General features: G+C 42.1%; 2 protein-coding genes across 8 annotated transcripts; both read right to left on the bottom strand.

Moving 5' to 3' along the window:
* Positions 1-18,807: 18,807 nt before the first annotated feature.
* On the bottom strand, positions 18,808-67,620 carry LOC117362687 (interleukin-1 receptor type 2-like). 3 transcript variants are annotated; one of them, XM_033949489.1, is made up of 10 exons: positions 67,560-67,620; positions 60,227-60,311; positions 57,741-58,002; positions 51,860-52,040; positions 48,144-48,318; positions 42,322-42,387; positions 41,356-41,494; positions 39,847-39,992; positions 36,840-36,970; positions 18,809-19,840 (listed from the first exon to the last, which is right to left on the bottom strand). In XM_033949489.1, the coding sequence occupies exons 1-9, from the start codon at positions 67,575-67,577 to the stop codon at positions 36,843-36,845; spliced, it is 1,200 nt and encodes a 399-aa protein (XP_033805380.1). In that variant the 5' UTR covers positions 67,578-67,620; the 3' UTR covers positions 18,809-19,840; positions 36,840-36,842. The 3 variants fall into 3 exon arrangements, with proteins under 3 accessions (XP_033805382.1, XP_033805380.1, XP_033805381.1); XM_033949490.1 differs by lacking the exon at positions 67,560-67,620 and adding an exon at positions 65,359-65,512; XM_033949491.1 differs by lacking the exons at positions 60,227-60,311; positions 67,560-67,620 and adding an exon at positions 65,359-65,512 and having other exon boundaries at positions 18,808-19,840.
* Positions 67,621-99,405: 31,785 nt separating this feature from the next.
* MAP4K4 (mitogen-activated protein kinase kinase kinase kinase 4) lies at positions 99,406-547,019 on the bottom strand. 5 transcript variants are annotated; one of them, XM_033948217.1, is made up of 33 exons: positions 546,131-547,018; positions 545,824-545,889; positions 396,415-396,471; positions 354,071-354,196; positions 347,901-348,011; positions 337,270-337,360; positions 333,349-333,479; positions 329,449-329,503; positions 328,311-328,389; positions 320,166-320,341; positions 314,495-314,567; positions 309,632-309,842; positions 280,829-280,990; positions 273,969-274,055; positions 266,071-266,337; positions 243,287-243,448; positions 230,089-230,319; positions 220,212-220,318; positions 210,626-210,777; positions 202,984-203,081; positions 188,401-188,409; positions 187,429-187,604; positions 177,367-177,487; positions 176,225-176,413; positions 152,507-152,624; positions 149,203-149,373; positions 143,177-143,320; positions 129,970-130,104; positions 120,702-120,802; positions 118,719-118,868; positions 116,196-116,355; positions 107,532-107,671; positions 99,406-100,102 (listed from the first exon to the last, which is right to left on the bottom strand). In XM_033948217.1, the coding sequence occupies exons 1-33, from the start codon at positions 546,185-546,187 to the stop codon at positions 100,019-100,021; spliced, it is 4,197 nt and encodes a 1,398-aa protein (XP_033804108.1). In that variant the 5' UTR covers positions 546,188-547,018; the 3' UTR covers positions 99,406-100,018. The 5 variants fall into 5 exon arrangements, with proteins under 5 accessions (XP_033804108.1, XP_033804110.1, XP_033804111.1 ...); XM_033948219.1 differs by lacking the exon at positions 273,969-274,055 and having other exon boundaries at positions 546,131-547,019; XM_033948220.1 differs by lacking the exon at positions 176,225-176,413.
* Between the last annotated feature and the right edge of the window lie 29,697 nt (positions 547,020-576,716).

Here is a 576,716-nt window from a genome sequence, read left to right as displayed (position 1 = left end):
AACGAGGTCTATATATCACACCAATGCAAATATATTTACCATTCCCTTTTTCCAAATTGATCCACAGTGCCTCTTCCTTGCCCTGCAGATCCTGCAATTGTGTGACTTTAATATGATCTTTAACATATAATACTACTCCCCCCTCCTTTTTTTTCTACCCTGTATTTCCTGAATATATTATAGCCTGATATAACTACATCCCAGTCATGGTTCTCCGTGAACCATGCCTCCGTGATCGCCACTACATCCAACTCATCTTCTTCCATTACAGTTTCTAGATCCAGAAAGTTTCCCATACTTTGAGCATTAGTATACACTGCTTTCCAGATATTGCCCCCTTTTCCCATCCGTATAGATGTATTCAGTGATTTACTCATCTGAGGGCCAGTGGCGTACCTAGCATATGTGACACCCGGGGCCCATCATTTTTTGGCACCCCCCCCCCATCTGTACGAAAAACATGATTTTTAGTAACAAGCCACACGTCACACATGAGTACCTAGGAAAAGGCAGCAACTTACATATGCAGTGAGCAGTACATCAATACACCCATTGTAAAACTAAACAAGCCAGACTAGTACAGATCAATCCTGCAGTCAATCCTAACAGAAAACCATGTCTTTCAAACACACAGAACACAGAAAACACCTTTGCCTAGTATGGAATATGTCATCACAAACTAACCCCTCCCCCTTTTACAAAACTGTAGTGTGGATTTTAGCCACGGTGGTAACAGCTCTGATGCTCATAGAATTCTGGGCATCAGAGCTGCTACCACCATGGCTGGCGCTAAAAAATGCTCCACAGTTTTGTAAAAAGGGGGATAAAATAGAAACACATAGACAAAGGTTAAATTGAACCAGCAAGAAGCTGGACTCTGCATACAATGCAACACCACAGAAACAGTGACACATGTCTCCTAAAGCATTAAATAAATAGAAATTTTTTTTCTACCTTTGTCTTCTCTGGTTTCTGCTTTCCTCATCTTCTTGTTACTCTCTTCCTTCCATCCACTGTCTGCCATCTCTCTGTCCCTATATGGCATCTTTTCTCCTTCGATGCCCCTTCCAAAAACTATATGCCTCCCCCTTCTATCTCTCCTTTCACCCCCATTGGTCTGGCATCTCTCTCCTCTCCTTCCCTCTCCCACACCGCTCTTCTGCAATCCCTTTCTTCCCTCATTTTCCTTTTCAATTTATTTTCTGCATCCATCTAGATTACGTTCTTACTACCCTCTCATCAATTTCCTTTTTTACTGTCTACCTACAGCTCACCACCTCTTTCCCTCACCCCCTCCAATATTTCCCTTACTCAATCATTTTATTTATCCCCTCCTTCCATCATCTGCCCTCTTCTCTCTCTCCACTTCCATCATCTGCCCCTTCTCTCTCTTTCCCCCCACTTCCATCATCTGCCCTCTTCTTTCTCCTCTCCACTTCCATCATCTGCCCCCTCTCTCTCTTTCCCCCCTCCTTCCATCATCTACCCTCTTCTCTCTCCCCACTTCCATCATCTGCCCCTTCTCCCCACTTCCATCATCTGCCCCTTCTCTCTCTTTCCCCCCACTTCCATCAGCATCTGCCCCCTTTCGCTCCCTACAACCCAATTCTATGCAGTATCATTCCCCCTTATGTCTCTTTCCCTGCAATTCCATCAGCATCTGTCCCTTTATCTCCCTCCATCACGCATCCATACCACCCTGACCCCCTTTCTCACCCTTCACCATGATTCCATATCATCCTGACCCTCCTTTGTCACCCTTCAGCGTGATTCCATATCACCCTAACCCCCCTTTGTTACCCTTCAGCATGATTCCATACCACTCTGACCTCCTTTCTTTCTCCATCCCAAAGGTCCCACGATGACTGCTTCTGCTCGGATGGAAGAGGTAAGTGACGTCGGAGGGGGCTGCGCCGGCAGACGCAGTTAGTTGCAGCAAGATCCTGCGATGACTGCGGCTGCCGATTCCCCCCTCCCCCCGACGTCACTTACCTCTTCCCAGTCATCGTGGGACCTTCTTCACTTCAGCAGCTCTAAGTACGGCAGCCACACTGAAGTGCCGTTTGAAGCAGCGCAGGAGGTTCCAGATCCGCCTGGCTGTGCACCCCCTTGGAGCGTGCACCCGGGCGTACTGCCCCCCCCCCCCCCCTTGGTACGCCACTGGGGAGCACAGAATAACATTGATATAGCACAGATATAATATTTATGTTATTGGCACAGCACAAATGAAACTCGTAATAGACAAAGTATTAGAATGTTCATATAACAGAGATATGGAAACACGATGTCATAACATAAGAATAGCCTTACTGGGTCAGATCAATGCTCCATCTAGCCCAGTATACCCTCTTCATGGTGGTCAATCCAGGTCACAACATTGTATAAATGACATATCCTGTGGCCTAATCTTCTGAAAGTGTGAAATGTGCTCTGAGCATGCCAGCCTGTGTGATTACTCCTCCCTTCCGTTCTCACCACATATTGCACAAAGGGAGCTACACCACCTCCCAAACTGTAAAAAAAAACACAAAAAAACCCCACAAAACCTCACAATGTTACCACTTTAACAGTCTGCAGTTTGGTTTATGACATAACCAGTGGCGTACCTAGCATATGTGACACCTGGGGCCCATCATTTTTTGACACCCCCCATCTATATGAAAAATATGATTTTTAGTAATAATCCACATATCGCACAACAAGAGTGTACCAAGGAAAAGGCAGCATCTTAAACACTGCAGTGAGCACTAGAACACCAACACATACATTGTAAAACTAAACAAACCAGATCCTGCACAGTTAATTGATTCTGTACAGTCGATGCTATCAGAAAGCCATGTCCCTTTCATACACACAGACAGATACACCCTTGCCCAATATGGAATAATCACAAACTAAAAATAGAAATATGTAGACAAAAGTTAAACTGAACTGCCAAGAAACCAGACTCTGCATACAATGCAACACTACAACACCACAAAAACAGTAATATATGTCCTCTAATACTGTGCAAAATATAAAGACAGTAGATGAAAATTTGAAAAAACTGATACATAACAATCACCACTTTACAAATTAACAAATAAAACATATAATGAGAAATAAGAAAATACCATTTTATTGGACTAATCCCCGTAAGCTCGGTCCTCATCCCCACAAACCACCTAATTCCATCCACACAAGCCTTGAATTGTTTTATATTGAACTTATTATATTAAAGTATAAAAAGAAACAATATTCTGTACAATTGTCAATTTATAAATCAGCGTCTTTTCCCCACTCTCTGTTCCCCATTTCCCTTCAGTGTCCTCAGCCCACTCTCTCTCCACTTTCCTTCAGCGCACGCACATAAAAACAAGCAAGTAATTTTATATAATTTTCATTCTATTCATTCATAGAAATTAAAGTCTAAATAATGCTAGTCACATAACAAAACATGATTTTACAAAAATAATTCCCTGCACAGTCAAGCTTGCAAGGATTACTAGATGTCTTTCAGCAGCTCCCCTCCCTCCCCCCCTTACCTTCATGGCCAAGTCAAAATGATCTACCAACAATAACATTTTAAAAACACAAAGCACACTGTATGCAGAGAAAATGTTAATTATCATTTATATTCTGCGGGTTTTCAAAGAGGTCAATGCAATGTCACCTCAGTAAAAACTATACAAAAATAGACAAATATACTCCCTCCCTTTTTACTAAACCGCGATAGCGTTTTTTAGCGCAGGGAGCTGCGCTGAATGCCCCATGCTGCTCTCGACGCTCATAGGCTCCCTGCGCTAAAAACTGCTATTGCAGTTTAGTAAAAGGGGCCCATAGTGCAAAATATAGACAGCATATATAAATTCTCAAAACGGACACATTTTGATCACTAAATTGAAAATAAAATCATTTTTCCTACCTTTGTTTGGTAATTTCATCAGTCTCTGGTTGAACTTTATTCTTCTGACTGTGCATCCAATATTTCTTCCCTTCTTTCAGCCTCCTATATGCTTCCTCTCCTCCAGACCTCATTCTCTCCCCCAACTTTTTCTTTGTTTCATCCTGTCCCCTTCTTTCTTTCTCTCTCCATGCCCCCTTTCTTTCTGTATGTCTGTCTTTCTCTCTCTCTCTCTCTTCGTGCCCCATTTCTTTCTTTCACCCTGCCCCCTTCTTTCTCTCTCCATGCCCCCTTTCTTTCTGTATGTCTGTCTTTCTCTCTCTCTCCCCATGCCCCATTTTTTTTCTTTCTTTCACCCTGCCCCCTTTCTTTCTTTCTGGATTCCTGTTCTCCCCCTTTCTTTCTTTCTGGATCCCTGCCCCCCCTTTCTTTCTTTCTGGCTCCCTGTTTCCCCCCCCTTCTTTCTTTCTCCATGCCTTCCCCCATGCCACCGCCTGCCGCCACCACCACCATGCTGCCATCACCGCCGGGGAAAGGCTGCCACTGGCCATCGGTAACAGGCCGGCACCGAATTCGCCCTGCTTTGTTTCCCGCGGGCCGACCAACTCTGGCTGTCCGACGTCAATTCTAACGTCGAAGAGGATGTTCCGGGCCAGCCAGGCAGCGATTGACTGGCCCAGAACATCCTCTCTGATGTCAGAATTGACATCAGATGGCTATAGTTGGTCGGCCCATGGGAAACGAAGCAGGGCGAATTCGGAGGGAGGGAGAACTGGCGCCGGCTTCTTTCTGATGACGGCAATGGCAGGCCAGCTGTGCTACCCCTTGGGCCTGTGCACCCGGGGTGGACCGCCCCCCCATGCCCCCCCTAGGTACGCCACTGCTGAGGGCTTATATTCACCCTGGGCTTTGATCACCTTGTCGCATCGCTTCTAGTTTAAAGCCCTCTTCGGTAGATTAGCCTGCCTACTGCTGAAGTCACTTAAGAACATAAGAATAGCCTTACTGGGTCAGACCAATGGTCCATTAAGCCCAGTAGCCCATCTTCACAGTAGACAATCCAGGTCATTAGTACTTGGTAAAAATCCAAATAGTAGCAACATTCCATGCTACCAATCCAGGGTAAGCAATGGCTTCCCCCATGTCTGTCTCAATAACAGACTATGGACTTTCCTTCGGGAAATTGTCCAAAATTCTTTAAACCATTCCAGAGCTTAAGTTTTCAATGAGTGAAAAATATTTCCTCTAATTGCTTTTAAAAGTATTTCCCTGTAATTTCATCAAGTATCCCCTAGTCTTTATAATTTTTGACAGAATAAGAAAGATATAGCGGCACTAGTCAAAGAAGAGCAACTAAGATGATAAACGGGCTGAAACTCCTCTCATATGAGGAAAGACTAAAAAGGTTAGGGCTCTTCAGCTTAGAAAAGAGACAGATGAGAGGAGTATGAATGAAGTCTACAAAATCCTGAGTGGAGAAGAACAGGTTGAGCAAGGGTCATTGATGCCATTTGTGAAAGCTTCAGGTTTGAAAATAATTATACATGCAAAATGACACCAGCGCAAGGTTTTAAAAATTATAACCAAGATTTATTGAATTATTGTTTCTATTTTTCCATTATTAGATCAAAAGAACAGCATCATTGCTTACCAATTGCGCTAATGGGAGATCGTTAATAGTGGCCAAAATGCTGGCCTTCTCCTAATGGTCTCGTTTTCATATCTCATTTCATTCTATTATATAACTTTTGGTTTAGTAACATCATCAAGTTTGACGACCAATAACATTTCCCCAAAGAGGTGGTCTTAAAAGTTTAGACAAAGGAAAATAAATCCCTCCATGTTTCCATGTTTAAAGTTTAGAACAGTACATTTGATTTCTGAATTAACATTATAACATATTCAAAAGAATTCTATAATTATTAACAGGGTGCTGAGAAATTCTCAACCTCTCCCTAAATTGACAGTAACTTTAGTCTGGAAGAGGAAAGCTGACAGCTTCATGTTACACACAGTGATAAGCATGGGCTTCCAATGCCCCCCCTTCCTATGCTGGAGACTGACTCTAATTACTTCCAGATGCTGCTGTAGGATTTCTTCCTTAGTGTTCTTTTTATAAACCATTTATATCACCACATATCACATTCAGGGGCCCCAAACATTCATAATTTCATTCATATCTTGGCCATTCATACTTCATACATTTTATATCTTAGTTTAGGACACGTGATCCTTCTTTACCAGTCTAAAGCAAGCACAGCTGGTGTTAATTAACACCATGCTGCTGGGAGCGGGAAAACTCAGAGAGGACAAAGAAGGCAGAAAACTAATCACTGGTAAACACAAAGAACCCAAAATGGATTCCATGTAATCCTGATTTCCACCATGATTTGGCTCAACAGCAAAGTACATACACAGATATTATTATGCTTTCCCTTATATTAATCCTTAGTGTGTTTTTCTCTGGCCTTAGCAACATTATATTTAAATTTTTATTCACCTGTTTTTCCGTACGCTTCTATTTGGGCGTGGTCCTTAACTAACACAGATGTTTGTATCTAACTAGAATTACCCAGAATCATACGAAAAACTGGCCTTTTGTTGAAAAAAACCTCCACAAAAAATACTGCACTTATCATGTCCTAACATCCATTCCCATTTCCGTCCCATAACCAGCGCTGGCCACGAGCCACTACTCAATCCCCTCTTGAATATTACTGAATTTATGAAGTAATATTCAGAATTGAGCTCGTGGTCTTATCTGTGGCGCTGGGGTTTACTCAGGGTACGGTTCTTCTTATGGATCAGTGTGTGTCTGTGCAAGTATATTCTTTTAATGCCAATTAGATAGCAAAAGCCAGAAAAATGTACTACCTAGGCCTGCAACGGCAGGTGCCTAGAAGATCTTACCCAAAGTGTATTTGAATTCTCATAATGAGAATGCAAGCAAATCCCATCCACTATCCTAGATAAAACCCATTTACGTGTACATTTATGTAAGTTGCTGTCTAAACCATACCATACAGGAAACTTACCATTCCAGTGGTAGTTAGACAGTATCTGTTCTAGGTGCAAGTACAGTCCTAGAGCAGAGACTAACCTAGGTACTCAAGGTACAAGTGGTCTATTTTTCACTTCATCAAAAATTACAAAGACTAGGGGACACTCAATGAAGTTACAGGGAAATACTTTTAAAACTAATAGGAAATATTTTTTCATTTAGATAATAGTTAAGCTCTGAAATGCATTGCCAGAAGTTGTGGTAAGAGTGGATTGTGTAGCTGGTTTTAAGGAAGGTTTGGACAATTTCCTGGAGGAAAAGTCCATAGTCTGTTATTGAGAAAGACATGGGGGAAGCCACTTGCATGGAATGTTGCTAATCTTGTTTTTTTTTTTGCCAGGTACTGGTGACCTGGATTGGCCACTGTGTGGACGGGCTACTGGGCTTAATGGACCTTTTTCTTGGATGCTAAACCCCAAGGTGGATCCTAGCCTCTGGTAACTATGATTTGGGTTATTCTTCCCAATGTGCACCATTTTGCATTTGTCCACATTAAATTTTATCTGCCATTTGGACAACCAGTCTTCCAGTTTCCTAAGGTCTACCTGCAATTTTTCTCAATCTGCATGTGTTTAACAACTTTGAATAGTTTAGGGTCATCTGCAAATTTAATCACGTCACTCGTTGTTCCAATTTCCAGATCATCAATAATAATAAAAGGCTAAGCGCGCATGCGCTTTTCAAAGAGCGTGATTCCTGGTGGCGTGAAGTGTGCCTCCATGCCGAATTCGATTTTCGAACACGGAGGCAGGCCAGAACACGGAGACACTCCCCCCTTGCCGTCACTCATCGCCAGAATCTGCCGCTGATTCGGAGGGGGAGGGGGGGCACAGGCGCACCTGCCAGGATCTTCTCATCCTCCTCACCCGCCTGCCGCGGCTCTCAAGTGAAACACGGGCGGGCGCACCCGCAGACAGGAGGCTGCCGAAGCCGGAAATGAAGCTTCCCGGGGGGGGGGGGGGACGGCACGGCAAGCGACGGCGAGGAGGGAGTGGGAGCAGGCCGCAGAGGCTGTCAGTGCCTGCAGGCCGCGGCGGCTTTAGGCAGATGTCGGTGGAGGTAAGGGTTGCTGCTGGACATGGGAAGAGGTGCTGATGGATGGGGGGGCAAAAAAAAGGAAGGGAGGCCTACTGCTGGACAGGGGGAACAGAAAAGAGGTACTGCTGGACAGTGGAAGAGGTGCTGATGGACGGGGGGGGGCATAAAAAGGAAGGGAGGCCTACTGCTGGACAGGGAACAGAAAAGAGGTACTGCTGGACAAGGGAAGAGGTGCTGATGGACGGGGATGTGTGCAAAAAAAAGGAAGGGAGGCCTACTGCTGGACAGGGGGAACAGAAAAGAGGTACTGCTGGACAGGGGAAGAGGTGCTGATGGACGGGGGGGCAAAAAAAGGAAGGGAGGCCTACTTCTGGACAGGGGGAGCAGGAAAGAGGTGCTGCTGGACAGGGGGGGAGTTAAAACAAAGGGAGAAGGGCTGCTGCTGGATAAGGGGACCAGTGAAGGGGTGGTGGTGGACACAGGGGAAGAAAAAGGAAGGGAGAATGGACAGGGGGAGCAGGCAAGGGGTGGTGGTGGACAGCCGAGGAAAAAGAAAGACAGAAAGAAAGAAATACAGAAACAGGCTAAGGAGAGAGAGAGAGAAAGAAAGAAATACACACACACATACACACATATTCTAGCACCTGTTAATGTAACGGGCTTAAAGACTAGTTTATAAATAAATTAAATAGCAACAGTCCCAGTATAGATCCCTGCGGCACTCCACTATTTACCCTCCTACATTGTCTTCTACTCTATTTCCATATACAGTGGAAATTTCTCTTATAGATTTACAGTCATTCTGAGGCTCCTTAATATCTCTCCCTACACCCCTCCCTGGGAACTTCATATCAAGTGAGTCATTTATCTGTAACTTTCTTCTCCACATCCAACTTCAGACTCTGTTCTTTCCATATGGCTGTGGACATTCACAGGAGGCCTTAGAACCTGGATCCCCCACTTTGAGCTCAAGCTACTCCAACCTGCAGCACTCTGTTAAATGGCTGGTGGGGCTACCAAATCCCTGCCTATAAAAGAAACCAAACTGCTCCTCTCCTCCTTGTCCTGCTGCAGTAATGTGGAAGTTGGCACTGTGCCTCAAGCCACCAACCTCAGGCACATGTGCAAGAACTGTGCATTCTCGAAAAGTCCCAGAGTCAGCAGCTGGAGACACACCACAGACTTCCACATTACAGCAGCAGTTTCAAGTTTCTTTATTTTTTTATATACCGTCTATCAAAACAAGTGTCTAAATGGTGTACAATATAAAAATATTGTAGAAAACAATTAAAATAGGAATAGGGGAGTGGCTCAAACAACAACACATTTCTTTGCCCAGCAGGGCTTCGACATTCCCACCAGGAAAAGTATTTTCAATATGTGAGGGGGAGGAGGGAGTTTATTTCTCCTTCAGTTCACCCCTGAGCGCCTCCCCCCTCAAGTTTGGAGGGCTGGCTACACTCCTACCTGGAATAGACTTCCTGAGTTGGTATTGTTCTGCTCCATCTCTGGCCCTATTCCAGGCTAAAAGCCCACCTTTCTAAGAGTGCTTTTAACTATCAACCCCTTAATCACCTGTTCAATACCCATAATGTTTTAATCATTCCCATAATAAAAGTAACCCCTTAATTCCTTGTTTATCTGTCTTGAACAGACTGTAAGCTCTGTTGAGCAGAGACTGTCTCTTATGAGATGGAATTCGTATACTGCCTTTTTATAGTTATACAACAACACTCAAAGTGGTTCACTTATATACAAACACTTTTATTTTGTACCTGGGGCAATGGAGGATTAGGTGATTTTCCCAGGGTGACAAGAAGCAGCCCTGAGATTTGGGTGCAGAGGCAGCAGCTCTACCACTAGGACATTCCTTGTGTTTCTGTACAGTACTGTGTGTGTCTAGTAGTGCTATAGAAACAATTAGTAGCACTGTCCCCTTCTAAGCTGAGCAGGAGTCCTCCATTCACATTGGACCCGATCCTTTTCAACATATTCGTAAGAGACATGACTCAGGGGCTTAAAGGTAAAATAACATTATTCGCCGATGATGCCAAACTATGTAACATTGTGAATAACGGCAATCTGTCCGACAGCATGACGCAAGACCTGCTTTTATTGGAACATTGGTTCTTGACCTGGCAGCTTAGCTTCAACGCTAACAAATGCAAGGTCATGCACCTTGGCAACAATAATCCGTGCAGAACGTACACATTGAATGGTGAAACCTTAGCAAGGACTGCAGCAGAACGGGATTTGGGGGTGATCATCAGTGAAGACATGAAAACGGCCAATCAAGTGGAGAAGACTTCATCCAGGGCTAGGCAAATGCTGGGTTGTATCTGGAGAAGCTTTGTTAGTCAGAAGCCCGACGTCCTAATGCCTTTGTGCAGAACCATGGTGAGGCCTCATCTGGAGTACTGCATACAATTCTGGAGGCCTCAATACCGTAAAGATGTGCTGAGAGTCGAGTCGGTACAGCGAATGGCCACCAGGATGGTCTCGGGGTTCAAAGATCTATCATACGAAGAAAGGCTGAACGAATTGCGGCTATACTCTCTCGAAGAGGGAGAGAGGAGACATGATTGAGACGTTTAAGTATGTCACTGGTCGTATCGAGGTAGAAGATGATATTTTCCATCTTAGAGGACCCTCGGCCACAAGAGGACACCCGCTGAAAATAAAGGGCGGGAAGTTTCATGGAGACACCAGGAAGTACTTCTTCACCGAAAGAGTGGTTGACAGCTAAAATAAGCTCCCAGTACAGGTGATCGAGGCCAGCAGCGTGCCAGATTTTAAGAACAGATGGGATGCTCATGTCGGATCTCTACGAGGAAAAAGGCCATCAGAGAGCGATTAACTAGGGGGGGGTCAAAGGAGTGGGCATACTCGATGGGCCTTGGCCCTTTTCTGCCGTCACTTTCTATGTTTCTATGTTTCTATTGCTGCCAATTGTGTTTTCAAATCACTAGGGACCGCCAGATTCCCTGGAGTCCTGCTGAGCTTGCTTGTCCATCACTATTGAAAATGTGATAGTGAATCAGTACCCCCACCCCCTCCAGTGGCAGGAATGTAGGTAGAGGGAACAGTGAGTATTAATGGTATATGAAGAAGTGTTTTTGTTTTTTTAAAAATTTAGAGCCACCTAGCAAGTAGATCCTGGATAGGCAGCTTGATATCAAGCCAAAATTTATGTTTAGATTGAGAAGTGACCAGAGGTGTTCTGGGGCCAGAGGCATAATTTATGCCAATAGCAGCAATATTCATCTCTGTCTGGATATTTGCCCAGTTAATGGGACCTCATAAACATCTGTCCTTTCTTTAAATGGATAAGCCATCCATACAATGTCACAACTGCATAGTTAGCGATCAGAGAGGGCATTCTGACTACACTATGTAACAAAAAAAAACCCCATGCCACAGTCACACCCTCCCTTCTCCGTACCTCTTTAAATCTTCACCAGCTTCTCTGGCCTGCTACTCACACCGGCATTGTCTTTCCCTCTAACATCATTTCCTGGCCCCATGACACTGAGGTGATTTTAGAGGGAAGCCAGGCCGGCATGAGCAGTAGGCCAAAGAAGCTGCCCACACTGGCGAAGATTTAAAGAGGTATGGGGGTACAGAGCGCAAGCATGGCATGCTACTATTTACAGATAAAACTTTAGTTACTCAGATATTGTGTGAATGTGTGTGTTGAAACTCTGTGAGCTGATGTCGGTATATCAGAAACTTTTTTTTTTGTTTTCCTGATAGGGTACACTTAGAGATTCTTTTTAGTTAAAAATACATGCTCTGAGCCTAAGAAGACACTGGCTTTAGCCTACATTCATCCAGGGAGGTTAGGGGTTTGCTTCATTTTATTTGTTTACAGATAAGATAGTAGCAGTTTTCAGCATTTTTCTCCTGCCTTTCCCCTGTAAGTGCTTTAATTTTTTTTTCTTCCTGTTATCCAGAGGAGGGAAAATGGAAAAACTAGAGGGCATAAATTGAGGTTGTTTGGTGATTTAGGAGTAATGTTAGGAATTTTTGTTTTCATTGAGAGGGAGGTTGATGCCTGGAATGCGCTCCCAAGAGAGATGGTTGAGATGAAAATGATGATGGAATTCAAAAAAGCATGGGATGAACACTGGTGGCCACTTTTACAAAGCCACGCTAGCGGCCTCGAAGCCCAGAGATGTAAAGAGGCCGTGGATCTCTAATTAAAAAATGAATAGTATAAATTGAAGAACTAGGGCTGGTACTGGGCAGACTTGCACGGTCTGCACCCCGTATATGGCAATTCAATTTAGGATGGGCTGGGGAGGGCTTCAACAGGAACTTCAGTAATTTGGAACATGAGGACAGTGCTGAGCAGACTTATGGTCTGTATCCTTCAAATGAGGAGATGGTTTTGATAGGCTGAAGTGAGTTCAATGGCGACTCCTGTAGTTGGAATCTAAAGAAGGTACCAGTTGGACTTCTACGGTCTAAGACTCCATAATATCAAAGATAAAAGATGGTTCAATTTAATCATGAATTTATAATGAGTGTAACTATTAAACAGACTGGATGGATCATTCAGGTCTTTATCTGCCATCATTTACTATGTTACATGCCTCTGTAGCCCATTCACCCACCACTCATTTCATGCACTGGATGATACATATGCAGATTCAGGTCCAGATAATTTAGGCATACATCAGATTACCATATGGCTCCAGAAAAAAAGAAGATGGATTGAGACATTCAGGTTTTACTTCCATTACTTTCAATGGAAGTAAAACCTGGATGTCTCAGTTTATCCTCCTTTTTCTGGAGCCATATTGTAACCCTAGGCATACATTGCCCTCTTATCACACTAAACCCCACCCATGGGTAATGCTGAAGTTGTTTCTGTTTTATCTTGAAAAGATTAGAACCCTATATGATTGGACTTGGGAGAATGAACAAGAAAGGAATGACAATGGGAGGAAAAGAGTATTGACAGAGCTAGAATATGGACACTTGTTGACATAGGAAAGTGCCCAAATGATGGTATTGAAAGTGTGGAAGAGAATGATGAAGGTGACAGATAACAGAAAACAAAGGATGGGCGCTGAATCCCTTACCATGATTCTCACTACATTGTTCTATAATTTGTATGTTCACTTATGAAATTGAAACGTGTTTTCAAAGAACATTTTGTATGAAGGAAACTAAATAGCAACTCTTTCATTATAGACAATACAAATGCTTTAGCGCCATCTTGTGTCATGTAATATCATAATACAGGCACATGGGATCTCATAGAGAGAGAGAGAGAAATAAATAATGGTTACTGTGGATGGGCAGACTGGATGGACCATTTGGCCTTTATCTGCCATCATGTTTCTATGTTTCTATCAACTGGATTTTTACAAAGCGCACATTCTAAAATCCTATGCTTAATATTTAAGGCACTTCCATTTTTCGCAGCCGGTTTACCTAGCATCTGTTATCATACCATGTACTCCTTCCCGTACTTTGAGGTCAATTGATGCCAATAGACTTGTTCTCCCCTCTTCCAAATTGGCTCATTATGAATCCACTCGAAAATCAGCCTACTTTTTTATTTCCCCTTTTTTATGGAATAATTTACCTCCTTTTATTTGAGCAGAACAATCATTTAAAAAAAACCCAAACATATCTTTTTTAAAAGCAAACTTTTTTTAATGGCTTTTAACTGTTCTTTTTAGGAAGACTCATTAGAATTTGATGGCATAATTGGATATATGTGTGATTGGTAACTTGTTTGGTTGTGGACTTTACTTTTATTTTTTGGCGTTCCTTTTCTTTGTATTTATGTATAAATTCTAAGCCGCTTTGAACTTTCGCATTGGCAGGGTATCAAATGAATAATAAACATAAACATATTCACTAAGAACACCATGTACAAAGTCGGGCTTTGGTGCATTTACCATGGCAGCATCTGTGGCTTTGTAAAAGGGGCCCTAATCATTGAATTAAATATCTTTACAAAATTATTTCAATCAAGAAAGAGGGGGAAAAAAAGAGACTAGAGCTAATATCCAAATGGCTTATGCTCCTAACTTTTGAGAGTTAAGCTCCTAAATTAGCCTCTGTGTAGAATTTACTAGGGCTGAGAGCCTAAATTTTAAAATGTGGAGGGGCATTTTCATTAGCGTGTCTAAGTCCAACTTTGGACATTTCCCACAAGATGCCCAAAATTAGGGTGGGAAAACATCCATTTTCAAAACAGCTAAACATCCAAATTTTTTTTTTGACAATAACCTATTTAGAAAACCCCAGCATAAATAGGGTTGCACCTAAGTGCACTGTAGGTACCGCTAGACACAATTCTATAAAGTGTGTCTAACTTTTATAGAATCGCAATTAAGTGCCACACTACTCAGCGCCTTTTACAGAATTAGGCCCTAAGGCCCATATTCTCTAAATGGCGCCTTAACTTCTAGGTGCCCTATCAGCGCCTATGTTAAGTCCAAAATGCCATTTAAAACAGTACTTAAAATTTCAAGGTGCCTACTGGCGCCTAAAAAAAATGTCACTGAATTTTGCCTCCAGAGGCACCTTCTGGCATCTAACTGTAGGCATGACTAACTCTGGAAGTTGCATTAGGCACCTCCAGAGGCACAGTTCACATCAGTTAGGTGACAGAAATGTAGACCTTGAAAACCCTAGCTTATATTTCCGGTGCCTACCTTTGCCACAGGCGCAATTCTCTAAACAGCGCCGTCATATGATTAACATGCGATTGGCGATTGCTTTTAAGGTGGCAGCCGATAACAGCATCGACATGACAGATGAGGTTCAATGTGGATAAGTGTAAGGTGATGCATGTCGGTAACAAAAATCTCATGCACGAATACAGGATGTCTGGGGCGGTACCTGGAGAAACCTCCCAGGAAAGAGACTTAGGAGCTCTGATCAACAAGTCGATGAAGCTGTCCATGCAATGTGCGGCGGCAGCAAAAAGGGCGAACAGAATGCTAGGAATAATAAAGAAGGGGATCATGAACAGATCGGAGAAGGTTATCATGCTGCTGTACCGGGCCTTGGGGCGCCCACCTGGAGTACTGCGTCCAGCACTAGTCGCCGTACATGAAGAAGGACACGGTGCTACTCGAGAAGGTCCAGAGAAGAGCGACTAAGATGGTTAAGGGGCTGGAAGAGTTACCGTATAGCGAAATATTAGAGAAACTGGGCCCTTCCCTTGAGCAGAGGAGATTGAGAGGGGACATGATCGAAACAGTCAAGGTACTGAAGGGAATAGGCTTAGTAGATAAGGACAGGTTGTTCAACCTCTTCAAGGTAGGGAGAACGAGAGAGCACTCTCTAAAGTTAAAAGGGGATAGATTCCGTACAAATGTAAGGAAGTTCTTCACCCAGAGAGTGGTAGAAAACTGGAACGCTCTTCCGGAGATAGTCATAGGGGAAAACACTCTCCAGGGATTCAAGACAAAGTTAGACAAGTTCCTGCTGAACCGGAACATATGCAGATAGGGCTAGTCTCAGGGTGCTGGTCTTTGACCAGAGGGCCGCCGCGTGAGCAGACCTTTGGGCACGATGGACCACTGGTCTGACCCAGCAGCGACAATTCTTATGTTCTTATCTGGGCCTAAGTACTATTCTATAGAGAGAGCACAGCCTGGAAAGCACTATATAGAGTGGTGCCGAGTGCAAATTTTTCCTGGCAACTAACTTCCGGTGCTATTTACTGAATCCAGCTCTATGTGCCATTGCATTTAGATACCAGTTTATACAACAGCGTGTAACCAGAATACTATCATTTATATGCATATGTGTGCACATAAGCACATATCTGCCAGTGTTCTGGTCATGTAAGCACATTCTGGGTGCTAATAAATAGGCCTCCTCTTATAGAATTACCCTCAATCTGAGGGATGATTCTCTAAAGCACATTTAAAACATGCTAAGCACAAATTCTATATTGGCAGTTGCGTGTGCAATTATCATTATAGAATATTAGCATAAGTCTGCCTTTATGTGCCTAACTTTATGTCCAAGCACTTACCCTAGAACGGGGTTATGCATTTCTGGTCCTCAAGAGCCCCAGGCAGTAAATATTGTGTCCAAGTGTGGCCGAACTGGCCGGAGTTAGAGACCTTGCCCGGGTCACACAGACCTCGACCGAGTGGTTGTCAAGGCTAGGTTGGTAGGTTAGGGAAAAACACAGTCAGGTTTTAAATAGTCAACCTGTATTTTATTCCAAAATTCTGCTTTTCCCATTTGTTGCATATATTGTTAAGATACTATAACAAGAACAACAAAAAAAAAGACTGAAAGGGAGAACTAAAGAAAATCATAAAACAAAGATGCCAGAACCCAGTGACCAGTCACGTGAGAAAACTAAATTATACAGTTTGGACATGCCAGTGAAGAAGCTGGACAGCTGCAACAATGATATTGCTGTCACTGAGTAATGATCTTGTCTGTTGTTTTCTCCTAAGAGCTGTACTATATCGATCCAAAAGCTTAATTTTTAATTTCCTGATTTTCAAAATAAAAATCAGAACCACATTGCCTCCTTTTTACTGTTTTTTTTTTAATTTTCTGAATTAATTAGAAACCAAACAAGGAAATCTATAATACATGCCATTATATGCATATAGTACATTCATTAAAACAATTAGGATCAGAAGTTCTTTATATGCAAATCCCAAATATATACCGTACTCTTTATGCAGATAGATAAAAGCTTCTTTGTTGATCCCAAGATCTAACACTGCCTCTATATAATGCTTCTTAACCAGTGGTGATTTTTCTCCAAATCATGCCAGGTTGTCAGCCCAAAGTCTCACTTGGAATCTTTCCTGAATTTCCTTCTTTTTCTCCACTACAGCTGGTATGGAATTTTATATTAGGAGTACAAAACCATTCTTGAAAAACACAGTGAATGTCATACAGACATTCTAGCTAATAATGTTAAGATTACAGTAAAGTCATAGAACATTCTGAACAATATGTTAGAAAGGATGTCCCCAAATCAGAATAGATGTATAAATCTGAAAGGAGAGAACTCAAGTATTCACTTTCACTCTACTCTCCTTAAATTACCACCAATCCTATGCAAAAATAGTAGAATGTAATTATAATAGGGAGAGAATCCTCAGTTATTAGCACGATTACCATATATACACAAATATAGGGCTCCTTTTATCAAGCCGCGCTAGCGGTTTAATGCGCGTAATAGCGCACGTTAAACCGCCAGCTGTGCTAGCCGCTACTGCCTCCTCTTGAGCAGGCGGTAGTTTTTGGCCAGTGCAGGGGTTAGCATGTGATGAAAAGTCGCGCGTGTTAACCCCGCTAGTATGGCTTGATAAAAGGAACCCATAAACAGATTTTGGGGCCAAAATAATGGCCCAAAATTAGGAATCTCAGTTTATATTTGAGTCCTCTCTCCCTAATTTCACTAAATTGAAAATTTCATTAAATTGAAAATAAAATCATTTTTCCTACCTTTGTTTGGTAATTTCATCAGTCTCTGGTTGTACTTTATTCTTCTGACTGTGCATCCAATATTTCTTCCCTTCTTTCAGCCTCTCCTCCAGACCTCATTCCCTTCCCCAACTTTTTCATTCTTTCACCCTGCCCCCTTCTTTCTTTCTCTCTCCATGCCTCCTTTCTTTCTTTCTGTATGTCTGTCTTTCTCTCTCTCTCTCTCTCTCTCTCTCCATGCCCCATTTCTGCATCCCTACCATCCTCCCTCCTGATAGTGCCCTTCCTCTGCTGCCACTGTGAACCTCACCCAAACCGTCAAAGTTCTCCTGCTTTAAGTACCCTCCCCTGAACCAGCATAGTTTTACTGCTGTCAGTCAGTCATCCATTTTTACCATATAGACAGCATGGGCAGGAGCGAGTGGGAATTGCTCCTATGCCAATGCACTGTTAGATCACCAGAGAAGCACAGTTGGCCTTCAGGGGGCCTTCCGGTGGGTCCAGGAGGGGGTTTGTCAGGGAGAGAGGGGGAGCCATGTCTGTTCAGGAGGGAGGGAGGAAGGGAAGAGAACTCTGCCAATTCGACTGGGGGGGTCTGGGAGGCACTGATGGCAGCGTAACTCTGTCAATTTGTGCAGGGAGGGGGTGCTGATGGCAGGAGAACTCTGCCAGTTTTGGGGGAGAGGGCTGATGGTGGTGGTAGCAGCGATGGAGGAGGGAGGTTGGTAGGAATGCAGACAGTGGTGTATTGAGGGAGTTTGGCGCCTAGGGCGGTGATGCCTGGCATCGCCACACCATGCACCCCCTACTCTTTCCTGCCCCCCCCCCACACACACTGCTTGGGTGTCCCTTAACTCTTCCCTGCTACTAGGGTGCCCCCTGACTCTTCCCTGCCACTTGAATGCCCTCCGTGGACCTCTTGAAATGTTTGCTGCTGCAAGCAGCATCTTCCACCCGCTTCTCGTGCCGGTGTCAACTCCCTTCTGACCTCACATCCTGGTCCTGCGATCAGGAAGTGATGTCAGAAGGGAGCCGACGCCAGCACAAGCAGCAAGTACAGTAGATGTGCCAGTGTCAGCACACCCCGCCCCCCGCGAGATGGCACCCAGGGTGGTCTTCCACACCCCCTTTATTACGCTACGGAATGCAGACATCACAGAGGTGGAAGGGAGGGAGGGGAATGCCCAACACTACATGGGACAGAAGAACAGATGGAAGAGGATTGAAATAGTTGCCAAAGAATTACCCTGATGTAGCGGGAGATTTTGTAACCCAGCAAAACGCTGGCAGCGTTGGTCACAGCATGGTAGCGTTCCATAGCACAGCGCATTCCTTCCAAAAACAGCTGATAAAAAATGCTTACGACAGATAAGTAATTTAACTGCTATGAACTTTGAAGTTGCTGGTTTGTGAGTTTATGAATTGACTGCATGATAGAGAACACTTTTTCTGAATTATGTATGTGAACGTGAATTTACAGGAAGTCTGAGCACAACATAACGTAGCAAGAGAAGATAAGAAAATAAGAAGAAAAAAAAAGACAAAAACTGAGATATTTAATTATTTATTTGATTAATAGGAAGGATAGATTTTTTTTGCCTATGATCTGATTGGGAGCGAGTGAATCGATCAGGTTTGAAACCCAGCTGGGTTAATTGTTCCATACTCGGAGGCTTTTTTCACCCCCTTATACTCGTATTCATAATTCATATGAATAGCAGTAATATAATAAAAAGTTATCTCAGCAGTACATAATTCCACAGTGGGTGTTTTTTTGTACTTTATATTATTTCCTCTTGTGGTAGTACTACACAACTTAAGCTAGGAAATCAGAAGCACCATGTTGAATCTAGGCACCAGCAGGACAGAATCATTTGGGATTTGCTCCTTCAATTCCCCCCCCCCACACACACACACACACTAATCACGAGACCTCTGGTAAGAGCTGGGGGGGGGGAGGATGATTATTTGTGCTGGGTAAGGTTAGGAACGTGTGCTGGGGAGATCAGGGGATTGGTGGTCTGTCCTGGGTGGTGTAAGGACCTATAACCACAATGCACGTTGCAATATCACTAACTGCGTATGAAGTTGCCAGCACTTACACATGCAAAACAGCCGCTTCAGAAAATTTTTCCATTTCTTTGGAACAAAGTAGAATTAAATTCACACACACTTACAGCATCAGTATTAAGCTATAGAAATGTCAGCGAATGTTTGAAAACATTCTCATATACAGAAACTTCATTCCTATGCTGTTTGGCATTTTTTTATTTCAGACGGTAGGGAGACTGAAATGGCCTTGATGGTTTTCATCTGTTCCCAGCTTCTCTAGTTCTATGTAAACTTAGAGACACAACATCAGAAAGCAGTCTTTCAAAGGAATTTTAATATTTCTTTCAGCAACATCTCGGAAACTGCAGGTCCTGAAAGCAGAAAGAATAAAAGACAAGGTTTATTTTTCTAAGAAGAAAAATACAAGAATATGACTAAACCCCCCCTTTTATGAAGCCGCATTAGCATATTTTTTTTTTTTAATCACCGGCCATGGCGGTAACAGTTCTGACTCTCATAGGAATTCTATGGGCGTTGGAGCTTTTACTGCTGCAGCCGGCAATAAAAAAACGTTAACGCGGCTTCGTACAAGGGGGGATAAATTAGTTGAACACATTCCATTTCTCATTCTTATTGTTGCAATCTGTGCATGACATTTGACCTTTATTCTGCACTGCACTCTACTCACTACGATCAATTTCCTTCCTCTCATAGCATGGGAAAGATTTCCCTATTACACTCATTCTTCTTTAAATGAGTCTATTTATAAATGTGCAACAGATGTGAACCATAAACAAGAAACAAATGCCAACACAGAAGTTCAGAAGAAGAGATGATGAGAAAACGAGTCAAGGCACAAGGCTCAAGTAATGTCAATCAGTATGAAGAAGCCAAAAGAAGCTATGTGGACTTCATAAATAAACTCCTTATACCATATAACTCTCACAGGTCCCCCGCTGTACCTCCCAAAACTTGCTCTCAATCCCTTCACTAAGACACATTAGTACGATGCGTACAGCCATTTTTTTCAGTTACAGCGCCTTCCCTCCGGAACTCCACACCAAATCATCTACAGGAAGAAACTTCTTTAACCTATTTCAAATCCAAATTAAAAACCTGTTTAAAGATGCTTTAAATCTATAACCGTCCTTTTAAGGATGCTGCTTTTTTATTTCAAAGATTCCACTCTTGCTCCCCTACCTTATGTATTCCCCCTGATATCTTCTTCTATAAATAATGTATATATTTTTTTTACTTTATTTCATTTTTAATGCCAACAAAAAGTGCAATACAATTTATATAATGTATGTCTAACCTCTTCCCTTTTGTTCCAGTGCGTCCATATGTCTAGTTCGTCTTTTAATTGTTTAAAAACCTTATAAGTCTTGAACTAACAGTTATAATGTATTTCCCATTTTTAATATTATTTTATATACGTTGCCTTGAAGTCTGAATATACCATATAACAAATTTTTAATAAACTTGGAAACTTATCTTTCATAGTAATAGGTACTCAGAAACGTGAGCCTTATTTTTTAATAAATTGGTTGCAAAAATAAAAATCAGAAACATTTACGTGTGTTGCTTTAATAGCTGACAATTACATCCTTAAACTTCTTTCTCCTGCACATTTCATGATGGGTTTATGGAGCAAAAGTAGACAAACATGTTAGTTGTCATTTTAGGTTTCCAGCTGGTGTAATGCTCATTGGAAAGTTTATTTTATATGTTTACGATTATTGCTATATTTTACGTTTATGATTATTGCTATATTACTGTGTTGCATTGATTTTATTCTGTTTTGTGCTATTATTATTTTAATTGTTTTTGTAGTGGGTAAACCCCTCTGCTTTAATATATTTGGTGTATCATGGGCTTTAATTCCATTCTGCCATGCTGGCTTGTGATACCATCCGACTACACTCTGCACTGTGTCTGATTTTTGCTCGCTTTGCTTTTGTAAAGGACTCTTGGCCGTGACCCTGACACTGTCAATCAAGAGAGTATATGGCTCAGTCTGGAGGCATGCAGTAACTTTGACTAAGGACATTTGCGTATTCATCCCCAGGCTTGGAGCCTCAGAAATTGGGGGTGGGGATATCCAGATGACGTCAAAGACATATTTGTGGCTTGCCATATCTATAACAATGGAGTTGCAGGACAGTTACCTATTAAGATGATGTCATGATTTGAAGGACACTTCTGATAAGGGGTTGTATAAAAGAAGCACCTACAAAAGGCATAGCAAAGCACTCATCCGGAACACCACGAACTACATCACAATGGCCAAGAACATCAACAGAGGCAACTGCCTATGTGGATGACTCGATATCAACTAACTGAGGTTATGACTATCTCAGCCATATGACTACAATGGGTTCCGTAGATGGGTTTTTCCATAGGGCTAACATCTGCTTATCTTATTATTTTACATATTTATGTCAGGAAGTTTTAAATTTTACCTTTTACTTCTATTGTGCACTTTATCTTTGTAAATAAACTACAGCTGTATATCAATTAAAATTTTTAATCACAATCACATGATTAAAAAGTTTTTAATCGTGATTAATCGCATAAATTAAAATATTTTTAATTATTTCCCACTGCAGTTCCTTGTGACTCTGGGCAAGTCACTTAACCCTCCATTGCCCAATTACAAAATAAGTACCTGTATATAATATATAAACCACTTTGAATATCGCCACAGAATGGTAGTATATCAAATCCCAACCCCTTTCCCTTTCATGAAAGACTGATAATCTATCTCCCTCCCACCCCCAGATCACCACCTTGGCCATAGATTCTACTGGTGACCCCTCCAATTCAGCTCACTCCCTTCTCTTTACCCACAGTTTGGCATCTACCTCCCCACCACCACCACTTTTCTACCTTAAAGATGGTTGTCTGTTGGTTCCCAGCTCTGAAGTTTTCCTTCTGGCCCATTCCGCCTCTTTTGACATCACTTCCTGTCTGTGCATGGGCAGGACCAGTAAGAGAAAAAGCTTCAGACTAAGCTGCAGGCAGCAAATGTGCAATACTGCCACTGCCATAGAGCAACAAAAGATCATCTTTAACATAGATCAGTGCAGGGAGCTGGTGATGTTGATTTGCAGGTGGGGGCAGATGCTGGATAGCACCATGGACAAGGGTTGAGAGTAAAAGAGAGCAGAAGAGATGTTTGGAGGAGACAGGAGATTTTGCTACACAATTCTTAATCACAATTTATTTTTTAAATTATGATTAATGCATTAATCACAGAGTTAACTGCAATTAACTTGCAGCCCTAAAATAACCCTTTTTAAAAAATTTGTTACATGTAGTCTTTGTAGTGGAATTTCTGAATTCTGGGGCCCTGTTTTTAGATGTGTCACCCCTAGATTTAGTCCCACTATTCACAGTAGGCGGTCAGTATCAACTATTACCCTCACATGATTACTATAGTAGCTTTGTGTTTCCCTTTGTCATACTTTGCTTTGAGTTCCTTATGTGAAAATTATGTGAGTAATAAAATGTTTCTAATAAATGCAAAAACATAGCTATGCTTTAGAAAATAGTTACTCTCTTTTTGCCAAGTATATTTTAAAGAACCTACAATATTATATAGACTGAAGTTTTATTTTAGTTCTGGAAATAATAAAATCTTATCCCCAATCTCTGGGATATGAAAAGAAGCAAACAGATATTAATCATTGAACATAAGAAACCAATGTAGATAAGAGCAAAGTTTCCCTATCTATACCAGTTATTCCATTATGATAATACAAGATAAACTTACCCCCTCTTTTACGAAAGTGCAATAGCAGTTTCTAGCACAAAAAGCCACGCTGAATGGCCCGTGCTGCTTCCGATACTCATAGGAACTCTATGAGCGCCGGAAGCAGTGTGGGCCATTCAGCAAGGCTCTCTGCGCTAGAAACTGCTATCGCAGTTTCATAAAAGGAGGCCTTAGGCCCTCCTTTACAAAGCCACGCTAGCATTTATAGCACCGGCCGCGGTGGTAAGAACTACGATTCTCATAGGATTTCATACCACTCATCGGAGTTCATACCACTGCGGCCGGCGCTTAAATCGCTAGCGCAGCTTTGTAAAGGAGGGGGATAAATAGAAAAAACCTAATAAACAGAAGTAATTTGATTTTTATGTGATAGGGTACATGATGCCATTCAAGCATCTTCTTTGTTTCCTCAACTTTAATCTCTGTGCTGTCAAATAAAGCCTTTTAAATTAAGAGCTAGAATGTATAGGTCACAGTGTTTAGCTTAGGTTATATTACACAATGGAAAAAGTTATATACTCAAGAGATGCTTGAGATCTCAGTGTGGGAAAGGAAATTCCAGAAACACAGAAGACACATCAAACTTTGTTTACCCTTGAACTTAAGATATTCAAAATGAAAAAGATTATCTGAGACGGGACATGCCAAACACATTTGTACTCTTGGAAGAAAAACATGAGAACCCAGGGCCTGACTCTAATTACAGTGTTTAAAGTGCACTAAATTGATTAAAGATTAGGTCAAGATATTTCTGATCACATTACAACAGTTTAGAGACAGCTGCCTTTTTACTCCTGAATTGCTATTAATAAAAAAAAGAGATTTTCTTGCACAGCATGGTTTCTCCCATTTTTCACAGGAAATGTTCTCTATAGGAGGCTAAAGCCTCTTCTGAACTGCAAAAAGATTTTGCAAAAATGCACTTTGTATGAAAAATAGTACAAAAAGGGTAATTTGATAAAGGGGTGTCTATTTGTGAGTGCTAAGAGAGTGCCTATTTGGAATCCTAAAGACAAGTAGGCACCTACTTGTTTAACAGAGCATTAATGTAATAGGTCAAAGAGACACCTATAGTTAAGGTACGATTGCTTACACCAGTGGTCTTCATTGCAAGGTCCATGTGCGATGGCTGGCCTGCTGTTGAGGATTTCTGAAACTTATAGGTGCGATGGATAAGGTGTCGCAGAAAATTGAATTTATGAATGAATTAAAATAAGGTGTCTATTAAAAATCTGGGTGAGACATCTAGTGACAAAGTCTGAGGCAATTATAATTAAGGATTGAAAGGCTTAAATTTCTGATTCTACATTTTAGCTAATGCTAAGGAAGTTCAAAAGTTTAAGTCTGACTTGTGACTTTTAAAACATAAGTAAATTTGAAGAGTTCAAGATGGTGACAGAGTGAGATGCGTTTTGAGTGGCTCCTGTGTGTTGCCGGCAAATTATAACTATTTTCAAAGTTACCTGTTATTTTTGAGGATGCCGAAACACAGGAGTAAGCAGAGGAGTGTTCTTGCTGCCTCCTCTTCCACTTCAACAACGCGCCAGACAGCGATAACAGCCTTTCTGGTGTGGGCGTTTCTGTTGACCGAGGAAGGCAGACCTTGGTCATGCTTAGCCCATTGGGGCTTGCAGTTCCCCCATGTACTGGGACGATATCAGGGATGCCTACAGCCTTACAGGAAGCGCCGGAGCTACTATCTCCGTCAACACTGCAGGTTTCACTCCTGACCCCGGAAGGAAACTACAACTTGCCGACTTCTTTGCAGTTGGCTCTAGCAGTGGGAAGATGAGCACTACGGAGTGAGGCAGAGATTGAGGGTCCCATTTTACTGTCAGAGGAGGCGACCTATGTGGTAGAGTCTCTATGTGGTAGAGACCTATGTGGTGATTTCTCTCCCTGCCCCTCTGTCTAGACCAGCAGTAATTGACATGGAAGCTATCGGGAGTGTAGTGGAAAATCTACATAAGGTTTGCTCACAATTTATTTCCTTAGTACAAAATGCTAATGTTAATTTTAAGATTTTTGAAGATAAAATGCAATAACATTCCATTAAAATGGACAAAGTTGAAAAATCAGTGGCGGAAATGAAGATTTCTACTAATTTGTAACTGAAAGACAAAAATGTACTTACTAGAAAAATTGAAAATCTGGAAAATGCGAATAGAAATTTAAATTTGAGATTCTTAAATTTTCCTGTCTTTAGATTTCAGTCTTCGAGGGATTTATTTCATTCATTCTTTTAAGTTTAGTTTTGAAACATTCAGAAAATAATATGCCACCTTCGCAAAAATTGTATTATCTAAATATTCCTAAAAAAGATAAAGAAAAAGTGCACGAAGAACTTGATCTTACTAAAATGTTAGAGTCATCACAGACAGAAAGTATGTCTAGAGCAGGGGTGTCAAAGTCCCTCCTCGAGGGCCACAATCCAGTCGGATTTTCAGGATTTCCCCAATGAATATGCATGAGATCTATTTGCATGCACTGCTTTCATTGTATGCAAATAGATCTCATGCATATTCATTGGGGAAATCCTGAAAACCCGACTGGACTGTGGCCCTCGAGGAGGAACTTTGACACTCCTGGTCTAGAGCCACTTTATTGGTGACTTTTGTCTTTCTTCAAGATAAAGAAACAATTCTTTGCCTGTTCCATAGGACTAATAATGTTAAATTTTATGGACTCAAAATTTCAATTTTTCCTGATATATCGAAATGGACACAAGCCAGGCGTAAGAAATTCCTGGCTTACCGTCAGTCTGTTCTTGATTTAGGAGCAACCTTCCAATTGCGTTTCCCATGTAAATGTTGCATTACATATCAGGCTAGTAGATATATCTTTTATGAACCCGATCAGTTACAATTTTTTCTTGAAGGTAAAGCAGCAATTTCAAAAACTCCAGAGACTACTGTCAAAACTGCTGATCAGGCCACGTAATTGATCCCAACTGTGCTCTATAATTTGATTTGATTTGTTTCCTTTATCCAACTTCCCTTGGATGTGATCGATCTCTTCTCTCTAATGTGGACTATATTCATTGTTATTTTATGTGTTATTTTATGTTTCATTTTTTCTTAAGTAGATTTATTGTATTTCCTTTCAAGTGATGTATTTTCAACTTGTAAAAAGAATATAAATTTAAAAAAAAGACATAAGTGAATTAATATATCACTGTTTAAATAATCATGGAAGTGAAAGATAAAGATTCTAGAGGAAAAAGGAAAACTGTCTTTGTATATAGACTTACACATAATCATGTGAATGCTTTGTGAAAGCCACTGTTTCTTATAGATAACGAACACAAAAGTTAATTAAGAGTACACACAGATGTTAGGAAGTGTCTGGAAAGTCTGTCCTTATAAACCAGGAAGTAGAGCTTTTCTACTGACACGATGTATATTTGACAGGTTACAAATGTTAGTTGTTATATGGAGAAAAGGGGTAACACTGACATCTATTAGATTTGTTAAGTAAATACTGCTCTATCTTTTACATTGGAAATTTATCTTTAGTTCAGGCTATCAAGGGTTAACTTGGACAATTATATGAAAAAATATGTTTTTGTAAATGAGCTAGGCTCCACAGGATATACGTGTTTAGGAAGACTATTGTATGTTAATGTCAGAGAAAAGATAAAATGTATAGCTTTGACTAGATTTTGTTGAAGGAGTTTGAACAGGACAATGTAATGCAAGGGTTTTTTTATTCCTTCCAATTGATATTTACTTTGCATTTATTATAATAAATATCGAAGATTTTGTTTTAAAGTCTTCAGTGTTTTGTGTCCAATTTTACATATCAGGATGGGAAACTCTTCTCTTAAAGCTTAAGAGAGGAATTTTCATCCTGTGGAACTTCTCCTGAACCTGTATCCAGGTAAAATAGCAGCCGCCCGGGATACATAAGAACATAAGAATTGCCGCTGCTGGATCAGACTATCGTGCCCAGCAGTCCGCTCACGCAGTGGCCCTTTGGTCAAAGACCAGTGTCCTGAGACTAGCTTTACCTGCATACGTTCCGGTTCAGCAGGAACTTGTCTAACTTTATCATGAATGCCTGGAGGGTGTTTTCCCCTATAACAGCCTCCGGAAGAGCGTTCCAGTTTTCTACCACTCTCTGGGGTGAAGAAGAACTTCCTTATGTTTGTACGGAATTGATCCCCTTTTAACTTTAGAGAGTGCCCTCTCGTTCTCTCTACCTTGGAGAGGGTGAACAATCTGTCTCTATCTACTAAGTCTATTCCCTTCATTATCTTGAATGTTTCGATCATGTCTCCTCTCAGTCTCTTCTTTTCAAGGGAGAAGAGGCCCAGTTTCAAGGGAGAAGAGGCCCAGGTCTCTCATTAAATGGCAACTCCTCCAGCCTTTTAACCATTTTAGTCGCTCTTCTCTGGACCCTTTCGAGTAGTACCGTGTCCTTCTTCATGTAAGGCAACCAGTGCTAGACGCAGTATTCAAGGTGAGGGCATACCATGGCCCGGTACAGCGGCATGATTACCTTCTCCAATCTGTTCGTGATCCCCTTCTTAATCATTCCCAGCATTCTGTTTGCCCTTTTCGCTGCTGCCATGCATTGCGCGGACACCTTTATTGACTTGTCGACCAGTACTCCCAAGTCTCTTTCCTGGGGGGTATCTCCAAGTACTGCACCTGACATCCTGTATTTGTGAATAAGATTTTTATTTCCGACATGCATCACCTTACACTTATCCACGTTAAACCTCATTTGCCATGTCGCGGCCCATTTCTCGAGCGTGTTTATGTCACTTTGCAGGTCTTCGCAATCCTCCTGCGTCTTCACTACTCTGAATAACTTCGTATCGTCTGCAAATTTAATAATCTCATTTGTCATACCAGTTTCCAGGTCGTTTATAAATATGTTGAAGAGCACGGGTCCAAGCACCGAACCCTGCGGCACTCCACTCTTGACACTTTTCCAGTCCGAGTATTGTCCATTTACCCCCACTCTCTGTTTCCTATCCGCCAACCAGTTTTAATCCACATGAGTATTTCACCCTCGATTTCATGGCTCGCAATTTTTTGAAGTAGTCATTCATGCGGGACCTTGTAGAATGGCTTCTGAAAATCCAGAAATACAATGTCGACCGGCTCACTCTTGTCTATCTGCCTATTTACTCCCTCGAAGAAGTGCAAGTATGTCAAGCAAGATCTCCCCTTGCTGAAGCCATGCTGGCTGGTCCTCATCAGATTGTGTCCGTCAAGGTGATCAATGATGCTGTCTATTATCAGCGCCTCTACCATCTTTCTCAGTACCGAGGTCAGATTCACCGGTCTGTAGTTTCCTGGATCTCCCCTCGAATCTTTCTTAACGATCGGCGTGATATTCGCCACTTCCCAGTCTTCCGGAATCCTTCCTGATTTGATCGACAGATTGGCTATTAGTTGAAGCAGTTCAGCTATAGCCCCTTTCAGTTCCTTGATTACCGTCGGATGGATACCATCTGGTCCCGGGGATTTATTGTTTTTGAGCCTATCAATCTGCCTGCATACCTCTTCTGGACTGACCGGCAACCCTGTCAGTTTCCCATCCTCGTTTCCTGCGTATAGCCTGTCAGCTTCCGGTATGTTGCGTATATCCTCTTTGGTAAATACAGACTCAAAAAATATGTTCAGTTTGTCGGAGATGGCTTTGTCCTCCTTTAGCACTCCCTTTATCCCGTGGTCATCCAACAGCCCTACCGCTTCCTTCGTGGGTCGTTTCCCCTTAATATATCGAAAGGAATGACTTGAAGTTTTTCACCTCTTTTGGCCCTTCTTACCACATTGTGGAACCTGCTTTGATGTTGTTTGTACTTTTTCCAGTTTTCGTCCATTTTTGATATTTTCCATTCCTTAAACAAAGTCTTCTTGTCTCTGATCGCTTCCTTCACCACTACAGTGAGCCACGCCGGTTCCTTGTTCTTTTTCCTCTTAGATCCCTTGGTGAAACACAGTATATATAGATTTTGTGCCTCGGTGACCATGTCCTTAAAAAGGACCATGCTGGCTCTAGCATTATTACAGTGCTTATCCTCTTCTTAATCTTCTTCGCCACTATGAGTCTCATCCCTTCGTAATTCCCTTTTCGGAAGTTCAGTGCCATGGCTGATGTTCTGGATTGATGTTTTGCCCCTGTGTCCAGTTCAAAGCAGATCATATTGTGATTACTGCTTCCCAGTGTCCAGGGTTCCATACCCACCCCCTGCAAGATCCGATAATTGATTCCCCCATCTCCTTCCAGCAGCTGATCTTTCACTCTTTGGGCCACCAGCAGTGACAGTGAACTAAACGCGTTGCCTTCGGTGGCCCAGAAACTTTCCGTCTGTTACTGCTTTCTGTCCTCATAAAGGTGGGAAACAGTAGCAGAAGGAAAACTTCCGTGCTGACGAATGCAGCGTGTTTAGTTCACAGACACTGCCGATGGTCTGAAGAGTGAAAGAGTGGCTGCTGGGAAGGAGAAAGGTAAGCATGTACCAGTTCCTGCAGGGGAGGGGGGTACACAGAGGGAGGATCACGGTGGGAAGGGGGAGGGTTCCTTTTGCATGTTTCTGCTCCAAGAAGCAAGAGCCAGCTCAGTTCAAGCACCAACTTTCCTTATCTTTGTTGCTGGCTCGATGCTTGCTTGGGGGAGGGGAGAGGGGAGAAGGAGGGAGAGATGCTTGCTCGGGGGGGGGAGGGGAGAGAGAGAGGGATGCTTGCTCGGAGAGGTGGATTGGGGAGAGAGAGTGGGATGCTTGCTCAAGGGAGGGGGATGGGGAGAGAGGAATGCTTACTCAGGGGAGGGGGAGGGGGAGAGAGTGATGCTTGATCAGGAGAGGGGGAGGGGGAGAGAGGGATACTTGCTTGGGGAAGGGGGATAGGGGAAGTGGGATGCTTGATCAATGGAGAGGAATAGGGAAGAAAGAGGGATGCTTGATCAGGAAGGAGGTTATAGGGGAGAGAGATGCTTGCTTTGGAGAGGGGGGATAGGGGAGAGAGAGTTTATTGCTCTGGGGGGGTATAGGGAAGAGAGAGAAAGATATGTAAACTTATGAGCACAATATAAAAGACAGACAAAAGCTTTTGGGATTTTGTTTGTTGATTATGTGCTTTGCAGTAAATGAATTGGAGCTGAAATATTTGCAAGTATTGAATTATTTTGTGGTTATTTTTTGTCAGATGTATCGAATGTTGTATGAAGATTTTTATTCTTGTACCATGTTAAGTATTTTTTTCTTCTTCTAATAAAGTTACATTCATACATGCTTTTGGTTTTATTATAAACTGGGGATTTAGAATAAGTGAGTCAGACTAGGAATTTGAGGTAGAGAGATAATGGGGTGGGTACATAATGGGGCAGGTGATAATGGGCAGGTACATAATGGGGAAGGTGTGGTAGAGAGTTGTGGTGGTAAGGCTTGGTATAGGTGTGCTTTTGAGAGAGATTTACTTATTTATTTATAATATTTCTAATCTGCTTAATAAACTAAGCTGCTCACAATGTCACTGACACCTGCTAGTCAGCAGTGTTGCAATCCCGTGTGGGAAAATGCTTGGCAGCTCTTCTTCAGCTCATTTGAATCCAAAGGGTCCCATGTTCAAAAATTAGCAAAGACCACTGGCTTACTCCATAGAGCTGGTGTAAATGCTCACACTTATATCTTTAAAGATTGTACATTCAGAGATCACGTGATGCACTGAGCCAAGGCAGAAGCAGGCTGCCTGAGCTCCCGGGCCCCGAGTCCTGAAGCGCCCTGTTACTAGCCTTTGGAGGTGAGCCGGGAGACAGCGCTTTGCAGCGCTTGCTGTGCACAATATATGGACAGATTTCTGTCCTCTCCTGCGTCGCCGATGTCCACCCGCACTCAAAAAAAGGATCGGGACCACCCGCAGCATGGCGCTGACAAAATGGCGCCAGTCACCTCCACAGCCGCGATTTAGCAAATAGCGCCGGAGGCACTGACGGCCCTTACTCAAGCAGTAACAGTGGCAATGCAGCCCAGCATAGAAAAACTTTCTGAACAGCTCCAAAAGCTTGAAAATCTACTTATGGAGACTACTAGCCGCACCACAGCGCTGGAGACTCGGGCTTCCAGCGTCGAGGATACACAGCAGGCACATGGCACCACGTTACAGGAACTGCAGGCTCTGACTCAAAAACAAGCAGAAAGACTGGATGATCTTGAAAATAGATCCAGAAGATCTAACTTACGTTTTTTGGGGATTCCGGAAACAGTACCCGGTCCTAAGCTCCTGCAGGTGCTGGAGGCCTGGCTGACCAGTTCCTTTCCCTTGAAGGAGGGCCTGGGGCCTATTCGACTGGAGAGAGCACACCGGCTAGGCCGAGAATAAGCAAGAGAGGCGAGGCCTCGCATGGTAATAGCCAAACTTTTAAACTATAACCATAAAGTGGAAATCTTGCGCAAATATAAACAACTTCGGGAGACTTTAGCATTTGAGGAGTCTGAGGTGCGCATTTTCCAGGACTACTCTGTGGCCCTAACGGAGCGCAGGAAGCAATTCTACCCACTTTGCTCCTCTTTGGCTGAAAAAAAAATACACTTTCTCTTTTTATATCCAGCCACTTTGAAAATTTACCATCAGGGACGCTGGCAGGTATTTGAGGCTGCGGCTGAGGCGGCCCTTTATGTGAACACTCAGGTGTTGCCCCAGTCGGACCTTACATGAAAGAGCACATGGTGTGCTTCCTTGTTTGTCACATGCTCCTGTGTGCCTGTGGCATTGTGGATGCACCGGGATCTCCTGGTTTGGGGGAAGCCTGGATCTCAGATAATATGGCTGTTACTTGCTATTCTGGTTTAAGTTTGTTTACAATTTTGTGTTTTTTCCTGTTCTAGTTCAGAAATTGATATACTGTATATTTGAGCTCATCCTAATGTTCATTTGCTCTGCAGACTGCTCTTATGACTATTGTATTTACTGTATGGGAACTCGGGGTCCGGAGTGGCATTGTTTTGTGATCTTTCACACCTTTGGGACCGCCTAGGGCGAACCTGAGGCTGTGACCACAACCATGCAATTGGGGAGAAGGTTGGGAAGGGAGGGAGGGGGGAGTCCTTGACCTACGTGGTTGCTGCTGGTATTCTTTCGATTATTGGGAAGGGTGGGATCAGACCCTGCTGCGAGACTCCTGCACCTGACATTTACCATGGTACTGGTGCTGCTCGGGCAGGTCCTGAGCGTCATGTGGTTACCCTGGGTATGGCTGGGAACCCGGGGTGGATTTTTACGCACTTAGCATTTTATATGTTTGTACTAGCCCCTTTTATACCTGCTGGCTAACACTTTGAGAATAGTATCCTGGAATGTTTCGGGCATTACCTCTCCCATAAAACGAACAAAAATTTTAACACAGCTCAAACGACATAAGGTCGACATAGCCTGTCTGCAAGAAACCCGACTTACAGACTTGGAACATCAGAAATTGAGGAGGTCCTGGGTAGCCGCAGTGCATGCAGCATCTTCAACTCATAAGCGGGCAGGGGTGGCAATACTGATTAGTAAGACATTGCCTTACACTGCGAAAGTAGTAGCCTCGGACCCACAGGGCCGCTACCTCTTGCTGCAGTTGTCAGTAGGCACATATTCCTTTTACTTGATGAATGTATATGCACCTAATACCTATGACCATTCCTTCTTTGAGGGTCTAACTGCCATGCTTCTTGGGCGGGTTACTGATCCGGTATACATTGCAGGGGATTTCAATCAGGTGTTTGACCTGACTTGTGATCGTTCTCAGCCGGGACCTGGTGCGAGTATATCTTATACCAGAGGCCTGCTCTATCTTTGCGCCACTTTAGATCTGGTGGACCTGTGGATAATTCTCCATACCACTGAACGGGATTACACACACCGCTCCAGAGCACATAACACACAATCTAGGATAGATTACATCCTTACCACGTGCAGAGCATTTCTAAATGTGGATGCAGCGGTAATAGGCCCGGTGGTGATTTCAGATCACGCGATGATCTGGCTAGATGTGAATGTGGGCTTCGGTTTACGCAGACCTGAATGTTGGCGCTTCCCTAGTTATCTATTTTCTGATGACCATTTCAAAACATACCTAACGACTAAATGGGGTGAATTCCTAGACTTTAATGGTCAGCATAGCAATGATCCGACACTGTTTTGGAGCACGGCTAAGGTGGTGCTCAGAGGAGATTGTATAGCTTATGTAATAGTGTGTAATCGCCATTTGTCCCGGGGAATACTGCGGTTGGAAAAAGAACTAACAAGCGCTAAGCGTCAGTATACCCTGTTCCTGACCCGCCACGCTAGGGAACACTTAGCTTCTGTGGAAACGATCCTCAACTCCTATATACATGAGCGCACGGTGAAAATGCTCTTGTATCCAAAATTTCGCTACCATCGCTATGGAAATCGGGCAGGGAAGTTATTAGCCCGCTTGACTTCCCAGGTGCGGGGTCACCGTTATGTTTTGGGATTGAGGGATAGTACGGGCCAATTTCAACACACTACTGAACACATTGCACAAATTTTTCAGTCCCACTTCGGGAAGATATATGGGCGCCGGGACTCGGGAGCTGAACCCCTTATTAAGGACTATTTCACGGATTCCGGTTTACAGCCCTTGCTACGGATGTGTCTGTCCAGGGATAGGGGGGGCTATGGTTTATTAAATGTACGTTGGTATGCTATGGCTTGTCAGATGAGACATATTAATGATTGGTTTAGAGGCACATCTGATTTTCTGCTACACCACTGGAGTTATCTTTGCTGGCTCCATTCCATGTGAGCTATTTTCTACATGTGGCGGATCCGAGGATGCGTCCTTTGGTGTCTCGCTACCCCATTTTTACGCCGGCCAGAAGGACATGGAGATGGGTCTGTAAAACAGCCAAATTGTCTTCTAGGGTGACTTTATATTTGCCTATACAGGGCAATGGAGCTTTCCAGCCGGGCATGCAAAATGCCACCTTTCTTAGGTGACAAGCACAAGGTCTACAATATCTTTTTCACCTATTTTCGGAGGAGGGGAGCCTGGTCACATTTGCCAAGCTGCAACGAACTTTTGACCTACAGGCTAATGATCTCTTCGCCTATTACCAGATCCGTCACTATGTTCAGTCCCTCCCAGTGGCTGCCCTTACTGAAGTCTGCAGGGAGGCGCTTTCAGAACTCTTCAGCCTTTCAGCCCAACAGAGGATTCCTCTACGATTTCATATTGTGGTGATCCGGGATTGCCAACCAAGTACGAATCTGGATATATTAGCGACAGCGTGGGCTGAGGACTTGAATTCCAGTTGACTGCTCAACAGTTACAACGGATCCTGAAGAACATTCAGAAGGTGTCACCCAATATTACTCACTGGGAAATGCAATTGAAAATTGTTCTTAGACTTTACATTCCACCGGAACGTGCAGCCCGGATGGGGATTACTGTGTCGCATTCTTGCCCGAAATGCAATCAGGCTCACGCATCTTTAAGTCACATGTTTTGGGCCTGCCCCGCAATCCAACAGTTTTGGAGACATCTTGGCCTATATACCACATCGCTTTGGGGAAGGCAATGGCTTCCGCAACCGAGGGCGTTATTTGGATTTTATCGTCAAATATATTTTATTGAGCACCAAGAAACAACAATCAAAATCAAGAACAAAGAACAACAAAGTAGCTCAAAATTGTATACAAAAACCATCAAACCCACCCTACCAACCCAACCCATCCCCCCACCCTCCCCCTCTCACTGATGCCAAACAAAGTGAGGTAAATAAGAGGATAATTCCAAGACCCTAGCAGTTCAGAAGGTGGCTACGAGCCACTGGAGATAGTTACCATGGCTGCTGGCGCTAAAACCCGCGCAATGCATTAGTAAAGGAGGGGGTTTATGTTCCATTGGAAAAATATGGAACGAAAAAAGTAGAAAATCACTGGACTACGTATATAGTGATTGATGGAGACTACCACAACTTTGTTGGTTGGACTGAGAACTTTTCAGTGGCCCTCGTACTGTATATATGTCAAGATGTTTGGTCCCAAAAAAATCCCAAAAATTGGGGTCTTGGCCTATAATTGAATTTTTAAGAAAATTCTGTGATTCTCGCCTCCTCACATTCTGACTGGCACTTCACTCTTGCTTCATGTTCACTCCTCCCACCACAGTGACCGGTGCTTCTCTCTTGTTCCCCAACCACCACAGTGACTGCTGCTGCTGACGTGGAAATGAAAGTAAGCTGGGCTGGTGTGGAGCCTTGAGCATCTGTTTTACTTTTATTTCTGTGTCAGCAGAGGCAGCATGGGAGTGATAATAATAATAATAATATATAACTTTATTTTCTATACCGCCAACACCCAAAGAGTTCTAGGCAGTTTACAAATAAGAGAACTGGACATTCAGTGATGAGATGCAAATATGTAAAAAGCACAGATCCAGTACATGGTTCTTAGTCAAGTAGAAATTTTTTAAACAAGTAGGTCTTTACTAGTTTCCTAAAAGAACAATATGGAAGCTGGTCACCAAGGGGTGGGGGATGGAACAGGAGAGAATTGCCAGTCATTGTGTGTGGCACCACAGTGGGGGGGATGAGAGAAGTGCCAGTCACTGCAGGGAAAGTGAGTAAGTAAGAAGGAGGTGCCATCCATTCGGGGGGGGGGGGGAAGTAGAAGCGGGAGAGAAGTGGAAGTCAAAGTTAGAAGAATGGTCTAGCGTCTGGCAACTAAAATTCAATGCGAAGAAGTGCAGAGTGATGCATTTGGGGGTAGAAATCCGAGGGAACCGTATATGCTGGGAGGTGAGAGGCTGATAAGCACCCACACTATGCGTTAGTAAAGAGGGAGGGGGAAGCAGAAAATCATTTTGTTGGTTGGGCTAACTTTTTAGTGGCCCCTCATACATCTAAATGTCAGCACGTACATGTTTATGTTAGTATTTCAGAGCATAGATGTGTAAGTTTACCATTTCAGAGCACAGCAGTATATGTTTGCCATTTTTGAAACCTATATGTCTATAGGTCATGTATATACCTGTTAGGTATAGAACCCATAATCATTTTCACAAATGAGTTTGAGGAGGAAAACATTCAGGGGGATTGAGAAGGCCAACCTTCTTTGTAGAGCATGACGATGAGCACTTTTTCAAAAGCTAGAAGTACTTGGGAGCAGTATTGATCTTGAGGCTCATACATGTGTATTCTTCTTCTGATACACGTGTATATTTTGACTCTGCTCTAGTCCTGCCCATATTCACATGTAAATCCTGGTTTTCTAAAATTGGATTTTCTATGTGCAGTAGACACATGCAAATCATTAAAAGATTTACACACATATATTACCACATATTTGCTGAAAAAACTTAATAAAACAGATGTCAAAATGCAGGCTCATCTTTGGTCTCCAAGATACAATTATGTAAAGAAAAGGCAACAAAAACCAACTTGTCACAGATATGGAAATTTTCCAAACTAAACCTGAGTCTACAGCTTAACTGCTGAAGCTTTGAGACTAAAATAAGTTTATATGTTATATTGAGGTACAGATTAGCACATTTCCTTAGTGTGTATTTTTGGCAATAAAACAAGTGATAATAATAAAATAATGAAAATAATAGTGAAAATAATAAAACAAGTTTACCATTTATAACTTGGCTTGAATATAGTCTTTCTGTGCCCTTGATTTTCTACATTTGTATAAACATAAGACACCCACAATAAGACAAATCGATGCTGCTGGGACCACCACTGTATACCAGGAGAAAGCAGATGCTGTAAAAAATCCAGAAAACATTATTACTATTACAAAAGTCATGGAAACACAGTATAGATGATTTGCCATATGTTCATTACCATCTATAGCATTCAAATTACTATCCACCCCACCTCCTTTTACTAAGCCAGGGTAGAGGTTTGTACTGCGGCCCGGGGCACTAAATGTTCCAATGCTGTTCTAACATTCATAGGATTCATAGCACTCATATGTATGAGTGTGCTAAATGCATAAATGCACAGAATAATGGCACATATGCACATAACTGGCAATATTTTGCCTAAGTACTATTCTGTAAATACCCACTTAACATATATAGTAGCCCTTTTACTAAAACTTAGCGCATACTAATGGACATTAGTATGCGCTAAATGCTAAGAAGCCCATTATATACCTATGGGCTTCTTAGAATTTAGCATATGCTATGCTTTACTTTACATAGTAAGTTATTTGCAAGTAGGGTGAACATTGGATGAACCAAAAGTGGGACCACCCTCCCTCCCCCTGCCACATTTAATAGACTGCATTTACAGAAACTATGGCTAGCTTAAATATGGAGCCTACTTGTTGGGTGTGTCTAAACCAGTGGTCTCAAACTCGCGGCCTGGGGGCCACATGCGGCCCACTATTTTGAGGCCCTCGGTATGCTTATCATAATCACAAAAGTAAAATAAAACAGTTTCTTGATCATATGTCCCTTTAGCTATAAATTACAATATTATTATTAAGACTTAGCCAAAAGGAAAGATTTATAAGCTATAAAGAGTTTTACCTCATGCAAAATTGTTATTTCTTTAATAAGACATTAACTATTTTTTTCTGAGGCCCTCCAAGTACCTACAAATCCAAAATATGGCCCTGCAAAGGGTTTGAGTTTGAGACCACTGGTCTAAACTAAGGCCCTCTTTTATCAAACTGTGACAGCAGTTTTTAGTGCGGGGAGCCGCGCTGAATGGCCTGCGCAGCTCCTGACGCTCATTGAGTTCCTGTGAGTGTCAAGAGCAGCGCGGGCCATTCAGCACGCCTCCCCACGCTAAAAACTGCTATCGCAGTTTGATAGAAGAGGGTCTAGGTTACAGCAGTATTTTATAATGGAACATAGACACCTAATATAATATGCATTTATTATTAAATATTAAATTTAACAAAAATTAGAGATTTTACTAGTTTATGCAACAATATAAGATATTTCAAATAAAAATACAATTTTGTGGGTTTTCAACAGAACTTCATCATCAAGATCAAGAATACAACTCAAAGGCTCATACACGAGTAAGTATCACATTATAATTACAAGAACATTTTTACAATATTTTTAAAAACAAATCCTTTGTCCTACTTTAATTAAAAGCTAAATACTTTAAATCTCTTTTCAGTTTTGTTTTCCAGGTTCTCCCACCAAGTAAGTTATTTACGTTCTCTCTGTCTTTCTATATAGAAGTGTTTATTTTGATGCGGCATTTTAAAGATCAACTGAAGGGTGGGATAGCTAGGAGAAAAAAACTAATTATCCCTTTATTTCATGGGATAACTACAGTAGATACACAAATAGAAAGAAAAAGTTATACTGAAAAGGAATCTCACACACATAGGGAGATATAGGCCCGGATTCTATAAATGTTGTCGTTGTCGGTGGCCGCCTTATAAACGGCTGATCGCATGTCAGTCATGCGATGGCGCCATATATAGAATCACAACTTCAAAAAAGGTAGGTTCCAGAAATGTAGGCGAGGGTTTTCAAGGCCTACATTTCTGGCGCCTACCTTTCACGTGAATCACGCCAGTTGTCTTTGTATTAGTTAAGTTCCTTCACATAACTTAAAACAGTTGGCATAAAAAAAATTATATGCACTTAATATTGAATGTATTTCTGACATAGTTTTGCAAGAACACAGTTACATATAGTTAATTGCTATAAACTCTACTAAAATGAATAGCACGTCTTATTATGTATATGTTATTCATTAGAAAGTCATATTGCAATACATGAAAAAAAATCCATAATTTATATATTGCAATATGACTTTATAAGTTTTAATGACTCTGAAGATAGTCAATAGTGATTAAAAATTATGTAAATTTATTTTTATAGTCAAACTGTATATAATATTAAATCATGCAGATATTCTGTATATAGTTATTGAAAAACAGCTATCCCCCAATGCTCATAGGAATTCCTATGAGCATTGGAGTATTTAGCGCCCCCAGGCCATGGTAGAATCCTGTACCGCGGCATAGTAAAAGGGGGAGTATATAACTTGTTTTATTCACGTTTCATCATGTTGTCACAAATATTAAATGAAAACAAACAAACAAAAAAAAAGGCAAGGCCCCTCGGAAGCCTTCACCTTTCACATCAGGGAAAAGGAAGCAAAATCAAAAAGGTTTCAGGTTAACAATCGGGCATAACCTGGCACAGCATCGCTTCTGATTATAATGCAAAATCTTGACATGATCACAAAATATATTTTGTGTTTTGCCAGGATTTTCAAGCATCTATGATGTATGTATGTTTCTGTTTCACAATGTGTACCGATATTGGACACATGGTAATATACCCTCTTGGGTATGGTAGCTAAGGTCTTGACCACTGAAACAACTTTTCAGACGTTTCAAACCTGCATCAATTCAACCCCTTTGTGCATAGTTTCCACACAGATATATCAGTTTTCAGCAGCTCAGTCCAGTGATCATGGATCACAGATTCCAGAAATATAATATGCTTCATTCATTCACTTACTTATTTGCATAGTTTCAAGACCTCATGGCCATCAGACCAGTGTTAAAGTTGGCTTCTTTCACATTATCTATGTCACAAGCCACCTGTGCATATGAAAACCCATCTCCCTTGCATGCAGAGCAAATGCTACTGTACCTGCTTTTCTGAGCTGTGTAGGCAGAACTTGTGATCCATATTCATTTTTGGCTATACACTTGAAATCAGTTTTAAAATCCTCTTCTCTGGTTTCCACAAAAATAAGCTGTACCACAATGTAGTTCCTGCCATTTTCTGTAATTTTCCTAAATGTAAATAATATTTATTTAGATGTTATCGCTCCCGCTGTTCAACAGTAGACAAAGAGGGGTCACCTTTGAGTGGCATCAGCAAGTAGATCAAATAAAATTCCAGCAACACAATTTATATTACAGTAATACATATGTTCTGTGCCACCATGCATAGAGTCAGCAGCATTGAGTATATATTTTGGAGGCAATCCTATAAAGAACGCCAAAAGTTAGGCCCCGTGATGAAAATTCTATAAGTGCTTCTGGGTGCCTAAATTCCATTATAGAATACTAACTTAAGTCAACATTTAGGTGTGCCCACTTAGGCCCAAATTCTTGATAGTGCGCCATAAGTTAGGCAGCAGTAGGCGCTCTATCGCCACTTAACTCAATTGGCGTAATCAGTGTACTAATTGGTTGTACCAATTAAATCACAATTTTTTTAAAAAAAATTGGAGGTGCCTAAGGGTGTCTCCTATAAGGCTGCTTATTTCCTGTCCATGGAGGTGCTTTATGATGCCTAAAGCCACTTCTGGCATTAATTATACGTACAATGGCATTAGGCATTATAAAGCACCTCCGTGGAGGTGATTCATGTGGAAGATAGGCACTGGAAATGTAGGCCTTTAACCCCTGGCCTACATTTCTGGTGTCTTTCTTCCACATAGCTGTGATCCTCTAAACGGCGCCATTGTGTGATTGACACGTGATCAGTGGCTATTTTTAAAGCAGCTGCCAATATTGGCACCATTTACAAAATCCAGGCCTAGTGCCATGTCACTAGCAAGGGTAAGAGGATATACATAAAAATAGCACTTTATGTAATGTGTAACTTACAGTATTCTGTAAGTTACATGCATACATGGTGAAATGGACGTTCATGTACTGGTTGTAAGCAGCATTAACATCGTTTTAGAAAGGTGGATGACTGAAACATCAGCGGAATAATACATGAACATAAACATCTCTGTGACAACATAGACATTTATCTGCTAGAACATATATACACTGCTGTTAGCCATTTTGGAAATACAGTTGTTTATTTCTCCTACAGTTGTCACAGAGCCTTGTAACCCATGGCAGTTTCACATGGATGGGGGGGGGGGGCAGACACCAGCCACTGGTGACCTCCCCTAATCCCTCCAGTGGATCACCTTTGTGAAACCTGAACGTCTCAAGTGGCAGGTCTAAAATTCCATTCCACACCACCAAAATATGTATTATTGTGCAATTTTAGATTAAGTCAAACCTTCAGGGCTTCATTCATTAAGCAATTTTCCCATAGGTTGAGAATAGGTAGTGGGGGGGGGGGGGTGGAGGGGAAGCATCAATGAATTAGTATGTTCACTTTAATGAAGATCACATTTAGAGTACTCACTGAAATTCCCCTTCTGTGACCCGGCTGTCGTGAAAAGAATTTCGGTCTACTAAAGTATTATTTGCCAGCCACCAAACTACAGTGCCAGAATGTCTACCAAATCCAGTAAATACTTTACAGGGTATGATAAGTTTTGAACCTGTTGAGAAAGAAATTTAATAAGAAGATATAATAAAATCTATTTATATCATATCTAATTTTATTCTTAATAAGGAAATTCCACAACACAGATAAAGAATAGAGACGTTGCTCAGTGATTTAAGTGTACTTTATCATAGGTTTCTTTATTTTATTCCCACCTTTTTTTTTGTTCTTTCTCCCAAATCAAATAAAAGCCATAACTAGTCTAATCCTAAACCCTTGTTTAAATCCTAAGTGGTTTATATTAGGGGGGGGGGTTTAGAACTTTCATGGTGCAAAACTCAATTACAGAAGGATTATTGGCTAGTGATACAGGCAGTCCCTGGGTTAAGAATGAGTTCTTAAGTCAAATTTGTATGTAACTCAGAACTTGTAGATTTTAAGATTCTTGCTGTTTACCTCTGCTCCCAGCTAACAAAAGGGGCAACTGTTCCTTCTTTTTTTTATTTATTTATTTATTTTTTATTTATTTATAACTTTTCATTATTACATACCAAGTAAAACACTTACACAGAAAGTGGGTTAGTCTGAATAGAGCTTCATAAAGTGTAAATCATATTACACCTTAACACAGTTTTATAACAAGAAAAAAAAAAACCAAGAAAATAATTTTTTGACTAACTCGCTCAAGTCCTCTTCCTACAATTCCAAGATTACACATAGGCAAGAAAGAAAAAAAAAAAAGGAAATACAATATAGTAAGATAAACTACAGGTAGTGCTGAAGTAGGAGCGGCTTACTATTGAGCACTTGATTTTCCTTCATCTAGTCGGGACAAAGCTGAAAAAGCACTTAATTGTTGAAGTTCAAAGAAAACATATTTACCAAGAACAGCTTCTATTGTCTTGTGATTAGGGTACACTATAACAGGATGGCTTCTCTTCTCTTGATCTGTTCAGAAGAAAATAAATAAGGCTTAAAACCAAAAGCGAGTACCAGGAATAATAAATCTTGTTTTATGCAGCTCTAATGAAAATTCACAAAACATAATTCTGTTATAGTATAAAAAAGATCTATCATGGTCAATCTCAGAACCTATTATATCTTTAATATTGAACTTTGTTAGACAAGCCAATTACAGATATTTTCATGCACATTTTTTGGTGTATTCATCTTTTAAGGGCATTCAATCTAGGTCTATATTTTCTCGTTCTTTGTCATTTATTTGTACTTCCATTTGGAATGAACTACCGCTCAATCTAAGAATGTATACATATTATCAAATCTTTTGCAAATATTTGAAAGCCTTTCTTTTAATAGTGTACTATTGCTTTATATCAGTAATCCTTTTGTGAACCACCTCAAACCAAAACATTGGTTTGGGGATGATGCGGTATAAGACGATGAAAGATTAGATTAGACTCTTTTCAGCACCACACCCACATACCTCCTGAAACACCTCACCCTGCAAGACAAACTCCGCTTCTCACACAGAACACTGCTGTTCGCATTCCCTTCCCCCAAAGGATGCAAATTCAAAAGATTCCTCAACGGAACACTCTTCTTTCAAGCAGGGGTCTGGAACAACACCTTAAGTGACCTAATCCTGAGCTCTCTAATATACCACACTTTCAGAAAATCACTAAAAACCCACCTTTTCGACAAATTCACCCGATCCTCCAAATCTGCATGACACCTACCTCATCTTACACACCTCTTCCTCCTACCCTATATCACATAACTGTCTTTCCATCCCTCCACAATTCTACTACCATTACATCTAATTATTTATTTATTTATTTAAAATAATTTATAACCCACTTATCCACAAATCTAGGTGAGGAACAAAAATACATGAACAATAAAAACAAACACAAATCAGAATTACAAGCAAAATGTACAAAAATAATACAAACATTCCCAAAACTTGCGCCAAAAAACCGCTCATACTGCAAAGTCTTCACCCCTTTTCTAAAATGTAAAGGCACATCAGTGTGGCACAAAAATAACAGAAGAGCATTCCAAAGCATTGGACCTGGACAGAAAGCATTGACTTCCGAAAACTCAAAAGTCGCCCCCACAGCCAATGATGGGACTTCCAAACAAATTTTGTCAGAGGACTGCAACTCACACAAAGGATGATACCACTGTAGCAGATCACGAACACTTAATGGACAATTAGACTGGAGCACTTTAAAGATCAAGCAAAGAACTTTAAACTCCACCCGCATGTCAACTGGCAACCAACAAAGCTCACGAAGTATCGGAGTGATGTGATCATATTTCGAGACATGCACAATAAGACGTGCCGCAGCATTTTGAGCTAGCTGTAACGCTCGCAACACATATTTGGGCACACCCAAATAAATAGAATTACAATAGTCAAGCAGAGGGGTTATCAACAACGTGACAACAGAATTAAAATTCTCCCCAGATAGATAGTCACGTAATCTCCAAACCAAACGCAGCTGTAAAAAATACACCAGAAATGACCTTCTTAATCTGAGCCTTAAAAGGCAATGTGGAATCAAAAACAACTCCCAGATACCTACACTGCCCTCATACTGGAACAATCTCATCTGCAAGAACAATGTCTGCTGGACAAGACGCTACTTTCTTACCGCGACCAATATACTACGTTCAATTACTAGGACCAATTACTAGGTTCAATCTACAGTATAGTGCTATTCAGGGGATAAGATTAAAAGACATGGTCCCTATTTTAAGCCTATTCTATAAAGAATAGTAGGTGTCTATTTTTATCTATAGAATACTAATAGAAGTGACAGAGGATGCAAGTATGTCTAAGCATGACCACTTATACCAAGGGATCTCAAAGTCCCTCCTTGAGGGCCGCAATCCAGTTGGGTTTTCAGGATTTCCTCAATGAATATGCATTGAAAGCAGTGCATGCACACAGTTCTCATGCATATTCATTGTGGAAATCCTGAAAACCTGACTGGATTGCGGCCCTCAAGGAGGGACTTTGAGACCCCTGACTTATACCAACTCTATAACTGCTGTAATTGCCTACTACTACTACTTATCACTTATATAGCACTGAAAGATGTGTGTAGCCCTATACATATTGACATTTAATAGACAGTCCCTGCTCAGAAGAGCTTACAATCTAACTTGGAAAGACAGACATGACATATAGGGTTGGGGATACAGAACCCAAGGTGAGAGGAGTTAGGAATCAAAAGCACCCTCAAAGAGGTGAGCTTTTAAATGGGCCTCGAACACTGCCAGAGACAGAGCCCACCGTAGGGATTTGGGCAGCTTGTTCCAAGCATACAGCGCAGCAAGGTAGAAGGGACAGAGTCTGGAGTTGGCAGCTGAAGACAAAGGCACAGACAGGAGGGACTTACTAGCTAGACATATGTGTCAGGGACGAATGAAGTTAATCCAATGCTGGTATGCATGAATGTGTATACATTATAGTAGTCTATACATGCAAAGATGTGCGTTCCACCCATGCACCCGCCCACTGGCAAAATATACACCATCAAAGTCTGACAAGTATTTTGGCACTGGTCAGTATTCTATAAGAGGTCACTTACATGTTTAAGTACCCCTTTATACATGTAAATGATTATAATGCCACCATTTATGTGCATACTTGCTGTTAAAAGATAGGCAGCTCCTTCAGTATTATGCTTAGAAATTTCCTCTCTTAAACCTACCTGGAGTATATAGGCCAGACTCTGTACAGGCTGCCGAAAGTTAGGTTCCAGTAGACGCCTAACTTAAGTGTTTAAATTGATTTGAAGTAGCGTGATAATTGGTCATGTCATTGAAAATCAATTTAAAACACATTTTTAAAAAATTAGGTGCCTTCTGGGACTGGCGCCTGGGTCCATGGTGCCTAACAGCACCTAGTGATGCCAAAGCCCCAAAGTGGGCAAGTTTAGGGGTAGTGCTAGACTTTGGTGTCAATAGGCACCACTGGCTGTAATTCTACAAGGACCCTAGGTGCCGGAAATGTAGGCCTGTAATAGCCGCAATTCTGTAAGTAACACCTGCCTGTCCATGATTGACAAGGCAGGTGCCAGGTTTTTAGGCACCTGCCTCGTCAGTCACCACTTTTCTAGGCACCTGCTGTATCAGGCGCCACTTACAGAATCAAGCCTTATGTAGGGTTACCAGACATCCGGACGGCTTTTCAAAACCCGGCACTATGTCCAGGCTTTGAAAAGCTGTGTCGGGCAAGGAGGAAGTCCGTCATGCGTGTGATGCCATCGTGTGATGACCGCGCATGTGCCGGACTTCCTCCCTGCCCGACAAGAGCAGGCAGCGGGGGTGGGGCTATGGTGGGCTTGGGGCAGAATTAGGGTGGGGGTGGGCATAACTAGGTGGGCCTGGCGGCTGGGCTAGGGGTCAGGATTTTCCAAATGGAAAATCTGGCATCCCTAAGCCCTATGTGCCTAAATTTCTGCACATGCAACCTGTATACACACATTTATAAAGTCTGTATTGAGGCATTCCCATGGGCAGGACTGGGGCAGAAGCTGGAAATAAATGCATGCTTATAAAATATCTTGCAAATGAACAGAAAATAAACTGGGAGATTTGACCAGTTGTAAATGTGTGTGGGATCACAGCGAGGTATTTTCATAGGGAACGCATTGCATATTTTCAGCATCCAGAAATTTTGCTCCCCGGTACATTTTGTCCCCGGAATTTTTGCCCACAAACATTTCACCCCCGGATGTTTCACCCCCACAATTTACTGCTTTATTAAATTGCAATATCATAATCGTTACTGACCCAGCATTGACCTCTCATTTTGCAAATGTTTGTTCATCCGAACTACTTAAGGCTACTTAAGAAGCTGTGGAACCACGGGGTGGGAGGGGATGTGCACAGATGGATCAAGCACTGGTTGTCGGGAAGACTGCAGAGGGTTGGAGTAAAGGGTCAATATTCTGACTGGCGGGGAGTCACGAGCGGTGTGCCACAGGGATCGGTGCTGGGGCCTTTACTCTTCAACATATTCATCAATGACCTGGAAAAGGAGGCAAAGTGCGAGGTTATAAAATTCGCAGACGATACCAAACTGTGCGGCAGAGTTACGACCAGGGAGGAGTGTGAGGACCTACAAAGGGACCTGGACAAGCTGGAAGACTGGGCAAACAAATGGCAAATGCGCTTCAACGTGGACAAATGCAAGGTCATGCATATAGGGAAAAAGAACCCGTTGTTCAGCTACAAATTAGGGGGGGTATTGTTGGGAGACAGCAGACTCGAGAGAGACTTGGGTGTGCTGGTGGATGCATCACTGAAGTCATCTGCACAGTGCGCAGCAGCCTCGAAAAAAGCCAACAGGATGCTGGGCATCATAAAGAAGGGCATAGCAACCAGAACACGGGAAGTCATCATGCCTTTGTATCGAGCGATGGTACGTCCACATCTGGAGTACTGCGTTCAGTATTGGTCGCCGCACCTCAGGAAGGACATGGCGGTACTTGAGAGAGTCCAAAGGAGAGCAACGAAATTGGTAAGAGGGCTGGAACACTGCTCATATGCCGAGAGGCTGGATAGGCTGGGGCTCTTCTCTCTGGAGAAAAGGAGGCTCAGGGGAGATATGATAGAGACTTTCAAGATCATGAGGGGCATAGAGAAGGTGGATAGGGACAGATTCTTTAGACTGAAGGGGACAGCAAATACGAGGGGACATTCTGAGAAACTGAAGGGAGATAGGTTCAAAACAAATGCAAGGAAGTTTTTTTTCACCCAAAGGGTAGTGGACACTTGGAATGCGCTACCGGAGGAAGTGATCAGACAGAATACGGTACAAGGATTCAAACAGGGATTGGATGGATTCCTGAGGGATAAAAGGATCGTGGGATACTGAGGGAGGAGCTGGGAGGTAACACAAGTATAGGAAGTAAATCAGGTAATGAGTATTAACTAACCTGGTCGTGCATGTGCAAGACCGGAGGGCTAGGACTTCGATAGGAAGGCAGGACTTAAATGGGAAATCAAGGTGGCAAGGGAGCCCCTTCTGATGATTCAGACAGGTCTTGACCTGTTTTGGGCCGCCGCGGGAGCGGACTGCTGGGCGGGATGGACCTGTGGTCTGACCCAGCGGAGGCACTGCTTATGTTCTTATGTTCTTAACACACCATTTTAATCTTTGTTCACTTGACCCAGAATTTTTGACCGATAAGGCCAAAATGAAATTTTATTTTTCAAATCATGGGTGTGTGTGTGTGTGGGGGGGGTCATGGGTGTGTGTGTGGGGTGTCATGATATGAAATTTTAATTTTCATATCATGGGGGAGGCCATTGCCTTTTCCCACATGACTGGGAGGAGTGCACTGGTGGCGAGGGAGGAGATTCAGATTCATCGTGGACAGTTTGTCATGCTGAAACAGCCACGATGAAACTGTCCTAGACCCTAGATTTGAAATGTGCACAATGAAAAAAAAGCTGTGTAGCCATAAAAATTTACTTGAGTAGTATTTTGAAATATTTGTTACTTATGAGCTTGACTCTTATTATTTCAAGTTTTACTTTATGTTTGTCTTTTTTCTTTTTTTTTAATTAATCTTTATTCATTTTCAAACTTACAATAAGTGTGACAATATATTCAAACAAATTAACAATAAATATATCACTTAATAATCATCAATGGTACAAATGATATGCTCTTATCTCCTGTAAATGCATAAACAAGGTTATTTAAAAAACTGCATGTTTACCAATGGTCTGTAGCTGAATGACTCTGGTGATGTTATATCGTTTTCCTCGGTGTGTGAAGCGCAGCTCACAGGTGTAGAACCCTCTGTCTGCTGGAGACACATCATTGATGTTCAGTTTATTTGAACCCACCACATATTCAAATTTCTTACTGAGCTGTGGCAAAGGTACAGATTCCTGGTTGAAAGGAAAAAGTTATATTACAGATTTACTTAAATGGAACTCAGACTTACTATGAAGCTAACTTAAGATAATTGTAATTGACTTAAAAACTGAGGGGGTAATATTCAGCCAGTCAACATTTTTTAAGCTACTGAATTCTGCTTGCAGAATTAACCATAGATATTCCATGCTAGGCCATGTCTGGGCTCCGACGTTGAAAATCCAGGTATGTGTGGTCACCCAGAAGTTAAAAGGGTATCAGCTAATATTCAGACTGCTGCCCAGTTGACTTGGCAGAAGCAGTTAAAATATTGAAAAGGATGTCCTCACTTTTTTTCCACTTACTTAAGCTGCTAGTGGACTGAATATTACCAAAAACAAGTAATGACTCTACCCAAACCTATGTTTTAGATTTCAGCCCCTTATGTTTGAGTTTGACACTACTGGTGTACAGGCAGTCCTCGGGTTAAGAACGAGTTACATTTTTTAAGCTGTTCTTAAGACAGATTTGTATGTAACTCAGAACTTGTAGATTTTAAGATTCTTGCTGCTTACCTCTGCTCCCAGCTGACATAAAAGCCAACTGCCCTGCCAGTGTTCCCTCTAAGGTACAGAATGCACAACCACACTCTGTTCTTAATGTGGTCATGCATCATTCGTGAATCTGCTGCAGGAGAAGTGTAGGAGTTTATGCCACTGGAAATACTGCTCACTGAAATCAAATGAAGCCACAACCGCATCTGTAGGTGCTTTAGACGCCACTTCTGGCGCTAGCCATGCCCACAGTGGTGTTAGGCAGCCTAAAGCACCTATGAAGGCGTAATTCTGGTGCCAATTTCTTAGGTGCTGGTGGGCACCTTGAATCTCAGCTAAAAAGTCATTTAAATGGTGTGGTTTTTTTTTACTGAGCTTGGGCGCCTAATAGCACCTAAATAATTCTGTGCCAGGCCTTTACCTTTATATATTTATAATTATAAGTATGCTGGCAACAACCACTTATGAAACTAGTTCTAAAATTATCCTATTTTTGTTTTATTTCTAGTTTCATCTTCTCATCTTCCAAAGGAATTTGTCACCATTTTTTAGTCTCAAGGATTACAACATTACGGTACTGAAGCATTTATGACTCACCCTATAATTTATAATTCATTCACAAAAATCCCTCACTACAATGTTTTATACTGTATCAGGTTTTACACTTACCAGTTTAAGTAAGTTTGCATGAAAACCTAATCATTTGTGACTGTCTCTGGGAAAACATTTTCTGCTTTTCCTTTGAAAAGGTTACATTTTCTAGAAGCTTTCATCCACCAGCTTCCACCCCCTCCCCCCCGTTTAAAACTGAAAACACTACAGTACAATAAAATACAAAGACAGCATGTTTCCTCTTTATTTATGGATTTACTAGTATTTAAGCCCGTTACATTAACGGGTGCTAGAATAGATGTGTAGACTTTTAGCACAATGGGTCGCTGAGACGTTTCTTTCTTTCTTACTTTATGTTTTTTATCTCTCTCCCTGCCCCCCTTTCTTTTTGTCTCTGTCTCCCTGTGTGTCTCTGTCTCTTCCCTGGCCCCCTGTCTTACTGTCTCTCTCACTGGCTGTCTGTCAGTCTTTCTTTGTTTCTGTATCTTCTCCCTTCGCGAGTGTGGGGCAGTTGTAGGCGCGCATGCGCACTCCTTCCGGCCACGGACATACAGAACATGCAGGTAAGAGTGCGCATGCGCCGCTTAGGGTTTTATTATCTAGTCATTAAGCCTGTTACATAAACGGGTACTAGAATATATGTCTGTCTGTCTCCCTCCCACTGACTCTCTCTCTCTCTCTCCCTGGCCCCCTTTCTCTGTCTGTCTTTCTGTCCCTCTCCCTGCCCCTGTGTCTTTCTTTCTTTCTGTCTCCCTCCCTCCCGCTGTCTGTCTGTCATTTTTCCCCATTTCCCTGTGCAGCAGCATTTCCATCCCACTTCCCTATGCAGCAGCAACAGCATTTCCCTCCTATCCCCCCCTTTCCTGTGCAGAAGCAGCAGTGGTATTTCCCGTCCCCTCCAAGTCCCTGTATAGCAATAGCAGCATTTTCCCCCACCCCCCTTTCCCTTCTCTTACCGCGATCTGGCCTGCTCCGTTCAGCCCCTCCCCTTCTTTTACTGTCGTTGTTCTACTCGATCTGGCCTGCTCCTGACCCTCCCACCACCGACAAACTTCCAGGCTCCAGCCACGTAGGCAGCACGTTAAACACGCTGCTTCGCGGCCTTCTACTGCCGATTTCCTCTCCCGCTCTGTCTCCGATGATGTCATCAGAGACGCGGCAGAGGAAATCGGCAGTAGAAGGGCGCGAAGCAGCATGTTTATAGTGCTGCCTACGCTGCTGGAGCCGGGAGGTTTGTGGAGGGTCAACGGGCGGAGTGGGGCTGCTCTCCACCACTCAGTTGCTGCCACTGTCCCACAGGGCCGCGAGTGTGGGGCAGTTGTAGTCGCGCATGCGCACTTCTTCAGACCACGGACATACGGAACACGCAAGTGGAAGTGCGCATGCGCGGCTTAGGGTTTTATTATAGAGATTCCATTAATATGATAATTTATTCTATCTGATAGGTAAAGCTCGTCACTGTTAATAGAGACTCTCTGACATGCATTTTAGAACACATTTGCTCATGGGAGTAGAAAATTCAGTTCAGTTATTCAAACTCCTCTGCCCAGCTGATGGTAGGGGTAGCCTCAATCAGTTGGAGCTCCGGAGCTGGCAGGGGAATCCCTGAATTGGCTAAGCCAGCAGCCACCACTCTCCTCTCTGCTGGCTCTTAGTTGATCATGGTTCCAGAGCCGACATCACCTCAGTAGAGGAGGAGAACCGCAGTTGAAGCAGGCAGAAGGAGTTGTGCCTAGAAATTGCTCTTCTGAGCAGGTGCCAGGCACAGTTCCTCCTCTCTTTTACAGGGCTGCTCCAAACAAATAGCTTTCATATGATTTGCATGCTATTTGAAAGCCCTGCAAAGAAAATCTCTCCCAACATGATATTTTTTACCATGTTGTTGGAACATTGTGCATCCTGCCCTTATTGACTATTTTTGCTGCTGATATGTTCTCAAAGGACAGAATCTGGACCACCAAGAACTTTTTTTCTGGCCCATGGAAGCTTGGCAATTCTTGTGGCACTTACATTTCTTCTCCACCACAACTCAGCTCTTTAAGCTTGAGCCTTGCAGTGCCAGAAGTTCATATTGGTATTATGGTTTCATGTCTCATAAGACTTGAAACTGCAAGACCAACCCAAACTTCCAGCACTACATGGATTAAGCTTGCAGAGAGCGGTGTCACGCTATAAGCAGCACAAAACTCGCCAAGCTTCTGAGGGCCAGGAAAAAAACTCTTGCTGGTCTGGAGACTCAGTGAAGGCTGGGGAGGGGACAATGCATCGTTATATTTTTTTACTATTTGACAAAACATGACAGTGTGTGTTTTGGCCCTTTAAATGTTATGAAATATAAAATGTGGCTCCCACAAGAAAAAAAGTGGGACAACCCAGTCTTAGGATGAAAAGCATAAATAAGTGTTTTTACCTTATACCACCTGAGATCCAGGTCTCTATCATTTGTAATGAAATCATTCAGGTCAGGGCAATTGATGTAACCACTAGTTAAGGTAAAAATATATTGTCGATATGCAATGTCCTGCAGGGCAACATCATTGCTCTTCACAACTGTTAAAGAAATTGCGACTTCAATACAAAATGATGAATTCCTGAAAGCAAATGCCAGACAACCTGTTCAGTTTAGATATAGGTATATTAATCCCCCTCCCCACCCCACCCCCACCCCCAAAAAAAGAAAAACCATATGCGCACACACTGAGCATATTATATGTGGAAGTTAAACTAAATGTGATGAAACTTTAATTTCATTTCAACACAGCATTCTATCTCAAATAGTTCATTCTAGTAAGAGATTATGTAATGATTGTAAAGATATTTCTTTCATAATAATAGTCACTGTTTGACAATGGGACAGATTGCCACAAACTGCTCTGTGGGTTCATCCTATATCTTCTATTTTACTGGGCAAAATATTTTTGTTCCATATGAAGGTAATCTATAACAAGGCGTCTAAGCTTTGAGGGTACATAGGTTGCACCTGTTTTATAAAGGAACATATGGGCTATGTACCTTAAAGCTACAGCCTCCGCATCCTGAGGTTGTGGGTTCAAACCCACACTGTTCCTTGCAATGCTGGGCAAGTCACTCAATCCCCCCCCCCCCCCAGTTGCCCCAGGTACATTAGATAGATTGTGAGCCTGCTGGGGCAGACAGGGAAAAATGCTCGAGTACCTGAATAAATCCATTTAAATTGTTCTGAGCTCCCCTGGGAGAATGGTATAAGAAAATCCTATATAATAAAGAGCTAACCGCGCATGCGCACTCCTATATGCGTGTTCTGTGCGGTGTAGGTCTGTGGCTGCAGGAGTGCGCATGCGCGAGTCCCCAGCCTTGGCCGCGGCTTGAGGCGTATGCGCCAGTTATCTGCATCGGGCGACAGGAGCGGCTCTGGCAGTGGATGGCAGGAGGAGGGCTCATGGTCCTGCCACCGCTGCCGCTCCTGTTCACAGCGGCCTGCACGTCGCCGACTCACCCCCTCCCGCAACAACCGCTACCGCTCCTGTTCTTCCCCTCCCTCCAGTCACTGCTGCCATTCCTATTTAAAACGGCCTGCTGAGGTTCGCGGCCGGCTGTAGCGAACCTCGCAGGCCGCTCTCCACGTGGTAGCACATTCCCTCTGACGTGATCGCGATCACGTCAGAGGGAACATGCTACTGAGGTGAACAGCGGCCTGCGAGGTTCGCTACAGCCGGCTGCGAACCTCAGCAGGCCGTTTTAAATAGGAATGGCAGCAGTGACTGGAGGGAGGGGAAGAACGGGAGGGGAAGAGGAAAAAGAAGGGCCATGGAGCAGGCAGGAAAGGGGGCTGTTCTGGTGGGAGGGTTGTGCTGAGTGCAGATAGCGGAGAGTTGGGCCAACCTCTCCTTCCTCACCGACGCCAAAGAAGCTGCAGGTCCCGCTCCCTGTCGCACTCTGAGCACTCACGATTGGCTGAAGGGTGTCGTGCCAGTGCTGCAGGTACAGGGGGATGCTTTTGTTGGAGAGGTGTGTTGGGGGGTAGACAGCTTTGCACGGGGGGGGGAGAGGGGGAAGACACAAGGGGGTCAGGGAGAGGGAAAGGGGGCTGCTTTGGGGGAAGGGGTATGCTGGAAGCAGACAGCTTAGCTCTGGGGGGGGGGGGGAATGACACAAGGACACAGGCACAAAGAATGACACACAGGGGGCCATTGAGACAGACAGAAAGGAAGACATTAAGGCAGCGTCCAAGGACAGACAGCCAGTGTCCAAGGAGAGAAAAACAAATAAACATAGACAGACAGACAGCGGCAAAGGGGAGAGAGAGAAAGAAAGACAGACACACACATCTATTCTAGCACCCGTTAATGTAACGGGCTTAAAGACTAGTGAATAAATAAAATAGTAGACGCCCACATTTATATCTGTTCCGAGGCAAGCCCAAACAGACCACTTATGGATGTACAGATATGCACATATCATGGAGCCCTACTCCAGTTCCACCCAGAGGCTGGAACAATATGGTGCCCAGTATGAAAAAGAAGAGAAAGGCAATGACAGACAATGCTTATGAAATGGAAGTGCCCTAATAGAAACATAGAGAAATGAAGGCAAATAAAGACCATATGGCCTATCTAGTCTGCCTATCCATGCCATTTACTATCTTTTCCTCTCCCTTAGAGATCCAATGTACTCATCCTTAAGATGAATGGTTCAAAGTTGGCTCGGTGATTAACTATCATCCATGAGTACTACTTTAAATATATATATATATATATATATATAGTGAAGATAAACTAAAATTTGCTGTGAAATTTAATATTACTATTGGAAGAAAATATAATTAATCCATGTGACCTTTGACGAAGTTTTGCTGTTTGGAAAAATTGGTACAGCAAGTAGCACTGCTGAGGTCTATGATTATAATACTGATTATTTAGAAACCAATACTTGTGGTGAAAATATTGTTACTAGAGGTTTCAAAAAAAAATATAAGCCAGTAGAACTATCATTTTATGATATGGACTTTCATAAGCTGCCACAAAGTCATCCATGTCCTTTGTTTTTCCACAAAAGACACCAAAATATAAGTTGGGCATGCCCTGGGACATTGCAGGAAAGTTAACTCCCTAGACTCCACCAAAAATATATAAACCTCAAATCTAAATTTTTAAGATAAGGAATACCCTCAGTGTGAGTTTGAAAGCTTTAAAGTGCGACTCAAAGAGCAGCTCTGGTGCTTAGAATAGCAAAGCCAGCAAACACTGAGCAGAGATTACCACTCACTGCCAGCCGCACACCATCTGAGGACTGCACTTTAACTTTGGTCTGATCAAAAAAAAAAGCTACTATTTGACTACAGCACCTTTATTCAGCTAAGTAACTGGAGGGACAAGTGACTAATATTTTCATTCTCTGTTCAAGTCAGTGGGTTAAGCATTCGGGGCATTGTAGGACAGTGAACTTTGTGTCTTCCACTTTTATATAGATTTATTTATTGCACACTGTTTGCACTTGACTTGCACTTTAAAGATTTCAAACTCACGCTGATGGTGCTCCTTATCTTAAAAATTTAGATTTGAGATTTATATATTTTTTGTGAAGTCTAGGGAGTTAACTTTCTTGCAGTGTCCTAGGGCATGCCCAACTTATATTTTGGTGTCTTTTAAGGATATTTTGTCTTGGGGGTTTTGCTATAGTAACTTTGTTTTTCCCCAATTCATAGTTTGGACGTTTCAGTTTGTATAATGGATGTTCATACGGGATGTGGCCAACACTTAGGTATCCATTTCTCATGTATTTTAGAATAGGTTGCATGCCAGCAGATCCTGTTCCAGAATTCATGAGAAATGAATGTCCATAAATGAAATATTGACTTGGACATCTTTATTCTGAGTTGGATGTCCTCTCTAAAAGCTGTCTCTACATCTCCAAGAGGTTAGAGACAATTTGGAGGCAGTCCAGAAGACTTATCAAAATGGTGAAGGGTCAGTGCCAAAAGGCATATGAGCTGAGATGGGAAGGGCAATTCTATTATAGTAAAGGGGGAGGCAGGGGGGAAGACCACCCTGGGCACTGTCTTCACAGTGGTGCCTCTCTGCCTCCCCGCATACCTCTTTAAATGTTCACCAGTGCAAGCAGCATCTTCCATTTGCTGTTTGTGCCAGCCTCGATTCCCTTCTGACGTCACTTCCTGGTCACAGGACCAAGACAAGACATCAGAAGGGAGCCAAGACTGGTGTGACTAGCAGGTGGAAGATGCTGCTTGCACTGGCAAACATATCAAGAGATATGTGGGGGACAAGAAGGTGCCCAAGTGGCAGGGAAGAGTGGGGGGTGCACATTGTGGTGATTCCTAGCGCCACTCGCCCCGGGCACCAACTTCCCTCACTATGCCACTGATAACAGGGCACCTATATGTACATATATATGTACACCACTAGCACATATAAATGTATGGGTAGGTATACACATATATAAGTAAATGGCTGCAAAGAGACTAAGCACTATGCCATAAAAGTGCACATAAGTGGCATAGCACATAACTGCAAAGTGTTCACGTGGGCAGAGAATGACCCACCTATGTAATGTACAGACTACAGTAAGATACATGTGCTCATGCCAAATGTAAGACACACCACTGACAGGTTGCACTAGTATTCTATAATGGAATCTGGGCACTGATATGTCATTAAAGCACAGGCTCTCAACCATATAGCATCAAGGTGCTGAAAATGATGCATCCAGTTATGTGATTTCCCCCTGAACTGCCAACCATTCTCAAGAGGAGGGGAAAGACTGGGAGATACAGAGAAATTCAAATATCTCAAAAATTTAAACAAGTCCCAAGAAGTGGCAAAGCAGTGATATTATATATCTGTAAACTACTTTCCTGAGTTAGTGATAAGTGGTATATTAACTTATCAAATCAAACCAAACATTATACTGGACATGAATTTGGGCAGATTGGTCCTTATCTGTTCAAAGTGATAGAAACAGGTTTGGGAATTGTAATGTTTCAGTGGCAGTTCTAAACTAAATGGATTGGGCTGACATGGTGACCACACTGTATTCAGTGTTGCTACCTATATGGATGAAGGCATTGAATATACAGATTACGTTAAATACCATGGATGGAGTTTAACTTGTCAGTCACTATACTGACTAAATGGTGGACCCAATATGAATTGCACCAGTTCTAAATTTAAAGAGAGATCCCTCATCCCTCTGCATTACCCAGGTATCCCTTTAAGTTAAAACCAAAAATAAACCATAGGACTTTCTCTCTCCTTCTTTTTTTGTTACAAATCTTATACATGAGTAGCTGCCATTTTGTTTTAACTAGGCTACAGTAAGATAATTTTTAAAGCTATTTCTGAGGGGTAAAATAGTGTTTTGCCTACCTTATACATGGGAAAATAGGCACTTGCATAATGCCATTTCCCATGTATTTTTGCCTGCTATAGGGGGAAGCATTCCTATGGAGGGATTTTGAACTACACACACGGGGTAAATTCTATATATGGTGCCTAAAAAAATCAGTGCCAATAAAGAAATGCTGACAAGATTCTATAAACCGCACTTAAAGTTAGGTATTGATCTTAGGTGTAAGTACTAGACTATAAACCATGCCTATATTTAGGCACATCCATATGCACCAAATGAAACATGGTGCACGGATGCCCCATATTCTCTGATTATGCATGTAAATTTGAGGAACGCCCCCAAATCCACCCATAACCCTCTCATTTCTGCACCACCTTTTTAGCACTGCATGTAAATTTTAGGCATGGATCCCATACCTAAAGTTACATGCATAAATTTAAATTAAATGCAATTAGCATTAATTGCATGTTAAAAAGCCTGTTGTCAGCACTAATTAGATTGCTATTCAATTAAGTTATGTGCGTAAATTGGGCATGCACCCAAATTTGCATACACAACTCAAAGCGCCATATATAGAATTCAGGGGATAGTTTTGAGTTTTCATAAATATGCACATAATCCACTTGGATGCAGGTGTGAGTGCGTTTGGGTATTTTGGTGGGACCATTTTCAAAGAAAAAGTATGCATGCCATCACTTTGAAAATCCAGCAAATTATGTGGGGGTGAAAAGTTATGTGTGTACCTTTCACCCAGGTGGACATTTATGAAATTAGTTCTTTAAAGCTACATGATGATTAGTAATAGTGCACATCATACTCAGCTTGAATATCAATGCTCCTAAGTTCTCAGCAGGCATCAATTTTCCATTAATTGCAAGTGAGAATGACTGTGGCATTCACAAACTCCTTCGCTTTCTTGGAAGTGTCTGATTTATTGATATGCATACCTTAAAACACAGGCATAGTATCCAGAGTCATCCATTGTTGCTGGAAGAAACCAAAGTAAATCTTCTTGAGCCTGGATCCTAGAATCCACTCCGTTGATTTCATTTTTAGAATCATTTTTGTACCATGTCAGATGGAGACTGAGGTTGGAAGCCATGTTGAAGTTCAAGTGATAGTGCTGGAGGATGGGGCATTTCAGAGCAGCAGGTTCTCCTTGCTGGACAGCATAGTCTTTAAAGTGCATGATACGCTCCCGGCACTGACCTAAATTAACCAGAGAAGTCCTTATGCTAATTTTGTTCCAAATAGATGGCAAACATTATTTATTGAACTGATAATTGCAAAATTCATTCATGTCTATATTCAACTGGAACATGGTACAGGAAATATGGTCTACTCTTTTGGCTCCACTAATGAGCCTAGCAGCCGTATTCTGCACCAGCTGCAGACTAACTTTACTGGATCCAAAATATGAACGTGGCAAAACAAGGGCCATGGACATCATTGTAGTATCCTAGGAATATCCATGTCATAAGGTGAATCTTATCCAAGTAATACCTCACCAAAAAACAATCGTTTATAAGCTAGTGGACTTCAGCGGCTAAATTCAGGTATATAATTCATAACCATGAAGAATCATTTAACCAAACTGTTCATCAGTCCTTATAAATTTTACATATTTAAATATATCATTATATTTTCATAGTTTCCATCTTTAGTTATTTAACCCTCCCCTTTTACTAAACCATGGTAGAGGTTTCTACCATGGCCCAGAGCGCTAAATGCTTCAACGCTCATAGAATGCCTATGAGCGTTAGAGCATTTAGCACCCCAGGTCGCGGTAGAAATCTCTACTGCATCTTAGTAAAAGATGGCCTTAGTTAATTACTCAAAGTACTCATCTTAACTTGTCATCATTTTAACTTGTCAGTTAAAATGGGAAAAATCATTGCCTGATAGCATGTTATAAGATGGGAACATACGGCCATTTGGAGTGGAAGAGTAGACTAATGGTTAGAGCAGCAAATTGAGAACCAGTATAAATCACACAGCAGCTCCTTGTGTTCTTGGCCAAGTCATTTAACCCTCCATTGCTTCAGGTATAAATCGAAACTCTACCCCAGTTCATATCTACCAATCATATCATGGTGCATACTTTTATGCTAGTTGGAATTTTATGAGAGAACATTTATGGCCTGTAAACCAGCCTTTAACCCCTATAATGATGTGGAAAATTACCCCATGGAAGACAGTGAAGGTGACCAAAAGGGCTAGGATACTTTTATTCTTCAGTTAAAAGATTTAACACGAGCATGTTTCGACCCTATGGCTTGCATCAGGAGTCTCAATGCAGATAGTAAAATTGATGTCCCAACAGCTAGTGCTTTTGCTTGACAATACAGTTTTTCAGCCATTCAACAGCCAGAGAAGCATAGGTCCATTTTCTACCATAAGGTAACTGGTTAAGATTTGGTTTGAGAAGTTTTGGAATGGCCACTCATAAAAGTATTCCAGCACTTTTGATCACCTTCACTATCTTCCTTGTCTACACTTGAGAAGGTGTTTTCTCCTGTTTCACTATGGAAAATTACCCTAAATATGTATAAACTCTCCATGAATTTTCAGCAGCAGTAGGTTTATAGGGCCTGATTCTATAAATGGTGCCTACGTTAGGTGCTACTAGGCTCCCTAATCATGGATGACTAGTGATGCTTAACTAAAATTCACATGCAACTTCATTGTTCTTTAATAAGTTAAATGGTGTGGTGTGAGGTAGGTGCCGGTAAATATACCAGCGCCTACTGACTTCTAAGACTACTTAGGCACTGCTAGGCATGATTCTATAAACGGCACTGTGCAGTTGATTGACAACTGCCCGGAGTAGTGTTGTTTATAGAATCAGGCCCATAATAGTGCTCAAATTCTAACAAATTTGCCCCAGAATTATCCAGAAAGTTCCAGGGTAGAGCATGAGCATTCCCCCTAACTCTACTGTGTGGGTGGTTGATGCTGTTCAGACATGATTCAGATAGCTATGTAGTTTAATACAAGACAGTTAAACAGCTGTAGTGGAGGAGCAGCCTAATGGTTTAGTGCAGTGGGTTGAAAACCTGGAAAACTAGGTTTGATTCTCACTGTAGCTTCTTGTAACTTAGGACAAGGCACTTAACTGTCCATTGGCCCAGGTACAAAAACAGACTGTGAGCCCACTAGGGAAAATACTTGCATATAAAATCAAATCCATAACCTTTTGACCCCCCCTTAATTAAACTATAGCTATATGGATAGTAGTAGTGGCCATGGTTGTCTACATACTGTATATTCAGTGACCTGGTTTCTACAGATGATGGCAGTGAATATAAATTAAATAAACATTATTGACAGCCTTTAAAAATGCTAACCATAGGGTTTAAATATTGTCCCGATATTCCTTTCACCGGAAGGGATTTGATTTTTATGAGTCCTGGCTAGCAGACTGGACTTTTACCTGTCGTGTCCAATCGATGAACTGTGACCGCAACCACATCCTGAAGGTATATGCTGACCACAGCAAATAATAAGCATGGTGTTGTCTTCAGTTGAAATAGAAAACAAAGGTGGGAAAAAGCAACAACTATTTAAAGTATAGAGATATGAGAAATGGAAAAACAAACAAAAAAATACCAACCACCCACACAACAAAAATGTCTTAATTATTACCTTGTCTCCAATTTTAAGATTTATTTCCGCTTTACTCTTGATAGTTTAACTATATATGAGAAACCATGCTGAATCAGACCACAGTCCATTTGTCTTATCTAGCATTAATGGATTGTAAATGAATCCACTGTTCTGTTTATCCACTGCCTTCTCTCTATATTCTTGTAATAGATACGGTAGCTACATCGTAATTAGATGATCTCCGCTTAATATGTTGTTTGTTTGTTTTATAACTGCATTGTAACTCTTTTGAATTGTAAGTCGCCTTGAACCTTGTTAGGCATAGAGCAACCCGGAAATTGCAGATTAGATTAAAGCTAGTCATCCTCTCTCTGACAGTGGCCAGTCCTGGTCACAAGTACCCAGTAGTTCTTAAGAAGTCAATCTGTTTCTCATAACTCATTTCCAGGGATGCTCGACAGTTCTCCCAATTTTACCTGACTGATAATTTTTATGGGCTTTTCCTTCAGGACCTTATGCACATTCTTTTTTAAATACAGGTATACATTTACACCACCTCCCAAGTCCATTATAGCCACAATTCCTGCAGGATTTAGATTAGTATTTTATTAGATGCCTATGGAGTTCATAATCGAAATGAAAATGTCCAAAAACCTGCCCAAGTTGGCACTTGGATGACCTAAAAGACAGGTTGTTCAAGTGCCAATAATCTGAAATGGGTTTTTAGACATATTCAGAGACTTTTTAGGCCTCTGAATCCCGCTTTGCGCCCAGAGCTCAGAGAAGTGGTTAGGGCGGGAGGTGAGTGGGATGTGGGCCACCTAGACTTAGTTGTCCTGCAGGGATAATCGAAAGTTTAATGAGACTGCCTAGATGGAACTTGTATTGTATGACTTAGGCGATGTAAAAACAGGTCTAAGTGCCCAGAAGGTATCCAAAGTGACCAGATAACCACTGTAGATACAAAGTACGGACCCCCCACACACTCCCCCAGTGATTACTGACCCCCTCACACCACCATAAAAATCAGAATAAAAGCATACATACTTGTCTTCAGAACATCAGCACCTGGCATAGGAAAGCCTAGTAGCTAGAGCTGCACAGAGGTGGCTTAAGAAGTCTGGGGGGTGAGCTAGTGAACCATAGAGAGGAGGATCCAGGTCCATAAGTCATTCTAACCACATTCATGTGGAAAATGTCAGCCCATCATAAAAAACCACCAAACTCCAATCTAATGCCATATAAGTGCCACCTGCAGCCATAAGGGTTATTGGGGTTGTAGATAGGTGGGTATAGTGGGTTTGGGGGGTATTTTGGGGGTCTCACAATGACCTGCAAGGGAGTTGTGGTAAGATGTTTATGTGGCACCCTTTTTGTGAAGTTCACAACAGTACCCTGAAAGGTACCCTACTACTCTGTTTTCATGTCTGGTTGGCTAGGCCATCACTTTGTTGGCCCCTCCCATGTCCAAAAGGTCTTGTTCTGGGCATTTGGGACTTGGACAATTTTTTTGATGAGAATGTGGTATAAAGATAGACGACTTGGCAGTCTGGACAATCAAATGGCTGGACGTAGAAGTAGACGATTTTCAGAAAAAAAATAATTTTGGACGTATTTTTCGAGAATGGACTTTAGACGTGGCCGACTTTGGGTGACTAGTGCCTTTGACCCAAAACGTACTTAATTTCATTTGATTATGCCCCTCTACATGTCTTTATAAAATAGGCCCAAAATGCACCCTTTTTTAGCCTCTCCACCTCATTGGCCTATTATAAAATTGCTCTCCTGATCTCGTAAGAGTATTCTTCAAGATTTTACAATCTTCTTGTTTTAATGACTTCGAATAATATTGTGTCATTCAGAAATTTGATCAACTCACTGTTCCTTTTTTTTCAGATAATTTGTTGGTTATTTTAGAAGCTATGAGCTTGTTTTCAATGTCTGAAAATTGGCATTTAGATATTGCAGGAACATCCAAATCCCAATTTCACAAAGACAAGATACAGATATCTAACACTGCAGTACATCCATATGACAAGGGCATGACTAGGGAGCCCCCAAAATATGGATGTCAAACTCCAATCAGAAAGGGAAGGAATGTCCATGCCTAAAAATATGGATGTTGTTATTTAGATCTTATCACATCCAGGCCATAGGTTGTTGACAGGCTAACGTGGAAGTAATGAAACTTGGCAGTTTAGGATTGGTCCATCTTGATGAGGATTGCCATGGGAGTTGGTCCTATGATGTAAAGGCCAGCATACACAACCCATTCTCTGATAGGCCCATTAAAGGGGAGTCTCAGCAGACTTTCCCTCTGACCACCTTCATGGGTGTACATAAGTGTCCCAGATCATCATGACTTTAACATAATGATTGTGTTTTGTACATCTAGCCCTGAATCAAGCTCAGACACCTGGGTCTCCATGGGAACCACAGACTGTACAGATAGGCAGGCTCCTCTAAAACTGTCAGATCATGGGTTCCAGCAGGTTCTAGAAGTCTAAGGAAAATTAGGAAAAATCTTTCAAATATAGGCTACACAGTACATACTTATGCAGATGGCATATTTCTACCTTGTCCACTTATGGAAGTGACTATAAATGTTCCTGAATATATCAGTCAAGTTATAGGCAAAGTTGGGCTAGGAAAAACTTTTTAAAATTGATTACAGCTAAGAAAATACTTATTGTTTTTGGAAATTATGAGAGTATCTGTATGAATGAAATAAAGTTAATATCTGTTGAAGTTTTGAGAATAGATAATGCATCTAGAATCTTAGGTGTAATCCTGGATTCTGATTTAGAATTAAATCATCATATGATAATGCTCTCAAAAAGGTTTTATTCTATCTTCAACAACTGAGAGTTATAAGATCTATCTTGTCACAATCCAGTCTTTCAGTACTTTGTCAATTGATATTATTGCCATATTTAGATTACTGCAATTCTATGTACTATGGAGCTCTGAAAAGGTTCTTACTAATATTTTTGGCTAGAAAATTTGAAAGGGCTTCACCTCTTTTGTGCAAATTGCACTGGCTTTTGATTAGATACAGGATTAAGTTTAGGGTATCATATCTAGTACATAAGGTTTTATGTATGCTAATTTTATAACTACATGGAGTAACTGTAGCTGTAAACCAGTTTCCAACTGCTTTTAGAGTAATTAACAAAACGATCACAGAAGTTGACTCTTCCTATCAGGCAGTTCAGATGTGGAACAGTCATCCTTTAGAAATAAGAAGCCTTAAATCATATATTATTTTTCGTAAAGTTTTAAAGACCTACTTTTTTGATAAATGTTATTCTTGATATTTTCTCTTTGTGAAATATAATTTTGAAGTATATGTGCCTCTTTTAATGTAGGGGGGGCAGGGCCGGATTTAGATGAAAAGAGGCCCTAGGCTATTCCACTTATGAGGCCCTTTCACCTCCCATTTTTAAGTTTGTAAATTACAGGAGAGATAATAAAATACATCATTACTGTGATATATATCAGTATGTTAAATGAAACATGTTGTTATTGGTGCTAACCTTTATAAAAAATGTGACACGGATAATAAATAAAAAAAAGTCGAGAACACTTATTTGGACGTTTATTCTCAGCACCATATATAGTACTTGTAACAATAACTAATCAAACATAACACACAACATTGCCCCTTCCTATGTCCATAGTGCCCCCAGTGCATCCTTCCTCACCTCACCCCCCCCCTCCGATGCCCGCCTGCCTCCCATCCCTCTTCCATTGAACACCCCCCATGCCATCCTGCCTGTCTGCCTCCCTTCCCCCTTCCACTGAAACACCCCCCCCCCATGCCAGTCTGGGCCACCCTGTCCTGACGGATCCACGTTTTGCCTCTCTCCCCGCGGGGCTGGACTTTGCCCAGCTGTTTCCGGACTGACGTCTTTCCCTCCCCGATCCTCCTCCCAGGGCGAGAAAAAGAAAGAGAGAAGCCGATTTGGCGCCCCGTTGCGGCCGGAGCCGGTTCCAATCCCGAAGCGTAGAATTTCCCCTTATTTTCGGTTCAGTGTTTTAGTGTTCACTGTTTTTAGAATAGTGTAATTTTAATTTTGCTAACAATTTGAATGTAGGCCGCTCTTGATCTTGAGGCCCTAGGCTGAAGCCTAGTTAGCCTATAGGAAAATCCGGCCCTGAGGGGGGGTCTTCTTGACTCCCACTCTTGTATCCCATTGTCACAGGAGTCTGTAATCAGTCATTGTGCACAGCATACAATATGAAAGGCCGCTGAAAAGTTTTCAGCCCAACCAACAAAGTTGGGGCAATCTCCAAAGGCTATATACATAGTTCAGCGATTTTCCACTTTTTATCATTCTGTATTTTATGGATGGAATGAAAAAGATGGCATATCGCTGGACTAAGGGCTCCATTTACAAAGCCGCACTAGTGGTTTAACGCGCGTAATAGCGCACACTAAACCGCTGGCTGCGCTAGCCGCTACCGCCTTCTCTTGAGCAGGCAGTAGTTTTTCGACCAGCGCGGGGGTTAGCGCGTGTTGAAAAGTCACGTGCGTTAAACCCGTTAGCGTGGCTTTGTAAAAGGAGCCCTAAGTGTATAGCCCAACTTTGGTTGGGCTGAGAACTTTTCAGCGGCCCCTCATATAAGCCTAATACACTTTTCTGATACTATAATTATAGTATTTTCAAAACTTAAGCTCCTTTTACTAAGGTGCTGTAAAAGATTTAGCATGTGCTAAATGCTAAGCAGCCTATTATATTCCCATGGCTTTCATAGCATTTAGCGCACACTAATTGTTAACACACACCAAATCTGTTAGCGCACCTTAGTAAAATGAGCAGTTAATTTCCAATTACATGAAACTCTTAAAGCTGAACACACAGAAAAAAAAGTGTTGCCCTTCCACTATAGCAATCATCATTCAAAAACATAAAACTTGACTCCATGCCAATTCATTACTACAGTATTTCTTCTTACCATGGTTGCTTTGAGATTTTCAAAGTTAAATTGCCTGAGTTGAATCCAGCAGTTTCCTTTGAGATAGCTTCTGAGGAGGAGATATAGTGCTGTTAACCAAATTTAGGTGCTAGTGTCCACTGCTCTGTGTGTTCTGGTTCTCCTAGGGGCAATCTATTCCCTTTCCTTCACTCCTTTAAGAGCTCTGCTCGTTACAGAAAGATATGTGCAGGAAGCTGTATGAGCTTTATTATACTTAGCAACCTGTGCTTAAATATATATGTGTCTCCAGACAAAGCGGAAATGCTTTTGACATTGCCCAATTAGCTTTGTGTCAGAGTTAACGTTTTGGAGACACACTTTCAAGTTCCACAGAGACGCTGCATCCACATTGCCCAAATGGGGAAATAACAAATTTAAAAGAATCTAGCTTCCTCATTAGGACGGTTCTGAATATTTTTTTTCTGACATCCAATATAGGATAGTAATGCTCAGAAACAAATAATTAGAAACAAAAATAGAATTGTATACAAATTTTTTTTCAGTTTTTAGTTATGTGATCCATTTCATTCATTTTCTAGTAATTTAGAATATATAAATTCTATTTTTATTTGTACATTGCTTACCTAAAAGAGTGTACCTTCCTTTGACATTAAATAGGAAATCAACATTTTGTTTAATTTCATTTAAAAAATAAAACAAATTAAAATTCATTTGCTTTTCCTGTTTGCCTAAAAAATTAAAAAGAAAAAAAGCAACAACAACAACAGGTACAGCCAACCCCAGGGCCTCCTCCCCATGATGAAAAACCTTCATGCCACAAAATGTAAGAAGTCCCTTCCCCCACCTTCCTGGCACCGCTTATCCCATCTCTGCCTCAATGTAGTTTGTGAACATGGAAGCAGCTAATCCAAAGACAGTGCCATTCGGAATTTCTGTCATACAGTAAAATGACACTAACCTCATGCCCCCTTCTGCCGTTTTGAAAACTTTTGGAGTCCTTTTACTAAGCTTACTTAGCAAACCCGTATACAGTACTCCCCCCAAATTTGCAGGGGTTCCATTCCGCAAATACGGTTTTTCAGCTGATCAAAGGCAGGAGAGGGCAGCTGGGGTACCGGCGGGTGCTTAAATTGTACTTACAAAGCTGGGCACATTTTCTGACCGCCTCTTCCTGGTACTAAAGTCATAGTTACACCAATCAGGAGCTGCTTTGATATGCCAGATAGCGTGTCAAAGCAGCTCCTGATTGGTGTAACCATGACTTTAGTACCAGGAAGAAGCGGTCGGAAAATACCGTGAATTACTGAGGCCACGATTTGCGAACTGTGAATTCGCGGGGGTTTACTGTATATTATTACTACTACTAATCATTTCTAGAGCGCTACTAAACCTATGCAGCAGGTACTTTCTTGTTCCTAGTGGGCTCATAATTTAAGGTGGTTTTTGTGCCTGGGGCAATGGAGTGTTGAATGACTTGCCTAGGGTCTCAAGAAGCTGCAATGGGAATTGAACCCGGTTCTGCAGGATTTCAGCTCACTGCATTAACCACTGAGCTACTCCTCCACCTGCTAAGCCCATTTCTAGTGGGGCTGCAAGAAAGGCAAATTTTTATATCTTTTTCTGGCCATGCACTAATATTAGCATTCCTTCAGATACACAGTACTAAAAATAGTCTCAAACACCCTTTAAACAGATCTTCAGAAGTGCCTCTCATGAGCGATACTTTTGTGCTTCACAAGAATCAACAAACTGAAGTTGTCATATGATCTGTTTTGGATTTTTTTATAAACTTTAATTTTTTTTCTTTAGACTTAATTCTTATGTATTTATATGTTTATATGTAAACTAGTGTTTAAGCCCGTTAGATTAACGGGTGCTAGATGTCTCCTGCTTTTGAACTTGGGCAGGGGCAGAGGCAGAGCCGGGGCGGGAGGGAGTGACGGTGGGAGAGCAATTTCAAAGCCTCAGCAGCGGCGGCTCCTTGACCAATCCGCGCTTACAACGTCCCCACACTTGCGGTCTGGCTGGCTCCCCCACCAAAGCCCTTCGCAGCGGCAGCCCCTCCCGCATCCGTCCCCACGACCCAAGCCTCTCCGAAGACCGGCTCCCACGAAAATGGTACCCCTCTGTCCAAAGCCGTGGCAGCAGCCTCCCTCAAGACACATTTCAAATCTGACATATTGTAATCACAAAACAGAAAATAAAATTATTTTTCTTACCTTTTGTTGTCTGGTCATTATTCATATCATGTAGGGGTCCCAGGCTATGGTTGGCTTTTGATAACTCGCTTGCCAGGGCCCCTTCTTTCTTCTTCCCTCCCTCCATCCCGGCAGCTGAAGACAGGCACCTCCCCCCAGTGGTCTGAGACAGGAGGGAGCAGTTAGGAGAGGGTCTGAGGGCAAAGAGGGGCTCAACAGCGCACAACTACCTTTCCTTCCTTCCCTCCATCAAGTGCAGTGCAGCTCCACCAATGTTAAAAGGAGCCGCGTCGAAATCGGAGGCCTGCCACTGCCGTAGCACATTCCCCTCTGCCTTGGTCCCGCTCCTTCTCTGACCTATGGGACCGCGGCAGAAGGAATGTGTTACGGTGGAGGCAGGGCTCCAATTTCAAAGCAGCTCCTTTTAACATAGGCGGAGCTGAACTGAAGGGAAGGAACGGTGGGGCCGGGTGAGGAAGGCCGCCTGCTAGGTAGGGGGACAACAATGGCGCTTATGCTCAAGCCCCCGCCGCAGCTCCTCTCTCGATCCTGGTGCGGTTCGAGAGAGGAGTCGTAGCGGCGGCTTGAACATAAGCGCGATTGTTGTCCCCCTACCTAGCCGCGAGGCTGCGGCGGGGTTTCCATGGCAACCCGATCGCGGATCTCAGTGTAGGGCCGGGTCTGGCGGCACTGTGTAGGGCGGAGGCGGGACCTCAGCACTGCACCTGTGGAGGGGATTGACTGGTGACGTACAACCCGCGCATGCGCACTAAAAAAAACGGGACAGCTCAGGGAACACGATTTTTTTAGTGCGCATGCGCGTCTACCATTTTATTATATTAGATTTAAATCATAAATGTAGCCAGCTTGTGCTTATGCTGCTGTAAATTTCAACATTAGATGGGGGACAAATCTTTCCAACGTGTTTCACCTTACGGCTTCTTCAAGGAGGTCCCCTACAAATGGAGAACTTTATTTTATTGATACCATATTCAATCTACAAACTTAAACTAAGAGGCATTGTACTTAATTTACCTTATTCACTTTGCTCAGTGCCGTCCCGATGTATGCTGTCTATATCAAGGATGGTGTTGTCGTCTATTTACTGCAATTTAAATCTCCCTTACCCTTTAGGTCATAGTCTCCATCCAATTGGCAACATTCACTCTATTTCCTGTCAGTGTCACTGTATTTAAGGAAAATATCTATTGCTGCTCTTTGAAGTTTAATTGCCTTTCATAATACTTCTAAAGATCACTTCTGAAGATCTGTTTAAACAGAGTTTGAGACTATTTTTGGTACTGTGTATCTGAAGGATTGTCAAAAAATATAACAGTACAATCTTTGCAGAAAACGGTTGTAGGAATATAACTAATATTAGCATTATCATATAGCCATTTTGAAAACAATTGCTCATCACTTCCTGTTTTGGAGGTGCTAAGGCTCCCACATTATAGATGAGCTAACAAGATAAGGGGGACTTCATCAAGTAGGGTTTAGATTTAACGCACCGTAATGTGTGTTAAGGAAATTAGTCAGTGGCATACCTAGCATATGTGACACCCAGGACACATCATTTTTTGACACCCCACCCAATCTGTATGAAAAACATGATTTTTAGTAACAATCCACATGTCACAAATGAATACCTAGGAAAAGGCAGCATCTTATATACTGCAGTGAGCAGTACTTCAATAAACCCATTGTAAAACTAAACAAGCCAGACTAGTACAGATCAATCCTTCTTTCGCTGATTGTACCAACTTTCGCTGTTTGTCCAGCCCTTATTTATTGTAAACCGCCTCGAACTACTACAGCTTTGGCGGTATATAAGAAATAAATTATTATTATTATTATTATTATTACACAGTCAATCCTAACAGAAAACCATGTCTTTTTGAACACACAGAACACAGAAAACACTTTCACCTAGTATGTAATCACAAACTAAACCCTCCCCCTTTTACAAAACTGTAGTGTGGTTTTTAGCCACAGTGGTAACAGCTCAGAAGCCAATGCTAAAACGCTCTACAGTTTTGTAAATGGGGAGATAGAATAAAAATACGTAGACAAAGGTTAAACTGAAGCACCAAGAAGCTGGACTCTGCTTACAATGCAACATCACAGAAACAGCGATGCATCTCACCTAAAGCAAAAAATAAATAAATAAATATAATTTTTTTCTACCTTGTCTTCTCTAGTTTCTGCTTTCCTCATTTTTTGGTCACTCTCTTCCTTTCATCCACTGTCTACCTCTCTCTGTCCCTTCTATATGGCATCTTCTCTCTTTCTATTCTCGTTCTAGAAACTTTATGCATCCTCCTTTCTTTTCTCACTTTACCTCCATTAGTCTGGCATCCATCTTCTCCCTTCCCTCCTCCAATGGTCTGGCATCTCTCCTTTCTTCTTCCCTTCCTTCTCCCACACCCACATGGTCTGGCATTTCACTCTCTCCTCTCCCTTCCCCCCACTTCCATCAGGCTCTGCCCCCTTTCTCTCCCTCCAACCCAATTCCATGCAGTATCCTTCCCCTTTATGTCTCTTTCCCCACAATTCCATCAGCATCTGCCCCCTTCTCTCCCTCCACCACGCTTCCATACCACCCTGACCCCCTTTCTCACCCTTCACCATGATTCCATATCACCCTTATCCCCTTTCTCACCCTTCACCATGATTCCATACCACCCTGACACCCCTTTCTCACCCTCCACACCCTTCCATACCACCCTGACCCCCTTTCTCACCCTTCACCATGATTCCATACCACCCTGACCCCCCTTTCTCACCATCCACACCCTTCTATACCACCCTGATCCCCTTTCTCACCCTTCACCATGATTCCATACCACCCTGACCCCCTTTCTCACCCTTAACCATGATTCCATACCACCCTGACCCCCCTTTCTCACCCTCCACACCCTTCCATAACACCCTGACTTCCTTTCTCTCCCTTCACCACTCTACTATGCTATGTTTTGGAGCATTGCCATATAAAGCCTTATGTACTAGACGTGAAACCTTAAATTTAATCCTGTATCTTATTGGAAGCCAGTGCAATTTGCGCAAAAGAGGTGAAGCCCTTTCAAATTTTCTAACCAAAAAGATTAGTCTAGTAAGAATCTTTTCAGAGCTCCACAGTAAATACAATTCCAATAATCCAAATATGATCCCTGAAACAGATTGTTGGAGGCAGACCAATCATATTCAGATTAGGAAGTTGTGGGCAGAAGTTTGGCATACTCAGAATATCACTTCCTCAGTATACTCCAAAAGTAAAACAAGGCAGTTGCCTAGGAATTCATGGGCATCAGCCTAAAGACTTGATCTCTGACTTCTCTGGTTCCGAGCCTGTGTTAAAAATACTAAGAGGTATATAATTTTTTAAAAACCATCTAAAAACCCACCTAAATCGGTACATGGACGATCAAAAAGACTGGGCATCCCTCCTGCCGGTGAATTTGCCAGGGGGGGGGGTTAGCAGGAGGGACTGGACATCCTTCCTGCCACAATGCTTGCAGGGGGGTGGGGGGTGTCAGTAAGAGGGACTGGGTATCCCTCCTGCCGCGATGCTTACGGGGGTGGGGGTGTTGGCAGGAGGGACTGGACATCCCTCCTGCTGTGATCGTTGGGTGGGGGAGGGAGGGAGGGAGGGACGGTTCTACGATTCTCTAACTAGCACTTATGACAGACACTGGTTACAGAATTGTGCTTTTAGGCAGAGGACTAGTCCCTCCCACGCCTAAAAGGTCTTGTTTTGGGCATTTGGGACTTGGGAAATTCTTCCCTGAGGGTGCATAGAAGCAAACTTTTCATACCGATTAAGGGTGTTAAACCCAAGGCGAATCCTCCCTGGATAAAGCCAATGAATTTGCACCAGGCACTGGGATTCCTATCTTCTTTGCCTCAAGAAAAGTTTTCAACTGCCCATGGTCAGAAAAATCATATCTATACAACCTGTGAGTCACATAGCATTTACAAGGAAATCTTGTCCCACCTGTTGTAAATCTTGTAAATTTGGTCCCACCTGTTGCCTCATCTGCAAAAAAAGGTTTACCTATGCTCATCTGCTCTTTGTTAAATCAGGAAATATCTACATCAATTGACCCATGGAAAGTGTCTGTCTATGGCAGATTGATTTTTGGTTCTGGTAAGTTTGATCATGTAACTCCATTACTGAGGCAGCTACATTGGTTGACCTTGAAGTTACGTGTTATGTTTAAGGTTTTGAAATTGATCTTCCAGGCAATCAATTGTGGCATATCTTGGAATTTGTCAAAGGTATTATTTATCATCCTCAACCCTCTTTAAGATCAGAATCAGCACTGTGTCTTTCCACAGATAAGACACAATGTGTAAGATATAGTGACTAGAGCAGGGGTTTCACAATCAAGATCTGGTCTCCTGCAGTCTTCGGTAATAACAGTTTATTCAATGTATTTGACGTGGTCTGCTATGACCAATGAGCCAGAAAGCATGTAAATGTGTTCATCTTATTTATAACCACCGCGTTTCCAAGATGTATCAAATATTTCAGACTATCTATGTAATAACGAACAAATACATATTAAGGTATTTAAAGTCATTTTATAACTATCCTGTGTGAGAATGGTGAAAAAAAGGGTTTTGGGGTATTGAAATATTCAGTTTATGAATTTAAAAAAAAAAGTGTGGAGAGGCATAATAAAAAATATGTCTAAGTCCCTTTTTGGCCTAAGGCCTTAAACGTTGAAAGCAGAAGCAGGGAAAATGTCCATAATCAAAAAGAAGTCCTTTCTTTGATAATGGCCTGCCTCTACATTCAGCTGTTTAAACGCCCAGACCACCACTACATCTACACTTATCCCCCCACGACGTCTACACTTATACCACATAATGAACCAAAAAAACGCCTAAGCCCCAAACGTCCAACACAAGGGCTTTTAGGCGAAGGAGGCAGTCCGTCACCTAAAAGCTGGATTCTGTAACCGGTGTCTGTCAAAAACAACATCGGTTACAGAATCCTCCCCACCTTAAAACGATCCGGGCAGGAGGGAGCCCAAGCCCTTCTGGCTCGCGGCACCCCGAACCCTCGACAGCATCGGGGCAAGAGGGAGCCCAAGCCCTCTTGTCCCGCCAATTCCCCGACAGCATCGAGGTAAGAGGGAGCCCAAGCCCTCTTGCCCCGCGGCACCGATGACCCCCCCGACGATATCGGGGCAGGAAGGAGCCCAACACCTCCTGCCCAGGCAGACCCCCTATCCCCCACCCCTCACTACAATACGGGCAGGAGGGATCCCAGGCCCTTCTGCCCTCGACACAACCCCCCTAACGACCGCCCCCCCGAACCCCCGATCACCCCACCCTCTGACCTGCGACCCCACGACCCACCCAATCCCACCTCCCATACCTTTGAAATGTTGGACGAACAGACAGGTGCCAAGCCCGCCTATCCGGCAGGCCAGCCAGCTCCAGAATGGGGGGTCCAGGCGGCTGAAACCCCGCCCACAGGTGGGGCCTAAAGTGCCTGGGCCAATCAGAATAGGCCCGGGAGTCTTAAGCCCCTCCTGTGGGTGGGGCCTTAGGCACATGGGCCAGGTAATCGGGGGTGCCGCAGGGCAAGAGGGCTTGAGCTCCCTCTTGCCCCGATGCTGTTGGGGAGTCGGCGGGGCAAGGGGCTTGGGCTCCCTCTTGCCCCGACGTTGTGTGTGGCGGAGTGATGTATCGCGGCAGGAGAGATGCCTCATCTCCCCTACCGCGATGCCATCACTCCTCTACCCGAACTGCCGTGACCCACGGCAGGAGAGATAGGGCATCTCTCTTGCTGCGGGTTGCGGCAATTCGAGTAGAGCAGTGATGGCATCACGGTAAGGGAGATGAGGCATTTCTCCTGTCGCGATCATTGCTGTAGGGGGTAGGCAGGTTGCTGGGGCCGCTGAGCTGATCGAAGCAGCCACCATCAGCTCAGCGCCCCTTTTTCGGCACTTAGACCTGTTTTGACCGTCTAAGTCAAAAACGTATAAGTGCCGACTAGGCAACCTGCCTAAGGTTTTGGTTATACCTGCTGCACGCCTAGGTGTAGGTCGGCCCACCGCCTGCCCTTTCCCCTCCTCTAAACATGCCTCTTTTCTCTCTGTGCGTTTAGTGGCAGGGGAAAGGCCTAAACTGGTTTTAGATACGTCTAAAACCAGCTTTGGTTATGGGTACTTGGACGATCAGGCTTTTAGGACACTTTATAGACTTTTTTTTATTATGAACCCCTTAGTGTTTTATAGAGTAATTTAACTTTAGTGCCCTGGGACCTTATATTTATTACTGATATATGTTTTTAAAAATTTCAGTTGTTAGGTCTCATCGCTGGTATGATATGGGGCAATTAAAAGGGTATTTTGGTATTCAAGAAATTTTTTAGTTATAGGGGTGATTAATTGTAATTGTATAAGGGGAAGTAATTAATTAGGTTGCCTGGGGGAGGGATATGGCTGCTAGTCTAAATGTATGTCTTCAAGCAATCATATGATAAGGGGGGTAAGGGAATTGGGGGGAAGCAGTGTTTTTAAGGGGTTTAGGATGTGTATTAAAGAAAGGGTGTATTTGTGAGGTGTATGTGGTATTCTATTATGGGTTTTCTTCTTTACAATTTTGCAATGACTTTTAAATTGTTTTTTTAAATGTCAATGGCCTCAATCATCCTGTTAAGAGGAAGAAAACACAGTTTTTTTAAGCAGCAAAATGCAGATATATGTATGATACAGGAAACTCATTTGACTGCTGGGGAATCTATGAAATTAGAAGGAGGGTGGGTCAAGCAGTGTTTCTTTGCGCCGGCTGTGGGAAAGAAAGCCGGGGTGGCTATTTTAGTGCATAAGAAATATTCAGCTGTATTTAATTTTATTCCTGCAGATCCTTCAGGAAGGTGGGTTCAGGTAAATAGGTTCAGGTAAATATCTATGCCCCTAATTCAAATCAAGCAGAATTTTTCAAAACTCTTCAACAGGTACTTCTGCCACTGGCTGCCTCTAATCAAGTGGTAGTTGGGGACCTCAATGCTGTTATGGATCCGTTGTTGGATAAGCAACCCAGTAAGATTTTGAAATCAATTGGATTGGATAATTTAGTTCAATCTTGTGGATTAAAAGATATCTGGCGAATTCTCCATTTTAATGCGCTGGAGTTTTCCTTTTCCTCTCATGTTTATAAATCATTTTCAAGAATAGATTATGTATTTGTATCAGATCAATTAGTTCAACAGGTAACCAAAGCTGGCATAGACTCAATTGTTTTATCAGATCATGCTGGTGTTTGGATTGAATTAAAATTTGAGAAACAAGATTGTAATAGACCTGTGTGGAGGTTCAATAATACATTGCTTGCATATTCTAACTTTATTGAAGAATTTCAATTAAAAATGAATGAATATTTTCAAATTAATGCCTCAGAGGAAATCTCTTTAGAAATACTATGGGATGCTTTCAAAGCTACCATGAGGGGGTAGATTACCTCATATTCGGCGCATGATAGGAAACAACTTAAATTGCAATTCTCTAATTTTGAACAAAACATTAAGGACCTAAGTCACAATTGGCCTTGAAATGCGAACAAAATACTTTGTAGGCCCTCTTAAAAGCTAAATACAAATGCAATGAGATTTCCTCTAAAATGGCTAGGAAAGATGTTTTCTCAACAAGCTCTGTATTATGGAAACTCGAATAAAGCGGGAAGAGTATTAGCTAATTACCTTAAAGCTAAAAAAAGGAAAGTAAAAATTGTGGCTATCACAGATGAGAATGGGGAAACTCATTTTCAAATTGGAAATATCTTAAAACAATTTTTGAAATATTATAAAGCTTTATATTCTTCTGAGCTTTATTCAAATAAAGAACTTGGGGGTTTAGAGTTCTTGAAGTTAATTAAGGGACCTAAAATTCCCGAGCATATAAAAGGAACTCTTGATGTGCCTATATCAATGAAAGAACTACAAGCAGCATTGAAGTCCCTTACAGTTTGATCCACTCCAGGAAGTGATGGGTTCACTGTAGAGTTTTACAAATCATTTCAAATTACCCTATTACCTCATTTATTAAATTTATATCAGGCTCATCCAATTAAAGGTTGTATTACAGGTACTATGGCAGAATCTTTAACTATAGTTTTACCGAAGCCAAATAAAGATCCTACGTTGGTTTCAAATTACAGGCCTATTTGTTTGATTAATGTAGATGGAAAACTTCTGGCTAAGTTATTGGCTTTACGCTTGTCCAAGGCTCTTCCTTATTTTATCAGTATGCACCACATGAGGTTCGTTGCTCAGAGACATTCTTCTAATAACACCAGACTGGCTTTTCACATGTTAAATCTAACAAAAACTATGGATACATCCTTGGATGCAGAGAAGGGCTTTGATCATGTGGAATGGACCTTCATTTATCAAGCAATGGATTGGTTTGGTATTGGTTCTGGATTTATACAAATGATTCAAACCTTGTATAGTTCCCCTTATGCAAGATATACATTAATAATAATTTTTCTGAAAGTTTTTGTCTTAGAAGGGGAGTTATACAAGGGTGTCCGTTATCTCCTTTGCTTTTTGACATTGTATTGGAACCCTTGCTATTGGCTATTCAACAGGCAAGGGGGATTCAGGGTATTCCTTATGCAGGTTGGGAATACAAGGTCTCTGCTTATGCAGATGACATATTGCTTCATTTGAGAAATCCTGAAACCACCATTCCGCATTTACTGGATCTGATAGATAGATTTGGAAAATTCTCTGGTTACAAAATAAACTGGAGCAAATCAGAGGTTCTTTCATTAAATGTATATATATTGTACAAAAGGATTATTTGATACATTCCCTTTTCTTTGGAAGGAAAAAGGTATAAAATATTTAGGTATTTGGATAAAAGGTACACTGGAAGAAACTATCAAAGTAAATGAAAAATCTTTATTGCTGAAGGTCACAGAAATGTGTGAGCATTGGAACCCATTACATCTGTATTGGTGGGGGAGAGTCCAAACAGTTAAGATGATGATTCTGCCTGTGGTTTGTTACCAAATAGGTATGTTATCATTGTTTTATCAGGGGTCCTTTTACAAAAAATTAAATAGTATTCTGACAAAATTGATTTGGCTGGGGAAAGCAGCAAGAATTGCCTTAGTATCTTTACAAAAGCCAATTGTGGAGGGTGGGGTAAATTTTCCAAATTTTTATAGGTACCATCAAGCCTATATAATGGGGCTCATGGAAAATCTTCCAGACTGGTTATGGTTGGAATGGCAACTCATGTCTCTACTGCGATTAGATCACATTCTAAGTATTAAGTTACCTAGATTGTATAAGGACAATATAATTTTATTAGACATGTTGCAAACTTTAAAATTTATCAATAATTTAACACCTATTCCAATCCATAAATCCACGTGTCAGTCCCTCTGGTTGAACTCCAAAATTCAAATTGGCAGGTTTAAGGTCATCTGGAATCACTGGATGAAGGCATGTATATATACTTTGGATGATGTTATATTTGATGGTAAGCTGCTTGACTTTTCACGATTGTAACATAAATTTGGTCTTAAATCACAAAATTATAGATGGTTGCAGTTGAAGCAGGCCATTCAGGGGAGGTGGGGATACTTTATGTTTTCTTATGCTTAAGAAAAATTGTTGGGTATAGGGGGGAAGGGATATTTGATGTGAATTAGACTTTGATGGAATATTAAGTGATGTTAAAGTGTAAAGTGATTGTATCTATTGTTGCACTTATAGAAAGTTTTAAAAATGAATAAAGAATAAAAAAAAGAGACCTTATCCAATAATTTAATAGAAAATGGCTATACAATGTATTACAGATAATATTATACTCCTGAGCAGCTGTTTTCTATATTCGTGTAGGCACTGATCGTTGTTGGTGCAACTGTGGGCAGAAGGGGGATTTCATTCACATCTGGTGGACATGCCCGGGAGTGCGCTTGTATTGGCAGAGGTGGGTTGTGTTTTAGTTAAAATCTTACAGAAACATTGTTGTGTTTTAATGGACTGCTGCTTACTTGATGTGGGAGTGCCTGGTTTTATTCTTCCGGAGCAGAAACTAGCGGCCTGTGTATTTACGGTTGCTCACTTGGCTCTGGCACAGTGTTGGTATTCCCCCAATATTCCTGCTTTACAAACTGTACTCTCATTTGAAAAAAAATGAGCTTCTGATAACCAGCCAGCATGGTTTCTGCAAGGGAAGATTGTGCCAAATGAACTTATTGCATTTCTTCGAAGGGATTAACAGACGGATGGACAAAGGAGACCCCATAGACATCATATATCTAGATTTCCAAAAAGCCTTTGACAAGGTGCCCCATGAACGTCTACTCTGGAAACTGAAGAACCATGGGGTGGAAGGAGACATACATAGATGGATCAGAAACTGGTTGGAGGGTAGAAAACAAAAGGTAGGAGTGAAGGGTCACTACTCCAACTGGAGGAGGGTCACGAGTGGTGTCCCGCAGGGCTCGGTGCTCGGGCCGATGCTATTTAATAACTTTATAAATGATCTAGAAACAGGGACGAAGTGTGAGATAATAAAATTTGCAGATGACACCAAACTATTTAATGGAGCTCGGACTAAAGAGGACTGCGAAGAATTGCAAAGAGACTTGAATAAACTAGAAGAATGGGCGATTAGATGGCAGATGAAGTTCAACGTTGAGAAATGTAAGGTATTACATGTGGGGAGCAGAAACTCGAGATACGACTATACAATGGGAGGGATGTTATTGAATAAGAGTACCCAGGAAAGGGACTTGGGGATAATGGTGGACATGACAATGAAACCGATGACACAGTGTGCAGCGGCCGCTAAGAGAGCAAATAGAATGCTTGGTATAATCAAAAAGGGTATTACAGCCAGAACAAAAGAAGTTATCCTGCCGTTGTATCGGCAATGTTACGCCTGCATTTGGAGTACTGCGTCCAATATTGGTTGCCGTACCTTAAGAAGGATATGGCGTTAGTCGAGAGGGTTCAGAGGAGAGCGACACATCTGATAAAAGGTATAGAAAACCTGTCATATGCTGAAAGATTGGAGAAGCTGGGTCTCTTTTCCCTGGAGAAGAGGAGACATGATAGAGACTTATAAGATCATGAAGGGCATAGAGAGAGTAGAGAGGGACAGATTCTTCAAACTTTCAAAAAATAAAAGAACAAGAGGGCACTCGGAAAAGTTGATAGGGGACAGATTCAAAACAAATACTAGGAAGTTCTTTTTTATCCAACGTGTAGTGGACACCTGGAATGCGCTTCCAGAGGATGTTATAGGGCAGAGTACGGTACTGGGGTTTAAGAAGGGATTGGACAATTTCCTACTGGAAAAGGGGATAGAGGGGTATAGACCTGTTGGGCCACCGCGTGAGCGGACTGCTGGGCACGATGGACCTCGGGTCTGACCCAGCAGAGGCATTTCTTATGTTCTTATGTTATATTCTTATGTCTAAACTGACTGCATTGAGATATAGCACTCTTGTTTCTTACTCTAAAATTTGGGAACCTTATGTACAGTGGAGACAGCACTCTATTTAAATTGGAGGGGGGGAATTATTGGGGGGTTTGTTTTTTGTTGGGGGTAGGATTTAGGTATTTGGAGCAAGGGGGGGAGGTACTGTGGGGATCTTGGATTTGATTTGCTTGTTGGGGGATACTCTGTTTGCTTATTTCTTGGCGTGTGTATTCAGTTTGTATTGGCTATTTTATGAAAAATTAATAAAGAAATTTTTTAAAAAAGAACAGTATTGAAGACAGGAATAAGTGGTCTGTAGATTGGGTGGTGAAAGTAGGTAGGTAAATGGGGCAGGGACCCAGGAACAAAGTCCTACCAGCTCAGGGGTCCCTAGGCTAGACCAGAGGGTGTCTGTCTTTTTAAATCACTTCTCCAATAACCACTAAAGTTAGAAACAGTAGTGGAAAACACAAGTTCTATTTTCAGCTCACTTTCAGATATAAGAAAGTGCTGTTTTAAGCTCTTGATACATTTACAGATTTACTTATTATTACATCAGGCATTAACATTCTAATGCTTGATGATCTATTTATTTGCTTGATATAACACTAAATATGTTAAAATATACTATGTTTCAGTGCACATTTTTACCCACAATTCATTACATCAACATCAGTAATGGAAAAATAATCTTGCAGAATGTACAGAATTGCTTCTTATCTACAACATAATGATTATGCAATATATATTATTACAGAAGAAACCAAAACATCTATAGTGGAAACCACTTTCTGAACAACTGAATGGGATTTCCAGTGCTGTATAATATTTCCTTTGTGCTCATGTCACGTTTTACATCTCCATTATGCAATGACTTTCCCAACTTCCTTAACTGAAGATCTATGAGAAGGCTGCTATGGACTTTCAAAATAACTAGGCAATCAAAACCCAACACGCTGTATTTTGTGAAGAAAGCAGACATGTAAAAGATATTGCACAATCCCCATCTCTCACTCTCGCACACAATAAAATACCCAAACTGTGTGACTTTAGATTCTTCAATAATGATGCACCAAATTAATGCTAAAAGAACTGGGAAAAAAATCAGTTGCAAATGTTCATGGTAATTTGCTCGGTCTTCATGGATTGCAGAAAGCAAGATGCACCATGCTGGATCAGACATACAGTAGGATCCATCAGTTCCTAAAGTGGATAATGTAAGTCATTGGAAAGCACCCAAGAAACCCCAAACAATAGATCCATTCCTTTGTGCTCGCTCAAAGTGATAAGGGACCAAACTTGTCAATAATATGTCCAAATGACTTTTTAACCCAATGATACTAGATGCCTTAATCACATTCCTTTCTACAGTTAGATTGTGTATTGCTTGAAAAGACATTTTTCCAAATCCATTTATTTTAAATGTGTTACCACTTAAGCACTTTTTCTACAACCATTCCCTATTTACCTTTATTCTAAACCAGCCAGTTGGGTTTTCAAGATATCCCTAATGAATATGCATGAGGCATATTTGCATATAATAGAGGTGACAGGCATGCAAATCTGCCTCTGTCCCCAAGAACAGGTTTAAAAACTACTGCTCTAAACCAGTGTTTCTCAACACGCGGTATGCGTACCCTTGGGGGTACGCGGGCCGCCTATTGGGAGCACACGGCTTGGCTGCTGCCAGGGATCCCTCTTTGCCTCCCACTGGGAATCCCTATCTACCCCCCACTGAAGCCACCACCACTGGGATCCCTCCCTGCCTCCATCTGCCCACCTGCTGCACTACTCCGCATCCCACCAACAAAGACGACCCTGCTACCTCACTGGAGCCAACACACTCCATACCCCCCAGCAGCAACTCCATGCAGGGACGGACAACAGCGTGTGCAGCGACCTCACACGCGGCCGACCCACAAACCTTCCCCCCCTCCTGAAGTCAATTCTGATGTCAGAGAGAAGTTTCCAGGCCAGCCAATTGCTGCCTGGCTGGCTCGGAACCTTCTCTCCATCAGATTTGACATCGGGGGGAAGGCTTGTGAGCCAGCCGCATGCGCATTTAAAGCACAAGCACGAAGTACAGCAACAGATTTGTTGTCTCCCATGGAAGGCTTGTTTTGGCTGAAACGCTCCTGACAAAGTGGAGCCTCGGGCGTTGGAATTGGCACACAGCCATTTAGATAAGTGTTGCTGTTTCTTCTGATATACACTAAAAGTTCTTTCCAGTTAGACACAAATAGAGTTCATGTATAAAGGTGGGATGGAGGTTTGACATAAATGATTATATGGTGACTGATATATGCAGGATAAGGACCTGAAATAACATATATGTTATAAGAGGTTCTATATACTGAGCTGTTAAGCCTCTATATCAGGGGTCTCCAAAGTCCCTCCTTGAGGCCGAATCCAGTCAGGTTTTCTGCAATGAATATGCATGCGATCTATGTGCATGCACTGCTTTCAATGCATATTCATTGGGGAAATCCTGAAAACCCGACTGGATTCGGCCCTCAAGGAGACCCCTGCTCTATATGATACTTCAACCTCCTAGTGAATTCATTTTTTTGGAAAGTTTTCTTTAAATCAGGGTATCTGTACTAACGGTTTGAGCAGGATGCCATTTATATTGCATTAATCTGTGCATAAGTTGCTACACTTTTATGTGTAATTAAAAATCTGCAAAATAACAACTTTTTGTGATCCAAAGAAACCCTCCCCCCTTTTTTAATGATATAAGTTAATCGGGGGTTGGATTAGCCTGAAAGTGATCCGTGTTCTTTGTCTGATGACCAATTGAAATCACTGCAGGGCCTATAACTTAGAATAGGGTTGCAGAAATCCAGGACTGAGTTTCCCTCTTGAACTCAGTGACTTGGCTGCTCTCCAGCTGTACACATCAAGCTTCTCCATTCAAATCATGTACTTGCATAATCCCCATACTCACTCACAAACTACTATATTACTGCTATCCTACCCACAGCTAGGCCCTGTGCTTTTCCCTGCTACATGTGAAGAGGTGAAATAACGGTGATGATGGTGGGGGGCCCACAACTATACTTGCCTAGGGCTCAATATAGTATTAATCCAGCCCTGATAATCCTGCCTCCTTAGCTCCTAGTGCTGATCTGCTGTAGGTGGTCAGTGCATGTATTTGTGGGGTGTATGTGGTATTCTATTATGGGTTTTCTTCTTTACAATTTTGCAATGAATTTTAAATTGTTTTCTTTAAAGGTCAATGGCCTCAATCATCGTGTTAAGATGAAGAAAATGCGGGGAGCAGTTACCGGACTGGAGGATATTGTGAGGAGACTCGTGGCTGGTCTCAGACTCCAGCATCAGCGGCTTCTTTTCCTCCCGGTTTGCAACGCCGACAGGCATCCACAGAGACGAACCCCTGACGTCATTGGGTCCGTCTCCAACATCGTAAAATGCAGCCGCTGCTGCAGCAATCTGGGAGCAGTTACCGGACTGGAGGATATTGTGAGGAGACTCGTGGCTGGTCTCAGACTCCAGCATCAGCGGCTTCTTTTCCTCCCGGTTTGCAACGCCGACAGGCATCCACAGAGACGGACCCCTGACGTCATTGGGTCCGTCTCCAACATCGTAAAAGGCAGCCGCTGCTGCGGTTGCGGCCGCAGGGCGTGGCCAAAGGGGCGTGCCCTAAGGGGCACGCAAGGCCCCTTGGGAGCCCCTTAGGAGCCACAAGGAGTCCGGGAATCCAATTGAGGTAACTTTTAATTTGGGAAAATTGACCCGACCCGGATCCTGCTCCCCATAGTTGGATCTAAGATGGTTGTTCCATGCCTATTGCAGTGAGGACGTCGGCGAAGACCTTTCTTCTTCTTCTTTAATTATGCCAAAAAGACGGGGAAGGAACGCCGGAGGAGCCTCCCGACGACCCTTAACCCCAGTGGTAACAATTGATGATTTTCTCAGACGCCTACAACGGAAGCAAGAAGAGTCGGGTGCTATCTCGTTGGGGACACCGCCAGAGAGTGGAACAGTGGGGAGATCCCCTGAGCTTGATGTCACTCTTAGCCCCGACGTTAGGACGCCACCCCTTCAACCGACGCCGCAAGCAGCTAGCTCTCCACGGGACCAGAATGCACCCGAAGAGGTGGTTTCTTCTTCGTTCCCAGAGGCCAGCATGGAGGGCTCGCCGAAAATAACAACGCAGAGTGATATGTTATCTCTGCAAGGACTTGCGACCGGGACAACAGAGGCTGGGGAAATACAAGACGCTACCGAGGTAAAGCTAATTTCAGAACATTTAGATACTACACCATTACAACTTTTTTTACCTACAAAACCACCTAAAGTCACACTCGATGCATTATGGGATTTGGTAGTGAATTTGGGGAATTCTTTAAATCCCCAAATAAAAAGTTTGGATAAAGAATTAAAAGTACAAAAAGAAGAATTAAATGTCCTAAAGCAGGATATGTCACAACTTAAAACAGAGTCACAAAATACAAATAAGGAGCTAATGCTTCTGAAACAAAATCAAGATTTGTTGGTTAAAGATAATATAATACTCAGGAAGAAGTTGGAAGCACAGGAGAATAACGGTCGAATTAATAATTTGAGGTTTATAAATTTTCCAAAGATCCTGTCAATTTCTCCTAGAGAAATGGTGAAAAGATATTTTATGGAAATATTGGAAATTCCTGAAAGTTCCTTACCTCCTCTTACAAGAGTGTATTATCTTCCTGCCAAACCTCAATCTAAAGAAGAAAAAATTGAAGAACCCCAGGAGAGTCACTGGACATTTCCGTAATATTAGAACAATCAGATAGAGAACTGGCCGTTCCAGCCACTCTCTTGTTGTCTGTCGCTTTGGCCCCAGACAAGGATTGGATAATGAAACTTTACTTTAAAAATAGGTCCAAAGACTTCCTGGGACAGCACATTCAGATTTTCCCTGACGTCTCTAGAGAGACTCAAAAAAGAAGGAAAGAATTTCTACTTTTAAAACCTGGAGTGACTCAAATAGGTGGCATTTTCTTCTTGAGATATCCATGTAAATGTGTGGTTAGATATTTATCATTGAAGTATATTTTTACAGAACCATCTCAATTAATTGGTTTTCTCTCAGGGAAACGTCTTGAAAAAGGAATAACAACAGCAGCGCCCATGGAAGGTTAACTCCCTGCACTTTAGTGAGACATGGACTTTTTCTTTTAAATTAATTTGAATTACATTTGTTCTACTCTTTAATCTTGGATCCAATAATTTTGAAGACTAGTGTGAGATCAGCTAGGATATTGTTATTTTATTTATCCATTATTATTTTTCAATTGAACTATGATTGTGGTATATCTTAATTTTGGAATTTCAGTTTAGTATGTTGTTTGACCTCACTTTACTGTACAAGATGTATATGCTTGGTGATATTGTAAAATTCTATAAATAAATAATAAAAAAAAAAAGATGAAGAAAATGCTCAATTTTTTTAAGCAGCAAAATGCGGATATATGTATGATACAGGAAACTCATGTGACTGCTGGGGAATCTATAAAATTAGGAGGGTGGGTCAAGCAGTGTTTCTTTGCGCCGGCTGTGGGAAAGAAAGCTGGGGTGGCTATTTTAGTGCATAAGAAATATTCAGCTGTATTTAATTTTATTTCTGCAGATCCTTCAGGAAGGTGGGTTCAGGTAAATATGACCTTGGGGAAACAAGCTCTGATGCTGTTTAATATCTATGCCCCTAATTCAAATCAAGCAGAATTTTTCAAAACTCTTCAACAGGTACTTCTGCCACTGGCTGCCTCTAATCTAGTGGTAGCTGGGGACTACTTCAATGCTGTTATGGATCCATTGTTGGATAAGCAACCCAGTAAGATTTTGAAATCAATTGGATTAGATAATTTAGTTCAATCCTGTGGATTAAAATATATCTGACAAATTCTCCATTTTAATGCTGTTTTCCTTTTCCTCCCATGTTCATAAATCATTTTCAAGAATAGATTATGTATTTGTATCAGATCAATTAGTTCAACAGGTAACCAAAGCTAGCATAGACTCAATTGTTTTATCAGATCATGCTGGAGTTTAGATTGAATTAAAATTTGAGGAACAAGATTGTGTGGAGGTTCAATAATACATTGCTTGCATATTCTAACTTTATTGAAGAATTTCAATTAAAAATGAATGAATATTTTCAAATCAATGCCTCAGAGGAATTCTCTTTAGAAACACTATGGGATGCTTTCAAAGCTACCATGAGAGGGCAAATTATCTCAGTACTGCTGAATCTTTTAGTAGCTGTGCCATTCCCTGCTCATGAGCTATACCAGCATGGCAGTACCATGTCAACAAAAGCCATGCCTTTCTCTGTGCAGCAGTGCCGCTGATTTGGGTGAGTGCCGACTGCAGTGCCATTGCGTTTACATCTTTTTTGTGGGTACCAGTGTCTGCAGGCTTTTTAACTGGTTTCATTGCTAGTGTTAAGGACATGTTCAGGGATGTTTCAATCAGCTGTGCCATTGGGTTGGCCCAAAGTGACAATGACTTTTGCTTTTTCTACTGTCACTCCTATGTATGACCTGAAGAAGCAATGGGTGACAAGGCAAAGCTTATTTCATTTTGTTGCATGCAGCCTGGAAATCATGTGTCAGCTGCTCTCTGCATTTGCATCTTGTCTGTCGGCACATGACAACTTACTGCTTCAGCTTCAGAAATATCACCAAGTCTGTATTATTCAATGTATTTTTTGAAAGACTCAGCAGTTCTACACCACATAATGCCAGTCTGTGTATAACTCTGAAAGATACATTTTGGAAAGATGGTGGTGACACAGAACTCAAAAGAAAAAAACCAGTATGAAACTAGAGATGTTTCCAAACACAGAAAACTGTACCTTCTTCAGCAAAACATTTTGGTTGCTTTGGTCTCTGTTTAATTTTATCTTGAGTGCATGTTTTTTTCCAAAACAAAGTTAAGAAATTTGAGCACATTGGTTTATTGAAAAATCTCCTGCAAAGTAGTCAGACTCCAGAAGAAGGTACAGTTTTCTGTCCAAAACACCTGCGGCATTGAGTCTTTTTTTACATTTACAGATGAATCTATGCTTTTAATGTTTGTGTTTAAAACCATCTCTAGTTTCCCATTTGTTTTTTCTTTGGTCTACATCATCATGGGAACATCGTGTTTCTTTGTGCGCTTCTAGTGATACAGAACTTCAATTTCTTTACATCAACATAGAAGTCAAAAGAAGTGGAAAATATTATAGGTGACTCTCAGAAAGAGACCAAACTGCAACATTCTTCAGCGCAGTGAGTATATTAACCTTGATTACGGGTATGTATTGTATTACACTAATATTTAACACAAGGGTGTCCAACCTTGGTCCTGAAGGGTCACATCTCCCCCCCCCATAATTCTTGTGTAGAATTATGTAAGGATCTGCCCTCGGGACCATCCTCAGTCTCCCACCCATGCAGAGATTGTGCAGCATGAGGAATAATTTAACACATTGGGTCACTTCCTCCTATTCCCCTGTTGGCTTAGAGAGCTGCATGGGAAAGGGGCAGCAGGAATCCCTCCTAGGTCATTGGGGATCCCATGGGGATGGACATAGTTAGTTTGGGGCTCACAGGGATGTACTACCGTCCTCCGGGTCCAGCAGCACACGCTTTCTTCAGGCCACCAGCAGTGTTCCTTCCTACATGTGGCTGGCGGCTAAACCGGAAGTCTTCCCTCTGATGCATTTTATGTCCGAGGGAGGGCTTCCCTCTAATGCCAGAGGCTACTAACCGCATGTAGGAAGGAATGCTGCCAGCGACCTGAAGAGAGCAAGCAACTGGACCTGGAGGAAGGCAGTACAAGAGCTGTATGGGGAGGGAAAAAGATGCTGCATGACCTGGGGTGGGAAGCATGTGCGTCAGAATTGGGGGGGGGGGCACAGGGGCCATGACTCCCTCTAAAAAACTGGCAGCATTGGTCAGAAGAGTCAGTTATGGTTCTCCCAACTGTCCCACCTACATCCTCCCTGGCTGCTGTAATTTTAAATCTTCGGGCAGCCAGCAGCGGTAACAAGGTGAGCCTGCTGCTGTCGACTGCTCTGGAACCCTTCATTCTGCAGCAACTTGCCTATGCAGGAACAGGAAGTCGCTGAAGAAATGAAGCCGGGGCAGGCAGACAGCTCACCTCATTGCCACTGTTGGCTGCCTGAAGATTTAAAATTACAGCAGCAGGAAAGGAGGTAGGTGGGGGAGTCGGGAGCTAGAGAGGTCATGCTATGGGATCCCACTGAGAGGGGGAGAACATATGCTACATGGGCTGGTATGGGGTTGGGAAAGCCTAATGCTGCATGAGCTGGGGGGGGGGGGAGGCAGGGAAGGACAGATACTGTGTGGGTTAGGGTGGAAGAGTTGAGAAGGGCTAAAAGGCTAAAAAGGACATCCAAGTCCAAGGATGTCTACTTCCATATAACTTTAACATACATGAGGGATACAATCCAGTGCTGAAACAGCAAAGGTAGTTTTCAATTTAAGAATTGTTGGGTTTATTGAATGTAACAAAAAAATTAACATATGGACAACAGTATATAATGAAAGGTAACAATAAGGAAAAATCATATAGATTGAGTCCACCAGGAGAGAGTGTGATTGTAAAACTACAAAAAGGTGGTATACAAGTTGCAATCCCTTTCCCTTTATCTGAAAAATTCAAGGTATCCACACCATGATTAGATGAGCTAGAGCAGTGGTTCCCAACCCTGTCCTGGAGGACCACCAGGTCAGTCGGGTTTTCAGGATAGCCCTCATGAATATGCATGCCTGGCACTTCCATTATATGCAGATCTCTCTCATGCATATTCTTGAGGGCTATCCTGAAAACCAACTGGCCTGGTGATCCTCCAGGACAGGGTTGGGAACCACTGAGCTTGATACCTGATCCTTTTTAGAAAGATCCAGCCTGCATCTAGGGAACAATTTCTACATCTAGTTAAAGCTTGTAAATCGATTTCAACATCCACTTTGAGGACTCAACTAATTCCATAACTACCGATTTTCTAACTTTTCTTGAATCTTTAAATCTGAAAAGAATCATCCATGCGCCAACACATTCCGCCAATCACACCCTGGATATGATTCTTGTTTCCAATACTTTTAACTCACTCAGATCCCTCTATCCTACCCGTACCTTGGTCTGACCACAACTTTATATCACTGAATCTTTATTTTCATAACTCTTCAAAACCTCAACCATCAGAAGAACTCACGAAAATTTCATTCAGGGACTATTCCAAATTAGAATTATCCGACATCTTTCCCTTCTTCAACCTAACCAGTCTAACCACCAGCTCTATTACTCTTGAAGAACAACTTCAATCATGGAATTCCTCTTTACTTTCTCTTTTAGACAGTAAAGTTCAGATAATATCTAAAACGTTATCTACCCGTAAACTTACCAATCCATGGTATACAGAAGAACTATCCTTTCTAAAAAGACAATTACGTACCCTGGAAAGAAAATGGTGTCATAATAAAACTGATAGAAATTTACATCTTTACACAGAACAAGCCTCCTTTTACAAAAAAAAAAAATCAATCTTGCAAAACGTAAGTTCTATTCCAACAAAATCTTGAAAGCCAAAAACCCTTCGATTCTATATTCCATTTTAAAATCCATTACCCCTCTGATTCAAAGAGATAATACTAAATTAAAAAATTCTACCTCCGCCCAAGACATTGCCGACTACTTTTGCAGTAAAATAAGTACCATCTGAAGTACTTTTCCTCTTAACTCCTCAGGAAATCACTCCGATTACGAGAAAACAGAAACCATTCCTTTGGCCAAATGTTCTAATTTCAGAATCCCCTCTTTGAATAATATTGAGTCCCTTTTCCAAGAAATAAACATAAAAGGTTCACGATCTGAAATTATTCTCCCATTCTACCTTAAAAAATTTTTCTCTTGCTTTGGTCCTCACATTCTTTCCCTTGTTCAAAAAAGTCTTACTACCGCCTCAGTTCCCCCTCCCTGGAAACAGCTATCATAACTCCAATTTTAAAAGATTATAAAATCGGTCCTAACGTAGTTTCAAACTTTCGTCCCATAGCAAATATACCTTTTCTTGCAAAACTAACTGAAAGACTGGTGTTCGAGCAGCTTACAGATTTCATTGAATCCACTAACGTCCTTCATCCTAATCAAACCGGATTCCGCAAATTTCACAGCACTGAATACTCTCTAATAGGACTTATAAATAACATTCATTACCACTTAGATCACCATAAATCTGTAATTCTTTTTTCCTTAGATCTATTGGCGGCCTTTGACACCACTGACCATGATCTACTACTAAAACGATTAGCATCCATCGGTATAGATAACCAAGTTCTACAATGGTTTAACTCTTTTCTATCGAACCGCTCTTCATTCGTCAGTTATAATAATGAAAATTCCAAAAGTTTTTCCTTATCTTACGGTATTCCACAAGGGTCCGTTCTATCACCTCTTCTATTTAACATTTTCCTTTCTCCTCTTTTAAGCATTTGTCAATCTATAGGCTTTACATCTTTCACCTATGCAGATGACCTTCAACTTCTCCACCCTCTTGACCCAGATAATTCTGATGACATTTCTATCATCAACAATAAACTAGAAATCATCAATGATTGGCTGGTCACCAACAAACTATCCTTAAATATTCAAAAAACTAAAGCGACGCTATTCTCTTAGAAAAAAGACACTATTTAAAAAACCCCTTTTTTTTCTCAACACCATCCCTATTGAATTAGTCTCCTCTGTAAAAATATTAGGTGTCATCATCGATGACAAACTCTTGTTTCAAGATCACATCAGCAACATAGTTAAAACATGCTTTTATAAGCTACGTCTGATCCGATCTATTTCAAAATTTTTGGAACCCAAATCTAGCAATATCTTAATTCACTCTTGTTCTTTCCAAAATAGATTACTGTAATTCACTCCTACTTAACATTACACAAAAAGAAAAACGAAGATTGCAAATTATACAAAATACAGCAGTTAAATTAATTTATAATGCCAAAAAATATGATCATGTCACTCCATTATTGGCTTCCGGTCAGCCATCGGATCAATTTCAAAATTCTTATGCTAGTATACAAAACCTTATCTTCTAACGAACCACAATTTATTTCCAGAATGCTCATTCCCCATAGTAGCTGCCGACCTCTCCGTTCAATGACACAAAACCTCCTATCTGTTCCCTCCTTGAAAATCATAGGCATCAGAAGGCACAAAATGTTTTCGGTGGTAGCCCCACAACTGTGGAACGCACTGCCACATTACATTAGAATTGAAAAAAAACATTTCTTTATTTAAAAAACTGTTAAAAACATATCTTTTAAAAGATGCGTTTGGCATCTAACACTGAGATTTAACCCAGGAATCTTTTAATTTTTCTTTCTTTCTTTTTTCTTGTTCTCTTCCCGTCCCTTTGTTTTCTTCCTTTTTTGTTTTTCTCTTTCATTTTAATAAATTGTAACTTCTCCCCGCTCTCCTTATATTTCATGTTAGTCTTGTTGAGTCAAAAAATATATGTTCTACCCTGTTAGTCTTCTATTCTTGATTTTATAAAATTGTACATCACTTAGTAAATTTTAAATAAGCGATTTATCAAACAAAATAAAAAACTTGAAACTTGAAAACTTGAATACTCATAGGCTGCAATCCTTTAGAATGACTATGGTCTTTTCTTTTGGAAGTAACTGCAACATAGCAATTTGATGAAATCAAATTTAAATAAAAGAATTGCTTCATGGAACATGGAAAGAAAGTATTCTGCGTTTGTAGAAATACAAAAATACAGGCAGTCTCTGAATTAAGAACGAGTTCTGTTTTTTAAACTGTTCTTAAGTTGAATTTATATGTAACTCAGATCCTGTAGAGCAGTCTATAAAAACATTAAAGAAACAGTCCTCAAAACAAAGTACTATAGTCCCACTGTTCCCTCTCCACCACCACATCCAACATTTCTCCCTCTCATCTCTCTCTTCCTCATGCATCTGTACTAGAGAATGACACGGGGACAAATTTTTCCCTGTCCCCGCAGGAACTCAATTTCCCCGTCCCATCCCCATTTCTGTAAGCTCTGCCTTTAAACGCACAAACCTTGAACACTTATGATTTTAAAATGTTTGAGGCTTATGCAGGTGAGGATGGAGCTTGCAGGAATGGGGCAAAGACAGGAAAATAACTTGCGGGGATGGGGAAATGAGTTCCCACGGGGACAGGGAAAAATTTGTCCCCATGTCATTCTCTAATCTGTACCTCACACCTCTCCCATCACCATGTCCAATATTTATTTCTCCCTTCCTATGCCCAACAATTCACCTTTCTTCATTTCCCATGTGCACTCTCTTTCCCTCTCACTCAGACACCCATGCTCAATAATTCTCCCTTTCTATTCTCTTCCCCACCTCAGCATCTCTTTCCATCACTCCCTCCATTGTTCCATCCTATCCCCCAAGTTCATGCTCCCTTCCCTCCTTTCTTCCTTCCATCGTCCGAAGTTTCTGCTCCTCCCTTCCTTGTGTCCCAACGCGACCCTGCTTCTCCCTTCCTGTGCCAACATAGAAACATGATGGCAGATAAAGACCAAATGCCCCATCTAGTCAGCCCATTCGCAATAACCAGTAACACACCCTTTCTTCCTTCCTTCCTGTCCAAATGCAATCTTCCTCTTCCCTTCCGTATCCCAATGCACTCCTTGTCATCTTAAGAACATAAGAATTGCCGCTGCTGGGTCAGACCAGTGGTCCATTGTGCCCAGCAGTCCGCTCACGCGGCGGCCCTTAGGTCAAAGACCAGTGCCCTGAGACTAGCCTTACCTACGTACATTCTGGTTCAGCAGGAACTTGCCTAATTTTGTCTTGAATCCCTGGAGGGTGTTTTCTCCTATAACCGCCTGGCAGAGCGTTCCAGTTTTCTACCACTCTCTGGGTGAAGAACTTCCTTACGTTTGTATGGAATCTATCCCCTTTTAACTTTAGAGAGTGCCCTCTCATTCCCTGCCTTGGAGAGGGTGAACAACCTGTCTTTATCTACTAAGTCTATTCCCTCCATTATCTTGAATGTTTAGATCATGTCCCTTCTCAGTCTCCTCTTTCGTGCCTCCCAACGGTGTTTACCTCCTCTAGCTGGCTTCCTCCTCCTATTGCTGTTCTCTTTGCAAAGCCATGGCCACGGTTCCTCCCGTGGGCGTTTACCTCTTCTGGCTGGATCTCTCCTTCCAGTGGTACTTCTCTTGGCTCACGGCTGACCCGGAAGCCTTCAAGGCTGGCACAGGCAGTTGGTGGGAATTGTTGCTACTACTATCAAATATAAGTTTGAAGTTGCTCTAGCTGCTTAGTGTGGTCTTTGTCCTTGAGGTTATTTAAGCTACTGTTGCCACAACGCTTTAGGTTCCTGATGCAAGCCGGTGTGGCCGAAACACGTACATGTCGAGTCATTGAGTTACTGAGTGAATAAAAGAGCCGTGAAACATACAAAGCTCACCTGTTTTGATTGGATATCTCCACTGTTTGGTTTCAAACACAGCTAAAACTTTGCATAAAATTGTTTCAATCAATTTTGATGAAGTTTTATTTCATTAACAAAAAGCACAGTGAGCTTAAAAATTTGTGGTGCATTCAATGGCTGTAGTTTCTTCCATTTCCTGAATTCTAAACCTTGGGATGCTTCTAGATTAGAAGACATGACTAGTCAAACATGCACTTGTGTGTTCCACTGTAGGGAACCAAGAACATTATTTTTATCAACATGAATGGGGAGTATAGGATGACAGATTTAGTGAGACAGTGGCTAACTCAAAATGGAAGAAAGGATAGATATTTTCTCTCTGAAATGGCTGACAAACCCGATTGTTTAATTAGGTTGTTTTTCAGACCAACAAAAGGGGCCTTTGCTTGGCTATCTGATAATTGAAAATGACCATATGTTTAAGTTGGATCCAAATCATGCAGAATATGCAGGGAGCTGAAGAGAACAGATTTATCAGTGACATGTCATGCCCAAGATGTTGGGGCAAGATGACCTGGACCGGCAAGATGTTCTAGGAACAGCAGATTGACATGGTCAGGGATGCACCAATCAAATGCTAAGGTGAAGGGGTGTAACAATCTGGCCAGTGGAGTTTGACTGGTATTGTGTATCTGGCCTCCTCCTTAGAGAAGTTGTGCAAAGACGACAAGTGTCCTAAGCCACATTTACATGAATTTTTGGGACTTTCCATCTATTCACATGGCATAAAATTTATGGATAAAAGTCTATACAGAGAGGAAGGAGGACGACTGATTTTGGGCCTGCTCCTGTTTTGGTCCCTTTCCTCTGCAGGGTACGTGAACTGTTTCACAGAGAGAATCAGGATTTGGGGTAATGTATAGTTTTCTTTGATCTAATTTAAAGATTTTAGTTGAAGAGAAACTAGTTTATTTGTATGTTAGGAATACTTAGGGTGAGAGATAGTTACTTTAGAAGGGTTTACACTGTGATCAAACTGTAATTCATTTCTTAGCCTCCAGCAGTACAATAACTTGTTGCACTAATTCAATTTCTCCTTGCAATTATCAATTTAATTCTTTCAATAAATCAATTTGATTATTCAGGATCATTTCTGGTTTCCTTTTGTCATGTTTGGCTTTCAGTTTCCTGACATTAGCTCTGTAAAAGACTCAACCTCTGGATGAAAGGATAGCGAAAAATATAAAAGTTCACATTTGGGTATAAATTACAAAGACAGGTTTTTTTACCCCAATACAACAAACTTTTTTTACCAACCGTTTTGGTGTCTAGTGATCCCACAAAGCATGTCACTGTTCTGAGTGGTATGTTTGGTATTCAGCCTAAAAGGTTGTCCTAGAAATGTGACTTTCACCCTGGCTGACCAACTGTTCTTTCCATAACCTGAATCCAAAGTTAACATCTTTTTAGTATCTTCCATGGATACAAAAAAGTGACCCAAATAAAGGAGCACCTAACTGGATATCATGCCCCAAAACTTTGGATATCTTCATTAGGGTGATGTGTTAAAACCTTGGGGGACAATGATACCGAAAATCCAGCGTGCCCTTGCCCTCTGCGCTTTTGACAGTGTACCCTTCATTAGAGGTCCCAACATATCACCAGAAAAAAAAATTAAATCAATTTCTGATATTTCTTGACTTGGAATGACTCTTAATTAAGCTTGTAACATGTTATTGGAGGCTGTGGGCAAGGCAATAAACAGCAAATTTCAAGCTTAGACAAGTTCCTGGAAGAAAACCACTTATGCGTAAATATTAATTACATTACATTACATTAGAGATTTCTATTCTGCCATTACCTTGCGGTTAAAGGCGGATTACAAAAGATTTAAGGTTGGTCTGTTACAAGAAGAGAACAGTGGTCTGTTACAAGAAGAAAACAGTGGTCATGACTAGTGAAGGTAGAGATTAGGGCGGGTATTCTCAGGTAGTTATGAAGAAGATAGGAGGAATGAGGTAATCGTGATGTTAAGACTTAATCAGGGATTTCTTGAAGAGTATGGTCTTTATTTCTTTTCTGAATAACCTGTAGTCCGTGGTTGTTATCAGCAGATTAGAGATTTGGTTATCCAGTTTTGCTGCTTGGGTGGCTAGGAGGCCGTCGTAAAGTTTTTTTCGTTTAACTTCTTTGATTGGCGGGTGTGTGAATGGGGTGTGAGATTTTCTATGTCTGGTTGAGGTATTATAGATGAATTGGTTGTTCAAGTAGGTTGGGCTGTCTCCGTTTATGGTTTTAAATAGCGTGCAGTAAAATTTGAATAGTATTCTTTCCTGGATTGGGAGCCAGTGTGAGCTCATGAATGCTTCAGTATTGTGGTCGTGTTTCTTTAGGGAGTAGATGAGTCTTAGTGCTGTATTTTTGACTGTTTGCAGTTGTTTGATCATTGTTGCAGGGCAGGGGAGATAGAGTATGTTGCAATAATCCAGTATACCCAGGATAAGGGATTGAACTATGAGCTGGAATTGTGCTCTTTTGAAGAATTTGCGTATTTGTCTTAGGTTCCTCATAACGGCAAAAGATTTCTGAATTGTTATGTTTATTTGCGATTGCATGGTGCAACATCTGTCTATTGTCACGCCTAGTAGTTTTAGGGTGTTTTGAATGGGGTAATTGATCGAGTTGATTTCTATGTTGGTAATAGTTGGGGTTTTGTTATTTTTGAGGAGGATGAATTTTGTTTTGTCTGGGATGAGTTTCAGTTTGTGGTCTTCCATCCAGTTCGCTACTGTTTCCAGAATTCGGTGTAGAGTGTCTGTTATGGTAGTCTTTGGTTGATCAAAAGGTATGAGGATGGTGAAGTTGTCTGCATTACTGTAGGAGGTTAAGGTAAAGTTGGAAAAGCTCCTGTTGATCCCTTGAAAATGAGCTATGAAATATCTAGTTTACATTTTGTACTCTGTCAGGTACTTTATGACCTTATTGGCCACTGTTAGACAGTATGCTGGGATAACAACCCTTTACTTACATTCACAAATGTTAGCCAACAAATCCTTTCCTTCATTAAATTCTTGGACAAACTTTGCTGGACAACTCCTCTTACTGAATTTATGTACTTACCCCCCCCCCCTCTTTTATGAAGCCACGTTAGACTTTATCGTCAGCCATGGCGGTAAAAGCTCTGAAGCTCATAGAATTCCTGTGTGCATCGCTAATACCACCGTGGCCGGTGATGAAAAACAAAACAAAACAACTTAACACCTCTTCATAAAAGGGGACCTAAGTTTGGCTACCTTCACAAATCAAACTTGGGCAAACTTACTCCAGCTACAATCTCATTTTCCTAAGGAGCAGATAACAGCTGGCACTATCAAATTTACATCATATCATCTGGCACCAAGACTGACCACCCTAGAAGTACATATAATCCTGAAGTCTTAAAGTCCTATTTTCTACATTAGGATTTAGCCTTTAAAAATTCTATTTAATTTCAGGTGACTTATGTAGCATCTCAGTTAGCTGAAACAATCCCCTCATCCTGTTACAAGTCATTTATAAATATTATTTCTTAGCCAGCTCAGTATGATTCCTGTAGTCCTTAATACTGGATCTCCATTGTCGTTTGTATTCCTGCTTTCCTCACCCCATTGAAAGTTTATTTTTTTGCTTCACTTAATGGGGGGTCTTAACATTTTAAAAAGGTAATTTTATCCAAAGTAGAGGACATAGCTTTGTAGAAAAGTGAGCAGACTGAAGTAAACCAAAGTTGTCCAAAGAATAATTTATTACACAATTGCTCTAGAGGGGTACTATGCCTGACTCAGCCAAGAATGCTCTTCTTGGCGATATTTGGGTAGTTACTCTTGATACAGAATCACTCTAAACAAATGTACCTCAGGAAAAAAACAATAGAAATTGGGATATATTTTATCCAAGAGGGTGTCACATCTAAGAGCTGCCAACATTAGTTTTGACTGAACTATTTCACATTCCAGAACATATTCTAGCAACAGGTAAAAGGCAGTGCTATGGATGCCATAATGGCACTCTGTGACAAATCTGTACATTGCAGACCAAGAATAAATTCCTTTTAGAACGTCCACAGAAAGATAAAATCTTTTATGGAAATGCTGTTTAGCTGGCATTTTCATGATTATGGCGTGGTTCAGCATTATAATATTGAAAAAACAACCCAAAAATGTGTAAGGGGGGGGGGGGGGGGGGGGAATACGGAAACATAAAAATAATTAAATCACCTACTGCTATAAGGCTTTGGAAGCAATCATACCAGTTTGATATATTTCATGTATTCTTCCAATTTGCTTTGTCCAGTTGCTTTGGATGAGGAAGTGCGTTTTAAACTTCAGCAGACTTATCCGGTATGTGATAAATAAGGCTCTAACTTTTGTGTGGATGTCCTACAACATATCGCATATGCTTTGCATCTTGTAAGGCAAAAAATGTCTCAACCTAGGTAACAGTACTTCTAGAATCTGCAAAGTTTATTCTAAGACACATTAACCTGAACACTGTATGAAGTGCAGCCATCTTTTTCTTTACACAACAACACTGAATCAGATAAACAATGCACATAAAATAGATGTCACTGACTTTATTTAAGGAAAAATGGGGTTGGGCAGTAATAATATAATACACAAAAGACATAAGTTAGATAGCACTGCAAAATAAAATTTTAAAAAAGGCTAAAAATGTTTACTTATCATCAGTCTGCTTTGCAGCTCCACCATTAGTAATTTGAATGCACTTATTTAAACCTTTAGCATTTCTACCATCAACCAAATCAGGGCTATAAAACACAAAATAGTGTAGTACTACTACTGTTGCTGCTATGTAAAACTAAGGAACACAAAAATCACTTTCAAATAAACCATAAATATGTGATGCACATTAGTATAACAATTTTTGTAAACATTTTCTCCAACATAAAATGTGCATAAGATAAAAATAACACTGCAGTCATACAGTTAGGGTTACTTTGACTTAAAATACAGGAAATTATTACTTAAGCTGAACTAAACCTAGGAGTATTTTTACTTACAATAGCACAATTTTCTTTAGTATTTTGTGTATGTAGTGGTTTTTGCAATACTGTTCGTGTGTAGGTTTGCTACCTTGGCAGCCCTTTGTAGACAGAACTGGGTATCTACCTGCTGCGTAAAATAAAGGCAATGCTGCCTTCTTCCCATTAGGAGTAGATGGTCTTTCCATGGCAAATTCCAAAGTATCAGTGTCATTCTTATGTGATAAGCACTGACTTTCACACTGATTTGTGGGAAAGGGTCATAGACCAACTTCACTTAAACCATACATGCCAAATATGTGATTGATTGACCAACGCTAGGACATAGCCAAGGCACAGTGGGCTAGATGCATTATATTTGTTCCTTAAGTTCTGTGTGCTAGAACTAACTTTATAATGAGCACAAGACAAAATCTTAATTAGTTCCATTGCCAGTTACAGCAGAGACAGAAAAATAATTAAATGCCTGTCAGCAATAACTTTCAGTGCTACTGGAAAGTAGTTATTAATAAAAAAAAAAAAAAAAAGATTAAAAAAAATACTTCTCTGCCAACAAAAAGCAGTTTGGCCTACTGCTGAAACTGTCTCTGCTGATCAGAGGAAAGCACCTCAGACAAAGGCCAGTCAGATCAAAAACCAAGAGATTTTAATGAATAATGAAAAATAAAATCTGGTCAGGTGCATCTCCTCTCCATTAAGGGACCAGTCACTCAAGCAATTAGGTGATTTTAAAGCCCTACCTATTGTGCATAAAAGAAAATAGCTGAAAGTTTGTGAGAGGAAAAAAAAAAGCGAAAGAGAAACAAAAGAGAAAGCACAAGAGGAAGAACAAGAGAAAGACTGTTCACACATTGAACAGCTTAAGGCAGCTGTCAACAAAGTACCCTACAAAAAAAGGCTGAATCATGACACTGTTACATCACCAACAGAGTATACACTCAAAGATTCTCAAGTAATGAACATGTAAGCAATTAAACAAATTATTACTGTTAAGACATTTATTGCAAAATGTCAAAACATTTCCATAAAATCAACTATTCCCTATTTTTTTTATTTTTTTATTTTTTTTAAAAAGTCATAACTAGGATCTTACATCTAAACATCAGTATGCTGTTTTATGAATAAGCAGTATTTACTACATTCTCAAAATAGTTTTAGTGCATTGCATTCTTAGAAAAAGAAATACTTCAGCCCCTCTATATTTTCCTACAACATTTAACAGTTTATAGAACTAGCTTAGTAAATGCTTGCCAGTTGCTAAACTCAAATTGATCTTGCTGAAATCTGTTTTTCTTTTTAGGATAACCTGCCACTGATAATAAACCTAGTTAAAAATACAACAATATACCCTATTGCTTCAACCCTTACACACAAATATTTTTTGTTTTGTTTGTCAGTGTATTAGTATTATCAAGGTGACCACCACAGGAACTGGTGTGTCTTCCTGCTGAATCTTGCTACATAATAACAGTCAAAGATTTTATCTGGTTGATTTGGTATTAATTAGGATTAGACATTAAAGTTTTCATCCCTCAAGACATATAAGCTAAACCACCTCTTACTTTATCCACTGGACACAATGAGGTAGGCACAAATTAAAAAAAAAAAAAAGTAAAAAAAAACCCCCCCATGCAATTTGGAATCTGTTTTTCCTCAAGTGCAGCTTTTTTAAAACTATGGTTGCACTTCTAGGTTTAAATAAAAATTAAACCTTTAACTGAGGCAGTGCTAATAATGTGACACATTCTGGCCTAAAACAGAATTATTTGTAGAAAACTGAACACACTTTTACCACATCAGCATAGTTTAGGAAAACCTGCTGGTACAGAAAATGACCCCATGATTTTGAGCAGGTCAACCCGCCCCAAACCCCCCCCCCCCCCAATAAACAAAAAAAAAATAAAGAACCACTTCTCCCCAAAAATTACCTCTAGTCACCACAAATTATTATTATAGTAAATGTCTTTCACATTTTATAAATACGAACTTCCTGACCCTCACCTTCCTTTGTCCACATATTGTCACATCACATAACAAAACACAATTAAATACCTCGATAACGCCACTATGTTGGATCCCACCTTGCTTTGGCAACTTGACTTCCACTACCTCACTTCTACCTTACTTGTACCTTCTCCTGCCTGTCAGAACTGCACATTCATACCCAAGTTTCTTCTACGATTTTTCTTGGTTTCGTAAAAGTCATCTTCACTAAGTCATTCCAAGTCCATGACATCCAGAGCCAAGGGGGAAAAACAAGAAAACCAGTTGCTTGCTAGTAGTGTGACCTCAAATCCAGCACTCAGCACCTGACAGTAATATCAGAACAGCACCGGCTGCATTGCAACCTTTACAATAGAAACAAATTATATAAAAAATACCCTAACAAAGCAAAATTGATGCCAAGACACATCTTTACATGAAGTCTAGCATCAGTATTCAGGTTGCACTCCAGTTGAATTTTTTTTTCAAGTTATGAAGATCCTGAAGACTCTGGATACCAGCAAATTCTGTCACACCTTCTACCAGCTTAGAAGGGAACTCCTGCCTAAGGTCATGAAATAAACCTGGCTGCTTCCTCCAGATCGCACAGAAGCAAAGAAAACCTGGACAAGAGAGAAAGGCGATAGTAAAAGATTGATCGTAAATCAAACTTGTGAGTATATCAAATATTGGCTCACAAATATGGTGGGAAACCTTAAAACTATACGTGTCCAAAATTAAATTTAAGGCATTTACGGATATAGCAAAATTGCTTACCTGAATAATAATAATAATATTAATAACTTTATTCTTCTATACCGCCATAGTCATGAGACTTCTAGGCGGTTCACATTGAAGAGAGTTGGACAATCAGTGAATTACAATATGCAGATTCTTAAAAATACTTAGAATACAATATACAGCGAATTACAATGTACAGTAATTATAACATTATACACAAGTGGTCATATTAGTAGTAATAGAATTGGTTTTGATGTTTAGTGTGGATACTGTTTAGGTGATAAATCTGTCAAATAATACAGTTTTAATGGCTTTCCTAAAAGCGTCATAGGTCAGTCTAGCTCCATTAATGTAGTTGTCTAGCCAAGCTTGCTGTTTGCATGCTTGGTACGTTAAAGTCCTATCCAGAAAGGTTTTGTATTTATAGCCAGTAATGATTGGGTATGCAAATAGGTTGCAGTTTCTGGTTAGTCTTATGGGGCTATATAGTACAAAATGGGGTAGTAGGTATGTGGGAGCTAGTCCCCAAACCAGCTTGAAACATACGCAAGGTAACTTGAATATTATTCGTGCCTCTACTGGCAGCCAGTGCAGTGGTCTGTAGTAGGGGCTAACATGGTCGCTTTTTTTCAGTCCAAATAACAAGCGGACAGCTGTGTTCTCAACACTTCTTAGTTTTCTCACTGTTTTTTAAATTTACCCACATAAATGATATTGCCAGTGACTGCACCAGTAGTCTAAATGATAATGGGTCAAAGTATTTTTTGATGGTCTTTAATTTCCGTAGTGTGATAAAGCACTTTTTACCACTATATTTATGTGTTCAACCATAGTCAAATGCGTGTCTAATCAGGGGTTCTCTGCAGACCAGGTGTGTCCATCCTTGGTCTTTGAAGGCCACAACCCAGTCAAGGTCTCAGGATTTCCCCAATGAATATACAGTACATGAAATCTATTTTCATGCACTGCCTCCATGTATACAAAGATATCTTATGCACATTCATTGTAGAAATCCTGAAAATCTAACTGGCTGATAGCAGAGATTGGACATCCCTGTTGTAGACAGAAAGATGATGCAACCACACTAGAGAGCTTCCGCATGATGGATCTTTCAGTTCAATGCAAGCTGATATTTGATTTGCATAATAATGCTTTGCATATTATGCAGCCCACAGTGATTAATTTGTGTTATGGCAAAATAACACAATTTTGTTGTATAATGTGTGCTATTCCCTTAACTCAGTGGTCCCCAACCCTGTTCTGGAGGACCATCAACCACTCAGGTTTTCAGGATAGCCCTAATGAATATGCATGGGAAAGATTTGCATGCCTATCAACTCCACTATATGCAACTCTTTCTCATGCATATTCATTAGGGCTATCCCGAAAACCCGACTGGCTGGTGGTCCTCCAGGATAGGGTTGGAGACCACTGTCTTAACTCACATAAGCAACCCTTCACCCCACCCTCTTAATTGCTTGTATTTCTCAATGAGTTACGCCCTTGTCTAAATGGACTTAAATTTAAAGCTGTGCCTTAGACATTGGAAAGTAACAAATGTCATCAATAGGAGAAGCAGAATTTGAATCCTGGGTCCTGGCCCATTCCCGCGAGTTCTTTTCCTGTCCCTGCTCCATTCTTGCAAGCTCCATCTTCATCTGCACAAGCCTCAAACACTTTAAAATTATAAGTGTTCGAAGCTTGTGTGGTTAAGGCACAGCTTACAGGATTGGGGCAGGGACAGTAACAAAACTCATGGGTATGGAACAGGGAAACTGAATTCCAACGGAGACAGGGAATAATTTGACCCTGTGCCATTCTCTACTTGAAGGATTTGAGAGAACAGTAAACTTCTCACACCATAAGTATTTGATAGTCTGAGAACCACAAACAGGCCGGGTTTTCTAAATATTTCTAATAGATATGAATGAGAACTATAAGAGATGGTCAAAAGACTTGATATATGATAGATGGAATGCGATAGATGGATGAGACAGATGGATGAGCGACAGATGACTATAATAGATGGATGAGCGACAGATGACTATAATAGATGGATGAGCGACAGATGACTATAATAGATGGATGAGCGACAGATGACTATAATAGATGGATGAGAGACAGATGACTATAATAGATGGATGAGAGACAGATGACTATAATAGATGGATGAGCGACAGATGACTATAATAGATGGATGAGCGACAGATGACTATAATAGATGGATGAGAGACAGATGACTATAATAGATGGATGAGAGACAGATGACTATAATAGATGGATGAGAGACAGATGACTATAATAGATGGATAAGACAGATGACTATAATAGATGGATGAGAGACAGATGACTATAATAGATGGATAAGACAGATGACTATAATAGATGGATGAGAGACAGATGACTATAATGGATGAGAGACAGATGACTATAATGGATGAGAGACAGATGACTATAATAGATGGATGAGATAGATGAGATGATGAATGACAGATAGACGACTATGATAGATGAATGAGATGATGGATGAGATAGATAGCTAGATGACTATAATAGATGGATGAGATAGATGACTATAATAGATGGATGAGATGATGAATGAGAGATAGATGACTATAATAGATGGATGAGATGATGAATGAGAGATAGATGACTATAATAGATGGATGAGATGATGAATGAGAGATAGATGACTATAATAGATGGATGAGATGATGAATGAGAGATAGATGACTATAATAGATGGATGAGATGATGAATGAGAGATAGATGACTATAATAGATGGATGAGATGATGAATGAGAGATAGATGACTATAATAGATGGATGAGATGATGAATGAGAGATAGATGACTATAATAGATGGATGAGATGATGAATGAGAGATAGATGACTATAATAGATGGATGAGATGATGAATGAGAGATAGATGACTATAATAGATGGATGAGATAGATGAATGAGAGATAGATGACTATAATAGATGGATGAGATAGATGAGATGATGAATGAGAGATAGATGACTATAATAGATGGATGAGAGATGAGATGATGAATGAGAGATAGATGACTATAATAGATGGATGAGATAGATGAGATGATGAATGAGAGATAGATGACTATAATAGATGGATGAGATAGATGAGATGATGAATGAGAGACAGATGACTATAATAGATGGATGAGATAGATGAGATGATGAATGAGAGACAGATGACTATAATAGATGGATGAGATAGATGAGATGATGAATGAGAGACAGATGACTATAATAGATGGATGAGATAGATGAGATGATGAATGAGAGACAGATGATTATAATAGATAAATGAGATAGATGAGATGATGAATGAGTGACAGATGACTATAATAGATGGATGAGATGATGAATGAGAGACAGATGACTATAATAGATGGATGAGATAGATGAGATGAATGAGAGACAGATAACTATAATAGATGGATGAGATAGATGAGATGATGAATGAGAGATAGATGACTATAATAGATGGATGAGATAGATGAGATGATGAATGAGAGATAGATGACTATAATAGATGGATGAGATAGATGAGATGATGAATGAGAGATAGATGACTATAATAGATGGATGAGATGATGAATGAGAGATAGAAGACTATAATAGATGGATGAGATGATGAATGACAGATAGAAGACTATAATAGATGGATGAGATGATGAATGACAGATAGAAGACTATAATAGATTGATGAGATAGATGAGATGATGGATGAGATAGATGAGATGATGGATGAGATAGATAGATGAGTATAATAGATGTATGAGATAGATGAAATGATGGATGAGATGACTATAATAGATGTATGAGATAGATGAGATGATGGATGAGATGACTATAATAGATGTTTGAGATAGATGAGATGACTATAATAGATGTATGAGATGATGGATGAGATAGATAGATGACTATAATAGATGTATGAGATAGATGAGATGATGGATGAGATGACTATAATAGATGTATGAGATAGATGAGATGACTATAATAGATGTATGAGATGATGGATGAGATAGATAGATGACTATAATAGATGTATGAGATAGATGAGATGATGGATGAGATGACTATAATAGATGTATGAGATAGATGAGATGACTATAATAGATGTATGAGATGATGGATGAGATAGATAGATGACTATAATAGATGTATGAGATAGATGAGATGATGGATGAGATGACTATAATAGATGGATGAGATGATGGATGAGATAGATGAGATGATGGATGAGATGACTATTATAGATATATGAGATAGATGAGATGACTATAATAGATGTATGAGATGATGGATGAGATGACTATTATAGATGTATGAGATGATGGATGAGATAGATAGATGACTATAATAGATGTATGAGATAGATGAGATGATGGATGAGAGATAGACGACTATGATAGATGGATGAGATGATGGATGAGATAGATAGCTAGATGACTACCGAACCTACCCAGAGATAGATAGATAGATGACAATGATAGATGGATGAGATAGATGAGATGATGGATGAGATAGCTAGATGACTATAATAGATGTATGAGATAGATAGATAGATGACCATGATAGATGGATGAGATAGATAAGATGATGGATGAGATAGATAGATGACTATGATAGATGGATGAGATGATAGATGAACTATGATAGATGAAACTTATATGAGAATGAGAACTTACATGAGAATGAGAACTATTATGAGAATTATGATAGATTGTCAAAAGACTTACATGAGATTTTATTTGGGAATCCCTGAAAAGAGGAAGGACTGTATCTGATATCATGCCCTGGGAATTCCAATATAAATTTTTGCTGTGTCTTTATGTTTTGCCTCATCGAAAATTTAAAACAACTTTTATATCCCAGAACCACTGCCCTAGAACCTACTGACTCAAGTATTAGAATTTGTATATCAACATTGGAAGCATAAAATCAAGACATTGCCCACAGTGTTTGGATGTTATAAAATATCCCACCCAATTTCTTGTTGCTTAACAGGATTTTTGGATAGTCATTTTAATGGCAAAAAAAAAAAAAAATCAATGCTACTTTTGTGGATTAATGGTGAGTCTCCAACAATGTCACTGTTAAGAGTACAAATGATATACTTATGTATTATAGACAAATATGGAGTTTGGAATATCATTTCAGTGAAAGGAGAGTGCTTTCAACAAATATGGAAACCTTTATGGGCCACACTTACACATACAGCTTGGAGAAGGATTCTGAATCCTTCTTAGGGCCTCTTTTACGAAGCCGTTTAGCGTGGGCCGCTGTGGTAATGGCCCCGAAGCCCATAGAGATTTAAAGGGCTTCGGGGTTGTTGCTGCGCAGCTGCCGCTAGTGCGGCTTTGTAAAAGAGGGTTTTTTAAAATCATTTTGGATACTACTGAGTAAGTTGAAATAATAGCTTAATATGTGAACCACAGGAATGGGAGAGGGATGGAAGGAGAAGGAAAGAAGGGGGGGGGGGGGGTATTAGAGCTATTAGACTTCTTAATAAGAAGTTTAATTGTGGACTATGTTTCTGGCTTGATTATACAAGTGTGAATGATTTCACCATTTTGTATTGTTTAGACATTTATTTGTCTGAATTTTAATAAAAATGATTGAAACATAAATATGAATGAAATAGGTTTGCATACAATTATGAGCTGGCCTGAAAACCTGATCAATGAATTGGAATTGAATATCGGACTTACCACCCTAAAGATGTAAACTGTAGCATAGACATGTAAGAGAACTACTACTGTTCATAACAACTTGTTAATACCTGTGCAAGAGAATTCTCCCTTTTTATCAGCTAATGAAAAGATTTAGGTATTATGAGTAAATGCCCTTTCTTTATAGGTTAAGTTGTGCCCAAACCCCCTCCAAAAATTTACATCTCATACCTCATAAATTTCCTGAATTTATTTTTCAAGAGGTTTGCCACCAGTTTTTGTTTTCTGTTACCAACTATGTGAAAGTAAGGGCTCCTTTTACAAAGTCGTGCTAGCGGTTTTAGCGCATGCTAGCCGAAAATCTACCGCCTGCTCAAAAGGAGGCGGTAGCGGCTAGCGTGCGCTATTCCACGCGTTAAGGCCCTAGCGTGGCTTCGTAAAGGGAACCCTAAATAAGGGAACTTTATTGATCTTTATTATATACATTTTGGGGTGCTCAGCTATCCCATACAGAAAATGAATGACACTGAATATACTTCAAAAGAAAAAAACCCCCAAAGGTTTTCTACCATCACACCCCTAGTATTCTTTAACAATTTCCCTCCCCTCCCTGCCAAGTCCAATTTCTTTTTCCTCTCATTTTCGTCTTCAGTTCTGGTCTATAAAGAAATCATCATTGGATGTCTTCATCTATATCTATATATATAAAATCGGAGGTATGTATGTGTGTATGTATGTATGTGTGTGTGTATGTGCCGCGATCACGCAAAAACGGCTTGACCGATTTGAACGAAACTTGGTATGCAGATCCCTCACTACCTGGGGTGATATGTTCTGGGGGTCTCGCGGCCCACCTGCACACGTGGGCGGAGCTACAAACAGAAAATCAGATTTCACCCATTCATGTCAATGGAAAAAATGTAAAAAGCTGCCATTCTCACAGTAATTCAAAAACGGCTTGACCGATTTGAACGAAACTTGGTATGCAGATCCCTCACTACCTGGGGTGATATGTTCTGGGGGTCTTGCGGCCCACCTGCACACGTGGGCGGAGCTACAAACAGAAAATCAGATTTCACCCATTCATGTCAATGGAAAAAATGTAAAAAGCTGCCATTCTCACAGTAATTCAAAAACGGCTTGACCGATTTGAACGAAACTTGGTATGCAGATCCCTCACTACCTGGGGTGATATGTTCTGGGGGTCTCGCGGCCCACAACTCTATGTTGCTTGCTTAAGGGTGGGTTCACCCAAGAATTTATATGTTCTTGCTCCTGGAGGTGAAACTAAAAAAGTTGTTTATAATCACGTTTTGCGTTAGTTGTATTGTATTCATTTTGTCAAATATTTCACATTATAATTTGAATATTGTACTTTTTATTAAGCTGTAAAAAAATAATTTCATTCACCACTATAAAGTATCTTCATTTGAATCCATTTACAGTGTTATTGCTATAATTAAATACCCGTGCAACGCCGGGGCATCAGCTAGTATATGATAAAAATGTTGAATGAAATATCTTTAAAAACATGTTATGTGCTAAGATGTAAGAATACTGTATTTTATTTGGGTACTTTCTTCAATATTAAAATTAATTTAAAAATACCTTGTCATTCCGTTCACATAAAAATTTAAGTCTTTGTGCCCTTTTGTGCATAAATACACCATCCAGGTGCCCAGTTTCTACTGATCGGATTTCAATCGCCTTTTCTCCCCAGCCCATAATTTGATTAGATCGAATATATGCTGGAAATAAAAAAAAAAAAAAATTAAGATGGCTGCATATATTTAACACTACAAAGCAAATTCAAAGTTCATTGTACAGGCATCAGTATATCTTAACAACCATAGGTAAATAGGTGTTATGTGTGCAATATATTTTGCGATGAGTTTTTTCAAGTGATTTTTTACAATGCTGTTGCCCTTTTTGTAAAGCAGAATATAAATCCGTTAGAATAGATACAATGAAAGTACATTTCTATTACTGCAAAATTGTCATGGATTGCAATTTCAAAATAATAATAACCACCTTCCCTTGAACATCACTACAGGTGCAATCTAGTTTATAAGTTAACATTTCTAATGTATATTTATTAGATTGCTAGAGTTTTAATACAACACTCCATGTTAATGAGGGAATGAATTGCAAAATAGCTCATTACCAATTAATACACAGAAAAGTTACAGGTAGTAAAAGGAGGCAAATGTGAAAATACTCGTTAATGGAAAAAAAAAAATCATTCATAACTTTACCTTACAGATTGAGAGCTTCTATACCGCTACTAATGACTGGGGGAGTCAATTCTGAGCAGTCTACATAAGCCTCTGCAAAGGCGCTACAATACATGAGCTTCTGTAAAGGTGTTATGATACATTAGCTTCTGTAGAGATGTTACCATAAGGAGTTGCGAGGTGTTACAATACATGGGCTCTATACTGAAGTACATGGAGCTCTGTGGTGGTGTTACAGAGTTATTAATACCGGCATGAAGTTGCCATAATCCATCATCCTACTTATATGCACATGTTTATACCAAATCCATTGTCCTTTGTAAATACACATGTAATACTAGAATATAAGAATAGCCTTACTGGGTCAGACCAATGGCCATCAAGCCCAGTAGCATGTTCTCACGGTGGCCAATCCAGGTCACTAGGTACCTGGCCAAAACCCAAGGAGTAGCAATATTCCATGCTACCAATCCACTTTTTTTAAAATTTTCTTTTATGCACTTCTTAAGGAGGTTAGCCATTTCAACTAAATATAATCTATTTACATGCATCTTCAAAAGTTCTGTTTCCTCTCTCTGTCAACTTTATAATTTCAGTTGAAGTAGTTTGAGAAAAGGATAGTCTTTATCCCTTTCTTGAATTTTGCAGTGCTCTTTTCTAGCTTTAATTCCTTCGGTAGGGAATTTCACCGCGTCGGGGCAATTACAGAGAACATTCTTGCCCTGGTGCTTTTGTATTTGATGTCTTTGAAGGAAGATATTTCTAGTAAGGACTCTTGGCTCGAGCACAGAGCATGCCAGGGCATATGGTTATTTAGTCTGGCCTCTAGATATTGCGGTTCCAAGAGGTGAACAGTTCTGTGCGTTAGCAATAGGATTTTGAATTTCACCCTGTTCTCAATCGGGAGCCAGTGTAACTCTTTTAGTAGTGGGGTGGTATTCGTCTGTCTCGATTTACTTAGTAGAAACCTAGCTGCAGCTTTTAAAAAATTCTGTTTGGATCTGTCTGATCGTGTATTTTGGTAAACCTAGGAGGGTTGATTTGCAGATGCTTATTTAGGACTAGTCTTTAAGCCCGTTACATTAACGGGTGCTAGAGTAGATGTCTGTCTGTCTGGGTATTTTTTTTTCTTTCTGCACGCTGCCTGTCTATCATTTATTCTGTCTGTGTCTCTCCCTATGTCCTTTGTGCCCTCAGTGCCCCCTTCCTATGCCCTCATTGCCCCCTTCCTATGTCCATAGTGCCCCTTCCTATGTCCATAATGCCCCTTCCTATGTCCATAGTGCCCCCAGTGCCTCCTTCCTATGTCCCCATCATTATCTTCCAGACTTTGTCTCACCCCCACCCCTGATGCCAGCCTGCCTCCCATCCCCCTGAGCAGCATGTTTCCATTGAAACCCCCCTCCGATGCCTATCTGCCTGCCTCCCATCCCCCTGAGCAGCATGTTTCCATGGAAACCACCCCCCCCGATGCCAGCTTGCCTGCCTTCCATTGAAACCCCCCACCCCCCTCCGATGCCAGCCTGCCTGCCTGCCACCCTTTCCCCTTCCATTGAATGCCCCCCTGATGCCAGCCTGCCTGCCTTCCATTGAAACCCCTCCCCCGATGCCAGGCTACCTGCCTCCCTTCCCCCTTCCATTGAACCCCCCTCCGATGCCAGTCTGCCTGCCTGCCTCCCAGCCAGGCCCAATGCTGGATAAGGTGGGTGATGGCCAAGGCCTTGGGGAAGTCTCTTCTAGTGATCCAGCCAGTCCTTCTGCTCAGGCATGTGATTCTCCAGGCTGTCTTGTCTCCCCCAGCCTATACTCTTTCATATACTCTCTCCCAAGCAATCTTAACTCTCAGCTATTCTGTTTTGTTTCCAGCATCGTGTGGCTCCAGCAGCGTCCCAGGCACAGTAAACACACTGCTTCGCGGTCTTCTACTGGCCTAATTTCCTCTGCTGCGTCCCTGATGACATCATCAGGGACGCGGCAGAGGAAATCAAGCCAGTAGAAGACCGCGAAGCAGCGTGTTTACTGTGCCTGGGACGCTGCTGGAGTCGGAAGGTTTGTGTTTGTCGCGCAGTGGTAGGTGCGGCTGGGAGGGCCAACGGGGGTTTCGGGTGTGCTGGGTAGGTTCGGCGCCGGGGGAGGGGGGAGTCGCGGCATGTTACCTGCTGTGAGTCAGGCCGGAGCTGGTAAGCTCTCCTCCTGGCATCCTCTGCTCCACACCGCCTTTGCCTTAGCGCACATGCGCACTCTGCCGGCCACATCCCGACAGATCAGGACTCAGGGAACACGCGGTGAGAGTGCGCATGCGCGCTTAGCATTTTATTATTATAGTTAACATGTAGAGAATGACACAGTGGTTGTTAGCCGCGGGTAACCCGCCGAAACGGGGAAAAAAAAATAGTGGCCTCTGCAGGGACAAGGCCATTCATCGCCCCGTGGAGCGGTGAATGGACTTGTCTCTGCAGTGAGGCAATCAAGGATCGCGCGGTCCCTACCCGCCTGATCGCAGCATTCCGCCATCTCCCTCACTCCACCTCACCTTAGATGTAGAGCACTGTTCTTCAACCGCCGATCCGCAAGAAATTTCTGCCGGTCCGTGCAGGGCCGGCAAGATTAAGGGACAGGCGCAAAAAAAAAAAGCCTCCCTTCTTTTCCCTTGCTCTTATCGCCCTGCTGCAGTTGCTAAAGCCGACAGGAAGTCTTTCTGACATCAATTCTGACGTCGGAGAGGACGTTCTGGGCCAGCCAATCGTTGCCTGGCTTACCCAGAACTTCCTCTCCGACTTCAGAATTGACGTCGGAAAGACTTCCTGTCGGCTTTAGCAGCTGCAGCATGGTGGTAAGAGCAGGGGAAAGGAAGGAGGGAGGCTTTTTTTTTTTGAGCAGCAGGGAGGCAGCAGGCTGGCTATGGCTAGGGAGGGAGGGAGAGAGGTAGGCAGGCAGGCAGGCTTCGGGGGTGGGGGTGGGACAAAGTGTGGAAGGCAGTGAGAGGGACATAGGAAGGAGGCACTAAGGGCACTAAAGACATGGGAAGGAGGCACTAGGGGCACTAAAGACATGAGAAGGAGGCACTGGGGCACTAAAGACATGAGAAGGAGGCACTGGGGCACTAAAGACATGAGAAGGAGGCACTGGGCACTAAAGACATGAGAAGGAGGCACTGGGGGCACTAAAGACAGGAAGGGACACTAAGGACATGGGAAGGAGGCACTGGGGGCACTTAAGACATGGGAAGGATGCACTGGGGGCACTAAAGATAGGAAGGGGCACTAAGGATATTGGAAGGAGGCACTGGGGGCACTAAAGACATGGGAAGGAGGCACTGGGGGCACTAAAGACAGGAAGCGGCACTAAGGATATGCGAAGGAGGCACTGGGGGCACTATGGACATGGGAAGGAGGCACCGGGGGCACTAAGGACATAGGAAGGAAAGAGGAAGGGAATAGAAAGGGACAATTCTTGGGCCTGAGTGCAGAAAGAAAGAAATGAAAGAAAGGTTACACAGACAGAAGGAAATGCAACCAGAGACTCATGAAATCAGTCACCAGACAGCAAAGGTAGGAAAAATGATTTTATTTTCAATTTAGTGATCAAAACGTGTCAGTTTTGAGAATTTATATCTGCTGTCTATATTTTGCACTATATTTGTCTATTTTTTTACAGTTACTGAGGTGACCGAGCTCCCGGAGATGGGGTGGAAACGGGGTTTTAAAATTTTAGTCCTAGTAGTTTGCCGGTCCACAAAATAATTCTTTTATTTCTGCCAGTCCATGGGTGTAAAAAGGTTGAAAAACACTGATGTAGAGTATGACGGCTTTCTTTTTCGCCCAGCCGCACGCGTGGCTGCTCGAGTTGATCAATCTTCTCCTCTCCTGCAACTTCCTGTTTCCAGTTGCGTCAGAGGAGAATATTGAACAAATGAGTAGCCGCGCGTGCGGCTGGGCGAAAAAGAAAGCCGGCATACTCTACATCTAAGGTGAGGTGGAGGGAGGGAGATGGCTGAACGCTGCAATTGGTCGGGTGTCTGCTGTTTTTGTATCACTGCCTGCCTGCGCTCACGTTCCAGATCCTTGTTCCAGCTCATTGTACTGCAGCATCTGCATGATTATGTGCTCAGGTGGGCATTTTTATTGTGCACAATTGACCTGATTCGAGCTATAGGTGAACATGGGGGACACGTCATTGCAAGGGAGGACAAGTCAATTGATTTATTTTATGTTCTGTTTTTACTACAGGGCAGAGGCACTGAAACAGATTCTCAGTGCAGTAGTAGTAGTGGCAGGACTCTTTTCTGTCTTCATGGTGTTTCGCAGTACTGAGGCTTATATGAATGCTGCGGGGCGGTGACGGGGCGGTGAATGGGATGGCAGTGATTGTGATGGGGCGGTGAAGGGGATGGCGAATACGGAGGGAGGGAGAAGTGTACCAACAAAATGGATTTAACACATTTCTTTAGCAATTTAGAATGAAATTTATATATCTTTGTTATCTACATGGAAAAATTTAATAAATGGGAAATCTATTGGTTCAACTTGTTGATTTCATTATTATGTATTTAACTGGGCTTACTAATTTAGACAATATGTAATTTAGTTGCTACAAAGAAAACAAAGCCATTTAGCCAATTTGATTGAACACTCCAGGTGGCACCACTATATTATTTAAAATCAAATTCACACAATACAACAGAGTCAAGAGTAGAAAAATACAAAGTTAGCCACCTACTAGGTAACATCTGCTGATCAAGAGATGATATAATTAGTGCCATGTGGTTTAACTCAGAATAAGGGATGACAGAAATAGATTATAAAGTATCAATACAACATTTTGTATTGTCAGGAATGGAAAAATGACTCCTGAGCTTTGACGGAGACTCCCGTATCTGTAACCTATGCACAGTACTGGGCAGACCTTTGGGTTTCTGACCCAAAAATGTCTAAGAAAAATAATTTAAATGAAATCATTAAATTATAGAGAGTGTGTGTTTGGGCAGACTGGATGAACCATTTGGGTCTTTATCTGCCGTTATTTACTTTGTTACTATGAAGGGTCCCCATCAGGAAAGATGCAACATGATATCTTGATTCTAAAGAAAGGCATAATCCCAGTGAGTTCACAGAGTAGCACATGCTAGTGCAGACAGTACAAGGCTCCAAAGGAGAGATTATTGGGGCTCCTAGGAGAAAAGAGCATGGTGATGCTGGTGGAAGACGCCCCCTCTGCAGGTTTTCCAGAGGATCACATGTAGTTATGATGTGATGTTAGCCATGCTCGGCTACCAGATATAAAAATTATATTAGTAGAAATGTAGAGGCATCTAAAAAAAACAGTATTAAAAAGCAAATCCCCTGCCCCTCCCAAAAAAATGATTTGAAAAACAGAAAAATCATATAGAAAGAAAAAGCAATACTACGTAAATTATAATATATTTACCGTATTTTCACGTGTAAAACGTGCGTGTAAAACGCGCACACGGGTATAGCGCGCGGAAAACACAAATTTATGTACAGAAATTTTTATATACCGCGCACACCCGTATACCGCGCATGCTGCCCGACTCTCCTTTCGCCCGCCCCGACTCTCCTCTGGCCACCCCGACTCTCCTTTCGCCCGCCCCGACTCTCCTCTCCCCCTTGAAGTCCTGTCTCCCACCCTGAAAGCCTGATGCCCCCCCCGACGTCCGATTCACACCCCCACCCGCAGGACCGCTCGCACCCCCACCGCGAAGGACAGCTCGCACCCCCACAGCCTCCTGACCCCCCCCCATCATGTAGAAGCTCCTACCGGTGTCCTGCTGCTTCCTCTTGATGGTCCCGCCCTTTCTCTGACGTCAAGCCCTCTTGCCCTGCCGACTCCCTGACACGATTGGGGCAAGAGGGAGCTCAAGCCCTCTTGCCCCAGCCAACTGCGGCACCCCTGACACGATCGGGGCAAGAGGGAGCTCAAGCCCTCTTGCCCCAGCCAACCGCGGCACCCCCGACACGATCGGGGCAAGAGGGAGCTCAAGCCCTCTTGACCCCCGACACGATCGGGGCAAAAGGGAGCCCAAGCCCTCTTGCCCCGCCGACTCCCCAACTCCCCGACAATATCGGGCCAGGAGGGAGCCCAAGCCCTCCTGGCTCTGGTGACCCCCCCGCTAGTTGTCCGGGCCAGGAGGGAGCCCAAGTCCTCCTGGCCCTGGCGACACCCCCCCGCTAGTTGTTCAGGCCAGGAGGGAGCCAAAACCCTCCTGGCCACGGCGACCCCCTACCCCCACCCCGCACTACATTACGGGCAGGAGGGATCCCAGGCCCTCCTGCCCTCAACGCAAACCCCCCTCCCCCCAACGACCGCCCCCCTCCCAAGAACCTCCGACCGCCCCCACAGCCGACCCGCGACCCCCCTGGCCAACCCCCACGACACCCCCACCCCCCTTCCCCATACCTTTGTGTAGTTGGCCGGACAGACGAGAGCCAAACCCGCCTGTCTGGCAGGCAGCCAACGACGGAATGAGGCCGGTTTGGCCCATCCGTCCCAAAGCTCCGCCTACTGGTGGGGCCTAAGGCACCTGGGCCAATCAGAATAGGCCCGAGAGCCTTAGGTCCCTCCTGGGGGGCGGGGCCTTGGGCACATGGTTGGGTTGGGCCCATGTGCCTCAGGCCCCGCCCCCAGGAGGGACCTAAGGCACCCCGGGCCTATTCTGATTGGCCCAGGCGCCTTAGGCCCCACAAGTAGGCGGAGCTTTGGGACGGATGGGCCAATCCGGCCTCATTCCGTTGTTGGCTGCCTGCCGGACAGGCGGGTTTAGCTCCAATCTGTCCGGCCAACTACACAAAGGTACGGGAAAGGGGGGTGGGGGTGTCGTGGGGGTCGGCCAGGGGGGGTCGCGTGTCGGCTGGGGAGGGCGGTCGTTGGGGGGAGGGGGGTTTGCGTCGAGGGCAGGAGGGCCTGGGATCCCTCCTGCCCGTAATGTAGTGCGGGGTGGGGGTAGGGTGTCACCGTGGCCAGGAGGGTTTGGGCTCCCTCCTGGCCCGAACAACTAGCGGGGTGTGGGTTGCCTGGGCCAGAGGGCTTGGGCTCCCTCCTGGCCCAATATTGTCGGGGAGTTGGGGAGTCGGCGGGGCAAGAAGGCTTGGGCTCCCTTTTGCCCCGATCGTGTCGGGGAGTCGGGGGGCAAGAGGGCTTGAGCTCCCTCTTGCCCCGATCATGTCGGGGGTGCCGCAGTTGGCTGGGGCAAGAGGGCTTGAGCTCCCTCTTGCCCCGATCGTGTCGGGGAGTCGGCGGGGCAAGAGGGCTTGACGTCAGAGAAAGGGCGGGACCGCCGGAAGAGGAAGCAGCGCAGGCGCAGGGCTCACAGAAGGGCCGGGACCGCCAAGAGGAAGCAGCAGGACACCGGTAGGAACTTCTACATGATGGGGGGGGGGTCCGGAGGCTGTGGGGGTGCGAGCGGTCCTTCAGGCTGGGGGTGCGGGTGGGAGTGCGTGCGAGCGGTCCTTCGGGGTGCGGGTGCGTGCGAGCGATCCTTCGGGGTGGGGGTGCGAGCGGTCCTGCGGGAGGGTGAATCAGACATCGGGGGGGGGAACTATGTAAAAAAAATTTTGTACATCGCGCTCACGCGTATAACGCGCAAGGTTATGCGCTGTTTGTAAAAGTCGTGTATAACGCACGCGTTATATGCGTGAAAATACGGTATATATGTTTTCCTCTCTCAATGCTTTAGGTTAGTTCTTAATTTTTCTAAATATTTTCCGAGTATTGTATTTATGCTGTTGATTATAATCAATCTAGAAATGTACAAATTTATATGTTTTTCATTTATAATCATGCATTTTGCTACAATGCACAGAAAGATGAATTCTATAAAACAAGTCAATGAGTGTCCAATTCTAAACTGTAAAATTTGAGTGTGGGGAAAGAATAAGTCACAAGTTAAGTACTTTATCATTTGAATCTTTTTGCAGGAGCACAGAACATTCAAATGCATAACCTCAGCCATTCTTGTTCAGCAGTGAAGAAAGCCTCCATCATACAAAACTTTGGTGCTCATTTTGGTTCTAGTACATACCAACTGATGTCGGCATCTCGCCCCACTGTAGAACCACATCTTTGGTGATCCTCCCATATGTATTCACATATACCCCTTCATCCTCATAACAAACCAGTAATTCCATGCCATCTGTGTTTGGGAGAATAATGATTGCATGTGGCTGGATACTGCTCTGGATCTAGAGAAGAAAGCATAACAGTACACTCAGTTTACTATGGACTGTGCTAGACACAGCATGTCTGGGCATCTGCACTGTAGCACAGTGTACAAAGTACCATATTTTTCGCTCCATAAGACACACTTTTTTCCACCCAAAAGTGGGTGGAAATGTTGATGCGTCATATGCAGCAAAGATACAAATTTTTACACCCCCCACATCAGCAACTCTCTCCCTTCTCCTCCTACCATCAAACCGGTACCTGAGCTCGCCCACCACCAAATCCCGCAGCCTTCCTTCTTCGGTCCCCCGACCACATCTGACACAACTTCTCTCCCTTGCAAGTGTCCCACACATTTGCCGGAAACAGGAAGCTGGATTAGAAGAGGGCAGGACTTGTAGCGGGCGATCTCCAATGGGAAACCAGAGCTAGGGGATGGGAGCAGTTCCTACGGCACTCATGTACGAGCCTCTCTGTGAGCGCCTATGTACCCAGGGTCTGCCAGTCTGCCTCCTATGCTTCCCCCTCCCTATTCGCAGTTTCAGCGTTCGCAGTTTCAAGTATTTGTGATTTTTTCCAGCCCCCCCCCAGAAAATTACTTGGAAGCAGCCTTCATCGACCAGAACCGGCCCTGGGGTTGCGAATGGAGGAGGAGGAGGCGATCGGTGGAGGAGCAGGTGATCAGAGAAGGAGGGGGCGATCAGAGGAGAGCAGCCGCCCCTGGAGCACGGACCTTACCTGGTGGTCTAGCGGTGATGCGGGGCAGAAGCGATCTTACAACACTCCTGCCCCATGCAGAGCCATGCTTTGAGTTCCCGTGGTCTCACGAGACTATAATGGGAACTCCCGTTGTAGTCTCATGAGACCACAGGAACTCGCAGCATGGATGCACAGCATGGCTCTGCAAAGGGCAGGAATGTAGGAATATTGCTCTTGCCCTGCGTCACTGCTAGACCACCAGGTAAGGCCAGGGGGTGGGTCAGAGTCGGACCAAAAGTTATTCACAAATTTTCCTTATTCGCGGGCCAGATCTGCCCCTAATTCCTGCGAATACAGAGGGGGGACTATATTCCCTTCATTAAAAAATTCAGCACAGCCACTCTTGCTGTCTGCCTGGGCTGATGCAGCTAATGCCCTTGCTGACAAGTGCACGATACGGCAGCATCAAATTCAGGGGATACCTGATCCATGTGTATGGCAACCTGCACCTGCAGTATGTGGAGGTCATCAGTAGATTGGAAAAGAAGCATGATTATTGAACAGACAGGGGTATACAGTCACTTACCAAAACTTATATCTCCTACCAACCTAAACCTTACAGGAGATAGCAGCAGTAGCCAACATCACTCATTCTAGTGTTTTCTTGCCTCAGAGAGTATACACATGTCTTCATCCTTCAAGTAAACCTCTGCTCTTTAGTTCATCATTAAAATCATTTGATGCACCCATGGGGACATAAGGCATCAACAGTTTCTATCACAACACTTGTGCACCTAAATCTCAGACCTGCTCAACACATTCTCACCTCTCAGTGGTCTCGGGTATCAATTCTACTCTCCAGGCATTTCAAGATCACCTGTCCACTTTCTTCATCTCTCCAGTGATGGTCTTAGCCCACTAACCTATCCACAGGCCTCTTACTCTTTTTTCTCCACTTCAGAAGAGGGATTTAAAAAGGTATGACGGGGGTAAAAAATTGTTAGTCGGCTGGGATGGATTCCTCCTGTCCCGGCCTACCACTAGGGGGGGTCAGGGTACAGAGCTTGGCAAGGAGTGTGGGGTTGGGTGCAGAGCCTGGCAGGTAGTGAGGGGGTGGGTGCATAGCCTGGTATATATTAGTACAATTTGGTTCAGAATGTTTTTCTTGCTTTCCTCCTAAATCTAGGATGTGTCTTATGGTCAGGTGCATCTTATGGAGTGAAAAATACAGTAAAGGGTTTTGTAATTTAAAGGGAGGAAGTGGGTTGAAAAAGAAAAAAAATTATATATACAGGTTTATGTATGTATATGCCCCATTTACTTAAAATTGTATTTATCTTATTTCTCCCCTCCTTCTTCTCATCCTCTTTTGCCCCATCTCCCATTCCTACAGACTATGTCAGTTACCAAAATTATTTGCTCTGTGGTATCTTTCTCTGAAGCAAGGCAGTTCAATTACTCATTTGTACATTATATTAAGAATTCAATAATCATATGCTTAATTTACCAGTTGATTTCCATTAAGATATTGATCTTAATCAACCTCCCCCCATTATGTCCTGAAACACAGAAAGTGATCTCACAAGTCTCCTCTCTCTTTAGAAAATAAAGACAAAATTGGTAAATACCATGATAGTAAAAGCAATCAAACAAAACCAAAGATGAAATACAGTTTGACCCTTACATGTGTTGGTAGATAAATATCATATACTGTTCCTGAGTCCACATCAACCGCATGGAATCCAGCACAAGAACCATAGATCACTTTTAACCTCTGGCCCTCTTCCACGGTGAGATCCACCAGCAAAGGCCTGTGTATCAATTCTCCAAAGGACTGAAAAGATAGCAACCCAGACAGTGATTATGGTGTGTACAGTTATCTGCTATTCAAATATCAATGTTTCCAATTAGAACCTTCAAAACAAGCAACGTAGCCAGTTACAAGATTCTTAAAAAAAAAAAAAAACCCAAAAAAGAAAACACCGTGAATGGATACATTTCCCAAACAATAAACATATTTCAAAATGCACAGTAACACAGACAGCAGAAAACCAATACATTATCTTTGAAAAATATATTTCAAAAAAGTTGTTTGTTACTTATCTTATGTGCTGCATTTAATACCTAAACTGTCAGCCGCTTCTGCTTACACTATAAGGAGAAGCAGCTGACAGTTTGCGTATTAAATGCAGCCTATAAGATAAGTAAACAACTTTTTTGAAATATATTTTTTGCTGCTACACAGTGGACAGTGTTTCTCGACTATCGAATGCTACCAATTTGGTTATTACTGAAACTTATTGATTTGGGTATTATTGAATTGGGTGATTACAAAAAAAAAAAAAAAAAAAACTATAAAAAGAAAAAAAGGAAAAAGAAAAGAAGGAGGGAAAAATAAATTAAAAGGTGGTTGGTGGTTTTTTTTGCCTGTGATTATAGTGGGAGCAATATGAATACTTGTGTTTCATGGCTTCAGGAGTTTTTAAATGTCTGCACTAGCACTTTTGCACACAAGTCTGCCTGTTTTGTGACCAGCACCATTCCAGCCACAGCAAGCAGATAAGTGTTTTGATATTTTGCTTTATTTATATGATTCTGTGACTATGGCGGTAAAGATATCGTTAATGCTATGATGATCTAATGGCAGCCTATGCTTGGTTCACTTCACTTGAACATTAATAGGCTGTGGGTCTGAGCATTATTTAATATATAATACTTCATTAAGTGAAATGTGATTTATATTTATTCATTTAAGTGATTATCACAGATTATTATATAATTACTGCCTTAGTATATATGGTTATATCATATACTGACACCAGATAGTGCTATAGTCTGGGTATGAGACTGTTTTTCCACCATTACCATACCTTGTTATGTGAGTTTAAGGATTTTGGTATCATTCGATTTTTTGGATAATGGTTTATTTAAGTTTCAAGTTTATTAAAAATTTGATATACTACTTTTATCATTTATTTCAAGGTGGTTATTGATTGTTCTTTAGATTTTCTAATATTTATACCACTATGTCTGAAACATAAAATATTTGTTGCGTTTTTGCACTATGTAGAACTATGTCAAAAGCTTCACCAAGGCCATACCCAGACTTTCATCATCATTATCCAGATTATGTCGCTAAAAATCTTCTGACTGTCCCAGCACTATCCAAGTGCGGTGTTGAATATTGGGGGAAGAGGGTTAAGATAGTAAATAGGGCAGTACCACCAAAATGGTGCAGGGTCTATAGCTTAAGCTCTGCAAAAAAAAATAAAAAAATAAAAAAAGGCTCATAAAAATAGCTTTTTCATGTAAAACTTGTTTTAGATGCAGAAACAGGTTTTTATAAAGCTGAGCAACCATATACATGCACAGAAAGTATGCACATGTAAAATTTGTTCCTACTTTGTCATCTACATGCAGAGGTTCCCAGAGATAGTATGGATGGTGTGGAAGTGGAGTTGTGATGTGCACATGTATTTAAAAGAAAAAAAAATTATATGTTTGAATGTTCATCAAAATATATAAAAATAATTATTTTGTCATAACGGTTATTTCCTATATGCCATTAATTTTAAATTTTAATTAGCAACCAACCATATTTAATTGTTGCTTTAAAACACCAACTGAAAACAAATATTTGTCAAAATATTGTTAACTGCTCTCTTACCTTGAAGGCCATAAATTTGTGGTATGGCTTTGGTGCCCATGCATAGACTTCCACAGAACACTTTAATGCAATTACCAAGAATTTGATTCGTTCATATTTTACTGAAATTAAAGAAGAAAAGAAACAATCTTATAAGTTTAAAACTTTTGTCGACCACTTATAGACATAATTTAAAAAACCCAAAACATTCCTGTGCTTATTTATAGGATTCATGCAATTACCAGGGTAAGTTTTTGCATTTATCATGCATTAGGTGCAAAAACTAATGCACAGTGAGATCCATACAGAAACCTTTGTGATAGATACTGTACTGCAAAATTACAGGAAACAAAGTACTGTGATATGCAATATTCAGTGATCATGAAAATTACTGCCACATTAATGGTAGTAATCTAAAGCTCACTGGCAGGAAGGTTGAAACTGGGGTGGGGAGGGGGATGGAGGGGGAAGAAACCCATTGCCATGACCTGGACATCAGCAGAGCCCCTGTCTAGTAACCGGCCTCCCTCTCTCTCCCCAACCCCATGTCCCCCAAGTGGAAAAAAATAAAATACTTCTCTGCTGACTGATTGGGTTTTCCACCCCTCTCATCTGTCCCCCCATTATTTATTTATTCATTTATTTAGCCCGTCCTCCCAAAGGAGCCCAGAACCCAAGAGTACATTCATAGTACGGTTAGGACATACTTAGGTGAGAAATACAATTTCTACAGCATTTACAGTATAAAATCAGATGATAATATTAAACTAAGGCCAGTACTGGACAGACTTACACGGTCTGTGTCTGTTTATGACTGTTTGGGGGAGGATGGGCTGGAGAGGGCTTCAATGGCTGGGAGGGTTTAGATGGGCTGGAATAGGTTTTAACGGAGATTTTGGCAGTTGGAACCCAAGCACAGTACCGGGTAGAGCTTTGGATCCTTGCCCAGAAATAGTTAAGAAGAAAAAATATATATATATTTAAATTGAATCAGGTTGGGCAGACTGGATGGACCATTCGGGTCTTTATCTGCCGTCATCTACTATGTTTGATTACAGTATAGATATAACATGCAGACATAAAATACTGACTTAGTGGGCATAAGGTGGATTTAATTTCAGCACATTCAGTGTAGATATCACTTGGAGGTAAGATAGCTTTCTTAGTAAGTGGGTGCATGTTTGTTTTCGGAGAATGTAGTAGTAATTCAGGTTATATTTGCGGTGGCATGCAAGTATTTGTGAGATTCCGTTTGTAGTTTTAGGTCATGTCTTTGAGATCCATCCGTTAGGATGTAGACATGTGTCTTCAAGGTGCTGGGTTTGTAAAGAGGAAGGTTTTCACAGCTTTTCTGAAATTCCAAAGACTGTCTAGTGATCTAATGGATGGGGGGATGATGTGCCACATTCTGGGTATGTAGTGAGAATATGAGCGTCTTCGGGATGTCTCAGACGCAGGGCAGGATTAACCAATAGGTCTAGTAAGCACGTGCCTAGGGCCCGAAATGGTCAGGGGGGCCCAATGAAGGAGGGCATCAACATTTTTTTTCCCAAATGGCGATGGGCCTCTCCAGCATCGATCGGCAATGCGGGCCCCCCCCCCTTCCCCATCGACAGAAAGTAAGACAAGCAAGCAACGCGGGTAAGAAAGGCAACAGGAACTGTAATTTTGCAAGTGGTGTTGCTTACCCAAAGCTTCTCTCTGACGCAGCTTCCTGTTTCCGCCTGGGCGCATGGTGGGGTGGGGCAGGGCAGGGGGCTCAGTGTACTTGTGTATCTAGGGGCCCTCAACAAATTAATCCTGCCCTGCTCAGATGGGAGTGAGCAGCCATGTGGCAGGACCAGCCGTTTTTCTGTTTAGGATCTCAGTGATTGGTTGGGGACATAAACACAAATGCCCTGGTCCAGTGGGTTTCCTCCCTTCTTTCCGGACCCACCATCCCCAATTTTTAAAATGTCCCTGGTGTTTAGTGGCACCCCCTAACCCTTTCCCAAGGCCTCCCACAACCAATACCTTAAAATAGGCATGAGCACCACCTTCTTCTCCCTTATGAAGAGGTCTGACCCTACTTAGCAAAAACATGGGGTTTATTTCTCTTTCCTCTCCAACCACAGGAACTTCACTTCTAAAACACAGAAACTCTCTATACCCTGTGACTAAGGCTGCCCTCCACATCTCATTGGCTACCAACAGTCTTTATAAATAGACAGGGAAGTTTAAGGGGAGGGGCAGTTTGATGGTTTGGCAGGATAAAAAAAAAATTTCACCTTCTGAACTGCCTTGCCTGTTTTCTACATTTCACTCCATGTTTCTATTGTACCGGAACTGGAATTCCTTATCTCAAGAAATGCACTGGGCCATATGGGGGGGAAGTGGGGGCCTTATTTTTCAATAATCCCCAGTTTGATTTGGCCCATTTTCAAAATCATTGCATCTTTTCACCATATGATTCATGCCACGTTTCATCCCATTCTGTTAAAGTTTTGGAGAATTATTTTGGCCCCAGATGGACAGGCATTTGTCCGCTTTTGTATTATTCTTTGTAGTTTCTGCTAGATTGGAAGGAATAAAAATTTTGCCTATTTTTTGGGATGAGAAGGAAATAATCAAGAGAATACTGAAAAAAGGCATTAATGTTTCATAACAGAACTCTCATGATATATTTTAAAGTGTGCACAAACTATTGCTTTGGATCTCCTGCTATAAGTATCAGGGCTGGAGTTAGATAGGTGCAGAAAGAGCATTTGATCTAGGCCACCATAACTGGAGCCTCAAGTCTGCTCAAACGATTTTAAGGTCCCCTTGCAAACTTCTACACTGGGCCCCAGGAGTGGGGGAGTGGCCTAGTGATGAAAGCTGCTGCCTCAGCACCCTGAGGTTGCAGGTTCAATCCTTGTGACCCTAGGCAAGTCACTTAACCTGTCATTGCCCCAGGTACCCCTGGGACAGATAAGGAAAACACAAGAGTATCTGACCACCATATAATGTAAACCACTTAGGGCTAGATTCACTAAACAAACCGATCGTGTACCGATTGGTTTGCGACCCCTTTGTGACCTGATTTCTCTCCAACCTGATTTACTAACCTCTGTCCCGATCATCCTCCGATCTGCGAATGCAAATGAGGGGGAATGGCATTCAAATGCAGGCAGGCAGGTAGGCAGTGATTCACTAAACAAAATGAGGGACACCAACTGGGCTGACCGATCCAAAAATAAGCGACTGCTGAGGACCAGTCGCTCGGGTCCTTTCCAACTGCCCTGCCTTCTGTTGCCCTGCTCTCTGCCCCGATCTCCTGCTCTCAGCCCCCGACTTTCCAGCTCTGTCTGCCCCAATCTCCGCCCAGCTTCTGCCCTGACTCTCCTGCTCTCTCCCCCGGACTTTCCAGCATTCTGCCCCAATTTCCTTCCCCGCAGTGCGAGCCCATGGTTTTAACCCGCGGATTTAAAACCACGGGCTCACGAAACAGTAAAAAAAAAGTTTAAAAAAGTAAAATTTAGCTCTGCCGGGCACGGAGGGCCAGTGCATGTGCAGACCATCTACAGATGGTCTGCGCATGCGTCAGGATCGCTACACAGCGATCCGTGTGGCCAGATGGGGGCATGCCTCCGATCGCCCCTATTTGAATATTCTCCCTTTGTGAATTGGTTGGTCTGCTGCGGATCAGCCATGGAGAGGCAGGTTAGTGAATCTAGCCCTTAGAATTCCCATGAGGGCATAAAAGTAGTATATAAATACTGGCCCCAATGAGCATGAATTGGGTGGGGGTGGAGGCAGGGGCACTAGTGATCTGTGCTCCACTGAGTTGGAGAATTCTGTCTCTGCATCCTCATGTGCAACTTCTTAGGAACTCAATTTGAAAGTAAGAAAGAAAGCCTGGGGTACTTAGTTTTCTAGAGAAAACTAAACTATTTTTATTTGGCCCAATATAAAAAAAAAAAAAGTTGAGCTCGTAAATTTGTGCTCTGTTTACAACCAAACTTAACAGCCTATGTTTTCAGCTGAAAATTCATCATAAATTAGGAGCTTACAATTTAGGTTTACAAATATAGGACCACCGCTCATTTGTCTATTTTTATAAGCCTAACATAAATTTAATGCTGAAAAACACTGCTAATTTTTTTTCTGCTCACTCTAAATTCACCCCATTGCTATCTCACATTTTTTACTCCTAAATTTAAGCACTCAGCTCTATTACATTTTCAAAGAGACCAATATAGGGACATAACTCTCAAAGGGCTCCTTGCCGAGAGAGCTGTAGGATTATGTGGAAGACCTCGAGAACAGATTTGAGGCTTTGCAATGTCTTCATTTAAGGTGATTCCAGATGGATGCATTCAAAGACTGTAATGCAGTGGTGAAAGACATGTTCTTCATTGCCGTCACTTGCAGCTCTGATGCCAACACGATTCCCTAAATCGCGAATTCCAATCATCTGAGTCTTCAAACCCTGGAATCAGGTTTGTATGATTTGTTTTGTGACTTCCTCATGATCAGAAAGTAGATTTGGATGTTTCTTTCTTCTCTGAGTCAGAAGTAGAGAGTTGCGCGGGGACAGAAATCCCACCCGTCCCCGCCAAAGTCTCACCCGTCCCCGTGAGGAATCCCACCCGTCCCCGCGAGGAATCCCACTCGTCCCCGCCCGTCCCCTTGAGGAATCCCCTCCGTCCCCGCCCGTCCCTATAAACTTCAGAAATTGTTATTTCATTTAATTATGCTACTGAATTAAAGGCTCTGGTAGAAACCCATTTACAAATAAGCAAAAAAGACTTTATTAATTTGGAAATATTAATTGGGAAGAAAACATACTTTGTAAACGGGTTTCTACCAGAGCCTCTTTTGTTTATAAATTTTTATCAACACAACTAATATACTATTTTATCCTGAAGCAAAAAAAAAAAAAAAAGTTATAGAATTCTTTTCCTACCTTTGTTGCCTGGTTTCTGCTTTCCTCATGTTCTCATTCAGTTCCTTTCATCCACTGTCTCTCTTCCTTCTGCGTCTTCCATTTGCTCTGTTACTGTGCCTCTCCCTTTCTCCCCCCTTCCAAATTGGTCTGGCACCCATCTTCTTCCCTCTGCTCCCCCCATAGTCTGGCATCTCTGTCTTCTTCCCTGCCAGCGTCTTCTCCCCACTCTCTCTTCCCCATTTCCTTTCAGCGTCCTTCTTCCCCCCCATCTTCCCCATGTCCTGTCAGCGTCCTTCTCCCCCCTCTGTCTTCCCCATGTCCTTTCAGTGTCCTTCTCCCCCTCTGTCTTCCCCATGTCCTTTCAGTGTCCTTCTCCCCCCTCTGTCTTCCCCATGTTCTTTCAGCGTCCTTCTCCCCCCTCTGTCTTCCCCATGTGCTTTCAGCGTCCTTCTCCCCCCCGTCTTCCCCATGTCCTGTCAGCGTCCTTCTCCCCCTTCTGTCTTCCACAAATGCTTTCAGTATCCTTCCCCCCGTCTTCCCCATGGCCTTTCAGCATCCTTCTCCACCCCTTTGTCTTCCCCAATGTTTTCAGCATCCTTCCCCCCCCCCTCCTTCTCTCCTGCCCCGGGTGCAGCACAGCCGGCCAGGTCCCCTTACTTTTATGGCGCTTCCGCGACCGACCGACCGACAACAGCCCCGGTCTGACAAACCTCCCTGCCCTTAACCGCAAATCTAAATATCCTTCTTACAGCTGCTGTAAGAAGGTAATTTAGATTCGCAGTTAAGGGCAGGGAGGTTTGTCGGACCAGGGCTGTTGTCGGTCGGTCGGGGAAGCGCCACAAAAGTAAGGGGACCTGGCCGGCTGTGCTGCACCCGGGGCGGGGCAGACCGCCCCCTTCCCTTGGTAGCCACTCGAGCCGCGAGGCTACTCCTCCTTACCTACCCTACCTGCAGCACAGAGCCGAACAGAAGTCTTCCCGACGTCAGCGCTGACGTCGAGAAGACTTCCGTTCGGCTCTGTGCTGCAAGCAGAGCAGGTAGGGAGAAAAGCCACGCGACTTAGTACATCCAGCCCCGCAGGAACCCCGCTACCCTCGTAGGCGTCCCCACGGGATCCCCGCGACCCTAGGGGGCGTCCCCATGGGATTCCCGCGACCCTAGGGGGCGTCCCCACGGGATCCCCGTAACCCGAAGGGGGAACCCGCGGGATGCCCGTGGGTCCCACGGGATTCCCGTCATCCCCGTTCCCGTGCAGCTCTCTAGTCAGAAGGCTGCGGCGCTATCTTTCTCCTATCCGATATTCAACCCCCCAAATCAGCCCTCTGTTATCACCAGATTCAGGTATAACAATAAGATTGCAGCACAAACCAGCAGACCAGTCTAAATGGAGGAAAAGCCTCAGACAGGGACCCGCCCACCTCCACAATGGTGGAATAGCGGTGTTCGAGCGATCACTTCACTGGCTAAAAACCTCCTAATGCAGATGGTCCAGGCAATGTGCTGCTAATGATTGCTCTGAAAAGTTGTATGAAAAATAGAAGAAAAACAACTTATCTTCCTTTCTTCGGGATTGGTACACCGACGGTGGCCAGCGTTTCACTATTGAGCTGCCTCTGGGTGTAACATGTCTGATCGCACTTTAGTACGGACGCCAACCGCATCTCAAAGATCCTAAGAACCATTTATTTATACCATTTATTTTCCATTTTGTGAAAGTGTGTTGTTAACTACTAGTGGTTTTCACAATATCCGAGTTTTTGTGGTTTAGATCATCAGATTCAGACCCATACCAAAACTTTTCCAAGTTCTTTGTCATAGACATAATCTAGATCGTTTCTAGGACCTCAAGTTTGGATTTTAGCATAAGTGGAAAGCAAAACACTTGCAAAAATGTGTTAGCCCAGCAGGAGCTATCAAATTAAACTTCTATCCCCAAGTGTGAAGTCACTTCCTCCCATTCCTAAAGTGCAATCATATTGGACTGATATACTGTAGACAGCACAAGTTACTGGGATAAAATATTTATTTAGTATTTATATACCACTTATAGCCTAAGTGGTTTACATTCAGATACTCGAGCATTTTTCTCTGTCCCAGTGGCCCCCACTATCTAATGTACCTGAACATTGTCTATTGCACTTCAGATGCTTTAATACAAAGCCTGTTTTACTGAAAATGGCACTCAACTTAATCACAGTGGCTAAATTAGCGCTAGTTGATGCTTGGAAATAAACCATCCACTTCTCCATTGATTATGTTTATTTGGTGTCAAAGTTGACCATATTACAGAATGGACAGTTAGTCGTATTTCATAAAGTGTGGGATAGCTATCAGAATTATTGAAGTCGAAATACCAGCACTGTGGGAATTGCATCACCTTGGCTGAACTTTACTTACAAGCTGCCAAAGGTGACCAGAAGGGCACATGTCTACTGGATGTCACCACATATTAGGGCAGAATGGGAGACACGTGCTATACAGTAACCATGCTATATTGAAATAGTTTTATACAGATTACTATTTTCCATTTACAAATATTACAATAATAAGCAAATAAATAAAGGGTTTGAAAACTTCTAGCTTAGTAGTAAAAAGGGAAACAGTTGATAAGAGGCCCTACTCAAGGAAGCCTGAAACCTCTTATAAACATTTCCTATTTCCCCATCTAAAAAAAGAAATTGATTATCGGGTTTTGTTACAAAGAAACTGTTTTGGTTTCATGCTGATGCCAAGAACCTGTGCCTTTTGTATTGTGTCTGCTACGCCTACCAGCTGCAATAAACCACAGGCTCCTAATGTGGCCGAGTCTTGTTTTCCCTGCAGCCAAGTGCAGTCTACTTTAGTTAACCGCCTGATAACAATGCAGTTCCTTGTATCTGGTCTCTATATCAGAGTTTAGGAGCAATGACACTGTATTGATCTGTGCTATTTAGAGTATTCTTTCACTGAACAAAAGAATCTGGACTAACCTACACCAACCAGCAGATTCATTAACAGACAGTTCATGGCAAGAACTCACATGGAGACAGACTTGGATTAATTCTATCAAAAAACATCTCCTCTTTCTAGGTCCAAATTTATTTAGCACACTCTGATGATCTTTCATGTTTGAAAATTTGATCTGCCCAAAGGACAAGAGTATCAACTCATCTTAAAAGTATCTGCCCAAAGGACAAGATTATTTAGTCATCTTAAAATAAATTAGAAAAACAAAAGCCTTAAAATGTTTGGGGGTTTTTATGGGGAAGACTTTACATCAGTGGTCTCAAACTCAAACACTTTGCAGGGCCACATTTTGGATTTGTAGGTACTTGAAGGGCCTCAGAAAAAATAGTTAATGACAATTTTGCATGAGGTAAAACTCTTTATAGTTTATAAATCTAGTCTTAATAATAATATTGTCATTTATAGCTAAAGAGACATATGATCAAGAAACTGTTTTATTTTACTTTTATGATTATAATAAAACATACCGAGGGCCTCAAAATAGTACCTGGTGGGCCGCATGTGGCCCCTAGGCCACGAGTTTGAGACCACTGCTTTAAATCATATCACAGTTATATGAACATAAATCCCAGATGGATTTTTGCCATTGCCTTGTAAATTTTTTGCCTCATCATAGTACTCCGTGCCATCTGGTCCTACAGATAGATTTGCTGCAAAATTATTGCTAGAATTCAAGAAAGTGGGATCTCTTAAGGAAAGGAGGAGAAAGTGGATACTGCAGATGGGTAAACTGGATAGTTCATTTGGTCTTTATCTGCTGTCAAGTTTCCATGAAAGCAGCATCAGATGAACCAAGATTTTTTTTTTCTTTCTATTGAAATACACTGCCACCTTGTGGGCAGATCTCTAATCAGTCTGTCAGCTTCAGTGCAGATTTCCCTAAACTACTGAAAGTAATAGCATTCTTGTCATGTCAGCCCATTTGGAAACCAAAACAAAGCAGAGTAAAAAGATGACTCTCTACCCACTTGGATACACAAGGTCAACAATTAAAATGAAAAGGTATCACCCTAAAAATACCTTCACATATTTGTATATAGATGAAGGACGCATAGCCCTTTAAATCATAAAGGTATGAAATTGGTCCAGCACAAAAATATCACACAAAATCCCAACAAAGATAGCAACCAATCTCAGCTTATTCAGGTATCCAAGCTCTAAATATTAGATAGCATAAGGTGCATGGAAACACAACTTAATGGAACAACAACTCTCAAGCTGTAAAGAAAAGTTTATATCACATTCCTTCCAGTATAAAGTTGATTCTTCATTTTTTACTCAGAAACAAGTTCAAGAGTATTCTGATGTATCAACATAAATCATATGTACATCTCTCTCTGAAGATGACCATAAGAAAACCAAACAGACACTTACCAACTTTATAGTGCACACAACCTTCCAAGTCTCCTACGGTGGTCCAGCCTTGCTTTTTTTCCACTTCTGGATCATTGTGCAGAATTTTATTTCTTAACCATGACAAGTAATAAACCCGTAACTTGTTCTTCTTCCCTACAGTAACAGAACAGGAAGTTTCCTTTCAAGAGGAGCACAAAAACTTTATACAGAACTCTCAGAGCCACTTGGATGAAGAGTTCAGAATTCGCAGTTACTGTTTACACTAACAGAATATTTGCTTAAGTCTTCATTCAAAGTATAAATGTTGAAAGTTGAGCGTAATATGCACATGAGCTTTTACTGTTGTCTCAGGTACTGCCAAATAGCAAAAGTAGATTTATTAACCACCTTTAATGAAAAGATTAATTGAAGGTGTTGTAAAATATAGATAGAGCTCAACAAAAACATTTTAATAACAGCATAGCAACAGTAAAATACCCAAATGCCAATATAATAGAACAGATCAGTAAAGCAAACAAGCAAATTAAATCATATTAACAGCAATAATATAATATGCATAATATATAAATTAAAACATAGTAGAACAACCACAACACAAATATGATCAAAGGTCAGCAGATTACAAATGATACATCATAATAGGCAGCATTGTAGAACATTCATTTATGATGCTCATGATATCAGCCCAATAAAATGAAAAACATTTAAAATAGGGAGCAGAGGAGAAATGCAGTTGAGACATATGCATAGATAGACAAGACATTAGCATAAATCATAGTTGGTTGCTAGATTGTGGGTAAATTATATATATAGCTGAATAAAGTATGTGGAACTGGTCTCAATTATAGGATGTGGGGCAAGATAATTCAAATGCCGAATGAGTAGATAACCAAATCATCGTAGTCAAAAGCTTAAGAGAAAAGCCAGGTTTCATCTGCTTCCTGAAAAAAGATTCAGTCTTGTGTTAGGCCTACTGCCTCTGGGAGTAAGTCACAGTTTATGGGTGCCTCATCACATGGTTTCCTTTTGCTGAAAATAATTATGGGGATACTGGCTGTAAAATTCTAGTGAACCTTAAATTGATTAAGTCAAATGTGTGTAGTCCTGGCATGCTTCCAATGTGGCTAGGATTTAAGATTAGGTAACTAGTCATAACAAATTGGAAATATTGAGAATCAACAAGTCTCAATTTGGAGTCTGAACATTTTAAAACCCTACAGTACTACACTGATTATTGATTCAAAATGTATCGTCAGGATGTTCTTTAAAATTCCTGTAGAAAATGTCCTGTCACCAAGAACCCTCTCCTTTTTAAAAAGAAAAGCAGTGAAGAGCGAGATCCAAGATGGCCACGGTAGCCAGTGCATGAGAGAGACGCCGTGAACTTTTCCTGTTTTCTCACTAATCTCAATTTAATAATGCCGAAGAGAAGGGGTAAAGGAGTCGGTGGAACCTCCCGACGCCCAGAGATCCCCTCAAGTGGCTCTATCGACGAGATTTTGTGGCACCTCGTTGGAAGTATGGATTTGTCTGGGAATCGCCCGCTGTCGATGTCGGCGAAGAGTGACGCCATTCCGGGTGACTTGAGGCTAGATGCCACTCTGAGCCCAGACTATAGAGTTCCTCCTCCACGGCCACAGCAAGCAAGCTCTCCACAGGAAGTGAGCACGTCCAAAGAGGCAGTGCTCCTACTGCGAGAGGCTGGTTTAACTAAGAGCTTGCCTCTGGAGTCAGCGGGGGAACTTGTGTCCCTGGAGCTACCTGTGGCTGGAAGATCAATTGAGGAGCCAGTACAAGGGATAAAAGTCAAGAATCCGGCAAAGGGTAAGACTGAATTAGCACTACAAGACTTTTCTTCATTAGTAAAACCTCCTGAAGTTACTTTGGAGAATATATGGGACTTAGTTGTAAATCTGGGGAAAACTTTTTCCCCAAAGGTTGAAGAGATAGAAGGAAAATTAAAAGTACATCAAGAAAAAATTTTACAAATGAAACAAGAGATTAATCAAAGTAAAAGTGAGGTTCAAAAAATGACTATAGAATTGAAAACAATAAAAAAATTTCCAAGAGACACAAGTTAAAGATAGTAATAATATACGAAGAAAACTAGAAACTCTTGAAAATTATAATCACTTTAACAATTTGAGAATATTAAATTTTCCTAAAGATCCTTTGATAAATTCTCGAGATATGTTAAAGAGATATTTTCTGGATGTTCTGAATGTTCCAGAACAATCATTTTCTCCCTTTGTTAGGGTATATTACCTTCCGGAAAAGAAAATCCAGGAACAACCAGATCCAGAACAAAATGGTCAAGATAAATCTCTCAATGTCTCTGAATTATTGGAAACTTCTGAGGAGAAAATTGTGAAATCATCAATACTGTTGGTAACAGTTGCCTTACCTCCTGACAGAGAATGGAAATTGAGATTATTCTTTAAAAATAAATCAAAAAAATTTTTGGAACACAAAATATTAATGTTTCCTGATGTCTCTAAAGATACCCAGAGAAGAAGATGAGAGTTCCTGTTGATGAGACCAGCAGTTACAGCTATAGGAGGAGTTTTCTTCTTACGATATCCATGCAAGTGCATAATCAGATACAAATCTTTCAAATATTTTTTTTATGATCCATCCCAGTTGACTGGATTTCTGTCTCTTAAATGCCTTGACAAAGAATAGATGACATCATTCTAATGAAGATAACCTCCCACCATCGCAGGCTATTGTTTTACCGTTAAATTTTTCTTTGTGATTTAAGTACTTCTATATTGTAATTTTCACTCATTGAATTTTGGATCTCTAAAATAGAGGATTTGAGAATGATAGGAATTGTTGTTATTTTTTTGTTTTATTTAGGTTTCTTCTTTAATTCATACTATTTGTATGTATGTTTTTATTTCTGCCATTCTTTCTGTTCAAGATGTTTATGCTTGGAAATGTAATTGAAAATCAAATAAAGAATTAATAATAAAAAGAAAAGCAGTTTACAAGGGGAAGATCTTGGAGAAGAAACATAAAGGCTCCCATACTGAGTCAGATAAACGTTCATCTAACCTACAGTAGTTTTTTGTCCTAAAAACTCACATAAGCCCTTTTTAAAACATATGCTATGGGGCTCATAATCGAAAGAAAAATGTCCAAAAACCAGCCTAAGTCGGCACTTGGATGAACATTTCTCAAAAACATCCAAGTGCCGATAATAAAACCAGGTTTTGGATGTATTTCTAAACGACTTAGGCCTTCATAGTGCCGCTGAACGACCAAAGCTAAACGGGGCATTTCGGGAGGCATGTTGAGGGCAGAAGTTTGGTGGGACGTGGGCTGGCTTAGACTTAGTCATACAGCATGTATAATCGAAAGTTTTACAACAGAGCCTAGACAGAACTTGGACATTGTGACTTAGACCATGTAAAACATGGTCTAAGTCATAAAAACCCACCTAAAGTCACCAAATAAGCACTGAAAACACATAAAACAGACCCCCACACACTACCCCAGTGATCAACGACCCCCCCCAACCCCATAAAAATTTCAATCACAACTTTAAAATTCAGCCTCCAGACCATCATCACCTGGCCGCCTGGCATAGGGAAGCCTCGTCATCCAGCACAGAGGCAGCTTAAAATCGACTTGGGGGTGGGTTAGAGACTCATGGAAAGGAGGACCCATGCCCATAAGCCCCTGTAATCACTGCATTAATACTTAAACAAGTGCACTGCCCTATACACCTCCCAAACCCTTTTTTACTGGCATATAAGTGGCTCCTGCAGCCATAAGGGCTATTGGGGTGGTAGATAAGTGGGTCTAGGGGATTCTGGAGGTGGTTTGGGGGGCTCACCATAACCTATAAGGGAGCTGTAGGGAGGAGAAGACATGACACTCTTTTTGTGAAGTTCACAGCAGTGCCCTGTAAGGTACCCCACTATTTAGATGCCATGCTTGGGTGTTCAGTTCATCACTTTTCAGACCCCTCCCACGTCCAACAGGGCTTGTTCTAGGCGTTTTGGACTTGGCTGGAAAGTTGGACGGAAATGTGGCATAAAGATGGACAATTTAGCGGCTTGGACGATCAGATCGGCAGGATGTATAATTAGACGATTTTCGAAATGAAAAAAAAGTTGGACGTATCTTTCGAAAATGTGTCTTAAGCTGTTTTTTTACTTTGGATGACTTGTGAGATGGACGCAAACGGACTTAGATGTCCCTTTCGATTATGCCCCTCTATGTTTCTATGTTTATCTATTTTATCACCTTTAACTAGATCTACCTTGATTTTTGCTGGAGACTTTAATGCTTTCATTACTTCTGAATTGGATACAAATAAATGCAGGGTATTCCTAGGTGCCAACATGGTCTGATAGTGGACTATAGGCATAGTTTAAATTTTGTTGACCCTTGAGGCTCCTTCATTTTCCAGAGAAAGACTTTGCTTATATGTCCAAAATTCATGACATGTCAAGGATTGATTATTCTGTTTTCAAGGAATGGTTTCCAAAAGTAATAAATGCAGCTATCGGATCCTCAGTTATTTCAGACATATTCTGATTTCATTAAAGGTTGATTTCATTAGAGGCCTCTAATGGGCCAGAAGTAGGATGGGACGCTTGGAAGAAAATTTTCAGCTTATTTGTATGAAGATCATTATTTTCTCACTTAGCTTACTCAAAAATAGCATGTTTATTGTACTTTTTGGGAACATGCAACAGATTTACTTTTATTTTTGGGAAACAACTAAGGTAGTTATCAGGGCTGATATTATTGTCTATGTTAACAAAAGGAAGAAACAGGTAGCTAGTTCGATTCTTGCCTTTTTTGAAGTGCAGACAACCCTAAACAATTTGACTCATAAGAAAACTACATGGCATTATTATAAGCCTAAGCTAAGCAAATTTGGGAATAAACCTGGTAAAGTTTTAGTCAACCTCATTATGTTGTGGGGTAAACCTACTATTGTCTCGCACTTAAACAAAATTGGAGCAGGTTTTATCTGGAATTTTACAGGCACCTTTACACTTCAGAGGTTAGTTGTACAGAGGAAGTAATGAATCAACGGTTAGGTCAGTCTTACTGCCACATGTTCAGGGAAGAATTTTTCCAAATGTAGGTTATAGGCACAATGGAAGCATACTATACTAGGACTATTAATGTAGGAAAATTGCCAGACTGGTCCATAAAAAGGGCCCCAAAAGGGGTGTGTGTCTCTGTTATATATTCAGGTCAGCACCCACCCACCCCCCTTCCTGGGCCTGCCGTAAGACCTGGTGGTCCAGGACAGGAGTGATCTCTCCTGCCTTCTGTCCTAGCTGACTAACAACTCTGACCTCCCTCCTGACGTTTATAGGAATTCTATGAGCTTCGGAGCAATGCTGAAGCATTTAGTACCTCTACAGCGGCTTAGTAAAAGGGGGGTGGGGGTAAATCAGGCAATCTCTTTTTGTATTTTATTGGTTTTAGAAAATTATATTGTCTTTTGGTCTGTTAATAAATACATCAAAAATAGGCTTAAAGCTTCTTTTTCTAAGGTAAATATACAGACAACTATATTTCTTCCAGAATACCTTAGATAAATCTTCTTATAGTAACATATAACAGCTCATAGACCACAGCAGTGCTACTGCGTGAAAATCAAGTTTCAACACACACAGTCTTTATATACCAAAATCATCATCGGTCACAAAATTTTTTGAACAGTGCTTGTAGTGCAATCTTTCTCTCTATATAAATATGTCTTAAAGGTATAAATACTCATCTTAATGTGCAAAAATGCAGCTTGGGGGGACATATTCCGACATAGGACAATGTTTCGCCAAACGGCTGTATCAAGGAATCCCCCTTTCAGTTGGCCGGAGCAATGTCTCCCGCGTTTTCAAAGTTCATGCAGTCCCGCGAGAACCTATGGCAGCCATTCGGAAAGCAGCGCGGGACCAAGCAGGAGAGCGTAAAGCTTGCTCCTGATGTCCGCGCTGCTGATCTCTGCGCCGCAGGCTAGGAAAAAAGCGAAATAAATGCTAGACCATCAGGTTAAAAAGGGGGGACAATGACGACGGATTGGTGGGGTGTTTTAAAAAAAAAGGTGGTGTGGTGGCAGCGGCATTGGGCAGGGGTGTCTGTTTTAAAAAAAGGTGGTGCTGTGGCGGCGGGTGGGTGAGTCTAAAATGGTGGTGTGGAGGGGTACTAAAATTTGTACCTTCGCTTCATAAGACGCACCGAGATTTCCACCCACTTTTTGGGTGAAAAAAAAAGTGCGTCTTAAGGAGCGAAAAATACGGTAGTTCAATACCTTTCTAATTTCACCTTTTAAAAAAAAAATACTAAATGCAGTCAAGCTGTTGTCTATATTCTATTTTCATCTTAACCATCTTGCTTCCACACAATATGATAAAATAGAAAACCTTCATATTATCCCTTTATGCCCATGTCTCACAGATACTTTCAAATAACCAACACTTTTATGGGACTGAAATGAAACCCCAAGTTTGTAGATTGATTTTGAAAAAAAAAAAAAAACAACAAGGTCACAGAGTATACTTGAAAACTGCAGTGAATGTTTTAGAAGAATTCACACAGACAAATATTTTTATAATTTGTAAAAGGTGATCAACTTTAAAACTTTTTAGGCAATGCATGGTTTCTGAAAACTATGTAGTATGTAAGTTTTAATAACTTGGCATTATTTTGCAAAGATTTTTGAGCTAGTCCCCCACTTTTACAGGTTTGTCAAGTATATTCTTGATTTTTTTGTGCTGGAATTGGAGCACTTTTCTTTGCTAGTTTAGTAGAGTCTCGGTTAACCAGGTCTTAGTTAACCAGGACTCTCACACAACCGGCAAAAAAATTGCCGGTGGAAAAAAAATGTGCACCGAAGCACCGGTGACAGTGTTCTGAGCCACAAATCCTCCCTCCTTCAAGCCCACAAGCAGTTATGAACCACCCTCCTTCCTGCCCTGAAGCAGTGTGGCAGCGGTCCTAAGCCACAAAGCCATCCTCCCTCCCTTCCTTGAGCCCTGAAGTGGCAGAAACAGATGGCGGTCCTGAGCCACAAACTCCCTTCTTCTCTCCCTTCCTTACCTAAGCACAGCCGGTCAGCAAGAGGCAGACTTAAAACAGAGGAAAGGCCCTGAGAGGGCTGGCCTCGAGCAGCCTTTGAGGCTGCCCTCTCTCTCTCTCTCCCCTTTCCATCCAGCATCTGCCCCCTCTTTCCCTCCTTTCCATCCAGCGCCTGCCCCCTCTCTTCCCTTTCCAATCAATGTTTTCCCTTTCTCTGCTCCCTCCTATTCAGTGTCTGGCCCCTCTCTTTCTCCATTTCCATCTAGAGTCTATCCTCTTTCACTCTGCCTCCCTCCCATCCAGCATCTTGCCCTATTCTCTCCCCACTTTCATCCACAGTCTGATTCCCCCCATGTCATCCAGCATCTGCCTCCCTCTTCATCCTTCCTATCTAGTGTTTGTTCCCTCTCCCACCTCCATCTGGTATTTGTCCCCTCTCCTCACCCTTATCCAGCATTTATTTGCCTTCTCTCTCCCTCCAAGTCACCCAATGTCTGCTCCCTCTTTTGCCTTTCTATCCAGCATTTCTCCCTTCCTCCCTCTTTCTATCCAGTGTCATCCCTTCTGTCCCCCTTATCCAGTGCCTGCCCCTTCCTCCCTCTTTCTATCCAGTGTCATCCCTTCTGCCCCCCTTATCCAGTGCCTGCCCCTTCCTCCCTCTTTCTATCCAGTGTCATCCCTTCTGTCCCCCTTATCCAGTACCTGCCTCCTCCTCCTCCTTTCTATCCACCATTTGTTTCCTTTTTCCCCTCCATCCAGTGTCTACCCCCCTCTCATCCAGCATCTTTCCTTCTCACCCCTCCATCCAATGTTTACCCCTCCTCATCTCATCTCTCCTTCTCCCCCTCCATCCGGTGTCTACCCTCTCTATCTCTCTCATCCAGCATCTCCTTCTCCCCCCTCCATCCAGTGTCTACCCCCTCTCTCATCCAGCATCTCTCCTTCTCCCCCCCCTCATCTGGTGTCTACCCCTCTCTCTCTCTCATCCAGCATTTCTCCTTCTGCCCCTCCATCCAGTGTCTACCCCATCTCTCTCATATTCAAAATCTCTCCTTCTCCCCACTCCATCCGGTGTCTATCCCCCACCCTCTCTCTCATCAGCATTTCTCCTTCTCCCCCCTCAATCCAGTGTCTACTCTCCCTCTCTCTCATCCAGCATCTCTCCCTTCTCCATCCGGTGTCTACTCCCCTCTCTCATCCAGGATCTCTCCTTCTCCCCCCTCCATCTGGTGTCTACCCTCTCTCTCTCATCCAGCATCTCTCCTTTCCCCCCCTCCATCTGGTGTCTACTCTCTCTCTCTCTCTCATCCAGCATCTCTCCTTTTCCCCCTTCCATCTGGTGTCTACCCCTCTCCCAACACCCCCACCCTCACAGCTGCTACTGTGCAGCAGCAAAAACAAAGACAACGACTTTGCCGGGCCACACTGTTCATGCTCATGGCTGCCAGCCCTGCCCCTTTGACATCATTTCCTATTCCAGAGCAAGGCAAGCAGCCCTGAACTTGAACAGTGCGAACCCCACCCCCCCAAGTCTTTTTCTTTGTTTTTATAACTGACACCAGTAGCAGTAGCATGCTGGGAGTGCAAAGATATTGGTGGTCTCCTCCCCTCCAGATTTTTGGGTGTGCCAAGGAACTCATGGTTCCCCCCATTCCAAAACATATGGTTACACAGAAAAATAATATTTATGTAACTCACTGAAAAAAATGCATTTGTTGACTTAAGAGATTCTACCCCTTTATCCCTTTGTATTTCCCTACACGAGCAGCTTATATTGATTCATCATTTTGTCCACTGTGTCTGTCAATTAGATTGTAAGCTCTTTCAAACAGGGACCATCTCTTGTGTGTTTAATGTACAGTGCTGCATGTGTCTGGTAGTGCTATAGAAATAATAAATAGTAGTAGTAATAGTAATTATCATCCACTGTGGTTCACTGTAAAAATGTCAGCATGTCAGGACCATGCTGGGTGGTGGTGGGAACTATAAAATTGGGAAAACACCATTTTATTCAATCTGGCTGCTGATCTGTTTTAGAACTTTATCATTCAGATCTCTTCAGAATCAAGGAATCAGCTTTTCTGGACTGTGTGGAGAGATGTTTGGTGATAGAATCTCATCTGCAGATATCAAGATTTATCTGGATTCTAACAGTGAATCAAACTGTGAGAAGAATGCAAAGGGCCTTTTCTTGTAGAATTCTTATGTTGTACATTCACTGTGTGACAAAACAAATTGTGTTTTTTATTTCTGGCTTTCTTTTGGTTTTTAGTTTGTCCCTGGGGCGCGATGGAACTCAGGAGGGAGAGAGAGGGGCATGTTGGATCTTGGGAGGGAGGGAGAGGGGTGCGTTGGGACTCAGGAGGGAGGGAGGGAGGGAGAGGGGCACGTTGGGACTCAGGAGGGAGGGAGAGGGGCACGTTGGGACTCAGGAGTGAGGTATAAAAGTATAAAAAGAAACAATATTCTATACAACTGTCATTATAAATCACAAATACAGAGAAAGAATCAACAAAATCCGTCTCCCCTCACAATATCCCCACCACTATCAGGAAAACTGAATGCTACAAAGAAAATTCATGCTAACAAAATACCTCGGTCACACATACAGAACACAAATGCCAAATATATAATAAACCAAAATCCAAAGAAGCCATGTCTTCCATGTAGTATAACATCAAAGAAAGATCCGTTACCCTGCAAAATATAAACATCACACATGCCGGGGATGGTGTTAAGCGAAGCAGTACAATTAGGGCAACTGCCCCCTGGCTAGAGAAAGCCTTAAGCCTGCTTGATGCTAAAGCATAGACTAGTAGTGAGCTTTGGGGACCCCTTCCAAATTTCTGCCCTGGGTCCTACCCATGTCTAACACCAGCACTGGCAGGATAAACATTTCAATTCTCATATTTTTATCACAAAATAGAAAATTATTTTTCTACCTTTTATTGTCTGGTCGTTTTATTTTTCAAATCATGTTGGTCCCAGGCTCTCGTTTGTTTCTGTTTCCTTCTGTCTTCTCTTAACTCACTCGTCCATCTTTCATCTTTGTGCACCTATCTTTCCCTTCTCTATGCTCCCTATATTTCCCTGTCCAGCATCTCCCTTGTGTCCAAGTCTATGTATTTATCATCACTACTCTATGTCCTGCATTACTCATCTCCCTTCTGTGATCCTATTCTCTCCCATATCTAGCACTTTCCCTCTGTGTCCATATACCCCCATCCCATGTCTGGAATTGCCCCTCCGTCCATGTGCTATTCCCATGCAGCATCTTGCTTTGTGGTCCCTGTCCCTATTCTCCTCTCCATGCCCATTATTTTTCCCTCTGTTTCTGATATCTCCCTGTGTCTCTCCCTCTTTTGGCTGTGTTCAGTATTTTATTCCCTCTTCCTTCACCCGCATAGTATGGCATCTATTTCCTTCTCTTCTCTTCTGCCCTTCCCCCAACAGCTCCAGCACCTCTCTATATTCCCTCCAGCAGGCCCTCTTCCACAGATGCAGCAACTCTCCCCCTTCCCTCCAACTCCCCCTCCTGCAGGTCTGGTAGCTCTTTTCCTTTCCTTCAGTTCCAGGCCTCCGCTCCATGGGTCAAGCACATCTTTTCCTGTGGAATTCTTATATTGTACATCCACTGTGTGACAAAACAAATTGTGTTTTTTATTTCTTTTAGTTTTTAGTTTGTCCCTGGGGTGCATTGGGACTTGGGAGGGAGAGGGCGCATTGGGACTCGGGAGGGAGAGGTATGTGTTGGGATGCACCAGGGAGGAGCCTGAGGCTCTGATTGGCCCAGGTTGTTTATGGCCTGGATGCCTAAGGCCCTACCCATAGAAGGGGCCTTAAACAACCTGGGCCTACAACTGGCACCCTCTGCCCCTTACTTTGATTTTGATGGCTGATTGGAGGGATGCCTACTCCCTCTGGCCAGCTGGCCCGCCTCTTCAAAATGGGCCTTCCCCTCCCTGGTACATCCTGGGATGCACCAGAGAGGAGTCTGAGGCTCTGATTGGCCCAGGTTGTTTATGGCCCGGATGCCTAAGGCCCTTCCCATGAGGGGCCATAAACAATCTGGGCCTATCAGAGCCTTAGGCTCTTCATCGATGCATCTGGGGAGGGACCTAAGGCTGTGATTGCCCCAGACACATAAGGCCCTTCCCATAGGAGGGGCCTTAAACAACCTGGGTCAATCAGAGCCTCAGGCCCCTTTCCAGTACATCTGCATAAGCCGTTTTGATAATCTGCTGCTAAAATGCATGCAGGCTAAACCATCGGAAGCCAGTTTAGCGATTGCATTAAAGTTTAGAGAATTTGGCCCTAAGTGTTATATTCCTGGAAGTTTCAATCAATGGCTTCTTTTTTATCTGGATTGATGTGTGTGATTTTGCAATTTTTTGACTTATAGAACAATACTTTTTTTAAAATGTGCAAAAATTGGAATGATTTGAGACTTTGGTCCATTTTTTCATAATGTTACAATAAGTTTATCTGCAAGGTTTTTCTAATTTGACACTTAGAGAGTTTTGTTGGGCCTTGAGTCTTTAAAATTTGTGGAAGAGATTTGGACCAATTTTAAAACAGCGATTGATTCACTATCAAGTTTGCATAAGACTGATTTACACAGAGGTGCAAATCATTTGCATGCAAACACACCGACTCAATCGCTGCTGTCAGGGTTTCTGCTTTTTTTTTTTTTTTTTAATGGGACAGATTTTCTGCATGACTTAAAAGTGCACCATCTGTCCCATTAAAAAAGCTGACGATCGCTACCTCCTTCCCGCTCGCTCTCCCCAAAAAACTGGCAGAAGGGATGCCCACTCCTCTCCTGCCACGACTTCCGATGGCCTACCCGCTTTCCGAAAAACCAGCAGGGTTGCCCACTCCCTCCTGCCCGCAAATACCTCCCCCCCAAAAAAAACAACAAAACAGCAGGAGGGATGCCCACTCCTTCCTGCCATTGGGTTTAGCAACGATCACCGACTTTAGTGAATCGGGGCCTTGGTGATGTCGAGGATAGCTCTTAGAGCTTATTTTATAATGGCACGTAAAAACAGCCATAATGAGTTAGACCAATGGTCCATCTAGCCCAGTATCCAGTTTTCATAGTGGCCAATTCAGGTCACAAGTACCTGGCAAAAACCCAAATAGTAGCAACTACGTTGCCTTTATAAAGCACTTTTTAAAAAAAATGATTATGTGCTCTGCTATGAATTTATCATAATGGACAGCTTTGGAGCTTCCAGACTAGTCAAGATGGACTAGATACCAAACAAAAAAACAGGTTTTACACTAAGGCAGCAAGGCGTGACTGAGAAGAATTAATGGACGTGGTTATAGGTTGAACTTAGTAAAGTAGCAGGCAATAAAGCCTATTAGGAAATTACATAACAGCCAGTGGATAATACAAGATGATTAATAGATGTAGATTAATTTAAGATGGGGTCCAATTCATTTACATTGTCTAATTGGTAACATGAAAATTTAAATCTTTTCCCCCCAAAACCAAACTATGTCAAAAAAAAGTAGAGAAAAGGGTGGGTGGGAAGTGGAAAGAACAAATAGGCCAGAAATTCTTCACAAAACTATTTTTTAAAAAACTTTTCTTTTTTTATGGATCATCATATTCGGCCATTCAATTTGGAAATTTGCTTATTTATCTAAGCATACATAGGACAAAAGGAATTTGTTTCTTGCTGTACATCAGGATGCCTGGAATCTCTGTACTTCTTTTCTTTAGATATTCTCAATGTCTGGTTCAGTATATTGGTTTAAATTACATTTTCCATGTCCCTGAACAGTTGAGCTATTTTTTAAGACTCCAAAAAGTATTCTGGCTCTACTGCAACTAATCATGTGAATTAACTGTTCTATTTATTTATATAAGGATGAGCACATTCATGTTTGTCTTTTCTTTTTTCCTTTCCTCAACTCTCTAATGTAATTCTTTGGCAAGGTATTTGTTTTTTCCCCATATTTTTGGTTTATGGTTGGATTGTTATCTGCAAATACCAGCTATCACTTTTTTCTGGAAGGAGTTGTCACTTGTTATATCATTATCAGAATTTAAAAAAAACCCAAGATAACCTTCTGTGCCTTTTCTTTATATGCAAAAGGGGTCCCAATTAAGGAAGAAACACATTAATATAAAGACTATAGAAGGCTGAAGATAGAACTTTACCTGATATTGTCACCAATACATTTAGGCCTTCCAGTACATCCATCTGTTGGAACCGCCTGCGATTGATTAGTGGATACACCTTTCCCTGGCCACTTCTATCCAGCAGCATCAAACCACTTTCAGTGCCTACCAGTAAATTTACTCCTGGAAAAAAATGAGAAATAGAAATATATATGTTATATAATGTTATTTAGATAATCATGCCACTTAAGATTTAGAAGTAATGCGTTAGAAAATTTTTCTCGAAACAACAATCTCAGATTGATTAATTTTCCTGGAGTTGAGGCAGTAACCCCCAGAAAAATGTTCAAATGTTACATGACGGAAGTCTTAGAAATCTCTGAGGAATTACTATTGACTTTTACTCAGGTATATTACCTACCTATTAAAAGAGAAGAACAAGCAAAAGGAAAAGAAAGTGATCAACAGCAGCTTAATATCTCAAGGATGTTGGAACTTTCGGATAGGGAAATAGCAATACCAGCAACATTACTTCTTACAGTAGCTTTGGCACCAGACAAAAATTGGTTACTAAGTCTTTTTTTCAAAAATAAACAAAAATAATTCATTGGGTATAAAATTCTAATGTTTCCAGATCTGGCACGAGACACACAAAAACGGAGATGTGAATTTTTGATTTTAAAGCCAGGTGTTATTGCTTTTGGGGCAACTTTCTTTCTTCATCACCCATGTAAATGTGTGATACAGTATCAAATGAAAAAATATGTTTTCTTTGACCCTAGCTAGCTGATGGCCTTCCTGTCAGCGGCTCCCCTGAAAGGACGGGAGATATGAATTCTCTTTTGAAGTATATGATATCTTTTCTCAGCCAATTGTATTTGTCCTTTCTTATTTAGTTTTTCTTATAAATATTCTCGTTGATTCCACTTCTTGGATCCCATTTTGAGGACTTGAGTTTGAAGTTATGCTAACAATTTCTAATAATTGTAGATTATATCTTTTTAATTTGTATTGTATTTCATTTCTAGCTTAACTTTATCTTTCTGTACAAGTGGATACTTGATTATATATTGAAAAATTTGATAAATAAAATAAAAAAAAAAAAAGTAATTATAAAAAATTTTAAAAAAAGGAAAACCAAGAGCAATGAAATTTCAGAGCTAAATACCGCTAACACAGATAGCTATATTCATATAGGGCCTCTTATCAAGCCAAATAGTGTTGGCTGGCATGGTAAATGCACCAAAATCCATAGGCTTCGGTGCATTTACCATGCAGCACTCGCTACTGAAGCTTGATAAAGAGGGCCATAATCTTACAGATATTCTTAATTAGAAGGTACTCAGCAGACTTACCTCCCCCCACCCCCCTTTTTACGAAGCCGTGCTAGGCTTTTTTATTACCGGCCATGGTGGTATTAGCTCCAAAGCTCATAGAATTCTTATGAGCATCGGAGCTAATACTGCTGCGGCTGGTGATAAAAAAACAAACAAAACAAAACAAAAAACTAAAACAGCTTTGTGGGTTAGATTAAATACGCTGGATTTAGCTTTTTTTAGAGCAGGAATTACAAATCAGATTATGTCAGTCTCCTAGAGGACAATCAATAAGTTGGTCTGACCATGTGTTGATTAATTTTCTATTATGTAATTATGATGCTAACTTGCAGACTGAAGAAGCTCAGAAGTAAAGATTCAAATCTACATATCCTCTATCGACACTCTGTGCAAGTTGTGTGTCCCTCAATTGCCTCAGGTACAAACCTAGTGCTATATTTATAACATGCATTAATGAATACTTAGCTGTGCATTAAATTTAGTTTAGCAAATATTTAGTAAACAGGCCACACTGAGAATGACAGGGCTTGCGTTATTTAATGTGTATTAAATCATATTAATGTAGATTAGTTAAAACAGCCCTATTTGGCAAGGAAATACTGTACTAGTATACCTGTATGTAACTTGCCCTGAGCTCAGATTTTGAAAAGTGAGGAATCACATCTAAAATCCAAATTCATGACACCTTCTTTGCCTGCTTGATGTCAAGTGTTAATTTGTGTGTGATATTCCAAGTTCTTCCAACTAGGTTTGTCTGTGGCATTTATTTTCCAAATTCTAATTGAGCAAGATATTGTTATTTGGGTAAAAATTATTGCTCATTTTAAGCTAGACAGCTGGATTAATCAAGCATACCAACGGGTGATGACAGATTAACCAGAGTTCAGAAACACCATAAAGGTGTGATATGTATTACCGGCCCAGGTAAGGGAGGAAAAAATCCTTGGTAAGTTTAAAGGGAAATGAAAAAGTCACCTATTTAGGGACGCCTTTGAATAATTCACCTTCGTATTAGTAGGACACCGACCCTTACCCTATGTTTTATTTTTCTCTTTTTCATTCTTTCCGAAACCGATTGTACTTCTTCACTGTACCACCCTCTACATTTTTACTGTATACTTTGGAGGAGAGACGGGAGATATGATAGAGATGTTTAAATACCTACGTAATATAAATGTGCATGAGTCGAGTCTCTTTCATTTCAAAGGAAACTGCAATGAGAGGGCATACGATGAAGTTAAGAGGTGATAGGCTCCAGAGTAATCTGAAGAAATACTTTTTTTTACAGAAAAGGTGGTAAATGCGTGGAACAGTCTCCCGGAAGAGGTGGTGGAAACAGAGACTGTGTCTGAATTCACGAAGGCCTGGGATAGGCAGGTGGGATCTCTCAGAGAGAGAAAGAGATAATGGTTACTGTGGATGGGCAGACTAGATGGGCCATTTGGCCTTTATCTGCCATCATGTTTCTATGTCTGGGGGGAGAACAGACGAGTCTCAAGATCTTAGAAATTCGAGCTGCTTTGAATGCTTTGGTAGATGCAGATATTAAATTTAATATAGAGCGTCTGCGACAAAAGATTCTTTGAATCTGGCAACAGGGCAGGGAAACTTCTGGCCCACAGGCTGAAAATTCATTCTCACCAATCTAATATTATGTCGATTAGGTATAAGGCTGGTAAGCTGCTATCTACTGATGAGGGTGTAAAGACTAAAGCGCGCGGGACAACCACACACTGACTAAGCTGCTTGGACAAATGCATGCAGGATGTCAGCGCGCTAGATTAAAAGTTAACTTTAAAGCACTCTGAGGGAGGGTTTTGGGGGGAACCCCTTCACTTTACTTAGAAGTGTTGCCGCTGCCGTTGGAGGGGGAGTTGGGGGAACCCCCCCATTACAGAGGAAAGTGTAATTTTCCCCTCTTTTTTAGGGAAAAATTACAGTTTCCTCTCTTTGGGGGGGGGGTTCCCCCCTCACTCCCACTGGCAACACTTCTATGTGCTTTAAAGTTAACTTTTAATCCGGCACACTGATGTCCTGCGCGCATTCTTGAGCGGCTTTGTTGGCATGCGATTGTCCCATGCACTTTTGACTCATCACCACTGATAAGCAACTCCAATAGAGGTTTTGCGAGTTTTTCCAGGAGTTGTACATCCCAAAATATTTGGGATCCAATAGCACTTTTAATAGCTTTTTTGCTGATCTTCATTTGCCGGGTTAGCTGGAGTCGGTGCAGACTCTTTTAGACCAGGATATCACGATAGTTGAGGTTCAGCAGATTATTAAGAGCGTTCGGCCTGGAAAGTCTCCTGGACTCGATGGGTTTACTGGACTTTTTTTTAAAATAAAAAATTGAGTTCTCTAGTTGCTTCCCTCTTGTTTGTTTCTTTAATTCATTGTTTGGGGGGGGGGGGGGGAGAACAACTGCCTTATTTTATGAGGTTGGCTTGTATTACTATACTTCTGAAACCATGGAAGGATACCACCCAGTGTGGTAGTTATTACCCTCTCTCTCTCTCTTGGGGATAGATACCAAGATTTTGGCCCTAGTGTTAGCTAATTGTCTCATGACCTATATGCCCTCATTGATTCATCAGATCAGGTGGACTTTATCGATGGGAGAAAGGTGGTGGATGGAATTCAGCGGGTCCTCAATTTGGTCTGGAGGCTATGTCAACGGGCTCTCCATGGGTGGCGATTGGCGATTGCTCAGTATTGGAGAAGTTCTGTACCTTCTACCCTTAATTTGATGAGAGAGTGTTTAGGCCTCGTGTGCGAGCGTTTTCGCTTAACTGCACTTCTGACACATAATTGGTCTCAATATATGATTATATGGGGCACATACTTGGCTATGGAGAAATCTTGGGGTCCTTCCATGTGAGGGCATATTTGGGTTGTCCGATAGGTCCCACCCGACATTCATTGATTCATGCTGAAAGCATATTAAATTACTGCCGAAGTTAAGTACAAAGTTTTAACAAATTATATAGATATTTGAATTATTATAAAGTTTTGGAAGATGTTTTTACAAGATGAATTACACAGAGCACTTTATAAGAAAAATAGTATTTAAGTCTGATAAAGAGATACAAGCCAAAAAAACAAGCCTAAGAATAGTTTGGTTGGTAGATGGCAAGTTCTGAGGACTTATATAAACAAAAAATATAAATACAAGAAAAATTTTATATAAAAAATATTATTATGCTGTTCTTTGGTTTAGTGGGTGTTAAAAGTCTACCAGGAGAGCCACATTTCTTGCTTAAGCTCTGAATAAATCATATAAACATCTGCCAAATAGGTCCTGCACAAATCTAAAAGATGGAATATTGAGCACCCCCTGCTATTGACTACACATTTACAAATTCCTAACATAGTTAAGCCCCAAGAAGTTACTTTAGATGCCCTGTGGGACCTGGTGGCAAATATGGCGAAAACAATTAATGTCCAACAAGTGCAAGTGGAGGGGAAAATGAAAGACCAAGAAAAAGAAATTACCTTAATAAAGCAAGATATTGCTGACTCCAATATATCTTTAGACACTATCAAAAATGAATTAAAATCTTCCAAACAGCTTCAAGAGACTTTAATTAAGGACAATGTAAATTTAAGAAGGAAGATTGAAACATTTGAAAATTTTTCAAGAGGCAACAATATCAGATTGATTAATTTTCCACGAATTACAACAATTACTCCGCGAGAGATGTTAAAACGATACCTGACGGAAATATTAGAAGTTCCTGAGGGTTCATTACCTCCATTTACACAGGTGTACTATCTCCCTAAGAAAAATCAAATTCAGCAACAGGAAAATAGCCAAGGACCAATAGATGTATCGGCATTATTGGAATTATCAGATAAAGAAATGGCTACTCCTGCAATACTAGTGGCAACTTTAGCTCTAACAATGGACAAGAATTGGATTTTGAGACTTTTCTTTAAAAATAGAGCGAAAGAATTTATGGGACTCAAAATACAAATGTTCCCAGATTTAGCCAGGGACACACAAAGGCGAAGAAAAGAGTTTCTTATGTTAAAACCAGGAATAATAGCTCTTGGAGCAACTTTTTTCCTGCGTTATCCTTGTAAATGTGTTATACAATATAATTCCCAAAAATATGTTTTCTTTGAGCCTTACCAGCTGACAACTTTCCTATCTCTTTCTCGGCTTGAGAAGGAAAAGAATGGAGGAGTATAGAATAATTAAGATGTCCTTATCAGCTGTCTTGCATTATTTTCCTTAATAATATTTCTTTGTTTTTTTTCCGTTTATAATTACATTTTGGATCTTTTTTGGACTTGACCTGATTTAAGTTAATTGATATCTTGAATTTATAATATTGCTGTGATTTTTTTTTCCTGACTTAAAGCTTTCTGTACAAGTGTAATCTTGAATTGTAATTTTGAAAATTGAATAAATAAATTAAAAAAAAAAAGAAATAGATTCATGAACTGAAAAATAAAATTAATCATCATCGGTATAAAGCTGATATCGCATACCCAAACAACTCAATATTTTACAGAGTAATGCAATATATATGTTAAATGATAGAGCAGAAAATGATGAACCTTGTGGCACTTCTGAACAAATTTTAACCCATGATTAACTAAGAGGTCCCAATTTGACCTGAAAATAATGATCTTGTAAGAATTGAAACAGTCATGAATGGTGTTAGGTAGATCATGGGTACAGACAGTATTTAAATGAGTTAGGACAGTAAAAGTAGCACATACCCCACAATGCAGCACATAATATCTCAGAATTGAATCTCTTCTTGTATTTGCGAATCTCAGGGGTATCACTCTGAGGTCGTGTATTTGTGGGATTCACATTAACCACCGATCCTTTCCTAGTAGGATCTTGCCTTATAGAGTCTGGTCTCAGTGCTTCACTGGAAAATCCCACTGAAAGATAAATAGTATTTATAAAGTTAGCATCCATTGTGTTAATAAATGTGGCCAACAATTATTTGTCATTATCTTTCTCTTCTATATGTTATTTTTATTTTGTTGTAAATCACAGATTAATTATATAGAGGGGATTAATATAAAAACAAATTAAATTAATATCAAGCTTTCTACAATGCTGAGACCCTGGAATAAATATATCTTGAGTATCTTGAGTTCCCCCCTCCATTTCATTTGGATTTTTTTAACCACTTTTCATTACATCACAGTTTGAAAAAGAAATGAGGGCTTTTGGCTGCTAATGAAAACCACAAGGCTGAAGACACAGCATTATATCACTGGACTGTTGTATACTAATGTATAATGTTTATTATATTCCCCACCTAGAATTTTATGTTCAAAATTATTTATAGCTCAGCTACAAAAAACAAACAAAATGGCACTACTACTCAATCCCACCAAGCCTGACCTAATTCAGTAACTTAGCAATATATCAAAATGCTTTCTACATGTATCTATGGACTCAAAGCAAATGAAAGCAACCCAATTCATGTCTGGAAGTAACCATGCCCCCACTACCCCCTCCCCCCCACACACACTTGATCTCCGTTTTGTTGGTACAAAAAATTATTATAGGCCAAATGGAATCTCAGAGACTAATTTCATAAATGCATGACAAAATTGCTTTTATAGACCAAAAAGGGAGGAAAAAGATGCATTTACAAATCTATATAGACAACTCTTACATAACAATAGGTCTTAACATGATAAAAAACAAGTTTAATCATAACACATCTCTGTTCTAAGCAACACACTTTATGCATCTGTGAAGCAGATGAAAAGTCACATCCAAGAAAAAGGTTTTTAAAATATAATACTGGCATACTACCTAGACAATTCCTTCATGCAAACATTAACAGCAGCTGACATGCTCAAATTGTCTTGGAATAGTAAGAGGAGCACAGTTGGATTTCCAAAGAGTAACTCATAACAATGCCTACTGTTGGTTGGAATCAATCTGATCATTCCTGAATCTCTGGGCCCCCAACCTCCAGGCATTCACAAAGGCCATATTTTGCCAAGATGGCTTCTTCAGGAAAATCCAGGCATCATGACATGCTCATTGTAACTCTGGTGTATCTACCTCCATACACGAAGATTGTCATATCAGACAGCAGCGCTATGTTGCATGTAAAGGGCTAAGACTCTGAAACAGAAGCGCAGACAGCCCTTCAACTTTGGGGACACCCAGGGATATATGGGGGGATCAACACATTTCTTCCCCCCTCCCACCACCACCTCCACCATCGGTGCATGCGCTAAATGTACCTTGGCTGTGGGGATGCCAAAGCCTCACCAGCCAGTTCCTGAGCTGTTTCCCTCCTCCTGATACTTCCCTCCGAAATGCATACTGAGCATGGGAGTATGGAATAAGTTGACTGGACCACTAAGAGCTCTTGTAGATTTTCAGAAGTTTAAGAAACTTCTGAAGACTACATTATTTGTAGAAGCATTTCAATAAATGTCTTTTCTGGGCTATGAATGTTTTTGTGTTGATACGTTGTCAAGTGCCATAAAATATGGATGATATGAAGGAACTGCTGTTATTGTTTGTTTAATATGTACTGTATGTTTCTTATTTTTACATGATTGTTTTGTTTGTAAAACTGCCTAGTTATAGGCAGACTAGTCTTTAAGCCTGTTACATTAACGGGTGCTAGAATAGAGTGTCTGTCTGTGTTTCTTTATCTCTCTCTCTCCTTGGCTGCTGTCTGTGTCCTTCTGTCTCCCCCCACCGAGCAAAGCTGTCTGCCCCCAGCACACACCTCCCACCCAAAGCAGCCCCCTTTCCCTCCCTATCTCTCCATGGCCCCTTCTGTCTCCCCCCAGCACACCCCTCCCCAAAGCAGCTCCTTTTCCCTCTCCCTATCTCTCCATGGCCCCTTCTGTCTCCCCCTAGCACGCCCCTCCCCCAAAGCAGTCCCCTTTCCTTCTCCCTGTCTCTCCATGGGCCCTTCTGTCTTCCCCCCAGAGTAAAACTGTCTGTCCCCAGCACACCTCCCCCCCAAAGCAGCCCTCTTTCCCTCTCCCTATCTCTCCATGGCCCCTTTCCCTCTCCCTCTAGCCCCCTGAATTAATCCCCCTGCTTACCTGGCCTGCTCCTCTTCAAAGCAAGCCGCAATCGTGGTGGCCGGCCCCAGCGAACTTCGCAGGCCGCTCCCCAACCCGGAAGCACGCTCCCCCCGACGCGATCCCGTGCGTCAGAGGGAACGTGCCATCGAGGCCGGAAAGCGGCCCGCCAAAGCCGGCCACGATCGCAGGCTGGCCCGAAGAGGAGGATCAGCGGCAGCGACAGCAGTGGTGAGCGAGGGCGGGAGGTATGGTTCCAGCTTGGTGAGGGCGGGAGGTCTGCTGAGCTTCCTTCGGGTTAGTGAGGGCAGGAGGAGGGGCGTGGCCAGAGTGATCATTGGCCGGGTTCTAAAATGGAACACGGCCACGGATCACACACCACGGCCGCAGTAATCACGCTTTTTTAAAAGCGCATGCGCCACTAACCTTTTATTATATAGGCAGATAAGAAATCTCTTAAATAAATAAGCCCAAAATACTAAGTCCACCAACCTCTACATTCAAGAGTTGGTGCAAGGAGAAGGGAACTGGCTGGCGGTGCTTCAGCAACCCTGCCAGTTGTTTAAAGGTATGTTGCAGTTCCAGAATGGCCCCAAGCCCAAGTGGGAGGCCTAGGGCCCTGTGGCTCTCCAACACCCCATAGCTATGTCACTGGTTTAGGCAAGATCAAACTATATGAAGGAATTGACTTGGTATTATATAGTATAGAATAAAATCTTTTTCTGTGATGTGTAAAGTATTTTACTTGGGTTGTCCTTGAAACAAACAAAAAAAATCTGTTATGATTAAACTCTTAATCCTTCCATGTAAGACTATCTTCCATTTATGATTCTACACAAGTTCATTAAATCATCTTGTTTGGCCTATTAAAGCAAATTTCTACCTGCCATAAATAAATATTTTGTTAAAATGTAGGATGCCACTGGATATATACATTTTTTCATCCTTGATATTTAACATTACCCCTTTTTAAAAAAAAATTAGCATAAAAGAAACTTACCCACTGAGGTTACTGTTGTTCCACTAGATGGAGAGATTTGCAGCAATCTGGGGTCTATAAAAGGAGTAAACGATGAGGAAGATTTGTGTTTCTGGAGTGTGTTACTAGCGGATTGAGTCTGAAATATAAATTTTAAATTATGTCAATACAATATCAGATGAAAAGGAAAAAAAACCCTTTAAGATTATTAAAATTCAAACTGTTACAAAAAACAATCGTCATTGTAAAGCAAAATTGTGTTCTACAATCCTTAATTATCCATAGGATAGCCACAACAGTATTAAAGACATATGCGCTTCAAGTAAAATTATAGCAGCAAGGCAGAGCTTTCGGCACAGCTATCAGCACTGTCAATGAACTTAAGAAGAATATGCAAAGGAGCAAAGCACTTTTGTGCCATCTTTTGCTTTCAGCAAATTACCCACCCACTGAAATTATTTTCTGCCAAAGATCAGAGAGCATTCAAATAAAAAGAGATTATGTACTTATCCTGGTAAGATCTTTTCCATTAGGTGAGACATTCTAGACAATAGGGCTATTTCCCTATACTCACATGCTCTGCAGGAATCCACTGCGGATTTTTAATTCTGCCTCTGTAGTACTTCACTGATCAGTTTAGCACCCTCTACAGTCAGTATACAAGCACCGAGAGGCACACACACATGTGAAGTAGAGGCACCTGTAATAACAGGCTAAACAAAGTGTTCTGCTGAAAGGAATGAAACAGTACCATTAACCACCAACACAGGCTCCAAAGGAGGGAAACATATATACAAATTCTTTCCAGCTCTCAAGGACTGAGTGGCCTCCAAGAAACAGCATGGAGAAGCATAAACAGACAACTGTAAACAGGCGCAGAAAGGACAGGGTGGGGAGTCTAGAATGTCTCACCTATATACTAGAAGAGAGCTTACCAGGGTAAGTACATAATCTTTTTCCAGTGCAATAGGTGAGACATTCTAGACTACAGATGTCAAAGTCGGTCCTCAAGGGCCGCAATCCAATCAGGTTTTTAGGATTTCCCCAATGAATATGCATGAGATCTATTAGCATACAATGAAAGCAGTGCATGCAAATAGATCTCATGCATATTCATTGGGGAAATCCTGAAAACCCGACTGGATTGCAGCCCTAGAGGACCGACTTTGACACCCCTGTTCTAGACAACAGAGATGTACAAAAGCCGTCCCCCCAAATAGCTAGGGTGGGCTTGCTATGCCGGCCCTTAAGACCAAGGACCTGAAGGCCGAGTCCTGCCTTGCAGCAACATCTACTCTGTAAATCTCCTCAGGAGGGACATATTTAGCTTTGGACCACAAAGAAGCCACACTCCTGGTAAAAAGCACCTTGACAGAAACAGGGAACTTCCCCAGAAAGAATGTAGGCTGATGAAATGGCCCTTCGGATCCATCTGGATATTGTGACCTTAGAAGCGGGAGCACCCCACTTAATCGGATGAGTCAGCACAAACAGATGGTCAGAGAGGCGAAACTCATTAGTGGCCTCCAAATAACACAGAAGAACCCTGCGTACGACCAGTTTCTTCAACAGGCGGTCCTGAGTCGAGGAACCTGTCGACAGAAAGATAGGCAAACACACTGCCCAATGAACCTGAGAAGCCAAAACAGCGGTCTAGAGCAGGGGTCTCAAAGTCCCTCCTTGAGGGCCGCAATCAAGTCGGGTTTTCAGGATTTCTTCAATGAATATGCATGAGATCTATGTGCATGCACTGCTTTAAATGCTTATTCATTGGGGAAATCCTGAAAACCCGACTGGATTGCGGGCCTCGAGGAGGGACTTTGAGATCCCTGGTCTAGAGCATCAAAACCAATAGAGAAGCATCTGAAAGAAGGCCAAAGGGAGCCTAGATAAAGCTAGACAGCACCAGGCTAAGGTCCGAGGCAGGGATAGGATGGACAACCAGCCGTCTGACACGACGGACCCCCTGCAAGAATGGAGCGACATCAGGATGAGCTGCCACAGAGGAGCAACTGTCCTGGGCTCTAAGTAAGAGAGCTCAGCTACCGGGACCAGCAGAGAAGCCACCATAAGGCCAGAATCTTTCCAGCGGGAAGGAAGGCATGAATCAGTGAGATCAGAGCTTAATACGGATCCACATGAACTTGGACACACCAATATTCGAAGGCTTTCCATGCCGTAGGGTATGCCGACCCCCTGGGCGACTTCTTAGACTGTAGAAGAGCCTCAACACAAAGAGCAGAATATCTCATATGCTCAAAGGTCACATACTCAAGAGCCATGCCATAAGAGCCAAAGGAACCAGAACTGGCATGGCAACTGGACCCTGCTTGCAAGGGTCCAAAGAAGCTCTCAGCCCAAAGGCTGTGACCCACATGCCCGTGTGATCAAGTTGAAGCCACCAGCATAATGCAGCCAGGATGAACCAGGAACCCCTGAAGGACATGGTCAACCAACAGCCCAGGAGTAAAAACAGACAGGAGAAAGCTCCTGCTGCCAGCACTGCATCGAGCCCTCCGCTTCCGGGATCGGATCTTCAATGGAAGAAGAGAAGCACCTTCTGGAATCATGAAGTGGCCATGAGATTGACGTGGAGACTCCCCCTGTGCTCCACAATCATCTGAAATGCCTGTGGGAACATGATCACTCACCTGGATCCAGAGACCGTCCGCTGAGGTTTGTTTGCACATTGTCCACTTGTGCCACATGCCCTGCTGTCAGTGCCATGAGAAGGTGGACTTCGAGAGCCAGAGGAGTGCTCTTGGACCTTCCCTGGCGATTGATATAAGCTACTGCCATCATATTGTTGAAGACGACCCTGACCGCTTGGCCCTCCAAGGTCTTCAGCAATCACAAGACCAGACAAATGGCCGGAAGCTCCAGTCAGTTGATGGACCACTTTCTCTGTGTCTGAAACTCATTTGAGCCAAACAAATGGCCCTGAGCTCCACCGGGCAGATGGACCATTTTCTCTGTGAGAGTGTCCAACCTCTGAACATGACAACGATTGCAATGATCTCCCCAGGCCCGAAGGCTGGCATCTGACCTCACCACGATCCAGGAGACAATGAGGAGAGGAACACCCCTGCAGTCCATGCTTGCTCGAGTCTGTAGAGGCCACGGCAGACAAATCTGCAAGATATCTCGGTGTGGCACTCAGCGAGAGAGTAAGGCAGGCTGAAGAGGATGCATGTGTGCTCTCGCCCAAGAAACTACATCCAGTGTGGCAACCACAAAGCCTAGAACTTGAAGATAATCCCATGACGAAGGAGCTGGACCCTCCAAAAGCACAGAAATCTGTACAAACAGCAGCTGTCTGCGAGTCCTGGGCAAGTAGACATAGCCCACAGCCATACCAATGAGGACTCCCAAGTATGCCAATGACTGCGTGGGCTGCAGAGGACTCATTCTGAGGATGACAATCCAACCCAAGTCCTCCAGCACCTGAAGCACCTGCTTCATTGTGCGACGTCCCTCTGCCAGTGATGGAGCTCTGATCCACCAGTCGTCTAGATTAGTGTTTCTCAACTCAGTCCTAGAGTACCCCCTTGCCAGTCAGGTTTTCAGGATATCCACATTGAATTTGCATAAACTTGATTTGCATACACTGCCTCCATTATATGCAAATTTCTTTCATGCATATTCATTGTGGATATCTTGAAAACCTGTCTGTCAAGGGGGTACTCCAGGACCAAGTTGAGAAACACTGGTCTAGATAAGGGTGAACTTGCACACCCATCTTTGATGAAGGTCCAAAGCTCTGTCGCCAGCCCAAAGGGCCAAGAACTGGTAAAGCTGCTCCAGAACATGAAACCACAGAAACTTGTGGTGGGCCAGAAATATGGAAATGTGTAAGCATGCCTCCATAAGATCCAGAGAGGCCAGAAAGTACCCCGGAGCCACTGCTGCAATGACCGACCGCACGGTCTCCATTCGGAAGTGGGGAAGTCTGAGAGCTGCATTCACCTGCTGAAAATCCAGAATAGGCCTCCAAACATCAGAGTGGTTCTTTGGCATGCTAAAGTATACAGAGTATTTGCCTGAGCCCGAGAGGTCGTGTGACACTGACTCTATAACTTGAATATCCAGCAAGCAGTGAACGGTAGCCTGGACTCTGAGCACATTGTCCGGTCGTCCAGACGGAGAAACCATGAACTAATCTGACAGAGGCTGGGCAAATTCCAGCTTGTATCCTGATCGAATAATGTCCAATACACATTGGTCTGCTGTAATGTGCATCCAGGCAGGCAAAGCTCTGAGAGCCAGCCCCCTATCCTCAGAAGGGCATTCAGCGTCCTGGTGCCATTGTATCTTTCTGGTAGGTTGTGCAGGACTGGCAGCGGAAGGTTGGGAACGCCTGTAGCTTGCATACCAACATTGGGAGCTCTGGGAAAATCTCTGCGACATGGAATGTGCATACTGTCTGGAGCCACAAAAAATAGAACATCCAGAACCCCTGGAGGGTCTGGGTCTATTATCAGGCAGAGACTTTGGGCAATGGTCTATTACCGAATCCATGAGGACCTCCAGGCCTATGCCAAACAACTGCCCCTTAAAAGACACCCTCGCTAAAGTTACCATAGAAGTGGAAAAACCAGCCTACTGCCTGATCCAGCACTATCAAAAAGTCATATAAGACATCTGCTATATAAAGTGTACTAGCCAGCAGCAGTTGAGGAGGCTCCACCGCCTCAGTCTCTAGCATGCGCAGCCGAGAAACATGTGTGTGCGACAAAAGATGCCGCCACAGCAGCTCTGATGTCCAAATTGGCTATTTCAAAAAGTTTCCTGAGAACCACAGCCACACGGCGGTCCCGCATAGCTGTCAAAATAGCACCTCCTGCACTGGGAAGAGAGGTGTGCTTAATCACTTGTACTATCAAGGCATCAATCTTGGGCTACCCCAAAAACTGCTGACACTCCTGCACCAGGGGATACAAGTGGGACATAGCTATAGCACTCTTCAAAGTACCTTCTGGAGAGTCAAACTGCTCAGAGATCATAAAACTCATATCTAGATGCCAAGAAAAGATTGCAGAATGCAAGCGTCCACTACAAAGCCTGGACAGAGCCGGCCAAGTGGGTAAGCTCAATTCCTGCAAAGATGCAGTAGTAAAAACAGGCAAGTTCAAGTTCAAGTTTATTTGATAAATCGCCTATATAAAATATTCTAAGCGATGCACAGTTTAAAAACAGCTTATAGGGGAACAGACAATCTTAAAACAAATTTTAAAAACATTAGTTCAGAAAACAAACAATATTAAAACACATAAGGTTTCTTGGTGTATGTAGTTTAGTGACGAACAGGATACACAAGGAGAAAAGGGGGAAAAGTTACAATTATCTCAGTCTGGAAAAAACATAAAAAGGGTAAAAACACAAAGGGGGGGGAAAGAAAAAAATATTGTTTATAAAAATGAGCACAGGCTTGAATGATTAGTTAGTAAAAGCATCATTATATAAAAATGTTTTTAAAAGTTTTTTAAAAGAGATGAGATCTTTTTCTTTTCTGATAAGAGTGGCAGAGCGTTCCAAGTTTGAGGAGCTAAAACAGAAAACATTTCATTTCTCCGTGTACCCACTATTTTTAAAGACGGGACTGATAGTAGATCTTGAGATGACGATCGGAGAGATCGAGGAGAATGATGTGGAATAATCATTCTAGATATGAACTGTGGTTCGTTAAATAACAGTACTTTGAAAACTAAAAATGCTATTTTAAAAGTAATTCGATGATTAATAGGCAGCCAATGGGATTTGATCAATAGTGGTGTTACGTGGTCATATTTTTTTGCTTTATGAATTTTATTGCAGTGTTTTGGATTATTTGAAGTCTCTTCTTTTCTTTTTGCGGTACATTGAACATCAGAGAATTGCAGTAATCTAGTTTAGAAATGATCATAGAATGGATAAGTATGTTAATAGATTTTGGTTCTAGAAATGATGAGATGGATCGTATTACGCGGAGTTTGTAGAAACAGGATTTAACAATTTGGCTAATGTGATTATGAAAAGTTAGATTGGTGTCAATGATTATGCCTAAGATTTTTAAGGTAGATACTAATTCTATTGGAGTGTTGTCGAGTACAAATGAAGAAATTGGGGTGATGTCTTTTCTCCAAGTAAAAAACATAGTTTGAGTTTTCTGTATATTTAATGACAGTCTATTAAGGCTGAGCCAGTTTTTTACTGTGTCCAGTTTGCTATTAATTGTTTTAATTTCTTCATCTTTTTCGGGATCAAACGGGTGAAGAAGTTGAATATCATCAGCATAAGAAAATGAAGTAAAGCCCAACGATTGAAAAATAGTGAGTAGAGGAGAAAGGAAAATGTTAAAAAGAAGAGGTGACAGAATAGAACCTTGGGGTATTCCGAAAGATGAAGAGTAAGAAGTAGAGTGATCGTCTTTAACTGTAACAATGGAGGAACGATTAGAGAGAAAAGAAGTAAACCAGTTTAGAACCTGTCCACTGATGCCAAAGGATTCCAAACGATTAAGTAAAAGAGCGTGGTCGATAGTGTCAAAAGCCGCAGAAAGATCTAAGGAAAAAAGGGCAACCGATTTATGATGATCTAGGTCAGGGGTCTGTAACCTTTAAGACATAAAGAGCCACTTGGACCCGTTTTCGAAAAGAAAAAAAAACTTGGAGCCGCAAAACCATTATAAAACAAATCTAACACTGCATATATTGTTTCTTATCTTAATGTTTAGATGCTGATTGGTCCGGAGGCACGGCGGGGCGGGGCCGCCGGACCAATCAGCAAGCAAGGCTTTCATCTGTGTACGTGCTGAGCTCACTGCTCAGCATGGCTATTTCCCGCCGCGACGCCGGACTTGTAAGCTGCATGCCTGCATCGCCAGAATTTAGGTAGGCTGTTTTCATCCCCGTGGGAGTCCCGTGGGCCAGGGGGGGAACCCGCGGGATTCCCGCGATCCCCGTTCCCGTGCAGACCTCTATCACACGTCATCCTCCGCGCCTCCCATTCTTCAGGAGCGCGCCGCAGCCACTGAAAGACTCCGGCCCGCGTGACACACTACCGGAGCCGCGGCAAAGGTGAAAAAGAGCCGCATGCGGCTCTGGAGCCGCGGGTTACCGACCCCCGATCTAGGTAATAATGGATGTTGATTATGAGGCCTAACATTGAGTATTCAGTATTGCAGAGCCGCAAACTTTATTAAGTGCAGGACAGCAGGATTACCACCAGGATCTGGAGCCCAAAATGAATCCACAGATCCAGCATACAAGCCCGGATCCCCCAATCCGAGAAGGGCTGCACTGTCAAACTAGGAATCAGAGAGGGTCAGGATCAGCAGCCGGATCCCCAAAATCATGAGCAGGCAGATCAACAGCCGGATCAGGCAGCGGCGAGGACATGCCCGAAGGCACCACACCACCCAAAAACGCCCTGAGAGGGAAAGGAGATTGCTCAGAACACTGTATCTTTTTTTTTTTTTTAACTCCGAGAATAAAACCTCATGATTTTAGAGAAGGTATCCAGCTGCCTGGGACGCTGCTGCTCCTGCCGGGTTTGTCAGCCCTGTAGCGGTGGGAGGGTCAACGGGGGTTTCAGTTGTGCGGGGTAGGGTCGGCGGGGGGGGGGAGGAGTCGGGTGGGGGGAGTCAGGCAGGCATCGGAGGGGGGAGGTTCAGTGAAAGGGGAATGGGAGGGAGGCAGGCTGGCATTGGAGGAGGGGTGGGGGGGTTCAATGGAAGGCAGACAGGAAGGATGGCATGGGGGGGTTCCATGAAAACATGCTGCTCAGGGGGATGGGAGGCAAGCAAGCAGGCAGGCATGGGGGTGGGGGGTTCAGTGGAAGGGGAATGGGAGGCAGGCAGGCTGGCATCGGAAGGGGGGTGGGGGGTTCAATGGAAGGCAGACAGCCAGGATGGTATCGGGGGGGGGGGGGTTCCATGGAAACATGCTTCTCAGGGGGATGGGAGGCAGGCAGGCAGACTGGCATGGGGGGGTTTCGCTGGAAGGGGGATGGGAGGCAGGCAGGCTGGCATTGGAGGGTGGGGTGGGGAGGTTCAATGGAAGGCAGGCACGCAGGATGGCATCGGGGGGGGTGTTCCATGGAAATATGCTGCTCAGGGGGATGGGAGGCAGGCAGGCTGGCATGGGGGTGTTTCAATGGAAGGGGGATGGGAGGCAACGGAGGGGGTGGGGGGTTTTCAATGGAAGGCAGGCTGGCATCGGAGGGGGGAGAGGAAGGAGGCACTGGGGGCACTAAGGACATAGAAAGGGGCACTATGGACATAGGAAGGGGCACTAAGGACATAGGAAGGAGGCACAGGGACATTCAGACAGAAAAAATGACAGACAGGCAGCATGCAAGGAGAGAGAGACAAATAAAAAAAATACCCAGACAGACAGACATGAAGGGAAGGGGGGCCGACAAAGAAGAGGACTCGAGCCGCAAGGAAGAAGCTGGGCCTGCCTGCCTGTGGGGAATGCTATAAGGGAAGGGGGGGGGCATGGAGCAGGCTAGACCACGGGAAGGGAAGGGAGAGGAGCCGAACGGAGCAGCCAGATCGCAGCAGACCACAACGCGGGGGAGGGGCCAAACAGAGCAGGCCAGATCGTGGTAAGAGAAGGGAAGGGGTGGGGGAAAAGCTGCAACTGCTGCACAGGGACCTGGAGGAGAAGCCAAATACCACTGCTGCTGCACAGGGAAGTAGGGAGGGGGGGAGGGAAATGCTGTTGCTGCTCCACAGGGAAGTGGGATGGAAATGCTGCTGCACAGGGAAATGGAGGCAAAGAATGACTGACAGACAGCAGGAGAGAGGGAGACAGACAGAAAGGAAGAAAGACACAGGGGCAGGGAGAGGGACAGAAAGACAGACAGAAAAAGGGAGCCAAGGAGAGAGAGAGACAGCGGGAGAGAGAGAGAGATACAGAAAGAAAGAAAGACAGACAGACATATATTCTAGCATCCGTTAATGTAATGGGCTTAAAGACTAGTGGAGTAATAATAACCTTATTCTTATATACCGCCGACACCAGTAGTTCTAGGCGGTTTAAATGAAAGAGAAATGGACAATCAGTGAAAAAATACAATTGAGTAAAAAGTACATAGATACAGCATAATAGCCAGGCTGATCAAAAAACTAAAAAGTATAGTAGGTGGTAGGGGGATTGAATTATCGAATATTATAGAGATAGGAGGTCAAAAATGACTGAACTATTAATGCTATAAAGAACTCCAAAATAAACAAAAAAATAAATTTTTAAATAAGTAGTATAAGAAGATTCTATGCTTTATCACATACACTCAGAAAAGTGTGATTCAGCCAGAAGCGGTGGGATGACGTCATCACACTTTATTTTAAACCTAAGTTGGCGTTCTATAGCCATTACATGAGAATAGAAGTCGAGGAGTCGCTGTGGATCAAGTATATATGGCAAGTACCCTCTACCTATGCAGCCTTTATAATGGTTTCTACTTAGTTATTTGTCTACACCATTAAGAAGATGTGATATTTAAGGTTTTTTTTCTTTATTCAACAGAACAAGTGAAAATTGCACTATCACTGATCCTTTTGGCATTTGAACTGTTAAGGCTTTTTTTTTTTCAGGTTCCTTGAAACAGAACTGCGAAACATGGTCCATGTCAGGACCTGCTAAGAACTTTCAAAAGATACCGGATGCGCACCAGTTAGGGCAGAAGAGCATGCAAGTATGAGGAAATAACCCTATTGTCTAGAATGTCTCACCTATTGCACTGGAAATCCCTTTTCCAGGTTTCAGAATTTATGTTGATCATCTGTGAAGAACAAGCGTGCTTGTAATCTCCACCAATGCCATGCACAACCTATTGTTAACATCCGATTTCTGTTCCCTTTGATGACAGCAAAGGGGTAAATAAGGTTCCATGCATGAAAAGCAAGAAAGAAAGCTACTTCTTTTTCCATCAGCAAACTACAAGTTGATTTTCCAGCAGTTAGAATTAATATACTTTGACTAATAAAACAGACTTCAAATATACTTCTGTAGCAAAATCTTGTTTTATAAGAAAATGAAAGTAAAAATGACTCTAAGTCCACACTGTGGACTAGAAATCAGATAAGACTCATTAAATCAGTGGTTCTTAACCTTGTTGGAGGTACTGAACCCCACCAGTTTCATATGCGTGTTCACCGAACCCTTCTTTATTGGAAAAATAAAATATGATTTTTACAAATTCAAAACATAGGTATACAGTGAGGGAAAAAATAATCAATTTTGAAAACAAAAAAGTTCTCCTATATTGCGAATAATAATAACATAATAATGAAATTTACTGTAAATCAGTGTGACTTCTGCTGTTGCCTCTCAGAGACCAGTTCAGAAATGCGCGGCTTTACCTTGGCAAGTGCCACTCTCATGTCATTTTTGCAATAAAGTCTGTTCCTTTTCTTCGTTTTTATGTCCAGCATCCTCGAAAAGGATTGCTCGCAAAGATATGTTGTAACAAACGGTATGAAAATTTCCAGAGCTTTCTTAGCAATAACAGGGTACATTACCAATTGTTGACACCAAAACGTTGAGAGCGTTGTTGTTCTGAAGAGTTGCTGTTGAACCTGGCTCTGCTGAATTTCAATGATTTCATCGAGGTATTCATCATTGACATCTGTTGTCTCAACACTAAACGTGAACGGCTGTCTCACCCATGCTGGATATGACTCTCTTGTAGGGAAGTATCCGTCGAGAGACTTTGCAAGCTCATTTAAGTGTGTGGCAATAGTTTGCTTCAGTTCCGCAGGTACAGAAATGTCTCCGATTCCAGATACATCTTCGATCTTACTTACACGGTTGTCTAGCAGGGGAAAGTTTGCGAAGTTATCGTTTTCTGTTCGTCGTTTCCATAATGGTAGCTTTTTTTGAAAAGCTTTCAGGTTTTCTTCCGCTTCGATAATGTTGACTCCACCACCCTGCATCTGCTTATTGAGATGATTGAGAGCTGCAAAGATATCAGCCATGTACGCTAAAATGAGATATGAACTCAGAATTTTTGAAGCAATCTGCATGACAATGTTGCTGCTCTTGCAAAAACAGAGCTAATTCCACACGCATGGCAAAAACACGATTCAGCACCTGTCCCCGGGATAACCACCGAATATTAGAATGGTACAGAAGTACCTCGAATTCAGATCCCATTTCTTTACACAGCTCCTTGAAGATGCGGTGCTTCAGAGCATTATTTCGCACATAGTTCACGCAATCCACAACAATTTTTAAAACTTCTGCCAGTTTTGGAGGCAAGGTTTTTGTTGCCAACGCATGCCTGTGCAGAATGCAATGCGTAACATCGGCATTCACTAGCGCACCAAAACCGGACTTTCTTCCGAGCATGGCTGGAGCTCCGTCTGAACAAACTGCAGAAACCATATCCCATGAAAGATTGTTGTCTTTGAAGAAGTCATCCACAAGTTTCTTCACATCAGTTGCCTTAGTTGTTTTGTAAGAGGCTTACAAAATAAAAAATCTTCCTTTATCACATCGTCTTTCACATAGCGCACGAATACTGCAAGCTGGCTTAGATTGGAAACGTCTGTGGTCTCGTCGAGTTGAAGGCTGAATTTTGACGGGCTTGAAATCAGATCTGCAACTACTTGAGCCAAGATGTCTTTGCTCATGTCCTCTATTCTGTTGCTGATGATGTCATTTGAAAGAGGAATTTCAGATAACTGAACTTCAGCCGCTTTTCCCAGCATGATATTCGCCATCTTCAACACAGCTGGTTTTATGAGTGTTTCACCAATGGTGTGTGGTTTGCCCTGCTTTGCGATCAGGTAAGCAACTTCGTACGATGCTGTGAGGATCGGTTTGTTGATGGGTACAAAGCCGAGAAAAGGCAGAGTAGCCTTTTCATCGAATCTTGCTCTCTTCACCTTGAATTCAGCGAGCATTGTGTTCTTGTATTTTCCATCTCCATGCAGCTTAAGGAAGTGTTCCCTTAGTTTTGCCGGAGCTAGACTAGAATTACTCAACTTGGCATTGCAAATCATGCAATTAGGACACTGACTCCCATCACGTTCCGTTATACATGTGAATCCATATTGTACATATTCGTCCGACCACTTTTGTATTTTGCTCGACATAGTTAGTAAGGGATTAAAATATTAAGATAGGTATCACAAGACGTACCATCACAACAGTTACAATTTGACTACTGTGCGCATCAAATCCCCTGCAGCACAGATAGGCCAAGCGATGTTGCGTGATCACCTGCAGCCAATTATGGACAAGCGGGGCGTATCATCACGAATCATAAGTGCTTTGGTCACGTTCAATCATCTATCAGTTAAATCACAAATTTTGATCAGGAATTGATTGATGTATATAAGGCGTTAGTTACAGATTGATAGATCAAGAAACCGAGTACACGATCAGTCTTGATCAAAATCACTGAATAACTGATAGATGATTGAACGTGACCGAAGTGCTATATGAGTCGGAGCTGTGTTTTGACCTCCACTGAACCCGCGAGACTGACTCACCGAACCCCTGGGGTTCGGTCGAACCCAGGTTAAGAACCACTGCATTAAATCATCCTACCAGAGCACAAAAATGGAGAAAAGACCTCAGTGTCTGCAAGGGTCTCAAACATTAAATAGTACCCTCCAGACAAACTTGTCTCAATTAAGTTCAATTCAATATTGAAGCAAGGTGACACATCCTCGGTCAAAAAAAGACCCTCATGGGCACTGAAGTCTTTTCTCCATTTTTGTGCTCCAATAGGATGATTTAATGAGTCTTATCCGATTTCTAGTCTGCAGCGTGGTGAATTATGTTTTGAATGTTTGTTATAGAACAGTAATTTTTTCTACATTCAAGTTTGTGTTTCATAGATTGTTGTCTAGGTTTTACATAACCTAAGAGAGGAGAAACAATTTCCTATTAGCATTTATTTTTGAAAAGGACTGAATGGTGATTAGATATATTCCAATGCAGTTTCTGCAGTAGCTACTTTCTTTAGCACAATTCTCTCCACCATACACAAGAATATCAACCTTGGCCGAAAAGAAAGTGGTCTAAAAAAACACAACCATAAAATCTTGAGTGCACTAAAAGTAAGACTTTTCACTGAAACTGCCCACTTTCCATATATAACAATTCTTGCAAGTTGTAGCTTCTCCTGTTTGGTGTCTGTAAGCCAAAAATAACAAAACAAAAAAAACTCCAACCCCCCCCACCCCCTCCAAATAAACCTGGTACCCTAATAAGCCTAGGGTGAAGAGAAGAGGTTTGATTATACTACCTTCCTGTGGTTACAATCAAAGCGGTTTATGTATTATATACAGGTAATAATTGTTATAAAGTACAGGGCATCTCATGCATGTATCCTGTAGTTCATGTTCAATTGGAAGAGAGTCCTCATTGAAAAGCTGTTCAGTTGGGATTCCTATAACCAAGCATTATTTTTGGGGGGTTTGGGAGGAAGATAGATTAGGGCTTCTACTAAGCATAAACTCAGGAATTAGCACACGCTGTTAGTGCATATCCTAATGCTATGCTAATTCCCACATCTACAGCATTATATGGCATTAACTACATTGCAGATAACTTAGGAGATAGTTCTGTTATCCAGTTACATATCTATTATGCTTGGAATTCCACCTATGAGCTATTCTGTAAATATCCTTTCAACTTAACATAGTGCATATTTGCAAAGAGAGAGTATTCATAGGACGCACATGAGCAGGACTCCCATGTTCACACATAACTTCTGGAATAGTGCAAGTTATATGCACATCTTTGACATTTAGGCGTCAACACTTAAACCGTCTCTATGGACAGTAAGAGCTCTCATTTTAATTCTAGGCATATATTTCACCTCTTAGGCTACTATTCCATAAAGGAACATAGGTATCTTTATTCCTTTATAGACATACTCCTGCCAGGTCTCCTGGAATAAAAATTGTCCCGCACATGCGTACCAAATGTTTTTCTGCATCAAAAACCTGGACATATATGGGAACATGTCCAACAGGTAACGCAGAAGTTTTGTGGTTACTGCATCATAAATTATGGCAAGTACTGAACAGTAACCGCAAAACTTTACTGCACTATAGTAAAAGTGCCCCTTAGTCACTAGAGAATCTATGAACTTCTATGACAAACATTAAGCCTTGGTGAGAAGCTTCTCACTAGCATGCTGTAGGACCTTCCTCCATGATTTCAGATGAGCAAATACAAAATCAATGCCAAAGGTGAATGCAATGGAAAAGGCATGCATGTTAAAAATAGCATATGATTAGTGATGAATTGCCAAACGTAAGATGATGTGTGAAAAAAATCAAATTGTTAAATATGGGAAATGATATACAAATATAACTGTCAGATTAGTGAATTATTACCTGACCTCCAACTTAAAAACTCTATATGTATAAAATGTAGAAGGCGGAAAGGGGAGAGAGAAAGGCCTATTACCTCCAAAACCATATAGGTTCACTCACAGCAAACTAAAGACTGTCTAAGGAAATTTAAGCAATTCAAAAGAGGCAAGAGACATTTGCAGGCGATCAGGGAGATTTTCATAAGAGCTAATAGCCTTATGTATAAGGTGATTTGCTGTGGTTAATTGTTTAGGTTTAGCAGTAAAGTAGCTGTGAGCTAGAGAAGATAGATCTAGTGGTGATGGTTTATTTTGTGAGAATTTGCTCTCCTGCTGTTAACACATCTATTTCACATTTTTAATTTTTTTCTTTTCTCCTTTTGTCTTCAATAAGCAAAAAACAATCTGCAAATAAGAAGAAAAAAAATGGCTCTGGAGTCTGTTAAAAACCTCTTCAGAACTGACTGACCAAACCTACTGTCATGTCAGCAATCTCCATCCAGACATCATGATATTGCCTTGCAGATCTTTTTTTTTAATAGAGGTTGATTTCAAGAGGGACACCAATGTTGCCATGTCTCAGGTTATGAGCTTTGGCATGCCCTTCCAGAATCAAGTCTGTATGGGCATAAGAGGAGATGAAATCTGCTATCCATCTGTACATGTAGATCAACTAATGGAATTATATATTGAGTGGCCACTGCTAAATGTTCAAGTTCCCTTATCATAGATTTCACATAGCATTATCTGGATAGTGCCATGAAAAGCCCTCTAACTACCTTGGCACTATCTGGATGGTGCTGGGGTAAAGTTATGGCAGAACAACCAATAGATATCCATACATCTAAGCAACAAAGCAGTCCTAAATTAAATAGCTTAGCTATTTGAACCAATAACTACAAGACTCCCAAACAAAAAAGCAATCACTAAACCAAAAATGCAATATATTCTAACAATAACAAACATACTCCAAAAAATGTTAAAAAAAGAGGTTTCTTATGTGTTCACCTACCATCAAAACAGCCATTTTAAAAAATAGCTGTTAAATATACTATGCCAGTTGTAATCACTAAAATCTCTATTAAAAAATGTGCAGTTACTGCTAAAACGTGTCAGTGCCTTCACACTACAGTGCAATGATTATATATAAAAAAGACATACAGTCTTAGTAGAACAAAATACCAAGTCACCTGTCTTGAGCAGCTGTCTGACACACTTCTTAAAACAAAACCGTAGAGCACATTTATTATTTGGGTTTTGGCAGCAGATCAGAAATGGTTGTTAAGATTTTATCTCTGTAATCACCAGAAATTACTCTGCAATTTAAAAATTTGGGCAAATCAGTGTTTCCAAAGGCAGCAGAAACAATTTTTGCTAATGCAACCAGATATATTCCAATTAGAAGGATTGTTTTGCTTAAAATTTCATTGTATGTGTGATCGAATAGTCTCAGAAATATGCCTTCTATATCTGTATTTCTGTCATTTAGAATACCTGCTGTGGATTCTTCAAGTTAGAGCTGTTGAAAATGTCACATAAATCTCTATTTCTGAACTTTCTTGCAAGAAATCTTGTAGGAAGAATTACTCGAACAACTGGACATCAATAGTCTACCTTCAGTCCTGACACTCAGGGATGGCTACAGCCTTGACTTTATCTCCTACTCATCCAGAGTATTAAACTTCCCACTAGTAGACCATATAATAAGGTCATACCACCATATTTCAAATTACTACCTGAACTGCCTAAAACATCTGTACACAAAGCCAATAAGACAACGGGTGATGAAGTGAGGCAAGATTCCAGCAGAGACTTTCTGGGAGAAAACTATGGTCCATCTCTCCCAAGTGAATAATAGCATGGATGAAGCCCTTGACTCCTGGCACCGCACAGTCACGACAACCTTAAACAAGATAGCTCCTCTAAAGATTATGGTCCCCAAGCGGAAAAAGTGGTTCTCAGACGGACCAATTACCATAAGAACTGAAGCCAGGTGACTAGAAAGGGCCTGGAAGAACCAGACGCAGGACTGACAAATCCAATGGAGAAGAAAAATAAAATACCAACAGGCCACATCTGAGGCTAAAAAGGCATTCTATGAGAACCTCATAAGTCAATCAGAAAACTCCACTAAAAAAGCTCTTGACAGCAACTCAGGCCATCTGTGGCGGCTCAGCCTCAAATCAACCGGATGCAATGCAGTTGGCACACTACTTCCAGAAGAAAACTGGGACAGTGAGGGAATCCATGACACACTCCTTAGAAAAAAGTGTCAGAAAGGACCAGACATGCCACACGGCTGAAGGCAGCGTTCCTGCTGACAGATGCTGGTTAAACTTCTCTCCAACACCAGACAAACAGGATAGCAATTGTCACATATAAATGATTTTATTGTAATAACAAATGGATGATGCTATAATATAGCAAACAACAGACTCGACATGATTCGTTTTTCAGCCCCTAAGGCTTGCATCAGGAGTCTATGAAAACATAAAAGCAATAAATCAATAATCTTAAAAACTAATAAAATTAAGAGAATAATCTGGACAACATAAAATATATGTAAAATGGTTTGTAAATACAAACTAAAAAATGTGTACAAAAATTATATATGTCAAACATGGATAAAATTGAGATCATAAACAATGTATACAGAAATAAATGGCAGATTATGGTATGAAATAAATTTGTATATATACAGCAAATAAGCGAATAAAAAGTAAATGAATAAAAAGGAAAGAGAAGCATGTACCCAATTGCTATGCTGGTTTCACAAACCTTTATTGTTCAGACCAAAAAATCAAATCTCTCTGAAATATAAAATGAGATTGCAGCTATGAGTTATAAACAAATATATAAGGATATAAGTGAAAATGTAAATATTGTCCCATCAATAAATAGTACGGTACTCCACTGGGAAAAAAATAAAAATGAAAATATTAATAAAATTGAAAAGTAATGAAAAATAAAAAAATAAATTAAGAATAAGGATAAAAAAATACAGACAAATGGAATCATGAAAATGAAATGAATAAAAAAAAGCAGTGAAATAAAGCTAAACAACTAAAGAAATAAATACAGTGTCTGGAAACGTGAACAAAATGTTGAAATGTGATAAATCTAGACATGGAATTAAATAAGAATTAAACATGAATAAATGAATGATGAACTTTAAAGTGTGGTAACGTGTCCACAACATGTAAAAAAAAGAGCTTTGAAAATACCATCTGAAAGCAAAAAAAAAGGGGGGGGGGGGGAGAAAAGAGAAAGAAAAAATGAAGAAAAGATTAAAGACATCTCTTCGCAGCACTTTTCATCCCACAGACTGCCGTCTTTAAACTAACCTAGCAATATTAACGCGCTTAGCAACAGCATTATATCATAAATGTAACTTATCTTGCTGTAAGCCGCAATGATTCCCTGTTGAAAATTGCGGAATATAGGAAGTATTGTATACTTTTGCTCTTACAATTCCTCAGTTGTCTTTCTACAAGCGAAGACAGTAGAGCTTATCTTTTCTGCTTGTGTATTTTTGTTTAAATTCAGTATTTTTCTGCTCTTTTACAAGGCTTCTTAATCGTGCTGCAGATGATCCTCTTGAGGGACAGTTCTAGCTGCGGGAGAGTGGAGACTGAGGCAGAGGGTCTGCTTCCAGGGGTTAAGCTGTTTTTCAGTGAACCCACTTGGACAGCCTACATTTACAGTTCAGGAGCATAGCGCACCCCAGGTTTGTCCGCTAGTAGGTTTGAGCGCAGACTGTGTGGCTCCGTGGTGGCTTTCCTCCAGGACTGGGACTGACTGCATCCCTCCCTCCATTAAGTGTGTGCTGGTTTCGGAGGAGGTCGACGATTCTGGCTGGTGCGTTGGGCCTGAGAGGCAATCAGAAGAAACAAGCAGTCCAAATTCAAGGCTTCCATTCTGTAACTCCAAGCACACAGCATGACACTGTGAGTAGCAGGCTGATAGCCTAGAAGATCGATTTGGGGGGGGGGTCCTTAAAATCAATTTTTGGTAGTTTCTGCACTTAGTGCTAGTTCCCCACCTCAAAATCCCAAAATCACTATTAATATTTAGGTTCCATTTATTCGAACAGCACTTCCAGTTCAGAGCTTTTCCTTTTGGGCTGGCTACACCACCTCAAATCTTCACCAAGGTCATGGTGGTGGTCGCGGCCCACCTGTTCAGAATGGGCATTCAAATCCATCTGTATCTGGATGATTGGCTCATCAGAGTCCAGTCCAAATCTGAGAGACACTAAGCGGTTCACCAAGTTGTCCAGTTGCTGCAGAATCTCAGCTGGATGATAAGCTTTCAGAAGAGTCACCTAGTTTCAACATAAGATTTGGAATAATTGTGGGCCCGTTTCGCCACAGGAGCAAACAAAATATTCCTACTGGAAAACAAAAGAAGAAACTTCTCCAATAGATCCGAGACTTTCAGAGCATTTCTGCTCCGACAGCCTGGCAATACCTTGCAGGTGCTGGGATCAATGGTTGTGACCATGGATGTCATACCCTGGACAAGAGCCCACTTACACCCACTCCAAGAAGTGTCCCTTTCCCATTGGTGCCTGCAGAGGGATCCATTGGATCAGCATCTCTCTTGAACATCAGAAGCTTATCACAGTCAAGTGTGGTGGTTAAATCATCTCTTTTTCCAGAGGAATTCCCCTCCTTAGCTCAGCATGGGTGATCCTGATGATGGATGCCAGCCTTTTCGGCTGGGGAGCGCATTGCTGGTCCCCTTCCCAAAGGAAGTGGTCAATCAATTGCTTACAACTGCTGGCAATTTCAGGCATAATGCCCTCTCATTCCAGAGCTTCCTTTCAAATGAAAGACTCAACTCATGTACATTTATGCCTGAAATTCAAGAGTGCCCTAAAAGAAACAATATTGTTAGAGTCTTCTCGGACAGTGCTATAGCAGTAGCCTAAGTCAATCACCAAGGGAGCACAAAGAGTATGCCCCTACGCCTAGAAGCCCAATTGTTCTCTTGAAGGGTGAAAACTCATCTTCTAGTGCTCTCCGCAGTGCATGAAGGAGTGGACAATGTACAAAGCAGACTTTCTTAGCTGGCACACCCCGGATCCCGGGGAATGGTTGCTATCCTAAAAAGCCTTCACTTGTATAATGAAGAGATAGGGCTGTCCAACGTTCAGCATCATGGTGGTGGCCTCCAACAAGAAGGCTTCTCGGTTCTTCAGCTGAAAGCGTGAACTAGAAGTGAAGGCTTAGATGCCAAGGTAAAGCCATGGCCAATGATGGGTCTTCTCTATGCCTTCCCTCTGTGGCTCATGATAACTCATTTGCTGCCCAGAATCATGGCACACAGAGGGCAGGTGATTCTAGTGGCACCAGATTGGCTGAGACATCTGTGGTATGCAGATCTAGGTTACAGCAGGATCAAGTTCTCAAACTTCCCTATCATTCCTGACTCCTCACACAGGGCCCAGTAGCCCTGCAGGATCCAAAATGCTTTGGTCTTACGGCATGGCTTTTGAGCACACAGATGGTGTAGTTGCTACCATTTTATGGAGTAAAAAGAAGTCGACCTTTGCAGCATACATGAAGGCCTGGAAGTGTTTCCAATCCTGGTGTGCTCAGAGGAGTGAAGACCCGAGATCTACATCAGTCTCGGTGGTACTCGCTTTTTTCCAGGAGGGCTTTAAAAAGGCCCTAGCAGTCGGCTCTCTGAGAGTTCAGATAGCCTGGCCTTCTTGCTTTGGCCCCAAGCCCCATGGGGGATCTATTATGGCTCATCCAGATGTGGTTAGATTTTTAAAGGCTGCATTAAAGCTCTGCCCACATAATTGGAGTTCTACTTTGTATGTGTCAGCGTCTAAAGAATGAGGTGTGGTTGTGCAACCTTTTGATGTGGTCCATAACTTTGGTATTATTAAAGCCATATCAAGGACATAAAGCAGGAGTAGGGAACTACGGTCCTCGAGAGCCATAATCCAGTCGGGTTTTCAGGATTTCCCCAATGAATGCACTGCTTTCAATGCATATTCATTGGGGAAATCCTGAAAACCCAACTGGATTACGGCTTTCGAGGACCGGAGTTCCCTACCCCTGACATAGAGGGTTGATTCTGTCCAGACTCATGATGCAGGCTGCTTTGGCTGAAACACATAGGTGTCAAGTCTCTATTTGAATGAATAAATAATTACAGCACCCTGTGGTCGCCTTCGCTGTTTTTTGTCTTTCTGGTGTATTGTGATCTCTCCTACATTACATAGAAACATGATGGAAGATAAAGGCCAAATGGCCCATCTAGTCTGTCCATCTACAGTAACCATTATCTCTTCCTCTGTCTAAGAGATCCCACGTGCCTATACCATGCCTTCTTGAATTCAGACACAGTCTCTGTCTCCACCACTTTTTCCGGAAGAAACGCATCTACTACCATTTCTGTAAACGATTTCCTTAGATTGCTACTGAGCCTATCACCTCTTAACTTCATCCTATGCCCTCTCATTCTAGAGCTAACCCATGTGCATTTATGCCATGCAGGTATTTCAATGTCTCTCAAGAACAAATATGCAGTAACAATACAACTCCAAAATTTATTTTAAAAGGTGTTACTCACCAGCAATGGGCTTCTCCCCTAAAGATCCACATTAAACAACAAAAAAGGGGGTGGGGGGCTGTGAGAAAATGCCTCAAAGCAAATATTTCACGCAGCAATCATAATTGATTTTAAGCTGTCAATAATCTTCTCATTGGCAAAAAAACTCCAACCCTCAAAAATGTGATCTACCAGGGATAATCACCCAGCACTTGTACACAAACTAGTAAATTTTAAGGGGAAATTTTCACTTAGTTCAGACGCATAGCAGAGTAATATTCCATCTGTACTGCTTTCACTGTTATCTCTCTTATCGGTGCATAATAACTGTAACCGCAGCAGGCATTACATTCAAGAAAAACTTTCGCCTGGTTTTCTTGAATGTAATGTCTGCTGCAATTACAGCTATTATACACCAGAAGACATAATTTGAGGTTGAGGGGTGGTAGATTCAAAAGCAATGTAAGGAAATTCTACTTTACGGAGAGGGTGGTGGATGCCTGGATGCTCTCCTGAGAGAGGTGGTGGAGAGGAAAATGGTGACAGAATTCAAAGAAGCGTGGGATCTAGAATCAGAAAATAATAGTAAATATTGAAGAACTAAGGCCAGTACTGGGGAGGGCTTCAATGGGCTGGGAGGGTGTAGATGGGCTGGAGTGAGCTTTGACGGAGACTTCAGTAGCTGGAACTCAAGCACAGTACCGGGTAGAGCTTTGGATTTTTGCCCAGAAATAGCTAAGAAGAAAAAAAAAAATAAAAAGAAATTGAATCAGGTTGGGCAGACTGGATGGACCATTCAGGTCTTTATCTGCTGTCATCTACTATCTTACACAGATAAGAGAGATGATGGTGAAATCAGTGCAGATGGAACATTACTCTGCCATGCGTCTGAGCTAAGTGAAAATTTTCCCTAAAAGTTACTAGAGTGTGTGCACAGTGCTGGGTGATAATCCCTGGTATATCTATACATTTGGGGGGGTGGAGTTTGTTTTTGCCGATGAGAAGATTCTGACAGCTTAAAATCAATTGTGATTGATGCGTGAAATATTTACCCTGAGGCTTTTTCTCCCCCCCTTTTTTGTTAAATGTGGATCTTTAGGGGACAAGCTGGTGAATAATATTGTTTTGGATAAATTTTGGAATTTCAATGTCTCTATCATATCTCCCCTTTCCCGCCTTTCCTCTAAAGTATACATATTGAGATCTTTATGTCTGTCCCCATATGCTTTATGATGAAGACCACGCATCATTTTAGTAGTCTTCCTCTGGACAGACTCCCATCCTTTTTATATCAATTTGGTTGTAGTGTGGCCTCCAGGTACTGCCACAGTTCTCAGGATTGTTTGAACCCACATTTGCACAGATGTTGATGCAGCAACATTTGCCCGATGATGTTACTTACCTCCTGATATCTTGTATATCCTTGCCATCTTTTTTGCAAGCTACATAGCTAGGGAAATTGTGTTTAAGCCCAGACAACAGGCATAATCCTCAGGTGCTCATGTCTGACAGTTACCAAAACCACTGTGTTTCTTCTGCTTATGGGATATTGGAAGCAAAAGAGCTTAAGAGGCTGCTAAGCAAAAATTAAGAAAACAGACAGAAAATTTAACTAAGGGATTTCTAGAAGGCAGGAAAATGTACTGATTTGGTCCCAGTGCAACAACACAATTTCACCAATTCATTGAGTCCCAAGGATGAAAATCCATGCCAGTTTCCACTAAAAATAAGGTGAAACTGTATTGTTACTTAGGGCCTCCTTAATGTGGCAACTCCTGCGTATCTCAACAGAGCATTCTTGAAAGCTCTGATGCTTTAATTCCAATACTCTGGCCTGAGCTCTTTCAGAATGACATCTCCCTATTTGTGAGGACTACCATCCTGCTTGTCCTCTCAATATAGTTAAAAATACATGTGGTAGAACAATGCACAAAATTTTCAACCACATCAAGAAAATTAATTTCTAGATAATGCAGATGAAATGCTTTTTTTGTAAGATCTAAATTTAATATACTTTGCACATATCAAGAACATGTCAGCACTCAACAGCTTCTCTGTGATCCTCAGTCAAATTTCATAGCCACTACTGCACTGGCATTTAATAAATTACTCATCAGAAATAAAACCAAGTACCACCATTTGAATGATTAAGAAAGCAAGCCTGCGGAAACAAATGCTCTAATGACTAGGTCACAAGTTACTAATACTAGCTTGAAAACTGTTTTCCTCTTATTTGCCTACCAGTTCAAAGTACAGCTTGTCCCTCTAAATTTTAGGCACCTTCTGATCTGCAAACTAATACTAAAAAAAAGACCATTATTGCTTTCTCAGGCTAACATGAGTCCAGTAAGTCAATGAGTTCTCAGGAGGTACTTGAAGACAGACTTCAAAATCAACATACTAAGCCTTTTACTCCCATGGTCAAGTCTTTTAATGAATTTTAAGGAAGGGAGAATTAAAAAGAAAGATTCTTGGCCTTCATGTCACAGATTATCATATATTCCTTCTTTAAAAATATATAATAAAATCATGTTAAAATTTTAAAAAAGAAAACATCCAAAAAACAAAAAAAAACCAACTTACTGATCTAAGCATAAGCAGTTTGATGGGAACAGGGAAGGATAAGCCATGCAGTTAAGAATGACTAGGGTGAGGTGATTGGGGGGAAGCTTACATTGGTAACACTGAAGTAATTACTAGTCTACAGAGTTAACTATTAGAGATTAGAAAAGTGTTATTTGGTTGGAGAGAAGTTGGAACAAAGTGTGGGAATATGGCAAGAGATTCACTGCTAAGCTATTAGGCATTACTTGTATAATCCTATAAAGCAGCCAGCTGTGATCTGAGACATACCTCATTAGTAGTTAGCTTGTCCTGGGGTGTCTGTGGGGACATGGTGGGTGTCGGCTGGCTGGAGGATGGGGAGGAAGTGGTGGTTGTGGAGGAGGAATGGCTTTGCTGTAAGAGATCTGGCAAGAGGTGAATACGACTGGCAAAGCCATTGCTCTCATGATGGCTGGCACGCTTTTTGTCAACTGTACTCTGTAGAAAAAACAGGTACACTTGTCTTGCTCAAGTGCTGTTTAAAAACCTACATCCCTAATACAACTTAAATTCCGTGATTTTATTTTACAACCCGTTACAAGAAAGCAACGGGAAACATAGACAAAACTTCATGTCTGGATGCCCTAGTCAAGAGGACAACAGAGCTGTGTCTTCATTGCTCATGAAACACTATTTTGGATTTTTTTTTATTTTTTTAGAAAGCAACTTGGCTCATCCAAGCACAAGTTTAGCTATTGTATTAATGTATATGTGTACTGGTAAAACTTAAAGGGCATTTTCTGTCATCTTTACTTTTGTTGGGTTGCCCTGCATCTATTCACAATGGCAACTAAAACATCTAAAAAAAAAAAAAATGTTCATGGCCTACCTATTTGAACATCAGGCATGAAGTGTTTACATGTTAATTTTGCAAGCACTATTGTTTGCTAGTCAAGAAGTTAATCTAAATTTTGAACATGGACAAAATCCGATTATTGAAAACAAGTCTGCCACTCAAGCAGTACTCATTGCAGGGGTTAGTTTCAATACAATTTCAGACATCCAAAATATTGCAGATTTCTCTCCCTAAGAAAACATAAAATGAAGTCTGAAAACCAATTCCAATTGCACTAAAGGGGAAAATAATTGCAAGACAATTTGATTGAGACTGCTTGCATTACAGTTTACCTGGTTGTTTTAACCTGTTTGAAGGATCTAGAGGTAGCAGTGTGAGCATCAGAGCCAAGCATGCCAAGCACAGTAAGCAAGAGGCAGAGATGTCAAACGTTTGAACATGCAAACAAATGCCTGCTCATCAAAATCTGCCACTATTATTTCTCTACTGCAAATAAAGACAGCATGCATAATGAAGTCAACTAACAGAACTGAATGACTTATTTAATGGTAAAAGACTAATGGTAAAGTTATTCACGCGGAAGAAATTGGGGTACCTGTCTGACAATTAAAGTGCCCTCCTTGGAAGGAGTCATTGCTGGTTCACTCTCTACGTCATCATGGACAATCATAGTCTTCACAGACTCTGTCTCTCCATTGCTTAGATTCAGAGATGACCTATTTAACAAACAAATCCAAAACAAAAACATTACAACCCCACTCCTAAGTTAGCTCTTCATAGGGGCTCCTTTTACGAAGGTGCGATAGCGGTTTTAGCACACACACTGTTATTAGCACACGTTATAGCGTGCGCTAGCCGAAAATCTAATGCCTGCTCAAAAGAAGGCGGTAGCGGCTAGCGCAAGCTATTCCGCGCCAAAAGGCCCTAGAGCATCTTCATAAAAGGAGCCCTATATTGCTACACATCAAAGTGAAATGAAATTTTCCTTAAAAGAAATAGATTAAGGTTGTTTCTGGATTTCATTGCTTTAAAAAGTTGCAAACAAACTGTGATACTGATTCGAGTAAGAGTTAACTAGGGTGTGCTAGGAAGAGAGAGTTAACTGAGAGGATCACTTCAGCAGACTAAATATAGTGTTAATCGGGGAGATTGTTAGAATCTCTTTCCTCTAGAACAGTGGTTCTCATCCTTCCTAATACTGCGAACCTTTAATACAGTGAACCTTTAATACAGTTCCTCATGTTGTGGTGACCCCCAACCATAAAATTATTTTCATTGCTACTTCATAACTGTAATTTTGCTACTGTTATGAATCGTAATGTAAATATCTGAAATGCAGGATGTATTTTCATTGTTACAAATTGAACATAATTAAAGCATAGTGATTAATCACAAAAACAATATGTAATTATATATTGTGAAACATTTATTTCTAATTACAAATAAATGTATGTGGGCGTATCTGTATGTGGGCGGACCCGCCTGGAGACGGAGAGAGGAGCAGTGTCTCGGTTCCTAAGACCAGTGTTCTTTAACCTTTTGACACCTATGGACCGGCAGAAATAAGATAATTATTTTGTGGACCGGCACCGGTCCGCAGACCGGCAATTGAAGAACACTTGGCTAAGTTGTGCCCATCTCCACTCAATATCCGCACCAGACCCACCCCCATAATAGTACTAATTGTAACACCATTTTTTCCATTCATTTTTCATATATACACACAATATAATTGTATTAACACATAATGGTTAACCACAAAATTAAAATACACAAAGCACACTGTAGGCTTTTTAACATTCACTCCTACTAGAAAACACAAATAACCTCAAGCAAATGCAGGACCAAAAACTAAAAGTACTAATATTTACAAACAAACCCTAAGATGCAAGACTCTGCAAGCAGTACAACCCCAGAGGAAAAGAAACAAATGCATTTATTCCTGAACAGACAAATTAATCACTCAATAAAAAAAAACCCAGACAAATCAATCACTAAATAAGAAAAAATAAAAGCATTTCCCCTACCATTGTTGTCTCTCTCCCTCCATGTGCCTTGCCTTCTGGCCTGCCCCCCGGTGTTATCTTTGGGCTGGTCCACTTTGCGATCAATGCAGCGTCTTTGGGCCGGCTCACTGAGTGCTGCATTGCACAAAGCAGTGGGCAGAGGCTCCTCGTGTGTGTCCCACGCCTCATCTGGAAGCCTTCCCTCTGACGTTGCGACATCAGAGAGAAGGCTTCCGGTTCAAGCGCAGGTCACGCATAGGAGCCTTTTCCCACGGCTTTGTGCACTGCAGCACTCAGGGAGCCGGCCCGAAGACGCCACATTGATCGCACTGTGGACTGGCAGCTGAAGAACGCTGTCTTGGGCCCGATGGACGTGACGGCCCTGTGGACCCGCAGAAAATTTCTGCAGACCGGCGTTTAAAGAAAACTACCTAAGACCATCGGAAATATGTTTTCCGATGGTCTTAGGCAACCCCCCCCCCCAGGTTGAGAACCGCTGTACTAGAAGTACAGATACTTAGCAAAGCAAAATCTCAACCTTGCAGGAGTGCTGAGGATAGAAGCTGCCTGTACTGGTGAGTGAACAGTATTTAATGGCAAGGGAGGTGTCTTTTCAACCAGTAGTGAAGTCTTTATTGAACAAGTAATAGTCTCAACAAGGATTCCTGTTTCGGCGTGTAAAAACACATTCTTCAGGGGACACTATTAAAAGATATGCCACACATATAAAAACATTATAAAGAATAAGACATATACATTGATAAACCAGCATAGAATTAATATAACAATCTATATAAAGAAGCATAATTATGCAAACTATATTAAAATGTAGTGTAATAAAACATAAGGGGCTGATCTAATAAGGCTGTAAAAAAACATTAAAAAGTATGTAACACATATAAATAAAATTTAAAATCATGGAGCATGGAACATATACATTAATGAACCAGCATAAAAATACAACAATGTACCAACATAAAAATCGTGAAGCAATCTAAATAAAAATACATAACCATTATTGCATTTTTATGCTGGTTCATTAATGTATATGTTCCATGCTCCATGATTTTAAATTTTATTTATATGTGTTACATACTTTCTAATGTTTTTTACAGCCTTATGACATCAGCCCCTTATGTTTTATTACACTACATTTTAATATAGTTTGCATAATTATGCTTGTTTATTTAAATTGTTATATGATTTCTATGCTGGTTTATCAATGTATATGTCATCCTTTATAATGTTTTTTATATGTGTTGCATATCTTTTAATAGTGTCCCCTGAAGAAGGCGTTTTTACACGCCAAAACAAGGATCCTTGTTGGGACTATTGTTCAATAAAGATATCACTACTGGTTGAAAAGACACCTCCCTTGCCTTTTTTGTTTGACTGTCTTTATTTGAAGGCAGGGTGCTCTTTTGCTTGCTTGCTTGAACAGTATTTAATGCCAGTGCATTATATGGCATTAACTACATTGCAGATAACTAAGGAGATACACATTCAAACTGCACATAGCAAGACCTTGCTAAGTAGAAGAAACAGAGGAATACCTTGCTTTTACCAATTTTTGTAGGAAGAAAATACTGGAAGATATTTATACCATTTTGAACAGATGCCATGAAAGATCACCAGTATTTTGTGGAAAACAGTGCATAAACAAAGTTTTCTATCCCTTGGTTGGGAGATGGGAGGGGAGACCTAGCTCCAAGTGGGAGGAATCATGAGAGCACTGGCCAACTTTTAAAGTTCTTTGGAAGCAGCAGTCTCCATATTAAAAGAGCGCTGACATTAAAGCTGAATAGCACAGTTACCGTAACAGGTATTATCCAGGGACAGCTGGTAGATATTCTTACATGTGGGTGACATCATCCATGGAGCCCCAGTACAGACAGTTTTAAAAGTGTATAGCCACCAAGATTTTAAGGAGGTTCATGAACTGCCCACATCTTGCATGTGCGAGTGACTTCCTGGCAGCTCATGGCTCTCAGTTCTGATAGCAAGCTAAGAAGCCAACCAGTGGAGGAGGGAGGGTTGTGAGAATATCTGCCTGCTGTCCCTGGATAACACCTGTTACAGTAAGTAACAGTGCTTTATACCAGGACAAGCAGGCAACATATTCTCACATGTGGGAACTCCCTAGCTTACTAAAAAGGAATGGAGGGAAGGCTGACCATTAGGAAAAAAGATTTTGCAAAATTGTTTGGCCGAAGTGACCATCCAGACAGTAGTGAGATGTGAATGTATGAACTGAAGACCAAGTAGCAGCTTTACAGGTTTCATCAATAGGAGTGGAACATAGAAAAGCAACAGAAGCTACCATAGCTCTAACCCTGTGGGCTGTGATACGACTTCCCAGGTGCAGCCCAGCCTGAGCATAACAGAATGTGATATATGCCGCCAACCATGCAGATCTCTTGCATACTGGTGAACTCAACTTGTTAGGATCAAAGGAGACGAAAAGTTGAGATGTTGTTCTATGTGGCTGTGTTCTCTGTAAGTAGTAAGCCAAAGCTCTTTTACAGTCCAGGGTATGAAGGGCCGTTTCACCAGAATGAGGCTTAAGGAAGAATACTGGAAGTACAATAGATTGATTAAGGTGGAATTCAGTAATGACCTTTGGAAGAAACTTGGGATGGGTGTGAAGCACCACTTTGTCATGGTGGAATACTGTGAAAGAGGGATCCGCCGCCAGCGCTTGAAGCTGACTCATTCAGCCGAAGTATGGGAGATGAGAAAAACCACTTTTCATGTAAAGTACTTAAAATGAGTCATAGATATTGGTTTGAAAGGAGGCTTCATCAGTTTAGTAAGGACCACACTGATATCCCAAACCACAGGAGGTGGTTTGACAATGAAAAGTCCCTTCATTAATCGTTATACAAGAGGATGAGAAGTGAGAGGTTTACCATCTACTGGCCTATGAAAAGCATTGATAGCACTAAGATGAACTCTAATAGAAGTGGTTTTGAGGCCTGAGTTGGACAACTAAAGAAGGTACTCCAAAACTGAAGATATGGAATTGGAAGTAGCATCATACTGATGGAGAGTACACCACATCAAAAACCGTGTCCATTTTTGTTGGTACCACTGCTGGATGCTTCTAATATATGCCTGATAGGGTACAAAAGATTCATGTCAGCTGATGTTTATGCTGAGAGATACCAAGCTGTCAGGTGTAAAGACTGAAGGTTAGGATGCAACAGAGATCCATGATTCTGTGTTAGCAGAGATGGAAAAACTTGAAGAGGCATGGGTTTCCTTGCTGCTGAGTTGAAGGAGACGGGGGAACCAAGGTTGCCTTGGCCACCATGGTGCTATCAAAATCATGGTGGCTATCTCCTATTTGAGTTTGACAAGTGTTTTGATAATTAGAGGGACTGGTGGAAGCTCATATAGGAATTTGAGAGACCAGTCCAGGAGAAATGCATCTGCTTCCAGACAATGAGGAGTGAACTGCCTGGAACAAAACTAAGGCAGTTTGTGGTTGAGAGAGAATGCAAATAGATCTACTTGAGGTGTTCCCCAAAGAGAGAAGATTTGACAAAGTACTGCAGAGTGGAGTGCCCACTCGTGTGGTTGAAGAAATCTGCTGGGTTTGTCTGCTAGAGAATTTTTCTCTCTCTGAATGTAAATCAATTTGAGAAATACATTCCGAGTAATTGTCCAGTTCCTGGGCCTCCTGACAAAGAAGGAGGGAGCCTGTTCCTCCTTTCTCGTTTATATAGTACATTGCCAGTTGATTGTCGGTATGGACTAGAAGGACATGGTTGGTTACAATGTGCTGAAGCTTATTGAGAGCATTGTAGATGGCTCTGAACTCCAAAAGATTGATATGAAACTTCTGCTCTCAGGCAGACCAATGACCTTGTGTACAAAGTCCGTTGAGATGAGCCTTCCAAAGCGTAAGTGGACAAGTCTGTGGTTAGAATTTTTTGATGTTGAGGTGTGTGAAGCAAGAGCCCTCTGGAAAGATTGGAAGAGCTCATCCACCACAGCAGAGAGTGACAAAGCGATGAAGTTACTGTAATCTGCTGAGACAATGGATCAAGAGCTTGAGCCCACTAAGATGCAAGCATTCATTGCGACGTCCTGAGGTCAAGTCTCGCAAAAGGAGTCCCATGTACCTTGGAAGCCATGTGACCTAGTAGAACCATCATATGTCTGGCCAAGATTAATGGGAGGTGATAAATTTCACTACCTAATTGGATCAAACTGTCCTGCCTTTGTAGAGGAAGAAATGCTCTGAGTTGAGTGGTATCGAACAAAGCTCCAATAAACTGCAATGTCTGAGATGGTTGCAGTTGGTATTTGGAAAAGTTGATTTTGAAGCTCAACTGTTGCAAGAAAAGGATTGTCATTTGAGTTGCACGTAGAACTCCCTGTGACGACACATCCTTGATTAACCAATCATCCAGATACAGGAAAACATGCAGTCCTTGAGCCCATAGTGTCGCTGCCACTACCACTAGACACTTGGTGAAAACTCTGGGAGAGGATGCCAGGCCGAATGGTAGGACTTTGTACTGGAAATGGTGATTTTGTACTTGAAATCTGAGGAATTTTCTGGAAGCTGGATGAATTGGGATGCGAGCGTAAGCTTCCTTCAGATTTAGAGAACATAGCCATTCATCGTGATCTATGAGGGGATATAAGGTTGCTAAAGATAGCATGCAAAATATTTATTTTTCTAAGAATTTGTTCAGGTCTCTGAGGTCTAAAATTGGACGTAGACCTCCCATCTTCTTCCGAATGAGAAAATAACGAGAGTAAACCTCCCGATTCTTCTGAGCAGATGGAACTTTTTCTATTGCATTAAGAAGGAAAACACTCTATTTCTCGGAGAAGAAGGGATGTCTGTTGAGAGCTGAAAGTATTCTCTCTTGGACGATGATCTGGAAGTATCTGTATGAAATGAAGAGAGTATCCCTCTCAAATGATTTTTAGAACCCAGAGGTCTGAGGTGGTCAGTTCCCAGTGTAGAAAAAAAACAGTTGGAGGTGATCTCCAATTGGTTAGAGGAAAGACTGAGGAAGGTAAACAGTGGCTATGCTCTCTAGAAGCACGTCAAAAAGACTGGGTAGATTTCTGAGGAGCTGCTGTATGAGGCTTTTGTGGATGCTGTGATTTAGCAGATTTTGAAATTAACGCCTTTGATATGATGAAAAAGACTTGAAGGATTGAGAAGTTGAAGGTTTAGATTTTGATTTAACCAAAGTGTTCCAATGTTTCTCATGGTCAGTAAGCTTCTGAGTGGCATTCTTGATAGAGTCACCAAAGAGCTCATCCCCTAAGCATGGAATATTTGCTAATCGATCCTGAAGATAAATGTCTATATCAGAGACTCTTACCAGGCAAGATGTCTCTTTGCTAATGACATAGCTGAGGCTCTGGAAGATAACTCGAATATGTCGTACACAGATCTTACCAAATACCTTTTGGCTAAGGCAAGGGTACAAGATATATGTTGAAAATCTTGCAGGTGTGGAGGAATGTACTTGTCAAAAGAAGGTAACTTCCGAACTGTTTCAGATAGCAAGAGAAGTAAAAATTATAGTTAAGAACTGTCAACATGGAATTTTGGTAAAGGCACCGACCAAACTTGTCCATAGTGCGCCCTTCATGCCCCAGAGGGACGGAAGCATATACTCTTGATGGAGTAGATTTCTTTAAGGTGGATTCAACCATGAGGGATTGATGCTGAAGTTGTTGCTTATAAAACCCTGGGGATGAAATTATTTTATATAGAGAATCCAATTTCCTGGGAGCCACAGTAATGGTTAAAGGGGTCCCCCAATTTTTATGTAAAGTTTCCTTGAGAATACCATGCAAAAGCAACATAAGAAGTTCCTTGGGAGGCTTATCATAATCTAATGCCTCCAAATATTCAGCACTATAGACAGAGTTAGCCTCCAGCTTTACTGGGAGATCTTTGCCTAATTGTCTAATAAATTTGGTGAAAGAATCACTCTCTAGGAGACTTAGCCTTTAGAGGAGATGTTCGAGGAGACTTTTCCTATGGTATCATACGGCTCCATAGCAGATTCAGAAGATTCGTGAAATTCAGACTGCAAGTCCGAGCCATATAGAAGCTTCGATGATGGCATGCATCGAGAGGATCAATGCTTATGTCGACTTCGGGACCGATCTGAAGATGGGTATGATGGGAAGTTTTCTTCCTCTTTGAAGCATTTGATCGATGTGTAGACTTTGATCGACGAGAAGAAGAGCGATGCTTTCTCGATTAAAAGCTGTCAAGATGTCGATGTCAAGATGTCGAGGGGAGCGATGACCATGGTGATTCTGTACCAGAGCGCCAGTAAGTACCACAGGATCTGGTGGTCGGGTGCTCAGTCTGGGCTGGTACCATGAAAGTCTGTGTCGGGGTTAGAAGCTGAAAAGCATTACCCAACTCTTGCTGAAAAAGCGCATTGAGCTTTTCTCGAAAAGAAAATGCCAATACAGGTTGTTTAATTACTGGTACCGGAGGTGCTCTGGCTCTCCAAAGATGAGGCACCTCTTGATGTAGGGGAGGTGAGATGTAAGCAAGGTCTCGCTTAGATGGCACTGGCACCAGTACCTCTGGTTTATCTGCTAGTACCCATTGGTGCCACGGCTCGCCTCAGTGAGGGTGACCTGGATGAGGATGAACACCTCAATGTAGGTGAGGTGAGCCAGAAGGGAGACCTTGACTTGGTCGACATCGAGGGACTCGATGTATGAGTGACCTGAGATGCCTGTTGGGAAGCTGACTGCTTCTTTGCTGGCTTACCGGACGGAGTGATGTCACTCAACGCTGATGTCTCTGATGTCGAAGGTTGAGAAGTGTTCTCGGTGTCCATTCTGGTCCCAAACAACTTTTCCTGCTGAAGTTTTCAGCTTTTAACAGAACGTTTCTGCAGGGTAGAACACTGAGCGCAAGACTCTACCCGGTGCTCTGGGCCAAGGCAATGCAAGCACCAACTGTGAGGGTCGGTGAGAGAAATTGGCCTTTGGCACCTGCAGCACATCTTGAAGCTGGATAACAGCCGTGACAATGATGGAAAAACCGCCTCAGCCAAATTAAACTCAATGACTAATGAAAATAACAGTAAAAAAAGCAAAAACCTGAATGGGAAGGCAAACACGAAAAAATACTCCAGGTGTGGGCGCACCATTGCACGATACAGTGGCAGGATGACTTCCTTCGTCTTGGTCGTGATACCCTTCTTAATGATACCCAACATTTTGTTTGCTTTCCTTGAGGCTGTGGCACACTGCGCCGACGCCTTCAATGTTGTGTCTACCATTACTCCCAGGTCTCTTTCTAGGTTGCTCGCCCCTAGCGGTGATCCCCCCATTTTGTAAGTGAACATCGGGTTCTTTTTCTCTACATGCATGACCTTGCATTTCCCTATGTTGAAGCTCATTTGCCACTTTTTGGCCCACTCTTCCAGCGTTGTCAGATCTTTTTGGAGATCTTCGCAGTCCTCCATGTTTTTGACCCTGCTGTATAGTTTGGTGTCATCTGCAAATTTAATAACCTCACATTTTGTTCCTGCCTCCAGGTCGTTAATAAATATATTGAACAGGAGCGGTCCCAGCACCGACCCCTGTGGAACTCCGCTCGTGACCCATTGCCAGTCTGAGTAATGGCCCTTTACTTCAACCCTCTGTTTCCTGTCCGCCAGCCAGTTTTTGATCCATCGGTGGACCTCCCTTTGCACCCCATGGTTCCATAGCTTCCTTAGCAGTCTTTCATGTGGTACCTTGTTGAAGGCTTTTTGGAAGTCAAGGTAAATGATTCTATGGATTCCCCTTTATCCACCTGGCTGTTTACCCCCTCAAAGAAGTATAATAAGTTTGTGAGGCATGACCTGCCCTTGCAGAAGCCATGCTGGCTCGACTTTAGCTACCCATTCAAGAACTCCACTTCTTAGCTACGTGGAAAACTAAGAACCAAGGAGCTGCGAGCTGGCATCGGGCAGGAAGGCACTCAAACATATGCAGTGTGGGTAGTTCGCAAACTTTATTAAAATCTTAAAGTGGCTATACATTTTCATACATCTTTTGTTCTCTGCTTAGGACTGTATGGAGACAGATAGCTTACAAATTATAGTTGAGTAAATTTGGGTTCTTCTTCAGTGCTAAACCTCAGAGCCCCAAGTACCAAAGTTTAGTGCGCCAATGTTCTGCATTGTGAAAATGCTTCAGCACCTAGCCTGTGTAAATAGCTTGGCAAACTGCATTGATCAACCTGAAATACTTTGCACTGTGAGATTCTCCTGGCTCCAAGATATGGTACTGAGCTCTCAACATCATGCCACCCCCAACTCCTACTTTGTGCTGGATGGACTTTTACAACCTAGCAGAGACCTAACTATGGATCACGTTGTAAATTTACAGTGAACTTGGAATACTGTTTCCAGAAAACTTTACATAATCTTAAACTCTTTTTGCCAAGACATTATAACACTGCTCATACCAATTTCACTGCTGTCTTGCAACCTAAAATTTAAGTTTAAGTTAAAAATTCATGTTCTTTAAATCTAAAACATACACGTGGCTATTTACTTTTTATACTTCAGACTTTGAATTTTGTAAAAGAATACATTATTTTAAGAAAAACATATGCTTAATCAAAAATCTTTAAACTAGAGAAGCCTACATACACTGCTCTGGCATCTTCCGGTCCTGAGGTTGATTCATCTACTCCTTCTTGCTCCATGTCATCATCTTCTTCATCTGTTGTCCCAGATTCTTCACTGGATGACGAGTAATCTGTCACTTTGTGAAGAGGCCGCACATCATCAACAGCTCGCAGTTCCTTGGCTAGTGCAGTTAAATCCTAGAAAAGAAAGAAACAGTCATATCATCATCATTGTATCTGAGACAGGTGGTGACGAGTCAAAACCGCGCGTGGACAATGCCAGGCAGACAATTAAAACAGCATTTTAAAGTGCTCCGAGGGTGTGTGTGGAGGGAACCCCCCACTTTACTATGAACTGTTGGCGCTCCCATTGAGGGTGGGGGAAACCTAAAAATAGGGAAAAAAGCGCTGTTTCCTCTATAATAGGGGGTTCCCACCAACACTCCCCCAACGGGAGCGCCAACAGTTCTAAGTAAAGTGAGGAGGTTCCCCACCCACAAACACCCCTCAGAGCACTTTAAAATACTGCTTTAACCCAGCGCACTGACGTCCTGCCCGTGATTGTCTGCCTGGCATTGACTGCACATTTAGTCTATGAACTGAGACAGGTACAGGGGTACACATGAATAAAAACAATGCATTGATCCTATCACTGCCAGATGACTTATGTATTAAGGGGTCAAACATACAGTTCAATGTTCAGATTTTTTTCTTTTTGAACACTGACCACAACCAGATACAACATATTGCTGGGTTGATGGATACAACTCACAGGTTCTGGACTGGTCTGGTGAGAATGCTAAGGAGTGGGTATTTTCTTCCAATGGCATGAATTAGAACAAATGCTGAGGAATAATACTAAATGAGCTATCAAGTTTCACATATATCCCCACATTGTATCTTCACACTTTGATATTTCATAATGAGAAATTTACTGTATCAAAGCCCTTTAATAATTTTTTTCAAAAATGTGTATACATACAGTATTACTTACCACATCTCCCTGCAGTATTCAGTATTGTAATTATTTGATTACATGGTGATACCAAGCCATGATTGGTCCAAGACATGAAGGATGGAATATATGAAAAAAAAATGAAGAAACTAGTACTTTATTTAAAAAAAAAAAAAAAAGGTTACTATTTTAAGTTAAAAAATATAAATATCTATGATGGTGAAGCAGAATAGTCAAACAGAAATAAATCTCAAGTTCCCTACAAGAAAAATTTCTTCCACAACTATTTATTTAAAATCTAACGTTCAGAAAAATTTTTCTTGTATAATGGAATCCAAATATTCTTGTTAAGACAGAAAATATAACTTTTTTTAATGTTTTCATAGCAGGTTTTATAAGTTAAGAAATTTTATCTACCTCGGTCATAACTAGAAATTCAAGAGAGTATGATCTTATAATCATTATGTAGAGAACCTATGCATTCCTAAAGTATTTCTCTGCCAGGGACACACAAAGAATACAAAATGAAAACAAGGAAATGGAAGATTAGGTTATTATCTGGTAATCATATTTCTATTAATACACATAAGTCTGTACTCTAGATGAATACCCTCTGGTCATGAACTGTTGCAGAAGAATGTCCATTACATCTTTCAGCTCCTCCTCCTTCACCAGTGGAGTTTAATGTCCTCTTCAATTTGAACCAAAGCAATCGATACCCACTATAATAGAAGAAAGTAGGAAGGGCTTAGGGAACTTCCCCCAAACAATAGTATATTTCTGTTTAACTCAAGAAAAAGAATAACTTATTTGTTTAATAGAAGGAAATACAGTACTTACTTTTTATGCTACTTTTACATTCACATGTTTTATTTCATGTTCTCACCATGCCATTTTACTTGGATATGTCTCTTTACCATGGTATATGGTTGCTATGCCTAGCTCTTCATCCAACATATGGATTTATTTAGCTTGTATGTTTGTTTAATAGAAAGAAACATTTAATTTTAATGTATGTTTTACATGATTTGTATCATGTGTTCACTATGCCCATTTTGTTTTATGAGCAGTTATATTCTTTTGCACCTTTACCAACATCTCATTCTTACTATGGTCCACACATTTATATTCACTGTAATATAGTTAATAATTTTCACAATTTTTCCCTTTATTCATGTTATTTCAACAGAACATATTACTATTTCAACAGAGCATCTTCACACATACATTTTTATTGCACTGTCTGTTTACAGTATACATCATCAACTATAATGTTCTCTTTTACACATTACAAATACAGGCAAGTAATTGAGTTAACAAGTTAACGTTTTTCAAGCTTTTCTTGTCGGATTTGTATGTAACTCAGACTTGTAGATTTTAAGATTCTTGCTGCTGTTGGGGTGTGTGGAAGTATAGAACTTTGGTTTTAATTGTGTTTAATTTTAGTTTGTTGGTTGTTGCCTAGATTTGGATTCTTTCAATATTATGTGAGACTTTGTTGGTGATGTCCAAGTGGTTGTTGGTTATGGGAATAAGGAGAAAGATATCATCTGTGTAGGATGCTTTCATCTTCAAATTTGATGTTACCAAGAGAGCTCATGAAGAGGCTGAATAGGATGGGGGAAGAGTGGGGAGCCAGGTGGAAATTGCAAGTTACCCTGAAGAGGTAAGTATTTAGTAGCTCTTGGATTGCCTCCCCAAGCCCTAAGCAGTGTAGACCAAGTCAATCGCAAGGAATGAAAAAGCAGGCTACCTTTTAACAACTGGGGAGTTAAGGCTATTGGTGCCTGTACCAGGGACAGAACATTCTAGGATGCAAAAAAAGCCACTTCCACATCTTTTGGGGTAAAGTCTTGATGGTCCGAATACCAGTCTCTCAAAAATCTCAAACAAGCCATGTTATAGAGGTGAATATTAGGGAGCCCCAGACCTCCTTGACTCCACACACCCTGCATATATTTGAGAACTAACTTAGGTTTCTTCCCTTTCCAACAATATTTAGATACTAAAGAATATAATTTACCAATGTCTCACTTTAATAACCAAAAGGGCAAAAGCTGCAATATATAAAGCCATTTGGGAAAGAGTACCATGCCAAAAAGCTGCACCCTACTATGTATGGAAATGGGTAGATGGGACCACCAAGCCAAAAACTCCTCCATATGTCTAATCAGGGGATCTACAATACAATACAATATAAAGTAAGAATAATACCTAAATAGTGAAAGGATGAATTTGCCCATTGCAAGGAGAAGGGCCCCTGCCAGGAATCACGAACCTGCAGAGCAGTTGGCAAGCCTAGGGACTTATCTAAGTTAAGTTTGAAGCCAGAGAAATTACCATATTTCCAGAAATTCTCCATCAAATGTCATAATGGATCTGATGAGATCCAAGAGATGCACTAACAGATCATCGACAAAGGCAGAAATTTTAAACTCAGAGGCACCAAGTCGAACACCCTGAACATCGATGTTAAGAAGAATGTCACTAATCAATGGGTCGAGTGTTAACACAAAAAGAAGAGGGGAAAGTGGGCAGCCCTGTCTTATTCCCTGACTGATCTGAAAGTTATGGGAACTTACCCCATTGGCCCATACAAGAGCCTGAGAGGAGCGATAGAGCACCTGTACTGCTACTCAAAAACAAAACAAAACACAGTATACCATACTGATCCAACACAGAAAACAAAAATTACCAGGATAGCTTATCAAACACTTTTTCAGCATCAAAACTAGCTAAAAAGGAAGGGAACTGCTGGGCGGAAGTACATCCCCAAACAAATCCCACCTGAGGTTGAGCAATCAAGAATGGCAAACAGTGATCCAGCCAATTGGCCAAGATTTTCACGAACAGTTTAGCCTCAACATTTATAAGCGAAATAGAACGATGATGATAATGACTAAGTAGCTTCTTTGTTAGGCTTTAACAACACTATAATTTGAGCAATGTTTAGGGATTCCGAAGACACCCATTTTCTACAAAGGTATTGAAGGTCCAAGCCAAAAAGAGGAGAAACTTCGGTCTGTAGCAACTTGTAAAATTCCATCTAAAAGCCATCAGGTCCAAGGGCTTTAAGCAAAGCTCCTGTTTGAATAGTGGATAACACTTCATCTGCAGTGATGGGTGCATTCAACATAAGTCGGGACTATTCAGACAGCTGTGGCAGAGAGAGATTATTAAGATATACCTCCCCATCCCATCAAATCTGCCTGTTTGGTATAAAAGGTTTTCTAGTATTCATAAAAAACATTATTAATCTCTTAATCTCTGCGAACCATTCCCCCCTTAGCATGTAACTGAAGGATTTTTTTCAGGTCCCCTAGACTGCTTAACAACCCAAGCCAAAAGCCTGTCCCTGTGGTTACCAAGAAGATATAATTTATATTTATAATACATGAGGAATTTCTTGGCACGAGCATGGAGCAGCTCCTGAAGGGATTGTTGAGAGGCCATCAACTGGGACTTTAGTGACTGGGAGGGATAGGTTTCATATTGTTGTCGAATCATACGTAAATGGCGTTCCAAACACAAAATCTCTTGGTCCCTAGGCCAGAATTCCCCCCCTCCCTCGGTAGTACTGCCTTAGCTGCCTCCCAGAAAAGGAAAGGATCAGAAAGGTGTTCAGCATTGTGTGTTTGGTATTCAACCCACTTCTTATTAAGGAACTCATGGAATCCCCATACAGGTGCAATGGAAATCTCCAATGAAACGATTTGATACCAACAGAGCTGAACTGTATAGTAAACAAAACCATGTCATGATCATAGACATCTAAAGAACCAATTCTCTGCATCACTTGGTCTGGCTTATCCAAGCAAAATGTTTGTTCTCTAGCTTTGTAATTTTAGCGCTTTTCCCTAGACATGAGAGCCATATAACTTAAGACTAATTGCTTATAATTAGTTTATAGCAGTGGCTCCCAACCCTGTCCTGGAGGACCACCAGGCCAGTCAGGTTTTTGGGATAGCTCTAATGAATATGCATGAGAGATTTTTGCATATAATGGAGGTGACAGGTACGCAAATCTGCCCCATTTATATTCATTAGGGCTATTCCAAAAACCCGACTGGCCTGGTGGTTCTCCAGGACAAGGTTGGGAACCACTGGCTTATAGCACTAATTACTACTCCTACAAGGTGGTTTCCAAATTTTTAAATGTATCCCAAGACATTAGGATTAAGATGTCTGGCAGTTATCAGCGCTTTATTAGTTTTGGTTTTCTTTTCATCAGTATTTCAATTTGTGCATGGCTTTATGTTTTAAGTACTAGTGCTGTTTATATGGATCACACTCTTAAATTTATATTTTTCTCCTTCTAATGTTTTAGATTTTACTGACTTTCAAAGCAACTTACCATGTCGGTGATTAAGTTCATAAAAATTTCTCATTAGAAGTACTCCCTTATTCCTCCAGTGCTCTTGACCCTCCTCCCTCCACTCACAGCACATTGAGGATGTGGTGGTTATGTTGGGGGGGGGGGTAATGTTAGGGGGGAGAGGTCAGGGAAGGGGTGTAGGGCTCCAGCTGATCGTGACAGAGAAATCTCTATCAGCTGAGCTAGTTTCGGGGATTCATGATAGCTCACCTGAAGCTACCAGGATCAGCTGGAGCTTTACACCCCTTTCCTGACCCCCCCACATCCCTCCCCCCATCACAGGATACCACCCGACTTCAAGCCACATGCCCACATCAGCGATCACCACCTGACTTCAAACAGCGAACCTCACATAACCCGACATCCCCGTACTTTGCGCTGCAAAATCAGAAGGGAAGCCTACACCCTCCTGCCTACAGGGCCGCGTGCTGCGAATGACGGGCCCCCTCCCAATGCATCTTTGGATGTAGTGGGAGGGGCCTAAGGTCCTGATTGGCTCAAAATCACCCAAAAATAATAAAACCGAACAGAGCAGATCAGTTCACTGGTCAAAGCAGGAGGATAGTACAGACTTGAGTACAGACTCCTATGTTTATGTAACAGATTATGCTCAATGTCTTCTTTTAACTTGGTCCTAGAGACATAGGAAAAATGTGACTTGCCCAAGATTATTCAGCCAGTGCCAGATGAAGTCTCTGTCATACACAGTTCAAACACAAGACCATTTCTCCTTCCTTAAAGCTCATATTCAGAATATTTGGGATAGTAAATTAGTATAATTGCTTAGAAAACAAGTTGTGCATCACTACTAAATTACATATGAATATTTTAATTTATTTTAAACAGAAAACTTATGTACCCTCTCAACCATGAGCTCTGTATGGTTTGCAAACAACAAAGACCATCAATTCAGTGAGAAAAACACAATTACAATTAAAAACTCCTAACAATTGATCAACTATGATATTTCTTAAATTGACATTACTAGAAGCTTTTCAAAACCCGGACAAAGTGCCAGGTTTTGAAAAGCCGTCCGGACATGTCCTCAAAAAGTAGGACATGTCCGGGGAAATCCGGATGTCTGGTAACCCAACATTTGCATAAATATAATAGGAATGAAAGGTTGCTACTATTTGGGTTTTTGCCAGGTACTTTTGACCTAGATTGGCCACCGTGAAAATGGAATACTGGGCTAGATGGACCACTGGTCTGACCCAGTAAGACTATTCTTATGTAAACCTAAATTTTGAAGACCACCATCCAGAGAACTAAAAAAAACAACAAAATCCCATTAAAAAGAGGACCCTACAATTAACCAACCAAGAGCTTACACGACTTTTCAACAACCCCCAAAATTAAAACAAAACTGGGCTAGTCAATCCAATATAATTTTAACAAATGCAAAAAAAATAAAAAATAAAAAATCAAAAGTGCATAAAAAAATAAATAAATCAGAAAACTCTTAACAGACAATCTAAGCTCAGATAAAAAAATAAGCAAACAAGTTTCCTTGCTGTGCATTTTTCTAAACTCTGATTGCCTAGCATCTAGCAAATTAAACCTGTTCATATATTCTCATAGCTATTCAGCTACCAAAGTTTCAGCAACTTTATCCAAAAAAAGAATGCTAGGTAGGGAGAACGAGAGGGCACTGATAAAAGACTGCATCGATGAGCACCTAGAAAGAAATAAACTGATGAAAAAAAGCCAACATGGCTTCTGCAAGGGAAGATCGTGCCTAACGAACTTATTGGACTTCTTCGAAGGAATTAACAACGAATGGACAAAGGGGACCTCATAGACATCGTATACTTAGATTTCCAAAAACCCTTTGACAAGGTACCCCATGAACGCCTACTACGGAAACTGAAGAACCATAGGGTGGAAGGAGTTGTACACAGATGGATCAAAAATTGGTTGGCGGGTAGAAAGCAAAGGGTAGGAGTGAAGGGCCACTACTCTGACTGGAGGAGGGTCACGAGCAGTGTTCCCTCTAAGCTGCGCTGGCATGCGCTGGCGCACAAAATATTACAACGCAGCGCACAAGTTCCTCGTCACAGCGCACACAGTGTAGAGCACAGTTCTTCAACCGCCGGTCCGCAGAAAATTCCTGCCGGTCCGCGCAGGGCCGGCAAGATGGACGTTGTTAAATTTCCTGCCCTGGTGGTTTTCGCGGAAATCTTCTGTTCCTCCCAGCCTCGGGCGATCAAGACAGGCTGCCGACGTCGGGCATTCCCTCTGAGTCTCGCCTATGCGGAAACAGTAAGTTGAAACAAAATAGGCGGGACTCAGAGAGGAAAGATCCCGACGTCTGCAGCCTGTCTTGATCGCTGCCCCTGCCGAGTCGCCGAAGAGGGCTGCGGGGAAGCTGCAAGTAGAAGGGAGATGGTCAGCGTGCGCGGTGGGGGGCAGCGTGTGGATTGGGGCCATCAGCAGCGTCTGTGCTGAAAGCCTGCCCACGTGCAGAATGCGGCGGATAGGGGCCTCCGGCTCGTCTTGGGCGGCAGGGCCTGCAGTGCAAAGCTGTTTTTGCCGGCTTGGGGGGGGGGGTGTCACGAATGTGCAGGGAGCCTTCAACAGTGGCTGTCTCCTCTCCTAGCAGCTCTATACTTACCAGGGCAGTGATTCACTTTGGCAACTTCCCCTTTCCTCAGAGGCGGCAACGGACCCAAGGCTGCCTAAGGAAATCACTTCTGCAGGCAAGTACTGAGAGCTGCTGGAAGGACAGGAAGCCACTGTTGGAGGCTGGAAAGCTGATGGATAAAGGGAGAGCTGCTACTGCACCTGGAGGGAGGTAGAAAGAGAGATGCTGCTGGGAGGGGAAGAGGGAAAGGGATGGGAAGAGAGCTACTGTTGGATAGGGGGGAGGAGGGAAGGGAGAAGGAAGAAAGGAAGGAAACAGCTGGCAGGGAGATTAGAGGAGGGAAAGGGGAGAGACAGGAATGAGAAAGTAGAGAGAGATTGATGCTGGAAAGGGGGTCAGCAGAGAAATGAGAGAGGGATAAAGATGCTAGATCTGGTGTAGGAGAGATAAAAATGAAGAAAGCAGTGAAGCTGGAATGAATGATGTAAAAAGGAGAGAGGAAGCACAGGCTGGATGGAAAGGGGAGAGGGGCATAGAAAGAAGTCAGATACATATGGAAGGGGGAGAGGCCAGACAGTGGATGGAACGGGCAGACGCTGGAAGGAAGAGTGGAAAGAAGATGAAAGCAGAGACCACAAAAGGTAGAAAAAAATCATTTTATTTCTATTTTGTCATTACAATATGTCAGATTTGAAATATATATCCTGCTAGAGACATAACTGGGGACTGCAAAGCCTAATACTATTCCTGTCATGTGTTGACTGCAGTATTCTGTTAGCATGATATTTCTGTGTAGCATTCTGTAATAATTTGGCTTGTTCAGTTTTCTTGATAGTAGAGGGGATATATGTGAAGGGGAGGGGAGACAGGGGTTTTGTTGGTCCTTGCTCTGAATATTTATATTTATAAAATGACAATTGTACAGAATATTGTTTCTTTTTATACTTTAATAAAATACGTTCAATATAAAATCATAACTGAGGCTTGTGCAGATGGGATCAGATGGTTTGTGGGGACCGAGCTTGCGGAGACTGGGTGAAAATGTGTTTTTATTTCGGTCTTAGTAGTTTGCCGGTCCACAAAATAATTATTTTATTTATGCCGGTCCACGGGTGTAAAAAGGTTGAAGAACACTGGACTAGAGTATGTCCCCATGAACCTACAAATCTTAAATTCAGTTCCATAACTGGCCTGGAACTTAAGCTGGCCTGATGCCTTGACAACATATTTATTTGGCTCATAACTTGCTGGCGCCCGATATTTTTAGCTCACAGTGAAAAAAGTTTGCTCACAACACCCGCCCGCTTAGAGGGAACACTGGCACGAGTGGTGTTCCTCAGGGGTCGGTACTCGGGCCGCTGCTGTTCAATGTATTTATAAATGATCTAGAAACAGGGATGAAGTGTGAAGTAATAAAATTCACAGACGACACCAAACTATTTAGTGGAGATGGGACTAAAGAGGACTGTGAGGATTTACAAAGGGACCTGAACAAACTAGAAGAGTGGGCGACGAGATGGTAAATGAAGTTTAATGTAGAGAAATGTAAAGTCTTGCATGTAGAAAACAGAAACCTGAAGTACAGCTATACGATGGGAGGGCTGGTAATGGGTGAAAGTACCCTAGAAAAGGACTTGGGGGGTAATAGTGGAAAAGACAATGAAGCCGTCGGCACAGTGCGCAGCGGCCTCTAAACTAAACCAAACCTTAGGTTTGTATACCGCGCAATCTCCACAAGCGTAGAGCTCGGCACGGTTTACAGGGTTAGGTTGAAAAGGAGCTACAATGAAGGGTTATAGGAAAGGAGCTAGGAAGATAAAGAGGGACAGGGAACCAAAAAGCGGGAAGTGTTAGATTTTTGAAAAGAGCCAAGTTTTCAGGTGTTTGCGGAAGGATTGGAGGGAACTTGAAACTCTGAGCGGGGATGTGAGGTTATTCCAGAGTTCTGTGGTTCTAAAGGGGAGGGATGTTCCTAGTTTTCCTACGCGGATATACCTTTTGTAGAGGGGAATGATAGTTTCAGTTTTTGGGAGGATCTAGTGGAATTAGGGTTAGAGGAATTCCAGAAGAGTGGGATAACGGGAGGGAGGATGCCATGTAGGATCTTGAAGGCTAAACAGGCACATTTAAAGAGGACTCTGGTGTGAACTGGGAGCCAGTGAAGTTTGGACAGGAGTGGGGAGACATTGTCGAACTTGCCTTTTGCGAAAATAAGCTTGGCCGCAGCGTTCTGGATTAGCTGAAGTCTATGGAGTTTTTTTTTAGTTAGGCTTAAATAGATGGAGTTGCAATAATCCAGTCTAGAGAGGATGGTGGATTTAACAAGGACGATGAAGTGAGAATGATGAAAGTATGATCTCACTTTCCTCAGCATATGAAGACTAAAGAAGCATTTTTTCACCAAGAAGTTGAGGTGATCATTGAAGGAGAGAGAGGAGTCTATGATGATGCCAAGGACTTTGCTTGAAAACTCAAACTGATGAGTGGAGCCGGAATATAATGGAATGTAGGTGGGTAAATGATCTAATATTGGACCGAGCCAAAGTAATTTTGTTTTGGACTCATTCAATTTCATTTGTACAGAATGTGCCCAGGAATGGAGGTTCATTATACATGCGGATATGTTCTCAGCGAGATTAGTGAGGTTCGAGTCAGTCTCAAGGAGGATGAGGATATCGTCGGCATAGGTGTAGAGAGTTTCCAGGGGGGATAGGTGAAGAAGTTTCAGAGAGGACATGTAAATATTGAAAAGGATAGGAGAGAGGGGTGAGCCTTGCGGGACTCCACATATCGGCTTTCAGGGAGGGGATGAGGTACCGTTTATGTTAACGGTGTAGGAGCGTAAGCGTAGGAATTTCGAGAACCAGTCTAGGACTGTGGAACTTATGCCTATTTCAGAGAGTTGGAAGATTAAGATATCATGATGGACTATGTCGAAAGCTGCGGAGAGATCGAATTGTAGAAGTACAGCGAATTTGTTGCGAGAATGAAGTTGTTGTACCTTAGAGATTAGTGAGGCTAATAGGGATTCGGTGCTGAAGTTGGGTCTGAAGCCGAATTGGTAGGGTAGGAGAATAGAGAATCTTTCTAGGTAGGATGAGAGTTGAGTGGATATGATGGATTCTAACATCTTGGTTAGGAAAGGGATGTTTGCTATTGGACGGTAATTGGAGGGAATAGAGAGATCAAGGTCGGTCTTTTTCAGTAGAGGGGTTAATGCAATATGTCCCATTTCGGAGGAGAAAAGGCCCGATGTTAGAGCAGCGTTTATAAGTTTGGTGAAGGAAGCGATGGCCTGTGCAGAGATATTCTCGAATAGGTAGGAGGGGAAAGGGTCCAAGGTACACTTGCAAGATTTTAGTTTGAGGCAGAGTTTGGAGACTTGCAATTTGGAAACAAGCTCAAAAACGGTTCAGGATCTGTTGGCTGGAATGGGATTAGAGACAGATAGGGAAGGGTTGAGGTCAGTAGAGATTAGGGAGTTGTAGGAGACTGTAGGCGGGAAGGAGCATCTTAGGGTGGTAACCTTTTCATTGAATAATTTTGCAAGGGCATCTGCTGATAGTGACGAGGGGAGCAAGGATGGGTTATTTTTTGTAGTTAAGGAGCGCCAAATGTTAAACAACGCACTGATCTGGTTGTTGGATCTGGAGATTTTATCTTCAAAGAAGGCGAATAGAATGCTAGGTATTATCAAGAAAGGTATTACGACCAGAACGAAAGAAGTAATCTTGCCATTGTATCGGTCGATGGTGCGCCCGTATCTGGAGTACTGCGTCCAATAATGGTTGCCGTACCTTAAGAAGGATATGGCGATACTCGAGAGAGTACAGAAAAGAGCGACGCGATTGATAAAGGGTATGGAAAACCTTTCATATGCTGAAAGATTAGAGAAACTGGGGCTCTTTTCCCTGGAAAAGCGGAGGCTTAGAGGGGACATGATAGAGACTTACAAGATCATGAAGGGAGGGCATAGAGAAAGTGGAGAGGGACAGGTTCTTCAAACTTTCGAAAACTACAAGAACAAGAGGGCATTCGGAAAAATTAAGAGGTGACAGATTCAGAACCAATGCTAGGAAGTTCTTCTTCACCCAAAGGGTGGTGGACACCTGGAATGCGCTTCCAGAGGGTGTGATAGGACAGAGTACGGTATCGGGGTTCAAGAGGGGATTAGATGATTTCCTGAAGGAAAAAGGAATAGAAGGGTATAGATAGAGGATTACTATACAGGTCCTGGACCTGATGGGCGCCACGTGAGCGGACTGCTGGGCACGATGGACCTCTGGTCTGACCCAGCAGAGGCACTGCTTATGTTCTTATGTTCTCTCTCTAAAATTGAAAGGGGATAGATTCCATACTAACGTAAGGAAGTTCTTCACCCAGAGAGTGGAAGAAAACTGGAATGCTCTTCCAGAGTCTGACATAGGGGAAAACATCCTCCAGGGATTCAAGACAAAGTTAGACAAGTTCCTGATGAACCAGAATGTACTCAGGTAGGGCTAGTCTCAGTTATGGCGCTGGTCTTTGACCAGAGGGCCGCCGTGTGAGCAGACTGCTGGCATGATGGACCACTGGTCTGACCCAGAAGAGGTAATTCTTATGTTCTTACAGTTTGAGCAGTCATTTGGCGATTTAGAAACACTTTTTAATAAAGAAGTAAAAATAATGGATCTGATTTCCTGAGGAAGGGCAGGGGAAGTCCTGTCTCAAACATACAAATGAAAAATGACTGAAGTCCTTCCAAAGGCAAGATCATAAATGTGGGGCAAGAATCCAAGACACAAGTACTCCAAATTTCCTTACTAGACTTAAGATGTTCCATTTTAAAAGGAGCAAATGCATTCCAAGTACAGTCCACTACAGCAGCCTCATTAGCCAAGGATGATGGTAAAAACTCTAAATGGTCACAATCTTCTGATGAAAAATAAGTGGCCAAATCTATGGCTGAAGGACAGTTGGGGGTTAAACAATGACTGAATATGAACTAGTTCCTATCACCAGAACTGATTATCTTTCAAAAATAGGATTTTATAGCTTTCAAAAGCTTAAGCTTATAGTTTTTAATCATATTTCTGTATGATAGATCAACATCCAACTTTGGCTGAACCTATAACTTCTCAAGTTTTCTAGAAGCAGCCTTTAATGTCTGAAGCTCCAGGGTAAATCAAGGTGAACATATAAATTTTGCTTTAACATACTAATTTCATATTAGCAGTAATAAATATGCTGCTAAAAACAATCTAGTCAAAAAATATTGCTTAATGAGTATTTGGGGACCGGCCTGTTTGCTTAGTAGCAGCACTATGGACCACCATATGAAAGGACCAGGGTTTCATTTATAACTCAGATCTTTCAGTCCTTGAGGGCCGGATATTCTAAAACCATCGTTAAAATCCTGTGGAGCGCTGTGTTACCGGTAAATTGTCCAATTTGAAAATGGCAATTGATATTAAAACAATTTTTCATGCAAATGAGTTTTGTGAAGGCCTGGCATAACCCCATCCGAACAGCTATTGGAGAAAGCAACTGACACATGTGCAGAGCCAAAAGAGGAAGTCCAAACAGCTGAGCAGTAGGGGAAGCCCAGAAGCAGTCTCCTGCCGCTCTGCTTTTTGGGGCAAGGACAGTAGGTTTATTTATTTATTTATTTTTTAATGGGCACAGATATGCACGTGTTACACAAGCACAATATCTGTGCCCAATTAAAAAAAAAAAAAAAAAAGAAAGTCTTGCTGGGATCCCCCCAATGGTCCATTCCTTCACCCAAATTTAAAAAAAAAATAAAAATCAGCATCCCTCTTGTCGATCTTAATGGGGGAGGGGGGAGCATTGGAAATCTGAGCGTCCGAGCCAGTAGGGAGTAGGTATCCCTCCTGCTCTGTCAATTATTCTTATTATTTTTTTTAAAGTTCAGGTTTGAGGGAGGGGGCCATCGTGGGGGGGGGTTGGCACAACTTTATAAACATTTTTAAGAGAGACAGATATTGTACATGTGTAATACATGGACATCTGTGCCCATTAAAAAGATAAAATAATAAGCTGCGCTTTTTTTTTTTTTTTTAACATTATTGGCACCACCAGACCTATCGGAGATTTCAGAGCATTAAAATTTAGCGCTTCATTTTGTGCATCACCTGGAAATTGATCGGAGTGCTCATTTTAATACTGATGAGCTTGTTGTAATCCATTTACATAAGATTATCAGAGGCTGCTACAAACCACAGAAAAGAAAGCGGCAAAAGTTTGGGCATCAATAGCTGAAATATTTCAATGCTAAATCAGTTAAAACTGGTTTAGCGTTGATTGTTAAAGGCATGGTGAGTTTTGAGCATATGGACCTGAGTTGGCCTTGGCTGGAAATCTTGTGGAGGCAGCATTCATAGCCGCTGGTGGGGGGCTGAGAAGAGGAGGGAAGACAGGAGTAGGCATGCACTCATTGTGTAATTAATAGTCAGGCTCAGATGCACTAAAGTCAGTGATCATCTAACGATCGTTGCTAAACCCATGTAAAGTAACAGTGACTGATGCTTTAACATGGCTTCCTGATGCACAAAAAAATGTGATCGCTTTTAGTGATCTGAAAAAAAGTGACTGGTCAAGACCAGTCGCCTACCTATTCTGCTAGTTCAGCCCTGAAATTAATATATTTATAACATACCATACCTTTTTTTTAATGGGGACAGATTTTGTACATAACATGCACAACATCTGTGTTCATTAAAAGGGGAAAAAAAAAGTTTTCTTGCCCCGAACAGCTAACTGTCAGGAGGCTGCTTCACAGCTCCCCCCTGCCAGCTCTGCACATGTGTATGTGTCGCTCTCACAGCGATTCATCAGTGGAATTGGATAGGGATTATGATGAACCTCTGCTGAAATCATTTGCATGCAAACTTGTTTGAGCATCAGTTGCTCTTTTGGAATCTGCCAAAAATCAGACTGCAGTGGACCCACGTGGTCTTACTGACCCTGTTTAGTACATCTAGGCATCAGTAAACTGGGAAGGGATTTAAAACATGGGAAAATTCCTCAGTTAGTTGCAAATTAACAGTTGAGTAGTGTAATTATTAGAAGAGTAGACTGAGAACCAAGGAAATCAGTTTCAAAATCAACCAATTCTCCCTGTAACCTTGGACAAGTCACTATCCTCCATTGCATGAGTTTCAATCTTAGGGCCAGCCATTAGCACATGTGAATAGTACATGGGTCTTGCTTCACAGAACTGCAGTAAACAATGCATTTATGTATGCTAACTTGATAGAGGTTTTTAATAAATCTAGCCTTTAGATTGTAACCCCTCCAGGGCCAAGAAAAACACTTACGGTTCCTAAATGTAATTCACCTTACTGAAAAGTTGTGAGCTGAACACAAAATAAATTTAAAAAATAAGTACTGGCACCAGAATCCAGCTCTGGTTTTGAGTCAATCAGAAGCCTATAAAGTGCAGGAGAAATAAAAATTGACATTATTCACTATGCTGACCAAATAAAAATTATCACCCTCTACTAGTCTCACAACAGCAGCAAATTAAGACAAACTACTAAAAAAAAAAAAAAAATATCTTGGCAGCAGTATTAACTATGAATAAAACACTTTCTGGCCAATATTCTCAAATACATGCATATTAAACTTGTCAGTACAAAGTCAAGGAATTAAATGACCTTACAGCAGGTTTGTTGGGTCTGAAGATTTCTTTCTTCTCTTCTGTTTTTTTGGCTACATTTTCTGGACGCTGAGATTGTGAACCTTCTGACTTAGATGAAGCTATATCCCGCCAAAGCCCCACAGAGAAAAATAGAGGGGAAAAAAAGATTAAATGTGTCAAAATATGACTTTTTTTTTCTCAAGACAGGACCACTGGGCATATAAGTACATATATGGTAATAAGCACTATACTTATATTGGTACACATACTGTCCCTCTTATCCTATAAGCTTGGGCACCCAACTTTACATTTAGCGTGTAAAGTTCGGCACCCATTAAAAAAAAAAAAAAGGTCAGCTCTATGCAAGTTAATTTAATAATTGGCTAAGTTTTGTGTTAATCAACATTTATTAAACAAACAGACCTTAGTTGCTATTCTAGAAATTACATGCTCATTTTCTGCCTTGCAGCTTCTATGGGGTAGGGGAGATGCATACCATAGAGCACTACCAACTGCTAGGTATAAGCAGGTGTATTTTATGTCCATGCATAAAGACGTGAAGCTGCAAATGTACACTAGCCCTTCTACACTCTTAATGACAGTTCTGTGAGGAACTATCTATAGAATTCTTGCTTAGTATGCTTCATCCTGGCACCAACATTTCAATACAATACAAAACAAAACTGAGAGAAAAATAATTCAAAAAAAGGATTCAATAATAACTTATATAATCAAAATAAAGAATCCCCTAAGAGAAAAGTATTCTTATAAATATCAAGTCAAAAATAGTGTAATGCAGTAAGATAATCAAATTGATAAATAACTTATACACTTTATTAATTATTACTTTCATTCATATCATCAAAATTGCATCAAAACACATATATATACAAAACCTAGTCAAACAATAAGCTAAAAATCAGTAAGCTAAAACACATACATAAATGCAAAACCAAGACAGCCAAGGGGATTAGCTCTGTTCATAAAGAGAATGTTCAACAAATCACTTAGCTTGAAAATCCAGTAAAGCCAAAGCCACAAATGGGCACCCCAGCCATCTTGGGATCAGGTGAAACAAGTCCAAATCAATTCCAATCCAAATCTAAAATAGAGCAAAGTGTTGGAGTGCAGATGCAAATGCGGTGAAGAAGCAACCGTGTATCAATGAGATGCAAAGGCAGGCTCAAAAAACATTCCACAGTGTTACCAAACACAGAAAAAAAGCCAGAAAGGCTGCCAGTCTTCTCACCCTTCCTCGACACAGGCCGTGTTTCGATACTGTCTTTGTCAAGAGGAAGAACTGGGCGGGCAGAGAATCAAAGCCGGAAATCTCAGAAGCAAAGCTTGACTTGAAACGCCATACATACGTTGCACTTCAGCACTCTGCTTTATTTTGATTTGGATTGGAATTGATTTGGACTTGTTTCACCTGATCCCAAGATGGCCAGGATGCCCATTTGTGGCCTTGGCTTTACTGGATTTTCAAGCTAAGTGATTTGTTGAACATTCTCTTTATGAACAGAGCTAATCCCCTTGGCTGTCTTGGTTTTACATTTATATATGTGTTTTAGCTTACTGATTTTTAGCTTATTGTTCATCTAGGTTTTGTATATATGTGTGTTTTGATGCAATTTTGATGATATGAATGAAAGTAATAATTAATAAAGTGTATAACTTATTTATCAATTTGATTATCTTACTGCATTACACTATTTTTGACTTGATATTTATAGAAATACTTTTCTCTCAGGGGATTCTTTATTTTGACCAACATTTCAATGCCATTTATACAGTATAATCTACCTTTGTATCTCTATTCTTCATAGTTTTTAGGATACTCATTAATCAAACACATACACACATCAGTTATACACTGAACGGGTACACTTCTATCACACAGTTATACACTTTAGTAAAACACTTGTTTTGTATCTCATATGCACACTGATGTGTATTTCATATGCACACTGATTTCACAGTTCTTAAGGGAACACATTAGTCGCACACATCTAGAGCCATAGCTTTCTCACTGATGCAGTTTTTTAATGGTATTCCATTTGCTTTGGGTACCACCAATCATACAGAACTTTCATTTATACTTTTTTCAAACTATCCTCTATAATAAAACCCTAAGCGTGCATGCGCACTTAGGGTTTCGTGTTCTCTGCCGCCCTGATCTCTGGTCAGTGGCCGTATTCTATTTTAGATATTTTAGAACATGGCGGCAGGGAACACTCCGGCGACTCCCCCCTCCTGCCCTCACTCACCAACCGCTGCCGCTCCTCTTCAAAGCAGCCAGCTGAGGATCGCCGACCGGCTGTAGTGAACCTCGCAGGTCGCTCTCCACCTGGTAGCATGTTCCCTCTGATGCGATCGCTCAGCAGGTTGCTCAGCAGGCTGCTTTGAAGAGGAGCAGCGGCGGCGGCAGTGGTTCATGCCGGTGGGAGGATAAGAACAGACATGGCACAACAGAGGGCAGGGGGAGAGGGGGCTGCTTTGGGGGAGGGGTGTGCACAGCAATCATGCTTTGTTCTGGGAGGGGGGGACAGAAGGGGGCCACGGAGCACGCAGGCATGGCACAACAGGGGGCAGGGGGAGAGGGAAAGGGGGCTGCTTTGGGGGGAGGGGTGTGCTGTGGGGGCAGACATCATGCTTTGTTCAACAGAAGGGAGCCACGGAGCAAGTAGGCATGGCACAACAAGGAGCAGGGGAAGAGGGAAAGGGGGCTGCTTTGGGGGGAGGGGTGTGCTGGGGGCAGACATCATGCTTTGTTCTGGGAGGGGGAACAGAAGGGGGCCACGTAGCAGGCATGCATGGCACAACAGGGGAAGAGGGAAAGGGGCTGTTTTGGGGGAGGGGTGTGCTGGGGGGCAGACAGCAATCATGCTTTGCTCTGGGGGGAACAGAAGGGGGCCATGGAGCAGGCAGACATGGCACAACAGGGGGCCAAGGGGAGAGGGAAAGGGGGCTGCTTTGAGGGAGGGGTGTGCTGGGGTCAGACAGTAATCATGCTTTGTTCTGGGAGGGGGGGAACAGAAGGGAGCCATGGAGAGACAGACAGGTATGGCGCAACAGAGAAATATAGGCAGGCAGGGGGCCAGGGAGACAGAAAGAAAGACAGACAGACAGGGAGCCGGGGAGAGACACAGACAGAAAAAATGACACAGACAGACAGCGTCCAAGGAGAGAGAGACAAAGAAAAAAACAAACAGGCAGACAGACATCTACTCTAGCATCCGTTAATATAACAGGCTTAAACACTAGTGATTCATATTGGTTTCAACCTTTTTTAAGATATGGTTCCTTCTAATAATAATAATTTTATTCTTATATACTGCCAGACCATGCCAGTTATAGGCGGTTTACAACAAGAGAAACGGAAACAGTCAGCGAATTATACAGAATCATAGTAAGATACATAACAAACAAATGAACAAAATAGTAAAAAAACCTAGGTTACAAATCTATCAAATAATTGCGTTTTTACTAGTTTTCTAAAATAGTAAGATGAAATACATGGAATAATTTTACCAAGTCAATCGTTCATTTTGGCTGCCTGAAAAGCAAGAGTTCTATCAAGAAATCTCTTGAAACAAGATTTTATAGTAGGATATATAAATAGATGTATTCATGTAGGCTTGTTGGAAAGATCCAGGAAGAAATGGGAAATGAGGTAAGCTGGAGACATACCAAAAATTGATTTAACAAAGATACAGGCAAATTTGAACAGGACTCTTACCTCCATTGGTAACCCGTGTAATTTTTGGTAACAGGGACTAATGTGCTCCCATTTAAAAAAACAAAAAAATCAACCATTTACCTTTCTCATTAGATCTTTGGGGCTTTTTCATTTTTCTGATCCATTTTTGCCTCTTCTTTTATGTCCATGTAGTTCATTTGTCATTACATTTTAGGTGCTCTTTCAGTTTGCTTTTCTACATATCTGTATTTATTTAAAATACTTGTATCCTGCATATCCAAAATTCTATGTGGGTTACAAAACACTCATAACCCGTTTATACATAGCTTTTTTGGTATAATATTTAGAATACATCGTTTAACATTAAGGATCTTTAACCACTTTGTTATCTTCACAGAAATTGGCAGTTGCCTTGAAAAAGCATCTTTTGGCGAAACGGGAACCATCGGTTCTTTAGTCGTTTCTTTCATCGTGTTTAACAGTGCAGAGTGCATTCATTCAACTGTGCACACAACATAAGAACATAAGAATAGCCTTACTGGATCAGACCAATGGTCCATCAAGCCCAGTAGCCCATTCTCATGGTGGCCAATCCAGGTCACTAGCACCTGGCCAAAACCTAAAGAGTAGTAACATTCCATGCTACCAATCCAGGGAAAGCAGTGGCTTCCCCCATGTCTTTCTCAATAACAGACTATGCGTTGAAAGTTACACATTGTATTTTTCATGCTATGGTTATTTGAAGTTCTTTATAATAGATTGATATCCAAAATAAGGAATTTGTTGCATGTTAAGATCAGTAATAGTTAATATATATTTGTTTTATGGAGTGCCGAACAACATAAAGAGTTTGTTGAATTCTGCCATACAAAGTAAAAAAAAAAAAAAAATATATATATATATATACAAATATTTAAACTATTAAGAGAACAATATCTTTAAATGATTTTTTGAAGGTTTTTCCAGGATCGATGAAAGAAAATTCAATCCAAACATAACCAATAGACATCAATGGATTTCTGAGATCCTTTTCCTTCATCTGTGGTTGTAGTGGCATGCATGTATAACGAATAGACCTTCTGCTGTTTGACATTTTGTATTTTTGGTTTATTCCTATTTTTTGCTTCGATATATTGGATGTAAAAAAGAGGCCCCTTACTCTAAGTGAGCAGAGATGGAAAGATTTGCAAAGTAATTGGATCCCTAGGGGCTCATAATCAAAACTTAAACATGTCTAAAAATCCACCCAAGTTGGCACTTAGACATCCTAAAAGACAGGTCATCCAAGTGCCGATAATAAAACCAACATTTTAGATGTGTCGCAGAAGTTTTTATGCCTCTGAATACCGCGGTACGTCCATTGCTGAAAGGGGCATATCTCGAGGAGTGGTTAGGGCAGTATATGGGTGAGATGGGGGGGGGCCAACCTAGACTGTCGTCCTGCAGGGATAATCGAATGTTTTACTAGACATACTGGATGAAACTTAAACATTGTGACTTAGACAATGTAAAAACAGGTATAAGTACCAAAAAGTTATCCAACGTGATCAGATAACCAGTGCAGAGACAAAGTTAAGATCCCCACATGCTCCTCCAGTGTTCACTGACCCCCTCACACCTTTGTAAAAAAGTTCTTACCTGTCTCCAGAACATTAGCATCTGGTATAGGAAAGCCTAGTAGAGCTGCACATAGGTGTCCTAAATAGCCTGGGGGGTGGACTAGTGAACCATAGAGAGGAGGACCCAGGCCCATAAGCCACTCTTAACCACTACATTTATGGTGGAACATGTGCGCCCACTAAAACCCCCCCAAACCCTACTCTAAGATTCCCCACTGCTCTGTTGCCATGTCTGGGTGGCCAGTCCATTACAAGATTGGCCCCTCCCATGTCCAAATCGTCTTGTTCTGGAAGTTTAGGACTTGGACAAAATTATGGTTGAAAATGTGGTCTAAACATTGATGTCTTGGCGGTCTGGATGAACAATAAGCTTGGACATCTAGATGGACAATTTTCGGAAAAAAAAATAAATTTCCAGACGTATTTTTCTAAAGTGGCCATTTTCCCACTGCTGACTTTAGGTGTCTAGCACCATACACCCAAATCGGACTTAGACATGTGTTTTGATTATGCCCCTCCTAGAACTCGGCTGAAGTAGAAGGGAGAACCAAGGTTGTCTGGGCCACCGAGGATCATGGTAGCTGACTCATGTTCGAGTCTGACCAACATCTTGAGAATGAGAGGGATTGGTGGAAATTCATAGAGGAACATGTCTGTCCAACCCAGGCATCTGCTTCCAGGCGTTGAGGAGAATACTGTCTGGAGAAGAACTGACGCAATTTGTGATTGTGGAGAAATGCAAACAGGTCTAGCTGAGGAGTCCCCCGTAGTGGATAATGTGGCGTAATACTTTGGAGTTGAGTGTTCACTCATGTGCTCTGTTGGAGAGCAGCATTGTAACTCGTTTAGCTAGATCATCATTCAACACCTCTGAATTTTTTTTTTGTTTTAAAACTTTGGCCAACAACCAACCCCTCGCAGTTTAGACCAAACAGAGGTACAGAAGAGAAACACAAGATGTAGAGAAGCAAATTAGCAGGTAACTTATCCTTCCATAACATCCCTCCAGACTGGCGCTGATGGGCAATACCAAAGTAGTGTCCATCAAGGATGGGGCCCCCGCAAACCTGCCTCTAAAACCCAGGCCCCAAAGAAAGCATCCTAACAGGCATAAACATCCAAAGTCTAGCATATGCACGTCTCTTTGAGCCCCCCTTTCCCTCCCTCCGTGTACTTCTAAAACCAGGGTCCCCCATCCCCTGAAAGTCTGTCCCCCCCCCGAAGCCCTGCATCCCACCCCTGAAGGCCTTTACTCCCCCTCCCCCCCGGAAAGTCTGCGTGTTCCCTCTGGCCTTCCGCACACCATTTACCTAATATCAGCAGTATGCAGAGAAAATCACTGGTTCTAGTGATCTCTGCAAGCTGCTATAGGTCTTCGGAGCTGTTTCCTCTGCCGCAGTTCCACCTCTCCTCTGATATCAGAGACAGGACCGCAGCAGAGGAAACAGCTCTGAAGGCCTATAGCAGCTTGCAGAGATCGCTAGCACAAGCGATCTTCTCTGCAGGCTGCTGATATTAGGTAAATGGAAGCGCAGGAAACCAGGGGGGAAGTCGGACACCAACGGGAGGCAAGGGGGGAAGCTGGACACCATCACTTCCCGACTGACCCTCCCCCCTTGCCCTCTAATGCAGGTGCGGCAGCGGTCGGCCAGCAAGAGGCAACGCTGCTGCTCCTGCTTTAGGGGGCGAAGGGGGAGGGTCAGTTACCGATTCGGAGGCCGATTTTTTTGTTTTAAATCGATTCGAATCGATTCACCCGAAGTGAATCGGTGAACCAATTAGAATCGTGAATCGAGCAGCACTAATGTGTACCTCTTAACATACACAATGTTAACCCTTCTTGTTTTAACATATGCTGTTTTTGCATGTACGAGATAGGTACTCTTGATCACATTTTATTCTATTATGATAAAGAGCCATTTTGGTATTATGTGAGACAGTACTAGACAGATTCTGGCTGTACAAATACTTCTTTGATATTTTTTTACATGACAGAAAATGAATTTTTTTCTTTCTATTGCTTGCCAAAGTGTTTTTGAGTTGTCAAAAAAATATAGAACACATATTTTGGTAGAACATTAACCGATGCATAAATAAAAAAGGTCATAGCTGGTGATAAAACTTATCATACAATGGAACTCTCTAAAATATAGAATCCTCTACAGGGATATATTGATACTTCATAATGTTCTCTGATGATTTTCTTTTGTTTCATTCAGATTACTGCTCTTAATTAAGGGGTGTAAATATTCCAAGTATTGTTCTTTGTTCCAATAGTAGACAACAAAAACTGTCTGGGAAAAAAAAAGATTTAAGACAAAGAAAACAGAAGAAAGACTCTTACATCTCATTCGGAAGCGTTCCCCAGAACCACTCTGCGAACCTGGGTGGGAGCCAGGCTGCGACCCCGAATTACTGGAACCTGAGGAGCTGCCACTGCCTGGTCTTGGCACAAGCTTCTCTACTCTCTCCCAAAGCAACCGTGGCTCTATGTTGCTAGATTAAAGAGAAGGCAAAAGGTGAAAAGACGACTCATGGTTTGTAAGGTTTAAAATTTCTCTTGCAAACATTTTATGACTGATCTGAAGGGTATAGATATTGCTAAACTCCACTGATTATTCACACTTAGCTTAAAGTGCTTAAGCAAACTATTTGACTAAGAACAGCTCTTTTATATACAAGTGAAATACAGCTTTAAGAGTTAATCCACTATTCATATTCTCCTTTTCACTAGACCTCTCTATCTCTGGGGTCCATCTTGACCATATTGTAAATTGCTTGGCCGCATTTTCAAAACGAATAGCAGTATATCAAGTTTATTTATTTTAACAAGCCACAGAACTGTATTTTCATCTTAAAAATTCAGAACATCTAGCTTTTCAATTATTTCAGCTGTTGAATACCCCTGTGTACCCTTGATGGCCTTATGATTCTTCCCACTACAACATATCCTTTCATCAGCTCAAGCCCATCCCCCCTCTGCCACATGCAGCCATTAAATAGCTTAAGGTAGTATGGGACCCTTTTATTAAAGGGTGTTAAAGCCTTCACTCAACAGTTAGCATCATGCTCTGTGATGGCTGTGGGTGCCTAAGCACCCCCAATATTTTGGGACCTCAGATGACCAGGGACAGTGTACAGTCTGGGCATCTCTTCCCCATTTGTCCATCTCCCTCCCTCCCTTCTTCTCACCTTTCCAGTCTCCTTTCCAAAAGAAACCTTCTTTTTCAGGGGCCCCAGCACGGCAGCCATTCTCAGAGGCTGCTGGCGCTGCCTCAAATCTTTCCTTCTGCCGCAATCCGCCTCCCTCTGACAACTTCCTGTTTCTGCCTGGGCAGCCTGTGAGAATGAATGACTGCTGGGGCCAGTACTGCAGAAGGGAGCTATATCTCAAATTTATGACTGCTTAAACGCTAGACGGGAGGCTCATCTGCCCTATATGTTAGCTTTGGAGGTAGACACTGGGAGGCCTCTCTCTTTGCAGGCGTGGAGGGGGGAGGTCTGGCGTCACACTGCTTCATTGGACATGGCTATCCCCTTGGTGGAAAATGGCTATAATGTTCTTTTCAGCTGGTATCTCACGCCAAAACGATTGGTTAAAATGAAGAGGGGGCTCGGGGGGATTGTTGGAGGGATTGTGCTGGTGAAGGTACTTACTTTCACATGTGGTGGAGTTGTGCACTGCTTCTCCACTATTGGACTTCCACCTTTCAACTTCTGTCTGATATATTGCTCAGGCCTGTCTCTCCCTTTGCTGAAATGGCCCTTCTTCATGTGTATGCTGCTGATTGGGGGGAGGGTGAAATTGCTTTTGCCAAACTGCTATTGACTGCAGCTCGCTTGAGTGTGGCCCAATTTTGGAATTTGCTTACTGGGCCTGAGGGGGCACAGGTGCTTGGTAAGCTGAATGAATGGCTTAGCCTGTCCAAACTTCTGGCGTGGAGGCTTTATAAATGGGGCAAGTTTCATAGAGTTTGGCGTTCTTATGAAAGCTGGAAAGATGTGCATACTTGATTGTTTACTCTTATATTTCTCTTTTTCTATTGCCTGAGCCAGAGTGGGGTGGGTAGGGTTGATTGACTTTGTATAATTTGCTGTTCTTTGGGGTGGGGATTTTTCTAAATTTCTGTCCTAGTGGAAGAGAATTATGTTTTATTATGTTTTTGCTTTGCATTTTGATGGCTATTGCTTGTTGAGCTGTGGCTCTAACTTTGACTGCTTGGTAATGTACTTTATTCTGCTGAGCCTTGTTTTTATGGCTCTAGTTGTGGGCTAGTATATGCTCTTAATAAAAGCATTAATTTAAAAAGAAAATCACCAGACAACAAAAATATGATTTTATTTTCAATTTAGTGATTGAAATATGTCAGTTTTGACACTTTATATCTGATGTCTATATTTTGCACTGTTCAGGAAGAAATTCTTTTCTTTCTATTTCTTTGGTTTTGTTTGTGGTCCTGTATTTGCATAGGGGCTGCCTGTGCTCTGCATGTGTGACCAAGGCCAGGTGTTCTGGTAGGAATGAATTTTGAGAAGAATGCAGTATAGTTTAATTTTGTAGTTAACTATAATGTATTGTTAATAAGAATATAAAGAGAGTGTGTGTGAGTGTGGCATTATAATTAGTACAATTATGGGGCGGGGTTTAGGCAGACCAGGGGACTCAACAAGGTCCGTGTTTCGGTGAACACGCCTTCTTCAGAGGTCCTAATTAAATAAGAAATAAAAATAACCAAAGGGCTGAGACACATAAATAACTAACAAACTTAAATAAACGTAAGGAAGTTCTTCTTCACCCAGAGAGTGGTGGAGAGCTGGAATGCTCTTCCAGAGGCTGTTATAGGGGAAAACACCCTCCAGGGATTCAAGACAAGGTTGGACAAGTTCTTGCTGAACCAGAACGAACGCAGGTAGGGTTGGTCTCGGTTAGGGCACAGGTCTTTGACCTGGGGGCCGCCGCGTGAGCGGACTGCTGGGCGCGATGGACCGCTGGTCTGACCCAGCAGCGGCAATTCTTATGTTCTTAAATAATAGTGATAACAAAAACATAAATTTGTTTTAATAAACTTAGCCTGCATCTTGTACTCGTCTGCAGTTTTTCTTTGTTTGTCTTTGTTCATTTTGTCCACTTTCACTATTATTTATTTATTTATGTTTGTTATTTATATGTCTCAGCCCTTTGGATATTTTTATTTCTTATTCAATTAGGACCCCTGAAGAAGAGTCCCCTGGTTTGTTAAAAGGTGATGTACTCTTTGTCTGCAGTTTTTGTTTGTCTGTATCACATCTACCCCTCTCGCCTTTCCTCCAGTGCCTTATGATGAAGACAACAATTTTAGTAGCCTTCCTCTGGACTGACTCCATCCTGTTATATCTTTTTGCAGGTGCAGTTTCCAGAATAGTACACACCAGAGTCTTATACAGGGTGAGGAAGGGGAGGAGAAGTCCTGTAAGCTCAGGTAAAGACCCCTGAGAATTTCCCTGTCATAGCAGGAGCAGGCCAAAGCAAGGCCAATATAGCTAAGACCTAAAATGGTTGCTGGAAAAAGCAAAATGTGCTCTCTGACTAGAAACTGTCAACTCTGAAAGACACTTTGTGCTCTCTGACCAGAACCCACTTCTGCTTTCTTTGAAGCAGAGGCAACCAGAAGGAACAGTTAAGAGAGAAAAACAATTCTGGTGAAAAATATAAGTAGCATAACTTTATGGAAGTTTCACAAGAAGAAAGACGAACCACGAATACGAGTGTACAAGAAGGCTAACCACAGAACTGAAAAGCTGTTAGGCCAGGTGCTCGAGGAGGTTCTTGATATATTAAAAGGACACTTATGGGGAAATGAGGGTAGAATTAGATGGAAAAAGGCGTGACGCAGTATCACTCAATTATGTTAACCAATCCATAGATTAATAAATGAGATAAAGAATATGATTAACTAATGAAAGTGTGAAATGTAACATGCACCAACGTGGGCCAGAGCTGTCAGAATCATTTAAAAGAAAACTCTTTGAACCAAGGATTCAGAACTCTTTGGAAGTTCTCCATCAGCCTGGCCAGCCTGGTGTATGCTCTATTACTCTGTAAGCTGTGTGATTTGTTCCTGTAAGCTATTGCTATTGATTATTAAACTCATATTATTTGTATCAGCATAAAGAGAGTCGAGTGGTCTATCAGTGGAGGCCATAATAGCCGGCTCTTCAAAGGGTATAAATACCTCCTTTTTCCTACTGGCCATACATCTCTCTATGCACCCTAGCATCCTTTTAGCTTTTGCTGTTGAGTTTTCAACCTGTTTGGCCACCTTAAGATCACAACATATCACTGCCAAGTCCCACTCCTTAAACTATAACCGCTCCCTCTGGTTTTTGAAGCCCAAATGTATGACCTTGCATTTCTTAGTATTATATCTTAGCTGCTAAATTTCAGACCGTTCTTCAAGCTTTGCTAATGTTGTTCACATTATCAGGGGTGTATACTCTATTGCAGATTTTGGAATCATCTGCAAAGAGGCAGATCTTACCCGACAACCCTTCAGGTGGAGAACAGGCATGGAAGTGCTAAATAACTAGCGATAGAGAATAACACAGGGACAAATTTGTCTCCATCCCTGCAGGAACTCAATTTCCCCATCCCCGCAAGTTTTGTCGCTGTCCTTGTCTCTACCTTAACCACACAAGCCTCGAACACTTATGATTTTAAAGTGTTTGAGGCTTGTGCAGATGAGGATGGAGTTAGCAGGAATGGGACAGGGACAAGAAAAGAACTCGCGGGGATTGGATGGGAAAATGAGTTCCCGCGGAGACGGGGAAACATTTGTCCTCTAGCTAGAGAGTTAAACTTCATGTGGCTAACATGGAGTTAATGCAGGAATATTGTGGGGGAAATTCTATAAATGTCACTGAAATTTAGGCACCAGTAGGAGCCCTACCAGCACCTAAGTAAATTCAGAAACACCATTTAAAAAGGCAAAAAAAATGGTAAGAATAAAGCACCTACTGGCACCTAAATAAAAGGCACCGGAAATGCGCTTACATAGGTGCTTTAGGCCGCTGAATGCCAAAGTAAGTGTGATCAATGCCAGAAGTGGTGTTAGGCAGCTTAAAGCGCCTTCATAGGCGCGATTCATGCAAAGATAGGCATTGAAAATGGAAAACCATGGCCTACATTTCTGGCACCTATCTTTGCTGAGGGATCGCAAAAATAATGCACAACTTACCAGTTCAGCTAATCTCGGCAATCAGATGAGCCAGCAGGACTCGCTGAAGTGGCAGTTTCGGGGAGTCCCGCCGGCTCAGCTGATCGGGGTTTCCCCTGCTTCGATTAGCTGATGGCAGACTTTGGTGCCAGTTAGAGAATCCGGAGGTTAGTGTTAAGCAGCAAGTACTCCCACATTACTCTATTCGGGACCAAGCAATAACCACAACATTTGCACACTACCTGCAACAAAATATATTTTAAAATATCCCTCAAAAGTGCTGCATTAACTCTGGGCTTAGCACACAGTAAAATCCTGCATTACCATATGTTCAGCCCAGATTCTAGGGCATTTTATTACAAAGTTCCCTACATCAAGTTTATCTAAATGCATTGATTTCATGCCTGTGAAGCACTCTATATATGCACATCCCAACCTGCAGTAATAGAGGACGTTTGCCCTAGTATTCTAGTCACTTGAACAAGAACCAGTATGCAGTAGTGCTGCCCGATTTACGATTCAAATCGATTCAGTTCACTACGAATTGATTTGTATTTACAAAAAAAATCAGCCTCAACGATTCAGGGGCCAACCCTCCTCCCCGCGCCTTCAGTCTCCTAAAGCAGGAGTGGCAGCAACGCCTCTTGCTGGTCATCCATTGACACTGCCGCTCCTGCTTTAGGGGACGAGGGGGAGGATCAGTCAGGAAGTGCTGCAGTGTCTTCCTGTTTCCCCCCTGGCCTCTCGGTCTTACCTTTACTTAATTTCAGCAGCGGAGCAGCCTGCAGAGAGGATCACTGGTGCTGTAGCGATCCTTGCAGGCTGCCATTGTACTCAGGAGCATGTTCAATCTGCCGCATTCCTGCCCATGATGTCAGAAAAGAGACGGGACTGCAGCAGAGGGAACGTGCTCCTGAGGACGACGGCAGCCTGCAAAGATCGCTACAGCACCGGTGATCCTCTTTGCAGGCTGCTACGCTGCTGTAATTAAGTAAAGGTAAGACCAGGAGGCCAGGGGGGAACATGCAGGCCTTTGGGGGGGGGGGGGTGCAGTCCTTCAGGGGGGCCTTGGTGTAGAAGTACAAGGAGGGAGGGAGAGAAGGGGTGGTTCAAAAAGACATGCATATGCCAGACTGGGGGAGGGGGAAGAAATAATGGGTCTAAAAACAGAGGAGAGGGAGAGAGATGGTGGACAATGGGATTTAGGGAGGGAAGAACAGAAAGGGAGAGAAGTTGGACACAAGGGATGGTGTAGAGAGGGGAGGATAGAGATACTGGATAAGAGGGTAGTTGGGAAGAGAATGGGAGAGATGGTGAACCTTGGGGTGGTGGGGAAGGAGGGAGAAATGCTGGATGAAAAGGTAGTTGAGAAAAGGAGAGATGGTGAATCTGGGGATAGGGGGGTCCATCAGTGCAGCTGCGGGAATGGAGACAAAAAAAAAGAAAGATGCCAGACCTCCAGGGGAGAGAAGGGAAATGGAAGGGGAGGACAGAGATGGAAAATGGACGGTTAGCACAGAGAAAGAAGAAAACGACAAATGGGCAGGAGATCCTGCAAGCAAGTTATCAGAAGACAACCAGAGCCTGGGACCAACATGATTTGAATAATGACCAGATAACAAAAGGTCGAAAAAATAATTTTATTTTCTGTTTTGTGATTACAATATGTCAGATTTGAAATGTCCTGCCAGAGCTGCTGTTAGATAGCAAGAGTGAACTAGGACTTAAAAGAGAGAGGAAAAGTCTTTTTTGTTTATTTTGTTTACACCACAGACCAGTGTGGGGTAGGAGAGGGCAAAGGGGGTGAAGAAGCTATAAAAGGGGTGAAGAGGCTATAAAATAAGCCCACCAGGATATTTGAAAAAAAACACCCAATTGGGCAGGAAATCGAATCGAAACATCGATTCAATAGGCTGAATCAAATCAAAAATTTTTCCTGAATCGGGTAGCACTAGTTGTAGAAATATTTATTTGGGAGTCAATCCTGAATTAAGAATGAATACAAAGAAAGACTGTGAAGAAATAGATTTAAAAAAAACAAAAAACCTAGTTCGAGGGATAACTAACGTGACAGTTTATTTTTTTCCTAAAAACGGGAAATCTACTAATTTTTAGGTAATAGCAGGCTGCTTTGAAGAGGTGACCGGGAAGCCGGGATGGAGGGAGAGAAGGAACGCGGGCCAAATCTCGGGCCAAAGTAAGGGTCAAATTTAATTCCCCTTTGGGCCAAATTTGACACCCCTGCCCTAGAATAACTCCCACGTATTCCAACTGTTTCTCTCATCTTGCCTAGAAGTAATTTCTCAAGACTTCCCTCGCCTGAAGCTTCAGATCCCCCTGCTCTCCCCCCCAAACAAGAACTTCCAGTGATCCCCAGCAGAAACCTCTCTGCGCAAGTCCTCCATCATGTCCCCCAACCATAACACCACTTGTTCCTCTTACCTTCCCCCATTAGTTAATGCCAAAAGCTTCCCCAACCTTCCTAACCTCCCAACCCCCAGCCCTTACCAGTGCTCTCACCACCGGTGTGTTGCGACTTTCAGCTATTGATGGATGCTGCGCAGCGGACAAGCGTGGCTGATTTGCCCTGAAGCCGGTTCATGATCTCACGGGATGCAGCTGCGTCTTGGGCCCCGCCGGCTCTTCCTTTACGCACCTGGGCTTCCTTCTAACTCTGAGCCCGGCGAGAAGCAGGCACTGCCAGGCCAGCTACTATCGCTGGCTCCATCAGGGGAGTAGGGGGCCCTCCATGCGGCCTGGTCTCCCTCACCTAAGCAAAGTCTGGGACCATGGCTCCTGCTCTACCAACCGCCAAACAACGCCAGACTGAGCTGATGGCCCCACTCGAGTGTGCTCCCACAGCCACGTTGCTACCCCTGTCCCCCCAGCGCAGCCAATCATGAGCTCTGCAAAGGAAAGGTGGCAGAGGCATTGGCCAATTGCAGAACCGCCTATAGGTGAGGAAGGAGGAAAACCTTGGTTACCATCTTTGTGCATTGTTGTTTGATTGGGACAGAAGTTGCCTGTGCCTGTAGATCTGCGGCTGTCATCTCGCAATGTCATGCAAGATGACAGCCGGGCGCTCACCTAAATTTGCCTGGCACTCTGCCTGGCTAAGAGATGCTAGGGAGAACACAGCAGTAGGTTGCTCTCTTTCTGAAAACGGGACATTTCAGCGTCCCGAAGCTGTGCTTGGGGACAACGAGACAGGCTACCTAAAAACGGGATGGTCCCGTTCAAAATGGGACATATGGTCATGTTAGGGATAACCCAACTCAGACATCCAGAAACTAACTTCCAATTGTTTGTAGTTTCAAGTTTCAAGTTTAATATATTTCTTGATTGATCGCTTAGTCAGATTTCAAAGCGATTAACAATTTAAAATACATTCATTAGCAATTACATTCATTAGCAATATAAACAATACAATACAAACTTTGAATAGTGACATTAAGTTAAAAACTAAAACATCATTTAAGAAACATAGGGAAGAAAGGGATAGCAAAATACAACTAGGAATAGTAAAGCAATACAAAGAAAAGTATAAAAGGAAGATAAATTAAAACATAATTTAATAATGGCCTAGGGGCTACTAAAAGCATCTTTAAAAAGGAAGGTTTTAAAATTACTTTTAAATTTACCGAGGTCCTGCTCCATACGTAAGTAAATTGGGAGAGAATTCCATGTCTTGGACTGATACAAAAATCAGGATGGCATGAACTCTGAGGACTTTCTTAAGAGATGAGATTCCACATGTGACCCTAAGAGGAGGAATGCTGGCCTAGTGCCTAACCCTCAGTAAGCCTGGTTCTAAGAGAGAGGTTCTAGAGGATCTGCATTAAAGACAGTTTTCACTTTGGTAGGATTTTTCTGCCCTTTCTTATTTTTCTTCCAGGTGTTAAGTACTTCTGCACCACTGTATGGCCAGGAAACATCGTATTGCCAAAGCTTCTACTGCGTTTTTAGCGCACGCTAAATTGCCACGTGCGCTAGACGCTAATGCCAGCATTGAGCTGGCATTAGTTCTAGCTGCGTAGCGTGAATTTAGCGCGTGTTAAAAACGCTATCGCAGCTTAGTAAAAGGAGCCCTTTGTGTGATTTGCACCCTATATTTTTCTTCCAACAGAAATTCTATGTATTCCTTTCCTTATTAAATTTCCTAATTGCTAAAATAAAAAAAAAACCCACAGAAACCCAGAACACTTTAAATATAATGGCTACACACAAGCATAGATATTCTCTCCTTTTATATGATTTCACTAATTATCTTCTTGCATACCTTCAGCTCATTTCACACTGAAGTAATTTCACAAATAGTCCCCAGGGTAGTGAGGACCCACATGTGAAGATCCACAAGCAATTAACCGGACCCCCCTTCCCTCTCTTTCCCAAAGCACTTCAAGAGATACTTGAGTGGGAAAGTTATACCACTGAGTATAATTCTTGCAAACCCAGGCCAACAATATGCTAGCCCAATAAAGATATAGCACATGCAACTTAGGGCTCCTTTTATCAAGGTGCGGTAGGCGGTTAACGCGCGGAATACCGCGCGTTCAACCGCCTGCCACACTAGTTGCTAACGCCTCCATTGACGAGGCGTTAGTTTTTTGGCGTGCTGCGGGGGGTTAGCGTGTGATGAAATGTCCGACGCGCTAACCCCTGTAGCGCACCTAGATAAAAGGAGCCCATAATCTCCTTCATTTCCTGCCCAAAGAAAAATATTTATGAGAGACAAACCTTGTAGAGTTCCTTTGCCCTGCCTGATTGCTTTGCTGTCCGCTACCCTGTAGAGGAGAATCCCGACGAGACAAAACAGGAGACCTGGACGTTGTCCTCACGGGAACCTGAAGTAAAAATTGCATAACTACATTATTAAACACATGAATACACAGCCCTGCTTTGTTGCTCTTTGATAGAATACACAAGAAAATTTAGAAGGCTATTCTAAACGAAATATTGGGAATACAATTTATTTATAAAGCTGCAAAAATGTGGCTACAAAATCTGGTAGCATTCCTGTTTCACAAGCAATGAATCTACATGACCTCCATATGAACTCACACATCCATGCCATTTGAAAAAAAAAAAAAAAAAAAGAACTTGTACTTTAAATTGGGTGGGTAAGAGATAAAACAGTTTACTGAGATTACATGAAAATTAGGAAACCAAGTTAAAAAACAAAACAAAAAGCTCATGAGCACAAGCAAGAGATGAAGACTGAGAAGGAAGCAAAACACTGAATAAATTTAAAATTATGCAAAGAAAAAAAAAGCAAGCATTGTTAAATGCACACTAATAAAAGTGCACATATCATAATGCTTTTTTTACATGTACATTAACACATCACATATGGGAGATAGCTGTGACAGAAACCACCCAGTTTTAGGCTGCAGGAAGGTAGATAAATGTGCATAAATCAATTATAGAATACCTGTTAGCAGAAAAAAATGCATTATGACAGGGATGGTCAATATCAATTCTCAAGGTCCACAACTCAGTCAGATTTCCCCAATGAATATATGCATGAGATATATTTGCACACACTGCCTTCATTGTATGCCAATGGATCTCATACATATTCACTGGGGAAATCCTGAAAACCCAGCTCGGTTGCGGACTTTTGAGGATTAATATTGAGCACCCCTGGACTATGATTTGATGGTGCATACTCTACAAGTGGGAATGCACATGAGCAGAGTTTTGGCGCAGCACTGGTAAAGTAATACATATGTAAAATTATAGTATTCTATGTTATAACACTCAGAAGCAGGTATTGCACCAGCTGTAGGGCTAGTGGAAGTGTTATGCCTTAAAATGCAAGTACTGTATATTTTCTGCTACTTGTTCTAGCACTGTATAAATATTTAAGTGCCCAAATTTAGCCCATGCTCAATCCCAATGACAAAGTACAAGCTATCAAATCATGGAGCATACCTTTCTGCTGGTCACCATAGATAATGCTCTATAATTTCAGGATTTATTTCATTTACAGTTTTAGGATTTGTCACAACTTTTCACCATTAAAAAAACAAGGCCTTCTTGAATTGTATATAAAATTCAAGGGAAATTCTTCTGAGCAGAAACAACAGATTTGGGTAACAACTTATACTATACATCAGTGTCCCACAAACTTTTTCAAGCTGCAGCACACTAAACTTGGGGCTGCGGCTGGAGGGCCTCCGGGCATGTGTGGATGGTGACATGATGACATCACGTGCATGTGTAACATCATCACACTGACGTCTGTGCATGCGCGGAGGCCCTCCAGATGGAGCCCTGAGGTTGCTAACCCTGAAATTAGTACACTAGTGGGGGGGAGAGGGCGGAGAGGAGGAGAGGTGCTGGTGAGGTGTTGGCACCAGCTGACTGCCTACAGGATGTGCATCCTGCCATGAAAGGCACGTCTTATAGGTAGTCAGCCGGCACTGGCGCCTCTCCTCCTCGCTAGCATCTCAAGGCACACCCAGAATCTCACTGTGGCACACTATGCAGTTTGCACTACACTGCTATAAATTAACATATTTTATTGAAGCATGAGCTCTTTAGAACATGAGTCTATGTTGTCAGATGTTCTTTTGAGAATCGTCTCATTGATGGCTCATGACTCAACAAAGCCATTGGTATAGAAGGTGCCTCTAGACTCTTGCTATATTTCCAGATCTGTTACTGTTCTTCTGACATTCAACCCAGGTCTGCCTATCATGCTGTCTCCTTCTCACTAAATGCAAGTATTTTAAAGAGTTTATTTGCGGTTTCAATACAAAAATGCTAACTTTTACAAAAAAAAAACGTGAATAACATTTAAAAAAGTTATTTGCGGTTTTTTTCATATTTGCGCCTTATGCCAGAATGTATCCACCGTGAATACGGAGGGAAAAGTATACTTTTTACAGAAAGAGTGGTAGATGTGTTGAATGTCTACACCATTTCTACCAGGAGACTAAAGATTGTCTGAAATTCAAGAAAGCATGGGATAGGCACGTAGCATCTCTTAGGGACAGGAGAAGATAGTGGACACTGTGGTTGGGCAGACTGGATAGTCCATTTGGATTTTATCTTACATCATATGTTTCTATGTATCTATAAAATTCAACATGTTTCTGGGAGTTGACACTGTTCACCTACTCAACTGAATGAGAAAGAGAAATAGAGCGAGAGCTACCTTTGAGAAAGTCCTAAATGTACTGTTCTAGCTGTCAGTACAAGAGAGATGCATGCATAGGCCTTAGGAGCTTGGCAGTGGCACTAATCACATGCGTGTTGAAAAAAATCCTGGCAGGGGTTATGTTCTTGCATAACTTTGCTCATGTTATTTGCAAAATGACCAAAATTATATATTTCAAAAAGAACACAAACTGAGGCAGGGTAAGGGCATGTGAAAGTTATATTTTCAGTGACAAAATCCAGCTGCTGAACGTGTAATAAACATCCAAGTGATGATGGATAAAACAGCAGGTCTAATTTCAACATTACAATGCGTTTAAAGATCAGATGTGGGTTTCCAATGCCAGCAGTTGTATGGATAGAACTGCTGCAAATATAACCAACTTTAAATGTATAATTTAAAATAAGTTAAATTGTAGCCACACCACCAAGTATTGACTTTTACGAGTTTATTACCGCCCTGAACCAGAAAGCACAGTTACTTACCGTAACAGGTGTTATCCAGGGACAGCAGGCATATATTCTCACATGTGGGTGACGTCATCTACGGAGCCCCGGCGCGGACAGCTTTTCAAGCAAACTTGATTGAAGTTTCAAGTTTGCACACTGCACCACGCATGTGCGTGCCTTCTCGCCCACTAGAGGGCGCATCCCACCTCGTGGTCCTCAGTTCCATAACTAGCAAGGAAGCCATCCCCGGGGAGGCGGGCGGGTTGTGAGAATATATGCCTGCTGTCCCTGGATAACACCTGTTACGGTAAGTAACTGTGCTTTATCCCAGGACAAGCAGGCATGATATTCTCACATGTGGGTGACCTCCAAGCTAACCAAAAAAGGGCAGGTGGGAGGATGGCAATTTAGGAAAACAGATTTTGCAAAACTGACTGGCCAAACCGGCCGTCACTCCTGGATAAAGTGTCCAGACAGTAATGAGAGGTGAATGTATGAACCGAAGACCAAGTGGCAGCCTTACATATGTCCTCCATCGGAGTGGATCGGAGGAAAGCTATCGAAGCTGCCATCGCTCGGGACCTTGTGCCCCGTGACTCGACCCGGGGGAGGAAGGCCAGCCTGAGCGTAGCAAAAGGAAATGCAAGCGGCCAACCAGTTAGACAGAGTGCGCTTGGAAACTGGATGCCCTAATCGATTGGGATCGAAGGACAAAAACAATTGAGGAACCTTCCGATGAGGCCTGGTGCGTTGAAGATAAAATGCCAACGCCCTCTTACAGTCAAGCGTGTGAAGCGCCGTCTCGCCAGGATGGGAGTGGGGCTTCGTGAAGTACACAGGAAGGACAATGGACTGATTGAGGTGGAAGTCAGAAACAACTTTAGGTAAAAACTTAGGATGGGTGCGGAGAACCACCTTGTCGTGATGAAAGACAGTGAAAGGGGGGTCCGCAACCAAGGCTTGCAACTCCCCGATCCGCCTGGCGGAGGTGAGGGCAATTAGAAACACCGCCTTCCAAGTCAGAAATTTCAAGAGGGACTTGTTGAGTGGCTCAAACGGGGGTTTCATCAGTTGAGCCAGAACCACATTCAAATTCCACACGACAGACGGAGGTTTAAGAGGGGGACAAACCCTGAGTAACCCTTTCATGAAGCGTGTCACCAAGGGATGGAGTGACAGAGGGCGTCCCTCCAGAGGTTGGTGGAAAGCAGAAATCGCACTGAGATGAACCCGCACCGAAGCGGTTTTCAAGCCGGAGCGCGACAAATGAAACAAATATTCTAAAACCGAGGATACCGGAACTGATACCGGATCCAGGTGAAAAGACGAGCACCAGGTGGAAAACCTGGTCCATTTCTGCGCATAGCAAAGCCTCGTCGAGATCTTGCGGGAGGCTTCCAACACCTCCTTCACCGATTGAGACAGGTCCGGAGGAGTCAGGGAACAAGAAACCAGACTGTCAGGTGCAATGACTGCAGATTGGGATGTAACATGGATCCTTGACTCTGAGACAGCAGAGAAGGAGAGACAGGCAGGGGAAGAGGCTCTCTGGCACTGAGCTGGAGCAGCAGGGAGAACCAGTGCTGACGCGGCCACCGAGGTGCTATGAGAATCATCGTGGCCGTGGACGATTTTAGGTGTACCAACGTTCGCATGATCAGAGGGAACGGAGGGAATGCATACAGGAACCTCCCTTCCCAGTCGAGTAGGAAGGCATCCGCTTCCAGACGGTCCTGCGAGTACATCCGAGAACAATATAGTGGTAGTTTGTGTGTCTCCGGAGAGGCAAACAGATCCACCTGTGGCGTTCCCCAGCGAGCGAAGACCTCGCGTAGAACTGCTGAGTGTAGAGTCCACTCGTGCGGTTGCAGAAGTCGACTCAGTTTGTCCGCCAGGCAATTCCGTTCTCCTTGGATGTAGACTGCCCGGAGGAAGATGTTCCGGGAGGCCGCCCACTCCCAGAGGCGAAGAGCTTCGGAGCAGAGGGGCCATGACCCTGTTCCTCCCTGCTTGTTCACATAATACATTGCCACCTGATTGTCCGTGCGGACGAGGACCACCTGGTCCTGCAATATGTGAACGAAGGCTCGGAGTGCTAGGAAGATGGCTCGCAGCTCTAGCACGTTGATATGACACTGACGGTCTTCTGACGACCACAGGCCCTGCGTGCGAAGACCGTCGAGATGGGCTCCCCACGCGTACTCCGAGGAGTCCGTGGTCAGGACCTTGCGAAAAGGCGGAGTGCGAAACAATAGCCCCATGGACAGATTTGAAGAGTCTGTCCACCAACGCAGCGATTTCCGCAAGGGCGGAGTTACCGAAATGAGGCGAGACACTGGGTCGCACTCCTGGCGCCACTGGGACGCGAGGGTCCACTGAGGGATCCTCAGGTGTAGCCTCGCAAACGGCGTGACATGTACCGTCGAGGCCATATGGCCCAGCAGCATCATCATGCGCTTGGCCGACACCCTCGATAGTTGGGAGACCTGGCGGCTCATCCGTACCAAGGTTTCCACCCGCTGGGTCGGCAGGTAGGAGCGTAGGCGCACCGTGTCCAGCACCGCACCTATGAATTGAAGAGACTGCGACGGTCTCAACTGAGACTTTGGAAAGTTTATCTCGAACCCGAGAGTTTGCAGGAAGGCAATAGACTGTCGGGTCGCTGAGATAACCCCCTCCCTGGTCGGGGCTTTGATGAGCCAATCGTCCAGGTAAGGGAACACATGGAGTCCACGTGCCCTGAGGGCTGCTGCCACCACCACCATGCACTTCGTGAATACTCGTGGGGACGCGGCCAGGCCGAAGGGCAGTACCCTGTACTGGAGGTGGAGGTCCCCCACCTGGAATCGTAAGAATCTTCGACAGGCGGGGTGCACCGGAACATGGGTGTATGCTTCCTTCAGGTCGAGGGAGCACATCCAGTCCCCTTCCCCCAAGAGGGGGTACAAAACTGGGAGAGATAGCATTCGAAACTTCTCCCGGGCCAGGAATTTGTTGAGCTTCCTGAGGTCCAGTATGGGGCGCAGGTCCCCGGTCTTTTTTGGGACCAAAAAGTAGCGGGAGTAAAACCCCGTACCCCACTGGTCCTTGGGGACCGGCTCGACCGCCCGAAGCTTCAAGAGGGCTTTGGCTTCGGTTATAAGGGTCGGTAGCTGCGAACGGTTGCAGGGGACTAAACTTGGGGGACTGTCCGGCGGCGAGGACACAAAGTTGAGCGAGTAGCCCTCGGAGACGATCCGGAGCACCCAAGCGTCTGAGGTAATCCCGGTCCATGCCTCCCGGAAGAACCGAAGACGGCCCCCGATAGGAAGGGGTTCCTGAGAAAGTGCGGAGGGGAACCCGCCCCGTCCGCTCATCCCGTCAAAAGGAAGGCGCTGGCTTAGAAGGGCCCTGCGCCGGGGCTTGGGGTTGTCCCCCTCTGCCTCGCTGAGACGGACGTCTCGGAGGCGGTCTCGAGAAAGCCGGGGTCGACTTCTGAGGGTATCGGCGCGGCGGAGGTCGAAAGGGTTTCTGCGGCGGGGGTCTAGGTTTGGGGCGGACCAGGGATGCTAGAGAGCGCTCCTGTTCCGACAAGCGCTTGGTCGCCGCATCCAATGACTCGTCGAATAACTCGGACCCCACACAAGGCAAGTCTGCCAGGCGTTCCTGCAGGTTTGGGTCCATGTCGAGGGTGCGAAGCCAGGCCAAGCGGCGCATGGCCACCGCGAGGGCCGACACCCTCGAAACCAGCTCAAAGGCGTCGTACACTGCATGGAATAGGTACAACCGCAATTGAGACAGGTTGGACATAAACTTGTCGAATCCTGCTCTTTGGGAGTCCGGTAACGAGTTTCGATATTGAGGAAGGTCCTTCACCATACCACGCAAAAAGGAGGAAAAGGTGAAGGCGTAGTTTAGAACCCTGGTGGCCATCAGGGAATTTGAATAGAGGCGGCGGCCAAACTTGTCCAGGGTCCGCCCCTCCCTGCCTGGTGGAACCGCCGCAGAAACCCGTGAGGGCTGTGATTTTTTAAGAGCAGACTCCACCAGAAGAGACTGGTGTGAGAGCTGCGCCTTATCGAACCCTTTAGGGGGAATCATCCTATACTTCGATTCCATCTTTGAAGGCACAGACGTGACTGTAAGAGGGTTTGACAAGTTCTTCAGCCAGGTTTGCAGAAGGACACTGTTGAGAGGGAGTCTAGGCACCTCCCTAGGAAGAATGGGGAGGTCCTGTTCCTCCAAAAATTCTTTGGAATACCGAGAGCCTACCATCAGGTCAATCCCCAGGGCTTGGGCCATGTCCTGAACGAAGGATGATAATGAGGACGGCCTAGCCTGGGGAGAGGGGGTTCTCGACCGCCCCACCGAGGAGAGGGGGGAGGCCTCATGGGAATAATGAGGATCCCTAACCGATCCCGAATCCCAGGATCCCCTCTCGAGGGCCCTCGAGGGGGAAGGGGAAGTTGTCCTCCTCGCAGAACCCTTGGGTGAGGACCCCGGGGTTCGTGGGACACTCTCCCGTTTCCTCGGCGAGGCGGCCCGGGAAGACTTCCCATGGGGTGAGCGGAGGAGCCTCGGGTTGTCGAGGCGTAACTCCGACACCTGCAACGCCTCGCCCCTGAACGACAAGGAACGGTCGCGCCGAGGCGAGCCTCGGGGCCGCTTAGACTTCCTCGATCGACGCCCCGTCCGAGGTCGCGTCGAGGGCGAGGCGTGTCTGGAAGACCCGGAGGAAGAGGAGGAAAGACGGCGCACTCTGCGCAACTTTTCTTTGGGCCTTACACTCCGCTCAGGGGGTTCCCCCGAGGTCGAGGTCCGGGGCGGGGCCGAGACCGAGGTGAACGGGGTCCCAGTACCCGAGACCGAGGTCGCCGAGGCCGGGGCTCCCGAGGGAGCCGAGGCCGGGGCCTCCGAGACCGAAGGCGTCCAGGCCGAGGTCGAGGCCGCCGGAACCGCAGCACGCTGCAACACTTCCAGGGCTCCCGACAGCTCCGATGAGATCAGAGCTCGGAGGAGATCCTGGAAGGCCGGAATCCCCACGAAGGTGGGGAGTTCCGAGTCCGGGGCACACTCCCTGGAGGGCGACCTTGGTCTCGAGTATTCCCTCAGGGTGTGCGGAGTCGAGGTCCGATGCGGGGCCGGGGTCGACCCACCCGCCTTGGCCTGACTCGAGGATGGCTTCTTTGCTGAAGGGGATGGAACAGAGGACTTACCCGAAGCTTGCTTCACTGACGACGTCTTCGAGGAAGAGGGCCGAGGCGAGGCCGAGGCCCCCGAGGACGCCGAGGCCGAGGTCAAGGCCGGGGCCGAAGCCGAGGCCGACGTCGAGGCCTTAGGCGGCGCGTCGACGGCGAACAATTCGGCCATTCTTGCCTTACGGCGACGGAGGGCCCTGTTTTGGAAGGTAGCACAGCGATCACACGAGTCTGTCGGATGTTCGGGCCCAAGACAGACAATGCACCACCGGTGAGGGTCAGTGATGGAAAGCAACCTCTCACACCGGCTGCACTTTTTGAATCCCGTAACAGGACGGGACATCCACGAAGAAAAAGAAGAAAGGCCGGGAACGTACCGACGTCCCGCGGCCACGGCTTCCGGGAGCCCCCGGAACCCGACGAAAAACGAAAGACTTTTTTTTTTTTTTTTTTTTTTTTTAAAAGAAACGAAAGGAAAAGAGTACCGCGAACTAATTCGAAGGGAAAAACAAACTAAACGCGGCAGCTAGAAGGCAAAAACACTGGAGCTCAGATCCACAGGGCTTTCTTGCTCCGCGGAAAAAATTTGAACTGAGGACCACGAGGTGGGATGCGCCCTCTAGTGGGCGAGAAGGCACGCACATGCGTGGTGCAGTGTGCAAACTTGAAACTTCAATCAAGTTTGCTTGAAAAGCTGTCCGCGCCGGGGCTCCGTAGATGACGTCACCCACATGTGAGAATATCATGCCTGCTTGTCCTGGGATAAATTGTATTTCATGTGCTAGGAAGACACCTGAAATTTAACCTTTAAAATATTAGACATTAACATGCTATCTAAATGTTAAGCATATGCAGAAGAGGGTGGCGTAGTGGTTAGAGCTAAAGCCTCAGCACCCTGAGGTTATGGATTCAAAACCTGTGCTGCTCTTTGTGACCCTGGGCAATTCACTTTTGTTTCTCCACTGCCTCAAGCACATGATAGATTGTGAGCCCACTGGGATAGACAGGGAAAATGCTTGAAGTACCTTCATGTAAACTGCTTTGAGTGTGGTTATAAAACTACAAAAAGGCAGTATACAAATCCCAATCCCTTTCACTTAATGCACCCACGTATGCTAAACACTACAGCACTGGTTTTGCCCCAGGTTGGTGATCTTATATATCTATCCTCAATCCCTACCCATCCTTTCATTTATATTTTTTTAACAGTTTTGTCAACGCAGATGCTGCACATGAAACTTTAGCAGGAGAATGAGAGGGTGTAAGATGAATATGAAGGGGGAAAGACTCAAAAGTAATCTAAGGAAATACTTCTTCATGGAAAAGATGGAATGACTCTCAGAGGAGGTAGTTGAGACAAAAATTGTTTCTGAATTCAAGAAAGTATGAGATAGGCATGTGAGACCTCTTAGGAGGAAGAGATAGCAGATGATGTGGATGCCTGACTGGATGAACCATGTGATCTTTATCTGCTATCATTTTCTGTGTTTCTATACAGCCAACTTGTTTATTCATGCAATCTCATCTTTAGCTTATTTTGCACCGATGTGATAAAAGCAGAATAACTCAGTCACTAAAGTATTTAGCATAAGAAATCTTTCCTGTTGTGTAGGTTTCCTGGGAAAGTATACCATTTTTGTACATAAACATTTAGTACAGTAACAAGTGGACACACTTGTTCCTCATGTCACTCTCTTAAAAAAGGAAATTGGTTTAAAAAAAAAAGGGCCCTACCATCTTATGGGCTTATTTGTCTAATGTTTCTAAGCAACAGGCTACATAATCCTTTCAAAGTGCAGACCTGCTGTCCTGCTACTCCTTACCCTTGGAGGCACCTCGTCACTGTCTGATCTAGCCCAAGCCTTTTGAGTTGGGTCAGGTACCTCCGACTTAGAGTCAGAACTCTGACTTAGCACTTCACTGCGTGAAGGTGGATGTGGGTCCTGAGAACGAAGATGGTGATGTGCAAATTTGGGAGAAGGGTCACTGAAGGAATGGGATCGCGAGACAGGGGAAACATTGTTCTTGAGAGATGCCAGGTGGGACCACTGTACCTTCCAAGAAAATAGAACACAAAACATTCAATGCCATTCTTTATTGATGCTTTTCTATTTTGCAGAAAATCTAAATGCATGGAACAACAAAATGGAAGCTTAGGACTGGAAGAAGGCAAGCGTGTGATGGCACAAATATAAAATAAGGAAAAGGAAGAAGGGCAGGAGGTAATCGTAGACAAGCATACATAACATTAATTTAAAACAAATCCTTAAGTACACACACTGACCATGTAGTAAAATGATATATTCCAAAACCCAAAATAAACATCTATGATTGAAACAAGTCATTTGAAATTTACAGAAATAAACACATGTAAGAATTGAATCAAACACACAAATCTGATACATCTGGCTTGTAAATATACTGGCAAAACATTTCAAAATATGACTTATATGAATCATCTGAAAACAAGAGAAGTGACCCAATGATCTCCACAGACAAATCCATGAAGAAACAAAAACCAATGTGTAGAAATGATGTTCATGAGATGATTTTTATTAATATTAAAGTAATATTAAAACTTGGCAAACCACATAAAAACCTCTAAGATGCAGTCCGCTGAAAAGCTTTGGATCCTGGACCCAACACGGTCCATGTTTCAACAGATTGTCTTCTTCAGGGGTCCCTATGAAGTCCTGTGGTAAAGATACGTGGATAAAAATGCCAGTCGAAAATAAACTGATCCGTAAAAGCTGTGTGCAAGACATAAGCTCAAAAAGCTTTTACGGATCAGTTTATTTTCGACTGACATTTTTATCCACATATCTTTACCACAGGACTTCATAGGGACCCCTTAAGAAGACATTCTGTCGAAACACGGACCGTGTTGGGTCCAGGGTCCAAAGCTTTTCAGCGGACTGCGTCCTAGAGGTTTTTATGTGGTTTGCCAAGTTTTAATATTATTTTAATATTAATAAAGTCCATCTCAGGAACATCATTTCTCCACATTGTTTTTTGTTTCTTATATGAATCATCTACAAGTAAAGTGACTTATTAGGAACAGGGGGGGAAGAGCAATGCTGCCAGATACAGTTATACACCACAGCTTCACTTGTTTATCTCCCAGACTGACCACAAGTTGATACAAAAGTTTTCTTAAATCAGATTTGTACTGCCCTCCAAATCCCCACATCCCTCCTATAACAAAAAGATCTGAAACTGGAATAAAACAGACAAGCTAGCTTTTAGTTAATATTTGTGTAAGCAGGCATTTCTAACTTATATAGGTAGCTTCTTCCCCCCTCTCCCCCACGCCAGGTATACCAAAATTCTGAACATATATGTAATATCACAAATATACATAACAGATCCAATACATTTTACAGATTTTCTCTTCCTTTTCTATATGATAATCTTTCTAGTTAAGTAGGTAAATCATTCTGGAATACTTGGGTTGTGTATCTCTGGTCATGAGTTCCTGTGTAGAGAGCCTCATTTACATTTTTCTGCTCTGCCTCCCATTCCTCTGGGCTGGGCTGTAACACCTCAATTCGTATCAAAGCAGATTATCAGCTCTAGAGAACATAAAACAGGGATCTCCCCAAGAAACAAGTCTGTTATGTTCATATCATAGCATAACACATGAAATAATCATGAAACATCTAAATATTTAATCATATAACGTGATATAACGAACAGGCCACCTGAGCGCAACCTGCACTAATAGTCTTGGGAGTTCTGAAAGATACTCCATAGTCTTCACAATAGTAGTAGTTCTCCCTATCCTTGACTCTACTGGACCCTACTCTTACATCAGAAGACAATGCTCACTTAACGGCACCTATCACAACTGATGACATCTCCTATGCATTGAAAGAGATGGCTAAGAGAAAAACGCCAGGGTCAGATGGCCTCACATCCGAATTCTACTCTACATTCCAAGATCTTTTGTGTTAAGAACATAAGAACATAAGAGTTGCCTCCACTGGGTCAGACCAGAGGGCCATCAGGCCCAGCAGTCCGCACCCGTGGTGGCCCATCAGGTCCACGACCTGTTAAGTGGTTCCTGCCTTTTCCTATAACCTATCTCTAAATCTATCTGTACCCTTTAATTCTATCTGTACCCCTCAATCCCCTTATCCTTCAGGAATTTATCTAAACCTTCCTTGAACCCCCGTAGCGTGCCCTGCCCTATCACAATCTCCGGGAGCGCATTCCATGTGTCCACCACCCTCTGGTTTGTTCTAAACCTGTCCCCTTTCAATTTCTCTGAGTGCCCCCTTGTACTTGCGGTTCTGAAGAATCTGTCCCTGTCTACCTTCTCTATGCCTTTCAGGATTTTGAAGGTTTCTATCATGTCTCCTCTAAGTCTCCGCTTCTCCAGGGAGAAGAGCCCCAGCTTTTCTAACCTGTCAGCATATGACAGGTTTTCCATACCTTTTATCAATTTAGTTGCCCTTCTCTGAACTCCCTCAAGTATTGCCATGTCCTTCCTGAGGTACGGTGACCAGTACTGGACACAGTACTCCAGATGCGGGCGCACCATTGCCCGATACAGCGGCATGATGACTTCCTTTGTCCTGGTCGTGATACCCTTTTTGATGATACCCAAAATTCTGTTTGCTTTCTTGGAAGCTGCTGCACATTGTGCCGATGCTTTCATTGTTGTATCCACCAACACACCTAGGTCTCTTTCAAGGTTACTTACCCCTAGCAGTGATCCCCCCATTTTGTAGCTGAACATCAGGTTCTTTTTCCCTACATGCATGACCTTGCATTTCTCTACATTGAAGCTCATTTGCCACTTTTTTGCCCATTCTTCCAGTCTCGCTAGGTCCCTTTGCAGGTCTTCACAGTCTTCCGTGGTTCTAACCCTACTGCAGAGTTTGGTGTCGTCTGCAAATTTAATAACCTCACATTTCGTCCCCCGTCTCCAGGTCGTTTATGAAGATATTGAACAGGAGCGGTCCCAGTACAGACCCCTGCGGAACTCCGCTCGTGACCCATCGCCAGTCTGAGTATTGGCCCTTCACTTCAACCCTCTGTTTCCTGCCCTCCAACCAGTGTTTAATCCATCGATAGACATCCCCTTTCACCCCGTGGTTCCCCAGCTTTTTGAGCAGCCGTTCATGGGGTACCTTGTCGAAGGCCTTTTGGAAGTCAAGGTAAATGATGTCAATGGATTCCCCTTTGTCCACCTAGTTATTAATCCCTTCAAAGAAGTGCAGTAAGTTTGTGAGGCACGACCTTCCCTTGCAGAAGCCGTGCTGGCTCGCCCTCAGCTGTCCATTGTTTTTTATGTGTTCGCAGATGCTGTCCTTAACCAGTGCTTCCATCATCCTTCCCGGAACCGAGGTCAAGCTCACCGGCCTGTAGTTTCCTGGGACACCCCTCGATCCCTTCTTGAAGATAGGCGTGACATTTGCTATTTTCCAGTCCTCCGGGATCTTGCCAGTTTTTAAGGATAGGATATATATTTGCTGGAGTGTTTCCGCTATTTCGTTTCTCAGTTCTTTTAGTACCCTTGGGTGGATTCCGTTCGGGCCTGGTGATTTGTCGCTCTTCAATCTGTCTATCTGTTGGAGGACATCCTCTTGGCTTACCTCTATTTGCTCCAGTTTTTCATCTTGATCCCCACTTATGATCTCCTCGGGCTCCGGAACATTGGATGTGTCCTCGCTCGTGAAAACCGACGAGAAGAACTTGTTTAACCTGTTGGCTACCTCTTTTTCCTCCTTTACCACTCCCTTTCTGTCTCCATCATCCAACGGTCCCACTTCCTCCCTTGCCGGTTGCTTTCCCTTTACGTACCTGAAGAACGGTTTGAAGTTTCTCGCTTCCCTCGCCAGCCTCTCTTCATATTCTCTTTTTGCTTCCCTAACCACTCGGTGACATTCTCTTTGGTGTTTTTTATGTTCCTTCTGGTTGTCTTCAGTCTGGTCATAAGAACATAAGAACATAAGCAATGCCTCTGCTGGGTCAGACCTGAGGTCCATCCTGCCCAGCAGTCCGCTCACGCGGCGGCCCAACAGGTCCAGGACCTGAGCAGTAATCCTCTATTTATACCCTTCTATTCCCTTTTCCAGCAGAAAAATGTCCAATCCTCTCTTAAATCCCAGTACTGTATTCTGCCCTATAACGTCCTCTGGAAGCGCATGCCAAGTGTCCACCACACGTTGGGTAAAGAAGAACTTCATGGCATTTGTACTGAATCTGTCCCCTTTCAACTTTTCCGAATGGCCTCTTGTTCTTTTATTTTTTGAAAGTTTGAAGAATCTGTCCCTCTCTACTCTCTCTATGCCCCTCATGATCTTATAAGTCTCTATCATATCCCCTCTAAGTCTCCTCCAGGGAAAAGAGACCCAGTTTCTCCAGTCTCTTAGCGTATGAAAGGTTTTCCATTCCTTTTATCAGATGTGTCGCTCTTCTCTGAACTCTCTCGAGTAACGCCATATCCTTCTTAAGGTATGGCGACCAAAACTGGACATAGTATTCCAGGTGTGGGCGCACCATCGCCCGATACAGCGGCAGGATAACTTCTTTCGTCCTGGCTGTAATACCCTTCTTGATTATACCTAGCATTCTATTCGCTCTCTTAGCGGCCGCTGCGCACTGTGCAGTCGGCTTCATTGACCTGTTCATCATTACCCCCAAGTCCCTCTCTTGGGTACTCTCATTCAATGACATTCCTCCCATCGTATAGTTGTACCTCGGGTTTCTGCTTCCCACATGCAATACTTTACATTTCTCAACGTTGAACTTCATTTGCCATTTTGTCGCCCATTCTCCTAGTTTGTTCAAGTCCCTTTGCAATTCCTCACAGTCCTCTTTAGTCCGAGCTTCCCTAAATAGTTGGTGTCATCTGCAAATTTTATTATCTCACACTTCGTCCCTGTTTCTAGATCATTTATGAATATATTAAATAACAGCGGCCCGAGCACCGAGCCCTGCGGAACACCACTCGTGACCCTCCTCCAGTCAGAGTAGTGTCCCTTCAACCCTACCCTTTGTTTCCTACCTGCCAACCAGTTTCTGATCCATCTATGTACGTCTCCGTCCACCCCATGGTTCTTCAGTTTCCGGAGTAATCGTTCATGGGGCACCTTGTCAAAGGCTTTTTGAAAATCAAGGTATATGATGTCTATGGGGTCACCTCTGTCCATCTGTTTGTTAATTCCTTCGAAGAAGTGTAGTAAGTTGGTTAGGCACGATCTCCCCCTGCAGAAACCATGTTGGCTGGTTATAAGAAGTTTGTTTCTTTCCAAGTGATCATCGATGCTTTCTTTTATCAGTGCTTCCGCCATTTTTCCGGGAACCGAGGTCAGACTCACTGGTCTGTAGTTTCCCGGGTCACCTCTTGATCCCTTTTTAAAGATGGGCGTGATGTTGGCCGTCTACCAAATCCTACGGGATCACGCCTGTTTTCAGGGATAGATTGCATATTTGCTGCAGTAGTTCTGCTATCTCCTCCTTTAGTTCCTTCAGAACCCTTGGATGGATTCCGTCCGGACCTGGAGATTTGTCTATTTTTAGTTTATCTATCTGCCTGCACACATCTTCAAGGCTCACTTCCATGAATGTTAATTTTTCTGCTTGATTTCCATTGAAGAATTGCTCAGGTTCCGGTATGTTGGTTGTGTCTTCGTTTGTAAATACAGACGAAAAGAACATGTTCAGTCTTTCCGCGACTTCTTTCTCCTCCTTCACTACTCCCTTCCTGACTCCATCATTCAGCGGTCCCACCTCCTCCCTAGCTGGCTGTTTCCCTTTAACATATCTGAAGAACAGTTTGAAATTACGAATCTCCCTGGCTAACTTCTCTTCATACTCTCTTTTAGCTTTTCGAACCACACGGTGACATTCTTTTTGATACTTCCTGTGCTCTATCCAGTTTCCTTCAGTTTTGTCCTTTTTCCATCTCCTGAATTAATTTTTCTTATTACTTATCGCTTCCTTCACTATTTTAGTCATCCATATCGGGTCCTTTATTCGACTCTTTTTGCTCCCCTTTCTGAATCTGGGGATGTAAAGATTTTGCGCCTCGCTCACCATGTCCTTGAAAAAAGACCAGGCCTGTTCTACCATCCTACATTTCTTGGAAGTGTTCCTAAGTTTATTCCTTACCATTTTCCTCATTGCTTCATAGTTTCCTTTTCTGAAGTTGAAAGTTGTCACCATGGTTCTCTTTCCTTTTGGTATTCCTGCTTCAACCTTGAATTTGATCATGTTATGGTCACTGTTTCCCAACGGTCCCACTACTTCCTTGCTGGTCCCATTAACCCATTTAGGATTAGATCCAAAGTGGCATTTCCTCTCGTCGGTTCTCTAACAAGCTGCTCCATGAAGCAATCTTGTGTAGCCTCCAGGAATTCTGTTTCCCTAGCGCATTTTGAGTTTCCAAGACTCCAGTCTATCCCGGGGTAGTTGAAATCTCCCATAATAACTGTGCAACCGTTTTTGCATTCTTGTTTCATCTCGGCTTCCATTTCCTTATCGATATCTCCGGTTTGCCCGGGTGGGCGATAGTATAGGCCCATTTTTATTTCATGTCCCTTTCTTCCTGGTATTTTAACCCATAGCGATTCCAGCTTGTTGGTCGTCTCCGCTGTGTCTATTCTTGTTGATTATATGGTTTCTTTTATGTATAGGGCTATTCCACCTCCTTTCTGTCCTGACCTGTCCTGGCGATAGAGCTTAAATCCCTAAAAACTGGAGAGATCCCGGAGGACTGGAAAATAGCTAATGTCACGCCCATCTTCAAGAAGGGTTCAAGGGGCAACCCGGGAAACTATAGGCCGGTGAGCCTCACATCGGTCCCGGGAAAGATGATGGAGGCGCTGATTAAGGACAGCATCTGTGATCATATCAAAAAAAATGGACAGCTAAGGTCGAGCCAGCATGGGTTCTGCAAGGGCAGGTCGTGCCTCACAAACTTGTTGTACTTCTTTGAGGTGGTAAATAGCCAGGTGGACAAAGGTGAACCCATAGACATAATTTACCTAGACTTCCAGAAAGCCTTCGATAAGGTACCACATGAGCGGTTACTCAGGAAGCTATGGAATCACGGGGTGCGAGGGGAGGTCCACCGATGGATCAAAAACTGGCTGGCAGACAGGAAGCAGAGGGTTGGTGTAAAGGGCCACTACTCGGACTGGCAAGGGGTCACGAGCGGGGTTCCTCAAGGGTCAGTGCTGGGACCGCTCCTGTTTAACATATTCATTGACGACCTGGAGGCGGGAACAAAATGTGAGGTCATCAAATTCGCAGATGACACCAAACTATTCAGCAAGGTTTAAACCACGGAAGATTGCGAGGATCTCCAAAGGGATCTTACGACACTGGAAGAATGGGCGAAAAAGTGGCAAATGAGCTTCAACGTAGGGAAATGCAAGGTCATGCATATAGGGAGAAGGAACCCGATGTTCACTTACAAAATGGGGGGATCAATGCTAGGGGTCAGTAAGCTGGAAAGAGACCTGGGAGTGATGGTAGACACGACATTGAAGGCGTCGGCACAGTGCGCCACAGCCTCAAGGAAAGCAAACCAAATGTTAGGTATCATTAAGAAGGGTATCTTGACCAGAACGAAGGAAGTCATCCTGCCACTGTACCAGGCTATGGTGCGCCCGCATCTGGAATACTGTGTACAGTACTGGTCACTGTACCTCAAAAAGGACATGGCAATGCTTGAGGGAGTCCAGAGAAGAGCAACTAAATTGATTAAGGGTATGGAAAACCTTACATACACTGACAGACTGAAGAAGCTGGGGCTGTTCTCCCTGGAAAAGCGGAGACTCAGAGGAGATATGATAGAGACCTTCAAGATCCTGAGGGGCATCGAAAAGGTTGACAAGGACAGATTTTTCAATTTGAAAGAAACCACAAGAACAAGGGGACACTCGATGAAATTGAAGGGGGACAGGTTTAGAACAAACGCAAGGAAATTCTTTTTCACACAGAGGGTGGTGGACACATGGAACACCCTTCCGGAGGCCGTGATAGGAAATAGCACAGTACAGGGTTTCAAGGAAGACCTGGATAGGTTCCTAGAGGACAAAGGGATTGAGGGGTACAGATAAGAGCAGTGGAAGGTTTAGAGATAAGTGTAGAGGTAGGTATAAAATTAGTCAGGGATCGCTGCTCAGGCAATATGCCTAATGGGCCGCCGCGTGAGCGGACCGCTGGGCGGGATGGACCACTGGTCTGCCCCGGCGGAGGCGACTACTTATGTTCTTATGTTCTTATCTCTCCTGTAGAGCTTGCTCTTGCCCCAGAACGTTGTCCAGTTCCTCACGAAGTGGAATCCTTCTTCCTCACACCATTTCCTCATCCACGCATTTATTGATTGTAGTTCCTCCTGCCTTTTCACATCTGCCCTCGGTACCGGTAGGATCTCTGAGAACGCTATCTTCTGGGTCCTCATCTTCAGCTTCATTCCCAGGATCTTGAACTGTTCTATCAGCGTGCTCCTTCTGTAGTCTCTCCTGCTGACATCATTCGTCCCGATGTGGATCATCACTGCGGTCTCTTCCGTCTCCGCTCCTTCCAGGATCTTCCCAATTTTGTCCACGATGTCCTTGGTTCTTGCTCCTGGGAGGCAGGTCACCAGTCGATCCTCTCTCCCTCCTGCTATGTGGCTGTCCACATGCCTTAGGATCGAATCTCCCACTAGGATTGCTGACTTTCCCTTCTTCAATTTTCGCTTCGGTCTCAGGTCAATGTCCCCGGTGTGCTTCACTCTTTCTTCTTCTGGGCATCGATTAGCCAATTTCTCTCCCTCTTGTGGTGTTCCTCTGTGGGTGTCTTCTTTGGGGTCATCTGCTTCTTGTTCTCCCTTCCGTGTTGGTGTTGGTATATCTTCATCTTTCATCTGAAGTTTATGCTCTTCCACCCTCCTCCTGAATGCCTCCTCAATGAAATTCTCGAGTTCTCTGACTTCCTCTTCGATGTGTCTCTCACTCATGAAGTCTTCAGCTGTCTTGACTGGGTCCTCCATGGTGTAGAGTTCTTCTAGCTCTTGTATCTTGTCCTCTAGTCGCTTGACTTCCTTCTTCAAGCTTTTCAGCTCCTGGCACCGACCGCATACATATGACTGTCTCCCCGAGGGGAGGTAGTCATACATATGACAGTCCGTGCAGAACACTGGAAAGCTCATCTTCTGGTTCCCCTCTGCTTCCATTGTCGTTCCTGCTTAAAGATAACAGTTAAGATTACGTGTTTCTTCTATGCCTGCTTCCTGCCTTCTTCCTGTGTGTGCAGCCTTTGCTATATCTTACCTTACTTATGCTTATGTGTTTGTTCCTCCTGTGCCTGCTTCCCTCAGTACTTGCTTCCTGTCTTCTTCTTGTGTGTGCTGCCTTCTTCCTGTGTGTTCTGCCTTTACTCTACCTTCTTCTTGTGTGTGCTACCTGTGTTCTACCTTTGTCTTGTGTGCTGCCTTTGCTCTAGCTTTCTTACTGTTGCTTGTTTGTGTTTGTTCCTTCCGCGCCCGCTTCTTCCTTACCTTTCAGTCCTTTCTTGATGTTCTTGGTATAGTAACTTGGCCCTTCTTGAGGCCCTTCGCAAAGGCGCTCTCGCTAAGGCGAGCGCCTTTGCTGCGCGCCTTCACCGGGCACCGAACGGCTGGGCGCCGTTGGCTCCTCCCCTTTCAAGGGGGAGTCCGGCGCAGCCTCTGACGCGGTGGGGGTGGGCGGAGCGAACTCTCGCCGCTTCCCCGAGCTTTCTGGTTTCTGTCTCGCCGCTTCCCCTGCTGTGTTCGGCCCGATGCTGCTCCTCTCTTCGGCCGGAACACAGAGAACCCTGGCGCTGGTCTTCTCTCCTCTGCCGCGTGTGCCATGCTGACTCCTCCCCTTTCAAGGGGGAGTCCGGCGCAGCCTCTGATGCGGTGGGGGTGGGCGGAGCGAACTCTCGCCGCTTCCCCGAGCCTTCTGGTTTCTGTCTCGCCGCTTCCCCTGCTGTGTTCGGCCCGACACTGCTCCTCTCTTCGGCCGGAACACAGAGAACCCTGGCGCTGATCTTCTCCTCTCCTCTGCTCTCCTCTGCCGCGTGTGCCACGCTGACTCCTCCCCTTTCAAGGGGGAGTCCGGCGCAGCCTCTGACGCGGTGGGGGTGGGCGGAGCGAACTCTCGCCGCTTCCCCGAGCCTTCTGGTTTCTGTCTCGCCGCTTCCCCTGCTGGTCCTTCTTCCATTTTCTGAACGATATTTTCTTGTCCCCCTATCGCCTTTTTCACTGCATCTGTTATCCACACCGGGTTTTTTGTTCGATTCTTTTTGCACCCTTTCCTAAACCTGGGGACGTACAGGTTTTGTGCCTTGTGAACCATGTCCTTGAATATGGACCAGGCCTTCTCAATGGTCTCCAGCTTCCCTGAACCACTTCTGAGTTTCTTTCCCACCATTTTCCTCATAGCGTCGCAGTTCCCTTTTCTGAAATTGAGAGCTGTCGTCGTGGTTCTCTTTACCTTTGATGTTCTTACTTCTAATTTGCACTGGATCATGTTCTGATCACTGTTTCCCAGTGGTGTTATTACTATCACCTCCTTTGCGGGTCCCCCTAGTCCATTGAGGATTAGGTCGAGAGTGGCATCCCCTCGCGTCGGTTCCGTGACCATCTGTTCCATGAAACAGTCCCTCACAGCCTCCAGGAATTTTGTTTCCCTCGCGCAGTTGGAGAGTCCAATGCTCCAGTCTATCCCAGTTGAAATCTCCCATCACCACCACACTTCCGCTTTTGCATTGCTGCCTCAATTCAGCCTCCAGGTCCTGGTCTTTGGCTTCCGGTTGTCCTGGTGGGCGATAGTACAGTCCCAGTTTTATGTCAGCCCCATTTCTTCCTGGTAACTTAACCCATAGTGATTCCAAACCGTCTGCTGTTTCCATCCTGGTCGAGTGAATGGAGTCCCTTATGTATAGCGCTATTCTTCTACCCTTCTTGTACGTCCTGTCTCTCCTGTAGAGTTTGTACCCTGGTAGGACCACATCCCATTTGTTGTCCTCAGACCACCATGTTTCTGTGACTCCAATTATGTCTAGGTCCTCTTTGTTGGCTATGACTTCTAACTCTCCCATTTTGGTTCTTAGACTCCTTGCATTTGTGTATAAGCAATTCAGGTCCCTGTTGTTTGCTTTCCCTGCTGGTTTTTCTCGTGGTTTGGTGTTCCCTCCGACCCCCTTATGGGCTGTCGGCTCCTGAGGTTCACTTTGTTCTTCCTCCTTCTGCAGCATGCTTTCCCCATCCTCAGCCTGCTTCCCAATTTCACATGTCCCTCTATCTCCTGCTGTTCGTTCTTCTTTTTGCTCTCTAGTTTCACTTGTTCCTTGTACCCCTGTATTTCATCCTTGGTCCTTTTTCACATTTTTCCTGCTCATCCTTAAGTCTCTCTCTACTTTTTCCCCGCTCAGTATCTTCATTTGATACTCTTGTCCGAAGCGTCGTTGTTAGATCGTCTGTCGGCTTTCCCCTTCTCCTCAGTTTAAAGCCTACTAGCTCTCTTCACTTACCTAATAAACTCTTAACAAGTCTCTGGTACATTCACAGAAGCCACCATTATCGTGCTTTCCAAAGCAGGGAAAGATCCAATGCTTATCCCGAATTATAGACCACTCTCTCCAATAAACATTGATGCAAAGATATATGCTAAAATTTTTGCATATCATCTTCAGCTGTTACCTCAACTTATTGGAGCGGAGCAGAATGGATTTATGCCTGGCCACCTGGCGAGTGACAATTGCAGAATGTTCACAAATGTATCCATCATGCAAATCACTCTGATCCTCCAATTCTGCACTCACACTGGATGTAGAAAAGGCATTCAATTGGGTCAAATGGCCGTACCTCTTCTCCACCCTGGCCTGGTTTAGTTTTGATACAACTAGCAATTTATTAAGGTCAAAACGTCCAAATAATTAATAAATATGTGAAAAATACGTGTTTGTAAAATCCAGTTATTAGCAGGGAAACATCCAGGCCATGTATACCAAAAACAAAGCTGATACAGCCATTATAGTCATGATCAGAATTTTATACACGGAACCTACCACCACCGTCCAGATAAACGGATCACTGTCAATCTTTTCATCATTTCATCCAACCAAAGGAACGAGACAGGGCTGTCCTCTGTCACCACTACTCTTCAATCTAGCCCTAGAACCATTGCTGCTCTCCATACGGAACAATCCCAAAAGCAAAGGAGTACAACGTGAGCACTGATGACGTTCTCATTTACACCACTCCTGATTCTCTACCACATCTCATGTCTACCATCTCTGACTACTCCAAATTCTCAGGCTATAAACTTTACCAAAACTTAACTAATGCCCTTGAATAGTTTTGTTCATAGATCTGATGTCGATACTTATAATTTCCAATGGTCTGCTACTGAGCTCAAATGCTTAGGTATGCACTTTGGTAATACAATCGATTAGACTATGGAATACACAACCAACCATGTTTTCAAATCCATTAATGAATAAATTAGTCAGTGGTCTCCACTCAAACTCTGAAAAAAACAAAAGGAATTGACCCTAAAATATCCACAAAGAAGAAAATCCACAGAAAACCAAAAAAAACTCTGTGGAGTGACAATGTTCCTAAATGGACTTTATTTCAAAGTGTGGGAAGGCAAGGAACTGCATTAACAAGCATATTTGCATTAAAACAAAAAGCCAATTTAATATACAAAATTATATTAACCGTCTCATTTAAATTTAATAACAATCGCATTATTGAAAAATGCTTTTGTTAATACAAGAACTACCATCTATGGAGGTGTACTTAAAGATTTTGCATGCAAGTAATCAACTTTTATACACAGTGCCATATTCTCAAGGACATAAAGCTTTTGGTAAATACTACAATTGTGCTTTGTTAACACATTTTATTAAACACTCTCAAATGTATAATTTCCACTGGAACTTTCAAAACATTAACCTTGATTTAAATGCATGATAACACAATGGATACAATTTATCTTGCATCTTTGCTACAAATGTCCCTCAATTTCCATCTCAAAATATTATTTGTACCTGTGGTTCCATAGGCCTATGTAGTGCAGGCTGAGCAGGCTCCGAGTTTCCATTTGAAAGAGACTCCAATCTTGAAGGCACTGGTGGTTCCAATGATTTGCCTGTCTGTTTGGACTGTGCTTCAGGGGAACCCTGGTTGTTTTTTCTAAACCTATCTTCTCCCTTTATCAGGAATCAAAGTTAGAAATATGTGATTTGATTTATAACACTGAAACCAAGTATTAATATCCAAAGAGAGTGATAGTATGGATACAGATTTATCATACTACCTAGAAATAGTATGGAATCAAAGTTAAAAAAAAAATAAAAAAAAATCACTCTGCATATTGAGCAGAATTATTTAACATGGTGTTACAAAATCTTGAACATAAAGATATATATACCTTGGTTTACGAGCATAATCCGTTCCAGGATCATGCTCTTAATCCAAAACGCTCGTTTATCAAAGCAAAGTTCCCCATAGGCCTTAATGCAAACTCAGAAGATTCGTTCCACAACCAAAGGTTGCAGTGGTGGCCCAGGGGCGAGTACCTGCCTGCGAGTGCTGCAGCGCTTCCAAAGTGGTGGCTTCCTTCCCTTGGGGTCCCCGTGCGGCTGCCCTCCCGCTTCGCCAGATGCCTCTGCCGTCCATCAGCGCCTCCCGATCCAAGCCGGCCGCCATCCTGAACGAGCATGCGCGCGGCCTCACCTCTCCTCTCCTCTTCTAAGTCAGCCGCTGCCCCAACAACACGCTCACCACATACAAGCATGCAGGTACTCACCCCTGGGCCACCATTGCAAACAGAGCTCGTTTATCGGGGCAGTTCTCGGTTTGCGAGACTTTTGTTTGCTGAGTATTTTGCTTGTCTTGCAAAGCACTCGCAAACCAGTGCACTCGTAAACTGAGGTACCACTATATATATATATATATATAAATCAAATTCCAATACTTGAATATCAGATATTCTCACATGTGGGTGACGTCATCCACAGAGCCCAGTATGGACAGTGCTAAAAGTGTACTTCGAAACTGTCCACACCACGCACACGCGAGTGCCTTCCTGCCCGTCAGCTCACAATTCCTCTGTTTTGTAAACAAACTAACAAGCCAAACATGGGAGGTGGGAGGGATGTGAGAATATCTGCCTGCTGTCCCCAGATAACACCTGTTATGGTAAGTAACTGTGTTTCATCCTAGGACAAGCAGGTAGCATATTCTTATATGTGGGATTCCCTAGCTTATTGAACGGGAAGGTGGGAGAGTTGGCCATTAGAAAGAAAATAAATTCTGTAAAACAGCTTGGCCGAAATGATCATCTCATCTGGAATAGAATTCTAGACAGTAGTGAGATATGAATGTGTGAATAAGGACCAAGTAGCTGCGTTGTAAATATCTTCAACGGGAGTGGAACACAAAAAAGCCACTGATGCTGCCATAGCTTGGACTTTGTGTGCTGTAACACATCCATTGAGCTGCAACCCAGCCTGAACATAGCAGAAGGAAATGCAGGCCATTAACCATGTGGAAATAGTTTGCTTGGATATAGGCAGGCCCAACCTATTAAGTCAAAAGAGATGAAGAGTTGAGGTGAAGACTTGTATGGCTTAGTTCTTTGTAAATAATAAGCCAAGGCACGCATACAGTCCAGTGTATGAAGAACAGTTCTCCAGAGTGAGAATGAGGTTTAGGAAAGAAGACAGGAAGCACAATGGATTGATTCAGATGAAATTCTGCGACTATCTTTGGAAGAAATTTAGGATGAGTTCAGAGAGGCACCTTGTCATGATGAAACACTGTAAAAGTTGGATCGTAAACAAGTGCTTGAAGTTCACTCACTTGACGAGCAGAAGTGATGGAGATCAAAAAAACCACTTTCCAAGTGAGAAAGTTAAGATGAGAAGATGCTAGTGGTTCAAATGGTGGCTTCATCAAACTGGTGAGAACTATATTGAGATCCCAGGTAACTGGAGGTGGTTTTAGTGGAGGTTTCGAGTTCAGCAATCCTTTCATAAACCAGGAAACTAGCAGATGAGTAAGAACAAAGAGCAACAACTGTTATATCTTTCTAAACTGGTACTGTGCTATACACCTAGGAATTTATTAAGATCTTTACTACTCCAGGGAGGGGGGGAGGGAGGGGGTAATATACTGTGTATCATTATTTGTTTGAATGTAAGTACTGTTTAATGCATTAATTGATTGTATATTCTTTGCACTTTGTATGTGATTTGAAAATTAATAAAGAACTAAAAAGAAAAGAAAAGATCTTTACTACTACTATTTATTATTTCTAAAGCGCTGAAAGGCGTACGCAGTGCTGTGCATTTTAACATACAATGGACGGTTCCTGCTCAGAAGAACTTACAATCTAATTTAGACAGGACATTTTGGGGTTGGGGAGATTATGGTAGAGGAAATTATACAGTAGGTATAGGTATCTTTGAATGATAACAGAATAGCTGTCCCTCACATTTCAAAGGCTCACCTTGCCTCAAATAGACAGGACATTTTGGGGTTGGGGAGATTATGGTAGCGGAAATGATACAGTAGGTATAGGTATCTTTGAATGATAACAGTAGCTGTCCCTCACATTTCAAAGGCTCACCTTGCCTCGAATAGAAATGGTGCATTTCTCAACTTTAAAATACATCTAAAGGCATTTTATTTTTCAAATGGCTTTTTTAAATGGATAAAATGAATTTTGGGACTGCAGTCAGCATTTATATTTAATTTGTATTAATAATTTTTAATTTTATTTGTTAATTTGAATGCTATAGAATATGATGCATTAGAAATTTTGTTCTTTTACTTTTTTGTCTTTCTTTTCTATTTTAAATGGAGTTCTTTTCATTTGATTAAGTTTGATCCTTTTTTGGCTATATGTGCGGTATAGAAAGATTTTAATAAACATAAACATAAGAATAGTCTTATTGGTTCAGACCAATGGTCCATGAAGCCCAGTAGCCCGTTTTCACTGTGGCCAATCCAGGTCACTAGTACCTGGCCAAAACCCAAGAGTAGCCAGAGGTTTATTGTTGAAAGGAGCATGGTAAGCAGTAATAGCACTGAGGTGATCTCTGACCGAAGTGGTCTTAAGTCCAGAGTTGGAAAAATGAAGAAGGTAGTCCAATACTGAAGGAACAGAAGATGTGGAAGGATCCAGGTGATGGGGATTACACCACGAAGTGAACTCCATTTGAGTTGATAGCAGTGCTGAGTAGAAGGCTTTCTGGGAGCAGCTATAATGGCTTGTACTGGGTTAGAAAGATTGAAATCTGCTGAAGTCAGGTTGAAGAGGTACCAAGCTGTTAGGTGCAGAGATTGATGATTGGGATGTAAAAGAGATCCTTGACTCTGAGTTAGTAGAGATGGAAAAATCTGTAATGGAATTGGATCTTTGACAGTCAGCGGAAGTAAAAGGGAGAACCAAGGTTGTCTGGGCCACTAAGGAGCTATCAGGATCATGGTAGCTGTCTGTTTGAGCTTGACTAAGGGAAAATGGGACCAAAGAGATTGGCAGAAACACATATGAACTTGTGACCAATCCAGAAAAAAATGTATTCACCTCCAGACAATGAGGGGAGTACTGTCTGGAGCAGAATTGAGGCAACTTGTGGTTGTGGAGAGATGCAAACAGGTCTATCTGAGGAGTCCCCCATAGTGAGAAGATGTGGCATAAGACTTTGGAGTTGAGAGTCCATTCATGTGGCTAAAGAAATTTGATGAGCTTGCCAGCCAGAGCATTCTGCTTCCTTTGTACATATATAGCTTTGAGAAATATGTTTTGAGGTATTGCTCAGTTTTAAATGTGCTCAGCTTCTTGACACAGAGGAAGAAAGCTGATTGCCCCTGATTGTTGATGTAGCACATGGCTACTTGATTGTCTGTGTGAATAAGGGGTACCTGATTTGAGAGACAACTCTGAAACGTTTTCAGAGCATTGAGAATTGCCTGCAACTCTGGCAGGTTGAGGTGGAATGTCTTCTCTTGAGCAGAGCACATACCCTGAGTCCTGAGACTGTCTGGGTGAGCTCCCCAAGCATACATAGACACGTTCATCATGAGTATTTTGTGATGTGGAGGGATGTGAAATAGCAATCCTCTGGAGAGATCTGTCAGTTTCAACCATCACTGGAGAGATTGATGAAGAGGTAAGGTGACTTTGATCCGTTGAGATGAGGAATCCATGGCCTGAGACCACTGAGCTGATCTGAGATGAATTCGAGTGAAGGGAGTTACATTAACTGTGGATGCCATGAAACATCATTTGTCTTGCTGAGATGTATTGCAGAGTAGGCACATGATTGCAAAGCTGAAGCAAAGTGTTCTGTCTTTGTTAGGATAGGAAAGTCCGTAGAAGAGTTGTGTTGAGCATGACTCCTATGAACTCCAACACTTGAGAGGGTTGAAGGTAAGACTTTGGAAAGTTGACTTTCCATGAGGAAAAACCTGGAAAGTGGGGTACTACTTCTATGGCATTTAGTTGAAGTAGAGCTTCGATTTCCTGATGAAGAAGGGATGTTTGTTGAGATGTAAAAAAGGACTCTCTTGGAGGGTTGTTTGGAGGAATGGTGATAAAGAGTAACCCTCCTGAATGACTTTGAATACCCAGGTGTCTGTGATAATTAGAATCCAGCATTGATGAAATAAAAGAAGTCAGCCTCTGATGGATTGAGCAGGTGGCTGAGATAGGGGTATTGCGGCTACGGTCTCTAGAAGCACTGCTTTTTACCGTATTTATCAATGATCTAGAGATGGGAATAACTAGTGAGATAATTAAATCTGCTGATGACACGTTGTTTTAAGTTGTTAAATCACAAGAGGATTGTGAAAAATTGCAAGAGGACGTGAGACTGGAAGACTGAGTGTCAAAATAATAACAATAATAATAACTTTATTTTTTCTATACCGCCATAATCTTGCGACTTCTAGGCGGTTCACAAAGAAGAAGAGCTGTACAATCAGCGAATTACAGTAGATGAATACAAGGTGGTTGAAAGGAAAATTATACATAGGTTGAATTATAAGAAATTAACTATTTTACATTCTACATTGAAAATAGTTGGACACCAGCGAATATCAGGATACAATTATGAAGAGGGAATTTTAGCAGACAGGGAATGTGGATACCTAGTGTGAGGAAGAAATTCAGGGTAAGGTGTGGAAGTTATGTTCGCGGGAGAGTGTCTGACTAGGACAGATGATGTTTAATATGAGCAACTGCAAAGTGATGCATGTGGGAAAGAGGCACCCAAACTATAGCTATGTGATGCTGGTTTCTGTGTTAGGAGTCACTGCCCAAGAAAAGGATCTAGGTGTCATTGTTGAGGATGCATTGAAACCCTCAGCTCAATGTGCGGTGGCTGCTAAGAAAGCAAAGAGAATGTTAGGAATTAACAGGATGAAAATGTTATAATGCCCTTGTATGGCCATACCTCGAATACTGTGTGCAGTTCTGGTTGCCGTATCTCAAAAAAGATATAGTGGAATTAGAAAAGGTACAGAGGAGAGCGACAAAAATGATAAAAGGGCTAAAATGCCTATGGCTCTTCAGCTTAGAGAAGAGATGGCTTGGTGGTGATATGATAGAGGTTTATAAAATAATGAGTGGAGTGGAAAGGGTAGATGTGAATAGCTTGTTCATTCATTCCAAAAATACTAGGACTAGGGGACATGCGATGAAGCTACTAAGCAGTAAATTTAAACACATGTAATTAAACTCTGAAGTTCATTGCCTAAGAATGTGGTGAAATCAGTTAGTTTAGCGGGGTTTTAAATAGATTTGGATAATTTCCTAAAAGAGAAGTCCATAGGCCATTATTGAGATGGCTTGGGGAAATCCACTGTTTATTCCTAGGATAAGCAGAATAGAATCTGTTTTGCTATCTGGGATCTAGCTAGGTACTTGGGACCTGGGTTGGTCACTGTTGGAAACAGGACACTGGGCTTGATGGACCTTCAGTCTGTCCCAGTATGGCAATTCTTATGTTATGTTCTTATACTGAGGAGTAGAAGTCTGAGGCTTCTGTGATTTCTGCCTCTTCTGTGGTGGTGGTTTGAAAGAGGATGAGGTGATTGGATAGCGCCTCTTATATGGAGAGGAAGCAGGTCTCTGGTAAGATTTAGATGGCTGAGTCTTAGTTTTGGATCCCATTAAGGTGATCCAGTTTTGTTCATGCTGGGTAAGTCTTTGGGTGGCATCCTCCACTTTGTTCTCAAAGAGCTCTTCACCATGACAGGGAATGTTTGCTAAACGATCCTGAACGTTAATGTCCATATCAGACACTTTCAACCATGCCAGCCATCTCATAGCAACATCCATAGCCGATACTGTGGATGTTGCATCAAATGCATCAAAAGCTGATCTGGCAATAAACTTTCTGGATTGGAGGAGGCTATGAGTAGTCTCCTGTAATTCTGAAAGTCTTTCAGATGGAATATATTGCTCGAAATCAGCCAACTTCTTTATGAATTGTTTGAGATAAAACAATATATAGAAATTATAACTGAGAACTCTGTTGGCTAACAGAGTTTTGGAAGAGGCGACATCCAAACTTGTCCATGGTGTGGCCTTCACGTCCTGGTGGAGTAGTATATACTCTGGTACTGGAAGATTTTTTAAGAGTAGACTCCACTAGTAAAGACTGATGTGGTAATTGTGGCTTATCAAAGCCAGGACAGGATTGTATTCTGTATAAGGAGTCTATCTTCCTTGGAGCTATGGGAAGAGTGAGAGGAGTCTCCCAGTTCTTAAAAAGAGCCTCCTTAAGAAGATTGTGAAGAGGCAATTTGAGGAGCTCTTTAAGAGGTTCATAAAAATCTAACACTTCATGGAGCTCTGCTCTAGGCTCAATGGCTGACTCCAGCTTATCAGGCAAAGCTTTCTCCATCTGCCTGATAAATGTAGTGAAAGAAAATCCTTCTGGAGGAGATCTATATCTTGGCAGTGGAGGAGATATATCCAATGTGATGCCATATGACTCTGGAGCAGATAATGTGGGTTCAAGATTAGAATCAGTGTTTTGTACAGAAAGATCAGAATCCACATTTAGAACTCCAGGAGATTCTCTACAGGAAGGAGAAGGATGCTGTGAGAGCATCAAGAAAGGCTCCTTCGATGGCGTTGGTACTGGCCAGATGACGAGAACAATGAAGTTCGTTAACGAGAATGTCTAGATCTTGATCTACGTCGAGATGAACTGGAATCGATACCATGTGATGCATTCTTGGATTTAGAGAAGCGAGCATCAGTACTGTGTAATCTCGATGTCCGTCGATGCTTCCATGAAGAGCTGGATTCGGTACCCTTGGGCCTCAATGCACCATGCTCGGGTTGGGCCGGTATCGAGGGAGTCGATGCAAGCACCAGTGCTGTATGCAGCTTAAATAGTTCACTGCACTCCCTCTGAAAGAACTGTTTCAGTTGGTCCTGGAAGGATTGAACTGGTATTGTTCACTCAACAGCCGGTACCATCAGTGCTACCAGGTGTCGAGAGGTGGGTGATTTCAATGAGGAAGGGTATAAGGACAGAAGGAGATCGATGATGGCATCATCGTTTGACAAACATTGCAGATGTCTGCGATGTTGGTGGAATAGAGTCTGATGTTGATGCCGGTACCATCGGTACAGATGGAATTGATTTGTTGCTGGAAGCCATGACCAGTCCAAACAGCTTCTCTTGCTGGATGCGTCAAGCCTTAAGAGAGTGTTTCTGTACAGCAGAACAGCGGATATGTGTCCACTCAATGCTCTAGGCCAGGGATCTCAAAGTCCCTTCTTGAGGGCTGCAATCCAGTCGGGTTTTCAGGATTTCCACAATGAATATGCATTGAAAGCAGTGCATGCACATAGATTTCATGCATATTCATTGAGGAAATCCTGAAAACCCAACTGGATTGCGGCCCTCAAGGAAGGACTTTGAGACCCCTGCTCTAGGCCCAGACACTGAATATATCAGCTGTATAAGTCAGTGATAAGAGACAGGCCATTGGCAGCGAGTGCACTTTCTGAACCTGACAGAAGGCCTTGACCTGTGAGGAAAAATCTCGGCAGCTAAGTTGAAAAACTCAATGGTTGCACTCTGAGATGAAAAACAGTGAGAAAAACCACCGGCGAGAAAGAGGCTCAAAGGGCAAACTGAAGGAAAAATTAACATTTCTTTTTCTTTTTTAAAGAAAAAAGAAGAGAAGAAAGACACTATTATTATAGAAAAAAAAGAATAACGAGCCAATAAGGCCAAAAATATGTTGGGAAGGCAACGAGATTTGGACAGAATCCAAAACACAACTTCTTTACTCTGCGGAGAATGAAAAACTGAGGAACTGCGAGCAGACACCAGGCGGGAAGGAACTTGCACATGCATGGTGCGGGCAGTCTTGAAGCTTCTTAAGAAGTTTAAAGTGATAGTACACTTTTAGCAAGGTCCATACCAGGCTTTGTGGATGATGTCACCCACATATGAGAATATGCTGCCTGCTTGTCCAAGGATAATCTGCAATTACCTTTTGCAGTCAACATTAAGTTAACTCATCCCTATAGCACAAGTTTCCATTACGCACCCCGTTACAATTCAGCATATTGCCCCTCACTCTATAAGGGAGGAATAATCTATCCGCTAAGTTGAGAAGCACATCTGCCAAATCGTTCCATAGTAGAGAATGACATGGGGACATATTTGTCCCTGTCCCCCATGGGATCTCTCTCTATCCTCATCCTGTCCCCATGAGGTAAGCCCCTGTCCTATCCCTGCAAGCTCTGTCCTCATCTGTACAAGCAACAAACACTTTAAAATCATAAGTGTTTGAGGCTTGTGCACATGAGGACAGAGCTTGCAGGGGCAGGGAAAGAAATTAAACTCACGGGAAAGGGGCAGGAATGGAGATAGATCCCATGGGAACACAGACAAATTAGTCCCCATGTCATTCTCTATTCCATAGTCAACAATGCATCATCAACACATGCCATTGCAATATCAAAGGTGCCTCTGAGTATTCAATTAAGGGAAGATTAGGTTCTTACCTCAATAAATTTTCTTTCCAGTAAATTGGTACAATAGTCGTCTGGACTATAGATTTTATCCCCATACTCTTGGGAAACTTGCAGAAGGCAAACAGATTCTTCAGCTCCGCCTTCTTGTGTAACTGGGCAGTGCCCATCTCCCTTAGTTCGCATCAAAACAATGGATAAATAAGAGAAACATGGGGAACTCCCCAACAAAGTCAATTTTGTTCTACTCTGCAATCAAAACAAGTAATCAAATGGAAACATATAACTAAGGTGGAACATAACCCCAACTACCTGAGTGCAACCAGCTCTAACATTTATACATTTCTTTCTTCTTATAAGCCTTTTATAGAAAGCATTATTGTATCACTCTTCATCTCTGTTAGATGAGCATCTCATGAGCACTCCCTTGGATAGCATCTCTGCCTGGAGCCACCACTGTAAGCTGCGACACACCTCCACTGTACAAAGTAACAGCATCTGAAGAGAGTCCACCTTCAGACACCAGTGGGACAATAGAGCATTCTGAAGAGGGCATAGATGATTTTTTGCCCAGGGAATGGCTTCTATGGTTGCTACCATCGACCCCAGCATCTGTACGTAGTGCCATGCCATGGGGGGCTGGCATGGCCAATATGGCCTGAATTTGATGCTGTAGCTTCATTTTGCACAGCTCTGGAAGAAAAACATGGCCCTCTGCAACTTTGATGAGGATTACCAAGTGCTCTAGGGATCAGATTGGTTCCAGATAACGCTTCTAGAAATTGATGAGCCACCCCATTGGTTCTGGTAGTGATACCTTTTTTGATAATGCCCAACATTCTGTTCGCCTTTTTTGAGGCCACTGCGCATTGTGCCGCTAGTTTCATTGTTTTATCCACCAAAACCCCTAAGTCCTTTTCTAGGTTGCCTTCCCCCAATATCATCCCCCCCATCGTGTAGTTATACATCGGGTTTCTTTTCCTATGTGCATGACTTTACATTTTTTCACACTGAAAGAGAAAAAAAAATGGACAGCAGACACTGGAAAGAAAATTAGAAGATAGACAAAATGAGAAAAAGAAACTGGGACAAAAAGCAAAATGACCAGACAACAAAAGGTAGAAAAAATAATTTTATTTTCTATTTTGTGATTACAATATGTCAAATTTGAAATGTGTATCCTGCCAGAGCTGGTGTTAGAAGCAAGCATGAACTAGGACCTAAAAGAGAGGAAAAGTCTTTTTTATTTATTTAGTAGCCAGCGTGGGGTTGGAGAGATTGTATCCCTATACATGCAGTGTGGGTTTTGGCAGTGGCGGCAATTGATCCGACACTGACAGAAATCCTGTGAGCATCAGAGCCGCCACCGGCGCTGGGGCCCACACTGTGTGTTAGCAAAGGAGGGGGTAATTATCTTAATAAAAAATCTGGCCTACGACTTAGCCTGTGTTTTAGATTTCGGCCCCTTATGTTATTTGAGTTTGACACCCCTGATCTAAGTATAGATGTGCCTGGTATGCTGCTGCCACCAGCATTACCTTGGTAAAGGTAAAAGGCACCATGGCCAATCTGAAAGGTACTGTCGAGAACTGAAAATACCTCTCCACCAAATGGAATCTGAGAAACTTCATGTGTTCCGGGAAGATGGGAATATGAAATAAGTCTCCATCAAATCCAGTGAGGCTAGGAACCCCCACCCCTGGTGATACTGAGGCAATGACTGAACATTTTCCATCTAGAACAGAGGCACTCTTATGCCTGCATTGACAAACATCAGATCTAGAATCGGTCTGCAGTCACCGAGTATACAGAATAGAGAATGATACGGGAAAAAAAATGTGTCCCCATCCGTCTCCACGAGCTTGGTCTCCGTCTCCACCCCGTCCCTGTGAGCTTGGTCCAAGTCTTCACCCCGCCCCTGCGCGCTCAGTCCCCATCCCCACAAACTGTCTGATCCCATCTGCACAAGCCTCGAATAGTTATGATTTTATATTGAACTTATTTTATTAAAGAATAAAAAGAAACAATATTCTGTACAACTGTCAAGAGGGCCTGGGATAGACACGTGGGATCTCTCAGAGAGAGAGAGAGAGAGAGAGAGAGAAAGAAATAATGGGTACTTTGGATGGTCAGACTAGATGGGCCATTTGGTCTTTGCCTCTACACAAATGCGAGGAGCCTCAGGGCCAAAATGGGAGAGCTGGAAATTATAGCCAGTCAAAAAGCCCTGGACATAATTGGAATCACAGAAACGTGGTGGGCTGATGATAATAAATGGGATGTGGTCATACCAGGGTACAAACTTTACAGGAGAGACAGGACACACAAGAAGGGTGGAGGAATAGCGCTATACATAAAAGACTCCATACCCTCAACCAAAATGGAAACAGCAGTAAGGTCGGAAGGCTTGGAATCAATATGGGTTAAGCTACCAGGAGGATCTGGAGCAGACATCAAATTGGGTCTATACTATCGTCCGCCTGGCCAATCGGAAGAAATCGACCGGGACCTGGAGACGGAACTGCGGCAGGTATGCAAGAATGGAAGTGTGGTGGTGATGGGAGACTTCAACTACCCTGGGATAGACTGGAGTATCGGGCACTCAAGTTGCGAGAGAGAGACCAAATTCCTGGAAGCCACGAGGGACTGCTTCCTGGAACAGCTGGTCATGGAACCTACACGAGGAGAAGCTACTCTTGATCTAATCTTCAGTGGACTGGGGGGACCTGCAAAGGAAGTAGCGGTATTAAACCCACTGGGAAACAGCGATCAAGACATGATCCAGTGCAGACTAGAACTGGGATCATCCAGGGTGAAAAGAACCACAACAACAGCGCTCAACTTCAGAAAAGGGAATTATGATGCAATGAGGAAAATGGTGGGGAAGAAACTCAACGGCAGCACAAGGAAGGTAGAGCCCGTAGAAAGCGCCTGGACCCTGCTCAAGCGTACGGTGCACGAAGCACAGAACCTGTACGTCCCCAGGTTCAGAAAAGAGTGCAAGAAAAATCGAATAAAGAACCCAGCATGGATAACGGCAGCTGTAAAAAAGGCGATCAGTAACAAGAAAGCATCGTTCAAAAAATGGAAACAGGATCAAACGCAGGCCAACCAAAAGGAACACAAGGAAAGCCAGAAGGAGTGCCACCGAGTGGTTAGGAGAGCAAAGAGGGAATATGAAGAGAGACTAGCGGGAGAGGCAAAAAATTTCAAATCATTCTTCAGGTACGTAAAGGGGAAGCAACCAGCGAGGGAAGAAGTGGGGCCCTTGGATGATGGGGATAGAAAGGGAGTAGTGAGGGAGGAAAAAGAAATAGCTGACAAGTTAAATGACTTCTTTACGTCGGTCTTCACGAGGGAGGACACATCCAACATTCCGGAACCAGAGGAAATAGAAAATGGAGATCAAGATAACAAGCTGGTCAAATTAGAGGTGAGCCAGGAGGATGTCCTCAGGCAGATAGACAAGCTAAAGAGCGACAAGTCGCCAGGTCCGGATAGCATTCACCCAAGGGTGCTCAAGGAATTAAGGAATGAAATAGCAGAGACACTTCAGCAAATATGCAACCTATCTCTAAAAACTGGAGAGATCCCGGAGGACTGGAAAATAGCTAATGTCACGCCCATCTTCAAGAAGGGTTCGAGGGGCGACCCGGGAAACTATAGGCCGGTAAGCCTCACATCGGTCCCGGGAAAGATGATGGAGGCACTGATTAAGGACAGCATCTGTGACCATATCGAAAAAAATGGACAGCTAAGGTCGAGCCAGCATGGGTTCTGCAAGGGTAGGTCGTGCCTCACAAACTTGTTGTACTTCTTTGAGGGGGTAAACAACCAGGTGGACAAAGGAGAACCCATAGACATAATTTACCTAGACTTCCAGAAAGCCTTCGATAAGGTACCACATGAGCGGTTGCTCAGGAAGCTATGGAACCATGGGGTGCACGGGGAGGTCCACCGATGGATCAAAAACTGGCTGGCAGACAGGAAGCAGAGGGTTGGTGTAAAGGGCCATTACTCGGACTGGCAAGGGGTCACGAGCGGGGTTCCTCAAGGATCGGTGCTGGGACCGCTCCTGTTTAACATATTCATTGACGACCTGGAGGCGGGAACAAAATGCGAGGTCATCAAATTTGCAGATGACACCAAACTATTCAGCAAGGTTGAAACCACGGTTGACTGCGAGAATCTCCAAAGGGATCTTACGACATTGGAAGAATGGGCGAAAAAGTGGCAAATGAGCTTCAATGTAGGGAAATGCAAGGTCATGCATATAGGGAGAAGGAACCCGATGTTCACTTACAAAATGGGGGGATCAATGCTAGGGGTCAGTAATCTGGAAAGAGACTTGGGAGTGATGGTAGACACGACATTGAAGGCGTCGGCACAATGCGCCACAGCCTCGAGGAAAGCAAACCAAATGTTAGGTATCATTAAGAAGGGTATCTCGACCAGAACGAAGGAAGTCATCCTGCCACTGTACCGGGCTATGGTGTGCCCGCATCTGGAATACTGTGTACAGTACTGGTCACCGTACCTCAAAAAGGACATGGCAATGCTTGAGGGAGTCCAGAGAAGAGCAACTAAACTGATTAAGGGTATGGAAAACCTTACATACACTGACAGACTGAAGAAGCTGGGGCTGTTCTCCCTGGAAAAGCGGAGACTCAGAGGAGATATGATAGAGACCTTCAAGATCCTGAGGGGCATCGAAAAGGTTGACAAAGACAGATTTTTCAATTTGAAAGAAACCACAAGAACAAGGGGTCACTCGATGAAATTGAAGGGGGACAGGTTTAAAACAAACGCAAGGAAGTACTTTTTCACACAGAGGGTGGTGGACACATGGAACACCCTTCCGGAGGCCGTGATAAGAAATAGCACAGTACAGGGTTTCAAGGATGACCTGGATAGGTTCCTGGAAGACAAAGGGATTGAGGGGTACAGATAAGAGCAGTGGAAGGTTTAGAGATAACTGTAGAGGAAGGCAATAAAATTAGTCAGGGACCGCTGACCAGGCAATATGCCTGGTGGGCCGCCGCGTGAGCGGACCGCTGGGCTGGATGGACCTCTGGTCTGCCCCGGCGGAGGCGACTACTTATGTACTTATGTACTTATCTGCTGTCATGTTTCTAATATCTCCACAAACAAAAGCTGCCTTCAGTAATCTCCCAAGTTCTCAAATATTGGAAAACAGCCTCAACTGCCCTATTAACACACTTTGTAATCTAGAAATCAAATAAATAGAAAACGTCCAACTTGGAAAGGATTAGCACCTGAAGCAGTATTTAAAATATGTTTCTCCTGAAACAAAACAAAAATAAAGAGGAACTGGAGAAAAATATAACAGTAAATAACAGTAAATGCAGAAACAATACACAAAGAAAGGGATTCCAAGTATAGAGTGTAGATGCTTGAAGAGCTGGGACATATTGTATATTTCTTTATTCCAGAAGAAAGATACCCAACACTGTCAGTGTTTTGGCTCTTAGCCTGTCTCAGGGATCTTTTGAGCAATCATACAATTGTTCTTTTTCATTTGTCTCAATCGTTGATTGAACTATTTTCAGCGATTAGCGAGAGCGGATCTTGTACTCCTCTATTCCAAGAAAAATTGTATGATTGCTCAAAAGACCCCTGAGGCAGGCTAAGAGCCGAAACACTGACAGTGCCAGGTCTCGTTCTTCTGAAATAAAGAAATATATGTCCCAGTCTTTAAGTGTTTACACTCTCCAGAAACAATGCAATTTTTTAAAAAGAGAAATCTTAAATTTTCTTCCAAAACTTTCTACAACATTTTCAAAATTCTCAGAGTGGAAAACACTTTTTAATATTGTCCCCAAAAAGAGAGCCTCTCCCAACATGATATCATATTTCATTAATTTGCATCGGGGTCAAGGCACTTAATAGATGTTGCTACTTTTAGCCAAACAATACAGTCAACTCCACCTAAATGCATGTTAGTTAAGGGCATGCTTCCGTTATCCGCACCTGACTACCATGGTCCTGGTTTTTTTTTTACATTAACGTCAATGGACATAAACTCCAGATATTTGAAATTCTGATAAGCACACATTCCGCTTATGCATATTGATGCTCATAGGTCCCACCTCTATTCTTTCATGTTACATTCCCCTGGGTTAAGAGCAATCACGTTCTGACGTGGATAAACCACGTGTTTTGGAACAGCAGTCTAGGCCTGGCCAGGTGTTCAAACTTTTGGAATTGTACCATGGCGTCGCATGCACAAAAATCATTGTCTTTGACTGAACGTGTCCACCTTGCTGGACAAAAATCATTGTCTTTCGCTGAACATGTCGATGTCTTAAAGAGACTTTACCAAAGGGAGAGTCAGGTCTCTATTGCAAAATATTACAGTGTTCATCCTAGCCAGATTTCTCGGATTTACAAAAAAAAAAAAAAAAAGCAAGCCATATTTTTAAACACTGGCAAAACAACAGCAATCCTACCAAAAAATGTAAAAGAATTAGGAAGGCTGGAGACATTGAACAGGCATTGCTGCGATGGTTTGCTGAAGCTTGAAGTAGACAACTGCCAATCAGTGGACCTCTGCTGACGGAGAAAGTGGCACAGTTATCTGAAGAACTGTGCGTAGAAGACTTCAAAGCAACAAACGGATGGTTAGAGAGGTGGAAAGTTCATTAACGGCATAAAATTTAAGAAGCAGCATGACGAAAAACAAGACATGGATGAGTTTGGTGCAGAAAGATGGTCATTGAAGTGTTGCCATCAGTCATTGGTGGATATGAACCATGTGACGTTTTCAACGCCGATGAGACGAGTCTGTACTGGCGTGCCATTGCTGATGGAACATTGGCTTTCAAACACAGTGAAACTGTTGGCTTCAAGGTGCCAAAGGAATGATTGACATTGCTGCTCAATTGCAATATGGACAGTAGTGAAAAGCTCAAGCCACTGGTGATTGGGAAGAATCGAAATCCTCGGTGCTTCAAAAACATTAAATGCCTGCCTGTTGAATATAAAAGTAACAAAAACACATGGATGACAGTGACATTGTGGATTGAATGGTTGCAGAAGCTTGACAATCTGGAAATGGCCAGATAACTCCTTTTGTAATCCACCTTGAACTGCAAGGTAATGGCGGAATAGAAATCACTAATGTAATGTAATCTGATGAGAAGGCATAGGAGGCACATTGTAATACTGTGTGATAACTGTGCAGCACACAGCAATGACATAAGACTAACCAACATCAAACTCGTGTTTCTGATGCCAAACACGACCTCTTTGATCTAGCTGATGGACCAAGGGATAATCTCAAACTTCAAACGTCATTACAGGTTACTCATTCTAAGATATGTGATAGCAGTGATTGATGCAAGCACGAAATCTAGCCCCTGAGCTGCTGAGTTTGCGAGAAAAATGACAGTGCTCGACTCTCTTCATGTGGTACAGGAGGCATGGAGTTGAGTCTCATCATCAACGATTTCAAATTGGTATCGGCAGGCGAGCTTTGTTCATGCATCTGATGAGACAACTAAAGCTGACACTTCGTCCACTGAACTCCCAGTTGGATTCTTGTCACAAGAGTTTGAGCTGCATGTTGCCTTTGACAATGATGTGCCCACATCATCTGATAGCACTAATTCCGATATCTGTACAGTCATAAAGGGCACTGCAGACAACAAAGAGTCTGATGAAGATGAAGCTACTGCTGCTGTCATCATGACTAATGAACCACCTGTAGAGATTGTTTCCTTGTCGGACTCGCTGAAGTCCCTACACACGCTGCGTTGTTATCTGGAGATAAATGGATGCCACGACTATGGACAGTTTTACAGCATCAGTAGTCCGATGCACAGCCTGAATCACGCAAACTGCGTGCAGAAAACAATGACTGATTATTTCAGTAGAATGTTGTTTAAAAAAAGGTTTACAGTACAAAAAAAGGTTTATGTACAGTATTGCATTAGACGGAACAGTGCTGTTTCTATAACTGAACTTTATTATATTGTATTCGGTGTGTTTTTATTGAATAAAAGTTTTATTGCATTTGACTACAGTGTACTGTGGAGGTTGTGACCCAGATCCTGAGACAGTATGATGAAGATTCGAGAGAACTATCATCGGCAACAAGACATGGGTACTCCGATTAAGCACACACTCCATTTAAGCGCATGTGGCGATCCGGTCCGAAGGGCTTGTACTTAAGCGGAATCGACTGTACACCTCTCTATTTCATTCCAACATTTTCCCTAAGAAATGGGCTCAAGGCTTTCTACCCAGCATTGTCAAAGTGTAGAATTCTCCCTTCTGCAAATACACTACCATTATAACAAAAAATACAAAGTTGTGAGGCTGTTCATTTTAGCCCTTGTTATTTCTTTTCATTATGTAATTGTTTTATACGGATTGTTATATGTTCTTTTCCAAAAACCAATAAAAATATTTGAAATCAGTTTCCAGAACTATGAAGTCTTAGAATTCTAACTCATCAATGATTGAGAGAAGTCATACTGCAGTATTTTTTCCACAAAGGACACGTTTTGAGATTTTCCTCCTTCAGCTTACCCTCTGAAATGGTGTTTCATTTTTTTTTTTTTTTTTAAATAAAAAAAATAATTTACAGCCAAAATCCAAAATTATAGTTGTATAGGGAGGGAGCCTAAACTGTGCATAGGCTTTTCTTCTTTAGTGTCCCAATCAGCCAACCCAGCAGCCTGCTATTGCTGTCCCTGGAACTGTTAGCATGGAATGTTGCTACTATTTGGGATTTTGCCAGTTACTTGTGACCTGGATTGACCACTGCTAGAAGCAGGATACTGGGCTACATAGACTGGGCTACATAGACTAACAATCTGCCTTAGAATGCTTATTCTTATTTACAACAATGAAATATGAAAACAAGTTTTGAAGGGACAGAGGAACTTATAGCAACAGCATCTTTGCAACTGCATCTAAAAGTGTAAAGTAACACTTTCATTTGGTTACAACAAAACTATGAGACTCCTTAGGACTGGCTACCTAAAGATGCATTACCTTGGAGATAGTAAAGGTAGTCTAGCTTGGAACACCAACTTCTGCAGATCTAAATATAGAGACACTATAACAGACCATTTAATTATTCACTTTCAAAGCCACTCTCAGCAGCCAATTAGCTAGTGGTTCTGCACGGGCAGGAGCGAAGGAAGGTCGCTCCCGCCGCATCACTGATGACATGGCAGAGGGAATCCTTGGTGAGGCAGGCCATGAACAAGCCTGTTCAGGGCCTATGTCTGCTAGCTGTCCACTACTTTAGGAGGCCCTGGAGATATGTCAGGCCTCATTGGGGGGGGGGGGGGGGAGCTGTTAACTGAAGCGGTGGGTCCGATTTGGGGGAGAAATGAATTGATTCGATTCACTGAAGTGAATTGGTGAATCGGGCACTACTCAGTATGGACTTAGCACCATGAATCATGAAAGTTTTATGAGTGGGTAAAAATGTTTAAAGTGGGAAGAACAGATGTAACTGACAAAGGTCATTCTGGTTGCCCATCAACATCAGACACACAAAAGCACATTGATAGAGCAGATGCCTTGATTAGAAAAGACTGACAGATAACGGTGTCTCAAGGAACTGAAAGGGACTATAGCTGAACTGTTTCAACTAATAGCCAATCTGTCGATTGAATCGGGAAAGATTCCGGAGGACTGGAAGGTGGCGAATGTTATGCCGATCTTCAAAAGAGGTTCGAAGGGAGACCCGGGAAACTACAGACCGGTGAGTCTGACCTCAGTACCGGGAAAGATGGTAGAGGCCCTGCTAAAAGACCACATCATTGATCACCTTGACGGACACGGTCTGATGAGGACCAGCCAGCACGGTTTTAGCAAAGACAGATCTGGTTTGACCCACTTGCTGCACTTCTTCGAGGGAGTAAACAGGCAGATAGACAAAGGCGACCCGGTCGACACTCTATATCTGGACTTTCAGAAGGCGTTCAACAAGGTTCCGCATGAACGATTACTTCAGAAAATTGCGAGCCATGGAATTGAGGGTGAAATACTCGCATGGATTAAAAACTGGCTGGAGCATAGGAAACAGAGAATGGGGGTAAATGGACAGTACTCGGACTGGAAGAGCATCTCGGTGCTTGGACCCGTGCTCTTCAACATCTTTATAAATGATCTGGACATTGGTACAACAAGCGAGGTGATTAAATTTGCAGACGATACGAAGTTATATAGAGTAGTGAAGACACAGGGGGATTGTGAAGATCTGCAACGTGAAATAATCAAGCTCAAGAAATGGGCATCGACATGGCAAATGAGGTTCAATGTGGATAAGTGCAAAGTAATGCATGTCGGGAACAAAAATCTCATGCATGAATACAGGATGTCCAGGGCGGTATTTGAAGAGACCTCCCAGGAAAGGGACTTGGGAGTTCTGATTGACAAGTCGATGAAGCCTTCAGTGCAATTTGTGGCGGCAGCAAAAAGGGCGAACAGAATGCTAGGAATGATAAAGAAGGGGATCATGAACAGATCGGAGAAGGTTATCATGCAGCTGTACCGGGCCATGGTGCGCCCTCACCTGGAGTACTGTGTCCAGCACTGGTCACCGTACAAGAAGAAGGACACAGTACTACTTGAAAGGGTCCAGAGAAGAGCCACTAAGATGGTTAAGGGGCTGGAGGAGTTGTTGTACAGCAAAAAATTAGAGAAACTGGGCCTCTTCTTCCTCGAACAGAGGAGATTTAGAGGGGACATGATCGAAACATTCAAGGTACTGAAAGGGATAGACTTAGTAGATAAGGACAGGTTGTTCACCCTCTCCAAGGTAGGGAGAATGAGTGGGCACTCTCTAAAGTTGAAAGGGGATAGATTCCGTACAAACATAAGGAAGTTCTTCTTCACCCAGAGAGTGGTAAAAACTGGAACGCTCTTCCGGAGTCTGTCGTAGGGGAAAACACCCTCCAGGGATTAAAGACAAAATTAGACAAGTTCCTGCTGAACAAGATCGTACGCAGGTAGGGCTAGTCTCAGTTAGGGCGCTGGTCTTTGACTAGAGGGCCATTGCATGAGCGGACTGCTGGGCATGATGGACCGCTGGTCTAACCAAGCAGCGGCAATTCTTATGTTCTTAATTGGCAGCAAGTTTGAATATCAGCTTTGGATTTGCATTTGTCATAATGCATTATGACTTGGTATACAGGAAAGTCTGCATACAATGGGTTTTCAAACAGCTTACTGATCTGCACAAGCAACAGCATGTGGAGGTTATGACCCAGGTCCTGAGACAGTATGAAGAAGATTTGAGAGAACTATCACCGGTGACAAGACATGGGTACATCCAGATCTGTGGAGTCGGAGGAAATTTCAGGTACCTGGAGTCGGAGTCAGAAGTACAAAAAACTGAGGAGTCGGAGTCGGAACATTTATCTACCGACTCCATTTTTGAACTTGGCATACCAATCACGAGCGATTCTTTCAGCTATAGCACCCACTTTATACGCAGCACAAATGTTGCGAGCAGCTTCTGCGGCCTTAGAACCTTGATTAAAAGCAAAAAGAAGGTGGTGTCTAAAATGCTCATTTCACTCAACTTGGCATTCCCTTTTAACGATCTGAAAATTAACCAGTGCTGTGGAGTCGGAGTCGGAGGAAATTTCGGGTACCTGGAGTCGGAGTCGGAGTCTGAAGTACAAAAAACTGAGAAGTATGACTCAGAACATTTATTTACTGACTCCACAGCCCTGGGTACATCACTGCGACCCAAAAAGCAAAAGACAAAGCATGATGAAGTAAAGGAAGCCATGCTCACTTGGCTTCAAGAGCAGCCCAAAAACTTCTCTGCAAGAATGCAGAAGCTATTTGAACAAATGCATCGCCTTGCATGAGGACTATATGGAAAAGCAGTATGTTCAACTGCTCACAGTTATTTCTATTAAAGGCGTTAAATGTATTTGGCCTTTACTTTTTGTTTTATCCTCGTAGAATACTAGTGCAAAGCTGTGTTGGTGTCCCATTCGGGCCCTTAGATTCTTAGACTAAAATCACCTCATTATTCCAACTTTCTGCAAAATTATCTTAGAAACCACTCGAAGCACAATGGCTAGTTTAAGCTGGCTTGCCTAAGTGCATTGTGCAACACATGCACCTGATAGCATTCTATAAGTTGTGTGTGTAATTTGGCAATGCACCCATTGACAGCCCAAGCTTTGAGTGGCCTAGTAGTTACAACAGCTGCCTCAGCACCCTGAGGTTGTGAGTTTGATTCCCATTGCGGCTCCTTGTGACTCTTGGCAAGTCACTTAATCCCTCTATTGCCCCTGGTACAAAATAAGTACCTGTCTAAAATATGTAAAGCGCTTTGATTGTAATCACACAGAAAAAGCAGTATATCAAGTCCTATCCTCTTATCTTACCTTTACCCCACAGACTTCAAACTGAAGCTCAATTCAGAAAAAACTAAATTCTTCATAGCCTCGCCACACGCACAGAATACGACAACATCACTACACATTAACAATCTAAACTACCCCATTCAACCAACGATGAAGATCCTAGGAGTAATACTAGACCAAAGCCTAACCATAAAGGACCACATAGACTCCTTAATCAAGAGAGGATTCTTCACTCTCTGGAAACTTAAGTCCATTAAGGCGTACTTCCACACTTCAGCTTTCAGAATGCTAGTACAATCCCTAATACTAAACCACGGGACTATTGCAACATCACCCATCTGACGATCCCCCAGAAGCAAATGCAAAGACTACAACTGATACAAAATGCAGCAGTCAGGATGATTTTCGGGCTGAAGAAGTCCGATCACATAACCCCCTCTTACCGACTCCTACACTGGCTGCCGATGGAGGCGCGCACAAAGTTCAAGCTAGGATGTCTCTGCTTCAAAGTATTAAATGGTCTAGCCCCAAAATACATCACAGATCTCTTCTCATTCCCAACCAACAGACACGAAAGAAAAACACACATGAAATTTGTCTCCCCACCGGCCAGAGGGTGCAAATATAAGAGACACCATCAACAACTGCTATCTTATCAAGCAGCCATATGGGGTAAAGACCTAGAAAAACTCATTGCACACACAAACAATTACGAAGAATTCAGGAAACACCTAAAAACTTACCTATTCCTGAAACACCTAGGCAACGAACCGGAACATCAACCCCCTCGTAACATCATCACATAACTAAACTTGCAAACTGTTAACCCCAAACCCGAATCACTAACTACGAACACTCTACTCAAGTCACGGAATATTTCTACTTCTGAACAAACAGCTTGGCACTTCCGGGCCTTGCAACACACAAACTGTTGTTAACATTATTAATATTATCAGATGTAGCCTGCTTGACTCTTTAAGTCACTGTACGAGAAGTATACTGCTATAATCTTTAATTCATTGTACGTAAAGTTTCTCTTTATTGTATTGAGATGTACACTGCTAACTCCTTAATTCATTGTACGTAAAGCCTCTCTTTATTGAATTTACATTTTCTTTTATTGTATTCACAATCTCTTTTACTGTAAACCGCCTAGAAGTCGCAAGATAGCTGGCGGTATATAAAAATAAAGTTATTATTATTATTATTATATATACCCCTCTTGCAGTTACACACTAAGCAACTCTGGGACACTCTTTATAGAATAGCACTTATACCATAAATACCAATTGCTGTGCCATCGACATGCTGAAGTGCTAGTATTCAATAAACTATGCCCACACTTTGCGCCTAAAAGGGCCAAGTTATTGAATGCGAGGGCAAATGCATAGACTGAGGTGCTAAACAGTTCTAAAAACATGCTAAAATTTTGGAAAATAAAATTTGTCACCTCTCGTACTCTTTCAGTAGGTTCATAATGGGACTTAGGTTCAGAGGTATGGTAACTTTGTTTGCTCCTCTCCTGTTGGGCTGGCTGCTGTTGTGGTTGTGTCTGTGGTGGCTGCTGAGGCTGTGGTTGTGGCTGGGGTGGAGGCTGTGGTTGTGGCTGTTGTCTGTGGTCATGTTGCAGAGACAGAAGGTACGCTTGTTCCTGTTGCAGTTGGCGTTGAAGCCGTTCAGCCTGTCGATGTTCTTCCATTTCTCGCCATCTATATTCCTTAGAGAGCCAGAAAACATTAAGAGCAGTTAATGCACAGAATGCGTCTTCATATGACACTGAGTTATTGTGTACATTTTGAAATGAACAGTCAGTAGGCAATAAAAGTAGAAGCTACATATATTGAACCTGTGTATTTCATTGGCCTATACTAAGCAAGTCAGACTAGTTCTTGCAAAACAAACTCATATCAAGTACATGAATTTGAACACTGAACTCAACAGCAAACTACAAAATTTTTATCTCCCAAATATTCGTGAAAGTTTGATTGTTATCAAATCTGTTCTTGGGGAAAAATAAAAAATACCCCTAACCATCCTTTCTCCTCCCTTATACAAAATGCCACATATTCTACATTACCTGGCACCATGATCCCAACATAAAATGGGAACGAAGAAATAAAAAGTATAAAGCCCAGTTTTATATAGTTCATCAAGGTTGGAAAAGTACATCACAATGGTAGCCTAGTAAACAAAAGATTCACTGAAAGTAGAGCCTTTTGTAAAAGACCTGTAAGGTCATGGTAAAAAATACATGTGTTATGGCAGCAAGTACACAAACAGCCATTTCATAAAACACACACATTAAAAAACAGCCACACAACACAGATTTTAATATGTATAAGTAAGGAACTAAACCACAACCTAAAGCTCAAAATTTTTAAATTTTTTTATAGTTTTAAACATTGGAAAAGAATACTTTTCTTCATAATCACTCCTCCAAAGACCAGGTCCAAACAAGTATTTAGCTGTCACTTATATATGACTCCGAAAAGATGTTAAATGCTGACAGGGAAATTTTTTGAAGAAAACACCTACTGTTGTTGCAAAATCAAAGTACACCGCAACAGGTCCCCTTTAAAATTGTGCATGTTGTGGCTATATATAAATGCAGGTGATCCAAGTTTCCAAGTTTATTAGGGATTTGTTATCCTACCTATCATAAATACGTCTAAGCAGCTTAAAAATTTGAGCTAAGGGAGGGGGTATATACTTGGTCAGGACATAACAGTGATGGAAGAAGGGAAGAAATACAATGTTTCAAAGGACAGTAGGGTAGGATTGAACAAGAGATAGGATATCTGTGTTCAGTTTGTCTCCCTTGTCACCATTAAGTGGAATTGCAGGAGGAGAAGTTAGGTGTAAGCATCAGAAAAAAAGAGAAGTTTTGAGAGCTGCTTTGAATTTATCTAGGGATGTTTGTAGTCTCAGATGGGGAGGAATAAGGTTCCAAAGCTCAGGCCTCTGAACTGAAAAAGTTGTGCTGCAAGCGGTATCCGAGATAATTTTGCAGAAAGTGGGAATGAAGTGATTTTGGTCTGAGGATCTAAGGGCCCGAACAGGACAATAAGAAGTTAGGCATATGTAAAGGTACAGAGGTGATTCAGTGATGCGTATCTTGAAGACGAGCAGTAGTATGTTATTTGGTGAGAAATGTGAAGATAGTGAGCAGATTTGAGTAACGGGGTAATATGATCGAATTTCCAATGTACTGTGATTAGTTTTATGGAAGTTTTGTATGAGTTGGAATTTTTTACAGTCTTTCAATCTGATGCCCTTGTTAAGTGAGTTGCAATAGTCCAAGCGGCAAACGACCAGGGAATGAACAAAAATGTTTAGAACAGATGGTTCTAGAAAATTACAAAATTGAGCGGACGTCAGAGTTTGTAAATGGAACATTGGACAACAGAAGTAATCTAGGCTCTGAAAGAAAGGCTGGAATCAAGGGTAAGCCCTAGTACTTGAGTTGTGGATACTAATGGAACTATATTAATAATAATAATAACTTTATTTTTCTATACCACCATAGTCAAACTGACTTCTAGGCGGTTCACATAGAAAGAAGGCTGGACAATCAGCGAATTACACAATGTAAGAAGAAGGAAGTTACATAATAATTAGGGAAGCATAGGGAAGGAATACATGAGAGAAAGAAATTACATAATACATTGGGGTTATAAGGGGAAAGAATATCTGAGAGAGGTCATCTGATTAGGCAAGGAATTTGTCAAATAGAGCGGTTTTAATTGATTTTTGGAATGTGTTGTAGGTCTGTCTGGCTGGCTTTATTTATGTGGTTTCCCAGCCAGGATTGCTGTCTGTTTGCTTGGAACATGAAGGTTCTGTCTAGGAAGGATTTGTATTTGCAGCCTGTGATCTCTGGGTATGCAAAGATGTTTTGTATGTGTGGGGTTGTGCAGAGTGAAGTGTGTTTGCAGGTAGGAAGGTGCTAGGCCCCAGACTTGTTTGTAACAGATACATGCAAATTTGAACAGAATTTGCGCCTCCATAGGTAGCCAATGTAATTTTTTGTAATAGGGGCTAATGTGGTCTTTTTTCTTCAGTCCGAAGATCAAGCGATCTGCAGTGTTTTGCACTAATCTTAATTTTTGTACTGTTTTTTGGGGGATACCCAGGTAGGCGATGTTGCAGTAATCTAGGGTAGATAGGATCAGCGATTGCACCAGTAATCTAAAGGATGTTGTGTCAAAGTATTTTTTGATATTCCTTAGCTTCCACATCGTGTAAAAGCATTTCTTCACCAGTTATGGGGATTAGGATGGTTATATCATTTGCGTATATGTAGTGCTTTAGGTTTAGTTTTTGTAGTAGGTGACCTAAGGATGCGAGGTAGATGTTGAATAATGTGGGTAATAGAGGGGAGCCTTGAGGTACCCCTGAAGGGTTTTTCCATGAGTTGGAGTAATTTCCGTTGCTGGTTACTCGGTAGGATCTGTTTGTTAGGAATTCTTGGAACGATTTCATTACCTTTCCCGAGATTCCTATTGCGTCAAGGCACAGTAGCATGATTTTGTGGTCTACTAGGTCGAACGCACCGCTAAGGTCTAGTTGCAGAATCAGTGCGCTTTTGCCTTTGCTGAAAAGATCATAGAGGTGGTTTAGTATGGAAGCTATGACAGTTTCTGTACTGTATCCTTTCCTGAAGCCTGATTGGTGTTCACTGAGAGTGTTAAATTTGTCTATGTAGTCTGTTAGTTGTAGGTTGACCAATCTTTCCTGTAGTAATAGGGTCTGTAATTGGTTGTTAGTGCTGTTGAGGATTTTTGATTTTTGGGGATAGGAGTAATCAGTATGTGCCCCATATCCTTCTTTAAGGTTCCGTTTGTAAGGGCAGTTGTTAACCAATTGAATAGTTCCATTTTGAATTCAGGGGGGGCAACTGTCATGAGTTTAGGGGAACATTCGTCGAGTAGGCAGTTAGATTTGGTATATTTGCTGAATAAACCTAGAAACTGGTGCCAGTTTGGGAATTCGAAGTGATCCCAATTCATGTCTGCTCTGGGAACCTGATCATGGGGTTCAAGGTATTGAAGTGTATTGGTTGTGGGTGTGGGAAGAGTAGTTCTTAGGTCAGTGATTTTATTTTTAAAAAAGTTAGCTAGGATTTGAGCGGATGGGGGGTTCTCATTGTCCTTTTTCAGGATTTGTGTTGTGTCTATTAACGTTTTTACCAGTTTGAATAATTCTCTATTGTTTATTTTTGTTGAACCAATTTTTTGTGCGTAGTGTATTGTGCGTTTTTCTTTGATCAGATTTTTTTATATTTTCATTTTTGGGTTCCAATTTGTCTTGTCTGTTTCATTGTTTGTTTTTTGCCAGATTCTTTCCAATTTTCTTAGTTCCTGTTTGTTGGTTAGTAGTTCTGAGTCAAACCATTCGTTTGGTGGTCTATCTTTCTTTCTGTATGTTTGGTATGGGGCTATTTGGTCTAGGAGGTCTTTGCTGAACTTTTCCCATCTTGTTGGGAATTCCTGTATTTCGTTGGTGGTGGGACGTAGCTCATAGTGAGCCCAGAATTCTGTTGGGTTTATGGTACCACGACTAGTTATTGTTTTTGTGTTTTTATTTTTGTGTTTCGGTTGTGAACTCTTTTTTTGCCAATGAAGGTTGAAATTGCCAATATAGTGGTCCAAGTTTCCAAGTTTATTAGTTTTTAATATCCCGATCATAAAACAAATATCTGACCGGTTAACAATAAAAATTTTAATATAGATTAGAAAGAAATAGTGGGGGTGTGTATAAATAATTAGGGAAAACATATATGACACTTACAGACAGACTAGACAGTGAGGGTAAGTTGGGAGGAGAAGAAAAGTTACATAATTGTTAGAGGAAAATGAGATAGAGGAATGGGAAAAAACATGAAGGATGAGGGTGCATGGAAAAAGTGATGCATACTGAAGAAAGTTGGTTTCTTAGAGTATCTGATAAATTAAGATTTATCGAAGGCATCTTGAAATAGATAAGTTTTAAGATGGATCTTGAATTTGGGTAGATGAAGTTCATCACGGATATATTGAGGGAGAGAATTCCATAAAGTGGGAGCTATTATAGCATAATTAGTTTTTCTGGTATAATAGGAGTCTTTTAAGGATGGAATGAAAAGAAGTTTTTGGTCAGTGGATCTTAAAGAACGGGGCGAGCTTTGAGGTATCTGGTCTGACCAGATGCATTTTTTCCAGGTCCCTGTGTAGTATTGTATTTTCGGATCAAGGATTTCTTTTTGAGAGAAAGTGACTATGTCTAGTTTGTGTCCCTTTTCATGGGTTATCTCTGTGTCTGGAATTGGAAAATCGAGTGACAATAGGAAGTTGGCAATTTCGGTTACTTCTGGCTTTCCCTTTTGTTCTAGGTGTATATTTATGTCCCCCAGGAGAAGATTGTATGATCCTTTTAGTGTGTTAACGGTTAGGAATTCGAAGAATTCATCTCTGGCATTTGACCATTTTTTGGGTGGGATGTAGAATAGGGTAGCAGTCAGTGATTCTTCTAGTTTGGCATTGGTGATTTTGCAGGTTAGTATTTCAAGGTTTTCTGATGTTTTGGAGTCTGTCTTAGTGTAGTTAAAGGGTTCTTTTAGTATGATCGCTAGGCCACCTCCTTTTTTCCAGCTTCTAGATAATGGGAGTATTTTGTATCCCTGTGGTAGAATTTCTTTCATGATGATGTCTGTGTCTGAGATCATCCATGTTTCTGTTAGAATAGGAAATCTGGCTTTGTTTGTGATATCCAGTCGTTTATTATGTGTGCTTTGTTTCTCACGGAGCGGGTATTTAGATAGTATCCAGTGATGTTTCCATAGTTGGTTGGGGTGGGAGTTTCAGAATATATTATCTTTTTTAGGTTTCCATTTTTGGTCTGGTTCTTGTGTGGTTTGCGGTTGGTGTTTATCACTGGGATTTGAAGTGGGCCTTGTTCTGGGTAGATTTTTAGTGGTTGGTGGGGGTTTGTTGCTTTGGATATTTTGGCTGGTCTGTGCCAGGTGGGATGGTTGTGAATGGGTTGATGGATTTGTCTTCATAGGCCCAGCATCTAGAGCAGATAAGGAACAGTATCCCTAGTAGTAGTTGGTGTTTGTTGAAAATTGCCATGTTGTGTGAGGTGCAGTGGGATGCAGGTTGTATCAGGTAGTAATTGGCAGTACAGGCTATACATGCGGTAGTAGGCTATGCATGCGGTAGCAATCTAAACATGTGGTGGTAGGCTAAACATGCAGTAAGCAGGCTATACATGCAGTCTGTATGCAGCTATATATATAGTCTATAGATATTGTACAGGCATTATATGCAGGCTATACTGTCTATACATGCAGGCTATACAGTCTATACAGGCTAACCATGCGATAACAGGCTATATATGCGATAATAGGTTGTACATGTAGGTTAGCCATGCGATAGCAGGTTATGCATGCGATAACAGGTTGTATATGCGATAGCAAGCTATACATGCGAAAACAGGTTATACTTGCAGGCTGTATTGTCCATACGGCTAACCATGCGATAGCAGGCTATACTTCGAAAAACAGGCCATACATGAAGGCTGTACTGACTATGTAGGCTAACCATGCTATAACAGGCTATGCATGCGATAATAGGTTGTACCTAGAGTTAAGTAGGATAGGGAAGGAGAGCTTAACATCGTAGTGTTTATAGAAGAGAAATAATTTGAATTTCCCTGCATTAAGAAGTAATCTGTTTTTTTGCAAGCCAGGTGTTCAATATAGTATTGATGGAACTAGTCTGTGCTTGGTTGATTAGATCTAGAGTGCTCAGAATCTGAATATCATCAGCGTAAATATGAGGTAAAATCAAGGAACTATGTAGATATTAAATAGTGTAGGTGTAAGAATGGATCCCTGTGGGACCTCTAAAGAAAGGGTAAAAGACAGCGTGTATGCATGATTTGAGAGGTAAGAGCAGAACCATTCCCATGCTATACCTTGTAGGCCAAGTTCTTGATGTCAGTGAAGTAGGACTGAGTGATCTACAAGGTTGAAGGCTGCAGATAAATCATGGGACAAGAGGATTATCGATTTAGACTGATCTAAATGGTAGTGAATGTATGTTGTGATGCCTAGCAGAGTAGTTTCGGTGTAAATGTTAGATTTTAATATGTACATGAATAAATCAAACATTTGTTTTGTTGAAAAAATCCTGTAATTGGGCATGAACTATGGTTTCTATTATTTTTGCTATGAAAGGGAGATTTGCTATTAGGCAGTAGTTGGTGCAATCAGCTAACAGCTTTACTAAAATTGCTTCTCATACCTGTATGCCCATTTATGGGTCATGCATTTGATATACCGCCTTTCTGTTTACATATTATACTGTATACCGGTACATTTACACTTATAGAGCAGCTTTTAAATATATAGTGACTAACCCTTCTAAAATGATCTCCATATTTAACCTGGATTACTCTCAGGTCTCTCCCCATGTCTCGGGTAAACAGCATCCCCCGGGTCAGTGATTCCCAGACTTTGTACTTTAGGGCTCAATTTTGGTAACACAAAATCATATGACCCACCTCAAAAAAAAATGTAAAATGTTCTGTGAAAAAGTATGCTCTCGTTTTATTTTAAGGCTCAAAAGGGGATATGATAGAGACTTACAAGATCACAAAGGACATAGAGAAAGTGGAGAGGGACAGATTCTTCAAACTTTCAACAACTACAAGAACGAGAGGGCATTCGGAAAAATTGAAAAGGGACAAATTCAGAAAAAAATTCTTCTTCACCCAATGGGTGGTGGACACCTGGAACGCGCTTCCAGAGGGAGTGATAGGACAAGGTACGGTATTAGAGTTCAAGAAGGGATTGGACAATTTTCTGAAGGAAAAGGGGATAGAAGGGTATAGATAGAGGGCTACTACACAGGTCCTGGACCTGATGGGCTGCCGCGTGAGCGGACTGCTGGGCATTATGGACCTCAGGTCTGACCAAGCAGAGGCACTGCTTATGTTCTTAAAAGCAAATGTAATAGTCATTTAAAATTAAACAGTCCTGCTGCCCTGCTTTATATATTTTATTAATCTTGATTGAAAAGCTACAATGGTGCTTTGTTTTATTAAACACCTGCAAGTCTTCCAAAACCCACTAGTATATTCAGACCCAACATGCAGAAGCCTAAGCACTAGGAATGGATTAAATATGAAATGAAACAGGAAAGAAGAAAGTTTCCAAATAGTACACATCTTGGGCAAGAGGTCTTTTAATCCCAGAGCCACATTGTTCATGCGGTCAGCCAGGTGCAGCTGCATTCAGACAAACCCAGGGCTTGCCAAACATATTGAACCTGGTATTACAGGAGCAAAGGTGGTAAAGAAAGTTACCAGTAACATGGCCTGCTCATGGAGCAACTGTTGCTGTAGAATTTCCAAATGTCTTTGCTCCTCTTCCAGCTGTCTTCGGATATACTCCTGATGGGATACAATTAGTTAACAATAAATTGGCAATCAAAAAGCTAACAGAGCTATCTGAATGAGAACTACACTAATGTTCATAGCTTCTAAAGAAAACATACTTTGGGATTTCATATCTTTGTAAGGAATTCAACAATTCACATTGACTGAGATGTACATAATGTACTTGAGAACTGAAAACAGACAAAAGTTGGACAAAAATAGGCTGATCCACAAGCAGTAGGGTATACATCATCTTTGCTAATTAAATACCTGATGTGGCTCAATTTCAGAGACCACCTGCATCAGGAGTATGTATTCATAATTCTCTAAACATATGCTCAAACTACCTCCCTTACAATGCTGAGCCTATGCCAATAAATAAGTAATAATTATATTAGTATTTATGGATCGCTAATATGCCCCAGAAGAAGTTCAATGTAATTTACAATTTAGAAGAGCCTAGCCATATATCCAGAGATTATATTATTTTATTAGGGTTCATGACACAGATAACTTGGTTTGTGTAGGCATATGATTCTGGCACATGGTTTGACAAGAAGACTGGCTATATCTGGTATTGTAGTCTTAATATTACAGATTCTGTATGGGTGTCACTTTCCCGGTTTGTAGAGAACTTAGTCATCTATCAAGATAGGAGTGGTGATTTGTGTCTTGTTTGGTTTCTGGTGGTCATAATCTGTTTTGTTTTGTTTTTGGGGGCAAGGAGGGCAGTAAGTTATTTTCCGAATAGGTAGGTTTTTAGGCCTTTACAAATGTTTTGGTAGGTGGGAGTGTTCCTCAATTGTGCTGGTAAAGGATTCCGACATTTTGCTGCCAAGCATGGGAAGGTTGTAGAGTGAATAGTTTTGTATTTGGTTTTTCTAGGATTTGGGAATCTTATTCTTATGTGATTGCTGATCAGGCTGTATTTATCTTTGGGTGGTATTTCAATTAAATTCAACATGAAGTCTGGTGTTTCGCCATGAAAGAATAAAAAGATCAGTCTATACAGTTTAAAAATACACCTTCCTTTGAAGGGGAGCCAGTGTAGCTTGACGTACAGGGGTGTCACTTCATCTTGCTGCTATATTTTGAATTGTTTGTAGTTTTTTCCATATATATTCTTTGCATCCTACATAAAGGACATTGCAATAATCTAGATGGGATAGTACCGGTGACTGAACCAAGACCTGAAAGTTTTCTTTGGTGAAACAATGCTGAATTTTTCTCAGTTTTCTCAATGTTGTGAATATTTTATTGGTTACTGTTCGTGTTTGCATCTCCCAGGATAGGTTCTTGTCAAATATAATCCCTAGGATTCTCAGTTTGGATTCTAGTTTCAGTGGGGTTTTATGCAGCGTTATTTGAGTGTCATCATTGGTGTTTCTGGGTGAGCTTATCAGTAAAAATTTGTTTTCTTTATTTAGTTTCAAACCTCCAAAGGTTCTTAGGAACAAGCGAAATTAGTAGCACAGTGTAGTGCCTTGCATTAAAGACACTAGGGTCACCAGCACCATTTTAAACTTGGTACCTGCAAGGGTAGGAGCAACTGGGGATCACTCCTGTTCAAATCCCTAGGGACCAGAGATACTTAAAAGAAGGCCCGGAAGGAGTAGCGGGAGCCTTATGACTTACAGAGGGATCTTGGGTTGGTAGGGGGCACTTCCAGGTGATGACAACTAGACAGTGGGCCATCAGTTCTGGGGAGGGCTTCAGGTTGGGGGGGGGAATGGCTGAAATGGGAGGCTCTCTGATGGGGGAAGGGGACACTTTGCAATAACTTGATCCAGCCCTTTAAGATGCAGCCCAGGATGGATAGAACACTGCTTATGAGGTTGATGACAAACAGCATTATTCATATACCGCAGGAGTCTGTAACCCATCTGTGCTACAGCTGGTTGTTGACTCCCATTGTAAATCAAGGTGCGATAAAAGCCTGACTTCACTCCTAAATGTCTTCTGCTTTTCAAAAGTGAAGAAAACAACCCAACTTTCATAGATTTATTGAAATTAGTTTAAAAGCACATTGACTTTGTTGCTGTTTGGTAGAGAATATAGGTTTCAGGCAGAAATACATCACATGTGCATGAACTTTGTTGACTAAAAATGTTGACTATAAAGTCCAGATCTGCTGGCAGTAAGAAAAATCTCTGTGCTCTTTACCATACTCCATAGCTGGAAATGCACACCTGTGTGGTGGTTTTATAAAATTACTGAATTAGAAAAACACCACCAATAACATAGTTCCAACCTGGTACATAGCAATATTTCAAGGAAGTTCAAATCCAACAATATGCTCCAGCAATATCAGTGAAATGAATCTGATTCACCTCTTTTCCTGTTTTCATGGGTTCTATTTTTAGGTTTTTTGTTTTTAACATTTGACAAGAAACAAAAACCCAATGTATAAGTAGGTTGATTAAGACTCTAGGTTCTAGCAATTCTAGTTGCCGTAGCACTTGACATTCAGTATCAAATCTTATTTTACCAAGGAGATAACCAATGCCCGAGATAGCCTAAAGGCAGAGGAGGGTATAGACAGAAGAGTGGAGTCAATCTTGCTTTTTGGCAGACACAGCACATGGTGATAAAAGAAATGTGGTCTCAGTAGGCAATTAGGTAGATTAGGTGGGCTAAGTGATCCTCATCTGTCAGAAGCTACTGCTTTCTATCCTGCTAAAGGTCTATAACAGTGTTTCTTAAACCTGATTATGCATGACAGAAATTTGCATGCCTGCTACCTACTTTACAGGCAAATCTCACTTATGCATATGTATATTCATTAGGGATATCTTGAAAACCCAACTGGCTGGGGCTCCCCCAGGATAGATTTAAGAACCACAGATGTACAATATTACCACATATATTGAGGCTGATATTCAAAAGCATTTGCAGTGGTAGTGGTTTTGACTTCTTTTTTTATGCCCTCCTGAGGCAAGTGGTGGAGAGGAAATCAGTGATGGAATTCCAAAAGGTGTGGCATAAACACAAAAGATCTCTAATTAGAACATGAATGGTATAAATTAAAGAACTAAGGCCAGTACTGGGCAGACTTGCACGGTATGTGTCCCACATATGGTGATTCGGTACACATTAGATGGGCTGGGGAGGGCATCAGTGGGAACTCCAGTAACTTGGAACATGAGGACATAACTGACCAGGCTTTACAGTAGCTATCTTGCAAATAATGAGATGGTTGGATAGGCTGGCGTGAGCTTGGACAGCAACTCCAGCAACTGGAACCTAAGACAGTACCATGTGGATTTTAGGGTCTATGGCTCAGAAATATCAATGAAAAAAAAGACAAGTTTATTTAATCATGAATTTATAATGTGTTTAATGGGCAAATAGGATGGATTGTTCAGGTCTTTATCTGCTGTCATTTACTAAGTTACTATGTAATAACCTGCAGTGCAAAACAACAAAAAGTGGAGGAACTGGAAAAAATATCCACATAAATCAAATAAAGTAATAAAATTCCAGTATAAATATGCACTGGTGGCAAATGCTTGATGCCTTAACCCCTGGTGAGTACTTAACTTCAAACAATTATAGCTAAATAGGTGAAAATGCTTCAGATGCTGCAAATGTTTGCTTTGCAGCATCTGAGGTGTTTTCCCCTATTTAGCTATAATTGTTTGAAGTTAAGTACTCACCAGGGGTTAAGGCATTGAGCATTTGCCACCAGTGCATATTTATACTGGAATTTTATTACTTTATTTGATTTATGTGGATAACCAGCAGTGCTACATAATTTTAGTAAAATAAAAATACAATAAAAAAATAGAATATAAAGTCAGCCCTATAAAAATATGATAGAATATAAAGTTAGCTCTATAAAAATATGATTTCACTTAACTTCATTATTTAACAATTTTTATTTTATTCCTGGGTAATAAGTGTTCTTTCTTAATTGCCTATGCCACAAAAGTATAGAAAATGATCATCAATCCCCTCAAACTTTGCTTTGTGACCAGGACATCGATATTCTGAAATTTACCTTTTTTGCAGAACATTCCAGATTGATTTCAAGCTGAGTAAACTTAAGAGGCCCTTTTACTAAGGCGCAAACATCTGGGAGATGCATTTTGCTATGTATATGGCCAATTTATCAAGACAAGAGGGGAAAAGTACTCCACAGAAGCATCTGCTAAGATGTGTGATACCTACAAGGCATAATTCGGCATGCCTGTTGGGGATCAAGACAAACCTTGGGCACCTCATTTCATATGCGAGCATTTTCAAAAATAACTCTGGAAGGTAAGACAATTTTGTTTCTCACAAGGATGGTAGTATTTTCTGTATAAAATTTCTTAGAATGTTTAATTTTAAAAAATATTTAAATTTTATAACCTTCAATGTTAATTGAAAATATATCATATATGAAATATGTTGCAAGAATCTCATACATTAATTAAAGATTAAATAAATTTATTGTTTTCATTACCACAATTTCAGTTTGACCTTCTACTGGATGGTAAAGAGAAGAAAAGAGAGCTATGATGTTTACCATCCCAAGAATTTGGAAGGAGCCCACTGACCACTCAAGCAACTGCTACTTCTCCATGGTGGACACTTCTAAACAACAAACTGGCAAGCATGCATCTGTAATAACATATCCAGGCATCCCTTTATCCATTGTCCCAGTACCACATTTCCCTAAATTCCCCAAACCTACTCCCCCAGAGAGAGAGCAGCAAGTCAGAGTGAAGGAGACATTGTAGAGCCAGTTTACAGTATCAGTGGTGCAGCTGATGAGAGAAACCCATACTATACAAACCAAAAAGATCTAAATAACTTGATCAGAGATCTTGGTTTCACCAAGACTAATGCTGAGCTTTTGACATTTAGGCTCAAGCAGTGGACCTTGTTAGATAAAAGCGTGCAAGTCACAGATCAGAGGAAGAGTCACCAAGCTTTTTCCACCTTCTTCACCCATTAAGATGGGCTCTGCTTCTGCCACAAGATGACCACTCTGTTTGAGGAAATGGGAATCACCTGTATCCCAAAAGAGTGGCATCTCTTCATTGACAGCTTTTCCAAGAGCATCAAAGCTGTGCTGCTTTCTAATCAGAAGTACCAGTCTCTTCCACTGGCTCACTAAGTGCACCTCAAAGGGGATAACAACAACATCAAGACCTTACTAGGCACCTTGAAGTTAAGATGAGTTTGGTTGGGAGATGTCAAAATGATGGCATTCCTAAAGTTTTCCTGCTATATCTGCCTTTGGGATAGCAGGGACACAAAAGCGCACTACCAAAGGAAGGACTGGCTACAATGGACAGAGTTCTCTGTGGGAAGAAATAATGTCAAATGGGAACCAGTGGTGGACTCCAGAAGGTGCTGGTGCCACCACTGCACATCAAATAGGGCCTAATTTGTCAGAGCTCTAGATAAGGTGCTGGCAGTCTTCAAGTATCTTAAAGACATCTTCCCTAATCTGTCTGAGACAAAAGATAAAGCTGATGATTTGTCAGACCACAGATAAAGAAGATCCTGAAGTGCAAGCAATTTCCCAAGAAGCTTACTAGGAAGGAGAAAGCAGCCTGGGACAGCTTTGTTACAGTGGTTGGGGGCTTCCTGGGCAATCACAAGGCCGAACACTACATGGAGTTGGTTGAGAATCTGGTGAAGAATTACAGTAAAATGTGCTGTAGGATGTCTCTCAAAGTTCATGTCCTTTGTGATCATCTTGAGACATTGAAGGAGAACATGGGAGCATACGTGAAGGAGCAAAGTGAGCGCTTCCATCAGCATATACTGGTCTTCAAATGCCATTACCAAGGATAATATAATGAGAACATGATGAAAGACTACATCTGGGGACTGATTTGTTAAAGTGACTTATAATATAATCACAAATCTCAAAAAACTCACTTCTAAATCTTCTGTGGTCATCTTTGTACAACTTCAATATAAATACATGTTAATTGTGATTCATATGTTGCTTTTAATGACTATGAGAATGAAAAGATGAAAATTCAGCATTTCCACATTTTAAATAGGTAAATGGAAAGATTTGACTATACTAGTCACAAAAGCAAAGTTTTATGGAAACAACAGACATTTTCTATACTTTTTAGGCATCAGCAATTAGGAAATTACACTTACTACCTAGGGACAAAATTTGTGTTACATAGCTTTTAAAGGGAATTAACTCAGCAACCACATTACTTCATCCACATATAACTTTGGCCTTCTCATTTTGCAAAAATTATACATGCAAAACAGGGGCAAGTTTTGGGGCAGAGCGAAGGCAGGGGCAAAAAAGCTTACATCTTTAACACAATTCAGCCTCTGAGAAAAATAAATTATTCAACCAAGTGGTGACAGGTAAATTGCAGGTCTTCATTTAAAAACATGTAACTATCTTTTTAATTTTGTTATGTGGATTTCAGCACTTGCACTTATATGGATGATGACACTAAAAATTAAAGTTGGATGGTAGCCACACCACTGCAACTGAACTTGTCATCTTTTGCACATTTCCACAAAGTCAGATAAAACCTTTGTCCAAGAAGAAGAGGAAGACAAAGACAAAAGCTATGTGGTTAAAATAATCCCAAATCCCATTAGGAGGTGAAAATCTAGTGCTTTAAAATTATAGATGAATAGTTTAAAGTTCTACAATTTTGGATGACAAACTGTATGGAAATGCCAAGATGAGGATTCCAATATAGAAGGAAACAAAAACAAAAAAGGATGAGCAGGGGAGTAGTTAATGGAAAACAAAACCCACTACCATGCGCAGAGGTTAATGTCAGCATTTTTTTTATTGATTTACTTACTTGTTCTCTTTCCCCCCTCCTTTTTTCTTCCTCTGCTCGCCTACGTTCTTCCTCTTCCTTACGTCTTCTTTCCATCTCCTCCATTCTTTTTTTCTCTTCTTGTTCTCTTCTCCTCTGCTCACGTTCTTGCTGTCGTCGAGCTTCTCGTTCCCGTCTTTGTTGCTAAAGCAAAATGCAATTAAAAATATACATGAAGTTTTATAACAGGAGCCTAAGACCAGGGCCAACACATGCAGAGAGTGCATTTGACCAATGAACCTTGCACTTAAACTGCTGACTCCCCTAACTTACACCTGCTCCATCAAACCCAACGTATTATCCATTCTTCTTCCTCTTTCTTTAGGACAGTATTGACAGAACATTTAATATGCATGAACATGGGTCAGCATGTCCTAATGCTGCATCCCTACCATTTGTTTTCAAATGTGCCTCCAGTACTAGCCTTAAGGGAAAAAAAAGGAAGAGGAAGAGCAATAAATAACCACAACATTGGTTTCAACCAACCTATCTGGCCAAATTCATTCATTCTTTCTTCAGCTGGTGGTCATGAGAATCCCTGCCTGCCATGCTGCTCCCTCCCACCAGTTCAAATGGCTATTTTTGCTGCCTTTCAAATTCTAGCACTCTAGGTACCTGTCTAAATTCACCAAGTGATAACATCAGCCCTGCCTGGATTTTTTTTTTTTTTTTTTTACCGAAACACTACAAAATTACTATGGGCCTCTTTTATCAAACCTGCACAGAAGTCCAATCAGTCCCTATGGGCTTCAGTGCATTTACCACACTGGCCCATGCTATTTGGCTTGATGAAAGAGGCTGTAGGGGTGATTCCTTCCTCACACCTAAGGTTAGGCCTCTCTCACTGATGTCAAGAAGCATGAACAATCTTTTGCAAGAAAAATCATCTTTGCTGTCTGCTGCCTGCCAGATGCATTCTGGGTAGGTTACAAGAACTATGTGTTTCTAGCCAAGGACATTTCACTATGGATACGTGCTCAGTTCCTGAAAAATCTGGAGGAGGTAGGAGCTGCTCTGCTGTTCTTATCTTCGGAAAGCACCTCTCAAGGCTTCGGGACAGAAAAGGCTATTGATTCAGGCTCTGTTTCTGGATTGGTCCTAATAGGTGTCATCTGACGAGAACTAAAGAGAAAGGTGTCTAATAATTACTAGTCTATGCTGGGATGTAAGGGAGCTTGGATCTTAGCATAGGTTTCTCTACATACACCTTCTAATAATTAAGAACTGATAAGTATCTCTTGTGACCTAGCTCTCGGATGAGAGTGAAAACAAAGAACTGCTTTTGAAACAGATCTATTTTCCATCACATAAGGAACTGTGGCTGACAGACTTTACAGCGTGCTCCAGTGAATATTGGACTCTTGCTGACCGGAAGAAATTCTACAACCTGCTACACTGAGGAAAACAGACGGATTCCATCTCCTCAATTCTGTTGAGGCCTGATCTGAGGGTGAGACAGGAATTATATTTTCTTATCAGCTGGGCTAGATAGAAATTCTATTAGTTTTTGGGAAAGGAGATGTTAAGTACTCTTGGTGATAAACTGTAATAGATTGCTGCTATAATCAGGACTTATTTTTATAAGGAATTACCGTATTTGCCGGCGTATAAGACGACTGGGCGTATAAGACGACCCCCTAACTTTTAGTTAAAATATAGAGTTTTGTTATATACTCGCCGTATAAGACTACCCCTTCTTCCGCACACCTTCTCTACCGCCCCGGGTGCAGCACAGCCGGCCAGGTCCCCTTACTTTTGTGGCACTTCCCCGACCGACCGATAACATCCCCGGTCCGACAAACCTCCCTGCCCTTAACCGCGAATCTAAATTACCTTCTTACAGCTGCTGTAAGAAGGTAATTTAGATTCGCGGCTACAGGGCAGGGAGGATTGTCAGACCCGGGCTGTTATCGGTCGGTCGGGGAAGTGCCACAAAAGTAAGGGAACCTGGCCGGCTGTGCTGCAACCGGGGCGGGGCGGCCGCCCCTCTCCCTTGGTAGCCACTCGAACCGCGAGGCTACTCTCCTTCTCCTTAACTGCCCTGCCTGCAGCACAGAGCCGAACGGAAGTCTTCCCGACATCAGCGCTGACGTCGGAGGGAGGGAGGGCTTTGTTTAAGCCCTCCCTCCCCTCCGACGTCAGCGCTGACGTCGGGAAGACTTCCGTTCGGCTCTGTGCTGCAAGCAGAGAAGGTAGGGAGAAGAAGAGCCGCGTACATCCAGAAGACTGAGCATCCAGCCCCGCAGGAGCCCTGCGACCCTCGGAGGCGTCCCCATGGGATCCCCGCGACCCTAGGGGGCGTCCCCACGGGATCCCCGCGACCCTAGGGGCATCCCCGTGCAGCTCTCTAAACAGTACCCGGCGTATAAGACGACCCCCGACTTTGGGGAGGATTTTAAGGTACTGAAAAGTTGTCTTATACGCCGGCAAATACGGTACCTAGTGTGTAAGAATTAGTTATATTTAAATTATTATGTAATAATTATGTGCTAAGAGATATATGTATACAGAGATATTGTGAACACATAATTAGTTATTATTTACTGCTGGCTTGTGATTTATATATTTTTATATCTATAATAAAATATTTCATATAGTTCTGTTCTCTGTCTTAGTATAAAATGGCAAAACAACGAATCCGTGGAGGTATTTATGGGTTGCCCTAGAAACTAGATATACACGACTTGTTTATGTAGCACTAATTTGTTATACCCATAAATCTACCTACAAGGCCCTATGTTTGGCCTTACTTCAGCCATGAAATGCTAGGCCCAAAACCAAGTATTCTTTTGCACACTTCTTAAAAACACAGCACGACCTATTGAAATAGTGTGAATTCTATATTTGTAAGTCCCCCATGTGAAATACCATTGCTTTGTAAGGAGCTATACATTGCCTACAAATTTTCACAGAAGTTTAAACTTACATAAACCTCAATATATGTGTGTAAAAGTCAATCATTACACAAACACTTTCTTAATTCTGCTATCTAAAAAAATTCAATTCAAACAGAATTAAAGTGGAAATTTCACAAATCAGGACAATATACATTTTCAATATGAAAGAATTATGCAAATATTCAAAAAGTAATTAAGAATAAAAAAACGAAATAAGTTGGAAGGCTGTGAAGCATTTTATTTTTTTACAACAGAAAGTGAAGCCTAAGGAAGAGAGTCATGATATGAAAGTAGGACAGAAATATCATGGAAATCAGAAATTCCCTGGAATCCCTTATCACTGAAAGGGTAGGGAATTCCAGAACTGCTTTCCAGCAATAGCAACCTAAATAGTAATTGAAATCAAGCTTACTATAGAATAGACCGAGAAAAGCAGAAGCCGAAACAATGGGAGATAAATGACTGGATTTAAGTAGCACCTGCAGTAGCACAAAGGAAGGGACAACTAGCCAGACTAAGTGGGTCTAATAGTCAACTCAATTTTTTTGCATTATAGTAGGTTATACATGCTTTTATTCTGCTCAGGAAAGCAGCTTAAAATGCTACAAAATATGACAAGAACTGCATACATGCTCCTTTATAAAAGTCCACTTATTGAAAAGCATTTAAAATGATGCTTTTACACAAAAAGTTGTTAAAAATATAGCACTTTGAAGAAATTAAAAAAAGAAAACCCACAACAATGAGCCAACACATTTAGTGAATTTTTTAAAACAGATTACCTAAAGTAGAAAGTGCAAGTAAACATCTTATTTTGGGGCTATTTATGAAGACAACAAAAGTACCTATACATTTCTCCTGCAATGTTGCTGCCAAGTTAAGAGAATTCTCTAATGTTTTCAATATGTAATTTATTATGTAATTCGCTTAGTATTTAATAAGCGAACTATCAAATTCAAATAAACTTGAAACTTGAATATATCACAGACAGAGACAGAAATGTGCTTTTAACATTCACGACGACCAAAAATCTCCCTTTCTGATTTCTCATTAAATCCTCCCTTTGGGGGAAGGATTCCATATTTTAGAAGACATGGGAGAAGCCACTGCTTGTCCTGGATCAGTAGCATGGAATGGGTTTTGGTCAGGTTCTAGTGACCTGGATTGATCACCGTGAGAACAGGCTGCTGGGCTTGATGGACCATTGGTCTGATCAACACAACTTCATGACTTCACCCAAACAATGCACTGAGACTCGTGAGAACTGGCAGCAGCCATTCAGGGAATGGCTCAGGGACGAGCAGGAGCACAAAAAGCTCACTCAATCCCAGTATACCACTGGGCCGCAAGAACTCGAGACAGCCATTCTGGAGGGGCTAAACATGGGGCAGAAGTGCGGAAAGCCTGCTCCTTCTTGGTACACTGCTAGACCACCAGGGATTCAAAAAGTTACGTGGAAGAAAGGCAAAAAAAATTGGTAAAGTCCGCCGGGACAGGAGACGGGAGGGCTCCCACCAGGTCATACAGCAGGCTCAGTCAGTGGAGGCCTGCAGGACATTGAGAGGGAGGACAGGGTACAGGACAGGGAGGTGGGACAGGGTGCAGAGCCTGGCAGGGAATGAAGGGAGCTGAGTGCAGAGCCTGGCAGGGGAGTGAGGAGGGGCAGGTCACAGATCAAGGCAGGGAACATGAATATTAAACACCCTCGCCTCTCCCCCCCCCCAGTCTTATATTCAAGTCAACCTTTTTTTCCTCCTTTTTTGGGGGAAAAAGGGTACCTTGTTGTATACTCAGATCAACTTATATTCGAGTATATATGGTAATATTGTAGCAGCCTATGAGAATCCTTGAAAAAGCCAGTATTCCTGGTGAAACGGGTCCATGTCTGGCCATGGCTGCCGTAACCACCAAGATAAGTATGGACTTGTTGATCGAGCATGTTATATCTATTCAAGCATGAAACAATTTTAAATTTTGCATGAAGTTAATTTCAGTATTATAAATGGAATAGTAGGCAGAGGTTTTTCAGGATTAAGAACATAAGAATTGCATAAAAATTAAACCTAAAAATTACTTGCAGTTAGTTTTCAAGGACCAATCGCATCAAAGAATGATGCTTGTCTGGACGGTTGTATCCTTACGCACACAGACACTAACATTAACAGACTCTTGCATATGTGACGTACATATAATCTATTCTAGTGTATATTTATGAAGGAAATTTTTTTAAAATAAAGTAAAATTCTGGAATCCCTCGTGGCACACCTGGAATCTCTTTGGGGCACACCACTGTGCCATGGCACACAGTTTGAGGGGCACTGATCTAAACCATTCCTACTCAACCCAACCAGGAAAAAGAATCTCTAAACCAATGAGAGAGATTCAACCTTTTTTTAACCAGGGGATTATAATTTGCTTGAAATAAATCTTCACACTTGGAGAATATTTGGATTCCATTTCAGAGAATTATGAACTCACCCAAAGAGAAAGTTTGCCTGCAGTTGGATCAGCTCATCCCCGAGTAGATTGATGTTCAAAGCTTCCATTTTATCTAGATTCATTCTAAAACTCAAGACTGCCCCATAGGTAGTTAACTGTGCAAGATTAAGAACTGAAGTAAAGAGCTGAGTCAAAGTAAGCAGTACATCATCAGCAAAAAGATATCTTCTGCTCATCCCTACACACCCTCAAACCTTTTTGTATCAGGGTTGCACAAATTTGTTGTGCCAGAAGATCCATCACCAAGGCAAATAACAATGGTGATAAAGGACAGCCTTGTTGAGTTCCTCTTTATAAAGCTGTGGTTCCCAACCCTGTCCTGAAGGACCACCAGCCAGTTGATTTTTCAGGACGGCCCCAATGAATATGCTCAAGAGAGATTACCATATAATGAAGGTGACGGGCATGTAAATCTGCTCCATGCATATTCATTAAGGCTATCATGAAAATCTGACGGGCTGGTGATCCTCCTTAGCATTTTTTTGCTACTTCAGCTTGTCTGCGGCGTTCTTTGCTCAAATGTTTAAAGACAATAGACTGTTTTCAGTCCAATTCTTTATATGTGAGTTTTCAAACCACTGGACCCCTGAGGAAGGCGTGTAAGTCCGGTTGGATTTTTATCACTGTATTTTTTTATCATTGTACTTTTTTAATTGAATTTTCATGTTTTTATATGCCAATAAATTATCTCCAGAATATCTGTATCCACAGTTTTTTGTTTTCATCGTGGATTATTGGGTCTCCCCATTTTTCTTTGTTGTAGTGATCCTCCAGGACAGTGCTAGGAATTACTATTCTAAAGAGAAAGCAGCCAAATAATTTCCATCATTTTTATTGCAGCCTTGGGGGCAGTATAATGTATAAGCTCGCTATCCACTGAATGTATCTTTCACCCAGACCTACTTTGTGCAGCATAGTCATCCAAGCCTAAAAGCATAGTGCAGGTCCCTTTCTTAGGTGCTGCCCAATAGAATAGATAGCCCTAACAAATCCAGTTTGGTCTGTATGAATCACCTGTGGGAGTAAAGTTGCCAGTCAATCTGCAAGCAATTTGGCCAGTATCATAACATTTAAACTCAGTAGAGATAGGACCCTATCCAGACAATAGGACCCACAAAGCATATTATCTGTACCCGACTTACATTAGATAGTAAAGCCAATCATTTTCATAGTCCTGGGCACCTGTTCCCCCTGATGTATACCATCAAACATCCTGATAAGCAATGGTATTAGCTGTAATGCAAATGATTTATAAATGCCAACTGAAAAGCCATCTAAACCCAGGGCTTTGTTCATGGGAAGATGCTTAATAATATCACAAATCGCCTGTGCTGTGAATCAGCTTCCAATTTAACCTGCACAGTAGCAGGTACTGTGGATACAGTCACTGTCTGTAGATAAGCTCCAATGGACTCATTAATTTGGAGATTTCCGACTATATAACTAGCTGTTATATAAATAGCCGTTTCCTTCTGCCTCTGCTTGAGTTCTCTCACCAACAACCTACTAGGTTTATTGCCAAATTCAAAGTGCATCTGTTGGACCTGCTGCATCCTGTGTGCAATAGCTTCCAATCTTAATTTATGCAGCTCCATTTTTCGCTAATTTAAGGTCTAAAATATTATCTCAGTGCACCCTCAGTTATGTTGGCTCTCCAGCTTGGTAATTTGTTCAAGAAGATACTCTCTTAAGCCAACCTGTTTCCTCTTACTGGCTCCCCATTTAATAAAGACCTCCCCCAACTGACCACCTTAAATCCCTCCCAAACTTCCCTATCCCACACCATATCATAATTTTAAGTGCTACAAAATGTCCTCTCTCACATCAAGTACCTGGGAATCCTTCAGTAGACTTTCAATCAGGTCCCATATAAAACTATACCTCGTATTGTTACACCCAACTGAAATGTGACCCCCACAAGAGCATGGCCTGATCAAGTTTGGTGTTCCATATCTGCATCCATCAAAACACTGAAATCAGCATAGGTTACCTAGTAACAAATTTATTTTTGAATAACCATGAGGTTTGCATCTCTTCAAAAACTGATGAAAAACAAACAAGGTTTTCAAAAAGCTTTTGTTGCATACAATTAAAGCCATTTCTTTATAACACTATTTTAGCCTACTTTCCAAAAAAGCAGTTCATGAGATCACTGCCCCTACCTTGTTTAGTGCCCTTTCCTCACTAAATTCTCAGACCAGAGCCATTCTGAATAGGATTGTTTTTTTTTATATTTTTGTACCATGAAGTATAGTTTGAAGTATATTTTTGTACCAGAAGTATAGTTTGTCTGATTTTTCATTATTGTCCAAGAATTTGACAAAAGTGTTACAAGTAGCACAAAATTAGGGAGAGTGTGGCGCAGTGGTTAAAGCTACAGCCTCAGTACCCTGAGGTTGTGGGTTCAAATCCACACTGCTCCTTGTGACCCATTGCCCCAGGTACATTAGCTAGATCATGAGCCCGCTGGGACAGACAAGGAAAAATGCTTGAGTACCTGAATAAATTAATGTAAACCATTCTGAGCTCCCTTGGGAGAACAGTATAGAAAATTGAATAAATAAAAAAATATAAATGCTTCTGTTAGTGTCATTACAGGATGCTCTAGATTTTTTCATGTTATGCCACTATTAAAAAAAGGCCCCTCCTCCGTCCCATAAAGGTTTTGATCTCATATCGGGGAGATTCATGTGTAACCTTCTCATCGGTCAAGGCTTAAATTTTTAATGGCTGATGCTCAATACTTTTATATTTATTTTGAACACTTTTTATACTTTAAAACGACTAATGAAGTTTATGTACTTATCTTCAAAAGTGTTGATGTACTTAGGCTGGTGGACCCGACATGTTTCGTTGCCGCTTCGTCAGGGATCCACTCTTGCCGTTAACCACCATCCCGCTTAGACTCTTAACATAGCATAGCCGCTAATACAGCTTCGTAAAAGGAGCCCTAAGTCATTTTAAAAGAGAGCTGAAAACCTTTCTTTCAACAGACATATGACCTAGATTGAGAATTAAGGTGGCTGGTTTGGTAGTGGGTTTACCAAGATTGTGTGTGTGATTTTGTTTTCTGCTTAGGATATTAAGATAATGCAGAATATATATATTTTAAAAATAAATATACATCTGGACCACAAACACGTGCATTCCAGAAACTAAGCTCCTTCAGTTTTGGATGAAACACAATTTCTTATTTGGTATTAATCTTCCTGCAATTAAGGTATTTTTACCAGTAGGGGGCAACAATGCTGTATTGTTTAGATCAGTGGTTCCCAACCCTGTCCTGGAGGAACACCAGGCCAATTGGGTTTTCAGGCTAGCCCTAATGAATATGCATGAAGCAAATTTGCATGCCTATCACTTCCATCATATGCAAATTTCTCTCATGCATATTCATTAGGGCTAGCCTGAAAACCCGATTGGCCTGGTGTTCCTCCAGGACAGGGTTGGGAATCACTGGTTTAGATATCCTGCTCATCATGTAACATTGCAAACTGTCATCACATCTGCTTAGTCTGGGTTTACACATTAAGAAAGTATAACTTTTATTTTTTTTAAGTGTGCTGTCTGCTTAATTTCCATCATTGCCCACCTTGCTTGTTTTAACTTAGCTTTTTTATAAATTTATGATTTTTAAAGAAAAAAAAAAGTTTCTGCAGTTTCTTTTTAGCTCCCACATTGGTCTCATTCGATAAACTGTCTAATTCTCACACTAGGTAATAAATCTATATTCTGATGGGTTCTCTTCAATAAAGTTTTAAAAATAGTTATTAACAGAAAATAAGGCACAAATCTCAAGCCTAGGATTCGCCCATTACATTTCCATATGGAACTTCTAGTCTTATTAATGATTCACAAGAAAATTCCACTCAAATGCACTTTCAGCCGTTAAAGTAACCAGCACCAGATGGTTTTGCAATTTGTACTACATATAAGTGGCAGCCTGAACTAGAAAAATATTAGAGAAAATTATGAGAGAGGGGGCCAAAATTCTTGATCTCAGAAGCAGATACACTAGAACATGAGTTCTAAATTTAACACTGGAAAGTAGAATCTATTACAAACAGAATTTGTATCGACATTATCAAAAACAGGTAACTACTACTAAACACTAGTGATGTGAAGAGAAGTTTTCATTTTATTTTTTGGTATGACTGGGCTTTTCTCCATTTTTAGACTCTGATTCATTCCACATGCTCATTTAATTTTTTTTTTAAAGTATGCACATTAGAACTGTTAGTGCATGTTAATTGACTTAGGGGTCCTTTTACTAAGGCACGCTAAATATTAGCGTGCGTTAACCACTAACGCATCCATTATATTCTATGGACGTGTTAGCATTTAGCGCACGCTAAATCGGCTAGCGCGCCTTAGTAAAGAGGAGGTTAAAGTGTGTTAATTCATAGAATAGCATGCCACTAAATTGATTTAAGGTATACGACCAAAAGTCTGGAAATGGTTTTACACTCCTTTGTCTTTTAAAACTGTGGTTTTGTTTTGTTTTTACATTACATAGTGATCAGATTCAAAAAAGTCTCATCTCCAATATTTTTCACCAAGTAATGCAAGTTTTGTCCTGTCACACCTAGACAGATCCAATACTCTGTACAAGATGTTGATGGGTGACCTTTCTTCTGAATTTAAACCTTTTTTACCCACTCATAAATCTTTCACTGATTCATAGTGCTATGTCCCATACTGAGTTAATATCTGACTGTGAATTTCTATAGATTTCATTCCCTCTGCCCAAAGAAAGTGCACTACTGCATGTTGTTCTTTGATAGTATATTCTTGCAGTGGATCATCCATGTTTCTGACCTCGTGGCTGCCACACAACTAAAGGCCGAGCACTGCATTGTGCCTGCCCTCTATAGTTTACATTTTTTGTGAAGTTCCATTTTATATTCCCTTTTATGTATTAGTCCACTTCTGGTTTTTAGTCCTTTGAGTAGTTTTGATGTTTGTTTCATTTGCTCTGGGTTGTTTTGTAATTTATTTATTTTTTTTAATCTATTGATTTTCAAAACTTATAAATAGTGCAACAATTATACATTCAAAAATATCAAATAACAGCACTTATATTCTTGCAAACAACTGAAACAAATTACCCTATCCCCTTTTCCCTCCCTCCCACCTGAATGTGTGTAAACTAAGGGCTCCTTTTACTAAGCTGCACTAGCGGTTTTAGCGCACGCTACACTGCCTCCATAGAGCTGGCATTAGTATTTTCCACGTAGCGCAGGGGTTAGCGCACTCTAATCTTCAGCGTGCACTAAAAACGCTAGCGCACCTTAGTAAAAGAAGCCCTAAGTGAATTTAGGAACTAAGGATTTAATCATTCTGCTGCTTGACAAATGCCTCCAATGGACTCCAAATCTCTTTGAACCTCTTACTAATTTCAGATTGTTCTGCTATCATCCTTTCATATCTAAGTGTTTCCCACCAAAAATAAAAATTCAACCTATCACAATTTTTCCAATTTCTAGTTAAATTGCATGGCCACCCCAGTCATAATAAGAATAAGTCTATTTTGATATTTGTCAGTTGGACTATTAAGTTTCAACAATGTCCCAAATAAAACCGCATCATACGACAATGGAATAGAGACACCTAATACCATATTAATTTTGCCCCAAATTGACTTCCAAAAATTAAGTATCAACGGACAATAAAATATAAGATGATCCAGTGTCCCTACTTGAAGTTGACAGTGCCAGCATCTATTAGACTTGGAAGTATCCACTTGTAAACGAACAGGGGTCCAAAATATTCTATATAACAAATAGAACCAAGTTTGTCTCATAGATGCTGACGCTGTACATCTTATTCTCCAAGTCCAAATACATGGCCATTGCGTAGCAGAAATATTCTGCTTTGTTTCGATGCTCCAAATGTCTCTTAAACTTGTTTTAGGAGGTTTTTTCCAAAATATTCAGAAACTAATTTATACCACTTGGCGGCTTAATGCCCTTGAAAATCTATCTGGAAACATAGACCCAGCAAACTATACTGATTTTTAAAATTGTGCCAGTCAGGGAACCCTTTCTGAATGGCCTGTTTCAACTGCAACCATTTATAACCTTGAGATTTTGTCATATCAAATGATTGTTGTAACTGTAATAAAGTTACCATTTTTCATTCAAAATTACATCATTCCATTCAAAATTACATCATTCAATGCCTGCCTGCAACCAATGTTTCCAGAGGATTTTAGTCTTGCCGATTTGAATCTTGGAGTTCAACCATAGGGATTGACATGTGGTTTGCTGTATCGGAATAGGCGTTAAAGCATCAATAAATTTTAACGTAATCCAAGTTGAATGAAAAATAATGTTGCCCTTGTATATGCTAGGAAGCTTGATACTCAATATATGGCTAAGATGAAGTGGGGCCATAAAATGACTTTCCAGAATCAACCAAGCTAGCAGATTCTCCATGAGTTCAGGAAGGATCCAATATATACCCTGACGCAAAATAAAAGCTTGATAATGTCTGTAAAAATTTGGAAAATTTACCCCTTCCATTGATTGAGATTTTTGCAAAGATACTAAGGCTATTCTAAGAGTTTTACCAAGCCAAAGAAATTTTGAAAGAATCCCATTTATTTTTTTATATAAAACGATAACTGAAAATAGATTGGTAACATACTCATTTGGTAACAAACTATAGGCGAGATCAATATTTGATGGTCTGGACTCTCCCCCACCAAGAAAGATGGGTTCCAATGCTCACACATTTCTTTGACTTTCAATAATAGGGATTTTTAATTTACTGTAATAGTGTTTTCCAATGTCCTTTGAATCATTATACCTAAGTATTTTATTCCCTCTTCCTTCCAAAGGAAAGGGAATGGATCAAATATTCCTTTTACACAGTGTACATTCAAAGGAAGAACATCTGATTTACTCCAATTTATTTTATATCCAGAAAATTTATCAAAACGATCAATCAATTCCAGTAAATGAGGGATGGTCGATTCAGGATTCTTCAAATGAAGCAATATATCATCAGCGTAAGCCGAAACTTTATAATCTCGACCTGCATATGGAATTCCCTGTATCTCCTTTGCCTGCTGAATAGCCAACAACAAGGGTTCCAAAACAATATCAAAAGCAAAGGAGATAAGGGACATCCTTGTCTAACTCCCCTCTTTAAACAAAAATGCTCCGAGAATGTATTAATATATAATCTGGCTGAGGGGGAACTATACAAGGCTTTAATCATTTGAATAAATCCACAGCCTATCCCAAACCAATCCATTGCTTGGTACATAAAAGCCCATTTCTACTTGATCAAAGGCCTTCTCAGCATCCAAGGAGATTGAGAAGGCCGGATCCTCTATTGTTTTTGCTAAATTAAGCATATGAAGTGCTAATCTAGTATTATTTGAGGAATGTCTTTGAACAAGAAAACCCGTTTGGTGCATTCCAATAATATAAGGGAGAGCTTTAGCTAACCTCAGCCAATAATTCAGCCAAGATTTTTCCATCCACATTAATTAAAGAAATAGGCCTATAGTTTGAAACCAACATGGGATCTCTGTTTGGCTTTGGCAAAACAATAGTAAGAGTTTCTGCCATAGCACCTAATATCTGACCTTTTGTCAGTTGTGACTGATACAATTGGAAAAGATGAGGTAACAGTATACTTTGAAAATATTTGAAAAACTCTACTGTAATACCCGGAGCGGATCCTGCTTTAAGAGACTTCAATTCTGATTGGAGTTCTAAAAAAGATATAGGCGCCTCAAGATTTTCTTTTTCATGCTCTGGAATTTTGGGCCCACAAATTGAATTAAAAAAATCTATACCTTCATTTTCTTTATTTGAATATTGCTAAGAGTATAACGCTTTATAATAAATTGGTTTAAAACATCAGTTATGTGGGTGTCAACCTTGCCTTTTTCATCTTTAATGGCTGCAATCTTTTCTCTTCTCTTTTTAGCTTTAAGATAGTTAGCCAATACTTCCTGCTTTATTTGAGTTTCCATAATACACTGCCTGCTGACGAAACAAATCTTTCCTAGCCAATTATGAGCAAATCTCATTATACTTATATTTATCCTTCATTAGGGCAGTTAAAATTTCTGGATTCTATTTTAAAGCCAATTTTAATTCTAAGTCAGAGATTTTTTCCAAAATAGAAAATTCCATTCTAAGAAACTTCTTAACATGTGCCAAATAGGATATAATCTGTCCTTTTAAGGTTGCCTTAAAAGCATCCCATATAGTTTCCAAAGGGATCTCCTCCAAGGCATTGTGTTGAAAAACCTCCTTTACTTTTATTTGAATTTCCTCTAAAAAGTTTGAGTCTGCAAGCAGTGTATTACTGAATCTCCAAACAGGTCTCTGGGAATCCTCTTTAGTGAAATGATATTCAATCCAAATTCCCGCATGATCTGTCAAAATGATAGGATCTATGTTAGCTTTTGTGACCTGTTGAATTAAATTATCTGAAACAAAAAAATAATCAATTCTTGAAAATGATCTATGGACTAGGGAACAAAATCTAAATTCCCGAGTATTAAAATTGAAAATCCGCCAAATATTTTTTAAACCACAATTGTTCATGAGATTATCAAGACCTAAAGATTTCAATTATCTACTTGGTTGTTTATCCATAATTGGATCTATTACAGCATTAAAGTCTCCAGCTACGATTAAATTAGGCGAGTGAAAGAATTACTTATTGGAGTTTCTTAAAGAATTCCGCCTGATTTGTATTTGTTGCCTAAATATTGAAAAGCGTCAGGGTATCATTTCCTGAAGTCATATTAACATAAAGCCATCTACCCATTGGATCAGCCCAAAAGTTATCAAACTTAGCAGATATCGTCTTATTAATTAGGATTGCCTCACCTGCCTTTTTCCCTATTGCTGGAGCAAAAACAACAACAATGTTTTATCCACCTTCTAACTTAGCCGCATCATTCGCTGACAAATGGGTCTCTTGAATAAAATATGTCAGCTTGTTGTTTTTTCAAAAAATTAAGAATCTTTTTTTTCTTGATGGAATGATCGAGTCCATTAACATTCAATGAATATAATTTTAAAGCTATTTTGTTTGATAGAGATATACTAGAGAGTAGAAACCTAATATCATGCTCACCAAAATTAAAATTAATCCATCCGCACACATCCAGGATCCCAATCTAAAACTACTCCCATTCCCTCTCATATCCCATCTCTTAAAATAACACAAACATACAGACTGGCAATTACTATCTTCCCCTAAGAACCATAAATTCTTCCCCAAATTAACCCTCCATGTTCTAATGAATACTAATAAAATTGAATTTTAATTCCCTAATAATTTGTAATTACCATACAATATAATTAAATATAAGTTATTAACTCATCTAGATATTTAATTAAACATTATGCATTATATCTTTCAAGAGAAACAAAGAGAAATATTACCATTCTAAGAAAGGAATATTACCAGGAATTTAACAAAATATAAAATATAATAAATTCATTGAGAACATTACTCTATTTTTTTGAAGAACTTTTGAGTGTAATTCTGAAAAACCAAGAAGGAATATTATTGGTGGGAGGGGATTTCAATTTGGTTCTAGATCCTCGCTGGGACTCTATGAGCAACAAAGGGGATAGAACTAAAAAAGATAGGAAACATGTTAAAAAATTCATGGAAGTATTAAATTTATTAGATGAAAGGCGGAACTTACACACATTAGGAAGAGATTACACTTATTATTCTTCCCCACATAAAGTTTACTCCCATATTGATTTGATTTGCTTGGACAAGATTTTGGGAGGTAAATTAATAGATGCAAAAATAGAGGAAACTAATTGGGCAGACCATGCCCCAATATGGGTGGATTTAATATGGAGACACTCTAAGTTAGAGACACAGTATTGGAAACTAAATGATACTCTATTAAAAGACCCTAAGGTGGTTCAGAGGATAAAGCATTATATTAGAAATTTTCTAGACAATAATAATGTTGACCATTACTCACCATTACGATTTGGGAATCTTTAAAAACTGTTTTAAGGGGAGAGTTGATCTCTAGAGCCTATTATAAGAAAAAGACTAGAGAAAGGGAGGAAAAAAAATTAAGAGAAACACTGATAAGACTGTTAATTCAACATAAGAAGAGTGAGGGGGGGGAACCAGCTTAGGACTCAAATAAAAGAAATTTTTACGGCACTGGGGAAAATGGAAGATGAAGCTGTTCAATTTAATCTAAACCACCTCAGACTTAAACATTATGAATCTGGGAACCGGGCAGGGAAATTACTAGCGCACCGTATTAAGGTACAACAACTTCAAGGTAACATTATGAGTTTATGATCTAAACAAGGAGATATAATGATGAAAGAAAAAGATATATAGGATAGGTTTGTGGAATTCTATAAGGAACTATATATATCAGAATATCAGGGAAAAGATGCTTTATTGACACAATACCTATCTCAACTAGAGATGAATTAATTGTAAGAATCAGAGATTCAAAGATTAGATAAGGATATAACAGGATGAAATACGGGAAGTAATACCGGTACATCGTATTAAGATAAGTAAATCACCAGGAATGAATGGATTTACGGGTCTATTTTATAAAAAGTTTATATCCTTTGTAACCCCTCTTTTGGCTAGATTGTTTAATAATTTAAAGAATAGGGAACAATTACTGTACTATATTTTATGAGACTAGCAGGAATTACAATTCTACCTAAACCGGGGAAAGACAATACAATGTGCTCTACTTATAGACCTATCTCGTTATTGGGAATAGATACAAACATTATGGCTAGAATTCTTGCTGATAGATTGTCACAAATTATGCCATCACTTATCTACCCGGACCAAGTGGGTTTTATCAGTGGGAGACAGGCGGCTGATAGGATAAGGAAGGTCTTAGACCTGGTTTGGAGGGCTAAAAAAGAAGGATCAGAATGGGTGGCAGTCTCAGTCAATGCTGAGAAAGCATTCAGAGTTGAATGGAAATTTATGGAAGCAGTTTTGGGATGTATGAGATTTGGAAAAAGATACGTAGACTGGATAGTTCACTAGCATGTGTTAAAATAAATGGGCTTTATTCCTCCACATTCGAACTTCAGAGAGGGACAAGACAGGGGTGCCAGTTATCTCCCTTGATTTTTGCATTGATTATCGAGCCCTTGGCACAGAAAATTAGACAATCTCAACAGATTAAAGGCATGAGGGTGGCTGGTGAAGAATAAAAATTATCTCTGTTTGCTGATGATATTAGGGCTATTATTGAAGCATCAGCGATGTCTTTGAATGCCCTAAAAATTGCTATGGGTGAATATGGCCAACTGTTAGGATTTAAGGCTAATCTATCTAAGACAGAAGTGATGAATATATCAGCATCTACAGAAAAGATCAAGGAATTGCAGAAATCAGTGCCTTTGAGATAGGTAAAGGGACTTATTCGCTATTTAGGAATAATAATGAGAGCAGATTGGACACTTTTGTTCCAGCGGAATTATACACCATTGGTAATGGATATTCAGAAGAATTTGGAAAAGTGGAATAAGATGTTGATTTCATGGTTAGGACGTATAGAGGTGTTTAAGATGATGATCCCCCCTAGGTAAGTTGGGGGAGGGTACATACTTATATCCCAGAGCAGTAAGAAACCACCCTGAGGAGGCAAGTGGCATTCACACTACAAAGTCTAAGGTAAGTACCAAGGATACCCACAACATTTCAGGGAGAAAGATCACTGATAATTTAGGAGCCACACTAACTCACAAGGGAATCTCTTCACAGATATGGAGGGCTATGTATGTTAATGCACACAGCTTGGGAAATAAAATTCTAGAATTAGAGACTGAGATAACAAATGCCGATCTTGACGTGATAGCGATATCCGAAACCTGGTTCACGGAATCGCATGGGTGGGATATGGTTATACCAGGGTACAACCTACTTCGTTGCGACCGAGTGGGTAAATTGGGAGGAGGAGTAGCGCTATACACTAAGGAAAGCATCAAAACCACCAGAATCACAGATATTAGATACACCGGGGAATCCCTCTGGGTGAACCTGGCCAGAGGGAAAGAAAAATGCCTATACCTTGGTGTGATATATAGACCTCCCAGGCAACAGGAGGACAAAGACATGGAATTAATTGAGGACATAGAGAACATCATGCTGCGCGGAGACTTAGTAATGCTAGGAGACTTCAACATGCCAGATGCAGATTGGAACACACTCTCCGCGACTACGGGTAGCAGCAAAAGAATATTAAACTCCATAAAGGGGGCACGTCTCAAGCAAATGGTGTTGGAGCCCACCAGGGATCAGGCATTACTAGACCTGGTCCTCACCAACGGAGATAGCGTCACGGAAGTCTCAGTAGGAGACACACTGGCCTCCAGCGACCATAATATGGTATGGCTCAACCTTAAGAAAGGTTTCCCTAAGACAAACACAGCAACAAGGGTTCTCAACTTTAGAGGTACAGACTTCAGCAGCATGGGAGATTTTGTCCATCAGGAGCTATATAAACAAGCAAAATCTGACAATGTGGAGGGTATGTGGTCGTCTCTGAAATCCATACTACACGAAGCAACAGACCGATACATAAAGACAGTAAGTAAACGCAGGAGAAACAAAAGACCCCAATGGTTCAGTAAAGAAATTTCAGACCTAGTTAAACAGAAAAAAGACGCATTTATCACCTACAAACATCTAGGCAGAGAGGGGGCAAAAGAGTACTATCTAGACAGATCTAAAGCTGTCAAAACGGCAGTCAGAGAGTCCAAACTCCAAATGGAGGAAGAGTTAGCACGGAAAATTAAGAAAGGGGATAAATCTTTCTTCAGCTATATTAGTGACAGGAAAAGAAACAAAGATGGGATAGTACGCCTGAAGCAATCGGACGGTAACTTTGCGGAATCAGATTCTGAGAAGGCAGAACTACTAAACCAATACTTCTGTTCAGTATTCACCCGAGAAGCGCCGGGAGTTGGTCCACAGCTGCAGACGGGAGATAACCAGAAAGACCCGTTTCAAGATTTTGAATTTACGCCCAGTAGCGTCTACGACGAACTATCAAGACTCAAAGTAAACAAAGCCATGGGACCAGATAACCTACATCCCAGAATGCTAAGGGAGTTAAGGGAAGTCCTGGCAGAACCATTATCTGTTCTTTTCAATCTTTCCCTAAGCACAGGAAGGGTCCCCTTGGACTGGAAAACCGCCAACGTAATCCCACTCCACAAAAAGGGCTGCAGGACAGAGACAGCAAACTACAGACCAGTGAGTCTCACGTCTATAGTGTGTAAACTCATGGAAACACTGATCAAACAGAATATTGACACACTCCTAGACGAAGAAAAACTACGTGATCCACACCAACATGGGTTCACCCGGGGTAGATCCTGCCAATCTAATCTGATTAGCTTTTTTGACTGGGTTACTAGACAACTGGATGCTGGAGAGTCACTGGACGTAGTGTATTTGGACTTCAGTAAAGCATTTGATAGCGTCCCTCATCGAAGATTACTGAACAAGCTAAAATCGATAGGATTAGGAGACACTCTAACTACATGGGTTGGGGATTGGCTGAGCGGCAGACATCAAAGGGTAGTGGTGAACGGTACCCCATCTGAAGCATCGGACGTGATAAGTGGAGTGCCGCAGGGCTCGGTCCTGGGTCCGATTCTATTCAACTTATTCATAAGAGATATGACGCAAGGACTTAGGGAAAAGGTATCGCTGTTCGCCGACGACGCCAAACTTTGCAACATAGTAGGCAGAAGCTTATTACCTGATAATATGACACACGATCTACTGCTGCTGGAACAATGGTCAACTACTTGGCAGCTTGGCTTCAATGCTAAAAAATGCAAGGTAATGCACCTGGGAAAGAGAAACCCGCGTAGAACTTATGTACTAAATGGTGAAACCTTGGTTAGGACCACAGCGGAACGCGATCTAGGAGTGATCATTAGCGAGGACATGAAGGTTGCCAATCAAGTGGAGAAGGCTTCCTCCAGAGCAAGACAAATGATGGGGTGTATCCGCAGAGGTTTCGTCAGCAGGAGACCTGAAGTTATGATGCCGTTGTACAGAGCCATGGTGAGGCCTCACTTAGAGTACTGCGTTCAGTTTTGGAGACCTCACTACCGAAAGGACGTGCTGAGAATCGAGTCGGTACAGCGAACAGCCACCAGGATGGTCTTGGGGCTCAAGGATCTCACGTATGAAGAAAGACTAGAGAAATTGCGGATGTACTCACTTGAGGAAAGAAGGGAACGGGGAGATATGATTGAAACGTATAAGTATATCACGGGGCACATCGAGTCAGAAGATGATATCTTCCGGCTCATGGGACCCTCGACCACCAGAGGGCATCCGCTAAAAATCAGGGGAGGGAAGTTTCATGGCGACTTCAGGAAGTATTTCTTCACCGAGAGAGTTGTGGATCATTGGAACAGACTCCCACTCCAGGTGATAAAGGCCAGCAGCGTGATGGATTTTAAGAGAAAATGGGATACTCACGTGGGATCTTTAAGGGAGTAAACTCAGGGGGGGAGGATACTTGGAATGGGCAGACTTGGTGGGCTATAGCCCTTTTCTGCCGCTTTTTTCTATGTTTCTATGTTTCTATCCTTCCTAGATTTTTGTACTTATTCCAAGTATTACCGATAGAAATTCCAAAATTGTATTTTCAAAAGTGAAATAGCATGACAATGAGATTCATTTGGGGAGGAAAGCGTCCAAGGGTGGGAAGATATGCAATGCTTAAGTCTAAGGCGGAAGGAGGACTAGGTATACCTTCTTTAGAGAATTATTATAGAGCGGACCAATTAAGAGCGATAGTTGAATGGCATTCGAATCCACTTAAATTATGGGTAAGGGTTGAACAGGGAATGTTAGATGGGATAGATAGAGGGTATTAAAGATTTGAAATATTTACCACGGAGAGATAAAGAAATGATGAATATAAGTAACCTCTATAGTAGATGTTCAATGGGAATGTGGAAAAATGTGAGGCTGCTTGATGAAAACGCGGCTGCTTGCACGGCTGGTTCGGCCTCAGGCTGGAGAAACACGCTAGTTCCTGTCTGTGCGCCGTTCGTTGAGGCACAGGCTGGTTAGGGTGTGTGTGGGGGAGAGCAATTGGCGCATATGCACATGAGAACGGAAGCCAATAGAGAAACCGCCGCAGGGTCCTACTGCGCATTCGGCGCCACGGAAGCACGGATCACGGAGTCAGGGATTACGGCATTTTAAGTGTGCATGCGCGCTTAGGGTTTTTTATATGATAGATTTTAAATACGACAATGTATGACAATAAAACAGTTTTTTAAATACAATAATTTTTTTTTTAAACAAGGATGCATAACAATAATACAGTATTACAAAACAAAACTTAAAAAAAAAAAACCACACCACAACAGCTGCATACAATCGAAACACAATAGGGTCAATTAGAGTTATAATTAAAAACTTCTCAAAATTTATCTGGAGGGGCCTACGTTCTAGTTAAACTAGCAATATTATTTTGTTTGATTGCTATTATTTCCTCATACTTCCACCTCAAGCTCCTCGTCCGCCTGCCATGAGTCTCGGCTTTTCTCTTCCTGGTGGCCCCCGCCGTCCAGTCTTCATCCGCTGCCTCCCCTGCGCACGCATGACTGACGCTGATGCTCTCAGGCATTGGTGAGTGACGGCAGTAACCGAGTGAGTCCAGGGCAGAAGTTGTGCACGGCCGCCCCGAGATTTCTCCTAGGGCATGCTGCTCAGAGAAAGGGACAGCTAGACTATGAAGGCGGCAGGCATGCTGTAGAACAGCACATGGGCTGCTGGACTGTGGATCCCCAAGCCCACTCCTTCCTTCTGTGCTGGATAGGAGAAAGATGCTGGAGACCCATGAGAGAGTCATACTGAGGGAGTTGAGGGGTGGGAAGCAACAGTGCAATATATTAATCCCCGGGGGGGGGGGGGCAGGGGACATAAGAGATGGTGGGCATAGAAGAAGAAGGGATCGAGACACAGAGCGGCAATGCTGATCAGTGGGGGAGAGGGAGGGACAGGGAGAAAGAGGATGAATTGCAGGACAGGAAAGACACATACACAGAAGGAAAATGCTGAATATGAGGGCAGATGTAGAAATAGGAGGAAGGAAAGAAACAGGATATAGAAGGGAGATGTTTGTTATACAGGACAGATAAGGATGCAGGAGGAAGATGGTGGACATGGAGAGAGAAGAAATGCGAGATGGACAGATGTTACTAAAAAGACAAGAAAAAATAATGCTATGGCAGCTGCTTTCATGGAGTGTCTGTTGTGTTTGTTTATGGTCATTTACCCTAAATCAGTTGTTATATAGTAATCACATGGCCCACAATATCTGACTGAATGTGTATCCCCCCATATTGCGCTCCAGAAGAGTTAAGGCTGCAAACTGTGAGGTTGGGGTGTCCTAGCATCCAGACGGCTTTTCAAAACCCCGCATTTTGTCCGGGTTTTGAAAAGCTTCCGGCTAGGAGCGATGTCGATACAGCACTGGTCCTGCCACTAGGCCTGCCTGCCCTGTGCCCTTTCCATGCTTGCCCTGTGCCCTGCCGCGGCCTATCACTAGACCATCATAGGGGGGACAGGGTACAGAGCCTGGCAGAGAGGGGTGACAGGAAGCAAAGCCTGGCAAGTAGTGTAGGGTTGGGTGCATAGTCTGGCAGGGAGAATTTGGTTCAGAATGGTTTTTTTCTTGTTTTCCTCCTCTAAATTTGGGTGCGTCTTATGGTCAGGTGCATCTTATGGAGTGAAAAATACGGTAAAATAGGTGGATTGACATATAGATGCCAAAATAGTGGGCCTAGCTGAATAAGTCCAAAATAATTTCCAATCCACCTCCCCTGGGTTTAAATTTAGGTCTATCAAGAATTATATAGGATGCAGAGAGATCAATCAATAATCTCACAAAAATACCTCTCTGTTACACTTTTAACTTCAAAACTGGAAACAGTGAAAAGTACTCTTTCATTAGACTTATTTCAAACAGTCTTAATCCTTCTAGAATACTTTTAATGGGAGGGACCTCAGATCACCGTGCGTTGTCAGTAAGTTAACTTAACAACCGCACTAGACAAGGAAATAACCTCATTGGCCCCTATCCCCCTCCTGCTTAGCAATTCACCAATGTTATTTTAACTGAATGCTCAAAAAAATGTAGTGTAAAAACTTAGCTTAGGCAGGGAAAATTTTTTTATTTATTTATTTCATTTTTCAATAACATATCAAGTATCCACTTGTACAGAAAGGTAAAGTCAAGCCAAAATCAAATGTTATACAATATGATACTAAACAGATAGTCAAATAATCTGCTATCTTAAAAGAAATATATATAAAGCTTAACTTTAACTCAAGTCCTCTAAATAAGGAAAGCAAGATGTAGAATCAGCGAGTATAATATACATTACAAAATAAAATGAAGACTAAAGGTTGTATATGCTGAGAAGGTAATCAACAAACAATGAGTACTCAAATTCCTTCTCCTTTTTTCAGAGAAGCCATTGGCAAGAAGGTTGTAAGTTGGCTAGGATCAAAGAAAACATATTTTTGCATTTGATAAATTATCACACATTTACATGGGTGACGAAGAAAAAAGGTTGCCCCAAGAGCTTTAACAACAGAAATTCATGTCGACGTTTCTGTGTTTCTCGTGACAGATCTGGAAACATTTGTATCTTGTACCCAAGAAAGGCTTTCTGTTTATTTTTGAAGAAAAGTTTCAATAGCCAATTTTTATCAGGTGATAAGGCCACTGTAAGTAAAAGTGTTGCGGACATTGCTATCTCCTGGTCTGAAACTTCCAACACCTTGGAAATATTAAGCGACTGTTGAGCTTCTTCCATTAATTTTTCTTCCCTTTTAATAGGTAGATAATACACTTGAGTGAATGGCGGTATTAATTCCTCGGTAATTTCCAGGACTTCCTTTAGGTAACGTTTTAACATATCTCTAGGGGTTACCTCCGCAACCCTGGGAAAGTTAATTAATCTAAGATTATTATTGCGAGAAAAGTTTTCTAGAGACTCCAATTTTCTCCTTAAGTTAGTATTATCTTTCACCAGTGTTTCAGTTATTTGTTTAGAAAGTTTAATTTCCTGGGAAGAATTCATTGTTGAAGTTTTTAAATCTTGCAAGTCAACTTTGATATTCTTAATTTCATTTTCTTGGGAAGATATCTTATGCTCCAACTGCAACAGTTGGGGCTTAACTGATTTAGATAGATCCACTACAAGATCCCAAATTGCATCAAGTGTTACCTCTTGGGGCTTCTTTAATATAAAGATAGGTTCTTGTAAAGAAAAACTCTGACCAACCATTGTACCCTCCTGGGTATGACTCCTCTGCTCACGGGCAATCCGCGGGGATGATGAAACCTCAGTTTCCACTGGAATCCCCTGAAACAACAGGGAATCCACATCCATGCTCCCCTCTTTGCTCCCAACGACCTCCGGGGAGAGTTCCTCACTGCCTTCCGATGGTTCCTCCACCCGCGGGGAGCTGGCGGTCTGAGGAGGAGGAGGAGGCACTCTGGCGTCGGGGCTCAAGGTGGTGTCTGGGCCCATAGAGAACGCCTCCGTCTCGCCACAGTGCGTCTCCTGCGGGCGTGCCGACGCCCCCGCAATTCCCTGCATTCGTCAGAGAAGTTCATCCATTGAACCGAAGCCGGCTGGGCCCGAGCGCCGTGAGGCTCCAACTGCGCTTCGGCCCCTCCGCTTCGGCATGCTAAACGGTAAGTTTCTTGAAGAAAAACAGAAGAAAAATGATATTGGTAGAGCTCTCTGCGACGAAGCTCTCAGCATTACAGTCCTTCCGCCATCTTGCCTTCCCAGCAGGGAAAATTTTTTATGATGAAACTTCTGCTGTCTTTGCTAGTCCACTCCCGCCAACGTGAAGCTAGCTGACGTTTTGTTGTGTGGCTGCGTCAGGGCGGTGGATTCTCAGCGGTTCTATTCACGCTTAAATCGGCAAAGGTCTCCCAACCATTTATGATCAAAGAGGCAATTTAAACATTCTGATCAAAGGTTGCGATATTTTCCCAAGTTATGGATTAAAGCACCACAATTATTTTGATATTCCCTGAAGCAGTCATCTTTTGTTGAAACTTTATATTTTGAAGATGATAGTGATAACATAAAGGGGGGGGAATGGGACTTGTATATCGCCTTTTTGTGTGTTTATATATTCAAAGTGATTTACATATATACAGGTACCGAGCCCCCTAAATATTCGTGGACTCGGTACTTGCAACTTCAATTATTGGCAGATTTTTTTTCCCCCTCCTGGACTTACTTTTTAGAAACTCTACAACCTACTTAGGGCTGACTCTGACCCACCCTCGGCTCCTTCCTACCTCTCGGACCCCTCCACAATATACTTTTTAAAGCCTGGTGGTCTAGCAATGAAGCAGAGCAGTCACGATCTTTGTACGCTCTTGCCCTGTGCAGAGCTGCAAACAAAATTGGCTGCCATGAGTTCCCATCTTAGACGCCTGGGCCAATCAGGGGCTTAGGACCCTCTGTGAAGTGCATCCTAGGATGTACAAGTTTCAAGTTTATTTAAATTTGATAAATTGCTTATTACATACTAAGCGAGTAACATTAAAAATATATGGTATACAACATTAAAAGGGGGATAAACAACAGACTGACAATACAGACGAACTTGGATACATTAAGGGAAGGACAAAGGTGCCATTTTGAAGAGGCTGGCCTTAGTGGCAAAGGTGCGGGGCAGGGGTTCCAAGGGGTTGGGCAACAGTGGCGGCAGGAGGGAGTAGGTATCGGGTTTTGGTTATCAGGGGATCCCAGCATCCCTCCTACTGATCTTCGATTCGGAGGTCTTTTTTAAGGGATGTATTCTGCACATATAACGATCATAATCAACAGCAACTCATCACATGTAAATTTAGCGACCCTCTGTGACCCTCATTTGCATGTGCGGTTTTTAGAGAATGATGCATCTTTCAAATCATTACATTTATGACTGTGGCAGCGGCCCATTGGATTTTAGCGCGAGTGTTAGGGAATATGTTCCTGAGTACATTAAGCATCTCTGTTTCATCCCTCTACTACCTGTATAGTTTCACTTCATGAATTCCCTCCTTTATTTTATTTAAAAAAAAATGTGTGTGGCCTTCTCTGGGAAAAAGGTGACATTCAAAATGCTGATTTTTTTTTTTGCATCTACAAAAGTTACATGTTTGAACTTCTGCAACTTTTTTAATTTTTCACATAAAAGGATGGGGTTTGGACTATTGTATCATAAATTGTTTAACAGAATTCTTTGAACTTCATTTCTTTGTTTTTGGTGACTTTAGTCATCTTTTGCCAGAGATGGTCACATATAGCCAAAAATGCCTCGGTAGAGATGGTCCTACATACAGTCATGTGAAAAAATTAGGACACCCCATGAAATATTCAGTTCTTTCTCAAGAAATGTTCACATAATCAATGTTACATCTTCTTTTATTTTTCTCTGGAAAAGAAAGTGATATAATTGCAGGTAAACAACAAAAATTTTCCTTGATTTACTCATGAAACAAAAGATATCCACAAAAATGTATATTCCAACCGAGGAATAAATTAGGACACCCTACACACTAGTGTTACCCCCTTTGGCTGAAATACCTGCAGTGAGATGTTTCTTGTAGCCATCTACTAATCTCTGACATTGGTCTGAGGAAAGTTTGGCCCACTCCTCAATGCAGAATTCTTTCAGCTGTGAGATGTTTGAGGGGTTTCTTGCATGTCCAGTCTATTTCAAATCACCCCACAGAACTGATCATTAGTAGTTCCATTTGATTTCTGAACGAGTACTATATACATCCAGGAAGGGTGTGTAGGAGGGTGCAAGTGGGGAGGTGTTATAATAATAATTATAATAATTTATTTTCTTATATACCGCCCAACCGGAAGTTCCGGACGGTTCATAGCAAGAGAACTGAGACATATCAGTGAAGACACAAAATACAGTAGAATTCAGTGGAATACAATACAGTGAAATACAATATGATGCAGAACAATGTAATATAATGTAAAATCATCGCATAAATTTACCAAAGAAATTTATCAATTTTCTGAACTCAAGGTAAGATTGGGAAATTAGAGGACACAGCCAAGAGTTCATTTTCCCCGCTTATGTACTTATTATATCATTTGATTGCTATGAGTGCTGTTTATTGTACTAATAGTTGGTTAACCTGTTGCACTTTATGTTGGCTTTTAAAAATGAATAAAGATTTTATTTAAAAAATCACCCCACAGCATCTCAATGGGTTTAAGATCAGGGCTTTGACTCAGCCACTCCAGGACTCTCCATTTCTTAGTTTTCAGCCAGTCCTTGGTGGATTTACTGGTATGTTTTGGGTCATTGTCATGTTGCAGGGTTCAGTTCTGCTTCAGCTTTAATTTTCTTACAGATGGTCTCACATGTTCCTCAAGCACCTTCTAATACACTGTACAATTCATGGTGGATTCTATCATGGTGAGCTGGCCAGGTCCTGCTACAGCAAAGCATCCTCAAACCATGACACTTCTACCTACATGCTTCTCAGTTGGTATGAGGTTCTTTTCCTGGAATGCTGTATTACATGTATGCCAAACATGTCCTCTTTTCTGGTGTCCAAATAATTCCATTTTAGACTCATCCATCAATAAAATACTATTCCAGAAGTCCTGGTGTTTGTCTACGTTCTCTCTGGCAAACTTCAGTCTGGCCTTGATGTTTCTCAGAGAGCAAAGGTTTCCTCCTTGCACACCTCCCATGCAAGTTACATTACATTAGAGATTTCTTTGTAGAGGCATACACTTTCACATCAACAGTTAGCAAGAGCCTGCTGCAGGTCCTGTGATGACATTTTAGGTTTTTTGGAAACTTCTTTTAGCATCTTGTGGTCTGCTCTGGGACTCAACTTGCTTGGATGGCCAGACCTGGGCATGTTGGCAGTTGTTTGGAAAGTCCTCCATTTGCATACTATTTTCCAGACCGTGGAATGGCTAATGTCAAATTCTTTTGATATCTTTTTAAATCCCTTACCAAACTTATAAGCTGCTACAATCTTCTTTCTGAAGGCCTCAGACAGTTCTTTTGATCTCACCATTGTGTTCACTCTCACCACAGAAGTCATGAGCACACCAGACTAAATGTCTGAGGTTTAAGTAGGACAAACCTCCTTCAAAATTCTGAGAAACGATGTTCTAATCATGGGCACCTGATGTGATGCACCTGTGTGTGATTTGAACCATTTTAAGGGGAAGGTTATGTGGGGGTGTCCTAATTTATTCCTCAGTTAGAATACATATTTTTGTGGATATCTTTTGTTTCATGAGTAAATCAAGGAAAATTTTTGTTGTTTACCAGCAAATATATCACTTTCTTTTCCAGAGATTTAAAAAAAAAAAAAAAAGATTTTATATCGATATGTGAACATTTCTTAAGAAAGAACTGAATATTTCATGGGGTGTATGTATGTATCATTGAAGACCTTGAGTGACAAAACCAGTCATTTTTCTAAATAAGATAGGTAGAGGAGTGGCCTAGTGATTAGAGCTGTTGCATCAGCACCCTGAGGTTGTGAGTTTAATCTCAGGCTGCTCCGTGTGACTCTGAGCAAGTCACTTATTTATTTTAGGTATTTAAATACCATCTAGCAAAGTTATCTAAGCAGGTTACAGTTTACAATCTGTCCCAGTGGGATTTTCCCCATCTGTCCCAGTGGGCTCACAATCTATCTAACTTACCTGGGGCAATGGAGGATTGAGTGGCTTGTTCAGGGTCACAAGGAGCAGTGTGGGCTTTGAACCCACAACCTCACTTAACCGTCCACTGCAAAGGGTAAAGAGTATGGGATTTGTATACTTTTTTTTTTGAGTGGTTTATACAATCAAAGCAGCTTGCATATTTCAGACAGGTACTTATTTTGTACCTGGGGCAATGAAGTGTTAAATGCCTTGTCCAGAGTCACAAGGTGCTGCAGTGGGATTGGACTCACAACTGCAGAGTGCTGAAGCAGCAGTTGTAACTACTATAACCACTCCTGCTGGGACAGATAAGGAAAAATACTTAAAGAGTACTTGATTACTATTCAATGTATCGCAAACTGCTTTGGGTAAATCTCTTCATGAAAAGGCAGTTAATAAATCCCAATAAACTGTCTTTTATTTTCCCCAACAAAATTATATGCAGTGAGAAAGTTATCCAATGATAGGAATGCCCTCTCACGTACACTATGAATGGAAGAAATCCAAGCTTGTTTTCTTGAATCCAAAAACTAGCCTTAGTGGCATTAGCACCCCTATCCAAGTCCTCCTGTGAAAGCAACTTGCATCAAAACATTATTACCTTGGTTATTTTATACATATAACACGTGTACCTCTTCCAGCCGTCTCCTCTGTTCTTTCTGTTGTTCTATACGCTTCTGTCTCTCTGCCAGTAGCTGCCTTTTATATTCTTCCTGCTCTCTGAGTTGTTGTTCCTGCAGCAACTGTTGCCTGCGCAAGGCTTCTGAGCGCTCCTTGTTTTCTTGCTGAAGCCTCAGAAAGTCACGTCTAAGGGTAGACTCCCCAGGAACATTAACAATAGAACTGTAAAAAAGATATATGGAATGGAACATTTGTGAACTAGGTAAATCCCAATAAATACATTAAATACATTATTAGCCACCTTTATTAAGTGATTCACCAAAGGCGGTATACAGCAAGTACAACTTAACATAAAACTTACAATTTTGTTAACAGCATAATAGTAAAATGACCAAATATAAACAAACACAATGAATAAGAAACTCAAAATCAACACATTGAAACATAATAAAAATACCATGAAACAGATTCAATATACTTATTAGCACTGAAATTCAAACAGCAGAAATATAATATACAGTAATGTCAACATAATACTTATGAAATACCTAACAAGTACATAAGAGAACATTCAATATATTACACCAATGCTTTCTACAATACAGCTTATCATATAGCTGAAAGGTCAAGTGCAGATATTAGATGGGGACATGATATATTACTTAATTGTCTCGGCTCCATTGGTATTTCAGGTCATGTGTTGAATTGGTTCAAAGGTTTGTTGTTGTTTTTTTTATAAATCTTTATTCATTTTTCATCTTACAACAAATACATATATATATATATATATATACAACAAATATATATATATAAAACATTTGTCAATGAATACATCATTTGAAATTCTATCATTTATGATACTAATAGACAAAACATTTTTATCTCATCCCTCCCACCCTTCCAATCTTACATTCAATCAAATATCACAAATAATCTTTCCTAGAAATCTAATCATTAATAATTCAAATTCCCCCCTCCCATCCCTTCTACCTTAAATTGTATCTATAATGTAAAATGGTATCTACTCATTGCAATATTTTGTTAATGGCTCCCATCTCTCTCTAAATTTATAAAAATTCCCTTTTTGCACAGCTATTGTTCTCTCCATTTTGTAAATATGACATATCAAATTCCACCAGAAGTTATAACTGAGTCTATTCCAATTTTTTCAATTACTTGTGATCTGTTGTATGGCGACTCCTGTCATAATCATTAAAAGTTTATTATTCTTTGATGAAATTTGGCTTTTTTCCCCTCATTGACATACTGAATAAAATCGTATCATAGGATAATGCCACCTGATTCTCCAAAAAACAATTAATTTGGGGCCAAATTGATTTCCAAAAGGCCATAATAAAGGGACAATAAAATAATAAATAATCTAGAGTCCCTGCTTCAAGATTACAGTGCCAGCATCTATTAGACTTAGAGGAATCTAACTTTTGTAATTGAACTGGGGTCCAAAATGCTCTATGCAACAAAAAGAACCAAGTTTGTTTCATAGATGCGGATACTGTACATCTCATCCTCCAAGACCAAATTCGTAGCCATTGAGACGCATTGATTTGAGGCTTAATCTCAATGCTCCAAATGTCTCTGACCTGTCTTTGTTTTTTTATTCATATATCCAGATATCAATTTATACCACTGGTGTCCCAGGAAGTCCGCCTGAAAGCATAAGAATTCTAAACTATACTGATTATTAAGATTTTTCCATTTAGGGAACCCCTCCTGAATAGCCTGCTTCAGCTGCAACATCTAAAACTTTGTGATTTATTAAGGCCATATTTATGTTGCAACTGTGAAAAATCAAGCAGTTTACCATCTGAAATGACATCACCTAAAATCTGTATACCTGCAATAATCCAATGCTTCCAAATGACTTTAAATCCGCCAATTCAAATCATGAAGTTTAGTCAGATCGTTTGATTTATTGATTTATGAATTAGTATAGGTGTTAAATTACTAACAAAGCGTAATGTTTTCCATGTATCTATTAATATTCTATTCTTTTTATATACTCTAGGCATCTTAATGCTGAGAACATGACATAAACGTAAAGGGAACATGAGTCACCATTCCAACCATAGTCAATCTGGAGTATCTTCCATGAGCTCTGGGAGGACCCAATACATACCCTGGCGTAAAATATAGGCTTGATGATACTTATAAAAATTTTGAAAATTTACCCCACCCTCCGTAATTGGTTTTTGTAAAGATACTAAAGCAATTCTAGGAATTTTACCTAGCCAAATAAATTTTATAAGAATATGATTTAATTTTTTATAAAAGGACCCTTAAAAAAAACTGGTATCATACTCATTTGATAACAAGCAATATCATCATTTTGACTGTTTGAACTCTCCCCCACCAAGAAAGATGTAAAGGATTCCATTGCTCACACATTTCTGTAACTTTCTTTAATAAAAATTTTTTATTTTCTTTCATTGTGTCCTCCAACGTATTTTTAATCCAAATTCCTAAATATTTTAATCCATCTTCCTTCCATATAAAAGAGAATGATTCAAACAAGCCCTTTGAACAATGTACATTAAGTGGAAGAATTTCTGATTTACTCCAATTTATCTTATATCTTGAAAATTTTCCAAATTTCTCAATCAACTCAAGCAAGCATTGAATGGTAATTTCTGGATTTCTCAAATGAAGCAATATATCATCTACATATGCAGAGACTTTATATTCCCAATCTGAATAAGGAATACCCTGTATCCCCTTAGCTTGTTGAATGTCTAATAACAAGGGGTCTAATACAATATCAAAAAGAAAGGAGATAATGGACAGCCTTGCTAACCCCTCTCTGCAAGTTAAAACGCTCTGATAAATTATTATTAATATACAATCTTGCAGCAGGGGAGCTATACAATGTTTGAATCATTTGTATAAATCCTAAACCTACACCAAAACCAATCCAATGCCTGATACATGAAGGTCCATTCCACACGATCAAAGGCTTTCTCTGCATCCAAAGATACAGAGAAAGCTGGATCATTCATGGCTTTTGTTAAATTTAACATATGAAAAGCCAATCTGCTATTATTAGATGCAACAAATCTAGTTTGGTGAATATCAATAATAAAAGGGAGAGCTTTGGCTAAACGTAAAGGCAATGTTTTAGCCAAAAGTTTTCCATCTACATTGATTAAAGAGATAGGCCTGTAGTTTGAAACCAAAGTGGGATCTTTATTTGGCTTTGGCAAAACTATAGTTAATGATTCTGCCATAGTACCTGTAATGCAACCCTTAGTTAGTTGAGACTGATATAAATTTAATAAATGAGGTAAAAGGGTAATTTGAAATGATTTATAAAACTCAACTGTGAAACCATCATCACCTGGAGCGGATCCAACTCTAAGAGATTTCAACGCTGTTTCTAATTCTTTTAATGATATAGGCTCTTCTAAACTTTTTTTAATATATTCAGGAATTTTCGGCCCTTCAATAAGATTCAAAAATTCTAATCCATCTTTTTCTCTACTTTCATAAGGCTCAAAAGAATATAGATCTTTATAAAAATTTAGAAACTGACTTAAAATACTTCCAATTTGAGTATGTGTATCACCTTTCTCATCCTTTATTGCCACAATTTTTGTTCTTCTTTTCTTTGCTTTAAGATAATTTGCCAATAATCTTCCCACCTTATTTGAGCTTCTATAATACAGAGTTTGTTGGGAAAACAAGTCTTTCCTTATCAACTTTGAAGATATCTCATTATATTTACCCTTTGCTTTTAAAAGAGTCTGTAGACTATTTTGCTTCCATTTGTCAATTAATTTAGATTCCAACTGTTTAATTTCTTTTTCCAAGAAATGCAGACTATGAAATATTACCTCTCATTGTAGCTTTAAATGCATCCTTTAATGTTTATATGGTAATTTCTTCTGAAATGTTAATTTGAAAAAATTCAATCACCATGGGTGCAACAGGGTGTCAAAGCATTGGTAACCTCAAGAAGAGGTGCGCTTCAGAAATGACAGCCTGCATCGATGGCTTCGAGGAGAGGCATGTATCAAGAGACTCAATGCGAGATATACCTATGACGCTTGATAATGTCAATGTCAATGAAAGAAGTTGATATCGATGCACCGGTACTGCTAGGAAAATAGTACCACAGAAAAAGTCCAACTTGCCGGGTACCTGACCCCAGGCCTAACATCTTACAGAAAGAAAATGCAGGAACAAAAAGAATAAAAACATTTGTTTGGTAAGGCACTTCTTGTTCGATTTTGTTTTGTATATTTTTTTAGCTCTGAAAGATCGGGAAAAGATTCAGCAGGAAAGACCAACAGCACGAATCGAGTGATAAGAAGGCCAAAAAGCTGTCAATGAGTGTGGCGCAGTGGTTAAACAAACCCATGCTGCTCCTTGTGACCCTGGGCAAGTCACTTAATCACCCCATTGCCCCAGGTACGTTAGACAGACTGGGAGCCCGCCGGGACAGAGAGGGAAAACTGCTTGAGTACCAGAATAAATGCATGTAAACCGTTCTGAGCTCCCCCCTGGGAGAACGGTATAGAAAATGGATATATTTTTTTTTTTTTTACAAAGGCTGTAAAAAAACATCTACAGGCTCCAAAAACGAAAATAAATTAATTTACTTGAAACTGTAAAGGATATAAAAGAAAAACAAGTAATAAGAAAGACATAATTTAATTAATGAAACATATGAAGTGGGAAGACAAACTCAATTAGACAAAGTTTAGATACGTGTTCTTCAATCTCCGTGGATGACGTCACCCACATGTGAAAATATGCTGCCTGCTTGTCCTGGGATAAAGGAAGTTAGTTCTTCAAGCTTCTGAAGATTCACATTAAGTTAGACATGATCTAATGGTGTAGGGTAAGGAACGTATTACCTCGGCTCTCCTTCTTGTTCAGGCACTTCCTCCTCTTCTTCTTCACTTCCACTGTACTCGTACTCTGTTTCATCTACATATAAAGTGAGATATTCATTAGTTTTCATAGACCTGAGGGATTTTCCATAAACTGCCTTTGAAGAGTGAAACAAACATATACTGCACAAAGAATTTCATAAGTACCTTGAAAAGGTGGCAGTTCCTCAATGATCAGGGCAAGTGTTTAAGCTTATGATAGCATCTAAAAATGATCATTTATAAAAATCGATTTCATATGCGGAGTACTCAGACTGATACAACCTGTAAGACCATTAAGGAGGGAGCCGATTACTTTATAGTCCCCTTGATATGGCTAGTTTCAGTTTGGTGGTATTTTACCTTATAGTCACACTGTGTCAATAGACAAAGCTCTATAAATCCTACGATGGGATAGAAGCTAAATAGAGAATCAGACACTAAGAAGTCAGTATTCATGAAGTTATCTGTATGCTACCAATCCAATTCTAAGAAAGCCTAAAGTACCAAATGATCTTCAAGAACTCTATTTTAAGCAATTGCAACAAAAGGTGAAAGTACCCATGAAGACCCTGTAGACCAGGGGTGTCCAATGTCGGTCCTCGAGGGCTGGAATCCAGTCGGGTTTTCAGGATTTCCCCAATGAATATGCATGAGATCTATGTGCATGCACTGCTTTCAATGCATATTCATTGGGGAAATCCTGAAAACCCGACTGGATTGCGGCCCTCGAGGACCGACATTGGACACCCCTGCTGTAGACTGTTGTCATGTTTCCTTATCTCTCTCTTTCTCAAAAGAAGATAAATCTTTTCATTGCTTCAGATCCATGGAGGGGCATTTTCAATAGAAGTTCAAGCCCAACTCAAAACATCCAGAGTCAGACATCTAAAGTATCAGGTCATAATCAAAAAAATGTCCAGAAAAACAGAACGATTCAGAAATGAATTAAGTAGATGTTTATATAATCGCTATAAAACACATTCTCCTGGATGTTCAAGAGTATCAATTATCCAACCCCTAAAATTAAGTTAGATGTCTCATAAGTTTCAATTATACGGCTCGCAAGACGTCCAAAGAAGTCGTTTCTTTAATATCTCCCATGATGTCAGAACGTTACCGCAGTAGCAACAGGAGTTTTCCAAAGTCCTACACATGTATATCCCTGAATGTGGAATGGCAATTCTTTATGGGTGTAATTAGGAGTTGGTGTACATAGGATAGCTAGTAGTGTAGTGAGAGGAATTAGTAGGAAGAAAAAATAGAGAGAGAGAACTACAGTGACAGTTGGAAAGACAGATGGAGCGTGAGAGTGAGAGACATGCAATGGAAAAAAAAGAGTGTGATAAGAGTTCTCCCAGAGTGTGTGAGCGAGAGAATGTATGAACAAGTGACTGATAGTGTGATGGGGAAAGAAGGGAGCCCAATTACTCTCTATGGAAGATGGAGGCTCTTCTGGAGCTGTGTCTCTGTTACAGGAGACACCTCTGAGTTTCAGCAACAGAGCCCCTCACCTCCTTCCCCCAAGCAGTGTCTCCCTGAGGGCCTAGAATTTATCCAGAGCATCCGCCACAGATGAGTGTTATCCAGTGGCCTCCACTATCTAAGTCCTAGCAGAGGCAGGCTGTAGTCTTAGGGCTTCAGGAGCTGTCAGGGGGCCCAAGTAACACCAATGGCCACCCATCCTGCCTCCAGGACCTGATGTTGTAACAGCGCCCCCTATAGCACCCAACCCCACTGTGCCCCAACAGATCAGGCTGGTCCTGAATCAAATTGTGGGGCTCCTAAAGCAGCTGCTGAAGATCCTCTAGCAGTCTCTTACGCTTGCCAATACCTATGGGGAATTTAGGAGACATCTGAAAACATATCTGTTCTTAAAGTACATAGGAAACTGATTTGCACAATCTCTCGAGCTGTTAATCAATAGATATTAACTATGTTAATTCTACTCAATGTGTAACATTTATAATCATTGTAACCCACATAGAACTTCACGGTCCTGTGGTATATAAACTGTTATTATTATTATTATATATGTAAATGAACCTTCTAAAATTCCTATAAAACATACCCCTACTCAGTTTGGAAAATGAAGAATTATGAGATTGCAATAACCTATCATTTCATGGAAAACAAAGCAATTAAAGCATGTAGGATGGAGACAATAGATTTAAAATTTTATAAATATAACATTAAAGTGTTTAAACTTATAGCAAACTAATGCAAAAAAGGTGTAACCTCAAACTTTCTAGCTCCATAAATTAGTTGAGCTGATATATTTTGTAAAATCTTAATTTTATAACTAAACTATTTGTTTATATCTAAAGTAGGTGCAATAAGTTACAGTAACCTAACAATATAAACATTAATGTCTGAACCAATATCCTAAAATGTACCCTGGTTAACAGGGCCAAATTAGAGTCAGATATATAAGGAGCCATTCTATAATTTTGTGTGAGAAGGCTGCACCACAATGAGGTGTGCTTAGAGTCAATTCCATAATGGCACTTATGTGGTATAAAGTCATTACAGACTACAAACATAAGTGCCAGGTCAATGGCTAGCACACTTAGGTGTGCCAATCAACATGTGCAACTCCTAATATTCTAAAATACCAGCACAGACCCTTAATGACCACATATGCCCTCTTCCTGAAAACTGAGAGCCCACCTTCCCTATTATTAGTCAGCCATACACACTCTGTTATTGACATAATCAGTCTTATCAAAAAGCAGCAATATGCAATAATACAAATTAACACATATGGCAAAGGACACGGAGGACTATGCAACACTAGGACATCATCCATGTAGGCATAAAAATTAAATCTTGATGGATATATAACCAAAACAGTACTAAATGTAGATTAAACAAATAACACAGATTATAAGTCAATGGTCTCTTGCTGGATGTCTATCTTTTTTTCCAGAAACCACCTATCTAGACATCTTTGTCTCCTGGGATGTTTAACTTTGACCAATTCCAACCAGAAAAACATCCAATTAGACACCAATTAACAGACCGTAACAAATGGAGAGCTAACATAAAAATCTACAAACAAATGATAAAAGACAAACGTAAAGCATTCTACTCAATTAAAATCAACTCATCTTGTAATGGTTCACAAGGAATCAATACAAAAGAGCTATTCAACCTGATCACAAATTTATTTGACACCACTCGCTACACCATACCCACACACAACTCTAAGTTACCCTCTGCAAATGACTTAGCACTACACTTCGATTCGAAAATTAAAAACCTTAGAATTCATTGTTCAACAAACGACTCTAGTGATCATCCGATACCTATCACCCAAGGAAATGATACACCGGCAGACATGATCTGGAGCTCCTTTCAAGATTTAGAGTGGAACAATTACAACAGACTATATAACAAATACTCTAAATCCTATTGCGTTCTGGACTCATGCCCCCCCCCACCCCCCACACCCCGAAATCATGAAAGCGGCACCTTTAGTATTTAAACTATCGTTGATGCAATATTTGGCTCATAACCTAAAAACTGGGAAGTTCCTCTCTAATAATGGTCACATAATAGCCCCAATTCTAAAAAATCGAAAAGAATCTTCAGCTATAATATCCAACTACAGACCAGTAGCATCCATTCCGTTTATTGTAAAAATTATGGAGGGATTGGTACACACCCGACTGATGGATTATCTGGATCAGTTCTCCCTCCTACATGAAACTCAATCCGGTTTTAGACCGTTATTCAGTACTGAGACAGTAATTGCGGCTATTTTAGACAATCTGCGCCTACTGTTTAGTAAGGGCCTTAATGCCCTGGTTATGCAATTCGATATGAGTTCTGCCTTTTATCTAGTAGACCACGGGAAACTGCTGCAATGCCTAGATGCCATTGGTATCAGGAACGAGGTGCTGAATTGGTTCCGTGGCTTCCTTATGTCCCGCACTTATCAAGTACGTTTTAATTATGAACTATCAGATACCTGGAGCAATCCATCCGGTGTGCCACAATGCATCCATTGCTCTTCAACATCTACATGTCCTCACTAGGCAAGCAGCTAACCCAGTTAGGGATAAAACTATTTAGTTATGCAGATGATTTTACGATCATCATCCCATTCGTTAATTCTATCTCTGAAACTATTCCTAAAGTTTCAGAAGCCATAAACATGATGGAGCACTGGATGACAACTTTTAGGCTCAAACTTAATTCAGAAAAGACAACTTTCTTCGTTGCTTCGCCACATCTGCTTGACACCAAATCACCACTATGTATCAATAATCTTAATTACCCTATCCAACCTACCATAAAGATACTAGGTGTAACTTTGGATCAGTGCCTAACCATGAGAGACCAGGTGGACTCCTTGATCAGAAAGGGATTTTTCACTCTCTGGAAACTCAGATCCATTAAAGCTTATTTCGATACAGCGGCATTCAGAACCCTAGTCCAATCCCTCGTACTGAGTCTACTTGACTACCGTAACATCGCCTATTTAGCAATTTCCCAAAAGAACATGCAGTGTTTACAATTGATGCAAAATGCAGCGGTCAAACTGATCTTTGGGCTGAGGAAGTTTGACCACGTGACACCCTACTACCGGCAGCTGCATTGGCTGCCAATGGAGGCGCGCGTAAAGTTTAAATTTGCCCGCTTCTGCTTCAAAGCACTACACGGACTTGCCCCTAAATATATAACTGACCTTTTCGTCTTCTCAGCCAACAGACACAAGAGAAGCTCACATTCCAACTTCGTTTCCCCCCCAGTGAGAGGTTGTAAACTGGAAAAACACCATGAACATCTCCTCTCGCACCAAGCAGCATCATGGGGTAAAGACCTAGAACAATTGCTTTCGCCCACTACTTATGAGGAATTTAGGAAACGTCTGAAAACATACCTGTTCCTAAAGTATCTAGACAACTGATCCTCTCTTCTCTCTCCCCTCTATAGCGATTAACTTGTTCTATTGATCACTCTCTCCTCAAAAATGGATTTCTTGTCCTATTAACCCTCTTTCTTCCTCCCCTCTTAAAGTCAATCAATTTGTACCTTTGCTTAATCTTTGTAAACCGCATAGAACTTCACGGTATTGCGGTATATAAGCTGTTATTATTATTATTATTATTTAGACATGGGAGGGGCCAGCATTGTAACAGACTTGCCATATAGATTATAGATATACCAACACAGCAGTGGGGCACCTTTGTGAGAAATGCTGTGAATGCCACATAAAGGGTGCCAGAAGTACATTTCACCATAACCTTCTTCTAATGAGCCATCCAAAACTCCCCCTGAAACCACCTAGATCTTCCTGTCTACCACCCCAATAGTCCTTATGTTACAGGCAACACCTATATATATTGTACAGTAGGGTCTTGGTAGCTTCATACTTTCTAAAATAAATGTAGTGGTTAGAGTGGCATATAGGCATGGGTCTTCCTCTCTATGGTTCACTAGCCCACCCACCAAGGTAATTAAGACACCTGTGTGCTGCTCTACTAGACTTTCCCATACCAGATGCTGCTATTCTACAGACAGTATCTGGTATAGCACTGTTTCATTCAGATTTTACAAAGTAAAATTTTCAAGATGATGGTGGAAGAGAGGCTAACTATTAATAAGGTCAGATAAAAAGTGGTAACATCAAGAAAACAATACCACATACCTTTTTCTCCTCTCTTCTTCCTGGTCCTATCTATGTGGTCTTTAAGTTGGATTCGAACTTGCCTCTCATTTGGTTGATCCCTGATGAAAGGGTGTTTTAAAAGCTGTTCCGTAGGAGGCCGCTGCATGTAGTTTTTCACTAGGCAGCCTTCTATAAAACTAAAAAACTTCTTTGACCTAAATAGATGGACAAAGTTAAAAATGTTAAAGTAGGCTATTAACACACACATTTCTTCTACATCACCTGCACAATGGAGAAAAATACTGCACTGACCGAGCCATGCTAATTTGTATTTTCAAATATATCAATTGTTAATTACAACAAATTAAAAAAATCTGATTCTTTTCATGTCTTTATCCTATGCCTCAATCTTCCAGTTTTGAAAGTTCTTATTTGTCCTATACCATTACTGGTATGAAGAATACAGGCAGAGTGTTCCCTGATGTGAGAGATGTGTCGCTTGTACTCTTGAGGCATTGAATTATGAACACAGGGCAAGAGGAAACTGGATCAGGTGATACTTTTAACAGTGCATCCTTTTGTGTTTAAAATCACTCAAATTAAAAGAAATGCATTAAATTAAAGTAAAACTAACCATGAAGTTGGAGGAAATTACAATTCCAAGATGGATATAAATGTGAGAAATAAAGCTTACAACCCTACCCCTTTAATGTTACTGTAAATGCATTTTATGGTTTATTTCTCACATTTATGCTTAACAATGGTGTTCTTCAAGAGCTGAATATAATCATACCCAACACATGGCACCGATGCTTACAACTGTAAGAAGTCTCAAATCTTACAGGTACACTGTGATTTTTCAGGATACTAGTGTGACTAAGAATGAATGAAACAATCCACTGCTAATTCCCCACCAATAATTCCTGTTACTTAAAAGACCAGGCCAAGTGGTCCTACTTCACCCTGGCAATCATCCCAGTAAACACAAAATACACTGAGTGAATTGAGGAAAACAGTGTGTCTCTCACTGCTTCAACTCTGCAGCTAGTCTCACTTCCTCTTGCAGACCTGAACATCTTAGCAATGAGATCTGTACATTCAATAGAAATTCTTCCAATGACTGCATCCTGTCTACATACTGTCGTAATTTAAAGATAAAAAACTAAAATCAAACCATTTAACACAAAGATAACAAATGGTGCTGTTACTAGAATCTTTACAGTCATCCAAAAGAATATGCAACATTTCAAAGAATCTGCACTAATTATAGTAAAAGCCTTCATTAATTTTAATAGCTCCTTTAACTTAAGAAAAGCACAAAAAAAGATTTAATGGTGCCCTCCCACTTCGGTGCACTGTGGCGCAGTGGTTAAAGCTACAGTTTTAGCACCCTGGAGTTGTGGGTTCAAACCCACGCTGCTCCTTGTGACACTGGGCATATAAGAACATAAGAATAGCCTTACTGGGTCAGACACCAATGGTCCATCAAGCCCAGTTGCGCGCTCTAATGGTGGCCAATCCAGGTCAATAGTACCTGGCCAAAACCCAAGGAGTAGCAATATTCTGTGCTACCGATCTAGGGCAAGCATTGGCTTCCCCCATGTCTTTCTCCTCAGCTCCTCAGCTCTAGGCCAGCCAGGCAAGGCTGGCCTAGAGCAGCGTGAGGGTGCTTGCAGGGAGTGAGAGCGGGCAGGCAGGCTGAACTAGAGAGAGAGGAAGGAGGCACTTAGCAGCGGCGAGAGAAGCAGAGTGCTTGCCAAGAGGCGGAGGAAGGGGCGGAGAGATAGCAGGGAGGCGGAGAGCACACGGAGAGGCGGAGGAGGAGGAGAAAGGGAGCGGAGAGCTTACGGAGAAGCGGAGAAGGCAGAGAAAGGGAAGGAAAAGCAGCGGAGGTGCTTACAGGAGACGGAGGAGGCTAAGCAGGGGAGAGGAGCGCTGAAATTGTCAGAGGAGGAGGCGGACGGGACGCGGTGGTAACTCCGCCCACCCCCCCGACGTCACTGCAGATCCACCCCATATAAGGGCTCGAGCCAACGGCTCGCGGCCGTTCGGCGCGCGGCAAAGGCGCTCGCCTTAGCGAGAGCACCTTTGCGAAGGGCCTCAAGAAGGGCATCAAGGAAGGGCTATCAATTTCAGCTGGTCTCTAAAATCCTACAACTAGCTAAATTACCAATCAACTTCAACCTTTCTTCAATCTTTCCCTCTTCCAGGTCTTTCAACTTTCAACTCTCTACTCCTACCTAACCAACAAGCACACTTAATAGGCGGACCACACCAACCACTCTATTCTAACAGGCAGACACACTACCATCTATCCTCTATTCTAACAGGCAGACACACTACCATCTATCCTCTATATTTAATAATATTTGAATTGGTCTGTCCTCTCTAGCTTACAACAGGCAACCTTAACTGTCAATTAACATTCTACTATATCCCTCTGACCAAGAACAAACAACCTCAACACATTCTGACCAACTCCTAACAGTCCCCATTCTGACAAAAATCTAAAAAAAAAAATTAAAAAAAAATTAATAAATAAATAAATAATAATAATAAAAAACCTTTATATATGGCAGGCAGAACTAGAGGCAGCAAGGCTTCAGTCAAGACAGGCAGCTCAGTCGCCGAAAGTACCCAGGGGATGGCTACGGTCTTCGTACAGACAGAGGGGGAGCCTGGACAGAGGGCAGAGGTCTCTGTACAGACCGAGGCCATCCCCTCAAAGATGTCTTCAGTCTCCACTCAGACGGAACCAATTGAACAGCCAGATGAAAGCCTTCTGCTAGAGCTGAGGAGCCTGAGAGAGGAGATTCAACGCTTAAGGAGCATCCGTGATGACGACACCTTCATCGACGGAATAATCCAGGAGCTGTCTCAGAAAGCCGAACGAGAGCCTGACAAGACCATCCTTGAGACTCCCAAAGCTTCCAAAACTTCAGGCTTGAATCCAACCGTCGGAATTCAGGAAGTCACTGGAGACGCTGATTCCTGGCAGCTGGTGACTTCCTCCACAGGAAAACGCAGAAAACCTCATTCTGTTTCTCTCTCTCACATACAGGGCAGCTCTATATCGACACCACATATCCCCCTTAAGAACAGATACCAGCTGCTACAGGAGGATCCTGACAACGAGGTACAAGAAGTGGTTGAGCAGACGGTTCCGGTTCCAGAGTCAACAGGTCGGCCCGCCCCTAGAAAGCGCAGAGTTGTGGTCATCGGAGATTCGCTGCTAAGGGGCACCGAGGGACCAATTTCTAGACCTGATCTGCAATCAAGAGAGGTCTGCTGTTTGCCGGGGGCCAGGATCCGGGATGTAACCGATAACCTGGACAGACTCATCAAACCCCAGGATCACTTCCCTATGATCCTCATCCACGTCGGAACCAACGACACTGCCAGGTGCACCCCGGAGAGCATACCTGAAGACTTCAGAGCCCTGGGAGAGAAGCTGAGGAGGATGGATGCGCAGGTGGTCTTCTCCTCGATCCTCCCAGTGAGGGGCAAGGGCAGTGCCAGAGAGGATCGAGTCCGGAGGGCGAACGACTGGCTGCAGGGATGGTGCAAGGAGATGAACTTTGGGTTCCTACACCACGGAGAGGCACTGCAAGGACTGCTGGGACCAGACAGGTTACACCTGACCAGGAGGGGGAAGAACGTCCTTGGACACCGTCTAGCCCGCCTACTACACAGGGCTTTAAACTAGGTAAGTTGGGGGAGGGTACGGGCACAAACAACCCACCTGACGAGCTAAGCTACCAATACTCTTTTGAGACTGAGCTAAGTAAATACTATATTTCTGGGACACATTACAATTTTGGGTCTAGGGGGAGGATACCTAGCAATTCTGGGTCTAGAGGGAGTACATATTATAATTCTGGGACCAGAGAGAGTGCACACGTTGCAAATTGCACTAAAGGAGCTCGAGTAGCCCAAACGGGAATACCCCCACAGGGTTCACACATTACCGAGTCTGAGATAGGAGCACACTATAGTCATGGGGAGTCCGAGACAGGTTCAAGCTTTAGCTCTGGGTCTATGGAGTGTAAGAGACAGGCGAATAATGCTAGGGAGTGTAAGAGACATGCAAATAATGCTAATGGGGTCCTAGTTGATAAAGAGGGATCGTCCCCACTGAGATACAACAAACACACAACGTGGAGGGCTATGTACGTCAATGCCCACAGTCTGGGAAATAAGATCCTAGACTTGGAAACAGAAATGAGGAATGCTGACCTGGATGTAGTGGCGATATCTGAGACCTGGCTCACAGACTCCCACGGGTGGGACATGGTCATACCAGGTTACAACTTGCTTCGCTGGGACAGGGAGGGTAAAATGGGAGGTGGTGTAGCATTATATACTAAAGATGACATTAAGGTCACCAGAATCACGGATGTACAATACACTGGGGAATCCCTTTGGGTAAATTTGGCCAGAGGGAAGGACAAATGCCTGTATCTTGGCGTAGTATACAGACCCCCAAGACATCAAGATGACCTAGATAAGGAATTAATCGGAGATATAGAGAATATCACCTTGCGGGGTGACACAGTATTGGTAGGTGACTTCAACATGCCTGATATGGATTGGGTCACACTTTCCTCTGCTTCCGGCAACAGCAGGAAGCTATTAAACTCTTTGAATGGAGTAAGACTCAGGCAACTGGTATCTGAACCAACAACGGATCAGGCAATACTGGACCTAGTACTTACCAATGGGGAAAGTATCACAGAGGTCTCGGTGGGTGAAACTTTGGCCTCCAGTGACCACAATATGATATGGTTCAATCTCAGGAAAGGTTTCACGAAATCTACCTCAATGACCAAGGTTCTCAAATTCAAAGACACAAACTTCCAAGACATGGGAGACTTCGTTCACCAGGCGCTACAAAGCCAAGCAGACACAGACAGCATGGAAGAAATGTGGTCAACTCTGAAAGCCACCATACAGGAAGCAACAACCCACTATGTTAAATCAGTAAGCAAACGGAGTAGGAACAACAAGCCACAGTGGTTCTCTACGGAGATCTCGGACATCATCAAAGAGAAGAAAAAAGCATTCATCTCTTACAAACAATCAGGGACACAGGACTCTAGAGTAAAATATCTGGCCAAGTCAAGGGCCGTCAAAGCAGCAGTTAGGGAGGCCAAATTCCGCATGGAGGAGTCTCTAGCAAAGAACATCCAGAAAGGAGATAAATCTTTCTTCAGGTATATCAGTGACAGAAATAAGAACTCGGGAGGGATAGTACATCTCAGAAAACCAGAAGGAGACTATGTAGAAACGGACTCGGAAAAAGCCCAACTGTTAAATAAATACTTCTGCTCAGTCTTCACCCGCGAGGCGCCGGGAATCGGCCCTCAGCCACAGACAAGGGTTAAATCAGTTGACCCATTTAGTAATTTCAAGTTTACACCCAGCAGCGTCTATTGCGAGCTGTCAAAAATCAAGGTCAACAAGGCAATGGGGCCTGACAACCTACACCCTAGGGTGCTCAGGGAGTTGGGTGATGTCCTAGCGGAACCGCTATCCGCGCTCTTCAATCTCTCCCTTAGTACAGGTAATGTCCCGATGGACTGGAAGACAGCTAACGTCATCCCACTCCACAAGAAAGGCTCCAAGATGGAGATGGCAAATTACAGACCAGTGAGTCTCACATCGATAGTGAGCAAACTAATGGAAACCCTAATCAAACACCAATTGGATAGAATCATGGACGAGGAGAAACTACGGGATCCCCGCCAACATGGATTTACTATGGGGAGATCCTGCCAATCCAACCTGATCAGCTTCTTTGACTGGGTGACGAGGAAGCTGGATGCTGGTGAGTCCCTGGACATCGTCTACCTGGATTTCAGCAAAGCATTTGATAGCGTACCACACCGCAGGTTGCTAAGCAAGATGAGTTCTTTAGGTTTGGGCGACACATTGACAAATTGGGTTGGGAACTGGCTTGGAGGTAGGCTTCAGAGGGTGAATGGCACCCCCTCCGAAATGTCAGAGGTGATAAGTGGAGTGCCACAGGGCTCCGTCCTGGGCCCGATCTTGTTCAACATCTACATAAGAGACTTGACAGAAGGGCTCCGAGGAAGAATAACATTATTCGCCGATGATGCCAAGCTAAGCAATGTAGTGAACAAGAGCACAACAGACAATAATTCAATGGCAGATGATATGATGCATGACCTATTTCTACTGGAGCACTGGTCTAGGTCCTGGCAACTCAGTTTCAATGCCAAAAAATGCAAAGTCATGCACCTGGGAAGCCGAAATCCATGCAAGATTTACACCCTAAATGGCGAGATCTTGACAAAAACTGAAGCAGAAAGAGACTTAGGGGTGATTGTCAGGGAAGACATGAAGTCTGCAAATCAAGTTGAGCAAGCTTCATCCAAAGCAAGGCAAATCATAGGTTGCATACGCAGGAGTTTCGTCAGCCGTAAACCTGAAGTCATTATGCCTCTGTATAGATCCATGGTGAGACCGTACCTGAAGTACTGTGTGCAATTTTGGAAGCCACATTACCGCAAGGATGTACTGAGACTGGAATCGGTCCAGAGAATGGCCACCAGGATGGTCTCGGGACTCAAGGAGCTCCCATACGAGGAGCGGTTAGGGAAGTTGCAGCTCTACTCACTCGAGGAACGTAGAGAGAGGGGAGATATGATCGAGACATTCAAGTACCTCACGGGTCGCATCGAAGTGGAAGAGGATATCTTCTTTTTCAAGGGTCCCGCGGCAACAAGGGGACATCATTGGAAAATCAGGGGCGGGAAACTGCACGGTGACACTAGGAAGTTCTTCTTCACCGTAAGGGTGGTTGATCGCTGGAATAGTCTTCCACTTCAGGTTATTGAGGCCAGAAGCGTGCCAGATTTTAAGGCCAAATGGGACAAACATGTGGGATCTATCCGCAAAGATAGATAGGGAGGGTCATTGGAGTGGGCAGACTTGATGGGCCGTGGCCCTTATCTGCCGTCTATTTCTATGTTTCTATGTTTCTCAATAATAGACTATGGGCTTTGCCCCAGGTACATTAGATAGATTGTGAGCCCGCTGGGACAGACAGGGAAAAATGCTTCAGTACCTGAATAAATTCATGCAAACCGTTCTGAGCTCTCCTGGGAGAACAGTATAGAAAAATAAATAAATTCTAGTAGCCCAGCCCATCAGACAAGTTATTTCAGCAGTGCCACCTAGAACTGAAGCACAGACAGAAATAGGGACAGATATCCAGCATTTGTAAGGAAAGTATGATCTTTCATTGCATTATGAGTTAGAGAACATGCATATTGGATAAAAAGCTGAATTCTTAAAAAAGTTATATTCTCATTTGGTCTTGCATTAATAAAATTAACCTGCATTCTTATAAACAAAATGTTGGCAAAATTACTACTAAGACCACACGTAGAGTGCACTTGTTTTCATATCCCTCCATAAAACCCTGTCGTTATAAGAAGTTCCTTGAGCGAACCCTCTCATTTCAAGCCGCTAAATTGAATCTATGGCTTGGAAAAATTATGTTAGAGGTCTCTTCTTATCTTGATTTTAGAAAATTGTTAAAGGCTCAACTCTTTGATAGGCTGGTATCTTAATATATGCCGCTTCATTTTTTTCAATCAAGTTCCTTATATTCAACTCGATGTATTTTATCTGTTCTATGTATTACTTCTTTCCCTGCCATGCCGGTATTTTCTGCATTATATTGTAAATGCTTTCTGTCTTTATCCGTTTTTAAGTCCATTATTCTAATCTGTATCCCATGTATTATTAGCTCACTTTGTTGTGAACCGCCTAGAACTTTTTCGGTATGGCGATATATAAGAATTAAATTATTATTACTACTCCTCATCGTTTCTACAGTGCTACTAAACATACACAGTGCTGTACATATTATATGCGGGTACTCTCTCTGTCCCTAGTGGGCTCACAATCTGTTTTTGTACCTGGGGCAATGGAGTGTTAGGTTCACAAGGAGCTACCTGTGGGAATTGAACCCAGTTCACTAGGATCAAAGTCCACTGCACTAACCATTAGGCTACTCTTCCACTTTAATCTGTAACCCGTTTGGAGCTCCTTGGGGAAAACAATAGAAAATGAATTAAATAAATAAATTTAATGACAAACAAAAAATTCTGTAAAAATGAAAAGAGAGAAGTACAAAAAACAACTCTGACATACCATTTCTTGGACTTTAACCGGGGAGGAGGGTTCCTGGGAATGAGGAACAGCGCCCTCATTGGATGCATATCACAGAGAGCTATGGAGGGGAAAACATTAATGTTTCATTGTTAAAATGTTATGTAATCACTCTCACTTTCATACTAAAGTGGTTCTTCTTGTTAGGTTTTTGTTTCCCAGCACCCCACCTCCTGATCAGCAATAAGCAAGCAAAAAGTAATTATCAATAACAAGCAGCTTAAAAAATATCTTGGTTTAATATCAATGCACAGAGTCTACTTCCAAACATAAAATTTGAAACTAAATATAAGAGAAAACCAAGTAGGCAGACTCTTATTGGTTTAAAACTTCTACTAAGCTGAATCAACTCATTTCTAACTAGCTGAAACATGTTTTTTTCAACTGAGGTAAAAACAATGGAGATATGATGCATGGAACAGTGTTCCTGAATGGATGTTGTATCATGTTCTTTTCCTTACTTCATTCACAGTTCATCCACCTCCCAGTTTGAGGCTGCTATAAAAACATATACCCTGGCTCCCCCTAATCATGATTACCTTGATTATTCAGTACTGTAAGACCCAAAGAACTTTGTTTATTTGAATGGACCAGTGTGTTTGTGCAGTAAAGTATCTTGCAATACTACATAATCAATTAGTGGTAATATGTCCATAAGACACCTTACTGTGTAGTTGGGTCAGAGGAATGTGAAAGGAAGTGGTAGGTTCCATTACCCACAAACAGCATCTCTTAAAATGCAAGAAATGAATTCCGTAGGACATTTTAAAGTACAATAAACCATTAAGAGGACAAATGCGAAAAACAAGGGGGAAAATCCATAATTTCACTTGCCTCCCAATGTCCTGTTTAAAGTCCAGGGGAAGAACTGCTCAGAATGTGGGGAAAATTTTATCCTCCTCACATTGATAGGACAGTACAATTATTCTGCTTGTTGAATTTTAATTTTCACAGACACAAGATTGATAACAGGTACTCGTATCTAGCATACAGATGCGCTAAAGCCCCCAACACAAAAATGCACCAAAAGACATTAGAAAAACAGGTATCAATGTGCATCATGAGGAACAGGTCTCCCTTTTTAAATCAGCACAGTGGAAAGAGCATACAAATCACTTACGGGGAGCACCTTCTGCCATTTCAATAGCTGTAATACCACACGACCAAAGGTCACTCTGCAAAAACAGGCCCAGGCGTTAGAAAGAATCATTATGGACACATACAATATTGGTCAAAATAGCAAAATATTTTCATGGCCTCCAATTACCATTCATTACAGAAACATTTTCTCTGGCTAATCTTTATCAAATTATAAAAATAATTATTTAAAAAGGAAACAATACATTTTTCATAGAGGAATCAGATTTAAGATTAATAAAGGACTAAGAGGGAAAGTTATCAATGTGGGCTACAATTAAGACAGGTTATTTTACCACCGGTCCTATTATATGCATGAAACCTAGTTACTAATACCCCAAGTTAACAGTAAAATAACATCTTAACAGTAGGCCACACATTGATCAATTCCCCCCTAAATGCATCAATTTCCTTATTTTACTTGCAGATACCTGTTCTGAAATATAACCCATCAATTCACCGAGCAATTTTAAAGAAAAGTAAAAGATAGGAAAACTTATTTATTTTTTTGCTCCAACAGTTTAAATAATGTACATGTTAACACTGATTTGTATATACATATTTAGTTTTATTGCAGCAGGTTTTAGGAACTGCACTAGCAGATGAATAAAATATTTTTTCATTCATCTAAAATTATTAAATTGCCCTGTTCAAGAGCCACAGAAAAAAGCCACACTTTGCAGACAAGCTCCAGATGGCGTGAAGCCCTCCCTAATTTACTGCCTTCCACTGCAGAGAGATAATTTCTGCCTCAAAAGCCTGCACTTTGCACAACATTGTCTCAACCAGGATGTGGTCTGCTATTTTAACAAGGCACATAAAAATTAATTTTCCCCAAGAGACCCTATAAGAAAAAGATTAATCTATACATAATAATCCTAATGTGCACATAATTGATCTTATTTGCATATAAAAGGATTATCTGGAAAATCTGACTTCGAGGGGATAGTCCCAAAAGACTAGATAACCGAAGGACTGATTTGGCTGGGGAAAAAAGAGAAACTGGTAGACGAAGAGTCTATATTTATAAGGAATAGCCCTTTACCCTGTGTAAATTCATCTTCCTCCCCCTTCCCCTTCAGAAATCATGGTTTCATGAATACAAGTCTAAAAGATTTGTATACAGTAATTTGATTTTTAAATGGGAAAGTTTTTTTCACCAAAAGCATTCCTTGTAGTACCAATATTTTTATTTTATTTATTCAATTTTTTTCTATACCGTTCTCCCAGGGGAACTCAGAACGGTTTACATGCATTTATTCAGGTATTCAAGCAGTTTTCCCTCTCTGTCCCGATGGGCTCACAATCTATTTAACGTACCTGGGGCAATAGGGGGATTAAGTGACTTGCCCAGGGTCACAAGGAGCAGCATAGGTTTGAACCCACAACCTCAGGGTGCTGAGGCTGTAGCTTTAATCACTGCGCCACACCCTCCCAATATTCTTTACCTGTGTCTTTCATTCTTATTATGACTAATTGCCCATCACACAACTTTGTAAATATTGGTGAAGTACTAGATTTAGGGGCCCTTTCACTAACCCCCTCTTCTACGAAAGTTCAATAGTTTTTAGCGAGGTGAGCCATGCTGAATGGCCCGCACTGCGACGCTCATAGAGTTCCTATGAGCGTCGGGAGCAGCACAGGCCATTCAGCGTGACTCTCTGCGCTGCAAACTGCTAACGCAGTTTAGGAGGTAAGTTGCACAATAAGTCCATTTCTAGTGCAGCCCAAAAAAAGTAATGGCTGTACGTTAGTGCTAGCATTAGCATGCAACCATTAAAAAAAAGAAGTTACCCAAGAGCCCTTACAGTCATCTATTCAGTTGCTGGTAGGCTCCCACAATAACCATAGGCTAGCCAGACTGGGCATTGCTATCTCCAACCCTGATATGCTTCCTCCAAAAAAAATGTCAAAATATATTACTTGTTTCTAAGGTATTTGGCTGTTTGTCTTTCAAATCCAACATCTAGTTTAATTGAGTATTCATAATGTTTGGAAAGCACTTCTTTTTTGTTTTTTCATAACACTAATGGATTTGAAGTGCACGGCTGCGGTAGTGGGTAGACCCCTGACGAAACTTCAGTGAAACATGTCGGGTCTTACCGTTCAGTCCGCATAAAAAACAAGATTTCACCATTACTAAGTTAAGCAATAATACACTAAGAAATGCATATTATTTAAAACTTTGAAGAGACCGGTGAGGATTTCACCATTTGTAACTCCCCGTATATACACTTTGGTGGGACGGAGGAGTGGTGGTTCTGAGGTCTTATGAAAAAACAAAAAAGAAGTGCTTTCCAAACATTATGAACACTCAGTTAAACTAGATGTTGGATTTGAAAGACAAACAGCCAAATACCTTAGAAACAATTCTAACTTTATTGACCAGATTTCTAAGGAAGCAATCAGCCTTTTCATATAAGTTTGAACGGAGGTTTGTAAAAATATATTACTTAGCATGTGCACATGCCAAAACGAATGTGTCATGTTTTAGTACATATTATAAAATGATCTAGAAATTGGAATGAGTGAGGTGATTAAATTTGCAGATGACCCTAAACTGTTCAAAGTTGTTAAAAGCATGCAGACTACGAAAAATTGAAGGAAGACCATAGGAAATTGGAAGACTTGGCATTCAAATGGTAAGATGAAATTTAATGTGGACAAATGCAAACTGATGCACATTGGGAAGAATAACCCCAGATGCTAGGGTCCACCTTGGGGGTCAGTGCCCATGAAAAAGATTTGGGTGTCATTGCAGACAATAAGTCGAAACATTCCGCCCAATGTGTCTCGGCTTACACAGAATTTTGTTTAGTTAAAATAACTAGTTTGAAATTCTGTATTATCAAAATGTATGCACCATTACACAGTCTGGGAATTTACTTTTGGGGCTGGAAAAAAGTAACAAAAAAATTATACTTATAAGCAAATCAGCTACCATCCAATTGGGAGATTAGAAGCAATGCCCTTGAAATTTCCTCTTTGGAAACAGCCAGTAAATTCAATTTAATTATACAGTATATAACCTATTTTGACAAAACATGATAAGAGTGGCGTACATCATCCAATATAAATAATTAACAGCATAAAATCCACCTAAAAAAATAAAGTAAAAGCAGATAACTTACAGATATGCTAATGAAGTAAAAATGTATCTCCAACATTCACTCCCTGCTTTTCTCTTTCCCTCTGACTCTTATTAAAAAGAAACTGAATAGTCTCCAATAGAATATTTTTGTTCATACACAAATCACTGTCCTTGCAGAGCTACTTAATGTTTTCATTTTTTATGGAAATGGGGGGGGGGGGGAGACAGCTATTGCATTTGGATTTAGCTTTTGTTCCTCAAATGGAACAAAACTTTAAAAAGAAAAAAAAAACCCCAAAACTTCTGTGCAACCATGGAAGCAATAATTTGTTCTCTATTTAGACTACCGGTACTATTCCATGACTTTCCTGATACTGATACTTACTTAATCAGGAATTAGTAAAACCATTAATTAAATTTCCGCAAAGTTCCTCATTTCAAATCCATGAACACTATTCCATCATGGCTAACCTCAATTGGCTTCAAAGCAATGATCTGTGAGTGGAATGTTTTGTATTTTTGTGCTATTAATCCACTAAGCAACCTGTATGAACCCAGAACAATTGAATATAAAAATTTTTGTCATAACTCATTAAATATCTACTCTTCCTGTGAAACAAATGTTCAAATCTGACTCACGTAGCTTTCATTAGGTAATAGTTCAATTTAAAAAAATATATATTGTACAGATTAGTCAAAAACAGAGTAAAAATACTTGTAAATGTAAAATTAAGCATAGACCATGAAACTGCCTACCATCATTACATAGGATACTTGTGCATGTTCACTTACTCTGTAATCATAGGTAGCATCTGGATTCTCGTCACAGGCAATAACTTCTGGAGCCATCCAATATGGAGTTCCAATAAAAGTGTTTCTTCTGCCAACTGTCCTGTCCAACTGAGCGCTCACACCAAAATCCACTATACAAGATAATTGAAATAAGTTATTTCTAGTTTAAAATGCTTAAAAATATTAAATTATTAGCCAGTTTGAAATGGTTACAACTAAGAAGGTTAATTGTGGAGTATCTTAAGGGAGGTATTATGATGCTGGTGAGAAGCCTCTTTACTTTCCTTCTGTATTTTTTTCTGAGCCGTGCATAAGGAGTTGCTCTTTTTCAACAATATTCCTCATAAGAACCAGAGTGGTTTACAACCTTTTTTATGTCAAGTAACACTAAGCAACTTAACTTCTGCTGTATGATGTTTCCAATTAGAGTTCAGGATTTTTGAGGATGAAATTCATTGTGTCTGGATAATTCCACTTTAAAATTGTACAAAAATAAATGGAGCACTCTTGTTCAGAGTAAAGATAAGAATATTATCTTTGGCAGGATAACAGCCCTTCGGAAAAAACAAAAAAACAAAAATCCAAACACACTCATCAACTAACTTAAGATCTCTAACTCAAAGCTAAAGATACTAAAAAGTTTTACATTTATAGAACATTTTTACTCTCTAATAATTTTTTTTTTTTTTGGACTTGGAAGTTTTTCTGCTCCTTCAAGTTTCCAGCAGCAAATGAAACAAAGACTAGGATTTGAAAACATGAATCTTCATTCACAATATTAATACAGTATGGGGCTCATAATCGAAACAGAAAGATGTCTAAAAACCTGCCCAAATCAGCACTTGGACGACCTAAAAGACAGGTCCAAGTGCTGATAATCGAAATGTGTTTTTAGATTTATCCAGAGACTTTTTAGGCCTCTGAATCCCACTGTGCACCCAGAGCTGAAAGGGACTTAGTCGTACGGCAGTTTTGCGAGGCTGCTTGGATAGAACTTATACAGTGTAACTTAGGTGATCTAAAAACAAGTCTAGGTGCCCAGGAGGTATCAAAGGTGACCAGATAACCACTGCAGGGACAAAGCACAGATCCTCACATACTCGTCCAGTGATCCCCCCCCCAACATACACACAAAAATTGGAACAAAAACGTACATACCTACCTCAAGAACATCAGCACCTGGCATAGGAGAGCCTAGTAGAACTGCACAAAGGTGGCTTAAGTAGTCTGGGGGGTGGGCTACTGAACCATAGAGAGGAGGACCCAGGCCCATAAGCCACTCTAATCACTACATTCATGATAGAAAATGTGAGTCTACCAAACCCTACTGTACTGTCATATAGGTAGGTGCTACCTGCAGCCATAAGGGTTATTGGGGTTGTAGACAGGCGAGTATAGTAGGTTTTAGGGGTGTCCCATAATCTTTATAATTTTTGACAGAGTGAAAAATTGATCCACTTGTACCCATCCTACTCCACTCAGGATTTTGTGGACTTCAATCATATCTCCTCTCAGCCATCTCTTTTCCAAGCTGAAAAGCCCTAACTTTTTTAGTCTTTCCTCATACGAGTTCCATCCCCTTTATCATCTTGGTTGTTCTTCTTTGAACCTTTTCTAGCGCCACTATATCTTTCTTGAGATAAGGAGACCAGAATTGAATGCAATACACTTCTCCCTCCGCATTCGCGGTTTCTGCACTCGCAGTTTCGCTTATTCGCAATTTTTTGCATGCAGACTTCGCCCCCAAAAATCAATCAACTCTGAAACCAAACTACGTTTGAAACCGAGATGCAGGTGATCAGCCTTCACGTAAAAGAATCATCTTATATAATACATTTTGCCTTGCTACTCCTGATTCAAATAAAAATGAAAACAAACAAGGAGTGCTTCTGCCTTGGGCCACTACAGTTAGTTCCCTCATCCACTGAATATTCACATGCAAAATCTGAGTTACATCACAAAGAGCAATTAAAGTAAAAACAGTGCCTGAGAGAAACACCTGTGTGATGGCGAATCTACGAAGCTCTGAGGAGATCAGCCCCACACTATCCACAGGGCTACATACCAACCCAGAAGACAGTGCAGGAAACGCCAAGTGCAGAGTGCTTTGAAAACTGACGCGTCCTTCATGCAGGCCTCCGCCCCATCTCATTGCGACACGGAGAAGAAACAGAGCCTGCACAAAACCCAGCCAGCCCAACCAGCGAGATTGAGAGAGCTGCTCATGTACACGGCATCTGGCATACTCCCAGGTACCTTCAGCTGCACAGTCTCTAGTTATTCACGGTTTCAATAGCAAAAATGCTGGCTGTTACAAAAAAAAAAAAAACAACGCGAACAACATATAAACATATATTCGCGGCTATATTCGCCCGCATCCACCGTGAATACGGAGGGAGAAGTGTACTCCAGATCGATATGGTTATTTCCACTAGATTGTCTCAGTTTTATTATTAATTTCACTGTGATGGCAAGTTTTGGTATGCTCAAGGTTTTACTCATTTATTTTTAAGTGCATGAGAGTATTTTATTCTTTACTTTGTATTTATTTGTTTACATGTTCATAAGGTCTATGTGCTCCTGATAAAGGCTTGTTTCACCGAAACAAGGCCATGTTAAAACAAGGCCGTGTTGGGAGAACTAGAATCAATAAAAAAGGCAAATATTGAACACAGAGAGAGTGAACCCTTTCCTTACGTCCTTCTTTGTCTCTTTAGCCTCTTTGTAAGTGCAGCATCATTCCACAGCTCTGGAGGGGAGGGTGTCACACAATTTTAAGCAACAAAAATAAATAGGAAGCCCTAATCTAGTCAATGTAACACAGTAAGCAGATGAAAGCAACATACCTTTCCCTAACCCTAAAATCATGTGCTCTGAATCTAGCCACTAGGTGTCACCATTGCATTCTATGACTACTCGACAGAAAGGTAGAACACTTCCACCATATTCTCTCCGTAGAAGTAGGGAAAACACAAAAAAGGCAAACGAGATGTCAGATCAGTCCACAAGGAACACTATTTGACAAGACTCATGGAAGTAGGCAATCTGAGTCAAGAACTGGACAGTGCTTCCACTGAATCAAATCTTTTCATTTAAGAAGAAAAGTTTCCTTACTGTGTTTTATTTATTTTTTAATATTACTATTTTACTGATCCCAATGAGGATAAAAAGTAATAGTTACTTCAAGCTTCAGTGGTAAATATATACTTGCTATATTATAAGTGGAAAGAACTGGTTAGGCTGGAGTCTGCAACATAACACACAAAATTCAACTGCAATCTGGTTTTGAAATGAATTTAAACAACTATGAATGCATATTCACATTTATGCTCATCAGCATGAGTCACATCTATGTGACACATATTACTTAGCAAAGCATCTGCTCTTCAGAATGCAAGAAAAATATTAGCATACAAAGGTTGGTATAAAAGTTTATAAACTCTTCCACGAAGACATTAATCTATACATGCATGCTGACCAGATAGGACAAATGACTCACTGGTAAGTGGCATGAATCCAGTTTTTGCTCCTTGAGCCAGCCAGGGTCAAGGATGACGGAGCAGTATCTGTGACCCCCTTCACAAATAGGATTTTTCACCCATTGCACAATGGTGACACCAAGGTGGGCTGACTCATGATGAATGCATATTAGACTGGTGATCCATGAAGAGGACCAGCAGTTTTACATAAGGACCAAATGGGAAAGAGAAGATGACAAACAGGAGGAAAATTTTGTTTTGTTCCTAAATAATGCTTCTGATGCCACAGCTCCAGCACATTATAGTCTATAAAATTTAACAGTATCTTCTTTTGTTTGCTTTTAACCAAAATAAGGGCATTCAGGAAGGCCAAACTAGCATAGAAACTGAAAAGCTTTAAGAAATTTATTACAAATAGGAGTGTAAAAAGTGCATCACATACCAAGCTTTACTTCAGCATTTTCCGTTAATAATACGTTCTGCCCTTTGATATCTCTGTGAATCACATGGTGGGCGTGCAAATGTGCCAATCCCTGAATAAAGACAACATCAGAGTTTAAACCCTTTGTTTTTACAGATATGTATGCACTAATTATTGCATATGTACTCAATTCGTAAATTCTCAATGAGATAGATGGGTTAACAAGTCAAAAGCTGAATTTCCAAAGGCTCCCTTTGACTGTGCTAAAACACTGGAATAAAAATCCACAGGGATGCACCGTCTGTAAAGTCTGATAATCAATCAAGCTGCTGCACTTCTATGTATAGCAGAAGTGTCCAAGATTTTGCAACAATAGGCCATATAATTAAAAATCAATGTATGTGTGTGAGCTGAATTAATATTTAGCCTGTTACTGTATGATTTATACTCATCAAAATATTTTAATCTCTATTAAAATTGTGAGGGTTGCAAATTTTGTCAGGTGTGGGAGCACTTCTGGCAGGACCTCACACCGTGTGCTCGCAGTAGACTTTTGAATCTTTAAGATTTTATTCCCACTCTCAGCTGTTGGACTGGCCATGGATTCTTGGGGAGGGGAGGGGAACTGATTATATTGTTGAAAATGTTTGTATTTGCTTCTTACTGCTGGAATAATAAAAATCATTTAAACATAAAATTGTGACTTCAGAGCCACCAAATAATTCTGCAACATTTCAAAATCATGTGTTCTAGGTAATTATGGAAAAAATAATAGCAGCCACATGTTGGATGTCCCTGATTGCATAAAAAAGAGCAAAGACAAAATGAACACCCCATTATTCTCCACAAATACCTTCTTGACAGCAGTTTAGTCATTTTACAATGTCATGATTCTTGAAGTAAATTATTATTCACAAATACAAATACACGAGTAGAAAGAATATTTTCAATAGCAACCTTAATGTTGTATTTCCTAACCAATATGGCATTGCCTGATACTCAGTTCGAGAACAGAAACTAGGCTCCACTCTTAGCATATTTTACAGCAACAAGATACATATGTCTCTCCTTACTAGCTACAGCTTGAGCTCTCTGTGAAGACTGGTGCACCACAATATTTTTGTTAAGGTAGGTATACTTTGGAGTTGCAAAATTTGAGGAAAACTGCATTATAGCAATCTAGGGAAGAACAAATCCTTTATTCTTAATACCCTCAAGCATACCATACCACTAGGATGCTTCATTCAGACTGGAGTAAATTCAAGCATGGTACTAGAACTAGATAAATCCAGTTTTAGTTATATAACTTTTATATACCATGTTTCTGAAAAGAGTCATTCAAGATAGTATATGCAATAATTAAACAAAGAGGCAAGAAACAAAACAGAATACATTCATGAATCTCAAAAACACAGGGACCAAACCATAAAACAATATACATCCTAGATAGTGGCACTATCCTTCAATTTTTACTCAAAGGGAACAAACAATTTTAGCCCTTTCCTTAGGGCCCAAATCACTAGTCACTTTCCACAGATGTTCCAAGCCACAGGCCCTGCAGCACCAAAGCCCCTGCCCTATACCTAATCATTTACACTATTTCTACTATAGGGATTTACAAATAATTACCCTGACATTACCACAAAATTTCTTGGTGGTACACGCTACCTAAACTAATCTTCAATATTTTTTTTTTTTTTAATTTTATTTTACTGACAGCCCTAAAAATTGAAACTAGCAATTTAAAAGGGCAGTGTTTCTTGATTGGGAGCTTACATAAGGTCTTCTGCAAAAGATATGTGCTTTCCAGCCTCCTCACTCCCATCATCACCTGGAATGCCATATTCTGTACTATCAGATGCATCCCCGTAAATAGTACATTGTAAAAAGCCAAATTGCTTAGAACTCTGCACTATCGCTCTCAATGCATTATCCTCAAAATAGTCAGATCTGTCAATTTAATGAGAGAAACTTGCAGAAAGGATCAGGATATAGTAACATAGTAGATGACGGCAGATAAAGACCCGAATGGTCCATCCAGTCTGCACAACCTGGTTCAATTTAAATTTTTTTATTTTTTCTTCTTAGCTATTTCTGGGCAAGAATCCAAAGCTTTACCCTGTACTGTGCTTGGGTTCCAACTGCCAAAATCTCTGTTAAGACTTACTCCAGCCCATCTACACTCTCCCAGCCATTGAAGCCCTCCCCAGTCCATCCTCCACCAAACGGCCATATACAGACACACACCGTGCAAGTCTGCCCAGTACTGGCCTTAGTTCAATATTTAATCTTATTTTCTGATTCTAGATCCTTTGTGTTCATCCCACGCTTCTTTGAACTCAGTCACAGTTTTACTCTCCACCACCTCTCTCGGGAGCGTATTCCAGGCATCCACTACCCTCTCTGTAAAGTAGAATTTCCTAACATTGCCTTTGAATCTACCATCCCTCAACCTCAAATTATGTCCTCTGGTTTTATCATTTTTCTTTCTCTGAAAAAGATTTTGTTCTACGTTAATACCCTTCAAGTATTTGAACGTCTGAATCATATCTCCTCTGTCTCTCCTTCCCTCTAGGGTATACATATTCAGGGTTTCCAGTCTCTCCTCATACGTCTTCTGGCGCAAGCCTCCTATCATTTTCGTCGCCCTCCTCTGGATCGCCTCAAGTCTTCTTACGTCCTTCGCCAGATACAGTCTCCAAAATTGAACACAATACTCCAAGTGGGGCCTTACCAATGACCTGTACAGGGGCATCAACACCTTCTTCCTTCTACTGACTACGCTTCTCTTTATACAGCTCAGCATCCTTCTGGCAGCAGCCACTGCCATGTCACACTGTTTTTTCACCTTTAGATCTTCGGACACTATCACCTCAAGGTCCCTCTCCCCGTCCGTGCATATCAGCTTCTCTCCTCCCAGCATGTACGGTTCCTTCTTAATATTAATCCCCAAATGCATTACTCTGCATTTCTTCACATTGAATTTTAGTTGCCAGATATCAGACCACTATTGTCTCCAGAGATTTGTTGAATAAATCTTTAAATAGGACCCGCCAGAACCTCTCTGAGCTCCCTCAGTATCCTGGGATGGATCCCATCCGGTCCCATCACTTTGTCCACCTTCAGTTTTTCAAGTTGTGAACAGCGCAGAATCTACTGTATTTTTGTGTTACTGTGCCAGTCAATCCTTCTCCAGGATTTTCTTCTGTAAACACAGAACAGAAGTATTTGTTTTGCATGTTTGCTTTTTCCTCATCACTCTCCACATATCGGTTCCCAGCATCTTTTAGTTTAGCAATTCCATTTTTCATTTTCCTCTTTTCACTAATATACCTGAAAACATTTTTGTCTCCCTTTTTTACATTTTCAGCCATTTGTTCTTCCGCCTTGTCCCATCTGTCTCACAAATTTTGTGAAAGATAGACTTTCAGGAGGGGACTATCTGTAACAAGGTGGAAGAGATGAGTTTGATGATATCCCATAAAATTCTTCTGCACAATATTCTTCTGCAAAAAGAACTAAGACGCCTCCAAATTGTGCAAAATACCCCAATAAAAATTATATTTAATGCTAAAAAAATACAATCATGTTTCCCCCTCTTGTGCAAAGCACAGTAGTTGCCTGTTTAACACAGAATTAGTTTTAGAATTTTATTACTTACATTCAAGACATGTCAAAGTAACTAACCTAAATTTATCAATAGCTTACTAATTCCTTATTGTCCATCTAAAGCACTTCGCTCTGTGACACAAAATCTTCTTGCAGTCCCATCCCTAAAATATATAAACAAAATAAGATCAAATAATTTTGCAGTGACCGTGCAATCCCTTTGGAATTCTATTCCTAATTATCTTCGTGAAGAATTCTTTCTGCTTCATTTTAAAACAAAGCCGAAAACATTTCTGTTCCAAGACGCATTCAATACTTAATTGCCCGTATAAGGGCAAAACATATGCTGACAGCAGAAGGCATCATCCTTCCCTGTCATTTTTTCCTTAATTGTTCTCTTTTCTCAAAATATTGTAGTTCCTACCCTTTTTTCCATCTGTTCCCATCCGTCTTTGTCTGAGTACGTCACGTAGATTCTAATGGTCAAATGCAAACCTTATTTTTGTTGAAAATTGTATTTTTATTGTACACCGCTCAGAAGTCTGATTGAGCGGTATAAAAAATTTTAAATAAACTTGAAACTTAAGGTCAGACTCATATTCCTCAATGTCATGCTTCAGAGATGGGAAGCATAGAGTGGGATGTCGAGGTGAAGTACTCAGTGAGCGTCGATGGTACCAATGAGGAGATGTACTTCTGAACTGATGTCGAGAAGAACATCGGTGCTGACTACTGCTGCCCGATTCGCGATTTGAATCGATTCACCGATTCACTTCGGGTGAATCGATTCGAATTGATTTGTTTTTATAAAAAAATGAACTCACCGATTCAACGGCCCCCTTGCTAGAGACCCGTTCGGGCTTTCCCTCTGCTGCCGGAGTCCTTCCATCTAATGTAACTTCCGGTTTTGTTAAACCGAAAGTTACATCAGAAGCAAGGACTTCAGCAAAGGGAGCACCGAGCAGACCTCTGCATGCAGATCGGCGGCAGCAAGGTGATTTTTAATTGGTTGGCTGGCTCCCTCCTTCCCAGCTGGAAGTATTTCTCCTCTCCTCCCTGGCCACATCTATCTTTCTACCAGTTCCCTGATCTGTACCAGTTCCTGGATCTGGTCTTATAAAGATGACGCTGGTACTAATGTTGCATGTGGTACAGAAGGTGTGGTCTGAGTTTGTGTTGAGGCATTGGTGACCTTTATGCCAAGGCGTGCCTTAGAGGACACACCAACTGCAGCAATGGCGATCTTGCCTCAGTGCATCAATCCTTTGAAAGTGTCAATGGAGTGGAGGCTTGAGACTAGAGAGCTGCACAGGAGTGGTGGGAATCCCACGGGTTCCCCCTTTGGGTCGCGGGGATCCCGTGGGGTTGGAGAGAGCTTCGTTGGTGTGCACGCCCCCTTTTTCTGCCCTCCAGCTGGCTCCTCTATTCAGCATGCAACGCTCCCAACACGCTACACGTAGCTGACCCAGAAGTCTTCCCCTGACGTCAAAGTTGATGTTGAAGGGAAGGCTTCGCGTCAGCAGCGTGTAGGGCCCGCTGCCCTGCGAAGAAGCATGTGGTGACTGGGGATTGGCAAGCGTAACCTCTAGCCCCATCCCCTTGCTTACTTCTCTCCCTTCTCTGCATCGCTGGACTTGGGAGTCCAGAATGGATCAGGTTGAGCCATTTGGGAGATGCATGTGTGCCGTGCAAGGTAGCAGTTGGAGGGAGGCAGCACTACCAGACCGAAGACTTTTGCAGAGGCTGACAAATGTACCGTAAGTAAAATCCTCTGGCTTTCAAATTCAAACAATGGCCCCACACCGAGAGGGAGAATTTCTCATGCTGCTTGGATCTCGGAGACTTTTGCTCTCTCAGCCCCTGCAGCATGAGATTCTCTCTCAGCTTGGGGCTGAATCTCGTGCTCTAAAATAGGGGAAAAAAAAGAAATCAAGTAGAAGTAAACAAATAAATAAAAATGTAAGGAAGCAGGTAAATAAATGGGTGGGGCAGGGTGGTTTTGGGAGGGGGCAGGGTCATGGATAGATGGGGCAAGGGGTTCCAGTGTATTTGTATGCCTAGGGCATACTGAAGAGTTAATCCTGCCCTGTACACGAGGAATGGAAAATAATTTTTGGTGATAGGAAGAGAAGGAGGGAGGTACAGATGCAACAAGCCCTTTCCTTTTGTTTTTTTTCCTTATTTGTCTTTCATTCCTATCCAAATTGTATTTCTAACCCTATTTCCTTTTGTCTCCTGTCTGTCTGTCTCATTTATCCCTTTTTAATAAGCAAATTATTAGTTGATGTTTCTTTGTAATTGCTTTCTTTTTGTAAGTATTAATGGTATTGTTAATGGCATTTTTATTATGTTCATGCTCTTTTCTAATATATATTGTAAACTCGCTTAGAAATTAGATAAGCGATTAAATAAAATTTTAATAAAACCTTGAACCTTGATGATAGGGAAGAGAAAGATGAGAGGAAGAAACTCTATGTAATAAAGTATCTCTTCTTCATTTTCTTAACAAATACATGTCTCCTAAACATATCTCTATTCTTCCATCTTTCTCCTTCTTTGGCCTCTGAGGGATTTTTTTCTTCTTTCTCTCCCTACCACCCTTGTTTCTTATGCTTCTCCTTCAGTTCCCTTTTCTTTGTCCCTCTTCCTATTTTTCTCCTTGTGGTTATATTACGTAGATATATGTAATACTCAGATTGGTGTACAATTGATATTGAGAACAGCACAAAAACAAAATCCAACCAAAACTGCAGTACTGCCAGCCAAAGCAAAAACAAAAAACAAACTGCAGGCAACTATGTGCGAGATGCAGGCAATGTTTATTATACCAAATATTTCATTTATGCAGTTAAAAATACCACTTTATAACAAACCAAAGGACCTGGCACGGTCCGTGTTTCGGAAAACACTCCTTCCTCAGAGATCCATAGTTGCTAAGGTATAAAATAAGCTGCATAAAAGGTATAAAACAACCACCTATCTGTAATTCTTCTTCTCTTGGAATGTGTGACACAAAAATAGTCAAGCAAAAGCAAAAACGCTGCGAGGAACTTGCTGATGATAAAGGGGTGGTTGTTCTATACCTTTTATGTAGCTTATTTTATACCTTAGCAACCATGGACCTCTAAGGAAGGAGTGTTTTCCGAAACACTGACCGTGTCAGAACATAAGAACATAAGAAGTTGCCTCCGCTGAGGCAGACCAGAGGTCCATCTCGCCCAGCGGTCCGCTCCCGCGGTGGCCCATCAGGCCCATTGCCTGAGCAATGGTCCCAGACTATCCCTATAACCTACCGCTACTCTTATCTGTACCCCTCAATTCCTTTATCCTCTAGGAACCTATCCAAACCTTCTTTGAAGCCTTGTAACGTGCTCCGGCCTATCACAGCCTCCGGAAGCGCGTTCCATGTATCCACCACCCTCTGGGTGAAAAAGAACTTTCTGGCATTTGTTCTAAATCTGTCCCCTTTTAATTTCTCAGAGTGTCCCCTTGTACTTGTGGTTCCCCATAATCTGAAAAATCTGTCCCTGTCAACCTTTTCTATACCATTCAGGATTTTGAAGGTTTCTATCATGTCTCCTCTAAGTCTCCGCTTTTCCAGGGAGAACAGCCCCAGCTTTTTCAGTCTGTCAGTATATGAGAGGTTTTCCATACCCCTTATCAGTTTAGTTGCTCTTCTCTGGACTCCCTCAAGTATCGCCATGTCCTTCTTAAGGTACGGCGACCAGTACTGGACACAGTACTCCAGATGCGGTCGCACCATTGCACGATACAGTGGCAGGATGACCTCCTTTGTCCTGGTCGTGATACCCTTCTTAATGATACCCAACATTTTGTTTGCTTTTCTTGAGGCTGTGGCGCACTGTGCCGACGCCTTCAAAGATGTGTCTACCATCACTCCCAGGTCTCTTTCAAGATTACTTACCCCTAGCAGTGATCCCCCCATTTTGTAGCTGAACATCGGGTTCTTTTCCCTACATGCATGACTTTGCATTTCCCTACCTTAAAGTTCATTTGCCATTTCTTGGCCCATTCTTCTAGCGTCGTTAGGTCCCTTTGCAGATCTTCGCAGTCTTCCATGGTTTCAACCCTGCGGTAGAGTTTGGTGTCATCCGCAAATTTAATAACTTCGCAATTTGTTCCCGCCTCCAGGTCATTAATAAATATATTGAACAGGAGCGGTCCCAGTACCGACCCCTGCGGAACTCCATCGATATTCCGTTTCTAATGGCTATATGCCATGTCTTTTCCTCGCCATTCTTTGACATCTTTCTATTACTGAAAAAAACTTTACAGCTCTTTATAAGCATGAGAGGTTAGCAAAAATACTATACTGGAGTAAAACACACACATCCATATAGTATATTTTTACCCTACCTATAAGCCTTGCCGAGCTTTAGTTTCTACAAGGAAAAAAGTGGGTTTATTCAGCAAACTGACTCTTTACATGATAAGAGTGGGTGGCTCTGAAAAGAGCCTTTGGGTTTCTGGTTGACGTCCTCTCAACGGGACAGCTTTATTTGCCTTTGGCCGCTTTGTGGCTCTCGGTTTTCTTGGGCAGTAGCACAGCCTGGATGTTAGGCAGGACGCCGCCCTGCGCGATGGTGACTTTCCCCAGCAGCTTATTCAGTTCTTCATCGTTGCGGATGGCCAGGTCCTTTGGTTTGTTATAAGGTGGTATTTTTAACTGCATAAATGAAATATTTGATATAATAAACATTGCCTGCATCTCGCACATAGTTGCCTGCAGTTTGTTTTTTGTTTGTACATTTGATATTGTTCACTTTGGCTTGTTATTTCTTTATCCGAATTGTTGTACATTTTGTACTTTAATTCAGTAGCATAATTAAATGAAATAACTACTTCTGAAGTTTATGGGGACAGGTGGGGATGGATTTGATTCCAGCGGGAACGGGCGGGGATGAGTTTGACTCCTAGCGGGGACAAGTTTGATTCTACCGGGGACGGGTTTGATTTCTGTCCCCGCACAACTCTCTACTTGAAACAACACTGATGAATTCCTGGAGAGGTAAGGTTGTTTGTGCTTCTTAACCTTTTTATATGATTCCCCTGATAGAGGTTGTACCGATGAGAAAAAGGGCGAGGAAGGTATTAATGTTGTCGGTACCGGTATTGATAAAGTTGATCTCTGGGCGTCAGTGTCAGATTCCATAGACATCTTTGATGTGCCCAAGGTTGACCCAAAAAGCTTTTAAAATTGTAGCTGTCTGGCCTTAAGAGACCTCTTCTGCAGAATAGAGCAGTATAGGAAAGAATCAGAAAAGTGTTCAGGACCTCAGCACTGGACACACCAGTTATATGGGTGTACCGCTTGAAGCTGCTTGGAACCTTGGATATCAAGGGGAACACCACCGATACAAAGTCACAGGACTCAATGGGCCAGGGTGGTTGAGTAAATTGTAAACTGAAAACTACTCAATGCACTCAGTCTGAAAACAGGCTGCAATGAGCCTGAAGACCCAAAACAAACAAACAAAAAAATTGGTCAAAAATGAGAAAGTTTGAACAACAAAGAAAACAGGAAGATGAAAAATATTGAGGAAACAAAAGCAAAAAAACAAACAGGAGACACTGAAAAATGCAAAGTTTGACATGTCTGGAGAGACTCCAAAAACACAGCTTCTCAGCTCTGTGGAAACTGAGAACTGATGTTCCCATGAGCTGAAGTTGGGAGGGAAGGCATGGAGCATGCGTGGTACAAGCGGTCTCGAGACTTCAATCCTTTAAAGTGATTACACCAGGCTCCACGGATGACATAACCCATATGTGAAAATATGCTGCCTGCTTGTCCTAGAATAATATCCTTTTATCCACTCAGTCTTTAAATTGCTAACAAGGGAGACCTAAACCAAGAATGAAGGTGAGTTTATCTGAAACCATAAAAGAATTTGTATAATAGAGAAGTCATATTTTCTCATGTTCTTTCAGTTGAAATGCCCGAGTTATAGGTATGAAGTACAAACATTCAGATTCTACTACACTAAACAGCAGGAAGATCTTCAAAACATTCCTTTTGCTATAATGGCTTAGTTTGCTTTGGTGGAGACCACAGAATCCTTTCAAGGCAGCAAACTATGGACCAAAGGACATTTTCTTTCATTCCAGGGCATCCAACGAAGACATCCAACCACATACTTTGATGTCTCAAAAATATATATTAACCCTTTGATATTAGTGGACTGCTTATAAGAGAAAAAGCAAAGCACTGCAGATATGAAATAAATGAAACCTCTAAAGAACAAGAATATAATTTTTTTTTAAGATTTCTTTGCCAATATCTTAAGCTTCAAATTTAGAATTTTTTTCTATTGTATTTTGTTATTCCCTTAGTTATTTTTAATATTTTTCTACAGTTACACAATTTTGAACCAATATCTCTTGGAAACAAATACTTGTTTCAAAAGTTATATGTAAACTGCTGGTACCGGTAAAGGTACCTGTATAACCATTAGCAATTTATATAGTAAATCAGAGAATGACTGTATGTTAAATATTATGATACGCCTTTGCTACACATTGTTAAGGTATGCAGAACTTTCAGAATGGCTGGCTAATCCTATGGTCCAAATTGTCTGTTCTAGTACTATATTGGTGGACTTCTGGGTAAGGTGGGGCGGGGCTTTCTGCTTCATAGGGTTTATTTACATAAATGTGGCAAAATACATTAACATATGTTCTTGCTTAATAGATTCCCATTAATCTTAATGAAGTCTACTGAGACAGTAATATGTGCCGGCAGGCCCAAATACAAATGTATTCAAGCAGCCACGTTAGGTTAAGTTATTTGTTGCAGATTACCTTACATAGAGGATAGAAACCATCTTCTGGAATAATCAGATGTGGAAGAAAGCAGTACTGCATCAGAATGAAAGCATACTTGGGACCCACACAGATGACAGCAGTAGAATAATACTGGAGTGAACAGTCACTCCCGTGAAAAGAAATGAACCTCACAAAAAACTTCAGTCAAGGTGCATCTCTGAAAGACCTAGTTCATGAATATGTACAACCTGGTTCCTTACCCTGAGAATTTCTCTGGAGATGTAGGCAATCCAGTCTTCTTTCAAAGTATTCCCTTTTGTGTTCTTCACAAGGTCAGTTATGGAACCTGCACCACAAAATTCCATAACAAGCTGCAAATCAAAAACCATGAACAGAAACCAAATGTTAACAGTAAAACATGACTCATTCACACCTTAGACACTGCTCATGATGAATACAAATCATTAGACACTACAATAAGAAAAGAAATATGGAAATGAATGTTTTGAACAAGGTTAAGTACAATTTTAGGCACAACAGCCATACACAACAGCCAGGTGAGAACAGGAGAAGGACTACATTTGAATTACCTCAGTGACTAATCTGGATATTTAATTTATTTTATCGAGATTATGAGCATGAAATACCAGTGAGCTAGGACTTTTTTGGTAGTTACCCCCATTTTTTTTTTTTTTTTTAAATAAGCTTCCATTAGTTGCATTCTGAAACTAAGATCTGCACAAGGAGGTCAATTTTTTGTATTTCTTTGGTATTTGCTCATATTGCTATTAGTAACTAAACATCACTCCGATGAACAATTGTTGCAAAAAAAGCATTACAAACTAAAACCATAAAAAAAGACCAACACAAAAAAGGGATCTGTACAAAATAAGTTCTATAAACCAAGAATAACTGGGTAAAATGGGAAAGGAAAAAAATGGTGACGGGATAATCGTGCACCAGACACCAGCGTGCCGACAATTGAGCGCTGACAATTCGGCGCATGAAAGAAGCGCGCCGTGAGAAAACTTAGTTTTAAAGAGCTCCGATGGAGGGGTATGGGGGGAACCCCCCACTTTACTGCACAGTGTTCGCTCTGCTGTTGGGGAGGGGTGTGGGGGGTGCAACCCCCCACATTATAGAGAAAACAGAACTTTTCCCCCCCAAAAAAAAATCGCAAAAAGTTCAGTTTTCTCTATAATGGAGGGTTCCAACCCCCTAACCCCCCCCCCCAACAGCAGCGCGAACACTATACAGTAAAGTGGGGGGGTTCCCCACTCACACCCCGCTTTGGATCTCTTTAAAACTAAGTTTTCCGGTGGCGCGCTCCTTTCTTGCACTGAATTGTCAGCGCACGATTGTTGGCGCATGACTGACTATGAACCAAAAAAAATTACCACTGCTGAGAGGTGAGAAAATTCTTAGGATTAATCATTAGTGTAGCCTAGGAAAGTACCATGTGAACTACCTAGGGCCTAGATTCACTAAACTTAACAATCCTGTAACGACGTTCGTGTTCCCTAACCCCGATTCACTAAACTGCTGTCTGATGACTCTCCTGTCTGATCCACCCATGAAAATTAGTAAAACCCAATGCAAAATAGCCAAGCGATTGATTCACTAACAATTGCTTGGCTATTTTGAATCATGTTTTACTATTCTAAAACCCGACTGCTGCAGACCTAGGAAGTATTTCTTCACCGAAAGAGTGGTTGATCATTGGAATAATCTTCCACTTCAGGTAATTGAAGCAAGCAACGTGCTCAATTTTAAGAAAAAATGGGATAAGCATGTGGGTTCACTTCGAGGAAGTGCTTAGGGGGGGAGGGTTCTTAGAGTGGGCAGACTTGTTGGGCTAATGGCCCTTTTCTGCCATCATATTCTATGTTTCTATGACCTGCTGGTAACTGTGTCACCGACAGGTCTGCTTGGGGGGGGGGGGGGGTCATTTATTTTTTGGCACATATATTTTGCATGTATTACAAAAGCAAAATATCTGCCCATTATAAAAAATAGAAAAAAACCCACCCCACTGCTGCCAACGGCCTCCCGAGACAAACAAGGTTCCTGACAAACACAGCTGCCGCAGCCGCCTCTCCGAAGAAAAAGACAGGAGAGATGCCCACTCCCTCCACCCCCGAAAACCCGGTAGGAGGGATGCCCATTCCCTCCTGCCATCGGCCCGGCTCCCCGAAAAAAAACAAAAAAACAAAAACGACAGGAGGGATGCCCACTCCCTCCTACTGGCAAATACCTCCCCCCACCCCTGAAGAAACCACCACCACCTCCCATACCTTATACGTTGGGAGCAGGAAGGGTTCCTCCTACTCCTCCTGCACACTGCGGGCCTTAAGCCCTGCCCCGATGCATGATGTGATGCATGGGGAGGGGCTTAAGACCATGATTGGCTCAGGTGCCTCGGGCTCCTCCCTTGGGAGGAGCCTGAGGTGCTTGAGCCAATCAGTGACTTCCTTAGGGAGGAGCCTAAGGAAGTCATGATCTCCAGGTTTCTTCAGGGGTGGGGGGGAGGTATTTGCCAGCAGGAGGGAGTAGGCATCCCTCCTGTCATTTTGTTTTTTGAGGGATTTTTCAGGGAGTCGGGCCAATGGCATGCGTGAGTAGGCATCCCGCCTGCCTTTTCCTTCGGGAGGGGGGGGGGGGGGGCTCGACTAGTCCGCCTACTTCGTGGGGCTTTAAACTAGGTAAGTTGGGGGAGGGTACCCACTCACATACCAGCACAGTAAGTAACTATCCTGGAGAGGTAAGTCGAAACTCCATTTCTGAGTCCGAGGTAAGTACACACATTGAAAACAATTCTACAGGAGTCACACTAACTCAGGCGGGACATTCTCCACAGGAACTTAGCAAACATAAGGTATGGAGGGCTATGTATGTTAATGCACACAGCTTAGGCAATAAAATTCTGGAATTGGAGACGGAAATAAGGAACGCCGACCTAGACGTGGTGGCGATATCCGAGACTTGGCTCATGGACTCTCGTGGGTGGGATATGGCTATAACAGGTTACAACTTACTTCGTCGAGGCAGAGAGGGCAAGTTAGGGGGAGGGGTAGCACTATACACTAAAGAAGACATCAAAGCTATCAGAATCACAGATTTCAAGTACACCGGGGAATCCCTCTGGGTGAACCTGGCCAGGGGAAACGACAAATGCCTGTATCTTGGTGTGGTATACAGACCTCCAAGACAACAAGAAGACAAAGATATAGAATTAATCGAAGACATTGAGAACATCACTATGCGTGGGGACACAGTACTGTTAGGGGACTTCAACATGCCCGATGTAGATTGGAACACACTTTCCGCTACAACCAGCAGCAGCAAAAGGCTATTGAACTCCATAAAAGGAGCACGACTCAAACAAATGGTATTGGAGCCCACTAGGGATCAGGCGATACTGGACCTGGTACTCACCAACGGAGAAGGCATCTCAGAGGTTTCGGTAGGGGATACGCTAGCCTTCAGCAACCACAACATGATATGGTTCAACCTCAGGAAAGGTTTCACTAGATCAAACACAGCAACAAAGGTCCTCAACTTTCAGGGCACTAACTTCAAACGCATGGGAGATTTCGTCCATCGGGAGCTGCAAAACCAAGCTGAAATCGATGATGTAGAGGCTATGTGGTCAACCCTGAAATCTACCCTACACGAAGCTACAAACCGCTATATAAAAACAGTAAGCAAAAGATGGAGAAACAATAAACCCCAGTGGTTCACTGCGGAGATCTCGGATCTCGTTAAAGAAAAGAAAAAAGCATTTATTTCCTGCAAACAATCAGGAAAAAGGGAGGCAAAAGAATACTATCTGGCCAGGTCTAAAGCTGTAAAAACAGCAGTCAGAGAGGCCAAACTTCGAATAGAAGAGAATCTAGCAAAAAACATTAAGAAAGGGGATAAATCCTTCTTCAGGTACATTAGTGACAGAAAAAGAAACACAGATGGGATAGTACACCTTAGGAAACCAGACGGGAATTATGTAGAATCAGATTCCGATAAAGCCGAACTACTAAATAAATACTTCTGCTCAGTCTTTACCTGCAAGGAGCCAGGGTCCGGTCCACAGTTGCAGTCAAGGCAAAGCTCGGAAGACCTATTTCAGAATTTTAAGTTTACACCCAGCAGCGTCTACTGTGAGCTATCAAAACTCAAAGTGAACAAAGCCATGCGACCGGACAATCTACACCCCAGGGTGCTTAGAGAGTTGTGTGATGTCCTGGCAGAACCGTTATTGAAGAGCATGGATCTTTCCCTGAGTACAGGAAGAGTCCCGCTGGATTGGAAGACAGCTAACGTCATTCCACTCCACAAAAAGGGTTGCAGGACAGAGGCTGCAAATTACAGGCCGGTGAGTCTCACATCAATAGTGAGTAAACTCATGGAAACACTAATTAAGCAGAAATTGGATACGATCCTGAACGAGGAGAATTTACGGGATCCCCATCAACATGGATTCACAAAGGGAAGGTCCTGCCAATCCAATCTAATCAGCTTCTTTGATTGGGTAACAAGAAAGCTGGATATGGGGGAGTCCATGGACGTCGTGTACTTGGACTTCAGTAAAGCTTTTGATAGCGTCCCACACCGCAGGTTGTTGAGCAAGATGAATTCGATGGGATTAGGAGAAACATTAACTGCATGGGTCAATGACTGGCTAAGTGGTAGACTTCAGAGGGTGGTGGTTAACGGTACCCTCTCCAAAACGTCAAGGGTGACCAGTGGAGTGTCGCAAGGCTCGGTCTTGGACCCAATCCTCTAACATATTCATAGGCGACCTGACTCAGGCGCTTCAAGGTAAAATAACATTATTCGCCGATGACGCCAAACTATGCAACATAGTAGGTAAAAGCACTTTGCCCGACAGTATGACCCGGGATTTACTCTTACTGGAACATTGGTCCTCGACTTGGCAGCTAAACTTCAATGCTAAAAAATGTAAGGTCATGCACCTTGGCAGTAGAAATCCATGCAGAACTTACACCCTAAATGGTGAGACCTTGGCTAGGACTACAGCGGAACGAGATTTAGGAGTGATCATTAGTGAAGATATGAAAACTGCCAATCAAGTGGAGAAGGCTTCTTCCAAGGCTAGACAAATGATGGGTTGTATCCGCAGAAGTTTCATCAGCCGGAAGCCTGAAGTGATAATGCCATTGTATAGATCCACGGTGAGACCTCATCTGGAATATTGTGTACAATTCTGGATGCCACATTAGCAAAAAGATGTGCTGAGAGTTGAGTCGGTTCAATGAATGGCCACCAGGATGGTCTCGGGACTCAAGGATCTCCCATATGAGAAAAGGCTGAGTAAATTGCAGCTATACTCACTCGAGGAACGTAGAGAGAAAGGAGACATGATTGAGACATTTAAATATATCACGGGCCGTATCGAGGTAGAAGATGATATCTTCTTTCTTAAAGGTCCCACGCCACAAGAGGGCATCCGCTGAAAATCAGGGGCGGGAAATTTCATGGTGACATCAGGAAGTATTTCTTCACCGAAAGGGTGGTTGATCATTGGAATGAACTTCCACTGCAGGGGATCGAGGCCAGCAGCGTACCAGATTTTAAGAGAAGATGGGATAGGCATGTGAAATCTCTTGGGGGGTGAAGTCATTAGAGTGACTTGATGGGCCGAGGCCCTTTTCTGCCGTCATTTTCTATGTTTCTAATATTTTGTGTGTGTAATACACGCAAAATATCTGTGCCATTAAAAAAAAATGGAAAAACTGGCAGAAGCCCTGACAGCAGGTTGCTTCTCCTGTCACTACTGTCAGGGCTCTGCCCCGACTCAATCGCTCACTGGGGAGTTTGAATGCAAATGATTTGCACCTCCGTGCAAAAAAGATAGTGATTCAATCGCTGTTTCAAAATCTGCCAACAGCGATTGAATCACTATCTTTAGTGAATCTGTGCCTAAATCACCTACAATGCTTTAATTCTGTTGTTTTATTATTATCTTTAACATATAATGCCACACCTCCCCTTCTTCCTGCTCTGTTTGTTCTTGCCTTTGTGTGCTGCAAGCTACATGTTTATTGCCCATGCCCTTATAGGTAATTTTACAAAACGTTCCCCCATTCATTGTGACCCTTTTACAAAATATTCAGGAAATTCTGAATGACCATACTTGGGATGTTGCTTTTCCTTCTAGACAACCAATGCAAATATCAGGATTTAAAAGATGTGAACCAAGCTTCTCTTACTGCATTTTGTCATAGATAAGTACACATTGCCCAAGTGGCCAATACATCCTAGGAGGATTAATTTCCAACTCTCTTGGTTGACTATATGGAGCTGATAATTCCTCTTGGTGGCCTATGCAGGTACAGGTGGTCCACTATGACTGTGATCCTGTTTACCTGTAAACAGGAAAAGATTATAAAATCTCAGAAATTTTTCCACTTACCCAAAGTTGGTCATCGTGACCTGGAGGACTTTTCTTTATAAAAGCACCATAGTAAGTGGCAATGTTTCTATGATGAGAATATTTCTTCAGCATGTTTATTTCCAGTTTAATTTCTTCTTCTTCATCCTTGAAAAGAAAAAAAAATCCTCAATCTACATGCAGTTCAAAATTGCCTTTAATTTTTGATTCGCCCCATATGTTGTATGATTTACAAAAAATAAAAAATAAAAAAAAATCAAATCACCCACAAACATATTCCAGCCTAACATGGCAATTCTTTTTTTAAAGAAAAAGCACACTAGAAATACTAGTTCAATATTTTCAAAACTTGTAGACTGCAACTTTTCTATATATATAAAAAATTTGTATGGCATATTTATAAACCGGTAGATTAGTTGCAGTCTACATCAAAATTTCCACTGTATTCACTTTTTCTTCTATCAAAGAACCAAAACCTTAATGTGAGTCCCTACTGTTCTACTTTCCCACCAGACACATTACAATGAGCAGCTGCTTACCTCAGAAAATGTTTTTCATACATGCTATAATACTCAAGATTTCCCTGCTCCCGAGCTGCTAGTCTAACCAGAACACAGCCCCTGGGAAAGCACCTGGCAAACCATTCAGATTTATATATGATGACTCAAAATTGTATTTCACATATGCTACAGAAGCCAACAAACTGTAAAATGCAAAAATATTAACACCCCCCCAATAAAAAAGGGGTGGGGTGGGAGGAACCATTCCACCAGAAACAAGAATTGGAAGCCCTTCCTCAAAAAAAAAAAAAAAGCTCTCCCACCCCCCCATAAGTACAGCACACAAGAAATCCTTTACAAATAAGGACTAAGGTATTCAGGGAAAGGTTGCATTTTCCAAAAGATATATACTATTTAACAGTGATAAAAGATACAAGTCTATATAAGCAGTCCCCAAGTTACAGATGTCTGACTTAAGTACAACTTGTACTTAACGCAGTTGCGGCTTCATTTGTTTTTACTGAGCAGTATTTCCAGTGGCATAGACTCCTACACTTCTCCTGTAGCAGATTCAGGAATGATGCATGGTCACATTAAGAACAGTGTGTGGTTGTACATGCGGTACCTTAGAGGGAACACTGCGAGTAGGGACTATTGGTCCTTTTGTCAGCTGGGAGCAGAGATAAGCACCAAGAATCTTAAAATCTACAAGTTCTGAGTTATATACAAATCCAACTTAAGAACAGCTTTAAAAACGTAACTTGCTCTTAACCCAGGGACTGCCTGTATTTTATGGCGTGACTGTTGCCATCTTAAATATGACTATCACTCCAGCCACTCATTACATACAACATACACACTTACAGATATGCTGGTGAAAAAGATCTGCATACATTGTTATAAATACAATTGATAAATAATTTCTAAAGTCTTTGAAGTACAATAAATAAAAAGGGTAATATATTTCCTGTCTGGTGTTGCTTTGCTAAATATGCTAGATCAGGGCTCGACAAATCCCAGGCACCAGGTCACCAAAGCATACCACAAATTTCCCTCCTTTTGGCTGAACTTCTCTTACCTCGATATGGTACAGTAATCAGACTCTCCATACACTTGAGCCTCAGGGTGCAGGAAGTTTGGGAAGTCTCGCAGGACTTGAAACCACAAGGCTTCTCAAACTTCCTGCACCACTGGGCTGAAGCCTTTGGGAGAGCTCGATGCTGTGCTGATGTAAGAGAAACTGTTATGAAGGGAGATTATTGACTTCTGCATTGATTAGCAGAGGCACTTTAAGGAACTGATTTACAAGTTTCTTTGATTACAAACACAAAATGGGGGGGGGGGAGGGAGAGGAATAAAACACCCCCTCACATTTCCTCCTGTATAATGCAATTTAGACAACAGATGTGTCCATTTAAATTTCCTCAATATTTTCTACATTGCTTTCCTTGTATAAATTTTCTTCCCAAAGCATGCTGTCAGTTATGTGATAGCACCCTCTAGATAGGTGAAGCGAAAAGGTGATTTGCCTCTTTGTTTCATGTATTGCCCCAGATTCTCTCTAATAACTCACCCCCCCCCCCACCACCCACTGCCTTCACCCCAGTCTGTCTCATTCCCCCCCCCCCCCCCCGGCTCTGCAGCCTTTACCTGTTTCTCTTTGGCTCTCCTCTCCAGTTCCAACAGCTACTAGCTCTTGCTTCTTCAGCGTCAGTGTCCATTTCAATTTCCCACATTGCTTTCCTTGTATAAATTTTCTGTATATTCATTCCATATTTTTAATGCTTTTTGGATCATTCAGTATCATTCCATTGGTGTCCTTAAGCATTCCCAATCGAAGTTGGAATGTCTGCCTCAATCTTAACATCCTGATAAGCCAATCTGATTTTGCCATATACATGCGCCAATTCAATTATCCTTAAAATATCGTTCCTCATCTTGCCGAACTTGACAGTGAAACACTTGTTTCATTGGTGATACTTTTCCCTATCACTGGAAAGTTTTGCTTGTCTTCTTTGTTCTGCTACTTTCCAAGTTTCTTAAGATATGCAAGACAATTTTTCTTGGCCTTCTTCCTCTTCTGGAGTGCTTTTCTAGCTTCATCACTAATTACGATTTTAATGTCATGCCATAACTCTTTGGGCTATTTCCTGTATCAAGAACGGCAAATCTGTTTAATTTTATCCAATAATTTTGTGGCATATTTTCAATATCAAATTTTGGAAGACTTTTAATGATCATCTTCTTATGGAGCTTTACCTTGATCTTACATTACATGTCAAATGCTTATGGTCACTTCCACAATCAACTCCTGGTTTAGTCCTTGTCATCAAAACTGCAGATTTCTATCTCTGTCCAATGCAGATATGATCACACAGACTTGTACAGTCACCCACACGCAGGTGAGATATGAAAGGAGCAGTATTGCAAAACTGTCCCTTACCATAAAATGAAAAGTCATCTGAAACTTTCACAGACATATGCAGAAAAAAATATGCACAAAAAAACACAATACTATGAAGAAAAAAAATCTTCCCAGAAAGTGTAAAACTTTGTGAAGGTTACTACTGCTCAGAGACAAAAGGTCTACCTTTGTACTTCTTAAAAAATCATTTCCTCATGTTCTAAGGAGGCCTGGTTCCAATCTGTTAAAGCCCTTAAACAATTTTCAAAACAGACATATCTCATGAATTCCTTACAAATACATTTTGCTTTCGCACTCTGGCTTATACATTTTGTGTAGAATTTAGTGTTTTTTTTAAAGTTTGATTTTAATATATTATATACCACTTAGCACCAGAGTATAAAAGCAGTTTACACTACTACCAGAAATAGGTCTACTAGTAAATCTGATATTATAAGTGCTGACAATCATTTACCACATATTCAAGTGATTTCCTCTCTGATGAATAATTCATCTGGAAATACTCAGTCTGGCCTGCATTTGGATCTGTATGAGAACATTAAGAGCTACGCTGACTCACGCCAATGGTCCATCAAGACCAGCATCATGTCTCCAATAGCAGCTGATTCCAGGTCACTTGGATGTACATAGAAGATTGCTACATAGAAGAGCTATTTTTCTTTTAACTTTATCAAAACTGGGAAAATGGTAGTGAAATATATATTTTTTCTTTAGAAAAGATGAAAGCAATCATGGGGTTCCTAACTACATGAACAAATTCTTAGGGAACAGAGATCGTGGATGCTGCGGATGGACAGACTGGATAGTCCATTTGGCCTTTATCTGCCGTCATGTTTCTATGAGTGTTTCTATGTAATTCTAGGCACCGTTTGGAAGTACCCATTTCAAAAACCTACAGATACAGAAAAACAAGCAGCATTGCTGAGTAGCTTCCATGTATAAGTGCCAGCAACTAGAGAATGACACGGTGGGGGAAAAAAAAAAAAAAGAGGTCACCGCGAGTACAGGGACAAGGCCATTCATGCTCCATGGAGTGGTGAATGGTCTTGTCTCCGCAGTTAAAGGTGAACGAGCGTGCAGTCCGGCAGCCCCCTCTCTCCCACCGGCCGACCATGCATGCGACCCTCCCTCACCCCTTTCCTTCTCTTTGTGGCAATTTCTATAAGGCTATGCCTTGTATTGCAGCTGAAGCCTTGAAGTCATGTCACGTGTGGCTGTTGGAAAAGAATCCTCTGACGCAACTTTTTGTTTCCGGTTGCATCGGAGGAGACTTTTCCAGCAGCCAACGCGACGTGACTTCAAGGCTCCGGCTGTAATATAAGGCATAGCCTTATAGAAATCACCACGAAGAGAAGGTAAGGGGAAGAGAGGGAGCGAGATGCATGGCTGGCTGGTGGGAGGGAGCTGCTGGACCGCTATGGGTGGGGGATGGAGAGGAGAAGACGCTGAAGGAAGACGGGGAAGAGAGAGTGGGGAGAAGACGCTGAAGGAAGACGGGGAAGAGAGAGTGGGGAGAAGACGCTGAAGGAAGACGGGGAAGAGAGAGTGGGGAGAAGATGCTGAAGGAAGACGGGGAAGAGAGAGTGGGGAGAAGACGCTGAAGGAAGACGGGGAAGAGAGAGTGGGAAGAAGACGCTGAAGGAAGACGGGGATGAGAGAGTGGGGAGAAGACGCTGAAGGAAGACGGGGATGAGAGAGTGGGGAGAAGACGCTGAAGGAAGACGGGGATGAGAGAGTGGGGAGAAGACGCTGAAGGGAAACGGGGATGACAGTGGGGAGAAGACGCTGAAGGGAAACGGAGATGACAGAGTGGGGAGAAGACGCTGAAGGGAAACGGGGATGACAGAGTGGGGAGAAGACACTGAAGGGAAACGGGGATGACAGAGTGGGGAGAAAACGCTAAAGGGAAACGGGGATGACAGAGTGGGGAGAAGACGCTGAAGGGAAACGGGGATGACAGAGTGGGGAGAAGACGCTGAAGGGAAACAGGAAAGAGAGAGTGGGGAGAAGACGCTGAAGGGAAACGGGGAAGAGAGAGTGGGGAGAAGACGCTGAAGGGAAATGGGGATGACAGAGTGGGGAGAAGACGTTGAAGGGAAACAGGGAAGAGAGAGCGGGGAGAAGACGCTGAAGGGAAACAGGGAAGAGAGAGTGGGGAGAAGACGCTGAAGGGAAATGGGGAAGAGAAAGTGGGGAAAAGACGCTGAAGGGAAACAGGGATGACAGAGTGGGGAGAAGACGCTGAAGGAAAAGGGGAAGAGAGAGTGGGGAGAAGACGCTGGAAGGGAAGAAGACAGATGCCAGACTATGCGGGAGCGGAAGGAAGAAAATGGGTGCCAGACCAATTGGGGGGGGTGAAGGGAGAGGCATAGTAACAGAGCAAATGGAAGGCGCAGAGAGAAGACAGACAGTGGATGGAAGGAATTGAATGAGATGAGGGAAGCAGAAACCAGACAAACAGAAGTAGAAAAAAAATTTTCTATTTATTTATTTTGTTTTAGGATAAAGTAATATATTAATTGTGTTTATAAAAATTTATAAACAAAGCCCTGCCAGCTGAACATCTTTTTCTCTAGTTCATCAGCCAGAACTTTGATTTATATGGAAGGAATAAGCTAAATGTTGCAGTACTGAGGCTTGTATGGATGCTGTGAGGATGGAGTAGGGACAGTGGTCGCGGGGACGGGGTGGTGTCAGTGGCGGTGGTCACAGGGATGGGGCAGTGACAAATTTTTTCCTCGTGTCATTCTCTATCAGCAACTACGGTATGAGGTCAGTTTTGAAATGGCTGGCTCTGTGTTAAATGTCTAATGAGTAGATGGTCAGAACCCTCACTAATCCTACTGATGCGACACCAACATTTGAAAAGCTAATGGCAGTTCCACTGCCACTAGGAGCTGCCTTGCCATGATCAGCTGAATCGGAGTGAGTTTGGGTCAGAGTGGGAGAGTTGGGGCCAGCTTGGGAGAGTTGCTCCGCCCTCCACGACCATCCTTCCTGTGTGGCACCATTTAAGGCGACAGGCCTAGCGGTGTATCACTGCTTGGCAAGACATCTAAGGAGCAAGCCAAAGGCACACTTCTTTGCACAGCTCCCAATCAAACAGGAAATCCCCTTCATAAAAGGCCCTCAACAGGGCAAGGAAGAGGAAATCTACCACTCTGTTCTCAATACTCCACCAGCTCCCAGCCAAATTGCTGAAGTGAGCCCTCCCCACACATTGCACCAGTCTCTCTTCAGCCCTGTCACAGGGCCCAAGGTATGGTCTCCCGGCTCTTGGCTACCAACAAGCTAGGATCTTCTCTACACAACTGGCAGGGTAAGGAGGAAGACTGCCATCCACGTGTCCCTCCTTGCCCACTGACAGATAATCAAGCTGGGAGGCAGTCCTGCCCATCATTCCTGGCCAATCTTCAGCCTTTAAAGAGCAAGGATCTTCTCTTCACAACCAGCAGGGTAAGGAGGAAGACTGCCACCCATGTGGCCATCATTACTCCACTGGCCATGACGCCAAGGACACCGAGAGACAATCATGCAGGGAGGAAGTCTTGCCCAACCTTTCCGGGCCCTCAGCCTTTAAAAGGGCTCACAGCCAGGTGGGCCTTTCCTGCCAGCGGGACACACCAAAGGGCCCTTTGTGCAGACCAATTCAGTCACACAGCAGCCAATATAAACTGAAGTCCACCTGTGATCCATTTGTGACAACAAATGATCCACAAGCCAGACTCTTCTCTGACTACTACCCTTGATACCACTCCTCTGTTCATCACACCTCAGCTACAAAAACTCAGTGCAGACTGACTACCAAATGTAAGTAAAATGTACTGCCTTTACTTGATACTGTTAAGATCCTGTGCCTAGATAAGTCCCCAAATTCTACAAACACCATCCCTATACACTGGTCCAATTACAGAAGACCCAAACAGTATAACAATGCCTCTCCTGTAAGACCATTTCTTTTTTTAGTTCAACAAACTTTTATTGAGAAGAACCATGATACAGAATATGATATGCATGAAACAAAAAACAAACAAAAAGGAAAACAGCAAAATATTGTACCAGTATACATATGCATACAAATGTGGATAACAAGATAGAAGCAAATAGAAGAGAATCAACAGAGAGGATATACTACAGTACAATATACATTGCAATAAAAAGTATATGTGTATATAAGAATATAAAAGAAGTAACCATCCGATAGGCTATCAGTTACAAACACAAAAGGAATATAAACTGACTAGCCAGGTGTAAGGAATATCTGCTATACAGAACAATAGGACATAAATGGTTCCCATAATTCAGTATGCCGTGATTTACACCCTTTATGTTCGGCAATATGATATTCATATGAGTAAATGAGAGTAATGTGCTTCCACCACAGTGATACCGAGGCCTGTATGGTCGATTTCCAATGTAATAATACTATCTTGATAGCTACCGCTAATAGTATGTCTAATAAAGAGGCATGGGTCTGGGAAAGAAAAAAAGAAGAAACAATGGAGTGAAAATAATATCATAAGAAAGAGGGATAGTAAAAGAAAATATATCCGAAAAAATGGTCCAGTTTCATCCAATAGCTATGCACCAAGTCACAATCAAATAACATATGCTGGAATATCCCTAAGGACTTCTTACAGTTCCAACACTGAGCAGAATTGGATTGTTTGGCTCGGCTGCTCTTAATGGGGGTCCAAAGGGCCTTATGTGCTAAGTAATATAAGGATTGAAGTATTGCAGCTTCAAAAGCAGGGCTGCCTCAACCATTGGACCAGGTGAGGCTCTGGCCCAGGGCACCAGAGATGCAGGGTATTGAAATACCTAGTCCCTGAGCTCACCGCCAGTGTTTCACCTGGTCCAAAGCATTCTCCCCTTCTCTCAGAAGACCAAATTCATCTCTGAATTACCCCAGTCTGAACAACAGAAGCTCTTTTTTTAATTAAATGCACCCATTCAATGGAGTACAAAAGGAAGGACTGAGCCATTCACCTTCAGAAAGTGTTAAGTACACCTATCACGGACATGGCCAGGATGGATACCAGAGCTAATCATCAGTGGAACAAGATCAATAGAAGCCCTCCACACGAAAGTCATCTCTGGACTGCAAGATCAATAGAAGCCCTCCACACGAAAGTCATCTCTGAACTAACAATAGAAGCTCATTCGATCAGATGACATCATCTGCCTATCCTCCATTATAAACCACTCAAACATAGATTCACATCTCATCCACCAAGGACAGTAACAACACTCTGTATTGGGACACCATGTTAAGCCACTGTAATTCAATCATCATCCACCTAGGAACAGAGAATGGATTATATTTTTAGAACAACCCTATAAAAATGAAGCAAAATCTTGCCTCAGGAGGGAAGATGCTCACTCTCCCTCTGGAACCAGCCTGGATCAAGCTACAATTCTTCTCCTCGCTGGATCACCATGCTGCTTCACTAGGCCAAGTGACCTCTGCTCGATTTTAGGACTTTTTAACATTGCGAGAGAAATTTTGTCTAGTGTATTTCTGTTAATTCTGTGCTTAAAGATCCTATCTGTAACAACTTCCTACCTGCTTGATTAAATTTTCAGTTTGCTTATAAATGTTCTGAGTCTTAGTTCTTGAATAAGAATTCATATATATTCATTGTATTTTTCGCTCCATAAGACACACTTTTTCCCAAAAAAATAGTGGTTGGAAAAGTCGGTGCATCTTATGAAGCAAAGGTAAACACCCCCCTCCCCCGTACCTTCCATTTCCATCAGCTGTTTCCATCAGGGCTGACTCACCTGTATGCTGCATTTGCATCTGACACTCATCTCCGGCTTCATCAGCCACTCCCCATCGCTGGTCTTGGCAGCAACACTGAAAGACTGCGCCCTCGACAGTATGCAGGATGTCCCTGCAAGCTGCCTCCATGGAACGCACACCCTCCGAGTCATGATTTGTCGCTCTCAACCCAGCAAGCCAAACATTAATCTCCCCATCACTGACCTCCAATACCAGCAGCCAGCTTCCCAGCCGTGCGCTTCTGCCGGTTAGTAGCTGCCTGTCTCCGTGTGCCCTTTAACAACAATGGAGCCTCGGTTCACAAGGAAGGCTAGCGTGCTGCTACTGCGTGCAGCCCCGCCGAAGTTTCAGCTCAGGGTTGGGCCCCAAGACAGCCCGTTTTCTCTCCTTGGCCCTCAGCCATTGGGCCCTTCCTGCCTCTGCCTCCTTGCCTTCAGCTGCTTTAGGACCTGTCACAAGATTGAGCTGACCTTGCAGAGATCTGCCGAGCTGCTTAATTAACTGATTTCATTTACTCCCCATTTATTTTAATTAATTAATTATTTATTTTTTCTTCTTACATTTGGTTTTGTTTTTATTATTTTATTTTTATTCCAATTTTTTTCGTTTCTGATTCTCTTCCTGCTCTCTTCTCCTTTATTCAATCTTAATATTGCCTATTCTTTTTCCGTTATTTGCACATAAGTTTCCAACATTACTTTCCAGACACCTCAGCATAGCTTGTGATCCCTATCTGGGACAGATAGGGAGATTCTGTGTGTCGTATTACCACATTGATTAACCAATTTCTATGTTAATTTCTCCTTGTTATATTCTTTTGTACACCGTCATGAACCAAAAGGCATATGCACAGTATATAAATAATTATGTTATGCTATCAGTGCGCCATGAGCCTGGGTCCTGCGGCAGCCTGAGACTGGTGGCTGCCACCTTCCTACATCAACCAGTTGAGGACACTCTAGGTTGTGAGGAGCGTTGGGGGCAGCCCTGCTGGTCTCCAGCCTGGAAACATAGAAACATAGAAGATGACAGCAGAAACGGGCTACAGCCCATCAAGTCTGCCCACTCTGCTTACCCACCCCCTGTCTATGCCCTAATGACCCAATTTCCTTATCTTGACCCTCGTAGGGATCCCACATGGGTATCCCATTTATTCTTAAAGTCTGGCCCGCTGTCTGCCTCGATCACCTGCACTGGAAGCTTGTTCCAATGATCAACCACTCTCTCTGTGAAGAAATACTTTCTGGTGTCGCCATGAAATTTTCCGCCCCTGAGTTTGAGTGGGTGCCCTCTTGTGGCCAAGGGTCCCTTGAGAAAGAAAATATCATCTTCCACTTCGACACTTCCCGTGAGGTACTTAAATGTTTCAATCATGTCTCCCCTCTTCCTACGTTCCTCAAGAGTGTAGAGCTGCAATTTGTTCAGTCTCTCTTCGTACGAGAGACCCTTGAGCCCCATCATCCTGGTGGCCGTCCGTTGAACCGATTCAATTCTGCACACATCTTTACTGTAATGTGGCCTCCAGAATTGCACACAGTACTCCAGATGAGGTCTCACCATGGCCCTGGCTTTCGGCTGACGAAACTTCTATTGATACAACCCAATATCTGCCTTGCCTTAGATGAAGCCTTCTCCACTTGATTGGCAGTTTTCATGTCTGCACTGATGATTACTCCTAAATCTCGTTCTGCTGAAGTCCTAGTTAAAGTTTCTCCGTTCAAGAAGTACGTCCTGCATGGATTTCTGCTTCCGAGGTGCATGACCTTACATTTCTTAGCATTGAAGCCTAGCTGCCAGGTTGAGGACCAACTTTCCAATGTAAGCAGGTCCTGCGCCATATAATTCTGTAAACTGCATTCACTTACTATATTACATAGTTTGGCGTCATCGGCGAATAGTGTTATTTTACCTTGAAGCCCTTGAGTCAGATCCCCTATGAATATGTTGAAAAGGAGTGGACCCAGGACCGAGCCCTGCGGCACTCCACTGGTCACCTCCGATATTTTAGAGAGGGTACCATTAACCACCACCCTCTGAAGTCTGTCACTCAGCCAATCATTGACCCATGCAGTTAGTGTCTCTCCTAACCCCATCGATTCCATCTTGCTTAGCAGCCTGCGGTGTGGGACACTGTCAAAAGCTTTCCTGAAGTCCAGGTACACGACGTCCAAAGACTCTCCCAAGTCCAACTTTCTTGTTACCCAGTCAAAGAAGCTGATGAGATTGGATTGGCAGGACCTACCCTTGGTGAATCCATGCTGACTGGGAGGTGATCACTTTGCCTTGGAAGCCTTCGCATTCCGCTCGTGTTCTTCTCTGTTGGGCCCTGCATCATCCTGGGCACTGGGAGCTGGGAATCTCCGGGCAGCAACAATGGGGCTCTATCAAGTTCGTCCTGGGACTGAAAGAGTGGAGTCTGCCTGAGCGCCTGAGGTGGAACAAGAAGCTCGTGAACCAGATCCACAGCTAACAACGCTTCTCAGAACTCATATGAAGGAGGCAGGGCAACCAATGCTCCAGGAGCTGACTTTGCTTAGTAGCGTGTTATATCGCTTATAGCAGAGCTTTAATTGGTAGCCAGAAGTATAGTCAGAAAGCGGGGCTGTTTTAAGGTTTTTCTCCAGACGTGGAATTGTGTCCCTCCACTAAAGACTAGTTTGGCCAAACTTGGGAAGAGGTACAGTAATTCTTTATATTACAAAAAGTGTAGGCACCCCTGCATTAGGGTTTGATTAAATGCATCTCCTGTTGGTCCAGCATAGCCTGGTAGGGCAGGGAGGGAAGGGGGGCTGGTTGCAGAGCCTGTAGGGAGTAAGAGGGGCTGGGTGCAGAGCCTGATATATATTAGTACACAATTTATTCAGAATGGATTTTTTTCTTTGTTTTCCTCGTCTAAATCTAGGGTGCGTCTTATGGAGCAAAAAAAAAATACAGTACCTGTTGTTACAGAGCTGAGTGTTAATCAAGAGAGCTAACTACCCTCCCCCCCAACACACAAAATAATATTTATTTATAAAATATATTCCTTTCTATGAGTGTGATATATTTTATTGGTGGAGATTAATAATAATTTTTATAACACTAAATTCCTGGAATCCTCTCAGGAGGAAATTCTTTCAGGTCATTTTCCCAACTGAACAGGTGAAAATTGATATACTAAAATTGTATTTCCATAAGAAAGATGTTCAATTTTTCCAGATGTGGCTAGATCCACACAACTGTAAATGTGTGATAACATTAAATTCCATAAGATATAAGAAGTGCCTCCGCTGGGTCAGACCAGAGGTCCATCGTGCCCAGCAGTCCGCTCGCGCGGCGACCCAATAGGTCCAGGACCTGTGAAGAAGTCCTCTATCTATACTCCTCTATCCCAGTTTCCTTCAGAAAATTGTCCAATCCCTTCTTGAACCCTAATACTCTGTCCTATCATGCCCTCTGGAAGCGCATTCCAGGTATCCACCACCCGTTGGATGAAGAAAAACTTCCTAGCATTGGTTTTGAATCTGTCCCCTTTCAACTTTTCCAAATGCTCTCTCGTTCTTGTAGTTTTCAAAAGTTTGAAGAATCTGCCCCTCTCTACTTTCTCTATGCCCTTCATGATCTTGTAAGTCTCTATCATATGCCCTCTAATTCTTCTCTTCTCCAGCTTCGATCCTACCCAGCTTGAGAGATTACTTACTGATAAAGAAGAATCTGTTGAGGGTTAATTGTATGAGTTGATATAAGTATATTTTAGGAGGTATGAGGAAAAGTAAGGGGGTCTAAATTGCATTAAGTGTATTTCACTGATTAATTTTTCAGTTGCTTCTCATTGATGTGGACTATTATTACTTTGTATTTCATTCTGTGTGGTCATTCCTGAAGAGCATCCAAGCTCTAGGTCATGAGAAACCCAGCCAGTTGTCGGACCTAAGGATTGATCTTGCATCAAGACAGATTTAGACTTAGCCCTTCATCTGTGCATACGACATCTATGCAAGAGAGCTGAATTCTATTTTTTAGCTTTATTGTAAACTGATTTACGTTTATATTTTATGAAGAAAGGCATCTTAATGTTAAAATTAGGACGTTCAAAGAATTGCATCATATTTAATTGCCTACTCTTGGTTGGCATGATTACAAATTGCCAACCAGTGTTTAAGCATGAATGACTGTAGCCTGCTCAAAGTGGTAGGTGCAGCTCTGACTGTCATATGGGGTAGACTGGGGGACTGTGCAGGTCTTTGATTTGCCTTAGTTTACTGTGTTACTTTTTATAAATATTAAATAATATATATACGTACATTCATATTTAAATTGTTTTTGTAAAACAAAAGAATAGTATCCTATTCTTTTCAGCTCTATTACTTGTCTCTTCTGTATTATAGCTAGTGATATTCTCTTCTCTGCTATCTTCCATTGCCATCTTCCATATATATTAAGATTTGAAAATAAAACAGGTTATGTATTAAAAGCCTGTTGTTCCAGTTTTACTATCTCGCTAATGCTTTGCCTAAATGCAAACACAAAGGACTGAGAGGTCTATGACAGGATGTCTCCCAACTCAAGAGGCAGAGAAATTTTGTTAAGGATGTTGATCGACATAGATGACCTCTTTGACCCTAGATGAGGGTGAGTCAGTAGGCAAATAAGTTAGGGTTTGAGAAGTTTTATTCACATTTGTGTGAGTTGAACTTAGCTGTTGACATAGTCATGCACTAATTAATTGATAATTGTTTATGGTATTTGCTATTTATGATTTATTATTCTATTAATCTTTTATGTGTATATGATATTTTATAAATGTTATGCATTGCACTGGGAGTGATTCAAAAATTTGATAAGTGAGAACTCTGGGAGCAGTAAATCCGTCATCAGTCCCTCTTTGCTTATAATACACTCTTTCTTTATATAAAGTGGTCTATATATAAACAAGTATTAAACCCTTTTGATAATGTGAATTATGAACCGTTTCATTGTGAGCTGTATATCAGAGCTATGTACTAAATGCAAAATGTGGCATTGTTGGATTATAATTTAGTGATGCTAATTGTATTTTATATATCACTATATCTCCTACTGGATTTAAAGTGGTTTACAAAAAATTACAAGAAATTACAAAAGGTGATTAAGAACATTATTACTGAAAATTATAAATAATATTGCTCAACATCATGGGTTGAGTGAAGCCCATTGTACAGAGAGGTTTTCAGTAATTTGCAAAATATGCAGTAATTAGGTATAGTTGTAATTACCATTGGAAGATTATTTTAGATTTTAGCAGCAGGTCTTTATTTGACAGATTTTAATGATGGGTATAGTAAGACTTTGCTCTTGTGAAGTCTCTTAGTGCCTTCATTATGAAACTTGCACTTAATGATGATTAACTTTGGCCAGCCAGAGCCTTAAAAATAATGCAAACAAATTTGAATTTGATCCTATATTGTACTGGTAACCAGTGTTCCCTCTAAGCGGGCGGGTGTTGTGAGCAAACTTTTTTCACCGTGAGCCAAAAATATCGGGCGCCAGCAAGTTATGAGCCAACTCGCCCGATTCTCCTCTCGCCGCCCTGCCATCTGCCGTACGCCTCTTCCGATCGTGCGCTGTGACGAGAAACGTGTGCGCTGCGATGTAATATTTTGTGCGCCAGCGCACGCCAGCGCAGCTTAGCGGGAACACTGGTTCAAATGGTTTTATTTATTTCCCCAAATTTATTTTTGTTATACGCATTGAAAATATTTGATATTGCGTTTAAATCAAAATCTCAATAAACTTGAAACGAGTGCCCGTGAGATTGTGGGAGGGTTAAATACTCAAAACTTAGAAGTTTTTGCTACGCCAGCTTTCTGGTATCTTTACATACAGTGGCGTACCTAGCATATGTAACATCCGGGGCCCATCATTTTTTGGCACCCCCCCCCCATCTGTAAGAAAAACATGATTTTTAGTAACAAACCACACGTCACACATGAGTACCTAGGAAAAGGCAGCATCTTACATATTGCAGTGAGCAGTACATCAATACACCCATTGTAAAACTAAACAAGCCAGACCAGCACAGATCAATCCTACACCGTCAATCCTAACAGAAAACCATGTCTTTCGAACACACAGAACACAGAAAACACCTTCGCCTAGTAAGGAATATGTAATCACAAACTAACCCCTCCCTCTTTTACAAAACTGTAGTGTGGATTTTAGCTACGGAGGTAACAGCTCTGATGCTCATAAAATTCTGAGCATCAGAGCTGCTACCACCAAGGCTGGTGCTAAAAACGCTTCACAGTTTTGTAAAAGGGGGGATAAAATAAAAATACATAGACAAAGGTTAAATTGAACCAGCAAGAAGCTGGACTCTGCATACAATGCTTCACAGAAACAGTGACACATGTCTCCTAAAGCAATAAATAAATAGAAATTTTTTTCTACCTTTGTCTTCTGTGGTTTCTCCTTTCCTCATCTTCTTGTAACTCTCTTCCTTCCATCCACTGTCTGCCGTCTCTCTTCCCCTATATGGCATCTTCTCTCCTTCTATGCCCCTTCCAGAAACTGTATTCCTCCCCCTTCCATCTCTCCTTTCACCCCATTGGTCTGGCATCTCTCTCCTCGCCTTCCCTCTCCCACACCTCTCCTCATAGTCTGGTATCTCCCCTTCCCTGATTCTCTGGCATCTCTCTCCTTTCCTTTTCTTCCATCTTTCGCTCCCCCTCCATGCTCTCACATCTCCCCCTTCCTTTTCCCTTAGACTGGCATACCTTCCTCCTACGCTCCAAGCCCTGGCATCTCCTTTAATTCCCTCCCTCATCTTCCTTCTCCCTCCAGCTGGGTACCGCAACACTCTTCCCTGCAGCTCTGCACTTCCCCCCAATTGCCATGCTTCGGTTCCTCTTCTTCCTTCCTTCCTCCCCCCCCCCGCGGGACCCTGCGGCACCATCAACTCTTACTCCCTCTAATGTCGGCCCTGCAGCTCCAGACTTCCTCGCACCTTCTCCCCTCCCCCTTTGGATCGCTATTATTTTAAATGTTATAGCCGCGGAGCTGTATCCATCAGTGGAGATGTCTAACCTCGGCCTGCCCCGGAACTCTTACTGCAGCAGACGCCCGTCTAGGCAGGAACAGGAAGTCACTGTTGCAGTAAGAGTTCCGGGGCAGGCCGAGGTTAGACATCTCCACTGATGGATACAGCTCCGCGGCTATAACATTTAAAATAATAGCGATCCAAAGGGGGAGGGGAGAAGGTGCGAGGAAGTCTGGAGCTGCAGGGCCGACATTAGAGGGAGTAAGAGTTGATGGTGCCGCAGGGTCCCGCGGGGGGGGGGGGGGGGGGGAGGAAGGAAGGAAGAAGAGGAACCGAAGCATGGCAATTGTGGGGAAGTGCAATCCCCCCAATGCGTCCCCTTACCTTACCGACGCGTGTGTGCGCTGTGAAGAGAAACTTTGCGCTGCGATGTAATATTTTGTGCGCGAGTGCAGGCCAGCGCAGCTTAGCGGGAACACTGCTGGTAACCAGTGCAGTTCATATAGTGCAGGAGTTATTTTGTCAAATCGTTTTAGCCCATTAATTTGCGTGGCTGCCGTATTTTGCAAGAGCTGAATACTTAAGTTTCTTTGTGATGCCCTTGTATAGTAAGTTACAGTCATCAAATAGAGGCAACAATATAGCTTGTGAAAGCTATTGTGGTCTAAAGATGTTTTAATACTACATAACAGGCATAACATGGAAAACCTTCCAAACAAGGAAATAAACCCAATTCTTCATAGTTAGTCCCACACCTAATACTTTGGATTTATTTTCAATTTGGAGAGATTCACCTAAAGGCAGTTTGAAACATTTACTAGGGAGAACCTCATATTCACCAAACCAGATGATTTTAGTTTTTTACATTGGGCAGGGAATAGGCAAAAGCCTAGGCTTGCCTACGCCACCACCAAACACTTGGTGAAGCGGAAGCCGTGGAGTGGCCAGATTGGAATTATGAGGCAATAAAGAGTATCCCAAACAGAGGTTCTTTATTAAGTTTTTCTTGTAAGTTAACAAAAACAGTTCCATTCAGGAAATATGGTTCTCATGAAGCTCCATAACTGTGGAACATCATAGTTCAAAATAGTCATAGGCATAAGGATTTTAAACCAAAGTTCTGCAGGCAGAAAGCCCCTTTTATTCTGTTTAGCAAGTTCTTTAATCTGGCTTTTTTGCCAGTTCATTAGAAGCAATGGGGAGCACAAACAGGTAACCTTACCCCCCCCTCCCTCCCAGTCTTTCACAGAGCTGCTCGTGTGCAGGCAAACTTTAAACAGGTAAACTTTCTGTCTTTTGACGCTTTCTTTAGACAGTAAATTCAGCTGTAAAATTTCACATTCAAGTAAAGCAGAGCACAAATAGCTTTATGGAAAAAAACGTAAATTCTAAAGGAATTTTTCTTTTAATTAGTGTCAGCTGATTCAGGCTGCTACTGCATTTCTGAATCTCCTGTTACGTTAGAATTGCAGGCAAAGCCACATTCCATACTATTGCTTGCTAGTGAGATTTCTTCCCACTTATCAGGATTTAGTTCAGGACTAAAGCATTCAATGATTGGAGTCTCAACCTGACTAGCAAGCTGAGCTGCTAAGTAAATATGCCACTTTTCAATGTTTCTTTCCCTCTCAGGGTTACGGCACTGACTCCCTGCAAACACTATACAGTAGCTTCTTCTTTTAAAGCAGAGGGTTTTTTACCTTGAAGTATGGCAAACTTTCCTCCCTTGGAAGGCTGTAAGCTTGGATGCCCTGGAACCTGCTTTTACAGGATGACTGCCTTGCTGTTCTCTTTCTAGCTGAAGTTTGGAAAGGTGTCCTCTGCTGGCTATCTGCTCCATACTGATTTCTGCTTCCCTGTTTAATGTGCTCATCAGGGGTATGGTAAGATTTAACACTCTGCCTGCTATTTTCAGAGCTCTATCATGTAGTTCTGTAATTAAGGGCTTTGTCTCCCTCCCCCCTCTGGGTTTTATGTAGGGACCTAAATCAACCTTGTGTGTAGATGGGTATAAAGACACAGACTCTTTATCTGAGAATGAATAAGTCTGCCCAGAGGAAATCTTGGGCTAGATTCACTAACTCTCCGATCCGTGTGTGATCCGCTTCTGTTTGCATGCAGGCCGACTAATTCACTAAAGGCCTGCATGCAAATGAAGACGATCGTTGGCACGCCCCCAGCCAACTGCAGGAATAGCTAAAGCCCTGACAGTAGTGACAAGAGAAACCCTCCTGTCACTGCTGTCAGGGCTTCTGCTGGTTTTTAAATTTTCTTTTTTTATATATAATCGGGCATATATTTTGCCTATTTTACACACGCAAAATATCTGCCCGATTTAAAAAAAATAAAATAAAAATTAAACCCCCATCCCAACCAATCATTCAGTTGACCTATTGGCAAAGTAATAGAATGGAGAATCTCTCTAAGTAAGATGAGAGCTGAGTGGATATAATAGCCTCGAGCATTTTGGTCAGGAGAGGAATATTTGCTATAGGACGATAGCTGGAAGGGGAGGATGGGTCTAGATCAGCTTTTTTCAGTAGTGGGGTCAGGGCAATGTGTCCCATTTGTACGGAAAATAGGCCAGATAGTAAGGCTGAGTTGATAAGTCTGGTGACAGATGAAATAGCCTGCGCGGGAATTTTCTCATAAAGGTAGGAAGGGAACGGGTCCAGGGCACATTTGCAGGATCTTAATTTGTGGCACAGTTTAGAGACCTGGACCATCCTTACAGTGCCAACACTTGTTAGAATCTGATAAATGAGCTCTATGTAATTTATTTGGAGTCCAATAAGCTTTATTAAAAAAAAGAATAATGATTGCATTAGACTAGTATATAATGTGGGGTGTTGCGAATGTTTATAAAAATAAAACCACTGCTCCTCAGAGCCAACCCAAGTGGATTCAGAGGTCCATATACATTTTGTACATGTAATCAGGGTTAAAGATGATAAAACAAAGAATTTATAATAAAGTGATGTCGTATGACCATGTGTCACTCCCAGCTGACAGAATTCCAAAAATTTCTAAAAAAAAAGGGAGTTTTGGGATTTAAAGGCCATTTTAACTTCTTTAAGCAATGTTGCAATTGGAAACATCTATAAAATTCCATGGAAGAGAGATCAAATTTAGCTTGTAATTGTTGGAAAGTGATTAGTGATCTATTATCCATAAGTTGATTAATAAATCAAATACCCTTTCCCCTTTCATGAAGACCAATGTATTGGCAATCCTCCAATAATAATACAGTGGTACCTAGGAAACCGAACTTAATCCGTTCCCAAACTCAGTTCGAGTTCCAAGACATTTTTTTCCATTGAAAATAATAGAAACTGGATTAATCCGTTCCTTGGTCCCACAAACTCAGATTGACAGCACAATAGAATCACTTTGATCTTTTATTTATTTTTTTTACAGTCTAGCTACTTTTACTTGCAAGTCATCCCCCACGCAGCTACAAGTTTCTAAAGCAGCCCTTTAAAGGCAAGTGCCTCCTATTTTTTTGTTGTTGTGTTTTGCTCTCTGTTGGGGGAAGAGCAGAAATTAAACGGACTAGGAAAACCTTGCAATGTGAAAAAGAAAAATAAGAAACCCTCCCCTCCAAGCAATGACAGATTTTTAGCCCGAGAGGTGGAATAAAGGTACAGCCAAAAAAAAAAAAAAGGATCGGACATCGGGAGTACTTCAAAACAAACATGGAGAACAGAGGGGGGTGGGTGTTAGAGATTGCCAGGGCGTCTGGGAGGGTTTCTGGAGACAGGAGGCGGCGGCATGGCGAGAAGGGGCTGAAGGAGCCCGATCAGCAGCTGCAGGGAAGGCCCCAGCAGATCCAGTCTCCCTCTCCATCCCACCCCCCACCTCTCTGGCAGCATGGCTTACACAGGAGATCGGAGGGGGTGACTATTACCGACGAACTAGCATCTGCCACTTTTAATTTCTCCTTCACCTCCCACAAAACAGCACAGAGGAGCTGATTTTCCCCCATGTGTACAGGCGATCGGGAGCTGCTGATGAGTTTCACGGAAAGGAAGTACCGAAATCTGTCGGTTCTCACTCCTCTGCTGTATTCAGGGTTCTTTCACAAGTTCAGATTCCAAAGCAGCGTTTGGATCCCAAGACAAAACTTACTTAAAAAAAAAAAAAAAGTTCTGGGGCATTCAGATTCCGAGGTACTATTGTATTTGAATTATGCCAAATAGGAGCAGAAAGGGAATGATAACTCCGAGAGAGCTCAGGAGAAGCTTTTTCAAAAGTTTGTATGGCCTGATTAGTAAATATAATAGTATCATATGATGATAAATGCTTAATATTTTTTGGAAGGGAATACACATCAGCAGAATCGGTGAAGTTACGTATGTTTCAATAATGTACCATGAAGGTGAATCCACTAGGGTCTGAGAATGGTCAATCATCCATAAAGTGCCATAACTTAAATACATTGCCAGATGATATTTATAAAAATCTGGAAATCCCAGACCTCCATTAACTTTTGGTAATTTTAATGTAGACAGAGCAATTCGTTGAGGCGTTTCGCCAGATGAATTTAGACAGAATAGTTTACAGATCTTTATAAAAGGAACAATTGGCCATTCTAGGTAGCATCCCCAAAACATAATTAACTATTTGTGTTATAGTCATTTTAACAGTTTCTATTCTGCCCCACCAAGATAGATGATATGGAGACCATCTGGAAGTCAAAGTTGTAATTTTAGACTGAAGAGATTTCAAATTTAAAGACATAAGAATATCTCTATGCTTATGGAATAAAATGCTGAAATATTTTAACTGATCAGGAGACCATTTTATATCAATAGGACCTAAATCAGCTAAAAACTTATAATCATTCAAAGGTATTGCTTCTGATTTATCCCAATTAATACGATATCCAGAGAATATAGAAAATTCAGCTACTATCTGGAGTAACTCGGGGACAGAATTAGTTGGCTCAGTAAGGAAAATAAGCAAGTCATCAGCATATGCCAATAACTTAAATTGATAATCTTTACAACAGACGCCCTTGACAAGCTGTGAATTCCTTATAGCAATGAGAAGAGGTTCATGCGCAATATTAAAAAGAAGAGGGGATAATGGGCATCCTTGCCTAGCACCTCTGGATAACTTCACTTCTTCAGAGAGGGTATCATTAATTCTAAATTTAGAGAATGGAGATGTATATAGAACCTTAATCTATTGCACAAAATCATTCCTACATCCAAGCCACAACAGAGTTTCGTATAAATGAGGCCATTCTACCATGTCAAAAGCTTTTTCAGCATCCAAGGAAATGGCAATGGTGGGACTTTCAATAGACTGTGCTAGGTCAAGAAGGTCATGAAAGGTACGAGCATTATCACCAATATATCTACCCTTCATGAAACCAACTTGATCTGGATGTATTATGATAGATAGAAGCGATTCAAGCCTAGATGTTAGAACTTTACAATCTGCATTAAGAAGGGAGATGGGTCTGTAATTTTCAACTTTAGTTTCATCCCTACCAGGCTTTGGTATAATGCTTCAGCAAAACGACCTTGATCAGAGGGGTTATTCCCTAAATAAAGTGAGATACCAATCTTGGAGCAAGGGCTACACTGAAAGCCTTAAAAAATTCAGCAGAAAGGCCATCAGTTCCAGGTGCCTTTTGAGTGGAAAGAGACTTAATAGCTGACAACTTAATCTACAGAAATAGGGGAGCCCAACAACACCTTCTGCGTTTCAGCTAAAGATGGGTGAGGTAAATTACTTAAGAACAAATCACGAGCCATATGAGAATCATTTAATAAGGATGAAAATAATTTGTTGTAAAATTTCACAAATTCTTTTGCAATATCGATATTAGTTGTAACATTCATTCCACTATCCGAATTGATGGATGCAATTCTGGATCTTTGTTTCTTGTTAGCAAGAAAATGAGCTAATCTACCCACTTTATTTGCATTCATATATTGACCAAATTTATTAATCAACATTTCGTTACAAGCTTTTTTGCAGGCCAATAAATTATATTCATATTTTGACATAATAATTTCTTGAAAAGTAGCAATATCATCATTTTTTTTAAATTTGAATTTTCACATCAATTCACAAGAATAATCTTGTTCCATGCAATACAGGGAAGGAAACAATTTTTTACCAATTAACCAAAAAAACTTACCAAAATACAAAAATGTAGCTTATCCCTTTATTAGACCACAATTATGGGAGGTGTGGGAATCCTTTATAATGGAGATAATTTAAAGTAATAATAAATTCAAAGGAAAAGGCTTAGGACTCCTTTTACAAAGGTGCGCTAGTGTTTTTAGCGCATGCACCGGATTAGCGTGCGGTATAGTGCGCGCTACCCAAAAAACTAGCGCCTGCTCAAGAGGCGGTAGTGGCTAGCGCGTGCAGCAATTTAGCACATGCTATTCTGAGCATTAAGACCCTAACGCACCTTTGTAAAAGGAGCCCTTAGTGTGAAACGGTTACTATCTAGTTAATAATCCATTCTTTAATCAGTCCTTAATGATTTTTTTGACTTCCAGAAACTCCCTCAAATGGTCTGGAGAAAAAAAAAAGTATACTTAATTCCCAAATACCTCACCAAACATTTGCAGGGATAAGCTAAAAGAAACGTAGCCCCCAATTTAAGAGTCTCTTTACGCAAGGAAAGGAAATCTTTTTTTCGCTCTTGAGTAACTTTGGAAACATCTGGGTACATCAAAATCCATTGTTCTCCAAATAATTTTTGAGAATTCTTAAATTATAGTCTTAAAATCATATTTAAGTTTTGCTCAAAAACAAAAGATATTAGAAGAGTAGCTCTTTCAGTATCTGCATTCAAAGTTTGTTCCAAAAGAGCAGTCACATTCCCAAAATCAATCTGGTTCTCTCCTTCAGTCTGTTTCTCCATCTCTTTTTGAGGCATCTTTTTATTCGAAAGATAATAAATCTTGTTTAGTGGAGTAATATTGTTAGAGGAAATTTTCAATTAAATATCTTTTTAGGAAATCTATAGGTGAAATTCCAAGGGAAAATGGAAAATTCAAGATGCAAAGATTTAATCTCTGATTATAGTTTTCAATTTGTTCTAATTTTCTATGTATAAAAGAGTTATATTTAATAGTTGCATTTTTAAATGTTTGCAACTGCTTTATATCATCCTGCATTTGTTTCCTTTGGCTTGAGAAATCCAATTTCACTGAGTCAACAGTTTTAGTAAAATTGTCAAGCTTGGTATTATTTATTACCTCCTCAGTTGTTTTACACATCAGGGTCTCCAGCCGTTGAAGGAGTGACCAAATGTCTCCTAAGGACGCCTCCGTGGGAGAGAGGTGAAATCCCTCTCTCTCTCTTTTGGTGTTGAAATCTTCAGCTGCCCTGCAATTACTGGCTCAGCGCCCTCGCCAGGAAGCTCTGTAGATTCCCTTCCGGGATCGTAATCCTACTGCAACTGAGCCCCGGCAGAGGCTGGACACGCAGGGTTGGATGGAGCCGGAGGGGATAAAGATGTTTTGAGTCCCATTAGGGGAAAAGGTTCTCCCACATCTTCCCCTGAAGCCAGGTCACTTCCTCCGGCATGTTCAGCAACCGAAGGCAAAACCGCGAAGAAGCAAAAGGCACACTGGTTACCAGTCCCACACAGAATTATTTACAAAATTGCACTGTTAACCTTTAAAATCTGACAATCTAATACACCAATATTTCCGGACCACCTTTTGATACCATACACCTCACTTAGGACACTTAGGACTCCTTTTACAAAGGTGCGTTAGGACCTTAATACGCGGAATAGCGCGCGCTAGCCGCTACCGCCTTTTAAGCAGGCAGTAATTTTTCAGCTAGCGCACGCTAATCTTGTGCTTGCGCTAAAAACGCTAACGCACCTTAGTAAAAGGAGCCCTTAGATCAATAGAACAGCATCTTTTGACTATCCCCTCCTTAAAAGTAATAGGTACTAGGAGATCTACTATTTTTTCGGTTATTGCTCCTCAGCTCTGGAATAATCTTCAAATTATTTGCATACTGAACCCTCATTAGAAAAGTTCAAAGGTATTTTGAAAAGTTTTCTTTATAAAGATGTATTTGAGACATAGATAAGATAACTTGCATGCACTTATATCCAGTCTCAATTAGTCCTTATTCATAGGACTCAAATCCTCCTCTTCTTTCGCCTTCTTTCTTTTTTTTCCTCTTTTATTCATCATCTTCATTTGTCGCCCCCTCCTGATATGTTATCCATAAATGTTTCTCCTCTTTCTTTAATGACTGTAGTTCATCTCCCTTTCCTTTTGTATCGGTAATAAATTTGTATGTATATATTTTATTTTGTAATATATTGTCTTATCATTTGTCCTCTTTTTAATTTGTAATACGCACTGAAATATTTGATATTGCGTGTACATCAAATTTTAATAAAACTTGAAACTTTGGTTTTCAAATCTGTTCATGACTTGTTGCAGGCTTATCTACAATGTTAGCCTTTAAGATCACAATTTAGGGACCTATTGGTTGTCCCTCAACTACGCTTGGTTACTAAAGTTGTTAATCGATCTAAAATGTTCCAAGTGGCCAGACCAACATTAGGAAAATTCAATCCCAAATTCCATTTGTCTAATTTCTGACTTTCTGATATCTCAGAAAAGCCTAAAGGTATATTCTTTCTGACTAGCTTTTCCAAATATGAGCAATATAAAAAGTTGTATCTATTTGGTACTAATTGCTTTAGGCATAGGTTTTGGATTATAGGCATTATGTTTTGTTTTAATTGTGTATGTGCTGCTTTTACTCACATAAATGTTTGATATGCGGGCTATAAGTGTTTTAAATAAATAAAATAAAAATACCAGTCAGTAGAATACTGGTGGAGTGGAAGAATGCCCTAATAGTTAATGCAGTGGCCTGAGAACCAGGGGAACTAGGTTCAATTCCCACAGTGGTTCCTTTTGACTCTGGGCAAATTACTTAATCTTCCACTGCTCCAAGTACAAAATAAGTACCTGTATATGTAAACCACTTCGACTATAAGTGCAGGAAGGCAGTATATTAAATCCCATTCCATTTAGATCCCAAGGCTCTACCTCAACTTACACCAAGATTTCAGTGTTCTCTGCCTCCATCTTCTGGTCCGAAAGGGACACACCCCACTTATCTGGACTGGTCTACAAAAATTAGATCCCAAGGCTCTACCTCAACTTACACCAAGATTTCAGTGTTCTCTGCCTCCATCTTCTGGTCTGAAAAGGACACACCCCACTTATCTGGACTGGTCTACAAAAACTCAAAGAAAGGAAATTAGTAAGACCAAATTTCACTTTTGACAATACTTTGGAAGAAAAGGCCATTTAAAAAAAATTAACAATCAACTAGTCTTAGAAAAGCCATCAGTACTCCTTGGAACTGAGCTATCCCCTTGTCAGAGATAGGATGCTGGGACTCAATGGACCTTATTCTAAATCAGCATACAGTAGCTTATGATTGACAGCTCTCAATCTGTAGAGAACAAGGCCTTTGTATTCTTTGTTCCCTATCATCATCAGAAATCTTGTTTACACTAGAACTATATTCAAACAGATTCTATTCTACTTTGAACCATAGTCACCAAAGGACTTTGATTCATACTCTAAACCAGGGATTCTTAGCCCAGTCCTTAGGACAAATCCAATCAGTCAGGATTTCAAGATACTCATCATGAATATGGAAAAATTATGTCTTTCCTGATAATTTTCTTTCCTGTAGTCACAGCAGATGAATTCAGAGACTTGTGGGTTATGCCTATTTAGTAGCAGGTGGAGATAGAGATCACAGAACTGAACTCAGTGTTATAAAATGGATTGCTCCTTAGTCAGTATTTCTCATAATAAAGCAAAAGGAATCATTAGGCACACATCTCCTTCCCCACAGATGAATAAATTTGAAAAGTAGACCTTTGTAACTGAAAAACTCTGAACAAATAGCTAATTACAAATAGCATCAAGAATTTCAATAGAGCTGCAGAGACTAAAAAACAGGGTAAAAAAACAGGGTAGAACTCTGGAATTCATCTGTTGTAACTAAAGGAAAGAAAATTATCAGGTATGACATAATTTTTATTTTCTTAGCATCTGCAGCTGATGAATCCAGAGACTTGTGGGATGTAGTAAAGTGGTCCATAATTTGTTTTTTATTTTTTTGGGGGGTGGGGGGTAGGAAGAATCTGAAACTTCCGCAGAAAACACTGATGCACCAGGAGAGGCTTCCACTCAAGCTACGCCATCTAAACGATAATGCTTGGAAAAGGTATGCAAAGAAGATCAAGTTGCCACTACATATTTCTTCAAGAGAAAAAAAAAATCCACACTGTCCAGGAAGCCACTATGGCTTGAGCAGAAAAGACTGGCTGGAAGCTGTTTATAGCTTCAGCTTATCTTCTATCTGGTAGCCCCTTAATCTAATAATTGATAGTCACTTTGGAAGCTGTATTACCCTTGTTCGAACCCAAGAACAGAATAAAAAGGTGATCTGAACAACAAAAATTATTAGTGGTCTTCAAGTACTGAAGGAGCAAGTAGTGATCATCAAGGAAAGCTTTAAAGACTCCAGCTTCCTTTGCTGAACATCATTCAAAGCTATCTTGAAAACCAGACTGGCTAGGTATGTCCCAAAGAATGTGTTGACTACCCCTACTGTATACTAAACACAACATAGCACATTTTCAGAGAGTAATATTTGCTCAGCTTATACACAGCTCAAGCTAAAATGAACTTTGGACTGTTGCTTTCCATGGCTAGCAGTCAAATTTTGGAATCCAGTTATTTTATGCTTTCCAAAGAGACACCTCCTCTCATTCTCAGCAAAATATGACGATAAACTCTGAAGCGGGTTTTTTGTGCTTGTAATGTGGAAACAAAACATAAATCTTATCCCTAGCCATAACAGTGTGAGCATTGTACTACAGTAAGAATACTCAAGACTGCATAGAAGCCAAGGATGGAGTGAAAAAAACTGATCAGGCTCTTCCATAAGCTCTCTGTTCAAGTAAAAGCTTACTCAGAACAAAGGTGTGCTCTTGCCTGCTTACATATTACTGCCTTCTAGGTCTCTCATTCCTCCCCACTTTTTAGCCCCTCCTCTCCCAAAAGCATTTATCCTTTCTTTCAAGATCATGATGTCATTTTACAGTAATGAGCCACTGTCTTGCATCTCATGGGAAATGTGCCTTTGCAGCTCAGAGCTGGAGATTATTTTGTGATTCATCCTCTTGCTCATTGCTGCAGTTTGCAAGCTTGGCAGAATTTGCTTTTTAAAACAATCATGCTATTACATTGCAGAGTTACACCAAGCAAGCAAGATAAACACCTATCCAACCTATAAATGCACTCCCCACCCCCACCCCATTCATGCGTGGCATGCTGGAAGAAAAAGGAGAAACGCTGGGGGGTGGGAAGTTTTCATCCACTCTTAGGCCCTTATATACTGTATAGATAGATCTTTTCCAGCTCATAATTATCAACTTATCAAAAAATAAACTGGCATTCATTTTATTAAAGGTTTATTCAGCTGCAGAGTTATCATTTTCATCTTTTCTTGCTATTATAGCAGGCCATCATTCTTCATACAGAGAGGGGTAAATTTTTCATTTGGTAAGAAAAAGCATTACTCACTCTCAGTACTAGCATCTACAGGATATATAATTCAGGCTCACACACCATCAGCTACATTTAGAGGCTAACACTGAGCGTTATTTATTTTCTGAAAAGTGGCCATCATTCTTCCAGAAGATGGGAGCAAATTTCAATACAAAAAAAAACCCAACTCAGGTTCACACACAACTGCATTTAGAAGCCAACATTCAATAAGTGTGGTCATTTATTATCTGAAAAGTAGTAACTGAATAGAAAAGGTTTTTCTCATCTAAGAAGTGTCCTAGTGTTGGCATCAGTATGTTTAAAAAGTACTGGAGAGTGTAGTGAGCCTTGCGGTTCTTCGCTTGATGCTGACCATTCTTCCAATCTTTCTCCATTCATTTTTATGCTATATGTTCTGTTCATTAGAAATTCTTCTACCAAGTGTTAACTTTACTGCTCATCCCTAGAAAATTTAGGATCAGTAAAAGGAGTTCATGGTCTACTACACCAAATGCACTAGCTAAGTCGAATAGCAGTACAAGGACTTGTTAAATGCTCACGTGTGTTCTAATCTCGGATGTCAGGGCACCAAGTAGTGTTTAAATGCTATAGTGTTTTCTGAAACCCGACTGTGTGGTATGTAATAGTTTACGGTGTTCCAGGTACTTTGTGATTTGATTTCTTACCACACTTTTTAATAGATTGACATTAAGTGAGATTGAAGCTACTGGTCTGAAATTCTTGACATCGTCCATTTTTCCATTTTGATCTTTTAGGATGGGGGTTAGAATGATTTTTCCTAGTCATTCAGCCAGTCTAATAGACAGTTGCATTATATTTTTATGAATTTTTTTTGTAGAAAAATGGGCAGACATCTAATGAATATTGAGATCTGGTGTATTTGGGTAGTAACTTTTTTGCATAGGGTCTGCTTTCTCTCTTGATTTTGTGCCGTTTCCTAGTACTTCTATGCAGTTTGCTGCACTTACTTTTAGTGTCAGTTCCGATGTGGTCTATTTTTGCTTTGAAAGAGACTGCTAGTTCAGCTGCTGATGGTGTTTTTGATGATCTGGTTAATTCAGTTGGGTTAGATTGGAAGTGTATTACTTGAAATACTTTTTTCAAATCTGGTTTTCCTTTTCCGATTTGTTCGGAATGATACTTACATTTGGCTAGTTTTGTTTGGGTTTTGTAATGGTTGATCTTAGTGTCAGTTCTTATGCGGTCTACTTTTGCTTTGAAATAAATTGCCAGTTCATCGGCTGATGGTGCTTTTGATAATCTGGTTGGTAATTCAGTTGGGTTCGCTTGGAAGTATATTTGAAATACTTTTTTTCAAATCTGGTTATCCTTTTCCAATTTGTTCAGAATGATACTTACATTTGGCTAGTTTTGCTTGGGTTTTGTAGTGGTTGATCTTTTTTCAGGTTGCTGCTTATTCCATTTTCTTTCTAAGATCCTGCTTTCCCATTTCAGTGATAGTAGTTCTTCTGTGAATCAGCGGAGAATTTCTTCTATCACTGATTTTTTTTCACTCTTTTAGGATACATTTCATCTAGGACTTGACTTTCTCATTCCATTTGTTGATGGCTAGGGGTTTTTCTTGGTTGTGAAATTTCTCATCCATTTTTTGCCAGAATACAATGGGCTTCTTTTACTAAGCTGCGTTAGGGCTTTAACACACGGAACAGCATGTGCTACAATGCCCCGCACGATAGACGCTAACACCAGCATTGAGCTGGTGTTAGTTCTAGCCACGCAGCATGGGGTCAGTGTGCGCTAATCTGCTGCGTGCGCTAAAAACGCTAACGCACCTTAGTAAAAGGAGCCCAATATTGACTATTTTACCTCTTATTTCTTTGGTAATTCTGTTGTCTTATTTTCTTGTTTTGGTGTTCTTGCCAGTAAATAGTAAAATGTGATAGGAAGTAGCCTGACCATATTACGGGTGTCCAGTTTTTTGCTAATATCTTTAGGTTGTTTTTCTTTTTTCTTTTCTTAATTCTTTATCACATTTCTTATTTACAATCAAGTATAATAATTACAACTTGAATCATATCCTTTTACTATTGCTTATTATAAAGTCTAGTTGGTGACCTTTATTGTGGGGCTTTGGGAAGTATAGTATCTCTAGATCTATGTCTTCCAGGAAAGAGAGAAACTCTAAGATGTCTTGTCTTCTGTTTTGTCTAAGTGTATGTTCATGTCTTCTACAACAAGAATAGCATTGTCTTGCAGCATTAGATTGATGAGGAAGGCACTGAAGTGGTCTTTGGCTTCTTCCAATTTCCCTGGTAGGCAGTAGCAGGTGGTGTAGATTAGTTTGTCTTTTAGGGAGGGGGTCTTATTTCACATGCTATGATTTCCAGTGCTTCTGAGAGGTAATATTTGGCTATGGTGACATCAAAAGAGTTGTTATAGATGATTGCTACCCCTCCTCCTTTTTTTCTGTGTAGATGTAGTATTTTAACCATATGGAAGAAGGTCTTTATTACTGGGTCATCCAGTAATTGCAACCAGGTGTCAGTTACTAGTAATAAACTGTGTTGGTCTTGCATTAGCCAGTCTCTGATTAGGTCTGTTTTGTTGATCAGGAATCTAGAATTAATATAGTAGCCAGGGATTGTGAACAAGGAGTTGTTTGGGAAGGAATTAAGTTTAACCTTTTAGGTCATAAGGTTGTTGATCAATCTACCATGATCTGATTTCTTGTGTTTCTTCTGGGATCTATTGTCTGTGTCTACCTCAATTTTCCTCATTACTGGGTTGTGGTGTTATGGGATTTCATTTGTGTTTGGGTCTGTTCTATGCAGATTCTATTGGTTATGATGATAGATAATGGGCTTTTCATTAGTGGGCTGTTAATTGACCTAGTAGAATTACCAGTAAACCTAGTCTTATCCACATTCTAGCTATGTTTTTATAGCATTCTGAGTGTTGTATTAAGGAAGAATTAGCTAGGGGATATTATTTATATAATAGGTAATGTACCTATAACAAACTTTTGGCTGTCCTGTCTTTGTTGGGTTTTTGGTTCTTGTTGAGTGGGTTCTTCAGCAGTTTTTTTTGCTGTGTCAGAGGGTCTTGTTTGGAGAGCTTACTGTGGCTGCACAATTCACAGCACAAAGTGCATTAAGAAGCACACCTTTGACTTGCACCACTCAAATAGGCAGCCCTGGTGACATCAGCAAGGAGGAGTCCCAGCTTCCACATCTCTCTCCTGCCTTGTAGTCCTATATATGATAGAGATGTTTAAATGCCTATGTGATATTAATGTACATGAGTCGAATCTCTTTCATTTGAAAGGAAGCTCTGGAATGAGAGGGCATAGCATGAAGTTAAGAGGTGGTAGGCTCCGGAGTAATCTAAGGAAATACTTTTTTACAGAAAGGGTGGTAAATGCGTGGAACAGTCTCCCGGAAGAGGTGGTGGAGACAGAGACTGTGTCTGAATTCAAGAAAGCCTGGGATAGGCACGTGGGATCTCTTAGAGAGAGAAAGACATAATGGTTACTTCAGATGGGTCCATTTGGCCTTTATCTGCCATCATGTTTCTATAGGCCTCCCGGCATCAAGATAATCGATAATCATCATAGCAAGGAAAGCAGTTTCTGTTCTATGACCTTCATTGAAACCAGACTGGATGGTAATATTGTTGGCATTCCAGAACCTAATGACCTTCTGGTAGACTGCTTTCTCTGTAACTATCAAGAAGAGGTAGGTTAGTAATAGAATGAAAGTTAGTGGGGCAAGAATATAATACAATCATCTAATATAATAAAACCCTTATCTGTGCATGTGTAGTTGAAACGGCGTGATCCCTGCCAAAGTGATTTCTGCTTCCGTGGCCGTGTTCTATGTGCAGTGCATGCGGCATGTGCGTGGCAGTGGAGTCTGTGGTGGTTTGATTTGCGGTACTTCCTCCCAACAGCTGTGTGAGACCTGGGAGGGGGGATGAGAAACGCTACTGATGGCCTACTACAGGACAGGAGGAGCAGGGAAGGGGTGCTGCTGGATGGGGGAGGGAAAAGGGCTACTGCAGGACAGGGAGAACAGAATGGGTGCTGCTGGACAGGGGGGAGGTAAAAGGAAGGGAGAAGGGCTACTGCAGGACAAGGACAGCAGGTAAGGGGTGGGTGCACAGGGAAGGGGGAATGCTGCTGCTGCATAGGGAAGGGGGAAATGCTGCTGCACAGGGAAGGGGAAATGCTGCTGCACAGGGAAGGGGGAAATGCTGCTGCACAGGAAGGGGGAAATGCTGCTGCACAGGAAGGGGGAAATGCTGCTGCTCACATGGAAGGGGGAGGGCTGCTGCTGCTGCTGCACAGGGAAGGGGGAATGCTGCTGCTGCACAGGGAAGTGGGGGAATGCTGCTGCTGCGCAGGGAAGTGGGGGAATGCTGCTGCTGCGCAGGGAAGTGGGGGAATGCTGCTGCTGCGCAGGGAAGTGGGGGAATGCTGCTGCTGCGCAGGGAAATGCTGCTGCTGCGCAGGGAAGGGGGGAATGCTGCTGCGCAAGGCAAGGGGGGAGAGGAAAAGAGGGCCAGGGAGCGAGACAGAAAGAAAGAAAGAAAGACAGACAGGGGGAGGGAGGGAGACAGAAAGAAAGAAAGAAAGGAAGAAAGAAACAGGGGCAAGGAGAGACACAGAAAGAAAAAAAGACAGACAGACATATATTCTAGCATCCGTTAATGTAACGGGCTTAAACACTAGTTATTTATATACCGCCAGTATCTCATGGAAGTTCACAGCAGTTTACATAAAATAAATGAGCTAATACAACATTATAAACTGGTTAGAAAATAGTTATATCTTTGTAAGTGCAAATTATTCAAACAAATAGGTCTTTAGCTCTTTTTTGAAACTCTTAAAAGTTAAATTGTTTATTGATCATAATAGGCAGAGTTTTCCATAGTTTTGCTGCTTGTTTCTTAAAATATAGATAAATTACAGATTATTTTCATATGGAAGGAATGCCACTTTGGGTCAAGCTGGAATTAATCAGATCAATAATAGAGGCGACAGTGAAACCCCACATTCCTTTAAGTCAAGCAGGGACACCATCAAGAGGCGATCCAGAAAGTTTGAGACCAGGAGCAATTGCAGAACTAAACAAGGAACTCAATGTCAGTCATTGAGGGCCTCATCTCAGTCGGGCTTTCAGACTATCTACATTAAATATGCATTAGATCTATTTGTAAACAGATCTCATGCATATTTATTGTGGATATCCTGAAAATCCGATTGGGCTGTGGCTCTCGAGGATCGACACTGAGCACTCCCTAAGGTAAAGCTAATGACATTTCCCCCTTTTGCTATTTCATTTTTAAATAAAAAGGAAAAAAGTAGGGTTCATGTCTGTGTGTTTTACAATACAGAAACAAAGATATTGTGAAGTTGTTTACTGCACTGAATAGTTTGACCAGTCTAATGAGTGATAAATGGGGATAAAGAGCCAAGCATTATACCATGCTTTTGTGGATCACTTCTCATGTCTTCTCTCCCCTAGGTGTCCTCCCTTGTACCTCCTTGTTGAAAATAAAAAGCTAGTGTTAAAATGATTCAGGCAATCTTTAAAAGTAGACCTTGCCTGGACTTGATCACTTTGATAGGATTGCAACAGCTGGGTATTGTGTGTGTGATCTAGGGTGAGGCAAAGTTACTTTATCTCATTAAAGAATACACTGTAGGTTGGGGTGAGGCCTTAACTGGTAGTAAACAGAAGAATATCAGAAGAGTTCAGTTAATAAGTGGAAGAAACCATTAGCAGAGATAAGATGGCAGCCCAGGAGACTGAGCACTAGATTATTAAACAAACTATCAGTCCACTGAGAAGCCAGATCTACTGAATTCCTATAACTAAATCCCAATTCTCAAAGACACGGCCCTGATACTCAAAAGCTTTCCATGGCAGTAAGAGTCGTTAAAACACTCTTACTGGCAAGGAAAGCAGTCCTGCTGTTGACCAAAAGTGTTCTTCATGGCTACTTTCAATTGTTTTAGCAGCCACTGAGGATCCTATGCTAATGCATTACAAGGAGCTCATTAGTATTCTAATGAGCATTCCATGTAATCACAGCAGGAAAAGCAGTTGTTTCCCATGCAAACTTTAATAGCAGTGTCTGAGCTGTCCTAGCCTTACTTTTCTGTCAGTGCCTGAACGTTGATTGGCTCAGGTACTGACAGGAAAGTAAGGCTATATGACAGCTCAGACCTGGCTGCAGGCTTAACTGAATTAGGGGCTGTTTTGCAGCCAGCAAGAGAATCCCTGAACACCTGTGTGTGTATGGGTGCAGCTGTTGTATGTTTGTATTGTATGTTCTGTGGTATGCACAAGACACACACGAGCTGTACCTATTTTTTTTAAAAAAGAAGACAGACCCCATTCCTCCTGCTGAGCCCCTCTGACATCCCCTCATACTTTCAATACAAGTTGGTAAGAGGGATGCCCACTCCTTCCTGCCACCATCTCCATGCCAGCACCACTCCAACACCATGCCCCCGTACCTTCAATACTATCACCAATGTCCCCCCACCTCCCGACACCCCCTGATATCATCAATACAAGGCAAGCAGGAGGAATGCCTACTTCCTCATGCTGGCAGGCCCACCTCTTCAAAACGAGAGGCCTTCTCTTTTCCAGTGCATCCTGGGATGCATTGGGACGGGCCTAGGGCCCCGATTGGCTCAGCATCCATTAAAAAAAATAATAAAACAGCTGATCAAGGATTTCCTTGCCTGCTCCAAAGCAGAAGCTAGCAGAGGAAGCCCCGATTTAAAGCCTGCAGTTTTGGTTCCGTGGGTAATGTCACCCCACATGTGAGAATATGCCTGCTATCCTCAGAGAACATCTGCTGCAGGTGAGTAACTATGGAAAGACTAGATAGCTGCATATCTGTACAATAAGGGATTTGACAAGACCCTTTATGAACACTCCTGGGGGCTTATGGAAGCCTAAAAGGAAAAAGACATCATACTGATAATGGTATGTCTAGAAAGAGAGGCATCTTCAGCAGTGTTGATGGATCAAAGATTATGTAAGCATCTTTGAGATCCAGAGATCATATCTAATTTCATCTCCTTTCTTTAATAGGAGAGAATTATAAAGAATGTATTTCTTTTGAAGTTTTATTTATAAAGGCAAAGGTTTAGGTCCCCGAGGTATGAAACAAGATACAGTAAAACCTTGGTTTGCGAGCATAATTCATTCCAAAAACATGCTTGTAATACAAAACACTCGTATATCAAAGCAAATTTCCCCATAAGAAATAATGTAAACTCCACAACCCAAAAACTTTAATACAAAATACTGTATGTACTTGTATTGCAAAACCTTGCTTGTTTAGAACAGTCACTACACTCCTGCAGAGTGTGTGTGTGAGAGAAAGAGATTAAGAGAGTGTGTGAGAGAGAGAGAGAGACAGAGAGAGAGAGAGAGAGAGAAAGAAAAAAGAACCATCGGCTCAGTTGTGATGATGTGATGTGTGTATAGTGTATGTACTTGTATTGCAACACCTTGCTTGTATATCAAGTTAAAATTTAATAAAATCTTTTGTCTTGCAAAACACTTGCATACCAAGTTACTTGCAATCTAAGGTTTTACTGTATAGGCCACCCGTCTTCTTAAGCCTGGTATTAAGATGTTGTGATGGGGTGTACATCTCGTCACTGGAAATAAGAGAAGATAAGAAGGAACCACTATTGGAAAACCAATATCATAAGACAACCTGGATCTAAAGACTGGAACAAGCCCCACAGAGGCACCGATCGAAACTCATTTGTATATGTATTTACCTATGGAAAAATTAGCTAGGTTTGAACATATAAAAAGGCTTCCAGAAGACAGAAAGGGACTGGAAGTAGAGGTTGAGTCCTAGAGCACAAGAGAGAATGGAATTCCCTGATTCCTCCCAAAGAGGGGTGGACAAAGGTTCAGCCTGAGCAAAAAAGGGAGTCAAGACTAGGACACCATGGATTTTAACCCTGGGGAGGAAGTTATCTAGGGTCTCAGGCAGATGACCCTCAAGAGGATGAATGTTGGCATATGCCTAACCCTCAGTAAGCCTCTAACCTAATCCAAAGATGACTAGTGTGGCCAAAGGGCTAAAGTGTTCAAAAGTGACCACAGTGTGGTCAGAAGACCGGAAAGGACCAGCACGACCAAAGGGATCAAAAGTGACATTGAGAAAGCCAAAGGACCAAAGGGAAGGCTCTGACCCGAGACATCCAATGCTAAAGGTGTGTTCAATATTCCCCTTTTTTGACATTATTCTTCCAAATACAAGATCAAAGGAACCATAAGTACTTTATTACTAGAAGTCATTTGTTTCATCACATCAGTAAGGGTCTCATAATCAAAATTTAAACATCTAAAAACCTGCCCCAAGTCGGCATTTGGATGACCTAAAAGAGAGGTCATCTAAGTGCCAATAATCAAACTGACTTTCTGGATGTATCCAGGGACTTTTTAGGCCTCTGAATGCCGCTATGCATCCAGAGCTAAAAGGGGTATATCTGGAAAAGTGGTTAGGGTGGCATTTGGGCGGGATATTCTCACAGACTTAAGTCATCATGCTGGGATAATTGATTGATTTACGAGACTTCCTGAATGAAACTTATACCTGCTTTTACATCGGCTCATTTACAATGTATAAGTGCCAAAAAGGTATCCAAAGTGACCAGATAACCACTGCAGAGACAACATAAAGACCCACACACACTCCTCCAGTGATCACCGACCTCCTCACACTGCCACAAATATCAGAATAAAAATGTACATACCTGTCTCCAGAAAGCACAGTGGTACCAATTAACTTCTCTTATTAAAGTTTGCAGCTCTTGATGGATCATTTTTGAAGAGAACAACGACGCATACAGCAATCGACATGTGTTCTGGGCAAAGACACTGCAAACACCAAGTGTGAGGGTCTAAGTGATATTGGCCATTGACATCTGCCGCACTTCTTAAAACCAGTTAGCGGACGTGACATTGACAAGAAAACTGCCTTAGCTAAATTAAACTCAATGGTTTGAGGTAGAAGAAAGAGGCCCCACTGGCTCTTCAACATCTTTATAAACGATCTGGACATTGGTACAACGAGCGAGGTGATTAAATTTGCAGACGATACGAAGTTATATAGAGTAGTGAAGACACAGGGGGATTGCGAAGTTCTGCAACGTGACATAATCAAGCTCAAGAAATGGGCATCGACATGGCAAATGAGGTTCAATGTGGATAAGTGCAAAGTGATGCATGTCGGGAATAAAAATTTCATGCACAAATACAGGATGTCCGGGGCGGTATTTGGAGAGACCTCCCAGGAAAGGGACTTGGGAGTTCTAATTGACAAGTCCATGAAACCATCTGCACAATGTGCTACGGCGGTGAAAAGGGTGAAGAGAATGCTAGGAATGATCAAGAAGGGGATTACGAACAGATCCAAGAAGGTTATCATGCCGCTGTACCGGGCCATGGTGCACCCTCACCTGGAGTACTGCATCCAGCACTGGTCACCGTACATGAAGAAGGACACGGTACTACTCGAAAGGGTCCAGAGAAAAGCGACTAAAATAGTTAAGGGGCTGGAGGAGTTGCCATACAGCGAGAGATTAGAGAACTGGGCCTCTTCTCCCTTGAAAAGAGGAGACTGCGAGGAGACATGATCGAAACATTCAAAATACTGAAGGGAATAGACTTAGTAGAGAAAGACAGACTGTTCACCCTATCCAAGGTAGGGAGAACGAGAGGACACTCTCTAAAGTTGAAAGGGGATAGATTCCGTACAAATGTAAGGAAATTCTTCTTCACCCAGAGAATGGTAGAACTGGAACGCTCTTCCAGAGTCTGTTATAGGGGAAAACACCCTCCAGGGTTTCAAGACAAAGTTGGACAAGTTCATGCTAAACTGGTGAGACAGGACTCATTTGGAGCACTGGTCTTGACCTCAGGGCCGCTGCATGAGCAGACTACTGGGCAGGATGGACAACTGGTTTGACCCAGAGCGGCAATTCTTATGTTCTTAATGCCCGCGAGGCATAAAAAAGTTTCCCTCTTTTTTTTTTTAAATGAAAAATGGAACAAAGAAAATAAAGACTAAATAAAATCTAAATAAGAAAAAAAACGCAGGAGCGGGAAGGCAAAAGGCAGAAAAATTTGAACAATGTTCAAAACACGTCTTCTTAATTCCGCAAAAAAACTAAGAAGTGAGGAGTCGCGCGCCTACGTTGGGCAGGAAGGCACTCGCACATGGGTGGTACGGGTGGGCTCGCGAACTTTCTTAAGTTCTTAAACTGGCAATACACTTTTAAAACTGTCCGTACTGGATAACGTCACCCACATGTGAGAATATGTTGCCTGCTTATCCTAGGAAAATATCAGCACTTGCTATCGGAAAGCCTAGTAGAGCTGCATACAGGTTTCTTAAGTAGCAGGGGGGGGGGGGGTAGTGAACCATAAAGAGGAGGACCCAGGCCCATAAGCCACTCTATTACATTTATGGTGAAAAATGTGAGCCCACCAAAAAAACAAACAAACCTTACTGTACTGCCATGGGGTTGTAGGCAGGTGGGTATAGTGCATTTTGGGGGTCTCACCATATCCTATAAGGGAGTTATGGTGAAATGTTTATGTGGCACCCTTTTTGTGAAGTTCACAGCAGTGACCTGGAAGGTGCCCCAATGCTCTGCTGCTATGTCTGGATGGCTAGTCCATCATGGTCTTATTCTGGGCATTTGGGACTTAGATGAATTTTTGGTTGAAAATGTGGTATAAAGATAGATGTACTGGCGGTCTGGACATCCAGACAGACGAGTTTCCAGGGAAAAAAAAATTTCTAGACGTATTTTTCAAGAAAGGACATTTTATCACTGCCAACTTTGGGCGTCTAGCAGCATACGTCCAAATCAGACTTAAGACATTTCTTTTGATTATGCCCCTTCACGTATTTTATTTGAATAAATAAAAATATTTTTAAATATTTTCTATACCACTTTGTTTACAATAGAAGAAAATAGAGGCCATATAAGAATATAAGACTTGACATATTGGGGCAGATCAAAAAGTCCATCAAGCCCAGTATCCTGTTTCCAACCATGGTCAACCAAGATCACAAGTACCTGGCTAGATCTCAAAGAGAAAAAACAGATTTTATGCTGCTTATCCTAAAAATAAGTAGTGGATTTCCCCAAGCCATCTTAATAATGGTTTATGACCTTTTCTTTTAGTAAATTATCCAAACCTTTTTTTAAACTCCACTAAGCTAACTGTTTTCACCACATTCTCCAGCAACAAATTCCAGAGTTTAATTATACATTGAGAGAAGAAATATTTTCTCCAGTTCATTTTAAACTGCTCCCTAACTACACAGAGCGAACAAAAACAGTGAAAGAATGCAGCTAATCCATGGGCAATATCTAATGCCAGCTAAAAAAAAATAGGCTTTGCTGATCCAAATGCCTTACTCTTGGCAAGTTATAAAACAGGACACCTATGTGAAAAGTCCTAAAAGGCACTTATTTTAACCCATGTGTATAAAGTCAACAAAGGCACCTATGTGCCTTTATAATAGGTACACAGAACCATCTCTCACCATAGAACACAAGTGCCAATGCACACATTAACTACTCCTCCAAAGTTATTGTAAATGCATGTGTATACTCTAGCATAAACCTGCATCCATCGTAATTCTACCTCCAAATCGTCCCAAGCTATACTTGTGTCAGCACAAATAAAGAACTATGCAATTTTATAAAAAGCCTTTTCTACAAGTAAAGGCATCTTTATGCACGGGAATGTCTTTTTATAAAAATTTCCTGCCCTATACAGACACATACAACATAAAAACTACAATTTCAAATATTGTTTACAAACTCCTGGAAAAATACCATCTTCCAGTGATTTGTTTACAATCTTAGTAACTGGAGTCACCTTATTAACCGTTTGTTGAATAATTGTTGAGGAACCAGGATCCTGAATGGCACGAGTAGGTGTACAACTACAAATAACTTTATGTACCTCAGATATGTCTTACAGTTTCAAAATGAGACCATTTCTCGTTTTCTGAATTCTTTTCAAAACTAAAGCCAAATTCATCAAGTGGTTGTTTTGGGGATTGTTTGTTTTTTATAAATCTTTATTCATTTAAAAACCAGCACAAATTGCAACATATTATCAATCAATTAACACAATAGACAGCACTCAATTCCTTCAAATGATACAATACATATCCCCCTCCACCCACCCTTCCTAAAAGTGTAAAAACACTTAATATAATGCAAATGACTAAGATAAACAACCTTGCAACCAAATAATAAATTAATTACATATCCCCCCTCCCCTCCCATCCACCCATCCTGGATGTGCAGAATCAAAGGTCAAAACTAATGATCAATTCTTACAAAATTTTGTTAATGGGTCCCAAATTTCCTTGAAATTCTTATAATGTCCCAAATGCATTGAACTCATACTTTCAAACTTATAAGTTTGGCACAATGTTTCCCACCAAAAACTATCAAGTGGTTGTTGAGTATCACCTATTCTTTCCACTAAAAACTGCGCATACTTTTCTACATCAAGATCATAAAAATCTACAGAGTCATCATATCCATTAATCCAGGTGTCTAACAATACTAAACAATTCTTTTGGTCTATTTAATGCCTGAGTAACCCTTTCCTTATAATATTGATTCCTTTCACTCTCACATAAGCTAAAATATTCAGTAAGTCGAATCTTATAATCATCATAATCCTCACTTTCTTTAGTTCTATGCCATAAGCGCTCTGCTTTTCTAACTTCACTTCTAACCTGCACTATCACTTCTGATCTCCATGGACAAGGTTTATATTGTCTCCATCACAATTTATTTCTCAGGCGCAACAACATTCAAAGCATTAATCAAAATATCATGCCATTTGGCAACCATTTCATCTAAAGAATCATTTTTATCTATATTTACACTCGGTAGCATAAATCCTTTATGTCAAAATAAGGTCTTATCAATCGCATTTCTTTTTTTCCCCTCACTCTTATATATTGGGCCAAACATAAATGACAACAATTTATGATCAGACCAAATTACCTGTTCAACCTGTAGAGTATTTTCTAAAAGATTTCTACATGGGACATACAAATTAAATCTAAAACATGACCAGCTTGATGTGTACTTTCTTGCACTACCTATTCTAACTTGAGAAAACTACCATACTCCCTCCTCTTCTTCCCTTTCAACATGCCCATTCCCAACCAAACCCAGGTGGACAACACTGTCTAATCAAGGTTAAAATCAGACTCTAAAAACCAAGATTCTGTTATACATAATAAATCAAATCCACCCTCACTCAATAAATCATAAATTAAAACTACCTTATTTCTGGCTGATCTAACATTTATATATCCACATTTAATCCTAGATTGACATTTGTTCAACAACTCTACCTTCTTGAAATCTGTTGTTACGCCAGGTGTATCTCTTTTACAACAGGGCATATTCCACAAACTCCCATATCTCCCCTGTCCTACCAACAGAGTAACTGGCTCATTATCCATGTCCCTTAAATATACCAATGCCCAAAGTCTCACCAAAGGAGCACCCCAAGGAGTGTGCTCCTTAGTTGCGCTCCTTTGTTGGCGTGACACGGAGGCGTTCGCACCTCCAGCGCTGATCTTGGGGTGTTTAAAACCACGCACCTTTGAGAAACATCAGCAAAAGGGGTTTGGCTAGCGGTAGTCCGGCTCAGCTGTTCTCGGGGCAAATTACTAGCGCGGGGTAATTGAATTATGTTACCAGTCCTTTCCAGGCACACAGATCAGCAGCGTGCAGGATGTCAAAGTCCTTCCAGGCTCTCCCCACAGTGGCACTAGTAAGATCTCACGCTTGTCTGAAATAACCACACATGCTGTTTCTCAGGTTACAGGTCAGAAAGAAATTGGTTTGTTTGCATGTGTTACTGTGTTTTTTCAATATAAATCTTGCTATGAGCTATGTGTGGCAATTCTATAAAGCTGGCACCTAGCACTATATGCCACTTACACATGTTAAGGGTGTCATTAATTGACAGGCACCTGTGTGCATTAGAAGCTATGCTATAAGGTATAGCGCATTGACACTACTATATAGGATTATACATGTGGGCAGAACATGGGAGTTACTCCCAGATGCGTGTGTAGTTTACAGAATGTGCAAATTAGACACCTCACTTGGAACACCTAGTTCTGCTAACTTATGCCTGCCACTGACATGGCATTAGATGGCATGTCTGAACATGGGTGCACCAATGCCAATTTATGCTAGACCCGATGCTAAATGCACAGCCTAGGGGTACCTAGACTGAGGTGCCAATTTATAGAATTGCCTCGATTTTAGCACCCTTTAACACCAGAAGGGAGAACGGGGGAGGCTCACTGATGTGAAATTTGGTTCAGGGCACCACAGATCCTTGAGCCAGCCCTCGGCCAAATTATATTAACATCATTTGCATTTATATGCAAAAGATCCTGTTTGGAAGCTGAAGGGTGGACTACACTCAGGGCCTCATCTATCTCTTTCTAAGATTCTCTTTAGACAAAATTAATTATGTATCCATTTAATTACTAGCGTGGGGTAATTGAATGATGTTACTAGTCCTTTCCAGGCGCACAGATCAGTAGTGTGCAGGATGTCAAAGTCCTTCCAGGATCTCTCCACAGCGGCACTAGTAAAATGTTACCTTGCACCTCCGGCGCTAATCTTGGTGTGTTTAAAACCACAAACCCTTGAGAAACGTCAGCAAAAGGGGTGTGGCTAGCGGTAGTCCGGCTCAGCTGTTCTCAGGGCAAATTACTAGCGCGGGGTAATTGAATCCTTTCCAGGCGCACATATCAGCAGTGTGCAGGATGTCAAAGTCCTTCCAGGCTCTTCCCACAGTAATTTAATTAGGTTTTTATTTTGAAAGTTATAGATACTATTAACCTAAGTCACATTTGAACCAACAAATTTTAATACATTTATTCATTGTTAAGAAACATTTACAGAAGTTCTCCTATACACAGCCTGTAAAGTGTCACTCTCCAATAACTCAAAGTAGATTTCATTCCCTACCTCCGTAACATCCATGACTTTGATGGCTGCCAGTTGACCTGTTTTGACATGTCGGCCCTGCAGAAGCAAAGCAAAAAGGAAATGGTTAAGTACAAAATTATTCATATTTGTGGATTTTTTAATTTAAAAAATTAGTACACAGTACAAAAGTGCAGGGAGTAGACTGATGTTTTCCATTATACATCTTGCTCATCTTTCTTCATTCAAAGTGCTAAAGAGGTGAAGGGTGATATTTTAACTATCTGCAAACAGTAGAACAACATCACTTAACTGAAATCACAAAAAAAAAAAGTTCTGCATCAGCACATCTTCCAAATAAATTTCTTCCAAAGGAGCAGTTGTCTTATTTCACTTTTCTCCAAATTTACTATATAATACACAAACATACTATGCTAATCTTGCTCTCAAGCAGCATCTAAATCCTCCCCTGCATGTGTATACTATCAACACCTCACAAGGGTAGAGAAAAAGGAAACATCAGCATATATAAATATGTTTCAATTTCCAGCAAATGTTTTATTTCTTATGACTATAAATTAGTGCTGCCCGATTCACAATTCGAATCGGTTCACCGATTCACTTCAGGTGAATCGATTCGAATAAAAATTTTAAAAAAAATTCAGTTCCCAATTCGGGTGACCCTCCCCCCTCACCCCCTAAAACAGGAGCGGCAGCGTTGCTCTTGCTAGCCAGCTGCTTCCGCAACTGCTTTAGAGGGCAAGGGGAGAGAGTCAGTCAGGAAGTGCTGCTATCCAGCTTCCCCCTGGCGTCCGTTTCCCTCCCTTGGTGTCTGGCTTCCCCCCTGGCCTCCCAGCACCGCTTACCTTCGAGGAACAGCCTGCAGATGCTAGCGATCTTCTCACTGCTTCTGACTGTTTCCTCCGCGATCCTGTCTCTGACATCAGAGGAGGGGCGAGACCACGGCAGAGGAAGCAGCTCAGAAGCAGTGAAAAGATCGCTAGCATCGCGATCTTATCTGCAGGCTGTTCCTCGAAGGTAAGCGGTGCGGGGAGGCCAGGGGGGAAGCCAGACACTAGGGGAGGCCAGGGGGAACACGCAGGCCTTCCCGGGGGGTGTGAGCAGTTCTTCCGGGTGGGGGTGGGACAGGCATTCAGGGGGGAATAGACCTTCAAAGGAGGGGACAGGAAGGCAGACCTTCGGGGGAATGCAGATCTTCAAAGGGGGGGGGGGACAGGCAGGCCTTTAGGGGTGGGATGCAGATAAGGGGGAACAGGCTTTTAAGGAGGGGGACAAGCCTTCGAGGAGGAAGCAGGCCTTCAGGGATGGTGGGACAGGCAGGCCTTTAGGGGTGGGGTGCCGTCCTTCAGGGGAAGGTGCAGGCCTTCAAGGGGGGACAGACCTTCAGGGGAAGGGGGCCCTGGAGTAGAACTACATGGAGGGAGGGAGGGAAGGGGGGTTCAAATTGATGTGCATATGCTGGACTTTGGGGGGGAAGAAATAATGGGTCTGAAAATAGAAGAGAGGGAAAGAGATGATGGACAATGGGATTTAGGGAGGGAAGGAACAGAAAGGGAGAGAAGTTGGACACAAGGGATGTGGGGGGGAGGGGGGAAGAGGGGAGGGTGTGGAGGGGGGGGAAGAGATACTGGATAGGAGGGTAGTTGGGAAAAAAGGGAAGAGATGGTGCACCCTGGGGTGGTGAGGAAAGAGGGAGAGATGCTGGATGAAAGGGTAGTTAAGAAAAGGTGGATCTGTGGAGGGAGATGAAAAAAAGGAAAGATGCCAGACCTCCTGGGGAGGGAAGGGAAACGGAAGGGGAGGGTAGAGATGGCAGATGGATGATTACCACGGAGAAAGAAGAAAGAAGGAGATCCTGTCAAGCAAGACAACCAGAGCCTGGGACCACCAGGATTTGAATATTGACCAGACAACAAAAGGTAGAAAAAATAATTTTATTTTCTGTTTTGTGATTACAATATGTCAAATTTGAAAAGTGTATCCTGCCAGAGCTGGTGTTAGACCTCAAACGTGAACTAGGATTTAACAGAGAGAGGAAAAGTCTTTTTTGTTTGTTTTGTTTATACCACAGCGCCAGTGTGGTTAGGAGAAGGCAAAGGGGGTGACGAGGCTATAAAATAAACCCACCAGGATGTTTGAAAAAAACAAACAAACATCCAATTGGGCAGGAAAATTGAATCAAATCAAAAATTTTTTTTCCTGGATCTTGCAGCACTACTATAAATGAAGCACAAGGCAGCCTCTTATAGTTGCAGGCACAGACTTGGGAACTATACCGTTTTCAACATGGAAATCTGTGTGGCCTATTACAGAGATAGCAGTCCAAATTTTATGTACATATTAGAAAAGCAACAAACACAATAAAGGTTTTTTGTTTCTAAAATAGTTTTCAAATTTTTTTTAAAAAGGTAGCTATGCTAGTATTCTTTTTCCAATTTGGCTCATGCAGCATAAATAGCTTGAGATTAAAAGTGACAGACCCTTTCCAATGCCAATCAGACTGTAGGCACAGTTGTGGAACAGTAAACTCCAGTTTTAATGAAGACTGAACTGGCATTTAGAATGAGCTTGATCAGATTAAAAAACACCGCTCAAGAAGATCTGTAAAAAAATGAAAAACTGAGAACAAGGCCTGGAACTCATATGTTTTAAAGAGCACTGGGCTAAGAGGTACCATACATACAATGAAGATAGAAGTAAGGTGAGAGTTCAGTAGCTGGAAAGGGAAGCTTTCCTGCTATGATGTCTGAAAAAAAAAAAAAAAATCCTTCTCTTTGGAGACAACTGCCTTCCCTGTCTCTGAGGCAAAGCAGAAGGGCTTGTGGAAGAGCCATGATCAGAAAGCCAAGTGTGGCTTCTACCACAAATTTAATTCCATACCATGCAAAAACTTAACGATATGCAGATTTTAAATGAACCGAACTTGCGAGCTGATCAAGGGAAGTTGCTGAGGAACATGAACACAAAGATTTCTCAGTAAGCATCACGTGTCCAAACAAAAACAAGTTTGGGTACGCACTGGCACCTCTTCTCCTGCTCATAAACATTACCCTCACAATAATTTCTTGCACATAATTTTTGTGAGGTTGATATTTATGTGCAGAATTGGTGCTAATTTGTGCCAACAATGTCATTTTTTGCTTGGAAAACCTGCTCATGATCTGTTATGGCCTTTGAATATTTTACACTTACAGACAATTTCTTTCCATTTGCAAAATATGTTAAAACTGGCAGTTAATAGTCAACAACTGTTAACCCTTCTACACTGTCCTGGACCTGGCAAAAAAATTTCTTATGAACGCATCAAAAAACACCATTTCCTTATCTGCATTGCATGGAATACTTTAATGTGCTTGTTACCATTCATTACAAGAACATAATGTATATACAGTACTAGTGCTACACAATTCAGGGAAAAAAAATTTCCATTTGATTCAATTCAGCCTATTGAATCGATTTTTCGATTTGATTTTCCTGTCCAATCTGGCTTCCCCCCCCCCAAACATCCTGAAGTCTTTCCACCCACCCCCTTTGCCCTCTCCATCCCCACGCCAGCGCAGTGGTGTAAACAAAATAAACAAAAAATAATTTTTCTCTCTCTGTTAAGACAGCAAGTGTGAGCTAGGACCTAACACCAGCTCTGGCAGGATACACATTTCAAATTTCACATATTGTAGTCACAACATTTTTTTAAAAAAAATTTCTATCTTCCACTGCCATATCCAACATTTGTTTCTTTCCCTGCCTTGTGCCAAATCTCTCTATTATCATCCATGCAACATCTCTCCCTTCCTCCCCTCCATTATCATGTGCAACATTTCTTTCTCTCTCCTCATGTACCATCTCTCTCTGCCCTCCATCCTATGTCCAACATTTCTCCCTCTCTCTTTTCTCCATGCATATCTCCTTCTCCTCCACCATATGATGGATTTTCTCCCTCTCACCCCTTTCTACCTCTGTTTCCTCTCTCCTTTCATCTCCTCCACGCCAACAATTCTTCTTCTCTTCTTTTTCTCCCCATGTGCAGCATCTTTGCTCCCCTCCTATCCATCCCCCTGTGTTGTAGCTTTCAATCCCTCCCTCCCATCCCATGCAGCAGCACCCCACCAACCCTCCCAGCATGAGACCTGACATACCTCAGAGGCTTCCTAAAGCAGCAGAAGCGACAGAGCTCTGAACAGGCTGCTTCACAGATTGACCTGCTAGGGCTTTTCTCTGCTGCATCACTGATGAGGTCAGTAGAGGCTTGCGACAGGTCCGGGAAGGGGGAGCTGGGTGTTGGCCCAAATATAAACTGAGAACCCCATTTTTGGTGCTTTTTTGGGCCCAAAAATCTCAGTTCATATTCAAGTATATCCATAGCTTCTGAAATATATTGCTGAATCTCCAAGTGCTTTATCTACCCAACAGGTAAAGTGTACACACATCCCATGAATCTCTCAGCCCAAATAACTCCTTCAGTCCTTGTTCCACCCTGAATTTATACTATATATACCACTGTTATCATATTGTCTGCATGATGCTTTAAGCTCTGCCAAGTCCACACCACAGCTCACATTTTCAGAACACAGACTGATATTTTGGAGTACTAGCATTGAAGGAAAAATTATGTCCTTACCTGTCAATTTTCTTTCCTTTAGACACAGCAGATGAATCCAGAGACCAGTGGGATAGCAGACATCTACCAGCAGGTAGAGATAGAGAAACTGATTAACAGGTGGTCCTATTGGCTGGCACACCTCCTGTATCTTCAGTATTGCTCCTTGCCTAAGCATCCGGAACCAATAATATACTTGTTATGGGAAATAAAAAACTTATTTCCCATAACAAATTTCAAAGGTAACAATACAGAATACAATTACCAACAATAACAAAACAAACTGACTTCTGAAACTTGTAAAAGATAAACCGACAGACATATTCAGAAAGGGTGGGGCTCTGGATTCATCTGCTGCATCTAAAGGAAAGAAAATTAACAAGTAAGGACATAATTTTTCCTTCCTTAGCAACAGCAACAGATGAATCCAGAGACCAGTGGGATGGAGCAAAGCAATCCTCAATCTGGGTGGGAAGCAAAACGCCACCTACGCAATGACCGAAGCACCAAAAGCATTCTCCGCACGCACTGCCACATCCAAGAGGTAATGCTTAGAGAAAGTATTCCTAGAGGACCAAGTAGCTGCTCGACAAATCTCCTCCAAGGAAAAACCTGTTGACTCAGCCCAGGAGGTAGCCAACGCTCTGGTTGAATGGGCATGAAGCTCTTCCGGCAACCGCTTCCCTGACATCAAGTAAGTGGAAGAAATGGTTTCCTTGACCCATCGAGCGATGGAAGCTTTGGACGCTTGCATACATTTGTTGCATTCCGCGAATAATACAAAGAGGTGATCTGAACGCCAAAAGTTGTTAATAACCTGCAGATAATATAGAAGGATTCTACGCACATGCAAAAAACACAGTGAAGAGAATCGTTCTCCCATTCCTCCTCTCGGAAAGCAGAAAGGAAGAGAGACTGGTTAACATGAAAGGATGATACAACCTTAGGAAGAAACGATGGTAACATCCGAACTGATACCCCTGAATCTGAAATGCGCAAAAAAGGATCCCTGCAGGACAACACCTGCAACTCCAAAACCCGCCAGGCTGAAGTCATTGCCACAAAAAAAAAAACGCTTTCAACGTCACATCCTTTAGAGTCACTTTGGATAAAGGCTCAAACGGGGCTTTCTGTAACCCCCCCAAGGACTACCTTAAGACTCCACTCCGGACATGGCTTCTTAACAGGTGGCCGAATATGATGAACACCTTTCAGGAATTGAACTACATCCTGCTGAGAAGTAAGGGAAGAGCGAGCCACACAGCCTCTGTAACAAACAATAACCGCCACTTGAACTTTAAGGGAGTTATACGTCAATCCCTTGGCTACTCCATCCTGCAGAAAAGAAAGAATGTTAGAGAGAGAAGCCTGGAAGGACGAAATATCCTGAGCAGCACACCAAGAATCGAAAACCCTCCAGACTCTAGCATACGGCCTGGCTCTTGAAAGGTCGCGGCTGAGGCATAAGGTTATTTGGAACAGGTTATTTTGACTCTTCTTCAAGACCAAAGTGGAACAGATTTTCCATGTTGATTGGACCCTATGAGAGCAAATCCAGAGTCACCGGGAATCTCAACTGTTCGCCCGTCGACAGACCTATGAAATCGGCATACCATGGATGGCCCGACCAATCCGGAGCTACCAGGATCACCATGCCCTGAAAGTGAGTTATGCGATGTAACACACGACCAATCATAGGCCAAGGAGGAAACACATAAAGGAGAGAACACGGAGGCCAAGCAAGAGCCAATGCATCTACCACCTCTGACTCCCGCCCCCTGCGTCTGCTGAAGAATCGAGGAAGATATGCAATTTTAGATTAGGCCATGAGGTCTATCTCCAGGAGACCCCACCTCTGAACTATTAGGTCGAATGCTCGAGTGGAAAGTTCCCATTCTCCGGGATTGAGAAGATTTCTGTTGACAAAGTCTGCCTGTACGTTTGCTTGTTCAGCAATGTGAGCCACCGAGAGAAGAGGAAGATGAATTTCTGCCCATTGAAGCTGAACCATTGCCTCGCTTGCCAACTGAGGACTTCGTGTACCTTCCTATCTGTTAATATATGCCACCGCCATGACACTGTCTGAAAAGACCCTTGTTGGTCGGCCCTGAATCATGAGCTGAAACGCCTGAAGTGCTAGTCTGATCACTCTCAACTCCAGAAGATCAACCACCGAGCCTCCTCCTGAGACCAGACTCCCTGCACTGAGGACTGAAAGCACTGAGCCCCCCATCCCAAACTGACATTTGTGGTCACTGTGATCCACTTCGGTGTTGCCAGTGGTATTCCTTTGAACAGATTGAGCTTGCTGAGCCACCAATTCATGCTGAGCGATGCTTGATGAGTCCACTGGAGTCGACGATTGTAGTCCTGAGATACCGGGGACCATCAGGAGAAGTGACTGCTGCAGCACGCTCATATGAAAGCGAGCCCAAGGAACCACTTCCAGAGTTGCCACCATAGATCCCAAAACCTGAACATAATCCCGTACTCTGGGTCTGGGTGACTGGAGAAGTAGGCGTACTTGGACTACAACTTCTCTCCCCAATCTTTTGATAGAAACACCTTTCCCACCTTGGTGTCAGTGATTCCAGTGATTGCGAGGGAATCAGCAAGCTCTTTGGAAAGTTGACTACCCATCCCAAAGATTGGAAAAGGGAGATCACCCTTTGTGTCACTGCCAGACTCTCCTGTCTGAAAGATGCTCAAATTAACCAAGTAAGGATGAACCCGAATGCCCTCTTTGCAAAGAAACGCTGCTACTACTACCATTACTTTTGAAAAAGTCCGTGGAGCTGTTGCTAGACCAAAATGGCATCACTTGAAACTGACAGTGCTGGCCAAGTCAGCAAAGCAAAGATACCTCTGATGCGGTGGCCATATGGGAATATGCAAGTAAGCTTCTTTGAGATCGAATGCTGTAAGGAACTCCCCCAGTTGAACCACTGCAATGACTAATCGCAGTTTCCACACAGAAATGTCTGACGTTGAGAAATTAGTTGACTCATTTGAGATCTAGAACCGGTCTGACCGAACCTCTTTTCTTGGGTACTATGAAGTAAATGGAATATCTTCCCAGACCTCTTTATTCCTGTGGAACTGGAACTACAGCCCCAAGTTTTAGAAGAACTTGAAGGGTGCATTGCACTGATTCTCTCTTGGCTGCCCCAGTGCACGGGGATACCAAGAATAAATCTGTGACAGGAGAGGAAAATTCTAATTTGTAACCTTCTCGAATAATGGCCAATACCCATTGATCAGACATTACCTTGGCCCACTCCACCAGAAAGGAAGACATCTGACCCCCCTACGTTCACGACAGAGGGAGCCAACATCCCCATCATTGGGAATTACTAGCTGGTTGACCGGTTGGGGAGTTTGTAGAACGAAAGGAATTCTTTTGAGGAAATCAAGGCCTAGAATTACAGAAAGAACCATAAGAGGGAGTATAGGACGGCTTTCCGAGTCTATATCTCTTTACATCCTGGAAGCGAGGACTGGCAGACAAAGCCTTCAAAGGTGCTTTAGGCTTATCTTCTGGCAACCTCTGCATTGGGGAATCGCAGAAATATTTTCCCTTGTCCAAATCTTCACCAAATAACAGACGACCCTTAAAAGGAAGCCTTACTAGCCGAAGCTTGGACGCTGCGCCCACCACCCAATTACGGAGCCATAAAGATCTGCGAGAAACTACATTTGTTTTGCAGAAAAGACATTTGTTTTGTAGAAGCGTGAATATCATATAAGGCATCCACCAAATATGTTAGTCTCGTTTCCATATCCGCCCAAGTCAGATGAACAGAAACCCCTGTCTCCATCGTCTTATCCGCCATTCGTTGTACCCATTGCAGACATGCCCGTGCAGCATATGAACTGCACACGGCCACTTGCAATGCCACTGCCGCTACATCAAAGGAAAGTTTAAGCGAAGATTCAATCTTTCTATCCTGGATGTCTTTGGCGCTACACCTCCCTCAACCGGCTATGTAGTCTTTTGGATAACTGCAGCCACCAACACGTCCACCCTCGGGAGCTTAAACTTCTCCAGCTCCTCCTGAGCTATTGGGTACAACTGCCGCATGGCCTCTGCCACCTGTAGAGCTGCCTCAGGTGTGTCCCATTGAGCCGTAATAAGTTCCTGCATGGCTTCGTGGACTGGAAAGGTTTTACGTGGTTTTCTCGTGCCCACCATAAGAGGATTAGGCACCCCTGATACCTGCGGATCAATTTGAGAGATATTTAGACTTTAGAGTGCCTTATAAATAAATGATGGTAATTCTTCCTTATGGAAAAAACGGAGCGCTGCAGGATCATCAACCTCCCTAGCTAGCACTTCCTCTAACTCCAAATCTGCCACTTCCCTCTCCTCCAAAGCTTCCGGAATAGCAAGGGATAAGCTGGAGTCTGATGGAGGGTCACCTCCATCTGTGGATGTCACTTTGCACCTTTTTGCTGCCTGAGACTCCAGAGAAGGTCTACTAAGCGGGAGTGGGGCAAAATTACCAAGTTAAATTGCCCTTGATTTGCAGACTGAGAACTGTGCATCAAAAAGACTTTATGCATTATCATGAAAACTCCAGTGAAAATGCTGCCATGTTAACCCCTGTCGGCACTGCCTGAACTTTCTCCTGCAAAGAAACCACTGCTGGAAACAAAGATGAGGAAGCGCTGACTATCGCTGAAACTTCCCTAGCCGCCAACAATCATTGAAGCGGAACGGGCTCTGCCACGAGCGAAGGAGAGCTGGGCCATGCTTCAACTGCACAGGAAAACACTGCTTCGTTCAGCATTAAATTAACTTCTTCCCCCGGAGCGTCTGTACAACCAGCGGAACAGAGGCCCGATAGTGCTTGGTGCTTCCCACAGCATGAACACCTTTTTACTACCTCTGCCACCATGACTATAAAACAGAACACCCTCAGCTGACAGGAAACCGGCTTCAATAAAAGTAACTTGCGTATAAGGTTTTAAAAAAAAAACAAAAAACGCCAGAAACAAACTACAATAAATTAAAGTTCCAGTCACCCAGCGCCAAATGAGAAACTGTGAAAAACTGGTAGTAAATTAAAGTTCCACTCACCCAGAGAAACTGTCAAAAACTGGTAGTTATAGACTGTAGACTGACAGAAAAATACAGTCCAGCTACAACAATTTAGTTCTCTCTCTCTCTCTTTTCTTTTTCTTTTTAAGGGAAAGAATAAAATTGAGAGAAGGAAGAATACCCCTCAATCCAGTGGAGGGAAGGGTGAAGCAGGGATCTGGGGTAGCCCAGGTGTGACTTCTAAAGCTGACATTGCTCAGCCAGTCACCCCTGTCTACCTGAAGATAAATTCTTAACAGAAGAAATTGAATTTTCCAGTCACAGGAGCTAGCTGAATAGCGACCATCACCTGCTGGGAGATAGAGCATACTGAAGATACAGGTGTGCCAGCCAATAGGACCACCTGTTAATCAGCTTTTCTTTATCTCCACCTGCTGGTAGATGTCTGCTATCCCACTGGTCTCTGGATTCATCTGCTGCTGTTGCTAAGGAATTCTCTTTCTCTGTCATAGATTAAACACCACTATTTAGGCTTCCAGAGAATTCCTGAAACTAAGGACACATGGGTCTCCATGTATTCCAGCAGCTCAGATGGTAAAATTATGGTCATACCTGTTAATTTTCTTTCCTTTAGAAGCAGCAGATGAATCCAGACTAGTGGGTATAGCTCACATCGACCAGCAGGTGGAGATAGAGAACTGATTAACAGTTGGCCTTAAAGCCTGGTGTTCTTTCTGTTGATTCAGTTATGCACTTTGCCCAAGCATCCCGAAGGAGAATGAGCAGCCACAAACTCCATTCCAGTAACAAACGTGCCCTTCTCATTTGAATCCCATTGATATTTTCTCGATTTTCGCATCTTGCGTTTTTTATTTTATTTTTTTTTTTTTTCAGTCATGAAATCATACACTTACCAACCATAGCCCCGGCTAACCTAACGCCCTAAATTCCCTACACACAGTCCGTGCCCATGGGGAGGGGCTCTGGATTCATCTGCTGCTTCTAAAGGAAAGAAAATTAACAGGTATGACCATAATTTTACCTTCCATAGCAAAGCAGCAGATGAATCCAGACTAGTGGGATGTAGCAAAGCAAACTCAAACTGGGTGGGACGCCAATGCCGCCTCTGCCAGCACTGCCGCGCCAAAACTCGCCTCTGAACGGGCTGCTACATCTAACCGATAATGCTTTGAAAAAGTATTCCCTGACGACCAAGTGGCCGCCCGGCAAATCTCCTCTAATGACATCCCCCCGGACTCCGCCCAAGATGTAGCTAAAGCCCGAGTGGAATGAGCCTGCAGGTGCTCCGGTACCTTCTTCCCTGATAACACATAAGCCGAAGCAATAGCTTCCTTGACCCAACGCGCAATGGACGCTTTAGATGCCGCCATCCCTTTGTTTTTACCCGCGAACGCGACAAAGAGATGGTCCGACCGGCGAAAAGCATTCGTCACCTCCAAATAATGGAGAAGCATACGGCGGACATCCAGAAGCCGTACCGACAAAAAACGCTTCCCCCAATCCTCCTTCCTGAAGGATGGCAGAAACAGACTCTGGTTCACATGAAAGGACGAAATAACCTTAGGCAGGAAGGACGGCACCGTACGCACCGTCACCCCAGCCTCCGAGAAACGCAAAAAGGGTTCCCTGCACGAAAGCGCTTGCAACTCCGAGACTCGCCTTGCTGAAGCCATTGCCACCAAAAAAACTGTTTTCAGTGTGACATCTTTCAACGTGGCCGCTGATAGGGGCTCAAAAGGTGCCCCCTGCAACTTCCCAAGGACAAGTTTCAGATCCCACGCTGGACAAATACGCTTTACCGGCGGGCGGATATGGTTCACCCCCTTGAGGAAACGGACCACGTCCGGCTGCGACGCGAGAGCCGAGTGATCCACCCGGCCCCTGTAACAGGCAATGGCCGCCACCTGAACCTTTAAAGAGTTGTAGGCTAACCCTTTCTCCACGCCTTCCTGCAGGAAAGCAAGAATAGCCGGCAGAGAAGCCTTAAAGGGCGCCACTCCCTGGTGACCGCACCATGCCTCAAAAATCTTCCAGACTCTCGCATAGGAGGCTGACGTCGAAAGTTTCTTGGCTTTAAGCAGAGTGGCGATCACCCTCTCTGAATAGCCCTTCTTTTTTAGCCTCGACCGCTCAATAGCCAGGCCGTAAGACCAAAGCGGGCCGGATCTTCTATCCATATGGGCCCCTGAGACAGTAAGTCCGGCGTTACCTGGAACGTCACCCGCTCGCCTACCGCAAGCTGAATCAGATCTGCGTACCACGGCCGACGTGGCCAATCCGGAGCCACCAGGATGACTCTGCCGCGGAAGCGAGAGATGCGTTGTAACACTCGCCCTATCATGGGCCACGGCGGGAATACATACAGAAGGGAATTCGGAGGCCATGGGAGAGCTAACGCGTCTACCCCTTCCGAACCCTCTGTCTTGCGTCTGCTGAAGAACCGAGGCACCTTCGCATTGCGGGACGAGGCCATGAGATCCATCTCCGGCAAGCCCCACCGACGGACTAGCTGGCTGAACGCTCGAGGAGACAACTCCCACTCTCCCGGATCCAGAAGATTTCTGCTGAGAAAGTCCGCTTGCACGTTTTCGCGACCTGCAATGTAAGCCGCCGACAGAAGCGGCACATGCCTCTCCGCCCAACGAAACAACTCTCTTGCCTCTTCTGCTAACTGCGGACTCCGGGTGCCCCCTTGGCGATTGACATAGGCGACCGCCGTGACACTGTCCGAAAAGACTCTGGTCGGCTTGTCCTGAAGTAGTGACTGAAACGCTAGCAGCGCCAGCCTGACCGCCTTTAACTCCAACAAATTGATGGGCCACTGGGCCTCCTGGACGGACCACCTCCCCTGCACTGACGCCTGCAGGCATTGGGCCCCCCAACCCTGCAGACTGGCATCCGTGGAGACCACTATCCAGTCCGGCGTGGCCAACGGCATGCCCTTCCACAGATGCAACTCGTGGAGCCACCACTGCATGCTGTGAGCTGCTCGACGACTCCATGGGAGACGCACATTGTAGTTCAGAGAAGCTGGAGACCAGCGGGAGAGCAGAGACTGTTGCAAGGGCCTCATGTGGTGCCGCGCCCAGGGGACCACCTCCAGAGTCGCCACCATGGAACCCAGCACCTGTACATAATCCCACGCTCGCGGTCTGGCCGTCCCGAGAAGTAGGCGAATTTGAGCCTGTAATTTCTCCCCCCGGTCTCGGGGTAGAAACACCTTCCCCAGAGCCGTGTCGAACTGCACCCCCAGATGCACCAACGACTGCGATGGGGACAGAAAACTTTTGGGAAAGTTGACAATCCACCCCAACGACTGTAGGAGAGAAATCACTCGCTGAGTAACCGCCGCACTCTCCTGTCTGGACGAGGCGCGGATTAACCAGTCGTCTAGGTAAGGGTGTACCCGAATCCCTTCCCTGCGGAGGAAGGCGGCTACCACCACCATGACCTTGGAAAAGGTGCGGGGTGCCGTTGCCAAGCCAAAGGGCATTGCCCGAAACTGATAATGCTGGCCCAGAATCGCAAACCGCAGATACCGCTGATGCGGAGGCCAGATTGGAATGTGGAGGTATGCCTCCTTGAGGTCGAGGGACGTGAGGAACTCTCCCGGTCGCACAGCCGCAATAACCGAGCGCACTGTCTCCATCCGGAAATGGCGAACACTGAGAAATCTGTTGACTCTTTTGAGATCCAGCACCGGCCTGAAGGACCCCCCCTTCTTTGGCACAATGAAGTAAAGGGAATATATACCGGTGCCCACCTCTTCCGGGGGCACCGGTATCACTGCCCCTAGCTCGAGCAGCCCCTGAAGAGTCAATCTGACCGCGTCTCCCTTGGCCGCCCCATTGCACGGGGACACCAAGAAAGAATCTACGACGGGAGAGGCAAACTCTAACTTGTACCCTTCTTGTATAATGTCCAACACCCACTGATCTGACGTGATCGTGGCCCACTCCGCCCGGAACTCCGAAAGCCGGCCCCCTAAGGGCAAGGCGGAGGGAGCCAAGCCCCCGTCATTGTGGAGTGCGAGTGGCTGGGGTACGTGTTGACTGTCCCGAAGAGGGTCTCGTCGTACGAAAGGACCCCCTCTGCTGAAACCTTGGTCTCGAAGCAGAGGACGCCCCAGATGCTGCTCTGAAGAAAGGCTTACCCGCCCTGGATCTCCGAACATCCCTGAAGCGTGGTCTAGACGATGAGGGCCTCACCGGGGGCCTAGCCCTATCCTCCGGTAAACGTTGAGTTTTGGTATCCCCAAAATCCTTCACCAGCTTATTTAAATCTTCTCCAAACAATAAACCCCCTTTAAAAGGGAGTCTCACCAGCCGAAGCTTAGAAGCTGCATCGGCCGCCCAATGCCGTAGCCATAAGGATCTGCGAGATACCACTGACAGAGACATCTGCTTAGCAGATGCCCTAATAATATCATACAAGGAGTCGGCTAAATAAGCCAAGCCCGACTCCAAATCTGCCAGCTCCGAGGGAACAGAACCCCCAGACTCCATTAACGTATCTGACATGACCTGCGACCACTGCAGACATGCTCGCGCCGCATAAGAGCTGCAGATTGCGGCCTGCAAGGTAACTGCCGCTACTTCAAAGGACATTTTTAAGGAAGATTCAATCTTCCTATCCTGCGCATCCTTCAATGTCACACCCCCTTCCACCGGTAAGGTAGTCTTTTTAGTTACGGCTGCCACCAAAGCATCCACCCTGGGTAATCTAAACTTATCTAGTTCAGTCGGGTCAACCGGATACAAGAGCCGCATGGCTTTTGTTACTCGTAACCTGGCCTCTGGCGTATCCCATTGCGCCGAGATCAGCTCATGCATGGCTTCATGCACCGGAAAAGACTTGGGGGGTCTCCGTGTACCGGCCATCAGGGGATTACCTGATACCGCAGTATCTGCCTGAGAAATATTCAGCCCCTGTAAAGCTTTCGAAATCAAGGAAGAAAGTTCTTCTCTATGAAACAAACGTAGAGCGGACGGGTCATCCACATCTTGACCCGGGGGATCCCCTGTATCCCAGTCCAGGACCTCCCCCTCCTCCAAGGATTCCGGAAGAGAAAAAGGGGATCTAGGCAGAATCTCCTCTGCTTCCGCGGTCGCAATCCTGCGCTTCTTAGGTAGCAGCGACCGCCCCGGCGAGCCCACCGTGCCCTCAGCCGGCCTGCCTGTCCCACCAGGCACCACCGCCGACGTCGAGGGCACTGGAAGGGACACATCGACCCCCGGCCCCGGCGGGACGGGCTGCGCACCCTGCAACAGAAATGCCCGGTGTAGCAGCATAACAAATTCTGGAGAAAATGAACCAAACGGAAGCGCCGCTGACTCGCCCTGAGCCGCACCGGGGAGCGGGGCCGCGACTGCCGCTGGTGCTCCCGACTCCCCCGCCGCCGCTGGACTCCCCACTGCCACGGAAGCGCCCCGCAGCTCCGACTCACCCTCGTGCTCCGGGGACATCTCCCTTGCCTCACCAACCCGGGCAATAGCAAGCTCGCAAGCCTGCATAAAGGCATCTTCTGCCGGTGGAGCCTCACACTCGGCCGAGCACAGGCCTGACCGTGTTCTGCGCGCCCCACAGCGCGAACACCGGCGACCTGCCTCCTTAGACATCCTGCGTTCCAGCACGGCGTTTTTTTTTTTTTTTTTTTTTTTTTACACGCGGCGAACGCCGCCGACTGCCGACTCCGCCCCCCAACCACTCCTACACGCCGGCACGCGAAACCCAAGCAACGAGGCAGGGAAACACTCACCACTTCGCTCCCACGATCTTAGACGCCAGGACACGGCTGGTAAGTGTACTGAAGGCAAAAAATGCAAAGATTGCAAAAGCTCAGCACTACACAGGAAGTCGACTAGGTTTTTTTTTTTTTTTTTTTTTTTTTTACTGGAATGAAGACCTACGACCCCTGCAGGACCAATCAACCCCTCAATCACCCGGAGGGGAGGGTGGAGCAGGGACCTGGGAGGGCCCAGGTGTAACTCCTAAAGCCGGCACCAATCAGCCAGGCACCCCTGTCCTACTGAAGAGACTGAGTCTCAACAGAGGCAGTCCAATCGAACACCAAAATCTCCGATAGCAGCTAGAATCCAAGAGCTAGTGGGCTAGCTCAGTCCCTGCTGGGAGATAGAGCAAAACTGAATCAACAGAAAGAACACCAGGCTTTAAGGCCAACTGTTAATCAGTTCTCTATCTCCACCTGCTGGTCGATGTGAGCTATACCCACTAGTCTGGATTCATCTGCTGCTTTGCTATGGAAGATGCAATTGGACATGCCAACAGTTATAAGGAACTATATATACTGCAACTCTGTATAAGAGGACATCAGTGATCCAAACCCACTGAGACTTTGCACTAGAGAATCTAATCTAATCTTCCATTTGTGAGTCACACAAACCTATACAAGCTCAAGGCGACAGATCAAAGAAGAAGAGGAAAAGAGACTCAGAGAGCAAGTGGAGGGGCCTAGGAGGAGAGGACGATATACATAAGCTGAAACAGTTAGTTGTCAAAGAGGTGAGTCTTCAGGTATATAGCAGCTATTAGGTATGCATACTTGAAGTCACCTGCTCCTCTCATAGATACATATGATCCCTTAACAGCTCTAGTGTAGAGAATGACACGGGGACAAATTTTTCCCCGTCCCCACAGGAACTTATTTTCCCTTTGTGTCCTAGCGAGTTCTTTTCCTGTCCCTGCCCCATTCCTGCAAGCTCCATCCTCATCTGCACAAGCCTCAAACACTTTAAAATCATAGTATTCAAGACTTTTGTGGTTAAGGCAAAGCTTACATGAATGGGGCAGGGACAAGGACAGCGACAAAACTTGCGGGGATGGGACAGGGAAATTGAGTTCCTGCAGGAACAGGAAAAAATTTGTCCCCGTGTCATTCTCTACACTAGAGCTGTCAAGGGACCATATGCATCTATGACAGGAGCAGGTGACTTCAAGATTGCATACCTAATAGCTGCTGTATACTGCAAGCTCCTTTGTGTAAAGGGCTAACCCTCAAACAGCACTCGTTTCCCATGCGATATAAAAAGGCAGAAGTACCATAAAAAGCAGATATGGTCCCTTTAAATAAAATGGATACAAGCATTCTTCAAAACTATTTGTAGCCAAGAAAACAGGAAAATATACACCAACTGTCAAAGAAAAATAAAAACTAATTAATATAATACTCCACTTGCAACGTGACTACTAGAACACTATTTACAAGAAGAGTACCATTCTGGCTCACACCACGTCATCCAGGTCAGCAGAATCTGATGGTGTTGTCAGTTGGGTGCCAGTAGGTGCCCCAACTTAATTGCTTTAATTGGCGGTAATTGACTGCATCATTTAAAACAAATTATAAACTCATTTCAAAAAGGAGGTGCTAGAATTGTGCCTAATGTCAACGTAGGTGTGGTTAGGGGCAGAGATGACCTTAGGCACCGCTAAGCCCGATTCCATAACAAAAAAAAAACAAAAAAACTTAGGCGCTGGTAATGTAGGCCTTTAAAACCCTGGCCTACATTACCAGCATCTAAGGTTTTTCTTAGGCACCGCTAGCCGCTAGTTAAAGGTGCCTGATTGGCATGCTGTTGGTGCTGTTTTTCTAGGCACCATTAACAGAATCTGGGCTTAAGGGCACAGTGGAAATTAATTCAAGAATCAAAGGTTCTAGAAATTTATTTTTTTTAACTTCAAAATAGAGAATGACACGGTGAAAAAATTGGTCCCCGTCACCGCCCCCCGTCCCCGTCTCACCATCCTCTGCACCGCCCCGTCACCGCCATTCCCTTCACCGCCCCGTCACCGCCACTGCCACCCCATTCACCGCCCCGTCACCGCCACTGCAACCCCATTCACCGCCCCGTCACCGTCACCGCTGCATACATAAAAGCCTCAAACGGGTACGATTTTATATACTTTTCTTTATTTACGTATAAAGGAAACATTCTTTAAAACTTTAAAACTTAGTTAAATATTACCTTTGTTGTCTGGTTTCTGCTTTCCACATCTTCTCATTGAATTCCTTCCCTCCCTCCTTTACCATCTGTTCCTTTCTACTACCCTTCAGCTCCTCTCGCGTGGCCTATCTATCTACCTTCCTCCCTCTTATTTTCATGGCACGTTACAATGTAATTTGTGCAAGCCACTGGAGCCTGCGAGATCGATCCCTGTCCCATCCCCACAAACCATCTCGCTTCTGTGCTCCTATTTTCCCCATTTCTAATATCTCCCCTATGTATCTGCCATTGCCCCCCCCCTGTGTCCATATACCATCCCCATGGCATGTCCCCTTTTTGTTTCTGTCCCTATGCCCCATGCACATAATTTCCCCTCTTTCTGTTACCTTCCTGTGTCCAGATTTCCCCTATCTTCCTCTTCCATACCAGTGTGTCTCTTCTTTTCAACCCCATATAGCTTTTTTTCCCTCTTTCTTCCCCCCCCCCCCTGCTTCTAGCATCTGGCTCACCTGCCTGTCCTTCCCTTTCTTTCCTGCTGTAGGTTTTTCTTTCCGTTTTCATCCCCTTGGCCCAGAATCCTTTTCCCTTTCACTCCCTCCTTACAGTCTGAGCCGGGAACACGGGTGATCGCACGGTCCTCGCAGCCCCCACCCGCCTGCCCAATCGATCCTAGTGTTTAGCCAGCTCTCTCCCTTCTCCTCACCTTAATTTGCAGGCTTTCTTTTTCAGCGACCTGCACGCTTTCCCAAAGAGCCGCACACGCGCGGCTGCTCAGTGTTCAATCTTCTGCTCTGCTGCAACTTCCTGTTTCCGGTTGCGTCAGAGCAGAAGATCGAAACTGAGCAGCAGCGGCTCTTTGATAGCGTGCGGGTCGCCGAAAAAGAAAATCTACAAACTAAGGTGAGGAGAAGGGAGAGAGCTGGCTAAACACTAGAATCGATTGGGCAGGCGGGTGTGAGCTGCGGGGACCGCGCGATCCTTCATGCCTCTCTGCGGGGACAAGACCCATTCACCGCCCCGCGGGCGGTGAATGGCCTTGTCCCCGTCGCCGCAGCGACTGCTAGTTTTCTTCCCCGTTTTCGGCGGTGACCCGCAGCTAAAATGCGGTGGCCGCGGGTAAACCGCCACCGTGTCATTCTCTACTTCAAAACTAGGCAGAAATTGCTAAATAGTATTTCACCTTTCAAGGGAAAAAAAAGTATCAAAACAAAGCCTAATAAAAAATCTTTCTATTTTGACATTCCAGAATCCTAAACCAACATTTCTACAAAAATAACATTTTATTACCATAAAAGAAACCTAAAAATCAAATGGTGTAAAAATATAACCCCCTTTGTTCTTGACCCCCCCCCACACACACACACAAAAGCTTATACCACAAATGATACCCCCTCCAGTCACCCTACTATTCACCATATTTATGTAAATGGATAAAAATAAATCAGATCCAGTTCAACATTTAAGAAATCACTGTACTAAGTTTCAAGATCTAGTTTACACACTTAGTTGCATTCACACACAAGCAGACGGCTGTTCTAAAAAACGGGCTACATTCCCAGTAGAAATTACCGTGCCAAAAGTTCCACAGCATAAGCAAAGGGATTCCTTTGTCTCTTTGGCACATGCTTGCTAGGCCTGCACAAAACACCTCTCTCCCTTGGTATAAAAATGAATAGATAGCTAAATGAAGGTAGACAAACACACAACTTTAAACCCAATTTTAAAAAAATACAAAAACAAAATCACTTAAAATATAAAAAGATCTATCATGAACAAAACCATTGTGCTGTGTTCAAAATAGGGGCCCAACCACACCATGCAGAAAGTTAAGCGTATGCCAATTTTACATGCATAGTGCTTCCATTATAATTGGAGGAATCTACCAGATACACACGTACAAAGGTTTTGCAGTAAGCTTCTTTCTCTTTATAAAAATTGCATTTCTGCCCTTCTCCGTCTTGTATCGGTAAGTTAATGTTTGTCAGTCGGTTGATTGTTTGTAGTATTGTTTGTAATTTGTTTTTAATGTACGTTCTTATTATACTTTGTTTTTATATTGTGTAAAACCACTTTGAATTTTAATAAGGCAGTATATCAAATTTTTAAATAAACCTGAAACCATATACAAACAAAAATGAAACTGCTCACATTGGCGCCTGTTATTCTGCATATAAAACTTAACCTTGCAATAATTTCTTGTGCATTCATTGGCGCAGAAGTATAAGCCACCAATGTGTGCCAAAACTTTCATTTTAATTTGGACATGTGCACGTGTTACTTCTCACCAGTCTTTTTAGCTTGCATTTCTTTCTGGCTGCAGACAGGGTTACCAGACGTCGATCTACCCGGACATGTTCTCTTTTTAGAGAACTGTCCAGGTGTCCAGATGGTTTCTTTGAACTGGAGGGAGTTTGTCCAGGTTTTGGACTCACTCTCTCCAGTCTAGCCCCCACCTCGGAGTCATGTAGGGCTTTTGTGAGTCTCAACCCCAATACCTTTTCAGTGCTGCAATTTAAAAATTTTGGGCAGCCGGCAGCATTAGCAACATGATCCTTCTACCATCAACCTTCTCTGGAAACTAGTGCTGCCCGATTCAGGAAAAAAATTTCGATTCGATTCAGCCTATTGAATTGGTTTTTCGATTCGATTTTCCTGCCCAATTGGGTGTTTTTTTTTTCCAAACATCCTGGTGGGTTTATTTTATAGCCTCTTCACCACATTTGCCTTCTCCTAACCACACTGGTGCTGTGGTATAAACAAAATAAACAAACAAAAAAGACTTTTCCTCTCTCTCTTAAATCCTAGCTCAGGTTTGCGGTCTAACACCAGCTCTGGCAGGATACACATTTCAAATCTGACATATTGTAATCACAAAACAGAAAATAAAATTAGTTTATCTACCTTTTGATGTCTGGTCAATATTCAAATCTTGTTGGTTCCAGGCTCTGGTTGTCTTCTAATAACTTTCTTGCCAGGGTCTCCTTCTTTCTTCTTTCTCCGTGCTAACCATCCATCTGCCATCTCTGTCCTTCCCTTCCATTTCCCTTTCCTCTCCCGAAGGTCTTGCATCTTTTCTTTTTTTGTCTCCCTCCACAGATCCACCTTTTCTTAACTACCCTTTCAGCCAGCAAATCTCCCTCCTTCCCCACCACCCCAGGGCCACCATCTCTCCTTTTCTTTTCCCAACTACCCTCCAATAAGTATCTCTATCCACCCATCCACACCATCCCTTGTGTCCAACTTCTCTCCCTTTCTGTTCCTTCCCTCCCTAAATCCCATTGTCCATCATCTCTCTCCTTCTCCTCTATTTATAGACCCGTTATTTCTTCCCCCCCCAAAGTCCAGCATATGCACGTCTTTTTAAACCCCCCTTCCCTCCCACCCTCCATGTACTTCTACACCAGGGCCCTCCTCCCCCTGAAGTTCGGCCCCCCTGAAGGCCTGCACCTCCCCCTGAAGGCCTGTCCCCCCTGAAGGCCTGTGCAACCATCCTTGAAGGCCTGTCCCCCCCCTTGAAGGCCTGCATCCCCCCTGAAGGCCTGCCTGCCTGTCTCCCCTGAAGGCCTGTGCCACCATCCCTGAAGGCATGTCCCCCCTCTTGAAGGCCTGCCTGCCTGTCCCCCCCCCTCACTCCCAACCCTCCCCCTGGCCTCCCTCTGGTGTCCGGCTTCCCCACACCGTTTACCTTATAAGAGCAGTTTGCAGAGAATATCGCGGTGCTAGCGATCTTTGCAAACTGCTTCGGAGCTGTTTCCTCTGCCGCGGTCCTGCCCCTCCTCTGACGTCAGAGGCAGGATTACGGCAGGGGAAATAGCTCTGAAGCAATTTGCAAAGATCGCTAGCACTGCGATCTTCTCTGCAGGCTGTTCCTTTAAGGTAAACGATGCGGAGAGGCCAGACGCCAGGGGGGGAAGCCGGAGACCAGCACTTCCTGACTGACCCTCCCTCCTCACCCTCTAAAGCAGGTGCGGCAGCGGCCGGCCTGCAAGAGCAGCGCTGCCGCTCCTGCTTTAGGGGGCGAGGGGGGGAGGGTCAGCCGAATCGGGAAGCCAATTATTTTGTTTTACATCAATTTGAACCGATTCACCCAAAGTGAATCGGTGAACCGATTCGAATCGTGAATCAGGCAGCACTACTGGAAACCTTCACTCTGCAGCATTTCCTGTTCCCATATAGGTGGGAAGCTGCAGAGCGAAGGCTTCCAGGGTGGGCTGATGACAGAAGGATCACATCACGAATGTTGCCGGCTGCTCGAAGTTTTTAAATTGCAGCACCAGAGAAGGTACTACAGAAGGGGAGACTCACAAAAGCCATACCTGACACTGGGATTAGAGAATGACACGGTGAAAAAATTGGTCCCTGTCACCGCCCCGTCCCCATCTCACCATCCTCTGCACCGCCCCGTCACCGCCATTCCCTTCACCGCCCCGTCACCGCCACTGCCACCCCATTCACCGCCCCGTCACCGTCACCGCTGCATACATAAAAGCCTCAAACGGGTACGATTTTATATACTTTTCTTTATTTACGTATAAAGGAAACATTCTTTAAAACTTTAAAACTTAGTTAAATATTACCTTTGTTGTCTGGTTTCTGCTTTCCACATCTTCTCATTGAATTCCTTCCCTCCCTCCTTTACCATCTGTTCCTTTCTACTACCCTTCAGCTCCTCTCGCGTGGCCTATCTATCTACCTTCCTCCCTCTTATTTTCATGGCACGTTACAATGTAATTTGTGCAAGCCACTGGAGCCTGCGAGATCGATCCCTGTCCCATCCCCACAAACCATCTCGCTTCTGTGCTCCTATTTTCCCCATTTCTAATATCTCCCCTATGTATCTGCCATTGCCCCCCCCTGTGTCCATATACCATCCCCATGGCATGTCCCCTTTTTGTCTCTGTCCCTATGCCCCATGCACATAATTTCCCCTCTTTCTGTTACCTTCCTGTGTCCAGATTTCCCCTATCTTCCTCTTCCATACCAGTGTGTCTCTTCTTTTCAACCCCATCTAGCTTTTTTCCCTCTTTCTTCCCCCCCCCCTGCTTCTAGCATCTGGCTCACCTGCCTGTCCTTCCCTTTCTTTCCTGCTGTAGGTTTTTCTTTCCGTTTTCATCCCCTTGGCCCAGAATCCTTTTCCCTTTCACTCCCTCCTTACAGTCTGAGCCGGGAACACGGGTGATCGCACGGTCCTCGCAGCCCCCACCCGTCTGCCCAATCGATCCTAGTGTTTAGCCAGCTCTCTCCCTTCTCCTCACCTTAATTTGCAGGCTTTCTTTTTCAGCGACCTGCACGCTTTCCCAAAGAGCCGCACACGCGCGGCTGCTCAGTGTTCAATCTTCTGCTCTGCTGCAACTTCCTGTTTCCGGTTGCGTCAGAGCAGAAGATCGAAACTGAGCAGCAGCGGCTCTTTGATAGCGTGCGGGTCGCCGAAAAAGAAAATCTACAAACTAAGGTGAGGAGAAGGGAGAGAGCTGGCTAAACACTAGAATCGATTGGGCAGGCGGGTGTGAGCTGCGGGGACCGCGCGATCCTTCATGCCTCACTGCGGGGACAAGACCCATTCACCGCCCCGCGGGCGGTGAATGGCCTTGTCCCCGTCGCCGCAGCGACTGCTAGTTTTCTTCCCCGTTTTCGGCGGTGACCCGCAGCTAAAATGCGGTGGCCGCAGGTAAACCGCCACCGTGTCATTCTCTAACTGGGATGGCCTGGTTGGAGGGCTGGAAAGAGAGACTGTGCAGGGAGGGGGGTCTAGAGCAAAACTAGTGAGAGGCAGGGGTGGGGGTCAGGTGTCCTCTTCTTTGACTTAGCAAATATGGTAACCCTAGCTGTAGAACATAACCAAATTGGCAGCTAAATCTTAATTGCATTAAATCCTCGCCACTAAATCTATGCTGCCCAAACTCAACAAAAAAACTCACTGTGCACGTCAAAAGCCACCGTTTCCTTCTCTACATTCAGCAGAATATATAATGGTCTTCATTATCATATATTTAAATGCAATGTGTGGCCTTATCTTCCATTCGAGTTAACATCCTCGCTCAATCCCCTTCTACATTGTTTTGGCATTAATTTGCCCTTATTACCTTGCAAAAAACTGCAGTGTTATGAATGTTAGAAACTGACAGCTTTCAGGGAAGTAAAGAGGTATAGGGAAATATAGTTTGTTTGGTTTTTTTCCATGAAAATTTTTTGTCAAAATACAAAACAAAAACATGGGAAGGACAATATAACAAGATATGTGGAGGTATGATAACAAATAACAACAAGCACAAATGTCATAAATAAACCTTCCATAATTCTGATAACGATGTAGTCAAGGAGAGAAAAGGAAAAACAAAGAAAGGAGAAGGAAGGGAGAGGAGAGAAAAAGGAAACAAATGATCATAAGACAAATATCCATAACAAGAAAAAAAAAAAAGAAAGAGAAAAAGGAAAAAAGAGGAAAGCCATCCCCCAGAGGCCAAAGAGAAAAAAAAAGAGCTCGATTAAATAAAAAGTATAAGCAATTTGAGGACATAGTATCAGATAGATGCTAGATTCCGGAGAAGGGTAAGGGAAGGAGGGGAAAAGTTTCTTCACAGAAAATAAAAATAAGATTTATGTACTGTTGAATAAGTTCTTTCATGATCCCTCAATCATTCAAACATAATAAGACACATATTAAATAATAAGCACAGAACGTGGAGAAAAACAGACCTCATACACAGACCACCAGGTCTGCACTGTACCCTATGCAGTCTGTATCATCATGGGTCTGAAACACTCCACTCATAAATATTTGTAAATTTTCATACATTCAAAATGTTCTATTTTCAAAGTAAGTGCTTCCAGTTGCGTAGATTTCTTCTAAAGTTGGAATGTATGAATAGCACGAGATTTTCCACTCTTTTCCCCTGATGTAGCAGCGTGAGTTCTGCAAAACAGGAGTACTTTCTGTCGGTAGGACCGTTTGAAGGAGAAATCATTTTCGGCCACAGATTCGGATATCGTATTTTTCACTCCATAAGACGCACCTGACCATAAAACGCACCCTAGATTTAGAGGAGGAAAACAAGAAATAAACATTCTGAACCAAGTTCTCCCTGCCAGGCTCTGCACCCAACCACACACTCCTTGCCAGGCTCTGCACCCTGTCTCCCTTCCCTGCCAGGCTCTGTACCCTGTCCCCCCTCTGGTAGTCTAGTGGTAGGCCAGGACAGGAAGGGCAGGGACACGGCACAGATGTCAAGGCAGATGACTTTAAAATATGCAATGTCACCTCAGTTAACTATAGAAAAATAGACAAATATAGTGCAAAATATAGACAGCAGATATAAATTCTCAAAACGGACACATTTTGATCACTAAATTGAAAATAAAATCATTTTCCCTACCTTTATTGTTTGGTGATTTCTTTCTTTCTTTCTTTCCTTCCTCAGGCCCAACAATTGTCCCTTCCTCCTTTGTTCCCCTCACTGCCTTCCAGCCTTTGTCCTCTTCCCCACCCCAAACTCAGGCCCTCAATGCCTTCCAGCCTTTGTCCTCTTTCTCTACCCCCCCCTTCCACCCCCAGTTGTCTGGTGATTTCTTTCTTTCCTTCCTCAGGCCCAACAATTGTACCTTTCTCCCTCCCTCCTATTCCCCTCACCGCCTTCCAGCCTCTATCCTTTGATGACCTGTCTTTAACTAGAATCCAGTGGTAGAAGTCTCTGAGTGTCATGAATGTACTTTTCGACTAGACATCTTTCATCTTTGGCACCTTTAGTAGGATAGGTCCGGAATATGCAGGAGTCGTACGGTGGCATTCAAATTTTTTCTCCCCCAGCCTGTCTGCCTGCCCGCCCCCTGGATTTAATTACCTCCTGCTGCTGTGAGGACACGTCGCCAAAGCAGCAGCAGCAGCAGCGGGGGGGGGGGATGATTCCTGGCTCAGCAGCACGGCACCCTAAACAGCGGACTGCAGGCTCAGCAGCGCAGCACCCGGAAGAGCCAGGCGGGTGTAGCGATTGCATGCTGCCAGCCCAGAAGCCACAGCTTCTGATGTCGACAAGAAGGTCCGGGCCAGCCAATGGAAGGAAGTGCAGCCAGAGACTGGGAAAAGTTGAAAAACAAAAATCACCAGATAACAAAGGTAGGGGAACCAGACAACAAAGTAGGGGAAATTATTTTATTTTCAATTTAGTGATTGAATTGTGACACTTTTGAGAATTTACAACTGCTGTCTATATTTTGCACTGTTCAGGAAGACATGCATTTGTTTCTATTTCTCTGGGGTTGTACTGCACGCAGAGTCTTGCATCTTAGAGTTTCGTTTGTATAACAACATAAGAATTGTCACTGCTGGGTCAGACCAGTGGTCCATCGTGCCCAGCAGTCCGCTCACGCGGCAGGGCCCCTAGGTCAAAGAGCCTTACTGAGACTAGCCTTACCTGCATACATTCTGGTTCAGCAGGAACTTGTCTAACTTTGTCTTGAATCCCTGGAGGGTGTTTTCCCCTATAACAGCCTCCGGAAGAGCGTTCCAGTTTTCTACCATTCTCTGGGTGAAGAAGAATTTCCTTACATTTGTACAGAATCTATCCCCTTTTAACTATAGAGAGTGCCCTCTTTGTTCTCTCTACCTTGGAGAGGGTGAACAACCTGTCTTTAGCTACTAAGTCTATTCCCTTCATTATCTTGAATGTTTCGATCATGTCCCCTCTCAGTCTCCTCTTTTCAAGGGAGAAGAGGCCCAGTTTCTCTAATTTCTCACTGTACGGCAACTCCTCCAGCCCCTTAACCATTTTAGTCGCTCTTTTCTGGACCCTTTCAAATACTACTGTGTCCTTCTTCATGTACGGCGATCAGTGCTGGATGCAGTACTCCAGGTGAGGACGTACCATGGCCCGGTACAGCAGCATGATAACCTTCTCCAATCTGTTCGTGAACTCCTTCTTAATCATTCTGTTTGCCCTTTTCGCTGCCACCGCACATTGCACGGACGGCTTCATTGACTTGTCGACCAGTACTCCCAAGTCTCTTTCCTTGGGGGGGGGGGGAGCTCTCCAAGTACTGCATCGGACATCCTGTATTCGTGTATAAGATTTTTGTTACAAACATGCATCACCTTACACTTATCCACGTTAAACCTCATTTGCCATGTCGCAGCCCATTTCTCGAACGTGTTTGTGTGTCACGTTGCAGGTCTTCACAATCCTCCTGCATCTTCACTACTCTGAATAACTTCGTATCATCTGCAAATTTAATCACCTCACTCACTGTAACAATTTCCAGGTCATTTATAAATATGTTGAAGAGCACGAGTCTAAGTACCAAACCTTGCAGCACTCCACTCATAACGCTTTTCCAATCCGAGTATTGTCCCTTTACCTCCACTCTCTGTTTCCTATCCGCCAGCCAGTTTTTAATCCACATGAGTATTTCACCCTCGATTCCATGGCTCACAATTTTTTGAAGTAGTCGTTCATGCGGAACCTTGAGGAACACCTTCTGAAAATTCAGATATACAATGTCAACCGGGTCACCCTTGTCTAGCTGCCTGTTTACTCCCTCGAAGAAGTGCAGCAAGTTCATCAAGCAAGATCTTCCTTTGCTGAAGCCGTGCTGGCTGGTTCTCATCAGATTGTATCCGTCAAGGTGATCAATGATGTGGTCCTTTATCAGCGTCTCTACCATCTTTCACTGTGCCCAGGTCAGACTCACCAGTCTGTAGTTTTCCAGATCTCCCCTCAAACATTTCTTGAAGATCGGCGTAACATTCGCCGCTTTCCAGTCTTCCAGAATCCTTCCCGATTTGATCAACATGTTGGCTATTACTTGTAGCAGTTCAGCTATAGCCCCTTTCAGTTCCTTGATTACCCTCGGATGGATGCCATTATTTGCATAGGGGTTGACTGCGTTCTGGTATGAATGAATATTGAAAAGCATACAGTAGTTTAATTTTGCGGTTAACCATTATGTGCTGTTAATAAGATTATATTGTGTGTATATATGAAAAATGAATGGAAAAATAATGATATTACAATTAGTACTATTATGGGGATGGGGTCTGGGGCAGAGATTGGGCCCCCCAAACAAAAATACATTCTGCTGCCTATGCCAAGAATGACTATTTGAATAAGGTTGGGGTTAAGTATGGTAACATCTATGAAAATAACCAGGTGAATTGCTGGAAAGGTGTCTAAAGGTGGGGAATGATCTATACTTCTACTAAGACTAAGGGCTAGATTCACTAAGCCCAACGATTGTATTTGCCATCATGTACCGACCCCATTTTCTCTGACCCAATTCACTAACCTTGGTGCCGATCAACCTCCGATTCGATCTGATCTGCTCATGCAAATGTAGCCGGCAGCGATTCAATAAACATTTTCAGGCACACTGACTGGGCTGGCCAATCCAAAAACAAGCGACTGCTGAGAACCAGTCGCTTGTGCAAAAACCCTGCTCTCTGCCCCAACTCTCCTGCTCTTGCCGCCCCCGACTCCATGGTTTTAACCCACAGGTTAAAGCGGGGCTGCACTACACTACGGTGTGTTCTGTTAAGTTCCAGAACATGCAGCTGTGCAGCCCTGATTTAAACCCGCGGGTTAAAATCACGGCAAGTAAAAAAAGTTTTTAAAAAATTGCAGAGAGCAAAAAAACAAAAGGCATGGAGAGAAAGCGCATGCACAGACAATCTACAGGCAAAGAAGATGTCTGTGTATGCTTCAGGATTGCTCTTCAACGATTCGTGTGGTCGGTTTGGGGAGTGCCTCTGATCAGCCTAATTTGCATGCGGACGTGTTGTGATCGGATCCGTGAGGTTAGTGAATCTAGGCCAAAATAATCTTAACCTTTTCCTATCGTGTGTCCCGGATGATGGGACATTCCAAAAAATGTTGTTGCCATCGTATGTCCCATGGCATATGGGACATACAGTACACCTTCTACCTATCATTTGTCCCATCTATTGGGCCATTGTGTTTACAATAGCCATAAATGATAACGGTGAATAATACAAAACTTTGCTAAAATAATTACGATTGGAACCAGCATAACGTAAAATTTATTATGATAGGAAAAGGTTAATAAAAAATTTGTCCCGTGACTTAGCCTGTGTTTTAAATTTTGGCCCCTTATGTGAATGAACTAGGAGATGCCCCTTGCTGCCACTGAAGATTTTGGAGAGAGGTAGATAGGCAGAGTAGGAGAGGTGCTGGGACCCTGTGGAAGTCTGCCCCCTCCGCCCCTCCTTGCTATGCCACTGTATAGAAACCATATCAACAAAATGTAAATCTTTAGCCAGACACATCCTAAAAGCTGAAAAAATCCACCTCAAAGAATCAAGGGGCATACATTGTAAGGTTCCTGCACTATTAAGCCAGCAAAAGCCTCAATTGAGAGGAGAGGAAAAATGGCAATAAAATGCATTTATCCTTAATGTAAGGACATATCTATACAACATAATTAACTTTGCATTACCTTACTGGCAGTTCAATTCTTTGGGTCACCATTCATTAATAAATGCTCTAACCCATCAAAAATGACATCACAATCAAAATCAATAAATCATTTGCATTGTATTGAGGCTCAAACCCTTTCTATATTTCTTCAAATACTGGTAGCGGAGAGAGAATGACAGAAACTATAAAGGTCTCCACAAGACACACATATACTTAAAAATGAAAATGTTACAAAAAAAATATAGCTTTCTACTTTTTGACATGGAAAGATACTATACTAACTGCACTTGGAAATTAAAATCTTCCATTTATCCATAGTACTGACAGCACATACAATTACGAGATACGTTTTCCCCCAAAGTGCCACGCCAACATATTTCAGTACCATTTCCAATTACAAAAGGTATTTAAGTTACTATTTCCACTCACTCTTATGGAGACAGAGAGAGAGAGAGAGCTCAGTCTATTCCTCCCTCTTTTACACCCCTCCCCCAATCTTACCCAGCTGTTCCCAGCCATCTGAACCCTCTCCACTTGCTAGTTACTCCCATCCCCATTACCCAGCCATTGTCTCCCAATCCTGCCTTGCTGCTTTTAATGCAAAAACATGCACTCTTTCCAATTGCATAAGCTGAACACGTGGTGAATTTGAGCCCCATAGTGCATCTTGATCTCTGTTTCAAATCCTGTGAGAATTGAGACAATGGGATCAAAAAGTTATTCCTTGTTCCACATGACTCAAATTCATTGCTAGCTTGGAAGTTGTGGTGATTGTCAAATGCTTTCCTTCCAGCTGCAACAGGCAGCATAACTATATGTACAATGTGCAGCGCTTTGTGCGCCTGTTAGTGCTATAGAAATAAATTGTTGTAGGAGAACACAAAATCCTGGGCATCAAGGTCCAATTTCTAGGCACCACAGAGACCTGATGCGTGGGATTTGTCAAGCCCCGTCTTAGAGGAAAGAGTGAATAGCTCATTTCCTGTAGCATATAATCTATTTCCACTTGGCCTCTTATGTAAAGTGGATGCTTGCCTACTGAGACCTGAGCTAAATCAAACTCCTTAAGTCATGAAGGCTGGATCACAGTAGAGGTCTGCACGGGAACGGGGATTGCGGGAATCCCCCCTAACCCACTGGACTCCCACGGGGACCCCCCTCTAGCCAACGGGACTCCCAGGGGGATGGAAGGCTTTGGAAGCAGCGTTCATCCATATAATATAATGGACACGTCAGCCTTAGTAAAAGAGGGGGTTTATAAGTTAATTACCTGAACATAAAACAAAAAAAGGGTTCCACCAAAGAGATGCCACAAGGAAAACAGCAGCGCAAACACAAAAGAAACTGTAGAATTGATGATCCTGTTAGAAGTAATTGCTGCTTTTTATGGGGACGGGCGGGGATGGAGGTAATTCCTTGCAGGGATGGGTGGGGACGGAGAGGATCCTGGTGGGGACGGAGAGGATCCTGGCGGGGACAGGCAGGGATGGGTGGGATTTCTGTCCCGCGCAACTCTCTAGATCACAGTCATCCCGGTCATTCACTAATAGCATGCCCACTATAATCATCCTGAAAAATGTAAATAGAAGGCAACAAAATTTGTAATGGCTATCTCAATAGCCTGCCTTAATACCATCACCCTCTTTCACAAAGCCGAACTAGCAACTGCCATGCAGCAACAGCCCCAAAGCCCTTTAAATCTCTATAGGCTTCGGGGCCATTACCGCAGCGACCCACCCTAAACAGCTTCGTTAAAGAGGCCCCATGTGTCTAAAAGTGGCCAATAATTAAACTAATCAAAATCATTAAACTACATTATACAGATCTCACAAAATATATTCAAAACATAACCCCAAGTCTAAATAATACTTTAACAACTAATCTCTAGTGAGAAATTCAAGTCTGCAACTAAACTTGGTTCAGTATCTGTGAGCTGTGGTCAGTCAACATAGAGTTTTTAAAAAATGGCTTATTTCATTTCTTAAAAATATTTTATACCACACAGGCTATGAAAGTTCAGGGTAGACTACAGAGATCAAGATATAGAACACAGAATTTGGTATCACAGACATTAATATCCATCAACACACAACTGCTAGTTCAGTATGGTCACCTGACTATACATAAATTTTAAACACACTCAAGTTAAGTCACATTTATCCATAATATTCTACATCCACTTATCTCGTTTGCTATTAAATTGTTTTAATATGTATTAGGTTCAGATTGTAAACAGCAGACTGTGCTGTAAACTGTAATTGAATATTTTACTGTTATAATTGTTTATTGCCTTTATCAGAGTTATACTTGCTCTATATCACCGTGGGTGAATTTCTTCAAGGTGGTGGTAAATAAACCATAATAAAATAACCAACCAACCACAAAATGGCAATTTAAGCCTGAACCAAAAAAGGGTTAGCAAATTCTATTTTACTTAGATATATAATATCCATCAATCTTATAGTCCGTATATCCCACAAATCTCAGTGGGTTACAACTTTACAAACAGACAAAATTAAAATACAGATCAAGATACAAAGAAGAAAAAAAAGCAGCTCAACATGCCAACCTACAGCTTTCAGAAAAAAGCTTTCTTAAATAGGTTTACAAACGCTGATAAAATGATAAAGACTACTTTGAGACCACAAAGTCTCTGCCGAGACAAACTTTGAAAGAATAGACAACAATAGAAGAAATAAAATGGTGCAATACTCTGAAGACTAACAATAAAATCTTATATTTTACCCTCCAATTAATAGAGAGTGATAACTAGTGACAACATAAGCTGTCTTTGGATTGGCCACCATGAGAACGGGCTACTGGGCTTGAGGGGCCATTGGTCTGACCCAGTAAGGCTAGTCTTATGACACGAGCTGCAGAATTCTGGGCCATCTGCAGGACTATCAAAAAGCATTGCAGAAAACTAGAGCAGAGAAATGTGGCAATATAACTGCGTCATACGACCAAATTAGGTACAGAAAGTCCCAAAGCCTCAACAATCTGATTTTTAAAAAATACAGTCTTCACTACTGCAGCCGCTTGCTGCCAAAAGGATGAGGAGGAATCCAAAATCACTTCTAAACTATAACTGTAGCATGAATAGGAAGTTTAAGATCCTATTCCAGCAAAAAAAAAAAAATAGGAGCACCAACATACTCAGACAATGACAGCCAAAGAATTTGTGTTTTTACCTAATTTAACATCAAACAATTCACAGTCATCTAAGCAGAAATAAATTAATAAAATATTCTAACATGCAAAACCCCTCATCTAAGTCACCAGGAACAGAAAAAACAATTAAGATCAGCATACAGCTGATAACTAAGTCCCAGGCGAACAACAAAGTAAACACTGGCACTGGGTTAAGCTCTAGAGCTAGTCAAGAATCCCAACCAAATGGGCCCAGGGTGGGTAGCTTAATGGAGGCTAAGAACTTGCTTGCTGCTCAGAAGTTGCTATATGAAGGGATGCTGAAAAGTTCTCAGCCGAACCAAGAAGGGAATAACGTGGAGCCATGAAACTTACAAGTTAGTCCACATATTCACTCTCAAGTTGAACACACGTGGCACATATCTGAAGTTTCTATAACCCTTCCAAAAAATACTCTGAAATCTGGTCACCGAAATACTGCTTCGCTGCTGAAATCACCTCCGAATCACTCAAAAATGGTCTCTTTTTAAGTATGAAAACAGAAAATAGTCAGATGAAGCAAGATCTGGTAAGTAGAGTGGATGATGTATGTCCAGAATTCCCAATTATGGCAAAACATCCATCGTTTTACCAGCCTTGTGAGCAGGTACATTGTCTTGCAAAAAGAGAACTCTTTTCTGCAACTTCTCGCTCCCTTTTTTTTTTTTTTTTTTTTTTCAATGTCTCCTTTAATTGGCAAAGCAAGTTACAGTAGTATTCTGCATTAACTGTTTGGCCTCTTAGAAGATAATCAGTCATTACAACATCTTCCTGATCCCAAAACACTGTGGCCATGACCTTTCCTGCTAATTTTTGGGTCTTGAATTTCCTTGGCCTTGGAGAATCTTAGTGCCGCCAATGTATGGACTATTGTTAAGTGGTGTTTCATCAACAGTAACAAGTCGTTCCAAAAGGTTGGCACCAGCTCACTGAAAATGTTGCAAAAATCAACTCAGATGTGTTCACTCGACGACGTTTCTCATCAACATTCAAACATTTGGGCACCACTTGGCTCACAGCTTCTGCATAACCAGCTGCTTGTGGACTATACACCCAACACGTTCCCTAGATATCTGTAGTATCTCAGCCTATATTCGTTGATCTGTCAAAATCAAGTCATGGACATGGTCAACAATTTCAGGAATTAACACCGTTTGAGGCCTCACAGACCTGCTGCATCTTTGGTCTCGAAATCTCCACACCACTTTTTCACTGTGGAGTATGATGGGCATTTGTCACTCAATGTTTGCATCTTACATTCAAGGATTTCCTTTGAAGTTTTCTTCTGTAGGAATAGGAACTTCATGATGGCTCAGGAGTTCCACACTTGAAAATTCCACACTTTTCATTGGCATTACGATTCTACAGATTGGCAGTTTGCAAAATAAAATACTCTTCAGCTACAGTGGCAAATAACACTTAGAATTTAGGAAGTTGGCTGGGCAAAGAGCTTTTCAGCACCCCCTCGCAGGAGGGAAACAAAAAGGATTCAAAATAGATGTTCCCATCGTAGTAGTGTTGAGAGGATGAAATCGAAAGATAAAAAAAAGAAAAGAAAAAATCATTTTGTTCTTGGCTATTGCTAAGATTTTTTCCAGGCATATTCACATTTGACTTTGGTACCCTTATCTTTCTGCTCAAGATGATTGGTGTTTAGTATAGATTTTTTAACTGATAACAGAGCCAAGTCCTGAAGGCATTACAGAAATTTACAAAAATTCTGAAGGGAAGATTCTCTAATATTCACGGTAAAATCTCTTCAAAATTGAAAGCCTTCCCCTCCCCAGTGCATCCTGGGGAAATGGTGTGCAGCCCTGGAAGTGGAGGAGATGGGAGCATCGCAGGGAGAGGAATGACCAAAGCTCGAAATCTCCAAAGTTGTTGGATCGGTAACCACTAGGAGGCATTAAGGTAGTGGTGGTTGGTGATTCCTTTATGCAGACCAGACTTGATGTCTCAGGAGGTATGCAAAAAATCCAAGATGTTACAGAGAGCTTGCCAAGACTCATCAAGCCTAATGACTATTATCCAATGCTGCTCATCCATGCCGGCACTAATGATGCCAGCATGCCGAAATGAATTTTCAGAGAAGGGGTAGGACCACAGCAGAGAGAAGACGCTCCGAAGCTGTACAGCAGCTTGCAAAGATCGCTAGTGCCAACGATTTTATTGCAGGCTGCTGAAATTAGGAAAATTCATTCCGGGAGGCCAGTGGGGAAGACGGACAGGACAGCACAGCAGCTGGAGGCCAGCGGGTAAGCCACTTCCCGATTGACCATCCCCACTCGCCCTTTAAAGCAGGAGCGGCAGGCCAGCAAAAGGCAGTGCTGCCGCTCCTACTTTAGAGGGCGAGTGGGGAGGGTCAGTCAACGAATCGGGAGGCCAATTTTTTGTCGGGGGGGGGGGGGGGTAAATCGATTCGAATCAATTCACCCAAAATGAATCGGTGAATCGATTTGAATCGTGAATCTGGCAGCACTACTAGGTACCTCTCCAAATAAATCAAAAGTGACTCTGGGAGAGAAGGTGAAGCAGTCAGGTGCGCAGGTGGTATTCTCATTGATCCTCCATGTCAAGGGTAAAGGCCGAGGCAAAGAAACTTACATCCTGGAGATGAATGCATGGCTGAGTGGATGGTGTCATTGAGAGCATTTCAGCTTCCTCGATCAAGTGATGATTGTCCAAAGGCTGCTGAGCAGGGATGGTGTGCATCTATCAAAGGGAAAATGTCTTCAGCAACAGACTGGCTAACCTACTGAAGCGGGCTTTTAACTAGAATCATTGGGGCAGGGTGATCAAAGCCCACAGGTGAGTATAAGCCCTCAGGGTAAGTGAATCACTAAACACCTCTACACAGATGGGAAAAGGGGGCAATGTCTAGAAAGCAGTGTATACTAATGCTCAAAGTATATGATACAAGGTTCTAGATCTAGAAGCTGTGATGATGGATTTAATGGCAATCACAGAGATGTGAGAACTACAACTGGAATATAGTTATACCGGAGATAAAAACAACAGACTGTGGATGTCCTGAAAGATGATTTTATTCGCTCTTCACAATAAAAATACAAATAAAAGTCTGAAATGGTAATACACACATAATTGTCCTGACAGACCCTACATGGTCCGTGTTTCGGCCAGACCGCCTTCCTCAGGGGTCCAGATGATGTAGGGTAGAAAGATAAAAATATGAGCAAAACAATGTACGTATCTTTGAGCATAAAACCTGAAAATGGCTTGAAACAAGCAGATTGCCATGTAAAATCAATTTTATGTGCCACTCTGCTTGTTTCAAGCCATTTTCAGGTTTTAATGCTCAAAGACAATAATCTGTTCAGGAAAGACAGGGTAGAAAAAAAGGATGGGGAGTGGCGTTATATGTTAAAGATCATATTAAAGCCACACAATTGCAGTATTTGCAGGGTAAGGATGAGGAACTATGGGTTAATCTGGCAAGAAGGAATGGTAAATGTATTTACAATGGTGTGATATACAGGCCTCTTCACAGGCAGAAGTGGACAGATTTAATAGCAGCCATTCAGAATACAGCTGTAAAAGGGGAAGTATTATGAATAGGTGATTTTTCACATGCAAGATACTGATTGGAGTATCCCTATTGCGGGGGTCTTCTAGAAGTAGGAAGATCCTGGATTCTCTACAAGGAAATAGAGAACTCACAAGATGGGGGCCACACTGGATTTAGCACTTGCAAACAGGAAAAGTCTTTCTAATGTTATAGTGGGTGATCATCTGGTATCCAGTGATCACCGCATTGTGTGGTTTAATATTAAGATAGATGTAGAGAGGGCTCATTCCAAAGTAAAGGTTCTAGACTAACTAACTTTGTTCAGATGGGGGATTACATCAAGGAATTGTCTGGATGGGAACATCAAGAAGTAGTAGGAAAGCCGGGGACAAAACTGAAAGTAGCCATTGTAAGGGCAACAAACCATTTTGTAAGAAGAGGAAGGCCGCTCTGGTTTTCAAAAGTAGTTAAGTTGTAAGAAGAGGAAGGCCGCTCTGGTTTTCAAAAGTAGGTAATGAAAAAGTAAAGAAAAAGAGGTTAGCTTTCATAAACTGCAAAAGATCACAAAGAGGAAGCCAGGCAAAAATATCTGGAAAAATTAAGAGGTTGGTCAAGTAGTCTGGATCAAAAGATGCAAATGGAAGAAAAAAAAAATAGTTGACATATGTATATTGATTTTTTGTAATCAAATCTATTTTTGAAAATTATTTTTGTGATGTTCTGTTCATATTTGAAAATTCTAATAAAATTTATTGAACAAAAAAAAAAAAAAAGCTGCCTACAATCCTTGATGTGATGGCTGAGCATGGGTTAGGGTTTAAAAGGCCCGGGGCATCAAAGGTTTGTTCTGACTGTAGGTGGAAACCTAAAGAAGCAGAAGCAAGTTAATAAGCACAACAAAAATTTTTTTTAAAACCCAAACTTCATCCTTTCCCTAGCAAGTAGGTCCTTTCAGTCTATAGCAAAAAGTCAATCAAAACAGCGCTGCAAAGTATGTTTTTGGTTTTTTTCAAGGGAAAAAATAGTTACCATAAATTTCTCTCTTGGGATTATGTATCTACATATATATCTCATCACATTTATTGTGATTTATTGTGATTTATTAATCATTTTTATGAAGAGGTTCACCTATGTATTCTATAGAAAGAAAAAAATGGATAGCAAAACTAGCAAAACTTGCGCATGTTACCTACAAAAGAAGATGGTTTCACAAACTGAAAGGAAGAACCAAATGGCAAAGTAATGAACTGAAATGCAACGTTTTCCCACACATGTCACATGTCCTGCTGATCAGCAGCCAAGAGGCTGCGACTACTGCTGCCAAGATTTAACATCACTTTTCATTCACCTAGTGTTCAAAGGCTCCCAAAAAAGGAAGATGTGGGAATGAGTTATAAAAAGGAGCAACAAAGAAGAGATAAGCACTGGCTTTAAAAAAAAAAAAAAATGCACTGAACTAAATTTTCAACATCCCACCCTCTCTGCAGTTCTCCATCAGATAAGGAATGTAGGTCAAGTATCTGTGGCTCTCTAACAAAAAAGATTAATGTCAAAGTCTCCACGATATGAATGCTTGATGTGTTTTTAGAGATATGCCGGGCAGCCTTGAATACTGCTCTTTAGCCAGGGAGAAAGAAAAACAAAAATTAAAGAGCCAGGCTTTATTTTTTTGCCTGAATAATTCGCTTAAAAATACATGCAATCGCCAAATAGGAGAAACCTGACCCAAAGCTGCAGACCGGCTCCATCATCTCTCCTGCTGCTTCTGTACAAGTTGGTAACAAGCAGAGCCAATAAGAAACAAGGGAAAACAGCTACTGAGATCTGTAATATGAAACTGTAAGAGGGCAGAGCTGTTCCTGGCTGACAAAGGAAGGTGATAAGGAATAAGGCAGGCCTGGCACAGAGGTCATTCAAGAAATCCGGTCTGATAAGCACTTGGACAAGGGCATGCTATATATATTTTTTTATTATTATTATTATTTTTTGCTTTGCTAAGCCTCCAAAATTAATCATGAAAATCTGACTGTTAAGACAGTGCCTGCTTGTGCAAGCCCGAGTTCTGGCAACACTGCCCATGAAAGGTTCCACAGACTGCATCACACCAAATGAATCCCTTCCCCCAGCTTAAGCAAAATTAATAGCAAGGAACATCCAGAATTATAAACTAGCAATAAATGGTAAAAGCCTGCAAGTGTGAAGTGTATAGGAGGAAGATACCTACAAAAGCACTCCTAAAAAAGGGAAGAAGAACGTGGAGACTAGATATTCATGGTCAAAGATTAAAATGAGAACACACTTTAAAATGTCAAAACAGTCAACTAGCAGAAAAACTGAATACAGCAATTAAAAGCAGGCATTCAGAGGCAGTCACCGTCAGACGTGGGCAATAAACTCAGCTTCCCAACACCAAAAAGTATCTTCTCAGGATGAATTTAAAGTAAAAGGATGGAAAATAAAAAAAAAAATAAAAAAAAGGCAACCCATCACCCAAGCTCTATGAAGAAATCAGTCATGGAGCCGGGAGGACATTGTACGGGCAAGGAGTCCCACAAGCAAGAGTTAGAAAATCCCTTGTTCTGCACATGTTTAGCAGCTAGTTGGGATCAGTGTGAACTAAAGGCACAGCCAACATAGGCAGAACAAAAGGCCTTTTCTAAGAGGGCTACAAGGGGGTCTAAGAATTTCTGTACAGCACACAAGTAACTTCACAATTAGTCTTTAAACCATGGCACCAAATTAAACAATAAAAAAAAATGAATGATAAAAAAAACCCACACCTCTTCTCCCTCACCAACAATGCTACTCTTTCACCATTCAGAAGTAACAAAATTAGCTCTCAAACATTTAACACCTGTGGCAAGCATATATTCCTCTAAATTACATTAAATGAGTAAATTTACAGGCATTATCCATGCTTATGACCTTAAAGTCATCTTATTAAAACCAGCTCATGTGGCCTATTCTTATGGTTTTTAACAAAAATTTCTTTTTTCCTTTATATTCAAACACAAAATACCACATATTTATGATTGAAGTGTGTATGGGTAGGGGTGGGGGGAGGGGAGAACATATACCACCTACAGTAATAAAAACTATAAAGGTAACCAAAGAGATCTGAGCCATCAGTCACAGGCACACTATGCAAGTCATTTCTAAAGCCTGTCATCCTCCGGAGGGGCACTTAAAATCTACTGAGAACTTCTCAGACACTGCCACAAAACAGAACCTCCACAGAGCTCTACACAACTTCATCTCTCAAAGGAACATGTAAAACAAGACCCGAAGCATAAACTGCTTAAATTTGTTTACTGGGAATTTACTGCACCATCTATCAATGTTTGCCACTATAAAGCTGTTTTACTGTCTAACACAGTGGTTCCCAAACTTTTTCTGTTCACGGCTCACTTAATGTTTCAAAATTTTTCCATGGCTCCCCAGGTCAAACAATTGTATTAAATTACAGAACCGAGTTTCTCAACTTCTTCAAGCCAAGTACCTCCCCCCCAAGTCTAACAAATATCAACTGAGTATCCCTGCTCAAGCTCCACCCCAGACCCTACCTCCATAATAATAGTACTAATTGTGATGCAATTTCTTCCATCCATTTTTCATATACACACAATATAATCTTATTAATACATAATATACAACAATATAAGTCGTTGCAGTTGAAGCAGGCCGTTCAGAGTGGGTTCCCCTGAATGGAAAAATTTAAAAACTTATTACAGCTTGCAGATCCTTTGCTACCAGAGAGATTTAGTAGGACATCAGGCCGCTCAGTGGTATAAATCAATTTTTGAATTTTTGAATAAGAAGCCAAAAAAATAGTCTTAGAGACATTTGGAGCATCGAGATAAAGCAGTATATTTCTACATCTCGATGGACATAAATTTGGTCTTGGAGGCTAAGATGTACAGCGTCAGTATCTATAAGACAAACATGGTTATTTTTGTTGCATAGGAATTTTTGGACCCCAGTTCGATTACAAAAACTTGATAGTTCAAAATCTAATAGATGCTGGCACTGTCATATCAATATAGGGACGTTGGACCATCTGTTGTATTTCTGTCCAATGATATTTAGTTTCTGGAGGTCAATTTGGGGACAAATCAACCTTATATTAGAATCATCTATTCCTTTATCATATGAAGCTATAATTTGTGGGACGTTGTTGCAGATTAAGTCTGTGTTGGATAAATACAAAAGCCGTCTTCTATTGATCTTGGCAGCAATAGCAGTTCAAATGATCATGAAAAACTGGAAATGTCATGACAGACTTAATTACTCATTCTGGTGGGCGAGTGTGTGTAATGCGTATAAGTATGAAAGAATAAACGCAGAATGCTTAGGTTTAGTAATGTATTTAATAAAATATGGAGCCCATTGACTGCATTTGTTAACAAATAATAAGAATAATATAATGATTGTTTGGGATTTGGGGGGGGGTTTCTCGTAGATCTCCTTACACATCCAGGGTGGGAGGAGGGGAGGGAGGGATATTTTGAGGATTTATATTATATAAATATAATGTTGGTAATAATTAATATGAGTTAACATGTTATAATAAGAGAAAGAGGGGAAAATTGTTATTTTCTTTTTTAATTGTATATTAAGATGCATTTTATTCAAACTTTTAATGTTATATTATCTGTAATGCACTTCTAATGATTGGAAATTCAATAAAGACTTATTAAAAAAAATAATAAAAATACATAATGGTAACAACAAAATTTTAAAAATCACAAAGCACACTGTATGGAGAGAAAGTGTTAATTATCATTTATATTCAGTTTTTTGTTTTCCAAAGAAGTCAAGGCAGATAACTTTAAAATATGCAATATCACCTCATTAACAACTATAGAAAAACAGAAAATATATAGTGCAAAATATAGACAGCAGATATAAATTCTCAAAACTGACATTACGATCACTAAATTGAAAATAAAATCATTTTTCCTGTCTTTGTTGTCTGGTGATTTCATGAGTCTCTGGTTGCACTTCCTTCTGACTGTGCATCAAATATTTTAATTCTTTCTACCTCCTGCATGCTTCCTCTCCTCCAGATCTCATTCCCTTCCCCAACCAACATCTCTCTCTGTCCCTCCATGAGTCCAACTTTTCTTCCTCTTTCCTCCACCCCCATTGGTAACATGCCTCCCTCTCTCTCGCACAGTCCTCTTATTCCCTGCCTTGCTGCAAAAGGAGTGGGTAGAGAGAGATAGATCCAGGGTGCATCTCTCCCACTCCCTCTACTACCACATCCAACATTTCTCCCTCTCTCATCCCCCAGATGATGTGCAGCATTTTTCACCACCACCAGCCCATAATCATTTCTCCATCACCCCCTCTCCAGCACAATGGCACATCCTCCATCACTAGGTCCAATATTGCTCCCCCTTGCATCCCCTTCAATCTGTCCCTCTGTTCCCTTCTCCACCATCATATCCAACCTTTCTCCCTCTCACCCCTCTCTACCTGTTTGTTTACTCCTGACAGAATTCTGTGAGTCTCTCCATCACTTCATTCTGTTCCTGGATTCAACATCTCCCTCCTTCTCTCCTTCCACTTCCTGTGTGTGTTTCTCTCCCTCTCATTTACCCCCATGTTAACACCTCTTTCTCTTCCTTCCTTGTGCCCTGTGTCAAATCTCTCTATCCCCCTCCATGCACCATCTCCCCCCTTCCTCTCTTCCATTATTTGCAATTTCATCTTCTTCCCTCACCATGTATGTCTCCCTCTACTCCCCCATCTTTCCTTCTTCTCACCATCTCCTCTCCTCCCCCTATATCACCAGATTTTCTTCCTCTTAGCTCTTCCCTCCCCCATGCCATTAAATATCCTTCCTCTCCTTCCTTGTACTCCAAGGCTTGCTTCTTTGGATCATGGTATTGGCAATGACTCTGACATGCTGCCTGCTGCTAACCTGGAAGTCTCCCTTCTGCCGTGAAGAGACTTCTGAGTCAACGGCAGGCAGCATGTGGGAATTGCTGCCAATACCGCAATGAGATCTGATGCCAATTCGCCCCTCCTCCCTGCCTCTGATTCGATGCCGATTTGCCCCCTCCTCTCGACCTAAGCAGCAGTGGTAAACAGGCTGCTCGGCAGCCTGCCTGTCTGCCAGGGCTTCCCTCTACCACAGGGGTGTCAAATTCAATCACATTAAGGAGATGAAATACAAAACACAGGCTAAGTCTTGGGCCAGACCCCGCCCATCTCTTTCCCAGACCCCGCCCCATAATAGTACTAATTGTAACACCATTTTTTCCCATTCATTTTTCAAATATACACACAATATAATCTTATTAACAACACATAATGGTTAACTACAAAATTAAAATACTCAAAGTACACTGTATGCTTCTCAACATTCATTTCTACCAGAACACAGATACGGGACCACAAACTAAAAGTACTAATATATACAAACGAAACCCTAAGATTCAAGACTCTGCATGCAGTACAACCCTCAGAGAAAAAGAAACAAATGTATTTCTTCTTGAGCAGTGCAAAATATAAACAGATTAAAATTCTCAAAATTGACACAATTCAAACACTAAATTGAAAATAAAATCATTCCCCCTACCTTTGTTGTCTCCCTCCCTCCATTCTATACTTCCCTCCGGCGGGTGTCTTACCTTCTGGCCGGCTCCCACCTGGCTATTTTATGCAGCTCACGGTCTGATACCCCCAGTGTTATCTTGTGGCTGGCTCCCTCCTCCTCACAGTATGCACAAAGCTGCGTGCAACAGCTCCTCACACATCCTGCGCCTGAACCGGAAGCCTTCTCTCTGACATCGTAACGTGCCTAAGGCACCACCCTGAAACCAAACTGCCAAACCATGGTTCTGGCACCAAAAAAGTTGATTATTCATTGAACTAGGGCAGCTGAACTGGGATGTGGATAAGATTAAACAGAAATGGCTTAACTCCAAAAAAGCTAAGTGCATTTGGATTCAGCTTATTGCCGCTATTGGGGGTTTTTTTTGTCCTGGCTGGCTATTGGGGGGCTGTTACTGTGGAAGTTATTGAGAATTTGATAAGAATAAATTTTTAAACAAATTTTTTTGTTTGATTTACCACTTAACTCACGTATCTCACTTATGCACAAATATATGTGAATCCCGTGATAGTGTGCAGTCAATACCTCATTTAGGGCTCGTTGTGGAGGTATTTTCCAGGTTTACTGAGCAATAGAATGGCTCCCATTCGGGATACCTGCTCTTCTGAGCTCAAAACTTCACACTGAGGGTCCACTTACAATTATATTAAAATCATATTATTTATAGTTTGTTAATATTTTCTTTTAACCTCTTGTTTTGTTGAATGTACTAAGCAGTTATCATACATTAGGGTTTTTGTTTTGTGCCATTAAAAAAAAAAAATCTATGGCACTAGTGTGCTGTGATCTACTAGGTAAAAAGCTGAGCTTTAATCTAACTAGAGAAGCAAAGTTGAATTTCCTTTAATGAGGGTTAATCTGAGTTCAGTAATTAATGCCAACAAAGAAGTCTCTGTACTAAGGTATTTCTAAAAACTGGAATGCATGGAGCCAAAAATGTCAAATTTCTATACATATTGACTGGTCACCTCTGCTTCAAGCAATTTAACTAGGAAAGGTATGCTAGTTACTCATGAATAGTTTGAGCATTCCAATGCAGATTCTCTCTCATTTTTGTTGCGTTAATGTATTAGAACCCGATTGTGGAAAAACTCCATGTTCAAGAGACAAATTTATAAGCAGCAAAATCCATGTACAGCCTTCCATGGGGAGATGTTTAAATCTAGCAGGATAGGGATCAAGATCCCAGAATCCTCTACTAAATGTATTAACCAGCCTAGAAATTATTCCAAATTGAGAGACCCATATACCATTTTGAAGAGTCCTGTTATTACAGCTGCTTAAACCCAAACTAAAGTTCTTTACTTAACAGTGATTCCTGGGATGCAACTAGGCTCTGAAATATGAAGAAACCTCTTAAGAACAAGAAGCAAAAATGGGACATACTCGCAAAAATAGCTATAAAATGGTGCTATATAGGAAGAGAAAGGATTTTTTTTTTTCTTTTTTTTTTTTTACACAGAACTGGGACCGCCCAGAAGTGATATAATTCACTATTTCACTGCAAAATCCTGCTTCAGTTGTAAAGTGAATTAAAATGTTTTTTGTTGTCTTTTTTTTCATTGCTCTGCTGTTGAATTATCATAATTTAGAAAAAATAAATAAGTTAACAAATTGTCATCTAACCCATATTATTGGACTAATACAAAACATTTCTTGACTGTTTGTTGTATAAACAGAACCAGATGGTCAAAGTGAAATGACAATATTACTACACAAACCATTTGACCCCAAGAGAAGGAAGTGCTGGTTTCATGAAAGCTTGTCAAGAATTATAGTATACTAGCTGATTACCCGGCGTTGCCCGGATATTTATTTATCCCTACATGTCCAACCCCCTACATGTCCCACCCCCCTATGTCCCACATGTCCCACCCCCCACGTTACCCCCCCACATGTCCCATATGCCCAACCCCCATGTCCCAACCCCCTACCCTCCACATGTCCCAAAGGAATGTCCCTCTCTATGGGGCTGAACTTAGACTTAAACGGCATCGGGAGTGTCGGTATTCATCTCTGCGAGCCCGAAAACTATGGGTTGGAGATTAATATCTGTCGCTTTTGATAATTTTAACATATCACCCCCTTCCCACCCCCACAGTATTTTACCCCGTCCCACCTGCACAATATTTTTCCCCAGATAGTAAGTCATATGTGTACCACGTTTGGTTGAAATCTCTCCATGCGTTTCAGAGTTATGCTGAGTATTCATCTGTGAGCCCGAAAACACTATGGGGTAGATACTAAAATCTGTCATTTTCAATCATTTTTACATATCCCCCCCCTTCCCACCCCCACAGTGTTTGTCCTCAGATAGTAAGTAATGTGTATGCCAAGTTTGGTTGAAATCTGTCCATGCATTGAAGAGTTATGCTGGAACATACATACATACATACACACACACACATATATTCAAATTATAATGTGAAATATTTGACAAAATGAATACAATACAACTAACGCAAAACTTGATGATAAACAACATTTTTAGTTTCACCTCCAGGAGCAAGAACATATAAATTCTTGGGTGAACCCACCCTTGAACAAGCAACATAGAGTTGTGGGCCGCGAGACCCCCAGAACATATCACCCCAGGTAGTGAGGGATCTGCATACCAAGTTTCGTTCAAATCGGTCAAGCCGTTTTTGAATTACTGTGAGAATGGCAGCTTTTTACATGTTTTCCATTGACATGAATGGGTGAAATCTGATTTTCTGTTTGTAGCTCCGCCCACGTGTGCAGGTGGGCCGTGAGACCCCCAGAACATATCACCCCAGGTAGTGATGGATCTGCATACCAAGTTTCGTTCAAATCGGTCAAGCCATTTTTGCGTGATCGCGGCACATACACACACACATACATACATACATACACACATACATACCTCCGATTTTATATATATAGATTAAATTAGTTCAGTAAAAAAAAGTTTTACTATACATGTACTGTGATATTTCTGTGCACTCAAGAGAACAGACAGGTACTAGTGACCTGGATTGGCCACCGTGAGAAAAGGCCACTTGGCTTGATGGACCTTTGGTCTGACCCAGTAAGGCTATTCTTATGTTCTTAAAACAATAAGAATATAAAAACTTCCCACTTTAGTCCAATGATATATGGCCCCTTCTGGTAAGCCCTTGTTTAAGAGAGCACAAAAGCCCCCTAGAAACATTATGGGGGTGGGGGGGAGGTGGTATATCCTCACCAACACCCTGTAAACCAGACGTGTCAAACTCTGGATCACGGGCCAAATCTGGCCCACCAGGTCACAGAATTTGGCCTGCGACACAATTAGCAACTTACTATATATAAAGCTGGCCGGCCGGAAGTCATCAGTTGAAGATTCAGCACCTCAAGATTCACGCATCTCGTGGCCGCCACGTGTGCGACGCTGTGCTCCCACCTATGCTCTTTACTGCTGTTGCCTGCACTCACCCAGCTGCCTGCACTTAATCCTCCCAGCAGGCCGTCTTCTATTGTTTTTTTGTTTACTTTCGCAGCCGCCTGGTCTTCCTTGCTGCTGGTCCTTCCGACTTCCTACACTAAATCTTCCTGGTTGACTTTTGCAGCCGCCTGGTCCTCTCTGCTGCTGGTCCTGCCGACTGCCTGCACTTTCCAGACTGCCGTCGATGCCGAAGACTAGATCAACTACATCTGCCTGCTCTCTACTACCCCGTACTCCCAACTGCCTGCACCCTCCCAGTAAGTCTCCCAGTAAATTAAAAAATAAAAGGCTGGTGAATTGGTTTTGTTTGATTGGCTTCCATTTTAATGCTATATGGTGGGTAAGGGACTTGCAAATAAGGTTTTTATTTGTTTGTTTGATTGGGTTCCATTGGTTCCATTTTTTTTTTAATCCCATTGAAATGCTGTTTGGTGGGGAAGGGACTTTGAAATGAGGTTTTTGTTTGACTGGGTTTCATTATTTTATCCCCATTGTAATGCTGAAATTTAACCCAGAATGCTTGATTTCACATGTGTTTGTAGTCATTTTTTCAATAAATATAAATGTTGGCCCACGCAGCAGTTCATAAGTCTATTGTAATGAGATCTACTTTGGTATAACTTGCTTTCTGAATTATCTGCAATGATCAATGCTCTGCTGCTCATCTGCTGAAGAATCATGCCCTTCGAGAACATTAATTCTAAACTTTAGACACTTCAAATTAGTTTATCATATGAATTTTAAAATTTGCTTTCTAACCGAGCACACTGCTTGAAGATGACCCTAGTTTATGAGAAAAGCATTAGTCACTTTGAACTTATAATTGTTCTTTCCCACTAGTAAGTTAGCAGATCCTTCTCTAAGTTTGGCAAGGACTAATGCCATTGCTTTTCTGCTACAGGTTGATTACTCTAGAGCAGGGGCAGGCAATTCCGGTCCTCGATAGCCTGAGCCAGGTCAGGTTTTCAGGATATCCACAATAAATATACACGAGATAGTTTTGCATCTCAAGGAGGCAGTGCATGCAAATCCATCTCATACATATTCACTGTGGATATCCTGAAAACCTGACCTGGCTCCAGCTCTCGAGGACCGGAATTGCCTACCCCTGCTCTAGAGCAATGGTCTCAAACTCAAACGTTTTGTAGGACCACATTTTGGATTTGTAGGTACTAGGCGGGCCTGAGAAAAAATAGTTAATGTCTTATTTTAAAAATTGCAATTTTGCATGAGGTAAAACTCTTTATAGTTTATAAATATTTCCCTTTGGCTAAGTCTTAATAATAATATTGTAATTTATAGCTAAAGAGACATATGATCAAGAAACTGTTTTATTTTATTTTTGTGATTATGATAAGCATACCTAGGGCCTCAAAAATAGTACCTGGTGGGCCGCATGTGGCCCGTGAGTTTGAGACCACTGCTCTAGAGTGTCCTTCCCGAAGAGCTTAGAATTCAATTGGACTTTCAGGGAATATTTCAAAAGAATTCTTTGTTTGTTCAGGCATCTGACTGTGTAATGTAATTGTCCCTTTATGAGACCAGTTTTGTTTCATTGTTTGAATGTGATTTATGTCTCTAGACTTATAGAAGCTTGCTTTTTTTGTTTTTAATTCTACTTGATGAGTTTATAATCTTATTACGAATGTTTACTTGTTATCCACATAGGACATTATTACTGAACTGCCATGCACCTCTGCCAAATATATAAACACACCTACACATATCCATATCGGAGGAAAAATTTGTTGAGGTAATGATGCTGCTTCTCAACCACTCCTTCAGCTGTTCATGCTCCTGGTGTGTTTAAGTAACTCTGGTCTTGGGCCATAATGGCATTAAAACAAAATATACCTAATTCACAGCTACTATGCAGAGTGCCTTTTTTCAACCTCATATACAAATCCCCAGCAGCTAGAAATCAAGATAACACAAAACTTCTGGCATAGATGCTACAATTCCAAGGCTACATTAAAAAAAAGGCATCTATTGAGATGCAACCAGTTTTTCCCTTCTGTAAGCTACTAAGAAATCAGACTCCCGTGTACTTATTTTTAGCTTGAAAGAGCCTCCCTGTTAATTAAAAGGTGGGCCCACCACTGAGAAGTGAAATTACCCACTGCCCTTCCACTAAACAAGGCAGCACTAAAATCAAAGCAAAACAGTACTTGAACTTTTCTGGCTCCCTTCACATACTGAGCGGGGACTCCATCCATAACAACAAAGGTTCTATTCTAGAGAAATAACATATTTAGAAAAAAGTTTAAAATAAATACATCCAACAGCTACGTGTACCATGAGAAATCTGTGCATTTGATCAGTTAAAAGATCTCTCATCTTTAGCCGTTTACCATCCCAAACGTCAAAAGCAACAAAATCGTGTCTTGATTTTTATTTTTTTTAAGGGGGGGGGGGGTTTGGTTTGTTTTCAAAAATCTTTAGGATTTGTTATAAAAACTAGCACCCGAGTTAAATCAAACACTTTAATTCAGGGGTCCCCAAAGTCCCTCCTTGAGGGCTGAATCCAGTCGGGTTTTAAGGATTTCCCCAATGAATATGCATTGAAAGCAGTGCATGCACATAGATCTCATGCATATTCATTGGGGAAATCCTGAAAACCCGACTGGATTCAGCCCTCAAGGAGGGACTTTGGGGACCCCTACTTTAAATAAAAGGAAAAATTATGCCTACTTCACTTGCCTATACCATTGTTCTTTAAGCCATTTATGGAGTATTCCTGATCAGTTATGTTTTCAGGATAACTACAATGAACATGCATACGAGAGAGGGTTACATGCATTAGCGACAGTGCATGTAATCCTCTCTCATATGCATATTCATTGTGGTTATCCTGAAAACCTGAATGGCTAGGGGGCACCACAGAACTGGTTTGAGGAACACTGGCCTATGCTACAGGGAAACAATTTAGCAATCAAATTAATCCAGCGTTCTTCTTACCTCTGAAATCCAGGTAGGCTGTATTTTTTTCAGTGATGTGTGACAAAACCTATCAAAATATGGGAATGCATGCACATGGCAAATCCTCATTTTAACACCATATGGATGGAAAACTGTCCCAAAGAGTTTTAAACCTATTAAAGCATGCTGTCAAGCAGGATAAGGGATAAAAGATGAGAAAATGCATACCCAAATTTACAAAATTAGAATTATGGCTATTCCAGCAGAAAAAAATAGCTCTCTGCTGTGCCACAGGTCTCAACAACCCAAGTCATTTAGGCCTAGATTCACTTCTTGATCCTATCTGATCCATGGATGATCCGTGGCAGGCCAACTGATTCACAATGCATCCCCATGCAAATGGAGGCAATCGGAGGCACACCTCCCACCGACCGCACGGATCGCTAGAGTGCGATCCTGACACATGCACAGACCATCTTCTTTGCCTGTAGATGGTCTGCCCATACTCTCTGCACAAGAAAGAGCTGGTAACTTTACTTTTTTGCGAGCCCGCAAGCAGGGTGGCAAGAGCAGGAGAGTCAGGGCAGAGAGCAGGGCTTTTCCACAAGCAATTGGTCTTTAACAGTCGCTTGTTTGTGGATTGGCCAGCCCAGTCGGTGTGCCTGCATTTGTTTAGTGAATCGAGGTCCTTCCTACTTTGCATGCCGTTTCCCCTCATTTGCATGCGCGGATCAGATCGGAGGATGATCGGCCACAAGGTTAGTGAATCGAGTCGGTACACAATCACAAATATGATTGGTGGGCTTAGTGAATCTAGCCCTTAGTGTTTAAAAATAAATTGAATAAAAGCCAGCAAGACTACCATTAGAATAAAATCAATGCAGCTGGCTCCTGCTAAGAAAGAGCTGAAAGCAAACCCAAAAGAAACTCAAACAACAAAAATTTGCACTCATAGCCTTTAGACACATGCTCCCCCATCTCTGTGTAAATAGGAAACTCCCTTACACAAAAAGGATGGGAACACAGTTACCCTGAAGTTACATGTGCCCCAAGAGTAAATTAAATAAACCAGAAATTCAGATACAAAAATACCGCCATGAGCCAGCTGTTCAGTGCCGAACATCTGTCAGCTAGAACCATATAAACATTAAGTCTTTTCAGCAAAAGCCCAACAGTGCTTTCTCAGCTAATCTGCTGCTGGAAAAAAGTTTCAGGAGCATCTCTGTCATTATTTTTAGCTTCTTTGCAAGATGAATCAGAGATCTCAAATGACTTCTATGTGTTTGTGTCTAGATCTGTCCTATCAATATGATGGAGTTCGTAACAATTATTTTTCTTTTATATTTATTGTTTGTGTCTGTAAATCAGTTTGGTCTTTTCAAGTTAAGTTAAAGCATTATATTGGGTTTTAATAAATATAAACAAACATAGGGTTTAAAAAAAAAAGGGGGGGGTGGTCCAAGGGGAGGGTTCAGTTCACTACTGCTAAGATCCTGCTTCCTTTCAAAGGGAAAGAGTGTGGTGCAGTGGTTAAAGTTACAGCCTCAGCACCCTGAGGTTGTGCTTTCAAACCCACACTGCTCCTTGTGACCCTGGACAAGTCACTTAATCCCCCTATTGCCCAGGTACATTAGATCAGTGTTTTTCAACCGCTGTTCCGCGGCACACTAGTGTGCCGCGAGATGTTGCCTGGTGTGCCGCAGGGCCGCCATCAGGGCAGTACTACCAGTCCTGCATTCAGGGGCCCGGAGCTGACAGGGGGCCCGAGGCAGGGGCGCCAGTAGCTCGCCAAGGCAAAGTGAGTCGATCACCCAGGACTCACTTTGTCTTGGCGATCTAATCTATCGAGCCGATAAGTCTTCTTCTCCCCGACATCAATTCTGCAGTCGGAGAGGAAGTTCGGGCCAGCCAATCGCTGCCTGGCTGGGCGGAACTTCCTCTCCGATTGCAGAATTGACGTCAGGGAGAGCATGCGTTGGCTTTGGGGCCTGTTATCCATTGGTGGGTCCTGTTCCCCGATGGCAGTGGCAGTGGCTTGGGGAACGGCAGGGAGAAAGAAAGAAAGGGGGCAGGCAGGGAAACAGAAGGAAAGAGAAACAGAAAAAAAGAAAGAAAGGTCAGGGAGAGAGGAAGAAAAAGTTGGGGGAGGGAATGAGGTGTGGAGGAGAGAAAGCATACAGGCTGATAGAAGGGAAGAAAGATTGGATACACATTCAGAAGAAGAAAGTGCAACCAGAAATCACCAGACAAGGTAGGAAAAATGATTTTATTTTAAATTTAGCAAAGTGGAGGCAGTATTACCACAGTTTTCAAAGGAATTTGCCCAAATAACTTAATAGTTAACTGGGTAAATTCCCAGAAATGAAAACTTCCCTTCACTTACTATGCACAGTTCTGAATTTATATCTGCTGTCTATATTTTACAATATGGTCACCTTTTACTAAACCGCAATAGTGGTTTTTAGCGCCTATGAGCGTCAAGAGCAGCGCTGGGCATTCAGCGCAGCTCCCTGCGCTAAAAACTGCTATTGTGGTTTAATAAAAAGGATGGAGGGTATATTTGTCTATTTTTGTATGCTATAAAAACCAAATACAGAGAGAGACTGAGAGCTGTTGAAGAAGAGCTACGTGTGTGTCTTTCTTCGATTCCAGCCAGAATATCAGCTTTGTGTTCAGCCAAACAGGCCCAGGTTTCGCATTGAATAAAGTATTTTATAATTTTTCACTATTCTGTTTACTTAATATTTCATAATAAAGTAATTATAAAATACTTTCTTTGTGTTTATTTGATTCCTATTCAAGAGAATTACTTTATATATAGTCAATATAGGCACAGAGTTAAATTTTTTAACATTTTCTAATGGTGGTGTGCCTCGTGATTTTTTCATGAAACAAGTGTGCCTTTGCCCAAAAAAGGTTGAAAAACACTGCATTAGATAGATTTTGAGCCTGCTGGGACAGACAGGGAAACATCCTTGAGTACCAGAATAAATTCATGTAAACCATGAAAGACAGAAGACAAAGGCAGAAAGCAGTAAAGGAAGGCTCCCTTTACCCCTGGCATCTTGTAGACAAGAGAGAAAATGACAATGAACTGTAGAAAAAAATGGAGGAAATGACATGCACCAAGGCCATTTTTACTGGCCCAGAACAGCTCGGGAAACTCCTAGGAAAGGGACTACTTTATTAAACACTAAAGGTGGCTTAGTACCATGCAGAGGGAGGACCTGGATTATACTACCAGCTCACGTCACTGCAATAGAAAACAACTAGTTGCTGAAATTTATGACCCATAGTCACAAGCTGCAGAAGCAATTCTCGGGGATGTGGCATTGGAAGCAATTTTGGATAGAGTTGGAGCCGGTAAAGAAAATGCATCAATTCTAACTCCAGCTTCAAAATAAAAATTAAAAAGCAAACAACTTATAGTGTAGTGCAGATTTTCATTCAAACAGCATTTTTTTTGAGGGGGGGGGTCTTTTGTTCAAATTTCAAATAAATATATTTTGCGGTCCATTAGTCCTAATTATATACATAAAGAAATATCCTATGTTTCTGTAATTAATCAGATTTCTCTTAGATTTTCTATATGGAGAAGTCAGACAGTGAATATATGGAGGAGTCAGAGGTACCAGAGTCGAAGGTTTGACATATCAACTCCACAGCCCTGGCAACTCCAGTACATAGCTTTTCAAACAAGGTTTATGAATGGAACAACTTGACAAAAGCAACCAGAAAGGTGACAAAAATATAGGGAATATCTTCAAGCAGTTTAACCCTTTATTTGGCATTGTTGCTCAGAAGCAATATGTGTTTCTATGGCTCTTATGGGAGATCTGCATCTCCAAATGCCTGTTACTTGGCACTGTTGCTCTCGTTCAACATCAAGTTACATAAAGCACCCATTTCACCATCTGCCAATTAAAGGGTTAAGGTGATAGCTCATTGTGCCAATTCCCATTTCTAGTTTCTATTCAAACTAAACTAAACTAAACCTTAAGCTACCATTAGATTAAAATTTCAAAAGCAATAGTCATATTAAAAAATCGGGGTAAAAATAAAAACATTCAGAGCGTAAATACCTGAAATGAGGATTGGGGATATTAAACAGTGCAACTAGCAAGGGCTGGACATAGAAATATGATCTGAAGATTCCCCTCTCAGAAGTCATAATAAAAATGCACTTAAGAGTTGTGTACAGTTTGCAAATCACATTGGAGTTTCCAGATGGAGCAATCCTATTTCCTGTTTTCTTGACCTTGTCATTTCTTCCTGCTCTTTTGGACTTCCAAGTCAATTTGAACGGTCCTCAATGGGTCACAGAAGTAGAGATGGCCCAAGAACTTTCCTGCACATGAGTGTAGAATATAAAGCATTCTTATTAGCAAAGCAGCGACAGATAAAAAGACCCAATACAGGGCCAGGTTTCTGTGAATAACCGCCTGCTTCAGGGGTCATCAGTACTCTTTCGAATTTATTATTATGTCAAATGATGTCAAAGAGTAGAAAGGCAAGAAAGCCAAACTTGTCAAGAGTGCTTTATATTCTGTACTCATGTGCAGGAAAAGTACTTGGTCCATCCCTACTTCTGTGTGTTCTTGGTTTTAAAACATAGGGGCTTTCTCATTCCTTTTTTGTGTGTCACAGCACCCTAAACCTCCATCTACAGCAGTGGTCTCAAACACACGACCCGCTAAGTACTATTTTGAGGCCCTCAGTATGTTTATCATAAAAGCAAAAGTAAAATAAAACAGTTTCTTGATCATACGTCTCTTTAGCTATAAATGACAATATTATTATTGGAGACTTGGCCAAAAGGAAAGATTTATAAACTATGAAGAGTTTTACCTCATGCAAAATTGTCATTTCTTTAATAAGACATTAACTATTTTTTCTGCGGCCCTCCAAGTACTTACAAATCCAAAATGTGGCCCTGCAAAGGGTTTGAGTTTGAGACCACTGATCTACAGTGACTGAGAATTTCCCCACTGTTAAGCTTCTATTACCCAACCTAACATGGTCAGGAGGGTCATGTTTTTCTCCAGAACTAGGTGCACTTGCATTTTACTTCCAGTCAGATATCGCCAGTCAGATATCGCCATGAAATAACAGATGGGATTCTCTTCCCCAGGCTGTTCTGAAATGTTCCTTCCTCAGGACCCCCAGCTGGCCTGGGAAGCTAAAGTTGTGACAAAGAGTCAGAGCCATAGCAAACTATATGGCCACACAGGGCACAAGGAAAAGTGGGGTTGTCAAACTGTACCTTGTCCATTACCTCCCCTGCATAACACAGTGGGCACAAGGAAGCACTAGTGAATAGATTGTACAGAGCATGTTTCTCATTACACGCCTGTTAAAGAGTCAAGCCAGATCTACAGCATAGCAGTGCTCAACCATCAGGGATACCTCACTCAGTCTGCACCTTTTAGAAAATTTCTTCAGATGTTCACCGGTGACAAGCATTAGTACTCATACTGCCATCACAGTCATTTCATATCTAGTGAATTTGGACTATGTCCTTCCTGAACAGAAAATGGAAAAGTTATGGGCAGATTTTTAGTGGAAATAAGTTACTGAAAGCCTGCCACAAGAATTTAAGGGATTTCCTTAATCTACATGGCTGAAGAATTTCAAGTTGGTGCAGGCAAATTCAATAGTGGCCCATGGGACAGTTTACATGCAACCACCTGGAAATTTTTACAGCGTTTGGGAGGGGGGGGGAGTCATTATTATAAACTATGCCTAATTTCATTTCTTAGAGTTCTTATGCTAACAAGATTCACTTTGAGCAGGAAAATGATGAAGTTGGAACAAACACTTCCCAATGTTCAATACCTTTTCAACAGACCTGATCAAAGATCCAACAAATACCACTTTAAAAACTTTCCAGCAGGAAGCAACATAACCCAAAGCTGATTATAATGCTTGTCTTTCAGGAAAAGCTTTCATAGGTTACAGTGGTAGTGTTAAATCCTGCCTTAACTTCAAATCTCCAAATAATAGTACAATATTCCCCCCCCCCCCTTCCCCAGCTGTAGCAAGATTAAGTGAGGTCGTATGGGCAGCGAAACAAAACTCCTGTTGCCTGTGCCAAATTTGGTGCGACAAATGTAGAATTCTACATGGAACAAGGATTCTGCATAAAGTTCAGCACTGCATGAAATTCCCCAAGGTGTAATTTCACTGCCCTGATTGACTAGGTTGTACAGTATGGTAGATGAATTGTTCTACTGCATGCATCAGGGCACCTTTACTCATACAGCAAAAATTTTTAAAACTCCATTTTACTACACCTAGAAAAACATATCCCATTTATAAATGACTAATAAAAAGTTAAACTTGTTGGAAAAATCTCAATTAGAAGGATCTCTCTCAAAGGTTTAGGAAGCAAAACCCATGTGTCAATCTGCATGATGATTAAATGTATTTTGTTTTCTGTGGTGTTTTCCTTACTAAAGTTACAAAGCAAGCTTTACAACTGCTTAAATTTCTTTTTGGTCAAATATAAGGGGGTAGCATAATATACCTCTGTTTAATTTTAACACATCAGAATAGCAATTCCCAAACATTTAATGGATTTTCTGTTAACTCTAAAATGAGAAGGGGAACTATTACTCTCATAAGCGCTTAATGCTTTGATAGTAAACACAATATTCTTGATTTCAATTTAATTTATAACCTAAAATATGATCAAACGGGGGCAGAGTGACCACTGGGATAACAAGGCCATGCCTGAGAGCTCAGCCCAGAAGGGGGGCCCATTCTTCCCTAGCCTCAATCTAGTTTAATCACTTTTGATAGATGGTTAGGGGCCCATAACCTTTATTGCCCAGGGGCACAGATCACTGTCAGCCCACCTGTGGCCAAAGAACTTGCAAGTATTTTTAAAGCTGAGCAGATAGAGTAAGGGTTTTTTACTTCACAATAGCTGTGCATCAACTGCATAGGTCAGGACTAGCTTATGTTCTACATGCCCCATCTCTACACTAGGAATGTTTTTGTTCAGATCCAGGGATAAAGCAAGAATAGTAAAGGGAAGGGAGATAGTAACAAGTCAAGAAAAGATGTAAAACATTCTTGACCCTACAAACATTAGCTGAAGCATTTCTCCCACTAATAAAGCCAGACTGGTCAGAAACTGTCCTATAAGGACTACATAATAGTGAGTCCTTACCTCTCTTGCGTATTAAGATGATAGGCTCCTATAAATACAAAAGGGATTCCATCTGATCCTCTTCTCCTCATGCCTCTAAAATACTGGCATTCAAAACTCCACAACCAGCTACAAGATTCTTACAGAATTTATAGATGTCTGTTATAATAAGTTTTTCAATGCTTGCTGTAAAGCATATAATCTATAGTATGCTGTCCTGAGTTAAAACCATCGCTCATCTTTAGATTTCATTTCTCCTTAACCATTCACATGCCCTGCTTTGACAAACCAATTGTTCTTGGAGTAACAATGCACTTCCCACCATATTACCCATTTGCTACATGTTTTTCCTTGTTTGCTGATCTGATTCTTTCACAATTTTTCTCTCATCTTTCACAATTTCTGTTGCATCCTTCTCTGTGTAAAATGGTACATTAGATTCTCAGTTATTCTTTTTAATCATCAGAATGCTTATCCAAGTTTAGTGATGGAGATGGATTCTAGACCTTCAGCCAGTTTCAGACGAATATCACCTATAGCCCTGTGACCCGAGCATTACAGATCTACCCCTCTAAAACTTAAAAGGTTCCACAACCTGGAAACCCAGTCACCTTAGAACAGTGTTCTCAAACTCAAACCCTTTGCGGGGCCACATTTTGGATTTGTAGGTACTTGGAGGGCCGCAGAAAAAATAGTTAATGCCTTATTAAAGAAATGACAATTTTGCATGAGGTAAAACTCTTTATAGCTTATAAAACTTTCCTTTAACAGTTAAAAGGAAAGATATATAAACTATAAAGAGTTTTACCTCATGCAAAATTGTAATTTCTTTAATAAGACATTAACTATTTTTTCTGCGGCCCTCCAAGTACTCTATTTTTTTCTGCAGCACTCACATTTAAAGTTCAATATCTTTTCTTTCTCAAAACTGGCACATTTCAATTACTAAATTGAAAATAAAATCATTTTCCTACCTTTGTTTGGTAATTTCATCAGTCTCTGGTAGCACTTTATTCTTCTGACTGTGCATCCAATACTTCTTCCCTTCTTTCAGCCTCCTGTATTCTTCCTCTCCTCCAGACCTCATTCCCTCCCCCAACTTTTTATTTCTTTCTCTGTCTGTCGTTCTCTGATTCTGTGCCCCATTTTTTGCTTTGTTTCTGGTTCCCTGTCCCCCCTCCTTCTTTCTTCCTTCCTCCGTGCCCCATTTTTTGCTTTTTTTTTCTGGCTCCCTGTCCCCACCCCACCTTATTTCTTTCTTTCTTCCTTCCTTCCTGCCTTCCCCCATGCCACCGCCGCCGCAGAATAGGCTGCTGCTGCTTGCGCTAGCGGGAACAGGCCATCTCCCTGCTTCTCTTCTGCACGGGGCAGACCAACTCTCGCTGCCCGATGTCAATTCTAACGTCGGAAAGGACGTTCCGGGCAGCCAGGCAGCTATTGGCTAGCCAGAAGGTCCTCTCGACGTCAGAATTGACGTCGGGCCACCAGAGTTGGTCGGCCCTGCAGGGAAGAGAACAGTGGACCGCCCCCCCCCCCCCCCTTGGTACGCCATTGGAGCAGCAGCGTGTCTGGCCAGCTCGTTCGTTCAAAGCCGCGGGTGGCGGCTCCTTGCGAGATCCGCGCCTGCATCTGAAGCCTCTCTGATGTGACATCAGAGAGGCTTCCGATGCAGGAGTGGATAGCGCAAGGAGCCGCCAACCCGCGGCTTTGAGCGAACGAGCCGGCTGCTGCTCCAAAAGGAAGAGAATGATGGCCTCCAGACCACGGGCCGCAAATAAAACCTGGAGAGCCACATGCGGCCCGCGGGCTGCGTGTTTGAGACCGCTGCCTTAGACCATACTATGTATAGTGACCTCCCGAGTGGCGGGGGAAGGGAACAATAGGGAGGGATAATATTTCACAGAAAAAGGGTAAGCATGCTTGAAATCAGTTAGCTTAGCAAGGTTTAAAAAAAGGTTTGGATAATTTCCTAAAAGAGAAGTCCATAGGCCATTGAGATGGCTTGGGGAAACCTACTGCTTTTTCCTAAGATAGGTAGCATAAAATCTATTTTACTACTTGGGATCTAGTTAGGTACTTGGGACCTGGGTTGGCCACTGTTGGAAACAGGATACTGGGCTTGATGGACCTTCGGTATGTCCCAGTATGGCAATTCTTATGTTCTTAAAGGTAACAATATTCCTACAGTTCATTTTCTTTTCACTTTGTACACTTTACATTTACTTTTTAGCACTGTTTAGACAGAGTAACACTTAATGCGTTTGGGACCACTTGAGTTTCATGCCAGGCCAGATATTTAAATAAAGCAAGAATCTTGTGCAGAGCCAGAACACATTCCTGTGTTTATTTACTTTTCTTCTGGCTTTCCTTTCTGTCACACAGTCACCTCATTCTGCTCATGCCTACCTCATGGCTTTTAGTTCACTGATGTATATTGTTACTTGGACATGGTTCACCTTTGTCCCATTTATAGTTTCTAGGGACTTATACAAAGTTGAGTTTTATAAAGAAGGTATGTTCAACCAAGTATTCTGAAATGTATGGTTTCCACTAGCAATGTGTTTTATTTTTCTTTACTGAAATTGCATAAAGTTGAAAAAAATTAAGACAACCTAATTTATGTTTTGCAAAAGTACACACACAGGCAGTTGGAGGGACGTTATTTTAGATATCTCCATGTTACACAGGAATAGCAAGTGTAGGACACTATTTGCTTATATTCTTTCACAAGACTAAACACACATTTCAAGTTTCTTTATTTTTGATATACCATCTATAAAAAATAAATGTCTAGACGGTGTATATTACAAAAAATTATAGGAAGCAATTAAAATAAGCAAATATGACCAACCTCTATTATAAGAGATTCAACTATTTCCTACCTATATTTATTTGGATTTAGCTCACACCTTTGTCAAGGTAAATTGCCTATTGTTCCTAATTGTATATCCCTGTCCCTAAAGGGCTTACAGTCTATGGGGTCCTTTTTACTAAGATGTAGCAAAAGTGGCCTTAGGGTTCCCTTTCACAGATTTTTCCTGCGATCTAAAGCCATTTTTTTACTGCAGTCGTAAAATGGCCGATTTGCTATTTTTGTATTAATGGCTACAGAGCCTTAAAAAAAAAAAAACACAGAAGAAGAAGAAATCACATTAGCACTTACCGCCTCCTATTTTGTAGGTGCTAAAAGCTCACACGATAATTCTGCACTAACTAGTTAGCATGCATTAATGTGTGCAGAAATTCCTACTCTGTCCCCAACATACACCCTTCCCAAAAAATAAAGTTTAGTAACCATATTAGCGCACGCTAATTAGGCAGTTGCCGGCCTCTGCATCTCATGGTATGCTTTTTTACGCTATGTTATGCGAGCATTAGTGCATAACACAGCTTAGTAAAGGAGCCCCCTAAGTCTGTACCTAATTAATGGCCATACTAAGCAACAAACCCAACAAGCTAGTCATTTTCTAGCATTGAAAAAATAAATAAATAAATAAATCACAACTACAAGTCAGGAGAAAAGCTTTTTCCTTGTGACCTTCAGTGGACATTTTCTCTCTTACAAACATCAATCCACAGAAGCATGTAAAACATTCCCAACTCCAGAAACCAGCATGCAGTGTGAATGCCAGCTATGTGCTGCTAAGGCTTCCTACATTCTTCCGAAGCACTGAGTTTTAAACATATATGGTTGTCTGTGGGGTGGGGTGGGGGGTGGGGGAAGACACCCAGAACCTCAATATTTTTCCAAATAACGCCAAAAGAAATGTGCTTTTTAAAAATTACTACCATTATTGACATTACAACAACATGCTGAAAAAAATGGATGATCCTCATTTTCATAAAGACATTATTCAACAAGTGACCATTAAGAGACATTTTAAAGTTGCAATTAAATTTTTGCCACAAAATAAAGCATATAGAGCAGTGGTTGCCAAACCCTGTCCTGGGGGACCCCCAGACAGTCGGGTTTTCAAGATACCCCTAATGAACATGCATGAGAGAGATTTGCATACCTGTTGCTTCCATTATATGCAAATCTCTCTCATGCATATTCATTAGGAATATCTTGAAAACCCGACTGGCTAGGGGTCCCCCAGGACAGGGTTTGGGAACCACTGATATAGAGCAAAGCATTTGCTAAGGTAGTTTCCTATAAAACTTGGACTAAAGTACAGTCAAACCTCGGTTTGCGAGTAACGCGGTTTGCGGGTGTTTTGCAAGACGAACAAAACAGTCCTGCAAACTCTGACTGGCAAACTGAGCGTTGACTCGATATGCGAGCCCCCATCCCACCCCCGAGAAACAGCTTTGCTCCCCCCCCAAACTCTTACTTCGAGAGGACGTACCGGTGCTGAAAGAGCCTGCCACCTATCTCTGCTGGGCTTCTGTGGGGCCTTGAGCATCTGCACATGCTCAAGGCCTTCTGGCTCCCACTCTCTCTGAGATTCTCATGAGTTTTTCAGAGAAACCGAGAATTTCGAAGAGTGGGAGCCTGAAGGCCTTGAGCATGCACAGATGCTCAAGGCCCCACAGCAGCCCAGCAGAGATTAGCACCAGGTGCGGAAGGCTCTTTCGGCACCAGGGGTGGGGTGGAAGCGTGCCAGTGACCTGGGGGTGGGTCTTTTTGGGATGTGGAATGAATCATCCAAGTTTATCTTACTTTGTAAGGGGAAACTTGCTTTGATATATGAGCACTTTGGTTTAAGAGCATGCTTCTGGAACAAATTATGCTCGCAAACCACTGTATTTTTGAAGGTCATAGTAGTAGTAGTACACTTCTCCCTCAGTATTCGCGGGGGATGGGGCAGAGCTGGACCGCGAATTGAGAAAAACCGCAAATATCTTCTCATCCGGTTCTGACCCACCCCGCCTCCCTCCCGCCTTCCCCCCGGCCTTACCTGGTGGTCTAGCAGGCTTTCGGGGCAGGAGCAATCTTCCCACGCTCCTGCCCCGTGCAGATCGCCAATAGGAAATGACTGCCTCTTTCCCACATGCATCACTTTGCACTTGCTCACATTAAACATTATCTGTCATTTTAATACAAAGTCTCACAAGGTCCTCTTGCAATTTTTCACAATCCTCTTGTGGTTTAACAACTTTGAACTTTGTGTCATCAGCAAATTTATATTATCTCACTAGTTATTTCCATTTCTAGATCATTGATAAATATGTTAAAAAGCAGTGGTCCCAGCACAAAACCCTGGGGAACCTCACTATTTAGTGAATAAAAAATGTGCATACAGGCCAAGAGTAGAAGAAAATCAATACCAAAAAAGAAAACTGACCTTTAGAATTTATAGTGTCCCAACCGGAGAAGCAAAAAAAACCTTTTTTGGGGTTTGTTTTTTGTTGGGGGTTTGTTTTGGTTTTTGGGGGGGGTTTTTGAGGGGTGGGTTTCAAGTCATTGAGAACTAATGATTCTAATGAGTTCTCCTAGTGTAAGTCTTTAAATACACTACTTCCCAGAGATTCTTAACCTTGAGCTTTGACGTAAAAAGGAGGAAAAGCCTAAGATAAATAACCTGATGCAAACTATTTTTCAAGAAGACAGATTACATGAAAAAAAAACCCACACCTCCTTTATAATGTTTCAGTCCAGGTTCAAAAAACTTATTCAACTATAAATTCAGGTCAAAATGTCATCCCATACCCACAAAACAGATGAGTCCCAGCAAAAATCATAAATCTCGACTTTAATACATAGAATATATCTAGTCTGGGCTAACAGGATGGTATTTTTAAACAACATCCACGCCTGATGTATATTTTTGACCTTTGCATCTGCACCTTTTAAGTTTCTTTTCTACCATTTTCCTCATGTTATCATAGTCTCCTTTTTTAAGTGCTGTTGTATTGGATTTCCTGTATAAACTTATTCCAGGGATTATATCATATCTGATCATGTTACGATCATTTATCAAGCAGCCCCGGAACCATTTTTTCCCCTACATCCACCCCAAAAATTCATAATCTATACAAATTCTTATTCTTTAATCAATATTGTTTTTCCATCTATTACTGAAGATGCAGAATTTCTTTGAATAAATAGGGTGTACAATGCAATCTGAGACATTAAGCACAAAGGACTTTTCTTCTCTTAATCTCACATTTTAACATGTCATTCCTGTCCTCCACAAGGTCTTTGAGTAAAGTAATCAGGGTTTTGGTCAAACCTTGGAACCCTCTCAGACCCAACGTGTAACAAAAAGTTGCCGCTGATCATATTTTCAACAGACACAGTCTCACTTTTCTATCTACTTTTAAAATCATCCTATCTTTTCTCATCCCAAGGGCTTCTATATTTTACACCTGAGAACAGATTGCAGACATCTTTGCAAAGGTGGTGCTTCCACAGATAATAGTAATTTACTGCTTTTCATACCTTAAAACCATCACCTCCTTAATTCTTCCTTACAGATAAAGTGGCTATGAAACTACTGTCTGTGGGCTTCTACTGTCAAGACTACACAACCATACCACCAGGAAATGGTGGCACCGCACACTGCAAGAACCGAGTAGCTTTCCTGTTTGACTTTGAACATTAAACATATATGTAAGAGGACCTGCCTAGTGGTTAAAGAACCCGAGAAGCCAGGATTCAGATCCCAAGTATGAATCTGAGCAAGTCATTTAACCCTCCACTGTCTCAGTGGCCCATTTACTAATGTATGGTAAGTTCTACAGTTGCTGCAAAATAATTAGCATGCAGTAACTATAAAGCCAGTACAGTAAACGCAAGGAACATACCCTGCACCTAAAAAACAGGATATACAGGAAAAGCAAGGCCATCACATTACATGCCTGGGCTGATAGCTAAATGCAGCGGCGCTGCATGTTTTGCCCCAAACAACTCTGATCCCTCCCGAAAACATCCCACCAAACAACAACAAAAATCCCACCCTGATGCAGTTTCTGCTCCTCTCAATGTCCCTGAACCCCTGATATCTCTGACTACCCCCTCCGACAGGCCAGATATCCCATTAACAAATCAGGCATTGACACAACCATTCTGCCCCCCCCACCCCTATTTTTGAGCCCCAGCAATCGTCAACCTTCCTTAATCCTAAATTGCCTGAAAGACAGGCACCACCTGCAGTTGAGGCTCCCATGATAAAAGCTAGCTCTCCTCCCTTGTCACCACAGAGGTAAATGTCCATAAGACAGGGTCATTTAGCTTTAGCGCACTGAATAATTTGTTTTATTTTGTGTACTGTTTACAGATTTTCTTAATTTGAGGACTATGGAAGGATGTCCAGATTTTGTTTTGCTATACTGGGTTTTTATTCCATTATTTTCTCAGATTAATCCTTTTTTTCCTGTAACAATATATATGGCTTCTGATAATATACAAGGGTAAATCAAAAAGTAAAGGCAAAATTCTTCTGTTAAAGCAGTTAAATGTATCTGTGAGCAATTGATCACTTTTCCACATAGTCCCCATGTAAAATTAAGCATTTGTTGTATCATTCCACTAGCTTCTGCATTCCTGCAGAGAAGAAGTTTTTTGGCTGTTTCCCAAAGCCAGGTCAGCACCGTTTTCTTTCCTGGAGAGCAAAAGACAAAGCATTTATTTCACCATGCTTTGTCTTTTGCTCTCCAGGTTGCAGTGATGTACCCACCCATGTCTCGTTGCCAGTGATAATCAATGACTAGTCTCTCCAGAATACTCGAATCTTCTTCATACCATCTCTGGAACTGGGTCGTAACCTCAACAAGCTATTTCTTGTGTAGATCAGTAAACTGTTTGGAAACCCATCGAGCGCAGACTTTCCTGTATCCCAAATCATCATGCATCATGGCAAATGCAGATCCATAGCCAATATCCAAATTTGCAGTCAACTGAGACACCAGTCTTCTCTAATCAAGGCATCTGCCCTGTCAATGTGCTCTTGTGTGTGTGATGTTGATGGGCAACCAAAATGACCTTCATCGGTTACATCTGTTCTTCCCACTTTAATCCTTTTTACCCATTAATTTACCTTTTGTTGATTCATGGTGCTATGTCCATACTGAGTCAATATCCGATAGTGAATTTCCACAGGTTTCACTACCTTTGCCCAAATGAAGCGCACTACTGCACGTTGTTCTTCAATGGTGCAATCGAGCGTCCATTTTTCTGACCTCGTGGTTGCCACACAACTAAAAGTCAAGCGCTGCACTGTGGGTGGATGAACTATCCAACAGGCAACATACGAGTATGTATGTTGCATTTCGCTAGCTCTGTTCTGGTTAGCATGTAATTTAACAACTGCCTTTAATTTTTGATTTGCCTTCATATTAAGCTAAAAAAAAAAGGAGGAGTACTGAAAAGAGAGATATTCCATACACTGAGGGTCAAATGGAGTATTTCCTCAAAAATGTCTTTCAAGGTGAAACTCAACAGTTCTAGCTCCATCTTGCCTAAGAGAAGGAATAGACCTTAACCTATTTTTGTTCAAATTTTTAATTTTGCCCTACAGTTCTATAAAAGTTTGGAACACTGAACAAAAATGGATTAATGTTACCATGTCAAACTCCAAAGTGAATTTAATTTTAAAATAAAATCCATATAAAATTTACTATATGTTAATCTTCAAGTCCACCTTTTCCATAAAAAAAAATTTTTTAATGCCTAAAGTCTACATGGTACTTTTTTTTTTCTTTTTTAATGAAAATCATGCAATATCTTCTAAAGATAATCTATTCCACATAAAAAGAGCCTACATAAGAAAAGGCTCATTGGCTAGTGGATATCAATTTGATACTAGATGGAATTTCCAAAAGCACTGCTTATGTACAAGTTCTCACTTGGAACATAATATTGCACACTAGCACTGAGATACAAAGAGGTTCTACCCTTTAGAAACTTCTACATCATTAGAATTTTTATAAAACCAAATTTTCTGTTTCCCCAGAACCCATTACATATAAAAGCATCTTGCTGGTTTTTAAAATTAAACTTTCTCACCAACCCTCTTTTCTCGATAAGCTCCTTATTCCCTTGCGTCCCTCACGAACCCTCAGATCAGCCGATCAGAACTTTCTCTTCATCCCTTCTATAAAGGAATTCTTCTATACTAGGAAAACAAACTTCTCAGTGGTAGCTCCAACCCTATGGAATGCTTTACCCTCCCATCTCCGTCATGAAAAATCTATTGACAATTTTTTTTTTTTAAATCTTTATTCATTTTTAATACTTTCATTAAGTGAATACAAGGAAAAGAATACATTTTACACTTTATACATCAACTAAAGTCTTTACAATATATAGTGAGATAAACATATTTCCTCCGTAAAAATTATTATATATAAAGTTATTGATAAAGTAAATTCATACGCTTCCAAATATGCAAATATTTAATTGTGCAAACCCCAACCCAATCCTTCCCACCCACCCAACCCATCCCCTCTGGATGTGCAATTGATATAACAACAAATTCAAATCTATTGACAAATTTAAGACTAATCTAAAAACGTTTTTATTTCAAGACGCATTCAATTGCTCTTGAATTTTTCTTCTTAATTCCACCAACCGCTTTCATGAAGCGATCCCATCCCCAATGTTTTTATCCCCTCTCTATCCATTTCCTTTCTACCCCCTCTTTTTTTTTTCTCTCTCCCCTTCTTATCTCTAATAATGTAACTTTACCCCATTCCTTCTCTTCAGTCATCACTCTCAAGTCTGTCCTGTCGATGTCCTCAATATTCACCTTCCTTTCTTTCAATAGTCATTACTTTTAAGTACTATTTTCAACTCTACTTTAGTATTTTATTGCAAACCGGCTAGATACTCGTTGATGGTTGGTATATTAAAAATCAATAAACTTGAAACTTGATAAAGTTTACCATTGTTATGCTGTATCTACAAAGTTTTTATTTCAAGCTATACTGATATTGCCCTAGTTAGCTGCCTTTATGAAGAGATTTGCCTAGGTAACCATCAGCAGCAATATTTTACACTCACTGAAGCCACTGTATCTGGTACCAAGGAAAACCAGCATACAGCAATCTGAGATGTGACTAATGCATGTATGACTAATGCCAATTCATCATTACCTAAATAGGGGTGGAGATAAATATTTATAAGGAAAACAAGCATACCTTTACTATCGATCCAGTTTCATTGTTTAAAGCACGAAAGGAGTCAAACTAAACTAAGATTTTCACTTCCTAACTAGGTTAAGAAAATTCCCATGCTTAGCCTCAGGATAAGGATGTTGTATAAATGGTGTTCTTAGCCAATCTTTTCTGTATTGCCATAATTCAGTTTACTAGCCAACCAGGCATTAGACACTGGTTTAAGTTAGCAACAATATTTTTTCTGCAAATTTTTTTAATTCATAAGTTTGAATGTCATCAGTACACATTTTACAATGAATGCCAACTGTTCTAAATATGTCAAGGAAAGGAGTGAATTCTGAGAATTCCTGGCTGAAGTTTCCAGAAAAATGAATACACTGACACTCCAACAAACTCACTGGAAACACCTCTTGAAAATTCTAACCATGGACCCTTCCTCCAATTCCAAAATTTTCTAATTTCCACAGTAAAAATATCAGAGTCTGGAGTACCAAATTCTGCAGATAAATTAATAAAATCACCACACTATCATAACTCTCATCTAAAACCTTTTATAGAGAAAAACATGCAAAGAAATACAGTCTCTGCATCTGGACAACCATAAATCCAGGTTGCTCAACCACCAGTGCATAGCATTCATCAAGAAAGCAAATTGAATGACACCATCACCTTCCTAGTCAATTTTACTACAAACGTTAAATGCAGCATGTCCCAAAATGGATCATACAATAGCACATTTTATGTAAAGGAATCAACCCTTATATAAAAGCATTTAGAACTGTAACCAGTGAAAGTATTAAAACATCTTCTCTTCCCTATGGAGATATGCAAGTAAAAGATCTAATAGGAAGCCACTAGTCTTCAAGGATTGAAGAAATTTAAGCAGACCTCTCTCACTGTCAAAAATCCAAAGAAGCTTTACAAACAAGTCTCAGCTCTTGTTAAGACAACAGAAGTAAGAAATCATCCAGCTTTGTTAATTGTCTTAATTTGTTATTATACCATTTAACATGGGAATTATAAATAATCATATGCAGAAATACAAGTTTATGGCTACAGTCTTTCTAATTTGCAATTTTGGCACAACTTTCAGGGAAAAAAAAAAAAAAAGTCAGCAGATCTGCTCATTGAGTATTTTTTGCTCTCTCAACTGAAATGGTGGTGGTGGGACTTCTCTACAACATCCCAGTAGGTCTCCACTATGTAATTCTGTCTCCCTCAGCTCCTCCAAGTCTGCTACTCTAGCCTCCAAGAGTTAGGAGTTCTTTGCAGCGTGCACACAAATATAACTTCTCGCCAACCGGGAGAAAATCATATATGTGACAGTGCAAAAGACTGGATAGCAACTAGAGAATGACACGGTGACAAAATTCACCACCGTCCCCGTCCCCGCGGATAACCGTGGGAAACGATCTTCATGTCATTCTTTAAGGAGAGAGGGAAGAATCAGAGTATAATTGGGCACAACCACTGACCCGCAAGCTTTGCTTTGAAGAATGCAGAAGGTGTAGAAGGACCGAGGTTGAAATAGACACTAGAAAATGACATGGGATTATTTCCCGCGGTTATCCGCGGGGACGGGAACGGTGATAAATTTTGTCACCGTGTCATTCTCTAATAGCAACCCTCTTGCTGCTGCATTACTGTCTGCATCTTGTCATTGAGCTGATTAATTAACCTTATTAAGCTACTAGGAATATATTAGACTAGTATAGAGAGCCTTAGGATTTTATTATACACTTAGGCCCAAATTCTGTAGCCAGCGCCTAAAGTTAGGCACCTATTTCAGAGGTGCCCAACTAGATAGGCGCCTATCTAAACTGAATAACAAGCTCAATTAAGCTTAACATAGGCGCCTATCAAGAAAGCGCAAATCTGTAACAAGGCGCCTCTAAAAATTTAGGCGGCCTTCAAAAAAAATTGGCGCTATACATATTAGGTGTGGGCGTGGCTACATGTTAGGCGCCTTGTTGCAGAATCATTGCTCTTAAGCATGCTCAGCTTGGCGCCTAACTTTTAGTTGTGCCTAGAGCTGGCCTATTTCTTGGGCGCCTCCAAAATAGGTTCTGCTCAGCGTGATTCATTAAAAAGCACCTAATATTACTTGGATCGTGCTGAACAGTGCCTAATTAGGCGCCTAACTTTTGGGCGCTTCTTATAGAATTTGCCCTTTAGTGTTTCTTTCTTGGATAGTCTTAGGGTTATAGTATATGCTTATTTACTGTTTGATTCTTTACAGGTAATGAAACATAAACAGTTTTCCTGTTATCATAATTAGAATAATTGGCACTAAATTAAGACTACAAGCAAAGAAATGAGCACAGTAATGAGTTCTATCTGATATCTTGTGGAAGTGCTTCAGAGCAGCTGCTACACAGTGGCTATCGTGGAAGTATTTAAAAGTCTTTTCATTTTGTATAGGTTTTGCAGTATTATCCATGACCAAGCTACAGAGTCATTCAAAATACTTTTCACAATTTGCTACAGTTTTTATTGCAATGTTCAGCAGAGTATGCATTCCTAATTCATCACCTGTTTCACTAAGGAAGAAACTCCTTGTTTTACTTAATACTCCTGAACATATGATTGGAATTGGAAGTCCAAATACAAAGGCGATTCCATTCTTTTTCAACTGGCAATTACCAACGAAAGGCAACAGGACAGAAGATCTACTTGGAGGCTCCCTCGAGGTTCCTCATTACCTGTACCTTTAAAACATTTATTTATGCACTCACAAAATGTTATGTTTATATGGCAAAAGGTACTGAGATTACAACAATATTCTAATTTTTTCCCCATCCTGAAACTTTTAGCAGCCCCTGCTCTTAATGTGGCATCTACCATTTTCACCGAAAATAATACCGGGTCTTATATTAATTTTTGTTCCAAAAGTTGCATTAGGACTTATTTTCAGGGAATGTCTTTTTTTTCTATGGATCAAAATAGTGTCCTTTAAAGGCAATTGAGTTCAACATTAGTTATAGCAGCCCCTCCTATTGTTCTTTCCTTAATTGTACTCTTTTCCTTTGACTATTGTAGTTCTTGCCTTTTTGCCTTTTGTTCCTGTTTGTCTTTGTTTTTAAAAGTCTTCGAAAGTTATTGTTACTGTTTGGTGATGTAATGTCAGCCTAAACTTGTATTTTAGCTAAAGTATGTTTTATGTTTTTATGAATTTGTACACCGCCTAGAAGGTTGATTGGGCAGTATAAGAATAAGAAATTTTAAATAAACTTGAAAATTGATAGTGGTATTATTCCCTTTAAATCTACCATTAAATCAAGTACATTGTGTTTGTACTAGGGGGCATACGATGAAGCTACTAAGTAGTAGATTTAAAACAAACTGGAGAAAATATTTCTTCATGTAACTTCTAATTAAACTCTGGCATTCATTGCCGGATAATGTACTTCTTTACCTTAATCCTATTGTTCCAGTAGGTCCTGTATGTTAACCTATTTTACTATTTTTATTATGTACAAACTGCTTAGAAGACTGATAGGCGGTATATCAAATTTTTATTAAACTTGAAATCAGTTAGCTTAGCAGGGTTTAAAAAAAAAATCCACTGCTTTTTCCTAAGATAGGCAGCAGTGGTTAAAACTACAGCCTCAGCACCCTGAGGTTGTGGGGTCAAACCCACGCTGCTCCTTGTGACCCTGGGCAAGTCACTTAATCCCCCCAATGCCCCAGGTACGTTAGATAGATTGTGAGCCCACCGGGCAGAAAGGGAAAAATGCTTGAGTACCTGAATAAGTTCATGTAAACCGTTCTGAGCTCCCCTGGGAGAATGGTATAGAAAATTGAATAAATAAAAAAATAAAATAAAATCTGTTTTACTACTTGGGATCTAGTTAGGTACTTGGGACCTGGGACTGGGCTTGATGGACCTTCAGTCTGTCCCAGTATGACAACTCTTATGTTCATAATACCTCATGGTACCAAATTTTTAAAAAAGGTTTGGTTCTGTTCTAATAACCAGTGGAAGTTCATTCTAGATTGAAATTGCTTGAAAAGAAAATATGGAATTGAGCTGGCATTTTAAAAATGTAAACAAAACAGCACATCCTGAAGAATAGGGAAAAAAATGAATACATGCGACCTGACACGGCCTATGTTTCGGCATGAAGCCTGTGTCAGGGGTCTTAGAATTCCAAAGTCCCTTCTTATTTCCAAAGATCTGAAAGGAGCAAAGTCTTACAAACCTAGCTCAAAGGTATTAATTTCTTTACAAATCAGATTTAAGGAAAATTTAAAATTAAAGAGTCAGCCAATGTTATCCATCCTCTCTGGATCTGAAGCAACCTTACCTACACTAGCCTGAAAACAGCCAATGAAGACATACACGTGTATCTTTTTGGTCAGCAAATATGCCAAAGGTTTTAGCTTTCTGCTGATATTTTAGCTTGCTAAACTTGCACTATTCCTTAAAATATTTTTCACACTCTTGTAGTAACAGTTTCTTTCTTCTGAATTTACAAACAGAAGGGTCTTCAATATAACAAGTCCAGACAACTAAGGTAATGAACTTACCACCAGATTTGATCCCACATGTGATGAATATCACATATCCTGGATTGGATTTTTAAAAGCTACCAGAGAATTTGCTCCATATTCCTCACCAAATTTTCTGGCTTTTGCATTACATGAATTGACCTAAGTTGTCTGTGCTTGTATGTTTCCCCAACATATAAAAGAGACATGATTTATAGGATCAACAATTAAACTGATCCAGCTCCAGGAGCTTTTCTCCACTGTCTGGTTATTGATGGGCATGCCTATTTTAATGTTTATATACACTTTGGCTATTTTCTTCAGCTTTTGTAGCTCATTTAGTCTGTGCTTCTTCTACTTGAGTGGGTATATATATTATACATCAAAACTCACTAAGGAGTGGACCATTCAGATAAGGAACAAATCAGACAACCTTGAACCCAACAACAAAGGTTATCTGACTGTCTCTTATCTAGCTGGTTCTTGGAACTTGTTGTATATTCTGCATGATGTACTTTGACCTTCTCCTACACGTTTGCTCTATTAAGGGGGTGCCACAAAAAAAATACAGGAAGAAAATGTTACATAAATAAAAGCTGGTCATCCCAGTAGCCCCCTAGCCTGGGGAGTTGATGCAGAAAATACTGGCTTAGATTGCTCAAGAAACCAACTGAATTCATGTTTCTTCTTTCTGCCCTCTTTTGGATCTCATTTATAAATATGAAATGGAACATACATTTAAAGAAGAAAAAAATGACATTTTTGTACATACTTCATTTCCAAAAATATCTTTCTTTCTCCATGTTCAAAGGTCAGATTTGTCATGTTATTGAACCTTTCCCAAACTCTATCTGGAGGCTATTTCTCATATCAAGTCACAAAAATAAAGCATTACTATCCCTCCCCCCACACACACACACTTTTACAAAACCACGGAAGCGGTTTTTAGCGCAGGTCAGCGCACTGAATGCTTTGCGCTGCTCCCGAAGCTCATAGGAACTCAGTGTCGGGAGCAGCACAGAGCATTCAGCACGCCAACCTGGGCTTAAAACTGCTTCCACGGTTTTGTAAAAGGGGGATTATATTTAGGGAAAAAAGAAAAAGAAAAACGACCACAACACTAACTAAAATTTTCATGCCTCTAAATACAAAAATATATAGGATGATGTTTGCACTTAAAGTCCATAATGCAAAGAAGTTCTACTATTTTAGTATGTATTTTTCTTCCATGGTGGACAAGATAGGGTTGGGGACTTCCAAAAATGGAAGCTATAGCTGAACACCCTCTGCCTGACTCTCCATTCTCCTGTGCCTTTTATGATGAAGATTAGCAGTATCACATCACTGAAGTCTATTCGGCCATCTTCTTAGACAAATTAAGCCAAGAGCAACTGAGCAAGAGATACTCAAAAGATTTACAGTACCACCTTTATTTAAGGGCTTCTAGAGAGGTCTGCGATGCTTTTGGTCATTTACCAATTAAAACACAAATTCTTGTTTGTGCATAACTAACTTATAGGGCTCCTTTTACAAAGGTGCGTTAGGGCCTTAACTCGCAGAATGGCGCACGCTAGCCGCTACCGCATCCTCTTGAGCAGGCGGTAGTTTTTTGGGTAGCATGCGCTAATTCAGTGCATGCGCTAAAAATGCTAGCGCACCTTTGTAAAAGGAGCCCATAAATTAAGGATCCACACCCTAAAGTGCTGGGAATCCTTGGTGTGTTCAAGGTAAGTGATCATTGCTTTAGGGATCAAGGACACACTCTCATGGGTCTCCTCCAGTTTAGTATGAGAAAACGTCTGCATTTGTACTACAGAACTAAGCAAATCTTTTCATTACTCCCATAATTCATTATCCATGTGCGAGTTAGTTCTCTCGTTTTCTGGGGTGGAGACCTGGGAGCTTTATTTTGGTATCTTATGAGTTTTATTTATAATACATATGGAGTCACTGCAAGTCTTCTATTCCTTTCCACCCCCCACCCCAACCCCACACACACACACTTGTTGACACTTACCATAATTATTTCCTAAAAACTCAAAACAAGATTATAAATGTTGTACTCTACGGACTGCAATTGCCAAAGGCATTCCAGCCCTTACTTATTATGGGTGAAATGCACTCACCATTCATCTGTCCTGCCGCACTTCATCCAACTAATTTGTTTGGTTGGATGAAGTATGGGTATGGGTGGCAGGGGTACATGACAAGTGCATGTCTTCCTTGGTGAATGCACGCCTCACCATGCAGCTCTTTCCTCAATTCCACTCTCTAATCCTAAAACACTCCTTACTCCCTCTCCATCTTCTTCATCACCATCTCTTCCTAACCCACTCATGTTTCCCCCCCCCCCCACCACCACCACCACCCTCCTTCTTCATCTCCTAGCATTGCTAGAAGGAAAAATCATGTTCTTACCTGTTAATTTTCTTTCCTTTAGACCAGGGGTGCCCACACTTTTGGACTTGCGAACTACTTTTAAAATGACCAAGGCAAAATGATCTACCAACAATAAAATTAAAAAAAAAAAAAAAAAAGCACATTGTACGCTGAGAAAATGTTAATTATCATTCCTATTCCGGGTTTTTTTCAAAGAGGTCAAGGCAGATGACTCTATGCACTGTCATCTCAGTAACAACCATACAAAAATGGACAAATATACCCCCCTTCCCTTTTTACTAAACCACAATAGCAGTTTTTATCGCAGGGAGCTGCGCTAAAATCCGCTATTGTGGTTTATTAAAAAGGGGGCCATAGTGCAAAATATAGATAGCAGATATAAATTCAGACACATTTTGATCACTAAATTTAAAATAATATCATTTTTCCTACCTTGTTGTCTGGTGATTTCATGAGTCTCTGGTTGCACTTTCTTCTTCTGACTGTGCATCCAATATTTCTTCCCTTCTTTCAGCCTGTATGCTTCCTCTCCTCCAGACCTCATTCCCTCCCTAAACTTTTTCTTGCTCTCTCCCTGCCCTTTCTTTCTCTCTTTCTTCATGCCTCCGTTCCTTCCTACTCAACCCCATGGCCTGGCATCTCTCTCCTTTCCTTCTATCTCTTCCTCCCCTGCCATGCTTGTGGCATCTCCTCTCCTTCCTTTCTCTCTGGTCTGGCATCTGTCTTCTTAATTTCCCGTCCCTCCCCCCATGCCCTGGCATCTTTTTCCTCTCCTTCTCTTCTATCTCTCCCTCCCCCCTCCATTTTCTGGCACTTTCTCTCCTTCCTTGCCCCTGGTCTGGCATCTGTCTCCTTCCCTTCTCTCTCCTTCCATGGTCTGGTTTCTCTTTTCCTTCCCTTCTCTTGGAAGCCCGTGGCATTTACTGTGCGTCTGCTGCCACCTCCATGTTTGGTAGACAGGCTGGAGGTAAAGGGTGGCATCACCCCACAGTTATAATGTCCGGTTTGGGACTCTCAGACTTGCCGGCTAGTGGCCAAGCAATATAGATGCATTATAATATTTTTTGTTTTATTTTTAATCCCTACTTGCCCTGCCTTCTGGAGAAGCCCCAGTGAAGGAACGGACGCAGCCACTTGCCTTCTCTGGCTCTGGGGATGCTGGAGTGGGAGAAGGTGACAGAAAAAATATGAACAGTGCTCACCCATCTATGTTCGGCGGTGCTCTCCTCGGGGGCGGATACAAATGGAAACATTCCACGGGGGAGGGAAGGCGACGCTCAGAACATGGCTGCCGCGTCCTGCCCCTTCGGCAGTCCAAATACTTGCCGCTGTGGCCGTGCGGGATGTGTCTGCGGCTGCAGCCAGCTACCAGAGTGTCGAGCCCCAAGGCCGGAGTTTGTACGCATTGTTAAAGGAACTGAACCCAGGCAGGGGGTGCGGGCTCTAACACTGCGTGCGCCGGCTTCCCTTCTGAAACAGGAATGACATAACTTCCTGTTTCGAAGAAGGGAAGCCAGCGCACACAGTGTTAAAGCCCCGCAGCCTGAGTTCAATTTGCTTGTGGGCAAGAGGGCAGTGAGTGAGTGGAAGGGAGGGAAGCTGTCTTTTCACCAGGCAATCGGGGAGAGGAAGGCTGATCGGCCGGTAGATTTTGAAGGCAACGCGAGTCTTATCACGGCGCCTAGGATGGGCTCTGTGATCGACTCACATTGCCTTCCTGAGCTACCGGTCGATCGCGATCAATGTATTGGGCACCCCTGCTTTAGACTCAGCAGATGAATCCAGAGACTACTAAGATAGCACACATCTACCAGCAGGTGAAGATATAGAGACTGATTAATAGCTGTCCCTCTTAGATGTAACTGCTCTTGTTCCTCAGTATTGCTTCTTGCCCAAGCATCGGAAACCAGCAATAGCACCAGTATGAATAAAAACTTCTTTCCCATAATAAGTACAAATTTGAACTATACAGATTAGAACTACCAACCATAACACCAAAACGTAAACCAATCTCATCTGCTGTGTCTAAAGGTAAGAAAATTAACAGGTAAGAACATAATTTTTCCTTCCTTAGCAACAGCAGCAGATGAATCCAGACTAGTGGGATGTTGCAAAGCAATCCTCAATCTGGGTGGAAGCAAACGCCACCTCCGCAATGACCGAAGCACCAAAAACAGCCTCCGCCCGCGCTGCCACAGCCAACTGGTAATGCTTAGAAAAAGTATTTTTGGAAGACCGAGTAGCTGCCCGATAAATCTACTCCAAGGCAAGCACCCTGGACTCAGCCCATGAGATCGCCACCACTCAGGTCAAATGAGCACAGAGATCCTCTGGCAATTGCTTTCCTGCCAGCAAATAAGAGGATGAAATCGCCTCTCTGACCCAACAAGCGATCGAAGCTCTGAACACCGCCAAACCCTTGTTGCAACCCACAAACACAACCCAAGGCTTCAATACATAGGATTTCACTCTGCTGGGTTACTGATTACAAGGCCAAACAGCCTATTTAGAGCGCTGCCAGCCCGACACTGCTTCGGATGAAGATAGGGCTCGCTTGCGGTCAACGGGGAGGGAAGGATAGAGGGTCAGAAGGGGTTCGGCTGCGCGGCGAGTGGTGCTCAAGGGTTCTGCTGCACAAGGGATGGGAGTGAGGGAAGGATAGAAACTGGGCAAGGCTACATGAGGGAGGGATAGAAGCTGGGCAAACTTTTGCTGCCCAGGGGGATGGGAGGGAGGGGAGGAAAGATGCTGCACATGTGGGGGAGAGAAAGGAAAGAGGGAGAATTGGGGTGAAGAAGAGGAAGGGAGAGGTGATCATGGGCATACCCCAAAAATAAGACCTAGTGCCTTTTTTTAGGCCCCAAATGAATATAAGACACTGTCTTATTTTCAGGGAAACACGGTATTAGTACTACTACTATTAATTATTTCTAGAAGGCTACCAGATGTACGCAGCGCTATATAGAGTCACAAAGGAGAAAGTCCCTGCACGAAAGAGCTTACAATCTAAACAGACAAGACAGATAAAACTGGATGCCAGGGTGGGGATGAATAATCTGTTAGAGGGGATGAATAATCTGCTGGCTACGGTGGTGAGCAGTGAGTACAGGGAAGTAGGGTTATGGACTAAAGGCTAAATCAATAAGTTGGGTAAGGGAAGGGGCTTTTGGTACCACCACTCAAATTTCTGTGCTACATTTCTATAAGTATTAAGGGGCGGGCGGGGGTGGATGGGGAGAAGCCATTTATAAAACTACAGCAGCAATAGTTAACAGGTCCCTGAAGTTTATCCTTTGCTAAAAGAGGGTTTCAAGGGAAAAGGAGGGAAGCAAGCTTATCTTCAGCGGTTTAGTTTACTAATCATTGCTGGGAACACCACTGCAAGAAGAAAATGAATGCTGTTCCACTTCATGTTGAGGGTGGCTGGCAAACATAGACTTGTGGAGATGATTCAGAAGGAAGTACGTAGGCGCTTATGCTTCCTACCCTCAGGACACAAACAGGTTAAGGCAATACAGCCTTTAATAGAACACATTACAAATCAGCCATGCAAGACCTTGTAACTTCCTCGCCCTTCAGATCATCTTGTCAATTCACAAGTATTCAAAATGGAGATGGGAACATTTCCACACTTAAATTGTTTAAGCTACAGCAAATACATTATTCTGATGATAAAGAGATGTGGGAGACGGTAACAAGCGGTATGCCCCAGGGCTCGGTTCTTGGGCCCATCTTAATCAATATCTGGAGGAGGGAACAACAAGTAATATAATTAAGTTTGCAGACGACACTAAACTTATGTCGGACAGTTGGGTCACAAAAGGACAGCGAAGAACTCCAGAGAGATTTGAACCAGCTAGGGAAATGGGCGGAAAAATGGCAGATGAAGTTTAATATAGACAAATGCAAAGTGATGCACCTGGGCAGGAAAAACAAGGAACATGAATATAAAATGCTAGGTGTAACATTGGGAAAGAGCGAACAAGAAAGGGACCTGGGGGTACTGATAGACCGGACCCTGAAGCCGTCGGCTCAATGCGCAGTGGCGGCAAAGAAGGCAAACAGGATGTTGGGAATGATAAAGAAAGGAATTACGAGCAGATCGGCGGACGTCATAATGCCACTTTACAGAGCAATGGTCAGACCACACTTGGAATACTGTGTCCAACACTGGTCTCCCTACCTAAAGGAGGATACAACCCTGCTGGAGAGGGTGCAGAAGCGAGCCACAAAGCTAGTAAAAGGTATGGAGAATTTAAGGAACACCTCGGGAAACTGGGCTTGAGAAGAGAAGACTGCGAGGGGATATGATAGAGACTTTTAAAATACTAAAAGGATTCGATAAAATAGAGCAAGAAACACTGTTATTCACATTATCAAATGTGACTCGGACAAGAGAATATGGGCTGAAGCTGAGGGGCAACAGGCCCAGGACAAATGTCAGGAAGTTCTGTTTCACACAGCGAGTGGTGGATGCTTGGAATGCTCTCCCGGAGGAGGTTTTGACAGAGACCACCATTCTGGGATTCAAGGGCAGGTTGGATGCTCACCTTCTTGCAAATCACATTGAGGGATACGGATAAACAAGATCTTCCTCAGGGAACACCTGGCTTGGCCTCCGCCTGTGCGGGTAGACGGACTAGATGGGCCCAAGATCTGATCCGGTGAGGGCATTTCTTATGTTCTTATGGGAATGCAAACCATAGGTAATTCTAGATAGATAGATTTTTGTATTTCATAGGCTTTCCTAGAACCAGATCTTTTCCCTCTGAACCCCAGATAAGTAGTTTTGAAGAATACAAAAGATGGTAGAGAGTTAAAAGCATGAGTGTCGAGATAAGTTTTGAAAATCTAAACGTGTCACATTTTTGCTTTCGTTTATAGAATACAGAGGTGATAGTAAAACTGAACTCCACTCTTTTTGACTGAGAGCACTATCCCCACGAAAGAAAAAGCCTCAGGTTTTATTTTAGGCAGAGCCTGAATGCTCAAACCTCCTCCACCCACATCATAGGCAAAAAACTTTCGTAGGGGATGTGCAGTGCCACGAACAGTATCGGTGCAGGACTAAAACAACTAACCTATATATCGTAAGGAACTAAGGGCTCCTTTTATCAAGGCGCGCTACGGGGGTTAGCGCATCGGTCATTTCATCACGCACTAACCCCCACAGCAGCCTAAAATCCTAATGTCTCGTCAATGGAGGTGTTAGGCACTAGCATGGCAGGTGGTTTAACGCATGGTATTCCGCGCATTAAACTGCTACCGCGCCTTTGTATAAGGACCTCTAAGTGTTAGTAAAATAAAGCCGACGTTTTTTGAGTTGCTTGCTTTCAATCACCCATGTCCTGAAAGCAAGCAACTCAAACGTATTGGAAAGTGGAAATTCACAAGCTCTGAAGAAACGGTCTTTACCGTGAAACGTTGGCTTTATTTTACTAACACTTAGTTCCTTACGATATATAGGTTAGTCAAAAAGAGTGGAGTTCAGTTTTACTATCATTATTTATTACCCACTTTCACTTGATTTAATTGAATAGAATATAGAGGTAAATGACCTGCAAAGGGTTCACTCATTCAAGTTAAAATGTAAAGACAAATCTGATAGGCCAGATAATTGTGACAAAGGCTTTCAGAACATGATACATAATGACAAAAAAAACTTAAAAATAGATTTGCAATCCCTTGAGTGGGCATGGTCCTGTCCCATTGTTGTGGCCCAGTAATAATTTTCCTAGCAATATTTTATACTATTTTGAATTAAACAATCTGTTACTTAGGTTTGTCCATGTAGATTACTGCTGCGGGGGTTAGCGCGTGATGAAATGACCGACGTGCTAACCCCCGTGGCGCGCCTTGATAAAAGGAGCCCTTAGTTCCTTACAATATATAGGTTAGTTGTTTTAGTCCTGCACCGATACTGTTCGTGGCACTGCACATCCCTATGAAAGTTTTTTGCCTATGATGTGGGTGGAGGAGGTTTGAGCATTCAGGCTCTGCCTAAAATAAAACCTGAGGCTTTTTCTTTCGTGGGGATAGTGCTCTCAGTCAAAAAGAGTGGAGTTCAGTTTTACTATCACCTCTGTATTCTATAAAAGAAAGCAAAAATGTGACACGTTTAGATTTTCAAAACTTATCTCGACACTCATGCTTTCAACTCTCTACCATCTTTTGTATTCTTCAAAACTACTTAACTGGGGTTCAGGGGGAAAAGATCTAAAGATCTGGTTCTAGGAAAGCCTATGAAATACAAAAATGGAGGTTTCTAATTCTGCTGGAATATTATATATTTTTATTGAGGCAATAAGGTTCAGTCCAGAAAGGCTATATATGGTCAGCTTAGTATAAGGGATGTATGTTGGGTTTTTTTTTTGGGGGGGGGTTGTATTGCATTGGAATTATTGCTTTGTTTTATGGACTGTATATAAACTGTAGTATTTGAACTATCTATGCCTGTTTTCTTTATGGCAGTGATGCCTGCATTAATTCTAAGCATGGTCCCCTGACTTCCCCCATACACATTCTTTACCTTCTTGGCCACAAGACTTACTGCTGGCACTAAATTCATTAACAATTTTGTTTACATGGGTTCCAATAACACTTTTTAGGTTGTTGAAACCTTATTGTCCATCTAAGTTACTTAAGTCAAAAGTACCTTTTAGAAACTCCAAAATTACACAAGGCAAAATTAAATTGCACAAACAGCTTTTTTTGTATTGGTCCAGTATTATGGAATTCACATCCAGTGTCGTTGAAACTGGAAACTTATTTGTCCAAGTTCAAGAAGGCTTTGAAAGCATATTTATTCCAGCAGGCATTTGGAACACAGTTATGAATTTTATGAGAAAGAATCAGGCATGATTTTTTAAAAATTAAAAAACAGTTTCATTTGTTTGGGGGATTGACTGTGGGGAGGCTTTTGGTATGGTCCTTCCTTTTTATGATAAAGTTCTTTTCAAACTTTTAAATTTTTTTTTTTGTAAACCACTTTATTTGCTTTTAGTGAGCCAAATAAACGAAACTTGTAACAATTGTTCCGTTTTCTACTTGTTCCATATAGCTCTCTAAGTTTGAAAAATGTAATTCCCAAACTCCCACACTTCTCACAAGAGTGAAACAATGAAGGAATCAGGGGACCATGAATTCATACTCACTGGTCGTGTGGTACTGCAACAATCACCGGTAGATATTCTCTTCAGACTTGGGGATCCCAGGCAGCCATAGCAACAGACAAGATGCCCCAAGAGGGGGCCCAGGCCTTCAAGGTGTCACCCCCTTTCTCTATGGCTGTAGTTGAGCTGGTGATTGGATAGGAACTTAAAGGATGGTCCAGGAACAGCAGAGCTGTATCTGTTTGATAGGGTGGTGGGTAGGAAGGCACTGTGGGGGAAGAAGGGTCAGGAGATATGGCAGGAGGAAGATTGGGCAAAGCCTGGTAAACTAACTGTCAGTTAACTGAGACTGCTTGAATAAGATGAAAAAATTGATATCCGGTTGTGTTATCACTCCATTTTCTACAGTGGTATGTTCCTCTTTTTGTTGTATTTGCAATGAAATATAGCATTAGGTCATGTGTACCCAGGAAGCAGTGCTATGCAAACTTCTGTTTTACAGTATTATTTTTATGTTGCCTCAATCTACGAACCTTCTCAGGAGTAGCCCCCAAACTCTGAAATTTACTCCCAGCGGGGCTGTGTCTAACTCCAAACTACCTCTACTTCAGGAAGCAGGTGAAAGAAAAAGACTGGCTCTGCACCCAAGACTTTAATACATAGGGTGACTATACACTCATTCTGCATCAGGATAGCTTGCGACACATACTTGTTTAACTGTATAAACAATTTGCCAAGAGTTTAGCCTCCCCTCTGTTTATCCCAAAGCACTCTGTACCACCCATCTAATATCAGCTTTTGACCCTCCAGCTATAGGATAAACTGTATTATAGAAAAGAATTAGTGTCATATTTGTTATTTGAATATTCTAATTTGTGCTTATTAGATGTTTCATACGTACTAAGGTCTCCCTTTAAATATGTATTATATCTCTCTCATTTGAATTTCAGTCCTGTTAAGTATATTTTTGAAACTGTAGTCCTTTTATTAAGTTTCAGTTTGCTGGTTTTGAGTTTACCTCATTCATTATATTTATGTTTCTATTTGTTCTTTTTATTACTGTTATGCTGTTAACAAAATTGTAAGTTTTATGTTGAATTATGCCTGCTATACACTGCCTTGGGTGAATCTCTTCATAAAGGCAATTAATAAATCTCAATAAATACTGTAAAGAAATAGAATAGCTATTCCAAAGGCCTGTAAGCCTTTGCAGAAAATATCGAAAGGATTAAATTGGAATTGGAATTGGAATAGGAATAAGGGCCAGCTTGAAGAAGGGAAGGGGAACTTAGACTGCTAGGGGGTTTGGATGGGGAACAGCTGGAGAGTTTTTTTGTTATACAAGTCACTTTAAATATGTGTAAGCAGCCAGGCTGACATCAGAGGTGGAAGCTACCAGGCCATCTGTGTCTTTAAAGGCGGAAAATTTAGAGAATGACATGGGGACAGAATTTGTCTTCATCCCTGCAGTTAACCGCCAGAAACCATCCCTGTGTAATTATTTAAGGAGAGAGGGAAGAATCAGAGTATGAATGGGTACAGCCACTGACTCTCAAGCCTTGAATTGAAGAATGCTGGTATAAAAGGACCGAGGTTGAGCTAGACACTAAAGAATGGCATGGGATGGTTTCCCACAAGGATGGGGACAAATTCTGTCCCCATGTCATTTTCTAGCCAGAATCTCCCTATGTTCATAATGCTGCCTTGCTGTTAACTTAGCCCAGTGACTATTCTGATTCTCACTCTGAAGGGCTGTTTGGGCTTTTTTTTTTTTGCACCAAAGTAGGTTCCCATTGGAAAAATACTGTAGTAAGGATCACTGGTTCATGTGGTTATTTGATTGATCTGCACTGAATTTATATCCTTCCTTCAGAGGAAATTAATCCAATGGTAAATTAAAACACTGGTTAACAAGTTGCAGCTTTGCTACAGAGCCCTGTTGGGCTTTCTTCAGTGTGTGTGTGTGGGGGGGAGGAATGAGAAGAAACAGCAAGAACAGTAAAATCAATAGAGATTTACCAGTGGTGGCAAAGCCTATGGAACAGAGGAAAAGCAAAAATAAAGTGTGGCCACCAGCAACCAAAAAGGATTTAAAGATACGAGAAGGGGCTGGACCACCACACAGCCTTGCCTGGGATTCCTCCAAGGAGTGATGAGAACAGGAAAATGTGATTTTACTCTTTGCAATCAGTAGGTTGTTGGTTTTGAGTGTGTGGTTTTCTTTTTCTTATATAATCTCAACACCTACAAAACAGGAGTTACGCTGGCTTTTATCCAGCTGTTCACATGTTTCCAAATCAATGAGACAAAGGCTAGTGTCATAACCCCAACCCACTGCACTAAAGCTGAGACAGTGACTATCAAGACAGTCTTTCACTTATCTTGCATACTTAGGAAAAAAAAGTTATATACAACACACAATGGAAAAAAAATGCGAGTCACTACAGAAATGGTGGTTACGTAACCAAATTTATTCCATTCTCCTGAGAAGTCTTTCACTTGCTGCAATTTTTTTCTCCTTTGCCCCACCAACAGATTTATCTTCCCCAGTTCAAACCCTATCAGCAAACACACAAAAATTTAGAATAGGGGTGGGCAAACTTTTTGACTCATGGGCCACAATGGGTTCTTAAATTTGACAGAGGGACCGGACCAAGAGCAGATGGATGGAGTGTTTGTGTGAACTAATATAAATTAAATGTAAATATCATAACACAAAAGATTTTGGCCTTTAAAAAGGTAGCAAAGCATGAAAATGTAAGGCTTATTGTACAAAACAAATGTACATGATCATCTCTCCCTTCCTCTCCTTTACCCCAATTCTTCCTCTTTCCTTTCTCTCCCGCACATGTGCAGCATCTTTCCTCCCCTCTCACCCATCCCCTTGTGCCTTCCCTCATGCAGCATCTTTCTATCCCTCCCTCCCATCCCTCGTGCAGCAGAACCCTTGCCCAGCTTCCATCCTTCCCTCCCATCCTTTGTGCAGAAACCTTGAGCACCCTCCCCCACCGCACAGTCGAACCTCCACTGACCCTCCATCCTTTCCTCCCATCCGTACCCTGCCGACCGCGAGCTCTACATACCTCCCTCCAGAGTAGCATCGGGCCAGCAGCACTCTAATCAGGCTGCTTCGTGGCCTTCTCTCATTGGGGCCTTCCATGTGCCGCGTTACTGAAGACATCATCAGTGATATGGCAGAGGGAATTCCCCGACTAGAGAACGCCACAAAACAGCCTGTTTAGAGTGCTACTGGCCCGATGCTGCTCTGGAGGGAGGTATGTAGGGCTCGCAGTCGGTGAGCCAGATTAAAAAAACTAAACGGGCTGCATATGGCCTGCGGGCTGTAGTTTGCCCATGTCTGCTTTAGACCCATGTCTATACATAAATATAACCTGGAAGAACTTCAGTGTGTCCCCCTATTCCTTGGTGTGCAGTCAATGAGTTTGTGACTAACTCAGTGTCTCTCAAACGTTTTTAGCTCTGGCACACTAAATGTAACAAACATTTTTGGGGCACATTATAACTGAAATTATAAAATTGCAAAACTAACAAAAAATTAACCCCCCTCCTTTACAAAGCCACACTGTTTTGAGCATCGGCCGCCATGATAACAGCTATGACACTCATAGAGTTCGTATGAGCATCTGAGCAGTTACCGCCGCGGCCAGCGCTAAAAATGCTAGTGCAGCTTTGTAAAGGAGGGGGCAAGTTTGAGATTTATTTAGGGTATCTATTTATTTATTTAGGGTATTTATTTAGTAATCCCCAGGATCCACTTCAAATGTGCGTGTCTGGCCTACAAGATCCTACATGGCATCCTTCCTGCCGTTATCCTCTATCCTGGAACTCCCCAACCCCTACTTCCTCCAGATCCTCCCAAATTTTTAAACTATCCTTCCCTTCCATAAAAGGTATTTCCCATGCAGGCAAACTTGGGTCATCCCTCCCCTTTAGAATCACTGAGATCTGGAATAACCTCACCTCCCCACTCCGAACCTCAAGCTCCCTCCAACTCTTCCGCAAACACCTAAAAACCTGGCTATTCTCAAAACTGTAACACTTCCCCCCTCTTAGGCCTCTCACCTTCCCCTTTACACCTAACTCTTTAATCTCTCCACTGTAGTTCCTCTCTCATCCTTCTTCCTGTAAACCGTGCCGAGCTCCGCATTCGTGGAGATGGTGCGGTATATAAACCCAAGGTTTAGTTTAGTTTAGTATTTAAAATTTATTTAAGCTACATATGGACGATTGTAATAATTGTGAAACTGAAGAAGATAGAATAGAATGGCTAATCAATGAAATGGATGTTCTTGTTTTTGAGTGCAAATAGAGAATAGACAGACTGGGACAAGGCATTGGAATCAGCTGCGCCATCAGGTTCTGCCATCAGTGTCCTCGATCAAGGAGTTGGAGGCCTCGAAGAACTGGAAGGCCTGGATGAGGAAGGCTTCCCCCTGGAAGAGGACCTGCGCCTCGATGAATGCCTCGATGAGGGCCTCGACCGGCGACGAGAGTGCTGCCTGGAAGCAGGTCTCGTGCGAGGTCGAGGAGACTTCGTCCTGTGCCTCGAAATGGGCAATGCCTTTGGTGAGCGTATAGGGCTGGAAGCTGTAGATCAAAACCCCATAGACTCAGTGGTTTGAATCGAGGAATCTTGAAGCACTCCCAAAGGACTCGGCTCTTTGCAAGGAATGTGAGGATTCCAGTCAAGAAACTCACAAAGACTTGACTCCTTGCATAGAGTGTGAAGATTCCAGACCAGACACTCACAAAGACTCGACTCCTTGCACAGAGTGTGTAGATTCAGCTCGAGGCACAAGCAAGGACTCGACCTCTTCTGAGACTGCTGAATGCCCAGGATGGACTGCAGGCAACAGAGTCGAGGCAGGACTGTATTTGCTCAGTAACTGAACAAATTCCAGCTCTAAAATGGCCTGGATGGTAGCCTGCAATTGTGGATCCGAGTCTGAAACTGGACCACTTGCTGAGGCTAAAGGTTCCGAGGTGGCAGAGGAAGCATGCTTCAACTTGGAGGAATGATACTTGGATAGCTTGAGGACCACCACTGGAACCGTCTCCTGAGGTATCTGACCTGAGGGAAGCTCAGGAGAAGACTTGGCAAATTTATTCGAGGTTCAGGACATTCCAAACGAGGAAGGTCTGATGAGATTCGAGGTCGTGGAGACAGGAGGACATTCCGCATCAGGCTTGACCGAGTCGGAGGTCAAGGGTGTAGCAGGGGTTTCCATACTGAAAATCTTCTCCAATTGAACTCGATGACGTTTGAGGGCTCGAGGTTGAAGGGTAGCACAGCGAGCACATGACTCAAGGCAATGGTCATCCCCCAGGCACTGAAGACACCAGCGGTGTGTGTCAGTGAGGGAGATCGCACGCTGGCACTGGCTACACTTCTTGGAAGCCCGTGGCCAGCAGGGACATAGAAGTAAAGATAGCCACCGCAAAGTCAAAGTCCAAAGGCTTGAGGGCGTGCGGCAGGCCCCGCCAGTCAGTCGCCGAAAATGAAAACTTTTTTTTTATTTTTTAAATAATCAAAAGAAAAAACACAGCGACATAGTAATAAGAAAAGAAAACACGAGCTACGGTGAGAGAAGGCACGAAGCGAACTAAGTTCAGCACAGAGCGTCAAAGACAGACTTCTCGGCTCCGAGGAAAACTGAGAACTGAGGAGACGTGCCCTGTGCTGTGCGGTATGGCAGACTCGAATCTTCTGAAGTTTTCAACAAGCAAGTCTGCTTGCGAGGCTGTCCGCATCAGGGCTCCGTTGATGATGTCACTCACATTTGAGAATAGGCTGCCTGCTTGTCCTGGGATAATTGATATTCCCATGTGAATTTAAATAAGTGGCCCACCCACGACAATTCAGCAATGGCCATCTTTCTACTCCCTCTCCCACACCAGGATCTGGCATTTGCCCCCTCTCATTGACCCACAACCCCTCCTCTCTCTTAAACCTCATATTTCCTGAACCTCATCTCCTTTGCAGGCAAGAGATGCGATGCATAGTCGCTTCTAGCATTTACCCCACCAGATATCTCTTATAAACACCACGCCCTTGATGCCCTGTCTTCTCTCTAGTGGAATGCAGCAGAGGGAAGCTTGTGGGGTCAGTGCAAATAGTGGATGCACATCATCGCCACAACCGCCCAGGAACTGAAGTACACTGGGGGTGGGCAGAGACGCAATATGCAGGATAAATTATGTAGCAGGGAGTAGATACCACTCTATAAACATAGCCGTAAAAATTTCCTCCTAGTCATACACATGGACTAAAAATAATTCTGAAGGTATGCACCCCATGTTTTCACCATCACACGCCTATCCCTCCTGGTGTGGCTCTTATAAAATGAAATGCACATCTGAATCATGTTTTTATTTTTTGCAAATTCTACTGTGAAACCTAGTGACTGAACTATATAGCTCTCTCAAAAATGGTTGCTGTGTACACTACATCTAGTGACTAACGGCCTCTTTTACAAAAGCTGCACTAGCGGCTGCGCTGCGCTAATGGCCCCGAAGCCTATAGAGATTTAAAGGGCTTCGGGGCTGTTGCTGCGCGGCTTTGTAAAAGAGGCCGTAAATCATTCACATAGCTATTGTTTGCACCAGTTATTGGTAAAAAAGTAAACCAGTTCAAAACTCTATTGCTGTTCCTTGTGATCTTAAGCAAGTCACTTAAGCTTCCATTGCCTCTGACACAAAAACTTAGGGCTTAGTGCGCAAGAAAAGGCTTACTGTAAAACGCATTGAAGATGACAGTTTACAACACAAAATATGACAAGAGATAAACTTATCAGTTGGAATGATTTAGTGACTGGGTTCTGTTACAGTATGTGCTCTGGAGTGAGAAATGATATGAAATTAGCTGGGAGGTTTTGGTTTCCGTTAATTCTTTACATAGATTTTGGTAACAAAATTGAAAAATTAAAAAAAAAAAAAAAAAGTAGTAGATTTTAAAAAATGTATTTGCAGCTCAAGGGCTGGTAAGAACATAAGAATTTGCCACTGCTGGGTCAGACCAGTGGTCCATCGTGCCCAGCAATCCGTTCCCGCGGTGGCCCCCAGGTCAAAGACCAGTGCCCCGAGACCAGCCCTACCTGCTTACGTTCTGGTTCAACAGGATCCAACGGGGGCCAACTTTGTCTTAAATCCCTAGTGAACATGTTAAGAAAATAAGGCAAAGAAAAAAAAAAAAAAAGCTGCCTTTTATCTTTCATTTTGAAAACAATACAAGCAAAACCTTGGCTTCCACACTCAAAACACAACAGGCAATAATTACTTTTTTGGTCAGTAAACCAGGTCCCTTCTTTGAACTCCTCCAACAAAGACCGTTACCAAATCCAGAGCCTGAAAGACACTGAGCCAATGGCTACAATTATCAGGTGATAGTTCCAGACTTTCAACCCTGTTAAACTCCAACACGTGTTGGCCCTGCAGGAGGGGGCTAGGGCAGCAACAAACAAAATGCCAATGTATGTTCAATGTGGCAGAGTCAACAGGAACCATGACCAGGCCAGAGATGCCATGAAAGGGATGGTCTGCTCGTCTCTCCCTAGTCTATACTGTGTAGAGACAGAATTAGCAGAGGAAGGAAGATGTAAAAAGAATTGGTCAATTTTTATGAATTTTCCGCCTTGTGAGGACTTAGCAAACTTGCTAAGATAGTAGTGTTACAATTGTAGGTAACGCTTAGGCAACAGATAGGGGGGGTCCCCACGTCGGCTTCACTTTTAATAGAAACTAAATGGTCAGAACTCCTTACAGACATCTGCCAATGTAAACGCTAGTGAATCCCTTGTCTGTGTTCTTCCCTATTCCTCCCATGTTCATCATATACGTACCATCATATTAAAATACTGGCATGTGCTATGAACCCGAGATTTGCCTACACTAGTGGTCAGAATATGGGCGAATTGCTTACTAGACATTCAATTGTTCAGTGGGATGAGAACCCGGGTGGTGTTCTGTTTGTCCACATGCATTAGACGTGACAAGTATAGAGAGGCCCAAAATTTAAAACCATTTATTTTACATCATCATACTGACTGTAACTCCAGTGGGGTTGTCTATCTGGTTAGATGTCCATATGGGAAATTTTATATTGGACATACACAACGCCAGGTTAAATTGAAGATTACTGAACATCTTAGTACTATACGCACTCATAGAATGGAAGCTCCTCTGACCCCTCATTGGGTGGAAAAACAACAAGATCTGTAATTTGTGGTATTACTTAAGGTGAGGTGATATTTCCAACATTCTGCTATTTAAGGAACAGAATATGATTTTCTAATGGAACACCTTAACTCCGATTGGCTTAAATAATGAGATCGAGTGACCAATGTTTCCAGTCTTTCTTACGTCACTACGTTGCTTACGGTAGTGGCTAGTTGAGCCAGAACATGGGGAAGAGGAGGAGGTCTTGCAATAATCTTCCGAGACCACCTAAAAGGTACCATTCTCAACACAATATCCTCGCCCGACTCAGAAATCTTGACCATCTCCCTAACTTCAAATTCTCTGCCCTCCTCACTAACCATAACTTTATTCTACATACCTCCAAAAAAATGGGCCACGATCAAAGAGAACTTCGCAGAATCCCTCCTAACCAACTCTTTAACAAGCCCCTATAACCTACTATGCGGGGACATCAACCTACACCTTGAAAAAACGGACCAACCAGAAATAGCAGACCTTTGGTCTCTGCTCTCCCAATTAGGATATGACAAACACCCCCCTGTCACAACCCACCAAGGAGGTCATCAGTTAGATCTGGTGACTCTCTCCTCCAAGGAACTATCCAACCCCACATTTTATTGGAAACAAGGAAACTGGTCGGACTCCCTCTGGTCCGACCACCGCCTATGTACCTTCTCCATCGGATGCCAAAACAAACTCCAGAAAAGCGGCAAAACAAGATCCATCAAAACCCACACTACTAGAGGAAAGATTGACCCAACAGAATTCTGGTCCCACTACGAAATTAACACCAATCCTACCGAACAAACGGAACAACTCATGACATCCTGGATCCAGACCAGTACCAACATACTAAACGAGATTGCCCCCCCAAAAACCCGCAAAATCAGAACCCCCAACCAAGAAGGCTGGTTCGACCATGATTTGCTGCTATACAAGAAAGACCTTAGGAAAGCTGAAAGACTATGGCAAAAAACGGGATCCCCTGAACACAGATCGGCCTGGAGACAAAAAGTAAAAAATTACAAAACCCTCACAAATGAAAAAAGAAAAAACTTCTACTCCCTTAAGATCGGAAACATAAAAACCAACAGCAGTAATCTCTTCAAACTGGTCAATGACCTATATAACTTAGAGACCCACACAAACATACACGAAGAATCCACCTTAACTGCCGACTCCCTCGCTGACTTCTTCAACACCAAGATTCAAAAACTAAGATTAACACTACCCCCCAGCCCCAATCCCCTCGAGCTGTTCCCCATTCTCCCAGACATCTACTTACCAAACCCAGACCTAGGAGCCAGAACTGACCTCTGTTGGAAACAATTCGCAGTAATCGACTGGCAAACCTTCAACTCATACTACAACAAATATACACACTCCCATTGCAAATTGGACACATGCCCACCAAATATCATGAAAACGGCACCCCCCTGCTTCAAAGCAAAAATGATGACATGGGTTAATTTTCTATTATCCTCAGGAAACTTCCCGTCTGAGCAAGGCCATATTATGATCACCCCCATTATAAAAAATGCGAATGAACCACCCAATTCCCCATCTAACTATAGACCGATCGCCAGTATCCCCTTATTCACCAAAATTGCGGAGGGGCTGGTAAAGGCGGAACTCTCTGCTTACCTTGATAAATTTAACATACTCAGCGACTTTCAATCAGGCTTTCGTACTGACCACAGCACGGAAACCATCTTAGCTTCCCTTCTCGACCACCTACACACGCTCTTCAGTCAGGGCTCAAGTGCCTTAATCATACAACTTGACCTGAGCAGCGCTTTTGACCTGGTAGACCACACCATTCTCCTTGAATGCCTGGCTCACATCGGCATCTCAGACCAGGTCCTTAACTGGTTTCAGGGGTTCCTAAGAAATAGATCCTACAAAGTATGCAAGAACAACTCTTTCTCTTACAGCTGGGACAACACCTGCGGGGTCCCGCAGGGCTCCCCCTTATCCCCCACCCTATTCAACATCTACCTGGCCTCCCTAGGCAACCTTCTTCATAACCTCAAGCTCAAATTCTTCATTTATGCAGACGACATCACAATATCCATCCCACTCACCAACTTTTCACATGAAATACTCGACCACACTACAAACATTCTCAACCAGATCGAACTCTGGATGCTAGCATTCAGACTGAAACTAAACCCCGATAAATCTAAATTCTTCCTAGCCACCCCCAACGACAAAATCAAAGAAACTACAATTCAACTGAAAGGAATGACCTTCCCACTCGAACCAACCTTAAAAATCCTGGGAGTCACGCTGGACAAAAATCTTTCTTTAGAAAATCACACAGACCTCGTCATCAGGAAAAGCTTCTCTGCACTTTGGAAACTTCGCACTATAAAAAAATACTTCAATGACACTTCCTTCCGCCTTCTTGTACAATCCTCTATCCTCAGCATTCTAGATTATTGCAACATCATATACCTTAACGCCACGAAGAAAACAACCAGAAGACTAAAAATAATCCAGAATACCGCCGTGCGCCTCATCTTTGGCCTAAAGAAATGGGAACATGTCACCCCATTCTACCACCAACTCCACTGGCTGCCTTTCGAGTCTAGAGTCCTTTACAAATTCGCATGCTTCTGTTACAGGGCGGTAAATGGTTCCTCACCAAGTTACATCAACCCTCACTTCAACCTCTACCGCACCAACAAGAAATCCCGTCGTATTCAGCTGTTCGCCTTCCCCTCACCCAAACTTTGTCACTTCAAAAGATTCCTTGATAGAACTTTCGCCTTCCAAGCTGCCAAGCTGAACCCATGGCTAGCACAAATGATACTAGAGGCCCCCACTTACCTCGGTTTCAGAAAATCACTTAAAACTTACCTATTCCGCAAACAAGACCCAAACTGTTCCCCCCCCTGACAATATCTCCCCAATCTGGCCCCCTTATGAGGCCTTCCCCCCTTTTTTCCCCTCTTTCCCCATCCTCTGTCTAGTTCAAATAAAGCTGATAAATAATTGAAACTCTGTTATTCTGTACTTCAAATAACAAATCTGTAATTCTGACAAAGAATTGTAAATCTGCCTGTCTAAGCAGACCCTAATGTAACTCAATGTAAACCGCCTTGAACTCGCATGGGTATGGCGGTATATAAAAATAAACTATTATTATTATTATTATTATTATTATTATTTAAAGATTAGTCAGCTGTATTTGACTCACTGATTGCATGGCGTCCTAAGCCATTTCTGTTTTGGAGGACTGCTTGGTTAGCTACCGCGTAAAGTGTGTGTGATTTTTGTTGAGATTGTATTAAGCATTCCTTTTTTGCTTTTACTGCTTTTCGATAATAAAGATTGCTGTTGATAATGAAAGTTTTAGCGTTTTTTGTTTTTGGTCTAAATTTACTGATGCCTTCCGCCTTTGGCTTTTTGTAGAGTCTTGCCAAATGTGGGAGCATTGGAACATTTATTAGTCATTTCTCCTGATGAAGGTTTTCGTGAAACTCGGCCTGAGTTGGGGAGTGGACATTTCTTGTAGTTTGTTTTATTTTAACTTTTTACATTTGGATCATTTTTGTCTTCACTACTGTTCACGTAGTGTTTTTGGACTACATGCTAGCCGTGATTTTGGATATTAAGCCCTTGGATCAGCTTTTTCCTGTGCTGCACTGGGACCATCTACACGACATGTCAGCTTCAGATAAGTAACCCTTTTGTTACTCTTTTGAAATGTGTGAATCTTTGGTGGTTACTTTGTTGAATTATTCAGGACGTGACTTTATATCTGCTACATTGTGGCTTTGATGTATTTGAGCTAAGGGAGAAAGCACAGTTACTTACCGTAACAGGTGTTATCCAGGGACAGCAGGCAGATATTCTTTACGCATGGGTGACGTCACTGACGGAGCCCTCGGTACGGACCTTTTTAACTAGAAAGTTCTAGTTGGCCGCACCGCGCGTGCGCGAGTGCCTTCCCGCCCGACGGAGGAGTGCGTGGTCCCCAGTTAAGATAAGCCAGCTAAGAAGCCAACCCGGGGAGGTGGGTGGGACGTAAGAATATCTGCCTGCTGTCCCTGGATAACACCTGTTACGGTAAGTAACTGTGCTTTATCCCAGGACAAGCAGGCAGCATATTCTTTACGCATGGGTGACCTCCAAGCTAACAAAGAGGGAGGAGGGATGGTTGGCCATTAGGAAAATAAATTCTGAAGTACAGATTGGCTGAAGTGCCCATCCCGTCTGGAGAAAGCATCCAGACAGTAGTGAGTAGTGAATGTGTGAACTGAGGACCAGGTGGCAGCTTTGCAGATTTCCTCAATGGGTGTGGAACGGAGGAAAGCAACAGAAGCGGCCATAGCTCTCACCCTGTGGGCAGTGACAGCACCGTCCAGTGACAGACCGGCCCGAGCATAACAGAACGCGATGCAAGCTGCAAGCCAGTTGGATAGCGTCCGTTTAGAGACCGGTCGACCGAGACGATTAGGGTCGAAGGTCAGGAAGAGCTGAGGTGACAAGCGGTGAGCCCTTGTACGATCAAGATAGTAAGCCAGGGCACGCTTGCAATCAAGACTGTGTAATGCCTGTTCCCCAGGATGTGAATGAGGTTTTGGGAAAAAAACAGGCAACACAATGGACTGGTTGAGGTGAAAAGCCGAGACTACCTTGGGAAGGAATTTTGGGTGGGTACGCAGAACCACCTTGTCATGGTGAAAAACAGTGAACGGTGGATCGGCGACCAGTGCATGCATCTCACTAACCCTCCTGGCAGAGGTGATGGCAATGAGGAAAAGCACCTTCCATGTTAGAAGTTTGAGCGAAGTTGTGGCAAGAGGCTCAAAAGGAGGTTTCATGAGGGCTGATAAAACCACATTCAGGTCCCAGACAACCGGAGGAGGCTTTAGAGGTGGTTTGACATTGAAGAGGCCCCTCATGAATCTGGAAACCAGAGGATGAGCCGTGAGAGGTTTTCCGAGGATAGGCTCATGAAACGCAGTGATGGCACTGAGGTGGACTCTGATTGAGGTAGACTTGAGGCCAGCGTCGGACAGAGAGAGCAAATAGTCCAGAACAGTTTCCATCGCCAATGAGGTGGGATCGTGGTGATGTAGTAGACACCAAGAGGAGAACCTGGTCCACTTCTGATGGTAACATTGGAGGGTGGCCGGTTTCCTGGAGGCGTCCAAAATGAGACGGACAGGCTGAGATAGATTTCCTGGAGAGGTCAGCCCGAGAGAAACCAAGCTGTCAGGTGGAGCGAAGACAGATTGGGATGCAGCAGAGATTGACGTTGTTGCGTAAGTAGAGTAGGAAACACAGGAAGAGGAATGGGCTCCCTGACGCTGAGCTGAAGCAGGAGGGGAAACCAGTGTTGGCGAGGCCACCGAGGAGCGATGAGAATCATGGTGGCCCTGTCCCTGCGGAGTTTGGACAAAGTTCGCAACATCAGAGGTAGTGGAGGAAAGGCATAGAGGAACCGGTCCGTCCAGTCGAGCAGGAATGCATCCGGGGCCAGACGGTGAGGAGAAAAGAGTCTGGAGCAGAACTGGGGCAGCTGATGGTTGTGAGGAGCTGCAAATAGGTCCACCTGCGGAGTGCCCCAGCGAGCAAAGATGGAGTGGAGCGTGGGAGGATCCAAAGTCCACTCGTGAGGTTGAAGGATGCGGCTGAGATTGTCGGCCAGGGAGTTCTGTTCGCCCTGGATATAGACAGCCTTGAGGAAGAGACTGCGGGCCGTGGCCCAGGTCCAAATGTGGAGAGCCTCCTGACAAAGGAGGCGAGACCCGGTGCCGCCCTGCTTGTTTATGTAGTACATGGCGACTTGATTGTCTGTGCACAGGAGAAGAACCTGAGGGCAGAGAAGGTGCTGGAAGGCCTTGAGAGCGTAGAACATGGCTCTCAGTTCTAGGAAATTGATGTGATGTAGACGCTCCTGCGGGGTCCAAAGACCTTGGGTGCGTAGATCTCCCAGGTGAGCTCCCCATGCATAAGGGGAGGCATCCGTGGTGATGATCATGGAATGAGGGGGCAGATGAAAAAGAAGGCCCCTGGAAAGATTTGAGGAGTTCAACCACCATTGTAGAGATCGCTGAAGAGATGATGTCACAGAGATGGGATGAGAAAGAAGATTCGAGGTCTGTGACCACTGGTTGGCCAGAGTCCATTGAGGTGTCCTGAGGTGGAGTCGCGCCAGGGGAAGCACATGCACCGTCGAGGCCATGTGGCCCAGGAGGACCATCATCTGTCTGGCAGAAATGGAGTGATGAAGGAGCACCTGACAACAAAGGTGGAGCAGAGTCCGTTGACGGTCGGAGGGGAGGAACGCCCTCATTAGTGTGGTGTCGAGAACTGCTCCAATGAACTGAAGGCGCTGTGTGGGAAGCAGATGCGACTTGGGGTAGTTGATCTCGAACCCCAGGAAATGGAGGAGAGAGATGGTATGATGAGTGGCTTGTAGCACAAGTGGAGACGTAGGTGCTTTCACTAACCAATCGTCCAAGTAGGGGAACACCTGGAGGTTGTGAGACCTGAGAAAGGCCGCCACCACAATGAGGCATTTGGTGAACACCCTGGGTGATGAAGCGAGGCCAAAAGGTAGCACTTTGTACTGATAATGGTGGTGGTGTACCTGGAATCGCAGGTAGCGACGTGAAGTTGGATTGATTGGGATGTGAGTGTAGGCCTCTTTGAGGTCCAGGGAACATAGCCAGTCGTGTTGAGAGAGAAGAGGGTAAAGCATGGCAAGGGAGAGCATTCTGAATTTCTCCCTGACTAGACACTTGTTGAGGTCCCTGAGATCGAGAATGGGACGGAGGTCTCCTGTCTTCTTTGGAACTAGGAAGTAACGGGAGTAGAATCCCCGGCCTCTTTGTTCCGGAGGCACTTCTTCGATGGCATTGAGAAGAAGGAGGGATTGGACCTCCCTCAGGAGGAGGGGGGTATGAGTTGAATGAGAAGCAGACTCTACGGGAGGATTGTCTGGTAGAAGAGTCTGGAAGTTGAGAGAGTAGCCGTGGCGGATGATGTTGAGGACCCACTGGTCCGATGTGATGACCTCCCAACGGCTGAGGAAGATGTGGAGCCTGCCTCCGATTGGCTGGGGAAGAGGCAATGAGGGTGGAAGACTGGCTAAGCCCTGGAGAGAGGAGTCAAAAGGGCTGAGATGGTTTGGTAGGAGGAAGAGGCTTGGCAGGTTGATTAGACTGGGCACGAGCCTGGGTGTGCTGGTGTTGACGGGCCCGCCTAGGTTGCTGTGAAGGTGGATTGAGCGGCCTAGCGGAGAACCTGCGCTGATATGAGGCCTGTGGTCTGTAAGGACGAGCAGGTGGAGCCTTTTCCTTAGGTTTTATGAGAGTGTCCCATCTGGTCTCATGGGCTGAGAGTTTCTGCGTGGTGGTATCCAGGGACTCTCCAAATAATTCATCCCCAAGACATGGGGCGTTGGCTAGGCGGTCTTGATGGTTGATGTCCAAATCAGAGACCCTGAGCCAGGCCAGGCGGCGCATAGCCACAGCAATGGCAGATGCACGGGAGGTGAGCTCAAAAGAATCATAGATAGAGCGCACCATAAATTTTCTCAGTTGGAGCAGGCTGGAGATATGCTGCTGGAATAGTGGAACCTTGTGTTCCGGCAGGTACTTCTGCATGGCGGAGAGTTGCATGACCAGATGTTTCAAGTAGAATGAGAAATGGAATGAGTAGTTGTTAGCTCTGTTGGCAAGCATGGCATTCTGGTAGAGTCGCTTGCCAAACTTGTCCATTGTTTTGCCTTCTCTGCCAGGAGGGGTAGAGGCATAAACACTCGAGCCCTGAGACTTTTTTAAGGTGGACTCCACCAGGAGAGATTCATGAGGCAGCTGGGGTTTATCAAATCCCGGGATTGGTATAACCCTGTAGAGGCTATCTAGTTTACGGGGGGCCCCAGGGACAGTCAGTGGGTTCTCCCAATTTTTATAAAAAGTTTCCCGTAGGATGTCATGCACGGGCAACTTTAGGAACTCTTTGGGAGGTTGATCGAAATCCAATGCCTCCAGGAAAGCTTGTGACTTCTTAGAGTCAGATTCCAGAGGCAAAGATAAAGCCCCCGACAACTCCCTGAGGAATTTAGAAAAGGAAGATTGTTCAGGTTTAGATGTGGTATCGGGGGCCGAAGGCTCTTCGTCCGACGACGATGCATCCTCCTCGGTACCGGGAGGGGATTCTTCCCATAGGTCCGGGTCTCTGACATCGGTGTGCGCGTGTCGAGAGACCGGAATGGAAGGCTCGGTATGGTGAGTTTTAGACAGAGACTTGCCTGAGCGTACCTAGACGGTACCGGGGGATGAAGACCTGTGTCTGTCTCGGTCCCGGGAAGAACGGTGCCGGTCAGGGTCGCGGGAAGACCGGTGCCCTGTTCAGTCCCGAGGAGGATCGGTCGTCGTCAAGGCGATAGTCTCGGCATGGGTATGGAGATGCGACGCCGAGAGAATGGGCATGGAGGAGTCCATAGGTACCGATGGAGTGGATACCGGTTGGACGGTGCGGGGCTCGGGCCGGTCTGGTACCAAAAGCAGCGGTGCCAAGATAGAGGGCAAGAGCTGCTGAAGTTGCTGTTGGAGTTGTTCCTGCAACTTATCCTGGAGGATGGCCGCAATGCGGTCATCCAGGGGTGGCACCGGAACCACTTTTTTCTGTTTTGGTTCCATGGGTGCCGCTCTACGCCCCGGCGATGAGGAGGCCGATGACGAGGCACTCACCGATATCGGGGCGGAGCGTTTTTTGGGTCGGCGTGGAGCCGAAAGGACTGGTGTCGCCACCGAGGTGGGAGGGCGCTCAAGGGTGGAAGGCTTCTTAGCCGGCTTACCTGGCGCCGGTGGCGCCGATGTTGTTTCAGGCGGTGTCGAAGTGGTCGGTGCCGATTTCGACGGTGCCGTAGGTGAAGAAGTCGAGTCCATAGCCGGGCCGGTGCCGAAAAGTAGATTTTGTTGGATTTGACGATTCTTCAGAGTGCGTTTCTTAAGAGTGGCACAGCGGGTGCAGGAGTCCGCCCGATGCTCCGGTCCCAAACACTGTAAACACCAATTGTGTGGGTCAGTGAGGGAGATCGGGCGTGCACACCGCTGGCACTTCTTAAAACCCGGCTGCGGGGGCATGAATGGGAACACGGCCTCCGCAAAATCAAACCCCGAGGCCTGGATAGTGACAACAGGCCCCGCCGGGGCAGGAACGAAAAATAAAGCAAAAAGAAAGTTTTTGTTGTTTTTTTTTGTAAACTGAAAGAAAAAAGCACCCGAAGGTGAATAAAACGAAAAAATAACGTGAGCGGGAAGGCAAAAAGAGAATTTCAACGGAGTTGAAAAAACACACATCTTCTTCGCTCCGCGGAAACGAAGAAACTGGGGACCACGCACTCCTCCGTCGGGCGGGAAGGCGCACGCGCGGTGCGGCCAACTAGAACTTTCTAGTTAAAAAGGTCCGTACCGAGGGCTCCGTCGGTGACGTCACCCATGCGTAAAGAATATGCTGCCTGCTTGTCCTGGGATAACTGAATGATACTATAATGGTTCTCTGTTCAATTGGTCTTTAGTCCATATGGGGGGAGGGTACTGAGCACATTCATTATTACATTACATTATATTCTGCTTTTATGCCTGTGTATATAAGTTTATCGCATGTTATTTTTGGGCACTATTATTTTATTGGTGTACATCAAATACAGCATTCCAGGAAAAGAACCTCATACCAACTATGAAGCATGGAGGTGGAAGTGTGATGGTTTGGGGATGCTTTGCTGCAGCAGGACCTGACCAGCTCACCATCATAGAATCCACCATGAATTCTACCGTGTATCAGAGGGTGCTTGAGGAACATGCAAGACCATCTGTAAAAAAATTAAAGCTAAAGCGGAACTGGACCCTGCAACACAACAATGACCCAAAACATACCAGTAAATCCACCAAGGACTGGCTGAAAACTAAGGAATAGAGAGTCCTGGAATGGCCGAGTCAAAGCCCTTATCTTAATCCCATTGAGATGCTGTGGGATGATTTGAAACGGGCTGTACATGCAAGAAACCCCTCAAACATCTCACAGCTGAAAGAATTCTGCATTGAGGAGTGGGCCAAACTTTCCTCAGACCGATGTCAGAGACTGGTAGATGGCTACAATAAGCATCTTACTGCAGTTATTTCAGCCAAAGTAGGTAACACTAGCTATTAGTGTATAGGGTATCCTAATTTATTCCTCAGTTAGAATACACATTGTTGTGAATATCTTTTGTTTCATGAGTAAATCAAGGAAAATTTTTGTTGTTTACCTGCAAATTACAACGCTTTCTTTTCCAGAGATTTAAAAAAAAAAAAAAAAAAAAATTTAAGTGAACATTTCTTACGAAAGAACTAAATTTCATGGGGTGTCCTAATTTTTTCACATAACTGTACAAGCAAAATATCCTTGACAGAAAGCACACTTCAAAAATATACTTTAAATCAGAAAAAATGAGAAAAAAAATCTCACAGAAATATGTGCTACATAATCCACAAAAGAGGGAACAAAAAATAATACAATACAGTATCATATATATCACAATTTTCTGCAAGGAATCTATGTGGTTTACAATAAGATTTAGATTTAGAAGTAACCCTTGAAACAGAAGGGTAATTAAGAATAGGAAAAGAAACTAAAAGGAAGAAAAAGGGAAGAGGATAATTCACATATGTCCTTCTGCTCCAACGATGATCTCAGCATTAACCCAACAAAAGTGATTCAAGAAAGGAGTTCTGACCATTTAGTTTATATTAAAACTGAAGCCGACGAGGGGACCCCCCCTCCCCCCACATACACACACTCAATGAAGGAGTGACTGTAATGTGTCGAGAGAGTAGTTTGCAAGTCTGCTTCCACTGAGATGCCAGAGTCCACTGAGGAATTCTGAGGTGAAGTCTGAGTCACGTGTATTGTGGAGGCCATGTGACCTAGTAGTACCATCATGTGTCTCGCTGAGATTGAAGAGCAGGAAGAGACTGCATGACAGAATTGAAGAGCCTCCAGACGTTGTTGTGGAAGAAATGCTCTTAGTTGGATAGTGTCCAGAACAGCTCCGATGAACTGTAGATTCTGAGAAGGCTGAAGTTGGGATTTGGGAAAGTTCATTTCGAATCCCAAGCTTTGTAGGAACCACATAGTCCATTGGGTCGCTACAATAACCCTCTGAGATGTTGAATCTTTGATGAGCCAGTCAGAGCCAGGGAAACACCTGAAGACCATGGTTCCTTAGAGCTGCTACCACCAACAGGCACTTGGTGAACACTCTGGGAGATGAAGCCAGGCCAAAGGGTAGCACTTTGTATTGATATGCAGATTCCCCACCCGAAATCCAAGGTACTGACAGGAGGTTGGATGAATGGGGATGCGAGTATAAGCCTCCTTGAGATCCAGAGAACATAACTAATCGTTCTGATCTAGAAGGGGGTAAAGGGACGCTAGGGATAACATGCAAAATTTTTCTTTGACTAAAAATTTGTTGAGAGCCCTGAGATCCAAAATTAGTCTCAGATCGCCCGTCTTCTTCAGAACTAGGAAGTAACAGGAGTAAAAACCCCTGCTCTGCTGTTCCAAAGGAAATTCTTCGATGGCACAGAGACGAAGCAGAGCTTGAGCTTCCTGAAGAAGAAGGGCGGTCTGGAATGGATTGGAAGGATACTCTCTTGGAGGAAGCTCTGGTGGAACCTGAGTGAAATGAAGAGAGTAAGTATCCTTCCCTGATTGACAGCACCCAGAGGTCAGGTGTAATAGTCTCCCATCAGTGATAAAAATGATGGAGATGACCTCCTATGGGGGAAAGGAAGGAGAGAGGCAGAATGATGGAGGTTATGCTGTTTTAGACAGTCAAAAAGGGTGTGAAGCCTTAGGTGCAGCAGAAGGCTGAGGTTTCTGTTGCTTCTGCTGTTGCGGTTTCTTGGGAGGTGCTCGAGTGTAAGGAGCCGCCCTTGGAGTATAATGCCTCTAGAAAACCGGAGTAGGGCGTGGAGGTTTTGCAGGAGCTGGCTTTGGCTTTGGTCTGACAATGGAAGCAAAATATTTTTCATGTTCAGATAACTTCTTAGTGGAAGCCTCTATGGATTCATCAAAGAGGTCATTGCCCTGACAAGGAATGTTAGCCAGACAGTCCTGAAGATTAGGATCCATGTCAATGGTGCGAAGCCAGGCCAAGCAGCGCATTGCTGCAGAGAAATCAGTGGCCCTAGCCGACAGCTCAAAGGCATCATAAGATGACTGAAGAAGATGCAATCCGAGTTGTGACAGAATAGCAGTGACTTCTTGGAACTCAAAATGTCTATGTTGATCCAGGTTCTTCAGAAAACCTTGGAGAAGATGAATGAGGAACTTGAGATAAGTAATGAAGACAAAGTTGTAATTGAGGACTTTGGAGGACATCGTAGTATTTTGATATAGACGGCGTCCAAACTTGTCCATAGTTTTACCCTCCCTTCCAGGAGGAACTGTAGCATAGACCCTGGAAGGATGGGTTCTTTTCAAAGAGGACTCCACAAGTAGGGATTGGTGAGATAATTGTGAATTCTCAAACCCTTTGCAATGCAGAGTTCTATACCTTGAGTCCAATTTGCCTGGAACAGCAGGTATAGCATAAGGAGTCTCCAGACAACGTTTGAAGTTTGAGACAAAAGCTTGTTCAGAGGAAGCTTAAGTGACTCTGCAGGAGGTTGAGGTAGATGCATGACCTCGAGATACTCCTTAGAGTATTTAGAACCAGCATCTAATTGAATTTCCAGGTAATCCGCCATCTGATGAAGGAAGGAAGAGAAAGACAGCTGATCCGCCAAGGCCCTGCCTCAAGAGGGACTCGATGACCTTGAGAACGAAGGTGAAGCCTCTCTGGAGAAGTGGCAATCCAAAGACTATGGAGACTTGGAGGAGGCAATGGAAGCAGCTGATTCCTCAGGGTCCAGAAGCGGTAACCTCGAGTGAGGAGTTGGAGGACTTGAAGAGCTGGAAGGACTGGAAAGAGGCCTAGACGAAAAAGGCTGCTCTTTAGAAGATCTGCGCCTCGATGGATGTCTCGATGAAGGCCTCGATCAACAAGTTTCAAGTTTAATGAGGATTTGATTAATCGCTTAATCTAAATTCTAAGCAATGTACATTTCCATAAAATTACAATATAAAAGGGATAATACAATAAATGAGACTAAAACAGACTATTGACAAAATTTTACAAGACTGGAAACAGAGGGAAAGGATGGGTAAGAAATTACAATGTAAATAAAAGTAAAGAAACATGTAAGGAGAACACATAAGGGAAGGGTAATAATAATATTGTTAAGATAAGATTGTAGAAAGAAAGTAAAATTAGTTCTAAACCAAAGAATTAATTTAAATAGAACAGGTAATGATTAAAAGGTCATTTTTATGATTAATTTGTGAAGGCGTCATTAAAGAGAAAAGTCTTCAGTTTACATTTAAATTTTTCTATGTTAATTTCTTCTCTTAAGTGACCAGGGAGAGAATTCCAGGTTTGGGGAGCTGTAACTGAAAAAATAAACAACGAGAGTGATGTCTAGAAGCAGGTCTCGAGGAGACTTCGCCCTATGTATGGAAACAGGCAATGCTACTGGTGAATGAATGCGGCTAGAAGCTGTAGATCGAAACACAGTAGATTGGATCAAGGAATCTCGATGCACTCCCAAAGACTCTGCTCCTTGTATGGAGTGTGAGAATTCCTGTCGAGACACTCGCAAAGAATCTACTCCTCGCATAGAGTGGGTAGATGCCAGACCAGACACTCGCAAAGACTCTGACCCTTGCATAGAGTGGGTAGATGCCAGACCAGACACTCGCAAAGACTCTGATCCTTGCATAGAGTGTGAAGCTTCAGCTCGAGGCACAGGCAAGGACTCGACCTCGCGGGAGACTGCTGATTGCCCAGGCTGGATTACAGGAGGCAGCATCGAGGCAGAACCATATCTGCTCAGTAACTGAACAAATTGCTGCTCTAACATGGTCTGGAGAGAAGCCTGCAAAGGTGGATCCGCGTCTGAAACCGGACTACTTGCTGAGGCTAAAGGCTCCAAGATGGCAGTGGTGATGTGCTTGGAGGTCTTGGAAAGCTTGAGGACCACCGCAGGAACCTTCTGCTTAGGTATCTGATCTGAGGGAAGCTCAGGGGAAGATAAAGCATGTGTACTCGAGGCTAAAGACGATCCAAACGAGGACGGTCTGATGAGACTCGAGGTCGGAGTCATGGAAGCAGGAGGACCCTTGCTGGAAGGTGGGACCGAGGCAGCACTCAAGGTCAAGGGTGTCACTGAAGTGTCCATCCTGAAGAGTTTCTCCACTAAAACCCAATGACGTTTAAGGGCTCGAGGTTGAAGAGTAGCACAGCACTCGCACGACTTAGGATTATGGTCAGGCCCAAAGCACTTGAGGCATCAGTGGTGTGGGTCCTTGAAAGAAATCGCATACTGGCACTGGCTACACGTCTTCAAGCCAGTGACTGGCTGGGACATAGGAGGGAAGATAACCGCTGCGAAGTTGAAGCCCGTAGGCTGCGGCCCACCTGTCAGTCGCCCTATGCTGGGCGGGAAGGCACTCGCGCATGCACAGTACGGCTAACTCGAAACTTCTTAGTTTCTACAAGCAAGTCTGCTTGCGAGGCTGTCCACATCCGGGATCTATGGATGACGTCACCCACATGTGAATATAGGTTGCTTGCTTTTCTTGGGATAATGCCTTTACTACAAGAAATGTAGTTTAAGATCCTGCATAGGATGTAAATCACTAGATGTCAGGGGGTTTGAGCTAGTTTGTGCAAGTCTGAGGAGTGTGTGCGCTGCAAGCATGTGCGAGGTTTCCTGCTACATAAGCTGGTAGAATCTGAGGAACTAGGATCCTACTGGAATGGCATCTTAACTTCTCTAATGGGTTTGTTGAACCAGCAAATTCAATAGTCTTATAAGGTACTAGTATTGGGACATGAGGGGGATTAGGAAGGACAAGGCCTTTCACAAGATCAATGCAAGTTCATAGCCATAAAACTGTTACTGGCTAAAAGACATATATTGCAGATGTAGATGGCCGAAAGTCCACCAGACATATGGGCATGGTATGGATCCATACAAGAGATAGCCAAATGGGAACTTCAGGGGGAATGCCATGACCAGAGATCAAGGAAAAAGAATTATTGGGCTTTGTGACATGCATGCGTTCTCAATTTTCAAGTTTATTTAAGCTTGATATACTGCTTTAATTATCAAAGCGGAGTACATTGTACAAAATTTACAATAAAAGTTAAAAAATTAAAATATAGATAAAAAGGAGAAAATCCAACAAATTATAACATATAACTGACGATATGTGCTGTGAAAGGGAAATAGATGGATACATTTCATAAAAATAAAAAGGAGGAGGGATGGGAAGAACGAAAGAGAGAGGGGAATTGTCTGATATGTGGCCATTGTCCGAGTCTCATATGCGTTTAATCCTAGTTATAAATCTCATAGACATCTTTAAAAAGAAAGGTCTTAAAGCTGGATTTGAACTTGCTAAGATTAGTCTCCTGTCTCAGGTCCAAAGGGAGGGCATTCCACAAAGTCGGTGCAACCGGTATCTCAGAGGAGAGTTGAGCACAATCGCTATTTGGATATTAATCTTGCTATGAACCACAAAGGGGGGGGGGAGAATAGGGCAGGTAAGGGGGGCATTCCACTATTATTTCTTAGTAGGAGGAGGGGATGATAACAGTAAAAATATAGTTTCGTGTTAGTTTGGGGAGAAGGTTGTTATTAGCACAGAGCACTGTTTAGAGGTGTTTTTCTCACACTGTTGCCTGGGCCCCTGTTTATTTGGAGTGCTCTGTATTTTGTTATCTTGTTTTTCATCTGTATTTGATGTACCTATGCATGGTTTTTACTGTTGTTTCCTCTGATGACACGAAACTCAAACATATCTTAAAAAAAAAATAATAATAATAAAAACCCATAAAACACACACCGCATCTTAAAGAAATGACATCTACACACTTGGGATGAATGCACTGTCCTTGCAAGACCAAAACATGCTATCTAAAAACTTTCCTTATCCAAGTGGATTTGGTCAAATCAGGGAAAATCCATATTTTTTAAAAACTGACAGATTGTCTCAAAATATGATCCCAAACTTGAGGAAATACAAAAGTAGTATGTAATATTTAATATCTGTCCATCTTCGATGTTACAACAACAGACTACAGGAAAAGGAAGGATGTTGGCATTGACTTGCTAACCACACATCTCTGGCATACTCACAGGTTCCACCATTCATAAGATTGTTTGTTAACTCATTCTTATTCTCACACCTCTCTTAAAACAAAAGAACAATGAATATAGCAAGGCAAGAAATCCACATGGACCTCATTTGCTTCTGTTCTAGCCCTCTGGCAACCAGGTGGAAAGAGAGCTTCTGTCCCCTCTGGCAGGAAGACAGACAGTCATGCAGCTCCCAAAAAATAGGCATGTAGCACGAAAGATCAGGTTAAGATGGCTCTAAATAAGTTGAAACTTTTTATACTATGCAGTTCCCCTTTTCAACCTTCAAAAATTTCAATACCTCCAACCCCTTTAGTTTTTCTCTTTTTACCCCAGCCCCCCCCCCCCCAGTCTTCTCTCTTTTCCCCTACCCCACCAGTCTTCTTTTTACCAGCTGGCCTCACTACCAGTGGTGTGGCTACAGGGGTGCCCACTCATTTTGAGCTCAGGCCCTCGTCCAAAATTGTGACAACCATGGCACAGCTGGCAGCGATTTCCAAGCCCCCCGCCAACCAAAGCAGTCAGCTGTCCAAGCCCCCTCACATGCTGCCTGAGCAGCAAAGTTGGCAGCATACCAGTGACTGATACCAGTGCTCCTGTGCATGCTCAATCCATGTTCTGAACTAAGCACGTGCAGGAATGCCAGTGTCAGTGACTGAAATAAGCTGCCGACATATCTGATCAGGCAGCGTGGGAAGGGGTTTAGGCGTCCCCATCAGCAAAGAAAAATTATATCTTACTCTACAGTTTAGAGGGTGAAGAACTTTTGTGCACAAAAGAGGAGTGGGACTTGGTTGTGATAGTATGTGATGGTCTTTAAGGTAGCTAAATAGGTTGAAAAGGTGACTGAAAACTAGAAGGATGCTAGGGTGCATAAGAAGAGGTATGGCCTGTAGGAAAAAATGGAAGTATTTATGCCTCTCATATAAGACTTTGGCGAGACTCATTTAGAATATTGTGTTTAATTCTGGAGACTGCACCTTCAAAAAAATATAAACAGGATAGAGTTGGTCCACAGATAGGCTACTAAAATGGTCAGTAGTCATCATAAGGTGAATGGGGACAAACTTAAAGATCTCAATATGTATAGGTGGGAGAAAGGAGATACATATAAATACCTATGTGGCATAAATGTGCATGAGGCCAATCTCTCTTATTTAACATCCCGATAGTGAGATTGCAATACAAGCTACAGTAGACAAGGTTTCCTTAAATTCAGAGCAGACTGATTTTAAAGACTGCAAATTATCCATGCCAACAGCTGAGCAAATTATAAAGCGATATGACAAAACATTGTTTAAAATGGCTATATGCAAATTCCAGAAGCCTAAGAAACATGAAGGGGGAGTTAGAATATATTGCACTAAATGAAAAGATAAGATATAATAGGCATCTCTGAAACCTGTTGGAAGGAAGATGGGACACTGTCATACCAGAGTACAAGTTATATCATAGTGATAGGGTGGATTGAATCAGTGGAGACATAACGTTATATGTTAAGGAGGGTCTTGAATCGAACGGACTAAAAATTCAACAGGAGCAGAAACACACCTTGGAATCCCTATGGGTAGAAATTCTGTGTGCAAGGGGGAAAGGACGGTGATAGGAGTCCGCCTAACCAGGATTAACAGACAGATGCTGAAATGTTTTCAGAAATTAGGGAGGCTGACAAACTGGGTAAATAGTAATAGTAGATGATTTCAACTATATCCTTGAGCCTCTATTCATTGATCTTCCTTGTCTGTAGAAAGAAGGCCTTGACAATGTACACCACCCACAAGGGATGACGGAGTCCCTCATCTGCACATATTGTCACAAATAAGCATGTTCATAGGTCAGAATTAGAACTAATCTAATCCAGGACTCAAATTCCAGCAAAAGGTTCCTTGGCATCTTACAGATATAAGAAAGCCCTATTGGGGAATTAATTAATAATGTAAACAGTTAACACAAAAGAGCAATAATTATGATGAATCAGAGAAACTCATACAAATTTCTAACACTGGATGATGTACGGTAATGGGTCAATTTGACAAATTGAATAGTAGCAAATTGCCTAGACCGGATGATATATATCCCAGAGTGCTGATAGAATTGAAAAATGAACTTGCAAAGATATTGTTAGTAATTTGTCATTTTTCTTTAAAAACCAGCAAAGAACCAAAAGACTGAAGGGGTGGCCAACATCATGCTGATTTTTTAAAAGGATTCCAGAGGTGATCCGGAAAATTATAGACCGGTGAGTCCGGCGTCGGTGCCGAGCAAAATGGTAGAGACTATTATAAAGAACAAAATGACAGAACATATACTTAAGCATGGGTTAATGAGAGAAAGCCAACATGGTTTTAGTCAAGGGAAATCTTGCCTCAACAATCTACTGCATTTCTTTGAAGGGTTGAATGAACAGGTGGATAAAGGTGAACCGGCTGCTAAAGGTGAACCGGCTGATATTATGTATTTGGATTTTTAAAAGGAATCTGACAAAGTACCTCATGAAAAACCTCTGAGGAAATAACAAAGTCATGGGATTGGAGGTAATGTTCTTTTATGAATTGGGAACTGGTTGAAAGAGAGAACACAGAGTGGGTTTAAATGGTCAATATTCTCAATGGAGAAGGATAAATAGCAGGTTTCCCCAGGGGGCTGTACTAGGACCACTGCTTTTTAATATAATTTATCAATGATCTAGAGATGGGAATATCTAGTGAGAATTTTTTTTTTTTAATAAGATTTCATAAAAAGAATTTTTCAAGCATAACATCTTGTACAGAAAAGTTTGATTAAGTCTTCAAGTTTCAAGAAATTACATTAATAATAATAATAAAAAGAATAATTTATTTAATCATACTCAAGTCCTCAAAATTTGAATGCAAGATTTATGAGTAAAATAAGATTAATCTTAACTAAAAGAAGAAAATTATATCTGCTGCTGGGCATAAGTGTCCAAGCCTATTTATGAGAAGTTGTTACTCTTTCATTTTCAAGGCGTCATAGAGATTAAAAAAAAAACAAAACTGGTTAGCTGAGACGGATTTAACAAAAAAAAACATATTTCAAGGAACGATACCTAACTATGCACTTGCAGGGATATCTATGGGGGGGGGAGAAAAAAAAACCCACAACACACCTCCAATTTCAAAAATCAAACACACACAACACACCTCCAATTTCAAAAAATCAAAAACACACCTCCAATTTCAAAAATCAGGAATTGATGCCTTTGTTTCTGGTTTTCTCTAGACACATCAGGAAACATCTGTATATTTAATCCCAAAAATTCTTTAAATCTGTTTCTGAAAAATAATTTCATAATCCAGTTCTTATCTGGTGATAAAATAACAGTTATTAGAAGAGTTGCTGGTCTAGCTATTACTTTATCAGAAGTCTCTAGCAATGTTGTTACATCTAATGATATTTCTTGTTGAGCTTGATCCATAGTCTGCTGATCTTGAGCTTTTATTGGTAAATAATAAACCCGTGTAAAATGTGGTATTGAATCTTCTGGTATATTCAAAATTTCTACAAAATACCACTTCACCATATCTCTAGGTGTTATAGAAGGAACTTTAGGGAAATTTAATTAACATAAAGTTATTGCACAGTTACTATTTTCTAGAGCTTCCAGTTTCCTCAAACATAATACCTTTAATCATTAATTCTTGAGTTTGTTTAACCGTTAATGCTTGAGTTTAACTGTTATGTCTTTATCTATTTTTTGAATATCAGTTTAAGAGGAAGCCAAATCCTGTTTTAATCTCTTCTTTCTGTTCGCTTAATTTTTTTTTTATCTAGGTCTAGGTCTTTTATTTGTGACTTAAGAGAGATTTTCCAAGATTTACCACCAAATCCCACAAGGCATCTAAAGTAACCTTTGGAGGTTTAATAACAAAAAGAACCTCCAGGCACAGCTTTAGGCTGTTCAGCCACCGGGTTTACCTCTTGTTGGCCTTGTGCCTCCAATATTTGCGATGTTCCCTCCGCAGGTTCCTTCCAGGGGCATAGGGGTATCTCCAGATCCATGGAGTGGGACTGTGCTGTGGACTCCTCCTCCCGGTTGTCCAATGGAGGCAGAGTGCTGTATTCTTCGGGAGCTGCCCATAAGCATCCGCCGTCAATCGAGAGCAATGCGGCATGGTGCTGGATTGTTCTATCTCTGTGCATCTTCTGCCTGGAAGCGACGAGTCAGGGCTGCAGCAGCTGGAAAGTCCGAGCTGATATCTGTCCCGTCTGGACTTTTGCCGTTGGGATTATTTAAAATATGCTGAGGCAACAGACCTGCTTCAGGAAATTGGACTTCTGCCAGACTTATTTGATTTTGTTTTTCCAATTTTTTTCTTCCAGTTTATGAATTATTTTAAATTTTATTCCATTGTTTTTACCCCTATTCTTTTTATTTTATTAAATGAATTCTATTGTTTAACGGTTCCTCCCTTCTATTCCTATTTACATATTCCTTTAATTCATTTAAATATCATTTACATAGATGGTGCTCCTATCTGTAAAGTCAGGAATTTCTATGAAATATTCTACATGCTTCTCTCCTCTCCACTCCTTCCTGCCCTCCCTCCCCTCTTCTAACCCCTTCCTCTGTAATGTCGCCTAGAGCTTGTATAGGTATGTGCGACGCACAAATGGAAAAAATAAAATAAAAAATAAATAGTCCAAACACGCAATTAAAAGGGTTTTTACATCATGCAATTGGGCAACAACCTGTGGGAAGATTACAGTGATGAAGTACTTCCAGCAGCACTGTACACTCACTTCCTTTTAAGCAATTAAAACCTGGATTAGACAAGTAAGACAAAATCAAACGTGCTGGTGCCCGAGGCTGCCCTGCCCTGCTCACTATTAATGAAGTGAAAGATAATTTAACCATTTATAATTTGTGAGACATCTGCTATGTTAAGTAATGAAGTCTTGCCAAATGTTACAGCATATTTTCTTTTTGCGGGGGGGGGGGGAGAATAATGGGGGAAAGACCCAACTACTTCTTGCCAACTATCAGACCCTCAAAACCCTTTACAATGCTAAAGACTGGTTTGTTTTCTTTTTCTTTGGGGGGGGGGGTTAAAAAGATTTTACTTTTGGAAATGTCCTCATCCTGAAGATGAGGCACTGTAAAAGATAGATTCATTATAACTTTACTATACCTGTATCAAGACCATCAGCGTTATAAAATTTCCAGGAACTGTCACCAACCATCTACTGGAGTGGAAAAGTAGCCGATTGAGAACCTGGGAAGCTCCACCTTTTCATCTCCACCTTTCTCATATTGTTAGATAAGGTGTTTGTTTTTTTTTTCTTTTTTAGATATACATGTCCCCTCCCCTCTCATATTCGCAGGTTTAAGATTCACGAGTCTTTAGCACCCCTCATCCCTCCCAGACCTCTCCACACCTTACGTTTAAAGCCTAGTAGTCTAGCTGCAAAGCAGGGCAGGAACGATCTTCCTACACTCCTGCCCCGTGCAGATCCACTATCAAAAAAATGGCTGTCTCAAGTTCCCACGTCGGTCTCAAGAGTTCCCATGATCTTGCGAGACCGACGGAGGAACTTGAGACAGCCATTTTTGATGGTGGCTCTGCACGGGGCAGGAGTGTAGGAAGATCACTCCTACCCCGTTTCACCACTAGACCACCAGGGCTTTAAAAGGTAAGCTGCAGAGATAGATCCAGGAAGGAGTTGGGGGGGAGGGGGAGGCCAAAGTTATTCACAATTTTTTAATATTCATGAGGAAGCTGTGCCCTTAACCCCAAAGAATGCAAAAGGAGACCCTGTAGTACAGTTTTGTTATGCTATTGCACAGGCAAACAGCTTATGACTAGGACTGCATTTCTGAAGTAGGCACTAAAAACTGTGTTTATAGCTATTTTACATACTGTTTTAGAATCTTTTAGTTTGTCAGTTTGTATTTTGCATTTCTTATCTTTTCATGGCTTTATTTGTTAATTTATTTAGGCTGCATTTTGATTAATTGCAAGATTAATCACAATTATAAATTTAAGTCGAACAATTAAAAGGTCTGGTTATTTTTGCTCCCACTGCAGCTCCTTGCGACTCTGGGCAATGGAGGATTACCGTATTTTCACGCATATAATGCGCGCGTTATACACGGTTTTTACAAACTGTGCATAACTTTGCGCGTTTTACAAATTTTTTTTTACATAGTTCCCCCCCCCCCCCCGACGTCAAAGAAAGGGCGGGACCTCCGGAAGACGAAGCAGCGCAGATGCAGGGCTCACAGAAGGGCCGGGACTGCCAAGAGGAAGCAGCAGAACACCGGTAGGAGCTTCTACATGATGGGGAGGGCGGGAGGCTGTGGGGGTGCGAGTGGTCCTTCAGGGTGGGGGTGCGAGTGCGTGCGAGCGGTCCTTCGGGGTGGGGGTGCGAGCGGTCCTGCGGGGGGGGGGTGAATCGGACGTCAGGGGGGAATCAGGCTTTCAGGGTGGGGACAGGACTTCAAGGGGGAGAGGAGAGTTGGGGCGGGGGAAAGGAGAGTCGGGGTGGCCAGAGGAGAGTCGGGGCGGGCGAAAGGAGAGTCGGGCGGCGACGGGAGAGTCGGGGCAGCATGTGCGGTATACGGGTGTGCGCGGTATATAAAATTTTTTTTAAATATATGTTGGTTTCCCGCGCGCTATACCCGTGTGCGCGTTTTACACGGGTGCGCGTTATCTACGTGAAAATACGGTAAGTGACTTGCTCAGAGTCACAAGGAGCTACATGGGACAAAAACTGAAATATACCTTTAATCGCACGATTAATCAAGATTAAAATTTTAATTAACAAAAATGCAACTCTACTTATGACTAAATATCCAGCAGGCTGCCCTGAAAGTTTCTTTAATCTCTCCAGGTGGTTGGACATGGCATTTCACCAATGCAGTTAAGGTTGAGAGGTATCAAAACGGTATCAGACATACAAACTCTCTAGGACAGCATAGCTTTTTTCTAAAATATATTATACATACACTAGTCTTTAAGCCTGTTACATTAACGGGTGCTAGAATAGATGTGGTTGTCTGTCTTTCTCTCTCTCCTTGGCCACTTTCTATCTGTCTTTCTTTCTGTCTCTCTCCTCGGCTGTCCACCACCACCCCTTGCCTGCTCCCCCTGTCCAGCAGTAGCCCTTCTCCCTTCCTTTCACCTCCCCTGTCCAGCAGCACCCCTTCCCTGCTCCCCCTGTCCAGCAGCAGCCCTTATCCCTTCCTTTTACCTCTCCACTGTCCAGCAGCACCCCATCCCTGTTCCCCCTGTCCAGCAGTAGCCCTTCTGTGTGTGTCTTTCACTCCCACCTACCTGTCTTTCAGTGTGTGTGTCTCTTGTTTCTGTCTGTCAATGTCCCTGCCCACTGCTTCTTTATCGTGCCCTTTCTCCCATCTACCTTTTTTTTTTTTTTAATTACGGGCAACCGGCACACAGTAACCGCTGCTGGATAAAGTAAACCGCCACGCATGCACTCGTGTAAACAGTCGAACGCGCACGCGCCAAACCCGCAGTAACATTTCTCTGCCGGCCACGGAGCTACTGATCATGGAGGCAGGTATCACGCAGGTAGGAGTGCGCATGCACGCTTAGGGTTTTATTAGTGATACATGCACAGTTTTGCAGCGCTATGTCCACAACACATACACCTTTTACAGTACATTAGATGTGTGGAGCATGAGAGCTCACATGTAGCAACTTGAGCTATGGTTCCTCTTAATGTTTCCTTGTGTCCTCCATTACAGTGTTTTAGGCATCTGCCATACATCATAATTTATTATAGCCTATTCCCTTCTTTTGATTAACAAAGCTTTTTCATCTGATGGATACATTCATATGTACCTTTTCTGGCACATTTATTCTTTAATTATTCCCTGGGATTTTTTTTTTCTTTATTGCATCACAACACAGACCTTACCTAATAAGTCATTATTCACTTACTTTTATATTTTTGGCACTCCATTTCTCAATTTTCAAAGTACATTTATCCTCTTTTCACTTGTGGAGCTGAGACCAAGATACACCTTTTTTTTTTTTTTTTTTAAACAGCAATACCCATCCTTTTTATTAAATGTCTCCTAACATTTTCCCCATTTAATCACACTTTAGATCTTCTCTTCATTTGTTCACATACTCCTCACTCTATCACCTCAATATAAGTTTTTGAATTCCTTTCAGCGTCAGAGCATTTACCTCGCTGGCCTGCGATAGAAATCTCTACCACAACTTTGTAAAAGGAGCCCTTAATGTTTTATGTGGTTTATAAAAGTGTTATGATATTCTTATTTCTGTCTTTAGTACTCATGGTCTCCTCATGCAAGCAATAGTGCCAAAACATGGCCCATGTCAAGTCTACATGGTCTCAACCATCAGATATCAATTAAATTTACTACAATCAAAAGGGCATTACTGAATTACTTTCTTCCATTTGGTCTTCCCCACTATGCTTTGTTTCTATTAGCTTTCGCCATTTGTGGATTTTTTTTTTGTATTGTTTTTTCTCTTTTTGTGGGGAGAGAGGGGTTGTTTTTTGCTGTACATTATGTCAGAGTTTAGGTTGACATTCGTATTTCCCATTTCTACTTTAGAAAGGACCTCTCCTAAAATGTTACTCAACAAGAAGTAGTCGATTTGTATATATGCAAAAAATATGGCTAATATTCAATACCATTTTCTAAGGCAAAAAATATTCCTAAAGCGGCATAGCAAAAAGGAGGTTGCAAAGGAAACCCCACAATAATAAAAACTAAAAAACTGCTTTTCTAAGCCTTGCCCTCAAAGAAATGGAAAAAAGTCTTAGGGAGAAATTCTATAATCAGCGCTGAAGCTTAAGCGGAGATAGGCGCCCTGCCAATACCTAAATTAAGTGAAAAATGCCATCAGAAATGGCAAAAAACACATTCCAAATAGAATACAGTGTCACCTGCATGTAGTATGTACTAACTTTGTTTCAATTACACTAAATACTTCAGCCAAAATAAAACAATTGGAAACAAAACTTTTCAACATCAAAAATTGGACTTTGTTAAATTGGAAAAATCATCGACGGAAATAAAGAACATGGTAGTTAAACAAGCAGCAGATAAAATGTTATTGAGGAAAATTGAGAATTTAGAGAATCAGCAAAAAACTTGAATTTAAGATTTCTAAATTTTCCAATAGCAAAGTTTATGACTCTTCAAGAACTTTTTAAAAAAATTTTTGATAACAGTTCTTAAAGTTCCTGACTCAAATCTTTCGCTAACACAGAGAATTTATTACTTAAAAAAAGATTACTGAAGAAACAGTTGAAAGAGAGAAGGCTGAGTTGGATATATCAGCATTGTTAGAATCTTCAGAGATAGAAGTGTCAGGTAGAGCTACAGTTTCTCTTGTCTTCTTGCAGGATAAAGAAATGCTGTTGTAATTACCATATTTTTTACTCCATAAGTCATACTTTTTTTCTACCCAAAAGCGGGCGGAAATCTTGGTGCATCTTATGAAGCAAAGGTACCAATTTTGTTACCCTCCCCCCGCACCATTGTAAAACCCGCCCGCCGCCACACCTCCTTTTTAAACCCACCTGCCCGCTGCCAGCGCATCATCTTCTTTAAACCCGTGGGTTAAAAACATGGGCTTGCTGGGCGGGGAAGGGCAGGAGAACGGCGATGCGGCCGGAGAGCTTCAGGGAAGCTCGAGGCAGAGCAGGGCAGCATTCGGGCCGAGCAAGCAGGAGGGATTGCAGGGCTTCCAGTCGGAAAGATGTTTTCGACTGGTCTTCAGGTGATCGGCCAGCCCAGTTGGATCGGAAATTTGGTGTTGTGAATTGCGTCCCAGCTAACTTTGCATGCGTTTCACCTCATTTGCATGCATGGATTCGAAGCAGATCATAGGAGAGGTAACTGAATCAGGCCGGATGGAAATTTGATAGTAAAGGGGTCGCAAACAGATAGGTACACAATCCGTTTGCTTTGTGAATCTAGCCCTTAATACATAGACTTAATCACCACCGATAACTGGCACTCCTCATAAATTGATGTTAATTGAATGTTAAGCACAATTTGGTAGGTGCAATTCTATAAGTTAGGTGCCTTGTCCAAAACGCTCATCTAAAAGTGGGCATGATTATAGAATATGGGCTGATATGCATATAACTTAGGCACAGACATTTAGGCCAAGAAAACCCTGGCATAAAATAGGGCACACCTAAATGTTAGATTACAGGGCAGTGCTAAGTGTGATTCTATACCAGTGGTCTTTGCTAATTTTTAAGTGAGGGCTGTTTTGGGTCCAAAAGGGCTGAAGGAGAGCCAACAAATATCTTCCTATTTGGGGCAATGATGCCAGTAGGGCTTCTTGGCATTCATTCCAAGCAGAACACCTGGCCTTGGTCACACAACGAACCCTATGCAAATAAAGAACCACAAACTAAAAGCCCCAACATACACAACTGAAACCCATGATGCCAAACTCTTAATGCAGTATAAAACCAGAAAAAATAGAAACAAATGCATTTCTTCCTGAACAGTGCAAAATACAGACAGCAGCAGGTGAATATTCTCAAAACTGACACGTCAAATCATTAAATTGAAAATAAAATCATTTTTCCTACTTTTGTTGTCTGGTGATTTTATTTTTCCTCTCATCTCTTCCCAGGCTCTGGCTGCACTTCCTTCAGTCTGTGCTCTTAACTTGTTTCTAGGACCTTCTTATCCATTTGCTGATTTTATCTCCTTCACTTTCTGCCCTACATTCATCTTTGGCATTAGCTTTTAACATTCAACAAACACCCTTCTCAATCTGTCTACTTTTCCAAGTTTTCCTATCTCCATCTAGGAAGACCACCTCCTCCCTCTCTCTGCCCTTCTCCTTTCCTCCCCACCCACGTGCACCATCTCCTCCCTCTCTCTGCTCTTCCCCTTTCCTCCCCATCTTTCTGCCCACAGAGGTCTGGTGCAGAGTATGACCACTTAAGCCACTTTGTCAAAGATTTCCCAATTTAGATACAAAACTCATTTTGCCATTGTTCATACATGGTGTTTGTAACTCAGACAAAGTAAGCTAACAAAAAGATCTGCAGGTATTCTGACAAAGGACTTTTCCATTTTCCTCAACAGTTTGGTATACGACTTCAGTTTAGTGGAGATGAAACCTGACCACCCTTTATGACCAGAAACCCATATCTACATGAGAACCATTCTATCTACTCCTACTGTTAAACATTTATGCAGCAGTATAAAAAGTGACATAATGCTTTACAGAAACAATGTTAGTCCTCAGTAGAGCTTACAATGAACAGACACAGTGAAAAGTAAACATGGATTCTAAGGTTCAGTCAATACACAGCACCAGCAGTTAATCTTGCTTCCTAAACTGGGAAAGTGTAGGATTTTAGGGAATAAAACCAAACATGGCATACAGTAGGGAATAGTGAACTGAGTCATTTTCATTCATTTCTATCTTGCCTATGCAAATCAAAGCCCTAGGCAAATTATGAGACAAGATAGCAGTACAAACTAAGCAAATACGAAAACAGCCCCTGGCTGCCACAAACGGATTCGGCTTCCAGGATTTCCGCAGTGAACGTTAATGAAATATCTGCATACCTCCGATATAACAATCATGCCAATTTAGTAAGCCTGAAAACCAGATTTTATTTTGGCATTTCATAACTGAAGCTAACACTGTGGGTTTTAGTATTTCTTTCCATCCTTCTTTCCATCCTTGGCCCCTCATTCCAAGGTAGCTCTATGAACCTCTGCTGGTCTGACAACTAGTAAGCATCATGTTGCAAGAGTAAGAGAAGTTGTCATCTTCCCTTCTTCTTCAAGCCTGGGCACACCTCCTCCATGGAACACCAAGACCCAACTGGTCCTAAAATACAGAGCTGTGGAGTCAGTCTTTAAAAATATACCAACTGCAGCTTCAAAATTTAAAAAAGCCCAAAATCATAATATAGTGTTCCCCCACGAAATCGCGGTTTGCGGACTCTCTCATTCGCGGTCTGCTCCAACCGCCTCTTCCTGTACTAAAGTCAGGCTACACCAATCAGGAGCTGCGTGTCAAAGTAGCTCCCGATTTGTGTAGCCTGACTTTACTACAGGAAGAGGCGGTTGGAGCAGACCACGAGTGATTTTCTTCACCCGCTGGCGCTCCAGCTGCCCTCTCCTGCTTTTTGACGGGCGAAAAACTGCATTCTGTATAGTAAATTTATATAAATTTTTTAACTTATATTAGAACAAAGAACCTGAACAAAAAATATATTGCATTTTTTTGTGGTCTATTTATCCTATTTTTGTACATAAAGAAATATTCTGTTTCTGTAATTAATCAAATTTCTCTTCAATTTACTATACACAGGAGTTGAACAGTAGAAAAAGGAGGGGTCAGAGTCTAAAGGTTTGGTGTATTCACTCCACAGCCCTGCTAATGTGGAATCCGAACTCCAATATGCTCCACTACATGTCTGAACCATTATGCCAGCCCAATTCAGCATATATATTTTAAACTCCTCTTTATGGGTCCCTTACACAAAGTTGTGGTATTGATGTTGCCACAGTAAATGCCCAGAGGAATTGAACTGGCTTTGGTACATTTAACAAAGCAGCATTGCTATTTCGGCTTTGTAAAAGGGGACCAATGTCTTTTAAAGCAGTGATTCCCAACCCTGTCCTGGAGGAACACCAGGCCAATCGGGTTTTCAGGCTAGCCCTAATGAATATGCATGAGAGAGATTTGCATATGATGGAAGTGATAGGCATGCAAATTTGCTTCATGCATATTCATTAGGGCTAGCCTGAAAACCCAATTGGCCTGGTGTTCCTCCAGGACAGGGTTGGGAACCACTGTTTTAAAGAACGACACAGGGACAAATTTTTCCCCATCCCCGCAGCAACTCATTTTTCCTATCCCATCGAGTTCTTTTTCCTGTCCCTGCAAGCTCCATTCGCATCTGCACAAGCCTCAAACACTTTAAAATCAGAAGTGTTTGAGGCTTTTGTGGTTAAGGCAGAGTTTTCAGGAATGGGGCAGAGACAGCAACAAAACTCACACGGATGGGGAAATATAGTTCCTGCGGGGACAGGAACAAATTTGTCCTTGTGTCATTCTCTAATTAGTCGCCAATAGTGTCCTATCACCTCTCCCCCTAATATTAGATCTTTAAATATCTACTGCATGCAGAACTCATACCATGTTCATTCTGCATGCCTTAGAACAGACTTGGGTACTATTCACAGCATTATTCTGGCAAATTTTCAACTAGTGTGCCATGAAGTCGGGGAATCCCCTCTAGGTCATAGATAGCGGCATGAGGTGGAAAACAGAATCGGTACAATTTGCAAGACTATATTCCACCTCCCACCCCTTGGGTCTCTCTCCTCTCCATCACAATTCTAAGTACAATTGTTGGGTATAAGGGGGGAGGGATATTTGATGCGAGTTAAAATTTGACGGCATATTAAGTGATGTTAAAGTATAAAATGATTGTATCTTATGTTACACTTATTGAAAGTTTTAAAAATGAATAAAGATTAAAAAAAAAAAAAAAAACAACCCACAAAACTTTGTAGTTGCCAGCAGCTATTAGAGCAGGCCTTCCTCTAGCCAGCTACAGAGTCTTTTCTTCTGACATGACTTCCTTTTTGCCATGCAGGAGGGACACAGATGGAAGGACTCCGTGGCTGGCAAGAGAAAGGCCTATACTAATACCATGTTTCCCCCAAAATAAGACAGTGTCTTGTATTCATTTGGGGCACAAAAAAAAAAAAAGGCACTAGGTCTTATTTTTTTCATGTACATGATCATCTCTCCCTTCCTCTCCTTCACCCCAATTCTTCCTCTTTCTTTCCCCACACACATGCAACATCTTTCCTCCCCTCTCACCCATCCCCTTGTGCCTTCCCTCTGCAGCATCTTTCTATCCCTCCATCCCTCCCATCCCCATGTGCAGCAGAACCCTTTGCTCAGCTTCCATCCTTCCCTCCCTCCAATCCCTCGTGCAGCAGAACCCTTGAGCACCTTCCGCCGCCCCCACCGCACAGCTGAATCACCAATGACCCTCCGTCCTTCCCTTCCAACTGATCCCCGCCGACCACAATCATAAATACCTTGCTGCAGAGGAGCATCGAGCCAGCAGCACTCACAGGCTGCTTTGCGGCCTTCTCGCTGGAGCTGTCTATGTACTGATGACATCATCAGTGCACAGAAGGCCCCAGCAAGAAGGCTGCAAAGCAGCCTGTGAGTGCTGCTGGCCCGACGCTCCTCTGCAGCAAGGTATTTATGGTCGCGGTCGACAGGGATTGGTTGGGAGGAAAGGATAGAGGATCAGTGGAGGTTCGGCGGTTTGACTGCATGGCGGGGGGGGGGGGGGAAGCATGGCTGCCTACAACTAGGGCTTATTGTCGGGGAAACATGGTAGCTGTCAACTGCAAAGTTTATAGAATCAGGAGAGAAGACAAAAGGGGGGTGGGAGGGAGGAGGAGAAGGAAAGTAGGAAAAGATTAGACTAGCAGGAGATGGGAGTCAGGCAGCACAAAGTGAAGAGAGGAGCCAAGGTAGATTTGAGGAGGCAGCAGAGAAATTGAAAAAATGCTGAACGTGAAGATCAGTACCAAAACAGACATAGGTCAGGAGGTGAGAAAAGAAATAGCAAATAGAGAGGAGGCCCTAGAAAAGGGTTTAGAGAACAGAGAGAAAAGCAGAACCAAAAGGATTAGTGATTTTATTATTCCAGACTACAAAAAGATTAAAATTACTTTCTTATTTTCAGCTTAGTGACTGAATTAGGTCAGTAGTGAGAATTTATATTTTTCAGCTTTAATTTTGCACTATATAGGATGACATGGATTTCTTTCTCTGGTGCTACATGACATGCAGAGTCTAGTACATCTCTGCTTTATTTTCATCTGCATGTTTTTTGCGGTTCCCTATTTTGTATCAGGCGAGAGTCACATTCTGCATCTGCAACTCAAGTGAAGGATTCTGCTGGCAAGTGGTGTCTTTGTCCTTCTTGTGCCAGTTACTCAGTAGCAGGTACTGTATATATTGGTGCTCTAATATATTTTAGAAACATAATTACATGAAGTAGCTTCTTCTGAAGGTTACGGGTATGGGTGGAGATAGAGATTATTGGGGAGATGGAAGAGATCTTAGCAGGGGCAGGTGGATACAAGTTTTATTCCAGTGGTGTGCCTTGTAAGTATGCCATGAGATCAAAAAACTAGAAAAATCACTGCTCTTTGCATCTGCAAGTAATAGAGAGACAACAAGAGCCATGTAGAGGTAAGATAATTGTGAATAAAAAATAGTTAAATTGCGTCATATCTACAGAACCTACCTCTTGAACAGAAACAAGTCATTGTTTTCTCACATTTAAACCTGTGATAGAGCAGGGAGACGAGCACGTGTTCTCACTGCTGTTTAAAAAGCCAGGGTAAGGAGCTGATCTTGATGGGCGAATTGGCTGGGAGGGAGCTGATGTGGTGCCCCAAGACAACTTTTGCTTTGGTAGCCTCAACCCCTTGAGCCAACCCTGACTCTCTCATGCTTTAATGAATATGGCCAGAAAAATGCAAAAGGTCATATTGTGCTGCGCTTTCTATAAAACAGATTTCCCCTCAACAGCTTTTGATATTATAGGTAGAAGTGAACAGGGAAAGGAGGAGGAAAAGTAAGGGGAAACAATCATATTTATGTATATTTCAATGAAAAGTTATTTAAAAAACAAATGGAGTGGAAGGCCAGGAATTAAAGACTTGTGTCTTTCTTAAGCAACAGATAGTACAGGGTAAAGAAACAGAATTTCTCTACTTTAAGGCCACTGAAGGGGCGTCCTGCAAGAATCATCATAATCACCCATTTTTGTTTAATGTGTGTGTTCTCTAGGAAAGAAATTTAAATTGGGAGAGAAATTTTACTTATATGCAAATAAAATTCAAAGTTTATTTCCTTGTTCAAACTTGAAGTAACATTACTCCATTTTGGTTAGCAATAACTAATTCAGAATTAGACCTTGGCCCATAGTTTTATGTTGAAGACGACAGAAATTTTACAAAGTGGATAAGTACCTACAAAACGAAGACACCCACCTAACAGGGCCACGGAGGTTGACAGCTTTAGAGTTATTTTAGAGTGAACATTTTTATACCCAAGTTCAAGGTATGACCAAGGTCGACCTAATAAACATAGGATGGTAAGACTTTAGGATAGAGATGGAATCAAGTGAACTTTCATTATTTTTAATAAATTCAGTCTATATTGGTTTACTTGGAGGACCATGAACAGATTACAAAAGCCTGCCTAGAACTTGTGACAGCCAGAAAAAATGTATATTGAAATCTTTAAATGGTTATCTATCTTGGTTCAGTTCAATATAATGGGTTATAGCCATGTGCCAAAGCTCAGTGCCTGGTTCCCTAATGCAGGTATAGAACACACACACACACACAAAAGGGACACTTTTGCTACTACCCAATGCTGTATGCAAACATGCAAAAAGGTCTAGCACAAAAATGTGCACCAACATTGGGGACATGGGTCTGTGCTACTAACAGCTATGTCTTGCTTACAAAAAAAATGTTATCAGCATGCATCAGATTCATTGCTTGCACATTTGGATTCATGCACGTGTTCTCTGTATAGAAAATTCCTGCACATGTCAATATATGTGCATGCAGTATAAGTGCCAATACCATGCCAACAGTCCAGTGTAATACATGCAACCCAGCTCTGTGTTTTTCTTTTACCCTTGGTCTTCACAGAAGCTAGGGAAAAAATGCAAGTCCTTGTGCTTGCAGGAAAGGGAACAGGCCTGCAAAAGAGCACGACATCCTTTTACTCTTCCTCAGACCTTCTGCCAAAGCCCCCCAGCACTACACTCAAGATTTCTCTGCATCTACACAGAATGGCTAATAGTTTAATTAGCATGGATTTAAATAAGCTATACACTTTAGGGCTTTGCACACAGTTAGCTGATGTGCAAAAAACTTGTTTCTCCATAGGAAGCATACAGTTTTGTATGAAAAAGCCAGGCTAACTCATACCTAAAGCCTAGCACACTTTACTGATGTCAACATCTTGGTGTTTAAAGTACAAAATAAGTGCCTGTATATATGTAAACCACTTTGAATGTGTAACCACAAAAAGGCAATAGGCAATATACAAGTAGCATCCTCTTTCTCTTTTTATCCTACAAAAACAAAGGAGAGAGGTGGTTACTGTGTAAATCTTAAGAGCATACCACAAAAAGGAAAAATTATGTTCTTACCTGTTAATTTTCTTTCCTTTAGACGCAGCAGATGAATCCAGAGACCAACGGGTAGCACACATCTACCAGCAGGTAGAGATAGAGAAACTGATTAACAGGTGGTCCTATTGGCTGGCACGCCTCCTGCATCTTCAGTATTGCTCCTTGCCCAAGCATCCGCAACCATCAATATGCTTAGCATGTAAAAAACTTCTTTCCCAAAACAAATTTCAAAAGGTAATAATACAGAATACAACTATCAATAATAACAGACTTCAAAAATTACAAAAGAAAAAACCAACAGTCAATATCCAGAAAGGGTGAGGCTCTGGATTCATCTGCTGCATCTAAAGGAAAGAAAATTACAGCAACAGCAGCAGATGATTCCAGAGACCAATGGGATGTAGCAAAGCAATTCTCAATCTGGGTGGAAAGCAAACCCCGCCTCTGCTACAACCAAAGCACTAAACAAAGCCTCCACATCCAACCAGTAATGCTGAGATAAAGTATTCTTGGAAGACCATGTAGCCCCATGACAAAACTGCTCCAAGGAAAAATCTCTGGACTGAGTCCAAGAAGTAGCTATTGCTCTGGCTGAATGGTCATGAAGTTCTTCCGCCAACCGCTTCCCTGCCATCAAGTAAGCGTAAAGAATGTCATCCTGGACCCTTTGAGCGATGGAGGCTTTGGATGCTGCCACACGTTTGTTGCGTCTCTTGAAGAATACAAAGAGGTGATCTAAATGACTAAAAGTCGTTAGAAACCTACAGATTGCGGAGAATGCAATGCACTTTTAAGAAACGCAGTGAAGAAAAGCTAATCTCCCCATTCCTCCTCCCAGGAAGGAAGGAAGGAAGGAAAAGTGAGAGCGGCATTAAAGAAAGGATGGCACCACCTTAGAAAGAAATTGTGGTACTGTCCGAATTTGTAAATCAGATATAAGAATCCCCGCCGTAAAAGACCTGCAACTCAGAAAACTGCCGAGCTGAAGCCATGGCCACATGAAACACCATGTTCAACGTCACAGCCTTTTAGAGTCTCAAAAGACAAGGTTGAAACGGAGCCTTCTGTAAACTGCAAAGAAGTACCTTAAGACTGTACTCCGGACAGGGCTTCTTAAGAGGTGTATGAATATACTACACTCCTTTTAGGAACTGAACTACATGAAGCTGAGAAGTAAGTGAAGAGCGAGATACCTAGCCCTTGTAACAAGCTAAGATTGCCAGTTGAAGCTGAAGGGAATTGAACACTAAGACCTTGGCATTACGCTTGTGCCAAAAAAGAAAGAATATAAAACATAGAAGTCTGGAAGGGTGCCAATGTTGAGAAGTACCCAAGAAAGAAAAAGCCTCCAAATGGTAGCATAAGCCACAGGTGAAGACGTCTTATCGCCTGAAGAGAAGAAATAACCTGCTTCGCATAACCCTTACATGTCAGCCATGACTTTTCAAATGCTAGGTCCATGTTGATCGGACCTTAGGTGAGTAAATCTGGAGATACCAGGAATCTCAACAGTTCGGCTGTCGAAAGACTCATCAGATCCGCATAGCAAAGATTGCGCAGCCAATCTGGAGATTCTCTGATTACTGTGCCCTGAAAGCGAGTTTGAGATGGCAAATCCATTCAATCATCAGCCAGGGGAAAACACTTAAAAAAGAGAAACCATAGGCAAGAAAGAAGCAACACTGCTTCCCCCGATGATTGCCGCTCCCTGCGTCTGCGGAAGAAGCTAAGAAGTTTGAATTTCGAGATGAGGCCATGAAGTCTAGTTCTAGGAGGAGATCTCACCTTTATAAGAACATAAGAATTGCCGCTTCTGGGTCAGACCAGTGGTCCATCTTGCCCAGCAGTCCGCTCACGCGGCGACCCCAGGTCAAAGACCAGTGCTCTAAATGAGTCCAGCCTCACCTGCGTATGTTCCAGTTTAGCAGGAACTTGTCCAACTTTGTCTTGAATCCCTGGAGGGTGTTTTCCCCTTCAACAGACTCCAGAAGAGCGTTCCAGTTTTCTACCACTCTCTGGGTGAAGAAGAACTTCCTTACATTTGTACGGAATCTGTCCCCTTTCAACTTTTGGGAGTACATTACATTACATTACATTAGTGATTTCTATTCCGCTTGTGCCTTGCGGTTCTAAGCGGATTACATTAGAAGATGGCTGGTCATTTCCAGGCGATGACAATACAATTATTTGTATAACTTTACAAACTTTGCATACCTAACTTTACATAACTTTTCGTACATAACTTTACATAACTTTACGTGGAGTTACTTTGTGTTACTTTACATTATCCTTACCGTGCTTGCATAACTTGCATTAAGTTTACATAATTTATCTTACATAATTTATCTTACATAACTTTACAAGACTTTACGTAGAGTTATTTTATGTTATTTTACCTTATTATTCCAGTACATTGCATAACTTACATTACGTGGAGTTACTTTGTGTTACTTTACATTATTTCCGCTGAAGAGGGTGAACAATCTGCCTTTATCTACCAAATCTATTCCCTTCAGTATCTTGAATGTTTCGATCATGTCCCCTCCCAGTCTCCTCCTTTCAAGGGAGAAGAGGCCCAGTTTCTCCAATCTCTCACTGTACAGCAACTTCTCTAGCCCTTTAACCGTTTTTGTCACTCTTCTCTAGACCCTTTCGAGTAGTACCATGTCCTTCTTCATGAACGGCAACCAGATCTGGAACGCGGGAGCGAATAGTTCTCAATTTCCAGGATGTAAAAGATTTTACTACTACTACTAATTATTTCTAAAGCGCTGAAATATACCCAGCACTGTACATTTTAACATATAATAGACCAGTATTCTTCAACCTTTTGACACCTATGGACCAGCGGAAATAAAATTATTATTTTGTGGACCGGCAGTTGAAGAACACTGGGCTAAGTCATGGGCCAAACCCCACCCATCTCTATCCAATCTCCGCCCCAGACCCCGCCCCATAGTAGTACCAATTATAACACCATTTTTTCCATTCATTTTTCATATATATACACACATACATAATATAATCGTATTAACAACACATATGGTTAATCACAAAATTAAACTACACAAAACACACTGTATGCTTCTCAATATTCATTCCTACCAGAACACAGATAACCCCATACAAATACGGGACCAAAAACTAAAAGTACTAATATATACAAAACAAACCCTAAGATGCAAGACTCTGCATGCAGTACAACCCCAGAGGAAAAGAAACAAATGCATTTCTTCCTGAACAGATAGCAGATGTAAATCAATCACTAAATTAAAAAAATAAAATCATTCCCTCTACCGTTGTTGTCTCCCTCCCTCAATGCTGTGCCTTGCCTTTTGGCCAGCTCCCTCTTCCTCAGTGCTGCAGTGCACAAAGCCGTGGGCAGTGGCTCCTCACGCCTCATCTAGAAGACCTTCCCCTCTCTGACAATGCAACGTCAGAGAGAAGGCTTCCGGTTCAGGCGCAGGAGCCTCTGCCCATGGCTTTGTGCATTGTAGCACTGAAGAAGAGGGAGCCAGCCTGAAGACAATGCTGCATCGATCGTACCGTGGACAGGCGACTGAAGAGCACTGTCTGCAGCCCAATGCATGTGCCGGCCTTGTGGACCGGCAGGAAATTTCTATGGACCGGTGGTTGAAGAACACTGCAATAGATGGTCCCTTCTCAGATTTTGTGGTGAGAAAGACAAAGGAGGGAGCCGGCAAGACGGTAAACACCTGGGAGCAGCAGAGGAAAACACTTCATCGCCCTCGACTGGGGCCGCATGCGGCCCTTGGGCTGCAGGTTGGACACCCCTGGTATACATCTACTTGTATTGCGTGAGTTACCTTCTGAGCTCAACCCCTTTCTGCACAGCGCAGGTAATGTACACTTACATCCCAAAATAACTGCCCACTTTAACTTGTAGCAGCTTTCTGGGAATTTATCTTTTTCTGGTCTCCCATTCAATATGAAGTTAGGTGGTGAAAGAAGGAGAGGAAACCAAGAAAAACCACTTTAAAATGTAAAAATATGCAGTTGAAAAAAATTCCCTTTAAGTCAGCAAAATAATAATAAATTTTCTCCTCCTCAAACATAGGAAAAAATGAGTGCACAGATCATTTATTATCAAAGTATCAAATCTCTACTATGCATCAATTATACACCTCAAACACAAATATGTTTGTAAAACACCTGATTTTGGTATAATTTCCCCAACCATAAATGACAAAATTAGTCTTCTAGGTCAAAAAAGTTACACATTCTACCACTAACTTTGTATTGCAAGTTTCAACTTTTACCTTTTGGTGGGAAACACTTTGCTTATACTATCGTTACGAAAGAATGATAGTGGAACAATCTGGGAAAATAAAAGCTTTAAAGAATTTGGAGTCCATTCGAGTCCTTTGTTAAACAAATTAATGATCAGTAATTCATTAGATTAAGTTTTCTTTGGACACACATCCAGGGAGGGAGGGATGGGTAATATGTAAGTATGTAAGTGCTGGTTTTCTTTGTGGGGGGGTTTTTAATTCTGTGAATGTATACTGTTTGCACTTTTTATCTGCTTAGAAAATCAATATTTACAAAAAAAAAAAAAAAGTTTCAACTTTCCCTCTATCATTTAAAAAAAAAAAAAAAAAATCTTACCCTTACAAAAGGCCAGAGGCAAGCACATATGTGATGGACTGCACTAATTTGCATAGTTTTCTTCGAGTGTTAAATCAAAGTCATTAGACATGCTAGTACCAGCTATAATTTTCAAACAATCAGCTTTTCTATTTCCTAGTTCAACGATCTCCCTGAAGCAGATAAAAACGTGGCCAGCAGCATATACATACTGGAAGCCTTCTGTATTTATTTTTTTTGTTATGCATCCTTCAGGATGGATTTGATTTAAAATCATGCCGTTGACATTATGGATGGATTAATGGAATTAATTTATTTACCAAAAAATTTAAACAATGAATGCATGTATAGCCTCATGCTACATAATTAAAAACTAATCCCTATTTCACGATGAATAACTTTTGTACTATAATTAGATTTTTCCTCAAAAAAAGCATTTTATTTTTTTAAAATCTTTTAAAATCATTGATTTTTATCCACACTGGCATCATTATCTGTCTTGTACAGATTATGCCAAGAAGCAAAGACAATCCATTGTGTATCTCTGTATAGCACTGCATGAATTTGGTAGAGGCCAAACAAAAGATTAAACCTCTTCAATTATCCCAGCTGCATGTTCAGCCCTAGCCATGAACAGAAAGCTTCAGCTCTAAACACTACATGGATCATATAAAAATGGGCAGCCTAACAGCAATCCTGTTCTCTCAGAGTTTCTGCAGCTGCCATTGTTCTCTCAGGGCATTGTGCCAGCTGCAGAAACCCTGAGAGAGCATATAACCAAGCTCCACAGGGAGAACATCTTTAAACCCACCAGAGACTTTTCCATTATATGGAAAGAGATGACTTTTACAACAAAATTCAAATTTCTGACCACCTGACTTTCTCGCCAAAATTCAAAATTGGTGGACTGCCCTGTTCCCAAACAGGTCAGTGAACCCGCTATTTACAAAGACAAACTGCAGACCTCAGAGCATACCCTGAAGAAAGTCATAACATGGTGGCTGAAACATCAGTTTCTACCCGGCAAGACGCAGCAAGACCTGGAAACCTGCAACAAGCACAACAGCAATTCTGTTGTACAAAATGGACTTGAGTTTGATTCCTGAGTCAGGTCATGAGTTTCCCAAGCACTGGATAATGGGGGGGAGGAATGTCATTACCCCCAGAGAAAAGGAAAAAGGATAAATGAATTAGCAGTACTGGCCAAAAAGTTATAGAAGTTGCAGCCTGGCCTATCACAAACAACATACAACCTTAACATCCTATCCAACTGGAAGGACACCTTGGTGCATATGGGCTTGTGCTCTCATTTGACCACTCTTGAATCCTACAGCTGGCTCTTAATGGACTGTGAATTCTCTTGCCTCAAGAAAGTGGGTTTTGAGCTGGTGTGTATGCACCAAAGAACAAAACAGCAGGTGGCAAACAGAGCCATTTCTTTGTTGGCCAGCTTCTTTTTTTTGGCCTTGCAAATGGCAAATACAGCTGTTTCAGGTTATCAAACAGGTGTAACACTGTCATAGCTCCTATATTAGGAGTGGTCTTCAGCAAAGCAGTAACACACACTACTGGGCAGTGTGCCTACATTGATTATGAGGTGATGATCAAAGCTAATTGGTTATGGTAAAGTAACAACCACCCTGGGCCCCTGCCAGTTATGATGGGGTCTATTTTGGAGTCCAGTGCTGCAAGACAAAGATGCTAGAGATTTACAGTGGTTCACAAATTTGTCACACCAGGATTAAGAGGCATGACCAAAACATCTCTAGTGTGTACCAATGGGTGGGGGGGGGGGGGGAAGAGTAAGAAGCCAAATTGAAGGCACTAGGTTGTGTCAAAGCTATATAGCCTTTGTTTCTGAATCATATCAATTTCTTGGATTTTTCTGGAATGGCTGAAAGTTGTCCAGAGAATTTTGGGCCTGTCTCGGGGAGATCAAACACTGGTGTTTCAAGGCATTTACCATTCAGAATTTTGTTTACATGCCCCTTCTCCAGGTACAAATGCTAAATCTTTTGAAAAAATAACCTCACTGTGCTTTGCCATTCTCATCGCATCCTTCATTTTTGTTCTTATGAAATTTGGGTACTGTTGTGCGGACCCTCATGAAAACACTTTGGGCACACACCATGCTACTAAAGTATGAACATAACATGAAGAACGAAAAATTATGTTCTTACCTGTTAATTTTCTTTCCCTTAGACGCAGCAGATGAATCCAGAGACCAATGGGATAGCTCACATCTACCAGCAGGCGGAGATAGAGAAACTGATTAACAGGTGGTCCTATTGGCTGGCACTCCTCCTGTCTCATCAGTATAGCTCCTTGCCCAAGCACACGTAACCAGCAATAGGCATAGCATGTAAAAAACTTCTTTCCCATAACAAATCTCAAAATGCAATAATACAGAAAACAACCTGCCATAAAAACAAACTGCGAAAGTTGCAAAAGAAAAAACCGAGAGACAATATCCAGAAAGGGTGGGGCTCTGGATTCATCTGCTGCGTCTAAGGGAAAGAAAATTAACAATTTTTCCTTCCCTAGCAACAGCAGCAGATGAATCCAGAGACCAATGGGATGTAGCAAAGCAATCCTCAATCTGGGTGGGAAGCAAACGCCGCCTCCGCAACAACCGAAGCACAAAACGCCCCTACCGCATGCGCCCCCACATCCAAGCAGAAATGGGGAGAGAAAGCACGCTCGGAAGACCAATTAGCCGCGAGACAAATCTCCTCCAAGGAAAAAACCTCTGGGCCGAGCCCAAGAAGTAGCCATCGCTCCAGTGGAATGGTCATGAAGTTCTTTCGCCAACCGCTTCCCTGCCAGCAAGCAAGCATAAAGAATGTCCTCCTGGACCCATTGAGCGATGGAGGCTTCGGACGCCACCAAACGTTTGAGGCGTCCCTTGAAGAATGCAAAAAAGGAGATATAAACAACTAAAAGTCGTAAGAAACCGAGCTCACAGAGAACGCTACTTACATATCAAAAAATGCAGTGAATAAAAGCACTGCTCCCAATTTCCCCTCCCAGGAAGAAGGAAGGAAAATTGAGCATGACATAAAAGAAAGGATGACACCCCCCTAGAAAGAAATAATGGTACCATCCAAACTGATACCCCATATTTCGGAAATCAGAAATAGGAATCCCCGTTGAACAAGGCCTGCAACATAGAAAACTGCAGAGCTGAAGCCATGACCACAAGAAACCCCATGTTCAACGGCACAGCTCTTTAGAGTCCCAAAAGACAAGGATGAAATGAAGCCTACGGTATACTGAGAAGAAGTACGTGAAGATTGTACTCCAAACCGGGCTTTCTAAGAGGCGCATGAATATACCGCACTCTGTTTAGGACCTGAACTACATGAAGCTGAGAAGTAAGCGAAGAGCAATATACCTAGCCCTTGTAACAAGCTAAGAATGGCACTAGAAGCTGAAGAGAATTGAACGCTAAGCCCTCGGCAATACACCTGTGCCAAAAAGGAACTCTGGAGTGGTTCAAACATTAAGAAGGACCCAAGAAAGGAAAAACCTCCAAAAGGAAGCAGAAGCCACAGGAGAAGATGTCCGTAGCACCTGGATAAGAGAAGAAACAACCTGCTTCGCATAATCCTTACACGTCAGCCAAGATTTTTCAAAAAAACTAGGTTGTAATACTAAAGTAGTACAAATATCCATGTTGAACGGACCCTAGGCGAGCAAAGCCGGAGATACCAGGAAACTTCTTAGTTCGGCTGTCTAAAGACTCATCAAATCCGCAAAGTAAGGATGGCGCCGCCAATCCAGAGATTCTACAAATACTGTGCCCGGAAAGCGAGCTCGAGGTGGCAAATCCAAGCCATCATCAGCCAGCGGAAAACACTGAAAAAGAGAAGGCAGAAGCAAGAAAGGAGCCATGCAGCTACCCCCTCTAACTCCCACTCCCTGGGCCCGCCGAAGAAGCTAGGAAGCTTAGAATTGAGAGACGAGGCCATGAGGTCTAGGTCAAGCAGATCTCACTTCCATAAAAAGAGCTAGAACGCTTGAGCCACAAATCTCAATATCCAGGATACAGAAGATTACACTATTACTAACATGCACACTTTCCAGAGCGTACACAGCGCTGTACACTGTAACATACAAGAAATGGGTCATGCTCAGATTCCGCAGAGAGAAAGTCTATCCAAACTCTTATTCTGATCCATAAAAGGATCTACCAACAGAAGACGAAGATGAGAGTCCACCCATTGAAGCAGAACAACTTCACCTGCCAATGAGTACAACACTTACTGCCCAAGCAGTAGAGAAATACCCCCATCCTAATACTGACCAAAAGGACCCTCAGCGGCAATCCGGAAGAATGATCTGAAGCTCCAGAAAGGTAGCCTGACCCTGCTCAAGAGCAGAAGAATGAACAAGTACTGAGTTGCCTCTTAAGACCAGACTCCAGGAGCTGAGGATGGAAGCCACGGAGCCCCCCAACCAGACAGCCCGGGATGGTCGGTGGTCATGAGCTAGTCCAGCAAAGACCGAGGCATGCCTTGAAAAGAGAAATCGCGCTGAGCCACCAAATCATACAGAGTGATGCAGGAGGAGCATACCAAATAATTGGTGCCCTGAGATACCGGGAACCACCGGAACAAAAGCGACTGCTGTAGCGTAAGAAGGGGAAAGCAAGCCGAAGTCCCCAGTGGAGTCAGCAATATGGATCCCAGAAACTGTACAGAATCCCATACTCTTGGTCATGGTAAGCGAAGAAGAATACCAATCTGAGACCGAGACCCCATGCCCAAGTCTCCAGAAAGAAACACATGTCTCTCCTATATGAATAAAAACATCACCCCGATATACCTATAAATAGTACAGGAGAAAAGAGTGCTGTGCAAATTCAAAGATGCACGTGTAAAGAACTGAGGAAAAGATATCACCCTTTTCGTGTCAGTCAAAAGGCCCGACTGGAAGTCGTCCGAATCAAGCAGGCAGTCAAGAAGAAATTAGATGAATCGCCTGGTAGCGCCAAAACAGTACCACCGCCCACATCACCTAAAACGTTCATGAAGCCTTGGGTAGGCAAAATGGCATGTGCCAAAACCGAAAGCGCCGCTCCAAGAGAGGCAGGCAAACCAAGTGCCGATTCGGAGTCCATAGAGAAAATGTAAATATACTCCCAGGTTGTCTGCAGAAATGTGTAACCCCGAGAAACTAATTTAGCAGAATGGGATTCAGCCTGCCCAATGCCCCCTATCTCGGGCACCATGCAATAAGTAGAACAACATCCCTTAGTTCCCAAAGAACTACAAGAACCGTCCTGAGGACCAGTAACACTGAAAAGGGAAAAAACAAAACATAGAGACTCCAAGAACGAATTGGAAAACCTGAGGAGAATGTAAAGATGCAAGCATCCTGAAAAATCTTCACAGCCCTCTGACCTGACATTATAGTGTCTTCTCCCTCATGAGAAAGCCTGAAGAGTCATTGGAAGAAGTCAAGATCCCCTCAGAATGAAGTGCAGAAGGTCAGGGAATGGCAGAATGAGACTGTAGGATCTGCAAGAAGATTCTCCTAGGAAAAATCAAGGTTCACAATGTAAAGAGGAATATACTGGAACCATGAAAACAGTACTAACCCCATGCAACATGAATACGTACTAGACTCAATCAAGATGCTGCATCTACCGCCCCATGGAAAACAACAGCATCCTTACAGGTATCAGACAAAGCTCACATCGTTAATGAGAGCTTCAGGGATGAGGCTAACAGCCACATAGTGCGTGATCCTCCGTGGGTTTGATAGAATAGGTAACTGGCTCCAGGTTAAAAGGAGCTGTACAGCCCTTTCTGTCTGGTCGGGGGGGCCTGTCTAGCATGTGTCATGAGAAAATGGTGACAGGAGAAACCAGCGTGATAAGCATGGAAATCTGAAGTCCAGGCCCCCTCAGAAATAGAGAAGAGAGTCCTGGCCGCAGGAATATGCGCAGTGTCATTATGCCCATAGAGACAGCCCGAACTTGGAAACTGCTTGTACTACCTTTAGGCATAAATATCCTGTGCCACTACTAGACACATGCAGCTCAGCACAGAGGCCCAAATAAGGACAGTTACCAATAGACAAAGGCTCAATCTGCAGGGACCCCAAGAGACACAGTAAGATAGTGCCCTGTGTGAAATACAGGGCACTATCTTACTGCTGATCTCACTGTGCCGTGAGTTGCCGTATGTCGCCCCAGTCTGGAGACAAACCGAGACTGGGTGACCTAGCACAGGTCAGAGTCTCTCTGGTAAACCCCTTGAGTGCTAACCCCAGAGAACGATTAAACAAGCAGATTCCTTCAAGGGAGTACAGCAGGAACACAGACATAGACATATAAAGCTGCCCAAGCTTGTCCCAAAGCTGGTGAACACATACAACTTGTCTGAACCGGAAAGTAGGGAAGCCCCGGCATACCCTGACCAAAGTCAGCTGGAAACAAACTACCGGAACGCTGCAGCAATCCTGCCATCGCCGGAGACCCATGCGCACGCCTGATTCTCGCTGACACGTGGCCGCTGCATCAACGCTCCTAGAAACCTAGTTGGATTCGAGCCCTGCAAAATTTACCCTGCCGCGGCTTGCATAGAAAGAAAATCAGACTCGGGGAATAACCAGAAGAACGGCCCACAGCGCCGGAAAAAACATATCCCATCTCATGCGCGCTACTATAAACCGGCACCTGCACAATCAGCTGCACATGGCTGTGACAAACACTGATGAAAGAGAGCCTCAGAATAAACAGGACTACTGCTGCACTGAAACCCAACAATGAGAACAAGTACGAGCATGAAATCGCATCGCTACTGCTGCGCTGTAACCAACAAGGAAACAAAGCGCGTGCATGCAAAGGGCGGGAAGTCCCAGCTCCCTCCATGGATTTCTAGTCATAAAACTTAGCCTCAATAAAATATCCATACCTTAAATGTATGATGACCGAACCCACAGTACTAAGACTCCCAAACAGAACTTGAAGTTCAAGCAACCGTAAAAGCCAGACATACTCACAAGCTAGTTGTTAGGGCCAGTTGAAGCCAGTTTGCAGCAAAAGCATGGCAGAATGTAACAACTGTGGTCTCTTTTTTTTTTTTTTTTTTTTTTAACAGAGAAGGGAAAGAAGAAAAAAATTGAGACCCAGTCAGACCCTCTAGCAATGGAGGGAGGGTGAGGCAGGGACAAGGGGGGGCCCAAATGTAACCTCTAAAGCCGGCACCGTTTAGCCGGACACCCCTGTCTCACTGAAGAGAAAATCTCAACAGGAGAAACAGAATGGCAGTCTCACTGAAGAGAAACCTCAACAGGAGAAAATAAAGTTCCAGCCACAGCCAGAATTCAGGAGCTAGTTGAATAGCGACCTTTTCCTGCTGGGAGATAGAGATTACTGATGAGACAGGAGGAGTGCCAGCCAATAGGACCACCTGTTAATCAGTTTCTCTATCTCCGCCTGCTGGTAGATGTGAGCTATCCCATTGGTCTCTGGATTCATCTGCTGCTGTTGCTAGGGAACTAGATTTTTTAAAAACAGCACTAATTTAACCAGAATAATTTAAATATATGCATTTGTGTTAGGGCAGTGTTTCTTACCGCCTCTCTTAGAGACACACCTAGCCAGTTCAGTTGGCAGGAACACCATAAACATCATGCATGAGATAAGTTTGCGTAAAGCCAAGACCATGGATGGGCAGCTATGATCTTAAGGACAACAACTCATTAGGTTGAAGGTGTAAGGCAAATAAGACTCAGAAGTAACTTCAGAAATTATTTTTGAATAGAAAGGTTGGTGAATGCATGAACAGCCTCCAGGTGGAGGCGAATAAAAAGTTCAAGAAAGCTTGGGACAAGTACATTTAATCTCTAAGGGAGAGGAAGGGATAATAGATGGAATGAATAAGCAGAATAAGTAGGCCATATGGTCTTTATAGAAATGGAGAAAGTGAAGGTGGATAAAACTGTGCATGTGCGGGAGACTAAATATTAGTAGCTGGAAACATGTTAATTTCCCTACTGCTCAGACCATACTGGGGGCAGAGCATGGCTCAGACAAAAGACATCTTCAGCCGGCAACACCAGTCATGCATTCCACACAAAACCTCTTGGCATGCCACTGGTTACTAACCCCTGTTCTAAGGAATCCACTTAGTACCGATGCTTTATACACATCCTAGTTTGAAAAAGAACCAATTTTAAACTATGGCATGTTCGTTTCCTTCAGCATAAAAGACAAACACCATTGCATGCATTGCTACATGTCACAGCTACATATTAAAGGAAATCTGAATTCATAGTTGAAGAAAAGGGAGCGAGCAGGGAGAGTGGCAAACAGGCCACAGATGCTTGTCATCCACCCTTCTCATCTGTATTCAAAGTGTTCCTGTTTCAAAACCAAACACCACCATTATGGACATGTCTGTGCATGCCACTTACAAAGATCTGACTGAGCTCGCAACGATATTTTTATCCTCTCCTACGTATAGTATATAGGTTCTATCCCACTCCAAAAAAATAACTACTGCTAACTTATGTATAGAAAATCTTAGTTAGAGCAATTAAAAAAAAAAAGTGCAGAGCTTCCACCAAATTCCAACAATGACATCCTATAACATGCCATTTAAACATATCAACCGAGATGACATGCAGTGAATTGTTAGTAGTCTCTCAGATGCCAGACATGTAGAAAGGTGTTAAACTTCAAAACATTTTCTGCACTTAACAGATAAAAGTTGCACTGTTCCTACTCAATACTCAAACTTTTTTTTTGTTTTTGAAAAAGAAGAAGTTTCTAAGCATTAATTTTCACCACTGAGTAATTCTTGTCTAGCTGCTTTCTATCAGAACATGAAAAATATTGGCTTGAAGCTAGCTATATTTGTCTAGAAGTTAAACTAAAAGATCTGGATGACAAAAGGTTATTGTTACAGACAAAGTACAAACTTTTCATTACAAACAAACATGAATCTCTCAGGTAAATCTAATTTATAGACAAAGTACAAACTTTTCATTACAAACAAACATGAATCCCTCAGGTAAATCTAATTTATATTACTTTCAAATCATAGTAGATTTCCCAAAACTTAAGATTGCATCAAAACTACTGTATGTATTCTACTATAAATCAGTTTAGAAAATAAACGTTTTCAGGATGTAATAACACCTGGTAAGTTATAAATGAGAACAGCAACAACTGCGTGAGAAAGAGTAGTAGCTCATGAAGGTCTCATGTCACCTAGAAAACCCAATTCTCTTGTAATTAAGACACAAGTGATGCAGACTACACCCTGTGAAAAGGGTGCAAAAATGTTTAAATGGGTTATATTTGGAGAAGTGGGAGGAAGAGGTCAAAGGTCACATTTATTGTTACCTAAAGCAAGTTGAGCCATGTGTTCGCAAACTTCTTAGGGATTTCTACTTATTAAAAAATATAAATTAATAAAGTTCTCTCTTTTCTTACTCGGGTCACCCCCTTAGTGCTAAACAGTACTCATTTCTGAAGACCATGGACTGGGAGCCTAGCTATGGGGGTTCTGCAGGGGCCTGGACAACCGCCACTTTAGTCTCAAGCCCACCAGCAGAAGAGGTCGCCTGTGCAAGTCCCTGAATGTGATGCCAGAGAAGCGATTAAGTTAACATTCGTGCTTCCAACCCGACGCCCGAAGCACAATAGTCAATTTAAGTGCAGCTCTGGTAGAACGTGTGGGAGACTCACGCAAGAGACCTCTTCAGCTGGAGAGGCTCAGGGGAAAGAAGGGATTTAACCCTTTAATTGGCAGATGGTAAAATTGCTGCTTTACGTAACTTGATGTTGAACTAGAGCAACAGTGCCAAGTAACAGGCATTTGGAGATGCAGATCTTCCATAAGAGCCAAGGAAACACATGTTGCTTCTGAGCAGCAATGCCAAATAAAGGGTTAATGTAACTCTTTTTTGTGATTACAATCAAAGTGATTTACATTTTATATGCAGGTACTTATTTTGTACCTAAAACATGATGGCAGATACAATGGTGAGTTAAGCAACTTGCCCAGAGTCATGAGGAGCTGCAATGGGAACTGAACTGGGTAGCCCTGGTTCTTAGGCCACAGCACTAACCTTATATGACTATTCAGATCACCCCTTGCCCAACCACTCCCCCCACCAACACAAAAAATGGCTTCTGGCTATACCATGGACAAGATGAAAGTAGATGAAAGAAAGACCTACAACCTTCTGAAAGCTGAGGGAAGAGGAAAGGGTAGGATATACCGCATATACTCAAATATAAACTCATCCGAATATAAACCAAGGCAACATTTTCTCCCCAAAAAAGGTTGGTTTGAATATAAACCGAACTCTCAGCAGTATCACCATTTTGAGTATGAGAGCGCGCAGGGCATAACATAGGAGGATCGCGCTTGCCCTGGCTCACTACTGAACCACCAGAACTTAAGGCAGGCCCAGGGAGAGCCTGCAATGGGTCTGAGAGGGGAGAAGACTCATACATTACCCAAGACCCCTATTTTTGGGCCTTTTTTTGCCCCAAAATCTATGTTTATATTAGAGTATATAAAGTGTCTAGCTTCTATGAGGAGTACACAAGGTGGTCAAGGACCCATGTTATGGAACTGGAAAAAGGGAGGTTCAGAGAAGTGTAGGTTCTAGCAGTTGTAATGGACCTATAAATACCCTAGAAAAAAGGGACACACATGCAATGTCAAATGCTTATTTCTTAACATTTTCCTATGCTAATGGGGAGAAAACAAGTCTGATAGTTCGTCCTAAATTATCACTAATGTGAAAAACATTTTATTTTAATGTAGGTTCCAAAATAGTTTAAAAGCTGCTGGGGGGAGTATGCTTGATTTCCTTAGCCCAGACCCCACACCTGTGGGAGCTCCAAAGTGAAATATTCCAGGAAATATTGTTTTGTGTATTTAGGCATACTTTTGGCTCTATCATCTATTTTAGCACAACAGCTTTCATAAATGGGAGGTGGGGGGGGAGTAACAACACATTTTTGTAGATCAGATGTCAAACATGTCACTTTTTCCTTACCATTGTATAAAGCAGATCACCCAATAGTGACTAGAGGCAAACGAATGAAATAGATATATTTTTATACAATTATTTTATTTTTGTGAACTTGGATCTTTCTGCAACAGGGCATCTATTTGCCTCTGGGGCAGTTTGAGAGGAAGTAAAACTCTTTGCATGCTTAAGTTAGTGTTATGGAGAAGAGGACTAGCTGACCATCACCATCCAAGGATTTTCCCATCTTATCATTTTGAAGAGAGTTCTGAAAGAAGATCTGTACTGAGGGACTGGAGGTCTAGGAGCAGCTGCCTACCATGGAGTAAAGTTGAAGGAGCACAAGGGATTCCAGGCCACTAAACAGCAGCAGAGAGCTGCTTATAGCCAAGCTAGATCTTGTAAAAAGAAAAAGGTTTCCCAGTCCAGCCTAAATGTAGTAACCCAAAGAGAAAGAGTAGCAGAGATCTAGAGACTAGTGCTGCCTGATTCACGATTCGAATTGATTCAACGATTCACTTTGGGTGAATCGATTTGAATCGATTCAAAACAAAAAATAAAAATTGGCCTCCCGTTCGCTTACTGACCCTCCCCCCTCGCCCCCTAAAGCAGCAGCGGCAGCGCTACCTCTTATGGCCAGCCGCTGCCACTCCTGCTTTAGAGGGTGAGGGTCAGTCGGGAAGTGCTGGTTTTTGGCTTTCCCCCTAGCCTCCTGTGCATCTAGGGCCGAATTAAAGAGTGGGCCCAATGTGCTGCTACGATGAGTGCAGGCGGCAGTGGTGTTTCTGTGTATATCTTCTGCCTCTATAGACAACGCTGCTGTTGGTCCTTGCCTGCTTGCGACCTGCCCGCCGACTCCATTTAGTTCCGCTCACTGCCACAATTCTAAAAGAGTCAGGCACGTGCAGCGATTGCACACCACCGGCCCATAAGCCTTCTCTCCGTCAGAATTGATGTCGGAGGAAGGCTTATGGACCAGCGGGTGCAATCGCTGCACGCGCCTGGCCCTTTTGGAGTTGCGGCAGCAGCAGGGGGGTGTATTAAATGGAGTCAGCTAGCAGCAGCGGCAGGCAGGGTGTAAGTGGCGGGAGGCGGAATCGGTGGCAGGTCGACTTGGGGGAAGGCAGGCAGGCTTCGGGGGGGAGGAAGGGAGGATCCTGCAACACTTGCCATGAGATTGGGCCCACAGCAGCACAGCATTTCTTCTGCTGCCATCAGACTGCTGCACGATTTAAAAAAAAAAAAAAAAAAAGAGAGAGATCAAGTTTAGGCAGCCTGAGAGGAGAGCTGTGGGGAAGGAGGCAAGGAGTGAAGAGCCAATAGGACTAGGCTATAAAGGAGTGAAAAAGTACTGACTGAAGGATGGGAAAGAGAAAGGAGACAGGAAGAGAAATATAGGGTTGGAAAGAGGATAAAAAGTATTTGGAGAGAGAGATGGAGTGAGCAGAGAAAAAGGTCTGGTGGGAGAAAGGGAAAGAAAGAGAACAGTGAAGAGGAGAAGTAGAGAAGCAAGAAGGGGAAAAGAAGTAAGAAAATTGGTTCATGCGGGCGGGGCATGGTGGGGTAGCATGGGCAGGGGGGACAGGCCTTCAGGGATGGTGGCACAGGCCTTCAGGGAGGACAGGCAGGCCTTCAGGGAGGGCCCTGGTGTAGAAGTACACGGAGGGAGGGGGGTTCAAAGAGACGTGCATATGCTGGGCTTTGGGAGGAAGAAATAAATAGAGGAGAGGGAGAGATATGGTGGACAATTGGATTTAGGGAGGGAAGGCACAGAAAGGGAGAGAAATTGGATACAAAGGATGGTGTGGAGGGGGGATAGAGATACTGGATAGGAGGGTAGTTGGGAAAAGAATGGGAGAGATGGTGGACCCTGGGATGGTGGGGAAGGAGGGAGATATGCTGGATGAAAGTGAAGTTGAGAAAAGGTGGATCTGTGAATAGAGACGAAAAAAAGGAAAGATGCCAGACTTCCAGGGGAGGGAAGAGGAACGGAAAGGGAGGACAGAGATGGCAGATGGATGGTTAGCATGGAGAAAGAAGGAGACCCTGGCAAGCAAGTTATCAGAAGACAACCAGAGCCTGGGACCAATAAGATCTGAATAATGACCAGACAACAAAAGGTAGAAAAACTAATTTTATTTTCTGCTTTGTGATTACAATGTGTCAGATTTGAAACATGTATCCTGCCAGAGCTGGTGACAGACTGCAAACATGAGCTAGGATTTAACAGAGAGAGGAAAAGTCTTTTTTGTTTGTTTATTTTGTTTACACCACAGCGCCAGTGTGGTTAGGAGAAGGTAAAGGGGGCTGAAGAGGCTATAAAATAAACCCACCAAGATGTTTGGGGGAAAAAAAAAAAAACCCCACACCCAATTGGGCAGGAAAATCGAATCGAAAAATCGATTCAATTGGCTGAAATCGAATCGAAATTTTTTTTCCTGCATCGGGCAGCACTACTAAAGACGCCATCTATTTTTACTGCCTCTCTCTCCATTCCTTTCCCATTTCCTTTTATTTTAGGTTGTAAACTGCATAGATTTCTTTTAGGCCCACTGTGGTACATCAAGCAAAATAAAATAAAGGTTGGCAGCAAACAAGTTCCAGTAATAAACAGAAAGGCAAGAAAAGATGAAAGCCACCTTTAAAACCAGTTACAAATTGCTCAGTGGATTCACACTGCAAAAGAGTATTCAATATTATTCCTTAAGGCAGGGGTGTCCAATATCGGTCCTCGAGGGCCGCAATCCAGTCGGGTTTTCAGGATTTCCCCAATGAATATGCATGAGATCTATTAGCATACAATGAAAGCAGTGCATGCAAATAGATCTCATGAATATTCATTGGGGAAATCTTGAAAACCCGACTGGACTGCGGCCCTCGAGGACCAACATTGGACACCCCTACCTTAAGGGTTTATTAGGACCAAGCGGATGCATTTCACATAACACTTTAAGAGGTCCAAACTGCAATGTCAGGGCCTACACCACATTGCGAAGATGCAGTAAAGCTGTTAAAGTTTCTCTTTCTTGGAATACAAAGTAAATTTCCCCCCTGTACTTTCCCCCAAGGGTATCTACATTTGAATATAAAATTGAATTATTGGGAGTAGCAAGTGCATGGCATAGACAGGTACTTACATTCAAGAACCATAAAGACTATATAGGAAGTATTTAAGAACCTGAAGTCTGGAAGAAACAACCAAGGATTCACAGTGAAAACAGGACCACTTCGAGAAGTGACCCAGACAGATAATGGAAGTGGTCTACATTAGACAATGACATGGGGACAAATTTTTCCCTGTCCCACAGGAACTCAATTTCCCTGTTTCATTCCTGTAAGCTCTGCCTTAAAACCACACAAGCCTCAAATACTTAGGATTTTACAGTGTTTGAGGCTTGTGCAGATGAGGACAGAGCTTGCAGGAACAGGGCAGGAAAATAACTCTCCAGGATGGGATGGGAAATTGGGTTCCCGCGTGGACGGGGAAAAATTTTACCCCATGTTATTCTCTAGTCTACATGACTTGATAAGGGAGGTTTTCTGAGTTTTGTTCTCCTATTTTCCTTGTAAAGCATAAGCAATTGATAAGAGACCTTAGTACATATACTTGCACGTTTGCTCATTCCACTTAGATCTGTCCACCAAAACCAGTTAGTAGTACCAACATACGTTCATGGACAATTTCACAGTATCCGACACTCTACTTTCTTAGTACGAGGTCTGGAATTACAGAACTCCCTTCCTAAAAACCTAAGACCTGAATTAAAGTCGTATCTCAAAACATTTCTATTCAAAGATACCTATCCCTGAGCTCCCCATTAGTTATCAATCTACCCTCTTGTAGCAGGGTGCGAGTCCTGAAGACATGTTTGCTTCTCTTTTTGTTTTTATCCCCCATCCTACATTATATTGTAGTTCTACCCCTTACCTTGACTGCCATGTCTATGTACTTCACCATTTCTCTCACATCTCTCCATTACCTTTAGATTGTAAGCCACCTCAATGGTATTCCATTGGGCAGGATAGAAAAATCCAAATGAACTTGATCATGCAAGTATAGACCCAACCCCACATGCCAAAATAGCAAGCACTCCCACAAACCAACCAATGATAGAGAAGCATAAATCAAATCAAAAGTAATACAATACCAGAACAGAACCAGCCCATAAGACTCCTTGATCCTGAAACCCTTCCTATCATCCCTCAAACATCCCTTTTTATGTACCTCCATATTCTATGAAGGCTGCCATCTACCCACCCCCTGGGATTTGAATTATGTGCCCATATAGATACAGAAGAGTGAATAAATCTCCCGGAAAAAGTTCAGCTTATAATATCCTAGTTAATTTTTCCAGAACAGAACTTCTTCACAGCTTCACCATTCTTCCTGCATGGGAGGACAGTCTCTCTTCCAAAACTTGGCTATTGTACATCTAGCAGCAAACAGTAGACACTGGATGGAAAACTAAACTAAAATCACCACATATAAATGAGGACTATAAGGCCTATCTCCAGCACAATGTTGTGCTTAAATCCCATATATTCATTTTCTTTGGGCGGTATGAGGTAACATAGTAACATAGTAGATGACGGCAGATAAAGACCCGAATGGTCCATCTAGTCTGCCCAACCTGATTCAATTTAAATTATTATTTTATTTTTTTTTTCTTCTTAGCTATTTCTGGGCGAGAATCCAAAGCTTTACCCGGTACTGTGCTTGGGTACCAACTGCCGAAATCTCTGTTAAGACTTACTCCAGCCCATCTACACCCTCCCAGCCATTGAAGTCCTCCCATGCCCATCCTCCACCAAACGGCCATACACAGACACAGACCATGCAAGTCTGCCCAGTAACTGGCCTTAGTTCAATCTTTAATATTATTTTCTGATTCTAAATCTTCTGTGTTCATCCCATGCTTCTTTGAACTCAGTCACAGTTTTACTCTCCACCACCTCTCTCGGGAGCGCATTCCAAGCATCCACCACCCTCTCCGTAAAGTAGAATTTCCTAACATTGCCCCTGAATCTACCACCCCTCAACCTCAAATTATGTCCTCTGGTTTTACCATTTTCCTTTCTCTGGAAAAGATTTTGTTCTACGTTAATACCCTTTAAGTATTTGAACGTCTGAATCATATCTCCCCTGTCTCTCCTTTCCTCTAGGGTATACATATTCAGGGCTTCCAGTCTCTCCTCATACGTCTTCTGGCGCAAGCCTCCTATCATTTTCGTCGCCCTCCTCTGGACCGCCTCAAGTCTTCTTACGTCTTTCGCCAGATACGGTCTCCAAAACTGAACACAATACTCCAAGTGGGGCCTCACCAATGACCTGTACAGGGGCATCAACACCTTCTTCCTTCTACTGACTAGCCAAGTTTTGGAAGAGAGACTGTCCTCCCATGCAGGAAGAATGGTGAAGCTGTGAATTGTTTCCCAGAATTCAACGTACAAGTACCTAAAGTATCCTCTAACAAAAAACATCTACTAGCACCCAGCATAGGTGGGGGATTAGTCTTCTAGCCCCAAAATAAGAAAACAGAAGCATCTCACCCTCTGCCTTCCTTATATATATTAATAACATGATTATGTATGTCTGTATATGCTACTCAAAGATCTAATAAGCTTGCTTAAGTGAAGACCATTTCAAATCATTACTTGTTCTATTAGAACGATAGGCCATTTTCAATTGTTTCAGAAAACTTTGTTATTCTCACCATATTTAAATCATTTACCCATAAGACCCAATAACCGTTAAACATTGCATGGCTCACTTTTGCGTTAGGCCAGGCTAAACTTTATTACCCGCCCTTTTTCTTATCTCAATGTATATTCTGGTCTTCTGATTTTTGTTAACCGAGTCAAGCTCCATTTGGAGATGACCCAGTATATAAATTGAAGATTAGATTAGACTTGTCCAACCCACAGGCCAGAACTCAGCCCGCCAACCTCAGTTTCTTGGCCCACAGAAGCTCTGAAGTCCTCAATGATCCTCATTCCCTGTCACAAATGGTCCAAGAAACCCCTGCTTCTATGCCATGACTGGTCTAACCAGAACCTTAAGCCATGCAATGCCGGATGTTGTGGCTGATTCCCATGTTATTATGTCTTATGAGACCAACTTTAAACTTCCGGTGCAGCACGGCTCAACCTTGTGATAAAAATCTGTCACGACAAAGAAGCACGAATCTCATTAGAGGACTTCAAGAGGCTTTCTTGGGACCACTCGTGGCAGGGAAGGAGGATCACTCAAGCACTGCCAACAGGAAAGAAGAATCCATCAAAGCATCAGGCAGGGAGGCAAGCAATCAGGTAAGGGGGGATACATATGAGAGAGAAATAGTGAAGGAGAGGGGAGGGGGAAGAAAACATCAATCAAATTCTGGGAAAAAGGTAAATAGGGAGACAGTGCAGGCAAAAAAAAGTTGGGGAGGGTGAGGGTCAGAGGAACAGAAGAAAGCATGGAGTTTCATTTAGAAACAGCCATTGACATTACTGTTATAATGGGGAATAGTGGCAGCGGTCCAGAAGAAAGCAACAAAAATGCTAGGGGGTTTGAACCAAAAGAAGTACGAGAAGAGACTAGAAGAGTTAAATATGTATACTCTGGAGTAGAGGAAAGACAGGGGAGATACGATACAGACGTTTACAGTAAATACTTGAAAGGTATTAATATAGAACCAAGTATTTTCCAGAGAAGGCAAAATGTAAAACTAGAAGACATAAATTGAGCTTGAAGGGAGGAAGATTTAGGAGTAATGTTAGGAAATTCTTTTTCATGGAGAGGACAGTGGTTGCTTGGAATGCCCTCCTGAGGAAGATGGTGAAGAGGAAAAATGGTGACAGAATTCAAAAAGGTGTGGGATAAACACAGAGGATCTCTAATTAGAAAATGAATGGTATAAATTAAAGAACTAAGGCTAGTACTGGGCAGACTTGCACGGTCTGTGTCCCTTATATGGTGATTCTAAGTTTATTAGTTATTTGATATACCATCTATCAAGTAATAAACAGTTTACAATAAGTTTTGAAATAAAATATAACTTAAAAGGAAACATAACATACAATAAATTATTATAATTGGGTTTTAAAGACAGCCATGAACTAACATAGATCAATAGGATAAGAACACTGGGGAGTAAAATCAGAGATAATTTTTTTTTTTAATGGGAGGGAGGAGGGGAAAGAGGAGTACAGTAGGATGGGGATCACTTCTTAAGAAGCATTTGTCATTCTCTGCTAATGCGTTTATCAATCTCTGATGGATGAGTCTAACCTCAGGTGTTGAAGGCATCTTTAAAGAGAAAGGTTTTTGATTTTAGATTGGAATTTTTCCAAGGAGGATTCTAATCTAATGTCTAGGGGTAGGGCGCTCCAAAGCGAAGCTGCGGTAACCAAAAAAAAAAAAATTGTCTTTCAAGTGGTATCATAACATATCTCACAGATGGATGGACTTGGTTTAGGATAGTCTAGGGAGGGCATCAATCGAACTTCAGTAACTTGGAACATGAGGACATTACTGGCCAGACTTTATGGTAGGTATCCTGCAAACAACAGGATGGTTGAATAGGTTGGAGTGAGCTTGGACGGCAGCTCCAGCAGTTGGAACCTAGGACAATATCAGGTGAATTTTACAGACAAGTTAATTTACGGTAATCATGAATTTATAATGTGTATAACTAATGGGCAGCCTGGATGGACCATTCAGGTCTTTATTTGCTATCATTTACTATATTACACAGCCACAAGGGGAGGGGGCTTGGGCCATCTCCACTTTGGATCAGGTCCCCTCCAAACCTGCACTGAACCCATTAAACGGCTGGCAGGGATGTCAAAGCTCTATCAGTCAATGAAATTCCTTGCCGAGCTGCCCCCCTCTTTCTGGCACTGCTGCAGTAACCTGATAGTCAGCAGGGTGCTTCCGAGTCCTGGATTGCTGCAGGGGTTGGGGGGGGGGTTCGGCAGGAAATTTCTTTGGCTAGTGGGATTTTGATTATCCCTGCTGGCAAAGGTACTAATTTTAATGCACAGGGGCATGCAAGGAATATGTTGTCCCCTCCCCGGGGCCACCAAAATCAGAGGGCTGGCTATGACTCTGGTGGGGAACCCACAGATGCCCTTATATATGAGGACTGGAAAGTTAAGCATCCCTAGCCCCAACCACAACCTTCTCAGCCTGCATACCTGCTGCCTCTTCTCCGTTGGCTCCAAGCTAATAAGCAACCAAGGAAGGAGCAGAGACTGCAACTCTCTGTAGCATGTGTTGGTTTCATTAATGTTAGAGGACATGGGACCAGCACAGAACGCAGTAGCACTGTGCACAGAGCTGCAATCTTGCACTACTTCCTTGTGTGTTTAGTAGAATGGACTTGGTGGAGGTACAATAGGAGGAAGGAAAACTGTGCTGCATAGAGGTGGATGGGATGGGAGACAAACAGGGCAATACCGGATAAAGGAAAATAGGGGCAGGGAGGGGAGAAAAGAGAAAAAGATAGGGCAATTCTAGATTAGGAGAGAGAGAGGGGGCAATAGTAATGCTGAATGGAGAGACAGCAGAGAGGAGAAATACTGCACAGGAGGAAGAAGAGAAAGATAGGAAATATTGCATGGGGAAGAGAGATAGGCAGGGGCAATGCTGAATAGCACAGTGGAGGGAAGCTAAAGAGAAGCAATGCTGGATGGTGAAGAGGAGAGAAGGAAAGACAGGAGTTACTGGATGGCAAGGGGGAAAGACAAGAAGAGAGAATGTGTTTGCGCATGTATCTTGACCCTCCAAATGTTATAAAATATTAATTTTTATTTTTTTTTTTAAAAAGGGTTGGACAAGCCTTATCTAAGCAGAAGCAATTCAAACAGCAAGAGCCGACATATCAAATATGGACTACTTAATCTAAATAAATTTGGCACTAGTCTTATAGCAGCAAAGATGTGAATTTCAAATCAATCTAGAGACGAAAGAGTTTCCTTCAAAAAGGAGACCCCATATAACAATCCACTATCTGCCATATCCCATTGCCCAACTCCCTCCCACACAGAGATGAGAGCAGATTTTCCTGATTTTGAAGGAAAATCATTTTTTTTTAAATCCTTAGGACATGTTTAAAATATCTTTACTTGGTGATACTGTTGAGTAAAGTACGATTTCCAGCACCAAATTCCGAGGCACCCTACAAGCCACTTCACCTTCAAAGTGATTACTACCATTCATCTATTTCTTAACCAGTTCATCACCTTGATAAGAACCTTCAGCTCTATTCCCATTCTCGCTAGCCCATTATCCAATGGACTGCATGCAATAGTATATGATGCCTTATAAAAAGGCTCTGCTCCAACAGCTCTACAGTATATCTATAGAAAACTCCATGGTTTTCTGCACCATATTTGCATAAACTATTACTTTTCCACATACTGTATTACCTCTCTAAAGGAAGGTGTGACTCGCTGGTGGAACTGCTGCCTCTGCACCCAGAGGTTGCGAGATCAAAACCCCAGCTCACTCTTTGTGACCCCGGGCAAGTCACTTGATCCTCCAGTGCCCACCGCTTTTAAATGTCAAAGCAACAAAAAAGGTGGTTATACAATTCCCCGTTCCCTTCCCATTTCTTCTTCTCCACCATCCACCAAAACCACCACTCTCAAAAAGAACTTTTTTCTCCTATCAAGCTCTCTCTACTCAATGTCTTTCTCATTTCAACTGTTCATGTCCTTCCCACCCTATACCTCATTCTTATCTTTCCTAGGTAAGCCTGTGAATCTATCACCATAACTCCAATACCAGTTTTTCTCACCCCCAGTAGACCTCTGAAGTCTGATCCCTCTCGACTACGTACATCAGAACTCAGACTACACAGACTGTGAGGACCAGCAAGAATAGAACCTCAGAAAGCCTGGAGAAGGCAAATACACACAACGGAACAACTAGGATATTGGGGCCCTAAAGTCCACATCAAAAACCTATGGGTCATTGTAGTGCCGGTAAAATTTCCAATTTATAAAAAAGACAAGCGATGTTCTAAAAAGTTCCTATGCAAAATGAGGTTTGCAGAAATTCCAGCAGATCAGTCGTTGGAGAAAGTGACTGACATGCACAGAATAGTCAACGGAAAGAGACATATAATATGTGCATGCGCCAGGAAAAGCATGCCTTATTGAAGTTTATCATTGGTGGACATCATAAGCGCAGGTCAAGCGGGCGAACTACCAGGAAACCATGCAACTGTGAAAATGCAAGATATATACATGCCCTTTTTTCCTCAGCAGGACATATCCTATATTTTTTTCCCCTTTATTTTTTATAACTTCCACTCTCATGTAATCGGCAGCCTACTTTTTAATAAATGCGCATGAAACATGCCTAACATGTATGCCTGAGATATGGTTAACAAATGTGTACATGTATGGAGCCCCACACCACTACCAAGTATGACTTTTACTACTGGGATGATAAATATGTATCCCTATTTCTTTTTGAACTTCCACCTCATGCAAATTGGCAATCCCAGACCACACTCTTTCAACGAATACACCTGAACTGCGCTTTTATCACTGCCGGTACCTCCTGGTCTGCCGTTAAATTTGGAGCGTTAAAGGCCGGCGTTTCATTTTGGGCATCCTCTGGCAATGTCTGGGCATTGGCCAGAGTGCTCATTTTAATATTAATGAGCTTGTTATAATACATTTACATGTGATTATCGGAGGCAGCTATAAAGCACGGAAAAAGACAATTAGCCATTTTGGGCATCGGTAGCTAAAATACTTCGACACTAAAGAAGTTAGATCGTTAAAGGTACCATTAAGCTTAGATATAGGAAAAACTGAATAAGATCTAGTCAGACGGCTGAGATGAGCAGATACAAAAACTTTGCTACTCACAGAATTTTCCTACATTAGGTTTAGGCCTACTAGGCCTAATCATAAATGCAAACCCACACTACTCTTTCCATCCCTCTGCTAGTCCTTCCCTGTCATCTATCTCTGTTCTTTTCTCCATACACATTTGTCTCCTCCTCTTACGCCAGCCAAACCCCTTCTCCTTTCTTCTTCTCTTCTCACCACCCCTCCCCCCTGCTTATGACAACACCATGCTGTTCTATTTAGCAGCTCTAAGTTGCAGTTTACTGCAAGAACATGGAACTGTCAGGACCTGTACAATTCATAGCAGCATAATGGAACAATGCAGGCAGGCGGGCAACCACAGGGAAAGCAGAAAGCTGGAGCCACAGGCATCCAAAAAGGACAGCAACTGATAGCAAGAGGAGTATCAGCAGTTAAGGGAGTCAGTTTCCCCAATGAACTGGACACTCTGCCCATGATATTGTGCATGAATGTTTGAAATTGCATCTCAGGAAAATTCTTATGTAGGTACAATTAACAAAATATGATATTACAGTCTGCAAAGAATCAAGTTTGCATAGACAAACTGTATCAGCTAAATGTGTCTTATAGTAATACTGTACTGGTAAACATTTTTCTTCCCCTTTAATACACTAAGAGTTTGTTCATCTGTCTGCTCCCAAAGTGTTCCAACTCCATGCTGACCTCTGCAACTCGTGTCCTTAAAGCAAGCTTTTTACAGTATGCCCACTGTTCATTAGTCACAATGGCAACTGCTACTCGGTGCACAATCATGCGGAGATTTATTTGTTCCTTTTATTGCCACCGAGAACAAAATCCTTTGACACCCATCTACGAGAAGAAATACGTCAAGCGCTTTTGTTTTCACACTATCCGGATTTTAGGGCAACCCCTGGTACAAAACTTGTTCAACAGGTTAGCCCTATAAGTTTGCCCCGTCCTGAAATCCTCCCACCAGCCTTTTGCGCCCTGCCAGTCGGGTAAAGTCAATTTAGGCAGACAGCCTTCGACTAAACTCAACACATTAAAGAAAAAGAAAGAGAAAAAAAAAAAGCCCCTGATCACCCAGTTTTAATTAACTTATGATGAACCTAAGGAACTCCGTGCAAAAGGAAAAGAGCTCAGACAGGCCTCAGGCAGGCGCTCTAGTCTAGTACATTTTCCATTCTGGAACACCGGAGACCCAGATTGACAATTAAGGTTCCCTCCCCCACCGCACTCTCCAAACCAAGGGAAACGCTTGGCTTTCCTTCTGCTCCACTGTTCAGCATACACTCATTAAAACGCTTATTCATAACAATAAAAAGAGAGTCTCCACACAAACCTTGTAGACTTGTCCGTACGTGCCATTACCAACCACTTCCACCAGTTCAAAGATGCCGGCGGGGTCCTGGGGAGACAGAAGAGGAAAGAGCGTAGAGGTAAGTGCCGGCGCGAGCCTTGGGAAGTGGAGAGTGTTGTGTGTGGAGAGAGAGAGAGGGGGGGCGGGGTACGCAGCCCCGGCGCGTGCAGACAAAGGAGATGGGAAGGCGGCAGCTGCTGCGCTCCGGTCCCGGGCCCCGCGGCGGCAGCAGCCCAACGCCCAGGCTAAATCCTGCAGCCAAGCAAAGCAAACCCCAGCCCCTACTCACCCGCAGAGACGAGAGGTCGATGTCCACCAGACTTTTCGCAGGGGAGTCGTTCGCCATGTTTCTCTTTAGATAATAAATAATATAAAAATAAAACAAAATCCAAGGGGGGGGAACCCCTCCCGGAGTCCCCCGCCCGGCAGTGGCAGGCGCTGCACTTCCTTCACGTTCTTCCCGCGAGGCTGAAACTCTTCATTGGTGGGCGAGGGGAGATGGTGGGCGCTGGCTCCTTCGGCTACCGCTTCCCGGAGAAAATTTTGTCCCCCCCCCTCCCCCTTGCTGCCTCTTCGGCTTCCCCGCTCGCTCTTCCTGGTGGATTTAGTCCATGTCGAGGTGGCAAAGGCAGCGCCTGGGCTCTTCCAGAGCGTCCCTCCTCCCCGGCTCGCTCTCCTCCACTCCCGGAGCCAGAGACATGCAAGAACCCGAGCGAAAGGCAGAAACGCACAACAATAAGAATAACAAAAAAATACTGCTACTGGAGTCTCCTTAACCTCCTGGAGCCAGCAGCAGCGTGCGCTCCTTGCACATCCAGCCTCACAAGCGAGTCCTCCGTCTTGTCTTTTTTTTTTTTTCCCCTGCTTCTGCTGTTGCTGCTCCCTGGCTTATTCCCTTATTCCTGCTCTTGCATGGAGGACACACACTGGCAATAGCAAAATCGGAAGGAAAAGAAAAAGCTCCAGTTACTGGGGAGAGTTGAAGGAGTAAGAGACAAAGATAGCCAATGAGGAGGAGAAAAGAAGAAAAAATATTATAAGGAAAAAGAGGAGATTAAAAAAAAAACAGCTCCCCCTTTCCTTCCCCAGCAGGAAAAACCAGCGGAAACAGAGACTCAGAGCACTTCTGGGTAAATTTAAACAAACCCTCCTCCTCTTCTGCTAGCTCCACTGTCTGTGAGTCTGGGGCTCTGACTTAAGCAGCAGATGGATCGATAGTCATCAGGGGTGTGGCAGAGAACAATAGATAACTCAGCTCCTGACTCTCCTTACCCAGGCACCAGCTCACACTTCTGAAACCGGGCTCGAAATACATATTTACAGCAGCGCCTATCTATGATCTGGGCTCCTTTTAAAACATTTTCTTTGTTTTCAGGGATTTGCATGTTTTGCATGGAGGCTTTGCCCTTCTCAGGCTCGTGCTTTGTTCGTTCTTGTTTTTTTAACAACTTTTATATGTGCACGTGTAAATACAAGTGTGCATGGGGAAACACGCAGTATTTTGGTAAGCTGTGCTTTTTCTGCCCAATGCTTTGTGTGTCTATAACACAGCAGAAATTGCATAGCCTTAAATATAAACATTGCATTGTGCTGGTGCAATTGTTGGAACTTTGCTGCCTGTGTTTTTAATCAAGGGAGTTGGCATTGCTCACAAAGGTTAATAAAATACAATGGATGTATTCCATTAAGCGTTCCTTCCCTGTTTGAAATGAAGTGGTGTGAAATCAACATCATATGATAAATCTTGGAGGCAAATTAGTTCAATTAAATCTTTAAGGTTTATGTGTGCAAGACATGTCTGTTAATTTAGGAAGCAAATAATCTAAGCTTCATAATGTAAAGTCCTACACTAATATGAAAACATGGAAAATTATGGTAGAAAAAGATGTGGACGTCTCAATTTCCATAACCGTCCTCCTCCCATGGAGATCCTTGGTGCTTTTTCCATGCTTTCGTGAATTCTAATATTGCCCTTGTTTCCACCACCTCCACTAATTCCTTATGTTCACTTCACTACCCTCTCTATAAAAAATAATTTCCTGATTACTCCCTCAAAGACAAGTTGACAGACATCATCAGACAAGTTGACAACCACATAGCGGGAGGAAGACTTGATCGGATGGTAACCTGCCTACCGGGAGTCAAGGTAGAAGACATAGTGAACCACATCGACAGGATCCTCAACAGTATGGAAGAAGAAGATATGGCGGTAGTGATCCATGTGGATACGAATAACGTGAGCAACAGGAACTACAACAGGGAAGTACTGAAGGACCAGTTCCGGATGCTAGGAAGGAAGCTAAAGACCAGAACACAGAGGATAGCATTCTCAGAGATCCTGCAGGTACCCAGGGCAGATGAGAAGAGGCAGATGGAGCTGCAAGCAGTCAACGCGTGGATGCGGTGCTGGTGTGAGGAAGAAGGATTCCACTTCGTGCGCAACTGGACGATGTTCTGGAGGAAGAGCAAGCTCTACAGGAAGGATAGACTCCACCTCAGCAAATACGGAATGAGGCTACTTGCAAGCAACATCAAGAGAGAAGTGGACAAGTTTTTAAACTAGGAAGAAGGGGAAAGCCGACAATCGACCGAGAGAGAGAGAGAGTAGGTGGTTCGGGAACCGGTATACCAGGAGGATACCGTGCAAGAAGATAGAGGGAAAGACTCACTGGATTAAAGGCAAGACAGATCGAAAAGGACACAAGAGGGAAGGAAATGCAAGAAAGGAACAGGCCGCAAACTCAAATGAATGTACATGAATGCAAGGAGCCTTAGAAATAAGATGGGTGAATTAGAAGCCATGGCACAAAAAGATGACGTTGACATCATAGGCATCACGGAAACATGGTGGACTGAGAAAAACATCTGGGACACTGTGCTACCGGGATACAAACTATACCGTAGAGACTGAGTGGCTCAAAAAGGTGGGGGGCATTGCCATATACGTCAAAGAGGAAATTGAATCTACTGGAGAGAACATGCCACAACTGATGGTTAAGTTAGAGTCTCTATGGGTCAAAATTCCAGGAACAAATGGCCTGGAAACGAAGATCAGCATCTACTAGCGACCTCCAGGGCAGTCCTAAGAAATTGACGGAGAAATGACAGATGAGATTAAACGCAACTGAAAGGGAGGCAACACAGTTATCATGGGTGACTTCAACTAGACTGGGACCTAGGCACCTCCGGCCACATTAGAGACACCAAGTTCTTGAATGCTGTAGGCGATTGCTTCCTGGAACAACTTGTCAAAGAAAATACTAGAGGAAATGCAATTATGGTCTTAATTCTAAATGGCCTGCGAGGACCGGCACAAGATGTAGAAGTAGAAGGGATGCTGGGAAGCAGCGATCACAATATGATCCGCTTTGATCTGAACGCAGGGGAAAAACATTGGTCCAAAACGACAGCCACGGCACTGAACTTCAGAAAAGGGAATTATGAAGGGATGAGACTCATGCTAGGGAAGAAGATTAAGAAGATGATAAGCACTGTAAAAATGCTAGAGCAAGCTTGGTCCCTTTTTAAGGACACAGTCACCGAGACACAAAATCTGTATATACCGCATATAAACAAGGGATCCAAGAGGAAAACGAACAAAGAACCGGCGTGGCTCACTGTAGAGATGAAGGAAGCGATCAGAGACAAGAAAACTTCATTTAAGGAATGAAAAAGGTCAAAAACGGACGAAAACTGGAACAAGCACAAACAACATCAACGCAGGTGCCATAAGGCGGTAAAAGGGGCCAAAAGAGACTACGAGGAAAAAATAGCTAAGGAGGCAAAAAACTTCAAGGCGCTCTTTCGATATATTAAGGGGAAACAACCCGCGAAGGAAGCAGTGGGACCGTTGGATGACCATGGAATAAAGGGAGTTCTAAAAGAGAACAAAGCAATTGCTGACAAACTGAACACATTTTTTGCATCTGTATTTACCGAAGAAGATGTACCCAGCATACCGGAACCCATCGGGCTATATGCTGGAAACGAAGACAGAAAGCTGACAGGATTGAAGGTCAGTCTAGAGGAGGTTTGTAGGCAGATAGGCTTAAGAGCGATAAATCCCCTGGACCATCCGAGGGTCATCCATCCCCTGGCATCCATCCGAGGGTCATCAAGGAACTGAAAGGGACCTTAGCTGAACTGCTTCAACTAAACCAAACTGTCGATCAAATCGGAAAGATTTCGGAAGACTGGAAGGTGGCGAATGTTATGCTGATCTTCAAAAAAGGTTTGAGGGGAGATCCGGGAAACTACAGACTGGTGAGTCTGACCTCGGTACCGGGAAAGATGGTAGAGTCACTGATAAAGGACAGCATCATTGATCACCTTGATGGATATGGGCTGATGAGGACCAGTCAGCACAGTTTTAGCAAAGGCAGATCGTGTTTGACAAACTTGCTGCACTTCTTTGAGGGAGTAAACAGATAGATAGACAAGGGTAATCCAGTCGACATTGTATATTTGGATTTTCAGAAGGCGTTCAACGAGGTTCCGCATGAACGACTACTTCGGAAAATTGCGAGCCATGGAATCGAAGGTGAAATACTCACATGGATTAAAAACTGGCTGGAGCATAAGAAACAGAGAATGGGGTAAATGTACAATACTCGGACTAGAAGAGCGTCACCAGTGGGGTGCCGCAGGGCTCGGTGCTTGGACCCGTGCTCTTTAACATCTTTATAAATGATCTGGACATAGGTACGACGAGCGAGGTGATTAAATTTGCGGACAATACAAAGTTACTCAGAGTAGTGAAGACGCAGGGGGATTGCGAAGATCTGCAACGTGACATAATAAGGCCCGAGGAATGGGCAACAACATGGCAGATGAGGTTCAACGTGGATAAGTGTAAAGTGATGCATGTCGGTAACAAAAATCTCATGCACGAATACAGGATGTCCGGGGCGGTACTTGGAGAGACCTCCCAGGAAAGGAACTTGGGAGTTCTGATCGACAAGTCGATGAAGCCGTCCACCCAATGTGCGGCGGCAGCAAAAAGGGCAAACAGAATGCTAGGAATGATAAAGAAGGGGATCACGAACAGATCAGAGAAGGTTATCATGCCGCTGTACCGGGCCATGGTGCGCCCTCACCTGGAGTACTGCGTCCAGCACTGGTTGCCGTACATGAAGAAGGACACGGTACTACTCAAAAGGGTCCAGAGAAGAGCGACTAAGATGGTTAAGGGGTTGAAGGAGCTGCCGTACAGCAAAAGATTAGAGAAACTGGTCCTCTTCTCCCTCGAACAGAGGAGATTGAGGGGACATGATCGAAACATTCAAGGTACTGAAGGGGTAGACTTAGTAGATAAGGACAGGTTGTTCACCCTTTCCAAGGTAGGGAGAACGAGAGGGCACTCTCTAAAGTTGAAAGGGGATAGATTCCGTACAAATGTAAGGAAGTTCTTCTTTACCCAGAGAGTGGTAGAAAGCTGGAATGCTCTTCTGTTGGCTATTATAGGGGAGAACACCCTCCAGGGATTCAAGACAAAGTTAGGCAAGCTCCTGCTGAACAAGAACATGCGCTGTTAGGGCTAGTCTCGGTTAGGGTGCTGGTCTTTGACCAGAGGGCCGCCACGTGAGCGGACTGCTGGGCATGATGGACCACTGGTCTGACACAGCAGCGGCAATTCTTATGTTCTTAAATACTATCCTCGCAAATACTCCTCCCCCTGGTTTACTGACAAGTGAAGAACTAAGAAAAAAGAACTATGGAAAGCGGAAAGGAAATGGTACAAATCCAGGCTTAACAGTGACAGGTCCAAATAGAAGGAACTGCATGAAGAATATAAAAAGGCCACCCTAGAGGCAAAAAGATATACTACTCCCAACAACTATTAAAGATCCCCAATAGATCAAAAAACCTTTTTAAACTAACAAAAAAATTCAACATAGCAAGAAGACAACCAATGTATTAACACCAAACTCAACAGCGAAATGCTCTCAGACTGCTTTGCTGACAAAGTAAACAAAATTATGGTCTCACCTCAACTCTACCACACTACAGACATCATCCTCCTACAACTCAGACAAGTTATTTAAAATCTACAACTGGGAACCTAACTCACTTTGAAACTGTCTCATATGACGACATCACCAAGATACTAGACACTATTCACCCTTCCAGCTCCAACTTAGACTCCTGTCCACCACGCCTCCTAGTGGCTATGAAAGACACCTTTGTCGAATCTATCCTTTCTCTCAACACCTCTCAACAAACAGGCATAGTGCCCACAAGCAGGAAGTCAGTAGACATCAGACCAATCTTGAAAAACCCACATTCAACCCTAACGTACCTGGCAACTTTAGACCTTTCTCCAATCTACCCGTCATCTCCAAAATCCTGGAGAAAACAGTGTTAAACCAATTACACTCTTTCATCAATGAACAAGGAGCCCTATCCACCTTCCCATCAGGATTCAGGAAATTTCACAATACTGAAAACGTCCTTCTCGACATCATTGACGACTGCTGGAAACTCATGGATAAGGGTAATGATATCCTTTTGGTGCTACTGGGTCTCAGCGCAGTGTTCGACACTATTGACCATTCTCTCCTCATTGTACAGCTCTCTGAAATTAGAATCTGAGACACTGCATTATGATGGTTCACCTCCTTCCTGAATAATAGATCCCAAAGCGTACTACTCAACAATGCGCTATCAAAACCAATCAAATAAGGTGTTCCACAGGGGGCTTAACTTACTCCCCCCCCCCACCACCATATTATTAAATCTCTACATTAGACTTGTCCTAGACATAGTCCACAAATACCAAATTCAGATTCACTCCTTCACGGATGACATCCAACTATACCTACCACTAGGAGAAACCTGCGATGTCCAGGTCACAAAACTCCTAAACTGCCTCTCGGAAATCAAAAACTGGATGTCTTCAACAAATTACAACTAAATGCCTCCAAAACAGAACTCCTTTGGTAGTGTATTACTACCTAGGGATTTTACAGTCCAAATACCTTATTCTGCATTTTCTAGCATTAAATGTTAGCTGCAATACTCTAAACCTTTCTTTAAACTTTGCTAAATCTCCCTCCCCCCATGTTTAAAACACTTACCATCTGTTACAGATTTTGGTGTTGTCTGCAAAAAAGACACTTTTCTCAATAATCCCTACTCAAAAATATCAGTTACTAAACTGTTGAAAAGAAATCAACCAAATACCGAGCCTTGTGGTATACCACTGGTATCACACTTATCCTCTGTTTATCACTGTCCTTTCTTCTCTCTTACTCAACCAGTTTCTAACCCAGTGAGTCACTTTTGGGCCTATACTAACACTCAGTTTTATTCCTTAGTCACATATGCAGAACCACATCAAAGGCCTTGCCAAAATCCTAGTAGCCCATATCTAGTGCTCCCCCTGACCTAGCTCATGGGTCACCCATTCAAAGAAATTGATCAAATTCATCTGATCAGACCTACCTCTAAGTGTATAGTTGAAAATTAGCATGGTGCTATTTGATTAATTTAATTTAAAATTACATTACAATCCCCCTTTTAACAATCTTTGGTTTTTTCTATATCACAAGTTAGTGTCGTCTAATGTATTTGGAATTGCAAACAACTCCCGGGTTCTCTCATACATATGATCTATGAATGTTCTCTTGTTAATTCCTTTTGGAAAGAAGTTTGGGTAATTCTACAAAAGATATTTTGTCTCAGATATTTTTCTCAATCATTATATTCAAATCTCATTCTCCAGACATTAATATTTCAGCTAAGAATATGAAGTTATTTGATATTATACTTACAATTACCCCAAAATTAATTCTTTCCAATTGGAAAACTTCACAGCTTCTTAATATTTGTGCTTGGTGGAGTTCAATCCTTTTTCATCAGAGATGTGAAATGGCGATAGCAGAAAAGTTGGGAACATTTAGATCAGTTCACAAACATTGGTCCCCTTTATCTTCTTTCTGTGACCCTTTTCTATCACAACTGAAATAATTTAATAGGGCTAGATTCACTAAGGACACTAATCGTGTCCTAACCACTTTGCGACCCTGACCCGATTCACTAACCTTCTGGCTGATCCTGTCCGCACCCGATCTGATCTACGCATGCAAATAAGGGAAATGGCATGCAAATGTAGGAAGGCAGCAATTCACTAAACAATTTAAGGAATACCGACTGGACTTGCAATTTTTCTTTATATATTTGAATGCTATTCATGCAGAACAGCCCTGGTGAAAGGGGGAGAAGCTATGTCAGACGCCTGCTCAGAAGAACAAAGCATAGGCACAGTTCCTCTCCACATCCCTCTTGTCCAAATTCTTCTGTTGTTGCTCTCCCTGCCAGATCATCTGATCACAGCAGAGGAATCCCCGATCAACTAAGCTGGCAGGACTCCTACTCAGCTGATTGGGGCTTCCCCTGCAGGCTCCTTATATGGTATTTAGGCGTTCCCAGTGCATCCCAAGATGTATCAGGCATAAGAATTGTGTGGTCTATCTTGCCCAGCAGTCTGCTCACGCGGTGGCCCTTAGGTCAAAGACCAGTGCCCTAACAGACTAGCCTTACCTGCGTACATTCTGGTTCAGCAGAAACTTGTCTAACTTTGTCTTGAAACCCTGGAGGGTGTTTTCCCCTATAACAGCCTCCGGAAGAGCGTTCCAGTTTTCTACCATTCTCTGGGTGAAGAATAATTTCCTCACGTTTGTACGGAATCTATCCTCTTTTAACTTTAGAGAGTGCCCTCTCATTCTCTCTACCTTGGAGAGGGTGAACAACCTGTCTTTATATACTAAGTCTATTCTCTTCATTATCTTGAATGTTTCGATCATGTCCCCTCTCAGTCTCCTCTTTTCAAGGGAGAAGAGGCCCAGTTTCTCCAATCTCTCACTGTACGGCAACTCCTCCAGCCCCTTAACCATTTTAGTCGCTCTTCTCTGGACCTTTTCGAGTAGTACTGTGTCCTTCTTCATCTTCGGCCACCAGTGCTGGATGCAGTATTCCAGGTGAAGGCGTACCATAGCCCGGAACAGTGGCACGATAACCTTCTCCAATCTGTTCGTGATCCCTTTCTTAATTATTCCTAGCATTCTTTTCACCATTTTCACCGCCACCGCAGGGGCAGGGCTGCCATTTTGAAGGGGCAGGCCTTGAAGCAGGAGGGAATGGGCATTACTCCTGCCAATTTTCAACACAAAGGTACAGGGGTTGGTGGGTGGAGTGAGGGTCCTGACCTATATGGCCAGGTGGGGGGAGGGTCCTTGAGCTGGGAGGGAGGTCTGACCTATAATGCAGCAATCCTCACTCAACAGGATCAAATGTAGGATAGCAAAGAGGCTCACAAAGCCTTTCATATCAATACAAATGTAGATGTTTGGCTTGGCGCATATCCTTGTTTCCTTTATCCAATGCAGCTTATATGTTTATTTCTGTGTAATTTTTTCAGAAATAAAAACTAGATAACAGCATAGTTCCTTTACTTATCGTTTTTTAATGCAGTGTTTCTAGCATGCCCCGACGGGACCCGTTTCGCCCACAAGGGCTTTCTCAAGGGTTCATAGAGGAGCTCTTTTCAGTGTCCTTCCTCATTTGGAGCTAGAGAAAAACTGTTGTTTCCATTTTATCCTCACCTTTTCATCTTCTATACCTTCTAGTGTTTAGGAAGGTCTGACCCATCCCAGCCAACTAGACCACCAGTTTATTTTGGGTGGGGTGGACTGTCTTTAGAGGGCTCAGGAGGATTTCTGGGAGGCTCAGATGGGTTACTTTTGGAAGGCTAGGGAACTGTGGGGAGTGGCTTTGCAACTGAGCCAGCAGCCCCTGCTCTCCCTGCCATCTTAGTGGCAGGGGAATCCCTGAACAGCTGAGCAGCAAGGGAAGCCCCGAAGCCACTGGCAGAGAGAGCAGGAGCTGCTGACTCAGCTGCAAAGGACTTGTTATTTTTGTAAATGGATGCAGTGAATGACGCCTACGTTGTAAGTGTCGCTCATGCACTTATGAAGGCATCTAGGCACACCCACCGACACCCAAGGCCGGCGTTTGCGTGATTTCCACCGGAAGTGGTCTTGGACTTACATAAGCATCCCTATGTGTCTCCCTAGGCACAAGACAGATGCCTTAAATGTAGGCCTTTAAATGCTGGCCTACATTTAAGGCATCTGTTAGAAAAAACAAATGTGTTTCTCTAAAGGACGCCAATGCCTTATTGACACGTAATCAACGGCAGCTTCTTACGCAGCTGCCGAGATCAGCATCCTTTAGAGAATCAAGCTGAAAACACCTAAAAATCTGAGGCCAGCAGAATATCATGCCGCTTTTAGAATTTTTTTAAAATTCTTGATATACCGCATTACACGTGGTATCAATGTGGTTTACATAGTATTCAGTAATAAGAACATTTGCCATACTGGGACAGACCGAAGGTCTATCAAGCCCAGTATCCTGTTTCCAAAAGTGGCCAACCCAGGTCCCAAGTACCTAGCTAAATCCCAAGTAGTAAAACAAATTTTATGCTGCTTATTTTAGGAATAAGCAATGGATTTTCCCAAGTCATCTTAATAATGGTCAATGGACTTCTCTTTTAGAAAACTAGCTGATGGCCCGGCATTGCACGGGTATTTAATTATAGCAATAACACTGTAAATGGATTCAAATAAAGATACTTTATAGTGGTGAATGAAAATATTTTTTTACTTTATAAAAAGTACAATATTCAAATTATAATGTGAAATATTTGACAAAATGAATACAATACAACTAACACAAAACTTGATTATAAACAACAATTTTAGTTTCACCTCCAGGAGCAAGAACATATACATTATTGGGTGAACCCACCCTTCCCACGTGTGCAGGTGGGCCGCGAGACCCCCAGAACATATCACCCCAGGTAGTGAGGGATCTGCATACCAAGTTTCGTTCAAATCGGTCAAGCCGTTTTTGCGTGATCGCGGCACATACATACATACACACATACATACCTCCGATTTTATATATATAGATTATCCAAACCTTTTTTAAACAGCACTAAGCTAATTGATTTCACCACATACAATGGCAACGAATTACAGAGTTTAATTACACATTATGTGAAGAAATATTTTCTCCAGTTTGTTGTAAATCTATTACAGTACTTAGTAGCTTCATCGCATGGGCCCTAGTCCTAGTATTTTTGGAAAGAGTGAACAAGCGATTCACATCTACCCTTTCCACTCCTCTCAGTATTTTATAGACTTCTATCATATTACCCCTGAGCATGCTGAAGCATGCTGAAGCATGCTGAAGAACCCTAGCCACTTTAGCCTTTCCTCATAGGGAAGTCGTCCCATTCCTTTTATCATTTTCGTTGAAAATTTAAGAAGACTAGGAGAAGGTGAAATAAAGGTGAAATTGAACTACAATAATTGAGAGGAGAGAGGAGGAAAGGTAGAGATGTATTGTAAATTTCTTGAAAGAATGTTTGGAAATAACTCTTGAGTATCAGGATGAGTTAGGAAATATATTATTAGAAATTTGCTATCAGTTAAAAGTGGATTTATTTGTAGCATGATGCCTCATTGTTTTTAATAGGCTGTATTTCAATTAAAATTTTAATCACACAATTAAAGATGGGACATACCTAGCAGGTAATTGGGGGGGGGGGCTTGCCATGCATTTACTTTCACCTCCCCCTCCTCCCCCCACACACATTTGGTATTATACCTTTGCTGATGGGGATGCCAAAGCTGAGCCAGTCAAAGAAATCCATTACCAAAGCTACCATCTTCCTCCTTGTACTATCTCAGGAGAATGGTAATCAGTTTGGTGCCTTTAGCTCCCAATGCTGGCACTCTCAGAGCATGCTCACTGCATGCATGATCTGAGCATTCCTGGAGACATACCGCGGACTTCCTCGCTACTGAGGCAGTATAAGGAGGAAGGGGGCAAACCAGGCAGCAGATTTCAATGGCTGGCAGGGCTTCAGCTACCCCACCAACCATTGAACAAGTTCTGCAGCTTTTAAAGGGGCCTGAGCCTAAAGTTGGGACCCAGGTCTCCAAAGCTCACCCCTGCTGTGGTTATGCCACTTACTAAAGACCCAAGGGCAAATTCTATAAGAAGCGCCCAAAAGTTAGGCGCCTAATTAGGCACTGTTCAGCGCAATTCAAGTAAAATTGGGTGCTGTTTAATGAATCACGCAGAGTGGAATCTATTTTGGAGGCGCCCAAGAAATAGGCCAGCTTCAGGCACAACTAAAAGTTAGGCGCCTAGCTGAGCACTTAAGCACACTTAAGAGCAGTGATTCTGCAACAAGGTGCCTAACATGTAGCCACGCCCACGCCTAACATGCATAGCGCCTATTTTTTTGAAGGCTGTTTAAATTTTTATAGGCACCTTGTTACAGAATCGTGCTTTCTTGATAGGCGCCTATGTTTCAATCAGTGCTGATTAAAAAGCTTAATTGAGTTTGTTATTTAATTTAGATAGGCGCCTCCAAAATAGGTGCCTAACTTTAGGCGCTGGTTACAGAATTTGGGCCCCAATGTCTTTCTTTTTCTTGCCCTTAAGTCCAACTCTCTCTCCCTCCTTCCCCTCTACTTCCAGGCCCATTATCTCATTCTTTTCACTCTCTCCCAGCTCTCCCTCTCCCTCCCCCGAGTCCAACACCTCACTCTTCCTTCCATCTACCTCTTCCCTCCCTCTCTCTGAGCCTAAACTTTCTCTCTTTTCCCTCTATCCTGCATCCATTTTTTTTTTTTAAATGTGTGTCCCGATTGGCTGTTGAGGTGACGGTAGGATGCCTACCACCGCCTACAATCGGGACACTGTTTGTAGAACCAACCCATTTGAATCAGGTTCAATAAATGGTGCCCAGGGTTAGGCTTCATTATGATCTCAGCACCCTTTATAGAATAATATCTTGGTGTGCTTCTCATGCTTAACTTTGGGCTCGAGCATATACACCTGTTAAAAGCTGATATAAACTCATGACAGATGTCAAATTCAGGTATTCTATAACATCGCACCTAATTTCTGGAAATGCCACTGACTAGCCCATGACCCTCTTATGGCCACGTTCCCTTTTCAGCTGCACACTATGAAATTTGGGCTCACATTTGGTAGAATAGGGCATAAGGCTCATGTAACTCCTATTGCTACAAATTGTTAACTCAAAGAAATTGATTGTTGGCACCTAATTGACTAATTAGTTTACATGCATATCAGCAATCTAAGCCTAAATTTGAGTAATCTATATAGAATCTGGGAGTTTGTTCCACATTGTTGGTCCCAAATCCCCCAATCTCCGCTCTATAGTGGACATTACTTTACATTCACCTAACTCCTCTGCCCACAACCGATAGAAATGTATATTGATACAAGATCCTCAGTATGTGTCACGTTAGGATAAAAACTTTATTGAAAAATCTTGCACTGTGACTATGACAAATTTAGCCTATAAACTGTATACAGTAAAACCTTGGATTGCAAGTAACTTGGTTTGCAAGTGTTTTGCAAGACAAGCAAAACATTTTATTAAATTTTAACTTGATATACAAGCAATGTCTTGCAATACAAGTACATACAGTATACACATATCACAACTGAGCCGATGGTTCTTCTCTCTCTGACACTGCAAGAGTGTAATGACATGTTCTAAACAAGCAAAGTCTGGCAATACGAGTACATACAGTATATACGTGTCACATCATCACAGCTGAGCTGATGGTTCTCTCTCTGATACTGCAGAAGTGTAGTAACTGTTCTAAATGAGCGAGGTCTTGCAATAAGTACGTATAGTATTTTGTATTAAAGTTTTTGGGTTGTGGAACGAATAGTCTGAGTTTCCATTATTTCCTATGGGGAAATTCGCTTTGATATATGAGTGTTTTGGATTACAAGCATGCTTCTGGAACGAATTATGCTCGCAAACCAAGGTTATACTGTATTATGTATATTGGTATTAGATCCCTAATATGTGTCGAGTTAGGATAAAAACTTGTACTGTAACTATGGCAAATTGTAACCTGTTAACTGTATATTATGTATGTTAGCCTGTAACCTGTTCTGAGTTCTATGGGGAGGATGGGATAATCCCACTTCTTTTTGTACCTCATTGGTTTTAGAATGCAGTGTAAGTGGTACAAAAGCAATAATCCATTTAGGGCTCCTTTTACAAAGGTGTGATAGTGGGTTTAGTGCTTAGCATGCTCTAAAATGCCCTGCGCGGTAGTTTTTTGGCTAGCGCACGCTAATCTTGTGCGTGCGCTAAAAACGCTAGCGCATCTTCGTAAAAGGAGCCCTTAATGCTACTGATCCAGGGCAAGCAGTGGCTTCCCCCAAGTCAATAGCACGCTAGGGGCATTTCTTCCATGAACTTGTCCAAACCTTTTTTTAAACCCAGCACTTTAATAAGTTTGCAGTAAGCCTTTTTTCACATTTTAATTAGCACTTAATGCAGTTTTCTAAAAGGGCCCCTTAATTAGGTGACTTGACACCAAATTCTAAAGAGCCTTATGAATACTGTAATTGTTAAAAAACCAAATCTATTGTACAATTGTTAACTAGTGTAATTGATAGAGCAATGGCAAGACTCTCTCTATTTTTTTTTTAATTAGAATTCAGGGAAGGGTTGTAAAATTTTTCAATTTTGGGAGATGTACCATCACCCCGCCCAACTCCCAACTTCCTCAGGGACTCAATTATTTATTTAGCAGATGGCAGTTACAGACTACCTGTAATCTCTTCTAAAAGTCAAACATGAGAGAGGTTTTACTTCCATTTTGATAACCTATGTAAATATAACCTTTGGTAACAAGGCTTGGGGCCCCATTTTGGTTCTGAATTTCCTACAGGAGTACCGGTACACTTTTTGCAAGTGGGAAAACATGCAGCGCATAGATCGTGTCTTTTCAATTCTTTTGTGAGCCTGTGTTTCTCTCTATTGTGTGTTCTGTATATGCATAGCATGACTTGCACCTGGGGGGCATTAATTATGGGGGGGAGTAGGTGGAGCAGTTGTGTGATACAAGTTTTTGGGAGTTAAGCAATTTGCATTGGAGCAGTTGCAAAAGCTATTTTTGGGGAGGAGCAGTTTGTAGGGTAGTAGTGTAGGTACAGGGTAGTTTGGGGGTGGGGGTGAATGCATTTATCAGAGTAGTATTTTTTTGGAGGTTGGTGCAGTTGAGTAAGAATAATTTTTGGGGGGTGGGACAGTTAGTGAGATGGTGGTTCAGTTGTGAGAGGCTTGTTTATGTGGGTGGGGTTGCTTGTAGAGGGTTTTAAGGTGATGGATATTTTTTGGATGTGAAGGGACAGTTTGTGGGATAGTGGTTAAATTGCAGGGAGCAGTTTGCAGAGTTTTGGGCAAATTTCAAGGGGTAGGGCAGTTTTTGGAGTAGGGCAGATTGCAAAAGGGGGGCAGTTGTGGGGGTGAGGAGTTAGATGGGTGATAGACTTGCAGAGGGATAATTTTCAGGGGTAGTTTGCATGGAGCTAGTGTGATTGTGGGGGCTAATTTAGGAGGGTTGGGACAGCCAGGCAAGGTGGTGAGGCAGTTGTTATGGTAGTTTCTAGGGGGGCAACAGTTTGTGGAATGGTAGGACTATTGTGTGGATAATTTGGGAGGGGTTAGTTTTGTGCAGGGGATATTTTGGGAAGTAGACGTAGTTTGGGAATTTGGGAAAATAGAGTCCAGGGAGAGTTTGAAAGAATTAATTCCCCAAGTGCTACGCTTCATTGTATGCAAATTTCTATGGTACAGAAGCTGGAGCTCTTTCTTCCTCAGAAATGTATGAGGCCACTTTTTCTTTTTGTGGAACCTCAGTCTGATGTGGCCCATTTTTTAACTCTTTTTACCACCAAGGGCTCCTTTTATGAAGCCGTGGTAGCGGTTTAACGCGTATAATAGTGCACGCTAAACTGCCAGCCACACTAGCTGCTATCGCCTCCTCTTGAGCAGGTGGTAGTTTTTCAGCTAGTGCGGGGGTTAGCTCTTGATTAAAAGTTGCGTGCGTTAAAGCCGCTACTGTGGCTTCATAAAAGGAGCCCCAAATTTCATTTTTGGAATGTTATTTGGTCTTAGACGAAAAGACACATTTTAACTCATTTGGCATAAAAAGAATTTTAAAAAGCCAGGGCTGGTTTCATAATTTTTCTTTTCCAGTTTTGTATTGCATACAGTTATGTCATGTTCAGCATTAATTAACAGAAGCATAGTGCTGATTTCACTCTCACTCTTAACCTATAAAAATTTACAACTGAAATGTATTCACCATGTTGGGAAAACAGAAAAACTTTTTGGCCCAATAGTTGACTCCTGCTCTGTTTTACATCAACTTAATTGGAAACTGGACTAGGATCCCTCATTTAAGAACACCTTCTCCCTTGAAAAAATATATACAGTACTTCAACGTGGTCATTGCAGTGACAGTCTTTGTCTGGGATAGAGAGCTACATGGGAATGGGGACTGCAGGAATTCCGTGGAGCTTGTGGGATTCTGGTCGGTATGGGAGATGTTACCATGGGATTCCTGAAGGGATGGAAGAAGTTGACATGGGATTCCTGCTGGAGTGTAGTCAAATCTCTGGTGACTCCAGAATGAGGCTTGGAATGCACTGAGAGAGGCAATTGGAGAACCAGACCGAGGCTCTGAACACTCATAGATTGAATAGTGAATACCATTCAAAAAACCATGGGAAACTGTTGGGGTCTGGAAGAAACAGAGCAAGTAAATGATAGCATCAACTTCTGCAGATACAGGTGGGGATGGATCTTGCTACTACTACTAATCATTTCTATAATGCTACTAGATATATGCAGCACTGTACACATTACTATATATGCAGATACTTTCTCTGTCCCTGGTTAGGGTTACCAGACGTCCGGATTTCCCTGGACATGTCGCTTTTCAAAACCCGGCACTTTGGATTTTGAAAAGCATCCTCTCAACCATGTTGGGCGGGAGGCAATCTGCACATACATAGATTGCCTCCTGCCCAACCAAAGTAGGCTTATCAATACATATATCGAATGAAACTCTGCTCAGAGACATGAAGGCATAGTATTCCGCCTCACCACCCAATCATTGCAGTGTTCAAACGAATTTACTCCAGGTTTAAATTAACTGTTGTTCTGCTAGCTATTACAGCTATGCTTAGCTTTGATGATAACTGTAAAATTCTGAAAAAATCTTTCACTTAGCTTAAAAATGTAATTGGTTCCGACGTGCCACGTTTCGGACCTGCGTCAGGGAACCGACAAACAGCAGCAGTTAAACTGGAGGTGAAAGCTCATTGAAACCGGCTTTAGATAGCAAAAATTGCACACAAGTTTCAATGAGCTTTCACCTCCAGTTTAACTGCTTCTGTTTGTCGGTTCCCTGACGCAGGTCCGAAACGTGGCACGTCGGAACCAATTACATTTTTAAGCTAAGTGAAAGATTTTTTCAGAATTTTACAGTTATTATCAAAGCTAAGCATAGCTGTAATAGCTAGCAGAACAACAGTTAATTTAAACCTGGAGTAAATTCGTTTGAACACTGCAATGATGCTCTAGGGGCATCTTTTTACCTGAAATTTCCTTGTAAATGTTTGGTTAAGTTACAAGACGCTGAGTATATTTTTTGGGACCCCATACAACTACAACAATTTTTAGTTGCAAAAGAACAGAAATGAGTTTATATCATCTGCTGAGAATAAGAGGAGATTAAATTAAATTAATATCCCATTTAGTAAGGAATGATTCAAGGTCATTTACTAGTACGGACCGTGGATTATTGTCCTTTAGCTTTTCTTGAGTTTCTCTTGTAATAGAAATAGTAACATGTTCTCCCCATTAATGTGGGCTTGAAAGGAACTATGTATGTATGATTTATTTTGTATTGTTCCTTTTTCTGATTTATTCCTTTTTTTCTTTTTGAATTATTGAATATTATAAATGTATTCAAAATTACAAAAAAAAAAAAAAAATATTACAATGGTAGTAAAATGGTTTCATTAATCTTTAAAGGAGCTCTCCGGGAGATTCTCTACTATCCAGATGATTCCCTAACCTCGTTGTGACACATTTGCAAGCAAAATTTCCAGCAGAGTCTGAGCTATCACAGCCTTACTTTCCAGTCAGTGCCTGAGCGATGATTGGCTCAAGCACATACAGGAAAGTATGGCCTGATAGCTCAGAAACCCTCTTCCCCTGCAAATAAATAATAATAAAAAAGACCCCCAGATCAAATGATGCCAGGAGGGATTCCAATTTCTTCCTACTGCCGAGATCCCATGATAATTCCCTGACACTCCAGGCAGGAGGAATGTCCACTCTCTCCCATCACCAGGGTCTCCTGCCCCCCCCCCCCCCGACAATGCCCCCAACACCCCCCTGACACTCCCAGCAGGAGGAATGTCCACTCCCTTCTACTGCTTGGGTCTCCCCTCAACAATGCCCCAACACCCCCGACAGCCACCCTGACACTCCCAACAGGAGGGATGCTCACTCCTTTCCTGCCAAGGTCCCCTGCCCTCCCCTCCCCCCCTCCAATACGTCTACGATGAAGGCTGGCTGGAGGGATGCTTACTCCCTCCGGCCTGCAGGCCCACCTCTTCAAAATGGCGGGCCTTCCCCTTCTTGGTGCATCCTGGGATGCACTGGGGAGAGGCCTAAGGTTCTGATTGTTGAAGGCATGTTTTGGGCAGGTTTAGGGAGGGCTTAGTATTTGGATGTTTTTGCAGTGATAATCAAACATTTAACAAAACATCCAGGACATCATTTAGACATTTGGGGCTAGGCCTGTTTTTAAAATAAATAAGGGTCAAAAAGATGCTTAAATTGACCAGATGACTTCTGGAGGGATTAAAGGCATGAAACTGACTTCCTTCCACCAGCCAAAGATATGAAAGAAACAGTACATTCAAGCCTGGTAGGATTTAATCCTTTGATGAGCCCTAGGCACACAATTACACTGGGCCCCCTGACCCCAACCCCATCCCTGTCTGGCTATGTCACTGAACAGTAGAAAGCTAATGTAACACCCAGCGCAGCCCTGTCTTAATGCACAGAAATAGAAAATGTGTCACAATGGTGTTAAAATCCCTAAGACAAGGCTCACTTCCATCTTATTGCTACTGAGGTTTTAGGAAACTTCAGGGTACGTGTAGTCTCCAGCAAAAATGCCAGTAAAGAAAGAGATTAATACTTTTAATAACTTATATAAACAGTTTATTGTACAATTAAACATAAAAATTATTCAAGTAAATGTTGAAGAACTAAGGCCAGTATTGGGCAGACTTGCATGGTAAGTATCTGTATATGGCCTTTTGGATGAGGTTGGGCAGGGGAGGGCTTCAATGGTTGGGAGGGTGTAGATGGGCTGGAGTGAGCTTTGATGGAGACTTCAGCAGTTGGAACCCAAGCACAGTACCAGGTAGAGCTTTGGATTCTTGCCCAGAAATAGCTAAGAAGAAAAAAATTTAAATTGAATCAGGTTGGGCAGACTGGATGGACCATTCGGGTCTTTATCTGCTGTCATCTAGTATGTTATTATGTTCTCTCTCCTGTCCAGCATTTACCCTCTGTATCCTAGTCCCTTTGCTCCCCCCATATTCAGCATCAGCTCTCTGGTGACAAGATGCACTAAGAGGATCAGTAAGACCATGTGGATCTGCTCCGATCCAATTTTGGGGCCGATATAGAAAGAGCTGTGAGAGTGTCTCTCACACATGCGCAAAGCCAGCAGGAGAAGCCAGAACAGCTGAAAGGTTTAGTCAAGCCAATCAGGGCCTTAGACTCCTCCCCCTTGTATCCTAGAATACAGAGGGAGGAGCCAAATATCCTGATTGGCTCAGATACCTAAGGCCCTCCCTCTGTGTGTCTGGGGTATGGCCCTTGGGAGGGGCCTTAGGCATCTGAACCAATCAGGGCCTTATTCTCCTCCCCATGCATTACATGATGTACCGGGGAGGGAAAGTCCTGCCATTTTGAACAAGTGGGCCTTCGAGCGGGATGGACTGAGCTTCTTCCCTGTTCCAACTTCTCTGAAAAGGTACAGGGGGTTTGGGGGGGTTGGGGGACCTCTGGTGGCAGAACGGAGTGGGCATCCCTCCTGTCTGTTTTTCGGGATGGGAAAGGGGGAGGGTAGGGGATGTTTGGGGGGGCACTTGGTACAGGAGTAGACCTTCGGTGGCAGGAGGGAGTGAGCATCCCTTCTGCCATTTTTTCTTGCGTGGGGAGGGAAGGTCGGTATGGCAGGAGGAAGTAGACATTCCTCCTGCTGTTTGTCACTGGTAGGGGGGGGTCAGTTCCCGGTGCCAGTTCATCAGGGAGAACAGTCCTCAGTGGTGGGGGGAGGGGGAGAACTTTTTTCTAATGGGGCAAATATTGTACATGTGTAACATGCACAGCATCTGTGCCCATTAAAAAAAAAGGTTAGAAAGATAAGGAACTGGTCTTGACCAGTCGCTTTTTTTGGATTGCTAAAAGCCATCACTTTTATTTAGTGCATTGAGAAGCCATGTTAGAGCATCAATTACTCTATTAGTTTACATGACATTTTAATATTAATGAGCTTATTTGCATAGTTGGATTGGAGAATGAGTGTTCATGCAGAAAACCAGGTGGTGAGCTGTTTTCTGCATCAGGTCGGCAAATGTGATTGTCTCTAAAGCTGTTAAAACAGGTTTAGCAATGATCACTGGCTTTAGTGCATCTGATCCTAGGTCCCTATTCCTCCTCCTTTGATCGGTATTGTCTCTCTCTATCTAACATCTCTCCTCTGTGTGTGTGTGTCTCTCTATGCCATTCCTTTCCTAATAATTCCTAGCATCCTGTTCACTTTTTTTGGCCTTGGTCACACATTGGACAGAAGATTTCAGCGTACTATCTACAATAGCACTTAGATCTTTTTCTTGGGTGCTGACCGCTTAGGTGGACTCTAGCATCCAGTAACTGTAATTTGAATTATTCTTCCTAATGTGCATTACTTTGCATTTGTGTACATTAAATGTCATCTGCCATTTGGATGCTCAGTCTTCCAATTTCCTAAGGTCTTCCTTCAATTTTTCGCAGTCAGCATGTGTTTTAACAACTTTGAATAGTTTAGTGTCATCTGCAAATTTTATAACTTCACTTGTTCCAGTTTCCAGATCATTTCTAAATATGTCAAATAGTACCAGTCCCAGTACAGTTCCCTGCAGCACTCTACTGTTCACCATCCTCCATTCAAAAAAAGCCATTTAACCCTACACTCTGTTTTCTGCCCAGTAACCAATTCCTAATCCACAGCAGAAAATTGCCTCCTATCCCATGACTCTTTAATTTTCTCAGAAGTCTCTCATGAGGAAATTTATCAAAAGCTTTCCAAAAGTCTAGATACACTATGTCAACTGGCTCTCTTTTATCCACATGTTCATTCATATCTTCAAAGAAATGAAGAAAGTTGGAGAGGCAAGACTTCCCTTGGCTGAACTCATGCTGACCCTGACCCTTTAAACCATGTTTGTCTATATGTTCATATGTTCTGTAATTTTATTCTTTATAATAGTTCCACTATTTTGCTCAGAACTGAAGTCAGGCTTACTGGTCTGTATTTTCTCAGATCACCCCTGGAACCCTTTTTAAAAATTGGTGTTACATTGATCACCCTCCAATCTTCAGGTATTGTGGATAATTTTAGCAATTTCATGTTTGAGTTCTTTCAGTACTCTGGGGTATATATCATCCAGATTAGTTGATTTATCACACTTTAACTTGTCAATTTGGTTAGTACATCTTCCAGGTTCACTAAGATTTCTTTGAGTTCTTCCACATTGTCACATTTGAAACCCATTTCTGCTATAGGTAGAGCTCTTACATTTTCTTATGTAGAGACCAAAGCAAAGAATTCATTCATTCTCTCTGTCCTCCCTCAGTGTCCCTTATGCTCCTTCATGATCTAATGGTCCCACAGATTCCCTCACAGGCTTTCTGCTTCCGATGTACCTGAAAAAGTTGTTACTGTGAGTTTTTGCCTCTGTGGCAAGTTCCTTTTCATATTCTCTTTTAGCCTTCTTTAGCAATGCTTTGCATCTAACTTGCAAATGCTTATGTTGCTTCTTATTTTCTTCACTTGGATCCTTTTTCCATTCTTTGAAGAATGCTCTTATGGCTCTAATAGCCTCTTTTACTTTATCCTTTAACTATGCTGGCTGATGTTTGATCTTCTTTTCATCTTTGTTAATGCATGAAATACATCTGGTCTGGGCTTCCAAGATAGTATTTTTAAACAATGTCAATATCTGATTTAGAATCCTAACCTTTTTGACTACTCCTTTTAGCTTGTTTTTAATAAATTTCCTCATTTTATCATAGTTGCCATTTTGAAAATTAAAAGCCACAACAGTAAATTTCCATTGTGACTTCATTCCAGATATCTGCCACTGGTGGAAACCAGCAGGGAGATCCTAAATAATTAATGGAGATTATGGACTGAATATTGAACAGGACTTATCCATATAGGGGGTAATTCTCAACAGACTGACCAAATTAGGTGCTAGGATGATGTATGCTAAGTGTGGATTCTATAATGGCAGTTGGTCACACAACTTCTGTTGTAGCATACCAACATAAGTCTGCATTTATGCACCTAGCTATGGGCATAAGCATTTGAGCCAGCCTGCTCATGCCTGATTGTAGGCAATTAAGCATGTAAATGCTAATATTCTATAGCCCACATATATAATTGCCTGAAATTCTCCCATTCTACCCTTGTCTGTGCACCTGGTATATTTCTGTAATCTTCCTACCCCTCCCACACCTCCAATGTTGTGCTGGCAGTAGCAGCGATTTAAACTGGTAGTCTCCAATAGCCCTGCTAGGGCCTTTCCTGTGTCATCTCCTGCCCACAGGAAGACACATCAGAGGAGGTATGATGCAGCACAGGAAAGGCCCCAGTGCGGCCACTGGAGATAACCAGTTTACATCTCTGCCACTGCTGGCGTGAGTTTGGAAGTCTGCAGGGGAAGGGGATGGAAAGGAACTAGAGACAGATTCCAGACCCATGGCTTACCACCACCTAAAATCTGTGGCTTTGGGGTGCAGTCAGGCTCCACATATTAATTTACGGCTTGGCATGCACCAACTACATGCCAACCAATACTTTTTATTTTTTAGTGCTGGGGGCATATTTTGGGGTAGATAGTAGGCATGCCCTGTGCTAATTGGTTAGCATGTGGGCATTGGTGTGCACTGGCCAATTAGCACAGGATTAGCAATGGAGCACTTACCGCCTAAAAAATAGGTGGTAGTATGGGTCACATGCTAATGGTCATATGCTAATTTCAAAATTAGTGCATGACCATTAATAGGAAAACCCAAATTGTGGCCTTTTTAGAGCGACACTGAAAAGTGGTCTCAGTGCAAAGGAAACCCACACGCTAAAAAATAGCACAGCTTTGTAAAAGGGCCCCTATATACTACATGTAATTCACATAATCCTTTGTAAACTGATTTTTAACTAACAGCACAGATGGTATATAAATCTGTTGTTGTTGTTGTTTGTTGTACTTGCTCAGATTTCCTGTAAGAAGCCAGTGTTAAGTGAACTGCAGCCAAACTCAATAGCAGCAGTCGATGTTGATGCATTCTCAAGGATTTTGGAAGTCTATTAAATAGAAATATAGCTGGTTGCTATTTAATACAGTATATTTATACATGATCTTGAAATGGGAATGACAAGTAGATTTGTAGATGACACAAAACTATTTAAAGTTGTTAAATTGCATGAGAACTGTGAGAAATTGCAAAAGGAAATTAGAAAGTTGAAAGACTGGGCATCCAAATGGAGATGAAATTTAATCTGGACAAATGCAAAGTGATGCCCATTGGGAAGGATTATCCAAATCATAGTTACTTGATGCTTTAGGAATCACCATCTAGGTGTCATCATGGACAATATATTGAAATCTTCTGTTCAGTGTGCAGCAGCCAAAACGCAAACAGAATGCTAGGAATTATTAGAAAAAGGATAGAAAATTAAGAAAAAGAATATTACAATGCCTCTGTATAGCTCCATTGTGTACAGAATTAGAAAAGGGTCAAAGAACAGTGACCAAAATGATAAAAGGAATGGAACTCCTCTCATACCAGGAAGGCTAAAGAGGTTAGGGCTCTTCAGCTTGGAAAAGAGATGAATGAGGGGGGATGTGATAGAGGTCTATAAAATCCTGAGTGGAATAGAATGGGTAATTGTGACTTGATGATTTACTCCTTCAAAAAGTACAGACTAGGGGATACATCATGAAGTTACATGGTGATACTTTTTTTTTCTTTTTTAAATTCTTTATTCATTTTCAAAATTACGTTAAGTGTTAAATATATTCATTCACATTAACCATAAATACATCACTTACAAGCAATCATTGGTACATTACATAAATTCTTATCCCTTCCCCTTTCCCATCCCTCCCACCCATATAATCCATTATCATATAAAGCATGTAATAATAAAATTCCCATTTATCAAAAAGTATACAAGCTGAATATCCAAAAAAATCAAAAAAATAACCAACAAATATTCAGAATAAAGCTGCTAATAGTGGAAGGAAACAGGCTGAAAGGCAAGTAACTAACATGGAGAAAAAGACCTCAAGGAAACAACCAAGAAACTATCACATGTTCAGTTATAAACTGCCATACAAAACACATCCCAGGTCAAAAACTCCATGGAAAAGATTCATAAAGATACAGTTTAAAATACACAAGTTAAACTGCAAAAAAACAGCAAAAAACTGTAAAAACTTGCACTTATCTTCCATTCATCTCCCACAAGCAGTGGAAATAAATATCCGTTGCTCCAATACGGAACCAGACACACTTTTCAAAGAATGAACTCAGTATTCCCAATACGGAACTAGACACACTTTTCAAAGAATGAACTCAGTATTCCCGACAGGCCCTGTTTCACCAAGTGGCTGCGTCAGGGGAATATCTTTAGAAAGAGAGCAACTGCTTCAAAAAATCTTCCACGGGAATATTCCCCTGACGCAGCCACTTGGCGAAACAGGGCCTGTCGGGAATACTGAGTTCATTTTTTGAAAAGTGTGTCTGGTTCCGTATTGGAGCAACTGATATTTATTTCCACTGCTTGTGGGAGATGAATGGAAGATAAGTGCAAGTTTTTACAGTTTTTTGCTGTTTTTTTGCAGTTTAACTTGTGTATTTTAAACTGTATCTTTATAAATCTTTTCCATGGAGTTTTTTGACCTGGGATGTGTTTTGTATGGCAGTTTATAGTGATAGTTTCTTGGTTGTTTCCTTGAAACACTGAGGTCTTTTTCTCCATGTTAGTTACTTGCCTTTCAGCCTGTTTCCTTCCACTATTAGCAGCTTTATTCTGAATATTTGTTGGTTATTTTTATAATAAAATTCCCCCTACCCTACACCTTAAATTGATAAATATAAGGGAAACAATTTCAATTAATCTTTACAATATTTTGTTAATGGTTTCCACATATCCTGAAATTTCTTAAAATATCCCCGTTGTAATGCAATAAATCTTTCCATTTTATAGATATGGCATAATGAGTTCCACCAAAAGTTATAATTTAATCTCCTCCAATCCTTCCAATTATATGCAATTTGCTGAATGGCAACACCAGTCATTATAAGTAACAATTTATTGTTGTTCGCAGAAATCTGACTTTTTGCTCTCATTTCCATACCAAATATCACAGTATCATAGGATAATGCCACTGGGTTATCTAATAAATTATTAATTTGGTCCCAAATTGATTTCCAAAAATTCATAATAAATGGTGATACTTTTCAATCAAGTAGGGGAAAATATTTTTTCATTCAGTAAATATTTATGCTGGAATTCATTGCCAAACCTTTTTTAAAACCCAGATATGCTATGTCCCTGGAGAAATAGTTCATTGACATGGGGGAAGCCACTGCTTGCCCTGGGATCCCTAGCATGGAATGTTGCTGTTATTTGCTAGATACTTGTGACCTGGATTGGCCACTATTGGAAACTGGAAACTGGGCTAAATGGACCATTGGTGTGACCCAGTATGGCTATCCTTATGTTTTTATGAAGGGGAAAAAGAAAATTTGTGTGTTTGGGGAAGAGGAGGGCAGCCAGGAATTAAATAAAATTATTTATCATTGCTATAATTTCTATAGCACTGCAAAGCACACATGTGACAGTCCATGCTCCTTGGAGCTTACAATCTAGTCAAAACAGACAGAAAAGTTACACAATAAAAGCAAATATGAAGTTCTGAATTAAGAAGGTAAGATCATGATAGGAAAGATGCAAATTAGAGGCTATAGTTGTGATTAGCCAGGAGAAGGTGCAGCTTGACTAAATCTTTGAAACTTGAGGTATCTCAAGAGTTAATTTAAGAAAACAAACGCCAGGGTGAGGGAATTTTTGTATTATCTTGAGACAGATGTGCACCTGAAAAGTAGGCTCCAGCTGGTTGTCCTTTCACAGCTAGTTAAGCATTTTTCTTGGCCAACAGAGTGAATGGGAGGTATATTAAGATAACAAACAACAAAAGCCACTTATATAGCAAGGTGGGCTAATAGGGAGTTAAGCTGAGGACAGGAACCACTTTAATTTTGTGAATAAGTGAGAATTAAATCTTGCCAAAAGCAATCTTATTAAGGAAAGCAGAGAAAAGGATGGGCTGTGTTCTATAAAAACTAATACATTACCAATAACTTGCCTTCCCTCTAAACCCCCCCCCCAGGCCTCTTATTTTCTTACTCCCAATCCAACTAAATTTGCAACTCAAAGGCTGCTTTAATAGAAAAAAAAACAGACCCAGTGCTCAAAACTGTGACACCATGGTATAAAATACTGTGGTTTGAGTGATTTTTCTTTAACAGGTGATAGTACAATAGTATGCAAATTATATGCATGCTATTTATGCGGAGCAGCCTGGTAAAAGGGGGAGGAGCTGTACCTGGCACTTGCCCAGAAGAGCAATTGCTAGGCACAGCTTTTCCTCCTGCCTGGAACCGCCATTCTCCTTTCCTCTGCCTATCTGATGGCAGCTTTGGAGCCACAATCAATGAGCTGGCAGAGGAGAGATCAGCGGCTGCTGGCTCAGCTGATTCATAGCTTCCCCTGCTGGCCACGATCAGCTTTTCTTTTTTTTTAAAAAAAAGAAGGGTGCAGCTGTTGTGTGAGCATACACACACAACAGTTGTGTGGCGGGTATAACCACTGCGCCACACCAACAGGGGAGGGTGTGGCGCAGTGGTTAAAGCTCCAACCTCAGCACCCTGAGGTTGTGGGTTCAAACCCACGCTGCTCCTTGTGACCCTGGGCAAGTCACTCAATCCCCCCATTGCCCCAGGTACGTTAGATAGATTGTGAGCCCGCCGGGACAGACAGGGAAAACTGCTTGAGTACCTGAATAAATTCATGTAAAACCGTTCTGAGCTCCCCTGGGAGAACGGTATACAAAATTGAATAAATAAATAAATAAATAAATAAATAAAAATCTGCAGCTGAGCCAGCAGCCCCTGCTCTCCTTATTGGCCCTTAAATGTTTTTTAGTGGGCACTGCAGTTGTGCACCTCATACAACATAGGCATAAGAGCTACCAACAGCTCCAGAGCTACTGGAAAATTATAATCCTAAATGGAACATTACATCAAAATGTTATAAGCAAGCTGTAAGCTATTAGCAAAGAATAATAAAGATGACACTGTCAATATCCTTGGTTGCTCTGTTGTGACATGACCAATACTTGTTGTTTACTTTATGCTTGAAAATAAATAAAACTTTCTGAAAGGAAAGTTAATTTAAATACTAATGAGCTCCTTGTGATGCATAGGGTTCTTGGTGGCTTCTAAGAGGATCCGTAGCAGCTCCCAAGAACCCTTATGAACATCAGCAGGAGAGCTTTCCATGGCAGTAAGACTGCTTTAATGAGGTTTACTGCCGTAGAAAGCTTTTGAGCATCGGGGCTTATGAGAATATTATTATAAAGTGTGAAATAGCTTGTAAGTTTCATCATTCTGTTCTTGGTTGAGCTGAGAACTTTTCAGCGGCCCCTGGTATTGGGAAGAATGGTATTGGAAGAACCTATCAGAGCAGTGCTTTTTGACTTCTTTTATTTTTGAACAGGACGTGAACAGAGTTAAGTATACTCATTTTTTAAATTCTCAGGTGTTATTTCTGGGCCAAAAGGTTTGGATTTATCCTGATGTTGCATAAGTTACCTAGGAGAGGCATAAGCCCTTTGTGGCAATAAGAAAAGAAAATAGATACTTTGAAGCCTCCTAAGATACAAGTTCCTGGAGGAAAAGTCCATAGTCTGTTATTGAGAGACATGGGGGAAGCCACTACTTGCCCTATATTGGTAGCATGGAATATTGCAACACCTTGGCCAGGTTTTAGTGACCTGGATTGGCCACAGTGAGAATGGGCTACTGGGCTTGATGGACCATTGGTCGGACCCAGTAAGGCTATTCTTATGTTCTTATGTTATATTTGGTATTCTGGAACCAGAAATATATTTTTTTTCCAAAACTATTGTGAGTCTTCCTTTGCTTTCTAAGAAAGCGTCCTTAGTTCCATCTGGTTGAAATTGACTCTAGGGGTATTTTTGCTATTACTAACAGGATAAAGAAGATGATGAAGTGAGATTAACTGGAACCTTCCACAAATGCAAATCACCCCACTTCAGAGTGTCAAATATAAGAAAGGAGGGTAAAGGGTCTCAGAAACCTGCTTGATTAAACACATAAATGTGTACTATCAAGACTAAATGGGTTAGAATCTTTAATCATGGACCCTTATCTCCACCTCCTCCTTAATATTTTGCTTTAATTCTACTGTTACTAATTTCTCATAATCAACTTTTGATAACAGTGAGTATTTTAACTTATCTTTAGTGTGCAGAGTCATTAGCCTGCCCCGACAGGACCCATTTTGCCACATATAGGCTTTGTCAAGGGTTCTAAAGGAGCTATTTTGAAGCATCCTTCTTAGCCCCTAATTAGTAACAGTAGAATTAAAGCAAAATATTAAGGAGGAGGTGGAGATAAGGGTCAATGATTAAAGATTCTAACCCTTTTAGTCTTAATAGTACACATTTATGTGTTTAATCAAGCAGGTTTCTGAGACCCTTTACCCTCCTTTCTTATATTTGATACTCTGAAGTGGGATGATTTGTATTTTTGCTATTCCTGTTTCTTTTTTTCTTTTTTTATATAATTCTCCCAGCTGTTTTCTGGATCTCCTCCCCCAGTTTAGTAGATTTTTGGTCTAAACTTGATGGTATTAGTATCTTCTTTATTTTCTTATATAATTGAGTTTCCTATAATTATTTCTTTGCTGATACTATCTATTTATCGTTATCAATGAAATAAATAAATAGGAAATAAAAAAGAAACCAAATAGTCTTGATTACATAAGTCTCCAACCTTTGACTCAGAACTAAGTAGCAAGCTCTTTTGCAGAAATAGCAGCCACATTGAATAAGGATACAAAAACTATGCAAAGTGGGAAGATGTGAACTTGGGAATATGCATTGCTTATCCCTAGGAATAAGTGGCATGAATCTAGCTATTTTGGGGATCCTGCCAGGTATTTGTAGCCTGGATTGGCCACAAGATACTGGGCTTGATAGATTTTTTTGAGTCTGATCTAGTATAGCAGTTTACCGTATTTTTCGGACCATAAGACACACTTTTTCCACCCCCGAAAAGGGGGTGCATCTTATGAACTGAATATACTGTGCCCCCTCCCCCGGTACATTTTTTAGTGGTGGTCCAGCGTGGTCTCCGGGGCGGCTGCCTGTGTCTTCAGAAGAGCGACGCACAATGCAGGAGCACAACCTTTGCTCCTGCGTTGCTCTGCTAAAGACATAGGCAGCCGTCCATGAGACCACGCTAGACCACCATTAAAAAAGGTACCGGGGGGGGGTCTGCAGGCAGCTTCAGGAAGCTGTGGGTGGCATCAGACTTCTGGCGACTGCGAGCGGCTTTGGACTTCTGGCTGCTTTTGGGCTTCTGGCGGCTGCGGGTGTCTTTGGGTGTCTTTGGGTTTCCCAGCACCAGACCACCAGAGACACCTACATGTAGAGGAGGAAAAACCAAGAAGGAATTTTTTTTTCTTGGTTTTCCTCCTCTACAGGTGGGTGCGTCTTATGGTCTGGTGTGTCTTATAGTCTGAAAAATACGGTATATCATGTTCTTAGTCCATGTTGTTCACTTCCAGAAGAGGTACAGATACCTGCCTGTATGGCTAATTGATAGACCTGTCCTTCAGAAACTTGCCAAAATCTTTTTTACAGATATGTTACTAGCCCTGACCATTTTCTCTGGCAAAAAATTCCATATCTTAATTGCAAGTTGATAGAAAAAAACAATCCTGAAATGTTGCCTAGTCCTAGTACTGTTTAGTAAAGTAATCAATTATTCATTGTTCCACATAGCTCAAAATTTTATAAATCTCTATGTAATGGTGTGTACAGAAAACTGCCAATTTCCCTTAAGCACACTCCCTTATAGGGCCATCTTAAGAGACCTAGTTCTTGACTTTTCATCAGGGAGAGTATGATTCAGCCAACAGAGAGAAAAACCCATAGCAGACTAGCTAAGAGAAGCCCAGAAGGAAGAGAGGAAGCCTCTAGGAATATCCCCAAGATTGCAAAGACAAATGAGAGATTTCCAGCTGGTATCAGCTAAATTTATGCCTTTCCAAAGAGAAGATTGCCATAAGGTCATAAGAAGAGGACTAAAAGATGTTTTGCAGCTGTGCATACTACAAGGTTGAACAAAATAATTTTTACCTTACCAGAGATAACATTGCTACGTCTATGAAACTTGCTCCCAGATCCAATAGCATCAACACACAAATTTACACCTGCTTCAAAGATATAAATCTGTGCAGAGTGTAATTATGTAACTTGACACTTATGTTAATAGCCAATCA

Source organism: Geotrypetes seraphini, chromosome 6 (genome assembly GCF_902459505.1).
Source record: "Geotrypetes seraphini chromosome 6, aGeoSer1.1, whole genome shotgun sequence".
Classification (NCBI taxonomy): domain Eukaryota; kingdom Metazoa; phylum Chordata; class Amphibia; order Gymnophiona; family Dermophiidae; genus Geotrypetes; species Geotrypetes seraphini.
This window is presented reverse-complemented; position numbering and strand designations above follow the sequence as displayed.

Coding starts and splice junctions, on each gene's coding strand:
- LOC117362687 (XM_033949489.1), bottom strand. Junction 48,319..51,859: donor TGGATCTCAGGTGGTATAAG/GTAAAAACACTT, acceptor CCTTTCAACCAG/GAATCTGTACCTTTGCCACA. Junction 42,388..48,143: donor CATTCAGCTACAGACCATTG/GTAAACATGCAG, acceptor TCTTCTGAACAG/ATCAAGAGAAGAGAAGCCAT.
- MAP4K4 (XM_033948217.1), bottom strand. CDS start 546,187: ATGGCGAACGACTCCCCTGCGAAAAGTCTGGTGGACATCGACCTCTCG. Junction 333,480..337,269: donor AAATGCTGAAGTAAAGCTTG/GTATGTGATGCA, acceptor TATCTTGTATAG/TGGATTTTGGTGTGAGCGCT. Junction 118,869..120,701: donor ACAAATTTATGGCCTTCAAG/GTAAGAGAGCAG, acceptor CTATCTTTTCAG/TCCTTTGGAGAATTGATACA.